General features: G+C 43.1%; 3 protein-coding genes and 1 pseudogene across 14 annotated transcripts; 2 read left to right on the top strand and 2 right to left on the bottom strand.

Annotated features, from left to right (window-relative positions):
- The first annotated feature begins 63,614 nt into the window (after window positions 1–63,614).
- Window positions 63,615–64,609, top strand: LOC131399978 (ubiquitin carboxyl-terminal hydrolase isozyme L5-like; annotated as a pseudogene).
- A 32,263-nt stretch (window positions 64,610–96,872) lies between these two features.
- BCL2L11 (BCL2 like 11) lies at window positions 96,873–141,814 on the bottom strand. 5 transcript variants are annotated; one of them, XR_009217265.1, is made up of 6 exons: window positions 139,881–140,122; window positions 138,860–138,996; window positions 138,602–138,691; window positions 113,888–113,997; window positions 110,694–110,818; window positions 101,200–101,263 (listed from the first exon to the last, which is right to left on the bottom strand). XR_009217265.1 is itself a non-coding variant. In XM_058534593.1 (5 exons), the coding sequence occupies exons 1-5, from the start codon at window positions 140,120–140,122 to the stop codon at window positions 101,165–101,167; spliced, it is 678 nt and encodes a 225-aa protein (XP_058390576.1). In that variant the 3' UTR covers window positions 96,873–101,164. The 5 variants fall into 5 exon arrangements, 4 of the variants coding, with proteins under 4 accessions (XP_058390576.1, XP_058390577.1, XP_058390579.1 ...); XM_058534593.1 differs by lacking the exon at window positions 110,694–110,818 and having other exon boundaries at window positions 96,873–101,263; XM_058534594.1 differs by lacking the exons at window positions 110,694–110,818; window positions 139,881–140,122 and adding an exon at window positions 141,607–141,814 and having other exon boundaries at window positions 96,873–101,263; window positions 138,602–138,996.
- A 1,068-nt stretch (window positions 141,815–142,882) lies between these two features.
- Window positions 142,883–514,549, bottom strand: ACOXL (acyl-CoA oxidase like). 8 transcript variants are annotated; one of them, XM_058534585.1, is made up of 19 exons: window positions 514,424–514,549; window positions 476,601–476,697; window positions 466,202–466,285; window positions 451,251–451,337; window positions 450,800–450,898; window positions 446,566–446,680; window positions 446,166–446,252; window positions 444,231–444,303; window positions 440,589–440,721; window positions 403,694–403,728; window positions 343,699–343,815; window positions 319,479–319,632; window positions 297,284–297,373; window positions 265,956–266,065; window positions 257,674–257,785; window positions 221,123–221,210; window positions 204,116–204,186; window positions 172,753–172,854; window positions 142,883–145,121 (listed from the first exon to the last, which is right to left on the bottom strand). In XM_058534585.1, exons 1-19 carry the CDS (start codon window positions 514,546–514,548, stop codon window positions 144,921–144,923), a joined length of 1,980 nt encoding a protein of 659 aa, XP_058390568.1. In that variant the 5' UTR covers window position 514,549; the 3' UTR covers window positions 142,883–144,920. The 8 variants fall into 8 exon arrangements, with proteins under 8 accessions (XP_058390568.1, XP_058390571.1, XP_058390572.1 ...); XM_058534588.1 differs by lacking the exon at window positions 514,424–514,549 and adding an exon at window positions 492,169–492,391; XM_058534589.1 differs by lacking the exon at window positions 514,424–514,549 and adding an exon at window positions 490,015–490,330.
- Window positions 514,550–534,216: 19,667 nt separating this feature from the next.
- On the top strand, window positions 534,217–576,171 carry BUB1 (BUB1 mitotic checkpoint serine/threonine kinase). Its single transcript, XM_058534578.1, has 25 exons — window positions 534,217–534,306; window positions 537,995–538,054; window positions 538,133–538,271; window positions 539,135–539,331; window positions 541,077–541,120; window positions 541,788–541,888; window positions 543,387–543,439; window positions 543,533–543,717; window positions 544,942–545,093; window positions 549,155–549,414; window positions 551,414–551,472; window positions 552,713–552,841; window positions 552,937–553,047; window positions 553,807–553,906; window positions 554,879–554,960; window positions 555,692–555,866; window positions 558,305–558,395; window positions 561,798–562,036; window positions 563,216–563,359; window positions 572,170–572,285; window positions 572,853–573,014; window positions 573,195–573,352; window positions 573,449–573,623; window positions 574,174–574,280; window positions 575,858–576,171. The coding sequence occupies exons 1-25, from the start codon at window positions 534,278–534,280 to the stop codon at window positions 576,051–576,053; spliced, it is 3,264 nt and encodes a 1,087-aa protein (XP_058390561.1). The 5' UTR covers window positions 534,217–534,277; the 3' UTR covers window positions 576,054–576,171.
- Window positions 576,172–576,716: the final 545 nt, after the last annotated feature.

Raw genomic sequence — 576,716 nt, 5'->3', positions numbered from 1 at the left:
CTCTTGAGGGAGGAGCCTACGGAGATGGAATGGGGTGGGGGTGGGACTCTGGAAGCCTCTGTTCTAACAGGCAAAAGCACGAGAGCATTCCCTCCCCTGGGAGCTGAGAGAGGAAGGCAGCATGAGGGCTCTGGGGAGGGTGGGGAAGGGCTGCAGAAAAAGGAGAAGAAGGACAGGACAGATGTGGTGGGAGAGGGAGAGAAGAGGAAGGCAGGGGAGGGGAACCTCTCCAGGTCTGAGCTGGAAAAGTCTCTTCAAAGGACAAACGAGCAAGAGGACATGGGAGGAGGGGAAGGACGTGAGAATCTCTGAAGTTTTGCTCAAATTTTCAGGTGCAGATGATCTCTCATTAAAACAGCCAAAATCAGAGAACCGCCACCAACTTGCCCATCTGGGGAATGGGTCAGGGAAGTCTCAGGAGGGAAGGTTCTACGGAGGCTGAGAACCAGCTAAGGGTCATGGAGCTTTCAGAGCCACAAGGTGCCTCTCTTGAATGAGAAAGCTGAGGCCTGGGGATATTAAAGTGATTTGCCCAAAATAATCCAGCCTGAATTCAAACCCTGAGTTCAAACAACTATGCTAATAATCAGACAGTTCAAAAATATGATAAAGATATATCAAACCATTATGTCTTATACCTGAAACTAATATAATGTTATATATCAATTATATCTCAATTGAAAAATATATGATAAAGATAGATAGCAGGCAGCCAGTGCTCCCTCCGTGGTGGGACTGCCCACACCATCCTCCTATACATGCTGAAATCCACTAGGGTGATGGCATTTGGTGCTTTCTTATCTCTAACAGATGTTAATTTTACAACCTGGTGTGCTTTAAGTGGTGTACTAATAAAGCAGAATTTACACATCCAAACAATGACCTCAAGTACCTTGGGAAGCTGCATACCTATATTTAGCAATTGAATTCACATTTGGTAATTGCCTTCAGAGTAATCCACTGTCATTCATTCATTCCTGAGTGCCTATGGGAGCCAGACTCCAGCTATTGGCAACGAAAGAATCCATAAGAGCTCCCACTGTGTAATTGTTAAACACAATGACAGTTATAATCAAGGTATTGAAGGAGGGTCAGGGGAGCCCAGGAGGGCAGGACTGCAAGGTCTGCTGAGCTGGGAGAGTTTTGTGGCACTCTTTGCCAAGTGCTGTCTGTAGCAGACATCACTAATCAATCACGCCATTCTTTCCCAAGGCAGCTGGATCAAGCTTAGCGTCTTTCTCAGCCTGGCTGAGAAGGATTCAGCTCGTATGCCATCTCTAATTTGCCGTCTCTGGGATTCTAGCTGAATCCCCTCATTTCCCAGTGAGGAAACTGAGGGCCCGATTTCAGCAGCAGGGTGAGCTCTAGAATCCAGATCAGCTGACACGGGAGCAGAGCAGCTCCCAGAGACAAAAACCACCAGTACGCAGCCTCCATTTCACTCTCCCACCCCCAGCCCCACCCCTAGCCTTGGATCCACACATAAAATTACAGGACCAGCACTTGGATTTTGTGATACTACAGAAAATAATTCATTTTTCAGTCTCAATATTTTTTGTTATATAATACAGATTCTTTTTGGAAAAATTAGAAAATATAGCTAAATAAAAAGAAAAAATTAAAGTCATCTATAATCTAACCACTGCCACTTACATTTACACTTTGTTAAGTATCTTTCTAGTATCTTTCCAGGCATTTTTCTCTCTGCTTATGCATCTGAGTGGCGTGTAATTGCAGAGTAATTCATTCATCCTATATGTACATATGTGGATGTGTGTGTTTGTATATATATACCATATGCGTGATAAATATGTATACACATACATACACAAATACACAAAAATTACATACAGACACATACATCTATATATATACACATATACATATATATATGATCCTATTGGCACACTTGTTTGTAAGCTTCCTTTTCCACTTACCAATATATTATGAATACTCAAAATTTCCCTCTGAATGTCTGCTTTGTGTCACTGCCAACATTCCCCTCCAGCCCCCAATTCCCTGCACCAAGAATATTATGAGTATTAAACCCCTGCACTCAGTTGAGCTTCCCAGGCAATGGGGGGCTGGGCTTGCAAACACAGCCCACACAGAATGTCATAGGTCCAGAGTTGGGGCCAGAGAAGAGATGGAGCGTTCCAGATAACAGAGTGCAGAGCAGTGCCGTGGCGTATGTCCAGCAACCAGGAGAAACAGAACTGGGGGGCAGGAAGTAGTGTTACCACACAAAATTGGCGTTCTCTTGCCCCATGCGCGTAAAGAGCCAATTATTATGGCATCAACTTTCGAGAAAAGAATAAAGCTTTATTTTGAAGTTGACTAGCAAGGAGACAGGAGGCAATACACTCAAAGCTGTCTCACTAGTCTAGGGTATGGGGCAAAATTTAAGAGGTTAGGGATTACAGGCTGGTACGCGGAAACGCTGGCGGGCAGGTTTCAATTGGAGGGCTTTAAATGTTTTATAGTAAGGCTTTAAATGTTTATGGCAAGGTTTAAACATTTATGGTAAGGTATGGAAGAGGCTTTAACACCAGATCTTCCTGGACAACCGACTCCTAGATTCTGATAAGAGTCCGACTTTCAAGTTCCGGTCGTGTCCCCGTCCTTTGGTTCCGTGGGGGAGAATCCTGGGTTCTGGGGTCATTTCAGGTCAAGATTTTCTCCTCTGAGCATGCTCTAGTTACATGACTTGCAAATTTTTGGCTTGCCCCTGAAAAACCTTCTGCTGATAAGATGAAGTTAGTTTGAACTGGCACTAGAGTGCCCATGGTTACAGTAGTCCAAGGCTGTGTCTGTTAGCCAGGAGCAAGGGCACCCAAGCACCCTGCTATCTGGCCTCCGCTGCTCCGTGCCTTCACCTGGGACGTGGTCCAGCAGAGCTAGGCTACCAGACAGCAAGTGAAAGGTGGGGCATGAGAGGACAGCGTTTTACGGAAGAGCTGATTCTCAGAACCTCTCCACCCTCCACAGCAGTCAGCAGAAGGAAAAGCATGGAGACTCTATCACCCAGGACTTGACTGAGCAACTAGACTTGCTGGAGGAGCCCAATTTAAAACAAAGAAGTCCAGAGGGGGGAAAAAAAGCGTCCTAGTTATATTTGTATATATTTAAAAGCTGGAAAAAAGAAAACACATAATTAGAGCACTGAAGTCTCACTGTCTAGAAATCCATCAGACTCCAGCCCCACTGGATAAGGAGGCACACACTGCAGCTGGGAGGTGTGATTGCGGTTTGAGAGACTGTTGGGAGCATCCGGCGTGTGGTGGCCATCAATCGGTTTTTACTCTTTCTCTCTTTTCCTTCCCCACCCCTCTAAAGGGCAGTAAACTGCACACTTGTTGAGAACAGAGACCTCATTTCCCTGCTACCCTCAATAAGACCCTGCACGCAGTGGCTCCACCATGAACATGTTGATTCGGCGGCCCTTGAGGGAAAGCAAAAGGAAGGATGATGATGTCGGAAGAGACCCTTGCCACGTAACTTATTACGACGCCTGAGGTTTCAGATGAGCTCAGAGCAAAGAGACCCCGAATTCAGCCACAGTCCCTGGCAGAGACTTTGTGTGTGCCACACTGGAGAGCGGGCCTGAGAGGGCCATTCAGAGACAAGGAGCAGAGACCATGGAAGTCATTGCGAAAATGAAAGGTCACTGTCTGTAGGACCTGGGATAGAACAAATCTTACCTCTAAAGCAGCCTCAGGAATCACACATTTAAGGGCTTTCCAGAAAGACTTTAGGACGGAAAAAGCTGAGGAAGTACTGGTCTAGGATATGAATCTTTAGAAAGAAACCACATCTGTGGTCTCCTACTGCCATGGGCAGTGACCATGACTCAAACGTTGGCTCCTCGCCATCTCCCTCTACACCTCCGAGAACACAGAAGAGCTTTGCCCGTTCAGAAGAAGAGGTCACGTAGGTGTTGGCACTGCAGCGGTGGAGGCGATAAAGGAAGGAGGAAGAGGGGGACGAGGTGGTCCAAAATGCAGGCATGGCCTGTTGGGGACATCTTGCTCGTTATTCTCATTTGTCCATGGTTGAACGAGCTGGCACGTGTGTTTGGGCAAAGAACTGAAAGGGATGCTGCAACCTGATCTTACCATCCAGGAAATGTCAACCAGAAGCAGTGGGAAATGGGTCCAGGGATTGGCCTTTGGGTAGGAAGCAGGAACGAGAGAAGTTCCTTCCACAAAAATCTAAAAACCAAAAGGTCAGATTGGTCAACTTACAAAATCGGAAGGGCTGGTGAAGAAAAATCCCCAGAAATCACCAAGGTCATGAGGGAACATGGTGAGAAAATGTGTACATTAGAAGAATTTACACTAGAAAGCCAGGTTGAGGCTCCCACCAGATCTGGCTTCCTCCATTCATATTACTCACCACATTGGGTTGACCTGGGCTACTCGTCTGGATGCCCCATGGGCTGCAAGCTTCCCACAGGGGCTGGGTTTTATTCCTAGTGGGATCCTAGCCGCTAGCACAGCACCAGGAATATATACAGCAATGACTCTCCATCCATCCATCCTGCAAGGCCAGCCCATCCATCCCCAGCTAGGAGCCACCTCTCCCTCCTCTGGCACTCTACCCAGTGTCTCTCCCTCTCTTGGAGCACTCAACCCTTTCAACGTGACCTAGGACTCTGTATGCAGGTCTTACTTCCTCTAACACATTGGGAGTGATTGGAGGATGGGATCTGTGTCTAATTAATGGGTTATCTCCAATAAAACCTAGCACAGAGTCTGCCATAATGTGAATATCCCATAAGTGTTTGCTAAATGACCAGGAAAGGCACTAAGTACTTACTGAAGGCAAAGATGTAAACATACAGTGGTTTAGTCAGCTTTCAATCTGGATAATGATCTTTCCTTTCTTTCCTTGTACTCTCAAGCAATCAGCAAGTGATTAATTGAGTATCTGCTCTGTACACTGGAGATACAACGATTAGTTAGAAGACATGGACTTTGCCCTTCAAGGAGTCAGCACTTGAGGTCACAGGGTCAAGATGACCTCAGACACACATGATGTTGGAGGTTGGGCTCCATGGGAAGCAGACTCTGAGATGGAGATTGTATTGATTTGCTAGGGCTGCCATAACAAATTACCACAAACTGGAGGGCTTAAACAACAGAAATGGATTGTCTCACCCTTCTGGAGGCTAGAAGTCTGAAATCAAGATGTTGGTGGGGTTGGTTCCTTCTGAGGGCTCTGAGGAAGAATCTGTTTCAGTGTCTCTCCTTGGCTTATAGGTGGCCATCTTCATGTTCACACGGTGTCTCCCCGTATGTGTGTCTGTGTCCAAATTTCCCCTTTTTATAAGGACACCAGTCATGTTGGATTAGGGCCCACCCTAATGATCTCATTTTAACTCGATGACCTCATTAAACACCCTTCCTCCAAATGAGGTCAATTCTGAGGTTCTGGGGTTAGGACTTCAACATAGGATGCAATTTGACCTATAACAGAGATTAGTAGGCAGGATGTTTACTAGGGGTGTCCTCAGGATCAATAGCTGAGGAAGGAGGGGGACGAAGAGGCAATAGGTGGTGAGAAAACAGAATGGCGACATGGGGCTAATAGCCTCAGCTGACCCCAAAGGGAACTCTGGGGCTAGAATGACCCTTCAGAGATGTCCTGAGTTGGGCCAAGATGGGCTTGCTTTTATATTCCCACAGTGATGAAAGGCCACCCCAGGAAGGGGTCTAACCTGGGCTCTCTGCAGCTGTGGCAGTCCCTGAAGGGGCCACAGCTAGAAGCTGCCAACAGCACAACCTCTAGCATGGATGATGGTTACAGAACACAGAGACAAACCCGGCCACAGTGCTGTGGAAGGTGGGGGTGACAGTTCCCTCCCCATGGGGAGGTCAGGGAAGACCTCATGCAGCAGGTGTGATTTGCCCCTGAATTGGTGGGGTGGGAAGGATTGGCTCCTGAGAAGCAGGTGGGGGCTCCGGAGACTGTGGGGACTTCCCGGGGGGGAAACAGGGAGGAAAGAAACGTAGCATAACTGAATGGGGCCATTATAGGCAACTCTGAACATTTGCGATGGGCTGGAGAAAGAGTTTGTGAAGAGGAAGGAAGTCTGGAAAATAAGGTTGAGGTCTAAGCACGGGAGCTTCTACTGCCCAGCACAGAGTCAGATGGGCAGATGATGGGAGGCACCAACGTTTCTAAACAGGACAATGACGTGATCAGAGCCATAGTCGAGGAGATTACCAGGGTGGTGCTATAGGAAGTGAGTTTCTGGTGAGAGACAAAAAGGCCGTAGAACTGTTGAGTTCCCCAAATGCCAGGGAGAGGAGAGGACACCTCTCTGGAGTGGTGGAGGGGGACCAGTGGGCATGGGCAGGAGAGGGACTGCTGAGGGAGATGCCGAGGATGTGCCACGAGGTGGCAAAGAGGGAGGGAAGAGAAGATTTGACCCTGAGCATGGGAGTTTTCCAAGCAGAAAACTCAGGGAAGGAATAAATGTGAAAGAGAGGACAGTTTCTGTGGAGATACTCAACAGGCAGTTTAAATGTGGGATGAGAATGTGAGAACCAGTCAGGGCTGAGAGGATGGATTGGGAGCTCAGCCACAACAGGAGTTCCAGAGAGAGCCAAGATATGATGACTCTCTTAAGGGACCTCCATTGGGGAAGACAAGACCCATGTAACAAGCCATCAGCCCCAAATGTGCAATCCCACCTGTGGAAGACCTTAACGGAGGTGCATAGCTGCACCTGGGCATCCTGGGCAAGGGTACGGGAAGAGGGCCCTTGAGCTGCTTCCTGAAGGAGAGACAGAGTATGCTTAGGAACGAGCGAGATGGGGAATGACTTGGGCCCAAAGACCTAACTGAGCCCTAAGGAATGGAGAGAAATGGTTGGAAGCGATAAGCAGTTTTGAAGGTAGATCACGAGGTCTCAGAGCTGAGGAAATATAGACAGCAGATGAGTTAGAGAGGGTGCCACTGGCTGAAGCACAAATGAAATGAAGCGGATGTTTAGAGAAAAACTATTTCTCCACTCACAGTACTTCTGACACCAAATGTGAGGGTTTTCCACACCAAGCAGTTCTCCACTTCTCTGGGGACACCAACTTGACGTTCTATAATTTAATTCAATTCCGACACTAACTACCTGGAGATAAGACCCCACATGTTAAGGGCTTAGTTCCACAAAACTCCCCCCACTTCGGATGCCAGTCACAAGTCTTGGGTCCCCAGGTTACCCACACTTCTGTCTGATTTGGCTACAAATCGGGGGTTCTCATAACCCTCTCCTCAGGCCTGATAATTTGCTATAACAGCTCACAGAACCCCATGAGACAGTTTACTTAGGATTACTAGTTTATCATAGAGGATGTTATAAAGGATACAAATAAAAAGCCAGATAAAGAGGTACAGAGGGTGAGGTCTGGAAGCATCCTGAACGTAGGAGATTCTGTCCCCATGGAGTTTGGGGTGTGCTACCCTCCCAGCACATGGATGCGTTCACCAACCCGGAAGCTCTCCAAACCTCTTCATTTAGGGTTTTTATGGAAGTTTCATTACGTAGGCATGGCTGATTAAATCATTGGCCCTTGGTGATTAATTCAGTCCCAAGTCCCCTCCCCTCCCTGGTGGTTGTGGGGTGGGGCTGAAATTTCCAACCCTCTAAACACATGGTTGGTTCCTCTGGCAACAAGCCTTCATCCTGAAACTGTCTAGAAGCCCCACCAAGAGTCACCTCATTAGCATAAATTCAGGAATTGTTGAAAGGGGCCTGTTATGAATAATAAAAGTCGCTCCTCTCACTCCGATTACTCAGGAAATCCCAAGCGTTTTAGGAGCTCTTCTGCCAAGAACGGGGGATGAAGACCAAATGTATATTTCTTGTTATTTCATAATGTCACAGTGTTTGAGGACTCAGCCCTGGTCTCAGTTAGCAGTTACAGGTGCACGGAGCAGGTAAAGAATGCAGAGGTCTCAGTCCATCCAGAACCCTCCTTCTGGAGCAGCTGGAGTTGAGCCGGATCAGGCCCTTGGCCTGGCCTCCTGAGCACTCCACCTTCTCCTTTACTGGTCTCTCCTCCCTGCACCCACGAGCCCACCCCCACATCAGAGAGGTCTGGTTCTCACTTTTAATCCTTACATGTCTCCTACCTACCACATGCCAGGCACTCTGCTGGTTGCAGAGCAGCTTCTGACCCATCAGAACTGACAGAAACTTGCTCTCCACTTGGCTGCTGGAGACCAGGGGTTCCCCTCTGACTTAGATGTCTGGGCTGTCCTAGTGGGTCATAGCAGCCACCTGCGTGATTCCATTGAAGTTAACCCTTTATAGAGGGCCTCAATGGTGGCAGCTGCCAAGGAGAGGGACTCAGCTTTCATAAAACTCTTCCCTCTTCTTCCATCCACACCAAAACCCACTCTCAAGGAAGGATCTGGAACTGCTTTGCACTAGGTAGTAACAATTGGTGGCAGTTTACTAGGTCTTACGTGGGAGAAGAAATCAAAGTTAGGGGCAGTGTGCTGTATCACACTGCTAGGGATCCCTATTAAGCATTTCCATCGTGCAAAGTCCTTTCTCAGTGGCCCACCAGAATTTTTTATGTCATTTCCTTCTCTGACCCATTTTCTGCCATCACCAGCCTCCCCTGTCTCCGCAGGGACTCCCCATCCTCCCCCACAGCTGCAAGCTTCCATGCCTCCCACCTCTACCATTCAAAGTAGTTCAGCTCAGCCCCAGCCCCTGCCCTGGAACTTGCATGCTCAACCCGTCAGCACGAACGAGGCCTCCCTCCCATAGCCTGCCGCCCACAGATGTGGGGAAAGGGCACTCACACTGGGTCAGAGGCACAGGCAGAGGGGCAGTGAGGCCAAGGGCCCCACCATGCCTCTTTGCCATAGACTCAGTGTCCTAGCTGCCAGCCGCCAGGCAAAACCTACTGGCCTTATCCAAAACAGAAACTGGGACCCCCTTCCTCAAAGGTCGTTGAGGCCTAAACTTCCACAACTTCCCCTCAAGGGCAGGCAGTCCTGGGATTTTATGACAAAGAGCACCTCTTCTAGGCAAGGCACTCTGAGGGAGGGCCCGGGGTGCAGGCCTTGCTTTACGATTCCAACCGAGCTGTCTCTTCTTGCAGTGTAAGAGGGAAACAGCCAGCCGTTCCCTCCTTGTAATAAATGCCTCTGCGTATTTGAAGACAGTAGTTAAGTCATTCTTGAGCTTTCTCATCTCCAAACTAAACAATCTCGGCCCCTGTAACCTTTCTTGGCAAATCTTAAGGCCCATGTGCAGAGGAAAAGCAAAACAAAACCGTCTGATGGGGAAGGCCTCCTGTATCCAACCCAGACTCTGCGAGTGGAAACTTGGGCTGCACTCAGGTCTTTAATTACACGTGAATCAGTAGCTTCAAGAATCTGAGCCAGTGAGAGGCCAGGTGCTGCTCATCAACCCCTCTGATGCCTCTGCACTGCCGCACTCAGTGTCAGTGCCCGGCTGGGGCTCGCATTTCTTCTGTTCAGACGCATTTGGGGGGATGAAAAGGTACATCAGGGAGTGTCCCAGGAGCCCAGTCTGCTGCAACTTCCTGCCTGGGTCCCTTGGGGGTGGGATGGGCCCCAAAATCCTCTGGAGAGCCAGGCAGCCTGCTGGGAAGGCTGCCCTCTGACCCCACAGAAGCCGGCAAGACCGGTTTTCCAAGTACTCTCCTTGGAGCCGGTAACCTTACCCTCAGCCAGCTCTCCCCTGGGGGAGCCTTCCTGCTGCTTCTGAATCAGAGCGGCTGCCGAGAGCTCTCAGCGGGGTCCTCCGATCACATTCAAATTCCTTCCGGGGGTGGTTTTCTGTGTGTACCTTTCCCGTATTTTCCCTGGGTTGTCTTGGGAGACCGAGGGACAGCGTGTTCTCTGTCCTCCAGTTTTGCCCGCCACGGACAGCCTCGCCGCGAGCTGGTTGTCCTTCTTTTGGTCTCCAGGGCCTCTTTCTTCCTCCAAAGCCCAGTGTGTGTAATTCAGGCTGAGCTTCCAGGAGAGGGGAGTCGCATTACAAGTTCATACCATCACTTATACAAATTCAATACATTTTTTAAAACAAAGGAAAAGTTATTTGCACAGTGCCAATAATTCTGTGGGCCATTCTAGCTACACCCAGAAGTGGATACGGAGCGGAGGGTAAATTAGCGCATCCCTCGGTCTGTCTGTGCCTTGACCTTGCCGCTCGCTGCTCTGGCTGGGAGCACCTGGCTTTGCAACAGCAGACTGGTCTTTAAAGAGACATAGTTTGGGCCAATATAGCTCCTAAGTAGAAGGCTCCAACTGGTGCTCAACCAAAGAGAAAGCACCTTTTCCAACGCTGGAGAAAAAATGGGCTGTGTGGACTTTTCCACAGCAAGGGAGTCAATCTCAAATGTGGTGCCTCCATTGAGGTTATCAGAAGTTTCTACTTCATGAAAAATAGGCCTCGGGGATGACTTTAGAATTTACCACCCCCTGCCCCCTCCCCCCTCCCCCCTGGCCCCTGAGGTAGAGGCACCACCTCGCAGCCACTGGATAGTAAGTTCCAGGCACCTCCACAGCTGTCTCCCTCATTCTTGTACCCCCAGCGCCCAGGACAGTGCCTGGACTTATGGACCCTTAATGAGCATTTTTTGACTTAGTTGAATAGTTGTATTAGCTCATTAGAGATGCAAAGTCCCACTTGGGTATTTATGGAGTGCCTACTGTATACACTACACTATGGGTGATAGGGGACAGGGATTCAAAGAGAACAGAATCACACTTTCCTTTCCCAAAATGTTTCTAAAGCATCCAGGAAGACAAGACATAGCCATGTGGAATGTAAATAAAATATGAAATGATGTACCTCAACTGTGCCAAAGATATGTTCACAGAAGCAAAGGTTCTCTTGCCAAACAAGGAGAAAACTCCTTGTTTTCTAAAGCAGTTTTTTTATAAAACATATTCTTCAGAATGCTGGTTTCTTAGGGCGTTAATGTGAGGAAAAAAAAATATGATGGTCAGGTGAATTCAAGACCAGGTTAGGCAGATTTCTTTAGCATAGGATTTCTTGAAATCTTTTTTTAAAAAAAGCTTTATTGAGATAGAATTTATATATCATAAAGTTTACCCATTTAAGAGTCCAATTCAGTAACTTTTAATATATTTACAGAGTTGTGCAGCTATCACCATGACATAACTGCAGAACATTTTCATCACCCCAAAAAGAAACCTCGTGCCCCTTTGCAGTCACTCCCTTTCCCCTCCCTCCCACCCTAGGCAACCACAAATCTACTTTCTGTCTCTATCGATTTGCCTTTCCTTGCCATTTCATATACATGCAATCACACAATATGTGACCCTTTGTGACTGGCTTCTGTGACTTAATGTTTTTGAGGCTTATCCATGTTGTAGCATCTATCAGTACTTCATTCCTTCTTTATGGAGGAATAGTATTCCATTGTGTGGATATGTTACATTTTGCTTATCCATTCATCAGTTGGACATTTGGGCTGTTTCCACTCTTTGGCTATTACCAATAATGCTGCTATAAACATCCATGTGTGTTTTGTGTGAATATGTTTTCTATTCTCCTGGGTATACACCTAGGAGTGGAATTGCTGGGTCACTCGGTAACTATGTTTAACTCTGAGTAACCATGAAACTGTTTTCCAAAGTAGCTACACCATTCCACATTCTCACCAGCAATGTATGAGGGTTCCTATTTCCCCACATCTTCACCAACATTTGTTATTCTCCATCTTTTTTATTCTAGCCAGTCTAGGGGGTGTGAGAGGGCATCTCATTGTGATTTTGATTTCCATTTCCCTAAGGACTAATGATGTTAAGCATCCTTTCCTGTGCTTTGGAATATTTAATATGTTGATTGCTTTGTGAATCTTCAGAAGAGGACACAGTGGGCAGCACTGGACCATGGGGTCATCCTTGCTGAGGGCAGCTCCCCGGAATGCGAGCCCATACCCTGAAGCTGGGAAGCATCGGCCCAAAGCCCGTCTGTGCCTGGCAATGTGAGTTTGGTGAACGCCTTTAGGTCATTACTTTTACGCGTTTTGCTCACAGTAAAGAAATCTTAACTCTCTGCTCTTTTACATGGAACTTTATCAAGGGTAATTTTGACTAAAACAAAATGAGAAAAAGAGACTAAAATCTATCTCCTTGAAAAGTTGTGAAAATTCTGTTGTTTGGTGGAGAGAGCTGAGAAAGTTGGACCCAACGTGTTCCTTCTTGTGACTAGCAGTGGCCATCTCTACAGGATTGTCCTGATGCTTCTGCCTCTGAAATGACTCAGGCACAGCCCAAGACATGGTGCTGAGCATCTTGGTCATGCTGAGCTGTCTCAACTTGACTGGGGACTCCAAGTTCACAGAGGTGGCTGCACAGGGGTACAGGGACACTCCAGTCTCAGCTCTGTTCCAACACAACATTACAACACATGTAGTAATGAGGTCTTAGCTGTCCTGGGCTTTACAAACCAAACAGACCATAGGCCAGAATTTCCCGAGTGTTGGGTAAGCAGTGCCCATCTGCTAGTCCACTCATGGTTCCAGCGTCTTCTCAAGAGCATCCTCCTCTATGGGATTGTTCCCAACAGGAGATTGGGCCTGGCATCCATGGAGCTAACCATGACCTCATCCAGGCCTTCTTGTGGGGTCCCATTCCTCTGATCCCCTGGGGTGACTCTGCTCTTCCTGTAAGTTTGGGCTCCAGGTCTCCTCCAGAGGCCTTCCTGAAACTCGTCATGTGACTTCCAGACTCACCACCTCCTTTCCCAACTGTTTACCTGCCCTACAAACCAGCCATGGCCTCTCATCTGAGCCCTATGAGAAATCCTTTGCCATGGGCTAAAGTTTTTTCCTCAATGCAATTCAAATGTGTCCCTTCCTCCAACACCCCAAACCATGGGAGGGGATTATTTATTTTTAGTGGGGAGACAGGGATGAAAAGGGGGGCATTTGGGTCTCTTGTATTTTATAGCTATGACCTTGGCTGAACCCACAGGTGACCTGGTTGTCATAAGCCATTATTTTGCTGTCCTCCTAGTCTTCTTTGTGTGGAGTCAATGACACCTACCTCCTTGGTGCTTTTCATTGGTCACTTTTTATCACCTCCAGCTTCACTCGCTAAAGAATTAGAATAACTGGTCGTGCTGGGTGATCTGGGCCACACTCTCTGACCCTTTCTCCTGAGTCAGACACCCCTGCTCTCTTCTCATCTGTGTCAGGGTAGGAGAGGTCCTCAAACAGTCCCCTCACATTCCAGCCTCACTACCTAAAAGAGCACAAGGCTCTCCAGAATGTAGGGACAGCCACTTTGGAGCAGGCTAGGAACCTCTCAAGCCTGCATTGTTCTTATAAAGCTTATTATAAAGATCTACAATTTACTTTATAATTGCTGTAGCTTATTATAAAGCTACAGTAATCAGTGGGATTGGTATCAAGACAGACATATAGATAAATGGAACAGAATTGGGAGTCCAGAAATAGACCCACAATTACATGGCCAATCTATTTTTGACAGAGACACCAAGGAAATTCAGTGTAGAAAGTATAATCTTCAACAAATGGTGGTGGAAAAATTGGGTAGCCGTGTACAAAAAAATAAAGAAAGAAACTCAATTATTACTTTACATCATATAAAAAATTAACTCAAAATAGATCATAGACATAAATATAAGAGCTTAAACCATAAAACTCCTAGAAGAAAACACAGCAGAAAAGTCTTAGTGACCTTGGGTTTAGCACTAATTTGTTATATTCAATGGATAAAGCACAAGTCATAAAAGAAATAATCTATTGACTGGATCTTATCAAAATAAAAAATAAACTTTTGTTTTTCAAAAGACTCTTATGAGAATGAAAAAGAAAGCCACAGACTGAGAGAAAATATTTGCAACACATGTATACAACAAAGGACTTGTATCTAGAATATATAAAGAAGTTATTTATAGGAAGGCAAACAACTTAACTTTTTTTAAATGGGCAAAAGATATGAACAGACACTTCACCAAAGAATGTATAGGCTGGCAAATAAGTACATGAAAAGAAGCCCAACATCATTAGGGAATGGCAAAGTGCAACCACAATGAGATACCACCAAACACCCACTAGAGTGGATAAAGTGAAAAAGACTGACCATACCAAGTGTTTTAAAGGGTGTGAAGCAATTGGAACATTCATTCACTGCTGGTGGGAATGGAAAATAGTATGACCACTTTGAAAAGCATTTTGTCAGTTTTTTTTTAAAGTTAAAAATATATCTACCGTATGACTAAGCCATTCCACCCCACAAAAGACGAAAGCATATAGTCACACAAAAACTTGTACCCAAATGTTCGTAATAGCTTTACTTGAAATTATCAAAAACAGAAAACAACCCAAATTAACCCCAACAGATGAATGGATTAACAAATTGTGACATATCCATAGAATGGAATGCTACTTAACCACAAAAAGGAAAGAATTATTGATATACATAAAAGCGTGATTGAATCTCAAAATAATTATGCTGAATGAGAGAAGACAGGCAAAAATAATATGATTCTAGTTATATAAAAAAGCGATTCTATGTTATATTCTAGGTATATAATTCTACAATATTCTAGTTATATAAAAATCTGGAAAATGCCACTGATCTATAGTAACAGAAAGCAGATTGGTGGTTGCCTGTTGAGGGTAGGGGTTTGGAGAGCTGGAGGGAGAAACTACAAAGTGGCAGAAGGAAACTTTTGGGGGCAATGCATATGTTCATTACCTTAATTGTGAGGATGGCTTGGAAGATGTATAAAAATGGCAAAATTTCTTAAATATACATTTTACTTATATGCAGTTTATTATGTGGTGATTATACTTCAATAAAGCTGTGACCAAAAAAGGAACCCTTATCTTCTGGAGATACACATTGAATGTTTTACAAACAAAAGTATCTAAGGACTGAAATTTACTTCAAGATAATACAGGAATAGGATGTGAGGTGGGTGGTGACATTAATACAAGGATGACATAGAAGATGGGCCACCAGTTGACAAATGTGGAGGCTAGGTTAGCTTTCATGTATGTTTGAAATACTACATTAAAAAATGCCAACTAGAAAATGTGACTTTAACCCTAAGAATGTAGTACAGTTTGCTGCTATATTTCTTTCTTTGGAACTCGTGAGAGGCCTGGTGACCTTGGTCAGAAACCTCATTAGGTTTTATTTAGTTCAATGAAAATGTGTATAAGTGATGCAGTCCACATGAATTGGCTAAAATTGATGTGAAACACAATTAACCAATAACTAATCAATACAAGTCTTTTGGCAGGCTGTATTTTCTCAAAGAAAGGGACACATGGCAGACCTCAGGAGGGAATCCTTCACAGGGAGGGCGTGAGACTGTCTCAAGGCTGCTCTTGTGTAACACTTTATAGATCAGTACGGTGCATCAAAGTAGTGCACCAAAGTGCATCAAAGTAGTGAAATAATTGAGAAATGTGGACAAGGAGTTAGAAGGTAAACCCTGAAGGCCTCCTCCACACCCAGCTCCCCAAGAGTGAGCATCGTTATCCCTCACCCCAACACCCCTGCAGCATCAACATTGCAGCCCACAGTGGATGGAAAATTTCAAACCTGCTAACAATTAGGTGAGTGCCCCTCTAATGAAAGGTCCTGTTTGTGAAATTTTCTTGAATGTCTGGTGCACTTTCCCATCTTAAATCTTCAGATTTTACTATCTGTGAGGGTTTGATAACTCACAGCTGAGTGGAGGCATCCTGCAGGGCTTGGTGCCACTTGATGGGCATCCAGAGGGGACACAGGGATGCTACTCCAGAGGCATTAGAGGCCAGGAGAGCCCCTGAAGAATGCTGACCATAAAAGGTAGATGAGGTGCTTAACTCTACTTAAACCCACAGAAGTGTGTTTATATAAGCCAGGCATCTTGTTAAGGTTGTTTGATATGTGCCTTTATAATTTTAAACTGTAATTTATTTACACAATTTTTGAAAAGATAGGGCAATCTGGTGGCATCAGCAAAAATTGTGGAGTGAGGACCTTTGAAAATTCTATCCTCTTTAAAAGCAATGACAAAACTGATAAAAATAGTCAGGATCAGCTTTTTCAGAACTCTGGAAATTAACCAAAGGCTTGCAGCCATCCAGGGAATGTTTACTCAAGCAAAGCAGTTGAATTTCACTAAGAACAGTGAGCTTTGTGGCATTTCAACTTGCCCCGTGACCATCATCCTCCCTCCGGCTCCATGGCAGCCTTGAAAAGCAGTTTACAGTCGTGGGGAAACCAGTCTGGTGATTCTCTGGAAGATCCCACTTGCAAGTCTGCCCTTATTTAATTTGACTTGGAATTTGCCCAGTGTGAAAAACCATTTCCTCTAGTGCATTTATCACAAACCTTTAGAGACAATTGTTTAACTTCACGGATGCTTGAAGCAGTGGATAATAGTTGAGACAAACAATAGGCTAACAAAAAGCTGAAAGTAAAAACTGAGGAATAGGATGTCCCTAGGGGCTTTGAAAAGCTCTGACATATTTTGGGGAATCCAGAGGCCAAGAACAGGAGTGAGTAGGGCTTTGCACAGGCCCAGAGCAGTGTGTATATTCAGGAGAAAAAAAAAAAAAAAGCAAGAAGGCCCTAAGCTCTCACCTCTGGCTACCTTGAGATTCTGCACAAGCTGAAGGCTAAGGTAAAGTTGTCAACTGCATGGCTAAGTGTGGAAGGCATACCCCAACATGAAGAATGCTGAGCACCTCAGCTAAGACTGGAAGACTTATTGGTTCTAGACCTTAAATGAAATCTCTGTCCAATCATTATCTGACCATTAAGCTGAAAAAGCAGAGACTTCAGTAGCTACACAGGACAAAGGATACAGACTTTACAGGATTACATCAGAAAAGTCACTAAACAAACAACAACAAACCCTGGGGAGTGGAGGAGTTGCCACTTATGTTATTTAAGATGTCCAGTTTTCAACAAAAAATTACAAGACATGTAAAGAAATAAGAAAGTATTGCCCATACAGAGGCGGAAAGTAATCAATAGAAACTGTCTCTGAGGAAGCCCAGACATAGGACTTACTAGACAAAGTCTTTAAATTTAGTTCAAAGAGCTAAAGGAAACCATGTCTCAAGAACTAAAGGAAAGTATGAGAATGATGTCCCATTTAACAGAGAATATCAATGAAGAGAGAGAAATTATAAAGAAAGAACCAAATAGAAATTCTGGAATTGAAAAGTACAATAACTGAAATAGAAAATTCACTAGAAGGGCTCAACGGTAGATCTGATCGGGTGGAAGAAAGAATCAGCAAACTTGAAGAGAGGTCAATTGAGATTATCCAGACTGAAAACAGAAAGAAAAAAGAATGAATAAAAATGAGCAGAGACCTGTGGGACACCACTTAAGCATACCAACATCCACATAATGGGGGGTCCCAGAAAGGTAGAAAAAAAGGAAGGGGCATAAAAAATAGTTGAAGAAATAATGTCTATAAACTTCTCAAATTTTATTAAAAACATTAAACTACACATCCAAGAAGCTCAATGGACTCCTGGTAGGAAACACTAAAAAAATATGCACACCTAGACACATCATTATCAAAATGTCAAAAGTCAAAGACAAAGAAAGAATCTTGAAAGCAGCAAGAGAGAAGTGACTCATCACACACAAGGGATCCTCAATAAGACTAATAGCTATTTTCTCATCATAAACCACAGAAACTAGAAGGTGGTGGAATGATATATTAAAAATGCTGAAAGAAAAAGACTTTCAACCAAGAATTCGACATCCAGCAAATCATTCATTCAAAAATGAATGAGAAATTAAGGCATTCCCAGATAAAAACTGAGAGAATTTGTCACTGACAGACATTGTCTTACAAGAAATACTGAAGAGAATCTTTCAGCATGAAATAATAGGTCACTAGACAGTGACTTGAATCTACAAAAAAAATAAAGAGTAACAGTAAAGGTAACTATATAGGTAAATGTAAAAGACAATATGAATGTACATTTTGTTTGTAACTCTTTTTCTCCTCTCCTGTTTGCTTTGAGACAACTATATAAAGCCATAATTATAAATCTGTATTGATGGGTATAGAAAATATAAAGACGTATTTTGTATGACAATGACAGCACAACGGAGGGGGAAGGGAAATGAAACAATATAAGGGCAAAGTTTTCCATACTACTAAGCATTAAGTTAAGTATTGTTAAATTGGTGTTAATCTAAACTAGAGTGTCATAAATTAAGGTATTAATTATAATCCCTAAGGGAATCGCTACAAAAATAACTAAAAAAAAATAGTAAAAGGAGTGATAAGGAATCAAAATGGTACACTAGGAATATCTATGTAACACAAAAGAAGGCAATAATGGAAGATTAAAAGAACAAAAAAGACATAAGACATATAGAAAACAAATAGCAAAATAGCAGGTGTAGATCCAATTCTATCAGCAGTTATATTAAAAGTAAATAGATTAGGGCCCAGCCCTGTGGTGTAGCAGGTAAGTGCGTGTGCTCCACTGCGGCAGCCCGGGGTTCGGATCCTGGGCGCGCACTGACGCACTATTTGTCAAGCCATGCTGTGGCAGCGTCCCATATAAAGTGGAGAAAGATGGGCATGGATGTTAGCCCAGGGCCAGTCTTCCTCAGCAAAAAGAGTAGGATTGGTAACAGATGTGAGCTCAGAGCTAATCTTCCTCACAAAAATAAAAATAAAAATAAATTTTTTTTAAGTAAATAGATTAAATATATCAATTAAAAGAGAGAGAATGGATTAAATTTAATGGATTTTTTAGTGTGGGTTATTAAAAAAACCCATGATCCAGCTGTGTGCTGTCTACAAGATACACTTAAGTTTAAAGACACTAACAGATTGAAAGTAAAGGATGGCAAGTGATATACCATGCAAACAGTGACTAAAAGAGAGCTGAATGACAATATTAATAGCACACAAAACAGACTTTAAGGCAAAAATTGTTACTAGAGACAAAAAGGACAATTTATAATGATAAAAGCGTCAATCTACCAGGAAAATAAAACAATTATGAATATATATGCACCTAACAACAGATTCCAAAAATACTGAAGCAAAAACTGACAGAAATGGAGAAATAGTTCAACAATTAAAGTTGGAGACTTCAATACCCCTACTTTCAGTAATGAATAGAACAACTAGGCAGATGATCAATAAGGAAGTAGAAGACTTGAGCAACACTATCAAACAACCAGACCTAACAGACATCTATAGAAAACTTCACCAACAGCTGAATTCACATTATTCTCTAGTGCACATGAAACATTCTCCAGAGTAGACCATATGTTAGGCCATAAAACACATCTCAATTAATTTAAAAGGATTGAAATCATACAAAGTATCTTCACTGACCACAATGAAATGAAGAAATCAATAACAAAAGGAAAACTGGAAACTTCACAAATATGTGGAAATTCAACCAATGTATCAAAGAAGAAATTATGAGGAAAAATGGAAAATATTTTGAGATAAGTGAAAACAAAACATACCAAAACTTATGGGATACAGCAAAAGCAGTGCTTAGAGGGAAATCAATGGATAGGAACACCTATACTAAAAAAGAAGAAAGTTTTCAAATCATAACCTGATCTTCCACCTCAAGAAGCTAGAAAATGAAGAGAAAATCAAACCCAAAGCAAGCAGAAGGAAGGAAAATTAAAGGTTAGAGCAGAAATAAATGAAACATAGAATAGAAAAACAATAAAGAAAAATAAACAAAACCAAAAGTTGATTCTTTGAAGGATCAAGAAAACTGACAAAACTTTAGCTGGACTGACCAGGAAAAAAAGAGAGAGTACTCAAAGTACTAATATGAAGAATGAAAGAGGGGACACTACTACCAACCTTACAGAAATAAAAACAGTTGTGAGGAAATATTGGGAAAATGGAGGAAATTATGAAAAATTCTATGCCCACAAATTTGATAACCTAGGTGAAATGAATTAATTCCTAGAAAGACATAAACTACTGAAACTGACTCTAGAATATAAACCCATATTCTATATCTCAAGTAAAGAGATCGAATTAGAAATCAAAAACACTTCCCACAAGGAAAACTTCCCACTGAGAAAACTCAGTGAAGTGAAGTATAATTCACTTTGCTGGTGAATTATACAAAATATTTAAAGAAAAATGAACACAAATCCTGGACAAACTCTTCCAAAAATAGAAGAGGTGGAAATATTTCCCAAATCATTCTATGAAGCCAGTATTACCCTGATACCAAAACCAGACAGACATCACAAGAAAACTACAGACCAATATCCTGATGAATATAAATGCACAAATCCTCGACACAATAATAGCAAACTGAATCCAGCAACAAATAAAAAGGATTGTGCACCATGACCAAGTGAGATTTATCCCAGGAATGCAAAGTTGGTTGAATATATGAAAATCAATCACTGTAATACATCATATTAATAGAATAAAGGATAAAAACCACATGATTATTTCAATAAACACAGAAAAAAATTGACAATATCTAACACCCTTTTGTGACAAAAACACTCCACACGGTAGGAATAGACGGGAATTCTCTTAACCTGATAAAGGGTATCTATGAAAAGCCCACAACTAACATCATACTTAATGATGAAAGCCTGGAAGCTTTCTGCCTAAGATCTGAAATAAGACTAAAATATCCACTCTCGCTATTACTATTCAACTTTGTACTGGAGAGTCTGGCAAGGGCATTTAGGCAAGAAAAAGAAGCAACAGTAACTGAGATTGGAAACAAAGAAGTAACATTATCTTTGATCTTATATATAAAAATCCCAAGGGATACACTAAAAAACTATTAAAACTAATAAATGCATTTAGCAAGACTGTCGGATACAAGATCAATATTAAAAAATCAACTGTATTTCTATATATTAGCAAGGAACAATCCAAAAATTAAATTAAGAAAATAATTCCATTTATGATAGCATCACAAAGAATAAAATACTTAGGAATAAATATAATCCAAGAAGTGCAAAATTTATACTCTGTAAACTGCAAAACATTGTTGAAAGAAATTAAAGAACTAAATAAATGGAAAGGCATTGTTTGTGGATTGTTAAGACTTAACGTTGCTAAGATGGCAATACCCTTGAAATTGATCTACAGATTCAGTGCAATCCCTACCAAAATCCAGCTGCCTCGTTGGAGAAACTGACAAGCTGACTCTGAAATTCATGTGGAAACGCAAGGGACTCGGAATAGCCAAAATAATCTTCAAAAGAACAAAGTTCAAGGATTCGCACTTGCTGTTTTGAAAACTTACTACAAGGCTACAGTAATCAAGACTGTGTGGTATTGCCATAAGGATTGTTATATAGATCAGTGGAACAGAATTGATAGTCTAGAAATAAACCCATGCATTTATGGTCAATTGATATTCAAAAAGAGTTCCAAGACAATTCAGTATGAAAAAAAATAGTCTTTTCAACAAATGGTGCCAGGACAACTGGATATCCACTCTTCTGCATGTGAATCCTCACACCATACATGAAAATTCACTTCAAGTGGATTAAAGACCTAACATAAGAGCTAAAGCCATAAAATTTTTAGAAGAAAACATAAGTCTTTGTAACCTTAGATTAAGCAATGATTTCTTAGATCTGACACCAAAAACACAAGTAACTAAAGAAAAAATAGATAAATTTAATTTCATAAAAACTAAAAACTTTTGTGCTTCAAAGGACATTATCAACAAATATTTACAAATCATATATCTGACAAGAGTCTAGTATCCAGAATATATAAAGAACTACTACAACTCAACAATGAAAAAGACAAGTATCTCAATTCAAAAATGAATGCAGGATCTGAATAGACATTTCTCCAAAGAAGGTATATAAATAGCCAATAAGCAAATGAAAAGATGCTCAACATCATTAGTCATTAGATAAATGAAAATCAAAACCACAATGAAATGCCACTTTACACCCACTAGGATGATTAAAATAAAAAAGACAGATAAACACAAGTGTTGTTGAGAATGTGAAGAAATTTGATCCCTCAATTCATTGCTGGTGGAATGTAAAATTAGTGCAGCCACTTTGGAAAAGCGTTTGGCAGTTCCCCAAAATGTTAAGCATAGAGTTATCATATGACCCAGCAATTACACTTCTACATATATTTCTAAGAGAGTTGTAAACATGTCCACACAAAAACCTGTCCATGTATGTTCATAGAAGCATTATTTATAATGCCCAAAAAACCCAACTGTCCACCAACTGATGAATGAATAAACACAGTAATGGAGTATTATTAAGCCAAAAAAAGGAACAAAGTATTGATGCATGCTAAAATATGGACGAATCTTGAAAACATTATGCTAGGTGAAAGAAGCCAGTCTCAAAAGGCCACATAATTTATGGTTCCATTTATGTGAAATGCCTAGATTGGTAGATCCATAGAGACAGAAAGTAGATTAATGGTTGTCAGGAGCTGGAGGAGAGGGGAAAGGGGAATGACTGCTAACGGGTACCACGTTTCTTTCAGGGGTTATGCAAACGTTCCAGAATTAGATAGTGGTGATGGTTGCACAACCTTGTGAATACACTAAAAATCACTGAATTGTACACTTTAGAGGGGTGAATTTTATGGAATGTGAATTGTAGTTCAATTTTCTAAAAAAGGCAATGCAGTCTAATGGTTCAAAATTCAAAACACAAAAGAGTCAGCAATGAAAAGTCATCCTTCTTCCTCTGAGAGCAGCTACCCATCGCCCCTGCGGCCCTTAGGATGTATGCGCATCAGGGAATCCGTTTTCTGTTGCTCGAGATGTAGTTCTATGCACATATTTTCCCTTTTTATACTATACACACTGCTTCACATTTTGTTTTTTTCTTAAGAATTTATTCTTGACTACAATCTACAAGTCCCTTTATATTATACATTCTGAGACAATATGTCCTGCAGATTAAGATGAAATATCCATCTATGATAAATATGTAGTGGTGAGACCTGATTATAATGTGTCATGATCATCAGTAAACAGTCTTTATCAAGCCCAATCCAGATCAAGAAGCTTGAATTAAATTTGGTCTCATCTGGGCTCAGGGAATCTGGCTCTTGGTCAGGGCACCCTGGTATTTGCCTGGGATTTTGTTTTTAGCAGAGTTTGTGGTTGCATGATTGCTGGTGAAACTGTGCAGTCAGGGAAGCCTTCACTCTTCTGAACATTTTTGTTCCTGGAGACTTATGAGGGACCTGCTCACTTGACTTAGAGAGGTAAAGAGACGGACTGATCTGCCTTGGGCCACAGTAAACAAAGACCAAACGCACAGCCAAGGACCACGTTTGGCAACACCGTCCCGGGGCTCTGCAGAGTCTGGGATGTGTTGTTACTACAGCCCTGCACAGGCACCCACAGAGTTCACAGTCAATGAGGGAGAGCAGCACAAAGTTCTCAGGTGATCTCACTGGGGTCAGATTGCTAATATTGTGCTGGACTCCTTGAAATCTTATAGAATTAAGGTCTTGGGGCTGTTTTCATTCATTTGTTCATTGGTAGAAATTTCTATATTAAAAAACCACTGACAAGGGAGCTTCTCCTCCCTGCAGTCTTGCTGCTGTTGTTCCTGTCAGGGCTTCTACATGAAGTGTCCCCGAATGTCTCACTCTTTGGTTATGAAGTTAGTAGGACATGTACCCTGAGTGGTGTTCTCATCGGGCTTTCCAGTCATTTCCCAGTGATGATCCCTCTAGGCCCTGACACCCCTGGGGCCAGTAGCATGCAGGCATGGCGGTTTTCTCTTCTAAGTAGAGTCAAGTAATTCCCACGGGAGAGAAATGCGGGAGCCCTCACGTGCCTGGACAAGAGGCTATGGAAGGGGATGGAGTCAAAGATGCTGTGGGTTTTAAAACTGAAGAGGCAGAATCGAGGTAGGAGGCTCTGGATTCTAACAGAACCTACCCCACAGCTTTGTGGAGACGAGTAAATGAAATAATGCAGCCACGCCCCAAATGTGCTTAGAACAGTTGCTGCTCAAGAAACTTTGGGCTTAGCAACGAGAGGGTGGAGCAAAACAGCTGCTTCAAAAGAGAAGGCCCATCGAGGAACTATTTTGCAGAAACCACAGAGGCCATCTGGCCTTGGATTAAGGACTTGATGAGGGTCTGGGGCAACTGCTACTGGGAATGCAAGAAGGAATCCACTGGGAAGAAACCAACAGCTTGGCAGCTGCAAGAGGGAGCCACTTGAGGTTAGAGAATAGCAGTGGAGTGAACACTGACTATTGGCAAGCGATTCTTGGAACTCTAGTGTGGAGTTCCACTCATTAAGTGGAAATAATTATATTACCTAAGTCATAAGATCGTTGTAATAATATTTGTAAACGCCATGTCCTTTGCCTGACATAAGATAAGCACTCAATAAATGGTGGTAGTGGAGATGTTTCGAGGAAGATTTCATGGGGCTCCTTGTAGGGCAGACTCAACTTTGTTGGGCAGGCGTTTTGAGGCGCTCACTTAAACAAGAGCCAGAGGTGGGCACCTGGGCTTCAGAGGGCCAGAGAAGCTACTCTATGTAGGAAAGTAGGGACTTAATTTTCCTGGGTGAAGATGGGAATTCCAGAGGGAGGAAGGTCAGGGATGAGGTCTCAAAAAAGAAAAAAACTTTGGGAAAGAAGAAAATTGTGCAATAGGGGACTTTTTTGGCTTTGGAGTATGTGAGGGTAACTTCTTCCTTGGTCTCCTCAATGGCATCTGTAAAATCTATGCTTCTCATTAACAGTTTTGGAAAAGTGGTCTCTTTGGTTATCTCAAAGAGAGTTTGAGTTCTGTGTTGAGTTAGGCACGCGATTAAAAACAGACGGACCCTATGGACGCAGGGTCCAGAAGAGAGGGAGCTGCTGACATCTGGGATTTATTGTCATGCTACAATCAGAGTGAATACAGAAGAGAGGTCAGTGGCTGGGAACAGGAGACATAGATGAGCGCTAAGAGCGTGCTCAGTGAGATGAGTGAGTGAGAGGACTCAGTGACTGTGCGTTCTTTGAACAAACCCCAAAGGGAACTGTATCAGGAAGAAGAAAGATGGTTTAAACTTCAGAGGAAGCAAGAGGATCGTGGAGGTACAAGTTAAGCCAGTGTAGAGGCTCTTGAGCCAAACAGCAGCAGACAGCACGGTCCACCCCTGTGGTGGAAGTTGCTGCTTGTGCTCGAGAACCTTGGTCTTGGGTCAAGAGTGGATGACCTGAGACTTGGATCAGGAGGCACCACATGTGTGCAGTTTGCACTACTTTTTCTCTTGGTGGTCTTGGAGAGGGGCCAAATTTCTTAAGCTCTCGTGGCGGCTTCATTGTGCTCCAATGACATAAGGTAAGCTGACTCTCATACCTGAAGTACCAACTGGGGGAACACAGACAGTTTAGAAAGGGAGTTACAGAGGTAAGAGGACCTGTCAAGGCCTGTTTATGCGGGCTTACAGTTCAGTACAAAAAGTATTTATTGAGTGCCTACTGTATGCTTAGCACTACACCCTCATTTCCAAATTGGAAACGCAGGACCCCTTTCATCCAATCAACAAACATGTTATAAGTGCCTACTGCATACAGTTTTGGGTTCTACACACTGAAAACTGTCCAAGAGGCCTGGCATGTGACCTTTCTCCTTCACTTTCCCTCCTTGTGTGCCCTTGATATTGAGGCCTATCTATAATTCCCTCAACATTAACTTTACCGCAGAGGCATTTGGTGTAGCCAAAACCAACATGAAACTGCATATACTTCTGTCAGTCTGAGAGGGGAAAATCAAAACGTGATCTTTTGTTATGATTTATTATATTTCTTGGGCCCATGGAGTAGAGAGTCTGGTGGCTGTTTTTTCTTAGCGGTACCATGACTTCGTATCTGAACTACATCCAATAAAGTCGATAGGATGGTTTTAAAATTATATTGTCTTTAACTTTGTTTTATCAAGGAGGCTGTGAAATCCTTGACCCTAGTCTTGTCTTTTCCTTTGGGAGGTGAAGCCTGTGCTCTTTGTAAAAGGCCTTAGATCATTACTGGAGCCACGGACAGAGTTTTCACATGTAAGTTTATTTAAATGACTCTAACCATCCCTTACTGCACAGAGCATTTTTACACTTTTTAAGAGTTGAATTAAGGACTAAAACTATAAATGCTTATACTCCTACACAGTCCCTCCATGAATGGGGACTTTTTTTTTAAAGATTAATATTGTATTTTTATGTCTTAATGTATTGTATGTAGGCAGGCCCACTTACATCATTTTTGTTCTCCAGTTGGTGTTTCTTACTTCCAGGGATACAAAATGGCTGTAGTGATTAATTTTGTGTGTCAACTTGACTGGTCTAAGCGGTGCCAAGATAGCTGGTAAAACATTATTTCTGGGTGTGTCTGTGAAGGTGTCTCTGGAAGAGATTAGCATTTGAATGGGTAGACTGAGTAAAGCAGACCACCCTCACCAGTGCGGGTGGGCATCATCCAATCAACGGAGGGCCTGAATAGAATAAATGGCTAAGGAAGGGCGAATTCGCTCTCTCTGCCTGGGTTGAGACAGCCGTCTTCTCCTGCCCTTGGGCATCGCTGCTCCTCCTTCTAGGGCTTTCGGACTCAGACCAGAACTTACACCATTATCCCCTTCTCAGCCCGCTTTTCAGGGCTGTGGATTCAGACTGAACCACAGCACTGGGCTTCCTGCTTCTCCAACTTGCAGATGGCGGATGGTGAAACTTCTCTGCCTTCATAATTGCGTAAAGCCATTTCGATGATAAATCTCCTCTTCTGCATGTGTATAAACATAGACACACCCCATTGGTTCTGTTTCTCTGGAGGACTCTGTCTAACGCAGCGGCTCCCTCGGGGAAAGGACACCCTCAAAGCTCACCTTTCTCATGGCAGCCTTTTTGTCTGTCCATCGGGAGCCTGGAGAACGGGAGAATCGGCCCTCGAGGAACAGAGTGGAGAAAGGGTCTAGTGCTGAAACAAACACTGATATGGTCACGTGAGGAACAGGTGGTATGCAACGTGCCTGACTCTTAGACTGAGTTTTCTAGAAGCAGGGAGTGAACGTGTGGGCTGGAGCTCCAAATTCCTCTCAGTGAGGTGACCACGGGCCCAAGCTCAGACAGGACGAGCACAGTGAGGCTCAGGGCAGTCCCCGGACTCTGGCCACCAGAAGCCGGAGGACCAGCCTGTGCTCTGCTTGTCATACTGTTTAACCAGGAAGGACCTGCCGGAGCCCACGGCAGGGCTGACAGCACCCCAGGCGGGAAGCAGGGTGGGGCCTGTGGGGCTCCAAAGTCCGGGGACTGAAAACAACCACACGAACCCAGGGCAGGAGCTGCAGCTCGAGTCACCGCGTTTACAGCTCTAAGGTCAGCACAAGGCTCTTGCTCATCTTGCTGTGAAGTGTGTGGCTGGAGACTCGGTGGCCAGGCATGAGTCACAGGTAAGGTGACCAACTGTCAGTTGTGTTTCTGTGTTAAAACATCCTGCCTCTCAGAGAGATAGCAAGTCCACCAGGGGCGAACACCGATGCGGGGCTTGTTTGATGCCTTCTGCCTGCTGTGTGGTTCCAGCAGGATGATAGTTACAGTGCAGAAGCGGCAGCTACGGCCGTCAGATCAGCAAAAATGTTGTGAAAGGCAGTGTGTTAATTTCAGCCCCAAGCTGTGCCTGGACCAAAGTACGTGAAAATCCATCGGCCTGTGTTCCAATCTGGACTCTCGCAGACACGTCACTTTACCTTCTAAGCCTCAGATTCCTCATCTGTAAAATGGCATCCCTGTCTCCTACTGGCAGTGAGCCTGAGGCCTGGTATACAACAAGTGCTCGGCTGCTGTTACAATTTGTCCTTCCTGTGAGGCGCCTTCTAGAATCCCACAGACGTGTCCCATGTGATTGCAAAGGCAGCTTTGTAAATCGCGGCATTCCACGGGAGCCGGGAGCCCTCTAGAACTCCCCTGGGCGGCCTTTTTCAGATGAGGAGATGGAGGTCCCAAGGCTGTGCTCTGCTCAGGGCCACACCACAGGACGTTGGGATGGGCTCTCTAGACTCCCTGTCCAGTGCTCTTTCTACTATATCTGGCTGTCAGTCTCTCATAGGACTTGGAAATACAGTTAAAAAGGAAACCAGAGGGGATTTCTTGTTTTCATCTTTGTTCTTTTGTTGGTTTGGTTCTGTTCCATTTTTGTCTTTTTGTTTTTATTTGTGTGAGTTTGTTTTTTAAATGAGGCTTCCTCATGCAGGCGTAGGATGCAGAGATCTGAGTCTGCAGCTCGATGGTGTAAGAACCATAACCTTCTTTATTTTGTGTGTCAACGAACAGAATCTCTGCTTTTGATCCTTGTTTTCTTGCAGTGGAAGCTTAATCTCAGTGTATCCATTTCGTCACCCATCCCTGGGTTGCATTTGAGCTTGGGCCTGCCAGCATCGTGGTGAGGGATGGGCAGTGACATCCCTCGTCCCACTGGGCCTGAACTCTCGCAGGCCTGGCTTCAGCCTCTCTCTCTGCCCTCAACCTCAGGACCTTGGGAGGAGCCTTCCTCAATATCTCCTGAGCCCTCCCAGACCATCCTTCCACGGAGAGCAGGGAGCCCCCAGAGAAAATCAGCCTGAGGGTCCAAGTACCACGTAGTCCCCTGCATCAGGGTCCCCAGGGAGAGAGAAGACCCACATCATGCCTTTGACCTGGATGTCAGAAGAAAACAGCCGTAGGAAAAAGCATATTCAGTACAACGAAAAACATCTCTACCAGGACAATTCCTCCTCACACAGGCCGCAGGCAGGGTCAGGAAAGCCGCAGGCTGTGCTGTAATTTGTAACCTTGCATGTGGACACAGGCCTAGAAGGTTCCTCAAAGACCCTAACATGTTTCCAGAGAGGGCCCTGAGCCCATTCAAATGTCCACCGAGGAGGACCCTATCACCACACACACTACACCTGACTCCCCTGTATCACAAGTGACAGGTGTAGATGCAGAAAGTTTGGGTGGTGATGGGTAGATAGATGGGTGGGAAAGGGAGAGAGTGAGTGAGAGCAGGAGAGAAGGCTGTTTGGTTCTTTCTCCGTGATATATGTGTACACACTCATAAAGCCCATTATTCAAAACTCCTTCCACGGTTTCAGTTTGCTGTGGACCATTTTCCACCCCCGGTTAAGTTCTTTGAAGGCAGGGAGAGCTGTGTGTATGTGCAAACTTCACTGTGCCTTATCAGTCTTAGACAATCAATAGATACTTAATAAATAAATCAAGGAATGCCTGAGACTCTAAAACTGTCTTACTATTTTCAGGCAGGTGATTTGGCCAAAGAGTATGCATTGTATATGAACCTGGGAACCACAACATTTTAGATTTAAAATAAATTTTTTTTAGAAACTAGTAAATGCCTGGTAAAAAAAACAAAAAAGGGGACAAGCAGTAGAGAAGTGGAAAAATCAAAGCTCTCCCTTTGGAGAGCTCTCCCCAGAGGGGGCCACCGTTAAGACTCAGACTTCATTTCTCAAACAAAAAATTTTTGAATTAAGTTGGCAAAATCAGCAGTGATTCTTTTTTATAACTTAATTTTTTTCTCTTCTAATTTTTAATTTCCTCCCTGTTTTTGTATCTTCTTTGTCATGTTTTTGTAGACTTCAAAATATTTATTGAGTTGAGTTTACAGGGAGTTTTTTTAATGTGAAATTTACATACACTGAAGCACACACATCTTACATGTACCTGAGACGACTTTTGACAAATATCAAGATAAAGAATGCGGCCTCGGTGGACATTTGAATGGGCTCAGGGCCCTCTCTGGTCTCAGAAAGTTCTCCTATTCGTCTTCCCTCTTCAAAGAGCAACCATAGATTAGTTTTTCCTCTTTCACCATAGATTAGTTTTTCCTCTTCTGAAGCTTCGTGTAAACACACGGAGCACACACGTGTTTGTGTAAGCCTTCTTTTGCTCAGCGTAATGCTTTCGGGATCCATTCTTGTTGTTGTGCATAGCCATCGCCTGTTCCTTTTTATTGCTGTGGAGTATTCTGTTTTTTGAAGGTACCACAGTTTGCTTGTCTATTCTCCTATTCGTGAACACCTGCCGTGTCTCCAGTTTTTCCACTCCAGTGACTAGCCGTGAACATTCCTGTATGAGTCTTTATGTGTACATTCCTTTATGAGTCTTTTTCTGAATATATGTTTCCATTTCTCTTGGGAAAATACCTAAGAATGGAATTGCTGAGTCATAGGGAAGATGTTTGTATAGTTTTACAAGAAGAGGCTACATCCTTACTAACATTTGGTGATGTCAGTCTGTTTTAATTTTAGATAGATCTGTAGTGGTGTCTCATTGGGGTTTTAGTTTTCATTTCCCTGATCAGTAATGACCGAGTGTCTTTCCTGGCGCTGTTGGCCATTTGTATATCTTCTTTTGTCAAGTGTCCATTCAACTCTCTTGTCCATTTTAATTGGATCGTCTTTTCATTATTGAGTTGAAAGACTTCTTAAATACCCGGAATAACCATCCTTTTTCAGATGTTTTGCAAATATTTTCTCCCGATATACTTTTGCCTATTTATTTTCTTAATTGTATCTTTTATCAGCAGAAGCTTTTAATTTTGATAGAGACTAATTTATTGATTTTTCTTTTTGTGTTTTTCACTTTCTGAGACCCATTTATCAAACATTTGCCTGTTCCAGGTTATGAAAATATTCTCATATGGTTTTCTCTAAAAGCTTTATGGCTTTACATTTAGATCTGTGATTCATTTCAAATTAATTTTTGTATATAGTGTGAGGAAGGAGTTGAGGTTTTGTTTGTTCCCATATGAACATCCACTTAATACAGTACCATTTTTTAAAAAGACTTTTCCTTCTCTACTGGATTGCTTTGGCACCTTTGTCAGAAACCAAATGGTCGTATATGTGGGGGCCTGTTTCCTGGCTCTCTCTTCAGATCTATCAATTTATTTGTCACTCCTTATGCGAGTACCACACTGCCTTTTACTGTGGTCTTATGATGTTTTCAAGTCAGGTAGTTTGAGCACTCCAAATTTGTTCTTTTGTTTCAAGATTGTTTTAGATATTCTAGGTTCTTTGCATGTCTATATAAAATTTAGAATCAGTTTATAAATTTCTTCAAAAGATTCCTGCTAGTATTGTGATTAGGATTGCAGTGACTCTATAAATCAATTTGTAGAGAACTGACCTCTTCCAACTGAGTCTTCCAATCTGTGAATATGGATATATCTCTTCATGTATTTGGATCTTCTTTAATTTCTCTCAATAATGTTCTGCAGTCGTCAATACAGAGGTCTGCCCAACTCTTGTTAAATTTATTCCTGAGTTTTTTATGCTTTTTAATGATATTATTTATGGAATGGTTTTTCTAGTTTCAGTTTCCAAATTTTTGCTACTAGTGTATAAAAATACTGTTGATATTTTAATATCAACCTTGTATCCTACAACCTCGTTCAACTGATTTATTAGTTCTGATAGTTGTTTTGTAGATTTCTTAGGATTTTCTACATAAACAATCATGTCATGTGTAGGGTTAGTTATAATGTTTTTCCAATATTTATGCTCATATTTCTTTTTCTACATTACTGCAATGGTTAAGACTTCCAGTTCAATGTTGAATGGAATTGGTGGGAGTAGATATCCTTGGCTTGTTCCTGATATTGGGGGGAAGCACTCAATATTTTACCATTAAATATGATGTTAGCTGTAGGTTTTTCATAAATATCTTTTATCAAATTGAGGAAGTTCTCTTCTATTTCTTGTTTTCCAAGAGCTGTTATTATGAATGAGTATTGAATGCTTTTTCTGTATCTATTGAAATGATCATCCAATTTTTCTCCATCATTCTGTTAATGTAGTGAATTACATTGATTGATTTTTCTAATATTAACCCAGCTTTGCATTTCTGGTATGAATTTTACTTAAGCCTGATATATTCTCCTTTTTATACATGGCTAGATTCAACTTGCCAACATTTTGTTAAAAGTTTTTGCACCTGTATTCTTCTTATTTTTTTCTAATTTCTTTGTCAGCTTTTGTATTAAAATTATGCTGGCCTCATAAAGTAAGTTGGGAAGTGTTCTTATCTCCTTTGTTTTCTGAAAGAATTTGTGAAAGATTTGCATTATTTCTCTCTTAAACGCTTGACAGAATTAATGAAACTATCTTGAACAAAGTTTTCTTTGTGTAACCTTTTTTATAATAAATTCAATTTCTTAAATATACAGGGTTTAGATAGGGTTATTCAGATTTCTGTTTTATCATAGCTGAGTTATGGTAAGTTGCATTTTTCAAGGAATTTGTCCATTTCATCTAAGTTGTCAAATTTGTTGACGTAAAGTTTGTACCAGTATTAACTTATTATCCTTTTAGTGTCTGTAGTATTTTCAGTGTTAACCTCTCTTTTATTCTGATATTGATAATTTATGTTCTCTCTCTTTTTCTTGATTAGTCTAGTGATAGTTGATCTTTTCAGAAAACCAACTTTTGGCATTGTTAATTTTCTCTATTCTTTATTTTTACATCATCTATTTCTGTTCTCATATTTATTATTTCTTTTCTTCTACTTACTTTGGGTTTACCTTTCTCTTCTTTCTTTCTTTACTCATTTTTTTAGACTCTTAACATAGAAATTTAGGTCATTGATTTTAAATCTTTGTTCTTTTCTAACGTAAGTATGTGAAACTATAAAGTTCCCTCTAAACACTGCTTTAACTACAGCTCATGACTGTTAATATGTTGTATTTTCATTATCATTCTGTTCAAAAGTTTTTCTAGTTTTCCATGTGATTTCTTCTTTGGGCTGTGGGTTATTTAGAAGCATGTTGATTGATTTCCAAATACCAAGGGTCTTCCTAGATGTCTTACTGTTATTGATTTTTAACTTAATTCCATTGTGGTCAGAGAAAATACTCTGCAGGATTGCAATTCTTTTCAACTCAATGAGACTTATTTTATGGCCTAATATATGGTTTATCTTGATGAAAGCTTCCTATGTATCTGAAAAGAACATATGTTCTGCAGTTGTTGGGCGTAGGGTTCTATAATTATCAATAGGTCAAGGTGGTGATGGTTTTGTACAATCATCTACATCTCTACTGATTTTAGGCCTAGTTTTTTAATCAATGACTGGGAAGGAGAGGTGTTAACATTTCCAACTATGATTGTGGAATTGTGTGCTCCCCCTTTTAACTCTGCCATTTTTGCATCATGAATTTTGAAGCTTTGTTATTAGTTCTATGCACATTTATAATTATAATGTCTTCCTGATGAATTGACACTTATGATCAGGACGTATCCCTCTCTATGTCTAGTATCACTCTTTATCTTGAAGTTAACTTCATCTGATATCAATATCGCAACTCCAGCATTCTTATGCTTAGTGTTTTCATGGTGTTTTTTTCCCATTCATTCTCTCAACATATCTGTTTCTTTCTGTTTAAAATGCATCTCTTACAGAAAGCTTTTTTATCCATTCTGACAATCTTTGCTTTTAATTGGAGTTTTTAGTCCATTAGCATTTAATGTAATTATTGATATATTTGGAGATAGATCTTCCATTTTACTGTTAGTGTTCTGTTTGCAGCCTCTAGTTTCTGCTCTTCTGTTCTTCCTTTCCTGCCTTCTTTTAATATTACTTTAATATATTTCAAAATTACTTCTTAATTTATCTATTGGCTTTTTAACTAAGCTTTTTTGCATTTTTTATTGATTGCCTATAGATTACAATGTTTTTCCTTTATTTTTTACAATCTATGAGAGTTAAGATTGTGTCACTTCACATAAAACATAGAAACCTTACAATCATATAGACCCACTTATGCCCCCAATCATTCTTTACACTATAATTTCCATATGCATTATGTCTACATAACTATAAACCCCACAAGATAACATTATAAATTTTGTTTTAAACAATCATATGCATTTTAAATAAATTAAGAGAAAAGATAGTCTTTTATTCCAGAAATTCATCATTTTCAATGGTATCATTTCTCAGCCTGAAGAACTTCCTTTAGTTTTTCTTATAGTGCAGATCTACTAGTGATGGATTCTTAGTTATCTGAGTTTCCTTTATTTTGCCTTCATTCTTGAAGGATATTTTCACCGTATATAGAATCCTGGGTTGACAATTTGCTTCTTAATGGCACTTTAAAGATGTTGTTTTACTATCTTCTGGCATCTGTTGTTTCTGATGAGAAGTCAGCAGATATTATTCCTCTATTTAATGTAATGTGTCATTTTTATCTGGCTGCTTTCAAACTTTTTTCCTTAATTTTGAATTCAACAGTATAACTATGATCTCCCTAGGTGTGGTTTTCTATATGTTTATTCTGCTTGGGGTTTGATGAGCTTCTTGAATCTAAAATTTTATATCTTTCATCATATTTGGGAATTTTTTTCTGCCTCATTCACTCTGTTCATTTTTTCTCACTCATTTTTTCCTCTCTGTTGTTCAGATTGGATCACTTCATTTGATCCATTTTCAAGTTCATTGACTCTTCCTTATGTCATTCTCATTCTGTTGTTAAGCCTAGAGAGTGATTTTTTTTTTCAGATATTTTATTTTTTAGTGTAGAATTTTTATTTGGTTCTTTTCTTATAGTTCCTGTTTCTCTGATGAGATTTCATAACTTTTGTTCATGGGAATGCCTTTTCCTTTATATGACTGAGCATAGTTAAAATCTGTATCTGCTAATTCCAACATAGGGGTCATCTGTCATTCCCTTCTTCCAACTGTTGACTTTCCTTCAGAATCTACCTGTTTTATTCCCCATCCAGTGTCTTCAGATAGTTGTCCTCCCCACCCCCAGGGTATGCAGTTGTTACATGCACAAAGGTTGGTCTGGTAAGGGTTTACTCTGCCATATCAGAAACGAGGATCTTGACAACTTCATTTCCATTAAATGAGAATTTTAAGGAGAATTTCATTTCCTTAAATGAGAATTTTTCTCATTTGGACACAGATTCTCATTTAGTCAATTATAAATAAAGTAACCAGCTCTGAGTTGGGAAGTTGATGCCTATGAAAGTACTTGTAAACTGTAAAGTGCTTTACAAATGTTAGTCATTATTATTATCTACACGAATACACACACATATGTAAACATACATTTATATAAATATTCTCCCAACTCTCTTACTCACTTATTTTTTCCTTCTGTTGCATTCATTAAGCCACCTTCAATTCTTTGTGGGTGAAAATACCTTTTGATGTTCCTTTTTTTTAGCTCCCAAATGAGATTATAGTTTCATAGTGCTTATGTTATTTTTACATCTGTGGTTCAGAGCATTTAAAATAAAATTCTACAAATTAAAAAAATATATAATACAAAAGGCAACAACTGATAACATCATACCTAAAAAGTTTCACAGACACATCCAATCCCATATTTCCGGACCTCAGCAATTTAGAGTCAATGAAGTACTAAGTCATTTAATGACTTGTGTTCTAGATCAGCTTTAGGATTTGATGTTTCTTTGGGTGCTAAGTAAACTTCTTATCATTGCTTTTGAAGCTATAGTCTTTTCTGGATCATTTTAGCTCCCAAATCTAAAATAAAAGACTCACTCTAAAGAATAAAACAAAGAATCTGCTGGCCATTGATCTTGACACTTATGAGGAAGTTCTTGGTTTTAGTTTAACGTTCTTAGCAAGAAAATTTGTTTATATATTTTATTGAATTAAAGATTCACCCCAAAGAAAATTATGAGCACTTTAAATTTTTAGTCTTTTTAAAGATCTTAGACTAAAGTCTAAACATTGCTCTGTGTGTATGTGTGTGTGTTTTGTGTGTGTGTGTGTTTTCAAACTCTGAAATTTCTTGGGAATCAAATAGTGGCTAATCTGAGGGTAGGAGCCTTGAAAACAGAAAATAAAAATTTTCATCCTGCTTATTTAGCCCCTGGAGTTGCAGGAGAAGGTTGGTTTTGTTGTCTACAAGAGGCCTTGTGTGCATACATATGTGCATTCATACACAGGGAAGAGACGTCAATCTTTTTTGACAATGATGTGCAGCACTTAAAATCTCTATAGTCAGACACAGTGCCTGAAAAACTTAGACCTAACATTACTTTCATTCAGCCAAGATTTTAGTTGGAAATGACAGTTTATAGCCCAGGAGCTTTTTTCCAATGATCTTTAAGGGTTACTAGCAGTGACAATGATGTGAACATCACCAATAGCTGCCACCACCTATTGATCCCATAATATGTGATTATGTGATATCTCCATCCTTACAACAACCCATTTTACAGATGAAAAAACTGACACTCAGTGAGTGTATGACCATTTCTCACAACTGATGGAGCCAAGATTCAGTCCATTTGGCCCTGGAACCCCCTTTTTCCCACTGTACCACAACACTCGCCTTGGGCTGGGATGCCACCTCAGACCACAACCGCAGGATGACAGCCATTTCCTCAAATGGGCCTGAGGATACATCTTTTTTTTTTTTTTTTTTTTTTTGGTTTATTTCTCTGCCTCAGAAGTGGAGAAGGGGCTTGTTTTGCAACTCAGATGTCCTATGTTGTAGCTCCAGGGGCAGGTCTGAAAGAAAAGTGTCGCCACCTGAATGCCTCTTGGGAGAGGAGATTTGATCCAGCTCCCTTCTCTCTAATCTCCACATCTCAGCTGCCGGGTAGAAGCTCCATTCTCAGACCACAGCTATGGCACTGGGGCAAGGGGGAGAAAATATCAAGGAGTGAGAGGTTGGGCCAAGCTTTGAGGTTCTGATGTGAGAGCTAGTTAATCCACGTGGCTGAGATATGTTAACAAGGTACATGGACCCACAAAGTTCCCCAGAAACCTTGATTGTGCTGGAAGGGTCTGACCTGCAGTCCCCTCCAGATATGACTGAAACAGGAGATTCAGTAAACATGGTCACCGAAGAGCTGCTCATTTCTTGGAAGAGGGATTTCCAGAGAGTTCTCAGTGCACATAAATAGCAGGACCATAAAGACAAAGGTAACCATTCAAGGAATGGAGAAGTATATTCTCAAAAATTACACACCAAGCCACAGCTGTGGTTCACAAAGGGGGTTTTATGTTGTTGCTGTTGTTTCAGTTTTGGCCTCAGAAAGGATGCGCTGCCCTGCTGTAAACAGTCTCTCAGCAGTGGGCAGGGGCGTGTCTCACAGTGGCTACAGACATCTAGATCCTGCAATAGACAGAAAGAGACAGAGGAAGGACCCACCCAGGCAGGTCTTGGGGTGCACTCAAAAGAGCCCTGCTTTGAAAGGAGCATTTCTTTTTAGAAGCAAGCACCTGGAAGATGTTTCCAGAGAACTTGTCATGACTCATAATGCAGCTTTTCCCCCCTGCTATCTGCAGCTGGGGTTGCCATGCACCTCTGATGGACCAAGAATCTCAGTCTTGAGCTGGGCTCTCTCAAGGCTGAGCAAACCAATGCGGGGAGCCCTAGTGCTGCCGGGAGCACCTGGAGGAGAAATCCTCAGATCCTATCAGGCCCATCACTGTTGCCTTGTTGGACTCCTGGGTTAATTTCTGCACCCCTGGGTTAATTTCTAATGGTCTACCCCATGAAACCCTGTACTACACACCACACTCTTGGCCGTGCCCTGTTGACAGTCTGCTTATTTCCAGTAATTGCTAATGGGAACCAATCTCAGAAGAGTAAAGTATCGGAAGAGTTCCCTTGGAATGTGGTACAGTAGAACTTCCCCTATCCAATAGGATCCTATCCAGATGACCAGTCCTTATCTCTGGGAAGCTGGATCTCAGAGAACAACGAGATGCGATTTGAGATGACCCTCGCTGTCCTTCTTGGGCAGCCTCTGAACCAGAAAATATGCCTGCAGGGAAAGCCTCACTTGGGGAAGTGAAGAGACTAAAGTTCTTTATTTTGAAAATAGAGAACAACCCCCCTCACAATCCTATGCCCCCTTACTCCCTTCCAATCAGAATATAAGCCCCTCTATGAAAAGGAAGAGTCAGCAAATTTCAGGGACAACTGGGTGATGGTGAAGAAACAGCTGGAGGACAAGCTTTGTCTTATGAGCTGCAGGTCTCTGAACTTTGGAGGCAGCTGTTCCCCCAGTGCAGATTGGGCCTTCCTTACCCATTGAACACCCTCTGTGTATGAGGGCTTGGAGCTCTTTATGGATGGCAGAAGCCAGGGAGGAAGGAGAAAGAAGAGGGAAAGAAAGAATTAACATGTGAGTTGAACATTCTCTGTTGCCAGGCACTTTGGGGAGAGCCAAAAGGATCTGCCTTCCTTTCACCATCTCCAACCTCACATGTACACACCTGCACTCTGGTCCCGTGGCCCCCGTATGATATCTGTCTGACAGCCCACCTCGGATCCGGGTGGTCAGGAACCTGTCACCAATTCATCTGGATAGCTTCCACAGCAGCTTGCGTGGCGCCTGCCATAGAAACTGCAGGGACATGATTGTAAGACCACTTCAAGGCAGCTGATGACAAGGTAGAGGTCTACACCGAAGAGCTGGGTCAAAGGGTGGGTCGGGCTCAGTCTGCCTTGTGTATAGTGATCTTCCTGGGTAGCAGCTGATTCAGGTGGATTCCAAGGAGCATCACAGGTTGGGTCTACTTAGATATCTTGGGCAGTTTCTTCTAGATAAGCAGTACAGGCTGATTTTAAGATTAACTCTTGACTTTCTCAATAAGAAATTTTTAAAGCAATGTTTTGATCAACATTTAGGAGTGTGGAGAGAAGAGTCAAATATCTCTTTAACTAGTGATATAGTGACATGTACATATTTAAAATGATATATGAATTTGGAAAAGTTGCTTTTTTCCATACTCACATTCTTCGGAGCACCAGTACCTTTGTCATCACTAGATCCTTTTTTGATCATGTCGCAGTTTGTTCACAAACAGCTCACTTCAGCCGCGTCATTTAGGATGCAGTGACTCAGAGTCTGAGGAATGCACCCCAAGAAAACCAAGTTGCACAGCCACTGACAAAACACGGGATGATTGAGTTTTTCCTTCATCTCGTGGGTTTGTAGTGGTTATCTGCACTGTGACAACACCTTACAGCGTGGCTTTTAGAAGGATCCTCAAAAGGCTGGATTACCACATGCAACCCTTGGAATTGCCAGACTGTCTGTTACACTTCTTTGTCTGCTATTAGTGACACTGTCATCATCTACAACTAGCGTTGTTTGAGGATGTTGGAACCAATGGTTCTTTCCCAGACAGAACTTTGTGCTTCAAAATAAATTGTCCAAAATCATCGAGCAAATGAATGCCCTGTAATATGAGAAGTTTTATGAGGATTTGACTCTCAAGTGACTTCCTCTCTTCTGCACTGAGTTTAGGAACTAAAGCAAACCTTGCCCTAGGTTTGGGTGTATCTCTAAAGCAGTGTGAGGTGGCTCCATGTGTGCTGACACTGTGAAGGTCATTGTGACAATGGCCAGAGCCTTAGCAAGCCTGGGCCTGAGAAGCCTAGAAGGGCCAGTGAAGCTGGGCTGGTCCAGCTGCCATTCACAGGCAGAGACTCTGCAGGCCCAGGGGACAGAGGGAGGCCCAAGGCTGGAGAGCAGAGGCTCACGAGGCTGAGGCTCAACCCAGGTCTCCTGATTCAAAACCTCTTCCCAGGGCTTGCCCTTCCCCCTAAATATATGTGCCCCAAATTGCCACCAGATCTCGGGAAAGCGCTGGCTTTGTCTGGGATAAACACCAACCCCACAGCACACCCGGTCATTACCAGATTGGCAGTTCTGGTCTAGGCCTTGTGGCTTTCTTGGGGTTTTCTCGGGTGTCTCTCTCCCAAATCTTTCCCCTTTCCTTTGATTATATTCGCATAAACATTCGACTTTGTAGCCCGAATGCATTCTCAAACGTAACTCAGTTTCCCACCTGGATTTCCCTGAGCAGTGTCTGGTCGGGCCGCCTTCGCAGCTGCCGGTGGACTATTGTCCGAAGTCCGTCCGCTTCTGCTCCAGCCTGTCCTGCCGCTCCTTCTCCTTTCTCGGGAAGGTCTATCTGAGGGTCCCGAGGGAGGAGACCCGAGGTTCTTCCCTTGGGCAAACGGGGCTGGATGGATGACATAATCTCTTTAAGTCTTAGAAAAACAACCTTGTGGCTCTTGGCTCTCCCAGGCTCTCATTTGGTTGCCTCAGGGCACCGGGCAGAAGGCCAGAAAGCCCAACCCCAGCCTAGAGATTTGCAGAAAGCGCCAGCGATGGGCTGTCTGCTGCTGCCTGCTTCCCTTTGCCAAGGACTCTGGCCTACAGAACCTTACAGCTTTGAGACAGGCCCCAAGACTCCCCCTCAAGCCTCCCAAAGCCTGCAGTTGCTTGATCACACTCTGCTTCCACTTCCCCTCCTTGTGTGTTTTGCCTGATAACTTGACTTTGCCTTCTGATGTCAGAAAGTGGGTCAGCTGCTGCTCTGGCCTCAGGAAAGGGCAAGTTTCATGGAAGGCTGAATGCCTATTGTTCTGGGTCATTTTAAAGAAAAGTGATATCTTGAAGAAAAATGAAGACCGAAGGGTGCTGAATTTGTAAAACTTAAGGGGAAAGAGCCCAAATGTCCACCAGGGGTGGAATGGATAAACAAATCATGGCACATTCGCACAATGCAACACGATCTACCACCAAAAATGAATGAGCTACAGATGGACACAAAAACGTGGATGAATCTACCAGACATCACGTGTGAAATAAACCAGACAAAAGAGCACATACTATTTAATTCCGTTTATATAAAGTTCTGGAAAAGGCTAAATAGTCTACGAAGGTAGAAGTCAGAGGAGTGATTACTGAGGAGCAGGGGAGGATGGTGGATTGACCGGGAAGGAATACAAGGGAGCTTCTGGAAACGTTCTATATCTCATTGAGGGTGGTGGTCATAAATATTTATGTGTATAAAAATTCATCATGTTCTGCCCTTATGAATTATATACGCACGTTACTGTATGCATGTTGTACCTCAATAAAAACTTAAAAAAAAAAAAGACAAAGGAAATGAGGAGTCAATGGAGGAGAGAAGGAGGCTGGGAGACTCAGACAGTGGAGTGTAAGAGGCCAAGGAAATTCGAGGAACAGCAATTCAATAAAAGGGCAACACTGACTAATGTAGAGAGACTCTTGGATTTGGTGACTGAGAAATTATTTGTCTTGATGGAAAATTTCAATAGGAGAGCTTCAGCATGAAGAAAGAGCAGGGTTAAAGAAGTTCATGGATGATGATGTTGTTTTTGTTGTTTAAGTTTGGGAGGTGACTGAGGAAGTCCACACGCAGAAGAAAAACAGTCACTGGAACAGAAGAGAATAAGCAGAGAGAGAGAGAGAGAGAGAATCGAGTTTGGAGCAAGATCCTAGAAGAAGTAATCCAGAGTTTAGTTGGAAAGAGGAGGATCATTTGGAGACAGGAAGGAAAGAAAAGGTGGTGGCAAGGGGCAGAGCCACTCCACTTGGAGAGTCTGTTTCCTGAGGTGCCAGTAGCCCAGAGTGAGCACATTTTTCTTGTGGGAGGAATGTGGGTGCTTGAGAAAGCTGAATAGATTATGAACAACATTTTATTTTGAAATAATCATAGATTCATATGAAGTTGTAGGATAATGTCTCATGTACCCTTATCTGTAGTTTCCGTCAGTGGTTAACATCTTACCTAACTATAATATAATATCAAAACCAGGAAATTAGTATTGGTGAAATGTGTGTGTGTGTGTGTGTGTGTGTGTGTGTAGTTCTATGCTATTTTATCACAGATGTAGATTCCTGTAACCACCAAAACCATTCCATCACCACAAAGTTCTCCCTCATGCCACCCTTTATATTTACACACACTGCTCCCCTGCCATCACCTGGGTCAATAACACCTAGAAACCATTAGTCTTCTCTCCATCTCTGTAATTTTGTAACTTTAAGAATTTTATATAAATGGAATCTTACCATATGTGACCTTTTGAGATTGGCTTTTTTCACTCAATATAACGTAAGACACATCCAAGCTGTTGCATGTATCAATAATTTGTTCCTTTTGATTGCTGAGTAGTATTCCATGGTATGGGTGTACCAGTTTGTTTAATCATTCCTCTGGTGTAGGACATTTGAGTTGCTTCCAGGTTTGGGTTATTACATGTAAAGCTGCTATGAAGAATCACGTACAAGTTTTTGTGTGCACCTAAGTGTCTATTTCTCTGGAGTATAATTGCTACGTCGTATGGAAAGTGTATGCTTAGTTTGTTAAGAGACTTCCCAACTACTTTCCAGAGTGGCTGTACCATCTTATATTCTCACTAGCAATGTACGAGATCTGGTTTTTTCTTAGCATCTGGACCGGCATTTGATATTGTCACTATTTTTATTTTAGCTGTTCTGATAAGTGTACAGTGATATCTAATGGTGGTCTTAATTTTTTTTTTTTGAGGAAGATTGGCCCTGAGCTAACATCTATTGCCAATCTTCCTCTTTTTCTCTTTTTTCCCCCCAAAGCCCCACTACATGGTTGTATATCCTAGTTGTAGGTCCTGCTAGTTCCTCTATGTGGGATGCTGCCTCAGCATGGCTTGATGAGCAGTGAGTATGTCCGCGCCCAGGATCCGAACCCGCGACCCCTGGGCCGCCAATGTGGAACACACCAACTTAACCGCTGCTCCACGGGCCGACCCTGGTGGTCTTAATTTGCATTTCCCTAATAGCTAGTGATAGTGATGTTGAACATCTTTTCACATGCTTATTTGCCAACCATATATCCTCTTTGGTGAAATGTCTCTCTATATCTTTGACCCAATTTCTAATTGGATTATTTATTATTATTTATTTTTTTCTTGTTGAGACTTGATAGTTATTTATAAATTTTAGATATAAGTCCTTTATTGGGTAGCAAATATTGGAATTATTTGAAAATATTTTCTTCTAATCTATAGCTTGTCTTTTCATCATCTTAACAGGGTATTTCACCAACAAATGTTTTTAATTTTCATAAAGTCCAATTTATCAATCTTCATTTTATGGAACATGTTTTTAGTGTCAAGTCTAGCCTAGCCTTAGGTCCTGAAGATCTTCTTCTAAGTTTTTTTCTAAAAGTTTTATAGTTTTATATTTACATTTAAGTCTGTGATACATTTTGATTTTTTATAATGTAGGAGGTATAGATTCGGGTTCATTTCTTTTGCCTATGGATCCCCAGTTACTCCAGCAGTGTTGAAATGGCTCTCCTTCATCCATTGAATTTCTCTTTCACCTTTGTCAAAAATCGGTTGGCCATATTTTTGTGGGTCCATTTTTGGATTCCCTCTTCTATCCCATTGATCTGTGTGTCTCTTTCTCTGCCCACACCACACTGTCTTGATCACTGTTACTATATAGTATGCCTTAACTTTGGGTAGAGTGTTTCTTCTCACTTTGTATTTCTTTTTCAGAGTTGCTCTAGTTATTTTAGTTCCTTTGACCTTCCATATAAATTTTAGAATAATCTTATCTGTAGGTACAGAAAACGTTGCTGGTAATTTTCTAGGAATTTTGTTAAAACTGTATATCATTTTAGGGAGAATTGACATCTTTACTATGTTGAGTGTTCCAATCCATGAATGTAGTATGTCTCTCCATTTATTTAGATCATCTTTGGTTTCCTTGATTAGTATTGTGTCGTTTTCAGCATGCAAATCCTGTACATTTTCCTAGATTTGCACCTTAGTATTTCTTTTTTCTTTTCTTTTCTTTTTTTTTGTGTGTGTGTGATTATAAATGGTATTCTGTTTTTAGTTTTGGTTTCCAAGTGTTCCTTGCTAGTATATAGTCATACAATTGATTTCTGTTATGTCAATCCTGTGGTCTTACTGAACTCATCCATTAGTTTTTAGAGTTTTTTGGTAAATTCCTTGGGATTTTCTACACATACCTTTATGTTATATGCAAATAAGGACAGTTTTATTTCTTCTTTTCTAATCTATATGTCTTTTATTTCCCTTTCTTTCTTTATTGCACTGGCTAGAACTTTCAGTACTATTAATTAGCCTTGTCTTTAGGAGAAAAGCATTAAGTTTTTCATTGCTAAGTATGTTAGGAGTAAGTCTTTTGTAGATATTTTTATCAAGTAGAGGAAGTTTCCTTTCATTCCTATTTTCTGAGAGTTTTTATCATGAATAGGTATTGAATTTTGTGTTTGTCTTATCTGCATCAATTGAAATGATCTTGTGATTTTTCTTCTTTAGGCCTATTGATATGGTGGATTACATTGACTGATTGAAGAATACTGAACCAGTCTTGCATCCCTGGGATAAAACGTACTTGGTCACAGAGTATTATTCTTTTTTATAGTGCTGAATTCTATTTGCTAATATTTCCTTAAGAGTTTTTATGTCTATATTCATGAGGGATATTGGACTGTAATTTTTTGTAGTGTCTTTGTCTGGTGTTAGTGTCAGGATAGTACTTGCCTCATAAAATGAATTAGGAAGTGTCCCTTCCTTTCTCTACCATTTTCTGGGTGACACTGTGTAAAATTGGTGTTAATTCTTTAAAAATTTGGTAGGATTCCCAGTAAAACCCTCTGAGCCTGGAAATTTCTGTCTATGGAGTTTTTAAATAGTGAATTGAATTTCATTAATAGTTATAAAACTATTCAAATTATCTATTTCATGTTGATGAGTTGTGGTAGTTTGTGCTTTTCAAGTAATTGGTCCATTTCACATAAGTTGCCAAATTTGTATATGTAGAATTATTCATAGTATTTTCTTATTAACTTTTTGATATCTGCAGGATCTGTAGTGATGTCCCTTGTTTCATTCCTAATATTGATAATTTGTGTCTTTTCTCCCTTTTTTTGGTCAGTCTTGCTAGAGGTTTGTCAATTTTATTGATCTTTTAAGGACCAGCTTTTGTTTCATGGATTGTCTCTCTTGTTTTTTTAATTTTCATTGCTTTCTGTTCATACCTTTTTACTTTCTTCCTTCTGCTTGCTTTGGGATTATTTTGCTCTTCTTTTTCTAGTTTCTTGACATGAGAGCTTAGATTACTGATTTGAAAATTTTCCTCTTTTCTAATGAAGGCATTAATGCTATAAATTTTCCTCTCAGTACTGCTTTAGTGCATTCTACAAATTTTGGGGTATTGCATTTTTGTTTTCAGTTCAGCTATTTCCCTTGAGACTTCCTCTTTGAACCATGGATTATTTAGAAGTGGGTTGTTTAGTTTCTAAGTATTTGAGATTTTTCTATTATATTTCTGTTATTGATTTCTGGCTTGAGTCCCTTGTAGTCAGAGAACACACTCTACATGATTTCAATTCTTTTATATTTGCTGAGGTTTGTTGTATGGTCTGAGATATGGTGTATCTTGGTATATGATCCATGGGCACATGACAAGAATGTGTATTCTACTGGTTTGGGGTAGAATATTCTATAAATGCCAATTAGATTCTGTTGTTTGAGGATGTTATCAAATTCCTCTATGTCCTTGCAGATTTTCTGTCTGGTTTTTCTATCAATTGTAGAGAGAGGGGTATTGAAGTATCCAACTATAACTGTGACTTTGTCTATTTCTCTTTTCAGTTCTATTCGTTTTGCTTCACATATTTTGGATGCCTCTCTCATCAGAGGGTTGATGTCCAATCTCCCCCAAGTGTTCTCCACTTACTCAACTGGGGAGGGAGTTCAGCACCTTGTTATTGTCCTGCCAGGGTGAAAGTCCCAAGTCTAGTCTCTCCACTTGGCCTTCTGTGACACCACCCCAGTAGGGGAGGATTTTGGGGTGCTGAGGTCCTAGTCAGTCTGCCTTTTTCTCTATTCCTTTCAGAGTCTTCTTATGTTTGTTTTGTGTAATGCCCAGGGTTTTTAGTTGTACTTAGTGGCAAAAATAGGGAAAAGTACATCTACTCCATCTTTCTAGAAGCAGGAGTCTCAAAGTCACTTTTAAAATCACTAATTCAGCCAGTTTTGTTGTGCTAGATTTGAGTGGTCAACAGGGCTGGTGTATCCCCATCTCTCAGAGGTAGCAGACTGGAGAGGAGGTATACATTAAACCAGCGACTGTAGTAGGGTGTGGTGTATCTTGATGGCAGGCTAGACACTGGGCCTTGAGGCATGAGAAGTGTTAGCTGGGCTGGTGGGGGTGGAGGGGTGGGCCATGCTGGGCAGGGGGTGAGGGTTCAAGGTGCTGAAAACCACTCAGCTGCCTGCACTCCTGGAGCTGGCACCACTGGGAGCGGCAGCTGCTAGATCCCTGAGGGCCGGTGAGCCCCGGGGGGTGCCTGGCCTTCAGCGTGAGAGCAGGAGAACCCAAGTGTGGATCATGGCAGGTGAAGGACGGGTTAGAAATGTCACTCTGCACGGATGCGCTGCCCTCTGAGTGTTATCCCTCCAGACTCATCAAAGCAGGAGGAAGCCTCAGCATTGAATATTCAGACCGTCTTAATGCTTTACCCCTTCCAGATGCCGTATTAGCATTTTAATAGGGCTTTCCAGCCGGCAGCCCCGGGAGTAGCTGATGTGCCACAGGGTGCTGTTGAGCTCCGAGGAGAGAGGATGAGGAGACGCTGTGGATCAGAGGCTCCCAGTGGCACCCGGTCACCCTCGCAGGGGAGCTACTGCCTCCAGGGCAGACAGAGCAGAAGCTGGAAAGGAACTTGAGTTGTGTGGGGCGTGGGGGTGCTGTCCCCCCGGAGTGGGAGGAAAGACACACGGGGCAGCACGAAGACAGAAATAGATTAATTTTCTTCTTCTCTCATGGATGAATGGCCATGTCTGCCCAGAAACAGAGCAAGGTTCCAGAGCTGTGACTGTGTTAATTGCCATCCTGGAAGGGACAGGGAGGAAGGACATAAGGATGGGGAGGGGGGAATGTGGGGGGAGTGTTTAAAAGCCCTTTTTTCTCTGTAGGAGAAGAGTTATTGGTGGTAGCAGCAGCAGAGGTGGTGGAGTGTGTGTGTGTGTGTGTGTGTGTGTGTGTGTGTTGTGTAGAAGCGGGTAGGAACGAGTGGGGTTGGGCCTGAGAATAGCACTAAAGATTCTTTCATGTTCTTATCCCTGGCCGCTTCAGGGTCTGTGTGGCCGACTCAATCAACACCATGGCCTCCTGTGCTCCAAACCTGAGCGCCAGGCCCCCTCCCCACCCCACCCTTGCTCCAGTAACCCCCAAAGCCACAAAAGAACCTTGCGCCCCAAGGACCGCTCCACCTGGCAACTTTAAACTCTCTTCCCAGTTTTCTCAGCCACACTCCTCTTCCCCAGCTCGTTCCTGTGTTATCCCCCAGCAGACCCCTCCTGCACTGCACAGGCCCCGGTCCTGGCCACACCACGCTCTCCCCACATGCTCTGCCCTAGTAGTGTTCATGACCATCACCATCCAGTCTCCCGGAAATTCTCATTTCTGGTGCTTCACTCCACTGTCCTGGAATCTCTTTCTCCCTTGTCTTCTCACAGCACCTGCCCAGAAAAACCCCAAACCCCAAGAGCAACCCCACTGGTCACCCAGGATGCGGAGCACTGCTGAAGAAAATCACACCGGAGTGTGACTGGGCTTCACAGGCCCCGTCCCAGCTGGACCAGCTGGACCAGCTGGACCAGTGCCCCAGCGCCCAGCAAGCTGCCTCATCTGTGGCCCCAGGCACTCCCTCTCCCAGGCCCTCTGTCCTCTGACGTCCTCACCCCTCTCATCGAAAGGACCTGCTCTCTAAGCCTCTGGAACTAACTCCTCTCCTGCCCATCTCTGTGCATAACCTTACTTTCCTCCTTCCCCTTTTTTCCAGCAGAATCTAAATCTTTGGATCACATCCCTCTCCTTTCAGAACCAGGTAGTCTCTCCTTCAGCCTCCCTCTCACCCTCTTCTTCAGAAACAGAGCCATTTGCTGAAAGACAATATGCCAAATGCCAAATCTCACAGTGACCAATTCCAAAAGCCAATGTGTGAAGAGTCAATTTGCCAAGTGAGCGGTTCCACAGACTGCCAAAACACCAATAACTTATTTCTATTAATTATCTACAAAATGTGTAATAATATGTGTTGTGTAGGAAGTTTCAAAAGCTGTTAATGTTGTTTTTCAACATTTTAGCCTTTGGTTTTTATCTAGTTTAGCAGTTTTACTTTTGGTTTCTATACCACCGTTTTGTATTGGATTTATGGATATGTGGCCTACATTTCTGAGCCTGAGTTCTCAAAAGTTACTGATAAAGGTTTTTGGTAATGCAGGAGCCTTTTTTAAATTTTAATCTTTGGTTTGCAGAAAAGATAGTTTTGCACTTCAAGTGTAATTTTACACCAATTTGCATCTTCTCTATTTTTTCAAAGTGGTTTGGGAGTCAGCCAAATAAAAGTTTCTCCTGCGTGTTAATTTTCACATATCCATGACAACGTCCCCCATGGCAAAATCTCAAAGTGGGAGCTATAGTTCAATTTTGGCATAAGGCTTTGAAATTAGAGTTGACAGTAAATGCAGTTGAGGGAAAACTCATCAATGGGCACCAAAAAGATACTGTGCATTCAAGAAGTGCCCTGCTCCTGAAACATGGAAACTTACATAAAACTGACATTCACCAGAGATGGATTGAGAAATCCATAGCAAAATTTCCGGTGAAAACTTACCGGACAACTTATGAATCAAACAAAACTGCTGAACATAAGTGAAATAGAAAACTAAACCCTGGGGAAAACCTTCAGAGTTGTAGCAATCGTAGCACGCAAATTGCCATAATTTTTAAAGTAATTAACCAAAACAACTTCTGGGTGAATTCCAGGGATCACTCATCAGGGAAACTGGTTCTTTAGCAAATTGATTTTCAACAAATTGGTTTTCAGCTAATTGCTTTTTGGGAAATGGTAATTGGTTATTTGGCACATTGACCTTTCTCTCCCGCCTCTCCATCTTTCCTGGGTCTTTCTTTCTGTAGGCCAAACATCAGGTACCTGGGGCTCCCAAACCTGCTGGCCTCCTTCCTGGTACAGTCAAGGAAATGGGCTGGACCCTCCTCCCAGGCAGCCAGAAATGGGGGCCCGCCACACCAGCACCGACTGAGTGGTCAGGGAGCACCTCGACCTGGCACCTTGCAACCACTTCCGCCGAATTCTCCTCATCATTCACATTCTAATTCTTATGGCTGTTTTCTTCTCTTCTCATCACATTGATCTAAGACCCCCTGTCCCTAATTAAGACCTCCAAACGCCCCCTGTCCCTAATTAAGACCTCCAAACGCTACTCTCAAAAAGTGATTGGGAATGACTGACTTCTACTGAGGTTTGAGGTTGCCTGGCCAAGTAGCGAAGTTCAAGTGGATCCTAGTCAACTGTGCTCTGGCCAGCCCTGGCCGGGCTGCCCCTGGCAGTTCTCATCATCCTTTGTCCTCCAGGCATGCTGCTTGGGTCCTCTCTCTTGTCAGTCCCTCCTTCTTGCTGCTCCCTCTTCCTCCCTCTCTCTGGTTCTTCTTCAGCTCCTCCTGTGGAGTTTTTTTGGAGAACACCTCTCATTCTGCCCTGTTCTAATTTCCACACACAGATGGGAGAAGGCTCACTCTCCAGAGCCAAGCAAGCTTCAGAAGTTGCTGTGCCAAGCAAGAGAAACCACGCCACTCCACTACCAGGGGCAAAGGTGGCTGTATTTCTGTAAATTGCAATTTAAAGAAATCCTCCATGCATCTACATGCACTGAAGTCGCCCATCGTGACATAACCTCTCTCTTGACCTCATATTGCCCTCTCATTCTGACTTCTTTTCACAGCCAGGCTTCCTGGACCAGATGCTGATACTCGTTGTTTCTCCTCTATTCTGACCAGTGGACACTTCCTGATCTTTTTCTTACCTAACCTCCTTGCAACATTTGACACAGTAGACACCGCCTTCCAGAAACTCTTCTCTGTCCAACCGCTCTGGTCAGGGCTTCTCAATCTCTTTTGCACCATCCTTTTCTCCTGTTACCCTCTTAGAGGTCAGTGACCTTAGCTCTGGCCTTAGGACTCACCTCTGCCATAAGCAGGCCCTGGGGTGGTCCCACCTACCTGTGGACTTAACCACTTCTTATATGCTGCTTTGGAGTCTTGGGTCATTGTCCTTGACTCTGGGCAACTCAGGACAACACTTGAACGTCTCCTCGGTGTCTAGAAATCAACACAAAGGAAACTGAACTCAACCCCTTTCTCTCAAATATGTGTCCATTGCCTAAACCAGGAAGTTCCCTTTCACACCACCACGAGTTCCAAGTTGGGCAGCATCTTCTCTTTGATGCCTCTGAAATCCACTCCATCCTCCCCACCCACTGCTCCTGCTTTGGCACAGACACTCATCACTTCTTCCTTGGGGTAGGACCATTGCCCTTAGCCTTCCCATCTTCTAATCTACACCCAAGATGGCTGCCAAAAGGATCTTTCCCAAATGCAAAATTAACCATGCCCTCCCTCCCCTGACTTGCCTGAAATCTTTCATGTGGCTCAGAGCTTTCAAGATAACATTTCAAGTACACAGAGCCTTTTATAATTTAAAGTAATTTAAATTCTCTCTCCAGCTCCAAAATTCAGCTTAGGCTCCATGTCTTCTGGGAAACTTGTCTGACCCCACTCCTGCTGGGTGTCCTGTGCCTAGCTAGCAGATCTCTCAGCCCACATTACTCTGATCACAGACGTCATTATCTGTGACTTCCTAGAGGACAGGCCAAGTCTAACTGAGCTTCATCTCTCTGGAATCTAGCACGTGGTAGGCATTCAATAAAGTATGATAAAGAAAGCAGGAAAATCTCAGCCTTCTCAGCTCATGATGTCCCACCACCAACCTTGACAATGTGTGGGAAGGCGAGATAAGGAGCCCTACAGGGAATCCCAAAAGTCCAAGGGAGGCACAGTGTGGCCGAGCGACTTCTGAGGGGCAATTGGGGGGAGTGCAGCCTTTCCTGCTAATTGGAGAAGATGTAATTTCCATGATTCTGTCTCCCAGGACTCTGATCAAGGAGGCTGCTGCCCTGGCAAGTGAAGGTGGTTCTGCTGGCAGGGTCTGTCCTGCTGTGAAGGTCATCAGTAGGGGCCTAGACAGCATAAAGCTGCCACAAACATTTGTTGATTGCACACACAAAGTGCATTTGGCTCTGCCTTAAGGCAGGGGCTCATTTTGTTCCAAGACCACCCCCTCTGCCCCATCATGCTTGAATTAGAGAGACGCTGGCCCCCTCTTGGCCTACCTCTTAGCACCAAGGGCCATGCATAGTGCTGTGGTGGCAGTTGGAGGGGACAAGTAGTTTTGAGCCTTCTTTGGTGAGGCCACCAGCCCTCAAAGGGCCTCGCTGTTAAGCTCCTCCTTAAACGCCACTGACCTGTGACCAAACACAGTCCAGGCAGATCAAATGCTTCCCGGGCTAGTGCCTATTGGGCACTCCAGGTATAGATGTCACCAAGAGGGCAGCCAAGAAGGAGGTCGCACCTGGTGCCCAAGTCCAGCACGATAGGCCAATTTCTCAAGACAAAGAAGACAGGTACCTAATTCACCATGACAGGACAGAACCCTTCCAAGTCCTCTTTGAGAGAGAAGGAAGCCACTTCAAAATAAAAATAAAGCTAGGTCTATAAAACACGGCGCTCCTGGCATCAGTGATTAGAAGTGACGAGCCTGCCAAGGCTCTAAGAAGCATGGCATGCCTGTTATCAACAGCTAGAGGTGATGAGCTTGCAAAAATTCTATGAACAATAGCTTTCAAAGGTATAGAAACCAGAGAGAAAGACAGCAGAGCACTTAACTGGCTTGAAGCTGTGGTAACTTAACTAGTCTATGGAAAATCATTCGACGTTCACATTAGTAATCAAATTGAAATATCAATGAAGAACCATGTTTGGTCTAATATATTAACAACAATTAACATTTTAATGACAATTCATAATGTTGGCAAGGATATGGTAAAACTGCTATCTTCACACATTGCTCTCGACAGTATATATCTGTACAATCTCCCATGGAGGGCAATTTATCATTATGTGTCAAGAATTGCAAGAGTTCATGACCCTCTCTGCAAACAAAATAATCCAAGACATGGAGGAAAGTTTCATCAGTGTTAATTGTCATTTTGATAGACATATCAAGGGCTCAAATTACAGCTCCTGACAAATGTTTTAATATTGTGTTATGTATTGAAATGGTGGGTGTGAGAACAATGTAGCAACATAGCGGAGTGCTTGTGACAACAACAGGACACAACACAGTGTGTAGATAAGGATGACAAGTGAGTGAAACAACCTTCATAGGAAAGAGTGACCTGAGTAAATCCACCAAAAGGAGAACTGTGGTTGTGTCTGGGTCTGGGAGGGATGAGGGTTATTTTTTCTTTTTCAAATTTAGGAGAATGTGGTATCACAATAAAAATATATTTTTAGAGACCTGAGGGTTGCCAAGTGGAGATAAAAAAGACAACTGAGAAGCCTCCCCAGGGGGACAGGAAGGAGCCTTACAGGAAGGGCAGGGTGGTCTGACTTCCCTGGGACAGGATTTTGCTTTGGTTTGGACAGGGCAGGGTGCAGGCTGGCACAGAAGCAAGGACAGGCCTTTGCTGCCCAGCATTTTCTTGGGATCCTACGAAGTCTGGGGAAGTGACAAACTGATCTTAATTGGGGAAAGGTTGGGGACCTCACATAAGGCCTCTTTGGGAAGCCTTCTGGCTATGAAATGAGCAGTCTCTGAACACATCTGGCCTGGGCCCATAAAGACGCCAGGGAGAACCTGAGAAAGTGATGACATCAACTCTGAAGAGGCTCCAAGGAACTGGCAAGGAAGGAGGCCAAGGAGAAGGGATGGGGGTGGGCTTTGAGGCTCTCATGGGCAGTGACAGACACAGTGCCTGGGCTTGGGGAAACTGGAGAAGGCATCCTAGTCCTCCAGTGGGAAGGAGGTGGAACGTGGCTTTGAGATGTGTTCATGATTGTGTCTTCAGAGAGCAGGCTCGAGTTGAAGGAGTCACCAGGCCAGATGTATAGGGCTCACACATAGCCCAGAGCCTGGTATCAGAACTTCGTGTAGTAAAAGTTAGCTGAATAAACGGATGGGTGAATGAGTGAATGCGTGAGGCTTTATGCAAAGCATTGGGGTGCAGTAGCATGGTCTCAACTGGATCTGACACTGTCCAATCAGAACTCGCCATGTGTAACTACACCTAGCTCTTAGAAACATCAAAACATTTTCTTAAATGATTTATCAATCAACCAGAAAGCATGGATGGAGACACTTAGAGCTCCTTAGAGCTAAGCCTGGTAGGATAGTAAAGAATCTGAATGTAAATCAGATGAAGGCAAATATCTTTTAGAGTTAAGTGTAGACAGGAAAATATGCAAAGTTAGGGGGAAACCATTTCATCTTCATGGTGTGTGTTCTACACTCTTGTTTGCACTGGGAGTGACTTGAACTCACCAGTTTATTTGCATACGGACAAAGAGGAACCTAAAACACTTTCATTATCTTACAAGAGCGATTAGCCAGCTGAAAAGAATGTTCCTCCTGACAGCAATTAATCTTGGTCAGCCTCGTCTGTGCTCCCCAGGCCAGCGCTTTGCTGAGTCATTCCGCTAAGCAGGCCCTCAGACACAGCCCAGCTGCCATCTGCGCACCAGCGGCGCGGGGGGCCGGCAACTGCACCGCCAACTTCAGGATCTCGCTCCTGGGGTTGTTTTCACAGCTCTCAGGTTTTTTTGTTTTGTTTTGTCCTTAGATGAAAAGCACAATATTTATGTAAAATCACATATTTAGGTAAAAATCCATTTTTAAGATTATGCCAGATCTTAAAATATGGATAAAATTGGCATAATCTTGCAATCCAAGGACGAAAACCCTCCTTTTCATCTGGTTTTACCTTCTGTTTCTGAACAGCTGTTTATTCTGTTTTATAAAGATGTCCAAATCGAACGCGCAAGTGAAAAAGAGGAAACAGCAGAATAATAGGTATTCTATAATGCCGATTCTGTCAACACACACACACACCACATGAGCACACACACCACGCACCACACGCACACACACACCACATGCACATATACACAGACACGACATGCACACACACACCACACGTACACACACTTCGTGTACATACACACACGTGCATACCACATGCACACACACAGACACCACACGCCCACACACGTGAACACACACACAAATCTGAATGGCTTACTAAACCATTGGGAGCAGTGATCTCTAGATCTGTGAATATAGAGGAAACTCGTTTTCTAAATTTTGCTTTCCTCTATTATGTGATTTTACACTGAGTTTATATTATTTTTGCCATGGAAACCAAAAAGATGGAATGTCAAAGATGATCAGGCACTAAGATGCTCTTTGCATGGGGAGTTTTCCCTGCGATAAACTATCTTCCTAGTTCAGTGAGATCCACTCTCTCTTATGACAATTTATTCTCGTTTCCTCCTGGTGTTTGTTTTTCCTGGAAATGAAGAACGCAGTCAGCATCCTCTCTAGATCAGAGGGGCTGTGCATTTGTTCTCACTTTGTATTGTGAAAACTTCAAACATATACGAAGGCAGCAGAAGAGCCCAGTGACCACCAAGCACCTGTACCAGCTTTCACAATCATCCACTTTCTGTCATTCTGGTTTATCTTCACCTTCATCTACCTTCCACCCCCACCTCCATCAAATTAATTTATGGATAGTTCCTTTTGCTTTTGAGGTAAAATTTATATACCATGAAACACACAAACCTTAACATTAAAATTTTGGAAAATAGATACGCCTGTGTAACCCACCCCCCATCAAGATACAAAACATTCCCATCACTCAAAAAAGTGCCCTTGTGCCCCTTTGCAATCTCCACCTCACTTCCCCTGAGGCAACCACTGTTCTGACTTTTCACCACAGTTAATGGAGTCCTGGAACTTCTGTTTATTGTTTTTTAATATAATAAAACTATTTCCATTATAAGAGCTGTACATGGTAAAGAAAATGTCGAGGGGAAAAAAAGACATAGAAAAATAGAAAGAAAATGGATAATTAACAGTCCCACCGCACAAAGGGAAAAATAGTTAAAATTTTGTTTCCTTCTAGGTATAAACTTTTCTTGTTTTATATATCTGTGATTGTTTATAAAATTCTGTGGCATAATTTTATCTCCACATTATTCCCATAATAATGTCATATAAGTGTATCACCTATATTATTCTCAAAGGAAAAAACTGTCAACCTAGATTTTAATATCCAAAAATATCTTTCAAAAAAATGCAGATGAAATAAGATTTTGCAGACATACAAAAGCTGGAAGAATTCTTCAGCAGCAGAGTCACACCATAAGAAACGTTACAGGGGGCTGGCCCCGTGGCGTAGTGGTTAAGTTTGGTGCCCTCCACTTCAGTGGCCTGAGGTTCATGGGTTTGGATCCCGGGCGCGGACCTACACCATTCATCAAGCCATGCTATGGCGGCATCCCACATATAAAATAGAGGAAGATTGGCACAGATGTTAGCTCAGGGCTAATCTCTCTCAAGCAAAAAATGAGGAAGATTGGCAACAGATGTTAGCTCAGAGCAAATCTTCCTCAGCAAAAAAAGAACCATTAAAAGAAGTCCTTTAAGAGGGAAAGTGGCATCAGGTGGAAATATGGATCTGCACAAAGGAAGAGAGTATCAGAAGTGGTAAGCATGTGAGTAAACACATAGGAACTTTACCTTATTATTTAATGTCTTTAAAAGATCTTTGAGGACATCCAGTTCCAGCCAAGATGGAGTAGCCCCATTCCTCCCAGGTCCTATCCTCTTATGACTGAAAATCCCTGGACATAACATAACACAGCAAGCATAGGAAGACTGTGACAGGGGTAAAGAATCAAGTGGACTGCCTAAGGACCACAGGACTCACAGCAGTGGGTTCCCTGTTTGGTTTTTTAAAATTTTTGTTTGTTGGTTTTGTCTCCTACGCATCCTAGATGGGGTACCTCTAACACAAGACTGTCAACAGGCATAGACCCAAAAGGCTCCAAGGAAAGCCTGCTTCCCCTAACCAAAGAACTGGTAAAAGGTGACATAACAACAGAAACTCTTGTTTGATTATATTTGCCCTACTCCAGCGAAACACCGGTGGAATGCCTGTGCCCTCTCCAACCTTGCCCTCTGCTCCTGCTCAAAGGGTTCTGCAAGGCTGAGTGGGGAGCTTACGGTTCATTCCCTGTGTGGCAGAAGCAGCAGCACTCCAATTCCCCCACTGGAGTTGCACTGTCAGGGTTCAGGAGAAGTCGAGCCCCCACCCCTCACCTGGCATCAGTAAGACTGACTCAGGCAGTGTGGGTTGGGGCCAGTTGGCACTCTGCTTTCCTATCCCTGGTGTCAGCAGGGAGGGCCCGGAGAGAAGCTGAGCTCCCATCCCTGCCTGGCAGCAATGAGCTAGAACGAGGCAGTGTGAGGGCCTGAAGGGGGCTGAGCTTACACTCCACTTGTGGCAACAAGAGGATGAGAGTTGATGCTCCGTTTTCACTAGGAAGGTGCCATCTGGGCCGAGAGGGAATTGAACACCCACCCCTACCAGAACCTAGGCACTACTCCTCAACACAGTGACTGCCCGCTAAAAAAGAAGGTTAACTAGGATCCAGAGTCACACAGCATAGTAGCCAAAATGTCCAGGAGGTAATAAAAAATCGCTTATCCTACAAAGAACCAGGACAATCATGACTTGCATGAGAAGAGACAATCAACAAGTGCCAATACCAAGATGACTCAGATGTTGGAATATTCTGTTGAGCGTTTTAGAGTAGCAATCATAAAATGTATCTCATGAGCCATCTAAAACATTCTTGAAACAAAACAAAAAATAGAAGATCTAAGCAAAGGAATATATTAAAAAATGGTTGGAAATTATAACACTGAAAAATACAATAACTGAAATAAAAACTCAGAGGTTGGGCTCAGTAGTAGTTTGGAGACAACAAAGCATAAATAGGTGAAGTTGAAGACAGATAATTAGAAACTGCCTGATCTTCATAATAGAAAGAAAATAGACTGAAAAAAGATGAATAGAGGCTGAGAGATCTGTGGGATGATAACATCGGCATCATGAGGAGGAGAGGAGAAAAAGCGTGGAGCTGAAAAAATATTCAAATAAATAAAGGCTAAAAGTTTTTCACATTTAGCAAAAGGCATAAACCTACAGATTAAAAAAGTGGAACAAATTCCAAACAGGACAAACCCAAAGAAACCCACGCTAAAACAAATTATAATTAAATTTCTTAAAATGAAAGACAAATTAAAAAGTCTTGAAAGAGGCTAGAGAGAAACAACATATTACTTCTAAAACCGTTCAAACGATAGCCATTTCTGATCTGAAACCATGGAAGTCAGAAAGAAGCAGTACAGCATTTTACAAGTACTGATGGAAAAGAAATGTCAACTCTGAATTCGATATCTAGCAAAACTATCCTTGCCATATCTGAGGCTGATTCTGATGCTTGCTCAGTCTCTTCATACTGTGATTTTTTTTTGCCTTTCAGTATGCCTTGTAATGTTTTCTTGATAGCCAGACATGATGTATTGGATAAAAGGAGTTGAGGTAAATAGGCCTTTAGTAAAGTGGTGGTAAGATATAGGGGGAGGGGAAGCATGCTACAGCCCTATTATTAGGTCTCAGTCTTTTAGCAAGCCTGCGCCTCTGAACTGTGAACTTCACAAGAGCTTCTCAGACCCTCTTCCCTGTTAGGTGGGACAGGATGGCTAGAGTGGCTTGGAGTTGGGTAGATCCCTTCCCCCAGGTTGGTTAGGCTCTGATGAAACTCTAATAGTTTAGGCTCTGGTAAAATAGTTTCTCTCGAGGGTGACCTTGTGAAGAACGGAATGCTCTGGCTTATTTCAAAAAAGCTCCTTTTCTCCTCCCCCTCAGGAATGATAGAGATGACACCACTCAGATTCTACAAATAGTAAAATGATAATAAGGAAATATTACAAACAACTTTATGCCTAGAAATTAGAAAACTTAGATGAAATGGACAAATTCCTTTGAAGACACAAACTACCACAGCTCACTCAAAAAGAAATAAATAACCTGAATAGACCTCTATCTATGGAATAAATTGAATTCGTAGTTAAAATGTGCCCATAAAGAAAACTCCAGGCCAAGATGGCTTCACTAGTGAACTCTGCCAAACATTAAGGAAGAAGGAATAACAATCCTCACAAACCCTTTGAGAAAACTGAAGAGACAGGAATGCGTCCAACTCATTTTAAAGAGCCCAGGAATTGCCCTGATTGCAAAGCTAGGCAAAGAAAACTATGGATCAATTACCTTTACGAGCTAAAATGCAACATTTCTAAAGAAAATTTAGCAAATTCAATCCAACAATATATAAAAAGGATAAAATATCGTGACCAAATTAGATTTATCCCAGGAATACAAGATTGGTTTGATATGTAAAACCCAATCAATGTAAGTCACTATATTAACTACAAAAAAAAAATCTGATCATCTCAACAGATACATTTGATAAAAGCCCACACTCATTCCTGATTAAAAACTATTAGAAAACTAGGGATAGAAGAATATTTCTCATTCTATTTAAGGGAAGCTATGAAAAACCTATAGCTAATATCATATTTCATGGTGAAAGAATTTTCTCACTCTAAGATCATGAACAAGGCAGGACTGTCTGCTCTCACCACTCCTATTTGACATAGTACTAGAAGTGCTATCCAGCACAATAAGGCAAGAAAAAGAAATAAATGGCATAGGCTAGAAAGATTCACAGTCGGCACAATCATGTATGTGCAAAATTGTCAGCAATCTACAAATAAAATACTGAAAAGTGAATTTAGCAATGTTGCAGGACTCAGGAAAATATAAAATACCATTATATTTTTATGTAACACATACCTGAAATATGCACTTACACACACACATTTGGACAACTGGTTTTTGACAAAGGAGCAAAAGCAATTCAATGGAAAAATGGACAGTCTTTTCAACAAACAACTCTGGAACAATGCAATAAAAACCTGAAGTTGGGTCCATAACTTGCAACATATTAAAAAAATTCAAGATGGATTAAAGATCTCAATGTAAAATCTAAAACTATAAACCTTTAGAGGAAAACGCAGGAAAAAAATCTTTGTGGTGTTGGATTAGGCAAAGAGTTTTTAGATATGACACCAAACACACAATCCATAAAAAATAAATTGATAAATTGGAATTTATCAAAATGAAAAACTTCTTCTCTTTGAAAGACACTATTAAGAGAATGAAAAGACAAATCATGGATTGGGAGAAAATTTTGCAAACCATGTATCTGATAATGAACTTCTATCTAGACTATACAATGAACTCTCAAAATCCAATAATAATAAACAAGACAGCCCAATTAAAAATAAAACAGACAAAAGATTTGAGCAGACATTCCCACGAAGACGTTATGTGGATGGCAGTAAGCACATGAAAACATGCTCAACATCATTGGTCATCAGGGAAATGCAAATTAAAACCACAATGTGATACTAATACAGGTATTTTTGAATGGCTAAAATTAAAAAGAATGACCATACCAAGTATTGGTGAGGATGTGGAGGAACTGGAATCCTCATACACTGCTGGTGGAAATGTAAAATGATACGACCACTTTGGAAAAACAGTTTAAAAATTTAAACATGCACCTCTCATGTGTCCCAGCCATCCCATACTAAGAGAAAGGAAGCAGATGTCCATACAAAGACTTGTAAACAAATGTTCATAGTGGCTTTATTTGTAATAGCCACAAAAAGGCAACAACCCAAATGTCCATCCGCAGATGAATGGAAAAACAAATGGCAGTACATCCATACAATGGACTACTACTCAGCAAAAAAAGAAAGAAATGATTTATTGATAAACAAAACATGGATAAATCTCAAAAATAATTATGTCGAGTGAAAGAAGTCAGATCAAAAAAACCCAACATATTGTATATCTCACTTATAGAAACTATAGAAAATGAAAATCTACGGTGACATGAAACAAACAAGTAGGGATGGAGGAGGAAAGGGAAGGGAGGCCTGGGAGAGAGATTACAAAGGTGCATGAGGAAACTTTTTGGGGGTGATGGATATGTTCATTATATTGGTTGTTGTGATGGTTTCATGGATATGTATACATATGTGAAAACGTATACACTTTAAACATGTGCAGTTTTTTGTATGTCAATTATACTGCAATAAATCTGCTCCAAAAAAATAAATAAGGCACTGGAAGATAGTAAGACTTTACCCTCATATGACCATTCTCTATCTGGCCTGCAAACAGGTGCACATAAAATCTACACATTTAACTGGAGTCTGCCTGACAACACCTCTGAAACATTATGCAAGTCCCTGTGAGAAAGAGAGAATAATTATGTTAGAAACCACCAGAACATAGCTGTTTCCACACACTTTTTTTGTTTGTCAGATCTGGGTTGTCTCTAGCATGTGGCTGCCAGTTAACCCAACTTGGGGCTTTTCTTTTTGGTTTAGAGAATCTGAAATTGAGCTCTGCTAGAGTTAAGTCCGTGCGGTGGTTCATGGGTGCGGAAAGTACCTAGGGCTGACCACAAACTAGAGTTCCCTACAGCTATATCAATGTCAAAGCCAATTACTGTTCCCTAGCTTGTTTGTTTTAAAAATAAATCCCATGGTCTTCATTTTGATCACTTTAAAATAATCTATAAGATATACTTCTTTTCTGTTCTTGTAATTTCCTAGCTTTTAAGATTTTTCTTTTTTCACTCTGTGGGAGATCTTGTTCTCACTAGAGAATGATTCCAACGTTATGCTCAGTCTCTCCTTCCCTTTTCTGCTTCCCCGAGCAGAACTTCCAACCCAACTGCTGTGAAGGGGCCCAGATTTAAGGGCTGTTCTTGACACCCCAAATGTGCCAGGTCTTGTCACTAATGTGGCCCCACCTGGGCACAGCCATCTAAAGCAGCAGTCTACTTCTTGCCAGAAAATGTTGTGCCTCTGCACAGTCTTTTCTAGAATTAACCACACTATGGTGAGGTGAGGAGGAAGGACAGAGCACCCATGGGCCCCAATTTCTAAAACCCATCAGCTCTGTACTGCACCCCTGTTTTGTAACATCTGCAGGGAACCACCGGACTTTGCATCTGTAGAAGGGGAAGGGAGCACTGACTGCATTCTGTCCCTGTGCTGAGAAGGGTGCTATGTCAGAGAACTATTCCAGCAAACTTCTGAGGTCAGTATCACCCCATATTACAGATGAAGCTCAGAGCGCCTCAGCAGCTCACATGATCCAGGTCTCAGTAGGGCGGGGCAAGGCAAGGATTTGAACCCAGGCCAATCTGGCCAGAGGACCCACATGCTCTCCTCAACTCAGCATGCTGCCTCTCCACAACTGATGGGACTTTGCCACTCACCATGACTGCCAGTCACCAGCACTCACCGTGACTTCCGGGTCACCACCAATCACCATGACCTCTGGGTCACCACCACTCACCATGACTGCCAGGTCACTACCACTCACCACAACTACCTGGTCACCACCACTCAGCACAACCTCTGGGTCCCATTTCCCTATGGCCAAGTCACTATTCCTCACTTCTATGGGTCACTACTGCTTTATAATCACCTTTATAGCCACTGGTAGATTTTGCTCATCAGTATTTTCTAGGTAATTAATACTTTAGATGTTCAGTTGCAAGATATATGCAATTTCCACTGATATTTTCTGGAGGAGCTGACAAACCCAGGCTCAACTGGATGCCTCTGGAATCTTCTGAGATGTTACCTAACTATACAGAAGGCTGGGCCTCCTAGATGTCAGGAACACTGTGTTTTTATCCACCAAGTTTCCCTGTAGATAAACCCATTTGTCCACAAAGTCAAGGAGGAAGGCAAGGACCCTTCACATAGAATCTTTAGGCTAGGGCAAGGTGTTTGGACTTTAGTTTAAGACAGAGTTTTGCACAGGGGAGTGCTATGGTCAGATCCTTCAAGAAAGGAAGCTTAGAGACCAGCCCAGAGTCCCTTGCAGTAGCCCAGGTGAGAGAGGGTGGTGACTTGGACTTGAGTGGTGCTAGTAAGAATGAAAGAAATGGATACATCCAGATATTGTTTTAGAGGTAGAATTAAGCTAGACTTGATGAAGAACTGGATGTGGGGAGTGAGGATAAAGAGAACCGAGGCTGACTTGTAAGATTTGGTCTTGAGAAATTTGAAAAGCCAAGACATGAAAGAGTGAGGTAAAATCAGACTTTGCAAAATCTTGTGCTTTGTTTGGGACAAATTTGAATTTGAAATACCTGTTAAGATTGAAGTAGAGTCAACCACGGTGTCCGAGTATGGACTCTGGATGGATATGGAAATTCAGGAGTCGTAAGCATATAGATAGTAATTAAAGCCACGAGAGTGGATGAGGTCACCAAGAGAGGCAGTGTGCATAGAGAAGAAAAGAGGAGTGGGAAATGAACCCCGGGTGGGGCAGCCCTTAGAGAAGAGGCAACAGATGTGGCCAAGAATACCACAAGAGCAGTCAGTGCAATAGGAGGAAAGCAAAGAGTGTCTGGTGATCTGGAAGCACAGAGAATAAAGGGCATTAGGAAGAAGGAGTAGTCAATTGTGCCAAATAAGAGGAAGACAAACATGTCCACTGAATTTGGCACCAATAAACCATGGCAGGCTGCCATGTAAATTGTTCTATCTAAACTATCTAAAAGAATATTGTTCAGTTTTTATACATTTAATAAGCACCTACCATATGCCAGATATTCTCTCAGGCACTGGGATACAGAGATTAATAAGACATGGTCTCTGCTCTCAAGGAGTTCACAGTGGAGAGGAAGAAAGAGACGATAACCAGTGTTTTCATTACATTGTTATCCCATTGATCCTGCAACAACCCTGTACATCAGTTATTCCCATTTTATCAACAAGGAAACTGAGGCAGAGAGAGGTCAAGATATGCCTCAGGTAGTCAATGACAAAACCAGGCCTTGACTATAACATAAAACTTCCAAATAGTCATTCACAGAGGTGAGTGGGAAATGGCCAATGACCAGGCATGTTTGCACTAAGAGGACTGTTCATCTGAAATACAGATGGACTTAGGACAAGCCTGATGCCCTCTTGTCCAGGAAGTGCAGCTCCAGGCCAAATGCCCACTGTCACCCACCCGAAGACTCTTAGATAAAAGTGGCTACACTCAGTCAATTGATTTTTGACAAAGGTGCCAAAATAATTCAATGGAGGAAAGAAAATTCTTTTCAATAAATGTTTCTAGAGCAAGTAGATATCCATATAGAAAAATGATAATAATAATAATCTTGACCCCTACCTCACACCACACACTAAAATTGACTTGAGATGGGTCATAAACCTAAGTGAGAAAAGTAAAACTATAATGCTAGAAGAAAACATGGGAAAATGTCTTTATGATGTTGGGGTGGGCAAAGATTTCTTAGGACACACAAAAACCAGTAACCATAAAATTAAAAAGTAAATGTGATTTCATCAAAATTGAAACTTCTGTCTATTAAAAGGCATCATTAAGAAAAAGAAAAGTCCAATTACAGACTGGGAGAAACTCTTCACTATACATATATCTGACTGAGGACTCAGATCTGGAATATAGAAAGAATTCCTCCACGTTAATCACCAGTTGTCTTGATTGCATGCCCCTAAACCAATTCCCTCTTAAAACAAATTTTCAAAAGGGGGCAGCTTTTGGGAAACCATACAAGTTGAAGCAGGAGCTGTTCCAGCTGTGAGAAGGGACCTTCTGCCTGAGAAGAGCACCCCTGAGTGATGGAGAAAGGATGTTCCCTCAGCCATGTTGCTCCCAAGGAGATATGGAGTTTGGGGCTGGAGAATTTTGAAAAATTAAAGCCAGTTCATAGATTTGTTTTTCTTTTCAAGTGGCAGCCAGGAGAAGAACCAGCAGGCTCTGTGGTTCAGGACTTTAGACTTGCCCTGACATTCTTTGCTAAGTGTATTAGTCAGGATTCTCCAGAGACACAGAGCCAATAACACGTGTTTGAAGAGATTTATTTTAAGGAATTGGTTCACATGATTATGGAGGCTGGCAAGTTCAAAATCTACAGGATGATGCTGCAGTTCAAGTCTGAAGGTAGTCTGCCCACAGGCAGAATTCCTTCTTGCTCTAGGGAGATTAGTCTTTTGTTCTATTCAGGCCTTCAACTGATTGTATAAGGCCCACCCACATTATGGAGGGCAATCTGTTGTATTCCAAGTCCACCAATTTAAATGTAAATGTAAATATTTAAATATATTTAAATGTAAATATTATCTATTATCTAAAAGCACCCTCACAGAAACATCCAGAATAATGTTCGACCAAATATCTAAGTACTGTGGCCCAGCCAAGTGGACACAAAATTAACCATTGCACACAACAAGCATGCTATTGAATTGTACCCACCTAGAGAAACATAATCAGAGATTGAAGATTTTACACAAAGTTTGGATGCCACTATGAGCAGCACAGCATGGATTTGACAAGCTCACAGCCGTTTTCCCAGAGGGCAAATGCCTGATGTTGAGGCTGACCTCAGCCAATAGGGAAGATGCTTTTCACTTTGTGAGATGTGCTCCTGTTGGTGGAAGGCTGTGTGAATCAGGTGGATTGATGGAAAGACTAATTGATTTAGGGACATGCAATCAAGAGAACTGGAGAGCTAGTGAGGTCCTCAGAAAAAAGAGTATAAAAGTATAGCGAAGACAAAATTAGATTTAACCTGATGGTTACCCTGATGGTGTCCGACTTGGAAAATGATGTATGAATGACCGAGATAACCTGCAGAGGAGGAACCAGGGACAGGAACACGTTCAGTGCTATTCAGTCAGAGGTTGCCCCAAACCAGATGCTATTGCAGAAAAGCCAAAGGTAACATGATGTAAGATTGAAAATGTCAGGAAAAACCTAATGATCTGCCTTTCCTTGCGGGCTTATAAGATGTTTCAGCAGAGCACTGGCAAAAGTGGCAAAAGGAAAACTGCAAAGAAAGCCAGGAGGCCGATGAGGAGGGAAGTTGGGGGCCCAACGCCCACTTGCTGATGGCGCCCATCTGTAGACCACCTTGTGGACGCCTAGCTTCCCCACCTGCAACATATGCATGAAATAGATATTAAGTAAAAGCGAGGTTAATAGTTGCTTGCTCAAATTTCATCATCTGACTTTGTATCTCAGAATTCCTGTTGGTTTTGCCGGAAATATAGCTACTGAAATGGATCTAAAAAATGCACGAATGGTACTCTCTATCTGAAAATTGTTTTAATTAGCTTTTGATCTTTTGCCCGGTTATATGCTTAAAAATTTTTTTAATGTCAGATCTTGCTTACACTATCTCTTGTTTCTTCTCATCATAATAGAAGAAATTTGTGCCTTTATTTTTGATACCTAATTGCTTTGAAAATTTTTCTAACACTGAATTCTGTTTGTTATTTTTTTGTAGTTATTTGAAAAATTATGGTTTTAATGCTGATAACGTGGAAGGGAAAAAGTATAACTCCAAGCAATTTTCATATTGCTGCCATGAGAAAAGTAATAAACACGCCAATTTATCTTGGCAAAAAAAATTCTAACGGGCAAAAGACTTAGCTGACCAGACACTTCACAAAGGAGGATATCTAAATGGCCAATAAGCACATGAAAATGTTCTCAACCCATTATTCATCAGGGAAATGTAAATTAAAACCACAAATGAGATATCACTACACACCCACTCAAATGGTTAAAGTTAAAGAGACAGACAATACCACATGTACGTAAGTATATAGAACAAGTGGAATTCTCACTGCTGGTAGGAATGCAAAATGGTTCAGTGACATTGGAAGAGTGTTTGGCATTTTCTAGTAAAATTAAACATTCACCTCCCGAATGACCCAGCAATTCCACTCCTAGGTGTTTATCAAAGACAAGTGAGTGTAAATGTCCACCGAAATGTTCATAAGCTTTATTTGAGAGAGATAAAAACCAGACACAACCCATATGTCTATTAACTGTCTATCAAGACACAATCCAAATTGTGGTATAGCCATACAATGGAAAACTACTCAGCAACGAAAAAGAACAAACTACCGATCCATGCAAACTTGGATGAATCACAAAAACACTCTGTTGAGTGAAAGAAACTGGACACAGAAAGACTATCTACTGTATGGTTCTGTTTTTATGAAGTTTAAGAACAGGCAAAACCAATTCTATGATGAGAGAAGTCAGATAGTAGTTACCTCTGGGGGGATGTTGACTGGAAGGGACAGGAAGGAACCCCTGGGGTGATGGAAATGCTCTGGATCTTGATCTTTTAGTGGTTGTTGAGGGGCAGAATACATCAGTAATATTTATGCATTTTACTGTCTGTAATTTATATGCCAATTTTAGAAAATGCAGAATGAAACAAAGGTGGGGCACAGGGAGCTATGCTTTTTCCATTTTCCACCATGTGCCTGAAGGGAGCTTTTCTGGGGGCGGGGAGCTGAGGCTCTGGCAGCTTGGATAACTGGTCCAGGCCCAGAGCTGGCTTAGAACCAATATCTGGCTGGTCTTTTCTTCAGTGACAGGGAAGAAGGCCTCTCTCCACTTGACTCAGCAGCGCAGCCCCAGCTTGGTGGCCTGCTAGTGATGACAGGTTCTCTGTGGAAAGTGCTGGAAGTCTGCTCCTTCCTTTCACGGTGTGGTCGCCTCCTTGGCCAGCCTCCACAGGTCTCAGAAGGCATTGATAGACTCTCCATGGCTGACTGTAATGAGATAACACCAGGGTGACCTCGCAGGGGAGAGGTGGCCCTGCTTTGAGACTCTGTGCATTGAGCCAGGACCACCTCCCCCCACTGGTCTTTCTGGACAGAACTGGGGGGCAGCGGCAGTGAGACAATTCTTTCTTACTAGGCTACTCTGAGCCAGGCCTCTAATCAAGAACTTTCCTTCTCATGCGCTAGTGCCTTTAACCCTCAGTGTTAAGTCAGGACCCTTACTCCTAGTGCCAGAAGCCATTCACACTAGAGGGCTGCGTCCGTGGGTTCAAACCTCCCCCTCCTCCCCTCCCTCCCTTTCTCTCTTCAACCCTACTTTCCCCCGTGCTGACTTTATTCTCTGGACCACTTTCTTGCCTCATCTTGCTTTCTTGATTTCAGAATAAGAGACCTTCTCTCTCCCCGGGGCCATACCAGTTACCCCAAAAGGACTGCTATTGGGCCACCCCAGGACCAATCACTGCAGCTTCGGCATGGGGCTTTCTGATTGGCCTGTTGGGTTATGGGCTCACTCCCTTGACTGGCAGTCCCGCCCCCTGCAGTGGGAGAAAAGGCAGAGCTAGATAGAAAGTGAGGCCCTACGCGCAGAGAAGTTACCAGTGTCCATTCCTTACGTTCGTTTCACAGACAGGCAACCAAGTGCCTGAGCCCAGAGCCCAGATAGAGTAGCTCTAAGTGGTAGAACTGAGGGATGAGACCTGTCATATGATATGACAGGGATCAGGGTGCATGAACTGGAAACCCCTGGAAGCCTGTCCGTGTCCCACTTTGACATACAGAGGTCAAACCCAGGGCCCCCCAGTTTGTGGTATCCCTGCTCCACTGGAACGGAAGCCATGGAGAAGACACAGTCCTGGTCTAAACTCCTTCCCCTCTCCACCCCCCACACTTGCTGGTAACCACAATAGGTGGATTTCTCTCCGTGAAAACAGTGATATTGATCTGAGCTCTTTTTAAAGGCAAGGGTAGAGGTTCCCTTTCAGGCAGGAGCAGAAAGGATTCCCCTGCTGCGAGGGAAGTACCCGCAGTGGGGAAGGGGACCCTGGCTGGGAGAGGAGGGGACGCACACCACACACAGGCTCTGCTTGTCTTCGCTCTCCTGGGAAGAGAAGTTAGGGGTGAGGAGGGGGAGTTGGGGAAAAGAGAGGTAGTATTTTCCCTGTTTGGGAAACACTGAGAGGGAGCCCCTTCAGACAAGGCCCAGACGCCTGGGGGCTTATGGCAGAAGATAAGCAGCCCCGTCTTACAAGCCTACAGGCTTGCCCTTGGTGTCAGCTTCAGTTGCCAGCCCAGTATGTAGGAGTCTTCTTCTCGGGCTATGTGTACCCAAACTTCTGAGGACATCTCCCACAAGGTCATTATTCCTGGAATGAGGCTCACAGGGGTGGGATCAGTTCCGCTAGGGCTCGTGGGAGGGATTTGAAGAAAGCCTCATGAAAGTGGTGACTCTTGAGCTGGGTTTTGAAAGATAAAGAGGAGTTTTCCAGTTGGACGTGATGGGATTGGGGCAGAGCCTTTCAGGCGGTGGGACTGGCCACGTGAACAGTAGGTAGGGTCTTGGGAACTGTTGGCTCTTTGCTGTTGTGGGAGGTAAAGCCGAGGCCTCCCGTAGAGAGGAGAGGAGAGGAGGGCAGGAGGCAGACCCCCCTCGGTCATGCCACCCCTAATTCAGTGTGAGTCCACCTGCACGATCACTGCCATTTTCCACGACCTGGATGGCTATTAACCTAATATTTTTCTTCAAACCAACTAAGAAATAAATTTTATTCTACTACCAAAAATGGCAAACTGTCTTACTTGTCCTAAATAGAAGAAAACCATAAAAATAGAAATATAACTATTAAAATAAAAAACGTTCACCCTTAGCCACCTAAAGCCATCTGGTATGTTATACACTGCATTTTGGAAAACTGCCATGAGCAACCGGGAGCCAGGAAAGGATTTTAAGCAAGGGAATCACACAATTAGATTTGTGTTTTAAAAAGACCAGTCTGTTGAGAGGGTGGTGAACCAGTAGAGCGCCAGGCCAGAGGAGAAGGCAGTTAATCAGTTGTCTATTTTTACAAACTCTGTACAGATGTCCTTAAAAAAAAGCAAAATTTTTTGTTTATATGTCCTTAAAACTAAATTCCATCTAAAACTAAATTGGGCATCCTCTTCTAGAAACACACTATTCCTAGCAATTGGGAATTGTGAAAATGGCCATTTGGTACAAAGCGTCATTTTATTACAAATGGTCCACCCACTTCTTGCCTGGTCTGCAGGCTCCTCAGCTTTCAGGGGTGAATTTAGAATCCAGGCTTTCCAAGGTCTCTGGGTGTGGAAGTGAGCAAAAATCTCTCCTCTCTTTTGAGGGCTGAACTCACTCAGAGAGGGAACTGGAGATTGCTCTGACTGTGGTTTATTATGTCATTGACTCGGAGGACCAAGGGGCTTATCTGAAGGAGGTGAGTTCTCCATCTTTTCCCCATTTGAGGGACTGAAGCCAGGTTCTCCCACAGCGTTTGGCCTGTGGCTGGCCCTGGGCGTCCCATATTCATTGTTTCTAGCAATAGCAGAGGAGCAATGGTCTTGCGTGCGGGCCTGAATGCCAGGGCATCTCATGGAGATTTCCTTGCTGTGACGGTGAATTTTATGTGTCAACTTGGCTAGCCATGGTACTCGGTTGTTTGGTCAAAACCAGTCTAGATGTTGCTTTAAAGGTATTTTTAAGATGTGATTAATATTTAAATCAGTAGACTTTGAGTAAGGCAGAGCAGATTACCCTCCATAATGTGGGTGGGCCTCATCAAATCAGTTTAGGCCTTAAGAGAAAAGACGTCCCCTGGGAGGAAGAAAGAATTCTGCCTCCAGACGGCAGCATAGAAATTCTGCCTGAGTTTTTAGCCTTTGGACTTAAGATTCCAATATTGATTTCCACCTGAATTTCCATTCTGCCTTGCAGATTTCAGACTATCTGTCTATTTATCTACATGTATGCCTATATACACGCATCCTTTTGGTTCTGTTTCTCTGGAGAACCCCAATTAATATAATTGCCATAACTGGAATGAGCCACAGCACCAAGTGTTTTCTTTGTTGTTGTTTTTAATCTATTGCTGTTTAATGTAGTGGCTTAAAATGGCAGTCATTTTATTGTCTTTCATGATTCTTTGGGTTGACTGGACTCAGCTGGGCAGGTTTTCTGTTCCATATGATGCTGGCAGGAGCTACAGTCATTTGGGGCTCACCTGGGCTGGAGTCTCCAACAGGACTCATCCCTCATGTTGCTGGCAGTGGGCGCTGCCTGCTGGCTGGGACCAGCTGGGGCTGTCACTAGAGTGCCTGGTTCTCTTCCATATGCCTCTCCCTGTGACCTGAGGTTCTTGTAACGTGGAGGCTGGGGTCCAAGAGGAAGGAAGCAGAAGCCACCAGTCCACTTGGGGCCTGGACCCAGAAGTTCCAGAACACATTTCTACAGGACTGTCTTGGTCAGGACAGTCATGGAATCAGCCCGGACTCAGGCAGTGGAGGGGAATCGATTCTCCATCTCACTGGGGGAGTAGCACATGTGTAGAGGGAGAGAATCGATGGTGGCTGTGTTTGGAAACTATCAACCACACCAAAGTATATTTCCCCTATTTTGCCCTAAAAAAACCCCAACCATATATAAGCATCGCTATGTTATTTATGTCTTTCGGGGAATAATTAAAGGTATTTCTTTATCTGCAGTTTATTCTCCACCCACTTCCAAAGAGGATGTGTAGTCCACTTTTAGTGAATGTAATGCAGTAATAGTACTGTTTCCATGAAAATAAAAGATTGTAAAGAGCCATGGAGAGATAGGAAAAAGACATAATGCTATAAAATCTTGACTAAAATCATTCCTGCAATTGGGCCTCCATCGCACCGAGTTCCTGCGCGCCCGGAAAGGGGAAGCCAGCCCTGACTAGAGTATTTCCACTTGATTGAAGGGAGCCAGGGCCTGCCAATGGGAGACCCTCAATACGCAGGAACTGCTGTTATTGTGACACCATTATATCTATTTTGCAAGAGAAGTAAGCTTTTCACGGTGTTACCGTGGGCAACAAAGACAAGGTGAATAGTCATGTAGCAAAATGGAGCAGCATAACAAACAATCGCTTAAATGCTGATCAACCACAGACACAGGGCGTCCCTCTCCGGGGTGCTGGAGAAAGGTGTCATGTTACAGAGCGAGAGTCCTGATGAGGGGAGCTAAACCAATTCAATGCCAGGCCCACGACAGACCCCCAAAGCCCAGTCTCTGGGCTGGGCTGGGCTGGGCTGGTCCCAGACTTTTCGAAAATTCCCCTGATGACTAGTGAGCACCCAGGGTTGAGAACCAGAGGCCCGGAGAAATGATAGCCCAGGTCTGCAGGGCTATCCAGCTCCTGGTAGTAACTGGCTGAGACGGGTGATATGTGAGCAGACAGGCAACAGCTCCAGGCTCTGCGGGAACCCCGGGGGCTCTGGTTACTGGACAGCGTGTGTGTGGCGCTCAGTCCAGATGTGCAGGTGGAGAAGCCACAGCGGAAATCCCGAAGAAGGAAATTAAAATGTGTTAACCAAAACAGGAAGCTTTGGCGGGGTGGAGGAGCGTGTTTTCATTCAGCCTTGTGACTTGATCAATACTTTTATTGTTCCAAAACTCATATTTTACTTATTTATTTATTTTAGTAATGTAAACGCTGTTTACTATTTTTAATTCTAAGAATCAACCTCTGCGAAATGCTCAAAGTCTTTATTTTTACTGAGGTATCATTGACATATAATATTAGTTTCAGGTGTACAACATAATGATTCGAAATACTATGAAATGATCACAAAAAAAAATTTTGTAACTATGGTGACACATATTTTATTCTTTAAAGTTATTTTCAAAACAAGCCCAAACTTTACTTCTCACTTTTGCCAAGTTCTTGTGTTCTTTCTATACAGTACTTGCATTTGAGGCGAAATTGAAACAAAACACTTTGTAACAATGTTAGAGCATCGGGTTCTTTACTAGAGGCAAAGAAAGGGTTTTCACTTATCAAGAGATGCTGTTTCCTGAAAGAGAGAGGACATCAGGTCAAGGCACTGGCTTACTCAGGAAGAGTCAGGAAGGAACGAACATCTTTTGTGTCTGGCGACAACATCATCTCCCACCACTAGCAAACTCATAGTGTGGGTACACAGTATGACAGATTTTCAAAGCTGCCCACGTCTCCAGATCCAAGAGGGTTCTTGTGTACAAACCTGGTGCTTCCGTGGCAAATTAATGCAATGTGAGAATTAGAACCTTCTAAAGAACAAGTATATTAGCCGGTAATCATCATCATCATCTTTTATTTTTTTTGTCCCAAGAAATTTGGGGACAAAATTAAAGCCTTTTGATTTAATTCAGCCTGTCTTTTGTGGATAAAGCTGCCGTGTATCCTTATCTTAATAAGGCTCTGCAAAGGGGCCTTGTTGAATATGCTGTAGTCTTCCCTTCTATGGAATACTATGCAGCTTTGAAGAATATTCAAGGACATGGAAAATTGTTCACAGTATAATGCTGAGTGGAAAAGATGTTTATTTCCTAATGTGTTCACTGCAATGATCCCATTTTGCATATCTGTCTATCTATCCATCTTTATATCCGTACATGCATACACGAATACCTTTAAAGGACGTACACCAAAATGCCAATTGTTTTATTTCCTTCTTCTTGTTTATATTTATTTTGTAGGTTTAGTATAAGAGATGTGTGAAGTCAGATAAGGTTTAAAAAAAAAATACCAGGAGACACTGAAGGAGCCAAGAAGCCCAGGGGAGTAAGCCAGCTGGTACGTCTACACTACTGTGATTTTCAGACCAAATTCTCAGGCAGGCAGCCCACAAGGAGAGCCACTTGCTCCCCTGACCATCCCAAGCCCAGACGTGAGTGTGCGGCGAGATCCACCCTCCTGGCTCTAACCATCAACATCAGTTACTGAGAATATTCTTGATGTGTTCACATCCGTGTTTTCTCAAGTCATTTTCTGGAGAGAAAGCACAACTCAAGGACTGGCGGAGTCAGAACTAGACACCACACAGGGCAGTCCACTTAGGCGAGGAGATTAAGGAAACTCTAGCTTGCACCCAGGCAGGACAGACCCTCGGCAGGCTAATCCTTTGGTGACCCTGCAAACAGACATCACTCCCATCACCATCCAGCTTTTATCTGCAGGGGAGGTTGCGACTTACTGCTGTTTCTGAGGCGGCAGAGATGGTGGCCTTCTAGAAAGTGGGTGTTGGACAACTGGCAGGGCTGGTATGGCGCCCCTGGGATCACAGCCCTCAGACAGTGGCCAAGCCACCGTTCCCCCAGCTCTGCCTGCCTTCCGTCTACACAGGAAGGGCGGCCAGTGCCGGAATGAGCAGGGACTGGGGATCCACAGAGCAGGGTGGGGCAGAGGAGGGTGGAGGAATGTCAAGCAAGCAAGCCTTCACTTTATCACCTGCAAAAAACAATATTAGAGAAGGCCTCGCTGTGCTAGGCTGCACGAATTAAAGGTATACGCGGAAATTGCCCAAATGCCCAGCCCCTACTGTTAGTGAGTCACACAGTTGCCAGACTACAGACAAAACAGGAAAATGCTCACTAGAAGGAAACTTCCTCCGGGGTGGGGATTTTGGCCTGTTTTGTTCACTGTTGTCTCTCCAGCGCCTAGAATAGTGCCTGGCACAGAATGGACATCCAAGAAATAAATTCATCATTGAGTGCATGAATGAATGAACGAAACTTGCTAGTAATCAAAGAAATGCACACTACAACGTGTGGCGTTATTTTGTATATTAAGCTGCCAAAAAATAGCTTAATGAAAAATACACAATCCTGGCGAAATTTTATGGGATCTGCCATGTATCTAGTATTAATAGCCATAGTTATTAATATAACTCTTTTGGAAAACAAACTAGTAATAGAGTCATTTAGAAGTTCCTACTCAGTAATTCCAATTCTATAAATTTATGTTAAACTAATCCAGAAAAAGCTGTGTGTATAAAATATCCCTTGAAATGTAATTTATAACAGCGAAGAAATGGAGGCAGTCTGAGTGGCTAACAATAATGGATGGTCACCTAGCTTCTGGTTATTGAGGCCTGTGTAGCAGTGTAGCAAAGTGGTAAGTAACAAAAAGGAGGATGCTAAAAGTGTTTGTGTACAATAAGTGCAACCATAAAATATGTTTTTGGGAAAAGCCTGGAAGGAGGGAGAGTTGATGGATTTTTCTTCCCTCTAAATTTTGTCATCAAAATCTTTTTCCCAAAAAGAGCTTAAGCAAGTAAGACCGCCTCCATTACACCGTGCACCGGGAAGCATGTATATGGTAGCTGGCTGAAGGCACTCACCCTGCTTACGTCTGAGAAGAGAGCTGCCGTTGCCACCTGCCCTCCCAGCTCAAGTAGATCCCCAGCCTCTAGGTTCCATGCCACTGGACGGCAGAGCCGTGGAAGGTTTAAGGCAGAGTTTGCCGTGGGGTCACCCATCCTTGAGTACCAAGAAAGTACAGCTGTGGCGACAATGTTACTTAGCACCCTCTGATCACAGATTGGAGAATGTTTGCCAGAAATGATCCTCTGGGCTTTGACAAAGCCGTCATTGAGTTGCACTTTCCGATGGTGGTTAAACAAGCATTACGACTGCTTTCTGATGGTAAAACCGGGCAAACATCAAGACACACTTCCCTCCCTAGTGCAGGAGGGCAGCATCCAGTTCATCTACAAGGGGTATCAGGTTATTGAAATGTAAGAAGGGAGTTACATCCTGTGGAGAGCTGCTGATTCCACACTAGGTGGTGGTTCTTATAATTTTATTTATTTATTTTTTCCCCCAAAGCCCCAGTAGATAGTTGTATGTCATAGCTGCACATCCTTCTAGTTGCTGTATGTGGGACGTGGCCTCAGCATGACCGGAGAAGTGGTGCGTAGGTGCGCGCCCGGGATCCGAACCCGGGCCACCAGCAGCAGAGCGAGTGCACTTAACCTCTAAGCCACGGGGCTGGCCGTAGGTGGTGGTTCTTAATCTCGCTACACACAGGAATCACCTGGAGAATGTTAAAAATCATTGATCCCCAGCTCCTTCCGGAGATTCTGGTTGAATTGGTTTGATGAATAGTCTGGGGCATTGGAAATTTTAAAAGCTCCCAGATGGTTTGTATGAGCAGCCAGGGTTGCGAGCCACTGTCTTATGGTATCCGTGGCCGAGATCTATATTGGACACATTCAGATTGAGTCCACAGACGGGCATGCGCTCTGTGCAAAGATCAGCAGGAATCCATGCCACACTTTGCAAAGGTTTGCCTCTCCCCTCTTAGCCGTCACAGGAGGCAGAGCCAGGGTTAGGAGGCCCAGGGGTTAAGGTTTACAGAAATCCACAGGCTGCGTGCAAAATGTGACTATCACTCTACAACCCTGGGCAAGTCCCTCACCCGCTCTGAGCCTCCATTTCCCCATCTGAAAATGGGATGCTGGTCGCCATGCCAACCTCACATAGTTGTTCAGAATGTGATGAGTCAGTGCAGAGGGATGCAGACACCCCAGGAAACGAGAGTGCAGTGGTTCCCCCGGATCGTCTGGGCAGGCGGAAAGACTGCAGTTGCCATTGGAATTTCCAGGGCTGTGCCTACGTTCTGACTATCCTTCCCAGATTTGATGGAGAGCCGCACACCTGTGGCTTGTCTATTAAGTAAATTAGAAACCTACTGAATTAGTGGGTCTGTAATTTGTAGAAAATGGAAATAGGGCAGCCGCGGATGTGAAACTCTCCCAAGATTTCTACCTACGGAGTTAATTCAAGTCTATTTAGGAAGAATCGCAGCCCATTCTCAGAAGAGAGGCTGACGGGTTTAAGAGCAAACACATCTCTCCAGAGTGCAGAGAAGCAGAGTCATAAGATTTCTGGGACCCATCCAAGGAGAGAGCTCCTGACTCCAACCAATGCAGGGAAACTGCCAGGGGGCTGGGAAACTGGCCTCGGTGTATTTCTGAATCTGCATGTGTCTTAATGGTGAGATAAATGTTCTGAAATTCTTCTGACGTTGGGAAAAAAACACACCAAGTGCTGACACCCAGCAGAGCCCGAGCCAGCCCCGCAGTGGGCTTCTCGCTGTCCCCCTGGGGCCCTGACATTCGCCTCCCCAGGGAGCTACTCCAGGGAAAGGGATTGCTTTTCCTTTGGTCACTTAAACTGAAGAGCAAAGAAGTAAACATGTTACGTTTTAGGAAATGTTTGATGGTCGCTGGCCACACAGATGCTAATTTCTTCCCCTGTCACCAGAGCTGGGCTGAGGTTTCAGAGCTGGCTAAAATTAACCGGAGAATCACAGCCCTCTCTGCGGGTTGGCCTGGCAGGGACTTGGCCTCTGGCATCGTAAGTGTGGCTGACGACCACTGGATGAGGCTTCTCGCTTCCAGATTCAGCCGTGGAAGTGGCTGCAGGTCAAGGCCATGCCGAGGGGCCATGGCGGGCAGCCCACCCTGCCTTGGCTTCCAGCCTCCCGCCCTCCCTGTGGCCTCTACTGTGAGCAGTCTCTAGGCTGTGTCTGCATTCTGTCTTGTGTTTTAAAATGAAAAAAAAAATCTTTTTTTTTTTTAAGTGTGTGTGTAGTAACCATAGAAACCCTCTTTTGCATTCACTTGTGTTTTGGAAAAAATCCTTCCTGTATGTCTATCTGGCTTATGTTGTCTCCGTCGAATTGTGGGCTCCTAGGGGAAGGGATCTGAGTCTTGGAGGGGAGTCTGAGAGAGGTTCCTGGCTTCCTCCTGCAGGTGGGGCCAAGGTTCTGGCTTCATTATCCCGAGGAACCCACAGGAGGCAGCCAAAAATAAAGACATCCCCCATCCCCATCCCCTGCTCTGGAGGATGTCGTGTGGTGAGCTGAGGTTCAGGTGTAGCAACTCATACCATTATTGTCACAGCACTCTGATCTGATCGCACTGCCATCATTATCTCCATTTTACAGATGAGGAAATGGAGGCACAGGGCGGCTAAGTAGCATGCCTAGGTGCCACAGCTACCGAGAGCGCAGGAACCAGGAAGTCAACCCAGGCCATGGGGCCTCAGAGCCCACAGTCGTGCCACTCTGCCAGGCTGCTGTGCTCCTGTGCACGGTGGGCCCGGGGTTGTCACACCTGGCTGGCCCCAACGTTCTCTGGGAGATATGACGGGTAGATGTCCACCCCCATTCTCTACCCCCCCATATACCCTTGTTGAATCATGTTCTTGGAGGATTTGAGGCCCAGGAAGCTGTACTTTAATTCTCTAGGTGGCTCAATGTGGCAGGACCACGGAAAGGTATCAGGCATCCCCAGGACTAAAACCAGATGATGATTTCTGCCTGGACCTGCCTGGTCTCACTTCTCCTGGACACTGACACAGTCCTGGCAAGACCTGAGTATGAAGCAATTGTGGCCTGAGAAGCAAAGCCTGAAGATTAGTATCTTCACTCCCTCCATGGAGCCCGTTCTGGAAAGGAGCCCCCCAGCAGCTGCGTATAGAGCCAGGGAGCTCCCCAAGCAGACATCTTTGCCTCGGAGGACTTAGCGCTTCCATTCAACACGCTTGTATTGAGCCGTTCCTGTGGGGCAGGCCAACCAGCCGGGTCCCTGCTCGACATGACATGCCGAGGAGGCAGCTCTCTGGCTGTGCGTGGAGCTCCGGGCACAACGCCCAGCACGTGGGACCGGGGCGGAGCAGCCAGGCTGCTGACCGGGGAGAAAACCCCCAGGACAAGTCGGTGACCCAGGGGAGCCCTGGCTTTTCTCCTGCGCAGAATGCAGGTGATGGGAATAATAATGCCCGCCTGGTCTACTTCGCAAAGGGGTGGGGAGCCCAGCCCATTTGCCATCCACATTAGACGCTCTCCACATGCTGAGTGTTTTGCCGACATGTTTTCATCTCACCCACTCGGTGGCCCTGAGGGCTGAAGTTATCGTGCCCATTTTATAGAGAAGGAAGCTAAGGAGTGAATGCAGAGCTCACACCCGAGTCTGCAGCCTGCAGAGCATTTTCACTGTGCTGTTCCAAGAGGAAGGGTAATGATGACGGGCACAAGGGTGGCCGTATTGGGACCCCAGGCAGAAGGGCACAGGCCTGTGGATCCCGGGCTGCGCACACTGGGGCCTGGGTTGGAGGGAAGTCAGCGCAGTACGTGTGCATTCCTCACTTTTAGTGGTCAGCGCTTTCAGTGAATGAGGAAGAGAGAATAAACCTTTAAAGGAACCTCCCCTCCCGCATACACACACACTTTTGCTAGTGTGTGATTTGTGTGTGTGATTTGATAATGGGGTCAACAGGCCCTGGTGCCCTGGCCACAGACTCTGCCTGCCCCTCTGTCCCTGGCTCCTCTTTCCTCCCAGGCTGGGGACCCCGCTAGGGCACAAGGCTGCCGATTCAGAGCCCCAGGGCTGCCCCGAACGCCTCTCCCTCCTCTCCTCACAAGCTCAAGGCGGCTGCTCTGCCAGGTCAGGGCTTCATCAGCAAAGCCCATGCGGAAGGTTCTGGCTGCACCACGGGCCTGCTGTCTCCCTTTCTTGGTCGCCTCCTGTCTTGGTCTCTCCTTTTTCTTCCTTCCTTCCGTCTTTGCCCCGTTTCTCCCTCTCTATTTTGGAAGGAATTCTCGGAAAAAACGAGCACATCCTGATGCTCCTGATTTCTGGCCCCCTGTCCTGTGTCTGCACACTTTTCATTAGTTCTTAGCTGCCCAGTGCTTTTGTCCCAAGGGTCTGACATGGAGAGGAGGGCAGGGCATATCGGAAAGACGAAGCAACAGGCGACCACTCTAAGTGGAAATCAGAATGATGACCAACGCGGGAGAAAGGAGAGCTCAGTCTGGGTTGCCTGAGGGTCTCTTCCTACAAAGCTCATCCACTGAAAGTCGGGCAGGGGACGTCTGGTGTGTGACATAGCGGAGGGGATCCCAGCTTGACAGCTGCCCCAGCTACATTGACCTGGGAGGGAACAGCAGTGGCTCTAGGGTGAGGTCAAGGCCAAGGTCTCCCGCCCAGTGGTTTCCACTCAAGAGACTCTGGAGTTGGGGTGGTGGTGGCACGTTTGTATGTCTGTGTATTAGAGGAAGCCAGATTTGCAGGAAAATTTTTTCTGGATTAGCTGGAGGCTTAGACAAAAAATACCAATCTGGTTAATCTCTTCTCACTCCCCAAAAGTCTGAGGCCGTGTAGAACCTCCTCCCGGTGGTCAGCTCTAGGACATGATGGTGAAAGGGCCCTGACTGCTGGTCCGCTTGTTCTAGGCCTCTGCACCCACCCCCATCCCTGCCACACACACACACACACACACACACACACACACACACACCCGGTGCTGGGTGGTGTCCAACTGCCTCGGCCCCCCAGGACTGGTCTCATCCCAACATCCCAATGAGGGTGCTCAGCCCCGCCAGGTGCAAAGGCAGCCCCTTAGGGGGACGGGCTCCCCCGGCCAAGGGCAGCACCTTCAAGGTGGGCTATCCCCTCCACAAACTCTACAGGGAACAAATCAGGATGGGCGAGGAGGTTCTGCTCACCGTAATGGAGCCCCAGCATTCCCTTGCCACCACAGGCCTCCATCCTTTACACACACACACACCATCTCTGCACAGGATGCTGCAGAGAGAGGGCTTCCTGACTCGGCCTGGCTGGGCATGTCACCATCACCGAGTGCCAGCCCTGCCCGGGCCTGGCTCAGACAGAGAGTGGAGGGGACCTGTGCTGATCTCTTCACAAGTCTCCTCCCATGTTGGCCCCTGTAAGGCCTGAAGGAAGGACCTTGAGCCCAGCTCATTCTTTCCCCTCTTCTGGAAAGGACACCCAAGAAGGGCTGTGTCAGGTAGAAGGGCTCAGTGGTCTGGGAAACCAGCCAGCTTCTGCTGAGCCTTTACCTTGAACCGAGCCTTGGCCTCTGTGCCATAGAGTCACAGGAAGACCAACCCAGGGCCTGCAGAACCTTCCTTATGGCCATGACTGCCCTGATGTATTGGCATGCTCCATCCACGCACGTGGTCGGGGAAAGCCGTGAATGTGGAGGGGGGTGAGAGGGCATGAGAGGGAAGGAAACATCCATCATTGACGGAAGGGGATGGAGGGAGGGAGTTAGTGTTCATGGTAGGGCTGCGGTGGGCCAATATTTCACTCAGCTCACACAGTGTCATCCATGATCCACATTCTACAGAGGAGAAAATTGAAGCTCAGGGAGGTGACTTGCCCAGTCACACAGCTGAGAAGAGACAGATTGAACCTATGTCTGACCCCTCCCATGCTCGTTCCTCTATACCACACATGCCTGGCACATAATACACATGGCTTGAAAAATAAGGATGAATAAATGGATGGATGGATGGACGGACGGACGGATGGAAGAACAAACTGACCAACTCCATGTTCTTGAGCTGGACCCTGGGGTGTGACTAGGCTTTAAGTGGGCAGAGAGGATGAGAAAGCACAGTCCAGGCTGGGTAGATGAGACGAAGCACAAGGAACTATGCTCGGCTGGAGGAAAAAGAGCTGCCCAGCACAGAGTGCTGGGAAGATGCCTCAGACCAGGAGGGGCTGTGCCAGCAGAGTTTGCCTCAATGGGGTCTTGGGAGGGGTCCTCCTCTAGCAAACCTGCTTAGGGGTTTTCTCCCAGGCTGGTGCTGCATACTGCTCTCTAGAGAGGAAATGGGACTGGACAGGGGAGGGATTGCTCATGCTCACCTAGTACCTTCCCCTACAAGTAAACCCACTTATCCCTTGTAGCTAGGCAGCAGAGGGAGGCTTGGACCTCTGGAAGAGGCTGAGAATGGGTGAACTAATTAGCAAAGAGTTTGGGGCCATCAGCCATGAGCATCTTCTTCACTACCACCATCATCATCATCATCATCATCATCTTTGCCATCATCTCCAGCATCATTATCATCAATACTCCACAGCAAGGCTTCGTGGCTAAGAGTTGGCCTGAGAAGTCATGCTGGGTCTTAGCCTAGTGCCATCATTCACTAACTGTATAAGCTTGGGCACATTTTTGAACTTGCCTGAGCCTCTTTCCTCATATATAAAGTGGAATAATTCAAAAAGATAATACAGATAAAGTTCCTAGCATCTTGTCTGGCACGTGCTGTCAGTATAAGTGGGCTATTGGTGTCGCTGTTCTTATTTTTATCGCTAATGAGCCTTCCAAGTGGAGATGCTTTGTATCATCACCATAGTACCTGATTTACAGAGTGGAAGTGAGACTGACTCCTCCCCACTTTTCAGATGAGGAAAGGGAAGATCTAAGAAGCAAAGACACTTGTCCAGCCAGCCCAGCTAGGGAGCCTAGGCAGCTGGTGGGAAGCACTATGCAGCGCCCTCCCCGTGTACCTGCCTCTTTCCCTCCTCCCCTTGGGCAGAGCCTCAAGCCTTGCCCTCTGGGTGCAGGCTCAGCTGGGGTGCACTCCAAAGTGTCCATGAAAACATGCTGCCACTTTATGGTTTGTTTGTTGGCTCCTAAAGACATAAAATCCAAGCTTATCAAAAAAAGTCACACTTAGCCCTGCTGTCTTGAGTGGTAAATTCCACCATTATCTATGCCCTTCAGCCTCCACAAAGAACACTTAGTTCCCCACAGAGCGGGCAACAGGCTCCAAGGGTTGACCTTCGGCACCACTCACCCCTTCAGCCATGGGCCCAGTCACAAGGCAGTTGGGGTGGGGAGTCAGACAGGCGGAGAAGAGTCCAGAGATCCTGCCCACCAGCTGAGCACCTTGAGTAAGTTTTTAAACCTCTCTGAACCTTAGTATCCTCATCTGGAAAATGGACTTAATGATGGGAGCCTCCTCAATGGTTTGCGACAAGAATTAATCAAATGATATGGTAAAGCGCTTAACCCATTGCCTGGCCTCTGAGAAGTGTTCATCCCGTTATAGGCAACAGGAAGGGGTTGTCACACTGTGTTCTCAGGTCAGGCAGAAGACCATTCAACTTGTGCATCTAAGGTGGCACAAGCTGGAACTGGCCCAGGTTCTAGAGAGATCTGGTTGGAAGGCAGGGCTGGGGGTGGGAGTAGAGGAGGAGTTGGTGAACACTACCAGGGAAAGAACTGGGGTCTGCAGCTAAAAATCATAGCTCAGTGAGAGGTAAGCTCCCATAAACTTTATCCAAAACTCTGCGGGAGGCTCTCTTGACAGCTTCAGTCAAATCACCTCAAGCACCAGAACCCCTTCTAGGGGAAAGGGAGAGTCTTTGCTGGGTCTAAAGGTGGGACACTTGCTTCTCAGCAGCTCCGCCCAAGCTTTAGGTGAGGCACTGTGAGGAAGAGAAAGTGTAAGAGGAGACAGTCTCTGATCTTTTGGAACGTCCAACTTATTTGGAGTGGTGGCCACAATGGTTATTCACTAATGTTTCCATTGCTTCTGCTTCAGAGCACATCGTAGGATCACACTTTCTTCTCTCCACCTGTCCTTGCCTCCTAGGTTATGTGTGGCCGTGTGATTGCTTTGCCCTGTGTCATGGGAGCAGGAGTGACATGTAGCACCTCTAGAAGGATGCTGTGAAGAGCTGATGCCACATTCTCTTCCTCCCACCTTGATGCCTGCTAAGATTGCAGCTGGTAGAGGCTCCATCAGCCTGTGCGCCCTATGGGGAGCAGAGTTTCCCACCAAACCATGGTGGACTTGTAGTATGAGACTTCATCCCTTTGCCTGTTAATGCCTGTCACTCAGTGTAAGCCACTGAGTGCTGGGGTTTGTTTGTTACTGCAGTAAACCACATTCGCCCTGAGAAGGTAGTGAGACAAAATAGTCTGTAGGAGAAAAACAAAGTCCTCAGACACCAGACCGTAGGGACATGCTTGAGCAACTAAGAGTCCTCAGAGAGGGCTGGGTAAGGGCACCTGGAGGAGGATTGGGCTGGACCCTGAGGGCTAAACAGGACCTGGAGGATGCTAAGGAATGGACCAGATGTGCTGGAGGTATCCCTGGAGGTGGCTGGAGGTGGAAGCAGGGAGGAGGATAGAGGTGTCTGAAAATACTTGTGAATGCCTGGAAGACGAGGTACTGCCATGGTTTTAAAAGAGTTGGTATCCAATTTCTTTCTTCTGTAGGCTACGCGTATGTGAGAGACAAGTTCTTCTCAGACTCAACGTCATTTTGTCATGCCTGGGGCTGAGTGGCACAGGACCTGGTGTGCTCAGAAGGCAGGGGACAGAGGATGGAGTTCTCATCTTTCTAGATCCATCTCCCTTCCTTCAGGAAGCCTGCTCTGACCAGCCCACCCAGGGAAGCTTCTCCTGCCCCTGAACTCCTCCAGTCCTCTGTCTTCTGAAGGAAGGAAGGCATGTGGGGTGTGAAAAGAGAGCAGAGCTCTGGCATCAGACAGATGTGGTTTGAATCCTGGTTTCCGTTCTTCAATCATCCAATCACTCATTCAACACCTGTAGTGTGGTGGGCACTGTTCCATGTCCTGAAGATATATTGGGAGCAAGACCCTGGGCCTCCCGGATCTTCTATTCCAGTGAGGGAGAAAGTCAACAACAACAATAACAACACAAAAAAGAAAACAATTTGAAGTAGTGATGCTCAGGAAGAAAATAAACAAGGGGTTGAGATCAAGAATACCAGAGGGATCTGCTTTAGATGGGTTGGTTAGTGACAGTCACTTTGAATGGGCAGCATTTAAAAATGACACTGACAGAAAGAACAGGGGAGAACATTCCAGGTAAGAAAAATGGTGTGTGCAAGACCTTTAAGTGGGAAAGAGCCTGAGTCAGGAGAGGAAGTAGGCACAGAAAGAAGAGCAGCGTCTCTGGAGAGTATCCCGAGCTGAGGATGGGGAGGTAGAGCTGTGCCTTCCAGGCCATGTTAAGAGTGGATCCGTGATATATTTTAGAGAACAAATCAACAAGACTTACTGATAGATTAGATAAGGGGAGAAGAAGAAAAAGAGGCTTAAGTAACCTGGGGAGGAGGTGCCATGTACTGAGATGGAAAAGGCTTGGGGGAGGATGGGACAGGTCTGGAGAGGGAAATTGCATCTGCTCTGAATGTGCTAATTTTACAATGTCTGAGATCTCCTCGTGGCTATGCCAGTGGGCAATGAGATCTGCAAATCCGAAGGAAGCTCAAACGAGAAGTCCAGGTTGGAGATATAGATTTGGGATCACCGGCGTAAGAATGGTGTTTAAATCCATGGGACTGCATGGCATCACTTGGGAAGTGAGTGTGGAAAGTGAAGCAGGCCCAAGGGGGTCTAAGGAAGACCAACATTCAGGGGTCAGAAAAAGGAGGACCTGTGAAGGAGGACTAGCCAGTGAAGTCAGAGGAAAACCTAGAGCGTGTTCCATGCTAGGCACTGAGAGAGGAGAGTGTTTCCAGAAGGAGGGAGTGGTCAACTGTGACAAAAAACTAAGAAGAAGTCCCAGAGCAGGGCTGGGGCTGGACCTGGCAAGATGGGGGCCATTGGTGATCTTGACTGAGCGGTGTCAGGAGAGCGTTGGGAGCAGAGCCAGGCTGCAGTGGGTCCTGAAGTGCAAGGAGTTGAGAAAGTGGAGACCGTGTGTGTACATCAAACTCTGGAGAAATTTGACTCCCAAAGAGAAGAGAGGAATTAGAGGGTAGCTGTCAAGGGGAGGGGCTGGATATGTGAGGATTGGCGAGCATGTCTGTGTGCTGATCGAAATTGCCTAGAAAAAGGAAGAGACTGATGTGAAAGGGGGAGTGGACACAACTGAGACGGCGAAGTTCTTGAGCAGCTGGAGGGGATGAATCCAGGGTCCAAATGGAGAGACTTTTCTCCGTCAGTCTAGGAAGGAAGAAGCAGAAGAGGTGTCAGTCTGGGTAGGTTTGTGAGTTTGGTGTTGGGAAGAGGAGAGTTTAGGTCTCAGTGAAGCTAAGGAACACGGTCACTGGGAACTGAAAGGAAAGTGCGGAGGGCGGGGGGAGGAAAAGGTGTGAGAGCAAAGGGAAGAAAGTAAAATTGTTCTTGGGATTGGGGCAGTGGGCTAGTAGAGAACCATAGGATTGCCCAGCAGCACTGAAGGCCAATGTGCAGACTGAGATGGTGAATTTAGGGCAAAGTAGCCAGCCCTATGGTTTAATTACCTCCAAAAACAGTCAACAGCTCTGGTGCCCACACGGAGAAGATGGATGGGAGGGTTCATCCAGGGTTGGGATTTTGACAGGGGGCTGTGATAGAAGAGAGAAAGGTGGAGTTGCTGAGGGAATTCACAATGGAGAAATTACCACAAGCCATGGAGCACAGGCTGGATGGGAAGGGAAGAGAAGTCAGGAGGGAGGCCGGGGTGGGAGAGGGGGCTCAGTGCATTGAAGTTCTCAATGAAGCCAAGGAATGGGGCGGTGGGGGAGCTTGAGTTGGGCTGGGAGGAAGGGGAGAGGTGTTTGGAATCTAGATCTGAGGATGGCAAGGATAAGGTGGTCCAAGTGTACCTGCAGGAATGGGCCCCTGAGGAGCCCTGGGAGAGGCCACCAGAGGAGGGCAGGTTACAGTGCTGCATGGTTCATCTGACTGGATGTGGATGTCACTGAGGATGATGACAGAAGGGGGAGGAGACGAAGGGTCTGACCAGGAGGGAGGTGCAACCGATGGCTCTGCCGTGCATTAGCTCTGAGAGCCTGGCAGGGCACCTGGGGTTCCCAGCAGGCTCTGCAGCAGCACGGCCCAGGTTCTGCCACTTTCTAGATGAGTGACCCTGGAGACTTATTTCCCCTCTTGGAGCTTTGGTATCTTCCCTTGTAAAAATGGGGACAATAATTTGTACCTGTCTCTTACAGTTTTGTGAAGACAAAAGGAGGTAATTCAGACAAAGCACCTAAAACAGTTCCTGGGGCAGATTAAATGCCAATAAGCTTTCAATATCACCCCTGGTTATATCACCCCTGGGTTGAATTGTAGCCCCCCCCAAAAGAGAGGTTCATGTCCTAACCCTTGGAACCTGTAAATGTGACCTTATTTGGGAAAAGGGTCTTTGCATGTAATTGAGTCAAGGATCTTGACATGAGATAATACTGGATTACCCAAAAGGGCCCTAAATCCACTAACAAGTGTCCTATAAGAGACAGAATAGGAAAAGACACAGACACGCAGAGGAGAAGGCCTATGAAGACAGAGGCAGAGATTGGAGTGATGTAGCCACAAGCCAAGGGATGCCTGGAGCACCAGAAGCTGAAAGAGGCAGGAAAGGATTCTCCCCTAGAGCCTTTGGAGGGAGCACAGCCTTGCTGAGACCTTGATTTGGATTAGCCTCTAGAACAACATTTCCGTTGTTGGAAGCCACCAAGTTTGTGGTAATTTGTTAGGCCGCCCTAGAAAACTAATATACTCCTCATGCATCTGGGCTTCGATAATCCTTGCCTTTGGAGACTGATGTGGGCCTTAAAGAAGAAAGTGAATGAAAATTTCAGGTACAATGAAGGTGACCAATAAATATTGGGGTGTCCCTACCAACCTCCACCACACCGGCCTGCATACACCCACCCCCCCCCCCCCACACACACATTCTTTTGGCATTAATGTTGCTCTGTGCTGTTGGTTACTATTTTCTTACGCATAGCATCTGCTCAGCATATTTGGGACTCACTAAGAGACACTGCTACCATGGATCACAGATACGCAAATGGCACAAACGCACACAGATATATAAAATATGATAGCGACAAATGTCCAAAGTAGCCCCCGATATCATACAAGATAATGTTGGAGAAGGAGAGGGTGGTGTGTCCTCAGACTGTGAGCCATTGTGAGGACAACGTGATGAGGAGGTTTCCTTTCATCTGCTGGCCCCAGGCTGGGCTGGTCCAGGTTCAGAAGAAGCCCGGCACAGCACTGGGGGAGAGAGGCCGGCCCTCTTTAGAGCTCCATGTCATCCAATAGCTTTAATGAGAACTAAACTCACGGAAAGGGGCTGGGGTGGGGAGAGGCAGCCCAGAGGAGGAAGAGTAGGTGGCTCCAGGCTGTTTGATGAATCCACACAGGTCAGTGTCTTGTCAGTTTCAAATGCCAACCTTGACTCTGCACTGAGCGGTAATGGGTCATCATTTTCATTCCTCCCTGAGTCATGGGGAAATGGGAATCCTACATTAAGTACACTCACACTGGGCAAGGCTTGCTTCCATTTTGGATATTTTCGACTGGAAATCACGGCAGGCTTAAGGAAAATAACTTTCAGTCACAGAAAACATGAAAAAGAAGGTTCTCGGCATTTGGGAACACTGGTAAAGAATTCTGTCTCTCTGGAACTGGAGTTTTATTTGACGTTTCTTGGAAAGAAATCATTTAACTTACTTTATATGGTCCTTCAGTTCTTCAAAGGGCTCGGAATCAGACCAAAAAAAAAGGCATAAACAATCCCTAAAAATGTTGTACTCTGTTTTATGAATGCTGTTTCCTTCCTCCTCGTCAGGTATATTTATAAACTCTGAAAAGTAATTTCAGGGAAAATACGTAATCTGAGTCTGGTTTTCTAACAATGAAAGTGTTTTGTTGCTGCCTTGTGGATTATTTCTAAGTCAGTGTGGTGTTATTTATGCAAGTTGACATACACAACTCTCTGAGGCCAGTGCCCTTTAGATTTTACATCTGCCTTCTTGGGTGTTGATACTTTTAGGAAAGGGGACGTGGGGCCGGCCTCATGGCCGGGTGGTTAAAGTCCCGCCCCTTCCGCTTTGGCGGCCGCGGGTTCACAGGTTCAGATCCTGGGCACGGACCTACTCCCCTCGTCAGTCATGCTGTGGCGGTGTCCCACATACAAAATGGAGGAAGACTGGCACAGATGTTAGCTCAGGGCTAATCTTCCTCACCGAAAAACAAGAAAAGAAAAGAAAACAAATGGGGATGTGCAGGCCAGGAACGTGTTCAGCTAATCCAAACAGGGCTCCTTCCCGCTGTTTCAGACTTCGGGTGTTAGACCTTACCTGCAGGTCCAGCCCTCTCTCCTTCCCCTGGTCCATGCGTAATCGGCCTCGCTGGCCACGCATCGAGTTTCAGCCATGCAGGGCAAGTGTGTCGTGTCGCATCTCAGCCTGTCTGTCTCAACTTTCATGGCCCCGCTAACCAGGTCAGTTCTGTGGTCGGTCCCCTGTGAAGGCAACAGGGCTGTGCTCTGTGAGGGCAGCAGAGAGCCTGGTCCCTTTGATGCTCTGAGAACAGCTCCCAGAGGCCTCCTTGCAGATAACCCTCAGATAAGACTCAGTGCCCCAGGGCTGTCTTGGCCATGTGGTGGGCAAGTATTTTAAGCCTGATTTCTTCTGGAAGGAAATTTTGAGAAACTTCTGCCTGGGTGCTCCCCATCTGTGGATAGTAAAAGGCCATGCATGACTGGGTCCCTCAAAGGGATGCAACCAGCAGTCTAGAGGGAGAAGGGGAGCCTCTCCCATTCCTACTCAGTTTAGTACTTTCTTAACGTGTCCAGGGTGCTAGGGTAGCCATGCTCTTTCCCTACATCCTTCCACAGATGTTCCTTGCACACCTATTGTGTGTTGATGCTGAGGGTGCAAGGAATGGGGCTCACACAGTCCTTGTTCTCACAGTGTATATAGCCCAGGCCTTGCCAGTCACTGGAGCTCCCGAGATTAGGACCTGAGTCCCTTCCACTTGTCCCACAGCCACCCCAAGTTCCAGCGCCCCAAGTTCTAACACACACTAATGAAGCCTTTTGTTTTAAACTAGCCACCAAGTTTAGATAGCAACTTAATTGCCCAAAATGCACATGCCACCAGAGTTGCAAGAGGCTGCCATTATTGGTCATTTGTCTTCTAGGGGAATGTATTTTTAAGACCCTCACAGCTCTGGGCAGCCGCTTTAAAGGACGGGGTTTAGGGGAAACCTAGTGGTGCTGGGGCCCGAGAAGGTGGACGTGGAAGGAGGAAGGGGCCACGTGAAGCAAAAGAGGGGCCCTAAAAAGGAGAACCATTTTGCCAAAGGCTGGACCTGCCTCTTAAGAAAGAAGTTTGTAATCTGAATAGGCCCAGTGTTCTCACTATTCTTCTTTTAAGTGGCAAAAAGTGCACATCATAGTCAAGCAGCCAAGAACAAACTTCGGCCTTCATAAACTTGTTCCCCACGGAATCCTGCTCAGACTCATCCCACGGTCCTGTGCTGAGTGCCTACTACGTGCCAGACGCCATGGTAGGTCCTGCTGACCCAGATGGATACTGCCTTGGCCCTTACAGTCGAGGGGCCAGAGAGACACATTTCCAAATGTAATTAGTAAAATCCCTTGGTGGGGATGAGAGCATTTACCTGCAGGCCAACGGAAAGCCAGCCCCAGAGCTTGGTGACTGGGATCCTGAGTCAGGCTGAGAGTCTACTGCGAGCCCCACTGTCCTGAACCCCCACCGGGCTGAGTGGGCAACAGGGAGTCCTGCCCTAGGAGGCCCTCAGAGGAGCCAGGGCTGTGCCCGTGGAGGCTGGCCCAGAGGCAGTTTCTGGCTGGACTGACCCAGCATCCTTGCATAGCATTGGGCAAGTACAAGTCGACGTTCCCTTGAAGAGCTCCTTTTCCAACTAGGGGCAATGTGGGTTGTGATCTGCTCCCCAGGGCAAGTGACCACGCCCCCCACTAAGTACTCAGTCCTGAACGCATACCCTCAGGGCCTGCTGCGTGTCCTCCCGCCCTTGCTTTTCAAGGGACAATGATACTGTCCCCCCCCCCACCCCGATCCTGAGAGCCCCTCACACGCCATGCCACCTGAGCTGTGGAAGACTGGGATCAAGCACACCGTGCTTCACACCTTCATTTATTAGCTGGTCCACACACCCCTCCTGTTCCACCTCTAGCCCTGTGGAGCGCAGCCAGCGGCCCCTTCTCCCGTCTGTGACCTCGCTGAGCCCTTTTGTTGTGTCATGGAGGCTCTGTCCCACCTGATGAGTGACCGGGCTCTCCCCGGGCACACAGCCTGGGGCTGCCTCACCTACGCCTTGCCGTGGCCTTGGCCCTGGGCCCTCCAGCCCACTCTGTCCTCTCACTCACCTCTAATTTGGCAGGAGGCGTGGATGCCTCTGCCAGGGCAAATTGGCAGAGGGAAACTGAAATGAGAACTGAATGTTTTGCAACTACAACACAAATTTAAACAAACAGAAAGCCCCTTATTGAGTGTTGTCCTTCAGAGCATTCTCCCTGGGGTGAGGCACTTGATCCAATGATGCTGCCGCTGGCCCACGGTTTCTGGAGTCATCCGCGGGAGTCCTGAGTAAGCTGATTCGGTGGCTCCCAAGCCCTGCCACCCACTGGAGTCACTTAGGGAGCTTTAGAAAGACTATACTGGAGCCTCACCGGAGTTGTGAAGAGGTGGATCCTGGAGGTGGGTATTTTGTAAAAGCCCCCTGGGTGAGTCTAACATCCTCAGTGTTGAAGACCCCCTTCCCGTGCAGCGTCGGGCCCATGTTCAATAGATGCTCTGTACAGGTCTTGAGGGTGGCATTGTCTGCCCTCCGTCTCCCACGGTTAAAGACCCCGTTTCCTCGGGTAGTGTTTTGTAAGAAAGTGTTTCATTAAAGTAAAGGCCTGAATATTTACACTGCAGCCTTTCTTCCGTCAGCCGATGGTCTACAGTCCAACTGGCTGGGATTTCTTTCCCAAACCCAACATTTTCCCTTGAAAACGAATTGATAACACTATTTCTGGATAAGCCGTGAGTTGAGTTGGCAGCTCAACCAAACAGAACTCTAGATGAGCCCTCTCTCCACCCCAGCCTCTGCCCAACCCCCACCCCACCCCGTTTCTTTTCTCGGGAAGTCCCCCCAACCCACTCAATCGCTCTGGCCAACGTCCTCAGTTAGGCTCCTCCAGTCCTTCTGTTCTCCCTCCCTCCATGTGGGGAGGTCCTGTCTCCTCTTCCTACAGAGCATCTCTCCCCCAACCAAGGTCCCAGTCACTCTGGAAGGACTCCTGTCCCCACTGTCTACACTTATGCTCACTACCACTATCTAGGCACAGCCACAGGGTCTTAAATTTTTAACTTTTTATTTTGACAAATAGTTGGACTTACAAAAAGTTTGCAAAGTAGTATAAACAATTTCCTTACGGCCATCACCCAGATTCCCCACATGTTCACGTTTTGCCACATTTGCTTTATCCTTCTCCCAAGCCCCCAAGATATAATACACACGTATGCACATTAGATGTTTTTCTGAATGTTTGAGAGTAAATTGCAGATGTAGTGCCCCTCACCCCTAAATATTTCAGTATGCATCTCCTAAAGGTAAGGACACGCTCTTACATAACCACAGTTCGATGATCAAAATCAGGAAATTAACCTTGATGCAATACTACTATCTAATCTACATATTTTATTCAGATATTACCACTTGTCCCAATCATGTGCCTTATAGCAAAAGAAAATCCCAGATCAGGCATCACATTCAGTCGTCATGTCCCTTCAGTCTCCTTTAGCCTGAAATTCAGAAGAATCTTTCTAAAATAATTGATATCAGAGGACGTCGGTTCTGCGGCGAGGGCCCTCCACTGCCCTGCGAATTTAGAGGGAGCCCAGTCTCTTGGGCACGGCCCCCCTGACCTTGCAGCCCAGCCTGCTGCTCAAGCCCGTTACCCCCAGTTGCTCCCTACGGCCCCTGTTCCAGTCTCCTTAGAACCTGGCCTGCACTGGTCCCTGTCTGGACCACTCCTCCAGCTCTTGACTGGCTGCTCCTTGCTCATCCTGAGCTCCCTGAGATCCTCGCAGTAGCTCCACCACCAGACCTGCCTCACCCCACTTGCCCTTGTTTCTTTCCTTCACCTCTCGATGTCTGTTCATCTGTTCACCTGATTCTCTTACATCCCTCCCCTCTACTGAACACAAGCCCCAAGGGGCAGGGCCTCGAAAGTCTCGTTCTTGCTGAGTCCTAAGCACTTGGAATACATTGTGCCTGGTTCATAACAGACGTTCAATAAACATTTGTTCAATGAGTGAATAAATGAATGAATGAATGCAAGTTTTTTCAGACTATTTGGGTTAAAGACAATAAAATCCTTTCACCTACACTTAAATGGGAGAGAGATTTTATAGCAGCTGACTGAAGAAGAAAAAAATGTTTTTTTCCCCAGATAGCTTTTGTCATCCAATGACCCAGGAAGCTTTGGCACACGGCTCTCCTCTTCTAACAGTCCAGATGTCAAGGTAATAGAATTGATTTACTTTTTAAGAAAATATGCCAGATCTTCTAGATGCAGGGCTTTTTGTGTCAGGCTTCTCAGCAGAAATAAGTGACACATATTGACATGAAGGTCATGGTTGAGTAACATGGGGAAGAGTTTCTGACAGAGCCAGAGGCAGCTTGGAACCCACTCAAGGAGCAGAGCTGACTCCCTTTCCTGTCAGAAGGGCCTTGAGACGCCCCTGAGCACCATTGGAGGACCCCAGCCAGATCCCAAGCCTCTCCTCATGCCTCTGCAGAGATGACTCCTGGCCCGGGGCCCACGGAGCAAGAGGACAGGTCAGGGATGAGCCTGGGCCTTGGGCAGGCGGGGCCGAACTGCTCTCACTTGAAACCAGACCGGCTTTGCATCTTCATCAGGGAGATGAATTCTTGGCTTTAAACATGTATCAAGCGAGCTATACACTGTTTCACTGTAATTGTATCTCCATGACATATTTCAAAGAGAAAAGAAGAAAATTGGAGCAGCCCCAGCTCGCCAAAAGGGCAGCAGCTATTGAGGATGGCCTGCCCAAGCCCCAAGGGAGCCCGGTCCTGACCGCTGCTCTATAACTTTTACTGGAGAGTGGAGTGGATGCGGGACCAGACAGCCTGAACCCCAAATCCTGCCCTGGTCTGGCACCCCAGGGGTGTGCACCAGGATAAGACAAGCAAGAGAAACATTTGTACAGCTGGGGCTCTGGGCTCAGACACAGGGTAGTGTTCCAGGGCTGCCTGGTAAACGTGGCAGGATGTTGAGGGCTGAGGAGGCTCTGGGTTTGGAACATCTCCCTGCTCCAGGTTTGGGGAGAAAAGTTCAAGGGCCAGATGTGAACGGGGGTGAGCAGGTCCTGCTCCCATGGATACACACCAAGTCCTCCCCGACTGACCTCTCTCTACGTTCCTAGCGGGGAGACCATCCTCGTGGGGTCTGTGGATCCCTTTGCTCCCTCACCTTGGCACTGGGATGCTCCCATTAAAATGGACTTAAATATGAACAAATGCCTGAAAGCTGCTCCTCCCCAGTGGTGGAGTAAGCAGGGGCAGCAGGCAGAGGAAAGGGACCACACCTTCCCTCAGACAGAGGCCACATCTTACAGGGCAATTGGCAGCAGCCAGCAACCTCAGGCAATACCTAGAACGCTTGGGACAACCCACGTGTCAACAGGAGGCCCTCGGGCCAGGTCAGCAAGAGGCCAGGAGGTCTGAGGCAGGACGTGCAGGATTAGGGCCGCCACCACAGTGAGGTGAGCCCTTGGTAAAGCTGAAATGCCCTGGTGGCTGGAGATGCAAGTGAGGCCTGGGGCCTGCGGCCTTCCCCGGCCCCCCTTCTGAATTTGTATTGTTTATAGAGAACTCCTTACAACCTTTTTATTCAGTCCTTCCTGACAGGTAGGAATGAGTCAGCGCTTATGGCTGCCAGCAACAGAAACCAACTCTGGCTAACTTAGGACAAAGAGAACTTACTGGAGAGGCAGGTGCTGAGCTCTCAGAACAAACAGGAAGTTGGGGGCCCAGGCACCGGCCTGCTGGTGGCTGGGCAGTGAGGCGCCACGGCCAGGGAATGCCAACATGCTCTTGCAGCCTCAAGAATGCTGCCCTCCCAACGGCCCCTCCTTGCCTCCCTTGCTCCAGAGTCAAAGTGCTGGGAAAAAGCGTTGGATTGGCCAAGCTTAGGCTATCGGCCGCCTTTAGCTGTACTGGGGACAGGGAAAGTTTCAAAGGTAGAAGGTGGCAGTGGGAGGCAGCCCACAAAGGAATATTGTGGTGGAGATAAGAAGAGGGACTGGGTGGGCCAGATACTGGCTAACCCCATCACTCCCCTAGAGAAAAGCTAACAAGAAATGTGCAGTGTACTACAAACATCAAAAAACAAGCCTCATAGATGGGTGAAAATACTGCCCACCTTGGAAAACATCTTGGAAAATCGGCAATGCTCCCCTAAATTAATATAGTCGCTGTCATCCTAAATAAGACCCTCAAAGAACTATTCAAGAAGTTCAAACTGATTCGGAAATGTACATGAAAGACAAAAGGTAGAATGGCCATGACAATCTTGAAAAATCAGGAGAAGAAATTCAAAACATATTATAAAACTGTAGTAATTAGCATAATGTCAATTAAACAAAAAGATCAATGGAAAAGGAACGAGTTGAGAAACAGAACCCCATGTACAGAATTTGCTGGATGTCAAAGTGCCACTTCAGGCTGGTGGAGAAAGGCCAGTCTTGGCTGTCTATGGGGCAAAAAAAAGTTAGATTCATATGCATATCATTAAAAAAATAAGTTCCACATAGATTAAAGATGAAAAAACAAACTGTAGGGTTATATGAATAAAATATGAAATATATTTACAACTTTGGAATAGGAAAGCTTCTTAAAAATCAAAATACAGAAACCTACATAAGATTGATAAATCTGACTTCTAAAACAGGGACAACTAGGGCCGGCCTCGTGGCTTAGCGGTTAAGTGCGCACGCTGCGCTGCCGGCAGCGCACGGGTTCAGATCCTGGACACGCACCAACGCACAGCTTCTCCGGCCATGCTGAGGCCGCGTCCCACATACAGCAACTAGAAGGATGTGCAGCTATGACATACAACTATCTACTGGGGCTTTGGGGGGAAAATAAATAAAATTATAAAATGGGGACAACTACATCAATTACACCACAAGCAGTTAAAAGACATGCAGAGGAGTAAAACGTATGTTCACAAAAAAGATGTGTACAAGAAGAATCAGAGCAGCTTTATTCATCCTAGCCCCAAACTGTAAGAGCTCAGGTGTTCAACAGTAAGACAACGGGCAAAGTGTGGTCTGTTCATATAATGGAATACTAGTCAGCAATAAAAAAGGAAATTACTGATGATTGTAACATGGATCTGAAAAATATTATGCTGAGCAAAAAAGAAACTAGATACAAAAGACCACACACTGCATGATCCCATTCCAACTATACATAAAGACTAATTTATGGTGGAAAAAAATCAAATCAGAACAGAGGTCACCCCCGAGGGCAGGAGGGGAGGGATTGTTTAGAAAGGAGCATGAGGGAACTTTCTGGAGTGATGGTAATGTTCTTTATCTCAATAGGGGTTTGAGTGACAGCAAAATCCTTGGTCAAAACTTAGCAAATGCACACTTAAGACTACTGTTTTGTTTTTTTTATCTTTTTTTTTTTTTTTGTGAGGAAGACCAGCCCTGAGCTAACATCTATTGCCAATCCTCCTCTTTTCCCCTTTTTCTCCTCAAAGCCCCAGTAGATAGTTGTATGTCGTAGTTGCACATCCTTCTAGTTGCTGTATGTGGGACGTTCCTCAGCACGGCCGGAGAAGCGGTGCGTCGGTGCGCTTCCAGGATCCGAACCCGGGCACTACTATGTTTTATTGTGTGTAAATTGTATCCCAAAAGAAAAAACTTATAAAAAATTAATGAACTCTAAATGCTATGCATGCTGGAGTAGTTAGGGATAAGGGTGCTGATGACTACAATTTACTTTGAAATGCATCAAAAAGATTGATTAATGGATGGAGAGATACATGATAAAGCCAGTACTGTAAAATGTAGAATCTAGGTGGTGGGTGTATGGGTGTTCTCTGTCAAACACTTTCAATTTTCCTGTATGTTTGAAAATCTTCATAATAAAATATTGAGGAAAAAAGATAAGCAACAGACTGAAGGAAAACTATTTCCCACATATGAGATTTTTACCCAGAATATATGAAGAGCTAGTCATCAGTAGGAAAAAATGAAAAACCCGATTGAAAATAAGCGAGGGCCTTTGGAAACAAGGCAGATGCCAACGATGTCTGAAAAGATTATCCTGCTTGGAAACAGAAAAATTTGCGTTCAACCAACAATACCACCCTTCACCCCACGGGCTCATATCAATGTCGTACCCTTGGCAGAGTGTTAAGAGGGAGAGCGGGCATTCTCACGTGCTACTGGTGGGGTGTGAACCTGAGCAGCCAGTTGGGCGGCATCTGTGGGAGTCTGTTGAAACTACTGTCCCACCTCCCTGTCCCCCCACCAAGCAGCTCTCGCGCATGCTGGCGATGGTGGACCAGGCAGCCCTCGGCAGCACTGAAGACGCAGAAACGCCACGAGCAGGACACCAGGCAGTGAGATCTTACACCTGTGTGCACTTGATGCAGTGGTCAGAATGAAGTGGAGTCACCACGGAAAGATGTACGACCTACTGCTAAGTCAGAACCACGCACTGTTACAGCAGTTATAGGAACAGCAAAACTGCCGAAGCGCGCGCACACACACACTGCAGACAAAGGGTCTGGAGAAATTCAAACTCCAGCCTTGGTGAGGAAGCAGGATTGGGGATGGGAGCCAGAACAACTTGATTTGAAATAAATGTATATATACACACAGATACATATATAGGCACATACATGCATATTATACATACATATTACATATGTAAGACCATATTCATATATTGCTCACCTAACTAAAATGAAAAGCATTAACAGAACACCAGTTTACCACAAGTCAGTGAATCTTTAACTTTCCCACCACTTATTTCAGAGTAAAAGTGGCAAATTACTAATTTAGGATTTCATAACCTATATCCTCAAATCAAGCTTTAATTTCTCTCAGCCATTCCTAAACCAGTTCACCCCACTGCACAGCACAGGGCCCCTGAAACTCAGTGGGTCCTTTACAAGGGGGCAGTGATCAGTTCCCACACAGGGGTCCAGGCACTTGATGATTCCCCCAGCTCTGAGCAGGCCCTGCAGATAAGCCCTTTCTGTAGAGTCAAACGAGACTTTCCATCTTTGGGTTTTTCTTCAAACTCTGAGACAGGTAAGATGGCAGGGTATCTGCCGTAATCGCTAATCAATACAGTTCAGAGCCGTCACCTAATATCCCCTCTCCCAGGTGCTGAGTCATATCTGGCTACGTGGGCAGACAACCGTGGCGTCGCTCTCCCCAGCCACTTCAAAACTTTAAAGAGTGGTTTGCTTTTAAGTAGACTACACAGAACCGTCTTCAAGCGAGAATTCACAAAATCTACATGTGGGTAATGCACTTATCTGTGACTGATAAAGGGCAGAGGTGTGGGTGTGTATATATTTATATATCATTTCAGCTGCTTCTCCATGATTTTGTGAAACCAATCAAACCAAACAGCTCACCAAAACTAGTTCAAAATCAAACCAAACAGCTCACCAAAACTAGTTCAAAGTTTTATTTATATAAAATTCATTAAGAACATAAAAGATTGCGTTTCTTAAAAAAAAAAAATCTGCAGTTATTTACAGCAGTATTGCACAAGTAAAGTGGCAATTACCCTGTCAAAATTCATCAGTGCAAACACAAGTAAGCCAGGGAAACCGCGATATAGATGCTACATACGCTGGGTCCTAGGAATGAAGTTAGTGATGGGGCAGGATACAGACAGATCAGTGCTGTTCATAAATGAGTACCTGATGAGTCACAGGACCTGGACATAAAAAGACAGGTTCTAAAGTCTGAAATTCCCAAATAAAAGTAGTCAAGGTACTTAGCAAGGAGGTTGAGGACGCTTCTTGCACACAATGCCTTTTGGAGCAGAACAGGAGTAACCCCAGCTGGTTTAGCGTCACGTGTGGGCACATCCCTGCACACACGTGTGCATGAAATGGACACACACAGGCACCAGGCTAAATCAGCAGGATGACAGAACCATCCACACGGAACCACTAGGAAGTCTCTCTAAAGCTTCCACCAGCTCTCACATCTTAACACCCAGTCCAGCGGGGCTCCCGACCTCTCTCGAAGGCGATGCAAAAGCAAAAGGAGGGCATCGACCTGAAGAAGCAGGCTGATCAAACGCAGGGACCAAATGGTTCCCGGCTGGGGGGCTGCACGATTAGCTCCTGAAGACAGCCAATTTAGTCCAGACCTCACAGCACAGGACGCCACACAGAGGGTGGGCAAAACTCAACGACTCACCAGTCGCCAAGAGGGGGTTAGTGGCATGAGGTGGTCCTGAGGTTGCTCTCCAAGCAGGAGCAACGCATCCCACCTGTGCCTTCACCCTGCCTGGCCCTCGCCCAGAACACTCTCAGGGCAGCACCTCCAGAAGGGGCACGCTTTATTTCTCTGAACGCTAGTTGTCAGGGATAAATTTTCAACAGGAAAATCCATCCCAAGTGCCCATAATACATTTTTTTTTTTTTAAAAAGATATGGCCTGGAGTTAATATAATTTGCCTCCACGAGAAACTAGCTATTTTGGAACAAAAAGAAAGTCACCGGGTATTTCCTGGATTAGAATTTTGTAGCCTGCCAGATTTACAGTCGAGATCTCACTGGAGTCTAAACACGAACTTCATCATAAGGACAGCAAGCCCCAAGAATTTAAACTCATTTGACCAGAAGTACCAGGAACCAAAGCTGGAGGGCCACCCTGGGAAGACCACATAGCCTGCAGACAGCTGACCAGTCACCACCTCAGAGCTAAAGCAATTAATGGGACAGCAAGGGGTGGGGTCCGGGAGGTCAACACTTCTCAGAACTTAAGACATTAAATAAGCAAGAAATAAATATACAATATTTCTACAAGTTACAGCATTATGAAACAGTAGGACACATTACACAGAAAAAGAATCTACAATATTTACAATCCTCAATTCTGAAAAAGTTTAGTAAAAACAGTGATTTTTACTCATTTAGGCTGTACAAAATTTTACAGGAAAAGTAAAGGAAACACAATTGCACAGAGACATTTGGCTCAGTTGATAAGTAAAATATGACTTCCTAATCTAATAAATAGTCAAAATATATACAACATCAAGAAGGGGAAACAGGAGAAGGTTGTATTTTGCCATATACATTTTCTTTCATCAGAAGGAATTTTTACCTGGTTTCTCCACAACCAAAAAAAAAGTTCTTCATGAACTCATTTCTAGGCAGGAGTCCAGATCATTTGACAAATCATTGATGAAGTTAATTTTGTGTGTGTTTATTGCATTTCTGTGATAAGTCACAGGACACTTTCTACCTCACGTGAGAAGAGGTGGTGAAGGCACAAAACCCGCATTACGTTTCCAAAAAGGGATCGTTATTTTTTTCTACAAAATATAAAAGAAATAAAATATACAAAGTAAAAGGTATACCCCAGGAGGTACACTTTCGCAGAGAGGCATCTCGATAAACAGACACGTACAGTACAGAGACATCCAGTCATCTCTCCGAAATCCTGGTGCAACATCCTGTTCTTTAATACTTCTACAATTCATAGAACCTCTTATTTCCTCACGAGCTGCTTCCACGGCCAGCCTGGAGGCCCGGAGGCCACCGAGCCAGAGGTAAACTTGCGCACGTGGCGAGCACACAGCCCTGCGACGCCAGCCGGGGCTGCGTCCTGCGCTTCCGGGGAGCCGCAGGATTGAAGAAACAGAGTAAAGTGCTCCAGTCAGAGAGACTGGCACATGAGTACGGAGGTCCTGGGTGAGAAGGGGCCCAGAACCAAATACCTCTTTGGTGTGTGTGTCCAGTAGGTCCCCGCTGCCATCCTACCACCACCCCACAGCCCTGTGGACTTGACGGCCCTACCGAGGGCTTCAAGACCCGTCAGGAACACAAGCTGACACTCGACACAGCTTTAAAAATATTCAAGACCCCAAGAAGATATTTGGGGAAAGGAACATTTTAAAAAAGGAATATTTGGAATCAAATATCTCTACCTAAAGGAAGAAGTATATTTGCAATATATATAATATATATTCATATAAAATTAGGAAGGTACAAATGAATGGATTTTTCCACTTAATTTAGTAACGTGAAAACACTGGTCCTCAATGGGCCAAATGCAAACACGATAGTTGCTGAAACGGTTGACTTGTTTGAAAAATCACATATTTCTTTTAAAAAGCCATTTAGTGATCTGAGGTTTCAACAACTGTAAGAGTTACAGGGTTCACAGAACAATCTCCATCCCCCGTCTCTCACTGAGCCCTACACTCTGTCTCCTTCTTGGGTCTCCCCAGTTGTTGAACTGCCTTTGAAATGACTGACCAACTCATGGGCTTCCCACTCGCTGCAATCTTCACAGGCAGGTGCGGAGGAAGAGGACTCCTCACAGAACCAGATGCAGGGAGGGTGCCTGCAAAGTCCAACTGTCCCAAGAGACACGGAGCAAGTAAACCAGCTGCCTGCCAGAAGGTTGAGGGACCATTTCAGACTTGTGCCCAATGGAGTTTTCTTACGGTCCTGCTGAAAGCTAAATCCTCAAGGGGACTTGAGAGGAGTCTGAACCAAGTGTCAGGCATCAAAGACCAGATAACTCTGAGTTGGAGGAAAGGCCAGGATGCCTGGGAAACAGCCGCTTCAAGCCCATTGCCTGTGCCAATTCCCACGAGGGCTCGCACACCTACAGCCGAACTTAGCTGCAAGTGGGTATGTTACCATCCAGGACCTTATGCTGAGAGTGCATCCTGTGACTATGGGACAGCCTGAACCCGGAGAAGTCAACAGCGTAAAGGGGCATAATACTCTGTTACTACTGCTATTACCTCTTTGAAACACTTCTAAATGACAAGCCCATCAAAAAGCAAGGAAAACCAACACCAAGATCTTCCCAGCGAGTAAGCTACCAACAGACAGACCAACTGAGCCATGGATGATATAGGCAGATAACAACTCACATTCTGACACAACCGCATTTTGACACACTGGACCAAATTTGTGCAGACCAGAGGAGCATCACAAAGAACATAAGGAAAAACACACAGAGTCTGGAATATTGCCACAGATGCAATTGAATTTAAGGAGGTAAGTATTTACAAGACAGGAGTGGCATACCAAAGCAGGTTGATAACAAACCCTTTGGCCCCTTTCATCAGTTCTGTTTCATAAGAACTTTTTTGGTATTAATAATAATGAAAAAATAGGTCAAAGAGGCAATGGCAGGGAAGGAAGGGGCCATATCATACCTCTCCCATTTAAAAATTCTGTACAGTAACCTCTAAAAATAAACTAAGGCAGCTTTATAAGTTAGCTGGCTCGGCTTCCACTGTAGAGTTTACATAATCCTCTGACAGTAGGCAATAGTTCTTAAATTTTTAGTACAAAACTCATTCACAAGTTGGTTAAAAAGTTTCCATTTCCTTTTTGAAAAACCTGTTCTTATTAAAGAAGGTGGGAAAAACCCACACTGCATGTAAACACCATTCTTGCATAAAATCCTGCTCCGAAGAACCATGATTTGTACATTTTTTCTTTTGGAAAAAAGAATCCTCCCTCATTTACATTCACAACAAACTTCCATTCGAAATTCTGCCATGTGGTGATGAAAAGCAAGGGCGAGTCCACGTGCAGCTCGGTGTCTTCGGGAACGTGGCGGCCGGCCTCTCCGCACGCCCTCTCTGGAAGAGAACTGCGGGCTGCACGGCAATGGCACCCAGGGGCTGTGGTGCGGGGGCCTGTCGGCTTCAACAAGTGAAATGTCTGCACACGTCTCGGCTCCGCACGGAACCCAGTGTCACTGCAGTCTCCACACCAGACGGACGATGTAACGTAACAGTCGTAAGATGATCATTTGGGGCTGGGCGTCAGCTGCTTGGTAATTATTCACAACAACCTGAAACAACAACAAGAAAGCTTCTTAGCTTCTCAGCCCTAATTTTTTTGGGGGTAAAGGGGGGTGGGGGATGCCCTTATTTAAGTGAACAACCAATCTCATCTTAACAGCTATGGAAGGCATCTCTCAAAGAGCATTGTGTCATCGAAGCAGCAATTCTTCCCTGAGACTGTGAAGGGAAGTCCTTCCCATTTCCCCTGCAAAGGAAGATATCACTACATAAAGAGCAGGCATACCAAATGATTTCCACCTTCTTAAAGAAAAACAAAGCAACGGAAAGAACGTTTGGAAAATTTAAAGAGAACCCCTGAATCTCAGCTTGCCCCTCTAAAAACCACATATTCATTTCACAGGCGGATGCTATCACTGGCCAGAACTGCCTTGATCAGGAAATACATCAACCACTGGAAAACGAATGTCCCACCACCTCCGTGCAGGTGCTGGAGAAAAGCCATCCCAGGTCACCAGAGTTGGTGTCCCATGAAAAGAGGCAGCAGTGGAGGGGACAGGAGAGAGGAAAGAATGAACTCGGTAGATAGATATGAAGTGACTATCTCACTACCAGATTATCGACATTCAGAGATGTTTCAGACTCCCCCAAGGATGAATTTCTGGTAGCTGTAATTTACTTGAGAAACCAGTGATTTGGGGTAATTTGCCCTAAGAAGCTAAATCAAGTGGAGCACTGATGCGCCTCGGCTGTTTGCGGGTGGCTCCACCGGATAAGCACTGTTGGCTCAGTGCTGTGCCCAGGGTCGCAGACATAGGCACAGTCAGCCCCTGTCCCCTGCCCCCTGCCCCCTGGTGTGGGGAGCAAAGAGCGATTAAAAATAAAAGAGGCCTCTTCATCAGTGACCATCACGTGTTATGACAAGCCGAGCAACTGTTCAAAGGAAATTGCCAGGTTATTTAAAAGTCTCAGAGATGCTCAGGTCTTCCGGGATGCCCACCCTCGAGTTCTGCAGGTGAGTACGTGCAAGGTATAAATTCAGAGCGGCCAAAGGTGGTAACAGAACACATCTGCCTCCACACCGGGAGCTATAGCCTGTTCCACCGTTCAGGTCTGAAACCACCCTGGCCATTGCCTTCAGGAGTAACCCACACCTGAGACTAGCTCTCTGCTCTGTCCAGAGCGCTCCACGAACCCCGCTCTTGTTCTGGCGGGGGAGGCTTCCCATGCACCGCCACGGAACCCCTGGCCACGAGTCAGGCTGAGAACAGCGTCCCCTCTCAGACCCAAACATGCCCACAGACACCAGCTGCGAGTACAGCTCCCCCCCGAGACTGTTTACACAAGCTCTCCAGCACTTGCTTGACAGAACGGGATTGCGATAAGGCCCCGGCATTTCCCTTTCTCCTTCCAGAACCAGACTGGAGGAAATCGGCTTTATGTAAGCGATTCCTGCAGAGGCACTCCGTAACCACAGTCTGTGATTTTTATCTGTTTTACACACAAGATTGCTTTGTTTTGATTTAACTTTCAAAATTACTTTGCTTCTTCTGTGTGAGAATAATTTAGGGGAAGGTTAATTTTAGTTTAGACTTATGTTAATAGGTTGAAAGAGGCTTATTCAAAATAAAACCACGACTTACTAAAATGAAGAAAGTGTATGCAGGGCTGGGCTAAGCAATCACTTCAACATGGGACATCTCACGCCAGCAGGGTGTCAATGCCGGCCTCAGCGTGACCAGAGAACGGGGTCAAAATGACACCAACAAGGAGACTGGGTCACGTTAGGGTCAGACCCCAACTGCTTACACTTAGCTCACTTTATACTCCAGAACTGACAACGTTTGAGAGGAGAAATCTTCCACCCATCCTTTGGGGACAGCAGGCAGACAAGGGTGGCTGTGACTGTTAGTAAGGAAAAGTCACATCACGAGAGATGTCTCCTCAAGTTTTCTGGAGTTCCACTTTCATCTCAAATGTAAAGGATCTGGACGTATTCAAAGAAAGCTGGGGAGTGGAGGGAGGAATGCAGGAATTTTCGCAAGAGGAACACCCAATCCCCTGACAACTGGGAAGATGCTGCAGCATCTCAGTGAGCAGGGACGCCAGGACGCCGGCCCTCTCAGACAGCACGCCTGACAACTTGGCACATGCTTTTAAGCCAGCCAACAATTGCTTTTGGACAACATTCAACAGAGGAAGCCGTTACCACTGATTCCGAGAGCCGTGCCAGCCCAGAAAACCCTTGACAGCTGGCACAGCCGGCTGAGGCTGCTGCTGGCTCAGAGGGTACAGCCCCCACCTCAGAAACAGCTGGAGGACGGGCAGCTCCTGTTTCCGGCAGACTCCCTGCCCTCTAACACCTGCAGCCATGCAAACTTGCTTGCTTATGGCAGTTATGGGAGCACGAAGTACAGGCCTGACGGCGCTAACGTGGGGCAGGTGGCACAGGAGCCGAGGCCAGGTGAGGATGCCCAACCAGGCCCCAGCCAGCAACGCTGTGCGGTCCACGTGGGCCCAGCCGGCACGAGATCTCAGGCTTCTGGCCTCCAGGGCGGCGAAGAAACACATTTCTGGCACTTAAGCCCTCCTGTCCGGGCTAGTCTGTTATGGCAGCCCCAGCAAACTAATACACCCTCTCATGCCTATCATTCTTGGTCCTTCATCCTTCAAGTGAAAAACAACTTAGACCAGAGTTGCGTTAATGCTGTTTTAGTCTAAGTCATAAAAATACTTTAGAAAGAGATATTACAGTGACTCATTTGAGTTACGAAGATTATTAAAAAAAACTGAATATGCTAAGTACAAACAATGTATGTATTACGGTTTCTTCTTTTGCTCACAAACACACACAAAATCACAGGTGCCTGAGCTGTAGGACCCCATCCTTCTGGTATTTTCATCTCCACAATCTGGATCAGGAACTGTATTAATTGGGGTAACTGACTTTCACGGCCACCCCCCGGGTCCAGAAGATGACTCCTTCAACTTTCAGCTTTGTGTCTCCCTCCAGGCAACAACCAACGGTCCGTGTTCTTCTCTGGGCGAGGAGCTCCTGTGGCCCCAAACCTGCCTGCACGCAGAGAGAGCCTGACTTTGAAGCATGTGTCGGCACCCACTAGGTCTCATGGGCAATGCCTGTGTCACCAGCACCGAGTGCAGAGCAGCAATGCCCAGCCCAGCCTAAGGGGCACCTATAGGTGCTGCCAGCACTGAGGATGGCCATAAGCAAGCACTCCGCTGGAACCAGGAGGTATGCACGCGCAGGTGCCCACCTCAGGGACCGAAGACTACACGCTCCAGCAAAATACCGGGCCTATGCCCAAATGGAGTCAAGACGGGAGGGTCCTTCCTGTTGAAAGAGAAATGTGATAGCACCTCCTTTTATGGAGCTTACACTCGGTGAGGGATAGGGCCATACAAATAAACAAGGTCATATGACAAGACGTAAATAAAATGACAGAGACAGAAGCATCTGCCAGAGAAGCGGAGATCCCGGGCAGGAAGCACAGAGCTATCCCCGTGCCGAGTCCCCAAGGAGGAAGAGTTCCTCGGAGCAAGAAAGGAGAAGGGCATCCCGGGAGAAGAGACCAACGTGAGTCAAGCAGGGAGGCTTGAAGGGCATGCACTGGAGAAGGGGCAGTCAGCTCAGTAAAAACCGTGTTCAGATGCAGCATAAGTATCTGATTTCTCATCATAAACCAGAATGAAAAACGATGCCAAATTCCAGGATCGTTCTCTTGAAGAATAGTGCCTTAGAGGTAGGAGGAGGGAGGATTAAGTTCTCCAAGTTTCCCTGGGACACACTTAGGCACTTTTCTTTGAAGATATGAAAAACAGCCCTGGAGACAGTCACAAGAGCAGTCAGCAGGGAATGCTTCCATCGTCCCTGTCCCCATGTGCCCACTCAACAGGGGCTCACCTGGGCGGCAGCTGGGGGAGTGGCTGGGCCAAGGGAACGCCCTAGAGCGGGGTCCACGCTGACCTGCAGCCAAGAAGACTGCGTGTGGTGGGGATGGGGCGCTCCAGACACGGGGCATGGGGATGCAGCTGGGGGCCAGGCCGCCCACCTCTGCAGCACCAAGAGGAGGAAGGATGACTGCACACAGCACCAGCCACCACCGAGGCTTCAGCACCAGGACCATCTTCAAGCTACATCCCAAGTAACATGTCCCAAGTTACAGTGGGACAATCAGCCAAGTATAGGGAATTTAACTACGTTTTAACGTCAAAACAATCACGGCAAAGCATGCTCTCTCGCCCAATCCAAGGAAGCAGGTGTGCGGAAAACAAAAGAGGCCTTGACCCCAGGCTGCCCTGGGGAACTGGTCAAGCTGACCACCACACATCTGCCCAGGGTAGCTTTAGATTTGGCTTTGCTCTCCCGCAGAGAGAGACGAGCCAGCCTTGGAAACACTGCCCAGGGACACACCAGGCCTTCAGACTTTGTGTGCCCTAGCTTGGGGATGAGAACAATCACCCACTGCCACCACACTGGCACACGCCTTTTCAGTCTTCATAACCCCAGAGCCCATGCAGCTCTCCTCGCCGTGTCCCAGATGAGGTCACAGACCAAGCGTGTAGAGCGAGAATCAAGAACCACCAAGTGACCCCAACAACTCTGCCCAGACTTCAGCACAGCACAGAGCACAAGCCCACTGACCTGTGCTCCAAGGGCAGGGCCAAACCCGTGGGGCCAAATGTCTCAGAATTACAACACACATACACTCGTCATAAGTCGAGGGGGCTTACTATAAAGAACACCCAGATGTTACAGTGCAGTAAAGACAAAAGTTGAAAGAGATCAGAAATGACATCAAGAAAGAGACTTATCCTGGGAACCAGGGCTGAGATTTGCTGCAACAGAGCCATGGTCTAGGTAAGAGTTTCCTGGCAGTCAAAGTAACAAGGTAAACATGACACTATCTTCATCACCATATCAATGAGAGCTCAATACCAAATTCTAAGAGACAAACCTAAGGGCAAGGTATACCTACAGAACTCTGAGACTCAGAGCAATGTTTTTCTTACAGAATTTCAACACTGAATGCCTAAGATGTCCTCAACTTTTTTAAAAAATAGATATATATTTAAGTGGGAACATGTTAAAGGAGACTGAATTCTAGACTGTGAGACCAGGAAGAACTCTGACCAAGAGGGAACCTCTGCTCCAGTTCGGGCAAATGAGGATGCAGTGCGTGTCTGGATGGTGTCTGCTCCCCCAGGGGCTGTCAAGGCATCTTCTGGGACAGTGCTGACAGGGTGGGGCAGGGCACAGACTGGCCCCAGTGATTCCGATGGAAGACCCCCTCTACCCATTCACAACCCATCAATCTAAACAATATTTTAAATGATAAATGAGTCAGACAAAGGTCAGAGGAAAAGGGCCCCATGTGATGGGCACAGTGTGGAGATCTCTATGAAGATCTGGTCTCTCTCCACGGTCAAACGGCAGCCCAGCTCGGATTTTCACGAGGGTTCGACATCCACTACTGTTTTCAGGTGTCAGACGATGCTGCTGCAGCGCTACCCCAAGACCAAATTCACTTTCTATTTATCACCAGGGCAACACGGGCATTTGCATAGCCTGTGCCTAACACGCTTTGATGTCAACACAGCTGTGGAAAGGGCGCCAGGGGAGCCCCTCTACCGGATGCGGTGCTCCCACACAAAAGCCAGGATCCAGCTCTCCCACGGTACTCGCCAAGCTCCCTGAGCTGAAGCTGACCCCCTATAGTGACAATGTATTCAAATGTCACAGAAAAACTTCACGTGTACGAATCCAACTTGCCTCCTACTTTTGATGTATCCTTTCAAAGAAACTATTCCAGTTAAGGCTTTTCATAGGACAAATAGCCAGTTTTCCAGTTACCCTCCAGTCGGGCCTGGCGTGCACTGGATTTTCTTCAGGCAGTACCACACACACTTCCTCCTGGTGGATCTCTAACTCACCAGCCCCCAGGTCCCACGTCGGCTAAAATGAAGAAGCCTCCACCACTACCTGTGAGGCGTGCTGCTGCACTATGGCCAACCACAGAGACGCCAGGGACGGTTCTCACCTCTCCCGAGTGAGGCACCCTTAGATGAAACATCAGCTTCAGAGCAAGAACACACTGTTCCGAAATGCCCCAGCTTCAGAAAAATGCTAATGAGACGTAACGCACTTTAACCACAACTCAAACTTTCTGCTTTGGTTCAGCTAGGAGAAGTCTAGCGGAGGATGATGCGAGAGGTTCATTATTTTTGTACCTCTGCAGAAGGGCCAAGCCTCGCCTCATGTGCATCTTCATTTCCTCCTCAAGAGATTAAAAAAAACCCCAGTGAGACCTCTCTGAAGTCCCCCTCCAGGCACCTGCACCTCCGAATGGTTAAGTGTTAATGGCCCACGGTGCCACAAAGGCAAGGCAGCCGTGCAGGTGTACCCACCTGCCATAGACTGACGGAGCACTCGCAGACGGTGTGAATAAACACAACCACATCCAGCGTGGTGCCCACCCAGCCATTTAAGCACACACCAGTGCCTCAATCTCAGCTCACATTTGCGTACACCCAGACAGACATGCGTCAGCAGGGTCAAACACACGACGTGTTTACCAAGCAGAGTGCTTAAAAGACAGACAGGGGAACAAAGGCACTAGCATCTCTCTTCCTGAACTCTGAAGACCAACTGGAAATGCTTCAATTATAGCTCAAAGTGAGAGAAAACAGAATGATGGTGACAAGGGATGACAGTATCTCCTAGCTCCATCACTAAATGTTCTCAAGTTCACAACACCCCTAAGAGACAGACTGAAAATGGGGATCCCAAAGCTTAATGGATAGAGGCAGGATTCCAGGTCTGACCCCGAAGTCCCCGCATGCGTCCGTGAGCTGGGTTCTCCTACAAGATCATGCTTCATCCTCCACAAGTCATGGAAAGCCCTCCTTCAGGAAACCTGCCATCCACAGTCGCCGTCTCCATCGAGATAATCACAACCACATGCTCTCTCAAAGGTCTCGGGGAAAGACAAAGTGCTGAAGTCATACATAGGATGACTCTTCTATCACACGGGCTCCAGCATCTCCGTCAGGGGGTCGCTGTTCTTGGGACATGGAGACGGTGTGGCATGAGAAAGGTGTGGAACACTCAAAACCAAAACACTCCACTGCCTCGTCCAACTCCAGGGAACACACTCACTACACCCCTGAAAACTCTATCACTAGTGAAGGGCAGGCACCACTTCATTTCTCTACTGCTATGAAAACTGTCATTCTGTAAACTTCCGTGAGTAACGTGTGCGGCAACTCACCATTTCAAGAGATAGGTCTAGTTGTAATTTAATATTTGATATGCAGATTTTTCATTATTCTTTTCTCAGACAGTAACAGAAAGCAGCCTATCTTATTAAACTCCAACATTCGATTAACGAAGGCCTCAAAAGAACGCTACCTGAGAACATGCATCTCCGGGTCTATGTTCAATTTTTGCTATTACAAAACAAGCTACAATTTAGACCTTTCCCTTGTGCATTATCTATAGAAGAATCTCATTTATAAAAGCAAGAATCAGATAGCACAGGGAATTTCACTTGTTAGGAAAGACAGCACATAAAGATTTCAAGTTCGTACACAGCATATGAAAATGCTAACATGTTGACACTTCAATTAAACTTCTGTTTCCATCAAAATCAGTCTGCAAGCCACCTTTCTTCTCTACTTTGGTTTGGTGCTATGCTGCGGTCCACATGCGGTTCAGTCCATTCATGCCTGCATATGCCTGGGACAGAACAGGAAGTAGGCAGCGTGAACAAAAGGTACACTGTGTCTTGTGATCCAACACTGAAAGGGTTTTCATCCACTTCTCGGCCCATCTAGAGTCTGTCGTAGCTTCATGTGATGCTGTCCACTACAGTCCACCACCAGGGCACGCCTGAGTCACTGTTAGCCACGAGCAGTCTACTTGCACACAGAGCGACTTAGGCTGGATAACCTGACTGCAAGGCAGGGAGGAGGCCACAGAAGGTAAATGATCTCAGTCTCGGTAGTGGGGAAGGGACGTTGTTTAGAAGATGGGCCTAATTACCACAAGAGCATGTGTTTTTATGTTCTGAAGGGTCTGGTACATCCTTCACAGCCTGGGACTACAGCCTCAGCCTATGGCCAAGAATCTCATCCAAGCAGACACTAGCCCCTGAGAGCTGGTGGTAAGCACACAGCAATCTCGCCTGCAGAGGACCATGGCCTACACTTGCTGCCACTCCCTCCAGCAGATAAACCCGCGACACACAATTTCTCAGTGGTGAAAGAAACCAGCAGAGGCTCTTAAAGAATAAAAGGAAACCTGGCTGGCTGTGTGGATGCACCCACCATGAAGAGGAGGCTTCCAGGTGCAGGCTGCTTAAACAGACAACATGGCACCCCTCATCTCCCTGCAAGCTACTCACCCTCTTCATAAAGCCCAAAACAGAGATTTAGCTTCTTTGAGGAATCCTCTTCCCTGCAGGCCTACTGACATCCCTGCGATGCCCAGCATTCACCGACAGCCCTCGTCCTCTCTCCTGGGAGTCTCACAGAGCTGGACCTGGACGCTCTAACAGTCAGGACACCGAGTGCGTGTAGATCATTTAGCAACAAATCCAAGAGCTCCATCACCTCTACAGTCCCTTGGGATTTGTCCCGCAACATGTTCTACCAAGGCACTTCAATGCTTAATGACGTGAAAACGCATCAGAGGGCTGCCACCGGCCAAGTCTGTGACAATTTGAGCAACAAAATAAGTATGAAGAGCAATGCATAATAACCCGTTGAATTAAACAGGGCCCCAGGAACTTAAGTTGATCCATGAAATAAACATACAGGGGAGAAAGAAAGCTCTTCCCCCATTACACATGCCTTCCTTCCATTACAAATGGAAAAATACTGACTTATAGTGAAGGACACCACCTCTGACCAGAGCCCCAGTAATGGGACAAATCGACATCCTGTGCCTCCCAATGCGACACACTGAGGAGGACACAACATCACACTGTTGGGACAACTGGTAAAGTCTGAATAAGGTCCACAGAAGACACAGCAGACATTGTTAATTTCCTGATTTTGACAATTACACTGGGGTGATGTAAGAGGATACTTTTACTCCTAGAAAATACACACTGACCTATTTAAGAGTAACAGAGTATCATGCCTGCAATCCATTCTCAAATAGCTCAGAAAACATGTACACAGAGTTAAAGAGTGAGAATGTTACAACAGATGTGGCAAAATGTTCACAGTAGGGAACTTGGGTGGCAGACTGAAGAAGGTTCTTGGTACCATTCTGTGACTTTTGTGTAAGTTTGAAATTATTTCAAAACAAAAAGTTACAAAAATACACGAAGACTTGGAGCAGTAAAACTCCTATCAGATACAGGGGAAGGGGCAGCCTGCCCGGCAGGGCCACTGGGGGCAATGACACCGAGTCACAGGAGAGAAAGGGAACATGCACCGGGACTTTGTGCTCACCTGTGCCTCTCTCACCTCCTCCTTCAAGGATTCAGACTCCACAGCTCCGTGTCATACGCTTCCCCACTGCCCTGAAGTGGACTGAACACATGACAACTACACGACAACTTCCTCTATTGCTCTAACTGAAAAAACGGGAAAATATCCTGTCAGGCTTCACAAGGCTCATGGCAATAAAAGACCAACACTTTAGAAAAGGTACTGTAATGGTATTAAGCAAATAAAGACACTAAGTATTTAAAATGCTAAAATCCGTCATAAAGCAGCACTCGCCAGGAGGTAACAACTCCCCCAGTGAAGACAGTACGTAATTTGAAGGCATTACTTTCCAAAAATGGCCTCCCATTTCCTCCCCAGATTCCTACCCCCAACACTCAACAATGGACCATCAGTGTGACTGCAGACAATGGACTGTTTTTATTCCAACAACTATTAAGACAGAGATCTGTGGCTTTAGGGGTCACTGTGTCACTATCCCGAGTTTCAGTCTGGTGTTTTGAACTGGCTATTTATAAAAATCTGGAGAATATATTTGCCTCTGTTTTAGAAAAATCAGGTTATAACCTACAGTCTGTCCCTACTCCTCCTCCTGGTATCCCACTCTACTGAGAAATCTAGAGTCTTTTAATTTATTAGCCCCTGCATTTTCACATTGGTTCACTTTCTGAGAGATACAAGATAAGGTTCACAATTGCAAAATACTGCAATGGGACTAACTTACATTTATTTACCAAAAGCATTGAGAATAGGTTACATCTCATTTGAAAAAACAGATATGACCCTCTTAAACACTTAACTGTGAAATAACATTGGGAGGCGAGGAGGGGAAGGGAGGATATGAACCTGTTAGATGCTACTATCTCACCGTCAATGGAGGGGGGCAAGGTACTGAAAACAACCCAATGGTCCATGTCTCATTTACACGTGAGACTAAGCTGTTCACCACCTCGACAGCCTATGTGAGGCTGTGCTCCACCCCCCATGCCACCCTTAGCTCATGTCTTGTCACTGACCACACAAGGCCACCATGAAGGTGTATCAACCAGACTCATCTGGGCCGGCTCAGGGGAAAGCTTTGAAGAGTTGTTGATACTTCACGTAAGTTAAAGACAAACTTTTCCAAAATATCCTTAAACACATCCAGCTCTGTGGCCAAAGGCTCTGATCCAATCCCAGAGAACAGAGCTGTGCTGATTTATCTTGGTGTCCAGAGCTTCCGGACTCTGAAGGCACGAGGGCCCAACTGCCGCCTCTCTCTGGGGGAGCCCCAACCAAGTCAGATCTGGCCCCAAGGACATCTAACCCCCTTCAAGCCGGGGAAAGGAGGCAGACCCAGTATCCCGGTCAGTTCCTTGTTGAGGGTCACCCTGAGAGGCTGCCGTGCCCATCAGAAGCGATCTTCTCCTGCTGGATTATGGACACAATCCCAGAATCAGGGCTCAGATGTGTTCACCCTACCCTCTTGAAGGGACGTGTCCTCCCCACCTCAGCATGAGGATCAACATCCTGAACGTACAGGGGCCCTGTTTCTCATCAGTATCTCCTAGTCCAGCAGGAGAGCCAAGTCCAGCCACACAGAATAACCCCGAAATCCCTTCAGAAAAACCAAGGCAGAGGAATTGGGGGGAACAGTAACTTCAGTGGCAAATTACAAAAACCAACCTTGCAAAGACAATCACCATTTCAGATCTAGGCTGAGAAGGAATTTATGTTCCCTGAACTGGTTCATGTCAGGTGTAGGATGCCAGGCATTCTGCCAGCTAAAGACAGTATCATAAGAAATTCCTAAGGCCATTCATCAATGTGACATTTCCCATTCAATGACAGAATCATACTATAGCACATTTCCCATCAAACAGACTCATACACACCCCATAGGAAGGTATAAAGAGGATCTAGTGTGAGTTTCCTGAAAGTCCTTAACCCCTTTATGGAGATTCTATACTGAAGGAATGAAAGACCCCCTTGTGATGGGAAAAACGTCTCCATGTGTGTTGAAAAAAGCTTGAAAGGCATTGAATATAGACAGGAAAACAAGAATGACTGAAAGCAATTAACAGGTAATGTCCATTTACTTAGCAACAGCTAGGAAAAAAGAGACTAACATTAAAAGAATAAAACATTAAAAGGATAGAAATACTGGAGTGTCCTAAGCATGACCTCCCTCCAGGAGAAGAAAAAGATTAAAAAAAAAGTCTTTAAGATGTACTTATATGAAACAATAATGTTCAGAAAAGCCAGAGGAGAAATGACACAATAAGAAAGAATTTTATTTTCTACAAAATCAGATTTAAGTGTCTTCCTTTTGGAAAATCAACAGAGTATCTTCATACACAATGTTTGAAAAAATGTGAACAAGCCAAAACTACATCACACCTTTGCTAGTGCACCCCTTACAGCAGGTGGTCACACAGGCTCAAGACAGCCCTGACTCCAGAGGTAAAGGCTACATACTTTCACATGTCTGCCATGCAAAAGGTGTCCAGACGGTAACATATATTGCCACCAGGCAAAACAGACAGACAAAAAATACACTTAAAAAAGCTATAGGGCAAGATTTCTGTTTTTTAAAAATCAATGGCACACCTCAAAATTTAAGTGGCAGTCAATTTGGAGTGCGAGTTTTTACACCCTAAATCACACAGTATTAATTAATGGCCTCCGAATACATTTCAATAGATGAACGTCCACGGACAGCAATGGGGGCTGAATCAACGGCTGTCCTGCTCTGACTCAAGTCGCCGGCCACATAGCAGGGGAGTCTTTTACACGTGTGCTGGCGTTGTGCCCTTTGGTTGAGTGAAGAGGGAAATTTAAAAACATCTTTAACTTTGACCCAAACTGCCTAAGAGGAGTGCAGAAATACCCTATATGGACGGAAAACTACATTAATATTTATATCGGTCTATTTCGAAGCATTTATATAAATAATCCCTTTTTTAGCATGGAGGTTTCAAGGTCTGTGCTCATAAAATCCCTTTGCCACCTCGTACTGTATTCTATTTAATTAGCATCACTTAAATTCAGCCATAAAAGAAGTGGAAAATGGGAAAGGAGAAACAATGGTAGGTCACACATAGGTAATACCTCTCATTTCCATAATTAGCACAGAATTATCACTAGTGACTTTTTTTTAAATATGGTGGGGACGGGGAGGGTGTGAGGAGAAAAAGGAGTAAAGAAAACATCATTACCCTCCTTGGGTAATATGCATTAAACTCGTCTCCAATACGCCGCAGCTCCTGCGCAATCCATATCTCCGGGCGCATATCTGCAGGAACAGCCTGAGACTGCCTCATCGAAGCTGCAACAGAACAAAACAAAAATCACGTTGTGGATCATTTAGAAAGTTCCAAAGTTAAGTCTCTAGGAGCAAGCCCATCTCACACATGCCGCCATGTTTTTGGAAGCTCACTAACTTCAAGAACTACAAAAATGCATTAAAGATCATAGTGGTACGATCTGCTGCATAACTTTGGTTAAGGAATAAAGGACCTAGAATAATTTCCTTTTTCAAAACTGGACATTCAGAATTGCACAACTGAAAAACATCCTGGCCAATTAATGACATACTTCCATTTGAAGATGGCAAACTAATACAAAAATGGTATCATAAATAGCACCAAAGAAATACACCGAAACACATGAGAACACAAAAATTTTCGGTTGTCAGTCAAATAACTATTTTGATCTTAATACAAGGTAAAATTCCTAGAAAAATTTCAAACACCACATAGGAATATGAGATGAAATGGTTGTCTTATTCAAAGCAAAATAAATGAAAGCCCGAGAATCAACAGGCTACCTGCACGAGTGCGTGTCTGTGGAAGCAGCTACAGGGATACCTCGAGGCTTCACAGTGCTACCACGGGGCCAAATTATAGCATAACTGCATGTTTTGTTTCAATATTAATGCAGCCAATAAAGATGGATTCAAGTCTGCAAAACCACACGGGGAGAGGAAACGTTTCGGGTGGCAGAGCAAAGACATTTTTGAAAAGAGAAAAAAGAGGGAGGTTAGCCCTTTCATTAAGCTGTCAGTAACATTCACACCCAGAACATTCACTCGTATGTTAATGAAACCACTAAAAGCCAGGTGACAGGCAAAAATGAAGGGCAACAAAAATGTGAGCTGTCACATCCGAAGACCCCATCAGGCATCAGGACGGTATTCTCCACGTGCCACAAGAAAAAGTGTTTTCCAGACTCAGAGAACAGTTCAGCAAGACGTACACGAAAAGAGAGAAGATTCTTGGATTTCAACTGATACATGCAACTTACGTTAATTTATTGTTAAAATGGGCACCCTGTACTCGCAATTAAACACACGTGTTATGTTTTAACCACGGCCAAGTATTTAAGAAGCTATGATAATCAGATTCCAAAGTAACATGAACATAGCTTCCTGTTTTGTATTTTGTATTTTATTTATCACTATAAATAAAACTGTTGATTCATGGCTCTATAAAAGCACTTAAAAGTGAACTCTATAAAGAGTTTTTACCAAGTCTTCTTAAAACTCTTGCCCCTTCTTCTCTGTCCCCCAGCCCCCACTCAAGTGAATTCAACAATGACCTCACAAAGACTGAGTGTCTGAGAGGCAGGGCATCATGTACGCGCGCGCGCGTGCGTGCGTGCGTGCGTGCGTGTGTGTGTGTGTGTGTACTGAGGGGGGCGTGAACAAAGAAGAGCCGACATGGGTCCTCGCCAGAATTGTCTGCACTCTGAATGAGCCCCAGCGAAACTGCTAAAGGAAGCTCTGGTGGAGAATACAAAGGCTGAGGATGGGGAAACTTTTAGGATCATCCAGGCACCTCCCCTGAATACATACACATCCAATCACATAAAGATTACTTTGGCTGTACCTCTGTCACACAAATACTTCTATCATTACTCTGTAAAAGTCTATCAAAATTAAAGTTTAAATGACTAAACTGGCAGAAAATAACATTTCAGGGTAGATGTGATGTCAGGCGATGATGCAGTAGTTCACTTCCTTTTCCTGGGTTTACAGCTCTTTAAGGATTTACTCTATGACAGGTATCAAATCATTACCATTCTTTTTATGCTATCAGCAATCAAGCGTTCCTTCAGAAGCTGTTAAAAAGTTAACTGACCCTTGAGGGAAAGGAAAGTATCTTTGTTTAGAATGCCTACCCCGCATCAGAACCTACAGAGTGTTTCATCCTCCTAATAACAGTTCTGCAAGGAGACACACCTGCCCATATATACAGGTGACCAGCCTAGCAAGCAGGACACCACGTGGCCGCTTAGACCCACCATCACCCACCTGTCTGGGGCTTCAGAGCCCTGCTCATTTCTCATTACATATGGCTCTCTCTGAGAGTACTATGCTTTCAATCCTAGAGTCAGAAATGAAGAAAATGACAATTATCCAAAGAAAACCTGAAATACAGACTGTTTTTCATAAAGATGGTGGAGTGGTCAAAACTGCTGGCAAGTTATCTGATGTTTAATAAATCAAGATATTCACTAATTTACCCACGTGCCAGCCGTTGTTCCAGGAGGTGTTCTGGGCACATCAACCAAAGAGGCCAAGCCCTGCTCCCACAGAGCTGACGTTCTTGTGGATTACATTTCAACTAAATGATAAGCTTCTTCTGGGCAAGGATACTTTTAAGTATATTTTATAGTTCTTATCACACGAAACAAAAATAACTCCCGTGCTTAATTTCCCCCAACCTGTAGATGAAACCTACTGAATTCTATTTAACACCCTTACTTATGTGTGGTTTAGAAGGTTCTACCTGGCTCATGCTCGGGCTGGCAGCCAGAAGCACCATGGCAGGTGCCAGTCCGTGTCAGCAGTCAGCTTACCAAAACCAGCACTTAGTGAACGTGCCAACCTAGCCAGAGCTAAGGAAACACGGAAGCTTGGTGGCCAAATCCAACTTAGTCACCTCTGAGATAAATGCCTTTTTGGGGAAGGCGGTGAAGGAGATAAGCAGACATTTCTTCCACAGGAAAGAAAAGTTCAGTAGCTTAAATAAATGCATAGATATAAACATATCCAGGAGGTGTGGCAGGGTGTGTCTGTGGGGGCCCAGGAGGCTGCACGCTTACAAGCTCCCTGAGCAACTCTGGTGCAGACGGCCCACAGACCAGACCCTGAGAAATACCGAGCAGAGAGTAAGAAACTCTGGAGACCAGATGTGTGTCTTCAGAGAACAGTCAAGAGTTAGGAGAGTTGTCGTAACCCAAGAGAATAGACTAGACCAGGCTTAGCAGATACTAACTGGCAATGACAAGAGGCCAATAAGAGAGCTGTCAACTGTACGTAGGTGTTTTTTTAAAGTTGCTATAGAATAGTAATATACAATATAAATGAACTTTTGCAAAGGAGACTGATGGGTCTGGGCTACTCTAACACAGCATCGATCGCGGTTTTGCTTTTACAGAACAGGAGGTTTTTTTGAGAGGCAAATACTATTCTTCTTCTTTGAATCTGTAAACCTAAAATTAATGACCAGTATTCATCTTGTAATAAAACTTAAAATGTACACAGAATACACAGTTATAAAGTAAGATTATAAGACAAAAATTCCATCTTGAATATTTTAAAAGGCACTCTCTTCCTATATTTAAAAAGGATAGTCTTTATTTCAGTTAATGCAATACATTTTTCAACATAAATCTGAAAGATTATTTCTGAAGTGACAAAATATCTTCTCTTTTGGGGGAAGCTTCTTCTTAACTTCACCACTAGTTTAATCTTAGTGACTATCATATTGGTCTCCTATCACATGAGAACCCACCAGAACAAAAGAATGGGGTCTGGTTGACTCTAGAGAATTAGCCCCTCAGCCCACAGTGGTGGTGCTGGTCAGAGCCAGAATTAAGTTTGCTTAATTGTGCCCCACTGTCACCCAGAGCACGGGCCACCACAAAGGTGAAGGGATGTACGGTACGGTCTTCCAAAGGTGCACCTGGAGCCGGTGAGCTCGGGGGCGGGAGGCACTTGAAAAACACACCCTTACTCTCGTATATTCAGATTTAGAGACTCGACCCGACTACTCCCATTCTAATAATACAGTCCACCTATCGAAAAGATAGCTCTCGTTTACATTCTAGTCTACAAGAAAGGTATCAAGCATAAACACCTTATTATGCTATTTGCAATGTGCCTGACTACCTTAAATGTTGATACCTGATCAATAAAATGGGTCTTTACGTGAAACAAAAGCTCTTATTGCTATGTAAGAAGATCAAGTTTTTAACTTATAAGGCAATTTTACACAAACACAAAAAATTCTGGTGAGGTGTATTTCTGCCCACTGAAAACGCAGTTTCAGCATTTAAGTAAGCATTTCACTCCATAAACCTGGCACTAAAGCTCTAACAAAAAAAAAGAAAAAAAAAAGCACGATGAAATATAAACTGCTGTTAATGCAAAGCTACTCCAAAGCTGTAATCTGAAGTCCACCCAGGGCCAGCCCCAATCAGCAGGCACCAGACTGAGCAGAGGAACTTGCCAGGTCCAGGTTTTCTAACCAAAGCCACTAATCAAAACTTACAACGCAACTGTGTCAGACACAGGCCGTTTCATCAAAAGTGTGATATGCTAAAGTTGAATTTTTATCAAAATTCTCACAAATAATTTCTTGAAATCCAGAATTTATTGGTCATATTATTTCCAATAGAAAAAATACCATAAGGTATAATTAACCCATTTTTCTAGACCAGTGGGGGGTGGTGGTGGAAAGGAGGGCATTTTGTAACGCCAAAGAACTTTAAGTTACTAAAAGGTGTGCGTTTTTTAGTTAACAGACTGTTCTGGTTCAGCGACAGAATATTTTCCAACCCATATGGTAATTTCAAACCTTAAAAGCTCAGCAATTGAAAAAATTAATATCGTGGTTAAGTGGCTGATAGTGAAATCAGGCTGGGGCTTTTGGAAAGGGCTTTCTGTTGCACCGCCAGCTAGGGTGGGAAAATAAAAAAAATGAGATCGTCAATTCATAATGAGCTCAACATCAGTCAAGCCAAACCTTCTGATTTTTCCTGAACGCCCAACCGCTTCTACCCCACTGATACCAACAACAAGTGTTCAAAGGAACCGAGATCACGTCGTGACATTCAATGCCACTCTTTCTACCCCCCGCTACCTCGCCCTGTGAGGGTGCTGTGAAATGCCATCTATGGGGCCCGCGTGCGTGCATGCCGGGGGGTGTCGTGTCATACACACACACTCACACCACTGCAATCTCATTCTGAGGGACGGGACTGGTGCAGCTCTCACTTTGAGGGGCAGCCACTGTTTTAGCTCCCATCACGTCACTACTGGAGTTTGGAGCACGGAACGAGAAACCAAATTAGAATTTACGGAAACACTTCACTCTACACTGTTGTCAGACGTTCAGCAATCTACAAACACTTGGGCAGAATCAAGATTAGATTTTAAAGTCATCAGCATGAATCAGTATTCAACTCAGAGCTGAGAAAGGATTTCTCGGTCCCCGAAGAAACACAGGATATGTGACTTTGAAGAATTGACTCTTTTTATTTTAAACACACGACAGAACATACTTAGGCAAAGAAGTGCACATTTTGCCTGGCACTTACCAGGGACTGTGGGGCCCTTCTTCCTGACATCTCAGGGTTTTCCATCTTTATTCCCTGAAGAGAGTCTGATTTAACCAAAAGCCAAAAGGGGCCCTCTAAAGGACCATTTCTTTGTAGGCTTTGAAACCAGTGCTAAACTAATTCCAAAAGAAATACTCCAAAAATGTGTAGGGAAAGCACTGCCTTTGCAGGTGGCTCAGCATTCATTTGGAGAAATAAAAATTCTAGAATGTTTATTCAACCCAGTAGTCTCCTTACTTAAGCGAATATTTTCAGAAATATCTTTACCAATTCCAGTAACCAGAGTGATCCACAGCTTACAGGAGGAAGAAGGAAGCAACCAGCCAGCCCGCTAAGGTTTCCTCAGGAACCCCACCTGAGTGATCAGGCTATCTCACCTGCTCCAGAATTCCCAGTTGCCACAGGGGAAGGAGGTCTGCCGCTATCACAGTTAAGCTGTACTGCAGTAAATGCTATCAGGATCACCTTCAGAAACGCTGACGGTTCTCAGAAATCAATGAGCCAGAACCCAATTTCACATGCACACACCCACACACACGCCTGCACGTACATGCACCCCGCCCTCTGGGTCTATTTCTCACTTGCATCATTTTATTTTTTGATAAATCCTCTATCAAGTCCACCGAGCCACTGGATGAAAATGAAAGCGATTAGAAATAAAATAAAGTGGTAGGAGTTAGCATTAGTACTCATAACATTCCTAAATCTGTTTTTCCCTGGTACATATTTGTGTCAAGCCTGGGCAGCCGCATGAATTCAAAACAATGCTTTACAAACAGCTGCTAGGATAAAATACCACAAATAATGAAGTTGATGTGATGGAGCCAGTGTTTTTATACTGACTCTTTCGACGCCTGCTGCCCATTGCTTTCATGTGGCCATGGGTAACAAAGTCAAAATGAGCTGCTTTCATCAATTTCCAGTCTGACCATTTGGAAACTGCCAGTAAACCAAGGCTGTGAAGTTGGACAAAAGTCTGGAAACTGACATTCATGATATTTTCCTCTCTCACCATTATCGTTTCTTACAATAAAATACTAATCTAAAGGCATTAAGATTAACGTGCTATGCTTTTTTACTCATTTACTATTCAACGTCAAAAGCCCTCGTCATCCATTTCACCTGATCTGTCCCCACAACACATATTTACTAGAAGCCAGTGACATGCCAGGAGCAAACCAGACCCCGAGTTGTTACGTCTACGTCCAAGGACATACCCAGCTAACTCGTGGCCACAGCAGAAGCCTGCATCTTACACCAGGTGGGAGACGTGCACAGGAGCCTTCTGCAACATGAGGCGCAGTTGCCTGGCCTGCGTGCCCACTTCCCAGACAGGTGCACACTTTCTCCTAAGGCACTACAGTCCTCATTAAAGGGCACTCAGTGCTACAAAGTTCCTCCTCATAGGGAACTGAAGTGTTCCCTTTAACCCCAGCTCCAATCTTGCTTCTGTCCCCTGGGGCTATAAAGACAATCTGTAATCCTTCTCAATCATGTATCCCTCTTTTTAATCAACGAAGCTGCCATTACACGCCCCAGACCAGGTCCTGAACCAGTTCCTCCCATGTGCCTTTTATGATGAAGACGTCCCCTGGGAAGACCCTCCACCATCCTGGTCCCCTCCAGCACGCTCCAGAAATGTGCTGCTCTGAATAGTTCATGGTGGGGGTCTGCACTGGGTCCGGCCAGGGGCAGGACACAGCACACTACTCTGCTCCGCACTTTCCCTCCACTGATCCCAGCCCCAGTAGGTCTCTAGGATGGCCGCACCTCCACTTCTACAGTCTTAGATTCCTTTCAGAGGAATACAGAGGATTTGACTGTGCCATCTTATTCTGAAAAGCAAAAATACCCTGAAAATTAAGTACAGTCAGATGAAGACCAACTTGCTTTAAGAAAGAGACATAAGCCCCAGACCCCTTCTACTGACAGTGTAGGCAATTTCCTATTCAGACAATTTCACCATTTACTCCATCAAAACTGTAAAACAGAAATGCTTTTTAGAGAACTTTTAAAATTAAATATACAACTCTACACATTAATTCAGTTAAGACCATTCCTTAGAAGTAAAGTGTTAAAAAATTTGAAGTTACTGGCTTTCAGTAACTGTTATGTTGTTTCTAGCCAAAAATCAGATCTTGGGGAGGAAATGAGAATTAAAATATAAAAATTTCTGCCTACAGAGTTAAAGTGTGGTTTCCTCTATGAAATTTAACACTGGCAGGAAATAGGTGACGAAAATCTCTTCTAAATTCACATTAAGGTCTTAACTATTACTGTATTTCATCTTAACAATAGTGAAGACCAAGGCATGGGACAAAAACAGAATCCTAAAAAGCTACATCTTAAATAGTTTTAAAGTTAAAACACATAAAAGTCTATCCATTTTACTTATGCAGTTGAAATGTATAACGGTTTCACATAAAGTGAAGCACTGATCTGTTAACACAGACACATGGTGAGCGATAACACACCAGAAGGAGGAGGCATAATAAAAGCTTCCCACTTAAATTCACAAAAGGCAGCTGTCTCTTTTCACCCCACACGGCATAAAAAGAGAAACAAACTTTACACCTCAATTCCAGACATTATTTTGGATAATCAAAAATGTAACTGTTGTGTTTAGACATTCAGTGGTTTAAATATTTGTCCTCAAAACATAACGTCTGTCACAGTTGGGCTGACTCCTCTCCCTAGAAAACCCACAAAGCTTGTGCGTCTCGACCGACTATGTTCATGCTGAAAAGCGGGTATCCCACCTCTAAGTGACACGAGCCCCACAGCCTTTTGTAGGAAAAATAATAAAAAGAAATGTTACGAGAATTAAACACTGCAAAAGAAATAAGAAAACTGGAAGGCAAAGCTAGCAGAGCATCAGAGCAGTACAGTGAACAGTCAACGGGAAGACAGTTAGCTCAGTTCCTTCATCCACTGACCAGCCTGGACTAACGGTTCAAGCCACCACCTAACCTTCACACAGTTCGGCAATTCCAGGGGAGGATTCTAGGCCTAGCCTGCAAGCCAGAAAAATCCCATGCGCCACGTCCTCCCACACAGGAAAGGACTGGAGACTAGAGTCACCATTAGCGTAAGTTCAAGTGTAAGATGTGTAGGATTCTGCGCTGAAAGACTGTCAGGTCTGGTGGTTTGGAAGGTCTTTTATCTGTTCAGGGTCACACGCTCTCCCCCTCCTCCCAGGACAGACAGTGTATCCCTCCCTTATCCCTCCAGGGTAGACATGGCTGCTGGCCCAGCTCTGATTCCTAGTGGGTTCATAAACTGGGCGAAATGGCTTGGCTACTCCTGTACTTAGACACCCACCGCGCCATACAGGTTCAACTGGGGTTAGTCTAGTTTACTGCAAGCACGCCCTTGCCCCTGATCCTCTTACGGTGCTCTGAGCACTAGTGAACGGCTGCACTGCCTTCCTGACGCTGGTCCCTAGCCAGGTGGAGGGACTTGCCCCAGGGGCTGTAACGGGTCAGTGGAAGGACCAAGACCCGACTGTGTCCCCTGCTGGAACTTTCCACTCCCACAGTTCCTGCAGTGCTATAAGAAAAAAGAACTGGAGAGAAAACAAGCTGGTGTATGGTCTATGCCAGGCTTTCCTGACAGAGAAAACACAGTTCTAAGCTTCAAATGAGCACAATGATAAAATCCAAGTGAAAAAACAGAGGGAAGTGTGGGTACCCACACACTGCACTAAATATCGCTTGAATTCTCATTAAATCTACAAATACTTGTGCGCCTGTTATGTACCAAACCATCTTAAGTTTGTGAGTTGTTTTGACTATTTTAACAGAACTCGTGCTCAGGTATAAATAAAATTGAGATCTAAATTCAAATATAAATTAACATAGTATATATCTAGAATTCCTATCTAGACTACTTTGGGTTAAGAAACTTCTGATGGACTAAAACACAGACAAATAAACAAGAAAAGAAACATTTTAGTCTTTTCTCAGCATAGACAAACAAGAAAAGAGGCGTTTTAGTCTTTTCTCAGCACACTTACTCCCTAGAAAATTCACTCACTCAACAAACTACGGTTGTCAAGCTTGGCTCACCTCACACACCTTCCCAGACACACATTCATAGGAGAAAAATAGATCCCTTCCGTGTAAGCAAGCTTCTTTGAAAAGGCTCAAATTTCTCATTAAATCTGTAAGTTGCTTAAATTAAAATGTTTTAGGAACTGGAATGGGAAGCATGGTCTGGGCCAGGAATGTGACATATTTTGGAAAAAAAATAAAGTTCCAGAGCAAGTCACACTGTTAAGAATCATCATGTTGAACCTGTTTCCATTTTAACATATGTGCCCTCTCGGATTGAAATGGTTGATCCCATTTTTTAAAAAAATTTGAGCTTCAAAGCCATTTTCACTCCTAGGGAAGGGCAGCAAAACCACACTAAAGCAGGCATCGTGCACGGTGCAGAGAGCAGCAGAGCTGAAGGCCTGAGTTCAAGCCCCGGCTCCAAGACCAGATGTGGCCTCAGCCCGTTTCCCAACCCCAGAGTTCTGTTTCCTCCTTCTGAAAATGACCTGAACTCCCCACTCTCAGGTTTGCAGACACACCCATGAATCGACAGACGTGTGAGGAAGGGAGACAGGCTCAGGCCGGAGCCCAGGCGCAGCCTCGGCGCTCACTCCCGGCCGAGGGCCCATGCGGCCGAGGCAGCAACGGCAGACGAGACGCGCCTGCAGCGCCTCCTCAAGGGCCAGTCCTCTCCATCACTGTCTGCGTGAACCACAACTCTACTCACGAACCATGGGATCTGGGCCAGGGCAGAGAAAGAGGAAACACAAGGTGAACTGGGTTTCCTACAGGGCACTGGGGATACCAACTCAGTCTAAGCAAATACTTGAACCAGGAAGGCCCAGCCTCTTACAAACTGGGCTTAAACTTGTCCACCGGGGAAATGCTGTCTGTACTGACTGCTGGCATTGGTCACCTCACGGCACATGACGAAGAAGTTCCCAAGGATTCACAATTCACTAACTCAGAAGTAAAAACCAAAATTTAATGATGGCCAAAGGAGTGTAATTCCTTCAAAGAAAAAGGCTGTTTTAAAATTCTTGATTCTACTCAAAGAATATTTCTAATGTTAAATCTATGAGCAACCAATCTACCCCTTATTTTGAAAAAAGTTGCCCAACTTTTAATTGCAGGAAAAAGTAGTTCAGCTACTGTCTTATGTCTTAGGACCATTCTTTCTCCAAATACACATCTTGAACTCTGGTCGAGTTTCTGCCAAATCCAATGGGCCGTCCCCCACAGGTGCCCCCGACACAAGCCCAGGTCAGACAGAGTTGGGGTAGAATGTGGGTCTCCAGACGTCTCTCCATGGTCCAAAGACTCGCCAATGAAGCCACGGTTCTCGAGTGGTGCGCGGGTTCACCAGAGGTTAGGGGAGATTCGGACCTCCCCTCCCCCACCAGGCCACTTTCTAGAAAAGATTTTCTTCTTTTGCTTGCTTGTTTGTTCTAACCTGGGGGGTCAGAATGATAGTAGCATTTCCAGGTGAATTCACTTCCTTGTCAGAGTTTCCTAAACTCCTGAAATGACAGTTCCTTTCCATGGAAGTAGGAGAGAGCATTTCATGACCGTCATGCTTAGTGACCCGCCTTGGCTGCGACAGGTCATGGAGTAGCAAAGAGAAATTAGTGACCGAGTTCCTGTCAGACATCTTCTGTCTACTAGCTTATGTGAAAGCTCCCACAGCCCTCAGAGGGGAGCACTTTTGTCTTCATCCGACGGATGAGGAAACTGAAGCTCAGACAGACTAACAGATCTGCCCAGGTCACTCGGTGGAGATCCATCCGGATCGTGCTCCAGATCCCTGCACGGCCCAGCAGGGAAGGCAGCAGCAGCCCACGGGCACTGACTCCATCTGTAAGCCCACCGCAGGGAGATGTTTCACAATAAAATATTCCCTTTGCTAAAATAAAAAGCAGACCCTAAAAGAGTAAATTAGGGGGCTAATGTCCAAATGGAGTACTTCTGGTGATGGGTCAAATGCTTGATCTCACCTGGACAAAATCTTTACCAACAGAAAGCGGGTGGCAGTTAACACTGATGCATACAAATAAGACATATGTGCCTTACTGACAAGTTGCTAGGCAGGCCCAAAATGAAGATAAGACTTAAGAGCAAAATTTAGGGGCTGGCCCAGTGGCACAGCGGTTAAGTGCGCGCGCTCCGCTGCTGGCGGCCCGGATTCAGATCCTGGGCGCGCACCGACGGACCGCTTGTCAGGCCATGCTGTGGTGGTGTCCCACATAAAGTGGAGGAAGATGGGCACAGATGTTAGCCCAGGGCCAGTCTTCCTCAGCAAAAAGAGGAGGATTGGCATTGGATGTTAGCTCAGGGCTGATCTTCCTCACAAAAGAAAAGAAAATAAAATAGAAAGAATAAAAAAAATTAAGAGCAAAATTTAAAATATATACTACTTATTAGACTTGTTCTATTATAAATGCTAGTTATGATGATTCTGCAAATATAAAAAGGCATACAGAAAAGACCACCTGTAACTTGAATACAGAAATATCCACTATTAATATTTTGATATACTTTCCTTCTAATCTTTTTGTTATGCTTATAAACCTCTTGAACACCAAATGATGTGTTATGGACTAAATGTTTGTGTCCCCCCTCAAAACTCATGTTGCAATCTCATCCCCAGTGTGATGGTATCTGCAGGTAGGGCCTTTGGGAGGTGATGAGGTCATGAGGGTGGGGCCTTCACTAATGGGATTAGTGCCCTTATAAGAAGAGGTCCTCTTTCCATCATGTGAGGAGGACACAGTGAGAAGGCAGCCGTCTACAAGCTAGGAAGAGGGTCTTCATCAGAACTTGACCACGCTGGCACTACGATCTCAAACTTCCAGCTCCAGAACTGTGTGAGATAAATGTTGTTTAAGCCACCCAGTCTATGGTATTTTTGTTGGAGCAGCACAAATGGACTAAGATCTAGGGTATCATCAACAATTTTGTAACCTTTTCTAACTTAACACTATGCCAAGAACATTTCCCCATGTTATTATTCTTTTTCACACCATTTAGAAGACAGCGTTACAGTCTGTCAAAAGGATGCCTGATAATGTACAGATTTTCCCATACCAGTAGAACTGTCAATAGTTTTTTGGCTACTATAAATATTGCTGTGATGAACCCCCTTGTGCAAAATTTCTGCTAGCATTTCCTGCACAAGAAAGCCATGTCAGGTCCTGTGCTCTGTTACCCACGTGTCTGCAGAGCAGGGTCAGAGGGTGGGTAGCACAGTGTTGACAGCCCGGTGCACAGCACAGGACTGAGTCCACCCGGTTTTAAAGGAGAGACACCTGCTTTGTGGCAACAGGATCTCCAGAGAGAAGGAAAGCGGTGTTAGGTCACATGCTCCCGCACAGGTCCTGGCCACTGACCAAGCAGAACGATCAGAGGCCAGTGACCAGAAGGTGAGAGAGGCTGGAAATTTTGTCACATGAGAATTGTGTCACGAGACTGAGGCTGACCCAACAGAGAAGGAATGAAGACAACTGAGTTCTGGTGTGGGAGGCGGCAGCAGGGAGCGGTGGTCCACGGGGAGTCAGGTCCCAGCACGAGCGGGATGACCACGGACCAGGGGGTGAGGAGACTCGGGCACTGGGCAAGCGCTCCACCCCCATGCTCTTAAAGTGGGTCAGGAAGCAAGGCCTCAGACGGCCCAGCACTCAATGGGCAGTAAGTACACACGTGTCTTCAAATCCACCACCACTAACACTCTAAAAGACAAAACAAGACAAATCAAGGGATGATTAACCTGTTTTTTCCTGCCCGACGGTCCAATGATACAGAACTACAGGACTTACTCTTTTCTTTAATCAGAAGTTCCCTACAGCACGTGGCATCAGACTTGAGTTACCCACATGTCTTCAGGCAGTGCATTTGGGAGGAGCACAGTGTACCCCCTGTGGGCACACCAGCAGAGTCACATAGGGGAGTTACAACAATAGATACTGCAGCTATTATCTGGTAAATGCGGCTAGGATTATTGCTCAATCTCTTCCCAATGTTAAAAGTCGATTATTCCATAGAGAGGGTAAAAGAGGTGATTTCTGAACTTCTGAGTAGTACTTTGCAGCCAGAGTCAATTGATACCAATCATAAAGATTTAGCTAAGAGAAGATACAGATTTCTAGCTCCACTAAGGTGGGGCAGCCCCGTTCCCCCCAGGTCCTCACTTTTACTACTAAAAACCCCGCACATAACATGACAAACAACCAAAGATGAGTCAAAGGAAACAGCAGCAGCTGGGCTGCCTGGGGACCCTGGGACTTGAGGAATGACATAGCTTAGTTCCCTGGTTTCATTACCTTCCTCACACCCAGGACGGGGCACTGAAGAGGTCTCCAAGTGGGGCCCTCTGACAGGCACACAGAGAAAAAGCCCCAAGGAAAGCCTGTTCCTCCTGGCCAAAGGACTGGGGAGAGATGGTCTCACAACCAAAAACCTTTCTGGCAATACCTGCTCCACTGCAGCCAAACACCACACCCCATGATTTCAGTGTGGCCGAGCGGGGAGCTAATCTTCCACCCATCCTCAGCTCAGCGCAAGTGGCTGGTGCTCTGACTCCGCCACCAGGTGGTGTTGGCAAGCTAAGCGGGTTGCCGATCTCTCAGCCCCTGCCTGGCAGAAGCAAAGTGGACCCTATGGCCCTGCCAGTGAAGTGTTGGAGGGACTGCACCAGCAGCTTATCTTCTATTCACCAGCCAGTGGAAGTAGATGATGCCCCAATTCCCTGCAGGTGGCATTAGTGGGGCCCATCAGCACTAAGGAGAATGAAGGATAACTCCCACCCAGCATCAACGAGGGGAACAGGGTGGTGGGAGGGGGGGCTCACTGGCATTCCGTTCCCCCACCCAGAGGTGAACAGCGGGCAGAGAGAAGCTGAGCTCCAGCCCCCACTCTGCAGAAACACTGCCGTGTGAGTCAGTCCTCTACTGTTTCCCCTCTGCCAGGTGTCAGCAGGGGCCAGGGGAGTCGAGTGTACACCCCCAATCAGACACCATGAAGCAGTGCAAATCGGTGCCCCTCTTTTGCTAGGAAGTATAAGCAAGGCCGAGAGAATATGAACTTCCACCCCACCTGGCAGAAACAGGCAAAAATTCTAGAATTGAAAAATACATTTAAAAAAATAAACAAACAACTCACTGGATGGGCTCAGTAATAGAGTGTAAGTGACAAAGGACAGAATCAGTGGACATGAGGGCACATTGATAGAATTTACTCAGTCTGAACACAGAGAAAATATAATAAAAAATGAGTAGGGTCTCAGAGGCCTGTGAGACTACAACAAGAATTTTAACATTTTTATCATTGGAGTCACAAAACAGACAGGAAAAGACTGAAAAAGTATTCAAAGACATAATGGCTAAAAACTTCCCCAACTTGGCACAAAACATAAAACCACAATACAAGAAGCTGCGTGAACCTCAACAAGGATAAACCCAAAGAAATCCAAGACGCATCATAATTAAACTTCTGGAAACAAAAAGACAAAGAAAGAATCTTAAAAGCAGCCAGACAGAAATGACACATTGCTTACACAGAATAACAATTCGAACGACACCAGATTTCTCATCTGAAACCATGAAGGCCAGAAGGAAGTGGCATGTTTGCCAAGCACTGAAAAAAAAAAATGTGTCATCTGTGCATTCTATATCCAGTGAAAATATCCTTCTGGAAAGATATTCTCAGATGAAGGACAACTAACAGGACTATTGCTAGCAGGACTATCATTAAAGAATGACTAAAGAAAGGCCTCTAAACAGAAAGGAAATGATAACAGAAGGCTTAGAACTTTCAGAGGGGAGAGAATATAGAAGAGAGAAAAATATGGGAGTAACTATAATAAACTAGCCTACTTCTCTTGGGTTTCTTAAATTATATTTGATGGTTGAAGCAAAAAATACAACATCATCTGATAGGGTGCTCAATGTATATAGAGGAAATATTTAAGACAATTATGTTTGAAAAGCGGGGCAGATAAAGGACCTAAAGAGAAATCAAGTGTCTACACAGCAGCTGAAGTCATAAAACCTTGATACTGTTGATACTGGTAGGTTATTAAGTTACACTTGTATACTGTAATACCTAGAACAATCACTAAGGAAAATACACAGAGCAATGCACTTAAAAATACTATAAATAAATCAAGATGGAATCCTAAAAAGTGTTCAAATAACCCACAGTAAGGTTAAAAAAAAACAAACAGAGGAAACAGAGAAACACAGAAACAGAGGAAACAGGAAGATAACAAAATGGCAGACTTAAGCCCTAACATATCAATAATTATCTTAAATGTAAATGGTCTAAATAAGAATAGATAAAACAATATTATCTAAAGATATGCTGTATACAAAGAACTTACTTCAAATACAACACGTAGGCTGGAAGTGAAAGGATGGAAAGATATAACACATAAACATTAATACATTAATTTCTTTTACAAAAGCAGGAGTGGCTTTATTAATATCAGGTAAAGTAGACCTTACAGGAACAGTAAAAGGACCAATCCAACAGGAAGACGTAACAACTCCAAACACATAAACACCACACAACAGTGCCTCAAAATACATGAAGCAAAATCTGACAGATGGGAAAGGAGAAACAGACAAATCCACCACTACAGTTGGGGACACTTCCACACCACACTTCCAGCAATTGACAGAACTACTAGACAGAAAACCAGCAAGGATACAGGACAAGTGAACAACACAATCAACCAATAAGATCTAACTGACAAACACATAATGAACACTCCACCCAACAACAGCAGAACATAAATTGTTGTCAAGCACTCACGGATCATTCACCAAAATAGACCATATCCGGAGCCATAAAACAAACCTCAAGAAATTTAAAAGAATTGAAATCATACAGTGTATGTTCTCTGACCACAACGGAATCAAACAAGAAAACAATAACAGAAAGACAAGACAATCACCATACACTTGGAAAGGAAACAACACACTTCTGAACAATCTAGGGTCAAAGAGGAAGTCTCAAAGGAAATAAAAAGAAAAACACAAAGAACTCAATGAAAATGAACACACAATACACCACATGTGGGATGCAGCTGAAGCAGCAGTGAAGGGAAATTTATGGCACTAAACGCTTACAATAAAAGAGGAAAGGTCTCAAAACACTACCCTCAGTTCCTACCTTGAGAAACCAGAAAAAGAAAATAAACACGATGTAAACAGAAGGAAAGAAATGATAAACAATAGAATGGAAAACAGTACAGCCAAATCAATGAAACAAAGAGCTGGATTAAAAAAATAAAACTGATAAACCTCTACAAAGATTGATAAAGATAAGAAGTAAGAAAAAAAATCACCAATAGCAGGAATGAAACAGGCTATGGCAACAGATTCTGCATCAATTTAAAAGGATAATAAGGGAACAACATCGATACTTGATACATTCTTAAATTCAACAACTGAAAAGAAATGGACTAATCCTCGAAAAACACAAACCACGAAAACCCAACTAAGATGAAACAGACAACCTGAATAGTCCTATAAACACATAAGAAAATGAGTTTGTAATTTAAAAACACTCAAAAGAGAAATCTCCAGGTTCAGAGGGTTTCATTAGAGCATTCTACCAAATATTTACAGAAGAATGAATACCAATTTTATACAATCTCTTCCAGAAAAGAGAGGAGGAGGGAACACTTCCCAAATCACTGTTAAGGCCCTCATATCAAAACTAGACAGTCTTAAAAGAAAACAACAGATAAATACTTCTCATGAACTTAGGCACAAATATCCTCAACAAAATATCAGCAAATTCAATCCAGCAATGTATGAAAAGAATTATATACCCTGACCAAGTAGGATGTATCCCAGCCATGCAAGGCAGATTAACAATGAAAATTATTCAGTGAAATGCACCACAAGGCTAACATAAGTAAAAACATATGATGATACCAAATGATGCAGAATAACCATTTTATAAAATCCAACACCTATTTCATTTATGATAAAAACTCAGCAATCTAGGAATAAAGAGAAACTTTATCTTTTTCAAGAGCATCTACAAAATACCTACAGTTAACATCATATTTAATGGCTAAAGACTGAAAGCTTTCCCCCTAAGATTGGGGAAAAGGGCAAGAATGTCTGCTCTCAACACTCCTATTCAACATAGCGCTGAAGTTCTAGCCAGCATAAAAGGGCGAGAAAAAGAAATAAAATGCACACAAATCAGACAGGAACAAATAAAATTGTCTCTATTTGCCAATTACATGATCGTCTAGATAGGTCTCTCCCAAGAAACCTACAAAAAACTTCTATAATTAATGAGCTCAGGAAGGCTGCAGCATACAAGATCAACACACAAACATGAACTGCATTTCTATATACTAAAAACGAACACGTGGAAACTGAAATGGAAAATACAATACCATTCATAATTGCACCAAAGTAAATGAAATCTAACAAAACACGTACAAGATCTGTATGCTGAAAATTACAAAACCTAAAGACTTAAATACTTGAAGAGACAAACCTATTTACAGACTGGAAGTCTCAGCATAGCAAAGATGCAAAGTCTCCCCCAAACTGATCTATAGGTTTAATATAACGCCTATCAAAACCTCAGTAGGGTTTTTGGTAGGTACGGACAAGCTTATTCTAAAATTTATATGAAAAGGCACAAGACCTAGGCTGAAACAATTAAAAAAGAACAGAATCACTGAAGACTCACTCTACCCATTATTATGGCCCAGGATATAACGACAATAATCAAGGCAGCGTGGCACTGGCAGAGGGAGAGACACATAGTTCAATGGAACAAAAAAGAACCCAGAAATAGACCCACACAAACATGCCAACTGATTTTTGACAAAGGTGCAAAAGCAATTAGATGGAAAAAGGATAATCTTTTCAACAAATGGTACTGGAGCAACTGAGCACCTGTAGTCAAAAAAAATAAACACTGCTCTAAAGCTTACACCTTACACACAAATTAACTCAACACGCATCATAGATCCAAATGCAAAATGTAAAACTATAAGACTTTTAGGAAAAAGAAAAAACTAGACAAAAACCTTTGGGACCTAGGGCTTGGTGAAGAGTTCTTAGAGTGGACACCAAAAACAGGATGCATAAAAGGAAAAATTGATAAACTGACCTCCATCCAAGTTAAAATCTCTTAGTTCTATGAAGTTAAGACAATGAAAAGACAAGCTACAGATTAGGAGAAAATATTTGCAGATCACATATCTGACACAGGCGTTGAATCTAAAATATACAAAAGGTCTTGAAACTCAAAAGAATAAAAAAGCCAAACAGTCCAATTAGAAAATGAGCAAAAGAGATGAACAGCCATTTCACTGAGGAGGGTATACAGATGCAAATAAACACATGAAAAAATATTCAACATCATTAGGCTTGAAGGAAATGCACATTAAAACTACTATGAGATATTATTACACGTGTCAGAATGGCTAAAATAAAAAATAGTGATAACACCAAATACTGGCTAAGATGTGGAGAGACTGGATCTCTCATATACTGCTGATGGGAATATAAAATGGTACAGCCATCTGGCAAACGGTTCAGCAGTTTCTTAAAAAACTAAACTACCAAATGATCCAACAACTGCACTTCTGAGCATTTATCTCAGAGGAATGAAAACTCATGTTCACACAATAACCTGTACAGGACTGTTCACAGCAACAGTCCACTGATGGGAAGCTTCACCAGGAAGCCTGTGTCCTTGGCATTCAACTGGCAGCTGCCCGAAGACGTACCAGGGGACAATGTGTGACATGCAGTACAGGCTGGCAAACCCTCCCCAAGTGCTGGCTGTGCCAGGTCCCTGCCAGAACCTGCAAATAGTTAAACTGTGGTACATCCATACTGTGGAATACTACTCAGCAATAAAAACCAAGCAACCACTGATACACACAACATCTTGGGTGGATCTCAAGGGAGTTATTCTGAGTGAAAGAAGCCAACCTCAAAAGGTCACATATAGTAGGATTCTATTTATATAACATACTTGAAATGACAGAAGGATAGATACATAGAACAGACAGGTGGTTATCAGGGGTTCGGGAGCGGGAGGGAGGTGGCTGTGGCTATGGAAAGGAGCACAAGAAATCTCTGGGACGGAGCTGTTCTGTATCCTGACTGTGGTGGTGGTCACACAAACCTCACATTTGGTAAAACTGCACAGAATTAAACACGCACTCCCACGCACACAGAATGGAGTGCATGTGGAAATGGTGATCTCTGAATAAGGTCACTGGATTTTACCGACATCATTTGTCGGTTGTGATACTGTTCTATTATGCGAGACTTGGTCATTGTGGGAAACTTGGGTAAAGGGCATATAGGACCTCTCTGTATCATTTCTTCCCACTGCATGTGAATCTATAATTATCTCAAAATAAAAAGTTTTTTTCTAAAGATATAAAATTTAAAACTATCTAGATAGCTATCAATTACTAAATTCTGTTTGGAACCAATAAAGAAAATTTCCTTTTCTTTTTTGTCATTTTCTATTCCCACTCCTGAGTGTACCTGTTTCTCTTGGTGTCCAAGCTATGACCCTGGGGCTTGAAGACCAGAACTGTGAGTCTTCATCTTGGGGCAGCCTTGAGGAGCCTGAGGAAGCAAACCATGCCACCTTCTACTTTTTCAAAGCCAGCAGGGACCATGGAGTTTAAAGAGGTAAAACAAAACAGATACCCATATTTGCCTGGAGAATACAGTTGTCTACAAGTTCATTCGATGTTTAAGATGCTTACAAGATTTTAGGTTAATTACTTTCACTCTCCTAAATCAACAAAAGCAACCAAAGGAGTAAGTTCCATGGAAACGATGAGCTTTGAGTGGGAAAGGAAGGTCTGGCTTGCTAAAGTACACTGCACATCCCAGCTGCTGTATCTGCAAGGCTAGCCTGTCCAGTTAAACCAGAATGCCAGCCACAGATCTAACTTGACATTTTTCTAGTAGCCACACTTCAAAAGGTTAAAAGAAACAGGTAAAATTAATATTAAAAATGTATTTTATTTAATGGCCAACAAGCATATGAAAAGATGCTCAACATCACTAATCGTTAAGGACACAAATCAAAATACAATGAGATGTCACCTCACACCCATTAGGATGGTTACTATCAAAAATAAAACAAGTGTCAGTGAAGATGTGGAGAAACGGGTACCCTTGTGCACTGTTGGTGGGAATATAAAACAGGGCAGCCACTACAGAAAAACAGTATGAAGGTTCCTCAAAAATTTAAAATAGAACTACCACATGATCCAGCAATTCCACTTCTGGGTATTTATCCAAAAGAATGGAAAGTAGGATCTCGAAGAAGTATTTGCATACCCATATCCATAGTGACATTATTCACACTAGCGAAGAGATGGAAGCAACCCAAGTGTCCACTGATTGATGAACGGATAAATAAAACGTGGTCTATACACACAATGGAATATTATTCAGCCTTAAAAAGAAAAAAAATTCTGACACATGCGACAACATGGATGAACCTTGGGGACGTTATGCTAAGTGAAATGAGCCAGTAACAAAAGGACAAATATTGTATGATTTTGCTTACACGAAGTACCTACAATACTCAAAGTCACAGACGCAGATAAAATGGAGGTTGCTAGGAGCTGGAAGGAGGGGAAATGGGAGTTGTTGTTTAACGAGTAAGTTTCAGTTTTGCAAGATGAAAAAGTTCTGGGAATCGGTTGCACAACAATGTGAATATACTTAACACTACTGAAATGGTTAAGATGGTAAGTTTTATGAGTTTTTTACAATAAAAAAATATTTTATTTTACCCAATATACCCAAAATATCTCAACATATAATTAATATGAAAATGACTGAGATATTTTACATTCTTTTTTATGTACTAAGTCTTCAAACTCCAGTATGAATTGACACTGACAGCACAGCTCAATTTGGACAGTCCCATTTTAAATGCTCAATAGCCACATGTGGCTTCCCTCCTGGGCCTCTGCTGAACTTACCTGTCACCCCACATGACAAACCTTATAGCTAGATCCAAATAATTAAAAATACATGGGCGGGGGGCAGGGTCTTTTTCTTGCTACCAGACTTTTTTTGAAATCTTATTTGTCCTCAGTTAGCCCTATGGAAAGACTGATGGGGAGAGCTCCAATGACTGTGAACATCTGAGCAGCTCCTCTTTGTCAGGCCCTCGTTAGGATTTGCAGGACATCATGCCTTCCCTCAGAGAGCTCACAATCTAAGAGAGGTCAGACAGTTACCAACTACAAGAGGAGTACACACAAGACACTGAGGGATGCAAAGAACAACACATCCAACTCCCACCCCTGGATTCTGATGTGCCAGAGAGCAAGCATAAAGTTTAAGTCATTTATCAAAATGAAACGTGGGAGTTGTTAATTCACCCATATCCTCGCCTTTCCCAACTCTTATTTCCAATTGCACTGACTACACCTTCAAAGTACGAATTTGTACGGAATTTAGTACACAGTTTGTATTAAAAACACACATGGCATATGCACACTCACTAGAAAAGGCCCTCAGCAAATCAACACCTCCACCAGTGATTTTGATAAAAATAATCAGTCCTTCACTGACTAAGAGAGCATCGGTCAAGTTAATCCTCCCAGAGTGTAAGGACACTAAAATTCGGTAAAAGTGAAAAAACTATTCTCTCTCACAGACAAATATTCTTTGAACACATCTTCAGAAACATCTGCGATATGGGGGAAAACATGAAGATGCTTCTAGTACCAATATCTAACTGCTGTACATTCCAGACGAGAATCTACTTTCTCGTTAGAACAAAAATGCCAAGAACAGAACTGACAAATACACTGTTCTCTACCCAAAGTTGCGGAGCAGAAAACTATTCTGTGGATGAAGGAGCTCCCAGCTAAGGAGAACCTCTTTATAATCTCACATTCGTGTTGCACTGGTTGAAACCAATCATAAACACTTCTTTGTGAAAAATGTATTCTGCAATAAATTCTCAAAAGCTTCATTGAAGATCTTAATGGATACAGTTGAAAAAGGAATATTCAACATGGCCAAAGAGAAGACAACCAAAACTTATCAACTCAGCATATCTGAGCAGTCTTCAGGCCCTGAACTACTGTAAGAATAGCCAGGAAAAAAAGTCATGGACTACTAAGATTGTAAATTTTATTCCTCAATTTAATGAACTCACATATGACTAAATCCTCTCCCCCGCCCCCAATGATTTCCCCCTCTCCTCACCGCATTCATCCCCTCCCCAAGCAAATCTCCCAAGAACTTAATATACTGGAAACTTACCTTGGTGCATTAACTTCAGACAAACTCCTTATAACTTATCATTTAATCCTCTGCATTAAGCTCTAAGTTATCACACCAATCTACTGGAATGTAGTTAATACTATAAAATGACACCTCAGGATCCATTACTGTACTTCACAAGTATAACCATAACTTTGCTTGATAATTCAGATTGTGATCTCTAAAGCTCATCTCAGGTAACAGTGCTTACCTTATAATTAGCTCGCTAAATAGTATGTCACCAGAAAAAGCACTCATGCCTGTCCTTACATTAAAAAATACACTAACTCACCCACTATTACTGTGCATTAAGCCACCACGTGTAGCCTGATTTGTAGGTCTGCAGTGAAAAACTCTAATAGCTTCCAAAAGATCCTTAAAATACATAGATTTTTAAATATACACCTGATAAGACCCTGTTAACTCATTTGGTAAGCAAGAATGCTGTAGGTTCAGATACTCAGGAGCATTTTCACGGGCAGAAAAACATTTGCAAGCACCAAGAACTCCTAAGGCTCAAATGAGTTCAGGAGCTGCAGTAACAGCAAAAACTAAAGTAATAAAACTTCTAGCTCCCTTCCCTAAGGAGGGTCCTAATAAAGCATTTAGCAGGAGATGCAGAACCAACATGTAGAGCACTGGTGTTCTGCCATTTCTCAGGTGTGCTGAAACTGACAAGTAACCAACCCTGCAAGGTTCTAACTTTGTAACACGGGGGCAGACCTGCATGGTTTACATCCTTGAAGGCCATGTAGACAGAACCCTACAGTATTTGCAAATGCAAGATCTGTCATCATGTTCCAGCAGTCAAGTGTCTAGCCTGATGACTTTGTTTTAGCTAGACTTTGGCACGGAAAGTGTGATCTACACTTTAATAGAACCTATACTGGATTTCTTAATCAATAACGCTGCTGAATTACTTATATCTCGTTAATAGAGGAAGGGCAAATATGGAAAAATGGTAAATAAGATTCTGGTGAATCCTGATAAAGACATGACCCTTTTCCATAAGCGGGGAACAGTCATTTGAACCAATATAGTCTCACCCCCTACACCAGGGTCGGAGAACTGCTCAAAGGTCAAATCAGGCCTGCAGATGTTTGTATCTGGCTTGAACAGCGCTTTCAAAGTTCTAAATTAGTGCCAATGTTTAAACATCAGGATATCTGGCATCAAAATCTGCATTCTTGGATTATTTTGCACTATAGGAAAACCTACCACTCTGAGACCACACACCCTCCCAGCCACAATTGGGAGTAGCCCTAATGTAGATGGGGCAAATGCTCTCCAATGTGCCACGATCCCGCCCCCTAGGTCAGTTCCCTCCCTGATGGCATCGCCAGGCTTTTCTGGGCATTTGTGTTTACCACCTCTGGTTCAGACCCTAAAACTGTCTTTAATCCCTGAAACAAAAACCCACAGGCTAATCTTATCAGCACTATGTCCAAGCTCTCTGAGCAAACAAAATAAGCCCAAAGAAGAATCTGAGTAGAAAACAAACCATTTTCATGGCTCTATGTTGGCCCTGCCTATATGAACTAGCTCATTTTTTTAAACTGTCGTTTTTGCAAATGATTAACCTGTCTCATCTCTTTCTTTACACTTTTGGTTATGTTATTAAGCTATCTGCTGTAACTGACTGAGTCCCCCTCAAGAGGAATGTCATTAATAAGTAAGTCTTGGTGGCTAGAACAACTTGCCACGGTTACACACTTTCATGAAGGCAGTCAGGATTCCAGCTTTACTGCCCAAAAGGCCAATGCTTGGACCTCAACTCATCGCTGTCACAAAACTTGGTAACATTTCTCAAAAATGTTGGTTTGACGTATTATTTGAGATATCCTCCATTTCCATCAAGATGTGGAATCAATCCGTAAAAGGGTTCTAAAAAGGGGCTTTAAATCCTACACACAGCCTTAAACAGATAAACAACCGCACATCAACTGCCTCTTACCCGGGCAATGCTTACCCATTGCACTGAGATAATGGTTGAAGGCCTGGCAAGGAGGACTTGGGGTTTGTGTTGATTTGTCACAACTCATGGGTGCCGGGCTCCTGTCTGTGTCAAAAGAGAAATACCCACTGGAGGATCGAGACAGCAGGGAGGATCTTCTCACAAAGATGAAAAACGGGGATCTGGTAGCAAAAGGGCCAGGGCTGGCCGGTGGGGCCAGCGGGCCCTGAGGGCTGCCTTGGGGGCAGCGGTCCCCTTCGCCTTCAGGATTACCTTGCTGCTCTGTGTGTAGCGAGGTAGGGGCCCCAGGCCTGAGCTGAGGAGGCCTCTCAGCAGGCTGCAATTGTCCACCTTCTCTGTCACACTCAGAACTTACATCTGAAGGTTGCTTTGCCATCTGGCCTTTTTTTCTGCAAGTAAAATAAAAACTAAGATTATCTTCAGCAAAATAATAACGACAACGAATAAATAAATTAGCTAACTTCCCCCTATTCGTTGAAAGTTGTTCAAGTTAATACTAAATACTCTGTCATTACTTTGTATACTTCTCTGACAATCTTCCAAATAAGAATAAAAATACACCTAAAATAACAAAGGTATCATTATCTTTGTGGGGGAGGGGGGCTGAACTTCCTGCCACCAAACAAAACACAGAAACAACGTCAATTACTTGCGAACTAGCGCTCCAACACACACACACACTCTCTCTCTCTTTCTCTCTCTCAAGTCTTAGGAGAAGCAGCTCTTCTGAGGTCTATTCACATGTGCTCTCTGCTCAGGGCCAACTCGCGTAAGTCTGAAACTCCCAGCGGGCTCTGATTTCCCGGGATCAGAAGCCGCTCTGGAGCACAGGAGCGGGCGCAGATGCAGCGCTCGCAAGCGCCTGGCCGCGCTCCCCGCTCCGGCCCCATTGTTCTGCCGAAAGTGCTGAGGGCAGCAAGTCTGGGGAAGGTTTGGCAAGGGCCGTCAGTCGTAGTAAGTGCGTCACAATAGAGTTTGTAACTCAGAGCGCGGCTCGGCCCGGCTCCGGCGCTCTGCGCCCGCGGTCCCTCCCGCTCCCGGGCCGCGCGCCCCTCCTCCCGCGGGGGCCAGCGCGCCGCACCGAACCGGACAGAACTTCTCCAAAGTACACCCGCAGTTAGGCGCACACCTCCAAATGGGGAGGTCCCCGCAGCCGTCCCCTGGTGCCCCCTGCAAAGTCCACAAGTAACTCTGCACGCGAGGCGACACCCGGCGCGCGGCTCCTTCACCCCCAAGGCCCTCCCCGACTGGAGGCAATCAGGCCGAAACTCACGTCCGCCCCTTCCCTTCGGAGCGTCGAGTCCGGGCCTCGGCCCCGCGGCGTCCAGCCCGCGCCTTTCGCCGACCCGGAGCCCCGTGACTGTGGCCACGAAGGCAGCGCGGGAAACAAAGCCCGGGACTCGCGTTCAGAGCCCCCGGGACGGCACAGAGCCTGCAACTTGCCGCCGGGCAGCCGAGGGCTCCGCGCGCCGCGCCTCTGGCCCGCGCTGCCCCGGCCGCCGCCGCCGGGAACATCCTCCGCCTCCTCCCGCTCCTCCCCTCGCGCACTGCGCCCGCCGGCACCACCGACCTCCCCGCGCCGCTGGCGCCGGGTGCCCGCGCTCCCAATTGGCCCGCGTGCGGTCGCTCCGCGCCGCAGCCAATCGCCGGCGGCGGCGGGGGCGGCGCCTACGGGTCAGGCCGCCAAAGGCGAGGCGATTGTTGACAAACTCGCCTCCGAACGCGGCTCCGGCCCCGGCGGCGGCAGCCTCGGCGAGGGCTTCGCAGGCCTCGGGGACCGGGGCTGCCCAGGCTACCCCGCCCCGCCCCTGTGCCCGACGGGACGCCGCGCGCGCCTCAGCAGCCCCCGCCGCCCCAAGCAGCGGGTCACCTGGAGACAAAGCAGGAGCCGCGCTCTCCCCGCACCCGCAGGGCCGTCCTCAGACCTCAGTCCTGGCCACAGACCCTTGCCCAGGCCCGCTGGGGTGAGGACCCCAAAGGCCGCCCCCTCCCCAGCTGCAGCGCCCATCCTCCTCCAACCTCTCCTCTTTCTCCCGGTGCGCCGCGGACACGCACCAAATCTGGGCAGCCACCACTGGCCACGGGCGTGCGTATCTGCGCGCGCCCGTGACCACGACAGACAACGAACACATCCACACCGCCATCCCCCGCGTCCCGTGGGCCTTCCATTACCAGGGCCAACCCCGAGTAACAGGCCGCCGAGGACACGGCACCGCCAGCTACCACTGCGAGTGGGTCGGGGTGCGCTCGGGCACGACCGAGTTGCTAAGATAGCCCGGGCCCAAGGACAGAGCAGGTTCTGCTGCCGGCGGCTCGTCTACCGCGGGGCCCGGCGGTAGGAGGAGGCCCTCCGTCTCTCGCGTCTATAGATCGTGCGGCTGGCATCGTCCGCAGGGCGCCCGCAGACCGCGCAGGGCCCCCAGACATGTCCGTGAAGGCGAACGCAGCAGCTGCCCCGAAACCTCGGCCTGAATGAGTAAAGGGAAAAGCCGAATCTCGTCAGTTAAATCACCACCACAGTTCCGCAAATCCTCCGCAACAGGCCCGCGCGCCCGAGAAAAGCCAAGACGCGAGACCCGCTCGTACCGCGCGGCCACTACTCGGGGGCCGCCGGGTGGCGAGACTTCCCGGCCAGGCGCGCAGCCCGTTACGGTGAAGCGGAACCCCAGCTCCCGGGCCAGCGCGGAGAGCACGCGCTGCCTCTCCCAGCCGGCCCCGAGACGCGTCACCACTGCCGCGCGCGGAACTCCGGCCCGAGCCGCGCTTCGGCCAAGAGCCCGCAGCCTCTGCGCGGAAGACCCCTTCCCAAAGTGGACCTGCCCAGGGAGGGACACCCGACACGCACTGATCGCCGCTTCCCGCCGGCGACACGCGGGACGGGTACGTGCGTCTCCGCCTGCACGTGCGCGGGAAACGGGCAGGAGGTGGAGTCGTGCTGGCTCCGGCGCCTGGTGTGCCATCCGTACCCGGCCCGCTCCCCGGGATTCGGAGGTATTTACCTTGCGTTTCTCAGTCCGGGAATCAGAGTCAGACATTGGGGGGACGAGGGCCAGGGGAAGAGCGCCGAGGCGGTGGCGGCGGGAGCGGGGCCAACCGAGCAGCCCGAGACGATGCCGACCGCAGTGGGGCAGGGCGCGCGGGGCAGTTGCGAAAATCCAGTGGCGGCGGTGGCGGCGACGCCGGCCGGAGAGCTCCTACAAGATCCAGACTTGGAGGCTGCGCGGAGCGAAGTGAAACCTGCGCGCCCGGGCAGCCCAGCTCAGGCTCGCGGCCCCGCGCCCGCGCCCAATCACCGCGGGCCCCGCCCCCGCTAAGTCCCGCCCCAGCGCGCGGGCAGGCAAGTTCCGCCCCCGCGGCGCCGCGGCAGCCGGCGCGTGCAGGCTCCGGCAGGTAAAGGCGGGGGTGGCCCCGCCGGGTTCCCCTCTGCGCGCGCCGCCAGCCCTGCCCCAGCTGGGCGTGTTTACTGGAGCGACTTGGGCTGCTGGCGGCTGGTGCGCACCCATCCCCCACCCCAGAGTGTACCCTTGCCTCTCCCCATCCAGCGGCGGCCGCGGATGGCTCAGAGCATACTCTGAGCCGGGCCCGGCCTCTGTCGCCCGCGGAAAGGCTCGGGAGGCGCCCCTGAGTCCTTGATCGGTTGCGGGAGTTTCTCTCTCAGCCACTCTGGGGCAGGCACGGGAACTGGGCTGGTCCTTGAGAACGCGCGGATCCAAGGTTGAGCAGGGGCTTCTGAGCCCTCCTCCCTCCCAGAGTCCGGGGCTCCCGGCGGGACCCCAGATCTGCATTTTGCTCGTGTTTCTCGCCCTCGCCTCACGCAGTACTCTTAGAACTTATGCCACCCCGCAGTGGCACCTAGCTTTTCTCTCGCGCCGTAAGAGGCAGAGCCCTTAGTGAGGAGAGTCGAGAAAAAGGCAAGGAGCGATCAACGGAGTCGTAGCCCAAGTGCGAGGCGGGAAGCGAGTGCGCGCGGAGCAGGTAAAATAGGGAAATGGAAAATGAATTAGAAAAAAATCCCTTTACGAAAAAAAAAAAAAAGGACCAAGAGGAGTCGCGGCTTCCAAGTGGGAGAGAGTGGTGCCTCCCGGTCGGTTGGGGTCCTCGAGATTTGTTGAGCTCTCGGAGACCCGCCCGGGAACCGTCGCCTCGGCGTGCTGAGGCCGGTGAAGGCGGCGCAGGAGGTTTCGGACCGCGCGTGGAGTGCGGTGTGGGGAGCGCAATACCCCCCACTCCTCCTCCCTGCGCGCCCCATCATCTTCCTCCTTGGAGTCCGCGGCCCACTCCCATTCCTTCCCTGCGGGACCAAACTCCGTGCGCTCCCCCATCTGCCCTCCCAATGCGTGTCGGCATCCGCACCCCTACTCCTCCCCGCGCTCGTCGGGCTTTGAGACAGCCGCGGCGGGTGAGTGGGGGCAAGGTCGGTCGGGAGATGGAACACTCCGCCGCGGGGGAGACCAGGCTAGACGAATTAAAGAAACTCATTTTAAGGGCCACTCTAACCGGCACCTTGGAAGGGAGAAGGAAGGGTCCTCGGTGCAGAGGAGCAAGTCAGCGAGGCATTGTCCCGCCGTCTGGCCACCTTGGTCACTTTTTGTGTTGCGTAAACAGAAATAGAACGTCAACGTGACAGCAAAGCCCCAGGTTAAAGTCTTCTCAGTGTATCCTCCGGGAGGTCCTGAGCGAAGTGAAGGAGATCAGGGGTTCCTGGAGGGGCTCGAGGACGCGCTCCGGGCTCCGCCTGGGGATTTCGCTGCAGAAGGGAAAGGGCATGGGCGTGGACGCGGCGAAGTGGACACCGAGGCCGGAGGTCTACCCTGACTTCGGTTCCGCTTGGAGCTCCCGCCCGCGACCGTAGGTGGCGGCCGCAGGCAAACTCTGCGCCTTCGCCGCCCGGCGTGGCACTCTCGGGGAAGCAACGGAACCTGCTGCGCCGGCTGGGAACTCCAGCCGCGCTCCCGATTGCTTCGCGCTCTCCGTGGGGTTGGACGATGCAGACAGGGACCGGAAAAGAACCGCGCAGAACAAAGCCCTGGTAGTTGTAGTCTGCTTCTGTGCAGCTCTGCCGCCCCCGCGTCGTCCGCTCTAGCGACCCTGTGAACACTTTAAAAAACAAAGGCGTCGGGGAAAGCAACCGGTGAAGCGCTCTTATTTGGAGCACAACGAGGAGGTGGGCTCGGAGGCGGCTGTTCCTGCACCCCAGACTGTGCTGGTGAGCTTCGGCCGAGCGCCCCGAGTCGGGGGACCGCGAGCCCTTCCCGGCCTCTCCTGCAGGGCAGAGGTCCTCCTGAACCTGGGCCCGAGTCCAGTGGAGGGGCAGAGTGGGAAGGGCAGGTAGGTATTAGATCTTCGCTGCGGTCCTGAAGGTCGCCCTTTCGGACACGAGCAGAGCGGTGCCCACTCCTGCCTCTGCCACGAGATGTGGAGAGGGAAGAAGGAGAGTGGTTCGGACTGAGAGAAAGGAGCAAGAATGAAGTCGGGCAACCGGGACCTGAGAAATGGGAACTCTACAGCCCTCGTCGGGACCACAGGCGTCGCCGGTGTGGTCTCTCCAAGTTCCGAAACCAATTTATTGCAGTGTATTGCCCTGGCCCGCCTCCCCGTCCTCTGCAAGCAGCAGGGGCGCCTTCCCATTGCTTAATTTCTTTATTAAACTTATGTATCTAAGCTCTTCTAAAGATCAGATTACAATTTCATATGGTAAAGTTGTTTTCTGTGCTTTGGCTTGCGGTCCGGAAGCCGCCTGCCTGGGAGGACGAGCTCAAGTTCGTGCTCTGCCGAGAGCAAAACTCCAGGCTCACACTCCCTTTTCCCCGCCCGTGCGTTTCCTCGCAGAGCCCGAAAGGGTCTGATTCACTGGGAAAACATCACTTTGCTGAACTGAAACTTTGCCCGGGTGTGTTTTGATTTTTATGCTTTGATTTTTTTTTTTTTTCACCTAGCATCACAGTTTTTCAAAATCACTGGGAATCTGAGTCACCGCTGACAGCGGGAGACCTTCGGTGGTAGCCGGCTGTGGGGCGCGCTCTTAGAGGAGCCCCCTCTGTCTAGTGCGATCCAGCGCCTAAACCGAGAGAGGTCGCTGCCGGGCCAGGCGGGAGAGGATAAAGCCTGGCACCCCGGGACGGCCGCCAGGCTCCCTTTCCCAACAGCCCATCGTGCGCCTCGCCAGCGTCAGCCAGACCCCGGCTCCGCGACCAAAATCCCTGAGGGCCGCGGCCCAGCGAGTGCCAGCCGGGCCTCGGCCCCAGCTCCAGGCGTCAGAAAAGCGAGCGTCGTGGCAGCTGTGGGCGGGCCACCACCCTTCCCGCCACGCCCGCTATAACTTGGCTTCCAGTTTGGGCCGCTGAGAGCGCGCCCCTTCCCGGGCCAGGGGCTGCAGCGGCGCAGGGTAGAAGGCCCAGCCGGCCAGCGGGTTGGTGATTCCGGCAATTGGTGCGTGGAGGAAGGTGTGTGGAATGTTAAAGGCGGAGATCACCCTCAGGGCATCATCCTTCACCGAGTCGCACAAATCCAGCAACTGCAAAACATGACACAAAGGGACAGGTCAGATGTTGGCTCACTCACAGCATCAGGTGCCGGTGGCTTTGCGCCCACCCCCAAGCACTCGCACACCCAGTGGCTGCAGACTAACTTCGCTTTGGATTTCCTGGGACCCAGGAGCGCAGAGGCCCTTGGTCATGAATAACCCTCGCATGCCGTTTTCAGCTTAGAAATTCCTAACTCGGTGACAGCTAGTCTGGCAGAATCCCTCTTATTCCGCAAAGGGGTAGGCATGGGCTCCAAATTCGGTGGGAAGCTTAAGACCAAGGTCTGAGAATTGATCAGCGTTCTCCTTCCCTTCCTCCCCTCGCCTCCAGTCCCTCCCTTTTCCTTCTCTCCACCTCTGGAATGCCTGGGGTGCCACCCTCTGGCGCACAGAGGCAACTGAACGTCAGAAGAGCGTCAGAACAGGTGAACTAGTGGCGACCGCCCCAGTTCTCCCCAGACTAGCGTCTTCTGATCCCTGGCTGGCAGCAGGCTATGGTTCCTGAAACGCCAGCTCAGGGGGACGGGCCACCCAGACCAGGCACTGGCTACTTTGTACACCTTCCACCTGGCTGCTGCAGGAAATCGACCTGCAGTTCACTGGAACATCAAGGAACCCGGCTGACGCTTTCCGTGTATTCTGATATCCATTGGAACGCACAGATAAGACATCTCGGCAGAACGGAGGGGAAGATGCAGGCCAATGATTTTGGAAGAGCTACATTTGGGTGTATTTTTATTTTATTTTCTGTGGTTTAGGTGCCAGAGCATTTTTTTTTTATTCCCAAGAAAAAAAGCTACCAAAAATAATAGATTGTTTTTGTAGAACTCAACAAGGACAGGGCAGAGGGACTCCTTTCCTTTCCCATAACCAGCTGTAAACACTTTACTCCTCCATTTTTCAAATTTTTAGCCAGCCATAAATTTCTTTTTCTTACCCAATGACAGTTAGCCCCCAGGTTTTCATGGTTTATTTTCATGGTTTTGAAAACATCACTTACACCAGCCCCACCTTTGCCCTCACAGTGGTGGTCATCCCTAAGCTGCATGCACTAATGCTGTTCAGATCACAGCTCCTTTGTAGCTGTCCAAAATGCCATTTCAGGTGTTTGGAGGCAATGAGAGGGGGTCCCCACACGGGGGTGGGGGTAGGGTCGGGGAAGAGCATAAATTTTAACACCAATACTTCTTCCTTTAGAATATGCTCTATTACATCAGTAATTTCTATGAAAAACTTCATTCTTTATACACTGTGGTTAAGCATCATCAAATCAGTACTGAAAAGACTTTGATCATATTTGCAAGATGCACTACGATGAACTTTCACTGACCAAGATTTCAAAGTTTGTAATTAATACTCGACAAATCCTTGACTAATCTGTCAACTCTCAGTGTCTTTAACCACACAGTTCAAAACCATGAGATGGTGTACACGTCCTTAAACCTTCCACATATTGTAATATCATCATGCAAGCTAATTTTTCCATTAGGTCTGAAACTCAGCTGATTTTGTCATATATTCAACAGGAGGGGGGGAATTCAATTATCTGAATGAATGTTGTGTGGAAAAGTATGAGTTTGGTATGTCTGGTGCAGAACACACAATAAGGGCACAGAGATAGAAATTATAGGAGGCAGACTTCTCTTCAATATTTTTGCAACTTTAAAAATAAGAATAAAACAGATTTTTTTAAAAAAAAGGAATCCAGGGGCCAGCCTAATGGCGTAGTGATTAAGTTCGCATGCCCTGCTTTGGCAGCCCGGAGTTTGCAGGTTCGGATCCTGGGCGCAGACCTACACCACTCATTAAGCCATGCTATGGCAGTGACCCACATACAAAATAGAGGAAGATTGGCACGGATGTTAGCTTGGGGCCAATCTTCCTCACCAAAAAATAAATAAATAAATAAAATGAATCCAGTGGCTGGAGAAGAGGAGGGTTTCCTTGCTCATAAGTGTTCGGGGAGTGACCTATCCAATGACAATCTAAAGAGGAATGCTGTATTGACAGGAAGACTGTATGCTGACTGCTAAGATTCTTTCCAAAGCTAAATTTCTGGGGCTAAAATAGTCCTCCTCCTTGCTTTCTCCATTTGTCAGAGACTGCAACAGGAACCCCGAAACGATTAGTGTCTAGATCCAAGGATCAGGCGTCATTCCTGATATGACAAGTTTGACTCTGACCCCAGGTACTCCCCTACCTCTGCCTGTGAGGACGATCATAATAATCATGACCCTTTCATTACAAAGTATGTCCTGGAGTCTTTCCCTTTGGGAGAGGCTGAGCTGGGCACTAGTGGATTCGTGGTGCACACTGCAGACACAGGCCTCCTACATCATAGAGCTGCTGAGGAGTTTTAAAGACTTTTTACAAATATAATCTCCTTAATACAAGATAAACTGAGGTAGCTAATATAGCCTTTATTAATATACAGTTATAGTATTTTTTATTACCAGGGAGCCCTATAGGACTAAGCGAAGTACTATTAAAGTTTAGTTTTATTACCAAAGATATGCCTCCATACTATAAGCATAAAAATGGCACATATTGTAGGGGGCCTCCTGCGCTGCCAGGATGTGACCCAACTGTGCTGGATGAAGCACCCCTAGCCCACTCATCTCTTTACAAAGAAAACTCACCAGCCCAGCTGGTGGTCAAAAACACCAATTTTCAGGTGCCCTTTAGAAATAAAAGAGTATGAACAAGTTGTACATTTTTGCAGAAAATTTTTAAAAGGGCAGACCCAAAAACATGGGCAGTATTGCTCTAAAAACAGTAAGAACATAAGATCCACTGGAACTATCCAGTGAGTGCGATTTGAGTATATCTAATCTAAAGAAAGAGGAAGCCCTCAGCCCTTGAGGGCCAGTGGGTATGTTAATATGCGGATGTTCAGGCGGAATCGATAACATCAGTTTGGCTTCCCACCCCCAATTAGTTGCAGTAGGTCATGTCTTGTCTTTTTCTTTTTGACTCTCCTTGCATTTTCCTTAATTCCAGTTGGGAGACTAGGATGGCCTAGCATGGGCAGTGGCTAAGCTTTACAGCCTTCTAAACAAACCCTACTTTTCCATGTGTTGGTGTTCATTATACAACAGATGCTCAAGGTGCAAGGTGTCCAGGGCACTTATAGCAACACCCCAGCTACTCCTAAGACTCTGTGCAGAAGGTTTTCCTGCCTCTTCCCACATCCCCCACTTCTGCTCCCAGCACCAGGTGAAATCATGCTGTTCTCTGTGTCAAGTCCCTTACCCCAACTTGAAACATCCCTTAGTTAGCCCCTTTCTTGCTTGGGTACTGTGATACAGTCTTTTTTCTCCATCCCCTGAATCTGGGCTGTCTTGTGACTTGCCCTGACCAATAGAATGTGGAGAAAGTGACACTGCATGAGTTCCAGAGCTTAGGCCTTAAGAAGCCTTGTAATGGCCACTCTCACGCTCCTGGGACCCTGAGACCACTTGCTCTGTAGAAGCGGGTCTAGCCTGCTGGAGGATGCGAAAGGCCACGTAGAGAAGGACCAAGGTGCCTCGGCCAGCAGCCAGGCCCACTGCCAGATATGCGAGTGAGGCCAACTTGGACCTCCTAGTCCTTTTGAATTCAGCTAACCGCAACCAGAGGAGCGATCCTACCTAAGACTAGCTGAAGAACTGCCCTGCTTGCCTACCCACAGAACTGCAAGAAATAAACAATTTTTTTTATCCCACTAAGTTTTAGGGTGTTCTGTTATATGGCAATAGGTAACTAAAACAGCCACCTTCCTTTAAAAAATCCAAGTTGTCATTCACTGGGGTCATCTTCAGCTGCACTTCTCCCCTTAATAATCTGAGGACAATTCTATAATTATAATTCTATACTATATTATTATTATACTATAATTAATTATAATTATAATTAAAACAGTTAACAGTGAGGTGTAGTTGACTGATGGGCTTAACTAAAAGAGGGAATTTCAGTCCTAAAAGAGTTTATAAAAAAATGACTGTCCAGTTGGTGGGGCATTTGGGAGAAAATTTGAATAGCGGGCTGGAAGTCCCACTGCAGGCCACCACCCACCCCACTTCCCTAATCCAATTTAGAAGGCACGTCACCAAGACTTGCCTTATAACCATCTGCCACCCCTTTGTCATCTCTATGAGGGGCTTTAGCTTCCAACAAAAATACTCAGTAAAATCAAAGTGTCAAGGATGGGGAAAGAAAGCAGAAGATATTCACAACCAGGGGTCCCAAGTCTTATAAATGCTAAGGTTCTCCTCTACCACTAAAAGAGAGAAACGGATAGGGCCTGGTCAGGCCTAACCAGAGTCAGCTGGTGTCATGAAATGGACTGGCACAGCTTTGTCACCTTACTTCATGGGGACTGCAGTGTTTCCCTACTCCTAGAGACTTCTTAAACAAGGATGGCCAACAGGGGTTCATCTCCAAGACCTGGAGTCTGTCTACTACGGAGTGTGGGTACGAAGTCTGACCTCAGAAGTGGTTGGGAGGATAGAGTGAGGTAATTATGTGAAGGCCACACTGCAAGGGAGCAAAACCAAGAGTTGTCGACTCTTTATCCCCAAAATGCCATCATCAAGGCCTTTAAAGACTGCTAAGAAACTCATATCCAATAAGTTTCAATGTGAATCTGTCCATTTTCACAGACACTTGGGGGCTGAGTGTGACGGTATGCGGAATAAGGCACGTGTACGTGGATGCAAGACTCACCACTCATTCCAACTGGATTTCTCTTATTCTATGATGCCTAAGGTACTTCTCATTTAAGACAGCTTTAAAGAGTATCCTCCTTAAAGAAGAAGGTATACATCAACACATAAGCCTTTCATCAGCTGAGTTGCTGGGCTCCACTTGCGATGGGATGGCAGCCTGAAAATGACAAGCTGGGGAATAGATACAGAGATATTTCTCATTTTATGATTTGACTCCTTTTATGTGTCTGAAACCTTTCACAATGATTGCGTGTGTGTGAAACAATATCTAAATGTATTGCTTCATTTCAGTGGTTGTTGAGGTTGTTGAGGTTGATGGTTGTTGAGGGTGTTAAATAAAATGAGTATCAGCGTGCATCTCTCAGGCATACTTCTATGAACATTTCTCATCTTTGTTGTCTGTCTTTATCATCCACGGAAAAGTCATCCAGAGTTCCTCTGCTCTATTTGTTTTCATATTAGAATAGGGTATGAGACTCCTCTCCACTCTCCTCTGTAGCCCCCTTATTCAGACCTTCACCAAGTTCTTTAGATTCTCACCTCACAAGATTACCTTCCTCGAGTATTGTTTTGATCTGATCATTCTTCTTCCCAAAAGCCCAGAATCACTTCCACTTGCTTCTCAGGTTCAAGTAAAATTATTGATTGTGAACTTGAGTCCTTTAACAGCACTTGATTGATTGAGTTCCCATAATCCATTATCTACCACTCAAGTACAATCTGCACTTTCTACTCGGGTCAAGGACATTTATCTTGCCTTCCACTTGACACTCTTCATTCTCTTTAACTGAATCACCACGTTTGCCCTTCTTCCTCAGTTGACGCACTGTGACTTCATTAGGTCTCTTTCAAGCTGTCAGTTCTTGGTTACAGATTTACTGCCTCAGTACAGCCATCCTGAAATAGTCAGTCACTGTGTTAGCTGAAAGAACATAAACAGGTCATTTAGCTTCGCCAAGCCTCAGTTTCTTCATCTGTAGAAAGGGAATATTATCTCTCTCTTAGGGTTTTGTAAGGATTAAATTACAGACATGTAATAATATATTGATATGATAATTATAATAAGTCATTTAACACTACTGACCTTGTCAAAGATAGTAGATACTAGCTAGATATTAATTTCCTCCATTTGCTTCCCTAACACTTTTATTTTCCCTGAACACCTAGTTCTTATCTCTCTATCTATATATGATTATTTTATATATACAGTCGTGAGTCACTTAACGACGGGGATATGTTCTGAGTGACAAAATTGTCACTAGGCAATTTTGTCATCATGTGAACATCATAGAGTGTACTTATACAAACCTAGATAGTATAGCTTACTACACACCTAGGCTATATGATACTAATTTTATGGGACGACTGTCCTATACGCGGTACATCATTGACTAAAACGATGTTATGTGGCACATGACTGTATATATATTTTCAAATATATATATATATTTTTTTTCAGCTTGAAAATTTCCACTTGGCTCTTCATTATAAGTTCAATTTCTTTGCTGAGATTTTCTATTTTTTATTTGTTTAAAATATGCTCATAATTGCTCATTGAAGTATTTTTCTGATGGCTGCTTTAAAATCAAATAATTCTAACATCTCTGTCATCTCAGCGTTGGCATCTATTGATTGTTCTTTTTCATTCAGTTGGGGATCTTCCTCGTTCTTGGTATGATGACTGATTTTCAATTGAAACTTGGACATTTTGGGTTATTATGTCATGAGACTCTGGTTCTTATTTAAATCTTTTGTTTTTACTGGCTTCCTCTGACAGTGCTTTGTCAGTGTCAGGCAGTAAAAGAATGTATCTTTCTGGGTGCTTATTAAAATCCCTTCCAAACTCTCTCTTGGGTTGGTAATGAGCTCAGGGCACAGGAGAAGAACACACTTGCTCTTGGGAGATGGCATGGCACCATCCAGGCTCTCACACTGCTTGCTGAGGGAGAGCAGTAGCAGAGTGGCTGCCCCTTGCACTCTGAGACCTCCTCTGGCTTTGGCTGCCTGGAGGAGTACAGCCAGGACCAGGGGCGGTCCACCCATCACCTTCACCCACGGTCTACAGAATGGCCTCCGGGCCTAAGGTGTCCTTGAGGAAAGGACAACCTGCCTTACAGAAGGGTGCTAAACCCACTGGAAAAATATTGATTTTAAAGAGTGATATTTTAAAGCACATCTTTCAGGAGCTCTGGACTGGGTAAAATAAAAGAGTCATACCTCTTCTTACATGCCATCTTACCACATAGATGCTCCTCAGATAGTACAGCCAGATGTAACATGACTAGCATATAATGTGGGGGGATGATAGAGGAAAATGTTTATAAAGGAATCTGACCCCCAGATGCCTGGGAAATCAGGAGTGATGGGTTTGCAGAGAATTCTCTCACAAAAGCCACCCAGGGAGCCAGGATGTGGCACTAGGCTCCACATTCCCTGGTCCTGTGACTGTGGGCAAATAACCTTCCCTGAGCCTGTTTCCTCAAGTGTGAAATGACATAATGGATGTGTCCCAAAGGTGCCCAGCAGGTGTGCCCTTCTTGGTGTCAATCACGTTAGCTGGTTAAAGCACAGAACTGGAAACTTTTACCCTTACCAAACCAAACCAAAGAACAAATAAACTTGCTATAAGATATCAATTATACCTAATTTCCAAAAGGAATCTCTATGCAGCCAATCTTTACTTTCTAAGGGATTGTTATATATTGGTGGGCTAGTCATGTGATTTTCTGCTCATTCTTTTTCAATTGGCTTGATTTTGGATTAACTAGATATTGAGCCAGAAACTTTAAAAGAAGGAGAACCTTAAAATAATTAATCAACAAATAATTTTTAATCTAAAAGATATGATGAGGGAATAAGATTAAAGTGATTGGTGAAATGAGGTTTCCGTATTGCCTGTGGCTGTCATTTATGGCCTTTACTGCTGGCTGTGACATGTAACTGAGATCCTGTCAGGTGCCTCTGGCCACCTCTGCCTGCCTGCATCCTCCCCCATGTTATTCTATGCTTGTGTTTTCCAACCCTAGTCCCCAGTGGACATTTCATAGATTGGTACCCCAGCTTTTGCCAAGGATCCATCTCTCCCACGTAGTGTCTGTCTGTGCTTTCCACACCCCATCCCAGATGGCTGGACTTGTAATGGCAACAAGGTACGGAGGGAGCCACTTGGCTGCCTTGAGTTGGCAGCCTAACTGCATCTTCAACATCTTCATAACAGCATCCGGCAGCAACAAACAGCCCTTTACATATGTAACCCAGGTTTTCTGTGCTCTGCTCCCTGCTGCCTGGGACTGCCATTTGCTGCACACCTACTGTGTGCCAGGTGACAGAGGAGATCTTGACGTTCACTGCGTCATGCAGTCCTCACAACAACTCTGTCAGGTATCACCCCATTTTACAGATGAGGAAACCAAGGCTTAAAGAATTCCAAGTCACATACCCTGTAACTGGCACAACCAGGGTTTTAATCCAGAGCTTTCTGTTTCCACAGCCCTGTCTACCCATTCTGCCTCCATCTTTCCCCCAGTGCTTCACTGTTTCCAGCGCCTGGAATGTATGGGATGTTGCACTGAGGAAATGCCTCTGCCACCATAGCAAACGCATGACCCCTGATGTTCTCCCAAAGTCAGAATTGATGTTCCGTGTGTGTCCGGTGTGGGACTGCCCAGCCACACACATTCTCCAAAAGGGCTAGGGCAGTAATAGCTGGCCTAGGGGGCCTGTAGGATGTTGCCACTGGAGGAAGGTGCCGAGTACATTGGCTGCAGAGCCAGCTGTCACGATGCAAAGGGTCAGCCTCAGATGCTCTTCCTGAGAAGGACAAGGCCTCAACTCTCCAGAGAATATGCCCGGCTGATGAGGCTCAGGTAGGGGGGTATTCAAGAAACAATGGATTCTCTTCCCGTGGCGCTGGATGAACTTCTCTGCACTGGTCTGCAGGCCCTTCCTGCTCCTCTGGTCCACAGTTTAAGTCACCAAACACAATTCAAATTCCTTCAAAAGAGCAACATGCTGATTGTCCAAAAGCAACCAGTGGAAATCGCCACAATCAAATAATTTACTTGCAGCGATTACCACTTCTTGTTAAGACTTCCCAACTCACCAAACAAATACACAGAGGCCTTGGTCTTACTTCTCTCCCACCCAATCACCTCTTTGAAGAAGTGCCTACCTCTGTAGACAAACGTTTTCTAAAGGGTCAGAGTGTTAGGTCTGTAACAGCTAACTTGCTGCCTTAGCCCCAAATGTCTGTCTAGTGGTCAGCATAAAGAAAAACATACCTGAAACACTACCATGAGGCACAATCACACATTGTGTGCTGTGATTCTGGCTCTCTTGATTTACCCAACAACCACCAGAAAGGGAAGCTCTTCTCCTGTTTTTACTGATCACTGACCAGCCCCTCAAGGCAGGGCCACACCTTAGCTTGTTGGGCCTCCTGGTCCCAAGAACGCATACATTCTCATGGTTTCCTCTATAGCCAAGTTTCATTAGCATGAAATGAAATTCTGTGGTTCCATTAAATACTCAGGACTCTAGCTTAATAATATTTTCTCTGAATCAATATAACTTATATTTTATGTTGATTAGTTCCTCAGCTGATAAAAATGTTTAGCATAATCTGAAATGTTAGAATGGAGAAATTGCCTTCCTGACCAAACAATGACAACAACAACAAAAACACCTTCATTTATACTTTGAGGAGAGACAAATTTACCTTCAAAACGTTCTTCCTATTGCGACGTTTTTCAACCAAAGAGTACACAATTCTGTTCTTTTCTCTTTTTTTGGTGAGGAAGATTGGCCCTGAGCTAACATCTGTTGCCAATCTTCCTCTTTTTGCTTGAGGAAGATTGTCCCTGAACTCACATCGTGCCCATCTTCCTCTATTTCACATATGGGTCGCCACCACAGCATGGCTTGATGAGTTGTGTAGGTCTGCACCCAGGATCCAAACCTGTGAACCCTGGGCCTCCAGAGCAGAGTGCACGCAGTTAACCACTACACCATCGGGCCGTCCCTAAAACAATTCTGTCCTTTTCTAAGTATTACTGAAAACGCCCATTTTGGTAAAGCAGGGGGACTTTGAACCCTGATGTTGTAACTTGCAAGCCATAATACTTTCCTCATTTCTCATACGTAAGAATTAAGTGAGTTTGACACAGAGTATTTATAATATTATTATTATCACGTGTTCTTTAGTTAGTAATGAAAACACTTTCTTTATAACTCTGGCATTTTCCATTACAAAGTCTGCTTAATCATAATTACCTAAAACAAGAATGCTGGGACAGAGGCATCAACATTAACCACTTAATAAGAACTTCTGACATTTATTCATACTGCCACTGATTCATAAGAGGAAAAATTTAAAAAGAAGAGAAGTGCATACAGCTTTCCCTTTAGAATACAGGAAACCATATAAAAGTATTGGCAATGGAATTAAAGTAACCACAATGCCACTCGTGGTAGCATTTTCTACAAAGACATTTACATGAAACCAGAGAGAATATTAAATTAGGTGGTTATAATAAAGCTTCACTATTAGCTTCACACCTTTTCATACAAAAGAATATGGTATTTTAATCAACTGACAGTTCAGCCTTGTAACTACAGACTCAAAGAAATGTGAACATACACAAGAAAGAATAATTTTCAGTCAAAAATTTTTTTCAGAAACAGAAACCCCACAAACTGCCAAAACTAAATATACAGTGAGAGTCCGAAGTTATTATGGAGAAATTATGTGTCAGTGAGTCCTGGAATTTTGAATTTCATGGACCCAAACAATTTCAAAAGCAATTTGGGAAGACTTCTACTTTTAGTTAGGATGTAGAAAGATGCAAGAGAACTTTGATCCCATGGTAACAGCCAGAAATTGAACCCAAGGGTGAATCAAAGATATCTGGGATTGTGGTCCAACATCCCCTCAGCTCAACTGCTTACAGGACCAAAAAGGCAGAATAGGAGTGGGGGTGAGGGCTGGTCTAAGCACAGTGAACTCAGTCTAATTAAAGCAGCCCCTGCTCAACTTGACTCTAGGTGGAATCTTAATGATCAGCCCCTCACCCTAACTACCAGAGAAAAGAATGGGGAAATTAGCAAAAGAAAATAAAATCTGTTATACACAATGTCTGGAGTAGAATAAAAAGTGATAAGATCTGCAAAGAAGCAGGAAAATGTAACCCAAAATCTAGCGAAAGCACAACCAGTAAAAGCAGACTTATAGATGACCAGTTATTGGAATTAGTAGACAAGGATTTTAAAACAATTATTACAAATGTATTCAAGAATTTATAAGAAAAAATGGATATAATGGATTAAAATGGGATAGTTCATGAGATAAATGTCACCTTTAAAAACAAAAGGAAAATTCTAGAACTAAAAAATGAAATATTTGACATAAAAGTTCACTGATGGGTTTAACAGCAGAACGAACATTGCAGAACAAAGATCAGTAGGCTTGAAAACAGATCAGTAGAGATTTATTCTAAGTGGAGCAGAGAGGAAAAAAGAAAGAAAAAAAAAACTAAAAACAAAGAGAGCATTAGTGCCCTGTGGGATTATATTAGCAACCTAACATACATGCAGTTGGAATCTCAAAAGTCAAAGAGAATGAAAAATAAAATTCTAGAAGATGTAATGGTTGAAATGTTTTCAAATTTGATATAAAACATCCTCCACATTTTCAAGGAGTTCAATGAACACCAAACAGATAAATTAAAAACAAAACAAAACCCACACCTAGGCAATCAGAGTAAAATTGCTTAAAACCAAAGATAAGGAAAAAATTGTAAGATTAAGTCAGAGAAAAGTTAATGTCATGCATGGGAAAAATTAGAAGAATGATAGCTGAATTCTCATCAGACACAAGGCAAGACAGAAGACAATGGGATGATATCAATCTAAAATTCTATATTCAGTGAAACTGTCATTTAAAGATAAAGATGAAATTAAAAATTTTAAGATAAGTAAAAACTGAGAGATTTATTGCCATAGACATTTGCTACAAAAAAACATTCCCCCAAATTTCTTTAGTCTCAGAGGATATAAACTCTAATCTACAATTTTATACAAAATCTCTTTTAAAAAATAAAGAGGGTGAGGGAACATTTTTGTTTTTCATATTATGAAGCCAGCATACCCTAATGCCAAAAGCTAACAAGGTCATAAGAAACAAAATAAAATTAAAGACCAATATCCCTTATGAACATAGATGCAATAATCCTTAAAATGTTTACAAATAGAATCATTGATGTATGAAAAGGACAAGCATCAAGACCAAGTGAGATTTATCCCAAGAATGCAAGATTGATTTAACATTCAAAAATAATGTAATTCATCACGTTAATAGAATAAAGGTGAAAAAGTATATGATCAATGTGCAGAAAAAGCAATTGATTCAGAAAAAGCATTTGATAAAATTAAAAAATATTCAAGATAGAAACTCAAAATAAACCAGTAATAAAAGGGAACTTCTTCAATCTGATAGAGGACAGCTATGAAAAACCTGCAGTTAACACCAAAATATGGAACACTTTCCCCTAAGACTGAGAAGAGCAAGGATGCCTCATTTCAACACTTCATTTCAACATTGAGCCACAGGTCTTAGCCAATGCAATAAGGCAAGAAAAATACCTTAAAAAAGAAGTAAAACTTTTCATTCTCAGATGACATGATTGAGTCTCAGGAAACCTACAAATAAACTACTTGAAATATTTAAGTGTATTTAGTGAGCTTGTGTATACAAGTCAATGTACAAAAATTACTTGTGTGTGTGCTAAATATGGAATATATACGTAGAGCATAAATGTAGAAAATTAAAATTTAAAATATACCATTTGCAATAGCTTTAAAGACATTTAAAAAAACCACCTTGGGATAAATTTAATGAAATATATTCAAGAAGTCTATTACTGAAAATTACAAAACACTACTGGAGGGAATTAAATAAATGGGGAGATATACTATGTTCGTGGATTCTTAAAACATCAATTCTCTCCAAATTGATATATAAATTTAATTCAACCACAATCAAAATCCTAGCTGCCCCCTTATTTTCTCCTTGAAATTCACAAGCTAATTCTAAACTATGTATGAAAATACACAGTTCTCAGAATAGGCAAAACAATTTTGAAAAGGAATAAAGAATCTGGAGGACTCACATCATCTGATATAAGATTTGCTACAACAATCAAGACAGAATTAGCAAAACAGTAGACAAGTACATAAATGGAATAGAATAGAGAGCCCAGAAACAGACCCCTACTTACATGGTCAATTATTCTTGATAAAGAAGCCAAAATATTTAAATGGATAAAGGACAATCTTTTAAACAAATTATACTTGAACACCCGGATAACTATATTAAAAAAATGAACCTCAACCCCCTACCTCATACTATACTCAGAAATTAATTTGAGATAGAACATAGACCTAAATGAAAAAGTAAAAATCATATTGCTTCTAGAAGAAAGCATAGGAGAATATCTTTGCAAACTTGGATTAAGCAAAGATTTAGTAAACAAGGCCCAAGGATACTAATAAAATATTTTAAGTTGAAAAATTTAATTTCATCAAACTTAAAAACTTGAGGTTCTCAAAAGATACTGTTAAGAAAATGAATAGACAGGCCACAGACTGGGAAAAATCCTAGTGCCTGTATTCAGAATGTATAACAACTCTTACGATTCAATATTAAAAACAACAACAGCAGCACACAGTTTAAATATGGGCAGAAAACTTAAACAGACACTTCACAAAAGAAGACATATGGGGCCAGCCCGGTAGTGTAGTGGTTAAGCTTGCACAGTCTGCTTCAGTGGCCCAGGGTTTGCAGGTTTGGATCCCAGGTGTGGACCTATGCACCACTTATCAAGCCATGCTGTGGCAGGCGTCCCACATAAAATAGAGGAAGATGGGCACGGACGTTAGCTCAGGGCCAATCTTCCTCTGCAAAAAGAGGGGGATTGGCAACAGATGTTAGCTCCGGGCTAATCTTTCTCACACACATAAAAAAAGAAGACATATGAATAACCAATAAGCACTTGAAAGGGTCCCCAACACCATTAAATACCATTTCAGGGAAAGGAAAATTAATGCACAATGAGATATTACTACACACTCACTAGAATGGCTAAAATTAAAAAGGCTGACACCACCAAACGCTGGTGAAGATGTGGAACAATGGAACTCTCATACATTGCTAGTGGAGGTGTAAAATGGCACAACCACTTTTGGATAACTGTTTATTGGCAGTTCCTTAGACAGTTAAATAAATGTCTACCATACCATCCATTAATCCCACTAAGTATTTACCAAAAGAAATGGAAACATACATCCAAAAATGATCCTGACAATCTTATTCATAATAATACCAATCCATGACATCCTAATTGTCCATCAACAGGAGAATAAACAATCTTTTCAGCACAAACTTTTTTAATACAAAAGAAAGTTAAAAGTCTTAAGTCTTCAGTTAAGTTTCCTACCCACAGGTGAGTGTAAATAAGACATTGTATCTTAATACCTATGGAATGATGCAGCTGAGGTCACCTGGAGATAACAAGGCCAATTCCTGGAGACTGATATAGCAGAGGCCTAGAGAGATCAGCATTTGGGAGGGAGAAGGGGTTGGGAGAGGTCAGCAGAAATACTACTCAGAATAAAAAAGAAGGAATGCACTACTGAACATCTCATAAACATCATGCTGAGCAGAAGGAGTCAGTCTATCTGCTTCTATTCCTCTGGAGCTCTGGAGCAGGCAAACTGAGCTGTAGTGCCAAAGTCAGAACCTTGAGGCCCAAAGGGAAAGATTGATGGAAAAGGGGCTGAGGGAAATTTCTTGGGTGATGAAGTGTGCATTGCGCAGTCTCCTATTTGATTTGTCAAAACTCATTGAACTGTACCATTAAGATTTTTGCACTTCAATGTCTGTAAAATAGATCTCAATTTTTTAAAGAGAAAAAGAAATGGAAAAAGCAATATGGGGAGAACCAACATGTGATCGCCAACATATTTTTTTTTTTTTGTCCAGTGAGGATATCAAAAAAAGTACTGTCTACCACCATTATTTTACATAAACGGTAACTTTCAGCACCTAAAAAGTAGGAAGAACATAATAATAAAATTTTAATGAAAAATTATTTTTCATTATGAAAAACTCAATACATTTTATTTTCCTTACTTTGCCATAGAAATGTCAACTCTTTTCCTAGGAAAATTCCTTGCTTGGGCTTATGGGAATCAGGATTGTATGGTTCTTAGGCCAGCAAAGACTGGAAAGGATCCTCCAGATAAAGTCAAGTATTGTCACTGGATGAAACAGTTGCAGGAAGACTTTAGCATGAGAACAGGGGGACTGGGCATGGCTGAAGTGAAAAGGGACTCAAAAAATGGAAGGTCCAGGGAGACCACCAATCTGAGGTCAAGTGGACTCAGAAAGCTCTCCAGAAATCACCAGATACCATTGTCTCTTCTCAAAAATCATAGTCAAAGCCCACTTCTGGGAGAACAGATGTTCTTTTCCCTTTCTCCCACTAAGCACAACTAAAAACCCTGGACATTACATGGAAAACAAACATAAGAAGACTCTGAAAGGTGAAGAGAAGAAGACAGACTGTCTAGGGATGCTGGAACATGAGGAATGACACAGTGGTGAATTCTCTGGGTCTTCTTTTTACCTCATATATCCCACACTTAGAGCTAAAGAATCTGGCAACTCAGGAACATCAACAGATGCGGAAAAAAATCCCAACACAACTTGCTCTCTCTCCCAAAGGGCAAGGAAAGGGGCAGCCTAGCAAGACAGAAAACTTTTAGACAAGAACTGCTCTACTCCAGCCAAACTCTACAGAAAAACTGTGACCCCAGCACCCACACCTCTCAAGGCTGAGTGGGAGCTTAGTCTTCCACCCTCACCTGGCTGTAATGAGGTAACCCCACGGTGTCAATGGAGACCACATGAGGAGCCTGGATTTCCACCTCTGCCTGGCAGTAGCAAAGCACTCCTTCCTCTTCCAGATGGGGTGCTGTAGAGGAGACCTAGTGAGAGTCAGGACTTAACGATCACATGGTGGTAGCAGAGACACTGCCAGTATCAATGGAAACCACACGGGAGCAGCAATGAGGCTCTCCTATCCATCCCCACCAGGGAGGTATCAGTGGAGGCCTAGTTGGTAACTGGAACTTCAGCCCCACCCAGCAGTAACAAGGACTCCCCCTTGGATATCAGCAGAAGCTGAATGGAGAACACGAACACAGACTTCTATCTCTACAGGGCAGTAATGAGGTGGTGTGGTCCTCTTCCTTGTCAGAGGAATCCAGCTAAAACAGGTTTAAATAAGATCCAAAGTCTCAGTATAATGTCCAAAATGTGCAGGTTTCAATCAGAAGTCAAACTGAATGAAAAAGATAGTCAATAGACGCCCACACTGAGAGGACAGAAATGCTAGAATTATCTGACAAAGATCTTAAAGCAGCCACCATAAAAAGGCTTCAACAAGCAATTAAGACCATGCTTGAAACAAATGAAAAAAAGAGAAAATCTCAGCAAAGAAACAGAAAATGTAAAAAAGAACTAAATGGAAATTTTAGAACTGGAAAATATAACCAAAATAAAAACTCAGTGAATAGTCTCAACAGCAGAATAGAGAAGGCAGAGGAAAGAATTAGTGAGCTGGAAAACAGGACAATAGAAATTACTGAATCTGAACAATGGAGAGAAAATAGACTGAAAAAAATAATAAACAGAGGCTTGGGGACCCTGTGTGACTATAACAAAAGATCTAACTTGAGTGTCATCAGAGTTCTGGAAGGACAAGAGAAAGAGGGCAGGGCTGAAAAGCACTTGATGAAATAACTGGAAACTCCCTCATTTTGGCCACAAGACATAAACCATCAAATTCCAAAAGATGAGCAAACTTCAACCAGGATAAATCCAAAGAAATCCACAACACAGCGCATCATAGCTAAACTTTCGAAAACTAAAGATTAAAAAAAAAAAATCTTGGGGGCCGGCCAGGTGGCGCAAGTGGTTAAGTGCGCGTGCTCTGCTGCAGCAGCCCAGGGTTTGCCAGTTTGGATCCCGGGTGCGCACCGATGCACTGCTTGTTAAGCCATGCTGTGGCGGCGTCCCATATAAAGTGGAGGAAGATGGGCACGGATGTTAGCCCAGGGCCAGTCTTCCTCAGCAAAAAAGAGGAGGATTGGCATCAGATGTTAGCTCAGGGCTGGTCTTCCTCACAAAAAAAATAAAAATAAAAATAAAAATAAATCTTGAAAGCAGAGAGAGAGAAATGGCACTTCAGTTGTAAGGGAAAAAATAATTTGAATGACAGCAGATTTTCATTAGAAACCGTAGAGGCCAGAAATGCTTTCCGGTGCTGAAAGAAAAGAACCGTCAACCCAGAATCCTATATCCAGCAAAACACTGTCCCTATTTTCAGATGACATGTTTGTCTATGTAGAAAATTCCAAAGAATTTACAAGAAGTCCTAGAATTACTAGGTAAGATCAACAAGGTTGTACGATATAAGATCAACATATAAAAATCAATTGTATTTCCATATTCTAGCAACATACATGTAGACACTTGAAATCAAATATGCAATACCATTTACAATAGCTCAATAAAAAGAAATAATTAGATGTAAATCTAACAAAATATGTACAGTACTTATATACTGATGAAAGAAATAAAAGGAGATCTATATAAATGGAGAGGCATACCATAGTCATAGATTGAAAGATTCAGCATAGTATTGAATGTCATTTCTCCAAAAATTGATAGACAGGTTTAGCATAATTCCTATCAAAATCCCAGCAAGATTTTTTTGTAGACATAGACAAGATTATTCTAATATTTACATGGAAAGGCAAAGAAATAGAATAGCTAAAATAATTTTGAAAAAGAATAAAGTGGGAGGAATCAACCAGATTTCAAGATTTATGTAACTACAGTGATCAACACTGACCATGTGATACTGGCAGAGGGACAGATACATAGATCCATGGATCAAAATGAAGAATGCAGAAACAGAAGCACACAAATACACTCAACTGATTTTATACACAGGTGTTAAAGCAATTCAGTGGAGGAAAGATAACCTTTCAACAAACAGGTGCTTGCCCATTTGGACATCCACAGGCAAAAAAATGAATCTCAATCTAAGTCTCCTACCTTAGGCAGAAATTAACCCAAAATGGATCACGGACTTAAATGTAAAATGTAGTATACTTCTACTTTTTAGAACTTTTAGAAAAAACCTATAGGATAAAATCTTCAGGACGTAGGGATAGGTGAAAAGTTCTGAGATTTAACACCAAAAGTACAATCCATAAAAGGAAAAATTGATAAACTAGGCTTCATCAAAATTAAGAACTTTCAAATTTCAGGTTAGGTTTTAAAAAAGGGATTTTATATAAGCACGACAGAAGATTCTTTCTTTTTATTCTTTTTAGTTGGAGCATAATGTGCACGGCAGAGACGCAAATAATAAGTATATATCAGCTTGCTGAATTATCACAAAATGAACATACTCATGTAACCATCACCCAGATTAAGACAGAGAACACTTGTATCCCAAAAGACCCTGCAAAAAGTCACACACTTGAGCTGGATATTTTTCTTACATTGTCTCAGCAGTAGTCAGTTGAGTTACAGAATTATGCCTGGTGGTTCGAGGCCACAGTCTGTGATGCAAATGACCAGCTGACTAGGGAAGGAGCAGACAGAGGAATCTTGGTTTCCTACAGACCTAGGGTTTCTCACAAGTGAGTCCTGTCCCTTCTCTATGCTTTAAAACGGGGCCACCTCTACGTGCTGTCTTTGTATGATTACTAAGCACGAAGTGCTCTGGGTCCCCCAGAGGAGGGAAGAAGTGGAGCAGGCCACAGCAATATCTAGTCTCTAAAATCAAAGAAAAAGGGTAACTTAGCATCAGAAAAAAAGAAAAGCAATTACTACCACATTTTATTTTATAAAAAATATTGATTTCTAGCTAGAATATTAATTTCTACCAAAATGGATACGGTTGGGATCATTTCTGTTTCAAGTTCAGTAATTCACTTAGATTTTATTATTATAGAATCATAATAAAATTCACCTTGCCCTTAACTGCGACTGGGGTCTGCGCTGTCTGTTTGCACACAGCTGAATTCCATCTCCTGAAATGTCTTTTTTGTGTCGCACGGTTACTCTCAGGAACAAGTTTCACCAGTGGGAAGTTCTCACTGTGCATCCCGGAGTCAGGGGATGAACCTCTGGTGGAGGATGCCCCAGTTACCCAGCACGTCGAGCATCTCCCTAAGGAGCCCAGGATAATGCAGCTGTCAGAACTCAGAGGCTGGAGCTCAGCAAACAAGGTCCTCTCTCCCGTATTGTTATAAGAAGTTATCCTTGAATGAAGGAAATAGAATGATCCTGGTGCCTTCCCCAGATACACAAAGCCACACTGTGGGGCAAAGCATGAGGGTTGACCAGGTGGCTGCCACTCGGAAACCAGGATTGCAGGGGTGGTGACCTTAGGGTCTTTTTTACTGACCAAACTGAAGAAACCAAATCCCACTCCTATTTTCTTAACCTCAGTTGAATGGCCTGCATTTACAGGTTCAACAATGTATTTTATGCCACTGAGGAGCTGGGCCAGGGGAAACGGGAGGGGGAGGGAAAAGAGATTTCCTTCTTTCCCAGCTGCACTCTGATATCTGTCAGTGCTGTTATTTTTCCTGTCTCTCACTGAGGGTCTCTGGCTCTGGGAAGAGAAGGTAGACCAGGATACACATGTATTCTGTTGGTCCCTACTGTCGCCTGGAAGTGAATCAGGCGTCCTGTAGAAGTGAAAGGAGGTTAAAACCAGTTCTGGGAATGCTTTCAAATCAAAGAACATTTTAAAATTTGACTCAGTTGCATTCCCTGTATGACCACTCCATTGGATGTGATTTCAATAACACTCCTGGCTTCTTGGCCATGGCCACCAAAAAGGAGATGTCCCTCCCCTCCCGGATGGAATGGGTGCCTGTGGTTACACCCCACACCAGCTCCTCCACTCAGCCTGGAGGACACAACCAAGAGTTCTCACAGCCTCATCACTTGCTTGTAGCCAAGTCAGATGGGCCTGACTGGGTGGGTGTGATGGGGGTGGGAGAACCAAAGATCTCTTCTCAAATTCCTTACAAAGAAAAGCAAGAGTTTGTGGGTAGCAGGTGAGGCCAAGATTGGGAAACTCTACCTCCCTTTCCCAATCCGAGAATGTTTTCAACAGCCTGTGCCTAAAACCTCAGTTCATATTGCATTTGATTCCCATATCTGAAATCCTTAAGCTGCCTTGATCCAGGTGGTTTGGGAAAAGGGAAATGGAAGGAGAAATCCGAGTGTCCACTAGAAAGAAACAGCATGGAAAACAGCCACACTGTATTTGCAGGAAGTGAAGGGCACGTGTACCGTTTCTAAGCCTCACAGGTAGGGGTGTGGGGGACATCTTCTTGAAGCTGAGATTTGAGGAGAAGAAGAGCTAATAGCCCAACACCATCTTTTCAGCTTAGAACTGTCCCCTAAGTTTTTCTCCTGTTTTATTTCTTCCACCCCAAGTCTTTTACCACAAGGCAATGACTACATTTATATTCTACGCTTAGTTCAAAATAGTAAATGAGGGTGACCCGTGTTCTAAATTCGAAGGAGCCAAGTAGCGTCCTGGCTTTTGGGGTCTGGTGTCTGCCACACTTGTGAACACTGTTATTCCAAGCCACATTTCCTAAGAATAAATCAACGTGTCAGCGGGTATGCCTACTCAATACTACTTGAATGACCCATCAGTCAATGGGCTTCAATGTTTTTCCACCTCAATGATTTAACTATTTGATTGACTAACCTGAAACGAAAACCCAAACCTTAGTGGTTGTTTTAGACTTGAGCAGATGCAACCTAACAGCCAAGGTCAATTGCCGTCAACAGACTTCGCATGGCCTCCTGGCTGCAGTTGGGTCCCTGAGCAGTGCTCACTCAGGGGAAAAGGGACGGTTCCTTGCAGTGGGGCAGAGCGAGGCTACGAGGTGCCGGGTCTCCTCCTGTGTCCACTTGCTGGCAAAGGTGCAAAACAGGACTTGGGCTTGTGCTGGTGAATCTGGCCTTCATCCTAGCACATCAGTGGACACACCAAAATAAACAGGGTTTTAGAGGCACGGGAGAATGACTCAAAGGGGATGAGGCCCCAGTCATCTGTTGCTCCAAGAGAAACAGTGCACTTCGCAAGGAATTGACAGGTCATGACTCAAACAGGAATTAAGGCAATGTTTGGGTGAAGGGGTACCAGCTATGGGTGTAACGTGATCAAATATTTCACGATCAGTATTTATTTTCTCTCTTCTTGAATGTTTTTGGTTTTTAACACTGTTACTCTTACAGGCACGCTCCCATGGCCTTTGGAAGGTGGGGAGGTGTGGCCTTCCTCACTTCTGCGCTGGGTTATGCAGCCCTCCCTCACCTCCCTGCAGGTCGTTTATAACCTGCATTCTCATGTGGTTCCACGACACAGGTTGAGCGCAGGAAAGAGAACCTGATTCAACATTTTGCTAAGTATTATTTTCACCACACTGAATAGGGTCTTTTTTGATCTGCAACCCACAGCTGGGCTGTGGTTCTCTCAACACACACAGACTTTAAAGCTTCCTCTTGTGTTGATTTCTCAGTGTGAGCTGACCACACGTCCACATGCATTTGCTGCTTCTCCGAATGTCGCCGAGAGCCACTGTTCCAATGCTGGTGGGCACTGACAGAGCAGGACAGCTGTGCCCGGGGGGTTCAGGAAGCAAACGCTCTGATGAGAAAAATGAGGCTATTCTATCTAAAACTTAAGTTTACTCTAAGGGCTGGTGTAAAATAGAGCAGAGGACTCAGGCCAAATATTTATTTGAGTTAAAATATACCATTTAAGGAGATGAACTTTTTGTTTTGTTTTATTTTGCCTTTTTTTTTTTTTTAAAGCAAAATGAAGTTGGTTTTAATGGAGATACATGATTGTTAACTTGTTAGGTTATTTTGAAAGGCTTTCCTCCTTAAAATGAGCCTGAGCTGAGTGTTACTCTCTAATGCTGATAATTATCTGAAGCAAAATAAATACAAATGTCTGGGTTAACGAAGACTGAAACAGGATAATGCCTGGACACTAAATTTTCCAAGAACAAAGCACACAGTTGTTCTACACAGACCCCTGCCATGGTACTTAATGGAAAGGGCACAGAAACCTTTTACTTAGAGGCCTTGTGTTGATGGAGCCCCGGGGGCACGGTCATGGGACTGCCTTTGAGCCAAGGCCCCACTTTGAGGGCATAAAGGTGAAGCCAGCCCCCTCCATAATTCAGGCCCCAGAACACGAGAACAGCGGTGAGCTGGAGTCCAGAAGCCTCACCTTCACCACTCACTAAATCAGCAGCAAGTCACCCGCCGATTCCCAATCCGTAAAGTGGATTAACAGCTATTCACACTTAAAGAGTGCTTGTGGGGATCACACAGCATAATGAAGGTAGACCAGCTCTGTCAACACTGAAGTTCCAAACAACAGAAAAGAGTCAGTTACCACAGCCATGAAGGGCTGTGGGGCATTGGCTTGAAGTTAAAAAGAAAACAAACGCCAATCCAACCCCCTCTCTTGTGGGCCTCAGCTGGCCACTGGGCACTTGTGTCGCTTTCGGAGTATGTGGATGGATTTTAGCTACTCTGGGACATCAGGCAGGCCTCTGGGAACCGGCTGACCTCGGCTCCTGTGGTGCTCTGTAGTGCTCCGCGTAGACAAGCAGGCTACATATGGATGATGCCTCGTGCTCAATCCACCTCCATGTGAGATCAGGAGTTCTGGCTTCTATGCTCAGCTAGAATCTTGGGCAGTCATTTAACTTCTCTGTTTCTTAATTCTACTTATTTGTTGAATGGGGATTATATCAGTCTTACTTACCTGGAAGATCTTTATGAGAATGAAATGAGATTTTTTTTTCTTTTAGTATAAATATATGCATTGCCAATTATCATTAGATTGGAATTTCAGTATAACTCCTGGGTGTTCGGAAAAGTTTTACTACTTAGAATCAGGCCAGGCTGATTGCTATTCTCTGATGCTGACTTTTTTTTTTTTTTTTTTTTTTTTGTGAGGAAGATCAGCCCTGAGCTAACATCCATGCTAATCATCCTCTTTTTGCTGAGGAATACCGGCTCTGAGCTAACATCTATTGCCAATCTTCCTCCTTTTTTTTCCCCAAAGCCCCAGTAGATAGTTGTATGTCATAGTTGCACATCCTTCTAGTTGCTGTATGTGGGATGCGGCCTCAGCATGGCCGGAGAAGCAGTGCGTCGGTGCGGGCCCAGGATCCGAACCCGGGCCGCCAACAGCGGAGCGCGCGCACTTAACCGCTAAGCCATGGGGCCGGCCCCTGACTTTTTTTTTTAAATAAACTTTTTATTTTGGAATACTTTAAATTTACAGAAAAGTTCCAAAGATAGTACAGAGAGTTCCTGTATGCCCTTCACCTAGGTTCTCCTAATGTCAACATCTTATGTAACTATGGTCCATTGTAAAAACTAAGCCAATATTAGTACATTTATATTAACAAACTACAGACCCTATTCAGATTTCACCAATTTTCCTACTAATGTCCTTTTTCTCTTCCAGGACTCAATCCAGGATCTCACACAGTCTTCATGTCTCCTGAGTTTCCTCTGGTCTGTGTTGGTCTCTGAGTCTGTCTTTCATAAGTTGACAGTTTGAGGAGTACTGGTGAGGTGTTGTGTAGACCATCCCTCAATCTGGTTCTGTCTGATACTTTTCCTCATGATTGGACTGGGGTTATGCTTTTGGGGGAGAGTGAAGTGCTCTTCTTATCACATAATATCAGAGGTACATGTGATCAACATGACTTATTACTGGTGATATTATCCTTAATCACTTGGTTAAGGTGGGATCTGCCAGGATTCTCCACTGTAAAATAACAGTTTTCCCTTTCAATGCTCTATTCTTTCTTTAAAATAAAAGAAAATCACTGGGCCGGCCCCGTGGCTTAGCGGTTAAGTGCGCGCGCTCTGCTGCTGGTGGCCCGGGTTTAGATCCCGGGCGCGCACCGACGCACCACTTGTCCAGCCATGCTGAGGCCGCGTCCCACATACAGCAACTAGAAGGATGTGCAACTATGACATATGACTATCTACTGGGGCTTTGGGGGAAAAATAAATAAATAAATAAAATTATAAAAAAAAAAAGAAAATCACTAAGTCCAACCCATACTCAAGGGAAAGGGAATTAAGTTTTACTTCCTGAAGGGTGTGTATCTACATATAGTAGCTGGAATTCTTCTGTAAGCAAGACTTGTCTCTTTTACCCCATTTATTTATCTGTTTAATACTTTGGGTTATAATGCAACACTACGTTATTTATTTTGTTGCTTAGATTGTTCCAGCTTTGGCCACTGGGAGCTCTTTCGGTTAGCTCCTTCCAGTGTCCCCCTGACATACCCCCACAACTGTGGGGTTTTGTTGTTTATTTTTGTTTTAAGTGCTTTCTTACTTTCTGGCACTGGAAGACGCTCCATGCTCATCTTATATATTCATTGCCCTAGCCCTAGAATCAGCCATTTCTCCAGAGACCCTGGTTCCCTTTACTGGAGAATCATATTAGAAACCAAGAGCTGGGCACTGGGTGTGCTTGTTTTTACTAGCTGATGCTGATCTTTATCCAAATAAAATAAACAAAAATGTTCAGAGTCAGAGAGAGATGGGTTTTTACTCACTGTGTTACTTTGGGCAAGTTCTTTTGCCATGCTGGGTCTCAGTTTCCTCATCTATGTGCAAGGATAATGAAGACCACTCAAAGGGCTGATGTGGGGTTAAGTGTATAGCAGTAAAGGAACTTTCTGTTTCTGATACTAGAGGGCTAGATTTTTTTTAACCAACCTTCCTGCTGAAAACAACCAAAATTCTTAGAGAATATATTGGAAACATCTTCAAAGCACTAATAATGTGACAAAACAATAATGCCAAAAATTACAGGAGAATTGGGAACCAAAATAAATAAACAAGTAAGAAAATTGCATTTGCCCTGAAGGCATTTGCCATTTCCAAAAAATCTGAATTTTCACTTTGACGGCCTCATGGTGGCTGGGGTGGAGATAGGAAGGGATGATAGTCAAAACCCGGGCCAGCACTAGGCAAGAAATTTAATAGGAGACCCTTGCTACAATAAGCTGGATGCCAAAGACCTATAAACCTCAGGGAGGGTAAAGAAATTACTGTCCTTATTTGAACTCTCTGAGTCTTCCAGAAAACCTCAAGCCTTGAATTTGGTTAAAGTGGATCTCAAACAGAGTACCTTCAGACGCCTTGCAGGAGGGGCCTTCAATTTGGCCTTCTTGTAAGTCTTACAAATCATTTTTCAACAACAATGACCAGCACACATTAAAAGATAACTAGATACATAGCAGAAGCAACAGACAAAAAGAAATAGACCTGTAAAAACTTAAGATATTGGAATTATTGACTATAGACTATAAAACTATGCTCCAATGCATAAAGAAATAAAAGACAATATTGAATATATCTTTGGGGAATAGGAAACTAAAAACTGAGATGGGTGGTATAAAAAAGAAAACAAAAAAGAATTTTAAAAATAAAAATCCAAACTGAGATTAAAAATTTATGGGATGAGTTAACCAGCACATTAGATGCACCTAAAGAAAGAATCAGTAAACTTGTGAAGAGTTATCGTGTGAAAGCATCTAGATCAGTTTCAGTAATATCAATCATCACAGTTCCCTTTTCAGTCCTTCACAAGCACACTCCTATTTAGCACCTCCAACTGGCCAAGGGTCCCAGACATTTTAGTGAAGAGACTGCCAATAATATCTCTAAGGCCTTGAGACCCCTGCAAAGAGGTGTGGTAGAAGTGGGAAAGGAAGCATTTGTGTCAGCTCCCCCACTCTCTCCCTTTTGGGAACTCCAGGAAAGCCCAGAGAAGGGGCGAGTGCTCCCGGCTGGCAGCTCAGAGACCTGCAAAAGGGCTTGAGATGTCCCACAGGACTGAGCATCCCAGATCTAGCCCCATAGATAAAGCTTGTTCCAAAGTGGCTGGCTGCTCCCTGCTATCTCCCAGGCTGCTATGAGGACCCAGTAAATGAAAAGTGTGGAAAGCACGTTGCACTATAAGAATACAAAAGTACTTCAATGTTTTACGTGAAAGTTGGTTTCTTTTACTCAACATTCTTCTGAGGTATTAGAATTATATATTATTGAAATACCTGGTCACATGGATTTAAAGTATTCCCTCAGGTAGTCTTTTTTTTTTTTTTTTTAATTAAAAAGTATTCTCCTTTCCTCTCCCCAAAGGGGACATTTTCTTCATGGAAGGTAGTCTCCAAAGATGGCTGCCATCGGTTCTCTCCTTCCCTGTATGTAGATGTTACTCCTCACAGTGAGCGGTGAAGTCTCCTCTCCAGCCTGAATCTAGGCTGGACTTGCGACTTCCTCTGGCCAAGAAAATGCAGCTGAAGTAACACTATGTTACTTCTCTGTCTAGCCTTCATGATGGCATCTTCTACTTTCTCCTTGGAAGCCAGCCATCATGTAAAACATTCTGCCACCCTGAGACTACCATGCAGTGAGGAAGACCACGCTAGGCTACACAGAAAGAGACAGTTGCGGAGCAGCCCCCAGCTGTTCTCGCCATCCCAGCTGAGGTGCCAGCCATGAGAGTGAAGAAGCCATCTTGAGGACATAGCCCCAGCAGACACCACATGGAGCAGAAGAACCATCTAGCTGAGCCCTGTCCTGACTGCAGAATCATGAGAAATAATAAATGGTTGTTATTGTAAGCCACTAATTTTTCGGGTCTTTTACTATATAGCAATAGATAACTGAAACACCTTTACATATGCTTTTCTTCATAACCACCGTTCTCCTGAAAAGGAAAAAGATTCTTCAAGGTTCTTCAGGGTTCACTATAGTCTTGCGCTTGCAGACTTCTCCAGGTTTTTCTGTCACTTGAGACTTCAGCCAAACTGGTCTCTTCACTGTTTTTTAACATGTCTGTCCTGAGTACTCCCATTCCTACGATTTTGCTCACTTCATCAACCTCGTCTAGAGGCTCAACTGCATTTCCCCCAACCTCAATCGAACCAGTACCTCCTCTTTGTCTGAATTTTCCCCCTTCAAAGTCTAGCACAAGAATGACCTTCACTCCTAAGTGACCTCTGTCCTCTGAACTCTGAACATAATCTTGTGGCCAAGTTCACTGGAAGGCCTCTGCTCCCTTGTGTTGTTATTTGTGTTTTTAAAGTCAGTTTTGTGTCCCCAAATATAATGAGCTCCCTTGAAGGCAGAGCCTGAGCACACACCTGTTGGTGTTTCAGCATCTACCGGAAGGCCTGGAAGAGAGGAGCTACTCAGAAAATGTGTTTTATAGATGATTATGCTGTTTATAGTCTTTCTTTAGAGCAGCATTTTTGTGGTGATTCACTGGATCCACCTTCATTTTCAGGCACTCTACAGCTGTCATACTGAATTCCCATTGCTACCATTGACATAAAAACACCACAGGTATTCATATGAATAATGAGTTAATAGGTTTTGGTAAGAAGTAGGAAAATGAAAAATCACTTAATACATTTTTTTTTTTTTTTTTGCCAAGACAAGGAAAACACTTTTGATTCCCTCCTCTGCTTTTCATGTCAGAAAGTTCACTCACAGTGAATCATTTCTTTGTCGCTTAAACTCCTTAGTGTAATATGATCATGGTAGGCAATGAAAACATGTATGTGAAGTCCCAGAGGCATAAAAATCCATGAGTGGAGACTGATAAAAGATTGGCAGGACTGTTTTCTAAGAAAGCAAAGAGCTGACGGCTGATGCACAAGGGTTTCTTCTGCACACCAGGGACTCTTACCTGACTCCTGATCCTCATGCTGGCCATGGGAGTCAAATATTTATGTTCTAGATACCAGGCTCTCTCCTCGAACACCAGCTTGGTTCCATATAACAGACAAAACTAAGGGTTGGGAGAAGAGGTGAGAAACAGACAAATAGTAATATATAAGAAAACGTAGAATCTAAGAAGGTAAAAGAGAAATAGCATAATATTATATTCCATAAAATAATAAAAGTTACCACTTCCTTAATGTAAAATGGTCACATTTTAGATGTGCAGTATATATTTTATTTTTAAAAACCATTCTATGGAAAACTTAAAGAATATATAAAAGTAGAAAGAATAGCATAACCAACTTCCATGTCTCCATCCCCACAATGCAACAAATATTAACTCATGCCACTCTTGTTTCATCTGTACCCTCATCTGGTTCTCCCTCACCCCAGATTATTCAGAAGCAAAAGTCCACTCATAATGTATTTTAAAACATAAATGTAATATTTCTGTTTGCTTTCCTTCCTAATTCATGAAAGAATACTCTAAATGCACATTCTGAATAATATCATCTTGATATTTTCCATCGAGCATGGTTTGATTAAACTTTCATAAAAATAGCAATTCCTCATTTACATTTTGTTTCAATACTTTTTCCCATTATGTTTCTGAAACCTACACACACAACTCCTTCATGACATCAGTGGCATCAAGCAATAATGAGTTTCCCTGTATCAATAAGTAACTTTTAAATTAACTATTCATTTATCTTTTAATAGTCAATAATCTCAAAATTACACAAAAGTAGAGAGAACGGTATAAAGTACCTCCATGTCTCCATCACCCACCTCCAATAGCTATCCACTCATGGCCAATCTTGTTTTATCTCTACTCCCACCTGTTCCCCCCTTTCTGTATGACTGCAAAGCAAAGTTCAGTCACATCATTTCATCCAAGAGCATTTCATCGTGTATCTCTAAAAGATAACGACTCTTTAGAAGTAAGACAATCTCAAAGTCAACCCAGCAACAACAAAACCCTCTTATTCAGAGTCAAATGGAGATGACCTTCAAAGCAGAACACAGTATGTCTTCTGTGGATCGTCAGACTCAGAAATCACACAGTTCACAGTCATGTAGCCAATAGAGACCCTTCCTTCTTTTCCTGAGATTTTGGGACACCCTTGAAATAGCATCATTATGAAAAGCCTCAACTATTCAGTCTTCCCAGAAAGGGTCACAGTGTGGCTTTAGCAGCTTGTCTACAAAAGATATTTAAGATTAATTATGGCTCTTTTATGAACTTGCCAAAGTTCTGGGCAGTAGTTGCTTGGCCAGTGTAAGCTTCCTTTGGCTCTTTTATATAACAGCAGTAAAGATGTTAGCTGACCCTACAGACATGGTGAGAGCAACTGAAAAATACTGTAATACATCCTGAAAAATGAATTCTTATAAAAATAAAGACTGCTGGCTTCAACCAGTCTCACATTGTACTTCCTAACTATGCCTGCTCTTCTCTTCTGTCGACTCCTGAGTTGTCTTCCTGTTGCCAGTCTGTGGCTCTTGTGTCTCTGATGCTCAGGGCCACTTTTCTGGCTTTGAACTTTTGCTTTTCTCCTTGAACACAGTTCAGACTCTCCTTAGGCTACCTTCTTTGCTTGTCCTCGTAAACACGTGTCCTGGTTCTTGGTGGCTACCAGAATACTACATCTAGGTCCAGATACAATCAGCCCAGCCTCAGACCCTCAAACAGAACCTGAACGTCTTTCTTTTTGTCTTCCAGAGATGGGATTTCAGTGCATTAAGAGGCATCCGAATCTCTAAGGAGTCTCACTGTTGGAACAGCCATTGCATATCAAGCCACTTCTCTATATGGAATATGGATTTATGGATTGTTAACTCTGTAGGAAAGGGATCTTGTCTTGCTCATCTCTGTATGCCTAGGGTCTGGTAAAGGAGCTGACACACTGTAAGAGGTTGGCTGAAATCCAATTTCCTATAACGCATAGCTATTAATCCTGTAACTTCTGCTGCCTAAGGAGTAAAGTAGGAGTCTATGAAAGCCTCCAGATAATAGCCCTGAACAAATTTAAAGATATGTTTCACGTCTCTGCTTAGTCGTTCTTTCTTTAAGATGATCAGCCTTCACAGATTGTCATCTTCCTCTCACTACATGGCTTCCAGCCTCATGCCATCTTGGACCTGATGGTCTCTTCTAGATGCTTAATTCTCTCCTTCAAAGCATCTCACAGAACTGAACAGAGTATCCAGATGTTCTCTCATCACTGTAGTGTCAGCAGTACCATCACTGTTCTGGACTGGGACTCTACACTTTTATATGCAAAGTAAGATGGAATTTGCTTTTGTGACAGCCACATAATTTTTTTTGAATAAATGAGTGAAAGAATATTATGCACATTTGGTTAACATCAAATGTTTGTTCATTTGCCTTTTCCCCCATGAACTATTTTCAACCAAGCCATACATACATATACACATCCCTAAAGGGATAATTTTAAATTTGTTCTTTTAAAGTATTGTCTTGTTGATATGACCTACCTTGGACCCTCAAAAATCTCCATGTATCTTGTTTGTTTTTTTTTTGTAAGAAAGATCAGCCCTGAGCTAACATCCATGCCAATCCTCCTCTTTTTGCTGAGGAAGACTGGCCCTAAGCTAACATCTACTGCCAATCCTCCTCCTTTTTCTCCCCAAAGCCCCAGTAGACAGTTGTATGTCATAGGTGCACATCCTTCTAGTTGCTGTATGTGGGACGTGGCCTCAGCATGGCCAGATAAGCGGTGTGTCGGTGCGCGCCCGGGATCCGAACCCGGGCCGCCAGTAGCAGAGCACGTGCACTTAACTGCTAAGCCGTGGGGCCGGCCTCTGAATCTTGTTTTAATAACCTATTTGTCTATGTCATTTACAAATTTGTCAGGTCTCATTTATGTCTTTGTACCATAGAACCCCGCTGATAGGTCGAGGTTCTTTTTGTGTGTGAGGAAGATCAGCCCTGAGCTAACATTTGTTGCCAATCCTCCTCTTTTCGCTGAGGAAGACTGGCCCTGGGCTAGCATCTGTGCCCATCTTCCTCTACTTTATATGGGACGCCGTCACAGCATGGCTTGATAAGCAGTGTGTAGGTCCGTGCCCAGGATCCGAACCTGCGAATCCCAGGCCGCCAAAGTGGAGCACGCAAACTTAACTGCTGCATCACTGGGCTGGCCCCTGATAGCCCTACATCTTTTGATTCAAGTATCTGAGAATGTATTTAATGAGACATCATCTAACTCATATCTCTCATCTTGTCCATAACAATATCCCGAGAGCCTGGCAAAGTGTTGGCCAAAATCGAGATACGTCAATTTCCCCAGATTTTTCTCTTCTAGTAACCTGGTTAAGAAAGGAAATAAGATTAGTTTTGCAAGGCTTAGCCATAGTGGACACAGATAGGCTCCTAGTGACTATCTCTTTCTTTTCTAGTTGCTCATAAACTATCTTGAATAGCCTTTTCTAGAATTTTAACTTGGATTTATATCAACCTCAAATTCTATAGTTTTCCAAATCTACATTTTCCCTATTTTTTAAAAATGTGGATATTTGCTCATTTATAATTTTATGACATCTCTTTTGTCCTCCTGGGTTTCAAATCTCTCGCAATTACAAGTCCTTCCCAATTGAGGACAATATTTCTTCAGAGAGAAGATGGGAACATTATAGGAGACGAGTAGCTCTGCTTTCTTCTCACTATCTGTTAACATCAAAGCCTTCCTCCCCAAACTAGGTGCTTGTCTCTTCAAACTCCAAATGTAGCTAAATTAAAAATGGCCTTTTAAATCTTTAGATTATCTGTCAAGCCACATGTTACGCCAGGACTTGGCCATCCTGACATGTATCAAATGCTACCCTTTTGTGTTTATCCTTGGACAAGTGTCCCCCCCAATCACCCCACTCCTCATTGTTTGTATATAGCTTCCTCAGACCTTCCTTAGACCCCTCTTCTCTTATCCTGGCTTCTAGTGTGTCCCAAGCCACACCATTTTTCCTGCATCAATTGTATTGTCAGAATAATATTTTACTGTTTTTCTTCCTCTTAGGCCCATATGCCCCTTTGCAATTTCTGCCCATAGAATCATAATAGCCAATATTTATGAAGCACCTACTATGTGCCAGGCACTGCAAGGTGCCTTTTACATCCCCCTCATGTAGTCCTCACAATTATCCTGAAAGGTAGCTGTTGTAGGCCTGTGCAGGAAAGGGTTAACTCAGCAGGTCTGGGCTGCTCAAACCCTGCACATTTCCAAAATCTTCAGGGCTGGCCCTTGGCCCAGCTCTTGGGAGATGACCTCTGAGCCCTTAGACTATCTTGCCTGATAAGAGTGTCTTTATATGCCTGAGGCCTTGGGCCATGCCAGATAATTTATGCTAACAGATTTATGATGAAGGCCTGTTTTTACACGCCTGGGCCCTGGGCCATGCTGTATCAGTTTTTCCTCTGGGGGGCCATGCTCTGAGTAGCTGAGGTCAGGCATGCCAGTGCTGCATGTTTGTGTGACTGACCCCAATAAAAACGCGAGACACCAAGGATTGGGGAGCCAACACTTTGCACATGTTGTCACCCACCATCGTTGGGAGAATTAAGCGCTGTCTGTACGCCTCCATTGGGCGAGGACAACTGGAAGCCTTGTTGGTTTCTCCTGGACTGCACCTCTTGCATCTTTTCCCTTTGCTGATTTTAATCTATATCCTTCTGCGCCCTCTCTCTATACATATATACATACATAAATATACAACTGTAACTATGAGTACAATAGCTTTTCTGGTCCTGTGAGTCCTTCTAGCAAATCATAAAACCTCAAGGTGGTCTTGAGGACCCCCAACACAGGCCCCATTTTACACATGAAGAAATAGAGGCTCAAAAAGTTAACTTATAGAGCCAGGGTTGGAACTAAGTCTTTGAAGATTAAAACATATTTTTCTATCTACCACACCATAGCACTTCTACCTTCCAGAAGTTAAAAAACAAAGCAGACAACTCTTTTCTAAAAATAGAAGCTATAGGTTCTATTCTGGGTAAGATGGAGTAAATGACTCCCCCTGTCTCTCCCATTGAATGTGGCCATAACTCCTGGACCTGAACAGAGAAGCTATCTGAGGAATCTGAAAAATAAATAGTAGTAGGCAGATTGGGGAAGAAGACCAAAATTCAAAGTACCACCAAATTAGTGGCGAGTTTCATTTTTTTCCTAGTCCTCAAGCTGCTTGTCCCTGGAGGCATATGCAGCAGACCGGGATAACTAAACCCCAGATTTCTGACTGAAGGATGGAAAAAGGGAGCCCCAGGGAAACACAACGTATCAAGGAGGTCATGGAGAGCAAAGGCTTGGGAAAGGAACCCCATAAAGTTGTTTATAAACTTCTGGGCTCAGCCCCAGGTGTGCACACATAAGTCTAATGCTAATTAGGATACGTAATACTTTGAGAACTAGCAGATAGACGAGAATACAAGTGCCAGATTGGCCACTGAACGGTGCATATGTGGGACAGAATAAAATAGTACTGCAAAGGCTATGAAGACTAAATGGACATTGGAAACACAGTGAACAGAAGGCGAGTTGGAACTTGCAGCCCAAACAACCAGGTACACTGTCTGCTAAAACAAAAATATGAATATCATCCATAGGATTTAAGCCAGACCCAGATTCTCATAACAAAATATTCAAAATGTCTAGGAAATAATAAAAAAAAAGTTCAGCATATGAAAGACGAGATAAATGTAATTTACATGGGAAAAGACAATCAACAGATGACAACAGCAAAATGGCACAGACATGGGCATTATCTGACAAAAACTTTAAAGCGGCTGGTATAAAAATGCTCAAGAAAGCAATCACAAACCCTCTTGAAACAAATGGTAAAATAGTAGGTTTCAGCAAAGAAATAGAAGATATAAAGGAGAACCAAATGGAACTTTTAGAACTGAAAAGTGATCAAAATAAAAACGGGCTCAACGGCAGAATAGGGGAGACAGAGGAAAGAATTAATGAACTGGAAGATAGCGTAACAGAAAATACCCTATTTGAACAAGAGAGGGAAAATAGCCTGACCAAAAAAAAAAAAGGAACAGAGCCTCAGGAACCTGTGGGACATAATAAAAGATCTAATCTTCATGTCACGGGAGTCCTGGAAGGAGATGAGAAAGAGGGTAGGGCTGAAAAAGTACTTGAAGATTTAACGGCTAAAAAAACTTCTCAAATTTGGCAAAAAACACAAACGTGGTTTCAGAAGCTTGGTGAACCCCACGCATGATAAACACAGAGAAATCCATGCCCAGACACATCATAATCAAACATCTTGAAACCAAAAACAAAGGAAAACCCTTGAAAGCAGCCAGAGAAAAAAACGATGCGTTACCTTCCGAGAACAACAATTTGAATGACTGGATTTCTCATTAGAAACCGTGGAGGCTGGGAAGAGGCAGTACAACACTTTTTAAGTGCTTAAAGTAACTAGCAATTCATAATTCCATATCCAGTAAACATATCCTTCAGGAATGAAGGTGCAATAAAGATACTGTCAGATGAAGAAAAACTGAGAGGATTTGTTGCCAGCTGACCAGCTCTAAAAGAACTTTTAAGAGTTCTTCAGTCAGAAGGAAAAAGATACTAAAAGAAAACTTGGAACATCAGGAACGGAGGAAGCACAACAGAAATGGTAAATATCTGGGTAAATTTGATAGACTATTCTTCTCTTAAATTCTTTTAAAATGTGTATAATGACTGAAAGCAAAACTTATAATATTGTCTGATGTGGTTTCCAATGTACGTAGATGTACTTGTAAGATGCCTGTGACCTACAGAGAGGGTAAAAGAAACTCTATGGTGGTAAGGTTTCTACATTCTACTTGAAGAGGTAAAATATTTATTTTAAGTAGATTATAAAAAGTTATGTATGTATATTGTAATTCCTAGAGCATCAATTCAAAAGAAAAAGAAAACTACACAAAAAAAAATAGATAACTCAAAATAAAATCCCAAAGAATTCCCAAAGAATCCAAAAAAAGGTGTGTTGTAGGCTGAATAATGGCCATCAAAAGATCTTATGTCCTAATTCCCAGAATCTGAAAATATTACTTTATAAGGAAAAAGAGTCTCTGCTGGTATGATTAAGTTAAGATTCTTAAGATGGGGAGAGAATTCTGGATTAATGGGGTGGGCCCTAAATGCAATCACATGTATCTTTATAAGAAGGAGGCAGAGGGAGGTTCCACAGGCAGAAGAGGAGGAGGTAATGTGACCACAGAGACACAGATTAGAGTGAGGTGGCCGCAAGTCAAGGAATGGATTCTAGCAGCCACCAGAAGCTGGAAGAGGCAAGGAATGGATTCTCCTCTAGAGCCTCCAAAGGCAATGTAATGCTGCTGACACCTTGATTTTGGCCCAGTGATACTAATTTGAGACTTCTGGCCTCTAGAACCACGAGAGAATAAATTTCTGTGGTTTTAATCCACCAAGTTTGTCGTAATTTGTTACAGCAGCCCTAGGAAACTAATACAAAATGTAAGAGGAAACAAAGGAATAAAAACCAGAGGAAACAAACAGAAAACAATAAAATGGTTGATCTAAATCTAACTGTATCAATAATTATATTAACTAGAAATAGTCTAAGCATACTAATCAAAAAATAGGAATTTTCAGAATGATTTTTTTAAAGAAACCCAAGCTGTCTACAAGAAATTCACTTCAAACATAATGATAGAAATAGATTAAATAAAGGATGGAATAAGGTATACTACGCAAAAACTAATTCAAGGAAATGTATAGTGGCTATATTAATATCAGACAAAGTACACTTCAGAGAAAAGAACATTTCCAGGAATAAAGCGGGAATTACATAATGATAAAAAGGTTAGTGAGCCAAGATGTAACAATCTTAAATGTGAATGCACTTAACAGAGCATCAAAATACATGAAGCACAAACTTGACAGAACTAAAAGGCTAAATAGATAAATCCACAAGTATAGCTGGAGATGTCAGCATTGCTCTCTCAGTAGTAGATAGAACAAGTAGACAGAATATCAGCAAAGATACAGAAGAACTGAACAACATTATCTACCAACTGGATCTAATTGACATTATAACATTCTACCTAACAACAGCAGGATATACATTTTTTTTCAAGGACGCATAAAACATTCACCAAGATATATACCATATCCTGGGTCATACACAAATTTTAACAATTAAAAAAATGTAAATTATACATGGTATGTTCTCTGGCTATAATAGAACTAAACTAGGATTTAATAACAGAAAGAGTACAGGAAACTCTCTAGACACTTGGAAATTAAACCACACACTTATAAACAATTCATGGGTGAAGGAGGAAGTCTCAAGGGAAATTAGAACAGAATAAAAATGAAAATACAACATATTAATAGTTGTAGGATATAGAGAAAGCAGTGCTTTGAGGCAAATTTATAGCATAAAATGATTACAATAGAAAAGTCTAAAATAAATCATGTAAGCTTCCACTAAACATCCTAGAAAAATAAGAAAAAAAATAAACCTAAAGAAGCCAGAAGAAAGGAAATAAGAGCAGAAATCAATAAAAGATAAAAGCAGAATCATGGGGTTAGCCCCATGGAATAGTGGTTAAAGTTTGGTATGCCTTGCTTTGGTGGCCCGGGTTTGCCCGTTCAGATCCCAGGTGTGGACCTATACAACTCATCAGCCATGCTGTAGCAGCAACCCACAGACAAAACAGAGGAAGGTTAGCGTGGAAGTTAGCTCAGGGCTAATCTTCCTCAAGCAAAAAAAGAGGAAGATTGACAACAGATGTCAACTCAGGGCCAGTCTTCCTCAGCAAAAAAAAAAAAAAAAAGATAAAAGCAGAAATCAACAAAAATGAAAATATAAATATAATAGAGAAAAATCAATGACAACCAAAACTTGTTTCTTGAAGAGATGAATGTAATTGATAAAGTTGTATTAAAATTTACAGGGCAAAATCAGAGAGACACAAATTACTAAAATCAGAAATAAAATGAGATAGCACTACAGACTCCACAGAAAGTAAAAGACTAAGAAGGAAAAACTATGAACGTTACACACGTAAATTTGAGATATTAAATGATGCAATTCCTTGAATACTACAAGCTGCCAAGAATCACACAAGTTAAAATATATAACATAAATAGTCTTATTACAAATTGAATTTGTAGTTAAAAACCTTGTGAAAAAGAAATCTCCATGCCTAGATGGTTTCACTGGTGAATTATACACAACATCTAAATAAGGAATAACCCCAATTCTACACAATCTTTTCCAGAAAATAGAAGAAGAGAGAACCCTTCCCAATTCATTTTCTGAGGCCAGCATTACTGTTATACCAAAACCAGACAGAGACAGCACAGGAAAGGAAAAGTATAAACCAATATTTCTCATGAATATAGACGCAAAAATCCCCTATCGAATATCAGCAAATTGAATCCAGCAACATATAAAAAGAATAATACACCATGACCAAGTGGGCTTTATCCTGGGAATGCAAGGCTGGTTCAGTACTCAAAAATGAATCATTGTGGTGATGATTTTTTGGGATTTGAACACCTAGAGCCAAGGCAACAAAAGCAAAAACGAATAAGTGGGACTACATCAAACTAAAAAGCTTCTGCACAGCAAAGGAAACCATCAACAAAATGAAAAGGCAACCTACTGACTGGGAGAAAATATTTGCAAATCCTGTATCTGATAAGGGGTTAATATCCAAAATATATAAGAAACTTACACAATTCAATAGCAAAAAAACCCCAGATAATCTGATTAAAAAATGGGCAGAGGATCTGAATAGACATTTTTCCAAGAGGACATAAAAATGGCCAACAGATACATGAAAAGATGCCCAACAGCACTAATCATCAGGGAAATGCAAATCAAAACCACAATGAAATATCACCTCACACCTGTTAGAATGGCTATTATCAAAAAGACAAGAGATAACAAATGCTGGCGAGGATACGGAGAAAAGGGAACCCTTGTGCACTCTTGGTGGAAATGTAAATTGGTGCAGCCACTATGGAAAACAGTATGGAGGTTCCTCAAAAAATTAAAAATAGAACTACCATACGATCCAGCAATTCCACTTCTGAGTATTTATCTGAAGAAAAGAAAACACTAACTTGAAAAGATATCTGCACCCGCATGTTCATTGCAGCATTATTTACAACAGCTGAGACATGGAACCCACCTAAGCGTCCATTGATGGATGGATGGATAAAGAAATGTGGTGTGTGTGTGTGTGTGTGTGTGTAATGGAATATTATTCAGCCATAAAAAAGAATGAAATCTTGCCATTTGCAACAACATGGATGGACCTGAGGGCATTAAGCTAAGCGAAATAAATCAGACAGAAAAAGACAAATACCATTTAATCTCATATGTGGAACCTGGAAAAAAAAAAAAAGCCAAGCTCGTAGATACAGTAAACAGATTGGTGGGGATGCCAGAGGCAGAGGAGGGGGGGTGAGAAAAATGGGTGAAGGTAGTCACAAGGTACAAACTTCCAGTTATAAAATGAATAAATCATGGGGATGTAATGTACAGCACGGCAACTATAGTTAATAATACTGTAACGCATATTTGAAAGTTGCTAAGGGAGTAGATCTTAAAAGTTCTCATCACAGGAAAAAATTCTGCAACCATGTGTGGTAATGGATGTTAACTAGACTTAATTGTGGTGGTGATTTTGCAATATATACAAATATTGAATGATTAAGTTGTACTCCTGAGATTAATATAATGGCATGTGTCAATTCTACCTCAATAGAAAAACATAAATTAAATTAAAAGTAAATGGATAAAGGACAAAAAATTTGCAGAAAAAAATGAGAAAAAGACATGAAGAGAAAATACACAAAAAATAAAAAATTGTCCTCAAATTTATAAAAAATATTCAAATCACTCATAATTAGAAAAATAATAATTAAGACAATGCTGAGATACTATCACCTATATGATGTGCAAAAATGATATATATAAATATTAAATTCTCTCAGGGAGGCCATGGGGAAACACATACTCTCATATATTGCTAATGGGAAAACAAATTGGTAGAGCCCAAACGTAGGAAAATTTGGTAATACATAACAAAACTACATATGCACTTTCCATTCAATCCAGAAATTCCTAGAAATATACACTAAAGATACATCTTAAAAAATAAGAATATATATATGTACAAGATTATTCATTGTAATTGTAGCATTATTTGTAATTTAAAAATATCAGAAACAACTAAATACTCATATATAGGAAAGTGATTGGATAAAACATGGTCCATCCAAACAATGGAGTACTATGCAGCTGCAAAAAAGAATAAGGAAGATCTGTATGAACTGATATGGAGTGATTTGCAGGACATGCTTTCAACTGAAAAAGTAAATTTACAAAAGAAACTATAGTGTACTATCCTCCATGTAAGAAATGAGGGGATACAAGAAAAAAAAATGAATCACTGTAATTCACCGTATTAACAATCTAAAATGGTAAAAAAAAAAAACCCAAACCCATATGATCATGTTAATTGAAGCATGAAAAACACTGACAAAATTCAACATCCATTCATGATAAAAACGCTTAGGAAACTAGGAATAGAAGGGAACTTTCTTTACTTGATAAAAGACAACGACAAACACACACACACACACACACACACACACACACACAAACATCAAAAAACAAAACAAAAAATCCCTACAGCTAATATCATACTTAATGGCACAAGACTAAATGCTTTATGCCTACGATCAAGAACAAGGCACGGATATCTGTTCTCATCACTCTTACCCATGATCATACTAGAAGTTCTAGTCAATGCAATAAGGCAAAAAAAGAAATAAAAAGCTATACAGATTGGAAAGGAAAAAATAAAGCTGTCCCTATTCATAGACAACATGCTTACTTACACAGAAATCTACAAAAAAAATCCCACCAAATTCTCTAGAATTAATAGTAAGCAAGGTCAACACACAAAACATCAACTGTACTTCTAGACACCAGCAATGTACAAGTAGAAACCAAAATTTAAAACAATATATCCTTTACAATAGCTCCCCCCAAAACGAAATACTTAGGTATAAATCTACAAAAACATGTACATTATCTTTATGCTGAAAACTAAAAATGCTGATGAAAGAATTCAAGGAAGAACTAATAAAATAGAGAAGAGTCAATATAGTACATTTGTCAATTCTCCCCAAATTGATCCATAGATTTAACATAATTCCAATCAAAAATACAGCAGATTTTTTTTGTAAATATAACAAACTAATTCTAAAATTTATATGAAAAGGCAAAGAAACTAGAATGGCTAAAACAGTTTGAAAAAGAAGAAAAAAGTTGGAGGAATCACATTATTTTATTTTAAGACTTACTATAAATTTACAGTATTCAAGATAGCATGGTATTGTCAAGGGATAGATACGTAGATCAATGGAACAAAACAGAGAACCCAGAAAGAGACTCAGGCAAATATGCCTGAATGATTTCTGATGAAGATATAATAAGAATTGAAAGGAAAAACGATAGTGTTTTCAACAAATGATACTGAAACAATCAGATATCTATGATCAAAAGATAAACACACCTGAGCTAAACCTCACACCTTATTCATATATTAGTTCAAAATGAATCACAGAGCTAAATGTAAAGTATAAAACTCTAAACTTTAAGGAAAAAATATGGGAGAAAACCTTCATGACCTGGGGTTTAAACATATTTCTTAGATATGACACCAAAAGTACAATCCACAAAAGAAAAAAATTGATAAATTGGATTTCATCAAAACCAAAAACTTTCACTTTGCCAAAGGCATGGTCAGGAGGATGAACATAAATGCTATGGACTGGGAAATATATTTGCAAATCACCCACATCCAAGAAAGATTTTATATCTAGAATTTATAAAGAACTCTTAAAACTCAACAGTAGGAAAGCAAATTATCTGATTTAAAAATAGGCAAAAGATTTGACTTCACTAAAGAGGATATACAGATGGCAAGAAAGCATATGAAAAGATTTTCAATATCATTAGCTATTAGGGAAATGCAAATTAAAACCGTGATGAGATACCCCTACATGCCTACTGGAATGGCAAAAATAAAAATACTGATAATATCAAGTGTTGCTGAGGATCCTGAGCAACTGGATCTCTCATAGATTGGGAACGTAAAGTTTCTTATAAATTAAACAGACATTTACCGTATGACCCAGTTAATCCTCTCCTAGGTATTTACCTTAGAGCAGTGGTTCTCAACTGTGGATGACTTTTGTCCCCCAGGGGACATTTCGCAATGTCTGCAGACATTTTGGTTGTCATAACTTGGGGATTTTTTACTGGCATCTAGTAAGTAGAGGCCAGAGATCTTGCTAAACATCCTACAATGCACAGGGCAGCCCCCTACAACAAAGAAGTATCTAGTCTCAAATGTCAATAGTGCCAAGACTCTGCCCTAGAGAAAGAAAACTGAAGTTTACATAATATAATAACCTGCACATGAATATTCATAGCAGCTCTACTCACAGTCATCAAAAACTGGAGACAACCCAAATGTCCTTCACTGGGTGAATGGATAAACAAATAGTGGTACAGCCATACAAAGGAAGACTACTCAGCAATGAAAAGGAATAACTGTTGACGTGTGCAACAACTTCACTGAATCTCAAAGACAACACACTGAGGGAAGGAAATCCATATCAAAACATTACATATTGTATGATTCCATTTATATAACATTGTCAAAAAAATTATAGTGATGGACGACAGATCATTGGTTGCTAGGGTTATCGGAAGGGGGAAAGGATGATTATAAAGCAATACTGTAAGGGATTATTTTAGGATGGTTAAATTATTCTGTGTTCTGATTGTGGTGGTGTTTACATAATTCTATACATGTGTTAAAATTCATAGAAGTATACACCCTTAAAAGAGGTCATTTTGCTGTATAATAATTAAAATACATCTTCTTCCTATGTCCAGGCTCCTTCTCCTTTGTTAGGGCAAACTCCAAGCTGACATGTCTATATTCTCTAAGGGTTCCTGGTATTGACATCTTGTCCAAGAAACCTTCCCTGATATCCTCCCTGGAAAGTCACCCCGTCCCTTCCTGGGTTCCCACAGCTGTATGTTTTTCCCTGTTACACATTCTGCCTGTTGGTGTAATTATTTGCCCCTGTGACTTTCTCCCTGACCACAATGTGATCAGGAAGGCAGGAACTGTGGCTCATGCATCTCGGAATTTCTGCCTCACCCAGCATCAGGGCTCAGTATGCATTTGTGGAACTGAAGAATTCGGAGAGCCTTGGTTCCTAGGAGCATAAGCCCACTGGGACCAAGATAGAAAGACAGGAGATTGCCTGCAATTTATGACAAGCAGGCAGCCCATATCCATGGCCCAAGCTGCATAATAAGCAAGAATATGAAGCAAAAGGACTGAGTTGGACCTCTAGTGTCAGAGAAGATGAACAAAGCTTATTAATTCACGGTAACACCAGCGGGACATCAGAACAGTTTCCCCCCGCAACAACCCAGTTCTCTCACTGTGATGAAGTGCTCGGCCTTCTGCCTCAGACTTTAGCCGCTTGGGATCTGCATTACTGCCTTGTAAAATTGATGGGCAGTGGCACCATCTCTTAGTTTAAGGAATTTCTGCCCACATTACCAAAAAGCGTTGGTTTTGCAATTTCTGAGGGCATTCGTTGCAATAGGAAAGTGATTAAAAATTGGACCAGTCTGGAATGATGCTCATCTCTAATTCTTATAGGTCACCTGCCCAGTCTCCTCCAAGCCCTCTGCTCCAGGTGTGAGTTCATCACCTTCCACAGGTAAGGAAGTCTTATTTATATTTAACTGGAAAAGTGGGGAGCCGTCAACGTTAGCGCCTTTTTTCTTCATCACCCGAGGAAGTTGTTCAGGATCAAAGTCTCTTTTTCTTCCAAACTGCCCGGAGATGTTAATTAAAAAAAAATCGTTTTTAAGTCCAACCTGCTTAATATTTCTGGTGTCTTAAAAGCCTCTCTTCTTGAGAAAGGTGACAGGCAGTAGCAGCTGGATCATTCTGGTAGCTCGGAGTGCTCTGGGAGAGGAGGGTTGAGGATGAAGACGATCCTTTCTGAAGCTTTGGATGGTGAGGAGCCCAGGATGGCTCTCTCTCGTGTTCTGTGGCAGGGGAACTAGTGTCTCTTCATGGGAGCTGAGTATCACAGTACAGTGATGGTGGGCCCCGTGCTGCTGTCATGGTGGATCAGACACAGAGGGCATGGTAGAAGTCAGGGATGGGCCACAGTCAGCCAGACCCTAGGCATGTCCTCTTTCACGCCTCATTGGAACAGCCTAGACATAGCTATATCCCGGCCTCCTTGGGTGCCAGGAAATGAAGAGTGCAGAAAATTCATCTGCAGGAAACAAAAACTTGATAAGCCAAAAAGGAGACAGAAGGGAAAGCTCTGGAGAAGGTAATCCTCAGACCTTGAGACATCTTTTTACCAGCATGCTGAATACCAGTGCGTGGACAGAGGGCAGAGGGGATTCTGGTGCTTCTGAACCCTGGGGGTAGACTGATAGGGAAATGCTGTTTCTTCTATTTGGGTGTCATACAGCTGGCTGTGGAATCCAAGCTTTCCAGTGATTGCCATACTCTGGCAAACCCACTCTACCTTGTGGTGTTGCAGTGCACTGGCCTTACCACGTTCAGTGCAAGCGGGAAACTTCAGAAAGCACAGCTTTGCAGGCAGGGATGAGGCTATTCCCTCTGGAGCTCCTTACATGATCCAGTATATAGACTGGCTCAGAACCATACCCCTACTTTACGCAGACAGGTTAGACAACTTGTGGAAAAGCATTCAGCTAGGCTCTTCTCTCCGACTTGTTTTAACCTAGAATTGATCCCACCTTCCTGCCATTCCTAATTCCCCATCTGCCCTTGGCTTTGCAACCATCACCACCATCCATCTCCAGAACTTTATTCATCTTGCAAAACTGAAACTCTGTACCCATTAAATAACTCCTCATTCTCCTCTCCCCATGGTCCCTGGCAACCACCATTCTACTCTGTGTCTCTGAATTCCACTATTCTAGATACCTTATATAAGTAGATTCATGCAATATATGTCCTTTTGTGACTGGCTTATTTCACTTAGCATAATGTCTTGAAGGGTTATCCACATTGGGGCACATGTCAATGCTTCATTTCTCTTTAAGGCTGAATAATATTCCATTGCCTGTGTATATCATGTTTTGTTTATCCACTCATCCATTGATGGACACTTGGGTTGTTTCCACCTTTTGGCTATGGCGAATAGTGCTACTATGAACATGGGTGTACAAATATCTGTTCCAGTCCCTCATTTCAATTCTTTTGGGCATATGCCCTGGAGTGAAACTGCTGGGTCACATGGTAGTTCTAGTTTTAATTTTTTGTTGAATCGCCATAATGTTTACCATAGCGGCTGCACCATTTTACATTCCCACCAACAGTGTACCAGGGTTCCACTTTCTCCAAATCCTTGCCAACACGCATTATTTTGTTTTTTGATAGCAGTCATCCTAATGGGTGTGAGGTGGTATCTCACTGTGATTTTGATTTGTATTTCCCTAACGATCAGTGATGTTGAGCATCTTTTCATGTGCTTATTGGCCACTTGTAGATCTTCTTTGGAGAAATGTTTATTCAAGTTCTTTGCCCATTTTTGAACTGAGATGTTTGTTTTTTTTTCTTATTGAGTTTTAGGAGTTCTCGATACAGTGTTGATCATGTGATTTGGTGCAGAAGCTTTAAATTTTGATGAAATACAATGTGTCCATTTTGTTGTTGTTGCCTGTGCCTTTGATGTCCTCAAGAAATTACTGCAAATCCAATGTCACGAGGTTTTTCCCCTATATTTTTCTTCTGAAAGTTTTATAGTTGTAGCTCTTACATTTAGGTCTTTGGTCTATTTTGAGTTCATTTTTGTATATCATGTTAGATAAGGGTCCAACTTCATTCTTTTGCATGTGGAAATCCAGTTTCACAAGCACTATTTATTGAAAAGACTGTCCTTTTCCCATTGAACGATCTTGGCACCCTTGTCAAAAATCATCTGACCAAATATGCAAAAGTTTACTTTTGGGCTCTCTATTCTAGTCCATTGAATAGATTCCATGGATCTATTCAAACCACGAACACAGAATTTCTTCCCACTTATTTACGTCTTCTTTAATTTCTTTCAGCACTATTTTATACTTTTCAGTGTACAAGTCTTTTACCTCCTTGGTTAAGTTTATTCCTACGTATTGTATTTTTTTTGATGCTATTGCAAATGGAATTTTTTTCTTAATTTCTTTTCTGGGTTATGCATTGTTAGTTTACAGAAATGCAACTGATTTCTGCATGCTGACTTTTATATCCTGCAACTTGGCTGCATTAGTTTATTAGTTCTAACAGTTGTGTGTGTGTGTGTGTGTATGTATACATGTGTAATCTTAGAGTTTCCTACATATAAGATCATATCATCTGTGAACAGAGATAATTTTACTTCTTCCTTTCAAATTTGGACGCCTTTTATTTCTTTTTCTTGCCTGATTACCCTGGCTAGAACTTCTAATACTATGTTGAATAGAAAGTGAAAGTGGACATCCTTGTTTTCCTCATAAAGGAAATGCTTTCTGTCTTTCACCATTGAGTATGATGATAGTTGTGGGTTTTTCATATATGGATATTACATTGATGTAGTTTTCTTCTATTCCTAGTTTGCCGAGTGTTTTTATCATGAAAGGGTGTTGATTTTTTCAAATGCTTTTTATGCATCAATTGAGATAATCATGTGTTTTTTCCCTTCATTCTGCTGATGTGGTATATTACGTTGGTCAATTTTTGTTTGTTGAACCATCCTTGCATTCCAAGAATAAATCCCACTTGGTCACGATGTATAATCTTTTTAATATGCTGCTGAATTTGGCTTGCTAGTATTTTGTTGAGGATTAGCATTTTGTAGTTTTAAGCATACAGGTCTCATACGGTTACATGCTGCATAACAACGTTTTGGTCAATGACAGACCACATATACAACAGTGGTCCCATAAGATTAGTACCATATAGCCTCGGTGTGTAGTAGGCTATACCATCTAGGTTTGTGTAAGTACACTCTATGATGTTTGCACAATGAAATTGCCGAACGGTGCATTTCTCAGAGTGTATCCTTGTCATTAAGTGACACACATGGCTGTACATGTTTTGTTAGATGTATACCTAAGAACTTCTTATTTTTGAAAAATTGTACACACCCCAAAGATTTAAAAAATTTTTTTCTGTCCAGGTGTGCATTGCTAGTATATAAAAATTCAATTAATTTTTGTATGTTGATCTTGTATCCTGTGACCTTGCTGAGCTCATTTAGTTCTAGAGGTTTTCTTTGTTTTCTCTTTGTTTTGTAGATTCCTTGGGATTTTCCAAGTAGACAATCACGTCATCTATAAATAGGGACTGTTTTATTTCCTCCTTTCTCACCTGAAAGGACATGCCTTTTACTTCCATTTCTTGCCTTATTGCACTGACTAGAACTTCCAGTATCATATTGAATAAGAATGGTGACACCAAACATCCTTGCCGTATTCCTGATATTAGGGGGAAAGCATTCATTCTTTCCCACTATGTAGGATGTTAGCTATAGCATTTTTGTAGATGCTCTTAATCAAGTTGAGGAAGTTCCACTCTCTTCCTATCTGTCTGAGAGTTGTTATCATGAATGGGTATTGAATTTTGTCAAATGCTTTTTCTATATCAGTGGATATAATCATGTGATTTTCTTTTCACTTTAGCCTATTAATACTGATAAATAAATTGATTGATTTTTGAAAACTGAACCAGTCTTGCATCCTGGGAGTAAACCACACTTGGTTGGGGTGTATAATTCCTTTTATATATTGCTGAATTCTATTTCCTAATATTTTGTTAGGAACTTTTATGTCTATATTTATAAAAGATATTGGTTAGTACTTTTCATTTTCTGTTCTGTCTTTGCAGTATTAGGAGAATACTAGCTTCATAAAATGAATGGTAAGTATTTCCTCCTCTTTCTGGAAGTGACTATGTAGAATTGTTGTTAAGTCTTCTTTAACTGTTTAGTAGAATTCTCCAGTGAATTTTGGGGCCTGGAGTATTCTTCTTCTAAATTTTTTAAATTAAAAATTCAATTTCCCTAATAGTTATAGGGCTATTCAAATTATCTATTTCATATTGACTATGGTAATCTGTGTTTTTGAAGAATTGGTCCATTTCATCTAAGTTTTCAAATTTATGTGTACAGAATTTTCTTAGTATTCCCTTATTATCATTTTGATGTCTGCAGGGTGTGTACTGATATTATGTTTCACTCTTGATATTAGTAATTTATATCTTCTCTTTATTAGTCTTATTAGAAGGTTATCAATTTTATTGATCTTTTTAAAGTTCAACTCTTTGCTTCATTGTTTTTCTTTATTTTTTCCTGTTTTCAATGTCATTGATTCATGCTGCTATCTTTATTATTTCCTTCCTTCTGCTTTCTTTGGGTTTATTTTGCTCTTCATTTTTTAGGCCCTTGAAGTGGTAGCTTAGGTTATTGATTTGAGACTTTACTTCTATTTAATGTAAGCTTTAAATTCCCCTCTCAGCACTGTTTTATCCGTGTTTCACAAATTTGATATATTGTATTTTCATTTTCATCCAGTTTGATGTATTTTTTTATTTCCTTTGAAACTTTAGACATTTTCAAGGCTTGCTTTTATTCCAAGTTATGGTCTATCTTGGTATATGTTCCATGGGCACTTGAAAATAATGTACTGTTGTTGAGTGGACTGTCCTATAAACGTCTATTAGATCCTGTTTGTCAATGCTGTTGAGTTTTTCTGTACGTTCTGGTTTTCTGTCTAATTGTTCTATCAATTGTTGAGAGAGAGGTGTTGAAATCTCCAACTATAATTGTGTATTTGTCTGTTTTTACTTTCAGTTCTATCAGGTTTTGCTTCACAAAAGCTCTGATATTTGCTGCATACACATTTAACACTGCTATATCTTCTTGGTGGATTGACCTTTTTATCATTAAGTAATGTCCCTCTCTGTCTCTGATAATTTTCTTTGCTCTGATGTCTACTTTAGCTGATATTAATGAAGCCACTTTTGCTCTCTTTTGATTAACGTTTGCATGATCTATTTTTCCAGGTATTACTAGAACAATTAAAAAAAGCTATTCAGAGAGACACACCCCAAAATGCCATAGATAAATCAAAATGATATTCAAAAAAATGTTCAAGTAATGCATAGTATGTCAAGAGAGAGAAAACAGAAATCAAAAATGGAGAGAACAAACAGAAAACAAAAATAAAATAGCAGCCTTAAGCTCTATTATATCAATGTAATTACATTAAATGTAAATGGTCTAAATGCAACAACTAAAGACAGAGATTGGTAGAGTGAATTAAAAAGCATGAACTAACTATATGCTGTCTACAAAATCATATAAATAGATAGAAAATAAAACAATGGAAAAAATATGTATCTTATTACAGTCTCACCGTTTGCAGGTGTCAATAGTTTGAGTGAAGTGTTTACACCCCTTTACCCTGCTCTATTTACAATATAATTGTTTTAAATATTATCTCTACATTTATTTAGATTCACATCAGACAGTGTTATAATTTTTGCCTCAACTGTTAAATATAACTTAGAAAACTCAAAAGGAGAAGGAAAGCCGAATGAATTTACCATTTTTGCTTACTGTATTCCTCCTTCCTTCCTGACGTTCCATGATTCCTTATTTTCTGTTTAGGGAACTTCTTTTAGCCATTCCTTTGGTGTAGATTTTCTGATGACAAATCCTCTTAGTCCCTTCATCTAAGAATATCTCGATTTCTCCTTAATTCCTGAAGAATATTTTCACTGGACATAGGATTTTGTGTTGACAGTTCTTATTTTCCAACACTTGAAAAATGTGCCACTTACCTCTGGCATTCATGGTTTCTGATGAGAAATCCATCACTTGAATTGGTTTTCCCCTATTAAAAAGGTGGTGTTTTGGAGGCCAGCCTGGTGGCATAGTGGTTAAGTTTGTGTGCTCCACTTTGGCAGCCCAGGGTTCGCAGGTTCAGATCCCTGGCGTGGACCTATGCACCACTCATCAAGCAGTGCTGTGGTGGCATCCCACGTACAAAATAGAGGAAGATGGGCACAGATGTTAGCTCAGGGCTGATCTTCCTCAGCAAAAAGAGGAGGATTCGCAACAGATGTTAGCTCAGAGCCAATCTTCCTCACCAAAAAGAAAGGTGGTGTTTTCTCTAATTGCTTTCAAGATTTTTTCTTTGTCTTTAATTTTCACAACTTTAATTATGAAGTATCTTGGTATGGATTTCTTTGGGTTTATCCTATTTATCATTCAGCTTCTTGAATGTACAGGTTTGTCTTTTGCCAAATTTGGGAAATCTTAGGCTATTATTTCTTTGAGTACTTTTTCAGTCCTGTCTTCTTTCTCCTCTCCTTCTGGGACTTCCAGTTCACTTAGTCTCTCCTCTGTCCCTTCCATCTTGCTGTTGAGCCCATCTATTGAGATTTTTATTTCAGGTATTGTATTTCCCAGTTTTAATATTTCCATTTGGTTGTTTATATTTTCTATTTCTTTGCTGAGACTATTTATTTGCTGAGATTTTCTATTGTTTTATTTATTTCAAGCATGTCTGTAATTACTCATTAAAACATTTTTATGATGTCTGCTTTAAAACCTTTTTCAGATAATGTAAATATCACTATCATTTTGGTGTTGGTGTATAATGATTGTCTTTTTTCATTAAGTTTGAGATCCTCCTGGTTCTTGGTATTATGAGTGATTTTTTTATTGAAACTTGACCATTTGGGGTATTATATTATGAGACTCTGGCTCTTATCTAAACTTTGTCTCAGCTAACTTTCTGTGAGACTGCTCCATCAGAGAAAGGGGGGTACACTGCAGCCTTTGTTGACAACCAAGTAGGGGAAGTGCTCCTCATTACTGGTAGGTGGACATGGAAGTTCTGGTTGCCTACTAGTCCTCCATTTATATCACCTTAGCTGGGAGGATAAGAATTCCTCATTTCTGCTCGCCACATGGCCTCCACTGACACCATTGGCAGGGAGGTGGGGGCAGGTAGTGGCTTCATTACCACTGGGTGGTGGTGAAAGTCCTAAACTTCCATTTGGCCTTCTCTGACACCACCATAGCAGGGAGGGGGAGGGGTGATTTGTTACTGCTGGGTGAGAAAGAAGTCCAGGCTCCCCAGGTGATCTCCAACGACACTGTTGTCAGGTGGGAGTGGGGAAGGCCCCCTACTGCCAAGTGGAGATGAAAAGCCCAGCTCCCTACTAGGTCTCTTCTGACACAATCCCAGTGGTGGGGCTGCAGCCTCCTTACAGTCTCGTGAACATGGAAATCTATGCTTCCCACGTGGCCTTTCCCAGCATGGATGAAGGTAAGGCCACAGATTTTTCTGTGGTGTTTGGCTGGATTAGAGTGATCATGGTCTAAAAGTTTGCTGTCTTGCCAGGCTAGCCATTACCTGGTCCTTTGGGTTTGGCTAGAGCAGACTTTTTTTTGGAGGGGTCTGTTCTTGTTAGCCCTTTCCAGGTTGCCAACTTCTTCAGCTCCAAATCTGGGATATATGAGGCATAGAGAAAATCTAGGGGACTCCTGCCATATCATTCCTCAGGTCCTGAGCTCCCCGGCTGGTCTGCTTTCAGTTTCCTTATGCTTGTTTTATATACAATGTTAAGCGTTTTTAGTTGAATTTAGCAGAAAGAATAGGGATGAGTATGGGTCCTAGGAGAGGGAAGGGGTAGAGCTAACTGATCTTTTTCTTTTTTCCCATCTCAAAGTTGAAATCCAGTGTGTGTGCGTGTGTGTGTGTCTGTGTGTGTGTTTCAGTAGTCTTGTGAACATTGTAAAATTAACCAAAAAGACAGCAGCTAAAATTTAGTGAGGGCAAGAGGAAGAGTTGGGCAAGTGTGGGGAACAGAAATCTTCAAGTCTCATCACATTTCCAGTTTTCAGTCAGGGCGCAAATGTGGTCGGTTACAGGCGGGGGAGCTGCGTCAGTGTGAGTGCTGAGCTCCGCCGCCTCCATCAGCCCCATGCGGCCCCAGGCAGCATGACTCCCCACATAACTCTAGTGCTAATGTCCCCTTCACCGTGTGCTGTGAAATCTGTTATCCCTCCAGCCACTTGGTAATTCTCTTAACGTCTGGTAGCCTGGATTCCTATCACTGAAACTTCTCAACGGAATTTCTCCATATTCTGGGTAAGTCACTCAAGAAAAGTCTCCTGGGCACTTCAGCATCTTGACCTCTTTATTTAAATGGTGAAATGAAAAGTTTGAACCAGGCCCTGTTCTCTTCTCCTGTTAACTTTAGTCCCCTAGAGCCAAATTTTGCTCTCATTTTCCCACAGATGGCTTTCACCAAATCCTTCTAATTTCTTATTTGTCTCAAGCGATTTCCTCTCTTGCCGTCCGCCCTGGCCTCTAGAACAGCTTGAAATGAAATCTGCCCCTTAGAGATGTGCATGGAAGAAATGGAAGGCAGAGTGTTCAGGGAGGGGCACCCCTCCACACGTCATGTGCCAGACTTGCAGGGCCAGGAATACCCAGAGGGATGTGTTCTCCATTCTAGGGGAAGCTCACTGCTTTTCTGAACACTGAGATTTCTGCTTTCTAGCTGGTTCTCCAATTAGATATTTATTAGATGCTTGACAAAGAAGTGTCAAGGGGCAGAGCAGGTGTAATGCTCTCATGTGCTGCTGCCATCCATCCGTGTGATCATATGCTCCTCTTAGGTGATCAGGCACATGTAGTGCTTGCACCTGATAATATCTGGCCTGGAAAGACATTGGTCCATTTTCCCAAATAGGAGAGCTTTGTGAAGATGGATGAAATGCAGACTCTCAAATAGCAGAGAAAGTCCTCTTGTTGCAGCACAGGGAATCCTTCTGCCTTTCTCTTCCTAATCCCATACCACCCATCTCACTCTATCTCCCTCATCCCTGGTCTTGGAGACCATGCTTTCAGAACAATTCTAGAGCAACTGTTAGCTGATGATGGCTGCTGTTGTGTTCCTTCTCAGAGACAGCTGACTTTGACACAAACCTTTGGAAGTCAAGGAAGTCTTCCAAGCTAGAGAAAGGAATATTGAATGCTGTAATTTTGAGACAGCTATAGTACACTGGGGAAACGTACACAGTACAGCAAGAATGGAAGCTTCTGGATACCTCTCCCCTGGAGAGACAGCTGTCTGGGCCCCCTACTTTGGCAGCCAGCTCTCAAGGCATGCATCAGTGCACCTGAAACACTCTATAAATGGAAAACTCAGAACACAGCTTCTCACATTGACCCCACCAGTAAGCACAGTGGAACCCACACAGTTGGTTAAATTTAATTTCCTGCAGAGACACAGAGACTCAGCTCAAATGCCACCTCCTCTGGCAAGTCTTCTCTAAATCCATGTTAAGTCGGGCATTCCCGCTGAATGCTCTATTAGCAACCCAAACTTCCTCCCTCTCAGAGCTTAGCTCACTCCAATGTGCTTGCTTATTGGGGTGCAATGAAGTACCTACCTCACCTATTAGGGAGCTACTTGAGGATGAGGGCCAGGTCTTACTGATATTAGCACCCCAGTGTCTAGCACAATGCCTGGCACACAATAGGCACACCTAAATGTTTGTGAAGAGGGATCATGGCAGGTATGTGCAGAGAGTCACCAAAATAACCCTTCTGTTGACTTATTGCAGAGCCTGAAAGTCTACCGTTAGTTATTTATTCCTTTGAGTTAGAAAGTTAGTCCTATGCACCAAAAATCACTTTCCGAAATTAAAGTTTCTTTGGTGGTGGATAATTGTCATGAGATTTTAGGGGATTGGTTTGAGATGAGCCCTGCAGAAGGGTCTTGGCACAGGCTTGGAAGTTGTGAGAAGATAGCAGGAATGAAGGAGGGAGGCATTCCCAGGTCTCAATGGCACAGAGGTACAGGAATGAGAGAAAACCACTTACTGCTGGGAGACTAGATCTGAAACTTGATTTCTATGTCACTAGTAGCTCTCTTCCCTCATTAAATATAAAAAAATAGAAACATTTTCTTCAAGTGAGCCAGGTACTAGAGAAACATTACCTGGCATATAATTGGCATTCAGTAACATTTGTGCAACATCTTACCTTAGGGACATTGTCAGTCACACACACACTTCTTTCCAGGTGGCTCTAGCTTGCAAGGAGCAGAGAAGGTGGCAGGAAAAGAACAGGAGACATGGACCAGATTTCAACTCCGCAGACCCCTGCCACCCTTCATGATCTATGCTAATGGAATTCAGACAAGGACTGACACTAGTCATCCTGGACTGGAAATGCAGTCAAGCCCCAAAATGACAACCTTTTCTTCTGTGTGGGAGGCCCAATCCCATGACCAGCCCCAGATGACTGAGCGATGGCTGTGGGCACATGTGGTACAGACAGGATGTTTGCTCCTGCCGGTTGCTCAGGGGCCCAGGACATTCTCAAAGGCAAGGGGCCACGATGGGGTCCGTGGGTATGAAAAGGGCCACCTGCAGAAAGGGCATCATAGTCCTTCTGCACTTGATAGGACGTGCTTATAATTAACGATTGGCGGCTAGGTTTGGTGCTCAAACTAGCTACCACCTACACACACTGAGAAAAGGAAGAAAGAGCAGTTAGAATGCAGGAAAGAGGGAAAAACCCCACCCCGCCCACTTGACAGGCTCAAACTGCTGCTGCCGGGCGCCTGTGAGGTGGGGACAGTCCCCTGCTTAGAAGTTGGGGTTGCCGTGGTGAGCACCCCAACAGAGCTGAAGGAGCTGAGGCCTTCTCTAAAGCACAAAAGCAGACAAAGATCCCACAAGGATGTGAGGGCCATTCCCGAAACTGAACGACTCAGTTACTGCTCCTTGGGCTGAACAACACGGAGGGGAGTGGGCAGGGTGTGGCAGAAAGAATCTTTGTGACAATGACAATTTCAGGAACACTAGATAACCAGCTTGCTGGGGTGTCTCTAAACCTTCTGAGGGGAGGTGAATCAGTGGAGCGGTCATGTGGAAAATTCCCTTTCTCCTCAACACGCAGCCCTTCCCATGCTCAGGGCAAGTCATTTTTTTCTGTGAAAACTCTCATTCCTAACAGACCAGGATTCCCTCAGGCTAGGAGAAAATGCCTGTTTCTGGGAAGAAGTTGTATTTTGTAAACTTGGAGGACTGAAGGGTTGGGTCATGTCATTCACTGGGGAACTTTTGGTTTCAAGAAGGACTCAAGTGTGTCCAATTTCCTAGAATATCACTAGACAGAAAAAGGGCCCGATCTGGCCAGACCACAGTGGTGAGGAGACGTGTGGGAGGGAGGCTTGGCATGCTTCCTTCCATATCTGCCCAGTTTCCCCTGTGCATTTCGGGGCAGCATTAATACTTGGAGGCTGGTAAGAAATGCTACAGAAGCTTCCAGCAGCATTCCAGCCCCACACGTCTCCCGTCAGTGGAGCTGGGGAATCGTCTCTGAAGCTTTTCTCCACCTGGGCCTCAGCACCTGGCAACTGTGCCCACCAACTCCGATGGGCCCCTGCACGTGCCAGCTGGGCAGACACAGATACTACAACTGCTCTGCTGTGTCCTCAGACCAAGGTACCATCTGCCTCACCACAGACAGTCTGATAGTCTGCCCTCTCTGCCAGCAGTCCACATGGGCTGGAGCATCATTGCTGCTGCTGGTGTGACAGCCCTGCCAAAGGTCTGCAGTTTGGGGAGCAGAGATTCAAGAAGGTACTATTTATTTTCACGCAGGTGGTTCAGTTCTTGTTACTGTTTTCTACAGTGGATGTGGTATGATATCAGACCCCACCTACAAAAAGGCCTACCTTGACCTTCACGTGGTGCCTCTAAGCCAGAGCCCTTAGGCAGAGTGGCTGAGCCAGGCCTGTGCTGGGGGTTGCAGGGTGGGGAACATTCTGGGCACTCATTCAGCATCATGGGAGTGGGGAAGCCCTGCTCTGAGCCAACCCTTGTTCTACTGTCTTGCTCCAGTTACAACAGATGAGCCAAAGCTCCTTTGACCAACTCTTGTCTTCTGACCTGGGGGAGCAGCATTTACCAGGAAGGGCCACTTTCCCCTGAACACCCTACTTGCTTTTCCAAAGGAGGCAGGGAGGCCCAGCAGGTGCCGGCCTCAGGAAGTTTTTGTGGCAGTGAGGATCCTTGCTGGGGCTGCAGCCTACACCCAAATTGGAAATGACTGCTGCCAGGTGTGTAAGAAACTCCCTGGAGAACAGAATGAGGAAGTGTGATCATTTACATTTGATTTAGAAAATGATGGTTCAAACGCAGATTGGCACCAAGAGGCCTGGCTTCCTGCCAATTTCCATCACTGAAAAGAGGGCACATTATCTAAGAGGAGACAATCCTGGGGGAGTGGGAGCAGGGACCAACTGGACCAAGCACTGAGAGCAAAGCCTGGAAGTGGAGGTGGAGCCATTTGATTGAGGGAGGGATTTTAGACTTGATTCAAAAATAGGCTAACCAAACACCCTGGTTTGCCTGGGACAGTCGTGGTTTATGCCTGTCATGCAAGCTTAACATGTAATGGTGACCCTTCCACTCTCAAAAAAGTCCAGGTGTGGATGATAAGTCCATGATCACCCTATTCCAAGGGAGAGAGTTACGGCCAGAAACTAATCCAGAGAGTGACACGTAGGACATGGGGCTCCGAGAAGGTTCATTTGGCTGAGCTGGAAGGAGAGAGACAGGCAGTAGAGAGCCAGGTTGGTTCCTTCTCAAGCATGTTTAGAATCACAGGCTTATCAACAATGTCCCGGCAAAGATTCACAGAGTATGGATGCTGGAAGGGTCTTTGGAGTGATCTAATTCACTTCCTCTTTTACCAGAAGAGGACCCTGGGCTAAAAACATCAAAGCGACCTGAGATCTAAGGTCACCCCTGGTTCTTGGCAGAGTGGGGACCAGACTCGCCCCTGGGGGATCAAGCCTGGGACAGAGAGAAAGGGATGACTCTGAAAGATGCTGCAAAGGATGAACAGCACACATCTAGCACGGCAGCCCTGGGGCAGGGGAGAGTCACAGACTGTCCCCCGGTTGAGGCTGAGGAGGGGAGGACAACGGCGGGTGAGGTTCAGACCTGCTGAGCACACCCGGGTGTGGGGCTGGAGCTTGGGTCTGGAGTGGCGGGTGGAGCCAAAGGTTAAACAGGTTCTCCAAGGTAGTGACTGCAAGGGACGGAAGAGATTAATTGGCCAGTACAACTAAGAAGGAGTGAAGAAACAGGTAAACGTGGAGATGAAAAGTGAATGGGGTCAAATAAGTAATTTATAGAATCTAAATCTTTTCTGTGGTTCAAATTGTAGTGCAATCTCGCTGAAAGGCAAAGCCAACACTTTCATACCCCTCAGCATCTCTGTCCTATCCCCTTCACCAGGCTGCAATGGTGGGTAAATCATAAGTCAGTAATAGCCTCGACCTCCTCGACATGGGAAAACTGAGGGACAGAGAAGCCAGCTCCCTCCTGTCTCATGGCACTCTCAGCAAACGGGGTGTGATTAACAACAAGCCACGAGAGTGATTCCACACCAGCCACAACACATACAATACATTTTGTGGTTTCATCGCGTCTTACCTCCCATGTGGCTCTGGTGTGGTGGAGGGGCAAGGTGGTAGGTTTTTCTGTGAATCTACTGGGTGGAGGTCCCAGGAAGAAGCCCAGCTTAAGGATCCAGAGACCCTAGCTTACTGGTCCCAGTTCTACTGCCTGCTAACTAGCAGTGCGATGGTGGAGAGTCATTGTTCTTCCTCTCCCCTGCTCTTCTTGGTTGTCACATGAAGGCTTTGGCCTCTGCTATCTCCAAAGTCTCACTCTTTGGTTCTGTTTTCCCAGGGGTATCTGACCTTGGCTCAACCTGTATCTCATGTTGGCTTAGCTGTGTGTTCATCTCTTGCATCTTCTCTACAGCCCTTGTATAGAGCATCCTCACAGATCTGAATGAAATATTTGTCCTCAGGTCTCAATTATCTCTGACAATATAGAGATGCAACAGTATGCATGCAAAATATCATTTTAAAACATTATATGTGGTCCAGATCTGCAGTTTTTGCCTCCAGCAACTTTTCACCCCATAGGTTGAGTTAAAGATTTAAGTTTGTGGCAGATAATCTGCAAAGTGAATAGTTCACCTAAGTAAGCATATACTGGACTGCGGGCTGATTGGAGTCAAAATGACCTACTGTCACCCTGAGCAAGTTCTCCCACATCTATGTAACATCTACAAAAGTCCTGCACACCACTGTCAACTCACACGGTGCTCTCTGATATGTGACATTAAAAAACCTCAGTCTCCTGAAAACAAATCATAAAATAGTTTCAGTATATGTGAACTGAGCACAGTTTTGTTCAGTGAAACTTCTTTGATGACGCCTGTTCAAATATCTACAAACACTGAGAAAACACCCACAGACATTGTCCTCAGTTGCCACAGTCACACAGTCTGCAGAAACCAAGAAGGAAGACATAAAATACTGAATGTCCCTGGAGATCATGCACATGCCAGGACACCTCAGGCTATCTGAACCTTCCTCTCCCACCCCCAACTGTTAGTTTCTAACCAAATGTTCCAGAGAAGCCAGCCGGGGACAGTATGAGAGTCAGCAGGAAGGTGGGGAACTGAGAGGAGAAGGAGGCTTTCGGTGGCCTCTCTTTCCACCCTCTCACAATAGACGTGACGTGGCATCCCAAGTCGTGTAGGCCACAGGTACAGCTAGAAGGTGCACTGGGAGTTCTGGTCTCCTGATGCCAGGCTCCATGCTCTGCCCTTGCTACTCCACACTGCTTCTGAGACACCCACGTTAATCTCCACGCAGCGCTCACCAGCAGTACCAAACAGCACACAGGCGTGTGTTCAGCACACGGAAGCACAGTGGAGAAGGGAAAATGGGGCAGAGATGGACAGTAGGAGAAGAACAAGAGGGAATCAAGAAGGAGCAGATGGCAGGAGAAAATGCTAGACAGAACAAGGGCAAGAAAGGGCCAAAGGCCTGTGTCCCTGTCACCTTGAAGAGTAACTAGGGGTAAAGAGGTGAGTGTCTGGGGCCCAAGAGCTGCTTCAAGGCCACAGAAATACAGCCTGTACCTGGAAGGAAAGGTCCTTCCAGAATGGACCTCAGGGTGGGGAACTGAGAGCTAAGTGTGGAAAACCTCAAAATACCAAGAAAAGCTCACGTGACTGAATTTATGCCATTCAAAGTGGTGTATTATACCCAGGACTCTGGTGGACCAGGTCTCCCAGATGAACCCAATATTAGGTACCAGCACTTCTTTATTACAAAATTAACATCACTGAAAGCTTAAAAAAAAAGACAGACCAAAAATACCACAACTTAGGCAAATGAGTTGAAAATCCCTTATAGTGACACCTTATTTTTTCCACCCATTTCTAAAGTCAGAGGACACCTGGTATGGTGTTTAGGTAAAGAAATGCAATTCCTGGTACACGCGGTTTCCTGATGGTACAGAATTGAAATGACATCACGGAAATGCATAAGCCTTAGGGTCAGTCTAAGTACAGTTTCTAGGTGAAAACATGAGTCTTAGTCATTGGTGGAAAAGCGTGTGTGTATGTTTGTGATTTGTTGGTATCCACTGTTTTCTACCTTCAAAGACAAAGTTTTAATTAAATGTATGCAGGCTGCTGGCCGGGTTGCCCACATCTTCGGCTCCCCTAGATGTACAACCTTAAAGGAGCACACCTGTGCTCCTTTGTCATTTGGAAGGAAATAAAACAAATTGTTGCCAAGAAAAAAAGAAGTTTGTCTTCCACTCAAAGGCAAGGAATCTATGACATAAGATGCTCATTCCAGTGGTTAATATGAACAGCCTAATTTGTGTAGCATTCCCCATGGCGACGAAAGTGAGGATGTGGCAGACACAGAATGTATGGAATCCTTTGTCTTAATTAAAAAGTACAGTGAGAGTCATGGAATTTGGCCAAACCTCATAAATCTGCTAACAGATTCAAGTCTCTGTCAGATAAGCTTCAATAGAACCAACTGGCCCCTCTGGAGAATTACACAGATTCCTCACCAGCAGTTGACACCCACACTCCTGTCGCTGTGCTCGCTCCACGGACGGCGGCTGTGCTCATTAACCAGCAACCTTCCTACCCACCGATGACAAGTTGATCCCCGCGGAGCACAAAATTCAGAGATGATAAATATACTCCTGCTTGTAAAAATGAAACTCTCCTCAGGGCAATAAAAATGCTGCAAGCCTTTAAGGAAATCAGTACTTTGTCTGATAACCTACCTTCATTAACAAAGTCTGGTCCTCGTGGTCAGGACAGCTCTTCACTGCCAGGGAGAACTGCTCTAAAGTAACTGGAAAGGAAGAAACAGAAAGGGTGAACGACCTCCCTCCAGACCTCGAGCACCCCTGGTATGGAGGAGAACACTGTGGTCATAGCAGATTCAGGTGGCGCGCTATCCATCTTTCCTTGCCGATACGTGCGAGGGGACAGAGCCTGCCCGGTGTAGGGCAGGGCCAGCACACAGTGACTTCTCTACCATTGTCAGCTGGGATGATTACAGGGCCATTACCATCAGCAAAGCTCCATCCCAAACTTCAGGAGGTCCTGGGTTCAGCCACCATGTGGCCATCCTGTCCCCCAAGACCACACTGTACGCCCATTTCCTGTGACCTCCATCGAGAGCACTCCACCTGCCTTTGTAAATCCGGCAGTGCTAAATTTCCTATCTCAATCTTCCATCATGATTCCCACAGCTTTACGTCTTCTCTTCATACGAATGATATGGTCCCGAGTGTTGACTCAAGCAAACTCACAGACTCCCCAAAATATTTCAAGTCATGTTTCCCCAAGCATCCTTCTCTAACAGAATGGTGGAGAGAAACCCAAGAGGGTTTGCAAAAAATATTTTAATGATCCATTTTAATCCGCCAGGAGAGCTCTAGGAATCTTAATCTAGACCATTTACACAAGTTACACTCCCTTCTCTACATCAGTAGCTCAGCTCTCATCAAAAGCCCACTTGTGTGAGCGCCCCTTTTTATTTTGGTCTAAATAAGCACCAACCCACAGACTGCCTTCCCTGCACGCTGTTTTGACTGTACTGTTTCACTCTTGAAAATGCTCCCATGAGTCCCTGCCACGCTCAAGCTTAAATCCACTTCTTCCGACAGGCATGAAGGCTTTAACTTAGTTAACCCATCTAGATGAGTCTCTTATTTTCAGACTCAAAGCTGCCTTCATTCTTTACCTGTCAATAACCCATCACTGCTGACTGCTGGGCACCGTCCCACCTCTTGCCTTAGAGCAGAGCAAAGCTCACCCCTCCACCGGAATCCCGCGGGCCTGCCCATCTCACCACTCAAAGCCATTGATGGCCCCGGGTCCAGCCCAACCTCCACAGAGCCCACAATGGCGGCAGAGCTACTCCCAGACTCCAGATTGAAGGACAGTCTGTTTCCATTGTTCTGACCCCAGCGATGTATCTGGATGTCACGTTTACAAATGCAGGTATTTTACAGAGAATTATATAAGCAATAATGAATTTTCATCAAGTAAGCATGGTCTGGGTCATTTTTTTTTGTGGTTTTCAGTGTTACCTACAAAATACAATTCTTTAGACAGTTTTTGTCGATGACTACATTATCTGTGCAGGCTTAACTGTCATCAGATGTATCTTGTGCTGATTATTTCTTCCAAGTCTAAATTTTTGCTCTTATCCAGTCAAAATGTGCTCAGGATCAATAGAGGGATCAGAGTTGGCAGCTTTACGTGTATATGTCCATCTAGTCATCAACTGGCTAAAGCCAATATTAACTATATGGAATCTTAAATTTTTTTAAAAAATTAAAGATTTTTAAAAGAGTTAAGAATCGAAGCACGATACTTTGCCCATAAAAGGGGTTCAGTAGAAATTCGCAGCACAAGATAAGAGCCTGAGCCATGATGAGTTTATACAAAGGCGCCTGCCCTCACCCATTCAGCACACACCAGCCCATGAAAGACCCTGGAAGCAACCACTCCCATTAGTTCTCTTTTGGATTTTTGCTGTGACATAATTTGGTGTGATAAAATGTTGAACTCTGACTATTATCTGAGGATGAGTAAAGAATAATCTACAAATTCAGGTGTTTGGCTTTCTTTAGATGATCTTTTAGAAGGTGGCTATTTTATTTGGTAAAGGTTTATGCCATGACTGGGAATCTTACTTGGCACAGGCCATGGAAATCTGAACATTTGCTACTTGCCTCCTTAGAGGGCTACTAGATTCTCGCCCTCACCTCTCCCTTCTCTGTGGTGACCCCACAGACATATCTTCAGCTGCCCCTGACTGGACTCTGCTGTGACATTTTTAGTTGTTCACCAGATGTGGCATCTAGCTGGGGCAGCTGTTACCTTGAACTCTGTACATCCAATCCAAACAATCAACTTCCATGCCTAGCCAACCCTTTCCTGAATTTTCCCATTTCTGTGGCATCATCACCCACCAGCTACCAGGCCCAAATCTTTGATTCTTCCCTCACATCACCAAGTCTGTTGACTCTTCTTGCACAATGTCTCCCAAATGCACCCCTTTCCCCTGACACAGCTGCCACTCTGACGCCAGCACAACCCTTCGAACCCACTCCCCAGCCTTGATGCCCAGCCCTTCTCTCCCGTCACTTCGCCCACTGCTGCCACCATAGGAAACCTGGCATGGACAGAGTTCCACAGGCTTCTCCTCACCTCCCCAGTCTTAGCCCCTCTTCCATGGTGCCAACCACCCTCTCCAATGGCTACTCACTATCACTAATCCATGGCTGAGTCTTCAGCCCATGTGATCCCCTCCCTGTCTCCTTCCCATCTGCTCAAAGTCTACCTTTCTGCTGGACCCAACTGGTGGAGAGGCCACCAGCACAGGCTTAGAGTCAGACAGTCCTGACTTGAAATCCTCACTCTGCCACTACCAGCCACGTGTCCTTGGGTAAGTCACATACTCTCACTGAGCCTCAGTGTCCTCATCAGTCACACGTGGAGAGAGGTGCCCCCCTCCTGGAGTTAGCGTGAGGACCAGTGGAGAGGTCGTATGCCAGCAAACAGTGCCTGGCATGGCATCGACACTCCATCCTGTGCCGAGAAGGAAGATTTCTCTAACTTTTCCCTGTCACACTGATTTATTCCGTTTGATGTCTTCGTGTGACACATTACACATCAGGTTTTTCTCTTCAAATCCTTTGGTTTTTAGGTGCACACGCTGCCCTTGTCTCAGGAGTGAGACTGTAGAGTCTGTGGGCTCCAGCAGACAGCCCGTGTCTTGGCCCGAACTCCGTTCTATGTGCGTCATGTCCAACATGCCCAAAGTCACGACCCGGTTCTGTGGAACTGGACTGATGTGCATTTGTGGGAATACGGGGCCGCACAGATGGAGTTTTCCCTTAGTTGGCTGAATGAGTTTCACAGGGTGAGCACCTCTCACCCTTTCTACACAAACAAGAAAAGCCAACCTTGACAAGTGGAGGCCAAACAGAAGCAGAGCACACCGAATTCTTGGATGTTTTCCCCGTGCCTGAGATGTCAGGGTGACACGTGCTCTGATGCCAACAGTGGGTTATCTCTCACCTCGCCCACTCTGATTTCTACCCCGAATCCTGACAGAGGAAAGAGAGGGCACGAACACCATCAGGCAGCTGCTCTCTGCCAGGCCTGAGTGGTCACCTTGCCTGGGTCGCCTTATTCAGTGACAGCTCGTGGTGAGAGGCCTCACAAGGTTGACATTTCACTCCCCTCCCCCTGCTCCTTTCTCGACTTAAATAGGAAAAAAAACTCAAAATGAAAGCATCTGTGGTATCTACTTTCCTCTACCTTTGTTGCTGATTCAAGGGGCTGCCTGCCTCCTGAGAATAAGATGAGCCACAAACAGCACCGACAGAACGCGAGGCTCACTGGGGCGCACTGTTCCCTAAGAGACTCCGGATCGTTGTCTTGCTTCAACATCGATTGTTCTACCTGCTCAGAAGTGTCCCAGGGCCGTTCATTTTGGCAGGGACGCCAAGGCGTCCAACTGTCCTTGGATGGTCTGGTTCTCTTTGGTTCAACCTTTCCACCTTGTGTGACAAAAATATCAGCCTGACACTAGAGGGAGAACAACAGATTTTTAGATAACAAGTCGCTTTGAGGTTGGGGAGGGAAGTGAAGGGGAAGCAGAGAAAAAAATGACCTGATTGAAGTAAAAAAAATGGTAGTTTGGGAGAAAAATATTACAGGCCAGCATGAAAGACATATGTCTCTCCTCCTGAACATGTGCTGCAAGGGGCCGGGACATAAATTCTGCACAACAGCCTCACCTCCTTCAGCCATTGAAAGGTAGACAGGACTTTGCAACATGGAAGATGCCTAAAACGCAAGGAAATGGTCGTACCTAGAATAGCTTTCATTATGACATGTCAATGCAAATAAGGGGAAAAGTAAGACAAACCAAATGCACATTAGCATCATACTTATTGTTCTCTTTGAAATATGGTTGGTAATATTGGGGAACTATCAGTAAGTTAGCAGGCACAAGTGACCTTGACATATGACCTAGGGGGCTGTATTGCTCAGAAATCCTGTCTCAGAACATTCTTTCAGCTTTTCTCTCAATCCCTGTGACAGGGCACTGGGAAATAGGGGTCCACCCCAGGCACCAAGGTTTCAAGAGCCTTGCTCTGGCATTTCTCTGGCTGTACCTAACCCCATGGGCTCATGGGGGGTGCCCACCTGGAGCCTGCACTCCAGGTACCCAGGATCTTGGGGTTCCCAGCCCAAACAGCTTGAGCCTCTTCCTGGTGTGTGTACCCCTAGACCCACGGGGTGGCCAAGGGGCAGCTGTTGGCAGGCGTGTAGACAGACAGGCGTGTCTAGACTGGAGGATGCACACAGTGGGATGGAGCTGGGGGTGGGAATAGTGAGGGGTAAGCAAGGGGATGCTTCTCTCCATGTGCAGAGTTCACAAAACTTCCAGGAGTCAGAATTCTAAATTTGAACCTGCCCTTCTGGATGAATGAAGCTACATTTGTCAAGGCTTCCCTGGCACCACGGGCAGCGGGTCCCACATCTCTGGCTCAGGCCTGCCTCTCCCCTGGGAGCCTTGAGGGTCAGGCTCACCTGGCGCCCACACCTGAAGCTCCTGGCCAGGGCCCTCCACTTATTCTGTGGCACAAGGTGGAGCACGGCAGTGGCTGTCCCTCAGCCCTCTCCTGTCACCGATGTGTGACAGCGGTGCTCTCAGTTCATTTTGCAGAACTGTCTGTCACTCCAGGCTTCTGAAGTCCCCCACCCACCTCTTTTTCACAACATAACAGGGAAATGTTGAAAGAGCGGGCGAGAGAGCAACAAAAGGCTTGTCTTTGCAGAAAGAACTCTAACTTTGTTTTCAGAATCAACACAGAGGGTGAACAGGGGCTTTTCACTTCTTGGCAACTAGTAGTTGTCGCGGTTCCAGCCTCCTGCCCATTGAGATGTGATGAAAGGACGTGGGGCTGGCCCTCGGGGGCCCTCTAGGCCAGGCGACGGCGGCGGCTCACTGCCCAGTGCCCCCAGCCTGCTCTGTTGTGGCCGCCAGCCCTGCAGTGCCTGCCTGCTCCTCGCTCCGGCTCCCACGATCCGTTCCAGAGAGCAGGCAGGGTGTGGCATGCACCACACTCCCCCCTCTCCATGACCATGTCCGGGAGCAAGACAGGAGCTCAGAGGGTGTCTCTTCTCCGGGCAGGCAAGCTCTGGGTCCCTGTAAAGAAGTCTCAGCACGTGTTCTGCCTGAGTACTGGGACCACAGCACCTCCAAAGGGACAGCCTCTTCCAGGATGGGGATGGGGACCTCTGCTGCTCTAAGGCAAAGCTCCACTCAACCCTCAAACCCTGTCAACCCCCACTGCCACTGCCGCGTTGCAGATCTTTGTCCTTCTGCTTGCTGGCCACATTCACTTGCTTTGGTCTTCATCCTCCACCCATCCCCACCTGGGTCTCTTTCTCCAATGCATTGTGGCCCCTGGGGCCAGGAAGATTTCCCTCAAGGCAGCCCGGATGTGAGGGTCACTTTCTAGCTCGGTCCCTTCATCGGCTTCCTACTGTCTTCCCAGCAAAGGCCAAGCTCTGTAATGCAATGTTTGGCACACCCACCACCCTCCCCAGCCCACTTTTCCAGTCTGGGTCTCTCAATATTGTTTCCTGGCCTCTCCCCTCGATGCTGCCCTTTGGTAGAACAGGGGCCTTGGCATTCCCTGAATAACCCCTTCACTTTGCTGCCTTCACCTTTGTCCACAATGTAGTCTCCTCTCAAAATGCACTGCCACATTTCCAACTTTGAGATCCTATTCATACTTCAAGACCTAGTACCGAGGGACCTTCTGTGAAACCGTCACAGAGTCCTGTGATATCTGTAAGCTCTTTGTACCGCTCACAGGTTCATCACATTCCACTTGTGTTCACATCTTATTCCCTCCACTACACTGGAAAGTGTCATTTATAATCCTCGCCCAAAGTCTTGCAAATAGGAGGTCCTAAAAACTTTGTAAGCAAATAAACTAACAAGTATTTTTCTCCCACTCCTTTGAAATCTGTAAGAACTCTGCCCACAGAGGGAGAAAGTGTGGACTAGCAGAGACTGCACTTCTCTAGGCAGGCAAGAAGCCAGTTTGGCCGGGCTCTAAGATGGGAACAGTAATAGGGTCTCGCTGACATCTTGGAAGGCTTGATCCTAGTCTGAGCCATGGGAGGAGATGTGGATAACTGGCTGCCAAGTTCTAGATTTGGGCAGTTCCCGTGGGGAGGGGGCGGGCCTGTGAGAGGCCCTACAGTGTCAGGGCCTCGGGAGGAGAGTGGCTTCCAGCTCTCCGTGCATGCAGCATCATACGCCCATCTGATCTTCCTCCCGTGGGTTCTTTCCTACGAAGCTGGTTATGAAAGAGAGCCATCTGTGGTCTTTGGCTCAGGTACAAAGTCAACGAGAGGGAGCACACTCATCACTGACTTTCCAGGTAGAGCCCTTTCATCCTGGGGCAAACATGGCTGTTCACTCAGGAAGAGATGAGGGCCCAGCTCATCTGGACTCTGCTCTCTGGAACCTGCGGTCTTCCCACGTGCAGGCAGACTGCCTATCCTCAGATGGACGGAGCACTTTCTCAATCACTCAATATGGCCCCTCGCTCACCATGGTCAAGGGCTGCTTACTGGGGCCCACTCCAGACAAGGAGGCCGGGCACGAGAGGTGTCCATCGGTGGTGGCCACTATGGCCCTATCTTCTCCCCGGCAGAATGCCTTCCCCATGGCACTGCCCACCCACTGCAGATCCCCTCACACCTGCCTGGAAAGAACTCTAACAGTGAAACTAATCTGGAGGTCACCTCCTGCCACCCACTGATCCATCAGGAGAACAGGAGTGCACCAACTTGGGAAAACCAAGAGTGGGGGAATTTGGATATAGCACTTAAATTAGGAGGGTAACGGACAGGACGGCTGTGAGCAATTGTCTGGGAATTGACTCTGATGTTCCATTTTGGGAATTCACCTCTCAATTTAACATAGTGCTTATGCCCAGGACTTGGAGATCTCTGTGTCGCTCAGGGCTCTCTGCCATTCCCCTGTCACGGCATCTCACTTACAGGCCCCAGATCCCCCACGCTCCACGTGTCCAAGCTGAACCTGATCCCCTCTGCTCGTCTCCACCTTGGTGCCAGCACCCTCCCTCATCACCCCTGGCGTTTCCTACTACCTCACCCTTCACGTCCAATCACTCTCAAGGTCCTGTAGATTCCTTCCCATAACATCTCCAGAACCCGCGGCTCCAGTCCTGCCAGCGTTGCTTCTCAGTTCGTATCCTCATCGCTCCCTCCTGGACAGGCTCACCTGGCCTCCCTGGTCACAATTCACCTCCACACCCCAGCTGGGGAAATCTCCCTACAGCCCCAATGTGGTCATGACTCCCCCTGCTCTAAGTCTTTCCAGGACCCCCACTGACTGGAGGTCGGCAATGAGAGTGCCTGGACTTGGCTCACACAGGCCTTGTGGGACCCTGACTCTCATGTCCCTCGTTTGCCCTGCACCTCAGACACACCAAACCACAAGCACTTTCCCAAACCATCCGTGCATTCCATGCCTCCCATTTTGCTCTCCCTTCCGCTCATATGCGTGTTCCGCCTTTCCAAGACAGGTAACGTAGTCCATCCTTCAAAAGGCAAGGTTTCTACTGCTGACTGCCCTGCCTGGGTCTTAAAGGGCAGCCACGTGGACCTCACATGCTGGGTCTAACTTCAGTCTCTCCTGTGTTCTCCCAGAGCACCTGGTCTACGGTAACCCTCACCCCAGCTCTGACTAATGCTCCTTGAGATCAGGGGCCATCTCTTACCGGATCTCTCATCCCCAGCACTTAACACAGTTCTTGGCACACAGCTGGTGTTCAACACATGCTTATCGGATGAGAACGGGTGAATAAAGGAGTAAACGAAGAGTGTTCTACATCAGTATTACATCTGAGGGACAATTAGATTCTGGTGGAGCAGGCCCAGATTTGCTCTTCATGGGGCATTCAGAATTTGAGACACGGAGCAAGTCTCCACTTCCCCCGGACATCCTGCATTTTGGTCCCACAGTCTGAGGCAATACCTTGATCCCACGCCTTAGGACCAACATGATTTGCATGTTCCGTGCAAGAGGAAAGACCAGAACAAAGCGAGCTCATCTGCTCACAGCTGCCACTGCCTTGTGTAGCTGGGACTTGAGGTTCCTCTGATGCTTCGGACAGACCCCGAGCGTCTCCTGAACCAGCTGTCGACAAAAGCCTTTTGCAGCAATTATCAGAAAAACTCAACCACACGTCCATGGCCTGGAATGGGTTTGCATAAAACTTAATTTGTCTTAAGCTTCTCAGGAATTAAGAACTATAAAACATGCACAAGGCAAGAAACTGTCATAGTCACTGCATCAAGAAACTATATTACATATTAATAATCAGCTATTTTAAAAAGGCTTTTTTTCTGCCATGTTATGTTTACTTGACTAACTTACTTTTTTTGTTTATGCACTTTTATCCTCCAGTTCACAGCAAGAAAAGGTCAGATGCCATCTGTACTACAAGTCCTTTTGGCTCATTCTTGGACACAGAATAATCTTCACATATAGTTATAGAAATGTGTGGGAATTTTATTTTCCAGGCTGCCAACGAAGAGAGAATTTCTACGTGATTTTTCAGGGGAAAAAAATCACAATAAATCGATTCATCAATCTCTACTTCCATGATGTTAAATAAAATATCCCCTTTTATTATTATCCCAGCTCAGGGGGTGAGCAAAGGAAGGTGAAATGCCAATGAAAACCTGACTTTTGGTTATCCTGTGATCATTTCCCATCTAACATTGTATGCCACTTTAAGCATAGAGCAAAACTTGTTAAATGATTATATCTCAAGAGATTAAATGCTTTTTTTTCTTCTCAGTTCTCACGTTCCTGAGTAAAAGCCATCATTTTCAAGTTAATAGAGCATTATATTTTCTCGGCAAATAAAATCCCATAACTCATCAGCAAAGAGAGAGGTAAATTCATGAAGAGGAGACACAGCACTACTTCTCCTCCTGACATTTGGGATCCACAATCAGTTAAAAATGATGTTTTTATCTCTGACAACTTATCAAACTCCAGATTTTATAAAAGATAAACAGATGCCCTGAAGAAAGAATCCCTCATCTTAATGCTTTGTTTTGACACTTTTGGTATCTAAAAAGCATGTATATTGACAATCTCCCCTCCCAAAACTCAGTAGTTCCCATTATTTACACATTTAATTCTTATTTTTAAAACATACTGAAGTGAGAACATGCCAGGAGACACCTCTAAAGAAAATGGCCACATTTGAAACACACAGATTATTTATAGACAAAAAACTCAAAGAGCTGAAAGAAATCTGGCTGTCAACAGACAGTTGCTTTTTCTATGTTTTTCTGTAGTTCATTTTGGTTTCTGTGTGGGTGGCTCATGTGAACTCAAAGGTTATTTGCTAAATGTTTTGTGAGATTAGAACACGCTGTCCTTTAACATCTAAATTTAAATTTATGTTTATTGCAAATATGTTTAACTTTATAATATGGGATATGGGATCATATTTTTTACATAAAATCATACCTAGAATTGCTATGATAAGACAAGAGTTCCTCTGCTTCTATTTTTATTCAGAGCTTAGGTCTTATTCTTATTTATATTCCTAGCAAAAAAGTCACCATATCGAGTTATGCAGTACAAATGATTTCTTTTTTACTTTTTGCGTTACTTTCACCAGCCAACTTGGGTACTGATTAACCTTATTTTGAAACGACTTAGGTGCCAGAAGCTGTCACGTCAGTGTGGACCACAGATCAGATCTTTGCAGGACATCATATAAGGTTCATTTTTCAATACGCCTTCAATGTACCTTTGTCACGCAGTAGGAAAGAAAAGAGCAAAAAAACACGTTTAAAAAGTGGGGAGGGCTTACTTTTCTTGCCTCTTTGGCAATGCTGAGCTACCAAATTCAGGTCCAACGAGCACTTATGGGCCCACAAGGTGGGCGGATGGCAGCAGTCTGCCGGGATTTGAATCCTCCTTCTCCTCTGGGACCCCGGGCCATTTACTTCACCTCTCTCTGCCTCAGCCTCCTAAGATGGAAATTGGGTAGACAGTCGTCCTTTCCTCATTGCCAGGGTGAGGAACTCATGAGTGCTCCGTCTATCACATTTTACACAGGGCTTGATACTCCGAGCCCTCCCTTCCTGTGAGTTAGCTCTCCTGGTGGTTCTAAGGCCCTACTGCTTCTGCACGTGTTTTCTCATTTAATGCTCACAGAATGCCTCTGAGATAGAAAGAATAAGAAGCATTATTCAGGGACAAACCCAGTAAGAGGAGTGAACACCAGTACAGGCCAACTTTAATGTAGGAAAGTATGTGTTAAATAAATAAAGAAAAGCCTCCGAAAGTTCCAGAACGATAGAATTCCCATTATCCGGTGTTTATCTGTAGGAAGGAAAGTTGGGGGAGTTGGGGTGGGAGGGCTTCCCTCAAAATCTGATGCTTACAAAGCCTTTCTGAGCAAAGCTTTGGGGTTAGCCAGCCCTGGGGTGAAGTCCTAGCTCCACAACTTATTTGTATGTGACCCAAAGCAATCGTTCACCCCTCAGTTTCCTCAGCGGGCTTTGTGAGGTTGTGGAGATAAAGAAATAACCAGAGCCAGCACTCTGCATGGCCCTGGCACAGAGGAGACGCTCACTCGATGCAGACGGCAGTGGTCATTACAGTCGGCTGATATCCTGGGGACCAAAGATAAGTGACATTTGATTAGCATCTGGGTCAAGGACCGCAGCTAAACTCCGTTGTAACAGTCCTCCACAAAGCAAAAAGCACTCAGGAATCAGACTTCGCTCTTTCCTTTTGTCCCCCTCTTCCTAGTGCAACAGAATCCTCAGGTCATTTGTCATTAAACTATCACAAATTGTCACCTCCTTCCAAGGAGAGGGAGTTAGCAGGGGTCTCTCAAGACACCTTTCTTCAGTGACAAGCTCCCAGGTTCCGGGGTGATTAAGGTCCTCGGGGGCTCAGGCCTCTAGCGAGCGCAGTGTGATAGCACTTCTTGAGAAAACAGCACTTGGGGTCTTAGGGTCTGTCCGACTCAAACCTTGAATTCACCTACGTGGCTGCAGGGAGAAGGCGAGGCTTCAGGGGAGAGACCCCACTGTAAGGATGATGGCAGCAACCTGGATGATGTCGGGAAGAGTTCTTCCCTAGACACACGCACAGACCACCCAAACCGGGAGCCAAGCTCCGTCGCACCAGCTTTCCCAGAAGGGGAAAGGCCAGGAATGTGGTACGAGGTTGAGTAGTCTGCACTTTGGAACTTTCTCTTTTCTTGTGTCTATTTGCTGATGAGGCACAAAATTAAAATCCAGTGTGGAAAAGTTGCACGCTCTGCCAAGGGTTTACATGCTGCAATGCTTCCCATTCAGTTACGTTTCTTCTTTTTTTTTAAGAGCCATCATTTATGTTAGCACAAAGTACCACCATGCTTCTACTTAAAATGGTCTCCATTTCACTAGGCGCCTCCCTCAGACTTCCATTTAGCTTGTACTCTCGCCTCTCTCCCTCCAAGCAACATTGTGCAAGTGCAGTCGGAAGGCAAGTTCTCACTTTCTTTTCTCCTCAGCTATTGCCACCTCCTGAGTTTCCAGAGGGCGCCTCTCCATTGTCCCAGACTTCAGGCGTTCGGGGCCCAGAGACTCGTGCAGAACATTCGTGTGGGCCTCTCCTGGCCATCATGCACTCTAAAATGGAGACCCTCAACTTTCAGTTGCACCTTTTGCTCTCAAGAACTGATGGGTCTGAGGTTCAGCCAGGTGACTGGGACACAGAAAAAAACAGGAAATGTTCCTTCTTTTCCCCAAAGTCGGCCCCCAAGATACTGGTCTGCTGGCAAATCACGCCTGCCCACTCTTGGCTCTCTAGACCCCATTGCCTCCTTCTTGTTGTTAGCGCTGTCAAGTGGATTCTGACGCCTAGCAACCCTGTGTACAGCAGAGCAGAACTCTGACCAGTCTTTTTGTGCCATCCTCTCACTTCTGACGCTATATCAGACAACGCTCCATTGCTATTCATAGGGCTTTCACGGCCAATTTTTTTTGCAAGTGGGTGGCCAGGGCCTTCTTCCTAGTCTGTCTTAGTCTGGAAACTCCACTGAAACCTGTCTACCATGGGTGACCCTGCTGGTATTTGAAATGCCGGTGGCATAGCTTTCAGCATCACAGCAACACGCAGCCACCATAGCATGACAACCAGCAGACAGCTGGTGTGGTTCCCTGAGGGGGAAACGAACCTGGGTCACGGTGGTGAGAGCGCTGACTCTTAACCACTAGACCATCATCGCCTGCTTCTACCACCCACGTATTTAATGGGTACTAGACAGAGAGAGAGGTCAGCAGCACGAGCAACAGTACCCAAAGCTCCTCCCTCCCTCAGACCACCACGCAGGGCACGCTGGGACTACTCTCAAGTTCATCCCCCCCAGCAGAGGGACCGAGGGCACAGGAAGGCACCCAGGTTGTCACAGCCAACATAGTACCTGTGGTACTCACCCTCCTTCCCCACCTGCCAGACCTCCACCTCCAGCAGTAACAGCAAAACACTGCAGAACCCATTATTCCAAGAAGATGTGTTGACTTTCGACTTCTGGGTCCACCCCAGGTTTGCCCTTCAAGCTGGGACAACTCAGTGTCCTGGGGGACGTCTGTGGTTGAGCGTAAGGGCACAAGAAGGACCTACACTCACACAGGACTTCTGGATGAAGTAGTGGCATTTGATTTTTTTGAGCTTGCATAACATAATGCACATCAAGGAGGTGATAAGTATATTGCCCTCATTTCCTAGAAGATGAACGCCAAAGCCAGAACCAAATCAAGCGTAGTTTGTGTAAAGAACAGCCCCATTAACGATGGGGAGGAAAATGCTGATCCCAGGAAGAATACTGGAACAAGCACTCTGGGATAAAACACAGAAATAATGCTCTCATAACGCACGCGATCACATTTTTATTAACAAAGGAAGTCTTGTTTGGAAACAAAACATCCTGAGAGGAGTCTGAAATTAATCCTCTGACAGGCAGAAATCCACACTACTTATATATTCTAATTATAGTTACAACCTGCTCTTAATGCGAACATTCCAAATGATTAGTCCCTTTACTAAGAACCAGAAAAAAGACTTCCTGCAGAATAATGAGAACTTCTCACAGCCCTGAGAAGGAGAAAATCAGGAGATAATTCTGCACGGAGCCGGAGAATGGGGGATATAACTTATTTAATAAAAATGCTTCGTTTCTCTTTTTTGTTTAGGAATTGGTGTGCCCTTAGGGCTTCAGACAGCACCACACTTCAGAACTGCTATTTCTAGAGCAAGATAAAAATAGGTATCATAGGAAAAGAACAATTTATCATTGTAATGGTTACATCCCACTTCAGAAACCACTAGAGACCGCTTCACATTTTTATTTCAAACATGTTTCCCGAGTCCTCAGGTGACACACGGGCACAGACGCCGGAAGGCTTTCTTCCATTTGTTCCTAATACAAACGGCTCGATTCTGAGTTCATTTTCACCTGGGGTGACGTTGAGGTCTGCGCTTTCTTAGACTGCTTTGCACTCCTCCTTTGCACTCCTGAAGGCTCCAAAGGCACTATCTGCGCCCGGTCACTGAAGAGAGATGGGCTCCTTCTCCTTCCCGTCCCATCCCCTCGAGACCCCTGCTGGAGGGGACGCAAGTGCTTTGAATGGAGCAATGCCACTAAATTCTCCCCAGGTACTGTGTGCTCCAGCATTCCTACCGCTAGACCCACCTCTGTAACTGCACCGACCTCCTCATCATGGATGGACTTCTCTACTTCAAAACGTTCCTGGGATTTCTAGACGCTGTCATTGAACTAATTCTTATTATTTTCCTTCCGTTACTTTACGTGGCCAAATCCTCTTCATTTGACATTGAACTGGAGGCCAATTTCCTGAAAATAATCACTTTTGCTACTGTGGTTATTAACCAATGATACATTCAGAATGGATTTGGATTTTTTTCATGCTGTGGCAACATCAGATCCTTGATGTTTCTTCTGGTGTTAAGACTTCTTACACTGGAACCTAACCTATTTAATCTTTCTCTTTTTCTTCCTCTTATGAAACAAAGATCTAAATGTTCCAGTTTGGTTATGGGAACTAAGGTTTTTGTAGAGTAGTAATTAACAGTAATAAAAAATTTTTACTGAACACTAACCACAGGTCAGGGCTTTCAAGTGTCTTCTCAACAGCCTCATGAGGTAAATATCACATTATCTACATTGTGCAGACAAAGATATGACCAAAGCACAGAGAGGCTGATTAACTCACTCACAGTCCCACAGCTGGTAGGGGTAAATAAAGCCTCTGAATTCAGACAACCTGACTCTGGAGCCCGAGTTCTCAGCCCTCACATTGAGCTTAATTATGCTCTCAACAAGTGGGATGAGTGGCTCGAGGGGTGACGGTCAATGTTTCTCAGGCAAAGGCATGAGTTCAGTGATTCTTTGATGGCCCCTTTCAAATTTAATACCACCTTGGAATGTTTGGAAGCTTTTCACCTGGAATCCATGTGTCCCAGGAAGGGCAATATCTGTGGTCAGTACCCAGGGGAACAGAGGAGGAGCCTGGGCACTGTGGCCACAGCACCCCTGAGAGTGGAGCCATAGAAGGCCACACAGAGGGGATGAGAAGGCCTGGGACACACTTGCCTTCAATAAGAGTGTCTTGAATGTGGTTTCATATTCCAGATAAGTTTCAGCCTGATCAACAAATCTGAAAAAAATAACCCACCAACAGACGAGGGACAGTTTATATAAATTTCTCAGAGGGTGAGGTTAGTGCTGAGCACACCAAGACACCCAGGAAGCAGACACCCTGTGGCTCTGGGACCCGGCCTCTGTGGCAGGCAGGCCAGCGTGGACATTCAGATTTCCCACCAAGAGCTATCCACACAGTCCACCCTTCTGATTATCATTGAATTCCACCTGGGGATCCCCCCAGAGAGGATGGAGCATGTACGGATGACTCAGCAGTTGGGTTTTGACTGGTGATGAATAAACTGGCATTCTGGTTTATGTATCTGTCACTTGAGTTCAGTTAAGGTGAGTCAATTCCCCTGAGCCTTATACATGGTGGGCGCACAGACAAATTAAAATTTCTGGATCTGCAAACAAGGGAACCCAATCCTATTCCTTAATGACCTGTGGAGAGGGAACCTGTTGCCCTTCCTCTGACCCTCTGGGCCCCTCTCATTGCTTCTCCTTCCCTGCCCCAGGGAGCAGAAGGTGGAAATCAATCAGAACCTGGGATGCTAATGAGGCCATGGTTATTACAAGGTGTGGCCATTGTGTAGAAAGGCTGGCCCCTGGGTGTGGTGCTCCTGGGGGGTCCCATCCCACAAGGAACCTGTGCTCTTGGTACATTCTCTTGAACATTCTCATTCCGGTCCTTACTCTCGAGAATCTGGGTCACAAGGCTCACCAAGGTCCCAAGGCTGGATTGTGCTTAGAGGGAGGAAAGAGGCCAGGCTCGGTCTGCACCTAAACTACTCACTCCAATCCAGCTCTTGTCACCTCTGAGGGAGGGTCCTGGGTGTCCCCACAGCGATTAATAACGTGACAGTCTTCTCTTCTGGAACTGCCTGGTTGGGGGGCAGTGGGGGGCAGGCTGGGAGGTTGGGTGGGATGCATGCATTCCTCGTTTGCTGGCTTGACTCTTAACAGAACCCATCAACGAATTCCACCCCATAAGACATGCCCGGGGACGCACTAGGACTAGGAGCCAGGACTAGGAGCCTGGCCTCGGAGCCATGGGAGTGACCAAACCTGGCCCTGCCTTCCCAGGGCCAGCAGTGCACCTGGTGTGATGACAAACCTGCAGAGCCAACAAGCATAGCGAGTGCCATTCTCCTTGAATACTTTCCCCCATGGAGTAAGGGCATCATGATGAAGAAACTAATGATTCTTGAGGTTAAACAATAATTTCAAGTAAAATTTGCCATATCTTCTTGGATCTCACTCTGTTTTCAATGTTTCATTTTATTTTCTGTGATTTTGTTCTTTTGAGGTCAAAATGAACATTCAAGGTTTCTCACCCTCAGCACTTCTGCCATTTGGGGCAGGAGGATTCTTTGTTGAGGAGGCTGTCCCTGCACCATAGGATGTTTAGTGGAGTCCCTGGCCTCTACCCACCAGCAACTCCTGTTTAGTTGTGACAACGAAAAATGTCTCCAAACATCACTAAATGTCCCCTGGAGGGCACAGTCATCTCTGGTTGAAAACCACATCTTTCAAAGGCTGAACCAGTTTCTTGCTAATTTGGGGATTAGGTTTAAGTAGTTAGTTCTGGTACTTGAAATTCATCAGGCAGTGATCCCCCTTTATCTGCATACACACCCACCCACTTGCTTACTTGGGAATGGCAGCCATTGTTGGGCAGAGGGCCACTGCTGAGGGGCCCACCACTTGCCTGCTGGCTCCTATCAAGTGCGGCTGGCAACTGTCGGGTTGCATTAGGTGTGCTGTTTCTGGCGCTGGGTTCTGTGGTTGTCGTTTGGTCAATGTTCCTAGTAAGTCAGGAGTTATGTTATTTGGGGGTCCTAAATTCAACATGAGGGCTCAGACTGGGGTGGGGACTGTTCTTTCTCTGCAGAGTCTTATTCTCAGATAACCTGCCACCCTCTGAGTCACTCAATTATGAACACGCAACCAGAGCCAACTGACCTCTGTGGATGTGTGCCAGCGACAGGGAGGTAACGTGATGAAGACACGAGTTCCAGGCCCTGAAAAAGTCCTCCTTCTTGGTCATCACCTGTCAAATTGACAAAAGGAAAACAACCACTGATGATATTCTGAGAGAATCAAACTTAGTAGTTAGGCAGATGGCAAATATGCACATTTACAATACAACCTTCAGCATGGGCATGTTGCAAGCCTGGCCCCTGTGACCCACAAAAGCTATTCATTAGATGAAGAAGTGTCATAAATGTACTGTGAGCCCAGTTTATATGTTTATATTAATTCTTCACATATCAAACAAACATGGCCACTACCAGCTGCCAATTCTTGAGATATAACAGGCGTTCCAGAAACAATTTGAAGGGGAGAGTGCACGCACAGATAAAGGGAGGCTGTTTTAATCGGGTCACTCGTTGCCTGAAGAATTCTAAATACCACGACTAACTGCTTACATCTAATCCACAACAAAACCAACCCATCTCCCTCCCTCCTTCCTTTCACTGCAGGCAGGTACTTCCATTTGTTTTCAAGTTGTTTCTGGAACACCTGTCACATCTCCAGAATTGGCATTTGGTAGCAGCCGTGTTGGATATGTGTGAGGAATTCACATAAACACGGAATCTGGACTCACAGGACGTTTCTGTCAATTATTCACCTAACGAATAGCTTTTGCGGGTCTACTCGTTGAACAACGCTCTTTCCATCACTCTGATGAAGGGAGTTTTTTTGCTTTGTTTTGTTTTTTAGTGGGAGGGAAGTGAGAAAATATAACTAGAATAAAATAAGAATGAAGAAAGTGCACGGAGAAGAGAAAGATGCCGAATCACGAAGCTGGCAGTTATAGTCATCGGGGTGGAGCTAAAGGCAGATTCTTATCTGACCAGAGAAGAGTGTTAAATTTGGCACTTCTGACTTTTCTTTGTTACTTCTTGCCTTTCTTTGTTTCGAAAACCTAATGGTTTGATATTTAAACTTTTAGCAATTTTCTTTGCTCAAAGAAATAACACTCAAATAGAAAGTTCGCCTCTATGTATCTGCTTCTCGTTTGTTTTAAACTCACACCCTGAGCACTATGGTTGGAAGGTAGCCTGCCTCCTGCGGCTACTCAGTTCCTGCAGGGCCTGGAGGACTTGCTTTGTAAAATCCCTCCTGGAACAGAGTGCTTTGTCTCCAGTGGAAAAACAGCACTGCAGAAAGCCTGTGCCCATGTATAATTCAGCACGATGACCTGGGGCAGCAGGCACAGCATGGAGGACCACGTCACGTGTGCCTCTGAGTCCCCACCTCACCGGGGCACCGCATGACAGTCAAGGGAGAGGAGAATGTCTGCCTCGCTCCCTGAATCAGTATCTCTCTGTATTGCTGTCACAACTACAACTGAAAAGGCAAGGTGGAGACAAGCAAGTCTCAAGGAACAGCCTGCAGAACATCTGTGAGGTGAGGACAAGAGGACAGAGGTGAGGACAAGAGCAGGCCAAATACTCCAGCCCCAAAACCCTACCCATCACCCTGTAGAGGAAAATGCTGGGAGATCCACACCAGGGCCTGTGGACAGGCTCTCCTTAATGTGTGTCGGCTGTCCCCCACCATTGCATGGGAAGGAGAGAGGAAGGATAAACCATTGTGCAGCTGTGTCCAAACAGAATCAAGGGCACTTTTAAATTTTTGAAAAACTCAATGTGTAGATAAGTCTTTCTCTGGCCTGATCAAGAGAGAACCAGGGACAGACAATTGGCTGGACAATGTAGAACGGTGTCTGAAGAAGGGACGTCAGGTGGGAAAACCTCGCAGAGGGCCCTTTGCAAAACTTGCTGTGACTGCACCCCCCAAAAAGTACAAGGCAAAAGGGAAAAAGCAAGGGGAAAGGCCCCTTGGAAGCCTGCTAGCCAGCTCCTAAGGGCTTTTCCTTATATGTCAACATCCCAGCACTGCTGTAGGACCCGCTCGAGCAGGCTCAGTGTAACGTCATGCCTGCTGGCAAGTGTCCCCTCACTCCCCACTCCCCAGGCAGGAAGGCTGGTGTGACTCACCCCCCACTGAAGGATGGCACTTAGGACTTGGAACATGATGACAGAAAGGCAGCTTTACTTGGACAGATGCCCAGGAAAGTGACTGATGAGAAGCCTCTGTCCCCTTGAATTGGAGTTTATTGGCAGGAAATAGTAAGGGGGCTGAACAGTGGTCCACACATCCAGGTGGGATGGCCCAGGGACAGTGTGTGGGGTCACACTCCATCCCACTGTCAAGTGGTCAAAATGAGCAGATCAGAACGTCCAACTCTGGTTCAGTCTCCAAGTGGAGACTCAGTATTAACTCCACAGTGTCACTGCCCACAACTGTAACGCAGCTGATAATAGCCTGTGCAATGCATAGGATATTAAAATGTATTTACTGCATCAACAACATTGTAAAATGAGAGAAATCAAATATCTAACCCTCCTACCTTACAAAACTTTCATACAAGGCTTCAGGAGAGAGGATTGTTTTTTTTTTTTAATCAATTGGAAAGTTGGATTAGGTAAGCATGCTTACTTTATTTTTTCCTTTTTTTTTTGGTGAGGAAGATTGGCCCTGAGCTAACATCTGTGCCAATCTTCCACCATTTTGTATGTGAGTTGCCGCCACAGCATGGTTTGAGGAGTGGCGTAGGTCTACGCCCAGGATGTGAAGCCGCGAATTCGGGCTGCCCAAGTGGAGCTCACCAAACTCAACACTACGCCACCTGGCCGGCCCCAGGAGAGAGGATTTTTTAAATGGTATAGTTGTTCCTTACCTCAAGCAGTAAAACTGCTACTGAAAACTTGTATGTAAATTATCTTTATGCAAACTAAATCCTTCTTAAAATGCACCAGTCAACAGACACTGTTTTAAGCCCTTCATTGTATTTGCTCATTTAGTCTTCAGAAGCCCTGCAGGTAGGTGTTATTGATATCTTTTGATATCTTCATTTTGCAGGTAGAAAACTGTGACACAGAGAGGTTGAGGAACTTGCCCAACGTTGCAGAGCTGGGTTCAGACTGGGCACCTAGGTTTCTGAGCCCATGTTCCTAACCACAGGCTACACTGCCTCCCAATGGACTATTGGGGAGTTAGTCCCCTGGCAACACCTGTCCCTCCCAAATACACAGTTTATAAAGATGCATTGCAACACACGGTCATGTTTAATGTGAACCACGCCCCACACTTAAAGCCTCTGATGGGAATAAATGCTTATTTCCTAATAAATCATCACACAGCTAAGACAGAGCTAAACTCATACAGAAACCCCTGCTGGCCTCACCTTGGCTGGATGCCCATGCCCACTCCCTCTTCTTCTCTTCTAGAAAAACCCCAAACAGCTTTGGGCAGCAAGATACCCAATTAAAAATACTTACCTCCCTACGAAGGATCCACTAACAAACCTCAGCTAACATCACATTTAATAGTAAAAGACTGAGTGCTTTCCCCTATTCAACACTGTGCTGCAGGCTCCAGCCAGGGCAATAAGGCAAGAAAAAGAAATTAAAGGTGTAGAGATTGGAAAGGAATCATCCAACAAGATGATTTTCTATGTAGAAAATCCTAAGGAATACATAATAAAGCTACTAGAACTAGTAACTGAATTAAGCAAAGTCATATGATACAAGATTTTGATATACAAAAATCAATTGCATTTCTATATTCTAGCAACAAACAACTAGAACTTGAAATAAAAATGCCATTGCAATAGCAACAAAAATATGAAATACTTACAAATACATTTTACAAAATACATGTAATATCTGTACATGAAAACTAAAAAACATTGCAGAAGGAAATTTAAAAGGAGCACCCGAAGGGAGTAATCTACTGTGTTTATAGGTCAGAAAACTTTATATTGCTAAGACATCACTTCTTCTCACACTGACCTATAGAACTGACACAATGCCAGTCAAAATCCCAGCAGACTTCATTTGTAGAAATTAACAAGCTGACTGTAAAGCTTATATGGAAATACAAAGGACCTAGAATAGTCAAAACAATTTTGAGAATAAAAAGTTGGAGGATTCAACACTAACTGATTTCAAGACTTACTATAAAGCTATAGTGAACACAACAGCATGGTATTGGAATAACGATAAAAATATAGATGAAGGAAAAAAAAATAGAGAGTCTGGAAATAGTGCCACACATGTAAGGTCAACTGATTTTCAACAAAGGTATCAAGATCATTGGAGAAAAAGCAGTCTTTTCAACAAATGGTGCTGGGACAGCTGAACATCCACATGCAAAAGCAAACAAGTAAATAAGTGAACTCAACCCCTACACACACCATGTACAAAAGTTAACTCAAAGTGGATCAGAAACCTAAATGTAAGAGCTAAAACTACAAAACTTCTAGAAGAAACTATGGGAGCCAATCTTAGTGACATTGGGTTAGGGAAAGATTTTGTGAGACAAGACGTAAAAAGGTTGAATTTCATCAAAATTGAAATTCTGCTCTTTAAAGACACTGTTAAGAAGATGAAAAGGCAGATAATGGATGAGGAGAAAATATTTGCAAATCATGTATATAATAAAAGATGTCCGTACAGAATTTATAAAGGTATCTTACAACTTTTGTTTTCTTAGTAAGAAAACAAAATCCAGCTTAAGAAATGCACAAAAAAATTTGAATAGACACTTCACCAAAGAAGATAAATGAATGGCAGATAAAAATATGAAAAAGATTTGAGAAACGCAAATTAACACTACAATGAAATACCACTGCACATCCACTAGAATGGCTACAATGAGTAAGACTGCAAATACCAAGCATGGGTGAGGATGCGGGGCGACCAGAAGTCATTCCTGGTGGGAATGCAAAATGGTACAGCTATTTTGGAATACTATTTGGCGGTTTCTTATAAAGTTAAACACACCTACTGTAGAACCCAGCCCTTCCACTCCAGATGTTTACACAAGATAAATAAAAACATATGTCCACGCAAAGACTTGTACGAGAATGTTCATAGAAGCTTTATTCATAATAGCCAAAACCGGGATCAATCCACATATCCACCAACTGGTTAATGGATAAACAAATTATAGTACATCCATACAAAGGAATACTGCTCCGCAATAAAAACCAAGGAACCGGTGTTACACGCAACAACTTGGAAAAATCTCAAAAGCATTCTGTTAAGTGACAGAAGCTAGACACAAAAGACTATACACTATGTTGTTCCATTCACATGACATTATAAAAAAGGCAAACCTATAGCAAAAGAAAAATCAGGGTTTTTCAGGAGTCAGAGTGGGAGAGGGGATTGACTGCAAAGGGGCATGAAGGAACTTTTTGGGGTGATGGAAATATTCTATGCCTAGATTGTGGTGACGATTATAGGACCAAATGCATTTGTCAAAACTCACTGATTGTACACTTGACACTGGGGAATTTTAACATATATAAACTTTAATATATATAATTTACATACACACACACGCAGTCGACCGTCCGTATACACAGCTTCTGCAACCTCGGATTCAACCAACTGAGGATCGAAAGGCCTACAATGGTTTGCATCTGTACTGAACATGTACAAACTTTTTTTTCTTCTCATTATTCCCTACGCAATACAGTATAATAACTATTTACATAGCATTTACGTTGTATTAGGTATTATAAGCAACCTAGAGATGATTTAAAGTATATGGGAGGATGTGGGTAGATTATATGCAAATCCTATACCATTTTATATAAGGGACTTGAGCATCTGCAGATTGTGGTATCCGAGGAGGGTCCTGGAACCAATCCTCCACAGATACTGAGGGACCACCATAATAGATATAAATATAGACATAGATACACACATACATATGTACAGTATATATATGCATGTGTGTGTGCATCTATTTATAAAAGCTGATTTTAAAGATTTTATTTATTTATTTTTTCCCTCCAAAGCCCCAGTAGATACTTGTATGTCATAGCTGCACATCCTTCTAGTTGCTGTATGTGGGACGCGGCCTCAGCATGGCCGGAGAAGCGGTGCGTCAGTGTGCGCCCGGGATCCGAACCCGGGCCGCCAGCAGCAGAGCGCACGCACTTAACTGCCAAGCCACGGGGCCGGCCCTATAAAAGCTGATTTTGAAACATGCTCAGCTCACCAGACTCCTTTGCAGCTAGGGCTAGACAGGTAAATCGCATGGCCAATGAGAGTAGGCAGATGTCTATCTACCAGGTGGTCTTCTGTGAAAGCTATTGTTTTCTTGATTAAAAAGATAGCCTGAGCTGGCATGTGCCCTATTTTCTTTGTCCTTTTCCCATCTTCCTGCTTGGAATTTAGCCATCATGTGAGTGTAAGAATAGTTAAAAGCCCGTGCTAAGGAGTTATATTATTTACCTAGGGCTGCTGTAACAAATTACCACAATCTTGGTGACATAACACAACAGGAATGTACACTCTCACAGTTCTAGAGGCTAGAAGTCGTGTCTTGGCAGGGCCATGTTCCCTCCAAAGGTTTTAGAAGATGATTCTTCCTTGCCTCTTCTGGCTTCTGGTGGTTGCCAGCAATCTTTGGCATTCGTCAGCTTGTAGATGCATCACTCAAATACTAAATCTCTACCTCCATCTTCACAAAGCATTCTCCTCGGTCTCTGTCTCTGTGTTGCTCCTCTTCTCATAAGGACGCCAGTCATATTGGATTAGGGCCCACCCCACTCCAGTATGACCTCATCTTCACTTGATTACATCTGCAAAGACCCTATTTCCAAATAACGTCTCATTCATGGGTACCAGGAGTTAGGACGTGAACATATCTTTCTGGGGGACACAATTCAACCCACAACAGGAGAGTAGAGTGGAAGGACAGCAAGAGTTAAGGTCCTGCCTCAGTCATGGAGCCACAGCACTTTCTACACTCTTTAAGCTCCTGTCTTGAGCAGCATTTAAAGATTCTCCCCTTTGTGTTCAGCCCCAAATCCATGCGCAGTGTCCTTTGAATTAGTTTTCTGTGCTCACTCTTAAATCGGCGCTCTTCCTTCTAATCTCACTGTGGATAGAGGGTGGAACCAGAAGGAAACAGCCCAATCCTGACCAAGAACTGTACCCACACCTAGAGGGTAAAAGAACCTTGCTGAGGTTGGATATCAGATACCATGACACATGCTAGGTCTTCAACTATGCCCATCAAATAAAGAGTATAATACGACATTTAAAAATTTTTTAGGGGCCGGCCCCATGACTTAACGGTTGAGTGCACGCTCCGCTACTGGCAGCCCGGGGTTCGGATCCCGGGTGCACACTGACACACCGCTTCTCTGGCCATGCTGAGGCCGCGTCCCACATACAGCAACTAGAAGAATGTGCAGCTATGACATACAACTATCTACTGGGGCTTTGGGGGAAAAAAAAAGGAGGAGGATTGGCAATAGATGTTAGCTCAGAGCTGGTCTTCCTCAGCAAAAAAGAGGGGGATTAGCATGGATGTTAGCTCAGGGCTGACCTTCCTCACAAAATAAATAAATAAATAAATAAAACTGTAAAAAAAAAAAAATTTTTATAGAGAAGTAAAAGTTTCCCTTTTCCCCCTCAGGACAGCTTCCCCCACTGCCCCCAGCTGCGCATCCCCTAGGCTTCTGGGCCTGTTGTTCAGGAGGGAATAAGCCCTGTACCTGCCCAATAGATAACCACCTAATGGAAATATTGTAAGTCAAATCATCGCAGGCCACAGTCTTTTTTTTCTTTCTCCTTCTCCTTCTTCCTTTTCTTTTGCTTCTCTGCAGTTGGCAGAGCCCATGGTCTGGCTTCCTCAGGCTGGGCTGCCCTCCAGCAGATGCTCACCTGGCCTCCCCTCCCCTCTGCTGCAGATCAGCCCAGGCTGGGGGCCCTGGGGGTCACCCTGGGTCCCGTCCGCATCTCTCTACGACTGCACTGTTGCATGGGCAGAGCACAAGACCATCTTTCTCCAGAGTCCTCACCAGCCCCTTTGGGTGCTCTTGCGTCCTCACGGCGGTCCTCACAGAGCTAATGGCCCACCACTCTGGGCCAGGGCCAGGACGGCCCATTCCCCACCTGCTCAGCCCACATCTCTGCCTTCCTATCTCTCCGCCTGTGTGACTGTCTATCTCGTCTTTCTCTCTCTTTCTGCGTGTGTGTGTGTCCGCGCGCGCACATGTGTGGTCTTTATGTATTTTTCTGCTTCTTGTGTTTTTTTTAAATCTTTCTATATTTCTCCCTCTCTCTCTCTCTCTTTCTCTGTCTAGAGGAGTTCTTTGCGTGTCTTTTTTCTAGCCTTACTCAACTACGTTTTCACTCTGCTATATTTTGAATCTTTTTGTATTTTTTCTATCCTTCCGGGATTTTTGTTTTCCCAGTTTTTTTCTGTCCTTTCACATTTTTATTTCTATTTTCTTTTTTTCCCCTGTGCTTTCTTTCTGTCTTTTTTTCCTGGGCTAATTCAACTGTCTCCTCTTTCACTCTTCTCTTGTGTGTTTGCACGCCAAATTATTTCTCCCTTTTCTGTTTAGATTTTTTTCCCCGATTTAACTTGGTTTCCTCTGCTTGGCTTTGGGAAGAGGACCCTGCCGTCTCTGCCAGCGCTTCTCTGCCTGAACTCTGCCCTCTCCAAAAGCCGCTGCCCTCTTCCCGCATCGATGGGCGGGTGCTGCTCGGTCCTCCACAGCATCTCGCAGAAAGCAGGGTGGCTGGGTCCAAGAGCTGGCAGCTCACTGGTGGCTTTCAGCGCTGGGAATACAGGACTCTTTGCACCTTTGCCCTCTGAACCTGAGCTGCGATTCCAGGACAGCCATCTAACAAATCTCACTCAACATCCTCCTACATCCTGGGAGAAAGGCCACAGAAGGACACCCTTATGTCTACTGTCCCGGCTTGCTTGCTATGAGAAGGAAAAGTAAATATGCTCAAAATGCCCCAGAGAGGGCTGTGTCCTGGTTTGGGGGCCAGAAGGGAAGGCCAGCTGCTGGGTTCGTGTCTGGTCTCAGAGCCTCGGTCAGAGTTTAAACCCAGGGCCCTTTGTCTACCACCTCCGGCCCCACCCTCAGACCCTTGCCAGTCCCCGGCTCTGCACCAGGTGCCCCTGTGCCAGAATCTCCCCTTCCCTGAGGTGGCAGGTAGCAGCCCTGCAGGGCAAAGCGGGCGGAACATCCCTTGCCTGGGGAGATAACCCCTGGGGTGCAAGGCTGGGATTCACCACACATTTTCCTAGAGAAACACAACACAAGAATGCTGAATGGCATTATAGTATGACGGAGTCCAGCAACTAGGACCTCCCGAGCCCATCTATGTGCCCTGCAGTGCTTGTCCCCATGTAAGGAAGATGTTCGATTTTACACTGAGTCTCAGGAAAGTACAGTCACGGTACCTACGTCACACACTCGAACACAGAGGTGTCTGGCTCCAGAGCACAATCTGCTGGGGGGACTCCCGCTGGCCCTCCTCCTCCCCAGTCCCCAACAGAGCTTGATCAGCACAGCTGCATTAGCACAGACATCGCCCACGTGGCCCTCATTGTTCACACAGAGGCCTCCCCTGCACACAGCCTGGTCCACAGCAGCAGAGAGAGCATCTTCCCCAACAGTGCTGGGGGCAGGTTCTCAATAAACGTGCGTTCACAGACACGCACGTGTGCATGCGCGCACACACAGACATACGCTGCCCTGAACTATGTCCGGTCCCAGAACACACTCCCTCTCTTGCTTCAGATACCCACACGTGCCATTCTCTCCACCAGCCCTGCGCCTCCTCCACCCGACTGCCTCCTCCTGGTTTCAAGAAGCCTCCCAACAGCTCCTCCTCCCCCATCCGGTCTAGGTGCCCTCCTCTGGGCTCCCATGAAGCAGGCACGTCCCTCCATCGAAGCCCTTGCCACACTGAGGTGTAAGCACTGCCCGTCCAGCGCAGGACTGCGACCAGCCCAGCACCCAGCACGGTGGTCAGGGCAATGACCACATGGAGGAACCCCCTAGCACAGACGCGTGGTGAGAGTAGAAGTGGACACACGGGGAGGGAGTGGGAAAGAAACTGGGTTTGGAGGGCAGAGAAACGGCGAGAGGGAATTCAGTAGAGAGGGATATATGCAAAGACGTGCATGGGGCTCCCAGTCAGCCTCTCGCTATGTGGAAGTTATGGGGTCTGCTAGGGTCTCTGCCGCCTTTCTCTCACCTGCACTGTCCTCTAAGCTCTGATCTGGGGCCTGGCAATACCACCAGACCCCAAAGAGGGAGTCCATTCCTAGTGAAGTCCTGACTATCTCTGTCACACACATGAGAGGGTCAGGAGGGGAGGGCAGCACATCTTTGATCTGCTCTGTTTCTGAATCTTTTCCCCACGAACGCTTAACTGCAACTGTCAGAACATGAAACCAATCAGGTCTTGGCAAAGGGCTCCTATAATTGAATATATTACTTCCTAACTTCTCCTCCTTTTCCCCTTTCATGTCACATTAAGAGTCTGCTTTTCATTACTGAGCCTTTCAGAATAGAAAATGACCGTTGGATGATACGTTCTCTTTGGTCATTTAGCGTACTTTTGAACTCTAGTCTCCTGAAACCAATCTCGATAATTTTCAACAACAGACACATAAATAAACAAATGTTTGGTACCTGCTCCCTTTCTTAACAGCTTCCTTATTTTAAAAGTTCCTTCTAACTGTTCTGGTGGATGGAGGAACAGAAGGGGGAAATCGGGAGGGCTTAAATAGATTTTACAGGCACCAAAGCCTGCATCTGGAGTACAGTCAGCTAGGAAGATCTTATTTCAACAATAATGATCTTCACATTTAGCTGAAGACTACGTTACGGAACCTGACTGCCCTTAGTGACTGCTTAAAGCTGACATAAGGCAGAATAATGTACATTTAATATGTGAAAGAAATTAGGCTCAAGATCCTAGTTTCCTGAATCTCTGCAGCAACTCAGCTGGTGCCTGGCCCCAGAGACAGCTGGAGGGGGCATTCCTGGGGCTGTGAGCGAAAAACAACGGGTACAACACGCAGAAATCCCACCCCATGGGGGATTTGGAGGTAATCCAGCCAATGAGGAGATTGGGATGGAAAGCACCGAACCCACTGCCATTTGGAACTGCTTAGGGCTCTGCGTTTCCATCTCCACTAATGGCATTCTATCTTCCCAGTGCGTGAGCTGGAGCCCTGAGCCACGCTTGACTCCACCTTCGGCTTTCTTCCCAAGTGTCACCAACCGGCCCTCACGCTCACTGCCACCACCCCACAGCTCAGGCTGGATCCTAAGTCTTGCAGGGCGATGATTACTGCGGCCTTCCAAAGGGTCACCGTCTCAGCACTGACTCCAGAATGATCTTCCTGACACCAGTGTGCTCAGGCCACAGTCCTATCACCTGCAGGGATGGTGGAAGGTTCTCAGCTCCGCATGCAGGGTGCACAAGGCTTACTGCAGTGGGGACTCGCTGGTTGCCACAGTTACCCTCTCATCAGCCTCTTTAGCCCAGGACCTTGGATGCTGACTGGCTTGAGGCTCAGCCTGAACATGCCAATCACTCGCTCACATCCCATGCCTTGCCTCGAAGGTCTTGCCCACTTCTGCCTGGGGCTGGTGTGAAATGGCACGCTCTGCTGTTTATCATGCAAGATTCATGGATGCTCAAGGATGCTCCATTCCATGTGCCACCACAACCCACAGGATGGGGCGGCCCTCCTTCTGCTCCAGACCCCTCCCATCGCACCTCCCCCGTGACCCGTATTACTGCCACCCATCCTTCCCAGTCTGAGAGTCGGTAGAGGACAGCCATTGCGTCTTACTCATCATCACAGCACCAGAACTCGCATAGTGACTTGTGCAACATCTTTTAAACAAGGAACTATTCAGTAAAAATAAAAACGTTTACAGGTCGTCTTCTTTTTTTCTTAATCGTTTATTTAAATCTATATATCTGAAGCTCCAATGGAGCATTTTTATTTCACTGTCACTAGAAGGCCGATTTTTCAGCTAACCTTTTAGGAACTGTCACACAGCACACATTTCAGAACATCACGGCCACTTCTGTGTGAGCTTCTGTGTGCTCATCATGGAGAGAGGTTTGAGATACCTGGGAGTGAGGGGTGAATTAGCACCGGGAATTAACAAAAAACAACAACAAAACAGCCTATTCAAACAGCCTGAGTGCTGGTGAGCAGGGAAGGAAGGGTGGCAGGTCACCAAGAACCGCCACATGAAATTCTAAGTCAATAAGTGGCTGTCAGTCCCCACCACCAGGCTGCTAAGCTGGCAGGGGGATGGGCTGGACTTAGCACTGCCTCAGCGGAGAGGCCAGGCCAGGAGGTGTTAAGTCTTCTAGAGAGATGTGTTTGACTCCCTTCTTTGCATTATGCTGTGTCCTAAAGTCATACACCACCTGTGTGCTTGGTCCCAAGTGCCTCATCCCGATGGAGGCCCCTGCAGCCCAACAACTTTATCATCTCTCTCTTCCTAGTCCTGCAATCAGGTTGTTGGCTGTATAGCAAAGTGCTGGGCCCTAGGCTGCCCCTCATCACAGCAGCAACTTAATAAATGTCCTTGATCCCAGCTGACCATGAGTGTCCACCCACTGGCCTTATGGAAGGGCAGGACGAAATAGAACAATAGGCTCATTCCTATTTACCCCAATACTACCATCTCCAATAGCATTACGCCCCAGGACAAGTCTACCCCCTCATCACAGAGAACTTCAAGAAACTGTCGTTCAAGCCCACAGCTAACATCATACTCAATAGTGAAAGGTTGAAAGCTTTTCCTCTAAGATGAGGAACAAGACAAGGGTGCCCACTCTCACCACTCCTATTCAGTATAGTACTGGAAGTCCTAGCCAGAGCAACTAGGCGAGAAAAAGAAATAAAAGGCATCAAGAAGTAAAATCGTTTCTATTTGCAGATGATATGATCATATAGAGAAAATTCTAAAGACTCAACCAAAAAAACTGTTAGAACTAACGAATTCAGTAAAGTTGCAGGATACAAAACCAACACACAGAAATCAGTTGTGTTTCTATACACTAACAATGAAATATCTGAAAAAGAAATAAAAACAACCCCATTTACAATAGCATCAAAAAATAATAAGATACTTAGGAATAAATTTAACCAAGGAGCTGAAAGATCTATATACTGAAAACTATAAGACAATGATGAAAGAAATTGAAGACGACACAAATAAATGGCAAGATATCCCACGTTCATGGATCAGAAGAATTAATATTGTTAAAATGTCCATAATACCCAAAGCAATCTGTAGATTAAATGCAATCCCTATCAAAATTCCAATGGCATTTTCCCCAGAAATAGAAAAACCAATCCTAACATTCATATGGAACCATAAAAGACCCCGAACAGCCAAAGCAATCCTGAGAAAGAACAAAGCTGGAGACCTCACACTTCCTGATTTCAAACAAAGTTATAATAATCAAAACAGTGTGGTACTGGCATAAAAAAGGACACATAGACCAATGGAACACAATCAAGAGCCCAGAAATAAACTCCACATACAGGGTCAACTAATATTTGACAAGGGAGCCAAGGGTACCCTGTGGGGAAAGGATAGTCTCTTCAATAAATGGGGCTGGGAAAACTAGATAACCACATGCAAAAGAATAAAATTGGATTCCTATCTTACGCTGCTCATAAAAATTAACTAAAAATGGATTAAAGACTTAAATATAAGACCAAAAACCATAAAACTCCTAGAAGAAAGCATAGGGAAAAATCTCCTTGACATTAGTCTTGGCAACGACTTTTTGGATATGACACCAAAAGCACAAGCAACAAAAGCAAAAATAAACAAGTGGGACTACATCAAACTAAAAAGCTTCTGTACAGCAAAAGAAACAATCAACAAAATGAAAAGGCAATCTATGGAATGGAAGAAAATATTTGTAAACCATCTATGTGATAAGGGGTTAATATCCAAAATATATTAGAAACTTACATAACTCAATCGCAAAAAACCACAAATATTCCAATTAAAAAATAGGCAGAGGATCTGAATAGGCATTTTTCCAAAGAAGACATACAAATGGCCAACAGATACATGAAAAGATGTTCAGCAGCACTATTCATCAGGGAAATACAAATCAAAATCACAATGAGATATCACCTCACACCTGTTAGAAGGACTATTATCAAAAAAACAAGAAATAACGTGTTGGCAAGGATGTGGAGAAAAGGGAACCCTTGTGCACTATTGGTGGGAACGTAAACGGATGCAGTCACTATGGAAACCAGCATGAAGTTTCCTCAAAAAATTAAAAATAGAGCTACCACACGATCTAGCCATTCCACTTCTGAGTATTTATTTGAAGAAAATGAAAACATTAACTTGAGAAGATATCTGCACCCCCATGTTCTTGCAGCATTATTTACAGTAGCCAAGGTATGGAAACAACCTAAGTGTCCATCTATGGATGACTGGATAAAGAAGATGTGTATATATATACAAGGAATACCATTCAGCCATGAGAAAGAAGGAAATCCTGCCATTTGCGACAACATGGATGGACCTTGAGGACATTATGCTAAGTACAATAAGCCAGACATAGACAAATACTATACGATCTCATTTATATGTGGAATCTAAAAAAGCCAAAGTCACAGAAATTGACAGTAGAAGGGTGCCTGCCCGGAGCTGGGGTGGGGGAAATGGGGAGATGTTGGTCAAAGAGTAAAAATTCCAGTTATGAGATGAATAAGTTCTGGGGATCTAATGTACAGCACAGCGACTACAGCTAACAATGCTCTATTATATACTTGAAAGTTGCTAAGAGAGTAGATCTTAAATGTCTCACCCCCTCCAAAAAGGTAATTATGTGAGGTGATGGGTGTGTTAACTAACACTGTTATGGTAATCACTTCATAATATCTATGTGTATCAAATCATTACATTGTACACCTTAAACTTACACAGTTATATGTCAATTATATCTCAGTAAAGCCGGGGGGGGGAAAAAAAAAGCAGAGACCAAAAAAACAAAAGAAACTGTTGTTCAGATTTCAGTCGCTTACACCAAGTCTAACGCAACAGTAATTAGTGTACCATAAACTAGAAAAATGTCATTTCTATGGTATGCTCTTCAATCATGAGCCCAAAGTTGGCACACATCCCCATAGCCTTGCCTGTCTCTGAAACTAAGTTCTGCCTTGTCCCCTTGTCCTGTCTGGCTGACTTGCCCAACTGCCCACAACTGAGCCTCCCTCACCACCTTGGCCAGGGCCTACTTCCTGTGGTCCAGCCTCCCAGATGTCAAGATCTCTGAACACAAAGTTCAGAATCTTTAGGGGTGTATCTGCCCGCCTTTGGGGCCAGCCCTCGACAGCCCACCTTCTTGCCAGACTCCTGTGACCCTGGCCACTGGCCTGGACCACCGCCTGTCATCTGTCACCATGCTCGCTGGACTCCATGCCGCTGGCTGGCCTGAGCACCCACCACTGTGTTTTGGTAATGACATTGAGAAGTGTCTAGCACAGAACTGACACTTGGTGAACTTTGTTGTCATTAGTCATTTCCTCTTTTCCCCAATTAGTGTATCAAGATTCAGCAGCTGTGGCCTCCTGCTGGAAATTTCTAAGTTTCCAATTTTATATATAAAAAGATGGTGAAGTGCTTGTAATGCAAACAACCTGTCTAAATGCTGCGAGGCACTATTTATCTTTTAATGTTTTAATTGAGGTATAAAATGCATAGTCAGATGCATAATATGCATAAATTTTAAGTTCATAGCTTGATGATTGTTTTTGCCTTTGTTTTGAATATAAATGTATTTTTCATTAAGGTCACATTGGTTTACAACATTATATGAATTTTTTACACATGTATATACCCATGTAATCACCCAGACCAAGCTATAGAAATTTCCCACACCCCATTTTGTACTCTCTCCCAATCAATACCACACTCTCCCACTCTCTGATTCTCATACCACCATCAACTAATTTCACCCCTTCTTGAGTGAATGTCATATCAATGGAATCATACATTATTAACACTTTTGTGTCAGGCTTCTTTTACTAAATATAATGTCTGTAAAATTCACTTATGCTGTTGCATGTAACAGTAGTTTATCCTTTTTTATTGCTGGGTAGAATGCCGTTGTATGAATATACCACAACTGGTTTATCCAGTCTCATGCTGATGAACATTCAGGTTGTTTCCAGTTTTTGACCATTAATGATAAAGCTGCTATAAACATCCTTGTGTGAGTCCTTTTGTGAGCATGTTTTCATTTGTCTTGGGTAAATAGCTAGGGAGGGAATAGGGTAGATATATATTTAACCTTATAAGGAGCTGCCAAATTGTTTCCCAGAGTGGTTATTACCATTTTATACTATGAACAGCAATGATGAAAGTTCTTGTGATGAAAGTTTTCACCAGGATTGAGCGTCATCAATTGTTTTAGTTTAACCCACTTCGGTGAGTGTGTCATGGTGTTTCTTTGTGGTTTCCATTTCTATTCCGCTGATGACTAATAAGATTGAGCAAAGTTTCATGTGCTCGCTACCATTCTTTCATCTTCTTTTGTGAAGTGTCTTTTCAAGTCTTTTGCGCAATTTTTCTGGGGTTGTGTCTTTTTCTTATTGAGTCGTAGGAGTTCTTTATATATCTGGATAAAAGTCTTTTGTCAGGTACATGTATTGCAAATAATTTCTCCAATGTCATGGTTTGCCATTTTGTTTTTCTTACTGGTGTCTTTTGGAGAACAAAAAATTTTTTCCATTTTGCAAAAAATCCAATCAATCGATTAATTTAATGGTTAGTGCTTTTTATCTTCTTTCTAAGAAATCTTAGTTTACTCCAACACCACAGAGATATTTTCCTATGTTTTCTTCTGAAAGTTATAGTTTTCACTTTAAGTCTATGATCAATCTCAAATTAATTTTTGTGTATTATATGGAGAATAGGTCAAGGTTCACTTTTTTCCATTCTGATATCTAGTAGTTTCCTACATAATTTGTTGAAAAAAATATCTTTCCATCATTTAATTTCCTTTATACCTTTGTCAAAAATCAAATAAACGTATATGTGTGGGACAATTTCTGGACTCTATAGTGTTCCATTGATCTACTGTTTATCCTTATCCAATCCCACACTGTCTGGATTATTGCATTAGCATAAACTCTGAAATCAGGTAGTGCAAGGCCTCCACATTTCTTCAACTTTTCTCATAGTTGTTTTGGTTATTTTAGGCCATTTGCATTTCCATATGAATTGTCAAATCAGCTTGTGAGTTTCTACAAAAATTTCTGCTGAGATTTCAATTGAGATTGTGTTGAATCTACAGACCAATCTGAGGAAAATGAACGTCATAGCAATATTGAGTTTTTACATGCACAAACACGGTATACTCCTCCATTTAGGTTTTCTTTAATTACTTTCTGCAACGTTTTATAGTTTTCAATGTACAGATCTTGCATTGTTTGAATTTTTATTGTTAAATGTATTCCTCAGACCTTCATGCTTTCTAATGATATTGTAAATTTATTTTAAGTTTACATTTTATTTTCCAATTGTTTATTGATAGTGTATAAAAATAAAATTGATTTTGGATGTTGAGTTTGTATCCTGTAATCTTTATTGATATATTAGTTCTTGTAGTGTTTTGGGTTTTTTTGGTAAATTCTTCCATACTTTCTATGTAAACAATTATTGCATCTGCAAATTAAAGACAGCCTTATTTCTTGCTTTACAATCTTTATGTCATTTATTTCTTTTTTTCTGCCTTGTTACACAGCTAGGACCTTCAGTGTAACGTCAAATAAAAGTGATGAAAGGGGACATTCTTGCCTTGTTCTCTATCTTAAGGAGGAAAGTGAGCAGTATTTCTCCATTTGATATGATGTGAACTATAGGTTTATTGTAGATGTGCTCTTTCAAAGTTGAAGAAATTACTTTCTATTCCTAGTCTGCTAAAACTTTTGAATCAGGAACTGGTGTTAGATGTCAAAATTTTTTTCTACATTATATAATCATAAATTTTTCTCCTTTATTTTGTCAATATTGAAAATTTCACTGATGGATTTTGAATGTTAAATCAACCCTACATTCCTGGAATAAACACCACTTGGTGATAAATTTTCCATTTTTATACATTGCTGGATTCAATCATTAATATTTTATTACACATTTCTACATATATTCATGAAGAATATCGGTTTATAATTTTTTCTTTGTAGTATAGTTATTGGTATCAGTCTTGCACTGGTTTGAAAGAGTTTTGTGTAAGACTGGTGTTATTCTGTCTTTAAACATTCGACGGGACTCAACGGAAAAACCACCAGGACCTGGACCTTTCTTTGTGGGATTTTTCCGTTACAAATTAAATTCATTTAATAGATATTTTTAGATCTTCCTTTCTTTTTGCTTGGTTTGAAAGTTGTGTTTTTCAAGGAATTTGTTCTAAGTTCTTGAATCGATTTGCATGAAGTTGTTCATAATATTCCCTTATTGTATTTTTAAAGTCTGTACTACATGTTATGATGCCCTGTCTTTCATTCTTGATATTGTTAGTGCTTTACCTCTTTCCTCTTGATAAATCTTGCTAGGGATCCAACAATTTTGTTAACCATTTCAAAGAACAAACTTTTAGGTTTTCTGATTTTCTCTATAGTTTCTTTCCTACTTTATTGATTTCTCTCTAGCCTTTATTATTACCTTTATTCTACTTATTTTGCTCCTGTTTTTATAGCTTCTTAAGGTGGCAGCCTACTTTATTTATTTAAAACTATTTTTATTTTCCAAGATAAGCATTTCAAGCTATAAATTTCCCTCTAAGGACTCCTTTCACTACATCCCACAAAATTTGATATGTTGTATTTTCATTATTGTTCAGTTTGAAATATTTTCTAATTCCCCTGATTCCTTCTGATTCACGGATTATTTAAAATCTATTTCTTAATATTCATACATTTGAGAGATTTTCCAGATATCTTTTTGTTATTGATCTCTAATTTAATTCCATTGTCGACAGAGAATACATTCTGTATTATTTCAATCTTTTCAAAAATTTATTGAGACGTCTTATGGACAGCAATGTAGTTCAAGGTGTAGTTTTCCATAAATGTCTATAAATGCTAAATAGGTCGAGTTGGATGACAGTGTTGTTCATATTTTTATAACCATACTGAATTTCTGTCTACTTGTTCCATCAATTACTGGAGTTGTCTGTTTCTTTCTTTGGTTCTGTCAATTTCTGCTTCATGTTTAAATGACTGTTATGGTGCATACCTATTTCAGAGTGTTCTTTTAATCCGAAAAGGATTCATTTCAGATTAATCCTTTTAATCATCATGCAATGACCCTCTTTATCCTTGGTAATACTCCTTGTCTTAAAGTTTGTTTTATCTGATATTAATATAGGCTCTCTTATGTTCTAGTTGCATGCTGTATCTTTTCTTGTCTGTGTCATCTTTAAAGCATGTAGATGAGACTTGCTTATTTTTAACTCTCCATGACAACGTCTGCCTTTTAATTGGAATGTTCGGTCCATTTACATTTAATGTAATTATTGATAGAGTTGGGTACAAGTCTACCATACCCCTACTTGTAGTCTGTCTCCTTAGGTCTTTAATTTTTGTTCCTCCTTCTATGCCTTCTTCTGGATTCACTAAGGATTTTTCCTTTGATCTCAGTCTACCTTCTGTATTACAACATATATTCTTTACCTATAACAGTCTGCCTTTAATTAATAACACTGCATGTATAATGTAAGACACTTATAATCATATAACTCTGTGAACACTACATCCCATCTTTTGTGCTTTTGTTGCCATATATTTTAATTTTATGTACATGATAAATCCAAAATAATTACAATTATTTTTGCTTTAAACAGCCAATTGAATTCTAAAAAGTTCAAGACAAGAAGGAAAAGTATCATTAATATTTACCTACACATTTTGCAATTTCAGTGTTCTTTAGATTTGAATTTCCATGTAATTTCATTCTGTTTCTCTATAAGAACTTTCCTTGCATTTCTTGTAGTACAGGTCTGATGACGACAAATTCTGTCAGCTTTCCTTTAGATGAAAATGCCTTTAATTTATTTTTGATATATATCTTTGCCGGATCTAGAACTCTAGATAGACGGGGTTTTTTTTCAGCAGCACTTTAGAGATATCTTTTCCACTGTCTTTCTGGCTCTGCAGTTTCAACCATCATTCTTATCATTGCTTCTCTGTTTCTGATGTTTTCTCTTCTCTGGCTACTTTTATAATTTATTCTTTACCTTTGGTTTTCAGCAGTTTTACTATGATGTGCTGCTGTTTTTATGTTTGTTCGTTCCCCCCCCCCCCAAAAGCCCCAGTAGATAGTTGTATGTCATAGCTGCACATCCTTCTAGTTGCTGTATGTGGGACGCCGCCTCAGCATGGCTGGAGAAGCAGTGCGTCAGTGCGCACCTGGGATCGGAACCCCGGCCACCAGCAGTGGAGCGCGCGCACTTAACCGCTAAGCCACGGGGCGGCCCTGTTCGTTTGTTTTTAATTCTCTCTGCTTGAATCTGGCTGAGTTTTCTGGATTTGTGTGCTGTCATTTAAAAAAACATTTGGGGGCGAGCCCCAGTGGCCTAGTAGTTAAGTTCAGCACGCTCCGCTTCGGCAGCCCAGGTTTGGATTCTGGGTGCAGACCTACACCACTCGTCTGTTAGCGGCCATGCTGTGCTGGCGGCCCACGTAAAAAAGAAAAAAAGACAAAGATTGGCAACGGATGTTGTTAGCTCAGGGTGAATCTTCCTCAGGGGGAAAAACACTTGGCTAATACTTTTTCTGTTCCATTCTTCCTCATCTTTGAGACTCCAGTTACATGTATATTAGAGTGTGTAATCTTGTCCCACAAATCGAGGCTCTGTTCATTTTATCAATCTTTTTTCTCTCTGTGTGTTAGTTCAAATGATTTCTATTGATCTGTCTTCATGTTCATTGACCCTGTGCTCTGTTGTTAATCCTATCCAATGAGTTTTTTATATATTGTATTTTTCCGTTCCATCCCATTTGGTTCTTTATATTTTTTTTTACAGTTTCAAAAAGTCTCCTGAAATTTTCATTTAATATATCCTGTCAACTCTTTAATAAATTCATCATATTTTTCAAAAAGCCCTTTTTTTTTTATTGCGGTAACATTGGTTTATAACATTGTATAAATTTCAGGTGTACATCCTTATACTTCTATTTCTGCATAGAGTACATCATGCTCTCATGTTCACCACCCAAATACTAATTACGATCCATCACCGCACACATGTGCCTAATCATCCCTTTCGCCCTCCTCCCTACCCCTTCCCCTCTGGTAACCACCAATACAATCTCTGTCTCTATGTGTTTGTTTGTTGTTATTATCTACTACTTAAGAATGAGATCATACGGTATTTGACCTTCTCCCTCTGACTTATCTCACTTAGCATAATACCTTCAATGTCCATCCATGTTGTCATAAATGGCTGGATTTCATCATTTCTTATGGCTGAGTAGTATTCCATTGTGTATATATACCACATCTTCTTCATCCATTTGTCCCTTGAAGGGCACTTAGGTTGCTTCCAAGTCTTGGCTATTGTGAACAATGAACATAGGGGTGCATGTATCTTTACGCATTGGTGTTTTCATGTTCTTTAGATAAATACCCAGCAGTGGAATAGCTGGATCGTATGGTAGTTCTAACCTTAATTTTTTGAGGAATCTCCATACTGTTTTCCATAGTGGCTGCACCAGTTTGCACTCCCACCAGCAGTGTATGAGAGTTCCCTTCTCTCCACATCTTCTCCAACACTTGTTGTTTCCTGTCTTGTTAATTATAGCCATTCTGACGGGCGTGAGGTGATATCTCATTGTAGTTTTGATTTGCATTTCCCTGATAGTTAATGATATTGAACATCTTTTCATGTGCCTGCTGGCCATCTGTATATCTTCTTTGGAGAAATGTCTGTTCAGGTCTTTTGCCCATTTTTTAATTGGGTTGTTAGTTTTTTTGTTGTTGAGATGTTGCCTTTTCATTTTGTTGATGGTTTCCTTTGCTGTGCAGAAGGTTTTTAGTTTGATTTGGTCCCATTTGTTTATTTTTTCTATTGTTTCTCTTGCCCGGTCAGACATGATGCTTGAAAATATGTTACTAAGACCGATGTCGAAGAGCATACTGCCCATGTTTTCTTCTAGAATTTTCATGATTTTAGATCTTACATTCAAGTCTTTAATCATTTTGAGTTAATTTTTGTGTATGGTATAAGATAATGGTCTACTTTCATTTTTTTGCATGTGGCTGTCCAGTTTTCCCAACACCATTTGTTGAAGAGAGTTTCCTTTCTCCATTCTATGATCATGGCTCCTCTGTTGAAAATTAGCTGTCCATAGATGTGTGGGTTTATTTCTGGGCTCTCGATTCTATTCCATTGATCTGTGTGTCTGTTTTTGTGCCAGTACCATGCTGTTTGGGTTACTACAGCTTTGCAGTATATTTTGAAATCAGGGAGTGTGATACCTCCAGCTTTGTTCTTTTTTCTTAGGATTCCTTAGGCTATTTGGGGTCTTTTGTTGTTCCATGTAAATTTTAGGATTCTTTGTTCTATTTCTGTGAAAAGTGTTGTTGGAAATTTGCATTTTTGTTGGATTGCATTAAATCTGTAGATTGCTTGAGGAAGCATGGACACCTTAACTATGTTAATTCTTCCAATCCAAGAGCATGGAATATCTTTCCATTTCTTTGTGTCTTCTTCAATTTATTTCAGCAATGTTTTATAGTTTACAGTGTACAGATCTTTCACCTCTTTGGTTAAGTTTATTCCTAGGTATTTTATTCTTTTTGTTGCAATTGTAAATGGGATTTTAGTCTTAATTTCTCTTTCTGCTACTTTGTTGTTAGTGTATAGAAATGCAACTGTATGTTGATTTTGTATCCTGCAACTTTACTGTATTCATCTATTACTTCTAAAAGTTTTTTGGTGGATTCTTTAGGGTTTTCTATATATAAAATCATGTCATCTGCAAACAGTGACAGTTTCACTTCTTCCTTTCCAATTTGGATGCCTTTTATTTCTTTTTCTTGCATAATCACTCTGGCTAGGACATCCAATACTATGTTAAATAGGAGTGGTAAAAGTGGGCATCCTTGTCTGGTTCCTGTTCTTAGAGGGATAGCTTTCAGTTTTTCACCACTGAGGATGATATTAGCTGTGGGTTTGTCATATATGGCCTTTATTATGTTGAGGTACTTTCCGTCTATACCCATTTTATTCAGAGTCTTTATCATAAATGGATGCTGTATCTTGTCAAATGCTTTCTCTGCATCTATTGAGATGATCATGTGATTTTTATTCTTCATTTTGTTAATGTGGTGTATCACGTTGATTGATTTGCGAATGTTGAACCATCCTGTGTCCCTGGAATAAATCCCACCTGATCATGGTGTATAATCTTTTTAATGTATTGCTGTATGTGATTTGCTAGTATTTTGTTGAGGATTTTTGCATCATTTTTGCACAGAGGATGTTCATCAGTGATATTAGCCTGTAATTTTCTTTTTTTGTGTTGTCCTTGTCTGGTTTTGGTATCAGGGTAATGTTGGCTTCATAGAATGAGTTAAGGAGCTTCCCTTCCTCTTCAATTTTCTGGAAGAGTTTGAGAAGGATAGGTATTAAGTCTTCTTTGAATGTTTGGTAGAATTCACCAGGGAAGCTGTCTGGTCCTGGGCAAAAAGACCTTGTCTTCTAATTTCAATATCTGGGTAATTTTTTGAGCCTTTTTCTATTGACTGATTTTTCCCTTGATTATGGATTACATATTCCTGTTTGTTCACATGTCTGGTAATATTTTATTGTATATTGCACACTGTACAGTATACTCATTCTGAATCTGGTTATCTTGCTCCAAAGAGTGTTGAGTTTTATTCCAGCATGCAGTTAATTCACTAGCAGACAAACTTGAATTTTTGGAGACTTGGTTTCATGCTTTGTGAGGAAGAATCTTTTTGGTTTTGCCTTTAGTCTCTTTTATTATTTGGTCCTTGGGCAAATCCCTTTTCTTGGGAAATAGCGTTATACTTAAGGCACGGCCCTTCTGGGGTTTCAGTGGAAAACCCATACCCCTCTAACTTGGCAGGATTGGAACTATAAATTCTGCTTTCTATGTGATAGGCAACAGCTGAATTCTCTGCTCAGCTCTTTAAGCCTTCCAAATTAAAGATCCCTTGAGCTTTTTGAAGTCTTGTCCACCGGTGCATATTTCAGACATCAGTTAAGCATCTGAGTGGGGTTCATATACATATTTTGAAGTTTCCCTCTCTGTGGGTCCCTCCTTCTTTTCTGATTTTCCTCTTCAATTTTCAATCTTTCTGACAGTCTGAAACTCCATCCACTGACTACTCAGGACATTAAGATTGAGGTTTCCATGTGGTAGCTACCTCTTTAACCTAAATGTAGGGAAAGGCTTTCTAACCTTCCGTTAAAATCCAGAGGCAATAAAAGAAAATATTATCACATTTGACTACACAGAAGTTAAAAAATTTTTTTGCATGGCAAAAATCACCACAAGCGAAGTCAGAGGACAAGTAACAAACTGGGAGAAAAGTTTTGCACTATGACAAAGGGAAAGGATCTTTAATATAGAAAGCATTCTTAAAAATTGATGGGCAAAATACCAAAACCCTGTGGACAAATGGAAAAATGAGATGAACAGACAATACATGAAAATTAATGTTAAAATGGCCCTCATACAGATGAAAAACTGTTCAAACTCATTCATAATTAGAGAAATGTAAATTATACCAACACAGAGATACCATTTCTCACCTATCAAATTGGCAAAAATAAAAAAGTATGAGAACACATTCTGTTGATGAGGCTGTGAAGAAACAAACATTGCTCGCGGGGAATGCAAACTGGTACAACCCTTCTGAAGGAGAATTTGATGATAACTAACCAAATTACATATGCACCTACCCTTGGACCCAGCAATCACATTTCTAAAAGTCCACCCTGAAGATACACCTTAACCAATACCAAAATTCATATGCATAAGGTTATTCATTGTAGCATTATTTCTAATTGAAAAATATTGGGAGGAAAATTAAATATCCATGTATTAGAGAGGGGCTGAGTAAGCTATGGTATATCTACACAGTGTATTATTCTGCTGCTACTGAAAAATAAAGAATGAGGTAGATCTCTATTAACTGATACAGAGTTATTTCCAAGACACACCGTTAAGTGGAAAAAAAGTGCAGAAGCGTATCTATAGTATGCCATCCTTTGTGTAAGAGAGAAAGAAATATAAGAAAAGACCCATTTCTGCTTATTTGTGTGAAAGAAATAAAGGAAAGATAAGCCAAGAACTAAAAAGATTGGATACCTATAGGAGGTATGTTGGGAAAAGAGTATACCTTTTTGCACAGTTTCGAGTCCTAGAAACTTAGTAATGTTTCATATAGCCAAAATAGAATGGACTAAAATCAACCAGTATGTAGTGGGCTCCCAAAGAAGAATACAAACAGTAACAAATGAACCTAACTGTGTTGCAAATGAATAACATAACCTCACTGAAGGGTGTGGAGAGGGAAAAAACAAATCATAGTAACTTTTGAAATGCTATTTTGATTAGATACTGTAAGCTAAATTCACAAAGAAAAAGACTGTATTATAGTTAGTAAATGCGTTTCTCACAGAGGTATGGATTAGCAATTCTGAAACTACTTAATGTTTATGCTAGGGATGATCAAATAAGTGAACACATAGTAGACAATGAAAATCAGGTTTCTCACTTCCTCAGAGGAAGAAGTTACAAATAGGAAAGTGGGAAGATTTGTGGTTTTGGATTGAAATCAGAGCTACCAGTATAAACTCATGGTTTCTAATACATATAGAGACAGTCTGTGTGAGAATGTGTGAGTGAGTGAACACACATATATTTCCTAGCTCAGAACAGGCCTAGAAGTAGTGACACCCCCAGTAGCATTTAGCACACCCAGCAACCAGATACTGGTTTTTAAATACCATTTTCCAATAAAAGGAACAAGGGATTCTTAGAGAAATGGTTGACTAAAGGTCTGGCAGACAAAATATAAGATGAGCCTGGAATATTTATCAGAAAATAAGGAAGTGCTAAAAAAAGAATGGGGACATATCAAAGGAACATAGGGGCTAACCTGGAGGAACTCTCAATGGCCGAAGCCAGAAGAATTTGAGCAAGAAAATTAATAATGATAGTATTGGATTGTAACTGAAATATAGAATAAATATCTATAAATCCACACTGATATAATTTATAATTAATTGAATATATAAGTAATTGGAAAAGGGACAACTCTTGCGTCTAATTAATAAATGTAGTAGGAATGAGGGAAATAGAAAATCCCCACCAGGCAAATGCCACAGTATTAATTGTTGGTGTTTCTTTTTAACTTTTTTTGTTGTTGTTGTTGAGGAAAATTCACCCGGGCTAATAACTATCACCAATATTCCTCTTTTTGGCTTGAGGAAGATTCGCTGTGAGCTAATATCTGTTGCTAATCTTCCTCTATTTTGTATGTGGGCCACCACCACAGCGTGGCCGCTGATGAGTGGTGTAGGTCTGCACCCGGGAACCGAACCCAGGACGCCAAAGCAGAGTGGGTCAAACTTAACCACTAGGCCACCAGAGCTGGCCCACCACAGTATTAATTGTTTCCAGGAAGATCTATAGATGGATACCAAAAATAGTGGGCAAAAGTTTGAGGAAAAATAGGATATTTGCATAATCAAATATCAGTGTCATCTTTGTTCTTAGTGATGGTGTTATCTTGAAGAAACCACTAACCTTCTTGATCCTCAGGTTGCCTATCTCTAAATGAGCGGGTTTGACTAGATGACGCCGAGGGACCCTTCCAGTTCTCACACTCCAAGGAAACTGACTGTACCTCCCGTGTAGTTATCAGGGATATAACTCCCTTTTCCTCCCCCTTCTCTTCACTTTCCCTTCCTTCTTTCCTTTCCATTCCCTACCCATAATAGGTTTCCCAGGAAGAGAATTTAGGGTGCTCTCTACGAGAGAAAATGGAGAAAGCTAGAAGTGAGAGAAAAAGTGAAAATGCAACTGCTAATATTAACTGGGTTGCTATGGGGTGGAGAAGGGAGTAAGAGAAAGGAAAACATCACAAAACAGAAATATTTCCTATGACCAGCAACAAAGGGAAAGCACCAAGCTAAGGCTGGGAAGCACCACATACCTGGGAGGCGGGCAGAGTCAGCCTCGGATCTTCCCGCCTATCTACTCCTGGGTCTCTCCAGACCACCAACTACCCGTTCCCCAGCCACCAAGTATAGCTTACTCTGAGGTGGCAGTCAGTCACCCTTTCCCTCTCTCTGGAGTTTCAGGAGTTTAAGCCTTATCTCTCACTGAGGAGTGGGAATATGTTCCCCATTAAAGGAATGTCAAGTCAGTCAGCAGAGAGAGTGCCTCACTTTTGGACAAGGTGGCCTTTCCATAAGCTGTGCCCATGCTCTGAAGATACAAAGTCCCCTCCCTCAGGTTGCCCTGGTCTTCTGGTCATTTCCCCAACCCAACTCGACCATAGGAGTAAGGAAATGCACCAAGATCAATGCAAACTATGAACTCAGGACATGTGATTTCTAATCCTGTTTCCTGTCTTTGATGGTCTGTCTCTGGAACAAAGCTCTTGGCATTTCTGTGCCACGAGATTTTTAGCAAAACATCTGTTACTCAGGCCGCTGTATTGGCTTTTAAAAATATTAACAAACACAACCCAGCTGCTGTTACTCGCTGTTCCCTGTCCCCACCCTCAAACCCTCAGATAAGTATGAACAAGCCAGCACCAGGTTTTCTCTCTGGGTTCACTGACCATGGCATTTCCCAGCTCCTCTCTGGATCTACCAGCTACCACCTGACTAAAGCTCCCGAAGACCTGCGACTGATGAGGATTCTGTCGGCCCTCCCTCCAGCACGTGCCACGTGTGTGCCATCCAATCGCCAACACAGCTCACACTTGCTACAGACAAGAACTCAGACAAGATTCCAAATCCCAACCAGGCGACCCGAGCAAAGATGCTGTCAGTCTAAAATTATAAGAAACAAAACAGCTGGCATCATCTATTAGAAAGACAGCCTTTACAGAAGTACTATGGTTTTATTATGTTTTAAAGATCTAAATTAAGAGCTTTAAAGTCAGACACACAGAAACAAGTAGTCAGGTTGCACACTGACCACAACAATAAAAACTGTAGGGGACAGTAATTTTTCTAAACAGAAAACTCTAGAAAGTTACATCCTGGGCCGGCCGCGTGGCTTAGCGGTTAAGTGCGTGCGCTCCGCTGCTGGCGGCCCGGGGTTCGGATCCTGGGTGTGCACCGACACACCGCTTCTCCGGCCTTGCTGAGGCCACGTCCCACATACAGCAACTAGAAGGATGCAGCTATGACCTACAACTATCTGCTGGGGCTTTGGGGGAAAAATAAATAAATAAAATTAAGAAAAAAAATTTATAAAAAAAAGAAAGTTACATCCTGATAACCTTATTTCCAGCCTCCACCAATTCTTCCCCATCCAAATCTCATATCCTGAATAAGAAAAAAAACAACTTTGGGTAGTCATTTCCAAGTTAGTTTACTGCCGCTGGATTTTGAGGATGATTCATGATGTTCATTTGCAAACCACTTCCCTTTTCCTTTCCACTCAGCCTTGCAGTGTGGCAGAGGGTAACATGAATCAGATTTTTAAAATCACTCTTCCCTGGGTGACTCTTACAACCCCGAAGTGGGGGAACCATTAGTGTGATGGAAGAATATTACAGATGATGAGAGACAGAACATGAATCCACTCCTGGTTAACTAGAACTATTTTCAACCCATCTGTATTCTCATCCCTCTACCTGCCCAATTTGTTATGAAAATTTGAAAACAAACAGTCATTTGTTAAACATCTTGAGGACTGAAGGTCTATACATTTTTCCACAGACTTTTCACCATAAAACGACAGAAGTCCTTAATAGAAAACTCTCAAAGTGACACGCCATTGTTTATTGGTTTATTTTTTCTTCCCACTAATGGGGAAATGATGTAGCGACCTTGACGAGCAACATTTGCAACACGATTTTGGAAAATTGGAGAAGCGGAGCTTCCAAGGGAAACTATGGAGCTGGGCTCCCTCCACAGCCACCAGCACACCAAAGCACATTTCCCAGCCCCATTTTGAGTTAAATTCTGGCTACACCAAGGGGGAAAAGGCATTATCAGATGATAGTAAAGGCTTATTCTTTCTGAGGACCTAGTGGTCTTGACTTGCTAATTCTGACAGTGAACTACCAGCCCTTAGCACTCCCTCTAGGGTAAGAGACAGACGGGCTATCTAATGTGCAGAGAAGGGTTGGCCAAATGTCTTTAAAATAAAATGTGCATTTGAAGAAAGTTCAAGAGCATTACTGAAAAACTGAGAAGCAAAGCAGATTTCTGAAGCCCACTTACGTTTTTGCCTCTTTAAAAGATTCTGAACCAAACCACATGGTTATTTTTATGAGATCCTGGCATTCAAGATGAAATCACCCACCTTTGGACACGGTCCAAAGACCACTGCCCAGACTGTTTAGGTCAGATGTTCAAATGCTGAACAGATCATTTTATTTGAAGATACACCAAATTAACGTAAGTAGACGTAGGCCAACATATAGCAAGGTGAACAAAAAGCTAAGCCCAAAACACAAACTAAAATGTAGAAGTCAACATTCTTTCCTCTAAGCTTGTAGATTCTGTCATAATTTAGCACTATGTCAGTTTGCCTTGGGCTAAAACTAGTGGATTTATCCCAAGGCAGGAGCATATCTTAATAATCTTTGTGGTCTTCCCAGGCTTAGCCCTAGAAAACTATTGCTCAATGAATATTTAATAGAATTGACCATTAAAATGGTTACATTAATGGTGGTACTAAGATAATCAACATGAGTGCAAGGTTTATCATTTTTTAAACTGCTTTTTTTTTTCTTTTACATATTCTATCATATTTCATCCTCGCAACAAGTTTGTACTGTGCCTACTCTCATTATCCCAAATTTCTAGATACAGAAGCAGAGGTTCAGAAGTGGTAAAATATAATTGTCTCATTCTAAAACCCTTGTATTTCTTCGCCACATCGCTTGCCTAATTTTTTTTTTAATGTCCAGAAAACACACTCCTCTATAAAGGTTTTCTTTTCTCAAAACCAGAAAATCAATGCTTGTGAACAATTTGTTCTCTGGCAGAAAACAATTATAAGCAGAAAATAGTTCTGAATATTTAATAAGCACCAGAGAGCATCTAATATCATGCTGAAAATAGAATTGAAAGTATTTTACAGTGGACCTATTTTTCTAATGTCAATAAAATAAAAATATGAAAAGAAGATGACAGACTCCCAAATCCTGAAGATAAAAAGATAGAAACTTGGAGGAATAGAGTGTTAGAAAAATGAGTGTGGAAAAATGTGGACCCTGGGGAAGTACGCTTTGGTTCAACATTTGTAGAGAACAATTTGGCAGTATGTAAAGTCTAAAAATGGTACACTGTTAAGAATATTCATTGTGGCACTGTCTATAATAACTGAACAACTAGAAGCATCAGAATAATTGTGTGATCATATTCTTATTGACACAGAAAGAATGCCACCTTATGTTATTAAGTGGAAATATTGGTTAAAAACATTATAATCTCCTTTTGTATTTTGTTTCAAAAAATGTATGTATCAATGCCAAAAATACTAAACAATTTTTGCTTTCAGATGCTATATTAGTCATCTATTGCTATGCAACAAATTATCTCCAAATTTAGCATCTTAAAACAAAAAAACCCTTCTATTGTCTGACATGGTTTTTGAGGGTGAGGAATCTGGGTATGTCTTGATTGGGTGCTTAGCGCAGGCTCTCTCATGAGGTTGCAGTGAAGTTGTTGACTGCCCCAGTCCTTGCCATCCCTGAAGATCTAAATAGGTTTGGAGGAAACACTTCCATGCTCATTCACAGTGCCTTTGGCAAGAAGATTCAGTTCCTTGCTACGTGGGCTTCTCATGGCATGGCTTCCCCAGAGAGGGATCCGAGAGAGAGAGAAACGAAGGCAGAAGGCACAGTGTCTTTATAACACAGTCTCAGAAGAGACACATCATCACTTCTGCTGTATTCTGTTGGTTACACACCAGCCCTGGTCCAATGTGGGGACTATATAAGGGTGTGACTACCTGGAGGTGGGGATCATTGAAGGCCATCTTGGACTCTGGCCCTCACAGCCCATCCTCACCTCTTCCCAAGGTCCACAAAATTCTCATCCCATTACAGCATTGGCTCAAATTCCAGAATCCCATCATTTAAGTCTAGTTTAGGTACAGAAAAGGTTCCTCAGATGTTATCCCTTAAGTACAGTTCCTCTTGCTTTGAAGGCTTTTCACTAAAGAGACAAATTATCTGTCCCCTACATATAGTAGTAAGATAGGAATAGGATAACAACTTATATGTATTCTTGCTCAACAAGAAAGAAAATGGGAGGAATATAGGAGTTAGCAATCCATAGAAATTCTGAAATCCAGCTGAGCAATGTCAGAAGTTCTTTGATTAGGATTCAGTCCTACCCGTGCCTAGGAGTTTTATTCTCTGTGGCTCTTGGCTCCCTCCTCCGGGCTTTGGTTCTTCCCTCTGAGGCATCCTTCCATTATCAGGGAAGGTACACATGTTTGTGGCTGGGTAGTTTTCTCAGCCTGCTGCCATGTGACAACAGAAGCAGAGAACGGAGTGACACAGTGACAAGCCAAGGGACACCAAGTAGCCAGGAGCCACCAGAAGCTAGACAGAGGAAAGGAAGGCTTCTATCCAGAGTCTCAGAGGGAGTGTGGCCCTGCTGCCACCTCGATTTCAGACTTCTAGCCTCCAGAACTGTGAGAGAATAAATTTCTGTTGTTTCAAGCCACCTAATTTGTGGTATTTTGTTACAACACTCATAGGAAAGTAATACATTTATCACATAGAGCTTGGAAATCTTCAAAAACCACAGCAAGTCCCAGTTCCTTCATGTTAAACATTGTTTCCTTTAGCTTCTCTCTCTCTTCTCACATTTTACTTCATGCACCACATAACGACGTTTCCATCAATGACAGGCCACATACACGAAAGTGGTCCCATAAGATCAGTACCACGTAGCCCAGGTGCGCAGTAGACTAGACCATCTAGGTTTGTGTAAGTGCACTCTATGATGTTCACACAACAATGAAATCACCTAACCACACATTTCTCAGAATGTATGCCCTTCGTTAAGCGACTCGTGACCATAAGAAAGCAGGCAACACTTTCAACACTTTCAATCACCTAGTTGATTACATACATTTCCTCCTTTCCAGGTACCGTAGGCAACAGGGTTACTACATTCTGCCACTACGTAACAAGGATCCTCCTTCCTCCAGATCCCAAAAGTATTTACATCACTTTCCTGCACATCCCCATCCACAGCTTTTTATCAAAGACTAGGCTTCTTCTAACAATTTCTTGAAGGCATTTTAGGCTTCCACTAAAACTCTTCTCCAAGCACACTTACATTTTAGGTTTTTGTTACCTCAGCACCCAACTTGGAGGTGCCCAAATCTGTATTGGGTATCTACTGCTGTCTAACAAATTGCCCCCGAATTCAGCAGATTCAAACAACAAACATCGTTCAATTCACACAGTTTCTGAAAGTCAGGAATCTAGAAGCTGCTTAGCAGGGTGGTTCTGGCTCAGGGCCTTTTGAAGTTGTAGCAAGCTGTTGACTGCCCCAGTCCTTGCAGTGTCTGAAGCTTTGACTGCGGCTGAAGGACACACTTCCAAGCTCACTCATACGGCTGTTGGCAGGAAGCTTCAGTTCTCCGTCTCATGGGCCTCTCCACAGAGCATGCTTATGACAAGGTTTCCCAGAGAGTGAGTGACCCGAGAGAGAGAGGGAGCAACAGAGTGACCAAGATGGAAGTCATATATATATTTTTTTTAAATAATGTAATCTGGGAGGGGACCTGTCATCACTTCTGGTGTATGTCACACAGACCAACTCTGGTACAATATGGGAGAGGACTGCATATGAATCTCAGGAGGTGGGGATTCCAGGGGGTTACCACAGATGATCTGTAATGTGGCATATAAAAGCTCATGGTTATGGTATCACTAATTTATCTTTGTACTGTTTAATGTTTTTAAATTATTTTTTTAAAATTAAGATCAACATTGCCAACTGTTATGAGCTGAGTTGTGTCCCTCCGTAAATTCAAACTTTGAAGTCCCAATCTCCAGCACCTCAGAACGTAACCATATTTGGAGATAAGGTCTTTGAAGAGGTGATCATATTAAAATGAGGCCACCAGGGTGGGGCCCTAATCCAACCTGACTGGCATCCTTATAAGAAGAGAAAGAGACACCAAGAGAAAGAGAGCACAGAGGGAAGACAATGCGGAGAGGCGGCAAGGGGGCAGCCACCTGCAAGCCACAGAGAAGACCTCAGAAGAAACCAACCTTGCTGACACCTTGATCTTGGACTTTCAGCCCCCAGAACTGTGAAAAAACAAATTCCTGTTGTTCAAGCCACCCAACCTGCGGTATTTTGTAATGGTAGCCCAAGTGCACTAAGACGCCAATCTTCCGAAAGATACCTGAAAATATCTCACTGTTGCCGGTCTCTATTTACTCTTCTTTTAAAAAATCATTTGTTTTAATGTATATAACTATACATCAATGTATATAATTAGATTTGTTTCTATATAAAATGTATATGATAAGACTTGTTTCTAATCTAATATGATGGTCTATGCTTTCACTAGGAGAATCGAAACCTCTTTTGTTTCATATTATAGAGCATTTTAAATTTAATCCTCCACTTTCTAGAGGTGGAAGCTGGAGGAATTTATGGTCCTCTAGGACAGAAATGTGTCAGAAGATGCCACTCCATGACTTATTGTAGATTGAATTAAGGGATCTTATTGTAATGGAAATGTTGTTTTCAAGGAATTACCAGATCAGTGCAGTCCAAGATCAAATCACTAATCTTCCACAGCCAGGGAAAGGGGACTTGTACTTAGGCAAGTTTGACAAGAGACAAAGGGGATATCACAGTGAACAGGAAGCAGATTTTGGGAAGCAATTCCTGGGGAAATTCTCAACTCAAGGAGCAACTAGCATTGGGAACTCTTAAGACAGGAACAGCACTGGAGGGCCTTGGAGGACTCAAAGACCTTGCTTTCTGATTTGTTCTTTGCTCCGCCTCTCATCACACAAACTTCTGGTCACTTATTTATCTTTGCTGTGTCTTCTGTAGTGATTTGGATTGTATTTAGTACTCATGTTGACTTGCAATTTAATGAAACATATTTTAATCTATGTTTCTCTGATGATCAACGTCAGAACAAAATAGCGTCTTTTGCCTATCCTGCAATTAAAGTAGGAAATTGAGCATTTTTTACTTTACTTTAGCTTTTTTTCCTACCTTAAAATATATTATAAACCCAATCTATTATAGAACCAATTCAAGTTTTTTTTTATATTCATGTTTTTCCCAAAAAACATTTTTAGCTTCTGAACTCTGTAACTATTTTTTAAAAACACAAACCTATTGGTTGGCTTCACAGGGACCACAAATCCTCTTATATCTTGACCCCTTTACTTTCAAGCTACTAATTTTGATTCTTTCTAATGTTCTATAGCGTAGGTCTTTGAATAATTTTTTTTTTTTTTTAGATTTTATTCATTTATTTTTTCCCCCAAAGCCCCAGCAGATAGTTGTATGTCATAGCTGCACATCCCTCCAGCTGCTGCATGTGGGACGCGGCCTCAGCATGGCCGGAGAAGCGGTGCGTCGGTGCGCGCCCGGGATCCGAACCCGGGCCGCCAGCAGCGGAGCGCGTGCACCCAACCGCCAAGCCACTGGGCCGGCCCAGGTCTTTGAATAATTTTTAAGGAAAGCCACATGAGTGAAATTGCTTCTGATTCTTAGATATCTGAAAATATCTTTCCACTGCCTGTACTCATGAGTGAAATTTGGCTTGGAATAGTATGCTTAGATTATGAAGTTTCCTCTTTAGAGAAGCAGATATTACTCCATTTGGAGTTGGTGAATAAAGACTGAAGACAGCCTCATTTTTTTCCCTTTGTGGGTAAACTTATTTTCTGTCTGGTTGCTTATACGATATTCTCTTTACTCTAGATTTGCAGGCTATATCCAGATATGGGTATTATTTTTTTTCCAAAATCTTGATTTTTTTTTCACACTAAAGAAAATATTTTTCTTTCATGTCTGTGATTATTACTTTTGCTCCTTTTCTTCAGCATTTTAAGGAATATTTGTCATCCATAGGTTGGATTTCTACTATTTTCACTCTGTTATCTCTTGCCATTTCATCTTTTATCCTTTACTTCTACAGTCTTGGAAAGCTAGCTCATAGATAACATTGTATCCATTGTTAATTCTGCTGCTAGCACATCTATAGCAGTTTCACCGCTGATTGCATCCTTCTTTTATTTTGGCTGGCTCCATGTTTGACAAGGGCAGGGAACATGGAGTGACTTAAACCCACTTGGATATGCCCTTTGTGTCTGGCAGGGCCTCACCTCTCTCTAAACCTGGAGGATGGACTGATTTGTACAACCCTGGCCTGGCTTCCAGCAGGTACTCATCTGTCTGGCTCTGTTCCACCAGGGTGGATCTTAGGCACTTTCTCCTCCCAGGACTCTTCTGCCTCCAAAGCATTTCCTAAGAGACTCCCCATCCCCACATGCCATTCATCCTCTTCCCTTCCACTCCCTCTGTCTTGTCCTGGGAGAGGTGATCTTGGAACTGATATCAAAAGAGATGAACTGAAGGGGGAGAGTTGCCTGGGGCCCAATTCTGGCCATCCTGGAACCTAATTCCCATGCAGAGGGGGAGCAGTGCTCTGGTTTCAGGTTACAGTAGCTCTGAGCCCCTGAGCCTGAGCAGAGAGTGGGATGAGCAAAGATTTGTCTTGGGTTCTTGTTGGCTATTCTGTGCTGGGATTAAAAGATGAAAGATATTGCTGTGTGTGGGGGGGCGGGTGTTTCCTCAAACCATCCCCATTGGCACTGTACCTGGTGGATATTCCCTCTAGATTTCTATCAATGCTGATATTGTACAAAGTTTTATGTTTTAAAACATCTTGGGTGTTTTAATAGGAAATAGAGTGCATCTCAGCCTAATCCAACGGCTAATTTTTACATATTCCTGATGCACTCCCCGCCCCCCACCAGAGAAAAATGTATTTGTTATACATGTAGACAATGCTTTTTCAATTCCAATAAAGGCTAAACATTACTCCACTCATCGACTCCCATGGCAGCCAAACGATGCTTGAGGGTGGAATTCTAAAAGATGATACAAAAGGGTTAAACAGCAGCATCTGAGGGTGGAATTCTAAAAGATGATACAAAAGGGTTAAACAGCAGCATCTGACACCTCCAAAGCAAGCAAGGCTGTCTTGCAAAGTGGCCTGTAGGAACTGTAGCCATTTCCAGAAGCTTGTAATTACACGGACTCATCCTCCACTACATTTAGCAGATAGTTCACCAGCAAGAATATGCCCTAAACACACGTTAAAAGAAAAAATAGAATACAATGTATCTTTACCTTATAATAAATTCTGGCCACCAAACTCCGCTGAAGAACCCTTTCACGAAAATTCACTGCTCTCAACAGAAAGGTGAGATTACCGACTGTGTCCACGTTAAATGCCAGGAAACTGAAGGAAAAACACAGTGACCATCATTATTATTTTGTCCTCACCAAAAACTTTCATTTCAAAGAAAGAGACAGGGTTTGTTTTTTCAAAAAGAATTTTCTTCCAACAGAAAAGCAGTGCAAGTACACATAATCACTCTCCTCTCACTTGCCGTGTTCATGCTTCTTTCGGGATTTTTCTGATGAACGCTTGGCTCCAGTTTATCCTACATGGTTGTCCTTGTGGTATAAAGATAACTTGGTTTCCTGCTTTTCACTTACTATTTTATTAAAGGAGTGTTCAATATTTTACATAGTCTTTCTTCATTAACAGGTATATAATTTCCGTCAAGTAGGTTTATAATCATTTACTCAACCATTGTCGGGCATTTGTTACAATAATGATTATAAATGAACTGGTAATCAAATATATCTGTCACAAAGTCTTTGTAAACGAATAATATTTATTAAACACATCATGTATCAGGAACTATACTAAAAGTATTTTCTGTGAATTATTCAATAATCTCAATAATTTTATGATGCAGATACTATAATTAGCCAATGTACAGTTTGAGAAACTGAGGGTCAGCAAGATTCAGTGACCTGCTCAAGGTCACACAGGCAGAACATGCTCAAGATTGGGATCTGTCTTAAGGGACACTAAGGGACACCAGTATTTAAGGGAAGAGGAGCCACAGAGGGCAGTGAGAGGGGTGTGGGCAAGCACAGGGCAGAGTGTGCCACAGAGATGGTGGCTTTCTTCAGCAGGTAGTAATTTCCATCTTCCCCATCTGGCAAATGAGGAAACTGAGGCACAAGGGGGTTAAGACACTTAGGCACAAACAAACTCAAATTACCCAAGTCTCCCTCAAAACCCTACAGGCTTTGCATCATGCAACTCTGCCTTCTATGCCAATTTTGTCCAAACAACACCCATCCCCCCAGGAAACTTCTGTCTTTAGAACTTAGATAGACAGCTAAAGGGTTAATTCACACTTAGAGTTTCCCAGAGCTGAGCCACCCCTTTGCCCTTGGGAAGTAAGTTATTATAAGACCCAAAAAGATTCTCATTAATTAAAATTAAAAACCCACAAGTAGCTGTTGTTGGTGCTTAATCAGAAGCCACGAAAGAAAATTAAGAAGCAAACGATATGCTTTTGAGAATGCCAGCTCTGAATTAATACTTGCTCTCCATTTAGACAGGAAAGATGGGAGGTTATTTACATGCCAATTATCAAGAAATTTAAATTATATAAATACTTATTCTGAATCTGGTCTTTAGAAGGTTGAGTTTCTGTCTCAGTCCCTTTAACAAAAAGTGTAAAGAATTTTCATATTTTACAGAAAAGTATGTTTTAGGCATTCCAGGGACCATTACTGTAAAACCTGGAGACTGTGAATGTTGTTATTAGAAACTACCTTTCTTGGGATGTTTATCGTAGAACACTGTCCACCTGAAATTGTGAACTGCATGTGCTACACGAAGTGGATCTCACCCACCCACCCTAGTGTGAGTCACATGTCAAGCTCGACCACACCACATGGCTCTAGGGACTCACCCAGCATGGAAAACTGTGCAGACTCTCTTAAAAATAGGAATATCGCTAAAGGCAACCTCCTCGTATTTCACAAGAAGGTCAAAATGACTCTAAACTTAAATAAAATTTAAATTAAACTCAAACGCACATCATTGGTCATCACGGAAATGCAAATGCAAACCACAATGAGGGAGCATTATACATCCACCAGATTGACTAAAATCAAATACATGGACAACATCAAACGTTGACAAGGATATGGAGCGACCAGAACTCTCACACTTGTTGATGGAGTGTAAAATGGCAAAACCCCTTTGGAAAAAGTTCTCAGTTGCTCACAACACTAAACAAACACATACCCTATGACCCAGCAATTCCACTCCTACTATTTACCTTAGAGAAATAAATCACGTATTCACAAAAAGGCTTGTATACGAATGTTCACAGCAACTCTATTCAAAGGAGTGAAAAATTGGAAACATCCCAGGTGTCTATCCATCAATAAGAGAATGGAAAACAAAGCCTAGTATATCCACAAAACAGAATACTACTCAGCAATAAAAAGGAACAAACTAACGTACATGATGACGTGAATGAATCTCAAAAAGCATTATACTGAGTTAATAAGCCAGCTACAAAAGAGTACGTACTGTATCGTTCCACTTATATGGAATTCCATAAAAGGAAAAACTAATCTGTGGTAGAAAAATATCAGAATAGTGGCTGCATCTGGGGTCGTGGTCACAGAGATTGTAAAGGGACATCAGAGAATCTCCTGGAGTGTTGTTAATGACCTACAACTTAATAATAGTTTTGGATACACAGGTATATGAATTTGTCAAAACTCAGTGAATGCACTCTTAAGATTTGTGCATTTTGGGGCCAGCCCCGCGGCTTAGTGGTTAAGTATGCACGCTCCGCTGGTGGCGGCCCCGGTTCGGATCCCAGGCGCGCACCGACGCACTGCTTGTCAAGCCATGCTGTGGTGGCATCCCATATAAAGTGGAGGAAGATGGCAGGGATGTTAGCCCAGGGCCAGTCTTCCTCAGCAAAAAGAGGAAGGATTGGCATGGATGTTAGCTCAGGGCTGATCTTCCTCACAAAAAAAAAAAAAAAAAGATTTGTGCATTTCATTGTATGTAAATTCTACAAAAGAAGAAAAAACTGTAACCAAACCTTGAACACTAGTTAATGATGTTCATGCTGAACTATTTAGAAGTATACTGATGTCTGCAGTTTATTCCGAAACGCACCAAAAAACAGATGAATTGAGGGGTGGGTTGAGGGACTGATACATGGGTATAGCAATTACAGTAACATGTTAGCAGCAGAATCTACAGGGTAGGTATAGGAAAGTTCACTAAAATTCTTTCAATTTTGCTAAATATTTGAAAATGTTCATAACATAATAAGGCAAAACATTCAAGCACAGTGCAGAATCTTGACTTTCCTCAACCCCCACAGCCTCCTAAGGATCCCGGGGCTGAGGAGAGCAGTGGGAGCTCCAGGGGCAGCCCCTTGGGAGAGGGGAGAGGCAGACTCACTGGGACAGGAAGGGGCAGAATGGAGCTGCTTGCAGAACCAGGTTCCGCCCCTCGCAGAGCAGAGCCCCTGCCCTCCTCACCTAGTCTCAGGGAGCCTTTTCAGGACCATGACTGACTCCTCCCACAGTCCATATGAGGGGTAGCTGCTGAGGGTCCACACAAACGGCTGCCTACTTGGAAGGATTTCAGGGGACCAGGAAGTTCTCAGCCCGTCTTTCCTCATGTCCCCACCTGCTCACGGGTACTTCTGTTGTGAGTCGTCGATATGACTGCCATGCGACTGCTCTTCTAGAGCATAAGCTCCATGAAGACTGAGAACCCACAGCCACTGCCGTATCATCTGTGTCTAGAGAAGTTCCCAGGACACAGTGCGTGCTGAAAACATGTTGGATGACAAAGCCTGTTCTTAATAGACATAAAAATCAGAGCAAGTAAGGTTTTGGGACTTAAGTAGATAAACACAGACAGACTGAATCAGTAAAACCTGGATGTGTGGGAGAGAGATATGTACTGTTTCGGAGGTTAATAACCGAGACAAAAATAAATGGACTGGAACTTTGCAAATATTTACAATGGGAATACTGCCTTTGGCACATCTCAAGTCTACCCTGGAAAATCTGCTAGGAATAGAGATTTGCATATGGGTGAGAGTCTGTTATGCTTTCAGAATGACGGAAAGAAGCCCTGCTCTGCTATCTGGAAAAGAAACGAAAGGACAGATGATTTGCAGACAGTTTGGAAACAAGTTTCCTGAATGGATGAAGCTGATTCTGAGGGGAATTGCACTGTTCTTTAAACTCCTTAAATGTTGGAAAATTCTCAAACTAATAAATTGGAAGGGGGGAAGCTATCAGTACTATAAAATGTGCTTTCAGGGCTAGAAATATCAAAAAGATGCACTGGCTTTGTGCAAAGACAAATTGAGACATTCAAACTAAGAGAGACTTAAGTGAAACAGCCTTAGGATGTGGGAGCTGATGTTTTCAAGCTCCGAGATAGAGTACAGTTTGAATAAACAGGAACCTAAGCAGTAGTAAAAAAAAAAAAAAAAAAGGGTTGGGGAGAGGACAGATTACAGATTTCTTAATTTCACTTCACGCCAACAGATATGAAAAGTCCCATACTCTCATTTATTGTGTTTCCCATGTTCTGAATCAGGATTGTAATATTGTATTTTCTAATGAACAGTTTCCTTGGAAATTAGTTCAATACATTTGGGTTATGGAGACCAATAACCTGTCTTCAAATGGAAATAATAATTTTTAAAAAAACGCAAAAGAAAAAAGCATAATAAGTGTCTCAAAAGCAGAAGAAAGGAGGCAATATATTCATAAGCGTAAATCAACAAAGTAGAAAACAAAGGTATGACAGAGGGTCAACAAAAGGAAAAGCTGGTTGTTTGAAAAAAATAATAAACTAGACAAACATCTGGTGAGACTAAACAACAAAAATAAAAAAGAGAGAAGGCACAAGAAATAATTTTAGGAATGACCAATGGGACACAACTTAGATCTAGCAGAAGTTAAAAAGATAATTGGAGAATAGTACGAAAAACCTTATACCAATAAATTCAACACCAAATGGATAAATTCCCAGAAAAATACCATTTACCAAAACTGACACAAGACAAAGCCTACATGGCCTTAAAACAATTAAACTAATTGAATCAGCAGTTTAAACATTCCCCCAGGCCCAGAGAGTTTTCAAATAACTTATCAAATTCTTTCATAGAATAAGAAACTACTCCTAAAATAACTTTATGAGACCAGTAAAACTTGAGATAAATCCAAATCAGGGAAGTACAAAAAAGGAAAATGATAAGCCAATAAGTAAACAAAAATCCTAAGAAATAGTACTAGCAGACCAATACCAGGAAAATATAAAACTGATAACGCAGCATAACACAATTGAGTGTTTCTCAGACATGCAAGAGTAGTTTCACGTTAGAAGATTTACAAGGGTTATTTATCAAATTGCCAGACTAAAGAAGAAATATCATAAGATCATTTCAATAGATGCAAAAAATCATTTGAAGTAAAACTCATCATCTAGCAATGACATCATTCTTTTTTTTTTTTTTTTGGTAGGAAGATCAGCCCTGAGTTAACAAGCATGCTAATCCTCCTCTTTTTGCTGAGGAAGACCGGCTCTGAGCTAACATCTATTGCCAATCCTCCTCCATTTTTTACCCCCAAAGCCCCAGTAGATAGCTGTATGTCATAGTTGCACATCCTTCTAGTTGCTGTTTGTGGGACGTGGCCTCAGCATGGCCAGAGAAGCGGTGCGCCAATGCGAGCCCGGGATCCGAACCTGGGCCGCCAGTAGCGGAGCGCACACACTTAGCAGCGGAGCGCGCGCACTTAACCGCTAAGTCATGGGGCCAGCCCAATAACATCATTCTTAACAGTGAAATGTTAAACTAATTCTTTTTAAAACCAGGAATAAGACAAAAGAACAGCTTCTACATGAAAAAGAATAAAAGGAATAACAACTGGAAAGGAAGAAATAAAAAGATTATTTACTGATGATGCAATTGTCTACGGAAAAAATAGAATCTATAGACACATTTAGAAGAAATTTTTTATAGTAGGGTTTATATACAAAAGTCAACTGCATTTATAATAAACCAGCAACAAGAAAAAATATAATTTTAAAAAAACCTCTTTTTCTAACCATCACACAATTATAAAGTACCTAGTAATAAATCTATCAAAGGATATACTATGCATGGAGAAAACTATAAGTTTCTGGAAGACATTTAAAAGATTAAAATCTTTGAGAGGAAGATCAGTTTTATAAATGGCAATTTTTCTGCAAATCTATAGATTTAATATACTTTCAAAGAAAATTACAGATTTTTTTAAATTGTGGTAAAATATACATAACATAAAGTCTACCATTTTAACCATTTTTAAGAGTACCGTTCAGTGGCATTAAGTACATTCATGTTATCACGCTACCATCACCACTATCCATCTCCAGAACTTTTTCATCATCCCAAACTGAAATTCTGTACCCATTAAACAACAACCCCCCATTTGTGCCTCCTCCCAGCCCCTGGTAACCACTATTCTACTTCCTGTCTCTATGAATTTGACGAATCTAGAGACCTCATATAAGTGCAATCATAGAATATTTTCCTTTTGTGACTGCAAGTTTGGGTTTTTTTTTTTTTTTGAGAAACTTGATAAACTGATATCAAAACTTATATGGAAGTGAAAAAGACCCAGAATAGCCAACACAATTCTGAATAGCTATTATATATTATATTATTATATTATCATTATAAATCTAGCATAATTGCACCAATGTATTGTTGGATTAAGATACACAAATAGACTAGGAACAAAATAGCCCCAAAATGCACTCCCACATATATAGAAATTTAGTAAATGCCAGAGAGGGCACTGCAGATCACTAGGAAAGGACAGTCAATCAGTAAATGGTGCTGGAACAACTGACAATCCCTAAGGGAGAGAGAAATGAAATGAGATCCCTTCCTCACACCACAGACTAAACCTAATGGATTCAAGAATTAAACGTGAAAGGTGAAACTCTCAAACTTCAAAAAATACATATGTCATGATTTCAAAGTAGATGAGGTAAAAAAAAAAGTGTAGAATACAAAAGATTGATAAATTCACTTGTAATTTAAGAATTTATATTGATCAAAAGGCACCATAAAGAAAATATGACAAGCCACAAATCTGGAGAAGATAGTTGTAACATCTATAACAACAAAGGATAAAGAACCCCTAAAGATCAATAAGACAAAAATAATAGAAAAATTGGCAAAATACATGAACAGCCATTTCACATAGGAAGAAATACAAATGGCAAACAAACTTGCGAAAGCATGCTCAACCTTAATAGTAATAAGGAAAATGCAATTTAAAGTCACAGTGAGAAATTTTTTTTTATATTATATTGACAAAAATTAGGTCTGATAATGCCAAGAGTTGGTGAGGATATGGTTCCACAAGACACATGCTGCTGGGGGACACATGCCACTGGTGGGATTATAAATTTGTATAATCACTTTGAAAAATAATTTGGCACTATTTAATTAAGTTGGCATACCCCATAACACAGCAGTTTCACTCCTGGGTAATATATACTATTTAGGAGTGTTTTTCAAACAACAGATTGCAAATCACTAATGGGTCATGAAAAGTTTAAAGGATTGAGATCCATATTTAAAAAAAAAAAAATTAAAAAATATCAGAGAGCATTATGAGTAACAGGATAAGAAATTGTTTTATGAAGCGTTTGCTTCAGTTGTGTCTATTGGGTGAGGGGGACCTCTAAGGATGTGTGGGTGTCAGCAGTAATGCAAAATTTATTTCTTACTCTGAGTCATGGCTACTAAATTTGAAAGCCCTGTAGAAACGCTTGCACACATTCCCCAGAAAACATGTACAAGATTTTTCACAAGAGCTTTGCGCAAAATATCCAAAACAACTCAAATGTCTACTGATATTAGAGATTAGAATGGATAAGTAAATGGTGGTATATACACATAATGAAATATTGTGAGCAAAGAAAACAGCTTTTCAGCTACACATAACAACTTGGATGAATCTTAGAAACAAGATATTGAGTGAAAACAGGAAGCTACAGAATACCACATACATTACGCCTTATTTATCAAGCTTAAAGACAATACTAAAACATCAATAGAAACAACCAAAAGCACGGCTTCTGAAGCCAGCCTATCTGGGTTCAAAACCTAGCTCTGTCACTCATTAGCATGTAACCTTGGGCAAGATACTTAACCTCTGTGCCTCAGTTTCCTCATCTGGGAAATGGAAATAATAACCTACCTCATAGGGTTTTTAGGATTAAAACCCATAAAGTGCTTGGAACAGTGAATAGGCAATAAAGAAGGAACACAAGTAGAAAGAACAGAATTAGCAATGTTTTGGTTCTTAAGTTGGGGAGTGGGTGCATATGAACATCGATGTTACATATTCGTCTATCTTTTGTATATATCAAATATTTAAAATTTAAACAAGAGTGAGTTGTGCCATGTCAAGGCTCTTCGTACTCAGGCTCAATAAGAAGACACTGAGGGCCAAGGATGGTGACAGCCTGAGCAGTTACATACCTGGTTCTCAGCTTGTCACCTCCCGACTCGGCCCAGTTTTGCAGCAGGGTAATGAATGGTCTTTCTTCATACTGTTTGGTGTATTGAGCCAGCAGTTCCCGCACCACAACCTGTGCATAGAGTTTATCATTTGTCAAAAATGTAAAAAATGCCAGAGTGTCTTTAAATGCTGCAGCCAGATAAGGTCTATTTGCTTCGAGCAAACTCCTTGGAAGGAGTCAAATACATGACCTCATACTTCCAGGGGCCTCCATTTCCCATGGCAAATGTGTAGTCTTACCTTACCACTCTCAATCCCTCCCCCCGGGGCCAACTTGGCTAACTAGCTAACTGCTTACTGCTCTCTCTCTCTCCTTGAGACATCACCTTCTAATGCCAGTCCCAGGACCAACTCATTTAGTTGACACTTCAGATGGACCAGATAAATGGCTGGTCTGTTTTCTTTTTTGCCTCTGATACTCTACGGTTAATTAGGCCTTTAGGGAATAGTATTAAAATGCACACATAAAATAATCTCCATCAATCTCTTCCTTCAGCAGATTTAAAGTTATAATTTGGACCTAAAATACAGCATACTTTTCCAGGTTTGTTAAAAGATGTCCATGGCTAGCCTGCTGCAGAGAGAGGCCCAGCTGACAGCTAGCAGCAGCTGCTAGACATGTTAGTGGGACCACCTTGGACCAACCTGCCCCGCCAAGCCTCTAGCTGACTATCATGGTATGAGTGAGCCCAGGCAAGACCAGCAGAAGAATCCCTCGGTGTGAGCCCAGCCCAAATTGCCGACCTATAGAACCACGAGCTAACAACTGTGTGTTGTTTCAAGGTACTAAATTTTGGGGTGGTTTGTTCCATAGCAATAAATAGCTGATGCAGTCTCATATGACTACCAATTTTAGAATATTTCCTTCTTTGTCTCATACACAGTCATGTTTTTATGTAGATTATATGTTATATATGCTTTCAATCAACAGTACACCATAAGTGATATTTTTGGTTCGCAGGGCTTTTTGGATTCTATTTCTCTGTTTAATGACTGTATAACATTCTTTGTTTGGAAAAATCACTAATTAAATCTTCCATTCAATTAGATATTCAGGTTGTTTCCAATTTTATACTGTCATTGAAACCTTGATATCAATATATTCAGACAAATAGCATTGCCCTTTATTTGATTATTACCTGAGAATAAATCCCATGAGCTTGACTGATGCAAAGGTTCTTAGGGGCCACTCTGCCTACAAGAGGGATGTTGGAAACTTGTCAACGCATATTTGCGGGGGGTGGCTTTATCGGCATTGGTGGGCAGAGCCAGGTGTGCAATGCATAGGACAGTCTCAACCAATAGAGGACTGTGCCACATACAGCATCCTGTCAAATGTCATGTGGTCAAACACAAGCAGCCAATTGATAGCCCAGAGCCTAACTCAGTTATGCCAAAGTTTTCGGGTTCTTCCCAACCTGGGCCTGTGAAAGGATTAAACTCTCCTTTTCCCCCTGAATTAGAGGTGGCCATAGGACTCACTTTAGGCCAGTGACATGCAGGCTGGTGCAGTGTCCCCAGTTGTGACTGGTCCATAGTCTGCATTGGAGGCTACCACAGTAACTTCACATACAGATGCAGGCATTGCTATGTCTTACTATGTTGTTATAAATTACTTTCCCTTTGTTTCTTTGAAGGAGTGTCTTGAATTCTTGAAATTATGTCTCTACATAGGTTATATTATCCTTGATTTCATTTTATGATAGAAAAGAGGGTGTTACAAAATATTTATTATAAAAAAGAGGGCATTAGACAATGAGCTCAAGAATCACTGTATTATGGGTCAAAGGACATAAATATTTTTAAGGCTGCCACTATACAAAATAAGTGTGAAAATCAAACACTGCTGGCAATGGGAAAAATTAACTAACTTTGACTAGAATTAAAATTAAAATGATAGAGCAATCAACTTCAGTTTCACTGACACATCAATAGGATTAGTATTTACATTCTTTGTCTTTGCAAATCTATTCAATTTATGATGGCTCTAGCTCTAGCTCCCTCTTGTTACAAGAGCAACATCATTCCCAGCATTAAAAATTCCTTTCTCGGATTCCCACCCCTCCATTCCTTTACTTTGCTTTATTTTTCTGAATTGCATTTATTGCTACCTGACGACAGAGCACACAACGTGTTTATTGGTTTCTTGTCCTTCTGCTGCCTGGGAGGTCAGTGTCAGGAGGCTGAAGTTCCTTGATCCTTGTGCTGTTCAACAATGTGTGACAGAGCCGGGAGTTGAGGAATCTTTCATGACTGAGTGAATGAATGAATAAATTCCCTTCTTCTTTTCAATATTTTATCCAATCTGTTCAACTCCTTAATTATTTCCTTTAACTTTTGTCACTACATCTACTTTTCCAATTTAAGAAACTTAAGTTGGGAAAATTAATTCACTCTAACTAGATTTAAAATTAGAAGAACATAATAATCCAGTTCCGGTGCTGAACTTAAATGATAGACAAAGTAGGGTCCAGCCCCATGGCCAAGTGGTTAAAGTTCCACATGCTCCGCTTTGGCAGCCCGGGTTCACGGGTTTGGATCCCAGGCGCAGACTTACACCACTCGTTGGTGGCCATGCAGTGGAGGCGACCCACGTACAAAATAGAGGAAGATTGGCACAGATGTTAGCTCAGGGCTAATCTTCCTCAAAAAAAAAAAGACAAGTTGGGTACTGGCTAATATCACAAAAGCAGATCATTCAATTTGGATCTTTGCTCCTTTTTCTTTCCTTTGTGCTCCTTGCTTTTGGCATCTTTCTTCCATTTCTAGGTCATGAGACTAGAAAACATGCTTTTAAAAATGAGTTGATTTTCTGCTGTTGATGCCTCCTGGGTGAAAGATTAAGTGATTGAAGCTACCAGCTACCACGGGGCTTGTGCATTACAGTCTCTAAATCCAATAGTTGATTTGATAAATGACCAGGGAGAAGCACTGAGAGAGCAGTCACGATCCAGATGGAGTGTGCAACGATGATGTGCTTGTTTTCACCTCATAGGTGTGTCCCTGAACACACTATAGTATACTATATTATATATACGTTTACATATAAAATTTTTAAACTTTCTATTTTAAAATAATTATAGACACAAAAATTTGCCAAATTAAAATAGTACAGAGAGGTTTTGTTTAGTCATCACCCAGATTCCCCCAAAAGTGATATCATACACAGCAACAGTGATTATCAAAAGTAAGAAATTCAATCAAATTTTTATACCTTGAATGTTTTAATTATAGTAGAGATTTCATTATTTTAAAATGAACCCAGTAGTAGATCATTTTGAAAATGAAATATTATTTTTTGCAATACATAATTACACCTTAGCTAAGTCTGGTGTTTTGAATGCTTACATAAACCAGATTTTCTTAGGATCACTTGTGACGTCATTTCTTTCTAGGTGATCGTTTTTGTGATGGTGGTGTTTCTGTGGCTATTTACGTAGTTCTCCAGTTCTAAATGGGAAGACTCTTTCTTTACTTCTATATCCTTGATTAATTCACAGTGATTGGGTCCTGGTGCACCTGCTCTGGAGCCCCTTTCTTAAGAGAACTCTAGGGGACTGAGCAGTCAGAACAGCTATATTCTTTCCTTTTAAAAAAAGATTCCCATCTGTGAGAGGAATCAAGCCAATCTACAGCCAACATTTGGAAACTCTGAGTCTAAGCAATTGTGCAGAATAATGACATCATAAACATGCATTCATAATGACTCTCATATGCATCAGGCAACGCTGATTATGTAACATCAATAAAAGTTATATTTTAGGTCAAATGGCTTTTCAAGGCATCTATGAAGCATCCAGCATTTCTACACACTAAGTATTTCACTGATTTATGCCAGGTACAGTGAAACTTGGATTAAAAAGTCTAACAAGAAGTGCCTGCTGCCAAGGCAGAAACACTTAGAGCCAATTGGAACAGAAAAAACGTGGTGTCTAAGGAAAAGCCACCAGACGTCATCTACTCTGTAACAAGGATGAGCCAGGCAGCCAGGCCCACTCAGGTTTGTACCACGTGGGCCGACAGTCATTCAAAGTGGCAGTCCTTAAGGCATTGGGGTCCCAAATCATGCCCGAGGCAGAACTAGCTACATAATTTGAGGCCCACGGCAAAACAAAAAAAAAAAGACCAAGCGAACATGAGTCTCCGCCAAGCATTTTAACTTTTTGCCTCTTTTAGATGCTGGACATCCCCTCAAGGTAAGATTTCTTTGAGGAGAATCTGTAAAGATTCCTTGGCTAGAAGAAAAGAAAGAGAGAGAGAGAGAGAGAGAGAGAGAGAGGGAGGGAGGGAGGGAGGGAGGGAGGGAAAGAAAGGAGAGCTGAGGAGAGGCGAGGAAGAACGACTTTCAATTCACACATAAACCAGCATGTACAATGTTCTGGTAATTGCTGGGCCTTACACATGGATTCGAACTTTATCCTAAGCAGGATGGATGGGTCCAAAACAGTGATTTAAGCCCAGCAAAAATTCATGCACCACTCAACTGAACCTAAGAGAGGTTAGTTTTTGTTTGTTTGTTTTTTAGTTAAATCTGGACGAAATTTAACTTACCTTCCCAATGTCTCTTCTCAATAGAAAATAAAGTGCATCTTTGTGGTTTCCCTCCTTCATTCCACCCACATTTATGGAGCACCTATTATGTACAAGGCACCTGCTGTCTACATTGAGTACAGTGGGGATTAAAAAGATGAATAAGAAACATCTGTCCCTCTAGGGCCTTCCATTCTTGGAGAGGAGATCAGCATTCGCACAAACAACTCCACTGGGTGGCAGCTGTCAGGAACACGACAGGCACAGAAGCACAGCAAGTCAAAGGAGATCCCTTTACTATGAGGATATGGGAAGGCAACTGGAGGAAGCCTCATTCACGGATAAGTTTCATTCATTTGTGCATTCATTTATTCAACACCTAATAGTAACAACTGACTTTCTCTTTCAGCATCTACTAAGGCTAAGCTCTGTTCCAAAGTCTTTACATGGAATATCTAACAACTCTAGGTAGTTATCAGAATCATCCCATGCAGATAAGGCAACTGAGGCCTGGAGAGGTTAAGCTAGTTGCCAGGGTCACACAGTCAGGAAGTGGTGGGGCTGGGACTTAAAAACCCAGAGTCCATGCTCTTAATAATTCCACACCTTCACTGCACCTACTGTGGGCAGGGCTTTGCTGGGCACTGGGGTACAAGGAGAATGCAAGAACCCACAGTGTGCTGGGGAGACAGGCAGGGACAGACAGCAGAACAGTATAACATGGTGAGGGTGACGGAGGTAAATCCACAGTTCAGGGGGTACAGGGAGGGGCAGTGCGGGGGGGGCACTAGGAACCAAGCCACTCACACTTGCCTTCAGTTCTGGGAAGGCACTGGGAGGGGAGACAAGGGCTTTCCCGCTGCAGAAAGATCACTTTTAAAGGCACAGGTGCATGGAGAATCATGGGCGCCCAGGTTTGTGCAGCAGGCAGGCTAGGGGCAGGGGCCAGACGTGAGGGGCCTTGGCCGCCAGCCTAAGGAGCTGACTCATCCACAGGTCATGGTGAGCCCGGGGATGGGCCAGAATGTCAGCCCCTGGAGGCTGAGAGAGAGGCAGGAGGCCACCAGATGAGCCATCTCTCCTATTTCTGGTCAGAATTCCTGACCCACAGAATCCATGAGCGCAATAAAGTGGTTGTGGTGTTCCGCCACTAAGTTTGGAAGTTTGGGGTGGTTTGTTACACAACAGACAACGGAACAGGGAATTCTTCCAGGCTCTCTTACCCTTTATCTTCTTCTCCCCTGCTCTTGCTCTCTCTTTCCCTCCTCCCCTCCCCTCATCCCTTCTCTTTTCTCTTCCTCTTCTTCCTCTCTCACTCTCTCTCTCTAAATGGGTGGATGGTGCCCCGTTGTACAGGTGAGCCTCTAACTCTGAGAGAGGCTAGACCCAGGGCTTCACCATCAGTCAGTGTGGGGGAAAGATGAGCACAAGGCCTCCCTCCCTGGCCTACATGGGCATCCTTATCCAGAACTTCTTTTAGTGATGGCTCAAATGGAGGCACTTCCTGTAGCGAGAGGTCAGTCCCAAACCCTGAAGTCTGAAGGGCAAATTCTCCAGAATGTACTAGACTGCAGGAAGGGACCTCAAGATGCTCCTCCTCTCTCCTCACTCCTCCCAGGGAGGCGCACCCACCTCATCCATCAGCCTCTAGAGCCACGTTTTCTAGAGCAGAAACTTTCCAAGGAGGTGAGCAGGTTAGGGTTGAGAGGGCTGCATCTACTGAGTGCCAGGCTCTGCGGCTCAGCCCACCCCACAGACGTGTTTTGTTTGACCACCTCCAGCCCTGTAACACTGAAAACAAATTGTGTGTTCCCTTTCTCTTGAAAAGTAGGTATTTCTGGGAAGCCTGAACCCATGTTCCCTTGAGGCAATAGTCAGAGGGAGGTAAGCAGTAGCGGCTCCCTGAAGAGGGGCAGGGACCCCTGTGTTTGCCCCAGCCCCCGTGGTGCTCTGAGATTTCATGGACCTGCTACAGTTATTGAGGTCTTTGCCTGGCCCTGAAGACCATCGATTTGGTGACCCCTAGGGTGGGCCTAGTCCAAGGATCCCATGAAGCTGGTGTGAGGAGCCTAGGAGCCCCTGACGCCCACCCCTGCCCCTCCCCACTGTCCCAATGAATCAGCCATCTGTGACTGGCCCAGTTCACCCTGAAAGGTGGGGCCCGGTTCAGGAGCACACCTGCCCTGCGGGGCAGCCGCTGCTGGTTGGCTGCCGGCTACTGGTCGTCACAACTCCCGTGTCCCACACAGACCTTTCTTTCTGGCCCACAACTTTTCTCACTAAAGAAGTGGAAAATGCCCAGCGCTCACCTGCTACTCCCGTCCAGCTGGGGCATTGGCAAACTGTGCAGTCCTGGCCAGCTGGCCCTAGGAGGAATGCAGCTGAGGGCTTCTGGGAAAGGTTTCCCTAACGTTCGGTGACACGGTGAGGAGACCACCTAGGAACCACGCCGATGTCAGTGGAGTAGAATGCTGGAAAGAGGCTCGGGCCTCGAGGGCAGACAGGCCACTGGGCCAGCCCTGGGGTCACCCGGAGGATGACAGAGTTCTTACGGTCTGGGCCACGTGGGTTGGGTGTTCAATGACACACAGCCAACCGTGTCCTGACTGAGACCCCCATAAGCAACTGGGTCCAAGTTGGACTCCCCGGAGCTAATTTGCCCCCTCTCTCCAGCGCAGGGCGGCGGCTGCTGTTGTCCCAGGTTTTCTCAGCCCCATCCCCCTCTCCCATCCTCCTCCATCCCTCAATACCACCCCCAGCAAGTTTCCCCGCAGCACATGCACGCACGTGCCTCAGGCCCCTCCTAAAGCTGAAGCCCCATGAAGCCCCAACAACAAAATGTTCAGTGTAGCTGGAATAGATATTGGTTGTGTACTTATTTTTTTTTAATTAAAAAAAGAAAGTAATCAATGTTTTAAATCTGCCACAAAATAAATAAATAAACAGCAATGAGAAGAATGTTAAAAAAAGAACGCCCATGAAGTTTTCTACATCTCAAGTAATATACAAATCCCTTCTGAAGGGAAAAAAAATGTTCTCTTTAACCCCTAATGTTGACTTAAGTTGTTTCAAATTATAATGTTACTTAAACATGTTCCAACATAAAACTAGATATAAACACCTTATGTTTATAGCTCTTGTTCAACTATAAACTATGAAATCAAATACAAGCAAAACTACAAAGCCAGTGAGATTCAAATCTACAGCCCTAATAACAGGCGGCAGACTGTGTTTTGCAGCATGAACTCGGCCCTCCCCGGCCCATGGGGGTTCCTTAGGGTGGGTCATGCCCACACCTCCGAGGGCTGGGGGAAGAGGCCCTCCTCCCTCCAGTCTCTCTGTGGGCCAGTGACCCTCCTTCCATCAGCGCATCATACCATCCCCTGGCCTTCACTTGGCACAAACACATGTTTTTAGTCATAGAAAACCTGCAACTGTTCTTTCCTCATTGGTTCCTGGTGATCAAGGTGGTGTTACTTGGTGCCAAAGGGCTTAAAAACACCAAGATCAGGGCTGGAAGCCCACGGCAGTCTCTGATTATATGGTTGTTATCCAGACGATCTACATAACTCAGACAATTTCTGTTTAGATTATCATCAAAATTAAAATGGTTAACATATTCTTGTAAAGAATTCATAGATCCCAATTTGAAAAACAACGCCAAAATCAATTTTGCTGTACAGAAAATGAAGAGGTCACTTTGGGGAGCAGAAAAGTAAAGATGAACAAGTGTGCCAGATTCAGGAGGCTCCCTTTCTCCAAAATCTCACACATTGAGTCCTTGAGGACAGCTTTCAACGTTTAGATGCTGCAACATCTGGTTTGCAAAAAATGAGTGCCAGCTTTGTGTATGGGTCAATGGGTTTAGAAAGAGAAAAATAGAATGGCTGTTCGAACTACCCTGGTCAGCTTTTCTAAGAGTGCATCATCCCCAAATCCCGCCAAGTTCCCCCAAATGATCACATTTTGTAAACACTCGGTATCAATTCTATCTCCTAAGCAGATCTTCAAGCTGTCCTCCTCACTCCATTTCCAATGCCACCACCGTGGCCTGAGTACCACCTCCCTCCTCTAGACTGAGACTCAGTCCGAAGTCCACTTTTGGCTGCTCCACCCTTGGCCTTCAGGGCCTTCACTAGGTCGGCCTCTGCCTGTCTCTCTGGTCTCATTTCACACACCTTCCCCTAATTTTTTCTGCCATCATCGGGGGTGATTCTGGGTGTAACTCTCCATCCGAAGGTCTCAGGGAAGAGCTCTTGAACTATTAGCCCCTGATTTTACTGGGTTGGGCAGGCCCTCAGCCTGCCCCCTTGTTCTTTCTTTCCAAGAAGCCCTCAGAAGAGGAAGCAGCTGGTCTTTCAGGTAAGCAGAGCTGTGGCCCACAGCCCCATCACTCCTGTGCTGGCTGCTCCTCATACCCCTGCTGTGGCCTTTCGGATCTCAGACCCCTTAGAACTGACGCTCCGTGGCCCTGTGATTGGGTTGACTCAACCATTGCCTCTGATTTTAGTGGTATGTGCACTTTTTTCCTTCTGGCATCTCAACATCTCCACCTGCTGCTCACTGGGGCTCACCTATAGCCAGACCCAGGGAGAATGCTCTTTAGGTTTATTGTGTGGTTCCTTCCTGGAGCAGACAGAGCCCAGGTTCTTTAGACCGAGGTCCAGTCCTCACCCACCACTATCCTGGTCCCAAGGCCCCATTCTAGCACCTGAGGTCCCGCTTGTCTGGATAAAGAATCTGGAATTCTCCCCAGTAGTGGGGGTGGGGAGAACACTAAGGCTGGAGGGTGAGGGGTGTGTGTGTATGTGTGTGTGTGTGTGTGTGTGTGTGATACATTGGCCTTTGTTCTCTCTCTCAGAGAGGCCTTCCTTTCTTTGTTACTCTTCATTCCCTCTCTTCCCTCTCTCCCTTTTTATATTTAAGGGAGGGACTATGTTTTTAGCGGTTTTTAAATATACTTGATTTTTAAAATTCAAGCCATATTAAATGGTCTTAAATAAAAAGTAATCCCTTGCCCCTGGGACCTCACTCCAGAAATAACCATTCTTATGTAGTTTTGGTTCTGCTGGAAGGAGAAGCTTCCAAGTTCCAAGGTTAAACAGATTCTCATGTCACGTTTTAGTTTACTTCACTTTTGGAGCATGCTCTCTTGAGTGGCTTTTTCCTGGAGTCTTACTGGACTTTTTTTCCCCTTGTTTCAAGAAGAAACATATGCCTTTTCCATCACATCGCTAAGACCTTCCTGCTTCTTAATCGCTCTATTTGTTGAATCAAAATCATTTCCTCCTTGCAGTCATTCTTTTCACTCATCTGACTTCTGCTCTAATTTGGACTAACTGTGTCCTGGGCTTGCCATTCCCCCACTCTCCAGGTGTTTCTTTACACATACTCCTCTTGGGGTAGCTCCAGAAAGCAGACATGTCTTTCTAATTCTTAATTCTTCTCATGCTTTTCTGTAGTTCATCTACAAGTAATATTTTTCAGAAAGTACATGGCAGGTAAACTTATTGAGCATTTGCATATCTGTAAGTCTTCATTTTGCCTCATATTTGATCAGTAATTTGGCTAGCTATGAAATTTTGCATTCGAGATAACATTCTTCTGAATTCTGAATGGAACAGGCATTGTTCCATTTTATTCTACACCCTTGCCACTCACAGTGTGGGCCACAGACCAGCAGCCTCAGTACCACCTAGGAGCTTACTAGAAATGCAGAATCCCGGGACCCACCCCAGGATCTGAATGTGAACAAGATCCCCAGGGCTGCATGGGTGTGTTAGAGTTGAGAAGTGCTGATCTAGCCTTCAGCTCTGCCGCTGAGACGGCTGAGGTCAATGTGACTGTCTTTTCTTAGTAAATAATCTGATGTTTGTTCAGTCTAAGGTTTGGGGGCCCTCTCCTTGTGTTCACGTGGTGGTCTGAAATTCTCCAGGTTGTTTGGAGGCTCCGACTTTTTCCAGTGGATCCTGCCAATCTCGAGATTTGTGCTGTTCTTCAGATCTGGGGAATTTTCTTCTTTTATTTCTCTGATTTTGCTGCCTCTCTGTGTTCTCTGCTCCCCCTCTCAGGAATGTCACTGATTTCCTACATGGATCATCCGTATCTCTTAGCCTTTCCCTTTTATTTCCCTTCACTTGATTTTTCTTATCTTCATATTCTCAAATTTAGCCTTTAGCCCTTATATTAGATTTTTAAAAATTTGCAAACATATAATTTTAATTTACTGCGCTTCTCTGCATTATGGTTACTATGGTCTAATGCACTGTGGTTCTCTGAACGCTCTTTTTTTTTTTGTGAGGGATGTCAGCCTTGAGCTAACATCCGTGCTAATCCTCCTCTTTTTGCTGAGGAAGACGGGCTCTGAGCTAACATCTATTGCCAATCCTCCTCCTTTTTTTCCCCCAAAGCCCCAGTAGATAGTTGTATATCATAGCTGCACATCCTTCTAGTTGCTGTATGTGGGACGCGGCGTCAGCATGGCCGGAGAAGCGGTGCGTCGGTGCGCGCCCGGGATCCAAACCCGGGCCGCCAGCAGCGGAGCGCGCACACTTAACTGCTAAGCCACTGGGCCGGCCCCAGAATGCTCATTTTTCAGAGCAGACTGTTTTTGTTTTACGGCTGCCATGTGGTCATGCATCTCTAGGGATACTGATTTGTTTTTGTTTCTCTATTTTCTTTCTTCCAGTGCTAGTAGTTCTGTTTGTTCATCTTGCTCCTTCTTTTTTCATGTTGTTGATTTTCCTTATGAGTCTGATCATCCTTATTAGATAATATGACGGAATTATTGTTCATTTGCTTATGTGTGTTGATGGTATTGTGCTTATGTAAGAAAATGTCCTTATTTTAGAAAATAAATAAAGTTTCTAGGGATGTAGTGTCTTGATATCTGCAGTTTACATGTATGTTTTCATATATGTTTCCAAATGGTTACATACACACATCCACACACACACACACACACACACACAGAGAATAAGAAAGAGAACGTTAAAATATAGCAAAGTATTAACACTTGGAAGTGAAGAATACACCCAAGTGTTATTGTACTAGTCTTCCAATTTTTCTCTTGAAATTTCTATTTGAAAATTTTCATAGTAAAAGTTGGAAATAATAAGAAAAACAAAACAAAAATATCTGAATATCTTTGGGAAAATACCCCTGGGGGCCTGAAATTCCCAAGGAATCAGCTTTCTTATAGGAAACCTACACGGTCTTTAAACAAGTTAGGCGACGGGTCATTTGCATTTTTGCATTTTTGTTCTGCTTGCAGAGTAATGAACAAGGTATGCAAAGCCTCTGACTGCTGCTCTTTAGGAACTCTGCCAGAGTGGATTAGGAAGGCACCTGTCCTGGTGTATCTTTAATGAAGCAAAAGAAAGTTATAATGGGATTTCATGGCTGTGGGTAGTAATTGGATTTGGTGGAGGATGTTATTAAATTTCACCAAAGGCCTACAACCTCTGCCCCAGGAAAATAATGAAAGGGTCAGAAGACCTTCCATCTTGCTTAAAGGGAAATATGTGAAGCCTGAAGAAACTCTAAAGCACATGCCTGCTCTGTCTACGTCTCCTCAGTCATGGGACAGCAGCCCCAGTACCTTCAGGATTGCTAGAGTCTCATCTTCAGGCAGAGTGTTGAAAGCACTGTAGGGAATACCAGAAGACTGTGAAATTCATTGACCAGTTTCTGTTCCCTAGTCTCCTGAAATTTCTAACTCTACTTCTGTAAGTAGAATCAAAGAAGAATCCAGCCCAGAAAAGGGTAGCCTCCCCAATATGGGCAGATTCCAACACTCAAGTGGAAGGCCAGGTTGACCAGTGCAGGCAGCCAGTGCCACCTTCCCTGTCACTGCGTGGATGCCAGGCAGCCTGAAAGCTTTGAGTACAAAGCAGGGCACCTCAACTGGTAGACTTTCTGTAGGGTGTGTCACCTGGGGCTGCAGGCAGTCAGCAGGCAGGCTGACTCCATCCCCAGCACACAGCTAATGTACTCTCACTCCAGAAGACCAATCCCCCCGTGGGCAGGCTGTCAAGTGTCCTTCCCAGATCAGGTTTCCAGAGCTGTGGCAGATGCTACTGCTGTAGGCAAGTGCGCCGACGTGGGAGGCTGGCTGTCCTGCTGTTAGGCGGGCCTTTACAGAAACGCCTGGCTCTGTGCCCAAATCCCTCTCCTGCTTTCAATCCCTGTGACTCAGCGTCTCTCCTGAGACATCTAAAAGAAACAACTCCCACCTCCAGCTGTGCCCACTTGGGTTGATCCCTCAAGTCTACCCTATCTGCTTTCTATTTTCGAGAAATTTATCAAACTCCTCGGTCCTCGAATGGCCCCTCTCCCACTGTCAATGCCCCTGCAGATGTGTTTCCTTCTATTCTTTCTTCCAGTTATCACAAGAGGATTTGAAGAGGGAGAAGCAGCAACTTGGGTGCTCATACCGTCATCCTGAACCACTGTCCTCCCCTTGGTTTTCAGTCCTCTTATTCATGCTGCAGTGTCAAGTATCTTCTTTCCTTCTAATTCTGGATGCCTCGGGATTACTTCCCCATCCATCACCTTTCATCTTCCCTCTTCTTAGCAATAGAATCAGGAATGGCATCTGCCTTATCTCTGGCATCATTGCAGAAAAGAGTTAACATAGCAGGCCCGAGACTGCTACTCTCGGAAAGGCCCGCTTGCATGGATGGCCCTTGGCTGGCATCAGAGAACTTGGATTTGCAGAGGGTTCTGACCATTCCCTGACTGATAAGTGTGGCTCACTGTGTCTAAACTGCAAACAATATGGTTTGTGCTGACAATCTGTATCCTTTCTGAAAGTCTGGGATTTTGATACGCGCTAGGCAGGGAGTGCCTACATGACAAGCCCCCAGTAAAAACCTTGCATGCTGAGTCTCTAATGAGCTTTCCTGGTAAACAACATTTCACAAAGGCTGTCACAATTCTTTCTGGAAGAATTAAGCATGTCTTGTGTGACTCCAGTGGGAGAGGAGTCTTGGAAGCGCATGTCTGGGTTCCTTCAGATTCTGCCTGTGTGCCTGTTCCCTTTGCTGATTTTGTGGTTTTTTTGCTACAATAAATGCTAACCATGAGTATGGCTACATGCTAAGTCCTGTGAGTCCTCCTAGAGAACTGTCAAACCTGAGGGTGGTCTTGGGGACCCCTGACACACACCACTTATAAAATAAGTGTTTCCAGCTCTTGATAAGTTTCCATCAAGGCTTGAGGTAGTACTTTCCAGCACATACCTGGAAGATGTCTGTCTGAAAACTTGGCCAAAGAAGGTCTACACAATCTGGTTTTAAGGTTTCTGGTGATCTCCTTTCTAGAAGACTGTAAAACCAGACCACCCCTGGCTTCCTTCCTCACCTGGCTCTCAAAGCCCTTATATGGGTTCTCACTGCACAGGTGCTCTGCCTCTGTGCTGGCACGCATCCTCCAGCCTCCCTGCAGCCCAGCCTCCCTGCATTACTGCCCTCTGTGGTCCAGAGTCCCTCCCTTTCATTGCCCATGCTCCCATTTATATGACAAAAGCAAGCAGTCCCTTCCGTTCATAGTTAGAAATTGTGACTATAACTAAATTCCCATAACTAAATTAAACAACCTTTCCATAGTATCCACAAGCTAGAGCTTGTAATTAAAGCATTGAATCACAACTTTAGGCTCAAGCAATGTTGAACCACATGCTTGGGTTTAAAATAAACTCTCTAAGAGAAAGTTGTTGAAAACCTCACATTCTTGGATCACCAGCCGAGAGGGAGAATGTGAGTTAGTTCAATGTCTGATTACTAAATATTCTTAAGAGTGGATTTTTTAAAACAACGGTTAGATAGGAGGGAGACAAAAGAACAGGCAATTTTAAATCTAGCTAAAATTAAATGGCAATTCTTAAATAATTCCTCTCAAATAATTTACTTTACTATAGATATCTAAAAAGCTAAAATAATAAGCAAGTAGGGGAGAGGTGCCACTGAGTACCACGTAACATTTTAGTTTTCAATGGACTAAACTTATACCTGACTAGCATTCTAAAAATGTCTGCATGACTCTGTTAGTAATTTTTTTCATTATAAAAATTCATTTCCATATAAAATTTTTTTCAATCATCCAGAGCCCTTACAACATAGAGATAAGTGTCTCTAATATTTTCATATATTTCTTTCTAAATTTATCAATGCATAAGTTTTCATTTGTTTTCTTTTTTATTAACTTTTTATTTATTTATTTTTTGTGTGTGTGAGGAAGATCAGCCCTGAGCTAATATCCATGCTAATCCTCCTCTTTTTGCTGAGGAAGACCAGCTCTGAGCTAACATCTATTGCCAATCCTCCTCCTTTTTTTGCCCCCCCCCAAAACCCCAGTAGATAATTGTATGTCATAGTTGCACGGCCTTCTAGTTGCTGTATGTGGGACACGGCCTCAGCGTGGCGGGAGAAGCGGTGCATCGGTGTGTACCCGGGATCGGAACCCGGGCCGCCAGTAGCGGAGCGCACGCACTTAACCGCTAAGCCACAGGGCCGGCCCTTAACTTTTTATTTTTTACATAATTGTAGATTCACGTGCAGTTGTAAGAAATGATTCAGAAGTCCCATGTACCCTTTACCCAGTTTCTCCCAAAAGTAACATCTTGCATGACTAGAGTAAAATATCACAACTGGGGAAAATGATGTTGATAACAATCCACAGAGTTTATTCAGCTTCTGCCAGTTTTAAATGCAGGTGAGGTGTGTGCATGTTTGTGTGTGTGTGTGTGTGTGTGTGTGTGTAGCTCTATACAATTTTATCACATGGGCAGATCTGCGTGACCACCCCCACAGTCAAGATACAGACCAGTTCTATTCAAGGATCCTTCATGCTACTTTTTATAGTTACACCACTTCCCTCTCTCTTCCCTCCTCCTCTCCTGGCAACACTGATCTGATCTCCACCTCCATAATTTTGTCATTTCAAGAATCTTATATAAATGGAATCATACAGTATGGGTCCTTTTAGGATTAGTTTCTTCCACTCAGCATCCAAGCTGTTGAGAGTATCAACAGTTCTTTGTTTTTTTTTATTGCTGAGTAGTATTCCACGGTATGGATGTACCACAGTTTATTTAACCAGTCACCCAGTGAAGCACATTTAGATTGTTTCCAGTTTTTGGCTATATGAACACAGTGGCTATGAACATTAATGTGTAGGTTTTTGTATGAACGTGGGTTTTCATTTCTCTGAGAGTAAATGCCCAAGAGTAAATTGCTGGGTTTTATGGTCGACACATGTTTAGTGTCTTAAGAAACTGCCATACATTTTTCTAGAGTGGCCGTAACGTTTTCTATATCAACTAGTAATGAATGAGCGATCCAGTTTCTCTACTTCCTGGCCAGCATTACAAAAAATATTACTAATTTTTTTTTTGTGTGTGTGAGGAAGTTCAGCCCTATCGGCCCTGAGCTAACATCCATGCTAATCCTCCTCTTTTTGCTGAGGAAGACCAGCTCTGAGCTAACATCTATTGCCAATCCTCCTCCTTTTTTTTTCCCCAAAGCCCCAGTAGATAGTTGTATGTCATAGTTGCACATCCTTCTAGTTGCTGTATGTGGGATGTGGCCTCAGCACGGCCGGAGAAGAGGTGCGTCGGTGCGCGCCCGGGATCCGAACCCCGGGCCGCCAGTAGCGGAGCGCACGCACTTAACCGCTAAGCCACGGGGCCGGCCCCCTAATGTTTTTTAATTTTAGCTATTTTGACAGGTGTATAGTGCTATCTCATTGTGGTTTTAATCTGCAGTTCCCTAATGGCTACTGATGTGACACATCATTTCATGCTCATATTTACCAATGGCATATCCATTTCAGTGAAATGTCTGCTCATGTCTTTGGCCTATTTTATAACTGAATTGTTTTTACTGTTGAGTTTTGAGAGTTCTTTATATATTCTAGCCCCAGGTACCTCGTCTGATATGTGGTTTGCGATTATCTTTTCCCAGTCTTTAGCTTGTCTTTTCATCTCCACTCATAGTCATTCACAGAGAAAAAGGTTTTAATTTTGATAAAGTCTAGTTTACCAATTTTTCCTTTTATAATTGTGCTTTTGATGTCAAATCTAAGAATTTTTCCTAGTCCAAGCTCTCAAAGATTTTCTAAGTCTTCTTCCAAAAAGTTATTTTTTTTGTAATTTTATGTTTTATATTTAAGTTAGTAATAACTGAGTTAAAACTTTTATAAGGTACGAGACTCGGGTTCAGGTTCATTTTATTGCTTATGGATGCTCAATTACTCCAGCACTAGTGTTTGAAAGACTATCATTCCTACACTGAATTGCTTTTGCAACTTTGTCCAAAATCAGTAGGGCATATTTATCCAGATCCATTTCTGGGTTCTCCTTTTTGTTCCATTTATCCATGTGTCTTTTTCTCCACCAACAGCACGTTGTATTGATTACGGTAGCTATACAAGGAGCCTTAACATGGGTAGAGTCTCCCTACCTTACTCTTTTTATCAAAATTGTTTTTTAGCTACTCTAGGTCCAGTGCCTCTTCCTAAAATTTTCATTGTTTCTAGTTTTATTGAGATATAATTGACATATAACAATGTGAAAGTTTAAGTGGACACCATGATGATTTGATACACTATATATTGAAAAATTATTACCACAATAAGGTTAGTTAACACCTGCATCTCCTCACGTAATTGCCTTTTGTGTGTGAGTGTGGTGAGAACACTTAAAATCTACTCTCTTAGCAACTTTCAAGTATATAATACAGTATTATTAACTACAGTCATCATGCTGAACACTAGATCCCCAAAATTTATTCATCTTATAACTGGAAGTTTGTACCCTTTGACCAACAACTTCCCATCTCCCACCCCCCACCTCCCAGCCCCTGGCAACCACCACTCAACTTTCTGTTTCTGTGAGTTTGGCTTTTTTAGATTCCACATATAAGTGAGATCTTACAGTATTTATCATTCTCTGAATTATTTCACTTAGCATAATGCCCTCAAGGTTGATCCATGCTGTTGCAAATGGTAGGACTTCTTCTTTACAGCTGAATATTATTCCATTGTGTGGACTCTTATTTATGCATTCACAAGTCTATGAATACTTAGGTTGCTTCCATCTCTTGGCTATTGTGCTATATCCTTATGATATAAACCCAGAAGTGGAATTGCCGGATCATATAGTAGTTCTATTTTTAGTTCTTTGAGGAACCCCCATACTGTTTTCCACAATGGCTACACCAATTTACATTCCCACCAACAGTGCACAAGGGTTCCCTTTTCTCCACATCCTCGCCAACAGCTCTTATCTCCTGTACTTTTGATAATAGCCATCCTACCAGGTGTGAGGTGATATCTCATTGTGATTTTGATTTGCATTTCCCTAATGATTCCTGATATTGAACATCTTTTCATGTAGCTGTTGGCCCTTTGTATGCCTCCTTTGGAAAAATGTCTATTCAGGTCCTCTGCCCATTTCTTTTTTTAAATTGAGACATAATTGACATACAATATTGTGTAAGTTTAAGGTGTACAATGTGTTGGTTTGATACATTTATACAATGCAATATGATTACTACACTAGCATTACCTAACACTTTCATCATGTCGCATATTTATCATTTATTTTTTTTGTTGGGAACAGTTAAGATTTAGTCTTTTAGCAACTGTGAAGTTTATAATACAGTATTGTTGACTATAATCACTATGCTTTGCACTATATCTCCAGAAATTATTTATCCACTAGTTGTAAGTTTGTACCCTTAAACAATATCTTCCCAATTCCCTCATCCCCTAACCCTTGGTAACCACCATTCTACTCTCTGTTTTAATAAGTTCAGATTTTTCAGATGCCACATATAAGTGATATCATACAATATTTGTCCTTCTCTGTCTGACTTATCTCACTTAGCATAATGCTTTTAAGGTCCATTCATGTTGTCACAAGTGGCAGGATTTCCTTCTTTCTCATGGCTGAATAATATTCTACTGTATGTATATATATATATATATTTATCCATTTATCCATTGATGGGCACTTAGGATGTTTCCATATATTGGCTATTGTTAATAATGCTGCAATGAACACAGGTGTGCAGATATCCCTTTGAGACACTGATTTCAGTTTCTTCAGATATATACACAGGAATGAGATTGCTACAGCATATGGTAGCTCAACGTTTAATTTTTTGAGGAACCGCCATACTGTTTTCCATAATGGCTGTACCAATTTACATTGCCATCAACAGTGCATAAGGGTTCCCTTTTCTCCACATCCTCCCCATATCTCTTGCATTTTTGATAAAAGCCATCCTAACAGGTGTGAGGTATCTTATTGTGATTTTGATTTGCACACCCCTGATGATTAGTGATGATTAGATGATTAACACCTTTTCATATACCTCTTAGCCATCTGTATATATTCTTCGGGAAAAATGTCTATTCAGGTCCTTTGCCTAAAAAATCCAATTTTTTAATTGGATTATTTTCTTTTTTGCTATTGAGTTGTATGAGTTCCTCATATATTTTGAATATTAATCCCTCATATATGGTTTGCAAACACTTGCTCCCATTCTTAGGCTGCCTTTTCATTTTATTGATTGTTTCTTTTGCTGTGCAGACATTTTTTTAGTCTGATACAGTCCCACTTGTTTATCTTTGCTTTTGTTGCTTGTGTTTTTGGTGTTATATCCAAAAGAACTGTTGACAAGACCAACGTATAGGAGCTTTTTGCCCTGTGTTTTCTTCTAGAAGTTTTACAATTTCAGGTCTCATGTTTAAGTATTTAATCCACTTCATGTTAATTTTTGTGAGTGGTATAAGATGAGAATACAATTTTATTCTGTTGCCTGTGGATATCCAGTTTTCCCAACTCCATTTATTGAAGATACTATCCTTTCCCTACTGAGTATTCTTGGCTCTCTTGTCAAACATTAGTTGACTGTATATGCATGGGTTTATTTTTGGGCTCTTGATTCTGTTCCATTGGTCTATATGTCCTTTATACCACTACCACACTGTTTTGATTATTATACCTTTGTAATATAGTTTGAAATCAGGAAGTGTGATGCCTCTAGCTTTGTTCTTCTGTCTCATGAATACTTTGGCTATTTGGGATCTTTTGTGGTTCCATACAAATTTTAGGATTGTTTTTTCTATTTCTGTGAAAAATGCCATTGGAATTTTGATAGGAATTACATTGAATCTATAGATGGCTTTGGGTAGTACAGATATTTTAACATGAATTCTAAGATTAATTTTAACATTAAGATTTTAATATTAATTCTTCTGACCCATGAACATGGGATACATTTCCATTTATTGCCTTCTTCAATTTCTTTCATCAAAGTCTTATAGTTTTCAGTGTACAGATCTTTCACCTCCTTTGTTACATTTATTTCTAAGTATTTTATTGTCTTTGATGCTGTCATAAAATGAGATTGCTTTATTTCTTTTTCAGATAACTTATTGTTAGTCTAGAGAAACGCAACTGATTTTTATATTTTGATTTTGTATCATGCAACTTTACTAAATTCATTTATTAGTTCTAACAATTTTTTGGTGGAGTCTTTAGGATTTCTATATATAGGATTATGTCATCTGCAAACAGAAAAAAATTTACTTCTTCCTTTCCAATTTGGATGCCTTTTATTTCTTTTTCTTGCCTAATTTCTTGGGTAAGGGCTTCTAGTACTATGTAGAATAAGAGTGGTGAGAGTGGGCAACCTTGTCTTGTTCCTAATCTTAGAGGAAAAGCTCTCAAACTTTTACTCTTGAATATGATATTAGCTGTGGGCCTGTCGTATATGGCCTTTATTATGTTCAGGAATGTTCTTCCTATACTCCATTTGTTGAGAGTTTTTATCACAAAAAGATGTTGAATTTTGTCAAATGCATTTTCTGCATCTATTGGGATTATCATATGATTTTTATCTTTCACTCTATTAATGTGGTGGATCATGTTTATTGATTTACATATGTGGAACCATCCGGGTATCCCAGGGATAAATCCCATTTGATCATGGTGTACGAGCCTTTCAATGTGCTGTTGAATTCAGTTTACTAGAATTTTTTTGAGAATTTTTGCGTATATATGCATCAGAGACAATGGCCTATAGTTTTCTTTTCTTGTAGTGTCCTTATCTGCTTTGGCATCAGGTAACGCTGCCCTTGTAAAATGAGTTTGAGAATGTTCCCTCCTGTTCTATTTTTTGGAAGAGTTTGAGAAGGACTGGCATTAAGTCTTCCGTAAAAGTTTGGTAGGATTCACTAGTGACGCCATCTGGTCCAGAGCTTTTCTCTGTTGGGAGATTTTGATCACTGAATCAATCTTACACATTATTGGCCCATTCAGATTTTCTATTTCTTCATTATTCAGTCTTGGTAGGTTGTATATTTCTGAGAATTTATCCATTTCTTTTAGGTTATCCATCGTGTTGGCATACAACTGTTCACAGTAGTCTCTTTGATCTTTCAATTTTCTGTGGTATTAGTTGTAATGTCTCCTCTTTCATTTCTGAAATTTTATTTATTTGATTCTACTCTCTTTTTCTTAGTTAGTCTAGCTAAAGGTTTGTCTATCTTGTTTATCTTTTCAAAAAACCAGATCTTAGTTTCATTGATCTTTTCTATTGTTTTTCTGGTCTCTATTTCATTTATTTCTGCTCTAATCTTTGTTATTTCCTTCCTTCTGTTAACTTTGGGCTTAGTTGGTTCTTCCTTTTTTAGTTCTTTGAGATGTAAAGTTAGATCATTTATTTGAGATCTTTATTTATTTATTTTAATTAATTAATTTATTTTTTGTGAGAAAGATCAGCCCTGAGCTAACATCTGCCAATCCTCCTCTTTTTGCTGAGGAAGACTGGCCCTGGGCTAACGTCCATGCCCACCTTCCTCCACTTTATATGGGACGCTGCCAAAGCATGGCTTGACAAGTGGTGCGTCGGTGCGCGCCTGGGATCCGAACCGGCGAACTCCGGGCCGCCGCAGCTGAGCGCGCACACTTAACCGCTTGCGCCACCGGGCTAACCCCTGAAATCTTTATTTTTTTAATGTAGGCATTTATCACTATAAACTTCCCTTTTAGAACTGCTTTTGCTGTGTCCTCTAAGTTTTGGTATGCTGTTTCCCTTTTTTGGAGATACCATAAGTTTATGGTATCTTGTGTTTTCAAGATATTTTTAAATTTCTTCTTTGACCCATTGATTATTCAGAAGTGTGTTCTTGAATTTCCACATATTTGTGAATTTTCCAGTTTTCTTTCTGTTATTGATATTTGGTTTCACAGGATTGTGGTTGGAAAAGATACATACTATGATTTCAATTTTGTGATATATGCTAAGACTTGTTTTGTGACCTAACATATGATCTATCCTGGAGAATGTTCCATGTGCACTTGAGAAGAATGTATATTCTGCTGCTGTTGGATGGAACGTTTTGTATATGTTTATTAGGTCCATTTGGACTAAAGTATAGTTCAAGTCCAATGTTTCCTTATTGATTTGGTGTCTGAATGATCTATTCATTGCTGAAAGTGGGGAACTGAAGTCCCCTATTATTATTGTATTGTTGTCTATTTCTCCCTTCAGATCTATTAGAATTTGCTTAATATATTTAGGTGCTCCAATGTTGGGTGCATATATATTTATAATTGTTATATTCTCTTAATGAATTGACCCCTTTACCATTATATAATGACCTTCTTTGCGTCTTGTTACAGTTTTTGACTTAAACTTTATTTTGTCTGATATAAATGTAGCTACCCCTGTTTTCTTTTGGTTTTCATTTGCAAGGAATATCTTTTCCATCCCTTCATTTTGAGCATGTATGTGTCCTTAAAGCTGAAATGTCTCTTGTAGGCAACATAGAATTGGGTCTTGTTTTTTTATCCATTAAGCTACTTTATGCCTTTTGATTGGAGAATTTAATCCATTTACTTTGAAAGTAATTATTCATAGGTAAGGACTTACCTATGCCTTTATTTTTTTCTGGCCATTTTGTAGTTCCCTTGTTCCTTTTTTTCCTTCCTTACTATCTTCCTTTGTAACTTGATGATTTTCCATAATGATATGCTTTGATTCCCTTTTCTTTATGTTTTGTGCCTACTGTAGGTTTTTGCTTTGTGGTTACCAGGAGGCTTACATAAAACATCCTATAGATATAAAAATCTATTTTAAGCTTACAAAAACTTCAATCACATACAAAAACTCTACCCTTTTACTCTCTGGCATTTTATGTTTTCGATGTCACAATTTACATCTTTTTTTTTTTTTCAGATTATTTTTTTTTAATTTTTTGTTTATTGCAGTAATATTGGTTTATAACATTGTAAAAGTTTCAGGTGTACATCATTGTACTTCTATTTCTGCATAGATTACATCATGTTCACCACCAAAATACTAATTACAACCCATCACCTATATTGTGTATCAATTCACAAATTATTGTAGCTACAGTGATTTTTAATACTTTTGTCCATTAACCTTTATACTAATGTTAAATGTTTAACATACCACCATATTACAGTATTAGAGTATTTTGAATCTGATTATATGCTTACTATTACCATTGTGTTTTATACTTTCACATGTTTTCATGTTACTAATTAGCATCTTTTTATTTCAGCTTGAACAACTCCTTTCATTGTTTCTCGTAAGGCAGATCTAGTGGTGATGAACTCTCTCAGCTTTCGCTGTTCGTGAAAGTCTTTACCTCCCCTTCATTTTGAAGGACAACTTTGCCAGGTAAAGTATTCTTGTTTAGCAATTTTTTTCTTTCAGCATTTTGAATATATCATCCCACTCTCTCCTAGCATGTAAAGTTTCTGCTAAGAAATCCACCAGTGGCCCTATGGGAGTTTCCTCGTATTGGAGGCATTTTTTTCTCTTGTTGCTTTAAATTTCTCACTTTGTCTTTGATTTTAGACAGTTTTATTATAATATGTATTGGGGAAGATCTTTTTGGGTTGAAATTTTTGGAGGACTTACGAGCTTCATGAACTTGGATATCCAAATCTCTCCCCAGATTTGGGAAGTTCTCAGTCATTATTTCTTTAAATAAACTTTCTGCCCCACTCTCCTTTTCTTTTCCTTCTGAGACTCTAACAAGTGTAGATTGCTTCTTTTAATGTTATCCCATAGTTCAAGTAGGCTTTCTTCGCTTTTTTCATTCATTTTTCTTTGTTCTCCTGTCACTGGATAATTTCAAATGGCCTGTATTCTACTTCACAGATTCTTTTTCTGCTTGATCAAGTCTGCTGTTGATGCTGTCTATTGCATCTTTCATTTCACTCATTGTATTCTTCGGCTCCATAATTTCTGTTAGGCCCTATTTTATGATTTTTATCTATTAAATTTCTTATTTTGTTCATGTATTGTTTTCCTGATTTCATTGAATTGTCTTTCTGTGTTTTCTTGTAGCTCATCGAGTGTCCTTAAAACAACTATTTTGAATTGTTTTTGGGGAAAATTGCAGATCTCCATTTCTTTGGAGTCAGTTACTGAAAAATCATTGTGTTCCTTTGGTGGTGTCATGTTTTCTTCATTTTTCATGTTCCTTGAAGTCTTGCACTGCTGTCTTCACATTTGAAGGTGTCACCTCCTCCAGTCTTTACTGACTGGCTTTGGGAGACAAATACATCCCCTCAGCCCTGGTATGGATTCTGAGGCTTTCTCAAATCTTCTACGGATATACCTGCTCCACACTTCTTGTTCCCTCTTTGGGGGGAATTCTTAAGATTGTATGCCTTCTCTTGATCCTGCAAAACCAGGCTTAGTACTGAAAGCCTCCCATTTGTTTCCTGAGTGTGGTGCTGAATGCTCAAGTTTGTATGCTTTCTCCCAATCCCACAGAGTTGGGCTGGCTTTCCAGCATGTGCTCACTAGCTGTCTGCAAAGGCTTGCTCTCGCTGCCCTTGGGGGTGCACACAGGAAACTGGCCATGGAGTAGGGATATGTATGAGTGAGGCATACGGAGTGTTGTGACCCAACATGGAGGATCTGTAGGTGAGCTGTCCCCAGTGCCTCATAGGTGGGCTTCTTGAAGGAGTGTGTGAAGTAGTTGTAGGATCCACATCCCATTGATGCCCTCCAAGAGCACTGGCTGCTGTTCTCCCCCCTAAGTCATGCAATACACCTCAGTAATCTAGGTGAGGGGAAAAAGAAATGGGCCCCTTGGGCAGTGTCCTGCACAGCTGGGGAAGCTGGGTGCTCTCTCTCACACTCTCACTTTCCCCTGTGGAAGAAATGACAGGCCAAAAGATCTCTCTTATCACTGAGCTGTGCCACCTTGGGGGAGGGATGATGCAGGTAAGATGAAACTGTTTCTCTTACCCTCCTCAATGCGTCCAATCTCAGATTGTTTTTTGCTCCAACAGTGTACTGGAACTTTTCTCTGCTACACTCCTGGACTTACACAAAGGCACTCTTGTCCTTGAGTGCCTTTTGTCAAATTTGGTGCTGTTGGGGGAAAGGTGCCAGAAACTCCTATTCCACCATTTTGATGATGTCTTAGAATAAGCTTGTCTATGTCTACAAAAAAACTCTGTTGTGATTTTCTTAAGAATTCATTAAATCTATAGATCAATTTGGGCAGAAGTGACATCTTTCCTATGCAGTCATCTGATCCATAAATATAGTATGTCTCTCCATCTATTTAGGACTTCTTTGATTTCTTTCAACAGAATTTTGTAATTTTCAGCATATAGATTCTACACATGTCTGTTGGATTTACACCTAGGTATTTCATTTTCTTTGGAACAATTGTAAATGATATTGTATGTTTAATTTCAGTTTCCACATGTTCATTATTAGTATATAGAAACGTGAGTGATTTTTGTGTAATGATCTTATATCCTGCAGTCTTGTTGAACTCACCTATTAGTTCTAGGAATTTTTTTTGGTAGATTCCTTGGATTTTCTATGTAGACAATCATGTAATCTGCAAATAGGGACAGTTTTTATTTCTTCTCTTCTAATCTCTATGTTTTTTATTTCTTGTTCTTGCCTTATTGCACTGGTATAACTTCCAGCTCTATGTTGAATAACAGTGGTGCCAGAGGACATCCTTGATGCGTTCCTGATTTTAGGGTGAAAGCATTCAGTGTTTCACCAATAAGTATGATGTTAGCTATATTTTTTGTAGATACTTTTTATCAAGTTGAGAAAATTTCCCTCTATTCCTACTTTTCTGAGTTTTTATCATGAACAGTTGTTGGTTTTTGTCAAATGATTTGTGTGTAAAGCAATATGATCATATGATTTTTTTCTCCTGTAGTCTGTTTATGTGATATATTACATTGATTGATTTTTGAATGTAGAAGTGGTCTTGCATACCAGGAATAAATTCCATTTGGTCATGGTGTATAATTCACTTTATATACTGACAGATTCAACTTGTTAATATTTTGTTGAAGATTTTGATTATCTAAGTTCATGAGATTATTGATATATAGTTTTCCCTTTTTCATGCTCTCTGTCTACTTTTCATATCAGGGTAATACTAGCTGTATAAAATGAATTGAGAAGTGTTCCTTTCTCTTCTATTTTCTGAAAGAGATTGCGTAAAATTCTTTAAATGTTTGATAGAATTCTCCAATGAAACTTAGGCCTGGAGATTTCCTTTGGGGGATCTTTTTTGTTATTATTAAAAATTCAATTACTGTGAGATTATAGGGCTATTTAGGTTGTCTATTTCAAGTTGGTTGAGTTTGGGTGTTTGCAGGTTTTGAGGAATCAGTCAATTTCTTCTAAGTCATTACATTTATTAATATAAAGTTATTTTCTAATATTCTCTCATTATTCTTTTAATTGCTACAGGATATCTAGTGATGTATCTATCTTTTTTCATTCCTAATATTGGTTATTTGAGTCTTCTTGCTTTTTTTATCTTTGTCGTTCTTGCTAAAGTGTTGTCAATGTTATTGATTCTTTTCAGAGAACTACACTTTGGTTTCATGGATTTTCACTAAAATTTTCAATTTCATTGATTTATGCTCTTTTCTTTATCATTCTCTTTCTTATGCTTAGTTTATGCTTATTTTGCTCTACTTTTTCTATTTTCTTGAGGTAGAAACATGGATTATTTGTTAAATGCTAAAGTAAGCATTTAATACCATAAATTTCCCTGTCAGCACTGCTTTATCTGCATCCTACATATTTTTTTTATAATTTTTATTTATTTATTTTTTCCCCCAAAGCCCCAGTAGATAGTTGTATCTCCTAGCTGCACATCCTTCTAGTTGCTGTATGCGGGACATGGCCTCAGCATGGCTGGAGAAGCGGTGCGTCGGTGCGTGCCTGGGATCCGAACCCGGGCCGCCAGCAGCAGAGCACGCGCACTTAACCGCTAAGCCATGGGGCCAGCCCTGCATCCCACATATTTTGATATGTTTTTTTTTCACTCTCATTCATTCTATGTATTTTTTAAATTTCCTTTGAGACTTCCAATTTGACCTATGGATTATTTAGAAGTGTGCTGCTTAATTTCCAAGTGTTTGGAGATATTCCTCTTGTCTTTCTGTTACTGATTTCTAGTTTCATTCTGTTATGGTAAGAAAACATACTCTGTATGATTTTAGTTCTTTTAAATGTGTTGAGGTTTGTTTTATGGCCCAGGATATGGTCTATCTTGCAGAATGTTCTATCAGTACTTGAAAACAGGTGTATTCTGATCTTGTTGGGTATAGTGTTCTATATATATCAATTCGGTCCTGTTGGTTTATTATGTTGTTCAGTTCCTCCATATCCTTTCTGATTTTTGGTCTCACAGTTCTTCAATAGCTCAGAGTGATGTGTTGAAGTCTCCAACTATAATTATTGATTTGTCTTTTTCTCCTTTCATCTCTATCAGGTTTTTCCCCTAGTATATCACTTTGTATAATTTTATCAGTGGTTGCTTTCAGTATGACTCTGTGTGTGTGTGTGCACGCAAACGTACATGCTCACATGTCTGTGTATGTAGGTAACTTAACACAGTCTATTGGTATTAACATTTTATCACTTTGAGCCATGTTTAGAAACCTTACTTCTGTTTAGGTCTTTGTACTCTCCCTTTTTAAAAAAACGTAACTGTCTGAAGTATTTCCTCTATATACATTGAGCACTATACCGAAAGGTGTTATAACTGTTGCTTCAAATATCAAATATGATTTTAAAAACTCATGCCAAGGACAGTGTACTGTATTTACTCCTATTTTTATACATTCCAATGCTCTTTCAGTTTTGAAGTTCCAAGCCTTCTTTTGTTATCCTTTTCTTTTCTGTTTAGAGAATTTCCTTCAGCCATTTTTTTTTATTGATGCTTTAATAGTTTTTAACATTGTGAAATTTTGGGTTGTTTATTTTTATTTGTCCATCACCATATATATGACTCCCTTCACCCCTTGTGCCCACCCCCCACCCCCATTGCCCCTGGTAACCACAATACAGTTTTCTCTGTCCATGTGTTGGTTTATATTCCACATATGAGTGAGATCATACAGTGTTTCTCTTTCTCCTTCTGGCTTACTTCACTTAACATAATACCCTCCAGGCCCATCCATGTTGTTGCAAATGGGACAATTTTGTCTTTTTTTTATGGCTGAGTAGTATTCCATTGTATATATATACCACATTTTCTTGATCCAATTGTCAGTCGAGGGACACTTAGGTTGCTTCCACTTCTTGGCTATGGTGAATAATGCTGCAATGAACATAGGGGTGCATAAGCCTCTTTGGATTGTTGATTTCAGGTTCGTTGGATAGATTCCCAGTAGTGGGATCCTTCAGCCATTTTTTAAAGAGCAGATTTGCTGGCAACAAATTCTCTTAGTTTTCCTTAATCTGCTAAAAACCTTTTTTCCCCTTCAATCTGGAAATATATTTTCACTGAATACAGAATTTGACATTGACTATTTTTTTCTTACAATACTTGAAAATGTGGTGCCAATTCCTTCTAGCCTCCATGGTTTCAGATGAGAAATCTGCCGTCATTTGAATTGATGTTCCCCTAGAAGTAACGCATCATTTCTCTCTGTCTGCTTTCAAGATTTTTTCTCTATCTTTAGTTTTCAGATGTTTAATTATGATGTGTCTTGTTGTGAATTTCTTTGTTTTATCCTATTTGGGATTTGCTCAACATCTCAGATTTGCCATTTCATGCCCTTCAACAATTTGGGAAGTTTTCAGGCATCGTTTCCTTGAATACTTGTTCATCCTCGTCCTCTTTCCTCTCCTTCTGAGACTCTAATGTTACAAATGCTAGCTCTTTTGCTGTTGTTCCACAGGTCCCTAAGACTGTTCATTTTCTTCCACTCTGTTCATACTGGATAAATTCTACTGATCTGAATCAATTTTACAGATTCTATTTTCTATCATCTCTACTCTACTATTGGTGTCATTCCGCCAACTTGCTATTTCGGTTACTGTATTTTTAAATTCTATAATTTCCATTTGGTCCCTTTTTATTTCTTCTATCTTTGCTGAAATGTTCTATTATTTTTTTTGTTTCAAGAGTATTTGTAATTACCTTCGAAATATTTTTATGATGGGTACTATAAAATCTTTGTCAGATAATTCCAGTATCTGATTCTTCTCAGTCTCGTCATCTATTGATTTTCACATTCAATCGTGAGATTGAAGTTGCGGTTTTCCTGGGTCTTCGTATAAGGAATGACTTTCTACTGTATCCAGGGTGTTTGGATATTATACTACGAGAGTCTATTTAATCTTGAGGTATAGCACAAGGTCTGGATAGGTGTTCACGTTCAGCTTCCCAGTGCTGCCACCAACAGCACCCTGGCAAGAGTGGTGTACTGACCTGAATTACCTTGTTGCAGACAGGTGGGGTGAAACCTCAGCTCCCTCTTGGTCCTGCTAATACCAGGGGAAGGGGATGGGGAAGCAAAGTGCCAATTAGCCCCATTTCCCACCACCTTTTTCCACCTCACTGATGCTGGATGAGGGGAGAGACTGAGCTTCCTACTGGCTCCCACTAAAACTAGAGGAGCAGGGAGGAGAATATTAACTACCCCAGCTCATACCACTTCATTCCACTGTTGATGCCAGGTGAGGCTAGACCTCAGCAGGAGCCACTGGGCCCCTTTGGTGTGGGAGTGAGAGGGCAGGGAGAGAGGGATAAAAGTGCCCACTCATCCTGCTTCACACTGTCTGATTTGGCTTCTTGCTGCAGTGTGGGTGTGTAGCTTCAGCTCTTCACTGGGTGCACTGGATGGGGGGAATATGGAGTGGTGACGAGCCCTGACTCACACCCCCTGCTTTAGCCTAGTTGATGCCAGGTGGGGGTAGGGGCTCAACTCCCCATTGGACCCTGCTGACACTGGGGTAAAGGGTTGAAGCATACTGGTGATTAGCTCCAGCTTACATCACCTCATAGGGTCTTGCTGCTGCTGTGTGGAGGTGAAGGCTTAGCTCACCAATGGGCCCTGCTGGCATTACCCTGGATGGGAGAATCATCTCCACCTGCTTCCATCAGGCAGGGGATGGAAGACTAGCTGCCTGCTCAGCCCCACCAACACCATCGGGGGGCGGTGTGGGAGAGCTACCACCTGGTACTTGCTTCTGCCTACTTCCTTGGATCAGGGGTCAGGTGAAGGATCAGTTCTTGCCAGGCGCTGCTGAAACTGGTGTGTGTGTGTGTGTGTGTGTGTGTGTGTGTGTGTGACTAATGTAGAGTGAGTATTGCCTAAAAGGTTTTCCGTTGTTAGGCCACCATCTTTCCTGTCCTTTGGCTATTTTGTCTGTGCCTATTAGAGATTCAGGGCATATATGCCCTGACCAAGATTTATGGGAGGCCATAAGGAAGCTCAGAGAACTTCCTGCCATTTCCTTCCTTCAGTCCCAAGCTTCCTAGGCAGCCTGCCTTCTTCTTGCCCCCTTTCAGAGCCTTCCTGTGCTTCTTTGTTGTGTTACGTCCAGGGTGGAGGACCTGGGAGGGATGGGGCCATTCCATCTTCGTGGAACCGGGAGTCCTTATTCTTCTTTTTCAAAAACACCAAATTGCGATCACATTCTACATACAATTTTATATTATTTCTACCTAGTAAATCATAAGTTTTTAATTTCTGTACTAAACTCTTTGTTAAGTACAATTTTAAATGCTCTTTAACTCCCCACCGAGTGGCCAGAGCATGATTTACATCATCATTTTCCTACTGTTGAAAATTGAGATTCCAACACGGTTGCTACAATAAATAATGTGCTAATGAAAATGTTTGCGCCCCAAAGTTTTTCTGTGTTTAGGATTATTACCCTAGACAGTCCCAGAAGTAGAATCACACACAGCCCAATAACAACAGGGAAGAGTTCCCCTTTTGTTCTCACCAGCATGGGACTTCAACACGCTCTTACACATGAGCCAATTTGATAGAGAGAAGAAAACAGCATCGCAGTATGCCCTAACGTGCATTTCTCTGATCACTGGTGAGGCTGATCAATTGCCCTCATTTTGTAAATTGGCTTTTTGTGTCTTTTGCCTGTTAATCTTCCAGGCCCTTACATACTCTTTGGGCATAGCCTTCCCAGTAGAAGAATCTAACTCAATATGTACAAGAAGTAGTTTTCTTAAACCACAAAATATATAGTTCAATGTCAAAGATCAGCAGAGAGAAATAATTTAATCCTCCCATTCACTACTGCAAAAATCAAGTGCCTAACAGGAAAACACCTGCCAATTAAATGAAGACATCAGATGAAGATATAACGTATGAAAGACTTCAGATTTCTGGATAACTCTTAATCTTGAAAATTATGCCGTTTAAGAAGAATAAACATTTCCTGAATCTTACCTGCAGCATAACAACATTGTCACCTTCAAAAGTTACAAACACATCTGTGTCACATTTTAAGCCTGCAATTCGGTTCTCCACCATGTAACCCTGTTGCAAAAAAAAAAAAAAAAAGAATAGAAATACATTTTAACTTTGCAACCCCATCATTAAAAAGGACTAACATTTTCTTCAAAATTAAAAAAAATACAGAAAATCGAAAAGAAGAAAATAACCATATTTCTCCTACCCAGAAGAACCAGTCTAAGAATTTTGATTCATCACATTAGCTTTTGGTGCATAAATACTATTTTGGGTGTTGCCTTCATTAGTAGTACAAACATTTGAAAATAGTCACATTTTTCCAAAATATTTCAACAAATTACACTGATTTTTTTCCTCTCTCTCTCCCAAATCTTATGAATTCTAATAAATGTGAAGGTATTAGTAATTACACCTGTAATATGCAGGAGAATGATGCCCCACCTCCAACCCCCAAAAACTCCTTTAAAATTAGCAAATATACCTATGATTCTTGGGAGATAACATAGAAATCCTAAATTGCCACTCTGCATCTTAATATCATTAAATACTCTGCATCATAAATTCACACTCCAGCTTCCGGGTCGTTTTTTTCCTTTTTCACTTCCTGAAATCCTTATTTAAATGGCAGTCACCTGCTGCTCCTTTTCAAACTGTTGATAGTGTTTCTGCACACAAACTGGGAGAATCCGCCACTCAAGAGGAAGGCGACCAGCCCCAGGCAAACTTGAAGGGAGCAAAGTCTGCCTTTGGCCTCAGGCTCTTCCCCTCCTGGAGGCCCCTGCACTCTGTGTCTTCCAGCTCATTGTTCTCCCCATTAAATCTTCAGAACCTTTCCCACTCTCAGAATCTGCTTGCACAAATCAATCCTGCCTAAGTAAGTAACATCGGAGGTGACTGTCCTGTTACTTCTCCCAGGAGGATTTGCATTGAGCACTTTAGCAGTGCCAGGGAACGACAAGATTTAGCTCCTGTAAGAATGTTCAAGCCACACAGGGTACGGAACAGAAGGGTGCTCCTAGGAGCAGCCACATACTCCAACTCCAGGCACTGTTAATGCCTGGGGGGACCTACTTCATTTCGGAAAACAGTCACTAGAGTCACAGAAGCCAGCACTTCTGGGGTACCGCTGCCTGCAGAGCCCTCAAGTCCTGTGAGCATGCGCTCCTGCCCTGAGAGCCAGCCTCTGACGCCCCTCCACTTCCCCTTTCCTCCTCAGCATCACGGTGGTCTGGGCAGTCCAACTGGAAAGTGTTGTGGGAGACCAAGATTTGGCCACCCTGAAATACATCTCTTTACCTTGATTGTTTTCTCTGAGGGACATTTGACCTCCCCTACTAACTGCCTAAAAAATTTGACATGGTGGCTCCTTCCTGGAACAGATCTTCTATCATGGTGGCTGTAAAGATAATGTAGGATAGAGGTTACAATAGGAAAGGCACCAAGCCTCTTTTATCAAAAACTCTGTCTCTCCCTGACCACATTATCTATAGATGACCCTGAAAAGAATTGTCTTCCTGCCCTCTGAAGTCCCAGGCCACTATCCACCCCCAACACGTTCCTCGCCTTTAGCTGCAATACTTAAGCAAGCAGCTTAGACAGAGAGACGAGTTGCTCATTTCTGAGTTTTTCCCATGTATACATGTTATTAAACTTGGTATTATTTTCACCTGCTAACCTGTCTTGTTAATTATTTGGCCAGCCATAAGAACCTGAAGGAAAAGGGCAGAGGGAGATTCTCCCTCTTCCCCCACAGTGTCATCATATACAGTTTACAGAAGCAAAGGTGTCTTCACAAACCCACAGGGATACTGAATTCCTCTCATAAAGGTAAACTCATTGTATTTATGGAAAAATAAATTAGTAACATTTCCAACCTGGAGAAGTTCAACCTCCCCTTCACCCCTCTCCCCCCAGTAACCACAGGGTTAAACCCGCCCCACAGGCAAACCACATGAAATTAGGTTCTGAATGAATGTGATCATGCCTCAGAGTGTTTCCCCCACAAGGGCCATAGCTGACTCATTTTCATCATCATAATTCTACCATTTAACAAGCATCCACCACAAGCCAGATGCTGTGCTGGATGCTTTACCCAAACTTCATTTATTATCTCACTTAATCCTTTTCATCCTCACAACAGCCCTGTGAGGTAGGCGTTACCCCATTTTACAGATGAAGAAAGTGAGGCTTGAGGGCTATGTTGGAATGTTCCCGAATAATCTCTCAGGTTCTGGTGTGGAAAAGATTCGCACCAAATATACCACCTCAGTGTTGGGAAGAAGCAGTTATACATAAGAAGCATTGCTGCTAAGTGCTCAAAATAATAATTTTGAAGAACCAAAATACTTTTTCTTTGAGCATTTTGTTCTGGTCTCCCCCAGCAAGAGAGGGAGTAATGGGTTCTTTGTTGTTCTCTGATACTTCTGAACTTGTTCACACTCTGCCCTGGACACCAGGCCATCAGGGCCTGAGAGATAATTTACTCAAAAGAATCAGCAAACAAATACCAATAGTCTCTCAGAGAACAGGCAATAGAGCCCTGGGAACATAAAGATGTTCTATCTTATATTAATTAGTTCTTCAAATGCAAGAAAATTTATTTCTTGTCTAGGTAGTGACACTCAGCTTTGAACACCTCTTCTAGGTTGAAAATCGAGTAAAACTGCATGTCTGTTCTCCTGATAATTCTAGCCTCTCCAGATCCCTGACAGAGCTGAGGTAACAAGGCTTACAGCCCTCACAGGGCTTCCAGGCAACTGAAAAGGAAACAGCAACAAGAAAACTCCAAGGCCAACCAGGCGCGAGGCAACGGCTGTCGCTTCCAATCTCCTGAAACTGCCAGGAGCACATTTATGACCAAATTCCCTTAGAAAAGGCCAGAGAGGCCCATGCTCATAAAAGTCTACATCCTTGGGATATCTGAGGCAGCCCATTTAGAAACTGACAAGGTTCAAAAACTCTTGGGCATCCGTGTTCTGTGTGAATCCGTATGCGAGTTTAGAGAAACACACGACAGAGAGAAGTCACCAGTCGGGGACTTGCAGCCATCTTCTTGAGGAACTTAAATTCTAAATTTGGGGCCCCTATCTTTGGGGACAAATGATTATAAACAGTTTGTGTGTGTACGTGTCTGTGTCATTTTCTAACTAAAAATGAACTTTTGGGTTTTTTTAATTAATTTCTAAAAGCAACACATAAGCATTAAAAAAATCAGAAAATAGAGAAAAACAAAAGGAAACAAGATAAAGTCATCCATAATCTTATGATGTGGGAGACAAAAGGGTGCCTGAGAAAGAAAGACCCCAAGAAAAAAGCTTGGGATAGGAATGGGGGATTGCAAGGACAGAGGTAGGTGTTAGGGGGAGGCAGATGGGGAGAGACCCAGAAACCAACAGAGCAGATGTGGGCAAAGGGAGCCATGGAGTGTTCTGGAGGGAGGAGGGATATGACTGAGCATGGCTGCATGAGGCACTTCCCACACCAGGTCACAACCCAGCACTTGTTACTTTCACATGGCTTAATAAACCAGTACCACAGGAAGTGCCAAGAGAAGGGACAGTCACAGAGGCCATTACTGACGACCAATTTTATGTTCCGTGTTACACATGATGTATCATCTCCACTCTTCACAACAACATCTCAGCCTGGGGTTTTGTGACACTGTTCCCTCTGTCTGGAGCACTCCCCCCAGATCCCCATGGGGCTCTCTCCCTTGTCTCATTCCTGTCTCTGGTCAGAAGTTCCCACTGCAGGGAGGCCGTCTCTGGTCCTTCTGTCTAACACAGCTGCCCCACCCACCACCATCACTCCCCATCTCCTTACCTCAACTTATTTTTCTTCATAGCATTTCCTGGTGTCCTTATAAGAACAGGACACACAGAGGGAAGACCATGTGAAGACACAGGGAGCAGAAGACGATCATCTACAAGCCAAGGAGAGAGGCCTCAGAAGAAACCCACCCTGCTGACACCTTGATTTTGGATTTCTAGCCTCCAGAATTGTGTGAAAATAAATTTCTGTTGTTCAAGCCACTCAGTCTAAGGTACTTCGTTATGGCAGCCCAAGATGACTAATACAGCGCGTGTGTGTGTGAAGTGTTATCTTGAATCTTGCTTGTTCACGACCAGAGATAAATCAATGTGAACTGCTTCTCCAACATGAACGAATCCTTTGGAGTCTAAGGAAATCCTTCTCCGAGCCATCATCTCAAGGCACTCAATAGCACCTTGGGTTTTCGTTAAAAAATGAAATGGTAGTTCCCAGAAGTTTTCTTCTTTCCACACTGGATTCCTAAGTGGGGGCATTTGCTTAGACGTTTCTGGTTGGGGTGCGGGGGAGATGAGAAAAAAGAGGGGAATGAGGGAAGAAACAGGTTTCATCTCCCAAAAAGTGAATAATATTTTCCATGAGCTTACTTCAGTCCTAATAAAAAAAGAAATGCGGACTAGGAAGAAAGAACTCTAAACTCCATGCTCCTAAAGCCAGCAGAATCCTCAGCGGTGATGCAGCCCAGAATCTGGTCTCCGTGAAGAAAGAGCACATTGGGAAGACGTGTTACTCTATCTCTGCCTTCTGCGTTACGTCGAGCCTCGTAGCAAGTAATTGTGAACGTCATTAGGGTTGTGTCCCATTTCAGAGAGAGCCCCACAAAACATATTTGATGATTCAAACTTTGTACACTGAAAGTTTAATATTTTCCCGCTGTTTTTAACATCTCTGAATTTTTTTACTGTATGATTACATTTAATAAATGTATCAGAACAAATTAGACACAGGCTTTCTTCCCCCCTTTTAAGCAAATTGAGGGTAAATTTTGTTAATTTGAAAGAAGAAGAAACAGACAAAATCAATCTTATTTTATTTGTTAGGGGAGGGTCAATAGAAAATATAGACACCGACCCACCAACCAGGAGGAACTGTGTCTTAGAGCTGTATTAATTCTATACCTATACCTGTATCTCTACCACCCCGAATGGGGTGTTGGCAGCTGATGTGTGTGAGATTCACTGCATCCTTTCCTGTGACAGCCGTGATCTGAGTGGGGTCTTCTGACAGCCAGAGTTCAGGGCCCAGCAGATGATGGATGTTCTGATGGAGGTGATGGCGAGTTGTCCCACCCGGCCCTATATGCTTTGAGGTGACCCCGCACCCTCAGGGCTTATGAACTGGGGCGAGCGCGTGGGAAGGAATTCATTCAAGGGTCCCATCACCAAATGTATACTGAGGGTCTCGCGTCACAGGCACTACGCCACATGTTGCAAACCAGAGACATGGTCCTGTCCTCAGATGACAGACAGGCATTGGTCAGGTAGACAAATGAAACAGATAATTTAAAAAATTTATGGTAAGTGCCGGAAAAGAAAAGATCTGGGTTCCATGAGAAAAAAATAACAAGAAAGACCTCTTCAACCTAGATGCCCGAGAAAGTTTTCAGAGGGCTTGTTCAACTTGGAATCTTAAAGAAGCAATGTCAGCAAAGCTAGGAGTGGGAGAAAGCTTGCTCCTGGTGAGAGAACAGCATGTGCAAACACCCTAAGGCCATGAAAGAGCACAGAATTTCAGGGACTGAAAAGAAGGTTGGGCTGGAGGTAGTAAGTGGGGGAGAGAGGGGCCCACAGAAAAGATTGAAGAGGCAGACAGGGGTCAAGTGACTCGAGGCCTCAGGAGCCATCTTGACGATTCATTTTACGTTAGTTTAGTTGCAATGTAAAGTTGTAAAATAATTTGAAGCTTTGGAATAGATGACTTGTGAGTTTAAAAGGTGGCTCTAGCTGCTGAGTGAGCACAGCCCACTAGAGGCAAGAGAGAAGGAGTGGACCAGTTGGTGGCATGGAAACGGGAGACATGGGTGGCACGGAGATAGAGGGAGAAGGCTTGGAGAGGGTTGGGTGTGTGCATGAGAAGAAGGAAGGCTGGGCCACATGACCAGTAGGTGTATAGTGTGGTGGTTACTGAGCTGGAGGATCACAGTGGAGGAGTATGTTTGTGGGGAAAGATCAAACATTCATATCTGTAAATGTTAGATGTGAGAATTGGTGAGACAATTGGTCAAAATGAAAGTTAGACACAAGACTCGGGAGATGTGAAAGATGTCTGGGATGGAGATATAAATTAGAGAGTCCTCACCACATAAGTAGTATTTAAAAACTCCGGAAGGGACAGAATCAACAAGAGTGTGATGACGACCCAGGCTCACCTTCCGGGAAATGCCAACATTCAGAGGTCAGGTAGAGTAAAACTGGTGGAGGAGACTAAGAAGAGAAAGGAGAAAGAAAGCCCGAGAGCTTGGGGCCCTGAAAGCTGAGAGAGGGTGTGTCCAGGAGGGACAGGTCTACCATGACGACTGAGGTTGGGAGCTCAGGCAGGTGAGGACCAAGAAGGGTCCTTTGGACCGAGTCACAGGGAATCAATGGCGACAGGACAAAAGCAGTTTAGGGAGCAAGGAGGAGGAGAGGCCAGATTTGCTTGGGACATCTGTCTCTGGCAATATGCTAGACCAGATATTCTTTAAAAACACTACTCTCCAGTAGAAACCATCGAAAATATGCTTGATAAAATATGTTTTAAATCATTTTGAATGCATATTAAGCTGATAAAGAGAAATACTCTGAGAGCAAACACAATGAGAGAGCATGACTCCAAAAGGGTAGGAGGTGTTGAGGCAAAGTAAGAGGTCATATAAAGATGCCCACACAAACACAGTCCTCTGGTAAACAATGCCTACCATGGGTGAAATAAGAAAACACCACTCGTCACCCAAAAAGATAGTGAGAAAATTTGCTACTTTCAGCTCTGGCGGTGGCTGGAAGGGGAAAACATCTCTCCTAGGCTTTTCAACCACAGCCTGCATTCATATGGCTCTGAGGCCAGAATCCATACTTCCCCTGAGGCCCTCAAAGCCCCAAGCAGAGAGGCCAGTTTAAAGTCTGTTGTGGTCTCCAGGTACCCGGCAGAGTAAATGCAGATCCTCTCTGGCCTGAAAGAACTACCCAGATAAAGTTCCAAAAATCACGGGCTCAAGAAAAAAAGATCACAAAACCCAAGGGGAAATAACAGACAATCAGAAGAGACAGACAATAATCAACAGAATCAAATCTGCAGAGGCAGCAGATACAGATATCAGCCTAAAATACCTAGAAGGAGATAATATAAAGCACATGGATAGACAGGATTGAAAGTGATAATGCCCTAAAATTTCCCAGAATTGTCAAGTGACACAAATCCACAACTTCGGCAAACCCAAATGACCCCAAAAATAAAAAATAAATTCATACTTAGATACACTATAGTGAAACCACAGACCACCAGAAAAACAAGAAAAAATATTAAAAGTAGAGAGAAAAAATAGACTGCCATGAAAAATTACAATGAGACAGACAGCTGATTCCTCAGCAACAAGGGAATCCAGAATAATAGTAAAAACTTCAAAGTGCCAAGAGAAAATAACTGTCAACCATGAATTCTATACTTAACAGTACTTAACCTTTCAAGATCGAGCATGAAATAAAGACATACCCAGAAAAATAAAAACTACGTTTACCACCACAGACCCACACTAAATGGTATCCTGAAGAAGGTACTCTAGGAACAAGGAAAATGACTTAAGAGATGCAAGAAGGACCTGTGGGCAAAGAAATTGGCAAACAGTGGCAGTTCTAAAGAAATCCTGATTCCACATAATAATAAATATGATGGTTAATTTGCGGGACTAAAAAAACGCAGTCCTGAAAGAATGGACAATGATACGCCAGAAGGTGGGAGCTGGCGCTTAGCGAAAGCAATCTAAGCTCTTGTATTGTTGGAGGAAAGGAAACACAATAATTAACTTTAGACTTTGTGTGTTAAGTGTACACACTACAATTGCTAGAGTGACCACAAAATGAACAAAACTAGAATGATAACCAGAAGAGGGAAGAATGGAAACGGGAAAAAAATAATAAATCTGAAAAAAAATAAGAAGCCCAAATAAGCAGAGATAAGACAGACCAACTAGAAAGCAAAGAGTAAGATGGAAGAAATGAATTCAAACATATCAGCAATGACAAAAAGTATTTAGACTAAACAGATAAAAATGAGGTTATTAGAGTAAATTAAAGACACCAGATCAATGTTGTTTATAAGAAACATAAATTCAATACAATAACACAGAAAAATTTTAAGTAAAAGGATATAACAGAGAAACACCAACTGAACGGAAGCTTTTGTCCTTACATTAATTTTGGACAAAATACATTTTAAAGCATTACTAGACTGAAAGATAGTCACTCCAGAAGGATCAAAGATTCAATTCACTAGGATGATAGAACAATTCTATTGTAAACATCTAATAACACAACTTCAAAATAATGAGACCAAAATTGGTAGAATTACAAGGAGACACTGACACATCTACCATCAACAGTGGGAGGTGTTAGCCCACTCAATAATTGATAGACCAGAAAAACCAAAACCTCAGTAAGAATAGGGAATATTTGAACAATGCCATGAATAAGCTTGATCTCCTGGTCACATTTAAAACCCTGCACCCAATTACAGAACACACACATACACATACAGCACGCTTCTTTGAAGCGTGAAGACACATGAAAACTGTCTGTGTTCTAGACCACAAAGTCAGTCATAATAAATTTTTAAAAATCTGTATTACACTGGCCATTTTCTCTGATTACAATGGAATTAAGTGGAAAAAAACCAATATAATAATAATTATTATTATTATAACAACAATAACAACAGGAAGTTACTAAAAAGAAGGCAGTACGGTGAATATACTCTGTAGCTGAACTGCCTCGGTTTGAATCTTGGCTCTGCCAACTCAGGAGCTGTGTGATCATGGGCAAATCACTTAAACTCTCTGTGCCTCATTTTTCACATACATAATATTGAGGTCATAACAGTCCTACTTTGTAGGGTTGTGAGGATTATATAAGTTAATCAATGTAAAATGTGAAGACTGGTGCCTGGCACAGTAAGAATTCAACAGAGTTTGGCTGTTATTATTTTTGAATACTAGACATTAGAAAATTTAAAAAACTACTCAACTAACTCATGGTTCAAATAAATCATTATGGAAATTGAAATATACTTAGAATTGATAAACAGAACATCTTATATATCAAATCATGGTTGATCAGCCAAAGCAGTATTTAAAAAGAAAAGTTATAACTTTCAATGTTTATAATAGAAAAGGAGAAATGGCAAAAATTAATGAGATAACATCAAAGTTAAGGTCATAGAAGAAGTGCAGGAAAATAAACCCAAAGAAAGTAGAAGGAAATAAATAATGAAGATAAAAATCAATAAAATAGAAAAACCAGGTACAATCTGGAGATAGTCAACAGAGCCAAAAGTTTATTATTTGAAAAAAATACGAAAATAGATCAAGAGATAAAGGGATGGGAAAAAGAAACAATATTAGGAGTGGCAAAGGGAACCTAACTACAGATACGGCAGGGATAAAAAGATAAGAGAGTATTATGAACCTTGTGCCAATAAATTTTTAAACAAAGAAGAAATGGACAAATTACTAGAAAAACATAAATACCAAAAGACTCAAGAAGAAATAGAAAATCTGAATAGCTATAACCACTAACGAAAGAGAATCAATCATTTAAAATGTTCCCAGAAGGAAACTGTGAGCTTATATGCCTTTACAGGCATGTGTACAAAATAGTCAAGGAACAGATCATCCAATTTTATATAAACTCTTTGAGAGAACAGAAATAGGAAAAACACACCCCCCAAGTAACTTAATGAGGGAGTTATAACTTTGATATCAAATTAGACAAGGGCGGTACTAGGAAGGAATAACACAGGGTGACCTCACTCATGATCACAGATGGATAAATCCTAAATGAGTATTAGCAGACAGAATCAACAGTGTATTAAACACACACACACACACACACACACACACACACACACACACACATCATGACTAAGAAGTATTTATCCCCAAACTCAAGATTTATTAAACCTTAGAAAAACTGTTAATGTAAATACACCACATAGATTAAAAGGAGGAAAGGGTGTGATTATCTCAGTAAAATAAATGCACATAAGTAATTCCATAAAATTTAAATCCATCCACTATTTTAAAACCAAACAAAAAAATGAACACACACACATACAAACACACAAAAGCCTCTTCATAAACTAAGGGTAAAACATACTTGCCTTAACCTGATAAAGAACATCTGCAGGATATCCACTCTAAATAATATCCTTAATGGTGGAACAGTAAGCACACGTCCTGTAAAGTTAAGAATAAACTACAGGTTGGGGGCTGGCGCCATGATGTAGTGGTTAAGTTTGGCATGCTCCACTTCAGCGGCCCAGGTTCACGGGTTTGGATCCTGGGGATGCTGTGGCCATGCCGTGCCAACGACCCACACACAAAATAGAGGAAGATTAGCACAGATGTTAGTTCAGGGCTAATCTTCCTCAAGCAAAAAAAAAAAAAACGGTGGGGGGAGGAACATTGGCAATGGGTGTTAGCTCAGGGCGAGTCTTCCTCAGCAAAAAAAAAAAGAAAAGCAAAGAATAAACTACAGGTGCTGTTATCAACCACTTCTTTTAACCATTGCACTGGAGGTCCTCGCCACTTCAATAATATGACAAAGAAATAAATGTACCTAATTGTAAAGGAGGAAACAAGCTATCATTTTTTGCAGGTGATATGATTATCTTCACAGGAAATGCAAAGGAACTACAAACACTATTAGAATTACTATGACGGTTTAACAAGGTTGCCAGATGTAAGATCAATATACAAAATTCAACTCCATTTCTCTACACCAGCCTGAAAAGATTAGTTAGAAAATATTTCAAAAGCTATCATATATACTTTAATAGATATTCCTCAGCTACTATTCTCTGAGAACTCTCTCACCACCCGTACAAGTAGGGCGTCAGGAGGCATGTTCATGATACATGACCTCACTCCCTAACCAAAAATGACTGAGTTGGGAAGGACTCCAACTCAAACTGAGCCGGGGATTTAGCACTGGATCTATGAGACATCATCTCAGAGTGCAGCTGGAATGGAGATGCTATAAACTCCATAGCCAAAGGACAACCACAAATGCAGAGGAGCAAGGAGAATGGGCAGACACCAGAGATGCAAAGGCTGAGACTATGGTTCCCCAGGGAAGGAGAGACCAAGAGCAGAGCTGCCTCGACTCTAGTCCGCTTCCCAGTTCCTGGTCCTCATGAGGATTCCAGAACATACCTCTCTCTCTCTCCTTGAGATGTGTTCTCCTTTGCTGCTTGAACAAGTTTTTAATGGGCCTCTCTTACTTGCATCCAAAAGAATTTTAACCAAGATGATTACAAATTTAGAAGTCAACTAGTGAAGCTTCATTTCTCCCCCTCCTTATTTCCTTGATGTGATGGGTGAATCCTTCTGGAGAGTTACGAACCATCTCGACGGAGGGAAAAAGAGAATACAGTAGATTCAAAATTTGGCAAATTGGCCCAGGATTGATGCCAGCTCCATCCATTATTTTCTCATATATCTGGATGCTACCCATTCCATACAAAATTTATAATCACCTTCTTTACACCCTTAAGAAGTTTGGGCTGAGACCTTCAAAGGAATGTTGTCAACAAAATAGATTGTCCTTGGGTCATTTTAGTAATCCTTCTTTTCTTTATCAGGGATGAGGGTTAGTTTTACTGCCTGCTACTCTCACACTCTAATTTGCCTGACAAGATAAGACCTACTAACATAAGATATTCACAAATATGACACACGGATTTTCTCACTGGGAGATGATTTTTTCCAGTGACCACAGGTTAACAACAAAACACAAAGGCTTGTTTAAAAATTGTGGATTATGTTAAATGAGGGTTGAACGTATAACATTGATTAACATGGAACCCAGCAGCCAGAAACAAAGTTATCATCCCCGTACCCTCCGAAAAAAAAGCAAGGTCTCAAATTAGGGACAAGAGCCTTGAGTTTGGAAGACCTGAATTAGAACCCCTGCCTCCACATTTTGCTGTATCTGAAGAAATAGCATCTCACCTCTGGGCTTAGTTCTCTCATCCATGGGAAAACCATAAGGATAATAATTCCTACTCATAGGACTGTTGGAGGATTAAAGGTGGCCACATCCATACAGGCCCCTGACACTTGACCTAGCAGGGACTCAGAGAACGTCAGGCGGTCAAAAATGAAAACCTCTTTTGAAAAATAAGAGCTGATTCCTTTAATCTTGGAGCAAAGTTCTTTCAAAGTTGAGAAATAACTTATCATCACAAAGTGATTTTTATTGTGCTTTCTAAATCCCTGAAACCAAACAGGTTATTGTCCTCATAATGATCAGAAAGTGACAGCAGAGATGACAAGAAGCCTAGAATTTAGTCTGGAGCCCCACAATGTTGGGATTTTTCTTGAAGGCCTTCACTGTGTCCAGAGAAAGGGGTCTCTGACTGATGAAACGAAAAGGGAGGGAGTTGGTCAGAGACCCACGGTGCCCTAGAAAAAAACAGGATGGGGCTGAGCAAAGGGTCTGGCTGATGAAGTTGTCGTAGCAACCACTGAGAAGACTTTCTCCTGGGGTCAACACTTGGACCCCAGCCAGTCCCTTCTCGGGAGGTTTGCCAGATCTGGCCTTGGACTCTTTCCTAGCATGGGCTGTACCTGAACCCCTTCCATTCTGCTACCCAGTTACTTGGCATTATGGTGAAGCCCAACTTGCCCCTACTCTGCCCACATAGGCATTCCTAGCCAGCTGGACCCCTGACCTTCAGACTTAGAACCCAGCATCACTAGCTGCACATGGCCCAGGCACCTCCCAGGATTTTTCTTGGCTCTGTTTCTTCTCAAGAAATTGGATAGGGAGCAAAACGGTCTCTGCCATATTAGATCCAAGCCAGGCTGACCTACTGATCTGTTTTGAGAGATACTTGTCTGGGGGATTGTTGTGAAAAACTGAGCATTCACACCAATACTATCTATTTTATTCCAGGGAATCTGCAGCATCCAGGACTGAGGGGTGACTCTCCAAAGACTCCTCCTTGCACCAGCCAGCCTGCCTGCACAGAGCCCACTTTACCTGGAGGACTCTGTATTCCCGAGGAGCTTCGACTCTTCCTCAGGGCTGGGCAGGGGCCCACTGAGTTCTTGGATTTTTGAGTCTGATGTTTCTAGTTCTTCTGGCTCTTCTCTGGTCACCAGCACTCTTAGCTGTCTACATTCAGAGACCCTCTATCCTTACCACTCTGCAGCACCCCAGAAACCGGGAGCCGTGTGTGACAGTCAACAAGCATCCTCGCAAAGGCTGGCCAGACTCCTTCAGGAGTGGAGTAAGGGCTTCAGCCTCAGCACACAGACTTCAGGTCATCTCTTTGGGATTCCCAGAGTTTCTGTTTTGGTTATTTCAGGCCTTGGCTCTGTTCCAAGAAATGGCTGACGCCAGATAAATGAAGTGGTGCTGAATCTCCCTGGGGAATTAGTCTCGGGACCAAGGCTTCTAAATAACCAGGAGACTCGGCATCACACCACTTATTATTTATTTTAATTCACAAACACTTGTAGTTGTTTCAGCGTCCTCTGAGGCAATCTTTAAAATATAATGACTCAGTCACTGCCCAGCTGGACTGCATCTCTAAACAGCAAACAGCAGCTCCGTGTCTAACATGAAAGGGATGGTCAACACGTGTTTGCTGATAACCTTATCATCAGGCTGGGTCGTAGAGCTCTTCTGAGAATTTCTCCTGCTCCAATTTTGTCCAGATATTTCTTATTCTGCTTTGGCCAGTTCTACTCTTCCCTGTGGGATTCTGGAACACATTAAGGAAAAACGGAGCAGCCAGGGACTAAGAAGAGAAGGCTCTCATGGAGGGGCCCTGATGGAGGGGGCCTAAAATCCTGCTGTAGAGACTGATCCTGAGAGCCCAGTGAGCCCAGCAGTGGTATCTTCCGGTGCTGATATCAAAGGGGCCAGTGTGGAGGGCACAGCCCCTGGCCATGGCATCCAGGTACAGGTAACACTCAAGGGCCAAGGGATACTATAGAAGTTCCCTGTGAAGATTTTGACCGTGCAGGGCTAAGGTCAGCAGCTAGGGTACTAGATACAGCTCTATCCCAGTGGGGGAGGCGGGGGTAATGGGTGGGGGGACATTGGTAACCATACAGCGTGTCCAGGTTCCAAGTCTGTCTTTGTAGACCCTGATGCTTTGGAGTCAGATTTGCTCAGAACATGACTTGCCTCCATGGTCCAAGGCTGCACCCTGAGGAGCCCCAACCAGACAGCTCCCTGTCTAATGGGTCAGGAGGGAAGGGGAGAGGAAAAGGGAGAGAGCTGGGGTCCTTCATTGTAAGCACATCCAGAAAAAGGGAAGAGAAGGAGAGTCAAGTACACATTGAGTGCCCACAATGCACTAGGCTTTAAGAGTTAAGGAAACTGAGGGTCCCAGTGGTAAGGTCCAAGTTCACAGAGTCCTGACCACAAGATTCCACCCTTTCTGTGACGAGGTGCCCCTCCCACTTCTCAGAACGCCCTCTCCACAATGCAGCCCCATATGAGGCAAAACTATAAGATCCAGGGCTCTGCTTCCCTACTCTTCTCCCAGACGATTGTAGGAAATTCAATCTGGGTTTGCTTGACTATGGAGAAAAGAGGCAATATGCAAGTACAGTTAAATAGCAACAGTCTTAAAAACTTGGTTGACCCTGTCAATCCTTAAAGATAGAAGGTGGGAAGCAAAGAGAAGCAGCCGAGGCCTGAGTCACGTGACTAAACACAGCCCACAGAGTTGTGCTCTCAGCATTCCCACGTGGGCAGGTGAAGACTTTTCATCATGTCCAAGCGAGGCCAGTTGGATTCTCCACTTACATACTGAGATTAGAAGGCAAAATGCAGAACACGTGTAGGCATAAAGCCCTGGCCATTGGGGATGGCACCCGGCTACACGCCAAAGGCAGGCTTTGCTGTCCCAACTCCTGTTCCAGCCCCTCCCTGACTCACCAAAGATGTCTGGGGTCAGTAATTGAACCACGTACCGCCTCCCTTCCCTCAGCTCTACAACAGAGAGAAAGAGCAGGGAACCACCTCAGAGCGTCTGATAGGAAAGGAAGGGTCTGGTCCTGCGAGCCAGCCTCCACCATGATGGGAAGATCCAGTTCAACTCACACTAACTTCTGGGTGGCTCAGCAACCTGCATCCATGGGCACCGGGAAACTGAGGCTCAGGGAGGGGAGCGACCTGCCCAAGGTCACCAAAGTGACAGGCTAAATTCAAACTAAGCTCATCCCACTAAAATGACGCCAGCTATTTTCTGGAGCATGAGGGCAGAAGCCAGCACACTCAGTTTGCAGACAGAACAGTGGTTTGGTGCATGGGCTCTGGAGATAGACTCTCTGGGCTGGAAGTTTGGCTCTGCTTAACCTTGGGCAAGTTACTTAAGCTCTCTCTGGCCTCAGTTTCCTCCTGTGTAAATCTAATAACAGTACTCAATTAATTTGAGACTTAGCTAAGTTACTACTCTATGCAAAGCACTTATAAAGGTGTCCACGTAGATAGGAAGTGCTTAATGACTGCTAACAAAAACAAACAAAAAGCAAAGAGACCCTGCAGCTCCTGGTCCTGGGCTCCCACATACTCTGCGTCTGACGTGGGAAAAGGCTGCCCTTTCATCAGCACGGAGAATCAGTCAGAGGGGCAGGTCTGGAGCACCAGAGGCACAAAGCCCCGTGGAGTTCAGCCCCTCATCTTTGGTAAGCGTGGACCTCCTGACACTAAGAGGCTTGATAAGCTGAAGTAGGACCTGTGTGCAATGCAGGGTGTGATGGGGTCTCATTCACCCAGGGATATCTGCTCATTCCACACAGCAAAGTTGAGCCTCGCCCCCTTGGGGAACCTCCCCTGACACCCCAGTGTGATTTCCTACCCTCCTCCTCTGGGCATAGCTTTACCATAGCAACATGGGCTCTGGGATCAGACAAATCGGGCTTTGGAGCCCCCAGTAACCCGCGGGAGCTCGGGCAAGTCCAACTGCTCTGAGCCTCATCTTCCTCATCTGCAAAATAGGGACAATCAAAGCAGCCAGCTCCTAGGGTTGTTACTGGATTTAGGATTATTATATCCTCTTGAACTGGCCCCTTTGTCATTATGAAACGACCTTATTTAACCCTGCCAGTAGTCTTCGCTCTGAGGTCTACTTTGCCTGATATGAACAATCACTCTAGCTCTCTTCTGATGAGTGTTAGCGGGCTATACCTTTTCGCATCCTTTTAACCCATATTTTGTCTTGCAAACAGCTTAGTTCATACCTATTGTCCATTTTTTGGTTGTTTCAGTCAGGAGGACATATCAGCTGCATGTTCCTTCAACGTGGTCAGAAGCAGAAGTCCCCTAATGCTCATTTGACTGAATTCTTAGGGCCTCCCAGTTCCATGCCCAGTGTAGAGCGGCGCCCCCGTCACATTTCCTGGCCTTCACGCACGGGGTAGAGCAGCGGCCCCCTCACATTTCCTGCCCTTTGGGATGGGGAACATGTGCCTAGTACAATGCTCCACACATAGAAAGAACTCAGACATACTTAACAATGACTCAATCAGCAGTCATTAAGGCAACGGAGTGCTTGCATAAACATAAGTTATGAAAATTCCAACCAGTATTGTTCATTTGATGATCTGATTTTGGAAAAAATTTCTTTTTTGTATGAAATCTCATTTATTCCAAGCTTTGTGCACAAAAAGTGATAGACCATGCTCAAAAGGTAGAAATAGTTAGAAAAAATTTGAGCTTGGAAACAAAGGAGTTAAAAGACAAAAATATGATTTAATTCCAAAGTTTCACTTCTATTTGTATTCTGCATATATCTACTTCACTGCTAAGAATGTTTTTTAAACAACTAAGCGCTATTCTTGCAACATTCATCCTATCACCCAAAGAGAGCAATAGTTGCCAATGCTCTTGTAGAAACAGCCAACCTAAGACTTTCTCATGATTTTCTGACACAGAGTGATAATGTTATTAAAATCGACCACGAAGTGCTTTGGAAACATTGATCTGTGGAGAGAGAGAATCTCAGAATCCAAGGTTTCCACAGAACAGTTTAAGAGCCACAGTTCTGGGATCATGAACTCTCACCTAGACCAAACGCTGCAGGCCGCTGTGCAGTGAATCTTCCTCTCAGATCCAAGATAAGCCAAGCAGATAAAGAGAACTGATCACTTCTTGTAAGTGTCAATGCTTAGGAGACATTTAAAGGCCTTTATCTCTTTTCCATTTTCAAATACATAATCGTAAGACCCAAAGGGTCAAATTAACAACATTCCAGGGAAAACCGAATTATCAGAGGTCCTGGTCTCAGCAGAAGCCACGCCACAGTCTGAGCTAGAAAATATATTCCCCTGAAACCCCAGCCTCTTGTTATTGCCGTAGACACACTCTGCTGACCCACAGCTCTCAGCTACATAGAGCAAGACCTTCTCTGTCTGATCAGTGAGTCTGGGCTGTGTTTTGAAAATGACAGGCTGTGACACACCAGCAGGTCATTAAATCAATTGAATGCATCATGACTAACTTTTCTTAAAATCACATAAACTAAAAAGAAAATACTAGAGCACATCACAATAGTGAGGTAAGTTTCATGAAATTTATTTTTTTGATTTCATATATGTATGTTTGTGAATACAGGGTAGTAATAAAAAGTGTACCTTTTACTTTCGGTCAATGGTCAAAAGAATTTGAAAGCCACTGGTCCAGCAACTATTAAGATTCTGTGTTCAGCTGCTGGTGGGAGTGGGAACTGGTATAATCTTTGCTGACAATACAAATATCATTTAAATACTTCATCCCAAGGAAACAATCACAGGTATGCAAAAAAAGAAAAAGTTAGCTACCAGACTGTTTTCTACAGTGTCATTTATAATAATGAAAAACTTGACAGAAACTAAAGGATTAGTTGAATAAATTATGGTACATCTAGATGATACTAGCCATTAAAACTTGACTGCAAAGGAGGGATCTGAAGGAGTATCCATATCAACTCTTAGGAGAAAAGGAGAGGTGGTAAAATTTTAAACACGTACACACACAATGTATAGAAAGGATATAGTGCACATGATAAACATCTCTGGGAAGTATAATTCTGGGATATACTTACTTTCTCCCTTGTGTTTTCCTGTATTTTCAAAAATTTCTATAATGAATATGCATCACTTTTGAAATTGGTAAAAATAATACAATAAATGTGATTCCAAATGTGCTTTACTCAGCAAAGACGCTGCCCTCCACAGCTGATGTTCACTTTAGGCAATAGCGACAAACATTCAAGTTAGCAGTCGAGAGAAACAGGACTTCATGGGGCAGTAGGTTGAGAGTAGAGGCAAAAATTAGGTGCCAAATGTACTCATATCTTGATAAATTGTACAATGAGTTCCCATCCTTGCCCTCTTCTCAAGTCCCTTTCTCCTAAACTACATAACAAATGAGCCATCAAGATGGGCATGGGCAGGTTTTGGAGCTAATAAATATCACCATCACTCTGAATATGAGTAGCCTATAGGCAATAACAGTGTTTTTTCTCTCCAAAAAATGACAGTAAAGTCTGATGTTAAAAGTGTTTGGGGTAAAAAAAAAATAATAATAAAGCAAGAAAAGACCAAGGGGGCCAAGCTTTGTGGATCAGTCCCAAATTCTAAGAGTAAGACAGAAAAATGGATGCACAGGGCAATCATTCAGTCAAGCCCATCTGTCCATCATGGGTGTCTGTCCATCATCCCATCTGTCCATCAATCTGCTGTCCATTGGTCTGTCTGTCCAACACCCCATCTGTCCATCCGTCTGTCAGTCAACAGGTGCTTACTGATACTCAACACTATAGTCAGAAGTAGGGCTGTAGTGATCAAGGACTTGGTCCCTGCCCTCACTGCCTTCATAGTCCAACCTCAGTTTACTCATTTGTAAAATGGCAATAAATTAGAATCAGTAACATCATCAAGAGCCTACCACATGCCAGGCACTGTATTGAAGGCTCTGTCTCTATGAACTCAGTCAGCGCACCCCATGGTTCTGCGGACTGAAGGTGCCATCTGAGTGCCTGCCTCAGGCAGCTGTGCAGTTGGGTTAGTCCCTTCTCTGGGGACTAATTCTGGCTTTTTTTCTTCAATCCTTTCCTCCCCTGCAGCCTCACTCGGAGCCAGCCCATGCTTGTCCTGGTGTTCCTAGATGTGCCACATACTCCCACACCTTCCCCCCGGGTGCAGGGTATCCCCTCCCCAGTAGGTCCTCCAACATCCATCTGGAAGGCTCTTGTTCACTTTTAAGTTGCTAAAGTGAACTTAAACTGCTAAAGTGAACTTAAAAACTCCTCAGGGACCCTCCTCAGATCTCACTGAGTCCTTCCAGGCCCGGCTGCCACACAGGGCCTGCCACAGCGTGCTGGGCTCTGCACCCACTTTGAAGGATGGCGAGCAAAAGAGACCAAGTGGGATCTTTTTTTCTCCAAATCCTCAGGCTAGGCACATCATAGGGGTATCAAGTGCCACTTCCTCGTTCACGTGTGAAGCGTTTTATGCTCAGCATCTCACATAATTTAACCCTCCCAACCTCGACAATGGAAGGCTGGTTAACCTCACTTTCTACATGAGAAAACTGAGGCATAGAGAGGGGAATAACTTGCCCAAGATCACACCCAGAGCTGCTGGCTCCAAAGACAGTAAGTGTGTGCTGAAATACATTTTTTAGAAGCAAGACTTACTTAGATCTACAGGCCATAAAAGAAGAGTTTTTCGGTATCATCTGAGCAACCCCCCAGACTCAAGTCCACACTTTCCGCTCCTGGAGACCTCCTGCCTGAAGAAGATGCAGTGTATGGAAATCTGAACTTAAAACAATTAGAAGATGCTCATGCTTTTCTTTCAACCAATATTATGTCTGTACAAATGGCCTTGTGGTAGGCGTTGGGTGGATACAGGAGTGGGGAAGAGAAGGGAAGGAACGAAAATGGAAATCAGGTCTTCTGCACCCAGGTTGCTGGGAGCTCCTGGGAAGCACAGCTATGTGAGGCAGCAGGACCTGGTGGGATCACAGGGCTGGTATCTCAGCCCAGAAGAGCAGCCCTCCAGCTTCGTGTCTCTTCTATAATATGGTGGCAGAGGGGTCATTTCTGCACTGCTGGGTGGTGCTGGGCAGTAAAGGAGAGTATGACTAGTCAGGTCACCAGACAGCAGGGTAAGGGCTGATTGTTTTGGGCATCCCTGCCAGGGCTCAGGATTGACCGAGGGAGAACGTGGTCTCCCAGAATGGTGTAGTGGGGCCTGGTCTGAGGACGGCAGGTCATGGAGGCCAAGAGGAGTGCAGGAAGGCCTCTGTGTAGGGAGGGTATGAGGCCTGGGGGCAGGAGACCACAGGCATGCCGCCCATGAAATGCGTCAAAGGAAACGACGAGCCAAGGGAGGAAAACTAGAAGACCACAGGTGGTTTTGATCAGACCCTCGGATTGACTCATCTGTCACAGCTACAAGATCTGCATCTGCTCAGTGTCCCCAGCAGTGCCCCAACCCTCCCCTGTGTGGGCTGCCCCTGCCTGAGGGGTCACTTCAAGTCGCACCGCCCACTGCTGACCTAAACCTTCTCGCTCTACCCTGGAATCCCTGAGTTCTGGTCCTACTGATGCCAGCAGACTCCTGTTTGAAGAGCAGCCACCTTCCTGGAGCTGCCGGTGGACACCAGCCACCTGGCAGGGGCCTCCCGACTTGTCAGGTCACTAAGGAAGGTCACGAGTCACTGCCCCTGCCTACCTCAGAAGACCTTGGCTCCTGGCCCAGCTGCGCCCCAGTGCCAGTTGTCACTTTTTTCTCCATTCTCCTTCTTTTCCATGTGGACCCCCACACAACATCCCCACAGGGGCAAAGCAAGCATGCCCACCACCACCACCATCATGGACACGGAGTGCACGCCTGCCTATCCGAGGCCCCTTCATCACGGGCACATCTTTACCCAGCCACCATAAGAGAAATGATCACGCTGGCCTTCACATGAGAGGACACAGGAGGCTCTCATCCCAATCCACAGAAACTCCCGGGCTCTGTCTGTTGTGAAGGCCCAGCCCCTCCTCACCGCTCGCCCCTCACCAGCTCTGATGCAGAGAGGCATGGTGTCAGGCTTTCCAGAAACTCATCCTTCGCCGTTTATTTTCTACAGCTGCCCTTGACCTGCTCTTGACACCTTCTCACTGAGGCTAAAACTCTTCATCCTCCCTTTCAGGTTCAGAGCCGCTGTTTTTAGGCAAATATTCAGCCAAGTTCAGGATTAAACTCAGGCCAAAGGCCCAAAAGGGGCTCCCTCCTCCCAACTTCCTCCTGCAGTGCCTGCATCCGGCCCGCGTGACCAGGGAGCAGGGCAGTCCCTGGGGGTTGCTGACGTAGGGTTGCCATCTGGGGCTGAACCCCAGTTGCCACCACAGCTAATGCCTGTAGTCCTGCCGTGCCACCTAGTCACAGGTCCACAACCCCACATCCCACCTGTCCTGCCCTTAGAGACCCCACTTGGATACCCTTCTCACCAGCGCTGGGCCCCCACAAGATGCAGAGACTGCCTGCCTCCTGCATTCTGCATCCTGCGGCACATCTGCTCTCAGGGCTGTAGGGGATAGGGCACAGACCCCAGCTGTTCTCACAGTCTCCCTCCACTCTCCAAAGAGTCCTACCGGGATTTCTCACACCTCCTACCCCTCACCACACAGGCCAGTCTGAGGCCCGGGGCTGGGGCCACACTGAGCAGTCTCTAAGTGCTTGGCACGACCCTGTCTGCTCCTTCCCAGGCTAGAAACCCCCGGAGTCATTTCCTGCATTCTCCCCTAGGGATTCAAACATCGGAGCAGAGCTTTGATCATCTGACCTTTGTCAGCTCTTTCCCATACTGTCAACACAACCACGACCACTGAGCCTAATGATATTTATTGCGGGCCTCCACCGGCCGGGCACTGCTGGCCAAGCATTTACAAACATGGTCTGTATCGCCGAGGCATCACACGAGGTGGACACACACAGACGACAAGGCTAAGTAATGCACCCAGGGTCACGAGGGCAGTGGAGATTTCCGCCTGGCTCCAAAGCCAGTGCTCCACCCACTGGCACACGATACTCCCTCCACGCTTGCTATAACACTGGGGCCCTGCAGGTCTGGCGCCCCTCGGGGCTGCAGGGGCTCACCATGCCTCCGGTGCACTCACGGCAGTCCTGCAGGCATCTGAGGTTCTCCCAGGTGCTGTAGGCCTTCAGCCCTGCCACCAGCGCCTGCAGCGGGCGACAGTCGACGAGCTCCTTCCCGTGGAAGACGTCTTCGTCCAGGAGGACCCCAGCATACCTGTGAGACAAGCAGAGACGGGTGATGGACCCAGCAGCGCCCAGCACAGGTGTGAGAGAGCAGGCGAGGAACGAAAGCACAGCCGACGGCTTAGGCAAACGCTGGGCTACAATCTGCTCCTCCCTCCCTCACTGCCAAAGCCTCCACGTGCCCTTCAGAACCCTCACCCCGCACCGTGAGGCTCCACGGCACCATCCTCCCCCTGGGAAACCCCTCCTCCATCTTCTGTCCAAGTGTACTTTTCCGCCAGTCCCTCACAGGCCTCATGGCTCACGTGGGCATCTGTCTTGACACCCCTTGACCCCACTAAATGTGAGCACTCGGCTTAACTCTCTCCCTCTTTTAGTCTACACATATAGGATCATATTCCAAACTACTCTCTGCTGCCATTCACACAAAAAAACTTTCACACATCTCTTGTATTTTTAATTGTTTAAATTCCACTGCCATCGAAAATTCTGAAATATATTGTGTGCTAGACAGAATAGCGGCCCCCAACGATGTCCAGGTCCTCATCCCTGGATCCTGAGAGTATGTTACCCCACCTGGCAAAAGGGATTTTGCAGATGTAATTTAATTAAGGATCCTGAGATGGGGAGGTTAGCCCGGATTATCCAGGTGAGCCCAATGTCATCACAAGGGTCCTTATAAGTGAGAGGGAGGCAGGAGGAGACACAAGAAAACAGTCAGGGTGACGCAGCACAAGAAAGACAACCGGCCATTGCTGGCTTTGAGGATGGAGGAAGCAGCCATGAGACGAGTAATGAGGCAGCCTCCAGAAGCTGGAAAAGGCAAGGAAACAGATTCTCCCTAGAGCCTCCAGAAGGAGTGTAGCTCTCCCGACAACTTGATTTGTAATCAGTGAGACCCATTTCAGATTTCTGACCTCCAGAACTGCAAGATGATAAATTTGTGTTATTTCAAGCCACGAAGTTTGTGGCAATTAGTTACAGCCCCAATAGGAAATGAATACAGATTATGAACCATTTCTTCCTCCAAAATGTTGAGTCACTGTTTCCCCTCCTTTCTCTGCCACCTGTGGGCTCAACTACTGTGCAGTGCATAGCAATGTCTATTGGCCTTCCTCCATCTGCACGCCTCCCTCCTCAGTTCTGGTTTTATTCTCTGCCATCTTTCAAACCACCACAGTGGAGGGTACAGCTTTCCCCCTCTCTCCTTTCTTCTGAACACCCCTTCCTATTAGCCTTGTTTATAAAGTCTCTTTTAAAATGAGTTAGCGTCGGGCCGGCCCCGTGGCTTAGCGGTTATGTGCGCGTGCTCCGCTGCTGGCGGCCCGAGTTCGGATCCCGGGCGCGCACCGATGCACCGCTTCTCCGGCCATGCTGAGGCCGCGTCCCACATACAGCAACTAGAAGGATGTGCAGCTATGACATACAACTATCTGCTGGGGCTTTGCGGGGGGGAAATTAAAATGAGTTAGTGTCTAACAACTGCTAGGAATAAAAGCTTGACTGAAATCTTTCTAAGCTCAGCCAAACTCCAGGACACAGAGGCAGCCCCAGGACCAAGCACTAAAGTCAAGGGTGGTCAACACACAGGGTGGGTACTCTCCTCTAAGCATCTCAAACTTATTGACAGGATCTAGGAAAGTACCATGAAGCATGTCCTCACTGGTCTTCTCAACCAAAGCCCCAGACGCTGGAGAGTGATAACAGTGACAGCAGTCAGAGGTGTAGATTCATGGATTGTTCTCCATCAACTCAGGACCAACTACTGAGGTGATTATACGGCTTTTCTTTATGTTAATATGGTCAACTATACAGATTGATGTTCAAACGTTAAACCAACCTAACATTCCTGGGATAAACCCCACTTGGTCATTGTATATCATCCTTTTTATATTTTACAGTATGTGATCTACTAACATTTTGTTCATAAGGAAAAAGGGCCTCACAGTGTCTTTGTCTGGTTTTTGGTGTCAGGGAAATGCTTCTAAAATTAGTTGGAAAGTTTACCCTTCCCCTTTATTTTTCCGAAAGAGTTTATGTGAAATTAGTGTGTTTTCTTTTTTTAAATATTTGTAGATCTCATCAGTAATGCCAGATAAAGCTATTCAAATTTTATATTTCTTTTTGAGTCATTTTTGGTAATACATATCTTTCAGGGAATTTGTCTATTTCACATATGTTGTCAAATGTGTCGGCATTACATTGATGTTGCCTCAGTAACGATAGTAACAATAATATTTAATTTTATCCTTTCACTACAGGAGCTGTAGCGATGTCCTCTCTTTTATTCCAGATACTGGTAGTTTGTGTCTCTTTTGTCTCTTTTTTTCTTAATCAATCTAAGTAAAGGTCGATCAATTTTATCTATCTTTTGAAAGGAAAAAGTAGTTTTTGGCTTAATTAATTTTTCTCTATTATTTGGCCACTTCTTATTTCATTGATTTCTGATCTCATTCTTATTATTCTTTCTCTTAATTTGTTCAATTTAATTGTTTAATTTGTTCCTCTTTTTCTAGCTTCTTAAAATAGAAATTTACACCATTGGCTTTGGACCTTTCTTCTTTCCTAATGTAAGCATTTAAAGGTTTACATTTTCCTCTGAGCACTCCTTTAGCTGTATACACAAATTTTAATATGTTGTATTTCATTTTCATTTTGTTCAAGGTATTTTCTAATTTCCCTTGTGATTTTTTCTTTAACCTATGAATTATGGTGTTGTTCAGTTTCCTAATATTTGAGGATCATTTGAGGATCATTCCAGATATTTTTCTGTTATTAATTTCTAATTTAATTTCATTCTACTCAGAGAACATACTTTGTCTGATTTCAATCCTTTTAAATTTACTTGGTCTGTCTTGATAAATGTTCTATGTGTACTTGAAAAGAATGTGTATTCTGCTGTTGTTGGGTGGAGTGTTCAACAAATGTCATTCAGGTCAAGTTCATTAGTAATATTGTTCATATCTGTTGTATCATTACTGGTTTTCTGTCTGTTTATTATATCAATTACTCAGAGAGAAGGACTGACGTCTGCAACTATAATTTTAGATCTGTTAATTTCTCCTTTCAGTACTTTCCATTTTTGCTTCACGTATTTTGAGGCTGTTTTGTTGAGTCTGCACACATTTAGACTGTTACGTCTTCTTGATGAGTAGACTGCTTTATCATTAGGAAGTGTTCCTCTTTCTCTCTGGTAACACTCCTTTTTCTGAAGTCTACTTTATCTAAATTAATATATCCACTCCGGCTCTCTTATGGTTAGTGTTCGAAAGTGTGAATTTTTTCTTTTCACACTTTTAGCCTATCTGACTTTATATTTTAAGTGAGTTTCTTGTAGAAAGCATCTAGATCAGTCTTGACTTATCACATCTGACAATCTGCAAATAGGAGTGTTTAAACCATTCACACCTAATATAATTATCAACATGATTGAGTTTAAAACTATTATCTTGCAAATTTTTCCCCTCTTTATCCCATATGTTCTTTGTTCTCTTTTCCCGCTGCTCCTGTCTTCTTTTAATTGAATAATTTTTAGTATTCCACTGTAGATGTTTAACTATGCTACTCTTATTTTTTTTAAGTGATTTTTCTATGGTCTAAAACATCCATCTTTAACATAACATTTTTCCCTCAAATAATGTTATACCACTTCACAGATAATGTAAGACCCTTACAACAATACAACAATATACTTTCATTTCTTTCTCCCATCCACTGTGCCACTGTTGAGATTATATATATACACATAACATATATATATGCATTTATATATATAGCATATATGTATGTATATACATATATATTTATATACATATATGAATATAAAATGTAATATTATATGTTATATATATTCTATATTATATATTGCATTTTATGTAAATATGATTATACAATATGTATGTCCCGCTTCTTCCAATCAGCACATTGTTTTGAGATTCATCCATATTGTAACATCTATTAGAAGTTGTTCCTTTTAACTGCTGCCCAGAATCCACTCTATGCAATGCATACATTACATTTCGTTTATGCATTCACTTGAGGAACATTTTGGTTATTTCCAGTTTAGAACTATTACAAACAAAACTGCTATGAAATTTCATGTAAAAGTCTTAGAGGAGACATATGTCTTCATTTCTCTTGAGCAAATATGTAGGAGTGAAATGAATGGTCATACGGTAGATGTATTTTTAACTTTTTAAGAAACTGCCAAACAATTTTCCAAAGTGATTGTGCAATACTACATTCCCACCGGCAGTGTATGAGAATGCTAGCAGTTCCGCATGCCTGCCAACAATTGGCCTTTGCAGTCTTTTTGATTTTAGTTATCTTAGTGGGTACGTAATGGTATATCCCCATGGTTTGAATTTGCATTCTCTGATAACTAATGATCATAAGCATCTTTTCATGTGTCTACTAGCTAACCACTCATATATCTTCTTTTGTTAAGTGTTTATTTAAAACTTTTGCCCATATTCTATTGGCTTTCTTATCTTATTTTCAGTTGAATTTTATTTTTAGTGTTCTTTACATATTCTAGATAACATCCCATTGTCAGATATTTGTATTGCAAATATTTCCTTCCGTTCTGTGGCTTGCCTTTTTGTTTCCTTAATGACAAAAATCAATTTTGGCTCAAGGTATTTACCTTCATCTGGCCATAAAATAATCATGTAATGTCTGAATATCCTTGTCTCCTCAATGAAACCTGCACATGCAAAGGATATTGCTTTCGGCCTCGTCCTACAGCAAACAGGAAAGACTGCTATCCAACCACATACCTGAAACCATTGAGCTGAGGCAAGTTGACAGAACATGGAAACCATCATTTGTTTAATTGGCACTAGGATGAAAAGAAACCTAATTGCATTGAGCAACTACTACAAGCAAAGAGCTTGTACATTTATCATCTAACTTAGTCCTTACAACAACCCTGTTAAGTACGAAATCATATCCCCACTTTACAGATGGGAAAACGGAGGCTCAACTGAGGTTACATACCTAAGTCAAGGTCTCTGTTAGGGCAGAACTAGAATTCCAACTCAGGGATCTTTAGTCCTAAACACTGTGCTCTTTTCATTATAAATAATGTACTCATCAGTGCCCCAAGTAAGTTTATACCATTCCAAATCTATGCTATGGTATAGTCACCCATGCCTTGGGCTATGACTGCAATGCAACGACTCTCAGGGAATCCCACATCTGGTCATTTAAAAAAATGAATATATGATTCCCCGCCAACCTCCCCAAACACACATTCACACACACTCACACACTCACATATACACACTCAAACACACAAAGCCCTATGCATTCTCCAAGGTGGAAATGGGTGGGAAACAAAAAAATAAATAGGCTTTAAGAAAAGAAAGAATCGCGAGACTTTCCCTTAGCAGTGATCTGGTGAGATTTCTTTGCAGTGCTGGCCTTTGATTTTACTTAAGACTGAGGGACATGGGCCCTGCTGAGGAGAGCTTCCATCTGCCAGATGGAGAGGGGCACCCAGTGGCTCTTCTTCTTCTTTATCATACCCTCATGTCTGCTTGCAAAAGGGTTCTGAGAAAGGCTTCCACGTTCACAGGTCTTAAGAAAATCTGATATAAGAAACTCAGAGTGGCCCAGAAGATAAATTAAGAAATAGGGATTCTGTGGTAAAATTATTCCTCATTTCTAAATGTGTTTTTTTAATAAGCCATGCCCTTAGAAATACAAGGTATTTATTTATAGGTTACATCCACTTGACGTATTAGAACTCACCGTCAAGGTAAGATTCATGAGAAATGCAGATAGAGTATTTGTAAAACCTTTAAGTCAGTGGTGAGAGGGCAGGAGTCAATTTACAAAAATCTGTTTTACATAAAAAGATCAAACAGGACTTTTTGGCAATAAGATGTCAGAATTATATTAAGAACACAGTAGAGTACACAAAGAGTAGTGTTCATTTGATGAGGTATCTAAAGTGCTTAACTATCCTGAACTCCATTTTGTGATACAGACAGGACTTTGGTGAGCTTCTGCAAACTATGAAGTGCCATTCCACCCATTCACGTATTCAGCAAGTATTAATGAGATCTTATTTTGTGTCAGCCACAGTTCTAGGGGGAATGGAAACATCAATTAAACAAAAAGAAAGAAATCTGCTGAGTTGTCATGAGACATTAAATAAGTTACGACACGTAAAATCTTAGAACAGTGCCTAGTACATGGTAAGCAATTGAATATGTGTTGGCTATTATCTTAATTTTTATATTTGCAAGTGTTGAGTAAAAAGAAACTGCCAGAGAGAATGACTCAATCCAGCTGAAAGACAGCAGCACAGTGGTGCTCTGGCCCCTCCTGGCCTGGAACCCAGCCTGGACTGCCTGAGCTGCCCATTTGGGCTGGAATAAATTAGAGGAGAGGCAGACCCAAAATACTCCTTTTGCTGGTGCACCACAAATATTGCTACTTTTTTTTGTTTGTTTGTTTGTTTTTTGTGAGCAAGATCAGCCCTGAGCTAACATCCGTGCTAATCCTCCTTTTTTTGCTGAGGAAGACCGGCTCTGAGCTAACATCTATTGCCGATCCTCCTCCTTTTTTTTCCCCAAAGCCCCAGTAGATAGTTGTATGTCATAGTTGCACACCCTTCTAGTTGCTGTATGTGGGACGTGGCCTCAGCATGGCTGGAGAAGCGGTGCGTTGGTGCGCGCCCGGGATCCGAACCTGGGCTGCCAGTAGCGGAGCGCGCGCACTTAACCGCTAAGCCACGGGGCCGGCCCCTATTGATACTGTTAAATAGTTGTTGATCACTTTCTAAGCTAGGAAATTCATTTTTGTAGAAAATCCCATTAAACGATTCCAAGGGGAGATATCAGCTACCCACTGCCCTGGCCAGCCAGCTTCTGAACTCCTCCTTTATAACACGGAGCTTCTGCCTCAGAGCCCAGCAGAAGGTTGGAAAGCGAAGCTCCAAACAGCCTCACGGCCAAGTGTGATGTAATTACACAAGGTAATTTCACTCGGTTCTGTTGAAGCAACTGTGCAGAGAGCCAGGCACTCTTAGATGTGGAGATGCCAAATTAAGAATCCACAATTTCTATACGCGAAGAATTCATAACTACAAACCAAGAGTAATGGTGCCGTGATAACGGGGGCCCAGGATGCTGCTCTGAGGAGCTTATAAGGGGGCTCCTTATTCCAGACGAGGCTCAGAGAAGGTGTCTTGGAGGAGATAACAACCTGAACTGTATCTCAAAAGATGACTATGAGCTACCAGGTGAAGGAGGCAAGGATGTGAGGGGTGAATGATGGAGGCAGGGTGGGGCCAGGCAGGAGAAGGTGCTCCAAGGCCACAGGAGGGAACTTGAGTTTCATCCAGCACAGAAGACACTGGAAGGCCAAGGGAGGGTCCAGCAGGCAAGTGAGAATTCAGATTGCATTTCAGGTATGGTGGCTTGTGGAGAACAGATTTGACGAGGGCCTGGCTGGATGTGGGGAGCAAGAGTCAAGAGAGGAAGCTGGGAGGGTCCAGGTGGGTTGATGGGAAGGAGGGCTTTGAGTGATTTCAATGAAGGAGGAAAAATCACCAGAATGTGGTAATTGGCGGGATTGGGGGTAAAAGCTTGAGGAGTCTTGGGAGTGATGGCAACAACAACTACTAACACGTATTAAGCATTTATTCCCACCACAGGAGGGACTCCACTCTCACAGTTGGTGGGTAAGAACACGGAGGGCATCAGCCAGGTGATACAGCTCGCACGTCCAGTAAGTCCTGGACACCAAGCACCCACTGGCATGGCGCTGAGCCAGGAAGCACGCAGGGCACCACCAGCACTCAGCAGTGGGATGCAGGCCTTGGATGCCCTGGACCCCCCCAGGAGGAGGTTAATAAGCGACCCAAGGATAGGCACCCATGGCCAAAGGCAGAAAACAGGAATCCTACCTGGAATCCAGTAGTTCTGTTGGCTGCTGAGTACTCAGGGCCTGGAAAGGTACCTGATGCACAAGCCATGTGCTGAAGGGAGGAGGGGACAGCTCTGCCAGTTCTGGAGAGTGTGAGCAGGAAGAAAAGCCCCAGCAGGCTCCTCAGAAGGCCGTCACCTCTCGTGGAGGGCCCCCCCAAGCCAGCCCTCTCCTCACTCAGCCGGCCCTGCCTGGCAGCTGAGAAGCCAGTGGGGAGATGGGTCCCCTCTCTTCCTGGACCACACAGGCTAATTGAGGGCAAGACAATGGGAGTGGTGCAGGGTGGGGGCAGTGGGCTCGCTGAGGGCCAAACACCTCCTTCCTGTCTCCAGGCCTGGGGAGACAAGGGGGAAGCGATGCGATAAGGAACCAGGGGTGCTTGTCAACATGCTGCTGCCAAACCCCAGACACGGCATCACAAAGGACCAGTCCGACTCAAGCACCAACATATGTCCAGGACCTAGCGAGCAGGACTGCCAGATTTAACAACAGAAACGATGCCTAATTTGTAGTTTAAGTATTGGGATATACTTGGACTAAAAAATTATGTGTTGGGTATCTGAAATTCACATTTAACTGGGCGACTCTATTTTACCTAGCAACCCTACAAGCAAGGTACCATGTAGTTGCTGAATACATCAACACGTGTGCAGTGGAGGAAGCCATCTCGCTTCACCTCTATTACCTGCTTCCAACTGTGCAGTGAAGCTCTGACCACTCGGGTGTTTGTCACATTAGATGGGAGGAGAGGCAGGGCCAGCCGACACTGGCTTGTGGCCTGTTTTTCCTGCCCACCTAACTCCAGACACGTATACCCACAGGTCTGGACTACTCTCCCCAGTGCTTCTCTATGCTGGAGCAGGACCCAGTGCGCTGAATAAACTAACTCGTCAGCCTCAGATTATCCAGACCCTGAAACTTGAAGCCAGTTGATTGGCGGCATTATGTCCACGAGAATTGGGAGACGGCACCTGTAACGAGGTCTGACAATGTTAGTTGAAAAAAAAAGAGGGGTGCACATGTGGAGAGAGGTACTTAAGCGTCAGATTTTGTCACGTTACAATCAGCGCCATTAAACTATTTCCTCACACGTGGTTGGAGGGGCAACAGGGGCCGTAAACTATAGAGAAACAAGCAAGCCAGAATATGTCACAGACAACACCAACTTCTCCCTGAGTTTGTTTTACCACACAACCTCTGCCGTCCAGCTGAGGCACTTCTTCCTGGGGGTTCTTCTAACCCAGTTTTCAGTGGGTCAACCCCGTGCAGCGAGTGGGGGTTGGAGGGAAAGAATGGGGAAGGAGAAACAGAGCCACGGTGGGGACACTGAGCCAGGCCAGAGACCACAGGGGGCGCAAGGAGGCGAAGGTCAAGGAAGTCGGGTAGCTCCTGGGGTCAGTTAGACTGACGGCTTGGTGAGGACACGGATCTGACCTGTCCCGTTCAGCACTGTGTCACCCGTGCATGGCACACGGTAAGGGCTCCATGGTGCTTATGAATTTATTAATTTCCATTAATCATCTCTCATTTCTCCCCTTAAAACCTAAAGCTAGAACTGTGACCTGTCTCTATTTCTCTGATGTTGGCATCTGGGGAGTGTCTCCCTAAAATCAAGGGAAGCTTCAATTTTTATTAATAGTGGCAACGCAGTACATATAGAATCAAGGTATATTAAGCTTAAATCAAGCTAAAAATAAAAATAAAGCTGGAGAAAAAGGAAACATTGTTGATACATATAACACTTTTGTTACACAAAGATGCATGTGTATGTGTGTGTATATATATGTTATATATATAAGTATATATTTATATAACTTAAAAACGTAGAATATATAGCGCCTCTGTTATGTGGTCTAGCAACTTCTCGTGTCATGAGTTTGTCAATAGTGAATATATAGATAACCTTACCTCTTCATAATAGTTACAGGTCCCACTGGGCAAAAAATGCAAAGAAGCATTTTGTTTTCCTTTGGCACGCATGTGAAAAATTCTCAGGTTTCATCATCAGACTATCTTGATCCCATTTAAATTTTCAGGATAATTTAATAGTGCTGCCTCTTATCTGTTAGCGAAACTTATTTCCAGGTCATGCTAGGAAGCTCCCTACAGAGTTCCTGTGGTTCTCATCTCTGGCTGCTCATTAGAATCACCTAGAAGCTTAAAGATACACACTCCGGATTCCTGCAATTCTCCCCAAAGCAGGTGAGTCAGAATCACGGGGAGTGGGTGCAGAGAATCTGGGGCTTTTGAAAAGCACATCAGAGGACCTGTGTGTGCCTCCAGGCTGACATCCACTGAGAACCGACCTAGGTATCAGGAATTATCTGGCTTCGCTGAAGCAGGCTGGACGGGTGAAGCCAAAAGGAGTATAAGGGACGAGGGATGCTCTGTAGCGAGTTACTGACAACTTCAGATGGAATCGATAGAGTTAAAAGAAATGTCACAGGGTTAGGATATAAAAGGACACCAGAGACTTTTGCTCCCTCAATAATAGCAAGAAAATAATAGATAAAATAAAAATCATATTTTCCCAAAGGGCTATCAAAGAGCAAAGGCTGCAGGAAGCCTTGACTAACTGAATTCCAGAGGGACAAGCACTTTTTAGTAGACTGGACATTGCATAAGAAAGGAACAGAGAACTTGAAGATAGATCCAGGGACATTATCCAAATTGAAGTACAGAGAAAAAAGATAGGAAGAAAAGACATAACTTTAGGGATGTGGGATAATACAAAGCAGTTTATCATCTGTATAATTAGAGACCCAGAAGGAAAGGAAAGAAAGAATGGGGCAGAAAAAAATATTTAAAGAAATAATGGCCAAAATATTTCCAAATTTGATGAAAAACTTCAACCCACACATCCCAGGGGGTCAACAAACTCCAAACAGCACAGACACTCAAAACCACAAAACCACACCTAGGCCAACACAGTCAAACTCTGAAAACCAAAGAAAAAGAGAAAATCCTTAAAAGCAGCTAGAGTAGGAATATAAGGAAATAGCCAGAAAAATCTTGGCTGTTTTTTCATGAGAATCAAGGAATCAAGACAATAGAGTGACATCTTTAAAGTGCCTAAAGAAAAACAAACTATCAACCCAGAATTCTGTATCTATTGGCAATGTCTTTCAAAAAAAAAAGGAGAAATAAAGACTTTCTCAAAAAACAAAAAATGGAGAGAATTCATTGCTAGCAGACCTATTCTACATGAAATGTTAAAAGTTCTTCAGGCACAATAAATATGGTATCAGTTAGAAACTTGGATCTACACGAATAAATTACCAGTGTTAGAAACGAAATAAATGAAGGTAAAATAACATTCAGTGTTTCTTATTTTTAATTGCTCTAAAACATAACTATGTAAAAGAAAAAGAGTAGCGATGTGGTACGTGTCTGTGGCATAGTTAAAAGTAAATTATATAACAACAATAGCAGGAAAAGGATGGGAGGGAAGAATTGGGAATACACTGTTTTAGATCCTTACACCACATGGGAAGCAGTATAATGTTACTTGAAGGTAGTCTCTGATTCGCTAAAGATGTATACTGCAAATCCTGGGTCAACAATTAAAATATTTTTAAAAGAAGTATAAATAATAAATCAATAAAAGAGATAAAATCAATATTAAATAATGTTCAATTAACCCAAGAGCAGGCAGAAAAAAAGGAAAAAGAAACAAAAAATATACAGGAAAAATAAAAATCAGCTAACAATATGGACTGGAATCCAAAAATATCAATAATCACTTTAAATGCCATTGCTCTAAACACACCAGTTAAAAGTCAGAGATTTTCAAATTGGATAAAAAAGCAAGACCCAACTATATGTTGTTTTAGAAGAAACCCACTTTACAAATATAGGTAGATTAAAAATAAAAGTATGAAGGGCCGGCCCCGTGGCTTAGTGGTTAAGTGCGCGCGCTCCACTGCTGGCAGCCCCGGTTCGGATCCCGGGCGCGCACCGACGCACCGCTTCTCCGGCCATGCTGAGGCCGTGTCCCACATGCAGCAACTAGAAGGATGTGCAACTATGACATACAACTATCTACTGGGGCTTTGGGGGGAAAAAAATAAATAAATAAATCTTAAAAAAAATAAAAGTATGAAGAAAGATGTACCACAAAAACACTAAACAAAAGAAATCTGGAGTAGCTATATTAATATGACAAGATAGGCTTCAGGACAAGGAATATTTTTAGGGATTAGGAGAAAAATTACACAATGATAATAGGGTCAATTCTCCATAAAGACATAACAATCCTACATGTGTATGCAACTTAAAAAAAAGATTCAAAATACTTGAGGCAAAAACTGATAAAACTGAAAGCAGAAATACACAAATTCATAATTGTAGTTGGAAATGCCAACCCTTTTCTCTCAGTCATTGACAGAACAAGTAGGCAGAAAATCAGTACGGATGTACATGATCTGCAGAGCACAGTCAACCAACTTAACCCAACTGACATTTATAGCTGTCCTCCCCACTATAACAGATGACACATTCCTCTCAATGTGCAACAAGGTATGTACACACATGCACACGTGTGTGTGTGTGTATTTTGGTCCACTCATTTAAAAGAATAAAATTCATATAAAGGATGTTCTTGGACCATGACAGTACTCTTAAATAACCAAAGCAGTAAATATCTTAAGGAGAATTTTAAACTATTTTGAACTGAATGAAAACGTAAATGAAAATACAACATACCAAAAGCAGAGATGCAGCTAAAGCAATGCTTAGAGAGACATTTTAGTATGAAATGATTATATTAGGTAAGAAGAAAGGTCTCAAAGCAGTAACCCAACCAGTCCCTTAAGAGAGAGAGAAAGAAACACAAAATATCAGGAATGAAAGAGGAGAAATCACTACTGGTCCCATAGGCATTAAAAGGATGATAAAAGAATACTACAACCGACACTATTGCAATAAATTGACAAATTAGGTGAAATAAATCAAAACTCATTCAAGAAGAAAGAGGTAATCTGCAGAGACATGTATCTATTAAAATCTACAAACAAAGTTTCTAGGATGAATAAGAGACTTTCAAAAGATAGCAGATCAATATACTGAAGTAAATAGTATTCCTGTATACTAGAAATAAACAATTGCACCCAAACAAAAAAAAAGAGTAAAATTCTTAGGTATAAATATAACAAAATATGTGCACGATCTATATGTTGAAAACTACAAAACACTGAAGATAGAAATCTAAGATCTAAATAAATCGAGAGATAAATAGTGTTCGTGAATTGGAAGATTCCCATTAAGAAGTCAATTCTCCCCAATTTGATCTATAGATTCAACACAATCCCAAGAAAAATACCAGCAATCTTCTTTGTAGCTATTTACAAGATGATTATAAAATGTATAAATAAAGGCAAAAAGGAATGAGAAGAACTAAAACAATTCTGAAAAAGAAAAAGTTGTAGAACTCATACTACCCAATTTCAAGACAAATCAAAATTTAAAGCTTTCAAATCAAATCAAAATTAAAAACTATTGCTCTGATTAAGACAGTTTTAAGTGACAGACCAGGATAAAATATTTGCAAATCACATATAGGATACAAAAAAAATCTATCCAGAATATATAAGGATCTCTCATACTCATCAATAAGGAAACAAACACCCCAATGTAAAAATGGGTGAAAGATCTGAACAGATACTTCATGAAAGAAAATACACAGACGGCAAACAAAGACATGAAAAGACACTGAACATCATTAGATATTAGGGTAATATAGATTAAAACTATTAGAAAAGCCAAAAAAAATTAAAAAACAAAAGCAAAAACAAATCTTGACAATAAGACTAGCTGGCAGGGATGCAGAGCAACCGCAACTCTCATACATTACTGGTAGAAATACAAAATGATGCAACCACTTTGGAAAACAGTTCAGCAATTTCTTAGAAACTTAAACACACACTTACCACGTGACCCACCAATCCTACTTCTATGTATTTGCCAAGTGAATCAAAAACTTATGTTCACACAAAAACTTGTAAAGGGTTGTTTATAGCAGTGTTATTCATAATCGTCAGAAATTGGAAACAACCTATATGTCCCTCAACAGGTGAACAGATAACCTGCGGTACATCCATACAATGGAATACTAGTCAGCAACGAAAAGTAACAAACTACTCTCTCACCAAACAACATGGATGAATCTGAAATGCATTTTGTAAAGTGAAAGAAGCCAGATCCAAAAGGCTACATATTGTACAATTCCATTTATATGACACTCTGGAAAAGGAAAAACTATAGATATGAACAACAGGTTGCCAGGGGGTGAGAGTACGAGGAGGAGTTGACTACAAAGGGCAGCACAAGGAAATCTGGGATGTGAAGAAACAACTTTGATTGATATTGTAGTGGTAGATATACAACTCTGTGCCTCTATCAAAACCTAGAGAACTGTATACTACAAAGAGTGAATTTTATTGTACACAAATTTTAAAACAACAACAACAATCAGGATGTCAGGGGAACACAAGATGTGTTCCCTGAACACAGTGACGAATGAAGCTAACTACAAGACAAATGTTTGACACAACCACGCTGAAGCACGGGAGAAAGGAGCTAACCTAAAAACTTAAGGAAACAGTGGTTTGAGTAGATGTTGAAATGTGAAAGAAAAAAAGAAGTCTACAGTAACACTGTAGTCTGGTTGGTAACTTTTTTTCTCACAGTGGTATGGATTTGCAATTCTGAAACTAATTTACATGCATACTATGGTCAAATAAGAAAATGCATTGTAGATACTGAGAGTCAGATTTCACACAGTAAGAGAAGGAAGTTACAAATAAAGAAAGGGGAAAATGCTAGAATAAGTCCTGTGGTGCTGGATTGGAGTCAGAGGTATCTAATGAACTCATTTTTTAAATTTTACGATGTATACTGATAGATACATACCTTTCCTAGCCATGTGCCCTGAGAAGGACTAGAAACAATGACACCCCAGTAGGAGCTAGCACACCTAGCACTCAGATCTTAGCCTCTAAATACCATTCTCCAATAAAAGGGACCAGGGTAGGGCTGGGGCAGGAAAAATACATGATCCTGAAGCATCTTCTGCAGTCATAAAGTAAGGAAGTGCTAAAAAAAAAAAAAGAAAAAGTGGGCATATCCAAAGGATATAGGGGGCCGGCCCGGTGGCGTAGCGGTTAAGAGCACGCGCTCCGCTTTGGCGGCCCAGGGTTCGCAGGTTCGGATCGCAGGCGCACACCAATGCACTGCTTGTCAAGCCATGCTGTGGTGACATCCCATATAAAGTAGAGGAAGATGGGCATGGATGTTAGCCCAGAGCCAGTCTTCCTCAGCAAAAAGAGGAGGATTGGCATTGGATGTTAGCTCAGGGCTGATCTTCCTCACAAAAAAAAACAAAAGGACATAGAAGTGAGTTCACTGGGAAAAAGAACTGTGATCACTCACTGATGTCTGTTACGGACAAAGGATGAAAAGTGGCAGTGGTGACACACACAGCAGGTATTTGGCAACTCTGCCCTAGGTAATGCTTGCTCTATGAAGTACTTACTCTCCACACGTATGATACGTGATCTACTCTGTAGTCCAGCTTATGTCATGTCTATGTGACCACATTCTGCCAGACTAATATCAGAACACACGGTCTGTCAACTTAACAGAATTTCCTTAATTGACACTTTATTAGAATATCCAGGCTGTACGGTCACTCTAGCTTTTGTGGGAAACAGGGACCAGCCTTGAGTGTCCCATAAGAAACTAGTGGCTCGTCTAGGGTGGGAGAAAAATAGGAACCACCACCTCAATTCAAAAGTGTTAACAAACCTTTATGCACTAGCTAGGTGTTTTCTGTACCTATCATTCATAAAAGAAGTCAGGTAAAAAAACAATCTTAAAAATATTAAGACTAAGATGAAGCAGTCTTGTCCACAGCCAATGGAATTAATTCAGAGTTTGAGACTAAAAAAGAAAATAGACTTAGCAGGAGCTGAGCAAAGGGATAAAAAGCAAAAAAAAAAAAAAAAAAAAAAAAAGGATATAGGAATCAACCTAACAGAGCTCCCAATGGCCAAAGCTGTAACAATTACAGAAAATAAATAAATGAATAAATGAGATCGTAATGAATTGTAACCCAAAGAATAAGATAAAAATCTATGAGTCTATACTGATATAAATAAACAAAAGAGAGGGAAAGAGACAACTCTTCCTTAGAGAAGAATTTCAGTGTGTGTGTGTGTGTGTGTGTGTGTGTGTAGGGAAATAGAAAATCATCATTAAAACACCACAGTATTAATTGCTACAGGTAAGATCCATTGATGAATGCTTAAATTATTGGTTGTGAGTTTAAGGAGAAGCAGAATGTTTGTGTAGCCTCAAAGTATTTTTCCCAAAATATTTATCAATTAGCATGATGGTTTTAACATATTGCCACAAATTCCTGACATTCTTTCCTCCAGAAGGTGGAGCTTAATTTTCCTCTCCTTGAGTGCAGGCTGGACTTATGACTTGCTTTTAAATAACAGAGTATGGAAAGGGAAAAACAGTAACTCTTCAATGGAGAAGCCTAGCTGAAACTACCTTAACCAAGTGATCGGGATTAATATCACCACGAATAAGACACATGGATATCAGGAACCCTAAATATGATGGGATAAGGGTTCCTCATTTTCGTGTTTTTTCCTCCCAAACATCCATAACCTCAGTCGTTCATGAGAGAACATCACACAAGTCCAAACCAAGCACCTGGCCAGGACTCTCCACAAGCGGTAAAGACAAACAAGAAAGGACTGAGGAACTTCTACAGACTGGAGGAGACTAAGGAGCCCTGACAACCAAATCCAAAGTTGGATGCAGGATTGGATCCTGGAACAGAAAAAGGACACGAGTGTACAAACTGGGGAATCCAAATCAAGTGGGTATAATTAATAATATTGTACCAATGTTAACTCCCTCACTTTGATAACTGTACCATGATTGTGTAGGATGGGAACATTAGAGGAGCTAAGTGAGGGATATGTGGGACCCTTCTATATTCTTTGCGTCTATTTTGTAAGACTAAAATTACTTCAAATAAAATGTTTAAATTAAAAAGGCAATTATTGCTTAAAACAAAAATAATAACAATGTACTATGGTGTTTCTAATATATAGAGAGGTAACATAAGACAATAGTAGCACAAAGGATAGACAGGGATAAATAGAATTATATTCTTGCAATATTACATTATACACAAAGTGGTATAATATTAATTCAAGGTGGACACTGGCAAGATAAGGATGAATTGCTTAAATCATTCAGTAGGAAAATGGAAAAGAAAAGAAGTACAAGTAAAAGCCAAGAGAGGAGATAAAATGGAATACTAAAAAATACTCAACAACCCCCAAGAAAGGAAAGACAGGGGGAATGAAGAAACCAAGAAAAGATAGAACAAATATAAAGCAAGCGGCAAAATGGTAGACTTAACTCAACCATTGTAGGAATTATAGTAAATAAAAACGAGCCAAACACTCCAAATTAAAAGATTATCAGACTGGATAAAAAGCAAGACTTCACCACATGCTGTTTATAAAAATTTCACAATGACACACATAGGTTGGTACAATGACAGGTTAAAAATAAAAGGGTGGGAAAAGATATACCATGAAAACACTAGGCATAAGAAAACTGGTATGGCTATACCAATAACAGAGAAAGTAGACTTCAAGAAAAGAAAAATTACTAGAAATGAAGAAAAACATTTAATAAATGTAACAGGCTAAATTCCTCTAGAAGACATAATAACCCAAAATCTGACCTAAAAATACACAAAACAAAACTGACAAAAATTTATTTAATAACACATTTTTATTTTACAAAGAAAGGTTTAAGACTAATGACCTAGCCTTCCACTTTCAAAAGCTAGAAAAAGAAAGCAAATTAAATACTAAATAGAAGTGAGAAAATAATAAAGACAAGAACTTAATAACAGAAAATGGACAAAAATTTAAGAAAAGCATCTAAGACAAAAGTAGATTCTTTGAAAAGATTAACAAGACTGATAAACATCTAGCAAAATTAACCAAGGAAAAAAGAGGGAAGCAAAAAATTATATCAGGACAGGAATAAAAGAAAGACCATCACCACAGATCCTATAAATATTAATATGATAATAAGGAAATACTGTTAACACCTTAGATAAATTTTACAAATTTAAAGGAAATGGACAAATTCCTTGAAAAACACAGATCAGTAAAACTGACAAGAGAAGAAATTGGCTAGCTTAAGACTTTCTTATTTTTTAAAGAAATTAACAGAGTAATTAAAAATCTTCCTGTTAAAAAAAAAAACATCCCCAATGGCTTCTTAGTAAATATTATCAAATTTAAGGAAGAAATAATTCCAATCTTACACAAACTCCTTAAGAAAATAGAGGAGAAGGGACCACTTTCCTACTCATTTTATGAGGACAACATACCCTTGATACTAAAAATTTACAAGGACACTTCAAGGAAAGAAAATTATAAATCAATATTCTTCATGAACATAAACACAATAATCCTTAGCAAAACGTTAGCAAATTGAATCCAATAATATAAAAAATTATAATATATTATGACCAAAGATTTCAAAGAATACAAATTTGGCTCAACATTTGAAAAGCAATCAATGTAATTCACTTCATTAATAAAATGAAGAAACCTCATATGATCATCTAAATAGACAGAAAGCTGTAGTCAAAATTCAACATCCATGATAAAAAAAACCAACTAGGAGTAGAAGGGAACTTCCTCAATCTAGTAAAAAGCACCCACAAAAATCCTGCAGTGAACTTTCACACTTAATGGGGAAATACTGAATGCTTTTTCCTGTAAAATCAGGAAGAAAATAAGGATGTTCACTCTCACCATTGCTATTCAATATTGTAGTGGAGGTTTTAGCCAGTCCAATAAAGCAAGAAAAAGAAAAAAAAAGGCATCAAGATTGGCAAGGAAGAAGTGAAACTCTATTCACTGTGATATGATTGTGTAAACAGAAAATCCTAAAGAGTCTATAAAGAAACTACTAGATCTAAAAAGTGAATTTAGTGAGAATATAGGATACAAGGTCAATATATGAAAATTAATACATTTCCATATGATATTAACAATTGGTAATTAAATTTAAAAAGAAATTCCATTTGAATAAATTTAATGAAAAATGTGAAAGAGCTCTATACTGTAAGTTATAAAATACTGCTAAGAAAAATTACGGACCTATATAAATGAAGAGATATACCATCTTTTTGGATTTGAAAGACCCAAAACGGCCTGAATTGCTTTATAGATTCAATGCAATCACAAATAAATCCAAGCAGGGTTTTTTGGCAAAAAACTGATGAGCAGATTCAAAATTGTATACGGAAATGCACAAGACCTACAATAGCCAAGACAATTTTGAAAAAGAATCTACTTAGATGACTCAACCTGATTTCTTTCTTTTTTTTAATAACAGCTTTATTGAGATATATTTCACATACCACAGAATTCACATTTTTAAACTGTACAATTCAGCGGTTTTAAGTATATTTACAGAGTTGTGCAACCATTACCATCTAATTTTAGAACATTTCATCACTGCATAAAGAAACCTCATACCCAACAGCAATCACTCCTCACTCCCTCCTTTACCCCACAGTCCCTGGCAACCATTGATTTACTTTCTGTCTCTCTGAATATGACTATTCTGGAAATTTCATTTCAATGGAATCATACAATATGATCTTCGTGACTAGCTTCTTTCACTCAGCATAACGTTTTCAAGGTCCATTTCTGCTGTAGCACATATCAGTACTTCACTCCTTTTTATTACCAAATAATATTACATTGTGTGGATATACCACTTTTGTTTATCCAGTTTTTAGTTGATGGACGTTTGGACTGTTTCCACATTTTGGGTTTATGAATGATGTTGCTATGAACGTTCATGTACAGGTTTTGGTGTGCACATATGGTTTCATTTCTCTTGCATTATATATCTAGCAGTGGAATTGCTGGGTCATGGTAATTTCATGTTTAACGTTTTGAAAAACGGCCAAACTGTTGTCCAAAGTGGCTGTATCATTTTACATTCCCACCAGCAATGTATGAAGGTGCCATTTCATCATATCTTCATCAACATTCGTTATTATCTTTATTATAGCCATCTTAGTGGATGTGAAGTAATATTTCATAGTCATTTTGATTTGCACTTCCCTGATGAATAATGATTTTTAGCATTTTTTCATGTGCTTATTGGCCATTTGTATATCTTCTTTGGAGAAATGTCTATTCAGATCTTTGCCCATTTTTCAGTTGGGTTATTTGTCATTTTATTGTTGAATTGCAAAAGTTTTTTATATGTTCTACACACAGGTCCCTTATCAGATTCGCAAATATTTTATCCCACTCTATGGATTGTCTTTTAATCTTCTTGATGGTGTCTTTTGAAACACAAAAAGATTTTACTTCTGAAAAAATTAAATTTACCTATTTTTTCTTTTATCACATATGCTTTTGGTGTTATATCTAAGAAACTCTGGCCTAACGCATGGTTGTGAAGATTTACTCCTGTTTTCCTCTAAGAGTTTTATTATTTTAGCTCTTATATTGAGGTCTGTGCTCCATTTTGAGTTAATTGCTGCATATGGTGTGAGGGAGGGGTCCAACTTCATTCCCTTGCATGTGGATATCCAGTTTTACCAGCACCATGGGTTGAAAAGACTATTCTTTTACTCATTGAAGTGTCTTAGCACCTTTGTCAAAAATCAACTGACCATATATTTAGAGATTTATTTCTGTATTCTCAGTTTGATTCCGTTGATCTATATGTCTATCCTATGCCATTACCACACTGTCTTGATTAGCGTAGCTTTGTAGTAAGTTTTCAAATTGGGAAGTGTCTGTCCTCCAACTTTTTCAAGATTGTTTTGGCTATATCAGGTCCTTTTTGTTCCACATGAATTTTTAAAATCAGCTTGTCAATTTCTGAAAAACAGGCTGCTGGGATTTTGATAAAGATTGCATTGAATCTGTACATTAATTAGGGGAGTACTGTCATATTAACAATATTAAGTCTTCTTTTTATAAACATGGGATGCCTTTCCATATATTTACATCTTCTTTAACTTCTTTTGTTAAATTTATTACTAAGTATTTTATTCTTTTTGAGGATATTGGTAATGGAATTGGTTTTCTTCCTTTCATTTTTGGATTATTCATTGCTAGGATGAAAAAATACAATTGATTTTTGTACATTGATCTTGTATCCTGTAATCTTGCCGACTTCGTTTATTAGTTCTAACAAATTTTTAGTGGATTCCTTAGAATTTTCTGTATAGAAGACCATGTCATCTGTAAATAGAGATAGTTTTACTACTTCCTCTCTAATCTACATGCCTCATTATTTTTCTTGCCTGCTTATCCTTGTTGGAACATCCAACACAATATTGAATAGATGTGGAAAGATATCCTTATCTTGTTCCTGATCTTAGGGAGAAAGCACTCAATTTTTTACTATTACATACAATTACAGATAACTGTAGATTTTTCATAGATGACTTTTACGAGACAGAAGAAGTTCCCTTCTATTCCTAGTTTTCTGAGTGTCATTTATCATGAACGGGTGTTGGATTTTGTCAAATTCTTTTTCCACATCTGTAGAGATGATCATATGGGTTTTTTTTTTCATTTATTCTATTAATGTGGGGTGTCACATTGGTTGATTTTTGTACGTTAAACATTCCTGGGATGAATCTCACTTGGTCATGGTGTATGATGGTCATAGTGTATAATTTTTTTTATACGTTGCTGGATTCAATTTGCTGGCATTTTGTTAAAGATTTTACATCTGTATTCAAGTTATATTGGTCTAGAGTTTCCTTCTAATGTCTTTGCCTCATTTTGGTATTGGGTATTCTGGCCTCATAGAATAAGTTGGAAAGTGTTCCCTCCTCTCCTATGTTTTGGACGGGTTAAAATTACTAATCCAATCTCTTTAGTTGCTATAAGTTTGTTCAGATTTCCTATTTATTCTTTATTCAGTTTTGGTAGTTTGTATCTTCCTAAGACTTTGTCCATTTTATCTAGGTTATCTAATTGTTGGCATACTGTTGCCCATAATATTCCCCTATATTCCTTTTTATTTCTGTAAGGCCAGCCCCACTACCTGATTTCAAGACTTACTATAAAGCTATGGTTATGAAGATGTCTTAGAGAGGACAGAGAAAGCACTATTCATAAAACAAAAAATAATGAATAAATTAGACATAATCAACATTAAAATTTTCTGCTCACCAAAAAATGTGATTAAGAAAAATGAAAAGACAAACCCAGAATAGACGAAAATATCTGCATAAGTATATCTAACAAAGAACTTGCTTTTAGAATATATAAACAACTCTTATAAGTCAGTAATAAGAAGATAAAGAGCCCAATTTAGACAAATGTGCAAGGGACTTAAACAGATCCTTCACAAAGAAGATACTCAATGGCTAATGAACTCCTGAAAAAGTTCTCAACATCATCAGCCACAACGCCAGTGTGAATTTAAGCTGCAATCAGATACCATTTCATACCTATTAGTCTGGACTGAATTAAGAAAGAGATGAAACAAATGTTGATCAGGACATAGAGCAACTGGAACTCTCTCATACATTGCCCAAGAGAGTGTAAAATGAAAAACTGGCAGTTTCTTATACAGTGAAACATATACATCCCCAATTACCCTGTAAGTCCTCTCTACATGTTTACCCTAAGAAGAATTAAAGACTGTGCAAGAATATTCACTGTGGCTTATTCATAGTAGCTAAGAGCCTGGAAACAACCCAAACGTCCATCAGTGAAAGAATGGATTAAAAAATTGTGGTTTATTTATTTACTACCCAGCAATAAAAATTAACAAACTATCAACAACATTGAGACATTATGTTGAATGAAATAAACTGGACACACACAAAAAATACATACTGTATGATTTTGTCCATATGAAGTTCAAGAACAGGCAAAACCAAGCAATGGGGTAAAAATCTGAACAGTGGTTGTATCTGCTGCGGTGGTGAGGTGGGGGCTGATTGCAAAGGGGCCCAAGGGAAATTTCTGGGGTGATGGGAGTGTTTTATATTTGGTTTGAGTATTCATTACAGGTGTATATGCTTGTCAAAACTCATCAAATGATACACCAAAATCTGCGTGTTTTACTGTATGCAAATTAACCTCAAAGAACATTCAAACATTGTAAGTAAGATGTCGGATGTAAGTGATTTAAATATTCTTCCAGGTGGCTTGGATCAACCTTAGTGTTGTTGCATGAAGCCCAGTCTGCAGGATTTGCTGTTTGTGCACGCTGGAATCCCAGCCTCGAGTACAGTAAGAGCAGAGGTGTGTCCACCTAGCCCCTCCCAGGCCAGCAGCAGCTGGGCAGCTCCACAAGCCCACTACATCAGATTGGCAGAGTCTCTCTGATTACCACCTTTTTATAAACACTGGCACCAGCTCAGCCACTGGTGCAGTAAATTTCAAACACACACCAGTTTTAAGTTATTCAGAAATTAATTCTTGTAGTTAACAGTGAGAAGCAGGATTGCATAGGGAGGAAAGAACACAGGATCAGGGCCCAAAGTTTGGAGTTATATCCCTGGTCCATCTACTCCTGGACCCTGGGATCTTAGGCATTCCTCAATTTTCTGATCTTTAGAATGCAGTGATGACACACAACTGCCCAGACGACCTCCTAGGGCTTCGAGGAGGAAGAGCTGAGAGGCAAAGATATAGCCTGCAGTCAAGTATGAAGTTCCATGTGAATTTACGGTACTGTTACTATTTTATTATAGCCTGACTCCTACCGCCTCCCCTCTAGGCACACACCTTGACCTATTTTTGAAAAGTTTACTGTAAATTAGAACCTTTATAGAGGTAAAGAAATTTTAGCCATTTAAAAGTCTTTTTCTTTCAGAAACTCTGGAGAAACACTGGTTCGAGTCTCCTCAAATTCTCTGCGGATCCCATTCATCTGGATATACAAACAACCAAGACTCAAACATCACTTTTTACCCAGGCATTGAATTTTAACCACAGACACTTTCCTGCTCACAGGTAGAAAATGAAGCCCCTGCCTGCCTCCTCTCACTCCTTATTAATGCGAGGGCCTCCCACTCACCTCGGGAGGCAAACCCTGAGAGCCATCTCACCTGTTGGCGAAGGTCAGGGCCAAGGCCGTGGCCAGGTGAGGCATCAGCCGAAAGGTCTGTGTTTGGTGCTCAATGATCTTGACCTCTTCCTTAGCTTTGGGCCCAAACTGCCTCCGGCTAGAGAGAATGAAGCAGACACAATTTTTACTGAAATCCAATAGGCAACTTCATTTCCAGAGCTAAATGTTGTAAGCAGACATCTGCCTTTCAAATGCTTCAGAAGACACAATGCCCGAGTCTCCTAAAATACCGTTAAGATAACAAAATATCAAAAATTTCTGAAGATAGTCCAACAGAAAGCTTTCTAGCTCTTCTGGAAATTAACCTTCCCACCATGGAATATTTTTAAAGCAGTGTATCTATTTAATACAGAGTAACTTTTACTCGTTAACATTTACATGGCATTTTATAGTTCCAAGTGCCCCACGATCATTAATTATCCAGCTTTACTAAGTTTGTGACATAATTAACAGGATGGGAGCCATATCCTAGAACATATTTCAAAAGGACATTCTCAACAAGGAGGCAACGCTAACCTGGTGCTCCTGTCAGATTCACAGGCCGGTCATGACTTTCAGCCCACCTAAATCCCCCCCAGTTCCACACAGAGGTGGTCTTCTCCACATCCTGCCTTAAACCCCGGGCTCTGTGGACAGCTGCTGCATTTCGCTCTGAGGCAGCTGTGTCGGGGTGAGTCCAGGCTTTCCTCAGAGCAGTTTATAAAGTGGTATGGGACTGTCCCCACAGGCGACGCCCATGGACTAATTTTACAGAATCCCTCAGCTACAGACTGCAAGGAGCCCGGCCTGTCAGAGGTCACCCCTGCTCTGTGTGATGCTCCACAGTCCTGGGCTTGGCAGCCTCCTGCACTTGAATACCTCTGACCTTCACGTTGGTTTCTGAAACATTCCACACACACATGCATGCACATACACACATACACACACATGTGCACGCATATACAGGCGTGCACACACAGGTGCACACGGTGCTACGTTATCAAACAGGCAGGGCACACCCGAGCTTCAGACACCAGGGAGGTGAGGAGAGCTAACCATCAATCACTCAAGGAGAGAAGCGAAACAGCAAATTTTAAAAAATTTTATATTTGATAGACTTTCTTAAACATAATTTGATGCTTTACTATCATCTTTATTTGTAATTAAAAGAAGATGATCTTTTTCGTGCATAAGGTGTCTAGAATTCACAACCCGGCCCTGTTGGGTGGGTGGGAGGTGGTGGGGACATACATGACAACAAGCACACACAGGGCAGCCGCTTTGGAGCACTGTGAGCGCAGGATTGTATTCTATGAGCACTGACTTCCCCCGGCACAGTCTAACCACCCCACAGACGGCTGTCTGAGGAACACGACCCACCCCGCCCTCCATCCATGCCCTCCGTCCATCTCAGCACACACTCAACCCCAGCAGGGCCTGGCGCCAAAGGAGGCCCAACAGGCTACAGGGAAACCTCTCAGCTTTTGCTGGATCATTGCGAAACCAATAAAAAAATCACTGATCCAATAATGATGTCATAATGGCAGGTCATTTGACAAATTCCATTTGTCCTCACTCTCCTAACTTTCATGTTTAAATTCTGTGATTTTGCTGTAGCTTTTTCTATGGTCGCTGTAACTAAAATCTTGTCTACTGAAACCAGACATTGCCACACGCAATTCACTCCTCTGGGGGACGCCTGCTCTGCACTGGCACCACACCAGGTGCTGGGCGTCCACCAGGGTCAAGAAGGCCGGTGAGCTCACAGCCTGGGACATGGAGAGAACCAGACCAGGTGGCATGGGCGGGAGAGCCTTGTGCCTGCCCCACCCACCCCACCCTGTCAATCACCAGTATTTCCTATGTGCTGCCAGAACATCATTGCAGGAAACCTCACCCACACAGCGACAGCAAAAGTGACTGATCACAGCACCTTTTAGTTTTTGTTTTGCTGAAAAATCATTACAATAACAATACAGTTTTAGATAGCGTCCCACCAAATTTTCTGTTTTTGTGTATGAAGTGTTTGCCTTGGCCCCACACACAGCAGACAGTCAATATTTGTCGGATGAATGAAAGAATGAATGAGTTTTCCCAATGAGGCAGTGCACATGAAGCACGGCAGACCGGCTCACTGAAGACCTCAGGGAAGATCTTTGGATGCCAGATCTGACCCCGACCTGGTGTGCCTCAGTTTCCCAAACGAGGCACACCTTGTAATCATCCCGTTTCCTCTTTGACCTTCACCGTTCAATTGAGGTGACAGGCACAGAGCAGAAAGAGGCCACCACGGGTCCATGTGGCAGGCCTCCCAGTGCCGATAGGGAGGAAAGAGCTTAGATAAGGCTCTGCCGAGTTAGTTTCCAGGTGATTTCACAAAACTCAGGAGATTTCACAAGAATCTGAATTTCCAGCCTTTCTTGAAAACTAGGAAGATCTGGCAACTCTGGCCCCCTTTCCCATGATGTAATCCCTCAGAGCTCAGAGGCTGTCGCCCCCTCCAGTTGGGGCATGGCTGTCCCCCATGCTCCCCAGAGCCCTTTCCACTAGCTGACACTACCTGCAGTCACGGAGGCACTGAGTTTTCAGCCTCTGCCACAGTGGATTTCTTTTTTCATCCAGAATAAATTTACATCAGCATCCTAACTTGTTAATTAAGTTCTGAGACTATGATATATGGCAAGCATAGGCATTCTGTAGGAGTCTGTGAATTCATTAGGACTCCTGGAGGGCAACACAGCTCTGGCTAGCTCACACAGAATGAAATCCAAACGCCTCCACGTGGCATTCAAGAGCGACTTTGGCCTTACCTGAGTGTCTCAACTGTTTTTCCTGCTGCTAAGGCCCTCCAGACACCTCCCCATCCCGGGCCTCTGTCCAAGCAGGGCTCCCTGCCTGTAGCCAACCTCACCCCTAACTGCCACACATCACATTTTTGCTGGCTCAGCCAAATGTCCTCTCCTCCCATTAAGAATTTCCCCCTCCTTGGCATGCCCCTTCAAAAACCAAATCAGACCAATCAAAGCAGGAAGCTGCTTCTCCTCAGCATGCCCTCAGCACTCCATCTGTGATTCCTCCCACATGGGAGCACTTTTCCCCTTCATGCTGGCACCATGTACACCTGTATTAACCCAGGTTTTCATGCATTGACATCTGGGCCCTTGTTGACCCTGGAGGGACTGTCCCTCCCAGGACTGGCCAATTCCTAGAGTGAGCAAATGACTCCTCTGCAAGCACATCTTCCATATGCAAACTAACCAATCCAGAGCCCATACCCCCAACCACCTCCTGATGGGGCTCCTTCACTCTGGGCTACTATTCCCCTGCCCTAACCACCCAGGGCCAGGCACCAGACAACTAGCGTCTATACTCCAGAGCCTACTGAAATTATTCAGACTAGCCAATCCTAAACCTGCTTACCCTGCCTCACCCATTCCTTCCCACGGAAACTACGATAAAGGCTCTTGTCCTCATTTCCCTCACTCCTCTGGCTCCTGACTACCCCTGGTGCTTCCCTGTGTGGCCCTGCGTGGCGTGGCAGGCCCCCTACTCTTGGGAACTGTGACTAGCAAGCTATCTTTTCAATGGCTGTTGTCTCCTGATCTGCTGGCCCCCCATATTTGAACAATAATAAAACCCATGTTTTAAAACCTCACTTGTGGCCAGAACTCACAGTTGGCTAAGGGCAGGCCTGTTTCATCTTCAAGTGCCCCAGCGCGGCCAGGTGTGAGTGCTCAGGGAAGACTGAAGGCAGGATGACAGACTGACTGTTCTGCCCCCTCTCAGCAGCTCCACACCCAGCCCTCCACTTCTCCTTAGAATGTCTGCTTGTTACTAGATGTTCTGATAAAAGCCCAACTGTCAGACACCGGAGTGCAGGGTGGGAGCCAGTGGGCAATTAGGACAGAGATGGAGGAAGCAAATAAGATGAAGAACCCACCCTGCCCTTATGCCCAACAGCCCACCCCACTGCTGGTTTGTTTTGTGTGGTTTTCTGTTTTTTTGCCAGGGACTAGAAGGAAACAAATGAGTGGGCAGAAGGCAGGCAGCACCCACACAGACTCTTTCCCTCCCTCTCTCTGGCCCAAGACACTGACTGTCCCAAAGAGCTGAGCCGGGGGTTCCTGCTGGCTTCTCACCCATCAGATGTGTTCTTAGGCTTCTCCAGGGGAATACATAACTCTAAAGGCTAATGATCTTTCTCCTGCCCAGAGATGGAGCCAGAGGTCATCCCCGTGACTGCCACCATTAGCCCCCAAGCTGGCAGCCTGGATCCAACACAGGCAGCAGAGAGAGGGGCCCTCAAGACTCAGTGCTCTGAGAGAGCTTGGCCGGTGCAGGAACCCTGCCCTGCCACTCTGTGGTGAGCCCCCTATTTATGCTCTCAGGCCCCAGTCGACCGCACTGAGGGCCACGATGGTCCAGGCCGGCCTCTGGTTGCCAGTGTCCCAGCACACTGCCCCAAACACAGCCCACAGGGCTGTAATCCCCACAGCTGGCCAGCAATTACTGCCTGCCAGACGTTTTTACTGTTCCAGTTTACGATCTATATGGACACAGTATTCTTCCTGTCCTTTTCCTCTGCTGGGCTACTATTTTTCTTTAAAAACACATGTAAAGGCTATATTTTCCTCTGTAAACATAATTTTTATTTCAGTGATGGAAAAAAAAAAAAAAAAAACAAAGTCACCGAGCTCAGATTTTTCATGTTCTTTAAAAACAAAAAGTGACGCATGCACGCACAACAATATCCACGCGAAAATAAAGCCGAGGCTCCGAGAGGGCTGTGAACGATGCCATTTAAAATTACAGATTTGAAAAGCTATTTCTGGATTCCAGCAGCTCGTAAGGAATAGAGGAAACATTTCTTTTGGGTTGTTTTATTTCATTCCCACTCAATTTTGAACACGGCTGCTTAAAGCAACATTCATGGAAAGTGACACGGCTATTAATCACCAGCGCAGCTACTGCACACGCAGCCTCTGGGGGAGGCCGTGCTGCCCGCCTTCCCAGCTCTCCCTCTGGTCTCTTCTCCCAAAGGAGGCCAGTGACCTACTAAAAAGATAATTGCTTCGCATGTTTCCTGCTCTGCAGCATCATTGCATCAGCCTACTCTGAATGACATTCAGTCAAATTGGAAGGAGAGGACATTTGTGCCTAGGCCTCCGCCCTTGACCCTGAGACTTCTCGGGGTGCAAGCTGGTTCACAGGGATCCCTGCAGCCAGAGGGGAGGAGGACAAATCCTCCTCCTTCACTGTCGAAGTGCTGACCTCTGCAGACAAAAGCTGAGCAAATTCCTGGGCCCAGGCCACACTCCCTTTGGCCACCTTCCCTCATTAATAACTCGGCCACAGACAGGGTTTAAGGGAGCCTGTGAGTGTCCGCAGGTGGACACCTGCACTCCATTCCCACTGGCCCCCAGTGGAGACCCTCCAACCTCTCAGAGAGCCCACGGCCCATCTGTCCTTCTTTCTCCCCTTCTCTGTGATGCTCCTGAACATAGAAACCCAGAGGGAAAATATGTTACACAGCAGGATATTTTAATGGCACAGGTTGGACTCAGCAGATTTGGTTCAGCTGGCCAGCCAGGATGTAAAAAACCTGCCTTATTATCAAGTAATGTGTGCAACAGACACCCTGACTCCCAGCCCCAAGTCTCACCATACCCAACTCCAAACAACCCCACTCTGAGGTAAAGATTAGGATAGTGGTAGGGGCTGGGCTGCACACAACTCTTGCCATTTTTTTTAAAAAGCTGAACATTTACTAGTTTGCCCTTGGGCTCTGACAAAGCAATCGTGCATTCAACCATCAGGCTCAACACGTTACATCCACTGTGTTTTAGCTGTCATCCTTCACACGGGCAACTTTCAACCCATCTGTAGGAGAGATGGAGGAAGTGTGTGTGGGGGTTTGTGGGTGGCATATAGATAAGTGCTTCTTTAATAGTAGCCTTGATTGTGACTAAATATGTAAAATGGCCCCAAGAAAGAGTTCTCAGAGTGCCTTCTAATCCTGCAAAAATCCCAACAAATAATTTTTGCACCTTCCAAACAGCTCTTTTTCTCCCAACCCTCAACAGTCTATCAACCTAACCACCACAGGACAGATGATCCCCAATGGTTGTGATGGGGTCAACGACAATGACAATTCTTAAACATGAGAATATTTCAGATACGCAAAAAAGTGAGGGTACTTTGGTATCAGTTTCAAAAACTCTAGAGAGAGAGCAAGGACAGCCACTCCAAACTCACACACACAGACACCAGAGCTCAGGTTTTCTTGGCCAGAGAGTACAAAGAGAAAGAGCCTTTGCCATTCCTTTTTCCCCTTTCTCAAAGGTCACACCACATCAAAACCCCAGGAACATAAAGGCCCTCCCCAACAGGAAACCTGTGAGTCTGAAGTCATGGCTGGTATCTGGCAAAGACTGGCATTCTACTTCCCGAGGCTGCAAGGACTGTCTGCCCCGCCCATCAGCGCTGGAAGAGTAGTGCCAAAGCAAGCAGGCTGCCGAACCACAGGGATTAGCATCAGGCCACTTCCTCCCACTAGGGGATGGATGACCCCAGTGGAGACCCCAGAAGCCCTTCAGATAAGAGACAACACAAGGCAGAGTAAACCTGTGGCTCTGTCTCCGTAATTCCATTGAATGGGCCACTTCTGGCCAACATTATAACCCTGGGTTATAACCAGTATAACCCTGACCATCAAGGACCAGTAGAGAGGCAGCTTCTTTGAGGGCTCAAGTGCACAAACAAGAGTGGGTCTGACCCAACATACTACAGCTCAAACTCCTTCACAATAAACACCAGTGAACCTGGCTGCCTCTCCATGGAGTTTGCTCTTTTCTTCTGGTGCCTCATGCTGCCCACAGGAGGCCATCCTGGGACCAAGCACACATCATGTCACCTCAGTCATCACAGGAGGGGAGGCAGGAGACAGCGGCTAAAACCCAGGCTTTGGATCAGACAAACCTGGTTTGCACAGACTCTGATGCCTGCAGTGTTATCCTGGGCAAGTTCCACCAACTCGTGGAGCCTCAAGTTCCTCAACCATAAAAAGGGTCTGACAACGATTGTGAGGACTAAGTGAGGTATTGCCCAGAGGTGCTAGCACCATGCCTGACACACAGTAGGTGTTCAAGGTGTGGCAGGTGCATGAGCACGGTCCTTACCATTATCTTGAGTTCCTAGGATTACCCTTTATTCTACCCATCCTTGATCTAGAACAGTCACTTAGAAATTTCCCCAACGAAGCACTCTTTATTTTTTTCTTTAACCCAAACAAAGCACTAACCTATTCTGCATCACTAAACCTGTTATAAAAAGAGCTCCAGGGTGAAGAGGAAAGTCTCTTCCAGCCAACCTTAAATTAAGGAATGAAATTGCTGACAGAGAAGAAAACAAGCTGTCTACTGATAGGTTAGAAACACTGTGTGTGTGTGTGTGTGTGTGTGTGTGTGTGTGTGCGCGTGTGTGTGTGCGCGTGTGTGTGCGTGTGCATGAGTGCTGGAAAACATATAAAGCTCCCTAAAAGCGCCTGTCATTTTTACGTATGCAAGAACACTGGCAATTTTTTTCCCCCAAATTCCAGGGAGGGACAAGATGGACAAAATAAAGCCAGAGAAGGTGGTGTGGGCAGAGCCTTCCAGCACATCAGGTTGCCATAGAAGCAGCAGGTTCTTTCCAGAGTCAATCAGCCTACCCTAGAGAGGAACCTGAACCTTATTCAGATGGTCCCCACACAAGGGAAATTAATTTACTTTTCAGAATTATAGCCTTAGTAATATCTATAAGTGACAAGGTGGTTAACGTTAGTTGTCAGAACTGTGATTCTTCGTGATTTTTCTTTTAAAAAAAAAATCCTAATGAATGCAAAACAAAATTACAATGGTGGGATACGTGGAGCCATAAATTATAGCTGAGACTGCCTGGAGTGGCCTAACGATTTCACTGTTGAATTACTTCCATGTTTTAAAAAATTTTTATAGAGGGAAAAGTCTTCCATCATCAGCACCACTGCAGAAGTACTGCAAAAGCCCCCAGCACTTCGGCCATTAGAGTGAGGAAGCAAGAGAGCTGACTCCCATGGGAGTCAGCCCTCTTTCCTCTTCCCCCTCCATTCTATGACAGAGGCAGAGTCTGTGTGCATGCTGCCTGGCCAAACAGTCAGCTAGAGCCTGCTGTCATCCTGGAGACAGCAAGCCTGACCACCATGTATGTGCAGTGAGAGAAAGGAGACAAATGTTGAGGCCCCAACACTCTCCAGGTTCCCCCTTCACTGAGGGTGAGCATCACGAGGTGAAAGCCAAGTAATGAAGTACTTTTTAGGGCTGGCATCCATTGCTTAAGGCTATAGGCTGGCTTCAGACTGTACTTGGCAAGGGGACATGCCTGAGTGGCTTAAAGGCTGGCTGCTGCCTCTCCTTTCCCTCTCAATCCACAGTCTTAAAAGTAAAGCGGACCCACAGACTCTTAAAACAACACTAGAGTCTTTCAATCCATAAACATGGTATCCCTTTCCATTTATTTAGATCTTTGATTTCTTTCATCAGTGTTTTATAGTTTTCAGCATATAAGTCCTACTCATGTTTTGTTAACTTTGCAAGTATTTCAATTTTCATGAGCAATTGCAAATGGTATTATATTTTAAATTCTGGTATGATTGTGTTCGTTGCTAGCATATAAAAATACAATTGATTTTTGCATGTTTATTTTGTATCCTGGGACCTTGCTGAACTCACTTCTTAGTTCTAGAACTTTTTTGTAAATACCTTGGGATTTTCTATATAAACAATCAAGTCATCTGAATATAGAAATGACTTTACTACTTTCTTCCCAATCTATATGCTTTTTTCTTGCCTTATTGCACTGGCTACAACTTCCATCACTATATGGAATAAGAATGATAAGAGCAGATATCCTTGCCTTAGTCCCAATCTTAGGGGGAAAGCATTCAGTCTTTCACCATTAAGTATAACATTGACTGTACATTTTTTGGAGATGCTCTTTATCAAGTTGAGCACATTTCTCACTAGTCCTATTTGAATGAGAGTTTTTATCAAAAATGTATGTTGAATTTTTCAAATGCTTTTTCTGCACCAATTGATAATGATTATGTGATTTTTCTTCTTTAGCCTATTAATATGGTAGATTACATTGATTTTTGAATATCAAACCAGCATTGCATCCCTGGAATAAATCCCACTTGGTGATGGTGTATAATTCTTTTTATATACTGCTAAATTCTATTTCCTAGTATTTTGCTAAGGATTTTTGTATCTATGTTCATGAGGGATATAGTTCTGTAGTTTCCTTTTATTATATTGTCTTTATTTGGTTTGGGGATCAGGGTATGACTAGCTTCATAAAATGAATTGGAAAGTGTTTCCTCCTCTTCTATTTTCTGGAAGAGTTGTATAGAATTATTGTTAATTTTTCTTTAAATGTTTGGCAGTAGTCCCCAATGAAACCATCTGTTGGAGATTTTTTAAGGAGTTTTTAAATTACTCAATTTCCTTAACAGTCATAGGATTATTCAAATTGTCTTACATATTGGGTAAGTTGTGATGTTTGGTGTTTTTCAAAGAATTAGTCCATTCATCTAAGTTTTCATATTTATTTTTAAAGAGTTGTTCCTAGTTTTCCCTTATCTTTTCGAGGTTTTCACTATCTGTAGTAATATCCCGTTTCACTCTTGATATTAGTAACTTGTGTTTTCTCTCTTTGTTCTTTGACAGTCTTGCTAGAGGTTTGTCAATTTTATTGATCTTTTTAAAGAACTAGCTCTTTCCTTCACTGATATTCTCTACTGTTCTGTTTTCAATTTCATGGATTTCTGCTCTTATCTTTATTATTTCATTCCTTCTTCTTCCTTTCAGTTTATTTTGTTCTTTTTCTAGGTTTTTAAGGTGGGAGCTTAGGTATTGATTTGAGGCTTTTCCTCTTTTCTAATGTTTGCATCTAGTGCTATAACTTTCCCTCTCAGCACTGCTTTAGCTGTGTCCCACAATTTTGATATATTTTATTTTCATTCCCATCCAGTTTCTGTGTATTGTTTTTTATTTTGCTTGAGAGTTCCTCCTTTTACTATGGATTATTTATAAGTGTATTCTTTAGTTGACAAGTAGTTGGAGATTTTCCTGTTGTCTTTCTGTTATAGATTCCTAGTTTGAATCAATTGTGGTCATAAAACACACTATATCACTACAATTCTTAAAAAATTTTTGCAGTTTCTTTTATGGCACAGGATATATTCTATCTGGAAAATTTTTGGTGAGCACTTTAAAACAATGTATACTTTGCCTTTGTTTAGTGGAATGTTCTATAGATGTCAATTAGATCCTGTTGGTTGATGGTGTTAAGTTTTTCTATACCCTTGCTGATTTTCTATCTAGTTATTCTATCAATTATTACGAGAGAGATATTGAAATCTCCTACTATAATTGTGGATTGGTCTATTTCTCCTCTCCGTTCTATTAGTTTTTACTTCACATATTTTTCAGCCTGTTGTGTTTTACATGCATATTTAGGAGTGCTATATCTTTTTGATGGATTGGCCCGTTTTATTATTATTTGATGTCCTTCCTTGTCTCAAAGTAATTTTCTTTGCTCTGAAGTCTACTTTATATGAAATTAATATAGCCACTCCTGCTTTTCTTCAGTTAATTTTTGAACGATATATCTTTTTCTGTACTTTTACATTCATTACCTATATTGTTATATTTGAAATGAGTTTCTTATAGACAGCATAGAGTTTGGTCATGTTTTTTAATCCACTTTGGCAAGCTCTGTCTTTAACTGAATTATTTAGGCCATTTACATTTAATGTAATTATTGATATATTAGGACCTGAGTCTGACTTTTTAAAAACTGTTCTCTTTTTCATTTTTTTGTTTTATTTTTCTTGCCTTTCTTTAGGTTCCTTGAACATTTGTAATTCCATTTTGATATATCTATAGTGTTCATGAGTGTATGTCTTTGTACAGCTTTTTTAGGGTTGCTTAGATGATATATTATACACACATAACTTATCACAGCCTACTTGTGTCATCATTTTACCAGTTCAAGTGAAGTATAGAAACCTTACCTCTCTTGCATCTTGTTACCCTCCTCTGTGTCTTAAATATTTCCTCTACTTTTACTTAGAATCATATTAGACAGTGTTATAACTTTTGCTTCAACTGTCAGACATAATTTAGAGAACTCAAGAAAATGAATATCAATTGTGTGGATCTATATTTTTGCTTCCTATGTTCTTTCTTCCTTCCTGATATTCCAAGGTTTCTTCTTTGATGATTTCCTTTCTGTTTAAAGAAATTTCTTTAGCTATTCTTTTAGGATAAGTCTGCTGGTGACAAATTCTTTTAGTTTTCCTTCATCTGAAAATGTCCTGATGTCTTGTTCATTCCTGAATGACGTTTTTGCTGGTATAGGATTCTGGCTTGATGGTTCTTTTCTTTTAGTGCTTGAAAAATGTCATGCCACTTCCTTCTGGCCTCCATGGTTTCTCATGAGAAATCGGCTGTAATTCAAATTGTTTCTCTCACTGCTTTCAAGATTTTTTCTTTGTCTTCAGTTTTCAGAAGTTTCACTACAATGTGTGTTGGAGTGACTTCCTTTGGGTCTATCCTGTTTGAGGTTTGCTCAGCTTCTTGAATCTGTCGGCTATGCTTTTGCCAAATTTGGGAAGCTGTCAGCCATTATTTCTTTGAGTGCTTTTTCAGCCCTGCTCTCTTTCTCATTTCCTTCTGAGACTTCAAGGACACAAATGTTAGATTTTTTTGTTGTAGCAGTCTATTTTCTCTATGTTGTTCAGATTGAATATCTTCCATTGTTTTATCTTCTAGTTCATTGATTCTTTCCTCCATCCCCTCCATTATGCTGTTGAGACCATCTACTGAGTTTCTTACTTAGATTATTATATTTTTCTTTTCTAAAATTTCCATTTGATTCTCCTTTCTAGCTTCCATTTCTTTGCTTAGACTTGCTATTTCTTTGCCAGGACTCTATTTTTTTTCATGTTTCAAGCATGTTTGTAATTGCTCTTTGAAGCATTTTTATGATGGCTGTTTTAAATATTTTTCAGATTACTCTAGCATCTCCATCATCTCGGTGTAGACATCTATTAATTACCTTTTATCATTCGTTTGAGATCTTCCTGCTTCTTGGTATGACAAGTGATTTTTCGATTGAAACAGATACATTTTCATGTTATATTGTGAGACTTTCCGGATTTCTATGACACTACTGTGGCAGGGAAAGGAGTCATTGATGACTGGTGGAGGTAAAGTCCAGGTTCCTCACTTCATTTCCACTGACAGCCAAGTGATGGGGATGAGTTCCCTGTTACTGCTGGGTAGGGGTGGGAGTTCTGGTTCCCCACGTAGTCTCCACTACAGTGGGTGGAGCACTCTGGCAATGGGTGGAGTGTTATTACTGCTAAGTGGTAGTGAAAGTTCTAACTTTCCACCCAGCCTCCTCTGACACAACCACAGCAGGAGGCAAGAGGAGGTGCTGGGTAGAGGTAGATGTCCAGGCTTCCCACATGGCCTCTACTGACACCACGGGGAGTAGGGGCTATTTCTTACCAGCAGGGATGAAAGATTTAGCTTCCTGCTCTGCCTTCTCTGACATCACCATGGTGGCAGAGTTGGGGCACCTCACCACAGCATGGGGAGGGCAGAAGTCTAGGCTTTCCACTGGCCTTTGTTGGCATGGGTGGGGTGAGGTCACCGTTCTTTCTGTGGTGTTTGACTAAAGTAGAACAGTATTACCTAAAAGTTTTCTCTCTTGTTAAGTGTCCTTTCCTGGTCCTTTGTCTAAAGAAAATAGACTTTGTTGGGACTTGTTTTTTTTTTGGCTGCTCTTGTTGGTGTTTCTGGGTTGTCAGCTTCACCAGTACCCAGTCTGGGATATATGAGGTGAAAAGAAACAGGGGAAATCTCCACTATGTCATTCCTCTGGTATCGAGGTCCTAGATGTTTGCCTTCTTGTCTCTGGCTTTCAGAGTCACCTTATGTTTGTTTTATATGTAATGTCCAGGCTTTTTAGTTGTCTTTAGTGGGAAAAATAGGGAAAAGTACATCTAATCCATCTTCCCAGAAGTGTAAGTCCTATTGCAAGTTTCTAATCATGACATATTTATATTTGAATTTTAGTAAGTTTATCTGGCAACAGTGTGGTAATTGACTGACACTATTAGATTTCTTTAGCTTCTATATACATAAAGAGAAAGACAGACAGACAGTGACGGAAAGAAAAAAGATCATACATAGATGTTAATATGTAATTTATATATTTCCCCCATTAAAAAAATCTCTTAAAAATGTACCACTAATTTAACAATAATCTATCATGAATAAGGAAATATTACATGGCAAATGTGTCCAAAATTACAGACACCTCAATGTCTGAAAAAATAAAATGGACAAGTATGTATGTTACAATCAAGGGATAATGAATGTGTCCAACATATATGAATATATTCAATTAGTAATATATCATGGAGAGCTCTATATCCTGCTTTTCTGTTTACCTAATATTTCTTTATCTTATTATTTTTGCTGAGGAAGATTCACCCTGAGCTCACATCTGTTGCCAATATTCCTCTTTTTGTATGTGAGCCGCCACCACAGCATGGCCACTGACAGACAAGTGGTGTCGGTCTGCGCCCAGGAACCAAACCCAGGCCGCCAAAGTGGAGCACACCAAATTTAACCACCAGGCCACTGGGGCTGGCCCCTAATATTTCATTGTATGCAATTTCCCATGTCATTAAATATCCTTGAAGTCACAATTTTAATGATTATTTCCTTAGGATAAATTTATAGAAAAAACAATACTAGATCAAAAAAAAATGTAAATTTTTTTAAAGCTCTTGACATATATCACCAACTCATTTTCCAGAAAGACTGTATCAATTTTTATTCCTTCTCCCAGTGTATAAGCTTGCCCATCTTAATACATTTGTGCCAGATCTGAGTACTGTCCTTTCAAAAGTCTTTGCTACTTCAACAAAGCAAAAAATTAACTCACTTTAACTTGCCCTTCTTTCATTACTAAAAAGTCAATTAGTTTGCTTACATATTAACAGCCATGGATATGTCTTCTTCAAATTGTCTGTTTTATCATGTGTCCATTTATTTACATACTGTGGTGTTATTATTTTTCTTATTTATTTATAGATGCTGTTTATATATTAAGGAAAGTAAACCATTGTTAGTCATATTTGTTTAGGTATTTCTCTACCGTGTCACGTTTTTAGCTTTGCTTTTGAAATATGTACATGTTTTAATTTTTATATAATCAATTTAATATAACACTTTTGCTTTGGGATTTTTTTTTCCTATTAGGAATGTTTTTCAAACTATACAAAAGGATGAGTCACTTTTTTCCTTCATCTGTGTTATTTTGTTGTTTTAAACTTTAGAGATAAGCAGAGGTAAGAGATGTAGGTCTACTCCAGCGAGACACAGGAATAAATCTACAAACATAGTTAACTGCAGCAAGTGCCACTAGGCTGACCCAAGAAGGATGTAGGAAGGTGAACAGACTCTTGCTCATATCTCCTTAAAATAGCCATTCCCTGGTTCCAGACAATTCCCTTGATCTTCCTCCTTCCAATTGACTTGGCAGACAAGTCCTTGCTTTAACCTCTCTCCCGCTTTATTCTCTAATCTGCCAGGAAATTAACACAAGTCATGAGCCCCCCTAAACACAGCTTTTTCCAGGCATCCTTTTTCATCTTTGACTCTAAAGTTGAAATAATAAGTAAAAGCAAACTTTGCTATTCTGTTGGCAATGGAATGTAAATGCCTTCAAGGAATATTTATTTAACGAAGAAAAAAAAAAATCTCTTTGAGTGGATCTGTATTGTCATAACCACCCCTCCCAGCAAAAACTAAACACTTCATCCTCCACCGAACATTTTCTATCTACCCGGTTGTTGGGCCTCATTTATATCTAGCATCCGGATGTCAGGGGTTAGATGAACACATCGTCACCAAGGCCTAAAACACAGTAATGAAAAGTCCCCTCAGCTGGAATTGTCCACAGAACCCACCATTGGTTTGCTTCCCTCAGCCACAGATGGACCTGTACAGGGCCTATGACATCATGCAGGTCCCCAGGGCTTCATATCAGGACATTCTTCCTTCACCACCCAGATTTCACTGCCACACCTTGAACAGAAATATCTGCCTAATCTATTACCTGGCTCCAGTGCTCTCCTGGGCACTCCCAAAGGGCAGTGCTATCACATGGGTTACGACAAGCCCATCTCATTTCCTCATACTGATGTATCCTTGCACATAATTGAAAATTACAAGAAAACAACACGACAGTTGTTTTCTTTACAAAACGTTTCCAAAATTAACAATGTATTATGCATGTGACAAAAATAATTCATCTTCTTTGCAGGGATACTGCTTGGAAATAAACTTCCACAAGGTCATTTGAGTTTCTGTGTACGATCTTAGGATAATGGAAATTATCCAAATCATGGGATGCCAAAGAATGCAACACGAAGCGACAGCCTGAGTGAAGGCATTTCCAAGAGGTTGGGGGAGGCTAGTGGAGGCTAGACCACAGAGAACCTGCCAGAAGTCAGCAGGCCAGGGTCCTTGTACCACCTCTTTCGGGACTGAACCTGAAACAAAGCACACTTCTGAACTTTGCTCAAAAAGGAAACACAATCTTCATCCCTGCCTGGACTCCACTACTTTTGCTGACTTGCATACGATGGTACTGATACACAAACGCTTTTCATTTAATCACTGAAAACTATTTCTAAAACAACACAAAGTCTCTGGAAATTATCCTAAGGGCATTAAGCAAGCGGAGAAGCATCTACCAAGAAAATCTAAACCTAAATCTTATTTGAGCCACAACCCACTCACATCCACCTCATTCCCCCACACCCCAGTAGCTCAGTTTGACAGAAACTGTACTGTGGGCAGGTAGAACGAAGATGACAGGGTTCCCTCTCCTCCTAGCTCCAAGTCCAGAGCTATGGCTTCACTCAGGCCACTGGCATCTCTTATTCCCTCCATCCCTTCACTTCCAGCTCCATATCACAGAAGCTCTATTCCAGGCAGGTACAGTCAAGAGAACTGGGGCTCCCTCCCCCACCCAGCCCCCATTCTTAGGGCAGAAGCTCTACTCCAGACACAGTAGGTCAAGAATCCTGGATCCTGAACATCCCTGCTCCAGCGTGCTTCAAGGGTGGAGGTCTCATGCCAGGAAAGATAAGCTGAAAAGACCAGGAGCTACTATCCCTGTCCAGAGTCCTGCTTGCAGTGGTGTCACTTTGGGAGAAGCAAGTCATTGTCCCACCACCAGCTCTGAGGCAGTGGTGCAGAGGTTCTTCCCAGGAAGAGAGGCAGGCCACGAGAACAGAAAGCTTTGCAGCTTTGCCTAAGGAGACTAACTTTAATTCAAACAAAGCATGGAGAAGATCCTGCCTGCGGGTGTTGTTACAAACAATGGAGATCTTGGTGGTGAGCAATTAAGAGTTGCTAGTAGCTCTATAATTCTTTCAGCAACAAGCGAAAAGATGATAAGCTCAGCAAAATGGTAGATCAGCTAGAATTTTAACAGAAAAAATCATGGAAAGAGATAGCTAAGAAGAGCCCTTTGTGATTGGAACAGCCTCAAAGACTGGCAACACCCTGCCCCCGCAAAGGGACCCAACATTAATTGGAGCAGACTTGGCACAACATATGTCCCAGGGCATTATCGAAAACAATATAGCAGTCACCTAGTGATTAATGGGGGCTAACAATTGGTGTGATACCAATAGAGGCAGATCATCAAAAGCTTTCGCGGGAGATGAGGGGAGGAGATAGTCAAACAGAGTCCAGCTAAAACCACAGTCATCCCACGCACCCAGGGAGACAGCTGTATGCTCAAGGCTGCACCCTCTCAGGAGTGACGTTAGAGACTGTACTGAAATAGTTCAGCCAAGTCACCAAACAAAGAAACAAGTAAACAAGAAGGGGGGATCAATATTCAGAGTGCTACAATATTTATCTAAAATTTACAGTTTTTAAAAAAAAATTACAAAACATGCAAAGAAACAGGTAAGTGTGACTCATACACAGGAAAAAAAGCAGGCAATAAAAATTGCATTTGGAGCCAGACCTGATAGCCTAGCGGTTAAAGTTGAGCACTCTCACTTCTTCGGCGGCCCAGGTTCATTTCCTGGTCACGGAACCCATCTATCAGTTGCCATGCTGTGGCAGCAGCTCACATAGAAGAACTGGAAGGACTTACAACTAGGATATATAACCATGCACTGGGGCTTTGGGGAGGAAAAAAAAGAGGAAGATTGGCAACAGATGTTAGCTCAGAGCGAATCTTTCTCTGCAAAAAAAAAAAAAAAAAAAATTGCTTTTGAGGCAACCTAGATATTGGACTTATGAAACAAAGACTTCAAAACAGTTATTATAAGTACGTTCAAAAAATTAAAGGAATCAGTTTAAAGAGTTAGGGGGAGGTATGATGACAATATTGACAATCCAATAACTGATGACAACCAAATAAAAAATACCAATAAAAGGAAACAAATGCAAATTCTGGAGTTAAAAAATAAATAACTGAAACGAAAATTTTCACAGGAGAAGCTCAATAGTAGATTGGAGCTAGGGGAAGAAAGAATCAGTGAGTTTGAACACAAATCAATAGAGATTTTGCAATCTGAAAAAGAGAGAGAAAAGAATGAAGAAAAGTGAACAGAGACTCAGAGTCCTGTGAGAAAACATTAAGCATATCACATAATGGGAGTACCAAAAGGAAGGCACAGAAAAAATATTTGAAGAAATAATGCCAAAAAAAACTTAACCAAATCTGATGAAAAACATAATCTATACATCCATGAAGATCAATGAACTCAAGTAGGACAGCACAAAGAGTTCCACGCCCAGACGCATAGCAGACATGTTGAAGCCAATGACAAAGAGGAAATCTTAACACAGTAAGAGAAGAATGACTCATCACATAGGAGGGAATACCAATAAGACTAACAGCTGATTTCTTATCAGAAACAATGGAGGCCTAAAGGCAGTTCATAGTGTTAAAAACTAAATCAAATAAGAATCTTATATCCAGCAAAACTATCTCTCAGAAATTAAAGTGAAATAAAGACATTCGCAAGCAAACAAAAACTGAGAATTAATCGCTAGCAGAACTAAGTTAGAAAAATTACTACAGGAAGTTCTTCAGGCTTAAAGCAAGTTATACTAGACAGTAATTGAAATCCACACACAAAAAACAAGGAACACCAGTAAAGGTAATTATGTAGGCAGCTATATAAAACAGTATAATTGCATATTTTTCCTTCTTTCTTCATTTAATTGATTTAAAAAACACTTGCCTAGAATATTATGAATATAATTGTATTGTGAGGCCCATAACATACAGAAATGTAATATATTTGACAAAAATCATACAAAAACGTAGATGGGAACAAAGTGGTATTGGAGCAAGAAAATGACACCAGCTGGTACCCCAAATCCATATTGAAAACCTGAAATGGTACATAGGAAGGTTAATAAAACAAACTCTATAAATATATACCTGCTCTCATTTCTTCCCTTCCTTCAATAAAAGAAATAAAATTATATAAAGCAATAACTATGACATGTATAGTTGGGTTTGTAATATCTATAGATGTAATATGTAGGACAATAATAGAACAAAAAGGGAAGAAGGGAATAGAGCTATATAGGAGTAAAGCTTCTATATCTCACTAAAATAAGTTAGTATAAACCAGGAGTAGATTCCAATAAGCTAAGATGTATATCATAAGCCTTAGAGAAACCACTAAGAAAACAACACAAAAAATATAGTTTTAAAAATCACTGATGGAATTAAAATGTTGCACTAGGAAATTTTCACTTAATGCGAAAGGAGGCAAGAGGAAGGAGGAAGAGAAGAACAAAAAATATAGAAAACAAAAAACAAAATGGCAAATGTAAATGCAACCTCATCAATAATAACATTAAATTTGACTGGATTAAACATCCAGTAAAAAGGCAGAGATTGTCACACAAGATTTAAAAAACAAGATTTAACAATATCCTCTCTGTAAGACACACTGTAGATTCAAAGATACAAATAAGTTCAAAGTAAAAGGATGGAAAAAGATATATCATGCAAACAGCAACCATAAGAGCTGGAGTAGGTATATTAATATAAGAAAACAGACTTAAAAACAAAAATGTTACTAGGGATCAAGAGGAACATTTTATAATTGTCCTTCAGGTATCCAGATGTAAAGGAAGAAGTAAAGTTATCTTTGTTTGGAGATACATGATTTTGTATATAGAAAATCCTAAGGACTCTACTAAAAATATGTTGGAACTAATAAAAAAAAATCAGTAATGTTGCAGGATACAAGATCAATATACAAAATATGCAAATATATACTACATGAAATTTCCAATATACAAAAAAGTACAACATACAAAAATTAATTATATTTCTGTACACTAACAATGAGCAATCCAAAAATGAAATTAAGAAAACAATTCCATTCATAATACACCAAAGCGAACAAAATACTTAGTAATAAATTTAACACAAGAAATGTAAGACTTACACACTGAAAATTACAAAACATTGTTGAAAGAAATTAAAGATCTAAATGAATGAAAACACATCCCATGTTCATTGATTAGAAGATTTAATATCATTAAGATGGTAACACTCCCCAAATTGATCTACAGATTCAATGAAATATCCATCAGAATCTAAGCTGCCTTTTTTTTTTTTTTTCCAGAAATTGACATCATGCTCCTAAGATTCACATGGAAATAGAAGGACCCAGAATAGCCAAAACAATTCTGAAAAAGAAAAAGGATGTTGTAGGATTCACACTTCCCAATTTGAAAACTACTACAAAGCTACAGTCTGGGCCGGCCCCGTGGCTTAGCGGTTAAGTGCGCATGCTCTGCTACTGGCGGCCCGGGTTCAGACCCAGGCGTGCACCGACGCACCGCTTGTCCAGCCATGCTGAGACGGTGTCCCACATACAGCAACTACAAGGATGTGCAACTATGACATACAACTATCTACTGGGGCCTTGGGGGAAAAAAAGGAGGAGGATTGGCAATAGATGTTATCTCAGAGCCAGTCTTCCTCAGCAAAAAGAGGAGGATTGACATGGATGTTAGCTCAGGGCTGATCTTCCTCACACACACACACACACACAAAGCTACAGTAATCCAGACAGGGTGGTACTGACATAGGACAAACATATAGATCAGTGGAATAGAATTGAGAGTCCAGAAATAAATTCCTACATTTGTGGTCCATTGATTTTTTCAACAAAAGTGCCAAGACAAATCAATAGTGAAAGAATAGTCTTTTCAACAAATAGTGCTGGACAACTGGATATCCACATGAAAAAGAATGGAGTTGAAGTCCTTCCTCACACCATATACAAAAATTAACTCAAAATAAATCAAAGACCTAAGTTTAGAAGCTAAAACTATAACACTCTTAGAAGAAAACAGGAGTAAACCTTCATGACCTTGGTTTAGGCAATGGTTTCTTAGATATGACACCAAAAGCAAAAGCAACAAAAGAAAATATAGATAAGCTGGACTTCATCAAAATTAAAAACTTTTGTGCTGCAAAGGACATCATCTAGAAAGTGACAGGACAACCCAGAGAAGGAGAGAAAATATTTTCAAATCATATATCTGATAAAGGAATTGTATCCAGAATACATAAAGAATTCTTGAAACTCACTAGTAAAAATATTAATAACCCAATTTTTTAAATGAGTAAAGGATCTGAATAGACATTTCTCCAAAGAAGATAAACAAGTGGCCAATAAGCACATGAAAAGATGCTCAATATCATTAGTCATTAGAGAAATGCAATTCAAAACCCTGATCACATACCACTTTACACCGACTAAGATGGCTATAATAAAAAAGACAGACAATAACAAGTGTTGGCGAGGGTGTGAAGAAATTGGAACTCCTTTATACCACTAGAGGAAATGTATAATGGTGCAGCCACTTTTGAAAACTGTTTGGCAGTTCCTCAAAATGTTAAACATACAGTTACCATATGACCCAGCAATTCCACTCCTAAGTAGAGAAATGAAAACATACATCCACACAAAACCTTATGCATGACTGTTGATAGGAGCGTTATTCACAATAGTCAAAAAGTGGAAGCAACTCAATGTCTATCAATTGGTGAATGGATAAATAAAATGTAGTATATCCATACAAGGGAATATTATTTGGAACATAAAAAGAAATGAAGTTCTGATACATAATATGTACAACATGCATAAATCTGGAAACCATCATGCTAAGTGAATGATGTCCATCACAAAAGACCACATATTGCATTATTTTATTAACATGAAATGGCCAGAATAGTCACATCTGTAAGAGACAGAGAGTAGACTAGTTCTTGCCTGAGGTTGGGGGGAGGGGTAATTGAAAGTGAGTGCTAATGGGTACAGGGTTTCCTTTGAGGGTTGACAAAAATTTCATAAAATTTGATTGTTGTGATGGATGCACAACTCTGAATATACTAACAACCATTGAATTGTACACTTTAAATGGGCAAATTTTATGATATGTGAATGATATCTCAGTAAAGTTGTTTAAAAAAAACAGTTGGGACAGTTCATTTTACTTCATAGTGGGCTCTTAAATTTCCAAACCTACACAATCAGAAACTTGCTGCTACAGACAGGACACTGCCTGCATCTCATCATAGAGGTATAGACATCCGTGGTGCAGCCGTGTGATAAATGCATAAAGTGCTCGAAGATTCTATAGAGTTGAGTGCAAAATAGCAATTAAAATGCCCCCTGATGTTCATTTTGATGGTAAAATAGAAGACTTCTGAAATGTAAGATAAAACCCACCTCAGGAACACCCCATGCAGAATGTATTCTAAACTTAGCTATAGCATTAAACTAATTTATTGAACGAAAGCTACCGGGCTGGTGTTTTTGGTTTTCACTGCAATTCTCTTTAGACAGACAGGTCTGGTCTCGTAACTATGCATTTCCTTTTGCCTATGTATTATTCATGAGTTTAAATGGCACCTTCTGTCACAGTTTCCCCCCAGATACTGAAAACTCCCTTCAAGTTCTATTTTAATTTGATCTGCAATTTCCTCCTCATATGCAAAGCTCTGAAGTAATTTAAGTTCAGTGAGATGGCTGCTCTTCTTCTCTGTCCTGCAGGTGTAGCCGTGTCTTGAGATCATCACCAGCCCAGGAAACGGGGAAGTAGAAGGAGGTAACGCTGGCACGGATTAGAGTCCACATGAGCAACTTCTAGCACTACTGTCAAGAGTGAGAATCTTGGCCCCATTAGTCTGCGGTCCACTGACTTTCTCTGGGGGCTGGGAAAGGAGAGGGTTGGAGAAGATTCTGGTTATTATTGGGTTGTTATGTGTAAGTGTATTCGGGATAAAGAAAGGAAACAGAATTTACAGAGCAACTGCTCAGTGCATTCACGTAGGTAATGGCAGTTAATTCACAAAATAATCTTCAAGGGAAGTATTAGTAAACCCAGATTTCTAGAAGAAGAAACCAAGTCCCAGTAAAGCTAAATCATTTGCCTGAGATCCCAGGGCAAGCCAAGGTCATGTTGAAACTTGATCCTCCCCTTGTCCCATCCTGCCCAGCCCTCTGCTGGGGCCATCTTGTGGAGGCACAGGACCAGAGCCACAGGCTAGGGTGATGGAGACTGGGTTTGGGTCAACCATGAGGTTATCATCTCTGAGGGCAAGCAAATGTCTAAGGGTTTATTGACTCTAAAAGCCCTGGCTAAAAAAAAAGAGAGAAAGCAGATGTAGCCTATCCATGATAAATACACTAAATATTTACCAGTAGGTAAAGTCTTTTGAGAATCATTTAAAATATTTATTTATTCAAATAATTGTCTTTCTTCTTTAAATGAATGTTGGGAATTTTGTTTGCCTATAAGGAGAGGTCAGTAGATTCCCTCCCCTGTCAGCTGGCAAGTGAGCAAAGCTTCCCATTATGAAAAAGAAAGGGCAAAACTTGGATATTATTCAAAAAAAGAATGCTGGACTTTTTGCCTAAATTAGAAGAGCAATACATACTTTTAAAGTAACAGTAAGTTAACTCCCTAAGTTGGAATACTAGAAACGACCTCTGGCAGTTAGCTAACACCGAGCAGCCCTGTGTCCCGGCACCCACTCAGAGGTGGGTATGAGGCCGGGTCCCAGGGCTAGGTTTTCTGCTCTCCATTCTCATTGAAAGGTGGGAACAGGATCAAAGGATGCAGAGGAACTGAGAGTCAGTGCCCTGCCCCTTATATCAGCCGTCTGGTCCTGTACAAAAGCATTTGGATGTATTTTTTAAGAGAAGCCAAATTTCCACTCCTCACAACAAGATCTGAAAATTCAGAACATGCTAACATATTCAACAATTTCACTTTCAGATCAAAGTTCACCCATCCCAGAGCATCTTTCACATGTGGAGGCAGGCCATCTGCCTGGAGAAGCATCAACAGCGGGACACCATGCCAGCATTTCCTAATCTGCATTCTGCAGACCTCTCACAAAACAACAATATTCTCAGGACCATGGGTCAGGAAACACTGGAAAAACTTTAGGGGTAATGCAGTGGCAAGCCTGAATGACTACGTCCTGGGGAAAGCCAGCACAGTGACTGGCAGATTTCATGAGCAAGTATGAGAACTGTTAGCCAAAAAGCAGTTTTCAGGAAACAGGCCTGGCCTGCAGTGGGGGCTCAATAAATACCAGCTGAAAGCCAACAGCAGTTCTGGGAGATGCCTCTGGGCCCAGAAAAGGGGACAGAAACCTTAGAGGCAACGCATTCAGTTCTTCTGCAGGGTTAAATCACCATGCATGGCATGCTGAAGGATCTTAGGAGAAAGTTCAGGCTGGCGAGAAGATCGCTGTGATACACAGGTAGGGGCCATCAGAGAAAACACCTGTTCAATGGGGCCAATCTATTGTTAAAAATGCTAAACTAGTGTTTAATATTAAATAATATATGTACATGGCTTAAAAATTGGTATAAAAAGAAAAGACCTCCTCCTTCTTCATTTCTGCCCACACCCTGTACGTAACTCCTGCTGACAATCTCTCATATGTGCTGTCAGCGTATGTGTGTGCACGTGTGTGCATGAATGTGTATGCATATGCATCCATCCTTTTCTTTACACAAATAGGATCATGCAGTGCCTACTGTTCTGTACCTTGTCTTTTTCACGTAATAATACATTTCTGAGCTCTTTTTATATCAGTGCATATTACCCATCCCACCTCATTCTTTGTAACAATCACAGAGTATTTCATTCTATGGATGAATTACTTTTTATTTAACCGCTCTCCCTGATAGATATTTAAATGTTTACAGTATGTTTCTACGATAAGCAACGCTATCCATAAATATACATTTTTGCTCTTTTACAAAAGGTATAGTCTATCTTTAAGCACATTTCTAGAAGAGAAATTTCTGGTACAAAGGGAGCAGGCATTAACAATTTTGATAAATATTGAGAATCAAGAGGTTATTGAAATAATAATAATAAAGGCTATTAAAATAAAACAGAAAATATATCTGTCCCTAAACACCAAACAGCGCTTAGAGAAACTACAGGGAGCAGGAAAGTGTGTGTCTCACTCCCTGGCCCCAGAGCCACTGTTTGCAGTCCCTCCCTCGTGAGTGCCTCACCTCACCGGATCCAGTGTGAGCCCCGTCTACACTGGCTAATGAAGGAGCCTCAGCTCTTCCCAGAAAGCCCCTCCATCTCTTCTGGCATGATGGCTACCCCTGACGAGCTTTCGGTGGCATCAGACAACTGAGGTGTTGACCCTAGATCCACTTCTCGTGGCTAGAACAGGGTTCGGCAAACATTTTTTGTAAAGGACTGTTACTAAATATTTTTGGCTTTGCAGGCCATATGGTTTCTGTTGCAACTAATCAACTCTGCCATATTAAGAAAGGGGCCAAACAAATGGGCATAGCTGTGTTCCAGCATCACTTTATCTATCAGAACAGGCAGAGGGCCAGAGAACTGGGAATAGAATGTTGGCTGCATGCTGATGAGACAGTTTTACCATCACGAGCTGGAGTGGCCTTAAGAAACAATTGGCTCCACAGTCTAATTACTTATGGAAAGAAACACTAAGACCAGTTATTCTGAATCACTTTCCTCATGACAACCCTCTAAATCTAACTCCGTGTAGGCCAAAGCGTCCTGAAGGAGCACTAGGCCTGAAGACCCTCAGCAAATACAGGGTCCACTGTCAAACAAGTTGGGGAACACTGCATATTCACCTCCCCAAGAGAGTCCTAATGCACATTTAATAGCGCATTCACGGCTCTGAGAAGTACTGCAGTAGAGAAAACTGTTTATCCCAGAATTTTCCTAAGTTGCTTGGGAATCCAACTCATTTCTGCAGAGTCTATTTTTAGCATTCTGGGACACACCTTTTGGAAATGCCTGGTTGGATGACAACCCAGATCACTTTTACCTCAATCCTAAATGTCCAGCCAGTGGGACTCCAAAGGGCTGCCTTGAACAGGCCTTGCACTTCTGGCAGGGGCAGGCAGAGATTTTTAACCTGCTTACAAGTGGTTCCAGATATGAACTATCTACATCATCCCCTCAGAAGAACCAGCGCTGGGCAATTCCCTTCCCCTCTCTTGTCAGCTGGGGAAGGACACTGGAAAGTAGGCTTCAATGGGCTGGAGTGGGATATGATAGTCCAGACACTAAGTGAATATGATTGAAGTCAAAAGCTTTAGTAGCAAGAGGTTCATGGGAATCTTGACCTGTTTGAGACCACACCAGGACACTGATAAGGATAAGGCAGGCCAGAGTTGATGTGTGACCTCACTCTTCTATCTGACAGGACAACACCAGGCTCCAGCTAAGAGGAGGGCAGGGGAGGGGGTTCTGCAGGGGTAGGGGGTGCTTTTCTCCAAGAAACAAAAGTGCAGAGGTCCATTAGCAGAGAAATTTTCTGACATTGGTCAGAATTGAGACACAAAACTGTTATGTAGGTCTTTCCATCTTTTGCCTCATTGGAGAAAGAAAGTAGATTTACCATTTCATCATTTACTCAATCAACAGTTTTTACTGAGAAACTTCTAGGTGCCGGGTACTTCCTAGAGCCAAGGATACAGCAGTGAACAACCAAAATCTCCGCTCTCAAGAAGCTTACATTCTACAGAAGGGAGAAAGACAACATCCATGGAAACAAACAAACAAGGAATGAGGGCCTGGGGGTATTCTTATGGCTTTAGTCCTCGCTATTAAGAAGGTTGTTTCAGTCCATTTGTTGTTCTCTTGTGGGAAATCCATCACCTCTTTGGCAGCCTGCCCTTCAGCTCAATGGGATTGGATGCGGATTTCTTTTTATTCACTCTCTTTAGGTTTGATTGGACTTCTGACTCTGAATTTGTGTCTTTCATCAATTCTGGAACATTTTTAACTGATAATTCTTTTACTATTTCCTCTCCTCACTTCTCAGTATTGACAATTTCTGGCAAACCAATTAAACGTGTGTGAAAACTTCTCATTCTTTCCTACATGTTTCCTAACCCCTCTTGTATATTTTCCATTTCTTTGTCTCTATGTAATGCATTATGCATAATTTCTTCAGATAGAACTTCTCATTTACAAATTTTCTCTTTGGTTGTATCTAATCTATATAACTGATCTTTTGAGTTTGCATTTTCAATTATTATATTTTTCATTTCTCAATGTTCTGTTTATTTTTTTTTCTTGGTCATTTCTGATAGCTGCTTATTCCTCGGTCATTGTTTTGATACCATTTTTTGTTTATTTGCATATATTAAACATACTTCATTTTCTGTATCTAGTGATGCCTGCAGTCTTTTCGGGTCTGATACTATTGTTTATTGTTTATTGTTTTGCTGGCCTGTTCATTATGGCTTACTTCCTCGTGTGCTATGTGAGTTAGACTGTGAGCCCATGATCCTTTGAACGTCATCTCCAGAAATCTAGATTTAGTATGTTTTCTCCAGAGAAGATTTTAGATTGGTTTCCAGGGCCTGGGGTATTCTCAACCCAGTTTAGACTTTAAACTAAATCAAGATTACAGATATGGGAAATCTATCCCCAGACTCCATTTGGGTTTTCTGGCCCCTCCATCAGATCCAAGGTCAAGACAGGAAATTTCCTCGTCATTCTCATCTTTTATCCACAAGTCTCAACCCAACTCCTGGTCTTGTGTTGGTCCTGGGTTTTGTATCCGATCTCCCAAGCATATGGCCTAGTAAACCTGGGATTAGCAGATACTCCCAGGGCACCATCAGCTTCAGTTTACAGCTGCTTCCCTGGAGTGGTGTGCCACTTCACCTCACTTTATCTGTCAGGTTACTACAGCCTTAAAAAAAGAAAAAAAGATACTTTTTACATTTTATCCAGCATTTTCAGGTGTCCACTACTTCCTGGAAGGGCTACTTGAAGTATCTTGTCTGCTATTCACCCAAATGGAATTTGTTTTCAAAGGAGGACACACAACCTACGAAGAGAGCATTTAGCCCCGGGTACTCACAAGATCTGAGTGTTAGCTCTAATTTGGCCATTGACTAGGGTAGGGCTGGCAAGCTGGTTACCTGTTTATAAAAATATTGTTTTATTGAAGCCAGCCATGCTTATTTATTGATGTATAGTCTATGGCTACTCTTAAACTACAACAGCAGGGTTGAGTAGTTGTGACAAAAACCACATGGCCTTCAAAGGCTAAAATATTCACCATCTGCCCCTTAAGAGAAAAAGTTTACCAACCCCTGAACTAGAAAGCGCCTGGAAAGAAAACACTTCCTCTCTTGTATATTTATTTTCCCAGTCTGTGAAATGGGCATGTCAATCCTTTCTGCTGCTCTTCTCTCCCTTAGTTTTGGAGGATAATCATGAAGAAAGTAGTGGTAAAAATTTTTGAAAATCCAAGCTGAAACTATTTGTAAAACCTAGATCCTTTATTGTTTGGTTTAAAGTAGAAACTCAGGAAAGGCTCACCGTTTTCAGGAAGCATGAGGATTGTTTTGAATTTTGACATAAGAGATTGGTGACATATTCAGAATGATTCGTTTAAAACTTTGTCTGAGGCATAATCCAGAAAGTACCCCTGTTTGGCTAGCTTCCTGATTTCCCCATATCCAGTGTTTTAGAACCTGGGGAAGTGCTTGGAGCATCTGCTCTCCAGTTCAAGGGCAAGGAATTCGTGCCCAAGAAGCCTCACTGACAGCGGTGGATGCAGCGCTCTCCCCCAAAGGGCATCACAGTGAACAGGAGCAAAGTCATCGTCACCAGTGGGTAAGACACCGACAGGCAGCCCTCCCATCCTGCCTTCACTGTGGCCATTCTCTCCCAGTGGGCCTTTCTGGCCTCCAAAGTTTTATCAAAGGAATATGCAGCATCAATGTCAGCAGAAGGTCTGACCTTTGTAACGGTGAGATAACCTGGGACCATTTACTCTCTGTGGTGACCCAAGTGGTGCGGGACTCTGTAGGAAAAGGAAATCCCGTGTGTTTGTGAGCTGCATCTACTTAGTTGTTATGTTCAAAGGGTTAAGTTCTGTTTTCAGTTAGATATAAGGTATGTAAGAAAACAACAACCAAACAAAAACCCATCTGCACAAATCCTATAGAAGTGTGACTTCTTATTAGACCAACATAAAAATGAGCAGAAGTTATAGATCTTTCTAGAAAGATCTAAAAAGCTGACATGTGAACCCCATCAGAAGCCTGACCTAACACTAATGATCCCAGAGCTGCTGAGGGGTCAAGGGCAGCTTGCTTTAGGATGTGGAGACGCCCCGCTCCCTGCAGAGCGAAGGGCAGGCAGAAGCCAGCTAAGGACCAGCCAGGAGGTGGAGGCCTGGAAAAAGTTCCTATGCAGCCAGTTTTACCCTCTGTGTGCTTGACGGCTATACGGCCTTGGAGAGGCAGGAACAGCAAGATAGCTGGCCACGCCTACTGCTGCTGGCCATGCCGAGGGCAGGAGTGTCCTTCCGTGGAAAACAACCAAGCTCACCTGATCATTCTTTCTTTCATTCATGTAACTGTCACCTATGGAGCACCTCGCGGGGTTCTGTGATGTGGGAGACCACAGGGACACCAGCCAGCAAGCACAGCCTGGGGTTGTCCCTGCTGTCAGGGGACATGTGAGGTGGGGGGCACCAAGGGGGCAGCAGTGAGGGAACTAAGCTGAGAGTCTCCGAGTCTCAATTTAAATCGCTCTATGTAGAGTTCATATGTTACTGATCTTTTTTCTGTTTTCTCCACTAGAATATCAGCCCCAGGAGGCAGAGATTTACATCTGTTTGGTTCACTGCTGCATCCCCAGCTCCTAGAACAGGGCTTGGCACAGAGCAGGCCCTCAGGAAAAATTGCTGAAAGAGTGAATGAATGGATCGAAAAATACTTTAAGAGTCCCTTCATTCATCCTGACATGTGCCACCGTATCAGGTTCATCAGCATACTGTCACACAGTGAGACCAACAACCAACCAGCAGGACTGAGGGCCCATCACGCTCAGCCTGGACGCCTGGGTGCAGAGGCCCCCACAGTCCGCTGGAAAGTGCCCGGTAGCCCATGAACAGCAGGGCACAGGGGTTCCTGGGCAGACTGGAGGGAGAAGCTGCATACGGTGCAACCTCCCCCTGACTCTGACAGAGGCGGGCTCCTCGCCAGCGCCTCACCGCTGCTGTCCAGACTGCTCCCTCCCATCCAGAGAGTCCTCTGCCCTGGCAGGAAGCACCGTAGCCCCTTCTGCCCCAACCGGCAGGCCCAGCACTTCAGCATCACACGCACGCTCCCCTCGGAGGTGGACCCTCTCCGTCACAGAACACGTGTCCAACCCCTAGGACTTTGTGGGGGGCGCTTTCAAAAGCGCTCTGAAGTCCAAGCAAGGAAAGAGTCATGGATACGATGATGATTCCAGTCTCCTTGAAGGCAGAGGCACTTCTGGTGCCCCAGCTTTTCCTGGAGCATGCGAGCTGATGTTCTACAGAATACAGCAGAGTGGATTTACGCAGGCTCTGTGGCCAGAGGGCCTGGGAAACGATTCTGCTGTTTCTCCCCTGCATGTCCTCGAGCCAGCCACTCACCTCTCTGTGCCCTAATCTCCTCATCTTTTGTAGAAGATAAGAATGCCTTCACAGGCCTCATTTAGATACCAGGCAGGTGGAGTTTACTATCCGCATTTTACAAATGAGGAACCTGAGGCTCAGAGAGGTCAGACAACCTGCCCTATATCACACAGCACCAGGATCAGGGGGCAACTCTGCCCGGCCCCATGCCCAGGCCACCGGGGCTGGCAGAGCTGGGTCCACTGCAGGATGCAGTTCTACCTGGGCTGCTTAAAAACGCAGGTGTCCCCTTGGAAGGATAGGGGTGAGGTGGGAGGGAAGGGCATCCCAGAGGAGAAGAGCTAGAACACTCAGCCAGAAACTGCACCCGTGCACCTACGCACCAGGACCACACACACGTCCACGCCACCTGCCAGGTCGGTGACTCCTGGGGCCCCACGCCCCACTCCTCCCCTGCATCTGTAAGTGTCTTGCGTGTCAAAGGTGTAAAGTGGAGGACTGTCATCATCTTGTGGCTTGTGGTGACCTGGTTTTCAAAGTTACATTCTTCTTTGCCCAACACTATACTTAATAAAGAAAGTAGAAGTGTACTGTGACTCACAGAAACCTGAAATAACGCTATCTGTGGACCTTCCCAGGTAAACAGTCATGGCAAACGTTCTAAACGGCGGCATTTTCAACTCCCTCATGTACGCATGTACAGGCATTCTCTGTCCCCCCGAAACTGAGTTCACATCCTAGTCTGAGTGTCTATGTGGGCAGCAGACCTGCCCTCTAAACCCTGCCTCATCACCCCGGGTGCAGGTACCACCTCAGCTCAGGGCCACCATCGGATGCTCAGGTCTGGTAGACATACTTGGGTTTAGAGCCACGATCACATCGTGTATGAAACAATGAGGGAAGTTTTCTTCCTGGGAAAGGGCTGACGGCAGGACAAGGGAACAAAGCCAGTGAGGGAGGCTCAGCCATGCCCCAGTTCAGGGCTCTGGGACCAGAAGACCCGTTTCACAAAAGGTAGATTCCTGGGTCCCACCCCCAGGGACGCTGATTCAGGGGGTCCGGGGTGGGGGAGGCAAGAACCCGCCTGAAATTCAGACGCTAATGCAAATAATAAAACCAATAATTCTATAATACCAGCAACACAGCACCCATGGCCTTCAGCATGATCTGTGCCCTGCTCACAACACCTCTATGAGGAGGGAATAATAATTTATTAGCATCCTTATTATTATTTTAGCAACCCCATGCTGACCTGGGAAAGCCACAGAGTCACTTTCAGAAATGCCCTTCTAGGCCACCCCCTCACTTTCTACCGAGGACAGTGATGGATTTGCTAAAGGTCACGGTCTCTGAGTGGCAGAGATGGGCTCTTGAGGCCTCTCTATTCCAATTTCCTTGCTCCTTCTGCCTCCCAGAGACGACAGCATCATCTCCCTCCTGCTGCCTTGCTGCACCCTCCAGTGTCTCAGCCCAGCCCTTACAGGAGGGAAACCAGGGGCTGGGGTGGGAGAGATGCATTTTGCAGCGAACATGAAACCAACCACAGAACAAAACGAGCTCTCGTCTTACCGATGCCTACCAACGTGGAGCACACAAATGTCATGCCCACTCCCCCTGCCATGGGGCAGCCCCTCAGAGATTTCTGTTGCTTCCACTGCCTCCTGCTGGCCTTCAGAGCCCCACAGGTGGCCTTGGGGGATCTCCCCCTTGCAGTCCTCTTTCCCAAGGCGAGCAGCACCCACCTGTTCATGTGGGCATCCCCTACCCCTCTTGCTCTGAGGGAGGTTTTGTTTTTTTCTTCCAGCCTCAGAGCCCCTCCCACCCAGAAGCACAGTGCTCTGGGCATCAGAGCCCACCCAGCTGGGTCAGGACACCGATAGGGCCTTGGGGACGGCTGGTGCCCACATGGTGGATGGCAAGACCACAGAGCTACCCCATGCCTTGTCCTCAGCCTCCAACACTGGTGAGGGAAGGGCTGCGTGACCTTCCCCAGGGACATTCCAGAACTTGGGGGTGGGGGGGTGTTCCTGCAGGGTCTGTCTCCTATATATAAATCTGACCAATTGGACGGATGCAGACAATGCTGTGAAGCCTGCACCCCTCCTGCTCGACCCTGACAGACACCCCTTCACTCCCTCCCATTTCAGGAGCCAAGGCCATCTTAGGCCGAGCAGAGATGCTCAGTTTCCTCTGGTCCTGCCCACCTGCTCTGGAGACAGGCAGTGGCGCCAGTGGTCGAGGGGGCACCTGGGTCAAATCCTGGCCCCCTACTCACTCTCCATGTGCCCTAAAGAGAGAGGGGGGTAATTCTAGGACCTCTGTCACAGGGTTATTGATAGGCATAAATAAGATCATCCTTACAGAAGCTTGTAAGAACAGGCTCAACAAACGTCCTACTACTTGGGGCTCACAGCATTCTATGGACCCCAATCTGCAACACTGTTCCCCCAGAGCTGTGTGTGAGCCCATGCCCAGGCTCCCAGCTGTGGCCAGACCTCCTGACACCAGCTGCTGTGTCTACCCCAGGCCTGCCACTGGATTCCCTGGCACCAAACCTGGGTACCCACTGCCCCTCATCACCAAAGGCCCCCCCTTTTAGCCATGGATGGGGCCCTGGGAGAATGCCACCTCCAGTGAGCCTGGTATGGATAAGACATCTTCACAACAACAGCTTCCCAAGCTCTGTCACTTTTCACGAGGACCTCAGGCAGCCTGGGGGGAAAAGGGGGGTGACTGCGTGTGTACCCGAGAAACAAGCACATCTGCCCAGAGTGCCAATGTGACTCGATGGTACACAATTTGAAACACTTGTTTTATGTTAAAACACATGCAGACAGAAAGGGCAAAATAGATATGCTACTTGAATTTTTACTCTAAAAGTAAAACATATTTCGATCGTGATTTGGGCAACCTGGTACTGTCCCCCTGTCTCGTGGGGCATCACCCCTCCTCTCCTTGGAGACATTTTGGAGGAGCTGAGCAAGGAACCAGGTCTCGCTCTACGGAAGGTTTAGGGGTTCACCGATAACCAACACCCTCCTTTCATCCTCCTCCCACAACATCCACATGCCTAGGCTTTCCAAAATCTAGGCTAATAGAAATGTCACAACTGTCATTCATCGTTCTAAATACTGAAACTCAGGTGTCTGACTGGGCCTTAAAGCACACGGGGCCAGGCGACTCCCTGCCCAGAACAGGGAGGGCCGCACAGCTCTCCTCCATGCCTGGGAAGCTGCGGGGGGCCACCCTCCCTTCGTCCACCAATGTGCCAGGAGCTGAGCACCTCTCCCCTGTCCACTCTAACCTGGGGCAGGCCCAGGTGCCGTCCCAAACAGCACCTAGGTGGCAAATTAAAGATAGCCACAAGTTCTCAGCACTCCAGCCATCAAGGGATGCCTCTATTTCCCCTCCTCCTGAATCTGAACAGGCTTCAGACTTGCTTTGACCAGAAGAATACAGAGTTAGTGATGCAGTACAAGTTCCTGCCCTGTTCCCTCAAAGGCCTGGCAGCTTCCGCATCCTCCCTCTTGGATGGAGCTCAAGGGCCACGCTGCCGGGAAGTCCAGCCTAGATGACAAGAGGCCAGTTTCAGCCTCAATCGAGCTCCCAGCTGAATGCAGGTGAGGGAGCAACCCTGACAACATTTTCAAATTCCTGACCCATGTTCACGAGCAATATCAATCGTTATCATTTTATGAACTAAGATTTGGGGTCATTTGTTACACAGCAGTAGATAACTGAAACACCAGGCCACACCTGTGAAAGAAAGAGGAGACAGAGGAAATGCACCTGTCACAAGCCACCAGCCTGAAGCTGGCCCTGATGGGCCCACCAGGCCTTTGATTAGAAGGTGTGCCCATCCAATGACAGAGGGGAGCTGGGTCGGGGCTGGCCATGTGTGGGCTCACACAGCAAGGGGTAGTGTCTGTCCACCTGGGGAGTAGTAGGTCTCTGCAGCCAGAACAGAGGGGGCCAGTGGTGGCTCTGCAAGGTGGCTGAGGGTCAGGAGCACAAAGTGGCTCAGGATGTGGGCTCTGGAAACAGACACCCTGGACTTGAATGACTCACTGGTCACTTCACCTCTCTATGACCAACAAATAGGGTCACAGGAGGGTCACCTTGGGCCAGGAGAGGGCTTATAGCATTTCCACCACATGGTCAGATGAGCAGGGCTGGTTGATGGTGAGGACCAGGAGCTCTTGGAGGGTAACGACAGCGGCCACTGCAGACTAAGGGCCAGGCCCTGCCCTGTTCCCTGGGCACCACTTTAGCCCCAGAACGTTGTGCCATCCCAGGTCAGGGGGAGTAAAGGAGCCCATTAATGACCAGCCACATGCACAAAATAAACTATTTCATTTATGCAAAATAATCAAGACTTCCCTTATACTCCCATTAGGAACCAATGCATACCCATTTCATATGCAAGCATGTGACCTGTGCCTGGCATGCAGTAAGCACTCTGCTTCACTGACTATGTCAATAAAGGTGGGTAGCAGGCAGCAGTAGAGGGGGATGAGGAGTGGGGCTTGGGTGCTGTTGGTTAGTTTCTAAAGTGAGCAGGTAAGACAAAAAAGAATGGTCCACAAGCAAGATTACTCTTGAACTTGTATTAAATCACTCCTACATTCCTGACTTTCAGCAAGTCAAGCATCAACTTTGTTTCTCTGCATGTCCACTAAGGCCTTCCTCGTCTCAGGCAAAAGGAGGCCTAGGGCCAGTTTGAACATGTGGAAGAACAGGTGACAGGTGTGTGGAGGGGTTTCCATCTACCCATCTCCTCCCCACTCCTATCCTCAGCACGGAGTCTCTGGAGTTCAACGTCTCCTGAAGAGGCACCACTGAGGTGGGGTGTGACCAGACAGGGAACCCCTCACCCGGGCCTGGGGGGTACACTACCCTGCTGCAGGCACAGGGATGCTGCACCTGCCCACAGGTGGACTGCCCACTCCTATCTCTCTGGGGGCATCATGTGCTCCATATTTTAAGTCATATCATTTTAAACAGAACCTCTAAACTGGGTAAAAATGCACCCAGGCATTTTCACGGGATATGGCAATAGACCAAAACACGCTTTGATTTACACAGATGCTCATTATTCTGAAAGTCACTTAATTTCATTCTTGATGGAAGATTTCCACTCATACTGAAGCTTTTGGCTAATGAGGAGACTCATCCCACCCAGATCCTACAGTGGAGTCTTACCCAACGTGGACTCCAGTGTAACACAGATTCACTGAGACTCAGCCCCAGCCCAGCCCAGCTAGAAGAGACGTGAGCCACAGGCCCAGAGGTACGTGGTGTTGGTAAGATAAGAAACTCCAGCAGGAGCAATGGTGAGACAGCCGAATAAGATGTGTACTAGAGAAGAGAATGGAAAACAAAGACCAGGTTAGCCGACTGTGATCTGAAAACCTGTGGACGTGAGATTCCTTCAAGGATTCACATAGAAGAGCATTCGTGTCAATGGAAATCAACCCCGTATCTTTACTGTTGATGGCTGGCTTCTCTTCCCAGGAGGGAGAAGGTGCATCAACCAATCTTGAACCAGGATTCAGAGGCCGCAGCCCCAGAGAAAAAGCTCCAGTGCCACCAATGACAGTCCCTGGGGAAATTAGCGAAAACAACAGCCAGACAGAGCAACCACAGAAATTCAAGCTTCTAAAATAAGTTTAATTTAGAAACTCCCTCTACAGTATTGCTACCACTTTATGCTTAAAACAATTCTGAAGCTTAACTACCTTTTCTCCATTGACTCCACGAAATTCTTTACACGCAAATTTAGTCCACAGAAAATATATACAAGTATAAATAAATCAGTTCCACAGCATTTATAAGAATAGAAATTTTTGAGTTACTTTTTTATGTTGGCTTTTTGCTACACACCAAAAGGTATTTATTATTTCTACTGTAGTTTCTAAATCACAAAGACTCTTTTGACCTTAGTACTCAAAAGAAATCCTTACCTGTTCCCTACCCGCCTCCCAGACCTGCTTACCTCCCTGTGTCCCTGTCTACTTTTCATGGTAAGTCTCTCTCTCTCCTTCTTTATCTCCCTCTCCCCCTCCCTCTCAGTTCCCATCCCCCAGCTGCTGCCGAATTTGTCCAGTCCTCCTCCAGTGGTGGTCCTGTTGTCTGGCCTCATCCCTCTTCTACCCGCCACAGGTTAGGGCCTCGTTGCCTTTTGGACCGCTGATCCATCGTTCCTCAAAAATGAATGGGCACCCACTTTGGGCCAGGTGCCAGTCAACAGCCTATAGAGCCCCAGTGATCAGGGGCCACATCTTATTAGTCACTGGCTTCCCAGAACCTGGAACAGAACATGTTCTCTGGAAATGCTGAAGGACAGAGAGACAGACGGATGGACACCCAGAGAGATGCACAGAGAACCACGCCCCAATCAGTATCCCAGCCCCCACCTCTCCGGCTCCAGCACGTCTACTGCCATGTCCCCAAGCCTCCTCCTCCAGGAGCGAATCAGATGCTAGTTCTCCCCTGGCCATGGACATCTGCTGAAGACAAAACCCCAGCTCCATACTCATAAGGCCCTTCCTGCTTTCACTCCTGCCCACTTCCCTCACCTCCCTCATCTCCCCCATCTGGGCCTTATTCTCTAGCCACACGAGCTTCCCACCATCCCGGGACACAATTGCCATGTCAGACCTCTGTGCCCTGGATCACTGTGCCCTTGGCCAGGAATGCCTGTCCCTTCCCTTCTCCACTCAGTAAAGTCCTGGTCATCCTTCAAGGCCAGACAAATGTCAGTGCGGTCCCCCTCCCTGGACACTCTAGGCAGCCATCCACGCACCATATCTGCGCACAGCTTTCTCCCTGACCAGATGGGAGGCTCTGAGGGATAGCATCCTAATCTCAAACACCAGTGGTTCCCCAGCGCTGTGCATGTGCTTGGGACATAGTTTATGCTGAATGAGTGAGTGAGTGAGTGAATGAAGAGACAGGCAAATGGACCTATGGCCACCTCAAGTTTCTGTCTCCTCAACTCAAACACTTTCACCTCTGTTTGCGCTCCCCAAGGCAAGCCCCAGCTCTGCCTCCCAGTTGCCAAGCTTCCTGGAGGGGCCCCCTTGCCGCTCCACCATCCCCGGCCCACCCTACGATCACTGCATAGACACGGCTGTCCTGAGGCCTCATGCCCCGCCGACCACAAATCAGGCACCACCTCGCAGCCCTGGACCCTTTGTCGACAGACAGCCTGGCTGCCCATCCTCTCCTGGTGAGTGGTTCTTGTTTTGTTTTTTTCTTCTTCTTTTTTTTAAATAGTACCTACCACTCTAGGGAGGGAAAAGAAAAAGCTGATTTTATTTTGTCACTGAAACAGAGCTTCACTTAGATACACTGAGAAATACAATCATTTTCTATCTATCAAGAGAGGACAGGTTAAATAAGTCTACCATGGAATATGCATCAGCAGTTAAGAATAAGGCAGATCTTTATTTAGTGATATGGAATGGTCTCCAAGATACGTTATTCTGTGGAAAAAAACAAGTTGTAGAACAATGTACAGATGATGCTATCACTTACATGTAAAAACATACACACACACAAATGAAACTATATATTTTTCTCTACACACACACACAGAAACACATATAAATCATCTGGAAAGATAACACATTAAATTATTAACAGTGGTGACCTCGGGGAAGGGGCCTGGAATAGCGGGGAGGGCAAGGAAGACTCTGGATTTTAGAAGAAGAACGTGCTCCATGTATCACTTGTGTAATTCAAACAAAATTTTAAAATAGTATAATCATCTTGAAATACAACAAACGCTCATTCCTTTAATGCCTCTTAGATTGGATTCTTCTCATGGGGCTCAAAATAAAAGGTGAGTCATCACTCCTCTGAAACATCCTTTTCTTCACAGAATTGAGACATATGCTCAGTTTCAGAATGTGAAATCAGGCCAGAGTTCAACAATCTAGAAATGCAAAGTAAAGGTAAAGTAAAAACGAAAGGGTTTGGAGGTGGATCTGAAAAGGCAGCCCGACCCCCACTCTGCACACGATGCTCTCCTGCTCGGAGCCCACACCAGGAAACGGTAGGGACCCCAGGCAAGGATGCCCTGTTCCCCTCTTCAACATTTACAACTGGAAACATACAATTATAGATTTTTTAACAGGTAAGCTTAGGTTTTTGGATATTGATTCCTATATTTCCACTTTGTATTAATTCTCCCAGCAACCAGAAATTCTCCCGGAGGCCCTGATTTTAGAAGCCTTTCCAGAAACATGGAAAAATAGAAATCATCCACCAGAAATACCTAAGAAATGCAACCATCAGTCAGCAGAGCAGGAAGGCAACTGCCTGCCTGGCCACCTCACACGCCCCGAGTGCCCCTGCATCCCCATCTGTGCACCCACCCACTTGCTAAAAGGCTGACCACCAGGTACCTAATCAGAGTAAGATCTGTTGGCCATGAGGCCACAGTGAGACACCAGCCTTAAGAACTGGGGTACAAGGCTGCTCAGGGAAAACTGACAATGTTGACCCAACCCCAGAGTGCCAATTGAGTGAGCTGGCTTGTTCTCCTGGCACAGGGCCAAGAATGGGACTGTATTATAGTCAGTGAAAGCCTGATAATTCTACAGAGCCACTTTGGAAGGGAAAGATACTTAGCCTGGAAAACACAGCAGGGGCTGAATCTTGGAGGCAAACGTTGGCAGCACTCCCTACCTGGGAGAGATAACCACAGCTGAGGTGAGCAAGCACTGGTCTCCTTGAAAAGGCTAGTCCCACGTGAGTAGGAGAGTCTCCTATTCCCTTAGGTGAGAAGCACATCTGAGGACCGGTAACTCAGCAAGCCTGAAAGAGAATTTGACTTCCCAAGGACATGTCTACAGGGATGGAATGTTCTGGTGGGTCTGCCTTGGCCTTCTGGATCACTGGACTGCTGAATTTCTTGCTGTAGAAGATTGAACAGCTTTGGGTCCCTGTGAGTTTGGTTAAACATGAGTATGTCCTTGAGAGGCAGCGATCCTCTTGTGTTTGGTTCTGGGGACTCCTCCTCCACACGAACCGTGAAAACCTTTACTGAGTGTCCCATCAGACCTCTCCCGCATGCCCTAGAGAAAGTCTTTCAACAGAAAACATTCTCCTTCCCATTCTACATTGTGGGAGATGCCCTGAGAAAGAACAGACTTGACCAAGTTCACCAAAGCAGTTAATAACAGGAGTTAGGAAGGAGACTCGGGTCTTTGGATCTCAAGGCACTTGCCGAAACAGCTACCATTTTGGTGCAAAGTCAACAGGTATACTTGGTGGTTCTTCTAAGCACAGTGTCACTTCCCTGCCCCAATGAAGGGGTTTGAGTTGCTTTGACTTGTCCTCTCTATGGAGAAGTAGAAGAGAGAGGAAGAACAGAAATTGGAGAAGATTTAGCCTAGTTGCACCCCCAAAGAAATACGCCCACCAGTCATACAAGTTGTGAAACTAGCCTAGCATGGGAGTAACACCTAAATTAGTTCAAATTTTTACTTGAGGCGCCAGCTGTCTGGTTCCTAAGGACTGCTCATTACAGTGAAATTGAAGGCAAAACAAAAGACCTAAAATTGTATATGCGCCCCATACAGACAAGATACCCACACAAAGCGCATGGGTCCTGGGTGAGAACCCCTAAATCCCAGGTGCACAGCTGTAGGCAGCCTGACCCTCAGAGGTGGGACAAGTCCCCGTCCATCTCAGAATCGGGAAACCTGGGTTTTGGTCCTGCCCTGTCACCAACCAGCTGGAGACTCAGGGAAAATCCCCTAATCTTCTAGACTTCTGTTTCTTCTTTATTTACTAATGTTTTTTTTTCTAAATATAAAAGCTATGCAGCACATTCATTGTAGAAAACGTAGAAAGCCCAGAATAAAATAAAAAGGAAATAATCATGGAAAATTTTATTGCCAAAAAGCAATATTTGTTAATATTTTGACAAATTTCCTTCTGTTCTTATTTTATGCATATTGACAATTACTTTTACAATTCAGGAGATAATTAGCATGCACTGCAAATACAACTTAATGTCAAGCTTTTTTTTTAACCCAATATTATATCATGAGCATCTTTCCATGTTGTTAAAAACTCTGCATAAGCATTACTTTCATGGCCATATAATATTCCATTATAGGAACACATCATAACTTAGTTAATCCACTTCCATTGTTATGTTGTTTCCAATTTTTTATATCATGAATAACAGAGAGAAACATCTTTGTCACATGAAATGTTTTCTGCATCTAGGATTATTTTATTAGGATGGATTCTAAAGGCTCTGGTTATATATTTACATTTCAGTTTCTCTGAGGGGATTAGAACAAATTAGAGATTTGCAAACTCAAATGCTTCCTGGGTTAGTCAGGGAAATGAGTACAGTTGGCTGGATGTAAGAATAAATAAAAAAAAGTGTGAGTGTGAGGCCATCGAACACGGCCACTGCTACAGGGCTCTAGCTGGTGGCTGCCATGTGGGATAGGGGCCAGGGCGCTGCGGGACTGTCCGGTTTTCCAAAGAAGCCGGAAACCCAGAATTTCAACTAGTGTGTAAATATTGGCAATAGAGGTCTACTTGTCCTTCCGGCCTGGCCAGCGGCCAGCCACAGCCTCTCCACAGTGGGCGACTCATTTCTGGGAGGCTTCAGGGTTTCACCTGGCCATGAACAGTGTCTTGTCCCTATCAGGGTACTGGAGAGAGGCTACAATGTTATGTCCAAGGGGTGGTTCACTAGGGCACTACCAGGGTTTTGTAGTTTTCACCAGTTTTAACACTCTGTTATTCCCTCTTGTTGTACCCTCAGGGCTTCTCCCTACACATGGAAACTGCCTCAGTACCAGCCTCTAAGTCAGCCAGAGCCTGGAGGCAGCTAACCACAAAAGCCCATTTCATAAGCAGAACCTAAGAGGCCCCCTTTTTGTTCTCCTTCTTGATAACTCTGGCCCTCTCATCTCCAGAAATCAGGCGAAATTCCTGTCAAACGAAACCCCAGTGTTCCAGAGTGCCAAGCTTCCAGGGAAGAGCCTGCTTTTCCAACAGTGCAAGTGGCTGAGAACTTCGGGTTGGCTGAGGCTGGCCCGTGAGGACCAGGAGGGACATGTGTGCCTGGGAGCAGGTGTGCGCCGACACGCGAGGGTTCTCGGTCTCTGAGGCCTCACCATTCTAAATGGGCCATGTCGCAGCTCTGACAGCAATCACAGAAGTGCCTCCAGAACGAAGAGAGAAAAAAAGGGACTCTGAGAACCCAAATCCCCTTTCACAAAGCCCATGGAGGTGCCTTTTATGCCTCTGCCATCTGTCATCACAAAATTCACAACAGCTCCCCGAGTCTCACGACACGGACATTTCAGCAGGGGTCACCCGGAGCGGTTCAGACGCCCTGACAGCAAGACAATGTGCAGCAAGGTGAAGACCGGTGAGAAAATCCTGCTAAACAAACACGAGGGGTCAACGGCTCAGAGAGCAAGATCCACTTAAACCCACTAATTGGAAATAATTCCAAGTTCTTCAGACATTACGTAGTGACAATAAGGTGCAAACACCGGATTAGTGACCTCCGAAAGACAGGGAGCCTTTGTTCCATCTTTGTAAGAGCAGAATTTCACCCTGTGTTTTGAAATTCGCATCAACTACTCTGCATGAATTTAAAAGTTTACAATTTAATAACATGGCCGGGGTTAGATTTTGAGTTTCTCGTTCCAGGTCGAGAAGCAGAACGTATGCAAGGCGGACATAGGGGAGGGACTCAATAAAGCACCAAAGGTAGCCAGGGAGCCGTTTTCCTTCTGGTCTTTCCCAGAGGTCAGCTGAGCAAATGGACACCCTGAATTGCTGTCCCAAGAGGAAAAGCCACATGTATTTTCAGTGGTTTAGGTTTTGGTGGCGGCTGTTTTTTAAGTCAGTCTTGTCAAGTCGTATTTGTTAAGCACCTTAGCCTTAAACTAAAGTTTTTTCGTTTTGTTGGGGTTTTTTTGTTGCTTTAATAACGTTGTAGAATTTCTCTCTGCTTTATAAACAACGTAAAAGAAAATAGAAGGGTTTCTGAAAGTGCCTTATGAGTCTGGAAGCTGGTTTGGCTTGGGAGGTACAACATTTTGCAAAAATCAATATTGAAACCAAGCCATTAAAAAACAAAAAAAAAACCTTGTTACTCTTAGAAGACCTTGTAGAATTTACTGTTGACTTTGGTTCGACAGAGTTACACTCACTCCCAGCATCACTCCCATCTGGGAGAACAGGGGAGCCTGGGGGAAAAGGGGGGACATTTTAAGCAACCAGCTCCATGTGTGTCTTCAAGACGTAAATTAGCCTGGTGGCCACTTCCTGGGTGCTCTTTACCAGGCTCTCTGTGATGCGCTCAACTTGCACAGAATCACCCAGCTACACAGTGGAGGAGCCAGACTTGAACCCAAGTCTGTCTGTCTGTCTCTCTCTAAAGCTCCTGCCTCTGCAGTGCAGACCTGTGTGGAGTTCTGGCCCAAGAGGAAGGCTCTTAGGTACTCTCAGCATTCCATCTTCTGCACCAAGATCCATTGATCTTGAGTTAAGTGCACATTGATGCTCTCCAAAGAACTGCGAGCAAGCTGGGGACAGCAAGTCACGTGTCAGCCCAGGCCAGGCTCAGAGTGGCCCCTCTGAAAACGTCTGAGTGATAAGGTGATGCACAGACACCCCAGCCTCCTCCCGCAGCTCAGGAGGTGCAGGACCTTCGCCTAGGTCTTTACACAGGAATACAAAATGGGTGCTCGGGTAACAACCTCACATGCACACCCAGGTGGAAAGCTTGCTGTACTGGATAAAAGAACAAAGCGTGACACCAATGTTGCAAAATTGCAAATAGGAAGCAGGAAGAGGAAGATGGGGTTGGGGGCTAGGCAGGTTGTGTGAACTGAATTGAGGTTACTGTAACACCCTTGTGGCTGAAGAAAGGCTTCTCAAGGATTCCAGAAGCTGCCTCCTCTCTTTCCTCTTTGAGGAGACTGAGGAGTGCCTGGGGAGACCTAGCGAGGTACCACGGGTCAGAAACCCTGGGCACCACCCTCAGATGCAAGGTGAGCTTCCCACAGCCTTCGCCTGGGTTGCTGCCGCGTGCCAAGCACCTGGCGAGCATACACCCCTCAGAGAATAAGACCTCAGTCCAGCCTTTTCGCCCTCCTGTTTGCAGAGCACCCTCAACTAAGATTCCATGAGTTGGAAATGGAATCAGGTTTCACCTTTGGCCAAGCGCCTGGCCACGGGACACGTCAGAGGTCAACGGCAGCTGCGTTTCCTCCGCCCTTCTCCCTGGGCGCCCAGTGGGCTTCCCTCCTTCTCCTTCCTCCAGGTGCACTCTTGCCAGAGCCTGCCCATAAGTCTCCCTTTCATAGAGTTCTGATGAATAGATTGTCTGTGTTTTCTTTTGCATTCTTTTTAATGGCCCGGACTATGTTCCAGCGACCCAGCTGTGCATGTCAAATAAAATGTATTGGAGTCGGATGGATTCTCACATAGCACCGAAACGCACAGCGCACGAAACAAAGGGCACCCAACCACAACACACACATTCTAGAAAGCTCCGCTAAGAACAGTGTAACTGCTACAAAAGCCACCCAGACTACACAAATACCGAGTCAAACGGCATCATTTTATGCCACTACTCCATTCTCTTTCTCTCTCTCTCTTTTTTTTTAGATTTTTCAAATATAGTTATGCAAAAGACTTCTGTTTTTAAACTCACTGTGCAAATACTAACATTTTACAAAGCCCAGGCTGATAAAATCAGCTCAGGTTGAGTATATCCTGAACACGAAGCTATAACTGATTCAGCTTCGCAATTTGACCTTTAATTGTCATGTAGAAATGGAGAAGCGTATTTAGAGAAATGGCGAATTTCTTTTCATGTTATGTACAGAGGTACCGCCCCTCACGAAGCATATGAACTCTTGTCAAAGGAGCAAATGTTTTAAAAACTGAAGGAAAATAAGAAGGCAAGCTTCCTGTTTCATATACACGGAGGAAGAGGGGTCTTTTAAACCCGTAATAACACAGATGGGCTCAAGAAACTCAGAAAAGGGTGTGTGGAAATATCCTCTTACTGCCACAGTGATATTTTTAAAAAAATAACATTTGTATTTTGTTCCATAACTAAATGAAATAAGCTAAAGCCATAGGGAAAGTACATGTGTTTACAGCCCAGCCCAGAATCAACTTGTTACATCTGACTTTCTGTTCTGGTTAAAAACATCTCTTTCTTCAGCCTGCTGGAGAATATACTCTCGCAGCTGAGGACAGATGTGGCTAGCAACGCCTTGTGAAACAAATGCCAAGCAGCAGACCGCTACCACAGCCTCATGCACCTGCAGGTGACATCGCCAGCCTCTATCTTACCCCAGAAATCTATTAACATGCAGAAACAGGTGTCATCAAACCAAACCCCACTCTTAGAAAGCATTCACCTCATCCGCCTGAGAGTGGAAATGACAAATGAGATGCCGAACTTCCACTCACCTTCCATGTCTGACTAGAGGGCAGGGAGGATCCCCCCCACCCTGTCCCCCACCCAAACCTCCCAGGACACCTGTTCCCTAACATCCCAAGGACTCCAGGTGCAGCCAGAACAAAAGCTTTGGAGAAACCCCTGCACCCTAGATATTGCATTTTCCTTTGTTTCAGGGAATTTAGTCTTTTCTCTTTAGCAAAAAAGTAGTTAATACCAAGTCTTCACTAATTTCTTGTCCCTGAAACAGCTTTTCTCTTTGGATCTGTGACCAGGCTTAAAGAAGTCACCCAATATATGTATGGAGCACATGAAAAATGCTATATCTGGCATTCATTTCAAAATACTCCAGCAGGAGATGAAGGGCAGGGTGGAGGTGAACTAAAATTGTCAAATGTTGATAATCATAGAAACTGGGAGATGAGTAAGTGGGAATCCACTATGCTATTCCCCTTCATGTTTGAAATTTTCCATAATAAATATATTTTTTAAATACATAGCAGTATTTCCAGTTGTTGGTCCAACTCCTCCTCCTTCCTTTGTTAGTAATAGAATCCCAATTTTGTTCATGTAATTCACCCTCCTCCATGGAGTCAGTGTGTCACTAAGCCTAGCACAGTCAACCCAATTCTCCTTGCTAGTGATAGCCTTAGGAATACACAGATGGCTTATTTAGCCAATGAGGATGAGGGTAAGTCTCTTGAAGGGTTTCTGGAAAAAAAAAGTTTCCATGCTGCTACAAAGTGATATATAGCAAGAGATGGGTCCTCCTCGTCTGCTAAATCTTCTTGTACCTGCATATGACAGCAAGAATCTCAGCAGCCATTTTGTGACCATGAGGGCATCAGCCAAAGACAAAACCAATATGCTGAGGGTTGCAGAGAAGAAAGATCAAAGCAACCCTCATCCTTGAGGATGTCACTGAGCTACTGAAATTACCACCCTGAAACTGCCTCAGTTCAGGAATCACCAAGTGAGAAAACAAACCACTTACTGTTTAAAACAGTTGAGCCAGGGTTTCCTGTTACTCATAGCTAAAGGCATCCTACCCGATACAAAATAACTGTTCAACAAATGAACGAAAGAATGGGTGAAGAAGACTCTGATGTACAGAGAGAATTATCAGATATCTTAGCAGCGTCATTTGAGTCTTAACAAAGTCAACACTGCTGTAATTCCAAGTAAGAGTTGAGATTTGCATTACATATCCCCTTAGCACACAAGGTCTTCTCTCTTTCATTTTGCAGCACATATTTTATTTCTTTGGCAACCCATCAGATACTTCCTTGCATCTTCTCCTGTAAAGTTGCTCTTTGATCTGTCTGGAGCATTTTCTCAAATGGTATCTCATATTCACAGCTATGCCCAGGTTAACGGGGGCTCCCAATATACCAGACACAACACGGTCTTTATCAAGTGGCTGTGTGGTCTTGGACAAATTCCTCAACCTCTCTGAGCATTAACACCCTTCTCTGTCAGATAGAATTAGTAACGCCCATTTAAGGGGCGGAGAGAGGTAAATGGGGAAGGAAGCCCACAGTATGTCATCTAAAGCACAGCACACTGGTGTTTCATCCACATCAAGACTGGTTTTAAGGTCAGGGGTAACTGTTGGCAAGTGGCAGAATCACTGTTTTTTCCTTCTACCCTTGCTTTCAGGGATACACAAAAAAGCAACAAGTATAAAAGAAGAAACAACAGAATTTCCCTCTTTATGAGCAGTGTTGTCTCCAATACCTAATGTTTCTTTTTTTCCTAGCTACTTTCATCACAGAGGACATGTGATTAAAAAGAAGATCCTAAAAGATTTCCTTTCAAACAAAACAGACCCCTTGGAGTCAGTCAACTATCTCAACTGGGAGAGAGTTTCTGGGAACACAGGTTGGTAGCTTTTTCACCCGGGCACCAACTTCTGGTCATCGGGTGTGATGGATTCTGGGGGGTGGGAGGGGGGCAGGCTGAGCGGAGTAGTGGTCTCTGAATCCCTGATCCCACACCAGCAGGACAGGGGCCACTGTCTCCCTCCCTTTCTCAAAGGAGGAAATGAAAACTCCCTCCTGGATCCCTTGAGGAGGGGCCACCTATCCCCTGGGGTTGAGCGTGCACTTTCCAGATCTCTGCCGCATGGACCGCCCTCAGTGGAAATCTTCCATCAGCACTGACTGCCCTTCAAGCCCAAACATCATTTAATCGCTCTCCCACCTGCTGACCAGCAAATGAGCAGCCCTCTCTGGGGCTGGAGCCGGCTCATGGCTGTGAGCCCCATGAAATCATCCCCAGAGCCCCCAGCGGTGTTGGTGACACACTTTGGGAAACACTCTCAACTTCTGTTGGAAGTCAGAGGCCTGAGTTCAAATCCCCATGTCCAGCTGGTGTAAAATCATCACCTCCTGCCTCCTTTGTGAGGATGCAGCGAGCCTCTGCCTGGACCATCACAAACAGCTACCAACAGCAGGGAGTCTGGAATTTGCACCGGCTAATGCTCACCTGCCTGCCAATCTCCTATTCCTCTTCTGGAAGTTGCCTCCAGCCCACCCTGTGGAGCCTGGCAAGGCTGACTATGCACCCTAACACTCACACGCACACTCATGCCTTAGTACAGGGAACACTTTGTTTAACACCTTTATGATATACAGTCTTCCCACCAGAGTCACCAGAGGAAGTCATATCTCTGGTAGCTACTCAATAAATACTGGTTGAAACGAATTTATATTCAATCAGAATTTTTTTAAATGTCCTGGATTTTCTTTCTTTATTTTAACATTAAAAAGAGAGGGAAGAGGAGAGAGGGAGATTGGGAAGAGGAGAGAGGGAGATTGGAAATAGGACAGTCAAGGTAAAAGAATCAATTATCTTCCAATTACTCATCACACCTTGTGAATTATCAACCGGGTAAGACCCACCCTTGTGTCTTCAATGAAAGCCAAACTAGGGATGGAAGAGGGCTGGCTCCAGGGGGCGACAGTGAGTCTCAGTGTTGATGTGAACTTCTGTATCGTTGCATGGACAACCACTCAAGGATTCTGGGTGATCTACCATTTAGGAGGGGCTACCATTCTCTCCCACCCATTAGTATGATTAATTGAAAGCTGATTTAATTTCTGTGTTTAAACAAACAAGCAAATAAAAAAAACAGAGCAAAAAGGTTTTCAAGGAATATAGGAGAGTATTTTGACAACACAGCTCACGAGTCTCTTAATAACAGATTTGATTCAATCTCTGCTGCTGAGCATGTGGTATCTGCCAGACCCTGAAGATGGAAAGAGGAACAAATACTGTGCTGACCTTGAGGAGCTCTCGGGCTAGGGCAGGATTTCTCCACCTTGGGACTATTAATGTTTTGGGCCAAATAATTCTTTGTGGTGAGGAGCTGTCCTGTGTGCATTGTAGGATGGTTAGCAGCATCCCTGGCCTCTCCCCACTGGATGCCAGTAGTACCCTCTCCCAACTGGGGACAACCAAAAATATTACCAAACGTCCCTGAGGGGGCAAAATCACCCCAGCTTAGAACCACTGGTCTAGGAGGGGCGTAAATAAATAACCACAAGACATGCCACCATGTAAGAGGCCAACACAGATGGGAATGTGGACGCGGGAGCAATTCATTCTCTGGACCAGGAATGCTGGGACATCTGCAGATGCCTACATCTGAGGACATAAATGTGGCCCCTTCTGGGCTTCTAAGCACCCACTCACCATCTCCACCCACCGTGGACTCTAAGGAGGTAGAGACTGTCTTGTGTAACAGAAGAAGCCACTGTGACAAGCAGTCACATCTACCTTATAAAAGACTAGGAAGTGTAAATTCACATATTTACTTCTCTACATGGCACCTGAGGCTGTACCAACCTCAGCAGGAAGCAAAATCTAAGTGATAAGATACCTCAGGAAAAAGAAAAAAGAGCTGCCTCAGCAGGATTCCTTTTGCATTGGGCCCACAGGGGATGGCACACATGCCACCCCCTTCAGGAGATCCCCCAGGTCTTCCACAGACCCAGTCATCTGTGTCATTTAGAGTCTATAGAATGTTCTTGATGTATGGGTGGTTTGAGCCACATAAGAGGCCAAAATGTCATTCACACAGCAAAAATTGCCTATAAACAAGGCACCTTGGTGACTGGAAGGAGGTAAATCTAGAACTTTCTGTGGCTAGCTTAACAGAGTCTCAGGATTACGTCTTGCCAACTTAACTGTACATTAAAACTTGAGAAACACCCTTCAGGAGCAGGGAGTCTGGAACCTTAAGCCAAGCTTACAGGTAAAGCCATAGAAAAGCAGCCTGTAAGCTAGGCCCCCCAACACATCAGCCTGAACAGAGAACCCTTCGGTCCTCTCTCACTTAATGGAAACACAAGCAGGGCCTTAGTAACTAACTCTCCTCCCATAAAATGGGTCATGACCAACTGCACGCTCCCTATCACATGATCCACTGGACCAGGGCAACATGGCGCCAGTCAAGGGAATATCCGGGAAGACCTGCACTTCTTCTCGTCCAGCTGGGCTGTCATAAACACTGGCTGGGACAGTGGCCCATGAGCTGGTCTGCTGGCCCTGGCAGAATGGCAGCTCCTCTCTGCATAATAAGGAGTGTGCTGGTGGTCTTTGTCCAGGCTCGTTTCTCTGTCTGCCCTCAGCCCCAGGGCACTGTGTGGCCCGTTCACTGGGTGCCCGGTGCCCTGCCCCCTGCCCGGTGCTCAGCGGCAATCAACCAAGCAGGAGTTGGGGTGACACCTGCCACATTCGCCTGGGCGGCTGGGGGCGGAACACCGAGCTGCATTCTCAGTACTTTCTCACTGGTGAGATCTGGAAACAGCTGCACCCCATTTCCCGGGTCTCCGGGGAGAGGCCAGCCGGCCGATGAGTTTTCCAGATGGATGAGATGAGCAGCGCCTCCTGAAACGTGACCTCGGGCACCTGCACTGGGGACCTCCGCTCTGCGGAGGGGAGCACACCAAGCCCAGCACGTCATCCCAGCGCCCTCTACGGGCTCAGTGGACCACAGACTGGAGAGCCAGCTCTGGCAACCCCCGGCAGCGCCTCGAGCGCTCCCCACCCTGGAAGCAGCCTTGTGAGTAATGAATAAGGTCAAATCCAATGGCCTCCGGCTGAACCACCCCCACTGAGAGGGCCTCACAAGCACCTTGCCATCTCAGAAGTCCAAGGCTGACAAAAGTCCTGACTGCACCTGTGAACTGGTTTATGTGGAAAGCCTTAGAAACATCAGCGACTTAAACTGCATGAGTTACACATCTAACAACTCGCCTTCACTGAAAATGACAAAGTGGGCAAAACTATAAAATCGATGCCTCATCCCTGGCATACAAAACAACACCATTCCACATGCGGAATGCCCTGAGACCACACCTGGACACAGGACAATCAGCGTGGCCTCAGACATGGTGGTCTCAGCACAAGGAGCGGCCCAGGCTCTCCCCTACCTTTGCTCTCTTTAGTTCAAGTTCACTGAAGTATAATTATTCAATTACAGTAAAATTCACCCATTGTAGGTGTCACAGTTCTATGAGTTTTGACAAACATGTACAGTCATGTAACCACCACAATCAAGATTAAGAATATGTCTATCACCCCCCAAAAAGTCCCTCATGCCACTTTCCAGTCAGCCCCTCTCCCTGCCCCTGGCAATGGCTCATCTGTTTTCTTTCCTGTAGTTTCCCCTTTTCCAGAATGTCATACAAATGGAATCAGACAGTGCACGCACTTTTGAGTCTGGCTTGTTTCACTCGGCATAATACCTTTTCATTGCTGAGTAGTATTTCACTGGGCGGATTAGCCCTAGTTTGTTTATCCAGTTCCCAGCTGAAGGACATTTGGGATTGTTTTCCGTTTAGGGCTCTTGTGAATAGAGCCGCTATGGACATTTGCATACAGGTCTTTGTGTGGGCGAATGTTTTCCTCTCTCCTGTGTCAGGACCGCCTGGGAGTGGACTCTCTGGGCTGGAAGATAACGTTTAACGTTACAAAAACAACCAAAGTGTTTTCCAAAGTGGCTGCACCATTTTGCCTTCCCTCCAGCCATGTACAAGAGTTACAGTTACTCCATATCCTCAGCAGCGCCTTCGTATTGTTAGGGTTTTGCAGTTTGGTGTTTTATTGTTGTTTTGGGATTTTTTTGGTGTGTGGATTTTTTATAAGCCATTCTGATCCATGTGTGTAATGGTATCTCATTGTGGTCTTAATTTGCGTTTCCTCAATGACTAACGATGCCCAGCATCTCTTCATGGGCTTATTGGCCATCTGTATCTCTTCTTTGGTAAAAGCATCAGGTCAAAAATTTTTGCCCATTTACTAAAATTGCTTTCTTGTCAAAAGCTTGCAAGAGTTCTACACATATTCTGGATACAAGCCCTTTATCAGATATGTGTTTTGAAAACATTTTCTCCTGGTTTGTGGCTTGTCCTTTAGTTTCTTAGCAGTGGTTTTCAAAGAGCAGATATTTTTAATTTTGGTAAAATCCACTTTACCAACTTTTTTTTTTTTTGCTCTTTCTGTCTGAAGCAAGCTTTGCCTGGCCCAAGGTCACAAAAATTTTCTGCTATGTTTTCTTCTAAAAAGTTTTTAGTTTCAGGTTTTACTTTAGGCACATGACCCATTTTTATTCATTGTTGTCCATGTCGTAAGGTATGGGTTGAGGGTTATAGGGTTTTTTTTTTTTAATGGGTGTCCACTTGTTCCAGTACAATTTATTGAATAGATTATCCTCTCTCCATTAAATTACCTTGGCACTTTTGTTAAAGATCAATTGATCGTTTATGTGTGGGTCTACTTCTAGACACTTTATTCCGTTCCATTGACCTATATATCTGTCCTTCCACCAACATCACCTTGTCTTGATGACTACAGCTTTATAGTAAAGTCTTGAGGTTGGGGAGTGGAAGACTTCAACTCTGTTTCTTTCTCACAATTGCTTTGGCTATGATAGGTCTTTTGCCCTTACATATAAATTTTTTAATTAGCTTGTCATTTTCTTCACAAAACGTTTATGTTTCTATTTTTTAATCTGGATGGTGTTGAATCTCTAGATCAATTTGAGTTGAGTGCCTTATCCTTTTCAAAGTAATGGAGTGGTCCTTTTTCAGGGAGATATTATAAAAGAAAGACTAACCAGTTCCTCCCAGACCTACCCACATAGAATGGCTTTGCCAAATGGCCTTGGATCTAAGGGCTGGCCTGTGGAGTCCACGTGTTTTGATGTGGAGGGGCACGTGTGAGGGGGACAGGAATGCAGTCTGCCTCTCCAACCTGCTGCCTGAGACAGAAAGGAAAAGACATGGAGGTGGGGTCTGACCTGAGAAGCAGCCCTGAGACCTACCAACAGGAAGGGGCCTGGCTCCTTAACAAATCTTTGAAAAGGAGGCGACATGTAAGAGGCCGTTGGAGGGTGAATAGGAGTTCACCAATGCAGAAGAGAGGAGGGAAGTTAATTCTTCAAAGGACAGAGCGAGAGTAAACGATGGAGGAGGCAGGAAGCTCAGGGCTGCAAAGTGCAAGGAGACGGGGGTTGGGGATGAGGTCTGGAATCCCGGGCTAAGGGTGAGAATTCTGCTCTCCAGGCATGGAGGCCCATGGAAGCTTCTGAGTGGCGAGGCATGATCAAATCTGTGTTTGAGAAAGATCCCCTTGGTGGCAGGGAAAAGACTCCCCTGGAGACCATCTTACAGGTGTGGCAACAGACATGATGAACAGGTTTGACCGAGGAAATGGCTAAGAGCCTAGACCACATGGTCGCTAGAGGACAAGGCCACCAACTGGATATCAGACAAGGGATTAAAAGGAGACAAGACAGGCACCGGAGCCACATCCACCTACTCCTTACTCCCCTGGACCCTGAAAACACCTACCACTCGCCCAGCACATCAGTGCCAGGCTGAGCTCTACGGTAAGGCGCCGACAACACAACCGTGGCTCTCAAGGACCTCACTAAGTAAGAGCATACAACTCAGACACCCCGTGAATACTCACACTCTACTCTTTGGGGGCAACATTTTGTGTTAAGGTTATCTTAAAAACGTGACCTTCCAAAAGATGGCTTTGCTTTTAAGAATATACCATTGGGGTTGAATAAAGTTCTTGGCAACCTGCATATAAAGCTGGTCAGAACCTCACTGTGAAGTCTGAAAAAGAGCCAGATGGAACAGTCAGCCAGAAAGCCCCAGTGACAGAAAGAGCGATTCCCTGGAAGGGGAAAAAAGGGCAGAAAGGCATCTTTGTTTATTTTCACAAAATCTGGAGAACAACAGTCTCCCCCAGCTGTCTCCGCAAGATCAAACCAGCTCCCGGTGGGCGTCGCTAGGTATTTGCCAACACTTGAAATCAAAGTCCAGTGGCCCTGTTTCTTGCCCTTTCCTCACTTTGTATTCCAAGATGACAATTTCATTTGTTCATTGATGCAGCCTCTCCATTCAATAAGCGTTCTGATTCATCTATGAACTTCAAACTCTGCTTCTAACCTAAACCAGAACACAAAGTACACGACCCCTTCACTACTTGCTGAGCCCTCTGGCTCATTCAAAACAAATACCCAGAGTGACCGCTTAATCACGGGGTCTGCATTTTTGGCGTAAGGCCAGGCCCACAGATGTCCAACTCTGTGACGGTGAGACTGCCACCCTGCCCACTTCTCGGGGACTGCTCACATGCAGGTTCCCCAATTCTCCCTTCTCCACACCAGCCTTCAGGGGACACCAAAGCCTTTTAGGTGATTGGTACCTATAACTCCAATATTAGCTTTAGAGCACAGGCCTGAACTGGGTACCAAATCTGGCCTGTCTTAGGGCCTATAAGAAACCTACAGGAAGAAGGGAGTTGTGGAAAAGAAACGTCTTAAGGCTTCCTCTAAAAGTCAAACCTCTGTGGACTTCCATTTAACTATAACAGAGCCAAGTGGAAAATTTGCTTCCTTCCTCATTTATTAAAGAAAGACAATCAGCAAAAACAAAAAAACAATAAAATAATTCTGTTGGGGGCTAGTTCGCTGCTCTCTCACCCTGCTTTCATGAGCTTTTCTTAGAAATAGGGGCATAAGCGCCACGTGCAAAAATTCCACGCTGTTGTTCACGCGGCTTCTCCACTGTCCCAGAGAAGCGAGAGCTCAGGGAGAGATGATCACTTCTGGGCCTGGTTCGTTTTTGCCCGGGGGGTCCCCACCATGAGGGAGCAGGCTTCTTTGGGCTGCTGCACTGTGACAGGCAGGAAGAACATCTAAACTCTCTTTCAATCTTGTAGAAAAAGAAAAAACAAAACACCCACACAGTGGGGAACAATTTCCCCCACTGTGTGGGTGGTGGGGCCCCCCGAGAGCTGTTATCTGCAAAGGGCACTTCTGGGGGTTACCCAGCTGTCACCACCGTGTGGATTCCACCCGAAAACCTCAAGCCAAACAGTGGGGAATGAATATCAAGAGACAATTTTCCACTCTGTGAAAATGACTTGACTTGATAAAAATAAATTAAAACGCCATAATAATAAGCAGAATGTGCACAGGACCTGTCGTTAAACGCACCGTCGGTCACTGCGGATGCTCTTCGTTGCTTGGTATGTCTACAGAGTCAGAATGTGACGATGTTATTCTCCACTTCCCGACCCCTCAGCATCTTACCGCACATGATGTCTCTCCCTCACACACACATACACACACGCCTACCACACAGACAGGTTTGGGGTAACCGGTCTAGCAGGAGTTAGAGGCTGAAGCGCCCTGTCTGGGGGCAGGGCTGGGAGTGGTTGGGGCGTGCATGTGTTAGTGGAGAGAGGGAGGGTGTCATTAAACCTGGACATGTGCATTGTCACAAGGGAGATGTGCTAGCTGAAGCACCAATGCATATGCATGAAAACAACACCAGGCATCCTTTGGGCCTTAAGCCCCTCTTTTGCCACACAAGGGCCCCTCTTGCTCTGGGCAGCTCTGCCCCACGAGTCTGCAGAAGCCTGAGTGTGAGGCCTGCTCACCAAGGTTATAGGATTTTGGTGACTTCTTCCTTTCCTCCCACACTCATGTCCTTTACGTCTCCCAGTCTGTCCCTCATTATAGGTGAGCCCATCCTCTCAATACTGCCATCTTGGGATCACGTTTGCCTCCTTTGTCCCGTCATCCCACCCCCATCCACTACAAGAGTCTGCTGGATTTTCTCCACCATTTCTTTTGGCCCTGGCCCTTCTGTTAGACTTTTGGGAACATACCGGGTAATTAGAACCTCAAGTCTCAAACCTTGCTTCCAAAAGTATCCCTACCCACACAAAGGAGACCTAGGAAGCCCTCAGTTCTGGCATATGGGTTCTGGGTACACATGACAAGGGAAATGGAATTCACTTCTTAATACTAACTGTGAGCCTTTGAAGTGACCCGGAACTACACAGACATAAGATAAAAAAGTAATTGACAGGAAAACGATATGGCAGTTCCTCAAAAACCTAAAAATAGAATTACCATATGATTCAGCAATTCCACTTCTGTATATACCCCAAAGAATTGAAAGCAAAGTTTCAAAGATATACTTGTACACCCATGTTCATAGCAGCCTTATTAGCAACAGACAAAAGTATAAATAACCCAAATGTCCATCAACAGATGAATGGATAAACAAGATGTGGTATATATGTATATGCAATGGAATATTATTTAGACTTAAAAAGGAAGGAAATTCTGACACATGCTACAACATGGATGAACCTTGAGAACTTAATGCTAAGTGAAATAAGCCAGACACCAAAGGACAAATCCTGTATGTATCCACTTACATGAGGTTCCTAGAATAGTCAAATTCAGAGCCAAAAAGTAGAATGGGGGTTACCAGGAACTGGGGGAGGGGAGAACCGGGAGCTAGTGTTCAATGGGTACAGAGTTACAGCTTGGGAGGATGATCAAGTTCTCGAGGTGGATGTGGTGATAGTTGCACAACAATGTGAATGTACTTAATATCACTGAACTGTATACTTTTTAACCTCTTTTAAGGGTTAAAATGGTAAATTTTATGTTAGGTATATTTTACAAAAAAAAAAAAATCAATAAAAGGATGGAAGTTTCAGCTAGTCTAAATATTCTAGAAGGATTTTTAAAGAGGAGACACACGCAGAAACCCATACCTTTCATCTTCCCCCTCCTCCATGAGGACAGAGGTGGGTGACAGGACCAGGCCGCAGGAGGGGCAAAAGAGCCATCATCAGGCAACACAGTGACCTGCAGACCTCTGAGAGGAAAGGCCGATTCCTCCTTTGCCCCCTGACCCCAGAGATAAGACAAAGAACATGAGACAAGGGGCACGTGGTGCAGCCTGACCTACAAATGGGTCTTCAGTGACACCTTATTAAGTGTCATCAATTCCTGCAGACTGGAGGTTTCCCCAAAGATGGTTTTGTCCCCCCACAAATTTACGGATGCTGTTGCGCTTCCTGGAATTTTTAAATAAGAATTCCCTATATTTCAGAAATAATTTTTGGAAAACACAACCTCTGATAATGCCCTCTCCATATCCACTGTATTTAAGATGTTGGTACGTGACAGGCCAGATGTTCCTCCATAACTCTCCTCATCTCGGCTTGTGTAAATGGGACATTTACACTTTGTTACAGGCCCAGCCAAGCCAAAAACATCTGCACATCATCCCTGAGTTATTGCCACCACTGCCTGATCGTTCTCTCTGCTCCTACAGTCTTCAGATTCCTGGGCAGGGACACACAGCTGGTGCGGGCGGCCTTTTGTGAATACTGGCTTCACTGGGCCACCACCCACTCCAGGGTCCCCAGACCCTGAGGTAGATGGCAAAGGACCCTGGAGCTTGCAAGGGAATCTCAGTAGATGTCTTCTCTTTCCTCCTCCTCAATCTCATTACTTTCCATTGTAACTTATTTAGATTTTTGTTTGTTTTTTGCTGTATTTATGTAAATTTCCATGACTCCCTGCTCTGAACTTAATACCCCAGGGTAGAGGACAAGACAGCCCAGAGGCAAACATCCCTGGAAACGCAGCACAGAGGCGGCCACGTTTGCCAGGACGTCTCGTATGAGGGCACCTGGCTGGGAGGAGCACAGGAGCACAATGCCAGGCTGCTGGGGCGGGGCCTGGGCTCTGAGGAGGTATCTCATGTACGACACGAGAAGAGAGAGATGCTCGTGTACCACACACAGCTGCTCAACTTCCCCCTTGCAGTCCATCCAGCTCTGGGCAGGGCTTTTGTTTTGAGGACTGTGTTCTAAGTTTGGGGTCCAGGCTGAACTACTAGGGCTACAGAAGGTAGGCTGAGGCAGCCAGGATCCATCCATCCCTCCACACCCTCCCCACACTCTGCCTGTCCTCCAAATAAATGTCAAACAGTAATTTAAAGACTATGTATTCTCAGGAACCAGTATTATCAGCCTGCCAGGGGCATCTGCCTGAGCCAGCTGGGCCTGCCTCCCACGCTCCCACTTTAGCAGAATGAGGATGGTTTAAGATTTGCTTACTCTGAGAAGCCTCCTTTGATTGGTTTACCTCCTCCTATAAGACTTGTGTCTATCCTTAAGTCTTCTTCGCACATACCTATCGTGCATCTCCAACTAGTAAGTGCCTTGCAGCACAGAGAGTCTTCAATTTCTTTTCACAAGCACTCTAAATAAGTAGTACTCCAACATTCAGTCGGGCTCCGTGGCAGACTGCATTTTCCAAAGGTGGCCACATGAAGATCTCCCACCCTACATGCACTCGTTCCAGTGTGACTGACATGCCTGCCAAGAGGTGAAGTCTCTGCTCCCTCCCTCTGAATGCAAGTGGGGGCTCGTGACTGCCCCAACCCATAGAATAAGATGGAAGCGCTGCTATGTGCCTTCCTGGGCTGGGTCACAGAAAGGAGACAGCTTCCACCTGGCTCTCTCCTTCTGGGCTCTCTCCTTCTGGGACACTCACTCAGAGAAAGCTGAGTACCGTGCTGTGAGGAAGCCCAAACTAGCCCATGTGGAGATCCACACAGGGAGGAACAGAGACACCCAGCCATCAGCTGGCATCACCCACCAGACACACGAGTGAATGAGCCCCCAGATGACTCTGTCCCCAGCCCTTGAGTCTTCTAGCACAGACCCCAGACGTGAAGCAAAGACAAGCCATCTGCACCGCCCTTGTCAAACCCCTGACCCACAGAAGGCACAAGCGTGATCCATGCGGGCTCAGTGACACTAGGCAGCCATAGGAACTAAGGCAGGTTCCACAAATGTGGCCACAGGATGAGCAATTCCAAACCTCTGCCCTCTTTAAAATCGACTTTTGTTAACTGCCCCCAACAGCCTTTTTTCCCTTCATCACAATGGAGCTCCTATCTTTAGCTCCGACAGGGCATGACCTTTCTACTCAGCCTCATAAGCACTGTCTACCAACCACATTTCTTCAGCAAGGCTGGGCTGCCCTGGGGAAAGGGGAACCAGAGGGAAAAGTCATTCACAATCCAAGCAAAGTGCTTCCTTCCAGAGCACACCACTGCCCCCCAACCCACGGGGAGGCGTATTTGAACCGCTGCCCAGTCAAGGGTAAGAGGACATTTTTCCTTCCCAAATGAAGACTGTGTTCAGCCCAGAGAAGACTCTCCACCAACCTGGCGTGGTGTTAGTGACAATATAGAATGGTGCCGGCACCCACCATGGCTGCCGGTGGGGGAGCAGGGATCTTCTCCACAGACAAGTACAGGGGCAAAGGCACCATCCAGCCAGGACTCCCCTCAGTCTATCCTGCTCCACTATTTCACCTCACTCTCTGACTTGAAAAGGCTGATGGTTGGACAAAAGTCCCTCAGCTTGATGAAGTGCTAAAAAGAAAGCTTTCTTCTCAAGCTCCATACCGACTCTGAGTTTCTGCACAAGTTAGAACTCTCCACAGAGCCACAGCAGAGTAACCCTCACCACCACGGGAAAGAGCACAATTTGTTCTCTGAAACAGGATCTTAGCTTTCCTGGGGAAGAGGCACCTTTGGCTCTCACGCAGAAACAGGCAGCTGCTTTCACAGGACGCACAGGTGAGGAAAGTTCCAACAAAGGAAATGGTAAAATCTCTCTCTCTCTCCCCCTTCATACACACACACACACACACACACCCCATTCTAGAGCAGAAGAGCAGACCACATTTAGGACATTCCAGAAAGAGGCTCTTACAAGTTCCAGAGAGAGCATTTCCAACCACCACCACCTCCAACACACACACACACATACATACACAACGCATCCAGTATCCAGCCAGCATAGAGTCCAGGGTGCACAGTCCGCACCACACTTCCTAAGTGAGGAGCCCCTGCGCATCTCATCAGCTCCAGCAGTCTGGCTGTGCTCACAGGGGAGCAGCATGCTCTGTAGGACACTACACCTCGCTATGTGCCAGCATCAGGCACACTTTTGACTCCAAAACATAAAAGCAATCATGGGCTTCTCTGGAGCAGCTTCCCTCCAGGCGTATCCAGAAATGCCCAACAGGACCACTTTTCTTCCCGCAGACTCATTCCCAGTTCCCAGGGCTTCGAATCCTCTCCTGCCCCTTCCTGCTCTAACCTATACAGCTCACCAGCAGCCTTCCAAGGTCTCGGTGATTGCTCACTTTATTTGCCCCATTCACATCTAAATGTAAACCTGCATACAACATGTTATGAGCATTTTTAGAAGGCAAACTCATTTTGAAATCAGTTAACTATGACTCGTTTGTGGAGAGCTGGCCAGGCGTCCCGAGCCACACACTGTACCCCAGGAAGGTGAGCTGAAGCTGACCACCTGCGGGTGGCACACTGGGGAGGCTGTGGGCACAGTCTGTGTAGGGACAGGAGGGACACTGCTTACCGCCCCTCCACTGGTGCTGGATCTTACTTTAATTAATTCAACATCTTAGTACATTTTGATGCATGCAAAGGGGAAAGTTTGATACTAGTACGAGAAACAAACATTTTTCTTAAATATGGTGCAATTGAGACAAAGGCAAAAATCATGAAGGAAGACAGAAATAGAGGCTTTTAGCCATTCTCAGATGTAGCTAAGACAGGATGGGGAGGCCCCGCATGGAGGGGGCAGGGGCTTCACCAACAAGCCCTCACTCGCTAGGCTCTCTGTTTGCCAGGCCCCGCCTCTCACGCGGGACATCCCTCTTTTCAGTTCTCACCCTTGGACAGAATACATTACCCAGAAATCACTTTTGTGTCCCTGCCCTAGAGCATTACATTTTTTGTTTTAAAAGAAATGTGCTACCTACCACCACTTTTACGTAAAAATCTTATTCCTCCAAATAGCAATTAACTCTCGCCAATCAAGCAACTAGAACAATTTCATCTAATTGCTGTGACACTGACATCATAGGTAGAGCAGCCACCAAAATTAAGCTCAAAAAAACCTATAGATTCCAGCAAACCAAAAGCTATAAACCAGTAAGGATAGTCCTTAAAAGAAAAAAAAAACTTAACTTTACCTGTGGCTATAACGAATCGCTATCGTCAACCCAAGCTGTAATTAAAAAGAGAGATACATATTAAATAATATCAAGAATATGCTGAAATCACAAGAAAATTAACTTAACATGGTCGATTACTTTTTAAACATTTCCTAAAATGCCCTACTGCTAACACTTCATGAATAACATATTTTAATGACAGATCTTTAGTTTCAACTTAGCTCTTAAAGGATAATCATATTTGAAAAGGTCTTAAAGAGACCTACAATATTTCATTAGACAAAAGGTGTCTCTCATCCGAAAAGACTCCCAAAACAGGGCTCTTTTTCCCCCTTTTTTTCTTTTAAAAACTTTTTTTAAAGTTTTACTTTTTATTGAGGTATAACTGACAAAATATGTATAGTTAAAGTGTACGACGTGATGATTTGACATACGTATACATTATGAAATGATTACCACATGTTATCACGTTAATTAACATATCTATCACCTCAAATAGTTACCTTTTTTTTTTCTTTTTTTGGTGAGAACACTTAAGATCTGTTCTCTTAGCAACTTTCAATATGCAATACAGTATTGTTAACTATAGTCACCGCGCTGTATATTAGATCCTGAAAGCTTATTCATCTTACAACTGGAGTTTGTACCCTTTGACCAATATCTCCCCAGTTACCCCCACCCTCCAGCCCCTGGCAACCACCATTCTACTCTGTTTCTATGAACAAAACAGGGCTCTTTCAGCTCTGAGACAAAGCCATGAAAGGGTGAGATTGCAGTGAGCAGCTGATTCTGAGGTTCACATTAGGAGAGCATCGCCACACCGGAGTCCTGGGAGTGGTCCCCTCTCTACTCCCTACCCCAGGGAGACTGACCACCGGGGACAGAGCCTCCCTGTGGGGACTAGCACAGATTTCATGCTGATCCCATAAGCTCAAGGCCAGCAAGTTGCAGCTCCGAGGACAGCAAGGAAATCCAGCCTGTGATATACGTGTGATATTAAGAGAAAGTGTACACGATTGCTGGGCACAGCAAGTGGAGACCCAAATGACACTGTGATCTCCTCTTTACTCTGCGGGGGTGTCGTGGAAACTTTTCAAGCATAAGTAGGGGTCGAATCGTATGGCGTGGGCCTCGGCTAGTTCATGCACGGTCAGTAGTGGATTACAGAAGCGTCACGCCAACCACGTTCAACTGCCAACTGTAGGGGCGTCAGCAGGTTATTTAAACTCTCAGAGCCTCACAAATGTAGAAAGGGCAAAATAATTGTTTTCTCATAAGATTAATGTAAAGATTACAACTTGTCTATATTGGTGCTTATATCTGTGTGCGTGTGCACATGTGTGGTGCATACTGCCTGATAGGAAAAACTGTATAAATAATAACTACCACTACTACCACTATATAAAGGCAATACGCCATTTATGAAAAGGTTGTCACATTCCGAAATTTAATTTTTAAGTTAGTTTTTGGAACTTTGGAAGTATTTCATATAAAAAAACAATAATCAGTCACCAGCATGCCTATATAAGTCTCATTAACCCACTTTTGGCTAAACTATGACATTACTAGTTTAAGAAACTCATGGCAGTTAAAAGCCTAAGCATCAACCATAATATCACATCTGGGCAAAAAGTCTACCTAAGTTGCACCTTATCCCCAAACACATCATTGCCGGTTCCCTTGATGTCAGCCCCATGGAGGTGGGGGTGGGAGGTGGCTTTTGTAGCGCCATCCTGGGTGCTGCAAGATGACATGAGGGTCCCGAGGCAGTGGGACGGTGGAGGGATGGGGAATCACAAGGGGAGGGAGCGTTAGAAGTAAACTCATTGAGATAAGTAAAGCCCACGCTCTGTCCAGCTCAGCATCCTGCAGAATCCCCTAGCTACTGTTTGAATAACTCGCCTCCAGAATAATCTGGCTGGGTGTCATCAGTGCATACACCTGAAACACAGTGAGCCATCAGGAATCAGGGAGAAGAGGCTTAATTTTACAAAAAGCATGTCTAAAAATGAAGGCAAGAAATATATACCATCAAGTTGGAATCCTATCCCACTCACCTGAGTTTATTCAATTATCTCAACTAAGCCAAGAGTGTATTTTCTCTGAGACTTAAGCAAACAGAAGAAGAAGATGCCTTAGGGACAATCAAGAATTGAAAGGAGGAAATTACTTGGGGAATGAAATAAAAACAGAAACTGCAGCCAAAATGTCACGACAAGCAATTTACAGATTTCACACGCGGGGTAACTACATTTCCTGGGGTTGAAAAGTTCCGGCTTACAGTTAGGCTAATTATAAGATAATTTTACCGACTGAATATTTGGATAAGCTTTGGAGTACTGTTTAATTGGTGGCTTTTCCACAGTTGAAAGATGAGCCTTTGCTGGAGCAGGGAAAGGAAATGGGCATGGGAGGGACAAGAATAAGAAAAAAGCAGAAAAACGTTGTTAAATGGCAGCTGTGCTGGTTAAAAGGGGATGGGAGATGAACCCTTCACAGAGGTGAATTTCAATTAAGCATTTTTATTAGTTTTTTTCCCCGGCTTCTGAATCAAATATGTTTTATTGCCATTTTAAAAAGGACATCTTTGTTAAGGAAGAAAGTGTGAATCATGGAATCATAGGGACCAGCTGCAGCATCCTGCAGGCCTCGGAGTGAACAGGCTGGGTAAAGACGTGCTAAGGAATGAGAGGATTGGAACCCATGCAAAGGCGCTGGAGCTACGTGGGAGCTAACGTATGGGGTGGATGGGGATGGGGCACTGCACAGTCATTCTGGAAACGTGGCTTAAAGTCCACATAGAATGCACTGGATCTAATTAGGCAGCCCTGAGAAGAGCGTAGAAAACTTATTGCGGGCCTTGTCATGAAACCCCAGGTTGGAACAGGCAAATGAGGCCAGTGAGCTTGTAAGGAGCCTCCTTATGCCTGCTCCTCCCCACTCCTACATATTATCTGACCCTAGAGAAGGCAGGGGAGGTAGAAAATTCTCTGAGGTTTCTGTACCATAGCACATACCAGATAAAGGTAACTGTGTAATCTGCTGAGAGATGGGCCAGAGACACCTTTCTCTCTTGGCCTTAGGAACGTCCATGAGCCAGTCAGGCCTCTCTAGCACTCGCCCTGCTAAGAAGCATCAGCAACTCAGAAATGCTTTGTCTCAACACTGCCTGTGTGTGCACATACATGCACATGTGCACACACACACACACACTGTGTGCACACATATGCACACATGCACATGTACATATTCATGTGTGCGCATGCACACACTTACGCACTCACACATCCACACTCGTGTACGTGCACATGTGCACACATGCACTTGTATGCATGCGTGTGTGTACACCTATGGATAAGTATGTGTTCATGTATGCATGTGCTTACACAATACTCCCATGCACATATATCATGCACCCATACACATGCACATACACACACACATACGCATTCATACAGATGTGCATACACGCCCTTACCCATGTGCACAGAGACACTCTGGCATTCAGAGAGGCCCATGGAGCCCCTGAGACAAAGGGAGGCCTCAGACAATTGACCCTTTTGTTGCTGGTCTCAGCAGGGACTCAGAGGAGAGAGAGGAGGGCAGCTGAGGGGTTGGCCCCTGACCCCGGCCCAGCCTGGGCTGAGGCCCAGGGATGTAGAGGTCAGTGGGAGTTTCGTGCGGCCGCCCTCCCTGGAGCACACCCTCCAGGACGTACTGTAAGTATTGCCAGAAAGCACTTAACAAACTCCCATTTGGACTACTTCTTCTTAGGCTTACACAGTTTGTTAATCACAAAATTAAATCACATTTTAATGGCAAGGAAAGAGTAATTTAACATTTTTTAAAATCTCCACCAGCTACAAAAACCTTTTTCTTGCTGCTTCGGCCTAAAAATGCTCCTTTTTTGGAACAGCTGACTGAGGCAGCTGTTTTGTATCAAGTCTGAAGGTTTTCTATATGACCCACGGAGCTCAGACAACAGGCAGACCTTCCTGCATTAAAGGGTAATCTGAGAATAATTTGCCATAAAACACCCAGAAGTGCGCCAGCTGTAGCCAGATACGCCCTATAAAGCACCACGTAGACTGCACGGATCCTGTAAAATAATCATCATAATTTTAGAAAACATATTTTTAAAACACATTTTTAAAAAATATTTTAAAGTGGGGCTGGCCCAGTGGCATAGTGGTTAAGTTTGCACGCTCCCCTTTGGTATCCCAGGGTTCTCGGGTTCAGATCCCGGGTTCGGATCCCAGGCACAGACCTGCGCACCACTTATCAGGCCATGCTCTGGCAGGCATCCCACATATAAAGTAGAGGAAGATGGGCACAGATGTTAGCCCAGGGCCAGTCTTCCTCAGCAAAAAGAGGAGGATTGGCAACGGATATTAGCTCAGGGCTAATCTTCCTCACCAAAAAAAAAAAAAAAATGTTTTAAAGGAAAGAAATGGTTGCACTGTCTTGGAAGGCAGCAGGGACCTTCCTTTACATGTCCATGGATTGTCCCTAAGTATCTCCTCCCTAGTGCCCACTTGACCAAGGGTGTTTGTGATGTTGTGATGTTGGCTGTGGGTCACAGCCCCTGCCAGCATGCCGCCCCTGGCCTAGCAAGTTCTGGACTTGCACTTGGAGCTCCACTTACCAGCTGGGTGACTTTGGGGTGGCACGTACTGGACTCTTCCTCCTCACCTGCCCCTGGCAGCGTAGTGTGTGAGAGCACATCGTAAACATGCACAGTGGACCTTCGAGTTGGGAAGTGGGACCTTCGAGGAAGGATTCCCGCTCCACGGAGGCCAAGGGCCAGCCTCAACAGGCTGCAACCTCCCCTCCCCACTGTGCTCCTCTCTGTCATTCCCATCAAAAGAGGGTGAAGACAGCAAGAAAGATAGGAGGAAGAAAAACAGTAAAACATTTGTCATTACTGAGTTTATTTCAAAATGTTATCCTTCCTTGGTCCCTTAAAATTAAACTAAAAAAAAAAAAAAAACTAAAGACAAATTCACACAAGTTTAGGAAAAGAAGGTCACGTGTATAATGTAGGCTCTTTCCAGATTTGTCAGAAAACTAGTAATTCAGATCTGAAACTTTCAAAACACGATGTAAAAGACAAGTTGCTAAATCAATGGAAATTAACATTAAACTAACATCGAAACGTAGGCGGTGGTTATTTAACCAACCTAAGAAAACAGGTTGTTTTTAAGTCTCTAAGCCCCAAATGACTAGAAAGTTACCACCGACTATGCTGTTGTTCCTCTGGCTGGCCCCAACAGCCCGAGCCAGCCTCTATCTTTTTGGACTAAATGCTACAGCTCTGCTTGAAAAGCACGGAGATGGGTTTTCACAAGGACTTGCTTTGTCCCCCTTTTCACTCAAATTGAAAACATGAGTCTTGAGCTGCTGCCCCCACAGCTACAGCCCTGTGGACCCTTCTGCTAGGCGTTTCCAGGGACTGAGCCCTGGGAGCTGTGCAGCTCTGGCAGGTCGAGGGACCCCCTGCGCTCATCCTCGGTACCCTCCTCTGCAGAGAGAGGACAGTAATGCAGCGCCCAGGAGACAGCACGGGAGGAAGCTCTCGGGGCCCGGCAATGGTAAGGGCTTCAGCAGGCCAGCTGTCATCTTTGTGGTTGTCATCAGTGGCCATGGTCTGTGCGCCTGTGTCGCAGCACAGCGAGCACACAGCAGGGCCTGGCTACTCATCTTTGTGTGTCTGGTACCCAGAGCCGGACGAACAGGCTACCAAGCAGTCAGCTTCATGAAGCACTGGATTCACTCCAGGTAGTTCTCCTGGCGCATAGAGCCTGTCGATGAATGTAGTTTTTTAGGTTTCAGGTTTCAAATACAATAATTGTGGATTTGGGTTTTTTGCTTCTCTTGATATGAATGTTGGGTATTCGATAATATGAATAAACCACACACTCCTTTCCCAGAAAGCCTAACTTCCATTTAAAAGAAATCAGCAGGACAATGGACGTGGATGCTATGTGCAGCCTACCACACAGAATACCTAACCTGGAAAACTGGAGAACCTTCAGTTAAATACTGAATACCACTACTTAATACTACTTAAGTGAAATACTACTGAAGTGAAGACTTACTACTGAAGTGAATACTACTTAAATACTACTTAAGTGAAAACTTGATTATTAAGTTAGAGTCGGCCCGGGGAGGAGGAAGAGGCTGAAGAGAAGAAAAGGAAATGTACAAGAGACTAAAGGGAAAAAAATAGGTGACGCCCTCAAATGCAGTCAATAACAAAAGTATTTTAGGGCATTTCTAAGGTGGATTCTGGGCTGTTAAATACAAAAATATGAAAGGCCCTTCATAGCCTGTCACAGCAGCTTAGAGATGCGACCACAGCTTGTGACCCACTTTGACCCCCAGACCCCTTTCAGGGTAAAGAGAAAAATTCCCAGGAAAGAAAATCTCCTTTCAATGTAAAACACAAAAATCGTTTTAAGGAACTTGTTTCAAAGAAAGAAAAACACTTTTCTTCTCTCTTTTACCTACTTTCTCCTCTAATTTTTACCAAAAAAACTTCTACACAAAACAAATAAACAGACAAAAATCCCTCCACCCAGGCATATGGGATATGGGCTAAAACGAGTGAGGCATTCCATGAAATATGACACAGCTGTTAAAAAGAGTGTGGTAGGTCCATTATTGAAAAAGAAACAATGTATTTTTAAATTAAACTGTTTATTAGGAGATAGTTGTAGATTCTCATGTAGGTATTAGACATTACGTAGAGATATAATACAGAGAGGTTCATGTATCCTTACCCAGTTTCCTCTCGCAAAACTATAGTACAATATCACAATTGACATCAATACAGTCAAGCTACAGAACATTTCTGTCACCGTCAGGATCCCTGTGTTTCCCTTTTATAAATCCACCCGCTTCCCTCCCACAGTCATCCTTGTTTAACCCCTGGCAACCTTCAATCTGTTCTCTATTCCTATAATTTTGTCATTTCAAGAATATTTTAGAAATGGAAGCATATGGTATGCAACTTTTTGGGATTAGATCTTTTCATCTGGCATAATTCTCTGGAGATTCATCCAAGTGGTTGCATGTACCAATAGTTCATTCCTTTTGATTGCTGTGTAGTATTCCCTGGTATGGATATACCACAGTCTATTAATCTGTGAAGGACATCTGGGTTATTTGCAGTTTAGGACTACTAGAAATAAAGCTGCCATGGACATTCACATGCAGGTATTTGCATGAAATAAGATTTCATTCTCTGGAATAAATGTCCAGGAGTGCAAATGCTGGGTCATATGGTAGTTGCATGTTTAATTTCATAGAAAATTGCCAAACTGTTTTCCAAAGTGGTCGTACTATTTGAAAATCCCACCAGAAATGTACGAGTGATATGGTTTCTCTACATACTCACCAGCTTTTGGTGTTATCACTTTTTTTTTATTTGTGCCATTTTGATAGGTATCATTCTGATAGCCACTGTGGTTTTAATTTACATTTCTCTAAATGGCTAATGATGTTGAACATCTTTTCATGTGCTTATTTGCCATCTGGAGATCCTCCTTAGTAAAATGTCTGACCACTTTCTAATTAGACTGGCTCTTGAGTTTGGAGAACTCTTTACATCTCATCTTTGAGAACTACAAACTAGTCCTTTGTCAGATATGTGGTTTGCAAATATTTTCCCCTAGTCTGTAGCTTGTCTTTTCATCTGTGTTTACAGAGAAAAACGTATTTGTTTTGATGAAGTCCAATTTGTCAATTTTTTTAAGGGATTATGCCTTGATGTCTACTCTAAAAACTCTTTGTCTACCCCTAGACCTCAAAAATTTTCTCCTATTTTTTTCTGACAGTTTTATAAATTTATCTTTTACATTTAAGTCCACGATCCATTTTGAGTTAATTTTTGTATAAGGTGTGAGACGTAGGTTGAAGTTTATTTTTTTGTCTATGGACGTCCAATTGCTCCAGCCCCATTTGTTAAAAAGGCTTTCTTCCATTAAATTTCTTTTGCACTTTTGTAAAGAATCAGTTGGGCATATTTATTTGGGTCTATTTCTGGGTTCTTTATTCTGCTCCATTGATCTATTTGTCTATCTTTCTGCCAATACCACCTAGTCTTGATTACTATAGCTATATAATAAGTCTTGAAAGTGGGTAAACTGATTCCACCCACTTTATTCTTCTTTTTAAAATTGTTTTACTTATCCTATTTCCTTTGCCTTTCCATATGAACTTCAAAATAATCTTGTGTATATATTTTTTTAAATCTTGCTGAAATTTTGATAGGAATTGCATTAAACCTGTATATTCATTTGGGAGAAAATTGGCATCATTACCATGTAAAGTCATCCAATCCATAAACATGGTATGTGTCTCCATTTATTTAAATGTTTTATTTCTTTCATCACCATTGTATAATTTTCAGCACATAATTCCTATATATGTTGTGTTCGATTTACTCCTAAGTATTTCTCTCTCTCTTTTTATCGAGCAATTGTAAATTATTTCAGTGTCCACATGTTCATTATCAATATATAAAAATACAATCTATTTTTGCATGTTTATCTTGTATCCTGCAACCTTGCTAAACTCACTTATTAGTTCTAGGAGTTTTTTTGTAGGTTCCTCGGGCTTTCTATGTAGACAATCATGTCATCTACAAATAGGGTCAGTTTTATTTCTTCTTTTCTGATCTTTGTGCCTTTTCTTTCCTTTTCTTGCCTTATTGCACTGGCTAGAACTCCCAGCACTGTGTTGAGTAAGAGTAGTGAAAGTAGACACCCTTGCCTTGTTCCCAATTTTAGGGGGAAAGCATTTAGTCATTTACCATTAAGTATAATATTAGCTAAAGTTTTTTTGTAGATGTTCTTTTTCAAGTCAAGTAAGTTCCCCCTCTGTTCCTATTTTTCTGACAGTTTTTATCATGAATGGTATTGAACTTTGTCAAATGCTTACTAAAAAACACTTATCCTCCTTCTAACTACCCCCTATCTTCTCTTCTGTCTAGTTTTTCCAAAAACAAAATTATACAAAACAAACAAAAAACCAAGCCCTCTGTCCAGGTACACAGAGCATAGGCTAACATGAGGCTTTCCATAAAACACAATCACAGCTGTTAAAAAGCAACACAGTAGCATGGACAGAGAGAACAGTTTGGTGGTTACCGGGGGAAGGGGATTGGGGGGTGGCCACAAGGGGTGAAGGGGAACATTTATATGATGACTGACAAATAATAATGTACAACTGAAATCTCACAATGTTATAAACTATTATGACATCAATTAAAAAATTTTTTTTAAAAATTAAAAAAAAAAGAACGGAGTGCAGTAGATCTGTGAAAAGAGAGACAATGTATTTTTAAGCAAAAAAAAAAAAGGAATTGCAGATACAATGCAGATGTGTATAATACGTGTTGAGGGGATATCTGACATTGGATGATTACTTATATAATTATAAGGAGGGAAGTCTGGAAGACTAAATACCAAATTGCTGGATGAGAGGGGATGGGGCAGAAAAGGACTTTCTTTTCATAATTTTATTTATTTATTTTTCCCCCAAAGCCCCAGCAGATAGTTGTAGGTCATAGCTGCACATCCTTCTAGTGGCTGCATGTGGGACGCGGCCCCAGCATGGCCGGAGAAGCGGTGCGTCGGCGCGTGCCCGGGATCGAACCCGGGCCGCCAGCAGCAGAGTGCGTGCACCCAACCGCTAAGCCATGGGGCCGGCCCAGGACTTTCACTCTTCATCATTTTATACTCTTCTCTAGTGGGTGATGTGAATGCTTTAACATAAGCAGGTATAAATTGGTAAGTTTTAAAAGATCTAACAAAGGAAAAATATGGAAAACAATTACATTGCAAAATGCCATAAACCACATACTTTTTGCACCCCTGAATGCAATTCCTCTCTTCAGGTGCTCTCTTTGTCAGTCTGAAATACGAATGCTCTGACAGGGAGATATTATTAAACTACGTTCCACCTCCACGCATATCCACACTGAATAAAAAGGACAAAAATTCAAAACAAAGACTCAAGAAAGGAGTAAAAGAATGAGGAAACATGTCTTGGAAATAAGTCTTTCACCCCCACCCCAACATATTCTTGCAAAGGTTCCACTTCATGATTTGAATTTTTAGGTCAGTATAATCTAAAGGTGCTAACTTCGGACTTTAATGGGAGAGAAATGAATTTGTCCAAAATGTCCAAAGTGACTGAAATGCCTGCACACACCCAGCAGAGGGGGATAAAGAACTTTCTCCTACTTCCCTTGCCTCAGACCAGGGTCATGGAAGGACACAACTGGACGAAGAGAGTCCATTGAAGTGTGACTGTATGGTCATTGTGACACAGAGAAGAAACAGAGCAAAAGACACTGGAGCAAAAACAGCTCCACTAGTTTACAGACACTGATATGACCCATCACTGCCACACCAGGTGACAGAAGAAACATTCTGAGTTTTCTCCATATTTCCAGGACGATCCTCCAAGGTGCCTCCTCTTCGTCTGAAGAGAAAAACCAACTCCCCAAAGAGTAATCAAGTGCAAGTGACACTGCTAAGGGGAGACCAGCACACCCCACAGCTATCAGTGAGGTGTGAGACCAGCGCTGACTGCCACCTTGACCTAACAAAGACCCAAGGACACAAACCCACCAACTGAAGAGGATGCTAGTTAGACTGTAATGTGCCGGAGTGTGAAGAGTTTAGCAAGTTAAAAACTATAACGTAGGACATAAAAGGAAAAGGCACTAAATAAGACAATATAACAAGTATCAAACATATGGGAAACTACTCAACCTCACCAAAACCCCCCCAAATGGAAATTTAAGCAATAAGACAGTACAAGTCAGTGGTACTGACTTGTGGTAAGGGTTCCCCCAAGAACCTATCCGAATTCCAACCCAAGCTCCACCATTTCTTGGGCAAATGACTCAATCTCTCTATGCCTCAGTTTCCTTTCTCTAACTTGGGGATAAGAATTGTTACTCCCTCTCAGTCTTGTTGAGAGAGCTGGATGAGATCATATAAGCAAAGTGCTCAACACAGTGTTAGCACAAAATGAGCAGTCAGTACCTGTTAGTCATTCTTGATAGTTACAGGAATTAGATCTAGAAAAAACAGTCTGGTGATAGCAAATGCCAGAAGTGGAGGGAACACATTCACACCTGTTGGGGGCGTTACAAATTGGCACAGCTCTTTTGGAAAACAATTTGACAAAAATGTATTAAGGAGTCATGACATTATTGATACCTTTAGATTGTCCCTAAGGAAATAACCTAAGAGAAGGGAAAATCCAAAGATACACACTAAATTCCTATGTGTAAAAGTAAAAAATTTGAAATAATGTAAATATCCATTAATAATTAGGAGAACAATTAAGTCAATAATAACACTTTAGCTCAATATTTTGTTGCCATTAAAAATTATAATTCAGAAGAGCATACAGCAACAACAGATACAAGCTTAGGACATAATATAAGAAAGGCAGAACATAAGCAATGAGCATTTCCACACTGAGATTACATCCACATAAAAAAGTAAAACATGTGACTCTCTCTCGTCCTCAGTTCATCTGCCCAACCACTGTCTAGAGTCAGTCAATGTCTCTGGCTGAGTTGCTCTGGATCCTGTCCCTCCCCATTAACCCCACTGCCACCTCCTTGAGAGTTCACATCCCCTCACAGAAAGTAGAGCAAGAACTTCTTTTTTTTTTTTTTTTTGTGAGGAGGACTAGCCCTGAGCTAACATCCAATGCCAATCCTCCCCTTTTTTCTTGAGAAAGACTGGCCCTGAGCTAACATCCATGCCCATCTTCCTCTACTTTATATGGGACGCTGCCACAGCATGGCTTACCAAGCGGTGCGTCGGTGCGCGCCCGGGATCCGAACCTACGAACCCCGGGCCGCCGCAGCAGAGTGCGCACACTTAACCGCTTGCACCACCAGGCCAGTCCCAGCAAGAGCTTCTTAATGGGCTGCCTTTCTTCTGCTGAAAACTCAGAGCTGATCACACCACCGAGTCTTATGGAAAATTCTTCTGGGATCCTCCATTGACCAAGTGATGAAGCCAAGACTCTAGGGCCACCTCACCTGCCTCGTGGCCCCCTTTCTCAGCAGCCAACAGAATAGCCCTCCCAGTGGCCTCCATGTTCTGGTGCAGCCACACAGCAGCCAAGAACATTCTGCCTCCTTACTATGGTGAGGGAGACATGACTGTACAGAACACCCAACTGTGGGGAAAGTTTTCCAACAACCAGAGAAGAGTTTACAGGATGAGTCTACCAAAGATCCTAATTGCTGTCAAAAAAAAGTCAAGAAAGCAAATAGCAAAACAGCATCTCCAAAACTCAGAAGAAAGCTTAGATGTCTTCACACTTTAATCTGGCATGCTTTTAACAGCAGTATGACCATTGCACTGCTATGGTGCAATGGCCACCAATGACAAAGTTGTAAGTGTTATGTTTCTCTCTGTGCGGAAATTGCCCATTTAATGAATGTGAAATACAGGGTTCCACCACATCATCAATGTTTATGAAAAGCCTGTTGTGTACAAGGTACTGAGGAGGGCATAAAGAAGCACATGGCACGGTCCCTAAGTTCAGAGAATACAACAAAAGACAAGAAAATAGCTTTGCTACCCACTGTGTTAAGTGCCAGACTCCTGGAATTCATGGGGTGGGGGGGTGATCTTGCTGTGAGAGGGGTTAATCAAGCAACCTTCACAGAGGAGCTGGGGCTTGAGCTGGGCCTCAAGTGACTGGTAGGATTCAGACAGATATGAGAACAAGGGTGGACCTCAGCATCAGCAATGGCTTAGCAGTGTGGACTCTAAGTTAGGCAGGAAGTTTGGGCAATAATACAGCTCCAGATGGCATCCACTGAGCATCTTCTACAAGTCAAATATGGTGCCAAGTGCTGCAGAAACGTCACTTCATCTAAGCCTAGCAACAACTCTGAGAAGGAAGCATGCTATTTTATTTGGGGATGGGGAGATGGAGATTTAGAGAGTATGCTACCTTGCCTAAGGTCACACAGCTAGACAGCCATTGAATGCCTGGGGATATGTGGACCAGAGTACTGAGGGTCTTGAGTACAATGCTAAACATGAGGAACATGATCCTGGAGACAATTAGAGATGCTGAAGGTGTGTAAACAAGGTAGGGACACACTCTGTGATGCTTCTGAAAGGTTCATCTCGGCCTGTGCATAAGAGGAATTGGAGGAGAGAAAGGCAAAGAGAGAAAGTTTTCTTTAATGTGCTATATTTTTGTCCAAAGATGCCTTTCATTCTTTGTTGATAAATAACCAATTTGGAAATGGGCAATTAAATAAAACCTCCAACTTTGTGGGGATTATGAGGGCTGTCTCTATCCCTTTGCACCGGACTTCCCTAACTCCTCCCAGCTGAGTGCTCCAGAGCAATCTCTAAGACTTTGGGGATACTCAGCACTCCTCATTATCTCTCCAATTTTTCACACCTTCCTGCCACTGGATATGCTCAGAAACATGGTCCAGGCCTTCAGTCAATCACAGAAGGAAGCAGAAATCATGCCAAAACCAAGGAAATGAATATTTTTCAGGATTCTAAGAAAAATCTCTACTGTGGCTAGGGGCCCAAGACATTTCTCCACCAAGACCTCAGAGCAATGTAAGGGGTGTAAGAACATTTGATGCAGCACTGTCATAAAGCAAAACTTTGGAAACACTATAAATGTCCACCAGGAGTGGTCTGGTTATAGTGGACTACTACGCACTATTAAAAAGATTGAGGAAGTTTTTTTTTTTTGCAGGGAGAGATTCACCCTGAGCTAACATCTGTTGCCAATCTTCCTCTTTTTTATTTTTCTTCTCCCCAAAGCCCCAGTATGCGGTTGTATTACCTAGTTGTAGGTTATTCTAGTTCTACTATGTGAGCCGCCACCATAGCATGGCAACTGACAAGGAAGTGAACGTGACAAGGAAGTGAACCTGGGCTGCTGAAGCGGTGAGTGCCGAATTTTAACCACTAGGTCATCAGGGCTGGCTCGAGGAAGTTTTCTATACTAACTTAGAAAGATCTCCAAGAATTAGCATTAGGTGAAAACACCAGGCAGAAATTCACTTCTAATACGGCAGTGTGAGCCCTCTCCAGACTGACCCTCCCAGAGATAACAGCTACAAACTCTAGGACAAATACAAAAACACCTACTGAGAATTCTGGAGAGTAAAAACAAGCAGACAGATTATAGAGGGGAGTCATAAAATTTGAAGTAGCAACTGGCACAGGGTGAATTTCCCGACTTTTTGTTGTTGTTGTTTTCCTGATTTTTGCCTTGAAAGGGGACCACAGTTGAGGAGGAGGGGAGCATGGTGGCTAAAACTCTGAGAGAAAACCTGCTGTCTTTCTGACTGGAGGAACTAGGAAAAGAAGCAAAGGCAACTATGGTCACTGGAGGGTATGGAGGAATCCCAGAGAGGCAAGAGGAGAAGAGGAGGATCCCCTGATTCTGTGCATAAACTCTGGATCAATCTCAGGCTGACCTGTAAACCAGCATGCGTGGGACAAAGCAGTGCAGCAAAGTCTTAAAGAATTGAACTGAGACTTGAACGCACACAAGATAAGACAAAGCTCAAGGTTAGGCATTGAGTCTAACCAGGTTAATTGCCTGCTAAAATAAACCATCAACTTTCTTCAGGAGACTATAACATAAATCAGAGTCCCCAAAACACAACGTTTATAACATCCAGGATATAATCAAAATTACTCAATTTATGAAGAACCAGGAAAATGTGACCCATTCCCAAGAGAAAAGACTATCAATAAATGGCTACCCTAGGATGATCCAGATGTTGGAATTATCAGATAAGGGCTTTCAAGCAGATATTATAACCATATTCCATGGGGTCAAGGAAAATATTCTCTAGTTAATGAAAAGATAGGAAATCTTAGCAGAGAAACAGAAGATAAAAACAAGAAACAAACGAAAATTTTAGTATGTAAAAATACAATATCTGAAAATAAAAGTTCACAGAATAGGCTTAATAGCAGAATGGAGATGCCAAATGAAAGAGTCAGTGAGCTTGAAGATAGATCGATATAAATTATCCAAAACAGAGAGAAAAAGAAAGATGTAAAAAATTAACACAAAAGAAGATATAAAGAAATGAAGACATATTTTGTGTTCATATCTTGGAAGACTCAATATTGCTAATATGTCAATTATTGAGATCCCAATCAAGTTCCCACTGTTATTTTATAGATATTGACAAACTGATTCTAAAATTTACTTGAAAAGACAAAGGACCTAGAACAGCCAAAACAACAATGAAGAAGGACCAAGCTGAAGGACGCACACTATCCGAAAACTACAGTAATCGAGACAGCATGGTATTGAGAAAAAATAGACCCATAGGTCAGTGGAACCAAAGAGAGAGCCCAGAAATAGCCCCACACATATATAGTCAACTGAGTTTTGACAAAGCTGCAAAGGCAGTTCAACGGGGAAAGGACAGTCTTTTTGACAAATGGTGCTGGAACATTCATATGCAAAAAAAAAAGGATCTAGACAAAATTGACTTAAAATGGGTCATAAACCTAAATGTAAAATGCAACACCATAAAACTACTAGAAGAAAACACAGGAGAAAATCTACATAAACTTGGGTTTGTGGTGAGTTTTAGATATACTACCAAAAGCACAATCCATCAAAGAAAAACTAAATAAATTGAACTTTGTTAAAATTAAAAACTTCTAGGGGCCAGCCCCATGGCTTAGTGGTTAAGTGCGCGCACTCCGCTGCTGGCGATCCAGGTTCGGATCCCGGGTGCGCACCAACGCACCGCTTCTCCGGCCATGCTGAGGCCGCGTCCCACATACAGCAACTAGAAGGATGTGCAGCTATGACATACAACTATCTACTGTGGCTTTGGGGGAAAAAATTTTTAAAAAATTAAAAAAAAATTTAAAACTTCTGCTCTGTCAAAGACACTTTGTTAAGAGAATGAAAAGTCACAAATTGGGAGAAAATCTTTGCAAAACACATATCTGATAAAGGCCTGATACCCCAAATATCCAAAGAACTCTTAAAACTCAACAAGAAACAAGAAAACAACTCAATTAAAAAACAGGCCATCTGTATATCTTCTTTGGAGAAATGTCTGTTCAGGTCTTTTGCCCATTTTTTAATTGGGTTGGTAGTTTTTTTGTTGTTGAGATGCATGAGTTCTTTATATATTTTGGAGATTAACCCCTTATCAGACGTATGGTTTGCAAATATCTTCTCCCAATTGTTAGGTTGTCTTTTCGTTTTGTTGATGGTTTCCTTTGCTGTGCAGAAGCTTTTTAGTTTGATGCAGTCCCATTTGTTTATTTTTTCTATTGTTTCTCTTGCCTGGTCAGACATGGTGCTTGAAAATATGTTGCTAAGACAGATGTCGAAGACGTACTGCCTATGTTTTCTTCTAGAAGTTTCATAGTTTCAGGTCTTACATTCAAGTCTTTAATCCATTTGGAGTTAATTTTTGTGTATGGTGTAAGGTAAGGGTCTACTTTCATTTTTTTGCATGTGGCTATCCAGTTTTCCCAACACCATTTGTTGAAGAGACTTTCTTTTCTCCATTGTATGTTCTTGGCTCCTTTGTCGAAGATTAGCTGTCCATAGATGTGTGGGTTTATTTCCAGGCTTTCGATTCTATTCCATTGATCTGTGTGTCTGTTTTTGTGCCAGTACCATGCTGTTTTGGTTACTATAGCTTTGTAGTATATTTTGAAATCAGGGAGTGTGATACCTCCAGCTTTGTTCTTTTTTCTCAGGATTCCTTTAGCTATTTGGGGTCTTTTGTTGTTCCATATAAATTTTAGGATTCTTGTTCAAAATCATTAACTATCAGGGAAATGCAAATCAAATACCTACAATGAAGTATCACCTCACGCCCATCAGAATGGCTATAATTAACAAGACAGGAAACAACATGTGTTGGAGAGGATGTGGAGAGAAGGGAACTTTCATACACTGCTGGTGGGAGTGCAAACTGGTGCAGCCACTATGGAAAACAGTATGGAGATTCCTCAAAAAATTAAAGATAGAACTACCATATGATCCAGCTATTCCACTGCTGGGTATTTATCCAAAGAACTTGAAAACACCAGTGCGTAAAGATACATGCACCCCTGTGTTCATTGCAGCGTTATTCACAATAGCCAAGACTTGGAAGCAACCTAAGTGCCCATCAAGGGACGAATGGATCAAGAAGCTGTGGTATATATACACAATGGAATACTACTCAGCCATAAGAAACGATGAAATCCAGCCATTTGTGACAACACGGATGGACATTGAGGGTATTATGCTAAGTGAAATAAGTCAGAGGGAGAAGATCAAATACCGTATGATTTCCCTCATTAAGTAGTAGATAATAACAACAATAAACAGACACACAGAGACAGAGATTGGATTGGTGGTTACGAGAGGGGAAGGGGGGAGGGAAGAGGGCGAAAGGGATAATTCGGCACATGTGTGTGGTGATGGGTTGTAATTAGTATTTGGGTGGTGAACATGATGTAATCTATGCAGAAATAGAAGTATAATGATGTACACCTGAAACTTATACAATGTTATAAACCAATGTTACTGCAATAAACAAAAAATTAAAAAATAAAAAAAAATAGGCAAAAGGTCTGAAAAGACACTTTGCCAAAGAAAATATACAGAGGGCAAATAAGCATATGAAAAGATGCTCAACCTCATATGTCATCAGGGAAATGCAAATTAAAACAACAATTAAATACCACGACACACCTATTAGAATGTCTAAAATCCAAAACACTGACAACAGCTGGCAAGGATCCAGAGAAACAGGAGCTCTCTCATTCATTGTTGGTGAGAATGTGAATTGATAGAGTCACTTTGGAAGACAGTTTGGTGGTTTTTTACAAAGCTGAACATAGTCTTACCATTTAATCCAACAAGAGCACTCCTAGGTATTTACCCAAATGATCTGAAATCTATGTCCGCACAAAAACTTGCACACAAATGTTTATAGCAGCTTTATTAATAATCACCAAAAACTGAAAGCAACCAAGATGTCCTTCAATGGGTGAGTGGATAAACAAACTGTGGAACATTTATATAGTAGAATACTACTCAGCAATAAAAAGGAATGAGCTATCAAGTCATGCAAAAACATGGATGAATCTTAAATGCACATTGCTAAGTAAAAGAAGCCTGTTTGAAAAGGCTACATACTATATGATTCTATTTATATGACATTCTGGAAAAGGCAAAATTACAGTGTTGGTAAAGAGATTAATGGTTGCCAGAGGTTTGGGGAGGGAAGAGGATTGAGTAGCTGAAGCACAGGGTATTATTTGAGGTGGTGAAACTATGCTGTATGACGCTGTAATGACAGGTACATGAAACTACATGTTTATCAAAACCCATAGGACTTTACAGCACAGAGAGCAAAACTTAATGTATGCAATTTTTTAAAAAATCATTTAAAAGTTGAGGGGATCCCAGAATGGAATGCAGACTGTGACAAAAGAATCTAAATACCACAAATATGTGAAACAACCTCACTGAAGGGGAGAGGGATAAAAGGACTCAACTAAGTAACTCTGGAGCTGAGTGTAGACTGCAAGACTAAAGGCAAAACAAACTGAACATAAGCACTGTACCCTAGAGGATAAAGTTGTTTCCCATGGGGGTCTGACTTAACAATTCTGAAACCACTATGCAGGTATACCGGAATTGAACAATTTAAGTAAATGGACGGCAGATGGTTGGAGCTAGGTTTTTCACTGTTGGAGCAGGAGGTTATAGACAAGCAAGGGGAGAAGTCTAGAATGATCGATGTGGTAATAGATTAAAGTTGACACATCAGTATGAACTCAAGTTTATCTTAATATACATACAAACGGATACATATTTATAGATATCTGTGTATACACAGGTTAGAATACCAACATATATTTCCTTGTTCTATCAACTGAGAAGACCTAGAAATAACATTCTGGTACCAACAAAAACACCTAGCACTCAAATCTTGGTTTCTAAAACCATTCTTCAATAAAAGGAACCAGTGCTCCTTGGGGAAATGACTGATTCTACGGTTGGGGTACATGACCACGAGACCAATGATTTTGAGAGCCCAGCTTTAATGAATTATACTTGAGGTCACAGTTTGGTACAATCCAGCTTATGAGGTATGACAGCCATTCTTCCTATAATGTTTTCCATATAGATACCTTATATTTGTTGGGAAATGAGATCTGAAAGTGAGTCATATATGTTATTCATTAGAAGTTCCTGATCATACTCTGGGTATTCAACAACAGTGGAAGAAGGGAAATTTTCCCTCTGGCCACAGTGTCCCTTCCTCCCACTTCCTCCCACCCTCATCTCCTGGGCTCCTTTGATTCACACCTTCCCAGTAGCCGCCATCTCACTGCTACACTCTGTCTTTCTGCACCCCAATTGGTGAGTTTCCAAATCTGGGCCAACCCAACCATCCCCATCACTGCCCCAGGTACAAACTACATCATCATATTGCCTGGTGCTGCCACAAATACAGGTTAGACTATGACACTCCACTCAAGACTGGGTTTTCAAGGATCTCCACAAGCCCTCTTCTTCCTTACCTCTCTTCTCCCCACCCTACAACCTTTGATGGCTGTGGAGACCGAGCCTCCTCTTCTGAAATTTTCACCCCCACCCCTGCTCCCTCTCCTCAGATCTTGACCTACCTCTGCATTCCTGAGAGAATGGAAATCATCTGTTAGAATGTTCTCAACTTTCTTGCCCCTGCTTGAAAATTCCTCTCTCTCCTCCTCTCTTCAGACTTTCTGTCCCCCACGTCTCTGACGAAGAGACATCTGCTTTGGTTTCAGGGTCATTTCCTCCACCTGTGTTTTAATGTCATGTCATAAGTCTCCCTGTGACCTTCCCACCAGTCAACCTCCCACTCTCTGGCAGCATTAATCTCTCCCTTCTAGTTCCTCTTTCCCCTCTGGGCTCAGATGTGCTCAGATCTCTTCTACCTCTAAAACACCATTCCTCTATCCCACAAGCATTCAAACTCTGGTCCCACATAACCTCCCTTGGTTGCAGGCATAGCACAGGCTATGGTCCCACACAGACCTGGGTTCAAATCTTAGCTCCACCACGTACCAGGTGGGTGACTCTGGGAAATAACCAAGACCACACTAAAGTCTATGGAGGGATCCCTGTGTGTTGGCACTGTGTGAAGGGCTTCACTTACAATAAGAAAATAGCTCATGGAATCCCATCCACATCTGCAGGAGACTGGGTCATTATATTTCATTTAGAGAAGAGGAACCTAGTCATCTATACAAGTTCACACAGCTAATAAGGGCAGAGATGGAACTCAAACCCAGCCTATCTCATACCAAAGATCACATTCTGTCTCCCAAGAAGCTTACCACTCTGGTCCTCAGTCCCATATCTATAGAAGATCAATATTAGTGCATCCCTTGTGGGACTCCTGCAAGAATTAAAGGAAATGATGTATGGAGAGCACTTAGCATAATGTCTGGCACTCAACGAATGAGCATCATTCAACAAATGGTGGCGATTACTATAAGATTACTGATGATACATTCCTTCTTGAAATTCTCTCCTCTTGGCTTCCATGGAGCTATGACCTTCTGGTTTTCCTCCTACTTCTCTGACCCATCACTTGCACTCCCCATCATGCCCTTCAGCTTATCCTTTAAGTGCAGACTTTGCCCAGAGTCCCTCATAGTTTCCTCTTCCTACACGATATTACCTACTCCCCTAGCTTCAGCCAACGCCTCCCAGAGCCTTCACGCTCCTGCCTGATGTTTCTGCAAATTCACGCCTCCCTCCTTAAACCTGTTCCTCCTCTGTGTTCTCCATTCCAAACTAAGGTATTCCCTAAGCCACAGCTAGATCTCATTGCTTCCATCCTTAGAAACCATAGGTAGGGCCCCATTGCCAACAGAATAAAATGAGGAATCTTTAGCAAGTCAAGAAAGGCCCTCCATCATCTGGTCCAAACCATCTTCCCAACTGCCTCTAACAGCCCCAGTGTACTGGAAGGTTGCTACCATGCCTCTCTGCCCCAAGATCTTCTCTTTTCCCAGCTAAGCACCCCCAGATGCTCCAGCAGTTCCTAGCATGGCATCATGTCAAATCCCTTTACTGTCCTGGGTATCACCTCCAGACTGGCTCCATTTGTCTGGGTCTCTGTTTAAACACTATCCACTCCAGTGTTCTGAAAATTATGCTTCTCTTAATGCTGTGTGTCCTCTTCACGCCTGTCCAGCAGGAAGATGCTTGTGATGGACTGGGCTTCTAACTGCAGCACGGCAGCCACGGCAGCCTTGGCTGGTCACGGGCTTCAGCATGCTCCAGGGCATCAACACTGGCAGGTCTACACTCTGCCTTTCCAACAAGACTGAAAATCTCTTAAGGCAGGGACGTAAATCTACGTTCTATCCTCCAAAACTTGCAATACTACGTGCCTTTAGTCCATCTGTAGTGCATAAACCAGAGGATTTGTAAGGTCATATGTAAAGGTGGGGTTATACCAGAGGAAAGGCCATACTTAAACTAACTCCTCCCCTCCTTTTTTTAAATTCTATTTACTTTAAAAATGGAGTACAGGCAGGCAGTACTCTTGTTAATATTAAGCACCTCTAGTGATTGATGCTCAGAGTCATGCTGCAACGCTGACAGGGGTGCCCTCTAAATTTAGGAGATATTTCATGGCGGTAGAAGGCATGATTTGGCCGACAAGATCGGTTCTTTTAAAAGAAGGGTCTGGAGTGTGGATTGAAACAAAGGTTGGATGAGATGCCAAACACGAGAAAGGGAAAGTGCTGTGGTAACCCAGCCCCTCAGCGCCTTGCACGATCACAGTTATTTATTCAAGCATGAAAACTGGGCCATCGTTCTTACAACGCTAATTAGACAAAGAAATGAGATGTGCAAATAGTTTTTAAAAGTCTACTCACAACAACATTCTCACCAGATGAAAGCTGATAAAGACAACACGACGCAATAGGGTCACTCTGGTGTTACCGGCCATCACCCTGACTGCCTGACCTTTGACATCCCTGGGAACAAATATCAAGTTTGAGTCTAGGACCACCACTGCAACCTGGAGACAGACAGAATTGAGTCCTCAGAATGTCACATGGGCCAGGTGGGCTCAAAGGTCAAAGGTTACCCAAGCAAGAGGCATGGAAGTTTCCAGAAATCTAAGATGCTGGACTTTGAAGACCCATGTCCAGCACTCCTTCTCCACTGCAGCCTCAAAACAGAGGATCTTTGGCAAAAGGAGTTCAATGGGGACCTTGTGGGGCGGGGTGGGCACAACACTGCACTGCCCCACGGGAGTTGTTTGTCCTTGCCAAGCTACCTCACCTCACGGAGCCTCTGTCTTGTCATCTGTAAAACGAGAATCATGGTAGAGCTGCTGGGAGCACTGGGTGAGAAAACGCACATAGAGCATCGCACGCCTGGCCACTGTGGGCGGTCAGCACAAGGCAGCTCCCTTCCCCCTCTCCCGGACTTCGTTAGAAGGAACATGCTTGTGATGGGCTGGGGAGTCCACACACATTTACTGAGGGCCTCCTGCTCAGCTGGTGCTGTGAAGCCCCTGCCCTCTAGTAGCTACCAGCCTAACAGGGCAAACAGAGAAGGAGACAATAGTTCACACCCTGGGCCGAGGTGCTGTGAGAGCTCCATGCAGGAAAGGCAGAGCAAGGGCAGGGAGGTTTCCTGGGGAAACAACAGAACGGGGGAATGGGAAAGAGAGAGAGAGAGGGAGGGTCATGGGCACAGGAACGGTTTGTGCAGAGCCAGGAGGTGGCAAGGTGTGGCCTGTTTGAGGAACTGCAAATCAGGTCTGTGTTGCTAGAGTATAACATCAATTTCTCTAGCCAAGAAAGAATGCCCTTAATCCAGCTCCTCTGCAGTTTGGGGCCAGGGCTGCTCTCTGAGGCTTTAGCCCTATTACACAGCCATCTTTAGAGAATGAGAGAGCATCCCCAGACCTGCATGTCATCTGCCCAGAATAGCAGTCCAGTCACTCCCACAATGTCATCAGACCCATGAGGCTCACCCATGAGCAATCTGTAAGGGTGAGCCAGGGAGGGAGTGTGCTCTGCAGGAAATAAAAATAAATAGTCTCTGCCCAAATACACGCCTGCTGGGACTGAAAGTACCCTGGAGTGGGCAAGTTCCAAAGTCATAAAACAAAGGTCTGGACATACACGTAAGAAATGGAGAATGTTTGTTTTTATTTTTTTAAAGATTCAGATAAGGGTTCTAGTGCCCTTAATACATTTAAAATGCCACCAAACGACCCACATCTGATCTCCATAGAGCTGTGATCTGGGATGATTTAATCTCCAGCAAAGAAGCCTTCCCTTCATCACTATCGTCATCCATTCATCCATTCACCTATCCATCCATCCATCCATCCATCCATTAATTCATTCACCAAGTGCTTAACTAAGTGCCAGGCCCTGTTCTAAGTCAGGAGCGGACAACAGTGACCAAGAAGACACAGGTCCTGCTCTCTTGAAGCTGACATTCCCAATGACCAGCCTCAGAGTTTGTGTACCCTAGGCAGGACTTACGTGTCTCTGAGTCTCCTGAGCAGCAAATAAAAGTGGTTCCACAGAAGCCCTCAGGCACCCTGCCCAGGGCCAACCTTGAAGGCAGGAAGTGCTTGTTCCTCAGTTTACCTTCTCCTGCTCTAGCCACCTCTCCAAACTCAGGTCAAGTCTGACCCAGAGGGAATTCCCTATAAGGCAGGCATGATTTCCCCCACCTCAAACCGTGTAATAATGTAGTAGGGCAACATATCCTCACAGGAGTAGGGGACTGTGCTTCTCATCAGGGACATGGCAGCACATACATTTTAAATATGAACATCCCCTCCTTCTATGGTCCCTATATTGGGGTTTACAAGGTACCCCCACCTGACTTTTATACAAATTGAGAAATAAGCCAAGGAACAGCAGACATAGGCCAAAATATTACCTTTCTATCGAATCGAATCAGGCTAGAGGAAATGGCTGAGGTAAGTAATGGAAGGGCTTGCTAATACCGCAGTCCAGCCTTAGGCACACTTGCCCAGGCGGTCCTGGCAGCGCTGGACGGGGAGGCCTCCCCATGAGAAGGAGTCTTCCCTGGGGTCACCTCTCAGTACCTGCTCCTTGAGGAAGGAGGAAGAGGGACAGCAGGTCTACAAAAGCTCCAGGTCTTGCTCTCAAACTTGCCAATGAGGTAGGTTACTCCACAGCCCCCGCGGTAGAGGGAGCAAAGAGTAGAGAAAGCCAGTTGTATATTCCAAGGAAAATCTCTATTCATGGAAGCCAAGGAGGTGCCCGTCTTCTTAACTCCCTGGATGAGTTCAAGTCACACAGTCACCAAAGCCAGACCTGCTGCCATCCCTTGGTCTCTCATGTCCCATCAGCCCTAATATCCTCTCCATTTTGTCCCCTGCATATGTGCCATATTCTTTCCCCTACCCCTTCCACACCAGCTGCATATCACGTCTTACTTGGACCATCATCATGGTCCCAATTACCAACCCTTCACCCTTTCTATCCTCTACCTAACTGCTATGACAGACTATCTAAAATGCATACTTGGTCACGTCCTTACCCTGCATGTAATCCCTCCTTCACAGGATCTCCACGGCTCATGAGTCCTTTTCCATTATGGCCCGGCTCACCTGTCAGCTTGGTCAGCATGGTAGATAACCACCACGACGTCTTAAGCAGGTCATGGAAGCTCTGGCCACGTTAAGCCCTCTGTTCACCCACAATGCGCTGCACTGGTTCATTCCTCTATGCCTTCATACATGGTCTCCCCTCTGCTTAGAATGTCCTTCCCCACTTTGTTTGCCAACCAATTTCTACTGATCCTTCAAAACTCAGTGTAAGGTCTTTGGGGGACTCTTCACTGAACAGCTTAAGCTAACCCTAGTGGCCCTTGGTCTGGTCCTGCTCATAACTCCATTATAGCACTAACCTCACACTGACTGTAATTGCTGGTTTCCAGCCCCTCTGCTCCCCAACCCTCTTTGCCCCTCTAACTGACCCCAACTGACCCTAGAAGTAAAGAAAGATAATTCAGGGAACAGAACTCTGAAAAACAATCTCCAGTTGCTATCTATAAAGAGATTATAGAAGCAATTGCATCTACAAAACAAAAACATATCTCTACAGAAAAGGAATAGATAAGAGAAAGAGCTCTTGAAAATTAAAAATAATTGTACAAATAAAAATGTGTAATCAGGAAAATGTCCACAAAATAGAGCAAATCCTGTTGAGAAATATGAGGGAAAAAATAAGAGAAAGGCAATCAAGACAAAAATTCCAACCTCCAAATAATTAGAGTTCTGAGAAAAACAGAGAAAAGTGGAAAAAAAAGAATTACCAAAAGAACTAGTAGAAGAAAATTCCCCAGAATGAAAAGAGATACCAGTTTTCAAATTGAAAGAGCCTACTAAGTGCCATACAGGATACATGAAAAAAAGAGACCTAGACACGTTATCGAGAAATTTCCACATACCTAAGACAAACAGCTTCCAGAGATGAAGTGCAGGTCTCATATCAGGGAATATATGACTTTCCACTGGCAGACTTTATGGTAGAAGAAATGGAGCAACACGTTTAACGTTTGAGGGAAAGTGATTTTCAACACAGAAGTCCCAGCTAAACATCAAATGTGAGGGCAAAATACAGACCATTTCAGACATACAAAGAATCAAAATATGACAATCCATACACCTTCCAGAGGAAATTACTTGAGGAGACAGTACAACAAAACCAGAGGAAAACCAAGCAAAAGGACAATAGGGGATATAAGAAAAAGTTGAACTACTCCCAAAAGTCCAGTGAAAAGAACAATATTTAGATGATGATTGCTGTACATCAGGCTTAGAAACAATATATCAAAATTAAAATAAGAAATCATTGGGCTCCACAAGATCTTCAAGGAGAATAATGGGATGGATTCCATGCAACACACAAAATGACCAAGAAGCTGGAACTTATTACTGATATGGTGATATGGTGATAAAGACATATGTTTCTGCTCCCAACAAGAAAAAAAGAGTCAATTGGAAACTCCAGGAGAAACCAAAAACCTCACAAAAATACAACGATCTAAATATCAAGCAAACAAAAATGTGACATGATTTTGAGTAATTTATAGAGTGTAATGAAAGTGATTGCATATGACCTTGGTAGTAAGAATATTGTGCTTCAAACTGTAAAAGTGTTGTGACGTTGGACCTATATAGAAGAAATACAAGCCTCATGTACTACGTGCTTCCACAGTGAACAATACTTCACAGCCCTGGCCATAGTAACATAACCCAAAGTCCGGAAGCTAGATTATGGTAACAGAATAAAATGTAAATGCCTCAGCCTTGACAACATAAAAGTCAACGCTCCAGCCAACAGAAGTGGGAAGCAGAAGGAAAGGAGTCAAGAAATAGGGTTGTTTGGATAAGAAATGGAAGTCCAAGAATATTTATAGATACCCCGGTAATCCTTGGGAGAATTAAAAATAATAATCTAAAAAGTCAAAAATTGAGGGGTAAAAAACTGAAAGGGAGAGAGGGGTGGGGTGTTGTGTATGTGAATTAAACTCTCATCTCTCATAGCAGAGAACTAGAAATATCTAGAGTTGATAAATAAGAGAATTATAATCACAAATATACCACTAACCATCATTTTGCTTCTCTTCTTAGCACTTATAAGGGGTTTGCGGAGACAAATTTAAATGGCCCAGTTCACTTTTTAAAATTTTTCTAAGGAAGTGTGAATTTTTTTTGGCTTATTAAATTTCGTTTTATGGTAGGCAGAGGTATTCAAAATCATTCCATTGGACTAAGCTCAAAGTTGAACACATTCAATAAATGTTATAAATAGACCTTTTCCTCATAAAAGGACATTCAATGTAAAGGCCGGACTAGCCCAGCTCCCCTCCCCCTACTGCTCCCAGCATAGATGCTCAGGACCACAGTGGTACACGGCTATCAGGCAAAGTCAGCAGTGCCACTAAAAAATAAATCAGGTCCCAGGTCCCAGTGGAGAAGGAAGCCTGGATTCTGATTCAGTGGCTAAGCATTTGGCATCTGTCAAATCTCAGTTTAAGTGGAATCTCTACATCTTTAAATGTAGACAACAAAGTTTTTAAATCTTTGGCTTAATTGGTTAACCAAAGCAAACACAACTGTGCACCAAAGTGGTCCAGAAATGCCAGTGAGCAGGGTCTAGGCCAGACTCACAGCATACCTCGCTTGAGGATTACGAAAGCCGTCCCAGTGTGGGTCAGGGCCAGACTCCAGCGCCAGACTGCCGCAGTGTGAGGCCCAGGAAACTCTAGGCAAGCTGTTACCTCTTTCTACATCTCAGTTTTCTCATCTGGAAAATGGGAATCATGACACCGCTCATCTCACAGACTGCCATGACGATTAAAAGAGCGATAATGTATAAAATGCTCCAAACTCGTCCTCGTACAGGAAGCACTCAATACAAGTGAGTTATTATCGCCCTTCTCTATGACAAACTACCAAAGGATGGATTCATCCGCAGGGACAAAGGAATGGAGTGATGAAGTGTGGAGTGAGGAGAAGGGACAATGACCTGTACAAGCACCTGTGCTACACGGAACATCAAGTTTCAGGTGGAAAAGTTCCTAAGGACAGGAAACCAGTCATCAATCATCCATATCCGACTTTCCGGGTGGCACGGACGATGCTCCCCAGAGGCAAGCCACAGGGCTTCCATGGAGAGATGAAACTCCTCACAGCTGCAGCCTGGGCACACCTTCCACCTGTCCTAGGTGAGCAGGCTGCTAGGGCCGAGGAAGGCAAGCCCCCTCAAAGCAGGACCCAGGCCCAGTCTACAAAGCCAACAGCATCACCACCTCCCTCACAGCTGCCACAACCCAGGGTTTGAGGAGACGTTGGTTTCCTACAAGCCTCTGATGACTTAGTTGAAGGGAGCACTGTTCCTTGAGACATTGTCACAGTCACAAACATCTAACATTCCTGGGCCACATCAAATAGGGAGGGATGCCCAAGACTTTCCTCTCCAACGGCACAGAAAAAAAATCCATCCAGCACTGTGTGCTCTCAGGCTGCACATCTGCAAATGTGGCCTGGATACTCTGCTCAATGGGGAAGGGCTGGATGCCAACTCCTAGGTCTTTGTGCCAGAAAGACCCAGAGGCCTTACTTAGGAATGTTTCCATAAAAGATGTGCATTGGACTCTGATCTCTGAGGTCCCTTCTAATCATATAAATTGCGCGACGCTCTCTTGATGAAGTGTCATTCTCAATAGCACCACTACCACCTTCCTCCTCCTAACAGTATAATCCCTGGAGGCTTCCTCACAGAGTGGAGTATCTGTTACCTGGAGATACCATGAACCCTGGAGGGCACACACCTGCTCAGGTCATCTCTGCTCACTGCCCACAGCGACTCGTTCCAGGAAAGCATTCAACATGCGTTCACGGAATTGAAGTAAAATCAAACTGGCAACTCTTTCACATATTCATTTCAAATATTCATGTAGTGTGCTACTTATCTATGGTTGTACAGGATCTTTAGCTCTTTGGTCTTCGGAGAAAAAGGCAGCAGATGTATCTTTTAAAAAAATAGATGTTTAAGTTTCAGTTGTTAAAAATGTCAACAACTGCCACGGAAACACCACAAAAAAATATTTAACCACTTTCACACCCACCCAAAATGCTGCAAACTTATTTTTTTCAAGACATTTGTGAGTCAAATTTTATCCTGAAGAGTCATCAAGATAACTCTGCATCCTATTTACAGTCTTGGTCTTGAGTCAGACAATCACTTAGCTGATGCACCCTTGTTCTCCTTATGTTGACCGCTTTGTAAAGATCAACACTCATGCCTGATAAGAAGCTGTACTGATGAGAACAACAAAATCCCAGCTACTCCTTACACACAAAAGTAAATAAATGTAGAGGAAAAATAATCTGCAAGTCATTGTTGGTATTTGCCACCCTCTGGTGGTCAAACTCAGGAAGTTCCTCCACCAGAAAACTCGAAACAGAGTATGTTATTTTGCAGCTGGCCCCTCTGAGGATCATCCAGGCCAAACCCTTCACCCCTTGGGACATCCCCAGCCTCCGAGCAAGTCCTGCTACTCTGCTCCCCACATCTGTGTGTGTGTGAGGACGCTAAAGAAAGAACAGCGTCAATCTGAGTGGAACGAGACGAGCAGGGTGAACCTGCTCCCTCAAAGCGCACACAATACTTCTAAAAAGACAAACAGACAGCTGACACAGGATGAGCCACCGTTCTCAACTTTCCAGCACCGCTCTCCGTGAGAACAGATGACTGGCCGCGTTACAAAAGTGTCAACAGAATAAACATCAGTCAACTGTGCCTCATCAATTTCAATGAAACACACCTGTGAGTACTGTACATGTTCACGACACTACTTCAGAGAGCCCATATCCTCCCCTCACTCCACCCTCCACTACGCCACCCTGAGGGGGCAGAGGTCTCACCGTGCTCCCTATCAGAGTGCTTCCACTTCTATCCAATCCCATTCAGTTCAGTCTCCACACAGAGCCCTCATATGAACAAGGCCCTACAGAGACACTCCTTATTCGGCCCTTACTGCTGGAATTGGGCCAGGCTCTGGAGGATGGTGTATGCCTCTGGCCTCTACTTACACACTCCTGCCTGGGGATTTTTTCTAAAATGTGGTGTCCATCAGGTAGGTGACTACTTTTCTCTAGAACATTCCACAGCTCCCCTTAACTACTAAATCATATATGAACCAATCACTCTTGTGTTCAGAGTCTTTGTAGTGGGATGGATGGGTGGGTGGATAGATAGATAGGTGGGTGGGTGAGTAAATAAATGGATGGATGGATGGATGGATAGATGGATGAGTGGTTGGGTGGATGAATGGGTGAGTGGATGGGTGGATGAATGGATGGATGGGTGGGGTGGATGGGTAGATGGATGGATGGATAGGTAGGAGGGGTGTATGGGTGGAAGGAGTGGATGGATGGACAGACAGACAGATGGATGGACAGGTGGGTATATGAGGAAGGAAGGGAGGGAGGGAGGGAGGGAGGAAGGAAGGAAGGAGGGGAGGAGGAGTAAAAAGACTTCCATGACGTTCAGTGCTCTACTAGGCCCTGCACTGAGACTGAATAAAAAAATATGATCTCTGCCCACTAAATGTTCTGTTAATAATGATAAAAATGAGCTCAATCTAAGTGACAAGAAAAAGAGATGAACATAAAATTATTCCAGAAGAAAATAGAATTAGGTGACCCCCTAATAAGAATTAAACAGACAAAAACCCTTAGTTTTATAGTGGTAGCCACAGAAATTGAGGTTATTAATTTAAGAGGACTGAGTGAGCTTCAACTCAGGGGAAAGTGTCATAGCATCTGGTTCGTAGTCATCAGAGCAGGTAGAATGTCACACTCTGACAGCAGCTGCCCAGCCCCAGCCCCAGCCAGGGAGTGAAGAACGCAGGCATGGCACTGCAGAGCCAGATGCAGGAGCCAGACACCAGGGTGAGAACACTGAAGTCGGGGACATCTCTGGGGATGTGTCAGAGTCTGGGCGAAGGGGAAGCCCCAAAGCAAAACCAGAGAGCAGCAGGAACATGCAGCCTGCTCTGCTCTGTGTTCACCCAGCACAGCACAGGCCCAAGTTACGGCACCACCACGCCCCTTGTGGTTTAAAGGGCCACCTCTGACTCAGAAGGAGACTGAGTCCCTGATCTCCACTTCTTTGTTGTTCTAATTCTCCATGAACCTTACAGTCAGAAGGTCTTGGAAAGGTCCTTCGGGGACACAATATCTCCAAACCCCCGTTAATAGTGAGGAGAGACTCCCTTGAAGAAGTGGACTCCACCACCTTCCACAGACTGTTTATTCATGTCCAACAGTGCTCACTGTCAGAAAAGGTCGTGAGTCTGTCACAGGCTCCAAGGGTCCCACCTGAAACCAGTTTCTTCCCTTCGCTCTCCTTTCAGCCTCAGGAGATAGAGAAAGTTGCCCACCATCATACATGGTGCAATCTTTTATGACTCAAAGATGGCCTTTCGGGCCCGCCCCGTGGCGTAGCGGTTAAGTGCGCGCGCTCCGCTGCTGGGGGCCCGGGGTTCGGATCCCGGGCGCGCACCGACACACCGCTTGTCAGCCCATGCTGTGGCGGCGTCCCATATAAAGTGGAGGAAGATGGCACGGACGTTAGCCCAGGGCCAGTCTTCCTCAGCAAAAAGAGAAGGATTGGCATGGATGTTAGCTCAGGGCTGATCTTCCTCACAAAAAAAAAACAAAAAGATGGCCTTTCGGTCTCTCTACTCTTCTCTCAAGACCATGTGTCCTTCACTGAACCCCAGGAGGACAGCCAGATGGCACAGGCCCCACTGTTCCCCATCCCACACACATGGCTGACCATGACCACAGTCACTTTTCAGCCATATCCAGACTCAGCCTCATAATTCTCCACCATGGGAGGGGTGAACCACTACCATTGAGGAGTGAGCATGTGTTATAAACCCTATCTGTTATCCTCATAACCTCAGATGTCATTTTAGTCCTCAGTATACCTGAATTTTATTATATAAGCTTTCACATCCCTTGTAATAATAACAGCCTACACATATTGATGATTTAGTATCCACTGCGGATGATTTAGCATACGCAGGCACAACATTCCAACTATTTCCGTGATGCCAATCCCACTCATCTCAACTGAACGACGTTATGTGGGCATCCTCCCTTTGCCTGGCTCAGCACTGGGCAATGCGACAAGGTGATGAGAAGGAGCATGGTTCCCACCAGCTGCAGTCCTGGTTAATACCCATGGTAAGGTTCTTCCTAACCCAAGGACTCACTGGCCAGCTGGTGGCCTTCCACGACCCACAGCTGTAACTCAGCTAATTCAGGTGCACAGGCCCGAGCACCTCCAGCTTCTACGTATTCATGCACTGTGCTGGCTGCCTTCCTACTTAATTCTTCTCTCTCTCTCAATAACATCTACACGTCAATCTTATCTACACAACATGCTTGACCATCCTTCCAAACATGGGGCCATCTACTCCTTTAACAAGGACCCCTAGAGTCAAGTGCTGCATATTAAGTGCCCACCTTGGGCAAATTCCTTTACCTCCTCGTGCCTCAGTTTCCCCATATGTAAAATGGATATACCAATGGAACCCTCTCAGAGTTGTTAGGAGGAGAAATGAGTTAACACCTGTAAAGCACTTATTATGGGCATGGCTTACAGTGAGGGCTCAATAAATGTTATTTGCTTGTAATAGTAGGGGTGGTGGCAGTGGTGGTGAAGACAGTTAATTCAATTAACTCATTGAATTTTCACAATGTTTCCATGAGATGGCTATTTTTTTTTTTTTTTTGCCTTGTTTTTAGCAATGAGGAAACTAAAGCACAGAGAAATGGAAATTCACCCCTAGGTCCACTCCATCACAGGGTCACACCACTCATGGCAGCAGCAGACCCAGAGCCTGTCCCGGGGGTCCATGACCGTGAGGTCTCCTCCCTGCCCACAGTTGGGAGCGGTGGCCTCACCCTGACAGAACGGAGCCACTCAACTCCCCCAGGATCTGTCCTCTGCATGGTGTTCCCGTGGCCATGGAGGCCCAAGACTTGTCCTGCTGTCCCCCACGCTCTCTTGGTTAACCGTCCAACCCCAGAGAGAATCTGAGCCTGTCCTCAGCACCATGACCTCACCAGGCACGCGACAGAGTTGCCAGGAGCAGGCCAGCTGATCATTTCACTCAAAGAAATGAGAGAGGCAATAAGCTTTCTCCAAAGAAACAGCACTTTCCGGCAGCCTGCTGGGTGGGCATCGTCTCAACAATCCCTGGGGTACAGAAGCGGGTAATGGGTGTCTCTACCTCCCAGCACCCCACGTGCCCACAGAAACAGTCCAGGAGTCCTGACTTGTACTCAACAGGCAGAGCCTGCAGTATGGCCCGTGCGTGTCACTGGTGCCCTGCGTGAGGAGCACACCCACCCGGGGAACTCCTGACTGCCAGGGCCTCATTCCCACAGCGCTGTGAGCAAGCCCATACCTACGAAGCAGACATGAAGGGCACTGCCTGGGACAGGACAATCAGAGAGGAAGCAAGAAAAAAGGCTCTTTGTTCTGGGCAGAGGGTTAGAAGGAAGAGGCAGCAAGAACCTTCTTCCCAGTCACCCCAGGAACGGGCTGAGGGGTTGGGTTGTGGGGGCACGAGAACGAACATGTACTGAGCACTCACCTCTGCTGGGAACTCTGCCTGGAGCTTTAAATGTGATTTCTGATTCATTCCTCGTTCATACTTTCAACTCCTATTTGCTGTGCACCTACTGTGTGCCAGCCTCGTGTGGGAAGCTGAACACTCACCAGTGAACGAGGCAGCAGGGCCCCTGGCTGTGGAACTTTTAGGCTAGCAGGGGACAGAAACTACCTATCGCACCGTTAGTTCGTTGTAATAAATGCTGCAAGGGGGAGTGCAGAGCCTGGGGAACACGACAGAGGGACCACATGCAGGCTGTGACCTCTCCCGAGAAGGGACATCAGGCTGACCTTTGAAATGTACCTGAAACTAACCTTGCGAAAGGTGGGGGTGGGCTTGCTAGGGAGCACAGCAGCGCGTGACAAGGGGCGGGGAGAGGTCACGCAGGGCGCTGGCGACTGGAAGAGAACTTGGGCCTTGATCCTGGGGGCACTGGGAGGCCACGGAGGGTGACAAGGCGGCTGGGATGGGGCCGGGAATTTTCCACCGTATCCACCTGTTCTGTGCAGGGGTCTCCAAGTGCCAACCAGTAACGTCAGCATCACCTGGGAACTTGTGACAACTGTAGATTCTCTGGGCCCACCCAGAGCTGCAGAATCAGAAACTCCGGGGGTGGGACCCAGCTACTGAGTAACACCTACTTTAAAAGATTAAGGAGACTCTTTTTAAAGTGGCGACCGGCTTGTCTTATGCTAAAATAATTACTTCCAGCAAAATCAACCCAAAACAATGGGCTAGACCTCATTTACATTTCACACTCCCTCTGCCTCCTCCCTCCAAACTCATAGTGACTTTCCCCAGCTTCCTTCCTCCTCCTGAAAAGGCTTCCAGCCTCCCTGCTGGGGCTGCAGAGGTCTCGCAGGCCCCCACCCCCACCCCTGCCAAACATCTTAGTTTCCTTTTCCTTTGGTTCCTGCTAATCATTTAATCTGGCCCAGCATTTTGGACACAAAGTAGAGGACGGCTACTATGGCAAGCTTTTAAGAGAAAATCTGAACACACTGAGAAATGCTATGGAAATGAGAGATAACCATGAAAAATAAGACATCTGGGCAAAGTTTAAAAGCACCAGGCGTGCTCAGCCTTGAGCGAATGTCACTGTGGGGAGCAGCGGTGACAGTTTTCTAATACATAAGGAATGCGCGCAGGAGAAAGGGATCCGTTTTCCCACTCATCAGCGAGAGCAGAACAAGCAGGATCGTCTTAGGTTTCAGCGGAGAAAACATCTGTCCTGTGTTTGAGCTCAAGGAAGGGGGAGTTGCCAAGAGGGCTGGTGAGATCATCCTCGCCCAAGACACTGGCGATGAGATCACCGTGGCCAAGGTCGGTGTCCATCAGGGCCAACCACAGCGGCGGTGCCCCTTCCCGCAGGGTCTGAGGCCACCACACTCTGTGAGGGGTCTCCCCGTCCCCTGGCAAATCCGCCTCCTGGGCAGGGCAAGTGCCAACTCGAGTCACTATGCTTTGCTCCAGATACCCAGGAATCCAAGGGACCTCTGCACCTCTGCAAAATGTGTCAGACCTCCTTGTTACCTGGAGGTCAGGATTCCAGGCATTTGTTTCACGGAAAAGCCCATGTATTCCTTTCCTACAGCCATGTCCTAACAGCAGCAGCAGCCACCGCCATCACAGCAGTTAACAGCTCTGAGCTACCGAGCATTTGCTCTGTGCCAGCACTACACACACAGTCCTCTCACGCATGCCTCACCACTATCATAAGGCCCATGTTAAGATGAAGATACCAAGGCTTAGAGAGGGCTATTGCTTTGCCCATAGCCCCACTGCTGGTCTCGTCCAGCTGAGATCTGAGTCCAGGGTTCCCTGACTTCAGAGCTTGTGATTATAATAAGGGATCTGCATTGCCAGGAATGAAGTACGCATGTCAGACGCCTGACAAGGAATTGATACAAATTTGGCCCCCACAAGACCCTCCAGAGTCAGCAGGGGCTGGCACCTCAATAGCGTTCAGTAGAATGGAGAACAGCTATCTCTTTAAATCAACCACTGTCTCCTCTGCCCCCACCCCCACTGCTCCAGATCCGGTGATACTGAAAAGCAGGTTTCTCCCAGAAAGCCCCACACTGCCCCATCTGCACTACCCTATGCCTGCCCCACAGGCTCCACCAACAGGCTGGATGAGCCAACAGGGTTACTGGCAGCAAGAACGTCCTCCACACACCATCACCCACTCTGAAACCTAACCGCACAGGGTCCTGCACCACCTTTACAGCCGGGACCCAGGGTGTGTTTTGATCTTCACCCAGCACTCTCCTCAGAGCGACCCTGCAGGCTACGGGGACAAGAGGGGCCACGGTGCAGACACCGCCATCGCGGCTTCAGAGAACTCGGATCCGATCTTTGTCCCATCTGCTCTATGACTCACTTCCAGCTGCATCTGGCTGCTCTCCTTTTGCCTCTTTCTGGGGTCCTGAAAATGGCTGAAATGGTGTCTATTACCGACTTGAAGAAGTTGTCCTCCTCTGCACTCTGACGCTCTGCTAGCGCCTTGGCCTCACCCCTGCACCTGCATCGCAGGATCTTCTGGGCCCTCATTCATTTATCAGACGTCAGCGGGCTCAGCCAAGGGGACAAGTTGAGCCACTCTTGACTTGGGACTTCAGAACTGAACACCCACCCAGCCCCCTTTAAAGAGCCACCGAGAAACAGGCACAGGAATCAACGCCATGGGCGAGCGTGCGGCCACTGGCTCAGCACTGAGCATGGTGTTCACAGGGTCACAGCTGTGCCCACTCATGGGAAGGGCACTGCATGGGGAAGCCCGAGTCAGGCAGGCTTCCTGTGAGTGGGACAGACCCAGTAGAAGTGAGTAAAGAAGGATTTTCCTGCTATTCAGACAACTGGGTACTGATGTCAGGCCGGGAGTCAGGTGAATGAAATTTAATCCTTCTTGATGGAAAAGCTGGATTCAAGCCACCAATGTATATTCATGGGTATCTTAATTTTTCTTCCAGCTTCACCAAGCTCAGTGGAGCTTAAAGCAGGCTTTTTCCCTCACGCAAAGCGACAGAGAGGGCCCAGAGAACAGAGAGTGCTGAGCTCCGAGGAGGAGGAGGGGGCCTTCCAGAACTTTTATCTTCTGGCTGCTCCTTCCAAACCAATATATGGCAAGGTGGGGCAGGGGAGGGGGAGGGGAGGCAGAGATAGTTTCTGGAGGTCTGGCCTCATGGACTCTAACCTGTGATGTAAATGCCACACCCCCAACACCCACGTGAGCATCAATGCTTCCCAATGAACTCAGCCAAGACAAGCCGGCCTTCACCCACATGAGTCAGCTCTCAGCTGCTTTTCCAGCAGATGTGTTTGTTCTGAACGACCCATTCTCCCAGGGTCATCTTTTGTGGCTCTGTTGTCACAGTGCCTATGTTCCACCCGCCGTAATCAGCAGCACACATCTGGGATGCAGATGGACAGGATTCCGTGGTAAGAAGGGTACAGAAATGTTCTCTGTGCATGGCCAACTGGCACTCCCTAGTATCTTACCAGTAACCCCAGCCATATTACACCAACCGTGGCTTGGGAAGCTCAGCTTCTGAAATTGTTACCCACCCCTGGAACATGCAGAGAATAAACAGTGAGGTAAATTAAAATCAGCGTCAACTACCTTCATGGCACCCAAAGCTTGAAAAGTCAGAGCTAATCTCGAAGGGGTCAGCGCTGCCAGCATCGCATTGAATCTTGCACTCTTGTTCTTAATAGGGGAATGGTACTGCCCATCTGGAGTCACGGAACCGAACCTGTGGTCAGGGAGAGACGGGTGGAAAAGTGAGGTGGGGTTAACAGAAAAGAAGAACATGGCACCACTAGAAATGAAGTCAGGTGGCTCTTACATGCACACACAAGGCAATCTCACAGGCTTCTGCATGCTGGAACCGCCCTCATGAGACAGCAGAGTGGAGGGTGGGGGAAGTACCTCCCCAGGAGATGCTGACAGAGGCTCAACTCACTCATGGAAATTAAAAGCAGGCTTCCTGCCACTACTAACCTGCAACTCTGCAGTGGCCCCTGACACAGAGGCATGAGGACCACCATCATTAAACCAACACCAGAGCCTGAGTGTGAAGACCACACACCAGTCCACTTTTTTGTTGTTGAGATATAATTTACATACCATAAAATTCACCCTTTTAAAGTGTACAATCAATTGGTTTTAGTATATTCACAAAGTTCACAAAGTTTTACAATCATTACCACTATCTAATTCCAAAATACTTCATCACCCTAAAAAGAAACCCATACTATACTCCCCACCCTCCAGGCCCCGGCAACCATTAATCTACTGTCTACTTCTATTTGTCCATTCTAGACGTTTCACATAAATGGAATCATACAATATGTGGCTTTTGTGTCTGGCTTCTTTTACTTAGCGCATTGTTTTCAAGGTTCATGCATTTTGTAGCATGTGTCAGTGCTTCACTTCTTTTTATGGCCAAGTGATTTTCCATTGTATGGATAAGCCATATTTTGTTATCCATTCATCAGTTGGATATTTGGGCTGTTTCCACCTTTTTCACTATTATGAATAATTATGCTATGAACACTTGTGTACAAGTTTTTGTGTGGACATACGTTTTCAATTCTGTCACGGACAATGTTTTCATACATCCCTAGGAGTAGAATTACTGGGTCATATGAAAACTTTAAACTTTTGAAGAAATGCCAAACTCTTTTGCAAATTGGTAACACCATCTTACATCCCCACCAGCAATGTATGAGGGTTCCAATTTCTCCACATCCTCACCAACACTTGTTACCATCTCTCTTTTATTATAGCCACCCAAGTGGGTACAAAATGGTATTTAATTATGGTTTTGATTGGTATTTCCATAATGACAGTGATGTTGAGCACCTTTCCATGTGCTTATTAGCCATTTATATATTTTCTTTGGAAAAATGTCTCTTCAGATTTTTGCCCATGTTTTAATCGGGTCACTTGTATTTTTATTGTTGAGCTGTAATAGTTCCTTTCATATTCTGGATACTAGATCCTTATGATACATATGATTTGCAAATATTTTCTCCCATTCTGGGAATTTTCTTTTCACTTTCTTCATAGTGTCCCTTGAAGTACAAGTTTTTTTTAATTTTGATGAAGTCCAATTTATCTATTTTTTTCTTTGGTTCCTTGTGCTTTTGGTGTCAGATCTAATAATAAATCATTGCTTAAACCAAGGTCACAAAGATTCACACGTATGTTTTCTTTTAAGAGTTTTATAGTTTTAGCTCTTACATTTAGATCTATGATCCATTTTGAGTTAATTTTTATATATGGTATGAGGTAAAGGTCCAACTTCAGACTTTTGCATATGGATATCCAACAAATGGTCCCAGCACTATTTGTTGAAAAAGCTATTATTTCCACATAAACTGTCTTGTCACCCTTGTCAAATATCAACTGACCATAAATGTAAGGAGTTATTTCTAGACTCTCCATTCTATTCCATTGTCCATATATATCCTTATGCCAAAACCACACTGCCTTGATTACTATAGATTTGTGGTAAGTTTTCAAATCGGAAGTGTGAGTCCTCCTACTTTGTTCTTTATCAAGATTCTTTTGGCCATTCTGAGTCTCTTATATTTCCATATGAATTTTAGGACCAGTTTCTCAATTTCTGTAAAAAAAGGCAGCTAAGATTTTCATAGGGATTTCATTGAATCTGTATGTCTACTAGCCCATTTTTGATCAAGTGATGAACCAACACTCCCAAAGTGGGACTCTTCCCTCAGAACATCTGTGTTGCTGCTGCTGTTCTGTAGTATTGGGGGACTGGGTGGGGGCAGCTTAAATGCCAAAGGAATGGCCCTAAAATCAAATCTTACTTATCAAAGAATATTCTATATATTCTCATATCTTCTACAGTCCACGTAGCTCCCTAGCATTTTTCGTTCTGGTTGAATCTGACTTTTTAACCTCTAGTGGATGAATGCTAAGCCAGTGGGTCTAGCTTCTGGCAGAGGACTGTCCAGGCCACTTAAGATCCCATGAGGTTGGGTGAGATATGGTGAGCTCCACATCTGTGCCTTTCCTTCCCTCTTCCCCATCTCCTAGAGCCGAGTGACGCTGATAAGTGACAGGGAAATGTGCAGGCACCTCTGGGGAAGGCTGGCGGTCCTCAGACCTGCTGTTATGGGCACTGGTAGCTCCTTAGGGGGCCTGAGGGCTTCACCACCCACCGGGATAACTGTGAAGATGCTTTTGTTGTTTCCATTTTATTTCCTACCAATATACAGGGGGAGAAAAGTTAAAAAACAGAATTTAGTCTATTTTTTTGTTTCCGCCACATTTTTCTTAACCTTTTGGCATCTACGACATTTATCTGCTGGCAAGAACTTGCAGGCAACAAAAAAGAGTCAAATGTTAAAGGAAAATGTCTGGGAAAGCAGGGAGCAAGCCTGGTTGCTTGCTTTTCCCAGACTTGAATACGACGGTGGTTCAGGATTCTTATTGGATACATGAAATGCTGCTGAGAAAAGTAAAGGTAGTTGGTGTTTCTTAGCCTCTGCAAAGAGCATTGTGAAGCCCTGGAGTTCCAATCCTGGGATGCACCTGTAGAAGCAATCTTCATCTCATTGTTTAACCCCACTTGACCTCACTGAGGGATGCTGGGAAGCAACACTGAGCACCTCTGACATTATCCACCCAACCAGTACTGGTTATAACAGCCTCCGAAGCTGAAAGGAGATGCCTTATCTCCTGCCACCCACAAAGGAGGCAATAACACTAATTGGTTTATGATAGCAAAAAAAAAAATTTCTTAAAGGAAACAACCTATATACCCAACAATAAGGGGTTGATTATATAAATTATAGATCATTTATTTAACAGGCTATTATGACAATATTAAAAATGATAATGCATATGTGTATTTATTGTTGCACAGAAACATCTGACATAATGTTAAACAGAAATTACAAGTTATAAAAAATAGAATTTATAAATGGGTTTCATTCAGTAAAAGTCAAATATCTCTCTCTCTTTAGATATATCATCATGGAGAAAGGTCTAAAGAGTTATACATTAAAGTATAACAAACATTATGTCTGGGTAATAGCATTTTGGATAATTTTAATTCTTTCTATTTGCTTATCCACATATTGCATTTAGTTGTCAGTAAATTTGCAGGAGTGGTTATGAGAAGACAGCCTCGACATGCAGCCCACGAGACCCAAGAACCAGGTCCGGGTTGGGAGAGGAATGAGATCATACACACAGCAGATCTGAGTTAAGGAGAAAACTACTCACTTATCCAGCAGGTTCTCCCTTGGTATTCGAACCTTGTCAAATATTAAAATCCCATTATCCACACCCTGCAGACCTAGAGAGAGCAGAAATTAAATGAGCTGCAGGGGACAAATCTGTGCTAGCATCAGAAATATTGTGCCTGTTACTTCCCAGGCCTGTCTCTACTAAAATGCAAAGCCCTTTATTTCACTCCCAGAATTGTTGATGCTTTTTTATTTGGGGTGGAGCGTGGGGATGCTGTTTGTTTGTTTCCTTGAAGAGCTGTGCCTGCTGTGCAGCCCACGTGCTCTGGGGCACAGGTGGGGGATCTGGTAGGGACACAGCTGCCCCCCTAAGCAGTCATTGTGACTGGGAGAGAGAGAGTTCTAGGCAACTGAAAGAACCTGAGACTGAACCCAGAGAAAGCAGGAAAGCTGGTTATTCCCCCAGTGATGCAGAGCTCAAATTCCTCCTCCCTCCTGGTGCTTCCTCTTCAGCACAGGGGGTCAATTTGTGAAACTAAAAGTGTAAAAGACAAAGGGAAATGACCACAAGGACAGCAGTGGGTGGGTGGGGTGACCTGACTCCCCAGAAGGTTCTTGAAATCTCCAGACCTATTTCCTAACGTCAGTCTGGGGTCTACTTTTAGTTCATCTCACACTTAGGGAGATCTAATCTGGGGGAAAAGATCTTTTATTTAGTACATGTCTTTATTTAGAACATCACCCCTTGACAAGGACACACTTGCATTTAGGAGCTTACGAGGAAACCAAAGCAGACCTTCTGAGGTTGCCAGTGTTCTAAATGTCTGGCATCACTTCACAAGAGCTGGTCCAACCCCTCTGCTCTCAACAACACTTGACACATGAGGCGTTTTCAAGGGACTGGGGCTAGTGAGGGCCTCAGTTACCCCTGGGAGACACATTTCAAGTGCTCACAAACCACCTGCAGCCCATTCCTGCAGGCGCTGTGGCAGTCGACAAACCCCAAGGGGCTGGGGTGAGGCTACCCTCCTCCACCCAAGGATCGTCTTCTTCTTCCTTCTCTCTGCTGCTCTTTCTTCTCTCTTATTTTTCTTCTCCCTCAACCTGTGTCTTTGGCTTGGCTTGGCTTGGCCTTGGCTGGTGATGACCAGTGGAGCCCACAGGCACAGCCTGCTCCCACTCAGTTTTATAGGTTTAACTGTGTCCCCCCAAAAAATGCATACATTGGAGTTCTAACCCCCTGTACCTAAGAATGTGACCTTATTTGGAGGTAGGGTCTTTACAGAGGTCACCAAGTTAAAATGAGGCCATTAGGGTGGGCCCTCATCCAAATGACTGGTGTCACTACAAAAAGGGGGAATTTGAACACAGACAGGAACACAGGGAGAATGCTGTGTGAACAGGAAGATGGCCACCTACAAGCCAAGGAGAGAGGCCTGGAACAGACTCTCCCTCACAGCCCCCAGAAGGAACCAACCCCGCTGACACCTTGATCTCGGACTTGTAGCCTCCAGACTGTGAGACAATCCATTTCTGTTGTCTAAGCCACTCAGTATGTGGTACAAGAGCCCTGGCAAACTAGCACACCAAGTCAATCCTTAGGGCTCATCAAGGGCCTCAGGGCACCAACACCAGGCTGGTGGCTCAGGGGCATTAGAGAGAGAGCCTCACCCTGCCCTCTGAGAGCCACAAGTCCAAGAAGGAGAGAGAAGAGGGAACAACTCAAGGCAAAGCTGCCTCGTGACTAGGAAGTATGAGAGGCTGGGAGAAAACGAGATCAATGCATATTCATAAATGGCAATCTGCAACATTCTCTCACAGCTCCACATAAAAGACTCTAATCAGGCTCAAAAACAGAGAATCTTCTCTGCCTTCACCGTTCGGGTGAGTTAAGTTAGACTCCCCTTGGGCGGGTTGGGGAGCAGGCGGGAAGTACAAATGAGGGTAGGAGAGGGGTCACCTGGGAACTTACCTTCTTTGTACATCATATCAATAGCCGTCACTCCTGGGTACAAGCTCCCGTTTCCGTCCCGGATAGGAACGATGAAACAGTGGGGCCCTAAGGAAGGCAAAGAGACAATTACTCAACTCTCTTTCCTAAAGATATGATTAAAGCTTTATTCATTTCCTGGGACAGTATACAATTATGTTGATCTTGAAATTCACTCAATTCTGTGACTGTGCACTGCACATAATAGTAAATAACATCAAAATGTAATGATAAATTTTATCATCATGTATATTTAGAAGATAAAGTTAGTACTGAATTTTTTACAAAATAAAAACAGCCCTGTGAAATGGGTTTTCAGTGTAAAGCAGTCACTGGAAAATAGTAAAGAGAATTATTCTAGGTTTCCGTGCCAGTGACAAACCTTGACATCTTCCATTTATGATGAGCTGGGCAAAGACAGCTGCATAATTCCCATACATCGCATTTCCGATGTACATCTTCTCAGCGTTTTCACATGGCGTGTTGATGACAAACTCCTACACAGAAACGGCAGAGTGAAAGAGGGTTTCCTTTCTGATGGCTCATTTCAATCCTCGGCTCAGTGCAATGAATAGACCGTGAAATAGATCCACATCACGGAGTGCAAGCATTCCGCTGATTTCACAGCAAAGGAGCAGAAACCAAACATCATCCGGCTCAACCTCACGAGGTCAACGCCACTGTGCTCTCACCTCAATTCATGTAGTTTCACCTGCACCTCACCGTTGAAAATGACTGGAAATTAAGTGCTTTCTCAATGAATAATCCAATGAATTATTTGATTAGGATCCAATAATCCTAATAATAATGAATTTGGAAAATAAGTTACCAATTTTCGATGGACAAAAGGTGTTCTTCCATTCCTTCCCAGTCCCTCTTCTTTATTGTGTTGAGCTGACATGTGTGCTATCTGGCTGAGCCCTGCCTAGCTTCAACGCATGACGTCTTTCTTCAAGGATCAACTTCTCTGTCTCTAGACTACTTCACATTGACTCTTAAATAATCCAACGCCAAAACCCCCAAAAGCTCGGTGATATATATTCAGCTCTCCACACACTCCTCACCCCAAACTACCCCACCTGCAAGTTTCAGAAGAAAGGATGGAATGTCCAGTGATCTGAAGCCCCTAGTTGGATGAGTCCACGTCTATGTCTTTCATTTTATCTGCTGGGCATTGCCTCTTCTAGACAAATCGCTTGGCTCTTCACACCCTCCCCGGTTACCCGGGCCTTGAACATCCCCGCCTCCATGATATGGGTCTGTTTTTTAAACAGCAACTAACTAACCGAAGGCCAAAACTGTTTGCCTGGATGCAAGCAAGACTAACAGGCAACCATGACCTATTTCTACCACTGCTTAGAATCCTAGCCCATACAGTTTTGATTTTTATTTTAAAAAATACCTCCTTTAAGCCTTTGGATGATTGTTTCAGAACCCGCCTCTCCATTTTCCTGATCAATGAATTAATAATAAGACGTTCCCAAAAAAGGTTCACATGTATAAGCCCTAAAACTGAAGCATTTGTAAACAATTCTCTGTCTTACAAGGGAAAGAATCTTAGAAAATGCCATCCAGTTTGTCTCCATAATACGACCAAGGATTGTAGCTCAAAACACTCTGAAATTAACACCGGTCAGGAAGAAGCAGGAAGCAAATGCAGGGTTTTTTGTTTTCAGTCTCTGCTCAAAACTCGGTCTTGTTTTTCTTCCTCTCTGGAAGCCAATACAGGGTCACACTAGAAATTCTCCCCTCCACTTGTCGGTTCTCCCTAATTCTGCTCGCGACCCGGAATACCCTTACACGTCTTGTCAAGGAGGGACTGACCATAACTGCCAGCTCTGAATACAGGGTACCTGGGACAGGTCGGAGAGTCCAGAGGAAAGGGCAAAAGAGTAGAACTACAAATTTAATTGGAGCTGACAATATCGAAGATGTGGCTGAACTAAACCAACAAGCTATTGATCATGCAAAGATTATCTCAGATTTCAGACTTTAAAGTATATAGACTACACTTTCCCTCTGGCCAAGAAATACAGTCTTGAAGCCTAAGAAAACATTCTCTGACATATGTCTGCACAGGAAAACTTTGAACACGTGCAAGGCCTTTTCAGAAACAGAAATGGACAAACCCATTCTTTTTAGGAGAAGTCCCTGGTGGCTGCCCTTGTCTTATCAGGCCAGCCAGGACTTCTCAAAGAAAGGAGTTCTTTGAGGCTGAGTGCAGTAACAACAACAACAACAAGAAACCATGTAGTGAGGGAATGCGTACACCTCAAGGGTAGGAAAGGAAGTAGCAGAGAAGCATTGGCCTGGCAGAAAACAATCTGGTGCGGTGGGGAAGACAGGAGGCCATCCGTCCCAGTAAACATCTGATACAGTCTGGGAAAGGAGGTTTGTCACTTCTGGCAAAAACACTTGATTTGGAAAGTTTGCATCAGCCAAAATACTGGCGTGAGAGCTGGATCTAAATAACGCACACCATGTGTGTCGGCTCCCATTATCATTAGTTGTTGAAGGCCAACAAAAAATGGTCAGCGCTGCAAGCACTAAAAAGACGGCTTTGGCCAGAGAGCTCTGCGCCTCCTTTATTTTTGCTATTTAGCATCAAGTGTAAAAAAGAAAACTCTCCCTTACCTTTTAAGTATCCATACCAGTACCCCATCCACCTCCCAAAAATAAAAACAAAACCACCAACCCACAGGAACGAAGAACCGAAAATACAAGTGATTGAAACAGTCCTGGAGGGAGAGAGGGCTCATTCGATACGCTCTAACACTTGAAAAGGGAAACGAAGAGGAAAACGCAGAAACCAGTGAAGGAGAAACCCGTTCCCTGCTGTGTCAGTCCTCAGTGGCCCTAGTGGATGATGGGCTGTTCTCTCGCTCACTCCACGGGGGGGCCGGTGTTCACCAGGGTCTCCTCATCATTACGATGTCAACCCTGCGACCCCCCTGCAGAAAGCAGCAGCTGCCGAGGCACCCCAGGTAGCGAAATCATTTATGCTGTGTGGGGGAAATGGGACCAACACAGGCAAATGATTTTTGCGAAAAAAAATAATTGTAAGAAGAAACAAATAAATCAGAATTGTCGGTGAGGTTTTTTTTTCTCCTTTAACGACAGCAAGGTGACCTCAATACCATGGTTTAGGGAGAGAAAAAATTGGCCAGCCAAAACCCAAAAGCTGTTTAGTCAGCCTCCCATCACTGGCAGGAAAGCTAAGCTGTTAAGGGCAGTCCCACTTGAACCTGAGACTCGCTCATTAACTGCATAGCCATAGTCAGTATCCTACCTCCGAGAGCCTCAGTTTCTCCACCTGTAAAATAGGGACAGTGTCTTCCTATAAGATTATAGAATATTTAACACAGTGTTACATGTAGAGTCTTTAGCCTGGTACCTAGCATACATGCTCAATTAACAGAAGTAGGTTACTGTCCTGTTTATGGGATTGTCGTCGTGAGGGAATATAGTACTATACAGAGGGAGCCTGATGTGGAGCCGGGTACACAGAGAACACTCAATAAATGACAGTCATTCTTCTTGTCCTTATCAGCGATGTCCGACTTGGACATCACTGTTCACTGTGGAGAACTAGCATCAGGGCGGGAGGGAAGGCAGGACCTCCTCCAATACAACCCCCACCTGAATCCGTCGTTCTAAACTCTGATCGCCTCCAACTATCACCCGTGGGTTAGGGAAACCTGCTACCAAAAACCCAGATTCTAAAAGAACAAACTCAGCAAACACGAAGAAGTGACTGAGTAGCCACACACACGTGCACATGGCCACACCCGCACTCGTAGCACATGCTTGCACGTATATATTGACACACTCATTTCTAGAAAGAACTTCAAAATGTATTTATTCCTTTGTAGTTCTTAAGAATACCCAATATCAAACAAGAAACTATAAAGGAGAGTGAAATAAGGAAAAGAGTTGCTTCCTTTATTCAGGGGGAGTAGGAGCTAAAGAGATGGGGGAGTAACTGACAGCAGGGCTTTCACATTACTGGAGGGATATCAATTTAGAGGGTCTTGACCAACATTTACTTAATTAATGAGAATGGAAGGGAAATGATTGGAGTTCATCACACACATAGTAAAGGTAAGATTGTTTTGTGAAATTTTGTTTCCATTGCCATGCGAATTTTCGTGCAGGTCAGGATTAAAAACATTGCATAATGCCAGTACAGAGGACTTGGCTCCTGGTAAGGAAGCCCCAGCAGACAGTGCCCTCCAGCCACACAGTGCGATGGAGAGTGCCAAAAAGACATCTCTTCCGGTCATTTACCTGCTACTGTTGGGAAGGACAATAGACTATCTCCAGTACTATTCTCATAGCGTTGTCACAAGGCATTAAATTAACGAGCACAGGTAAAGTGCTTGGAGCAGTGCCCGCAGCGTAGTAGGTGCTGTGTAAGTGTTGGCTGGTATTAGACTCATGAGGGCTGAGCATATGTTCACCTCCACTAAAGCACTTAGACATTTGTTCTGAATCTGAGCCCCTTGGTCAGAGAGCACACACAGAGGGTGCAAAGTTGGACTCGGGAAGGAAGAGAGTCTAGTTCTGTGCAGGTGTCCAGCTGAACTGAACCACAGAACGATGGACAGAATCCTCACCTGAGCAGAGAGATCAAAAGTGGCTTCGGTCTGGATCCCTCTCACGTTGCTCCCGTGGCCCCTCTCGGTCATTGCAAACACCCCTGTGTATTTCTGCTCCTGGAGTTTACCAGACGTTAGAAGGGAATTAAGCCAGTCAGATGGTTGCTGCAATTGCAGACCTTTCAGATCATTACGAATGTTGGTAAGAGAGGGAGGGATGAGTTGGAGATAAATATAAAAATTCGGCCTGGTGACAACTAATGTGATAACAATATGACAGACTCCATGCAATTTTTAAAAGATAGTCTTGAAATTCTCATTCCAAACAAAATTCTTGCTGACACTAATTCTCTGTGTTATCTTCTTTCTCTGCAAACACACACGCGCGCGCGCGCACACACACACACCTAGCTACTGTGAATTTTTAAGGCTTTCCATAGAAGAGGACATCTTTGAGTACACACCATACCTGGAGAGGCTGAAGCCACTTAGTTACATGTCCCGGGCTTCCAAGATTCCTGATTGCACCTCCAAATAGCCAATAAATTATTCCACACTGGAAACAAGGACAATACAGACCACTGTTAGCAACAGTCAGCAATGTAATGACCACTAAACCCACAGGTCAGACTCCATTCAAGGAGCATCTATTCAGCTCGAGCTTTCCATAAGTCCCACAGGTGGCAAGGCTTCCGTGCCCTTCCCTTCGCTGCCTCGCTGCCTGTCAAGCTCCAGTTCCTCTCTGCACACGTAGCGCATGGTCCCCTCTCTTGGAGAGGCCTCCCCAGCAACAAGAGAGTCAGTCCTCCATTGTTGGAGCTGCCCAGTTCACCCCATCAAATGATTGTTCTGAACATTCATTCCGCGTTGTCTGCTCAGATCTAGCTTAGTGCCTGGTACGTAGATGTGCAACAAAGTGTTTGTGCCCTTGACCCCAGGTGCTGACCACAGTCTGCAGAGGTGAGTCCTGCCATGGGAAACAGTCAGCAAACAGGAAGGCTGATGGAAAAGGCAATGCTGCAAAACGAGCAGGCACTCAGCTTGGGATGAGACAGCCTGGGCTCAAATCCAAGTTCAGCCTCCCACTGGCTGTGGGACCTTGAACAAATGACATAGTAGCCTCAGTTTCTGCATCTGACAAATGGAGTGCATGATGAGCACCCCCACTTCCTGAGCACTCACCCCTTCCAGGCACTGAGCTCCATACACACAAGTTCATTGATTCTCACAACGACCCTGGGAAGACGACATCATGACCCCCACTTGACAGATGAAGACACTGAGGTTCAGAGGGAAGCGACCTGCCTGAGGCTGCACCCTGAGAAAGTGGGCAGAGCTGGGGTTCAAACCGAAGCTGCCTAACGCCTAACAGCACTTCATAGGGTTGCTGCAAGGATTCACTGATGGTCAACTGCCAAACACTTTGTCTGGTCTTTCATAAACCCTAGAAAAGCATTGCTGACAAAGAGAAAGCAGAGGAGGAAGAAGAGGAGGAGCGGGAGAAGGAAGACTTCAGTGGGCCATTTGAAGGGAGCAGGGGACTGATTGCAAGGACAGAGCGCTCAGGTGTACAGACATTGGCTGCGTCTGCAGGTCAGCGTCCCTTCACCCCCTCCTAGCCACACAGGCCGTTTTACTCTGGGAAGCCGTCCTCCTCCAGAATCAGTCCAAATGGTTTGCGGCTGATGTTAACCTCCATCCCAGCTTTAGGATGAGCCTGGGGCCCAGGACTGGCTGATCTGCATAGCATCATGGCCATAGATGGCTTCAGGATGGAACCATGATCTGGGTGGGTCCAATCAGTGGGTGAGCTCCTGAGGAAGAGAAGCTCTCTCTTTCTGGATGCAATAGAACCTGGAAAAATGGAGGCCTGGTGCTGCTGGCTGCTCTTGCCATCACAAGAGCTGGTAAATGAAGCCAACACACAGGGGTCAAGGTGGGGAGAAGGAGACAGAGCCGAGAGATGAGAGACCAGGTCCCATACACCCACACCTGAAGCCTGCCACACCCCGGACTCTTCAATTACAGCAGCCAATAGACACCCTTTTCTTTTCTGGGGTCACTACAATTGAAGGGGCCCTAGGGAACACAGTGACCCCAAGGAAGACCTTGCAGGGAAGTGGCGGGAACGATATCTTCACATGCTCCCATCTGAGAACTGTCATCAGCCTCTGGCGAGAACTAGTCCCTGCACTGCACGCGTGTGATCAGCCTAGCGCTAACTGCCTAACTTGCATCGACTGGTGCTTCACCGACTCCAACCGCTCGACCAGCTGAAACGCTCTGCCATCATGACAGACGAATTTCACTAATCACACCTGACAGATGAAGTGCTTTCCGTTTGGAGAATCACCAAGCTTCCCTGGAAGATGCTTAACACCCCGATTGCTCAGCACTCTTCTCCACGGAATCATCACGGGCGCTGCAAATTGTATTACTAATTCCAACCTGGGAAAATGGAATCCATCCAAAGGGTAATTTTTTTTCCCTAAACCATCGTGGAAATCAAGTTAAAGAAAAATATTTTTCTAAAACTAAAACAGGTTGAATTTTCCACCCCTAAATCTCTTTGGCTGGTGTGTTCTTTACAATATATTTCTTTTCTAGGTTTTAAATCCCTTCCTCCTCTTTAGAAAGGGGAAAAAGAAAAACTAGACCAGAATGTTACCTCCACATTTTGAAAGGCTCCATTCACTAAATGTTCTCAGTAGGAGCCCTGGGCTGGATGAGTGAAACCTGTAGGTTTGCAGAAAACTTCAGCAGTTAACAGAGGCAGAGTCTGTGTGACCCCAACCCATACAGTCCGTTCAATGTGGGATCTTCCCCCATGTGCTGGCCAGTGGGTTGTCAAAGCCACATCCTCTGAATAGCAGGCAATCTGACCAAACAGGAGCACCTGGACGCTCTAAGTAGATGACTCCCTGGCGTGGTACACTTTCAGCAGATGTCTCCTGGGAGCGGCATGGACCTCAGCCCAGCCACAGGAAGGAGGCACCCAGTGAGTGGCCACTGAGGTGAGTCAGACTGCAGTGAAGGGGGTGAGATGTAGAGGGATTCAGGGTAGATTCTGGAGACAAAGCTGATGGGTTGGATATGGGAGGAGAGGGCAAGAGAGGACTCCAGGTGACACCTGGGTCTTTGGCCTGAGTCCCCAGATGGGTGGAGGCCCATTAACTGCAAGAAGGAAGCACACGGGAGGAGCGGGGGAGGAGGGGATGGATTCGCTAAGACAGGGATGCTGAGATTGAATGAAGAAGGGCATCAGTCCATCACGAGGGAGCAGCGCAACCCCGGGCCATCTCAGGGGACAGGACAGAGAGGTCCATCTGTTCTGAGAGAGACTGGGAAAGGCAGTGGCGAGGAAATACAAAAAGGCGAGGATACCCAACAAAAACTCTAAATAGGTGCACACCTGGAACTGTTAGTTTGGGAAAGCTACCTCTCTCCTTTCTCACTAATCCAGAAGAGAAAAAAGACAGCTACAACATCAGGCATATGAGGTCATGACTGCAACATGCCCAAGGAGGGCTGGCAGCAGCCTCCAGAGGCCACAGTTGGGGCTTCCTGGGGGCTGGGAAGTGCGGTCAGGCTGAAGGGGCCCAAGGCTGGGGCCTCTGGCAGGGCCCCTTAACTTCCAAATGGTGACTAGAAAGAGGGACATCCCACAGTGGCCGGGAAAGCTGGTGGGCTAGGGCTGGAATGCAGGTTGATTTCACCTCAGTCCACTAACTGAGCCACTACCTGGAAGACCGCTGGGAAGGGCTAGGTGCCACATCTCAGGGGTCACAACCCCCACCACTTACCGAGCCCCTGCTGCATGCCAGGCACAGCAAGGAGCTCCTCACAGGCATCATCAACCTAAATCTGAACACAGCCCGTGAACGGACGTTAGCAGTGCCATCTTCATGAAGAGAAAACTAAGGTCACTGATGACGACCTTAGATGTAGAAGGAAGGTGCCAGAGCTGTGACTAAGGAGTCCTAGAGACTGAATGTGAACCCAAGTCATTCCGATTGTCTCCAGGCCACCATGCACCAGAGAGGTCTGCCCTGCGTCCACTGTTGATAGGCCAGGCCCTTCCTACACAGCGGTCTGACGGTGGGTCTCCTAAAGAACCTTCAAGTGCCTTCAGGTTCTTTCCATTCCAAGAGCAAATGGGGTACACTGAGGCACTGCATGTGGTTTTGGGACAATGGTGACCTCAGACAGGACAGTGCTATGGACTGAATTGTTTTCCCCCAAAATTCATATGCTGAAGCCCCTAACCCCCACTGTGATGGTATTTGGAGGTGGGGCCTTTGAGAGGGAATTAGGTTTAGATGAGGTCATGAGGGTGGGGCCCTCAGGATGGGATTAGTGTCCTTATAAGAGTTACCAGAGAGCTTGCTTTCTGTGTCTCTCCCTCTCTCTCTTTCTCTCCCTCCAACCCCTATGTGAGGACACAGCGAGGAAGCGGCCATCTACAGGAAGAGGGTCCTCACCAGGAACTGAATCGGCTGGCACCTTGATCTTGGACTTCCCAGCCTCCAGAACTGTGAGAAAATAAATTTCCATTGTTTAAGGCACACTGTCTGTGCTGGCAGCCCAAGCAAACTAAGACAGATAGTAAGATGGTTCAAATAAGGAAAAAAGAGAATGGTCAAGGGGAAGAAGAAAAGGAAGCATGTCACGTTTCTTTTGGCCTGAGAGTCCCTCCAGGTTGCATCAGCGTTTCTGGCAGAAGACCTTGGACTGGCTCCCAAGCTAGAGTGGAGATTCAAAGCCCTCAGTCAAGAAAAGTCTCTTTCCTGGCACCTCTCTCACTTTCCCGCCCCCTCGCGGTCAGCTGCTCCCAGAGCCAGCCCTGGCCCTGCCAGCACTCGGCTGTGTGAGGACAACTGTGTTTGTCCAAAGCACTCAGGGACACCCAGAGCCTTTGGAAAACACAGACCTGGAGGGAGAGAGAAAAGGGGCCCAGGCCTGCGGGTGCAGGTGACTTCAATGAACTGATGCTGACGCCCCCTGCTCCAGTTGACAGCCAGTCATGTGAAGGTATAAAAGGAAAGCCAGCAGAGGCCACTAGCTACCCTTAGGCTGGCAGTGAGATCTGGGGACGTCCTGACCAACCAGAGTTCATAGGAACTGTTCCCAGTGCACCACATCCCCTCCCTGGACATCTCCCTCCACCGCCAACAGAAAAGACAGACACGGCCCTCCTGGGCTCACCCAGGAGCACAGTCTACACATTCTTCTAACTGTCTAGGATGTTCAAGCACAAGGAAAAAAAAAATCCCCTGCAGTGATGAAGTGTTGGAAAGCAAAGAGAGTTAATAATAATGTCTGTTTTTTTTATTGTGGTACAATATACATATAACCTAAAGTTTGCCATTTTAGCCATTTTTAAGTGTACAATTCAGTGGCATTAAGTACATTCACAGTGTTGTGCAACCATCACCGCTATCTATTTCCAAAACTTTTTTATCACCCCAAACAGAAACTCTGTACCCATTAAGCAATAATTCCCCATTCTCCTCTTTTCTCAGCCTCTGGGAACCCATAATCTATTTCTGTCTCAAAGAATCTCCTTATTCTAGAAATTTTATGTAAGCGGACTCATACAATATTTATCCTTTTATGTCTGGCTTATTTATTTATTTATTTAGCATCATGTTTTCAAGGCTTATCCATGTTGTAGGGCCCGCCCTGTGGCTTAGTGGTTAAGCGTGCGCGCTCCGCTACTGGCGGCCCGGGTTTAGATCCTGGGCGCGCACCGACGCACCGCTTCTCCGGCCAAGCTGAGGCCGCATCCCACATACAGCAACTAGAAGGATGTGCAACTATGACATACAACTATCTACTGGGGCTTCGGGGGAAAAAAAAAAAAGGAGAAGGATTGGCAATAGATGTTAGCTCAGAGCCGGTCTTCCTCAGCAAAAAGAGGAGGATTAGCATGGATGTTAGCTCAGGGCTGATCTTCCTCACAAAATAAATAAATAAATAAATATCCACGTTGTAACATGTTCCAGAACTTCTTTCCTTTTTGTAGCTGAATAATATTCCATCGTATGTATATACATTTGGTTTATCCATCCATCTGTTGATGGACACTTCGTTTGTTTCCTCCTTTTAGCTTTGTGAATAATGCTGCAATGAACACTGGCATACAAGTATGATTGAGTCCTTGTTTTCAATTCTTTGGGGTATATACCTAGGAGTGAAATTGCTGGGTCATATGGTAATTCTACATTTAACCTTCTGAGTAACTGCCATACTGTTCTGATTCTACGTATTCATTTAACACTCATGTAGTGATACTAAATAGCAAGAATGTAGGGGGTGATAGTCTCCAAGGAGTTTGCCCTCTAGTGGTGCCAAGAGACATACAATAATTAGACACATGAATAAATACATAAATTTAAAATGGGTACACACCATGACGGAAAACTTGAAGGCACAGTTTTAAACTAGGATTTAAATTGCAGGCCAGAGGGCGCCTTCCCTGAGGGAAGGACACTTGAGCTGGGACTTGAAGAGTGAGCAGGTGTCAGCCAGGTGAAGGAAGGGAAGAGACCATTCTAGTACGGACCATTCAAGAGTGGTCCAAAGGTGGAGAAGAGGAACCAAAAGAAGGCCAATGTCCTGGGGAGGTGGACAAAGTGGAATGGATGGTGTCTGGAGAGGTGAGCAGGGCCAGACCGCACAAGGACCAGGGGCCACATCAACAACGGGAGGGTTTTTCTAAAGCATAATGGGAAGAAGTTGCAAGCAAAGGAGTGACGTGATCAGAGAAGCATTTTTAAAGATCTGTTCCTTTAAATCTATTCATATTTCCTTCTAGGATATTCAGGAGTAAAACTTTTAAAAATGTTTTTTGTTGTGGAAAGTTTCAAACAAAATAGAAGAGTATAACGAACACTATGATGACCAGCTCATGGTCCATTTTACTTCATCTTTCCCCCAGTTCGCTTTCCCATCCTACACCCCAGGTAATCTTGAAGTTTATCCCAGACATCCTATCATTTCACCATGAATATTTCCCAGACACCTGTAAAAGATAAAGACTCTTTTTTAAAACATAACCCTCAAACATCCCACCTAAAACTACAACAGTTCTTTAATATTGCCAAATATCCAATGTTCAAATTTCCCAACTGATATAATTTTTCTTTGCAGTTTGTTGTTTGAACCAGGATCTAAATAAGGTCCACGCATTGTGATTGGTTGAAATGTGTCTTAAGTCTGCTTTAAACCACAGGCTGCCTCTCCTTCATTCATTCAAACATTCCCTACGCAACTCTATGCACCAGGCTCTGTGCAAGACCCTGGAGATGCAGAGGAGAGGACTCCCCCCAGAGAGCTGGAACACTCTGTGGAGATTTCCCCATGGCCACACCCCACTAGGGGATTGCTGAAGAGAAGGCAGGTGGGGGACAAAATGGCAAAAGCACGAACTGAGGATCATGAGTCTAGACCAGGATCCTCTAGTATTTCTGAGAGGGGGATTTATTTGTTGCATCTCAGTTCACTTTCTTCTCTCTGGAAACCACAGCCACCCATCCAGGAAGCAATAGACCCTGCCTGGCTGGCATCACAGGGAATCCAGTCTCTGCTGAAGGACCTGATGGCGGGTGTCCTCACCAAGGGATGGCACTCACATATTTTTATTTTTAATTTCTACCCATTTTTAAATGTCTACACTGCAGACAGAAATAACTATCATCTTGGACTCACCAACGATCGACCTGGCTTCTTGTCTGATCGTTCTCTCTTCATGTTCTAATTATAATTTCTCCCCTTTGGGGACATCAGGACTGGGTGTTTGGATGCAGGAACTTATTTTAAGGCCCAGTGGTGTCCAGGGAGGGAAAGGAGGGCATATGCAGGGCCACATGAATGACCCTCTGCTGGGGGACTTAGGGCACCACAAAGGGCCATGGCAACCACACCCTCCAAGCTATTCTGTTTACCATCCTTTGTGAGCTGGGACACACAAAGTAAGCACACGATGTGGTGTCATTTTATACCCATTTGATCAACAAAAATGGAGAAGTCTAAGAATTCCAAGTGCTGTGGCATATTTATGCAAAGGAATATTGCATAGTAGTCAAAAATGAATGAACTTCCATTTATATATCATTCTCAAAATGGTAAAGCCATAAAAATGGAGATTAGTGGTTCCCAAAGGACGGGGATGGGGTGGGGGCTGGATGTAACTGCAAATGAGTAGCACTACAAGTTTCTTTGTGATGAAACAGTTTTATATCTTGATTGTGGTGGTGGTTGCACGAAACTATATATATGGGACCAAACTGCATAGAACTACACACACACTCACACACACACACACAAACTGAGTGCATGTAAAAACTAGTGAAACCTGAATAAAGTCTGTAGTCTAGTCATCAGTACTGTACCAATGTTGATTTTCTGGTTTTGTATTGCGTTACAGCTATTTGAGATGTCACCACGGAGGGAAACTGGGTAAAGAGTTCACATGACTTTGTGTACTATTTTTGTAACTTCCTGTGAGCATTATAATTTCAAAGTAAAAAGATTTTTAAAAAAATAAATATAAATGAATACAGTGGCATGCAACAATATGGATCAATCTTAGTGATAACATTTAAGTGAAGAAAGAAAATCATGCATGATTATGATATTGTTTTTATAAAATTAAAACAAACAAAAATAACTGATTGACACAAATGCAATAAAACTAAGCAAAAAGAAAAGCAAAGAAAAAGCAAATATAAGACTGGATATAATGGTTAAAGAGGAAGTCAGGGGGATGGGTAATAACGTGTACTATTTTACCATCTATTCCAGTAAACAGACTGACACCTACAGGGCTCTATTTTTCACTTCTTGTCGTTCAAAACTAAGTACCCGTGAGGTGACGTCAGTATCATGGCGGAGTGAGCTTTCCCGTGAATTCTTCCCCCACAAAATACAACAAAAGTAACAGCCACAGACAAACAACGGAATCCCAGACAGTCAAAAGCTGGAGCGGAGGGATCCACACTGCCGCACATCTGAGAGCGGAACGTGCTGGGCCCCCGGAGGAAGTGGGGAGAGGTAAGGAGAACTCCGCTCCCTCCCCATCAGATCAGCGATCCGGTCCGCGCGGCTCCCAGAGAGGGGGGAGGGGCGGCCCTCGGCGGGAAACTGTAGCTCTTCGGGCGCTCTCAGCCAGTGGGAAACTCCCGCACAGAGGGCTCAGAGGAGCCACAGGGCTACCATCAACATCTGAGCAACCCAGAGAGCGGATAAAGAGGGGCAAACGAGAAGCCTCCCACGTCAGGGACCCAGAGGGCAAAAGAGAGAGCTCCCCCCTCCCCACAACCCGGAGTCTGCAGCTCGACCAGATCTAGCGGTCCGAGGCAGACCAGAATAAATTGGACTGGACCCGTGGATCGCAGTGGGGAAAAGAAACAAAACAAAACAAAACAAAACTGCGGATCGCAGCAGAAAAACTGGGGCAGAGCGCAGGGGGCTTAGACTACACAGCCCTTCACCACCACACAGTGGCGGCAGGTGGAAAGTGCAACCAGAGACTTCCAGGATGAGGAAAATCAAAACCAACACAGGAACCACAATGCAAAAATATATGAAATCACCAGACCAGAAACAAAATGACAAGCAACCAGAAATCAACCCCGAAGACACAGAAATCCATAAACTAAATGACAGAGATTTCAAAATAGCTATCATAAAAACACTCAACGAAATACGAGACAACACAGACAAACAATTAAATGAGATTAGGAGTTTCTTCACAAAAGAGATTGAAATCATAAAGAAAAACCTATCAGGGCTGATGGAGATGAAGAACACAATGGAGGAGATAAAGGAGAATCTGGAATCTTTAAAGAACAGAGCTGACAATATGGAGGAAAGAATTAGTACTTTAGAGGATAGGAATACAGATATACTCCAGATGGAAGAAGAGAGAGAACTAAGACTAAAAAGAAATGAAGAAAGACTCCGAGAAATATCGGACTCTATTAGAAAATGTAACATAAGAATTATAGGTATTCCCGAGGGAGAGGAGAGGGAAAGAGGAACAGAGAGCCTATTCAAGGAAATAATAGCTGAAAATTTCCCAAATCTGGGGAAGGAGCAAGAAATACCAGTAAGCGAAGCCAACAGGACGCCTATATATATTAACAGACAAAGGCCTTCACCACGACACCTAGTGGTAAGGCTAGCCAGGGTCAACGACAAAGAAACAATATTAAGGGCAGCTAGACAAAAACAAAAAATAACGTACAAAGGAACTCCCATCAGGCTCTCAGCGGATTTCTCAACAGAAACTTTTCAGGCTAGAAGAGACTGGAATGATATATTCAAAATACTAAAAGACAAAAACTTTCAGCCAAGAATACTCTATCCAGCAAAAATATCCTTCAAATATGATGGAGAAATAGTAACTCTCCCAGATAAACAAAAGCTAAGGGAGTTCATGGCCACGAGACCGCCACTACAAGAAATACTCAAGAAGGCCCTCAGGCCTGAAAACAAGAAGAGAAAGGGAACACAAAGCTTGGAGTAAGGAGAAAAGTAGGTAGACAAAATCAGAGAAATAGTAGATCTTTACCGGAATAGGTTAGCAACCACTTAAATACTAAACTCAAAGATCAAAGGAAGAAATTCACCAAAAATAAATTTAACCTCATCACTGTAAACACACAGCCACAACACAAGATAGAATAAGGTATAACAAGAGCAACTTAGAAGGGGAAGAGGAAAGTGACTGAATTGACTTAGTATAAGGAAATAGGAGGCTATCAGATAATGGACTATCTCATACAGAAGATTTTTCGCCCAAACCTCAAGGTAACCACTAAACAAATAATCAAATTAAAACCACATATGATAAACAAAGAGAAAACTAGAAGAATCATAAGACAGAATAACCAAACTGAATTGGCAGTCCAAAACAAATGGGACAAGAAACAAAGGAAATGCAAAAGAACCAGAAAATAAGTGACAAAACAGCAACATTCAACCCTCATATTTCAATAATTACCCTAAATGTAAATGGATTGAACTCTCCAATCAAAAGATACAGAGTGGCAGGATGGATTAAAAAGCAAGACCCAACAATATGCTGCCTTCAGGAAACACATCTTAGCACTAAAGACAAGCACAGGCTCAGAGTGAAAGGATGGAAGACAATACTCCAAGCTAATGGCAAACAAAAGAAAGCAGGTGTTGCCATACTCATATCAGACAAAGTAGACTTCAAGATAAAACAGGTTAAGAAAGACAAAGAAGGGAAATATATAATGATAAAAGGGACACTCCATCAAGAAGACATATCACTTATAAATATATATGCACCCAACATAGGAGCACCAATGTACATAAAACAACTATTAACAAACCTAAAAGGAGAAATCAACAACAACACAATAATAGTAGGGGATCTTAACACCCCACTTACAGCAATGGATAGATCATCCAGACAAAAAGTTAATAAAGAAATATTAGACTTAAATGAAAAACTGGACGAGATGGACCTAGTAGACATATACAGAGCACTCCACCCAAAAACAGCTGACTACACATTCTTCTCAAGCGCGCATGGAACATTCTCTAGGATAGACCATATGTTGGGAAACAAAGCAAGCCTCAATAAATTTAAGAGGATTGAAATCATAACAAGCATCTTTTCAGACCATAAGGCTATGAAACTGGAAATGAACCAGGAAAAAAAAACTGGGAAAGTGACAAAAATGTGGAGATTAAACAACATGCTACTGAACAACCAATGGATCATTGATGAAATTAAAGGAGAAATCAAAAACTATCTGGAAACAAACGAAAATGATAACATGCCATATCAAACCATATGGGACGCAGCAAAAGCGGTCCTGAGAGGGAAACTCATAGCAATACAAGCCCACCTTAACAAACAAGAAAAAGCCCTAATAGGCAACCTTAAATTACACCTAACAGAACTAGAAAAAGAAGAACAAACAAAGCCCAAAGCCAGCAGAAGGAGAGAAATAATAAAAATCAGAGCAGAAATAAATGATATTGAGACCAAAAAAACAGTAGAAAGGATTAATGAAACAAAGAGTTGGTTCTTCGAGAAGATAAACAAAATAGACAAACCCTTAGCCAGGCTAACTAAGAAAAAAAGAGAAAAGGCTCAAGTAAATAAAATTAGAAATGAAAGAGGAGAAATTACAATGGATACCATGGAAATACAGAGGATTATAAGAGAATACTATGAGAAATTATATGCCAACAAATTGGACAATCTAGAAGAAATGGATAAATTCTTAGACTTATACAACCTCCCAAAATTGAACCAAGAAGAAATAGAGAATCTGAATAGACCAATCACAAGTAAAGAGATTGAAATAGTAATCAAAAACCTCCCAAAAAATAAAAGTCCAGGACCAGATGGCTTCTCCAGTGAATTTTACCAAACATTCAAAGAAGATTTAATACCCATCCTCCTCAAACTATTCCAAAAAATAGAGGAAGATGGAACACTTCCTGAATCATTCTACGAGGCCAACATCACCCTGATACCGAAACCAGACAAAGACAATACAAAGAAAGAAAATTACAGGCCAATATCGCTGATGAACATTGATGCAAAAATCCTCAACAAAATATTGGCAAACCGAATACAACAATATATTAAAAAGATCATACACCATGATCAAGTGGGATTTATACCAGAGACGCAGGGATGGTTCAACATCCGCAAATCAATCAACGTGATACATCACATCAACAAAACAAAGAATAAAAACCACATGATCATCTCAATAGACGCAGAGAAGGCATTTGACAAGATACAACATCCATTTATGATAAAAACTCTCAATAAATTGGGAATAGAAGGAAAGTACCTCAACATAATAAAGGCCATATATGACAAACCCACAGCTAACATCATACTCAACGGGGAAAGACTGAAAGCCATTCCTCTGAGAACAGGAACGAGGCAGGGCTGCCCACTCTCACCACTCCTGTTCAACATAGTACTGGAGGTTTTGGCCAGAGCAATTAGGCAAGAAAAAGGAATAAAAGGAATCCAAATAGGTAACGAAGAAGTGAAACTCTCACTATTTGCAGATGACATGATTGTATATATAGAAAACCCTAAAGAATCTGTTGGAAAACTGTTAGAAACAATCAACAACTACAGCAAAGTTGCAGGGTACAAAATCAATCTACAAAAATCAGTTGCATTTCTATATGCTAATAATGAACTAACAGAAAGAGAGCTCAAAAAGATAATACCATTTACAATTGCACCAAAAAGAATAAAATACCTAGGAATAAATCTTACCAAGGAGGTGAAGGACCTATACAATGAGAACTACAAGACATTATTGAGGGAAATCTACGATGACATAAAGAAATGGAAAGATATCCCATGCACGTGGATTGGAAGAATAAACATAGTTAAAATGTCTATATTACCTAAAGCAATCTACAGATTCAATGCAATCCCAATCAGAATCCCAATGACATTCTTCACAGAAATAGAAAAAAGAATACTAAAATTTATATGGGGCAACAAAAGACCCCGAATAGCTAAAGAAATCCTAAAGAAAAAGAACAAAGCAGGAGGCATCACAATTCCTGACTTCAAAACATACTACAAAGCAATAGTAATCAAAACAGCATGGTACTGGTACAAAAACAGACACACAGATCAATGGAACAGAATTGAAAGTCCAGGAATAAAACCACACATATACGGACAGCTAATTTTCGACAAAGGTGCTAAGGACATGCAATGGAGAAAGGAAAGTCTCTTCAATAAATGGTGTTGGGAAAACTGGACATCCACATGCAAAAGAATGAAAGTGGACCATGTGCTATCGCCATACACAAAAATTAACTCAAAATGGATCAAAGACCTGAAGGTGAGACCTGAAACTATAAAACTCATAGAAGAAAATATAGGCAACACACTATTTGACATTGGGGTTAAAGGAATCTTTTCGGATGACATGCCTACCCAGACTAGGGAAACTAAAGAAAAAATAAACAAGTGGGACTTTATCAGACTAAAGAGCTTTTATAAGACAAATGAAATCAGAATCAAGATGAACAAACAACCAACCAGCTGGGAGAGAATATTTGCAAAACATACATCTGACAAGGGGTTGATCTCCATAATATATAAAGAACTCACACAATTGAACAACAAAAAAACAAACAACCCGATCAAAAAATGGGCAGAGGAAATGAACAGACACTTCTCCAAGGAAGATATACAGATGGCCAATAGGCACATGAAAAGATGCTCAACATCACTAATCATCAGGGAAATGCAAATCAAAACAACACTAAGATACCACCTCACGCCCGTTAGAATGGCTATAATCACCAAGACAAAAAACAACAAATGTTGGAGAGGATGTGGAGAAACAGGAACCCTCATACACAGCTGGTGGGAATGCAAATTGGTGCAGCCTCTATGGAAAACGGTATGGAGATTCCTCAAAGAATTAAAAATAGAGATGCCCTATGATCCAGCCATCCCACTACTGGGAATCTATCCAACGCACCTGAAATCAACAATCCAAAGAGGCTTATGCACCCCTATGTTCATTGCAGCATTATTCACCATAGCCAAGAAGTGGAAGCAACCTAAGTGTCCCTCGACTGACGATTGGATTAAGAAAATGTGGTATATATATACAATGGAATACTACTCAGCCATAAAAAAAGACAAAATCGTCCCATTTGCAACAACATGGATGGGCCTGGAGCGTATTATGTTAAGTGAAATAAGCCAGAAAGAGAAAGACAAACACTGTATGATCTCACTCATATGTGGAATATAAACCAACACATGGACAGAGAAAACTGGACTGTGGTTACCCGGGAAGTGGGGGTGGGGGGTGGGGGGTGGGGGGTGGGCACAAGGGGTGAAGGGAGTCATATATGGGGTGAAGGACAAACAAAAATGTACAACCCAAAATCTCACAATGTTAGAAACCATTAAAATATCAATAAAAATGTAAAAAAAAAAAAATGCTAAAGACACAGGTTCTGCAAAATGTTATGCATTTTTGCTGACCATGTAGGACCTGCATTTTCTGAAAATATAGAGTTCCTCTGTGTGTTATTTAACTTTCAAAGCAATGAATTACAAGGACTAGGGTTATAGAATGAATTCTTCATAGTAGAGAATCTGGGAAGTGACAAAGAAGGAGAGAATGGCAAATGGGAAGGGAGATTTCCTCTATGTTCCTCTCTCTGTAAATGCATATTTCTAGTGCAGGAAGACCACTTAGCTGAATAATTTATAATTATTCTGTTAGCATGAAGTTCATCAGAGAAAAATAAATGAAAATAAAACTCGCATGCACTATTAAAAAAAAAAAAAAAAAAAAAAAAAAAAAAAAAAAAAAAAAACTAAGTACCCGTTCAGGAAGAGTGGGTGCCCAGTTCTCTCACCTTCACTCCTGTGGCCATGTCTGCTGTGGAGAGGACTTCTCCTATGACAAGGTTCCGACTGATAAAATTCTTTGTTTTCTCTGCCTGAAAACACGACAGACCCAATGTCAAGGTTTCCTTATGGTTTTCTGACCTTTTAAATTAACGTTTTGATAATAAACGTACGTTACTTTTATAATAATAAATGCAACACAATAAAAACAATTTTAAAATTAAAAATAATCCTATCACCTTGCTGAAGTAAATGTTTTCATCCTTTCTTAACGTGGCCATCTGGGCTCCGACCACATACAGTGTTTAAAGACTCTTTCCTTAGACAATAGAAAGTCGACTGGGTCCGTATGGAGGCCAGGCTCCTGACACCCCGCTCAGGCCTTGTGTTGCCTCCACCAAGATTGTCCCTCTGGGTCTCCAAAGCCGGACACCTCCAGGATTCTGCCTAGAACATGGTGCAGCCCCTCTGCTCTGATGCTCAAGTCCAGATGATGATCTTGACGTGAAGACAGAGGATTGGGAAGGTTGGGGAACATTCTGGACACAGGAAAAGCAATACTCTTCACTTTTCTTTCTAACCATAGACCATCTCAGGGCTTTGATAATTTAAAAACCATGAGGTCCGGTCCCCCTTCTTTGCCCTCTTCTCACTCCCTGTACACAGCAGCCACAAATCCCCAGAGCTATAGGAGCCACTCCTTTCCACCAGCGAGAAACAAGACAAGGCAAAAACACTGTCGCTGTTTTTATTTTAAAAATTCAGAGGCAGGTGGCATTTCCTTAGAAGGTGGTGAGCCCCTAAGTGTGCAAACTGCAATTCTCCATCGTTGGAATTAACGTCAGTCTTCTTTATTCGCCAGTCTCTTCTGAGACTCAGCCAATAAAATCTGGTGCTTGTTGCCGTGTGTACACGTGTGTATACATGTGTGTGCCTATGTGTGTGTGCCTATGTGTAGGTAAAGTGCGTGTAAACTGCCCACCAGCAGCAGGACGATAACCAACATTCCTCGATGACTCGCAGTTTCCACATCGGCTTAAGCTCTCTTCCCAAACACACTCTGTGTTTTCCTCTCCTGTAGGTTTTCACAGTGTTCCTCTCAAGCATCATTAATTTTATCAAACAGCAAACTGTCAAAATTTATGACTCTTACTGTGGCTCCAACCCAATGCATCTTGTCTTGATTATTTCCTAAAATATCTCCAGGCTTGAGCATGAACCATTGCATGGCTCCAGCTCCAGCTCACACTGGAGAGTTAGTCACCAGCAAATAATAAAAAACAACTGTAGCAGACACATGCGGACTTTTTCGGAGGGCCCATGTGCCCTCTGTCCCACGGATCCTCGCAACAACCTTCCATAAGAGGCCAAGCACGACAGGAAGTACTGCCCCAGGCAACAGACGGAAAAGCCTAGACTCAGGGAGGTCAAATGACTTGTCCAACTAGGGTCACCTAGTAAGTGGCAGAGCAAAGACCAGGAACCAGGTCTACAGATCCCTCATATGGATGTCTTGTCCCCACCCCTCGCCGCTCCTCATTCCTAAGCTGGAGGAAGTCCCTGGACCCTGGGTGGCCCAGCCTTCATCATCTGTCCACCTCTATTTTGCACCACTCTCCTCGTCCCCAGGGAGCACCTGACATCAAACACCACAGGGCCCAGGTATCGTCACAACAGACCCTTCCTCACCTTAAACCACCTGCTCTGCTTCAGCCAAACCTAAAGCATCAGGAGTAAGTAAATTCCTCTGAATCTCCAACTGTTCAGTTTTCTTCCTATTTCACCCTCTCCATTTACTATTAATACAGGAATATGATTTTATCATTAGTGGTATCCAGATGTGGTCATTTTTACTCACCAGTTTGAAATAAACTATAATCCCATTTGCTGAAGAATCAACTCCAAATTTAGCCATCTTGGAGCATTATAAATTGTTTATGATGATTATTTTCCTTCCTTTGCTATTAGATCCGATGGGCAATACCCGTAGGAGTTTGTCATTGATCCTCTGATGTTGATTTAAGCATTCATTTGGACTGGTCCATTTCAAGAAGTGAAAGTTCTAGAACTAACACTAGCCTTAATGTTTGTTAATGTTGACTGCCTCCCTGGTGTATATTTTTAACATCTTCCCCACACATAAATTCTCTCTTTTCTTCAATTCCTCTTTCATTTCTGATCTGTTAATTGTTATTAATTAAAGAATGTCTAATATTGACAAGATTCCTCTCTCATTCAACTGGCAACATAACTGCATTGTCTATACTGGTAATGACCAATCTATAATCAACATGTGTTTTCAGCATTTCTACTGTATCAATAGCTGCCTTCACGTAGACTTGGTATAGTCAAACCAAACTCAATTCCCATATCAGCATGTTAGTTTGTAGTAATTTTAAATGATAATGATTCCATAAATATATGGAAAGTATTCCCAACCTTGTATTTTGTCCTAAATTACACCCCATGCTATTTACATTTCTGCTTACTAAATTCAGTCTCAAACAGAAGGAAGGTAGTTTTCTCTAAAATACCCCTCATTTCTTTGTAGAGCACTTGAGGTAGCAGACCTTTATGATGTAATATTCTGTTTCAAGTCAAATTCTGCAAAAATGTATATTTTTGATTTTATGAGCCCAGAGTCTCTAAAAGGTATATATTCTTCTTCAACTAAAATCAACTTGATTCAGCACTGCTTGGGTGTCTATAATCTGAGCTGTCTTTCCTCTGATATTAAAAGACCCTTTACAACCCCTCAGCAGCCCCAGTAAGGTGCCCAGCCAAGGGCACTGGGCAGAAAGAAGTTCTTGATCTCAGTTTTCTGGTATCAGTTCCCAAACTGGCATATTTGCTCCTTCCAACTTCTGGTTTCAATTTTCTATTTTAGTTATGTCTTCTCTGTCTCACTGAATGCATGTCCTTTGTTATAACTTGCCTCAAATTATTTTAGAAAAAGAAGGGGTCAGAGTAAAATATACAAATCAAATAAATAAACGGGCTTCCAGGATTCAATTGTCCGGGGCCAGCTCTAAACGAGACTCTTGCCGACTGGATTAATCAGTCCTGACCCTCCCTCCAAAAGAGATCCCAAGCATGGCCACTCCTGACATCTCCCACCACCGTCGTGTGTGGGACTATCGTAACAGCCTCCCGGCTGGCATCCCTGCGGGCCTCTCTGCTTCCACTCTGCCCCAAACATCAGGCATTATGATCTTTGTTTGATCATGAAGGTAAAATTTACACACCATGAAATGCACTGACCTTAAGTACATGAACTCTGTCAATTATCTACCTGTGTAACCATCACGCCAATTAAGATGATAGAATCTTTCCATTCCCCCCAGAAAGTGCCCTCATATATCTTTTCAGAGTCCCCACCCCCACAGGCAACCACTGCTCTCTTTTTATCACCATCCATTAGCTTTGCCTGTTCTTGAACTTACATGAATGGAATCGTACAGTATGTACTCTTTTATACCTGCCTTTTTTCATGTAAATAAGGCATCCATGTTGTTTTCTATATCAGTAGTTCATTCTCTTTTTAGGACTGAGTCGTTTTCCATCTATGAATATTCCATAATTTGTCTCATCTCTTATTGGTGAACATTTGGGTTGTTTCTGGTTTGAGGTTTTTATGAATAAAGCTGACATAAACATCTATGTACAAGTCTTTTTGTGGACATATGTTTCCGTTTCTCTGTTGTAAATCCCCAGGAACGCAATTGCTGGAATAAAGGCGAGATTTATGTTTAATATTGTAAAGAACTGTCAAACAGTTTTTCAAAATGGTTGTTCCATTTTATACTCCTACCAACAATATATGAGAGTTCTAGTTTCTCCACATCCTCATCAGTATTGTCACTCTTCTCCATTTTTAGCTATTCTGGAGGGAGTGTGTCATCTCATTATGGTTTAAATATGCATCTCTCAGATGACTAAAGATGCTGAGCATATTTTTACACGCTGATTGGCCATTTGTATACTTTTATAAAGTGTCTATTAAAGTCTTTTGCCCATTTTTTAAATTGGGTTGTTTGTCTTTTTATCATCAGAGCTCTAGGAATTCTTTATATACTCTGGATACAAATCCTTTGTATCTGGACATAAGTTTTTGTCAGATATATGCATTGCAGATATTTTTTCCAAGTTTGTAGATTGCCTTTTCATTCTCTTAATGATGTCTTTTGATGAACAACAGTTTTTAGTTTTGAAAAAAACCAAGTTACCAGTTTTTTCTTTTACACGTTTAGTGTTTTTTGAGCCAAAGAGACATTCTCCCCTGTTCTTCTGCAAACTTTGTAATTTTATAATTTATGTTTAGGTGTATAATTCATCTCAAATTATTTTTGTGTGTAGTATGAGGTAGGGATCAAGGTTAAATTTTTTCTATATGTTTATCTAGTTGTTTTAGCACCATTTATTGAAAAGACTCTTCTTTTCCCATTGAATTGCCTTGGCAACATAGTCAAAAAATCAATCGATCATATATGTGTGGGTTTATTTCAGGCCTCTCCATTCTGTCTCATTAATCTATTTGTCTATCCTTATGTCAATACCACATAATCTTGAGTAGTTTTACAATAAGTCTTGAAATCAAGTAGTGATAGTCCTCCAAATTTGTCCTTTTTCAGAATCACTTTAACAATTCTAGGACTTTTGCATTTTCAGGTATGTTTTCTGAATCAACTTGTACATTTTGATCATTGCACTATAATATTTTTAAAATGAACATCATGCTGTGCTTCCTTCCCTCCCTCCCTTCTCCCCCACCCCCTACCATGATGGAAAATCTCCAATGACTCCAGTTACCTTTGCAAGAAAATCCAAACCTCTCACTGTGGCCTCCACATCTGGCCTTCTTGTTCCCTGCTGGTTCCTGGGGCCACAGCAGGGTGCTTGAGCAGAGAGCGGGAAAACTCTGTACAAAGGCTCTATGTAGCCCTTGTACTTCTGTTCTCCCAAGGGCCTTGACTACTCCAGGACAGCCCAGTACAGGAATGGTGAAAGGCGACAGTCCCATGGCTCTGTCTAAGGGTATTTTTCTCCTTTCACAACATTATTGTAGTATTCCGACAGTTCAGGATTTTCCAAATTCTTGCCTTAAATTTAATACCTCTTCTCTTGGCCATGCTTCCTACCAATTTCCTAGCTGCTTTGGAAATTCTTCTGATTATTAGTGTAATCACATAATTTATCAATATTGACAGCATGTAATAATGAATGTATCATATTGACATTACCAGCTTGGTGCATAAGCTTACTTTTCTGTTAATGGAAAGTGTATTATTTTACATTAATTTTAATGGAAGATAGTGGCTGATTTTGCATCCTGCAACTTTGCCAAATTTGTATAAGTTCTAACAGGTTTTTGTAGAATTTTTAGGTTTTTCTACATACAAGATCATGTCATTTGTGAACAGAGATAGTTTTACTTCTTCTTTTCCAATTTACTATGTTTGATTTTCATCCACAGCATCTACAACCATGTGACATAATATAAATTTACTTGTTTATTAGTTCATTCTCTGCCTCCTCTCAGTCTAAAATGTAAGCTCCATAAAGACAGGTATTTTTTGCCTGCTTTGTTCACTGCCTCTTGAACAGTTCCTGGTTTATAGTAGGTGCTTATTAAATAATCGTAAAATGAATGAATCACCTGGCACATAGAAGGGATTAGCAAATGATAGCAAGTAATAATTATTGTTATTTTTAACATAATATTTCACTTCAAGAGTAATAATGAAGCCTTAAAGTGAGAAGTTTTCCTTATGCAGAATGGCTCACAGTGCAATGAGCAAACAGCACCAGGATCCCAGCTGCATTGGAGCCCTGGGCGGGACCCAACTCACTCCCTGGCATGCCCTTTCAAGTAATCCCTGTGGGCCATCACGGATGACAACTCAGCTTAGGTGCCAATCTACACAGAGGAACTTCTGTAAACAGGCACTCCATCCTGTCATCTCTGCTCAAATCCTCCACAGCATCCCATGGGGCCAGGGCTGGCCTGGCCAGAGTGCTGGCCAAGTGGCCAGTGTCCAAGTCTGTGGAGCTGGAGCTGGGACAGGGAATCCTGCCAAAGGCAGCACACGAGACTGAGAGCCAGGGGCAGCCTGTCACGGCCCACTAGGAAAAGCCTGGGTTCCAGTACAAACAGAAGCCAGAAGGCCAAGGGCAGAGCCAAGGCTAAGGTATCGGAGCCAAGAGCTCAAAGTAGGTCAAAGGTAGGAACCAGGACACGGACAGAGCAGGGGAGGTGTACCCGGTCATGGTATTGGCTGTGGGCAACAGGGTTGGCCTGGGCTGGATGGGCTGGTGTAAAGGACCAGCGGCCGGATAGACATCCTCAGCCTCTTGGCATATTCCCTGCTCAGCTCCTCTGCAACACACCCACGGCTTCAATGTAACTGCTTCCTGGGGAAAGCTGCTCCTTTTCTCAGGGGTTAATGAGGAAAGCAACCATTTTCCCCATTCCCAGATGCCTTCTAAGGTGAGCTGACCTTAGAATCTTATTCCATTTTAGATCTGATATTTCTCTAAATACAAAAACAAAAACCATCCCAAACTGAGACTATGTAAAATTCTAAATCAAAATAATAGATAATTATAGTACAATAAATATAAATATAAAGCCACCAATCTCCTGCCAATTCCCTCCAAGCTGATCTGAGATGGGGATTCCTGGGAAAACAGTGGATGACTTAGACCAGTGGTTCTCAAAACCTTATGGTCTCTGGACCCCTTTACACTCTGAAAAATTATTGAGGAGTCCAAAGAGATTTTGTTTATGCAGGTTACATCTATCAATTTACCATACTAGTAATTAAAACTGAGATTTTTAAAAAATATTTATTCATTTAAAAGTAACAGTAATAAACCTACTACATGTTAATGTAAATGACATAATTCTTATGACAAATAACCATAATTTCCAAACAAAAAAAAATTAGTGAAAAGAATGGCATTGTTTTACATTTTTACAAATTGTTTTACATCTGGCTTAATAAAAGACAGCTGGACTCTCACAGTTGCTTCTGCACTCAGCCTGTTGCCATATGTTATTTTGGTTGAAGTTTATGATGAAAATCTGGCGTCCTGCACACAGGTAGTTGGACATCTACTATTCAGGTAATACCTGAAAGGGTCTTGGTACCCCCAGGGGTCCTCAGACCATATTTTGAGAACCATTGGTTTAGATAATGATGATGCTACCATGCCCACCACTCGTGTGGCTCATGGGAATGAGGATGAGCAGAGCTCAGGATGGGAGAGAAGATGATGTGGGGAGGAGGGAGTAGTCATGGAGTGGGTGCTTCATCACGCAGCCATCTGTCCCCTCTCCTCACGGGGAGCGGCCTGACCCCAACTGGCTCCCTCCTCAGGAAAGGAAATATTGGGCTGGGGCAATCCTGAGTCAGCCCTGACCTATGATTGGCAGGGACCAAATGCTGAATGGGAATAATCCAGGGGAGAGACAGTACAGAGTACTGAGAAAGAAGGATGGGGCCACAGCGCTCAAGCCATGATGCACTCTGGACCACCTGGGGGATTTAAATTCTGACTGAATTGGCCTGAGCAAAAGCCAGGACAGCAGGAGTTTAGAAAGCTCCCTCAGGTGATTCTAACGTGCAACCAGGGGTGAGAACCACCAGATTTAAGTGGGATCAAGAAGCAGACCACCTGGGTTTGAATCGGGGCACTACTAGTTATATTTATAACTCACTGGTCGTATAACCTCAGGCCAATTACTCAGCTTCAGTTTACTCATCTGTAAAACGGAAACACCATTAGGGATGTTATGAATATTAAATGAGATCATCCATTTAAAGTTCTCAGTGCTGTGACTGGCATAAAATATGTACTCAGTAAGTGTGAGCTGTTGCTATTGGTTATGGTGATTTGGGTGCAGGCTATCAGCCTCTGTCAGCTTCCAGGGACAAGCGTCTCTGAGGAAGCTGCCACACACACAGGACAAGGCACCCGAGGGAGGGGCTGGGGCTCCAGTCCCAGCACTGTCACAGAGCAGAAGTCCCACCTGGGTCCTCTGTCTCCTCATCTGGAAACACAGGGAGTCAGCGACTTCGCCTGCCCAAGATCCAGTCCTGGAATCCTCAGCAGAAGAGAATGCCTGGCTGAGGGGCCACTGGAAACAGGTGCAGGAGAGGGTGACAAGGTACAGTGATGGTGTTCACACTGTGTGTGTGCGTGTGTGTATACACTCTGTAGTCAGACTCATGCTGTTTTTTCCTTTTAAAATTAAACGTCTCAAATCTATTGCAGATGGCAGAGGGGAAAACACAGAGTGGAAATATTTTAGTGGCTTATTCTTGGCCTGTGGACTGTCCACAGAGACCTGGAACGAATGGGGCTCACTCCTCATTTGTCCTCGAGAACATCATCATTACACATTACACTCTGCGCTCTGCCTCGGAGCTCATCGGATCATGCACGAAAGTGAACAGCAACTCGAAACGGGGCCAGGGAAAGATGCATGGACTTGGAACGCTCTCTGAACAGGCGGTACAGCCATGACTCAATACTTTTATTAAGAGGCAGGATGAATCATGTAACACTTCTTCTAGAATTACTGGACGTGGACGGCTTCTCCAGCTGTGTACAGGGTGGAATTTGAGAGCTTTCAGACCCAGATGTGCTGCTTGCTGACTCTCATGTCATCCGCCCGACAAGATGAGCCTGCCGTGCTGAGGACTGGCTAGTTTAACTTCCTTCAGGTTCACTGGCTTTTGTGAATTCACAGAGAGAAGTGCCAAACGGGCTGAAATAACGAACAGAAATGAGCTGGAGGCATCGTCTAGGGCCAATCCTGTACCTCCCGGAGGAATTATACCTAATCATGCAGGACAGAGTCGTCCGGGCTGCCTAAGACCGTGAAGGGAGCCACGAAAACAGGAAGCTAATTGGATCCAGGGCTCAACACGCTCCATCAGGAGCAAGATCACACAGGCTAATCCTTCAGACTCAATGGGTCGAGCAGCAATTAGTAAACCTCATTAAAGGATCAACCCTCACATCCAGGTCTTGAGTACTGACACTAAGTTAAGCCCCACACACATTGGGCTGATTAAGGGAGCAGGAGAGTGGCCACAGGTCAGGATTTCACCTTCCAACCAACCCCATGCCAGATGCCTTTGGAGGCCACACTCGGATAGAGAAAGTGACTGAAAGCAAAGACGGTTTGGGTTTGTTCGTCTTTTTTTCTTTATTGGCTGTATTCACAGCTCTAAATGTATGCTTCATGAAGAGGCAATCTACTAGTTTGAAAATCTATGTTGCCAGACTGCATGGGATGAGATGACTTTTCAGGCCTCACAAGCACGCTTCACTCTGTCGTGTGGGTGTTTTCCTTCCACGTGCTCTCCATCTAAGTGTGACAATGCCATATCCTTGTCACCTGGAGGTGGCTATGGTACCTCAACTAGAGGCGCCAAAGCTCTGCCTGGAATTCCTTCTTGACAAGAAGATGGTGAGTTCTGTCCTTGCCTCCTCAGGACAGCCAATCAAAGGGGGGTGGGAGGGCGGTGATCTCGTCTCAAGCATGGACCTCAGGCCCCCACTGGCCCTGATCCACACTCCACAGAAACGAGCCCCCAGTGGTCTCCTGAACGGGGAAGACCCCCACTCCCTCGATCCCCAGACTCTCCCTCCACAGACCATGCTGGGCAGGAAGGCAGCCGGCTGGGCTCACTGCAGGACAGGTTCAGCTCCTCAGCCTTCTACTAACTGAAGCTGATCCCCAGTTCCAGCCCCTCCCCTAGGCAGCTCACCAGGAGGTATTTTTTTTCCTAGGTCAAGTGAAGCTGACCGTGAAGCTGAAGGAAATGGAGATGGATTTAAACTTGGCTAAAATACATAGCTCCTAACGCTCACATCACAAAGGAATTCTCTAATCACACATTCTTTCTTTCCTTCCTTCTTTCTTTTTAATGAGGCTAAATCGACTAAAATAATTCAACTGAATTTAGAATGGCAATTTGTAGACAAACAAGACTCAAACATTTTGGACCAGTCTAAATGCTTTAAAAGCCTGTCAAATGAGTTAATTACATTTCTCAAATATTTGAATTTTATGCCCAAAAGTACATTTGTTTTGTGAACAAAACAATTTCATGGTGAACAAATATTTTATGACTTCTGCTGATTCCCCTAATCCCTAGCCTGTGAGCTCAGGTGAAGTGAACGTGTGGGTCAAGGGCAGGGGGTCAATTAATAGGGAGCAGGTAGAAAAGGGGCTGAAGGAGGCACTCCCCACACCGATGATATTGTCAGTTTCCCCCGGGACAAAACAGATGTGCTTCCACAAGTCACAAAAGCAAACAAAACAAAACCAAATCTCTCTCTCTCTCTCCGTCTCACACACCCACATTACACCAAAATAACAATGAAACTTACCTGTTCCTGAATTGCACGTTTTAAGAGAGGTAGACCCATGGTAAACTTCACTCTCTGAAATGTCAAAGCTCTCATTTCATCAAGACTTAAATCATACCTGTGAGGAACAGACACAAAACGGGTGTTAAGACATCGAATTGCGGGTGACTCTGAGTAGTCTTTGGCCCAAGGGATCTGACAGAACAGACATCTTTGTCGGGTCTCTTTGTATCTCTTGTTCACTACTGTGTATCAAAGAAGGCCGACTGTGTGTGTAACACAGACTATGTATTCAGTGTGGCATCAAAATAGAAGGAAAGAAGGAAGATTTCCTGACAAGATGACTTTAAAACAAGACTCCAACATTGCCTCCTCTGCAAATGTAAGACATTTTCAGTGTCTGACTTGACTCGAGCAGCCTTTGGGGAGATGAGGGAGAAGGGGGTGACCTGTGTGGTACAAGGGGTGGACTGTGGTGGCCACAAGGAACGTGGCTTAGAGTTTCCCTCAAGAGAACTTGTTGGAGGGAGCAAAGCTTACCAACAACATACCTTGGAATTAACTGTGGAGTTCCCCTGGCGGCTACTTTTCTCTCAGGCTGCTCCCAGCCAGCGATTGTGCACGGCGAGGTTCTAGAGTCGGGCCATTCCTGCCCAACAGGCAACTTTTGCCCAGGGACCCCCATGGCCCACTGAGACTTTTCTCATAACTGCACTGTGCCCCTTCTTCTCTCTCATTTCACAGTGTCAGCCCTGCCTGCACACATTCTGAAGGTTCTCCCCGCCCCCTCCAGCTCCCTCCCGGTTATCCTTCACAGATGTTTCCCCCAATAAGTCAGATGCACATCTAGTGCCATCTTGGTGTCTGCTTCTCACTGAACCCAGACAGACATAGGAGTGGAGTTTCCACTGCCATCTAAAATGTTTCAATGCAAAGCACAGCCTGAACTTGGAAGAAAGCTCACTCAGGTATGACTCCTTGCTCTGTCACTAACTGTGTGACCAACGTCAACTGACCTGGCTTCCTGATGCCTCTGTCCTCTCATCTGTAAGATGGGAATGATAACTGTATATAACTCAGGATTGTCGTTTCAAATTCTTATACTAGCGCTTGCACATATATGGTAAGTGCTCAATAAAATTAACTGCCATCCACGCTCTTATTTATTCTACCTCCTCCTCCATCTAACTCTTTTGGATCCATTTTTACAGTCCCAGCACCCAACACAAGGCCTGGTCCAGAGTAGACTATTAAATGGTGGTTGAACTTAAACTTATTTGGGTTCTATAGTTTCATAACCAGATCCTAGAGATAGTGTTCCCATGTATGTCCCAAAAAGCATGTCCACTACACATACTGTCCTTACGTAAAGTTCCTTCCCAACCAGAATACAAACTGCATGGGTGTAGGGTTCAAGTCCTAAACTTCTGTGTAGCCCCTCAGGACCAGCACAGTATCTCACATTTAAACATTTTCCCTAAATGCTTGCTGGCCAATTGCCCCAGACCAAACAAGAACTAACTCGACTGTCTTGGCTTTCTCTCATCCATCCATTCAGCAGGTAACTGAAACATCAAAGGGACCCACCGATCACCCTGGAATGTAAAAGATAACCCCCCCCCCAAAATGCCAAATGGACACAGAAACTTCCCATCAGAAAAACTTTGAAACAAGACAGGCCCATTCTTTCATTTTTCTTTTTTTGAGTCAGCTAGTAGACCTGATCTCAGAACCACCGGTGGGGATTTCGGCATAAACATTTCCGCATGAAGGCAGCATTTTCCCTAAGAGCAGAAAATAAAAATTCCATTTTCAACGACACTGGGAGTCAGGAAAAATCTCCAGATTCTAACATATAAGTAAGCCATGCCGAAAGCCTCTGAGTTGATGCAGGATTTGGGCAGGAGGAAGTGGAAAGAACCACAGAAAGAGATCTCACAGCACAAGGGCCAAAGCGTGGCAGATCTTAGAAAATGCCGGTAAAAATTCACTCCCTAAATGTAGGACGTACACACTGAGGTGTAAAACCTCTAGCTCTTAATCTGGAACAACAGGATAGGAATGGCAGGGAACTAGCAGGTGGCAGGAGGCGCACCAGTCCCTGAGCTAGGTTTAGGGTCGGGGGCAACAGGAAGAATCACACAGACAAGCCATATTTGAAAGAAGCAGTCTATCTCTGTGGCAGCAGAGAAGGAAAAGGGTTCTACGTTGTGAAAAGGGACTAGCCTGAACCACTATCCTAGCTTCTCCTGGCTCTCCAACCTAGCCCCAACCCTAAACCATCTTAGAAAAGCCAGGCTGGAAATGATTCAATTTCACCCAAATCATTCAATTATAAGTTAAAAAAAAAAAAAAACTAGCATAGAATTAGTACAGTGATCCCATAAGAAAAACGGAGACAAAGAGTAGCAAATCTATTTACAAACCAAAAACACTCACCAGAAAAAAAGTCATCTTGCAGCAAATAAAAATTGTGACCAAATATTATCTGTATATTAAATAAAACCAGTGGTGTATTAAAGCCAGCTTATATTAGTACATAAGACACAACTGTTAAATGTTAAGAATTTTTGTGAACTGGTTGTTAAACACAGCCATTATCAAAAATTAATTTATACGAAGTTACACTTAAATAAATTATATTTTTAAAAAAGTAATAAATACTCAAAGCTCATCACTTCCTAATTATTTTATTATATTTTATGGTTATCTATGTTCTTCATTATTTATGTCTATTAGTGGAAATACTGTATAACAGAGGACTTCGGGTTCTGCCAAGATGCAACAGCCCCGTTCTTCCCAGATCCTCCCTCGTACAACTAAAAACCCCTGGACGTTACACAATAAACAAGCACGGGAAGACTCTAAAGGTGCGAGAAGAAGGCAGACCACCTGGGGGAACTTAGGACTTGAGGAATGACATGGCAGTGAATTCCCTGGGTTTCCTTATTGCCTCCTATATATGCTGGACAAGATGCTACAGAATTTTCCAACGCAGAATCTCCAGAAAAATACTGGACAAAAACTATTCCAAGAAAAGCCTGTTTTCCCTAGCTGAAGCATGTGAAAAGGGTCTACAGTTGCTGGGCAAACAACAGACCATCTTTAGGAGCGCAAGCGGAGAAGTAGGCCATGGGCAACTGGCAGTGTGGGCCTGCAGTAGGATTCTGGGCACTAGTGGGGACAGGAGGCCTTCAGACCACACGGGCCCTGGGGAGCTTGCAAAGATGTGGGCTCGGCTGAAGTCTAGCCTCCGCCTGATTCAGTGGGGAGCTCTGAAGTATAAATGGCACCACCGAGTTGTCCTCCTCTGTCAGTCAGTCACTGGCTGCGGGCATTCCCGGGAGAAAGCATAACCTCAGGCATTTCCTGGGAAGGTGACTCCCACAGGTCAAGCACAATTTCGAGGAGGTTCAGCTGTGAGCCGATTCCAGTCAACACTGACAGCAGCTAGGAGATGAGTGTAGAGGCCTGCAAAGGGATCAGGGCGGGGTATCAACAGCACCTGCTATAGCAGCTGACTAAAGATCTTCGGAAAAAACAACAAATTACACTAAAGGAAAAGAGGAAAAACAAATATTAACAGAAAGGCAGAAAAGTAATCAGTTAGAAAACAGAAAAAGTATAAGTAATAAATCCAAAAGCTGACTCTTTGAAAACAACCACAACGTTTATTGTTAAACATTGTGCCGGGAGTGTTAGCCAATGCAATTACTCAAGGGAAAGAAATTAGAGAACTCAAAATTGGGAAGAAACGGGTAGCATTGTCACTCTTTACAGACGGTGCATGTGTTAGATTGATTGTATTGATGGCCTCGGCACTTGAACTTCTTGATCCCTGCTCTTTGACGCTGCAGTTCTCATAAAGAGGCCGAGTCTGTTTCCCCACCCCTGGAATCTGTGACTTGCTTTGGCCATTAAGATACTGGTAGACTTGAGAGAAGCAAAGGAAAAAGTGCTTATGCATTTCCCTTCCTGTCTTGCTCCTCTGCAATCCCCATGGGAATTTACTGGAGCTAATCTAAGAACATGCCTGGGCTAGCTTCCTTGGGGGGTATAAAGTAAGAGACAAGTGAGGAGAGCTCAGTTATCTCATCCAAAGCCATCTTAGACCAGCCTACCTCCAGGCAACCCCCAAACATGTGAATGAGCCCCGTCAAGCCAGAAGAACCTCTCAGCCATCCACAGGCTCATGATCAATAACAAACACTTATTGTTTTGAACCACTAAGTTTTGCATCATAAGTAACTCATACAATATGACTGTGTACCTGGAAGCCCCCAAGACAACCAACTAAAATTACTACAAACAATGAGTTGGCAGGATACACAATTAATAGAAGTAAATTGCTTTCACGTAGATACAGAAACAATCAGTTAAAAAATACAGGAAAGAGAAGATCCCACTTGCAAAAGTCATAAAACAAAAGAAAAATATACTTAAGAATAAACTTTTAAAATGTACAGAACTTTTATGAAGAAAACACACCCAAAAGACTCAAGAAAAGGCTTGAACAAATAGAAATACATACCATGTGTTTTAATAGGAAGACAATATCATAAAGAAATCAATTCTCCCTAACTTAATTTATACATTCGATATGATCTAAATAAAAACACCAATAAGGGATTTAAAGTTCACAAATAAAGGGAAACAAACAAAAACATCTGGGAAACTCTAGAACAGAGGAGCCATGATCTCTATCAGATAATAAGATGTGTGACAAGGCCTCAGTAATTCAACTGGTGCAGAACAGACAAGTAGACCAATGGAATAAAATAGAATGTTAAGAAACAGAAATAAATACATATGGAAATTTAATGTATTTAAGACAAAGCTGGGATATCAAATCATTGGGAAAAACAAAACTTTGAGACGTTCCAGTTAGGTAGCCAACCGGAAAAAAAATAAAGTTGGATCCCCATCTCACACCAGATAGCAGAATAAATTCCAAATAGATCAGTGATTTACACGGAGGAAAACAATACCACAAAGTACTAAAATAAAACATGAAGAATTCTTTCACAATCTTAATTAAAAAAAAAAAAAACCTTTTTAAGTATGATATAATATTTAGAAGACATGAAGAAAACATTGATAAATTTGACTACTTAATAACAAAAACTTCTGCGTGACCAAAAGCCATAAGAATAATCCAAAGACAAATGACAAACTGGAACAAAATATTTGTTACTGATGTCATTGCAAAGGAACCAATCTCCCTAATTCAAAAGCTCTTATAATTCATTAAAAACTATGGCACTTGAATGTATTTTTAAATCCCTGCTCTCATATGCAATAAGAGAAGCACAAATTAAAACTACACTGAAATACTGATTTTTACCCATCACATGAACAAAATCCAGACAGTCTGATAACACACTATGTTGGCAAGGTTGTGAGGAGCAGATACCCTCATGCATAGCCTGGCGGAGGGAGGAAGGTGGGGTATAAATTGGTACAATCTATACATACAGTAATTAGACAGTATCTATCAAAATTACAAATGAATCTATCTTTTGACTCAGCAATTCAGTGTCTAGAAACTTATCCTTTGGATGTGCTTACACATATGAGGAATATGTAAAAGTTATAGAGTAACAGTCACTATGGATCCTCTTTTATTTTTATAAACAGTAATATTTGTTAATTACAAATTCTGTCATCAAAAAAGAAAAATGTGGTTCAAGAGAAACCTCAAAGTACAAAGACCAGACAGAAAGCTTACGGGACTGCCTTGACGTGTGTTACAAAGACAAGATTCTAAAACATAAGTTATTAGCTACTTTTTTTACATTTCTATTCTAGAAACTTTTCAATAAAATGGCTGTTATTCATCTATTTTAAAAGCCCAAATTCACATCTATTCTCACATTTAATTAAGCTTCCTGCTCATACTGATAACAAGCATCTCATAGGAGTCAACTTAATGGGATTTTATGTCAATCTATCCAGAAAAGTAAGACAGAACGCAAGATCAGGTGAGGACTGTTAATGCACAGATAATATATACACTGGCCAAAGGAACTGAGAAATTATTAAAAACTATAAAATAAACAGACCTCAAGAAAACTGAGTTACTAAAACAGCTGTCAACTATAAATACCCAAGTTTTTTACATTAAAGAAATTTCTCAATGGAAACAAGTCAGACATTTTCATTACAGGTCTTTCTTGCGTATTCCTCTTCCCACTCTCACTCCAAAATGCACTACAAGGGATGAGTATAATGTTAAATGGGCAGAAATAACTATTCACTATAGCGTTGTAACAGCATAACATTGCAAACTTCTAAAAGCCCATCAATAGAAGAGTGATTGAGTAAAATACGGTACAGCCATACAATGGGGTATTACATAAAGAGAAAAATCTCTTTATATGCCAATATGGGGAAATTGCCAAGATACGTTTTAAATAAAAAGCCAGGTGAAAACAAGTGAATATATTACTTCTGCTACTACTGCTGCACTATAGGTTAACAAAATGGGTGGAGACCACTATATACAGTCACGTGCCACATAACAACATTGGGTCAACAATGGACTACATATATGATGGTGGTTCCATAAGATTAGTACCACATAGCCTAGGTGTGGAGTAGGCTATACCATTTGAGTTTGCGTAAGCACTGTAGGGGAGGAAGAAATTTTCCTCTACCCTTCTAGGTTCTTCTAGCTGGTCTAAGAATTAAATTGACATGAGACAGATTAACAGGAGAAAAACAAACAAAAGTTTAATAACACATATACATGGAGAAACCCAGGAAACCCATGGAGTAACCCACCAAAATGGCCAAAGCCCTCACCTTAAATACCATCTTCAGCTAAAGACAAGGAGATGTTGGGGGCGGGAAGAATCAAAAGATCAAAGGAATCAAAAGGAAGGAAGGCAATTCACAAGTAGGTGAAAAGGAGCAAACGTTCAGAAAACAGTGTTTGGCCACAGAGAAACAGAAGAACACAGGGGGAAGCCCAACAAACATGCTTTTCTAGGTTCCTCCCTGTCTACACCTAGTTCACCTTATGCTAAGGTGATAGCTCCCTTCCTGAGGTGGGTTTTTTAATCTGAATTCTTTTAGGCAGTTAAGGGGGTGGTGACAAGAAAAACTTTCTGAGTCTTTTGTTTCTGAAAAATAATCAGCCTAAAAGAATCTTCATGTTAAGGAGACACATTTTGGGTTGGCAAATTTTGTTCCCCTTCAGGACACTCTATGATGTTCGCACAACGATAAAATTGTCTAACAACAGCTTTCTCAGAACATATCCCTGTCTTTAAGTGACAACGTGACTGTATTTGCTTGCATGTATGTTGTTTTTTTAATCTCTTCCAAGACACACTAGAAGCTAACAGGGTTTACTTTTTGTGTACATGGGCAGAGGTGGGGGAAATTGGGCATATGGGGAACAGTACTCTACTCTTTTATGCGTTCTGACTTTTGAACCATGTTAAAATAATACTTATTCAAAAAAAATGTTTAAAAATCACTTTAAATTGCACACTTAACCGCCAGATGGAGCTTGCTCTTCATTTGGACTGCCACCACAAGGAATTCGAATTTAACAAAGAAATTAAAGCTGCATGAGAAAGTCTTAGAAGCTGTTTGCTTAAAAACTTGAACATCTGATTATCTTAATAAGAATATACAAATTCCTAACACTTGTCAAGCAAAAAAGTAACCATCTCTGCAATGGAAAAATCAGGGTTTTAGGAACACCTCCAAGCTCTCCAAATTCCAACACAACAGACATATTTGTGTGCATATTTTGTCTTTAAATATCAACCTCCACATTTAACAATCTTAGTAGGCCACCTCAAATACTGTTTGTATAACAATGGGGGTATAAATCATAAACAATAATGTTTTTTGGTACTTTAACAGATATAATTCCTCTTTTCTGTCTTCTTGGGTCTGTAAGATATAAAGATATGGCAAATATTATTCTCTATGCCTCAGATTGCAGACAGAGGCCCCACAGAATTAAGAGACTTGGCAGGTCCTGGGGTGGATAGAGTTAGTGTCAAAATTAGGAGCTGGGCCTCGTACGCTGGGGGACACCTCGGGGACGGCTGTGGGGGTACAGAGAGGGCCCAGCTCTACCCCCAGCAGTGCCACCATCATCTGACTGATCTATTGGTGTTCTGTGTAGGATTTAGCTTGAAAAAAATGGTTCCATTACCAAGAACAAGTTTGAAAACCTCTGAGCTGGGATATGACACACACAAGAAGTAAAACAAAAAATACTAATTTCTCATGCCCTCAGAGAGGTGCCGGGTGTGGGCATCCAGCATGAGTAAGACACCTCTCCAGAAAGTCTCACATGTGCAATCAGGGCCAAACTACAAGCTACTAGTAACAAAAATAAATAAATAAAATCATAAACACCTATTAGAATGGCTAAAATAAAAAATACTGATAATACCAAGTGTTAATAAGGAAGATGCAGAGCACCTGGATCTCACATTCACTGGTGATGGGCATAAAAAATAGTACAGCCACTCTGGAAAAGTTTGACCGTGTCATATGAAGTTAAACATACACTTATCATAGAACTCAGCAAACCCACTCCTAGGTTCTTACCCATGAGAAATGAAACCCTTTGTTTACACAAACACTTATACATGAATGTTCATAGCAATTGTATTTGCTATCGCCAAAAACTAGAAACAATCATGCAGAAATAGAAGTATAATGATGTACACCTGAAATTTTTACAATGTTATAAACCAATGTTACTGCAATAAACAAAAAATTAAAAATAAATAAATAAATAAATAAACTAGAAACAATCCAAATGTGCCTCAGCTGGGCAACAGATAAACTGTGACACAGCCCTACAATGTAATACTACTCAGCAATGAAAAGGAGTGAACTACTGATACACATAACAACTTGGATGGATCTCAAAGGTCTGGTGTTACATGAAAAGAAAGCCAATCTCAAAAGGTTACATACCATATGATTTCAATTTTATAATATTCTCAAAATGACAAAATGATAGTAATGAAGAACAGATCGGCGACTGCCATGGGTTAGTGTTATGGGGAGAATCTGACTCTAAAGGGGAAACACAGGAAGTTTCTCTGCGGTGATGGAACAGTTCTGTATCCTGATTGTGGTGGTGCTGACACAAAACTATACACATACGCGCACACACACACAAACACACAGATGCCCTCCAAAAGATTCAAACAGATACTTCTCAAAAGAAAAAAATACAAATGGCCAATAAGCGCACGAGAAAGTGCTCAACGTCATTAGTCATCATGGAAATGCAAATCAAAACCACAATGAGATACCACCACACACCCACCTGAATGGCTAAAAAAATTTTTTTAATGACAAAACCAAATGTTAACAAGGATGTGGAGTAACTGACACTCTCATATTTTGTTGTGAAAATGTAAAACAGTACAATCACTTCGGGAAAAGGTCTGTCCATTTCTCATAAAACTAAACATATACCTACTCTGTGACCTAAGAACCACACTCCTAGGTATTTACCCATGAGGAATGAAATAGTCACAAAAATTCTTGTAGGAGAATGATCATATCAGCTTAATTCACAATAAGCCCAAACTGGAAACAGTCCAGGTATCTCTTACTAAGAGAACAGATAAACAAACTATAGTCCAGTCATAGAATGGAATATTACTTAGCAACAAAAAGGAATGTACCACTAACACACATAAATGACATATATTAATCTAGAAAACACTATACTGAGCTCTCTTGGATCAAGCGCTCTGCAGGAAGCCAGCTGCCATCATGTGAGGACAGCCTTGTGAAGAGGTCCACATGGGGAAGAACTGAGGCCTCCTGCCAACAGTCATGTGAGCGGACCATCTTGGGAGTGGATCTTCTAGCCCCAGTCAAGCCTTTATATGACCAACATCCCACATGCAACCTCATGAGAGACCCGGAGCCACCCAGCTAAGATGCTCTGAAATTCGTGACCCACAGAAACTGTATGAGATAACAGGTATTACTGTTGTAGGTTGCTAAGTTTTGAGGCAATTTTTCATATATCAATTGATAATTAGTAGATATGGTATTGTCATACAGACACACGCACACATACATACACACACAAAATTGAGGGGCATGAACTAGTATCTTATTTTCAAAACACCTTAATAATATATAATACACCAAGAAAAAAGCATGAGTCATAAATGTATAGCCCAGTTAATTAGCACAAAGAAAACACACCTGTATAATCCCTACCCAAGTCAAGGAAAATCACATTATGTCACCAGCACACAACACACACACATATCTCCCCTCAGTCTCCCTCTCCTTTGCCCAGTGTTAGCTGCTTTCTTGGCTTGTAACTCCATAAATTATTTTTTACTGCATTTGAATATTAAAGAAATGAGATTAGACACCATGTATTCTTTTCTGTGTGCCTTCTTTCACTCAACATGGCTAATAAGATTCATTTTAATGTCTATTGTAGCTGTAGTTCATTCTTTTTCATTGCTGTATAGAATTAAATCAAATTAATATACCCCAAAAATATGCTGAGTGAATATATTATGTGATTCCATTTATATTAAATTCTAAAACAGACAAGAAGAACATAGTAGGGAAAAACAGACCTATGGTTACTTCTGGCAGGGTAAGGGCAGGGATGACTGGGAAGGGCATGAGGGAACTTTCTGGGTGATGGTAATGTTCTACACTTCGATGGGAGTTTGGGTTACATAGGTGTATGTATTTGTGAAAACACTGAGAGTGTAACTTAAGTTTTTGCATTTCATTGTATTTTACAGCAAGAAAAAATGACCTAAACACATATTGAAGTCTTATTAATGATATTCATACTGAATTATTTAGGAGGAAGTATTCTTATGTCTGCAACTTTGAAATGCATCCAAAAAATGGAATATGGTGGATAGAGGGATGGATAAATGGACAAATTTGTGCTATAGCAAGTACAGAAATATGTTAATGATAGAATCTAGGTAATGAATAAATGGGTGCTCAATGTTAAAGTCTTTCAATTTTGCTATATGCTTACAGTTTTTGAATATAAAATATTGAAAGAAAGTAGATGACCAGAAAAGGAATTACGATAGAGCCATTGTTTTCTAATGTGAGAATGAGACCTTCACGCACAGATCTTGGTTTCTAAAAACTCTTCTCAAATAAAAGGAACAAGACTTCTTTGGAGAAATGGGTGATTCTAGGACAAGGGCAGGGAAAATAGAAGATGAGCCTAAAGCATCTTATAGTATCAGAAAGAAAGGAAGCGCTCAAAAAACACAAAATGATGGGGGCATGTTAAAGGGACACAGGAGAGAACAGAAAAGGCTCCCGATGGCCAAAGCTGCAGCAATATAAGCAAGAAAATAAATTGGACTATTGGATTATAACCCAAAGCACAAAATAAACACACAGGAGTCCATGCTGATATAAACAAACAGTTCAAATAAATAAATAAATACATGAGGGAAAATAGACAAGTCTCCTATAATAAATAATTTGTGTAGCTACTCTCCCCTCCAGAAGGGGGAGGTTAAACACCTCCACTCCTCCATTACCATCCCCTGAGTGTCAGCTGCACTCAGTGACTTGCTTCTCCGGGAGGAAAAAGTAATTTTACAGTGGAGAAACCTGATAACCACTACCCTGCCCGGGTGATCAAGATGAACGTCATGGTGATAAGCCATGTTGATAGTATGTACCTCCTGATATGAGGTGACGAGAAGGGCACTTCCCCTCTGTGATAGTCTTCCCCAAACCCATAACCTCAGTCTAAATGTGAGAAAAAGATCAGACAAACCCAAACTGAGGGGCATTCAACAAAATACCTGACCAATACTCTTCCAAAATGTCAAGGTCATGAAAAACACGGAAAGACTGAGGAACTGTCACAGATCAGAGGGGACTAAGGAGATGTGACAACAAAACACAACGTGGCATCCTGGATGGGATCCTGCAATGGAAACAGGACACCAGGGAAAAACAAAGAAATTCGAGTAAAGCCGGGAGCTTCAGTAATAATAATGCACCAATGCTGCTTTCTTAGTTTAGGCAAATGTACCGTGGTTATGAAAGACGTTAACAACAGGGGAAGTTGCTGAGAGGGGTGTGGAAATGCTCTGTATTATCTTTACAACTTTTCTATAAGTTGAAAATTATTCAAAAATAAAACGTCTATTTTAAAAAGAGATAAGAAACAAGGCAACAACAAAAACAAAAAAGACCTTTGTGTGTTAAAAAAACTTTTAAAAAAACACAACAAACTAAAAACCACTTTTAAAAAGTGGTTGTATGATTTTTCTCAAAATCTAAATCGAAAATCAGTTTTAGTCTAAACGAAAACACATCTTCAGATACCAAATTTGAGTGCCCTCGTGACAAGGAACACTCTTGGCGCCTAACCTTTGACCACCACGTGGTTCCAGGCAGCACCGACATTCTGGAATGAAATACTAACAAGAACTTGAAAATCAGCCGTGGTTTCAAGGCATGGCTCTGCTGCAGAAACCTGCGCCTGGGCCCTACTGTCATTTTGCTCAGGAAACACCTCCAGCCCAGCCCAGGATAAACTCCCTCTATCCATCTCTCCTCGTTGAAAACAGCAAGAATCAAAAGTGCTCCATCTCCATTGAAGAGTGAGGTACGACCCACCGCCAAGCATGCACACAGATGAAAGGTGGCCGTGAAGAACAGACCCCCACAAGCAGAGAGCACAGAAACCAGCCTCCTTCTAGGAAACACCCGAGCCAGGATCACAACTCCACCTCCACCCTGAAGCCACGGCGCCACCCCTGTGAGCCCCACGCACCGCCCGGATGAACTGACCGTGAATGGAAACAGAAACTGTTGAATCATCTCGTGGTAACTGTCAAAGACTACAAGCCCTGAACCTAGAAGGGCGCCTGAGAAAACGCTAAGGGAGGGTTTCCTAAGGACTGCAATTCAATTTTAGCTGATCATTTCACCCCACCGAGCATGTGTATATGTGCTAACTTGCAAAGTCTATAGAGATAGCTGAAGGAAACGGAGGTAGAGAGAAAAGGGAGAAAGAGGAAAAGAAGATCCCCTTCACCAGAGACAAAAACCTGACAGGAACCCCTGACGAGAGGCATTTCCAGTCCACACTCCTGCATCCTGGGTCGCCACAGGAGTGACTGTGGGCACAGGGGTGTTCCCTCTCCATCATTCCTTTTCTCCTTCCTTCCTCGTTTTCATTAAGCACCTGCACCATGCTAAACACTAGAAATTCAAAACAAGTCAGGCCCGTTCCTACCTCCAAGAGCTCAGACTCCAGCGTGGAAGACAGGAGGAGAAGGAGGGTCCTCATACAGTGTGGCACAAGAGAATTTTACACAGTGTCATTAGACCTTAAGTGGCCAGGGCTGTTGCCACCTCCTGGGGGATGGCTTGGTTGTTTTCTGGAGTGGAAAGCTTTTAGTTTAGCAATTACCTTTTCTTGGTTCTGTCAGGAGCAGCTGCAGGGCCGGCGAGAAGGCAGAGGAGTGGGAACCCAATTGCTCGACACAATCGGCTGAGAAGTGGGGTGTCTGTGGGCAGAGGGAGGAAGTCCCCAGGAGGGAGGAAGCGGGGAGGGGAGGAAGGAGGAAAGGGCTGGAAGGGGGTGGTGAGGAAGTGAAGGGGGAAATATGGCCAAACGAGCAGAGGATAGGAACAGATATAATCTCCCAAGAGAAAAACACAAACTGTCCACAAACTCAGAAATGTTTCTTCATTAGGTAGAGATGTGTGTGGCAGGCACTGCTGGCTCTTCCTCCCGGCCAGGATTCTAGGCTGCTGCATCAGCCCAGCCCGAGTGAGCCTCCTGATTGGTCCAGGCTATCACAGTGACCCAACCTCCAGGACAGTGATTGGCTTAGAAATGAGACTTGATGCTTCAAACAAGGAGGGTTATCTTTTGGGTGCATTTGGGAGGTGCTGAAGCTAGAGTGGCATATGAGAGGTTAGCTGAGAAAACAGAAATGGGTGTGCAGCATGCATGGTTAAGTGTACTGGAGGATGCCTAGTCCTGTGGTCGCGGGTATAACCAGGCCTCGACTCTCTCCTAAGGCCATGCTCTGCCCACAGAATGGTGGGGTCTGCTGGCTTGCGGGGCTCCTTGTTTCCAGCTTTAGTATAAATGTGACACTATGTTCACCCAAAAGATGTTTTTGGTGGAACATTACTGTACACAAATTCTGCAGGGATCTAGAGTGGAAATCCATCACCTTCAACAACAAATCCATTCCACAGCTGTGTCAGAAGCACCCTCAATGAGTCAAACACACACAGGAGCCAGGATCCCCTACTGGAGCCTGAGAGCCACCTGTCCATCCACCTGTCCATTCACAAGTAAATGGGACCTGGGAAGATGGACATGGAGATTCCCTCAGGGGCCAATTACGACCTGGACGTCAAGGCCTGAGATCCCTGGGCCAAGAAGAGGTTGAGTCCACACTCTCTCATGGCCTCCAGGAGGGATGGGGAGACACTCTGGGGGGGGGGGGTCTCCTGTGATGTCTGCAGCACTCACAATAAGTCCACAGATAGAGTCAAAAGAAACAGAGGTCTGCACATGTTCCATTAAGCCATTGCTGTAAAGAGAAGGATGGATAACCAGAGCCCACTGCTCGGCGCCACCATTGCCATTTGTCTACAGTCCTAACATGTAAGAATGATTCTGAGCTCCTGGAATCAACCCACTGGCAAAGCCTTATTTACAGAGAGAGGACAGAGCATACCTGTTGTCAGTTTTGACGTTGTAAGGTAGAGGACGGAGAGGAGTGAACTCAGAAAGACAAGAGATACTTTTGAAATTCAGTGCAGCAAGGTAAATAAAAATCAAACATACACACACTAATAGGAGGTCACAGGAGAATGTCAACCTGCTTGCAGGGAGAGACGGGGGCAGACGCAGTTGCACGCCCCCGACTGTGGGACGCACCCCAGGAACAGCTCGCAGCTCTGAGATCTCACGACACAGTGACAACAGCTTCAGGTAGAGAACGGGCCCCGATTTCCTCAGAAGTTGCAGCACCTCCCGAAGCAGTGAGGAATGAGCCCCCTTGCATGTAAAACGTTTTCTTTTGTAATCAATCAGCAAGTCTCTACCCAAAAGAGCCACCGTACTGCCTATCTTCAGATCAGAGTCACGGCAAGAGGAAGGTGGAGGGAACGTCACAGGCAGGGGCCCAGCTTCCCATTAAGGCAGCCTGCCCTGGGCTCCTCCGTGACACACTTCAATCACTACAATGACCCGGAGACTAAGAAAAAAGTCGACGGTGGGAGCCCAGCGCTTTTATCTGTTGGGCATCTGTTTCCCCTTTTCCAAGCCACATCACCCCAGTTTTTCTCCAGCAGCCACCCACCCCCACCCCCAACCATGTGGTTCTGGTTGGTGACCCCACCCCGGTTGGCCACTTCAAGGAAAGGCAATGCCCAGCGGGGCCAGAGAGGGTGGGTCGGGCCAGGCTGGAAGCCAAGAAGAGGCCCGCTCTTCCCGCCTGATTGCTGAGCTGTCAGACACTGGTCCAAAGCTCCGAAGGTGGTTTGGTTGCAAGCAAGAGAAACCCAACACACAGCATCCTGAACAGTAAAGGGGACTTACCACCTCATGGAACCGGGCAGGCCAGACGTGAGGCAGGCTTCAGGGCAGATTTGAATCCGTGGCTCAATGATGTCCTCAAAACTTGGTGTCTCTCCACTCTGCCTCTGTGGGTCTCTTTATCCTAGGGCTGGCTTCCCTCATGGTGACAAAACAGCTGCACTATAGCCAACTTCACATACAAACTCCACCCTGTCCAAAATGAGAGGGTGTGTGCCTCTGGCAGATCTCTCAGAAAAGCAAGGAAGCATCTTTCCCAGGAGCACCGAGAAACCTCCCTTCATATTTCATTGGCCAAAATCATGTCACATGACTATTCCTAAACCAAACACATCGCCAGAAAGCTGTTGCACACTGGTGGCTTCCTCTGGGGTTACAAGCCGATCCCTATGGCAAGGCGGGTGAGGTGACTATTTGGCTTTCCTCGAATCACACAGCCTGTGGGAGAGGGGCATGTGCGCAAATGAAAATCTAGGAAGTGCTACGAAGGGGGTGTGATGTGAGGACAAATGGTTACTTCATTAATGCTGTGGCAAATGAGGAAGCAAAAGAAACTATTCTCACTTCATGATCTTTTCTCAGGAAATTTCTCAAATTAAATTAGTAAACATAATTTATAATTATCAAATCCTGCAGATCCCACCTCTTAACTATCTCTGTCCTCTCCTCTCTACATTTTTCATCAGAACTATTCCCTTTTTTAACTTCATTATTACCTTCTTTGATAGTCAAATAAATTATAAAATATAAAAAGCATGCAACCAACAGCTTTCCTTAGGTAGAGCCCTGTGAGGGTGAAGTGGGAGCACCAAGTCTCTCCGCCTTTGACGGGCAGGGGTTTCAGTTCCCTCCTCTAGACTGCTCTCTCTCTGTCTTTCTCTCTTCCTCTCTCTCAGTCTCTCAGTTGCTCTCCCTTTCTCTCTCTGCCTCTCTCTCTCCCTGTATCCTGAGGACGGACCCTTGGTTAGTCTTTCATTTTCTTTCCTCCCAACTGTTCATCCAACCAAGAAATAAGTCTGCCTTCTAGAACCTCAACTGGGAGGCAGCAAGGTCTAAGTAACCATTTTAAAACCATGATAAACGCCCTCACCCAGTGGGAGAGCGAGAATAATGACAGTAACTTATAACCACACCCACGTGCTCCCCTCTGCCTCCCTGCATTCCCCCTCCAACCCTCTCGAATCTTGGTTTATCATTCCTTTGCTTCATTTTATAGGATTTTCTCACATAGCCATGTATGCCTAAAGAATATATTGATAGTTTTATTTGTGCTAGCATTGTAAAAAGGGAATTGGGCTGTATGGGATCTTCCGGGACCAAAGATAACATCTGCTCCTGAGTGTCATGACCACAGATCATGATTCACCCAGTTTTGGGCACCTCCAGTCACAAACAGGCAGCAGTGGGCAGTGCAGCGGTGGGCACTGGAAGGTCCCAAGGAGAGCAGACACTGCCGTTGTCCTTAGTAGTGTTGTGAGTCCAGGCCCACAGTTCAGCTGCCTGTATTCAAATCCCCACTGTGCTTCTCAGAGCCTCAGTTTTCCCATCTGTGAAGCGGGGATGCTAATAGCACCAAAATCACAGGGCTGTTGTGAGGATCTGAAAGGATCACACTTGAACAGCACCAGCACCTGTGTTACAGTAATAATAGTAACAGTAAGACATCATCGTCCTCATCGCTAAATCCTCCCGTGCTTGCTGTGGGCCTCACACTTGGATCCCAGGACTTGGCGTGCTGCATCTCATTGAATCCTCCAAACACCTCTGTGAGACTTCAGATGAGTAAACGGAGGCACAGCAGACTAAGTAACGTTCAAGGCCACTAGCTCCTAAACCGTGGGGCAGGATTGAAACAACAGCCAGGCCCCTAAGCCCACACCTTTGCCACCAACATCTTGCGTCACAGCTCAAGAAAGCCTGGCTCTGTCAGTGGCCCCACTGTCAACAGGTGGCTCTATTTAGATTTCATTACCAGTTTGTACTCCTCGCAGAGTTTACTTTCCACTCATTTCAGTTCCTGGAGTGAAGATCACCCTGAGATTTTTTTTTTTTTCCTCCAACCAAGAAGAACAAGGAAGATAAAGAGACAGAGGTTTGTTTTTTTTTTAATGACTTTTTATTTTTTTAGAGCAGTTTTAGGTTCACAGCAAAATTGAGGGGAAGGTACAGAGATTTTCCATATATCCCCTGCCCCCACACATGCATAGCCTCCCCTATAATCAGCGTCTCCCACCAGAGTGGTACATTTGTTACAACTCATGAACCTACACTGACACATCATAATCACCCAAAGTCCCTAGTTTACATTAGGGTTCACGCTTGGTGTTGTACATTCTATGGGTTTGGACAAATGCATAATGGCATGTATCCATCATTATGGTCTCATGCAGAGTATTTTCACTGCCCTAAAAATCCTGTGTGCTCTGCTTATTCATTCCTCCTCTCCCCACCCCAAACTTCTGGGAAGCACTGGTCTTTTTACTGTCTCCATAGTTTTGCCTTTTCCAGAATGACACATAGTTGGAATCATATAGTATGTAGCCTTTGCAGATTGGCTTCTTTCATTTAGTAACATGCATTTAAGTTTTCTCCATGTCTTTTCATGGCTTAATAGCTCATTTCTTTCTAGTGCTAAATAATATCTCACTGTCTGGATGCACCATAGTTTATTTATCCATTTACCTTTGGAAGGACATATTGGTTGTTTCCAAGTTTTGGCAATTATAAATAAAGCTGCTATAAACATCTGTGTGCAGGTTTTTGTGTGGACATAAGTTTTCAACTCTTTTGGGTAAATACCAAGGAGCAGGATTGCTGGATTATATAGTAAGAGTATGTTTAGTTTTTTAAGAAACCTCCAAACTGTCTTCCAAAGTGGCTGTACTATTTTGCATTCCCACCAGCAATGAATGAGAGTTCCTGTGGCTCCACAGCCTTGCCAGCATTGAGCATTATCAGTGTTCTGGATTTTGGCCATGTTAAGAGGTGTGTAGTGGTACTCATTATTGTTTTAATTTTCATTTCACTGATAACATATAATGTAGAGCATCTTTTCATATATTTACTTGCTATCTATAGGTCTTCTTTGGTGAGATGTCTGTTAAGGTCTTTGGCTCATTTTTTAACCAGGTTGTTTGTTTTCTTATTGTTGAGTTTTAAGAGTTCTTTATATATTTTGGATAACAGTCCTTTATCAGATGTGTCTTTTGCAAATATCTTCTCCAGTCTGTGACTTGTCTTCTCGTTCTCTTGACATTGTCTTTCACAGAGCAGAAGTTTTTAATTTTAATAAATGCCAGCTTATCAATTCTTTCTTTTTTTCATAGATTGTGCCTTTGGTGTTTTATCTAAAAAATCATCACCATACCCAAGGTCATCTAAGCTTTCTCCTATGTTATCTCTAGGAGTTTTATAGTTTTGCACATTACATTTAAGTCTGTGATCCATTTTGAGTTAATTTTTGTGAAAAGTGTAAGGTCTGTGTCTAGATTGAATTTTTTTTTTTTTTTTTTTTTTTTTGCCGGTGGGTGGCCAGTTTTTCCAGCACCACTTCTTGGAAAGACTATCCTTTCTCCACTGAATTGCCTTTGCTCCTTTGTCAAAGACCAGCTGACTACATTCGTGTCTCTATTTCTGGGCTCTCTATTCTGACCCATTGATCTGTTTGTCTGTTTTTTCACCAATACCACACTCTCTTAATTACTGTAGCTTTTCGCAAGGCTTGAAGTCAGGTAAGTATTAGTCCTGCAACTTTGCTCTTCTCCTTCAATATTGTGTTGGCTACTCTGGGTCTTTTGCCCTTCCATATAAACTTTAGAATCAGTTTGTCAATATCCACAAAATAACTTGCTGGGATTTTGATCAGTATTGCCTTGAACCTATAGATCAAGTTGGGAAGAACTGACATCTTGACAATATTGAGTCTTGCTACCAATAAACACAGACTATCTGTTTGTTTGTTTAGTTCTTTGATTTCATTCATCAAAGTTTGTTGTTTTCCTCATGTAGATCTTACACATATTTTGTTAGATTTATACCTAAGTATTTCATTTTAGGAGGGTGCTAATGTAAATGGTACTGTGTTTTTAATTTTAAATTCCACTTGCTCATTGCTGATATATTGAAAATCAATTGACTTTTGTATATTAACCTTGCATCCTGCAACCTTGCTATAACTGCTTATTAGTTCCAGGATATTTTTTGTTGATTCTTTTGGATTTTCTACATAGAGCATCACGTCAACTGATATAATACTGAACAAAGTATTATTTCTTCCTTCCCAATCTGTATACCTGTAATTTCCTTTTCTTTTATTATTGTATTAACTACAATTTCCAGTACAATGTCAAAAAGGATTGGTGAGAGGGGACACCCTTGCCTTATTCCTGATTTTAACAGGAAAGCTTCAAGTTTATTACCATTATATACGATGTTAGTTGTAGGTAGGTTTTTGTAGATGTTCTTTATCAAGTTGAGGAAGTTTCCCTCTATTCCTAGTTTTTTGAGAGTTGTTATTATGAATGGGTGCTGGATTTTGCCAAATGCTTTTTCTGCATCTATTGATATGCTCACATGACTTTTCTTTTTCAGTCTGTTGATATGATGGATGACATTAATTGATTTTCAAATGCTGAACCAGCCTTATATACCTGGGATAAGTCCCATTTGATTGTGGTGTATAATTATTTTTACACATCGTTGGATTCAATTTGCTAATATTTTCTTGAGGATTTTTACATCTATGTTCATGAGAGATACTGGTCTGTAGTTTTCTTTTCCTGTAATGTCTTTGGTTTCAGTATTAAGGTAATGCTGGCCTCACAGAATGAGTTAGTAAGTATTCCTTCTGCTTCTATCCTCTGAAAGAGATTGTAGAGAATTGGTATAATTTCTTCCTTAAATGCTTGGTAGAATTCACCAGTAAACCTCTCTGGGCCTTGTGCTTTCTGTTTTGGAAGGTTATTTATAATTGATTCAATTTCTTTACTAGATGTAGGTCTATTCAGATCATCTATTTCTTTTTGTGGGAGTTCTGGCAGATCATGTCTTTCAAGGAATCGGTCCATTTTGTCTAGGTTATCAAATTTGTGGGCACAGTTATTCACAGTATTCTTTTATTATCCTTTTAATGTTCATAGGATCTATGGTGATGCCCTCTCTTTCACTTCTGATATTAGTAATATGTGTTCTCTCTATTTTTTCTTAGTTAGCCTTGCTAGTAGCTTATTAATATTATTGATCTTTTCAAAGAACCAGCTTTTGTTTTTACTGATTTTCTCTACTGATTTCCTATTTTTAATTTCATTGATTTCTGATTCTTATTATTTTTCTTCTGCTTACTTTGTCTTTAATTTGCTCTCCTTTTTCTAGTTTCCTTAGGCAGAAACTAAGATTATCAATTTTAGATGTTTCTTCTTTTCTAACAAATGCTTTTATCCTATAAATTTCCCTCTAAGCAATGTTTTCACTGCATCCCACAAATTTCAACAAGTTGTGCTTTCATTTTCATTCAGTTCAAAATGTTTTTAAATTTCTCATGAGATTTCTTCTCTGATCTACGTGTTATTTAGAAGTGTGTTGTTTAATCTCCATGTATTTTGGGATTTTCCAGTTATCTTTCTGTTAATGATTTCTAGTTTAATTCCATTGTGGTCTGACAGCAGACATTGTGTGATTTCTATTCTTTTAACTTTGTTAAGGTGTGTTTTATGGCCCAGAATGTGGCCTATCTTGGCGAACGTTCCATGTGAGCTTGAGAAGATTGTGCATCCATTCTGCTGTTGTTGGATGACGTAATCTATAGATGTCGATATACCCAGTTGATTGATTGTTCTTGAGTTCAACTATGTCCTTACTGATTTTCTGTCTACCGGATCTGTCCATTTCTGATGGAGGGGTGTTGAAGTCTCCAACCATGTTAGTGAATTCATCTATTTCTCTTTGCAATTCTATTATTTTTTGCCTTACATAGTTTACATAGTTACAAAACAGAATACACATGCTCTGTTTTGGAGCATATACATGTTAAGGATTATTATGTCTTCTTGGAGAATTGACCCCTTTATCAGAAAGGGTCCCTTCTTTGTCCCTGATACCTTTCCTCACTTTGAAGTCTGCCCTGTAAAATTAATATAGACACTCCTGCTTTATTTTGATTAGCATTAGCATGGTATATTTTCCTCCATCCCTTTACTTTTAATCTGTGTGTATCTTTATATTTAAAGTACATTACATATAATTGGGTCTTGTTTTTTGATCTACTCAGACAATCTCTGTCTTTTAATTGGTGCCTTTAGACCACTGATGTTTAAAATGATTATTGATACAGATGGATTATTATCTACCATATTTGTTACTGTTTTCTATTTGTGGCCCTTGTTCTTTGTTCCTATTTTTGTCTTCCACTCTTTTTCTGCCTTTTCTGGTTTTAACTGAACATTTTATATGATTCCATTTTCTCTCCCTTCTTAGCGTATCAGTTATACTTCTTTTTTACTTTTCTTAGTGGTTCCCCTAGAGTTTGCAACATATATTTATAGCTAACCCAAGTCCACTTTCAAATAACACTAAACCATTTCACAGGTAGTGTGAGTACCTTATAATAACAAAATAATCCTAATTATATATATAATTAACTTGATTATATATATATCATATTTGAATATATACATTTTGATTATATATGTATAATCAAATACATTGTTGGTATTATTATTTTGAACAAAATGTTATCTGTTAGATCAATTAAGAATTAAAAAATCCACATTCTTATTTTACCTTCACTTATTTCTTCTGTAATGCTCTTCCTTACTTTATGTAGATCCAAGTTTCTGACCCATATTATTTTCCTTCTCTCTAAAAAGCTTCTTTTAACATTCCTTGCAAGGCAGGTCTACTGGTAACAAATTCCCTCAATTTTTGTTTGTCTGAGAAAGTCTTTATTTCTTCTTCACTTTTGAAGGATAATTTCACAGGATACAAAATTCTAGGTTCATGAGTTTTTTCTCTCAATACCTGGAATATTTTTTCCACTCTCTTCTAACTTGCATGGTTTCTCAGAAGAAGTCAGATATAAGCCTTATCTTTGTTCCTCTGTAGGTAAGGGGGTTTTTTTTCCCCTCTGACTTCTTTCAGGATTTTTTCTTTATCTTTGATTTTCTGTAGTTTGAAAATAATATACTTAGCTGGAATTTTTTTGTCATGTATCCTGCTTGGTGTGCTCTGAGCTTCTCAGATCTGTAGTTTGGTGCCTGACATTAATTGTGGGAAATTCTCAATCGTTATCATTTCATATATTTCTTCTGTTCCTTTCTCTCTTTCTTCTCCTTCTGATATTCCCATTATATGCTGAATGTAAAAGGTGTATGTTACACCTTTTGTAGTTGTCTCACAGTCCTTGGATATTCTGTTCTGTTTTTTTCAGTCTTTGTTCTCTTTGCTTTTCAGTTGTGGAGGATTCTATTCTTTCTTCAGCAATGTCCAGTTGACTAATAAGCCCATCGAAGCCATTCTTCACCTCTGTTACAGTGTTTTTGATCTCTAGCATTTCTATTTGGTTGTTTCATAGACTTTCCTTCTCTCTGCTTATATTACCCATCTGTTCTGGCATGTTGAGTACTTTATCCATTAGAGACTTTAGCATATTAATCATAGTTGTTTTAAATTCCTGGTCTGATAATTCTAACATCTCTGCCATGTCTGGTTCTCGTGCTTGCTCTGTGTCTTCAAATTGTGGGTTTTTGCCTTTTGGTATGCCTTGTCATTTTCTCTTGATAGCTAGACATGATGTACTGGGTAAAAGGAACTACTGTAAATAGGCCTTTAGAAATGTGGTGGTGAAGAGTGGAGGAGGGGAGCAGTCTATAGTCCTATGATTAGGTTTCAGTTTTTTAGCGAGCCTCTGGACTGTGAACTTTACAAGCGTGGGAGAGGATGGCTAGAGAGGGCTGGAGTTGGGTATTTCCCTTCCCCCCAGGTCAGTTAGGCTCTGATAATACCCCGGCAGGTTAGGCTCTGGTTACTAGTTTTCCCTGAGGGCAGGACTTGTTATGAAGAACAGAGCGTTCTGGGGTATTTCAAAATGGTTCCTTTTCCCTTTCCCCTATAGGAAGCCTGAAAGGATTTTTCTCAAATATTTACTGTGGGTACCTTGTCAAGTTCTTGGAGGAAATCTCACAATATTGTGGGCCACCTCCCTGTCATGACTGGGCCCCCCATGGAGGTTTTAACTCCCAGAGTGCCCGCACTGAGCCTCCAGCAATTTGTCAGTTATACTCAGGCTTTCCCACTCGAGCACTGGTTCCCACCGCCCTTCTGCTCATGAGTCTCTGCTCTGGTAGCCAAGACTCCTTGTATTCACCTGTCTGTCCTCCAATTTGGGGGCAGTAGTTTGCCCTGCGCCCTCCCCTCTCTTACAGGATCCTAGAAGAGGTTGATTTTTTAGTCTGTTCAGCTTTTTACATGTTAGGACAGACTGGCAACTTCCAAGCTCCTTACAGGTGGAAATGGAAACCAGAAGTCTGAATAAGTTTCTTAAGTCATAATTATTCATTTACTATGACAAATCAAATCTAACAATTGTTTGTTTAAAGTAGGTGCATTAATTAAACATAGGGGCTTAACAGTTCTAACTCCTAACCAGAGTAAATCAGGCCACCCAACTTGAGAGAACCATTTTAATGCCCCCAATCTTCAGCCTGCTCTTCCTAAAAATTTTTCTTTCTAAAAATGTTGCCTTCATTCACTTATTTTTCAATCAGTTTCAAACAGCTCTTATTATTTTTAAGTTGTTGTCAGTAATCATTACCCAATTGAAAAACTGAACAGTGAGAAGACTGGGAGAAGATGAGACATGCACAACAAAAACAAGAAGATAGTCTGGGATAGCACCTCCGTTTCAGAATGATTAAGCACACCTCTCCTCAATTAAACGAATGTCTACCATCTGTAGTATTTACACACATGCAAAATGAGTCAGGCACCAGCTTAGTCATTGCAGCATTGACAGAGCTGTAAAGTTCATCAATAAGGGAATGGCTAAATGATGACACAGCCTTACAATGGAGTGTGTTATAACGGCTTAAAAAGCAAAATGAGCAAACTTTATATCCAAGATATGTTGGTAGGTGAAAAAAACATGATGTAGAACAGAGCACATAATATGCTACCTTTGGAGTAGAAAAGAGAGGAAAATAAGATCATATATTCATATTTGTTAATGGAAGCATTAAAAAAAAAAATCTCTAGAAGGGTAAGAGACCAGTATGGGTACCAGGGAGATTTTCACCATACATTTTCTATATTTTTTTAAAATTTTGAACTGCATGATTATTTTAAAAATTTCAATTGATAATTGGAAATAGATGCCAATATTTCCCATTGGCATCAGTTAGGGTTGTTTGGCTGCAGCCTGGGCAGGGGCAGGAGGGCCAGGAGCCTGGGGGGTGGGAGAGTCACTGCAGGGTCAGCACCCAGCCTGAGGGAGTCCCAGAGACAGTGCCCCAACCCACAGCCCCGCATGAACTGCACCCAGTAGAAGGAGACCCCCTAGAAGAACTGGGGCATTACTACCCCCAAGAGGACACTATAGGAGGAAGCCAGGAAACACCTGCCTGCTGCCCCAGCTCAGCTCTGGGATCTCGCTGATGCGAGCAGAAGAGGGGGAATGGGTGGGGGCAGGGGGTGGGGCTAGGGGGCAGTGACTTTACTTGCCATTAACGTAGCATGCCCACATTTTCTTCTCACCTCAAAAGGTTCTGGCTTTTCAGAGTAAAGCAGGAGAACATGACTGCAAAGACCTCTTTTCTACATGACAGCCACACATTCTCCTAGCATTACCTGAAATCTCACCACCAGTCTCCCTTACCAGCCCAGTGTTTCAAACTTTTATAATGTTCTAGTTTTAATGTTTATTCCATACGTTTGTTTGAAAGAGCATATACATCCCAAACAAAATGATCTTTTATCTCTGAACTGAGAGAGCAATGGATATTTCTTTTCTCTTTCAGCTAATGTGACCAAAAGTCATTCTCAATTGCCAAATTATCAAAGGTCTTCACGGGAGGTATCATACCCACTCGCTCATAGTTTGCTGCTACACTGCCATGAGGAAAAAATAATAAATCCAAAGTCTGGGCATTACTTGTTCTCAATTAATTGGACGTACAGAATGCTGGAAGTAATACAAGTCTCAGAGCACATCACGACTCATTTTACAGGTCCCTGAATACCCAATGAACACCATGAACCCCCAGTGCGAGACAGCAGCCTCGTGAGGACAGGCTGTGGCAGAGCCACCTAAGGGAAAGCGGGTGAGTGAAATTCTAAGGGCTGCATCTGAGGAGCGAAGGGCTAGGAAAAATCCTTAAGCCTCTGTGGGGACATAGAAGTCACAGGCGATCTAAAAAGAAATGTGCAAAGTACTCTGAGTGATGGGCATTTGTCCTTCAGCCCTGTCTCCCTCCTGGTCAACTGAAGACCCTAGTGTCCAACTGGAGGCCTGGCAGTGCCCTGCTGACCTCCATCCAGGCTTCCTCTCATTTTTCAACCCCTTGCACTCTTAATCCATAATGTATGCCGATGGAAAACAAATCAGAACAATCATTGTCACTTTCTGTTTAAGAAAAAGGCAGATGTTCTAGAAGAAAAAGTAAGGGTCTGGGAGCCAGAAGGCCCAGGCCCACTGCCACTTCCCCACATGACCTGGGACAAAACAAATCGGATAGGACTGCATGACTTTGGTGGGAAAATACCTGTTTTTTTGAAACAGGAAACTATTTGCCTGATATAGCCATACACTGGAATATTATTCAACCATAAAAAGGAACACAGTAGTGACACATGCTACAACTTAGATGAACCTTGAAAACACTATGCTAAGCGAAAGAAGCCAGACACAAAAGGTCACATATTGTACGATTCCCTTTATATGAAATGTCCAAAATAGGCAAATCCATAGAGACAGAAAGTAGATGGGTGGTTGCCAGAGGATGAGATGAGGGGGGAATAGGGAGTGATTACTTAATGAATACAGTGTTTTTCCGGGGTGATGAAAAAGTTTTGGAATAAGAGAGAAGTGGTGGTTGCACAACATTGTGAATACATTAAATGCCACTGAATTGTACACTTTAAAATGGTTAATTGTATGTTATATGAATGTCACCTCAATGAGAGAAAGAGAGAGAGGAAGGAACTATCAGCCTGAACGTTTATCGCAGGGATGTCACTATGGGGGTCTCCCCAGTACAGAGACCATCTAAACAGGCTGAGGCACACCAGTGTTTCTCAGTGGGCTGGCATTTGGGGCAGGACTGTCTTCTCTGAGAGACTACTTCACACCCATGAGAAGTAAATGCTAGCAGCACCTTCATTCATGGTGACACCCCAAACATACCCCACACGGTTCCCTATTGCCCCTGGAAGATAGCACTGACGTAGTAGGAGCACTGCCCCTTGGGGGGGTGGGGAGGGGCAGCCGAGTGGTCAGTGTGAGTTCTGGGTCCAGGGCACCCCCTTTGGATCTTGTCTCTCCTATCCACCCGCTACTGACTTCGGGCAAGCTACTAAATACCTGTGTGACTCCATTTCTTCATCTGGAGAACTCAGGAAATGATAGTGTCAATTTCTTAAAGGTGTTGCAAGAACAAAATAGTTAATACACCGAAAAAAAAAATGTCTGGCACAGAGTACATGCTCAATCAATTTAACAATGTCATGAGATGTTGAGAGTGAGGGAAAACCCCAAATCTCAGTGTGTTACAAAAGAAACTGGGAGGATTCTCAAAACTCACCCACCTCTGTCCCTCACTATTCACCATCCACGTTCTAGAAGTGGTTCTTGGGGCACTCAGGCGAGTGGGGTGAGGAAGAGCCTCCAGGAGCTCTGCCACCCAAAGGAATTGGGGCCCAAGGCATCGAGGGACACCAAAATCTTTCTCCCCCTCCAGCAAACCAGAACTTCTTGCCAAGGGAAGAGAGAAAAGAAGGAAACGTTCTCTATCCATCGTCAACAATACTTTTTTGAGTGTGCAATTATTTTTTTAAGGTGGAGGAAAGTTATCTAAGAGGTTGGCATGCCCTTTAATAAATTCATGTAATGAACAGAACGCAAAGCAGCACTGTAATTGTCTCGACGGCTGGACCTGGGAAGAGATACTCTCTGGAATATTTCTAGAGCCTCTACAGAATTGCCCATATCAAGAACACGCTTTGTTCTTGTGTGATTTTTGTAAAAGTCCACATACTGCTGCCATTTGGGCTGGCGGATACACATTAGAGAAGACAGCAACAGCTGTCCCCACCCGTAAGAGAGGCCCCACTGCATAGTGTTTCCTCCCAGGACTGAAAGCCTCACGAACTGTCTATTACACAGGCAGGGGCCACAGAGTCTGACAAGGACCTGGAAAAACACCATCCCTTGAAGGTTTATGAGACTGGTTACCAAGAAAACATGCAAGAATCTCTCTGCCTCTCTCCTCTCCCATCACTGATAACAGAAACGAAGAACATGGGGCCCAGCCCCATCACTCCCTCACCATCCTTGGGTTTGAGTTTCCTCTGAGCACTTGAACACAGCCACATGGAAGGAAGCCACATACAAGGGGTCAGTTAGACTCAATTCCTTAAATGTCCCCTCCAGCCCCAAGGGGTTTTGACTTCACGTCTCTTCATTGCTGCCCGATTATTCAGCAGACACACTCTGAGATCCTGCTTGATGACAACCACCAGGCTAGGCTTGGGGGTCCAGTATTTCTTAAGAAATGACTTCCCAGTCAGGATAGAAGTAGGGAGCTTCTATTTAAATTTATAAAACTGTTTTGTTGAAACATACACACATCCAAGTTTTAGTTCTTATTCTGTATCACTCATCACCAATTATGGGTTGAATTGTGTACTCCAAAAATTCATATGTTGAAGTCCTAATGCCTACTATCTCACAATGTGACCTTATTTGGAGATACGGTCCTTATAGAGGTAACCAAGTTAAAACGAGGTCGTTAGGGTAGGCTCTAATCCAATATGACTGGTGTCCTTATAAAAACGGGATATTTGGAGAAAGGCAAGTACAAAGGAAGACCACGTGAAGACACAAGGAAAAGATGGCCACCTGCAAGCCAAGGAGAGAGGCCCTGAACAGATCCCTCCCTCAGAGCCCTCAGAAGGAACCAACCCTGCCAACACCTTGATTTCAATCTTCTAGCCTCCAGAACAGTGAGACAACAAATTTCTATTATTTAGCCAATCCGTCTGGGGTACTTTGTTACGGCCATCCTAGCAAACCAATACACCCCCATAATACTCCAAAGAAACACACTGGAAATAGCTGCGGTGGGAATCGGAAGACCAGAGGTCTCACTCTTTGCTTTGTCACTCCAAGCTGGGTGACCCTAAGCAAGTCACTTCTCTTCCCTGAGCATTTGTTCCCTCCTTTGTAAAGGAGAAAGTTGATCCCAAAAGTTCTCTCCGGCATGAACAGCTCATCTCTCTAAGGCTCCCGGACTGGACCAAGGACAACAGCCTGATGGTGTTCTCACTGTGGAAAGTTTCCAAGTTCTGGCATCCAAATATACTGACATTCCCAATGTCCCTCCAGACCTAGCCACATTAGACTGTAACTTTCTTAAGGACAGGGCCAGTGGATTCCCCCAGTATCAAGTCACTCAACACTAGAACACAGAGGCCAAGACCTGGGCTTCAACTTGGAGCATTCTTAACCCTCCTCACTGCCTGTCTGGAGGCCTGAACCCTAGACCCAAGAAACATTCATAAGACATGACATTATAGTTTGCAAACACAAAAGCCACATTTTATACATCAAAAGTTAGGACTTAGGGTTTGGCAAAATACTTTTGTGTTGCTTTAGGGACTTGAAACTCTGAGAACTGTAGAAAATAGGATGTTTGGGATATTTACATATTTTAATGGGAAAAACAGAATGACAAAGTTGACTGTAAGACTGCAGGCTGCCGATTTCATAGGACAGCCGTGTCACATGTGTTGCAGGAAGTTCCTGGAAGCCAGAACCCACCTCACACACTCATCAGCCTGTCTCCAGGGGCCTGACACAATATCTCAGGGGATGAATAGATAAACACTAGAATTTAGATCCTACACAGCCACAAGTAAACTGGACTTGAGATTGCCTCATATACTCTTGGTGGTAATAAAACTGGAGCCTTTGCAAGATAATCTGGCAATATTTGTCACTGTTTTCAGTGTGGATACTCTTTGCCCCATCAGTGTCACTCTAGGACCTCACCCAGAGAAATCTCCTCCGGCAGACACCAGGGTGCTCACTGTGGCATTGTTTAGGACAACAAAGACTGGATACAACCTTAGTGTCCATCAGTGGGGCATGGAGTAAACAAATTATGGTGCAACCATAATTCATGCAGCTTTTAAAAAGAATGAGACAGTTCTATCCAAACTGACACATAAATATAGGTCTGCAGATTTCTGGATATCAGAACAGATTTAAATATAGGCATTCATAGCCCATAAAAATGACAGTAATGAAATGAATAAGACATAAGCCCATATGGATCAACCAAGAACTGGAGAAACTGACAGCAGACAAAGGATAGCAGCAACATATTAGCAACTAGAAGGTGAACAGGCAGTGATAGCTGACTTAGCAGAACAGAGAATGCTAAGTCTATAGGGCTGAGGGGCTAACCAGCTGTGCCACTGAACCCCACCAAGGCTTGGGTATTGGAGGCTCCAGGTACCTCTGAGAGCAGCTGGATCCCCAAGTCCCCTCCTCGAGCCCATCAAAGCCTGGGGGCTCACTGTCAGGACAGGGAGACATGAGGAGTAGCAGGGAGCCCCCATACTGAAAACACTGGGGCCAGTGGGAGATCCCTCAGGAGATCCCTCGACCACGAGAGATGGCCTTCATGTCATGGACAGCTTCGACAACTTCCCAGCAGATGGCTGTAAAGTGACTTGTTCTAACAAAGTCAGAGGTGACAAGCATTTTCCAGCAAATGGAAGTCAAATGTCTTGAGAAAGGAGCACGGTTTTCTAATCAGCCTGAAGTCACACAAGGAGGAGCCCTGCTCACAACCACTTCAGGCAGCCGGGATTATGACCCGTCCTTCACTCTCTACCCTCCCACCCCTCAAGAGACTAAAAGATTCATCTCTAAAGAAATTAACACTGTCCAAAAGAAAACACTAATACTGATCTGCCACTTAAAAGAAGGTTGCTCACCTAAGTGTCCCTCGACTGACGATTGGATTAAGAAAATGTGGTATATATATACAATGGAATACTACTCAGCCATAAAAAAAGACAAAATCGTCCCATTTGCAACAACATGGATGGGCCTGGAGCGTATTATGTTAAGTGAAATAAGCCAGAAAGAGAAAGACAAACACTGTATCATCTCACTCATATGTGGAATATAAACCAACACATGGACAGAGAAAACGGGACTGTGGTTACCAGGGGCAGTGGGGGTGGGGGAGGGGGTGGGGGGTGGGCACAAGGGGTGAAGGGAGTCATGTATACGGTGATGGACAAACAAAAGTGTACAACCCAAAATTTCACAATGTTAGAAACCATTAAAACATCAATTAAAAAAAAAAAAAGTTCCAGCAAAGCAGATTTAAAAAAAAAAAAAAAAAAGAAAAAGAAGGTTGCTCTATGATCGGTAAAGGCTGTGGCCAAAACCCCTGACTGTTGACAATCAGCATTTTATTCCTGTTACTCATTTGGTTCCCATTGTGAGCAAATACCCAAGGCTGACTAGACATTTCATAAAAGCCTCAAATGACAGAGACAAAAGACAGAGGTCAAAAGTACAAACAAAAAAAAAAGGAATTAAGAGGGAAAAAAAACAGAGACAAAGCAGAGAAGAGAAAGGAACATCTCAAAAATTACCATCAACTATACTCAAAAATAAGAGATTTTGCAAGCAGAAAACAAGAACGAGTGCTATTAAAAAGGGACAAAGACCTTAAAGAACTTTTGAAAATTAAAAATGTGACAGTAGATATTTACAAATGACTCAAGAAGAGTTGGAAGATCAAGTAGAGACAATCTCCCAGGAAGCAAAACAAAAAGATAAAGAGATGGAAAATAAGGAAGAAAGGATGAGAAAATTAGAGGACAAAGCCAGGAGGTCCAACATCTGAACAAAAGGAGTTCCAGATAAGAGAACAGTTCACATAAATGAAGAACACGAGCTTCCAGATTAAAAGAGCCACTAATGCCCAACACACTGAAAGAAAAAGAGACCCACATCAAGCCACACCATCATGAAATTCTATAATACCAGTACTAAGAAGAAAGTTGCAGACAGTGTGGCTTCCAGGAGGGAGAAAAACAAGTCATTTATAAAGGGTCAGGGTGCAGAAGGGGTCAGATTTGTTAATAACAACGTTGGACACTCAAAAGCAATGGCATGATGCCTTTAAAATTCTGGGGGAGATTTTATTTCCAGCCGAGAATTCTATACCCAGACGAACTTTCAGTCAATCGGTACAGTAAACATTTTCAGACAGACGTGAAAATCTCAAAATCTCAAAAAGTTAATTCCCTGGTATCTTTTCTCAGGAAGCTATCAGGTGAGAGACTGTTCTGGTTATCTACAGCTGTGTAACAACGTATCCCAAAACGTAGTGGCTCAACACAGCAATGCATTACTATTCTATCTCACTAGTCTTTCTGTCAGGAATTCGGACACACAGGAACAAGTAGGGATGGCTTGCCTCTGCTTCACAATGTCTGGGGTCCCTGCTCAGACGACTTGAACAGCTGAGGGTTGGAGCAGCTGGAATGGTTAGCAACATTTTACCTCTCTCTCTGCAGCCTCTCTGCATGGACCAGTTTCAGCGTCCTCACAGCACGGCAGCTACCCGATAGCGGAACGTTCTACCTGGAAGCTCAAGACCTCAAGAGACAGGAAGTGGAAGGCACCAGTGTCTTCAGGCCTGAGCCTGGAAACTGGCACACTGTCACTTCTGCCATATTCGGTCGGCCAAAGCAGTCATAAAGCCACCAAGATTCAAGGGGAGGGGACACAAACCACCCCTCTCAACAGGAGTGGCATTAAAGAATGTGTGGCCGTCTCTAATCCCCCACAGAGGGTAACCAAGAAAGAGAAAGCCTGGGGAAACAGTGACTTGACTACAGAGGAGACGCAAAGGAAATTCCCAGGATAATGGTGAAGAGACATGCAGAGAGCCCGTCCAGACTGAAGCCCCAGAAGGAGGCCTCCAGGACGGATGTGGCCACGGGGGGCCAGGAGGAACGGAACTGCCAATTACCAGACAGGTTTGACCAAATGGAGAGGAGTGCAGCTGTTCTATCCAAAAGCATGGAGGTCGGCGAGTGACCGGTTTATAGAAAACTAAGCAAATGAATACAGGGGATGATTGTTATCGCCAGAGAAAACAAAAAGTTGCGAAAGAAAGGAAATGAAACACGGGACACCATGGGGCATGGCTGGGAATAGTATTTATGTAGTCATAATGATGTGAACACTGGGTACTGATTTAAGTAAAAATGGTGACACACCGATTTTCAGAGAATAGAGAAAGTGGTGCCGTTGTGAGAGTCTTCATTTTTTATAATAGTAAGTCATTACATAATCAAGAAGTGGCCATTTAAGCATGTTATTTAGGAATATGGAGGTAAATAACACAAGAACCCAGTGAATGAATTGGAAGTGTTGTCAATGCGGAAAGGGGTGAAGCCGGGTGGGGCAGGGGATAGCAGTTTTTCATGACAAATCTCGTTGTACTACTTGTATTAAGAACGCTCATACATTATACCAATGAAAATAAGAATTAAATTATAAAAGAGTAAGCTGTAGAATAAAACACATAATATGATCCTGTTTATATAAAAACACAATGTTCACATGTGTATATGGACGAGTAGAAAAACAAGGAGAAAAAACCAGACAACACACTAAAATATTAAAAGTGTTTGGGAGACCAAATGTCCATCAACAGATGAACGAATACACAAAACGTGGTCTATTCACGCAATGGAGTATTATTCAGCCTTAAAAAGGAAGGAGATTCTGATGTATGCTACAACATGAATGAACCTTGAGGACATTATATTAAGTGAAATAAGCCAGACACAAAACGACAAATATTGTATAATTCCACTTATATGAGGTTCGGAATAGTCAAGAAAATAGAATGGTGGTTGCCAGGGGCTGGGGAAGAGGGGGATGGGGAGTTATGTTTAATGGGTACGGAGTTTCAATTTGGGATAATGAAAAAGTTCAAAGGATGGATGGTGGTGATGGCTGCACAGCAATGTGAATGTACTTAATGCCACTGAGTTGTACACTTAAAAAAAAAGTTGTACACTTAAAATGGTAAATTTTATTTTATGTGAGTTTTACTACGCTAACAAAAGTGGTTGCGGGAGGAGACAGTTTAGGAAACTTTCAAGTTTTCCATATCAGTTGACTCTTCACAATGAAAACGTCTTCATGAAATACTTACATGTATAAACAAGACCAACGGGAAAAACTAAACCTATGAAAAAGTTAGTAAGAGAAACGTGCATTGCTCTAGGGAAGGAAAGAGAAGGGAGTGAAGAGAAAAAGGAGGAGAGGGGAACCAGCCCCGCGCAGCACAGCGAGGCCAGGGAGGGGAGCCTTGTGGAAGGGCGGTGACAAGGTGTTGGGAGACCAGAAGCATCCAGTGGGCTTTAAAGTTGTTTTGCTGAGGGATGTGTGCCATGCCCATAATTGTGCACACTCACTCAGCAGCCAGGCCCTAAGGAGAGAGCTTCAGTTCGCCAAGAAACAAACTCAAAAACAATTTTTTAAACTTATCTCATTTCAGATGCTGCTTTTAAATATTCCCTGCAAACCCCAGTGAGGAGCGAGTCTCCCAGAATCTCCCTGCTGTCACAATACATGGCATGCCATCGTATGCACCCTCAGCATCCCCAGAGTCTAGGGGACTCTCTAACAGAGTGAGACCGTGAGGACTCACCTGGCAAGCTAGTCTTCGGGAGAGAGGGCGAGCCGTTCCTTAGGAGGGGAACCTGGGCTGTGCCCTCACCACACCTGGGGGCAGCAGTCTAGAGGATGAACCTCCGCACTGAGAGTAGCTACTATGTGCACAGGAAATTGCACAACCTCTTTTCTTTTGGAGGACAACTGTCTCCTGGTCTTTTATGTACTTGGAGTGACCTTGTACAAACTTCCCTCGATACACACACACAGCACTCACAGAATTGTCTGCCACAAACCCAGCCCCCCAACACCTACTTTAACTTCAAAGGCCTAGGGAGGGGGAACTTGCCACAGGAAGCGTAACATTGCCTCAGTGAACCAGTGGATGGAGAAGTTTTATTTCTGGTCTCCTCTGGAGCATTTAACTTTGGCAGAATGTTGAAACATCGAGAAATGAGGATCACTGTCTTCTAACGTGACCAGATCAAATCTGATGGTACAATGTGATCTTTCAAACAGATATCAGAACCTTTAATCACTTGGAAGAAAAAATATGAAATTTTGTCTATGCTCATATTACAACTCTGAAGTCAATAAACAAGAACTGGAAAGAATGGAAAAGTGTTTGTTAGGGTAATGGGATTTTTATCTTTGTGTGTGTGTGTGTGTGTGTGTGTGTGTGTGTGTGTGTGTTAGTATCATAGCACAGCCGGCATTACTGAATACCGACTCAACCTTTTCTCATTTAAGCATCACAACAACCCAGCAGCACAGATATTATCTCCGTTCCGGGGATGAGCAAATGTAAACTCAGTAAGCTGCAATCACCTGATAGCAATCACACAGGAATTGAGCTGCCTGCTGGCTTTCCAACCCAGGTGTGTCTGTCCCTCTGTCCCCAAGCAGGTTGTGCAATTCACGAGGAAGTACCTTCTACTTGGCCCAAATCAGGAGTTTGGACATTAGAATTCTGTCCCACATTGTAAACTGCAGTTAGCTAAACTGAAAAGGCAAAGAGACGGCAGCCTGAGAACCAAACTGAAAAGACTGAGGAATATAGGAACAGATATGTGCAAGGGGGTGTGACAGAACAAAGTATGGCTTAAAGTAGCAGGACCTCTTTGCACTCCGAAAAATTGAGGCCTCCACAAAAACATCCACACGGATGTTTGCAGCAGTTTGTTCATAATTGCCAAAACTTGGACGCAACCAAGAGGCCCTTCAAAGGTGAACAGATAAATAAACTGTGACACATCTAGACCACGGAATATTATTTAGCACTGAAAAGAAATGAGCTATCAAGCCATGAAAGGCATGCACAAAGCTTAAATGCATGTTACTAAGTGACAGAAGCCAATCTGAAAAGGCTACGTAATGTATGATTCCAAGTATATGACATTCTGGAAAAGGCAAAACTATGGAGACAGTAAAAAGATCAGTGGTTGCCAGGGGTTGATGTGGGGAGAGATAAATAGGCAGACCACAGAGGATTTCGGGGGCAGTGAAACTACTCTGTATGAGACCATAATGATATATACATGTCATTATACATTTGTTCAAAACCACAGAATGTACACCACCAAGAGTGAACCCTAATGTAAAGTGTGGACTTGGGGTGATTCTGATGCATCAATGTAGGTTCATCCTTGGTAAAAAATGTACCTTTCAGGTGAGTAATATTGATAGTGGGGGAGGCTATGCATGTGTGGGGGCGGGGGTATATGGAAAATCTCTGTACCTTCCTCTCAATTTTGTTGTAAACCTAAAACTGCTCTTAAAAAAGTAAACTCAAAAAAATTATTGAGGCCCCCAAATATCTACTTATATTTACCATATTAGAAATTATGACAAAAAATTGTTTAAATATATGTTAAATCATTTGAAAATAACAGTAATAAACTCATTAAATTTTTTAATGCAAATGACTGTATTTTCCAAAACAAAAAAAAATTAGTAATGAGTAGTATTGTTCTGCCTTTTTACAAATCCCTTTAATGGAAGGGATTAACAGAACATAGCTGGTTCTCCTGTTTCTGCATTGAATCTGCTGGACTACTATACATCATGAAGTCTCTAGACACCATCACTGTACATTTGTGAGAAAGTGAGAATGAAGAGGCCAATAACATCTTAGTGTTATTATAAATACAGTTTTTAACTTTGAATTTCCTGAAACAGTCTTGGGTGCCCCCAGGAGTCCCCGGACCACACTTTGAGAACCATGACATAAAGAACTACGTGTGAGAAAGGGAAGGCGGGAGGCACTCAAGGACACACCCACCGTCTCACACATCTCACCTTTCACCTTCCCTAAGCCCCCCACCTCAGGTACCTCCACTGCAGGAACCCCAACTTCTTCAAAGACACCCTACCTTTACTCAAGGCATCTCCATCCCTCTCAGTGCAGCTCATTCTTGAGAGATCAACTAAAGGAGGGCTAACTGGGCATGGGCTATCTGGTTAACTCTCCGTCGGAACATTCTGGCGTCTTTAATAGGGGCTTTCTTAAGCTACAACTCCAAACATGGTTCTAAGAGTGGGCTTTCAGACCGTCTGAGGTGGGGTCAGCCGCCCAGCAGAGCACAGGAGCCGCCCCCCGTGAGACACAAGTGCTGAGTTCTGGTCCTGACCGGCCGTCACCGAGTCATTTTCTCCACCTGTAAACTCGGGCTGCACCACCCCCTCTCCCCACTTCTCAGGGCTGTCGTGGCGTCAAATGACCTCGTGGACCTGAGCCCAAACCTGAGTACAACCAAAGTAACCCCAGCCGCTGCTGACCTGCGCACTGTCCACCACTGTACTCCCAGGGGCGCTGGGAGTCTGCGCACCCCGAAGTCCAGATGCTCCCCGTGCAGGGCCAGTCCGTCCCTGTGCCGGGAAAATGCCCTCTCTTCCCGGCAGGCACAACCCGGCTGCCGCTGGCCTTCCGCGCCGCTGGCGGACCCCGTTGCGCAGTGGCCCTGAGCGCCGTCCAGGAGGCCCACCCCACCCCATCCCGGTTTTTCTGCCTCTTCTTCCCACCAGGGGGGGACAGCGAGGGACAGGGACTCAAGCAACTGAGGTTTAGAAGCAAAGCCGAACTTCCCAGCCACGACCCTCAGCGGAGCACCACGCCTGCCGCTGCGAGGCCCACCCATTGCCCCGACTCCTAGCGCAGGAGGGCTCGGCGGGCGGGGGACACGCTCCCTGGGGGCCGATGAAGTCGGCGGCGGCCTGCTCTGCCCACACATCTGGGGAGGCGAGTCCAGCACCTGCACAGGTTAGGAGCGCGCGGCACGCAGGGACGCGCGGGGACCCAGGGGACGCCGCCAGCCGGCCGGGGCGCGGTACCTGTGCCGGAAGAGCGGGCAGCCGCCCAGGAGCCTGCGCAGCTCGTTCTTGAGGCTCCAGAACTCGCCGTCCAGGTAGCGGTGCAGGGGCGAGTCCCCGAGCACCAGGTCGGACGCCGGCTCCATCGCGCGGCGGGCCTCTGGCTGGTCCGCGGGGCGGGTACCCTGCGCGCCTCCTCCGAGCTGCCCGCACGTGGGCCGGGAGCGCACGCCCTCTTTATCCCCACCCGCCAGGCCCGTCTCCTCCCTCCTCACCTTTGTCCCCTCCCTCCCCGGCGCCCGCCCGGCCCCGACCCCGCTCCCTGGGCCGGGAGTGCCGAGCTGGGCAGGGAGTCGGGGCTCCTCTCGCCCTCCCGAGGAACCTGAGACTCCACCGCCTTGCCCTGGGACTTCAGTCTCTGCCGCCCGTGCCCTCCACTCAGTTGTCCCTCCAGTCTGTGGGCCCTCAAGAAGCAAATATTAGAACCCTAGAGGAGAGCTGGTCAGGAGGACGCGGGCACGGGAGTCCCGGCGGCTCGGAGCTGAGACATTTTACCCAGCGGACCTCGCTTGCCAGCCTCTTTGCCTGGCCCCCAAGATCCAAGACTGCCTGGTCCGTGCTCTGGCCCCATCTCGGCTGCAGCTCGGCTCAAATCCCTGCCCCGTCCTAGCTGGCGTTACAGTGAACTTGAATATCACTGAAATGGGGGGTAGCCCAGGTCTGCAGCCACAGCGGTACAGGGTAGCTGGGAGAAGCAGACAGAACTAGGCAATGAGCGCTAAACTCCTTTCCCAGGACACCCCCTTTTGTTGTGGTGCTGAGTAGGAAACAAGTTACAACCTAAGTGGCAAATGTTCATTCCTTTCCCCTCGCTCTCGTAGACTTTCTTGATTCTCCTTTTAAATACGCAGGAAATGTTAGCTGTTCCCTTCCAAAGACCACTCTGCTGGAGGGATGACTGTGGGGGTGAGGGGGAGCATTGTGGTGCTGTCTGCTGTGTTAGGTTCATGGGCGTCACCTGTATCAGTTTCCTATAGCTGTGTACCAAGTTACCACAAACTGAGCGGCTGAAATCAGCACAAATTTATTGTCTTGTAGTTCTGGAGGTCAGAAGTCCAAAATGGATCTTACATCAAGGTGTTGGCAGAGCTGGATTCCTTCTGGAGGCTCCAGGGAAAAATCCTTTTCCTCATCTTTCCAGCTTCTAGAAGTCACCTGCATTTGTTGGGTTTTGACCCCTTCCTCCATCTTCAAAGGACATCCTCTGCTTCCATTGTCCTGTCTCCTTCTGACTTGGACCTTCTTGCCTCCCTCTTAGAAAGACACTTGTGATTGCACTGGATCCACCCAGATAATCCAGGATAATCCCCTCATCTCAAAATCCATAGCTTAATCACACCAGCAACATCCCTTTTGCCATGTGAAATAACGTACAAGTTCTGGGGATCGGGACGTGAACATCTTTGGCAGGCCGTTATTCTGTCGACCACACCATCGCTGCAAGTGCAAGTAACAATACCCAAATGAATGCGATCAGTAAGGGCTTTGTTTTCTCACATAACAGGAAGCCTGGAAATAGGAGAGTCCCAAGGGCAAGTTCAGTGGCTCTACCCCAGGGACCCAGCTTTTCTTTCCATCTTTCTGCTCCACCAGTGAGTTATCTTTATCTTTTTTGTTTTTTCATTTGTCGCCTCTCAATCATAACATGGATGTGGCAGCTCCAAGCATCACATGGTGCCAAGCAGAAGGAAGGTATTTCCTTCTATATCAGTCAGGATAGGATGGTAGTAAGAAACAACCCCAAAACGACTCCAGGGATGCTGTGGTCATGAATCCAAACCTTAGGGTTTATAAAGACAAGAGTTTATTTCTCATCCCTGCCACATGGGGGTTCTGCTCCGTGTCCCCTCACTCCAGGTCCTGGCTAACAGAGCAGCCATCACTGTGTGGCCGCACAGGCTCTTAAAGCTTCCGGCTGGAAGGGACACGTAACTTCCACTCACAGTCCATTTGCCAAAGCACAACTGGGATCAGCTGCCCCGAGTCCACCATCTCTCCGTCTCTCCTCCTCCCCCTCCTCCCCTTCCTCCTCCTCCTCCTCTGTCCTCCCCCTCTTCCACTTCCTTCCCTTCCTCCTCCTCCCTCCTCCCCCTTCTCCTCCTTCTCCTTCTCTCTCCACAGCAGCTGGCTCTCAGAGCAGACCTAACTTCTCTACCAGGCAGAAAATACAGAGGCTAACAGTTCCCAAGCCTCGTGTTCCTCAGCTACAGCCACCAAAAGGGCCTTACTTTTTCCCTCATTTCCAGTTCCAATAGTTGTAGGAAAGGACTTAGATTGGCTTAGTGTGGGTCAGGTGCCCACATCTGACCGATCAATTGGGGAGGGAGGGGGTGTGGGGTGGGTGCCACAGGAAATTCTGTAAGCACACAGCAACTGCTCCTGAAGCCAAGCAGAGCCAGTGGGAGGGTCACCTACGCCAGCCCATCCAGCTGCCTCCTGGGGTTTGCTTTTGACAGACTCCTCTCTCACTTCCCGAAATCCTTCCCCAGCCCATTCCCCTACAGGCTTCACGCCTGACAGGCAGCATAACAGAACCAGCACCTCATCCTCTTCGGCATCTGTGAGGGACCTCGAGGCTGCCCTACACAGGGATACCCAAAAGAATACACGAAAAAGCATTCTGCTGAGATATTCCTTTTGAGGCTGTCAATAGGATATGAGAGGTCTAAGGACCCAGGGGAGATGTGCCAGCCTCCCCTGGGCCGTGCTCAGAAAGCCCTCCTCAATGAGATACCAGAAGCAAGACATGGACAGAAAGGCTGGGGTAAGAACCAGGGTCCCTGCAGCTGGGCCTCAGAAGGGAAGTGAAGGAACCCAGCGGTCATGGACCTCTGAGAAGGACGTACTGATCCACAGTGGACTAGGGATGGCATCTGGGCTTATGCCCAGGGTCCACCCTGTACTCCTAGGCCCTCCATACAAGAGGGAGGCCATGAACTGCTATTGGCTTCACTCTGTGCTGCTCCTAGACCCTTGGCCCTTGTTCGAGAGGCGGGCCCTCAGCTAGAACATTTAGAAAACATTCCCAAATACGGTGCCCCTTTGGATCTTGACACGGCTATGTGCGTCAGGAGGGCAAGTTTCCTTTAAGCTCCTTCTGCAGGTCAGTGACCAGCGACGTTAACTGAAGTGCCCAAGGGCACACAGCTCTCCATGTCAGAGGACCCAGGGCTCACTCCCCGACTCTGAGTCCCACCCTGCATCACACTGCCCAGACAGACTGACCTGGGGGCCTCGGCGAACTTTATGGATGTGCTTTTATGGAGGCCTGGGGCAGGAACGCTACAGTCCAGAGCGCGGGGTTCTGTGGTGAAGCTCAGACTGTTCTCAGGGGACTCCAGTGTGTATTTAGAAATGTCAGAGCCAGGAGCCCCCTGGAGACTGTCCAGTCAGTCCCTTCTTTTCAGATGAGGCCACCGCAGGGCATGGCTCTACTGAAGTAGTCTGGCCACTGTGCTGGGGTTTGGGGAGGGAAATGAGGGAATTTGGGAAACTAACTTATAGTGTCCCCATGCTTCCCAGTACTCCCCAGTCTGAGTACTTTGGGAGTCTTAGTGAAGGTAACAGCTCAGATTTACCTGGCCCTTGTCTCACCTGTCTATGCAGAGCCTTAGCCCCCGATAACCCCTCCTTCCTATCTTGCCGACGTTTCCAGCAGCCCTGAGAGGTTTCTCCCATGTGATCATGAAAAGCTCCACTGCCTCCCCCACTGGACACTGTCTGACCCCACATGGAGCCCTGGGGTGGGACCAAAACGTGGTGTGTGGAGAAGGGAGCCAGAGACACGGCTTCCCTTTATGTTGTCACTTTGTGAACAGGGCCGTCAAGCATAGTTTGCAATGGGAAAACTCTAGCAGGTTTTGCTTACTGCCTCTCTTAGCCCAGGAGCTAGACATGTGTCCAGGGATAGGAAAGGGACAGGTTCCGGAAACAACCACCACACTGTCCTCAGGAATGCCTTCCCCTCCAAACCACCATGGCTTCATTGCAGGGTCACCCCTGACATCCCTGCCTCCTTTTCTCTCTGGGATAAAGTCTTTTCCAAATGGACTCCAATAGGCCCACTCCAGTCCCACTGGGCACAAGTGGCACATGCTGGGAATGCCCGCAGCGGGCAGTCTGGCCTCCGGGATTCCCATGGACTCCCATTCTTAGAAACAATCAGACTGTGACCCACGATAGTGCCTTTCCCTGGCTCCCCAGAGCAAGGTCAGCCAGTTTGGAGGTCAGCTCAGTTTTCATATCCCTCCTCCAAGAGACAAATTCCCGGTCCAAGGCAGAGCTTCCCAACGTGAAGTCCATGAACCAACGCCACAGAGAGGATTATCTCTGTATGTGACCATGCAGAGATCTCCAGGACGTACCATTGTTTAAAAAGCAAGTGAAGAACAGTGTGTGAAATCTGCTGCCTCTGTGTAACAGGAGGAATTGTATATGTGCACATTCACTTATATTTTCAAAAAGAAACAAGGATAAACCAAAAGTTAGTAAAAATTGTTACCTATAGGAGGAGGGAGGGAATGAGGATGGAAGGTAAACCTCTGGTCTTATAATTTTTCCTTTGGAACTAGGTATATGTTTTACATAACTTTAAAAAATTAAATTCAACAGAAAAGAAAGCAATTCCTAAAAATCAAAACAAACTGAAACAAATTTACTCAATTCTATTTCAAGTTGGTGGCATAACCATAAGACAAAAATTATCTCATCGAACTTTAAATTCATTACTTTGTAGAGCCCACTAGGAATATAGCCCAAGAAAGGCAAAAAGAACCACAAAGAAATTTCATACTACATTCAATAGTCTTAGTAGTAGTAGTAATATTGGTGTTACTTTGAAACTGTTTTGTGTATGCTGACATATAAAGCAAATAAGTAACTAGATAAATGGCATTAGAATCCAAGACTGTGAGTATAAAAATGTAACAAATACAAAATCCAAGAAGTTAAAGCAAATTCACTTAAATTCTTAACTTGTCTTAAATTTGAATTGGAAATAGGATGACTTCATGGTTTAACTTCTATTTCTGGAGTGTCTTGTCCTATATGGAGTGGAAGCCAGTCTGAATATGAATTCATGAGAGCTGGGTCACCTAATCCCAACTTGGGGACACTGAGACATGAGGGCTGAGACTTAACCGAGCAAAAACTGGGAAGGAGAGTGTTCTCAGCAGTTGGATTAGCAGAATCAAAGGCCAGGAGGAGAGAGGACAGGACCACTGTGTCGAGTTGTTTAGGTTACACACTGCACGAGGGCGCCACATCTAGGACATACTGCAGTAATTTATGAGGAAGTGCACAGATGGGTTATGAGATCCTAGTCCTCCCCTCGCATCCACATAAACCCATACTGTCAAACATGACAAGCACACACCAGGAGAGCATGCATGCACTAGGAGGGCATGCACATGCTCCATGAGACACACGGGCACACAGCTGTATCCTGTCCTGACTGGGCTTGGGCTGTCCTGAGTTCACCTTCCTCCCTCACTTGCCATGATTAGAGACCAATTTCGACCCCCTGTGGTACGCCAACCTTGACACATTCATCTCCTCTGGGAGTGGGTGGGGGACAGATGGAGTGTGCTTCCCTGTGGTAAGAGGGAGAGGGGTGTGTGTGTGTGTGTGTGTGTGTGTGTGTGTGTGCGCGCGAGCGCACGCAGACCTTAGGGCCTAAGAACTGGAGAGGGGTAGCTCTGCTAAAGGGCTTGAAAATTGTTGCCAGAAAATAGGAGAATGGAAACTAGAAGGGCACATGGCAAGTGTTCACTGTGTCATGTAAAGGGCTGGCACAGTGCCCAGTGCATGGCACACACTCAACCAAGCGGCCATCATCATTGCCCAGCACAGTGCCACCAGCACCTTCCCCAGACCAGGGGCCACAGTCGGAGCCCCCCGTTGTGGGTGGGGTCCTTGCCACAGTGAATCTTTTTGCCCTGCCACAGCTGTGGCTTCTCTCCTCCCTTAGACGCGGGAGCCTCCTGTGGTGACCAGCCATCCCAGGTTGCCTGGGACTGTCCCAGTTTTAGCACTGAAATTCGCACATCCCAGGAAAGGCCTCAGTCCTGAGCAAACCAGGATGCTTGGTCACCCCCCTTCTCTTCCTCAGTTACTTCCACAAATTGGACGATATTAGGAGGCTGCCCTTGGTCCACCCTGTGGAGTTTCCACTGAGGCATTCTCCTGCGGTCATTTTTTGCCATTAATTCTTGGAATATTTTTTCTGTCCCTTCCTCTTTCTCCTCTCCTTCTGCATTCCCATTATGTGTATGTTGGTGCATTAATGATGTCCCACATTTCTCTGAAATCTATTCATTTTCTTCCTCGTTTTCATTTCTGTTCTTCGATTTCCGTAATCTCTATTGCTCTGTCTTGAAGTTCACTGATCCCTTCATCTGCCAACTTAACTTTTGAGCCCCTCCAATGAATCTCTCATTTTAGTTATTATATTTTTCACCTTTAGAATTTCCATTTTGTCCTTCTTCACAATTTCTGTCTCTTTATTGATATTTTCTATTTGATGAGTCACCGTTATCATACCATCCTTTAATGGTTTCCTTTAGTTCTTTAAACATATTTATAATCGCTGCTTTGAAGTCTTTGCTAAGTCCAACATCTGGGCCCCCTTGAAGCCAGGTTCTCTTCCCCGTTATGGTTTTTTGCCTGTAGACGGATGACTTTTTCCTATTTCTTTGATGTCTCATAATTTTTACACTAAAAATGGGACATTTTAGGGCCGGCCTGGTGGCATAGTGGTTAAGTTCATGTGCTCCTCTTCAGCAGCCTGGGGTTCGGATCCCAGGTGTGGACCTACACACCACTTATCAAGCCGTGCTGGGTCAGGCGTCCCACATATAAAGTAGAGGAAGATGGGCACGGATGTTAGCCCAGGGCCAGTCTTCCTCAGAGAAAAGAGGAGCACTGGCAACAGATGTTAGCTCAGGGCTAATCTTCCTCATACACACAAAAATGAGACATTTTACATAATATATTGTAGCAATTCTGGGTACTGATTCCCCCTTCTGAGTCTTTTCATTGTTGTTTAGTCATTGGTTTAGCATCTTGGATGGACTAACTCTGCCAGGTCTATTTCCCCTGAAGTGTGCTACCTCTCGAGTCCCTTGTTTTTATCTTTTATCTTGGCTTCTTAGCTAATGGTCACCCTCCGGATCCACATAAACCACTTATCGGTGAAAGCCTGTTCTTAAGCCTCCTTAACCAGTTAGATTTTCACCTTTGCCTTTGGATGTGTGTGTGACTTGGAGACTGCTTTCACAGTTTAGGAAGTTCACAGATTCACCCCATCTTTACCTTGGAACTAGTAGCTAGGAAATCCCCTCTCCAGCCACTCCTTAGAGCGCACAACCTTGAGCAAGTGCAGAATCGTCCAGACCGCCATAGATGAATGTGATTTTGTTTTCAAGTGTGGCGTTCTATGAGTTGCCTGTGAATCAGAGTATATTATTATTCAGCCAGTATTTGGTCAGAGGTTGTGCTTAATCCCCTTGAGCCAGAAGAGTGTCTGCCTTTGGTTGATGGATCTATCTGTAGCTTGGGGAATGCTTTCAAGTCTGCCCCATGTCCTGCTCCTGAGCTGGTGCAGCCTCGTGCATGTACACAGCCTTCCAAGAATAAGTGTGATCTCAGGAATTTCCTTGACTCGCTCCTTCTCTGGTTCTCTCTCGTAAACTTTTGGCTGATCTGCCCTCTTAATTGTTCACCACCAAGATCATCACTGTTTTCAACAATGCCATTGGGTGTAAACTTCTCCGTGCTCAGTTCCAAATAAAGTCAGTCATTCAGGCAAAGCTGCAGAGCTCCATGTCCTTACAGCCTGCCTCTCCCTCTGGTTAGAACCTCCGTGCTAGTGCCCTGGAGCAGAAGGCAGGGACCGTGGCCTGCTTCTCCAGGAGTGACACCTCTGTGCTATAAGCAGGCGCTGGCAGGGGAGAAGGCAGCCTCTACTCTTCTGGCTTGCTCTCACAGCATGGAATCTCTGCCCTAACGGTCAGCTGGGACAGAGGCAATCAGGCCCCAGCATTCTCTGCCTCTCATGCCTGGAGCAGAGCTCTCACCCTGTGAGTGGGATCTGGATGAGGGAAGGGGGCCCTAATCCTCTCAGCTACACCCACCCAGAATAGCGCTTTTGCAGCGTGGGGCTGGGGAGAATGAGAGATGTGGGCAGTCTGCCTCTCTTGAGTGAAACCATAAGCCTACACTAGGAACCAGAGGGAGAGGGAGCTCCCACGTCCTTGGCCGCACCTGCCTGGAATAGAGCTTCCATGACTCAGAGCCTGGGGATGGGAACAGGTCTTGGATCAAATGCCACAGAGTCACAGTTCTTACTGAGATTTAGCAGATTTTCGTAAATAGATGTTTCTCCATTTGCTGCATGCCCTTACAACAATTTCTAGAAGCTTTAAATGGTTGTTTTTTTATCTGTAATTTTCACTAATTAGTGGTTGTTTTTCTGAGGGGAGAGTCGGCTGAACTCCTCACACTGCCATTCCAGAAGCCCAGCCTCTGGCTTAGGTCTTTAAACTGAATCCAGTTTCTATTTCACATCTTCTACATTTTACAAATGTCTTTAGCATGCTAAAGTGTTAGTACATCCATGCCTCTAACAATCACTCTAATGCAAGACATCCCAAGTTACTTTAATATTATAAATTAGCAAGTTACCTTGTGTGTTAATATTTTACAGTTGACAAATTGCTCAATTTTTCTATTGCAACAGTTCTACAAGTTTAGCATTTTTCATTGTCTTGACCCATACATGAGGAGGCTGTTTCACTAAAACTGGTTGAACCAAAGCCACGTAGCCAGTAAGAGGTAAAGCCAAGGCAAAAGTCCCCATATTTTGACTTCAGGGCTGTCTTCAGGCTAGATAATGCATAGAATTTCAAAAGTAAACACACAAAGAATGGACTTGCACCCCCAAACCAAAGCTATATAGCTAACGAGCGGGGAAAAAACAAAAACCCTCATCTTCTGAGTCCAGGGACACTTTCAGACCAAATACTACACTGCCCTTCAAGACAAATATAGCAAGCGTGAATTTGCATCCATAAACTCATGTGTGCAATAAATGTCAGGTTACAGCTCACAGCTCCTAGTCCCATGGGTGGGTCGGAAATTCAATCTTGGGCATCACAGGAACTACCTCCTCTACCCTCTCCCTGGTACCCAAGTCTGCCCCAAGGGATGAGATATTATATGGAGCAAACAACCAGGGAGGCTCCTTCCAAACTTTGGGCTGTATAGCTTACTGCTGGGGTTGTTGTGGTCCAAGCCCACATGGTCCTCAGAAAGGACTGTGGCTGTGTTGTATCCAGGCACACTGAGTCTCGAATGTCTGAGTGGAATGCCTGGTTGCAGCTCCCCCTTGAGGTATCGCCACCTCTAGGAGTATTCTTAACAGGTATCGGTCCATGTTTCTCCATGTTCTCAGGACCCACTGGGCTCCATGCCACTCTCTAGTCTTTCCTGACATCTCTAAAAAGCTCTTGCTACTTTTCCCTAACCTCCTCCATGCCCAATATCTTCAAGGAACTCAGGCTTCATTCCAGAAAACTAAATCCTGCAAAGCAACTTCTACTTTGATCCCTGAAGGCAAGGTAGCACAAAGGGGCCACTTTCTTGGAATGGGAAGAGGGAAACTCACAGGGAGACTAAAGTGAAAATAAAATCTCTGGAAATTATACTGCCACACAAGACCCACATTGCACAGCCACTTTGCATTGCTGAGATGATGCTTTCAGGCCAACAGGATACCTTTCCCAATTATTGCTTGCCAAACACATTTCCCCTACATGTGTAGGAACATTGAACATAGCAGTTTGCTCAAAAAGGAAACAAAGCTTCTGAAAACCCAAAGAAAGAGCAATTAGGGTCTATCTCAGCCCTAAAGGTTGACATTTTTTGAGGACTGAAGCACAGTGTGAACCTGGTAAACAGTTAGCCATTAATGATTAGGTAGCTAGTAATTAGAGTGTTTTTTTGCAATTACTAATTATAGCTTTTAGTTGTTCACCTGCCTATTGTTAACTGCTGCTTAGGCAATATGCTATCTGGATCCCACTAGTTTCCTATAGATAACATCTCCCTGGCACCTGGGTCACCCTGGTAACGGATGTTTGAGCTGTTTTTCAAGAATTAGGACCCCTGGTCCAGTTCAGGCCAGTTGAGCCACCAACGCATCAACTGGGCCTGCGCAAATGGTCGACAAGTGACCTTTCTGACATCAAGAGGCTAAAAACTCCACCCTCAGGTCATGCTAACACCACCATTTTGTGATCATGCATCCTATGAAGAGGCATGAAGTCTGACTATGCTTGTGCAGATCATCAATTACCTCACCTCTCCTCACCTCCAATCATCTGTCTTCACATTTCAGACCACCTTGTCTCCCACCCCATCAATATCCCTGAGTCCGCATTTTTGAGGAGGCACATTCGAGACTCATTCTCCTGCTTCCTCACTTGGCCGCCTTGTGATTAAAACGCTTTCTTTGCTGCAATCTTGTCAGCTCAGTGATTGGCTTTCTGGGCTACGGGCAAAAACAAACCAGCGTCAGCAACAAGTGGACCAGCAAAGCCACAAAATGGTTTATCATCTCCACGTCACCCCACACCTCCATTACCCCCTGTTCTGGGACTTTCAAAGACCCCAGGCATTGATTGAGTTTTTATAATTTAGACTTCTGCTCACTTGACCTGGAACTCTTCCATTTATTCACATGAAGTAAGAATTTAGTAGGCTTCCCGTCTATTTCACTTCTAGGAACATCATGATAAACTAGCCAATGCCATAGGTCTCTTTGTGTCACAGTATTCCCCCACTAGAGAAGATATACATATCTTTTAAATTTACATTTGAATGTAGATTTATTTACATTTGGATGTCCTCATGAGGTGGTAACTGGCTTCCCCCAGAGTGAGTGATCCAAGGAAGCAAGGCTGAAGCCCCACTATCTTTTGTAGTCCAACCTGAGAAGTCACACATTGTCACTTCTGCAGAATCTGTTGGTCACACAGACCAGCCATGATTTAGAGTGGGAGGGGACTACACATGGGCATGAATACCAGGAGGCAGGATTATTGAGACCGTCTTGGAAGCTGAGACTGTTGGGTCCCCACCGTCACTGTCTTGACTGCCCACTGAGGCCCTGAGCTGTCTCTGGAAAGCTCAGGCGGGACTCCACTCAGACAATCACAGGAGAGTCCTTTAGAGCTCAGACTCTTCCCTCCCTTCCCACTCATCCAGAGATATCCACCCAGAGGGCCAGAAATTGGTCAAAAGCCCCACTTCACTGTGACAAGGAGAAATAAAGATTTTGGAATTTCTCTGGTAATGGACAACGGGAGTCACTTGTCTGATGCTTGGAAAATTCACTTTATAAATTGATACATGTACATGATTCACTTCAGTTTTCAGTTTTCTTAGTTTCAGAGGATGTTTGTCATAGTTATATTTGTTCACTCATCCCTTAATACATACATAGAACATGTACAACCATGAAGTGCACTTAAACAGGCATTCACTATTCCTTTTCTATGGTAATACCTGAAAAGGAAAGTTAATGCAGCATGTCTGTTTTGCTCAATTCTAGATTATCTCTGAGGATATCTGGAGCCAAGCTCTAAGAACTAAACCTTGGAATGTTCACAAATGATGTCACTCTGTGCACTCAGAGCACTGGGGCAGGATGGACTAGACCATCAACATTATTTAAAGTAAACATGAACCTTGATGCTGTGCACCTGGAGTCTGGTTTGAGGTTCACACCATTACTGGTCACAGAGCAGATAAGTACCAGGGATGTGCCTACGTGAGCAGATTCCTTTAAGGACTTTCAACTCTAAGATTCAAGCAGGCTTCTCTGGATAGAGACATCTTGTATGAGTCTCTGTGATTTGAAGCTGGAGAGAAGAGTGTGTCTGTGTAACCCACAGAGAGGGAGAACTTGAAAGCCTGCACCTGACCTCTCTAGCCTTCGCCTATATATACCTTCGTCTGCTGTTCCAACATTGTATTCTTTGCTGTGATAACCTTATCAGTGAGTATAATTTGATGCTGAGTCATGTGAGTTTTTGAATTATTGAACTAGTGGGTAGTCATGGGACCCCCAGACCACACCTAATTTTTTAAAAATCTGAATTACTTGGAATCAAGCTCTATCCTAGATATAAGTCATTGAACAGCAAACTCAAATATATCATCATAGCTTTGCTGCTTTTAGAGTAAGTAATTGTAGAAACTTTTAAACCTCAGAGTCCCTTAAATTCCCTTACCATCTCCATGCCTCTTAATCACAATCACATATGTACTGATAGTAATCACTGATTATTTAAAGATGTTCAAAAATTAAAACCAATCCATTCCCCCCATCCTTCCATAATAACAAAATAAAGGGGAGTGGGACAGAGACAAATAGGTGCAAAGTATTTGTATACTATTGAGAATAAGTTGGTATTAATTTGAACTAGATTGTTAGAAATTATGTTAATTGTAATTTCCCAGAGTAAACATTAAGAAAATAACTAAAAATATATAGTAAAATAAATAAGGGAATCAAAGCGGTACCCTAGAAAATATCTATCTAATACAAAAGAAAGTCATAATGAAGGAATTGAGGAACAAAAAGATATGTCATACAGAAGACAAAAATAAAATGCAGAAGTCCTTCCTTATCTCCAATTGCATGAAATGTAAATAGATTAAACTCTCCAATTGAAAGGCAGAGATTGGCAGAATGGATAAATATGACTCAACTATGCACTGTCTAGGAGAGACTCATTTTAGATTCAAAGCCACTGATAGATTGAAAATGAAAGGATGGAAAAAGATATTCCATGAAAACAGTAACCCAAAGAAAGCTAAAGTAGCTATGCTAATATCAGACAAAATAGACTTTAAGACAAAATTTGTCACATAAGACAAGGAGGACATGATAAAAGGTATTATGATAAAAGGTTCAATCCATCAAGAATATATAACAATTATTAACATATATGCACCTAGCAACAGAGGCCCAAAATATATGAAGCAAAAACTGGCAAAATTGAAGGGAGAAATAGACAGTTCCACAATAATGTTTGGGAAATTCAACATCTCACTTTCAGTAATGGCTAGAACAACTAAGCAAAGGATAAACCAAGAAATAGAAGACTTGAACAACACTACAAACCAAGTAGACCCAATAGACATATATAGAACATTCCACGCAACAACAACAGAATACACATTATTCTCAAGTGCACATGGAATATTATCCACGATAGACCATAAGTTTCTCCTCTAAAAAAGCCTCAATAAATGAAAAACAAATGAAATCATACAAAGTATCTTCTCCAACACAATAGAATGAAATTAGAAATCAATAATAGAAGGAAATCTGGAAAATTTACAAATATGTGGAAATTAAATTATACATTGAAACAACTAAAGAGCCAAAAAGAAATAACTATGGAAATTAGAAAATACTTTAAGAAAAACATGGCATACCGAAACTTATGAGATGCAGCAAAAGCAGTATGCAGAGGGAAATGTCTAGTTGTAAATGCCTATATTAAAAAGAAGAAATATTTCAAATCAATGACCTAACCTTCTCCCTTAAGAAACCAGAAAAACAAAAGCACTGATCCCAAAGAAAACAGAAGGAAACAAATAATAAAGATTTAAGTGGAGATAAATGAAATAGAGGATAGAAAAATAATAGAGTATCATCAAACCAAAAGTTAGTTCTTTGAAAAGATCAATAACACCGACAAACTTTTAGCTAGACTGACAAAAAAGAGAAAAGAGACTCAAATTACTATGATCAGAAATGAAAGTGGAGACATTACTCTCATCCTTACAGAGATAAAAAGAATTATATTGCATATTCATACAAATGAGCAATTGTATGCCAACAAATCAGACAACATAAAAGAAGTGAAAAGATTCCTACAAACACAAAAACTACCAAAATTGACTCCAGAAAAAATAGATAATCTGAATAGACCTATAACAAGTGAAGAGGTTGAATCAGTAATGAAAAACTTTCCAAAAAAGAAAAGCCCAGGACCAGATGGCTTCACAGTACAATTCTACCAAATGTTTAAAGAGGAATCAACAGTTCTTCTCAAACTCTTCCAAAAATAGAAGAGAGAATAGAGAACACTTCGCAATTCATTCTGAGGCCAGTACTATCCTGACACCAAAGCCAAAGACATCACAAAAATGAAAACTACCAACCAATATCCCTTATGAATATAGATGCAACGATACTCAAAAAATGCTAGCAAAACTGAATCCAGCTGCGCATTAAAAGGATGATATACCATGAGCAAGTGGAAGTTATCCCAAGAATGTAAGAGTGAGTCAACATATGAAAATAAGTCAATGTGATACACCATTTTAATAAATGAAAAACCACACGATCCTCTCATTAGATGTGAAAAAGGCATTTGACAAGATCCAAAAACCTTTCATGATAAAAAAAAAAGAAAGAAAAAACACTCAACAAACTAGGAATAGAAGGGAACTTTCTCAACCTGATACAGGGCAACTGTGAAAAATCCACAGCTAACATCAGACTTAATGATGAAGCATTGAAAGCTTTTCCCCTCAAATTAGCAGTAAGACAAAGACATCTGCTTGTAATACTTCTATTGAACATTGGGTTGGAAGTTCTAGCCAGGGTAACCAAACAATAAGAGAAATAAAAGCCATCCTAGTTGGAAAGAAGAAGTAAAACTATCACTTTTCGCAGATGACATGATCTTGTATAAAGGAAATATAAAAGAATCCACTATAAAATTATCAGAGCTAGTAAACAAATTTAGCAAAGTTGCAAGATGTAAGATCAGTGTACAAAAATCAGTCGTATTTCTACACACTAGCAATGACCAATCAAAAAAGAAAATTAAGGGGGCCAGCCCTGTGGCATAGCAGTTAAGTTCGCAGGCTCCACTTCAGTGGCCTGGGTTCACAGGTTCAGATCCGAGGCACAGACCGACGCACCACTTGTCAAGCCATACTGTGGCGGCATCCCATATAAAGTAGAGGAAGATGGGCATGGATGTTAGCCCAGGGCCAGTCTTCCTCAGCAAAAAAAGGAGGATTGGCAATGGATGTTAGCTCACGGCTAATTTTCCTCACACACACAAAATAAGAAAATTAAGGGGAAAATTCCATTTACAATAGCATTGAAAACAATAAAACACTTAGGAATAAAGTTAATCAAGGAGGTGCAAGACTTGTACACTGAAAACTACAAAACATTGTTGAAAGAAATTAAAGAGCTAATAAATGAAAAGATAACCCATGTTGTTGATTGGAAGACTTAATATTGTCAAGATGGCAATACTCCTTAAATTGACGTACAGACTCAATGCAATCACTATCAAAATTACAACAGCAATTTTTTTTCAGAAATGGCCAAGCTGATCCAAAATTCATCTGGAATTGCAAGAGGGCTAGAATAGCTAAAACAATCTTGAAAAAGAAAAACAAAGTCTAAAACAATCTTGAAAAAGAAAAACAAAGTCTAAGGACTCACACTTCCCGATTTCAAAACTTACTATACAGCTAGTAATCAAAACAGTGCATTACTAGCATAAGGATAGACATATAGATCAATGGACTAGAATCGAGAGTCCAAAATAAACCCATAAATTTCTGGCAAATTGATTTTTGACAAGGGAAAGACCATTGAATGGGGAAACAATCGTCTTTCAACAAATGATACTGGAACTGAATCACCGTATACTAAAGAATGAACTTGGAACCTTAACTCAAACTATATACAAAAATTAAATTGAAAGGAATCAAAGACCTAAATATTGAGAGCTAAAATTATAAAACTCCTAGAAGAAAACATAGGACTAAATCTTCATCGACTTGGATTTCTCCTTTGGAATGGATTCTTAGATATGACACCAAAAGCATAAGCAACAAAAGAAAACAATAGATAAATTAGACTTCATCAAAATGTAAACCTTTTGTGCACTGAAAGACTATCAAGAAAGTGAAAGACAGTCCACAGAATGGCAGGCAATATTTGCAAATAATATATCTGATAAGGATCTAGTATCCAGAATATATAAAATACCCATGCAACTCAACAATGAAAAGACAAACAATCCTATTAAAAAATGGGCAAAGTGTCTTCCGAAGTGAGGGTGCCATTTTCCATTCCCGTCAACAATGAATGAATGAAAGTTCCTGTTATTCCACCTCCTTCCAGCATTTGGTATTATTAGTGTTCTGGATTTCAGCCATTCTAAAACGTGCAGTGGTATCTCATTGTTTAAACTTGCATTTCCCTGATGACATAGGATGTGGAGCATCTTTTCATACGCTTTTTTGCCATCTGTCTGTCTTCCTTGGTGAGGTGTCTAAGTCTTTGGCCCATTTTTAAATTGGGTTGTGTTTTCTTGTTGTTGAGTTTTAAGATTTCATTACTGTATATTTTGGATAATAGTCCTCTATCAGATATGTCTTTTGCAAATATTTTCTCCCAGTCTGTCTCTCGGTGTCTCACCTGCCTCTGGCAGGTCATCTAATCAACATGTCTTTTCAAAATAAACATTGAAAAGAGCTTCTCCTTCCCTTTCTCTGGGCTCATGTGCTCGAAGGCCCATGTGAACTGGGAGTTGCCACGATCTCATTGAAGCCACGAAGAGCTGGGGGCTGGGGTGAGACACAATCCAGGTGGTGTTGCTCAAGTTCTGGGGTCCAATTGGGTTGAAAGCCAGCTGATCCCTTAGGAAGTCTAGCTATGTGAGTCAACAAATGCCCCATTTTTGCTTTAAAACAAAGTTGATAGAGAATGAAAGTAAAAGGGCTCTTGAAAGAAGTCCTGCTTTAGAGGTCAGATCTAGTGACTTGCCTCAACTCACCAATCCAGAGGGTCCTCCCTTCCCTCTTTACTGCTCCCAGAACCCAGTCACACATCTGCCATATTATCTTATGGCTCATAGAGGGTTGCCTGCAACCACACTGGGAGCCTGGCAGTATGATGAAGCAGGAAGGCAAAGCTGGGGCCTAGCATCAAGTCTACTCCCAGAAAGTCACCCCACTGTCTTTCTATATGAAAGATAGTCCTTTCATATCTTTCTCCTTGTTTATATAATCATATGGAAACATGAATTTTTCACCTTTGTTTTACAATATTGGGATTAAATTTTTTGCTTGTTTTTTTTGGTGAGGAAGATCAGCCCTGAGCTAACATCCGTGCCAATCCTCCTTCTTTTGCTGAGGAAGACCGGCTCTGAGCTAACATCTATTGCCAAGCCTCCTCCTCTTTTTTCTCCCCAAAGCCCCAGTAGATGGTTGTATGTCATAGTTACATATCTTGCTAGTTGCTGTATGTGGGACGTGGCCTCAGCATGGCCGGAGAAGCGGTGCGTCGGTGCGCGCCCGGGATCCAAACCCGGGCCGCCAGTAGCAGAGCGTGCTCACTTAACCGCTAAGCCACGGGGCGGCCCTGGGATTAAATTTTCACCTCTGCCTCTCGCTCGTCACATGTGATTGAACATAAGGTAAATGGCTCCAAGTCATTGCTATAGACCTGACTCAGTTTTTTTAACGGGTGTAAAATATCCCATGGTGAGAGTGAGCCACAACTGGCGCAGCTGTCCCCGATGTCCGAGTATGCGCCTTGTGTCCAGCGCTGGGCCACTGCACTGGGGGCAGCATGGCCCCCGCACTCACCCTGTCACTCTCCCGCTGTGCTCCGCTCCACGCATTCTCTCCCTGGGAGTAATAGCTTGGTTTCGTTTTGTTTGTTTTTTGTCAACAGATATTGATATTACTTTCCAAAACAGCTATAACAATTCTCAATCCCATCTGCAAAATTGGAGAGAGAGTACCATTTTCCCCAGGAAACCATGACTCTAATTTTGCAGCACTCAGGCTGATGGGGCCTGATAAAAACAGATAACACTAAAATGGCTAGTTCATTAGGATGCCACAGGCAGCCCTAAAAAGCACCCAGAAAGGTGTATAAACCAACACATAGGGAGGTTGTCTTGGGAATAAGCACATTCCTGACCTTTCATAGTTGTAGGCAAGAGGATTGTGTTCATTTCCTTCCCAGAGGCAGCTGACTCAACTTGTTTGAGCTTTAAAGCTTAACTCTAAACCCTAGTTTTAATAATGTTATCACAACTGTTGTGATTTTGAAAGGGAACCTTCCTCTTCTACCACATTGTATATTATTAAGGAATTCCAGAGCCAGCCCTGATGGCCTAGTGGTTAAAGTTCGGTGCTCTCTGCTTTGGCAGCCTGGGTTCACTTCCTGGGCACGGAACCACACCACTCCTCTGTCAGTAGCCATGCTGTGGCAGCGGCTGACATAGAAGAACTAGAAGGACTTACAACTAGAAAATATAACTATGTGCTGGGACTTTCTGGAGGAAAAAAAAAAAAGATAGGAAGATTGGCAACAGATGTTAGCTCAGGGCCACTCTTTCCTACACACAAAAAAAAAACAAAAACAAATTCCAAATTAAACAAAGGAAGTCTAAGGAAAAAGGGGCAGAGGGAGAAGATTAAAGAAGACAAGGGTGAGTGTAGACAGAATTTGGAATGTTGTCAGTGCCAGGAGCTTTCAATTAGCAAATTTTTAAAAAAATGAACATATTTGCCAGCCCTTTTGATATTTTCTGCCTATATTGATTTACGTAAATTGATAGCAATTTGGAGTTGACAGATTTTCTTCAAAGTATCAAACTCTTTCTTCATCAACCTATTTGGCAGTTCTTCATTTATCCCTGACATGTAGAGGTAAAAAAAAAATCATGCTAGACTTAGGAAACAGCCTAGAAACTTCCTTCAGTAAGCTGTGGGAGCCTTTGAACCAGGTCTGTCTCTGTCTTCCTTCCACTGTGGCTAGTCGTGTTCTACAGAAGGACGAATGCCTGGTAACCCCTCCAACTGAACACATCTAAAAACAAAGCAGCAGCCTTCCCCAGCTTCGATGGCCTGTTTCTGTCACTTCTCCTAGGCCCCCAAATTATCTTTCCTTGTCCTTACATATTGAAGACATCATTGTGTTCCCAGGACTCTCCCTGGGTGAGATCTGATTCCCATCTTCACCTTCCATTTCCTCTGCCTCCAACGCCAGTTTCAAGTCTGCAAATGACTGTTCTCCGCCTCTACTGCCCACCCCTCCCTCTGTTCCCAATAAATCTCAAACACCACGAGGTTCATTAACCTGAGACGTTAAGATGAACACATGCTGTGGCAAGGTCGCTGTAATTCTCCCTCAGGGTAGGAATAATGGCAGAGAGGGACTTCCATAAGTAAGGACAAAGAGAAGTCATTGAGTAAGGCAGGAAATTACTCCTAGAAACACGTCGGTTTCTAGGTACTGGTGACGCCCTGGTACTTAGTACTCCTACAAATGCCCACAGTGATTGGCATCAGGGCTTTATAAGGGGCCATTTGGCCTTTTTTAAGGAACAGTGTGGAAGAGGCATCCAGAATACTTGGAGACCTCTAGGCTCGATTCATGATCCGAAAGGCTGTGCGGGCGCCCTCCACGCGCCGCACTGGACACCAGTCCTCCCCGGCCGGCCACGAGCGCTCGGTCCAGCAGGGGGCGGCGGGGACGCGGGCGGAACAGCCGGCGCGCGGGGCGGGGGGCGGGACTTGGTCTCCTGGCAACGGCGCCGGCGATTGGCCAGCCCCGTCGGCGGCGGAGGCCGAGCCGGGCGCCCGGCGCACGCTCGTCACGGCGTCTGCGGCTGCGCGGGAGATTTGAATCGGCGGCGGCGACTCCCTCGCGGCGCAGCGGGAGCTGCTGCTGGCCGGCGTCCTCTCGCCATGGGCGATAACCTGGAAAATGCCGTTCGGTAAGGGTCGGTCTGGTGGGTGGGGGCGGGCGGGGGCGCGACCCGCGGCTGCGGGCGCCGAGGGGCCTGGGGTACCTCGGGGTCGGGCCTGGCGGGCTGCGGGTCCTCGGCCCGGCCCGCCCCAGACCTGCCTCCCTTAAGCCCCTCCCGCCCCTCTCCCTGGCTTCGGAGTTTGTCCCCACCCCATCCTCACCCTACCCCACCCACCCCATCCTATCCTCACCCCACCCCCCCATCCTATCCTCACCCCACCCCCCCATCCTCACCCCACCCCCCCATCCTCACCCCACCCCACCCACCCCATCCTATCCTCACCCCACCCCCCCATCCTCACCCCACCCCATCCTCACCCCACCCCACCCCAGCCAGGCTGTGGGCCACTTGTGAGTCGTTGATCGGACTCCGGATCCTGTGGCCGGCGCTCCTGTGGAGACCCTGGCCCTCGTCGGCCGAGCTGCGGCCGCAGTGGCAGCTTGGGGGAATTTGGGCAATTCGTGAGGCCCCCAGAGCTCGCATTTATGCTTTGTTAAGGAACCCCCTCTGGGCAAATCGCCGCTGTGGAAGGAAAGAATCGAACCCAACGACAAAAACCTTATATGTAGGTTTCATGAGAACCTTGGAAAGCCACTTATTTAAACAATTCTACTGCGGTTGGGAGAGAACTTCACCCTGCTCTTACCCGTCGTCCCACGGTCAATTTTAAAAGTGTTTGAATACGTGCACTTCAAGGAAAAAAAAAAAAAAAAAAAGCTATGCTTATTGTCATTTATGTCAACCTGCTAATAATTTTTGAAATTTCCACGCCTTTGCTTTATGACTTAGGTGATTTATCCAGACTGTTTCCAAAGCATTTAAAACAGTTATATCATATATGATGGGAAGTGAAACTGGTTGGTTTTATGAGCGCCCGGGTAATCTCTCTCTGGGGTAAGAAGATTGAGATCGTTAAGTACAGTCAAAACAAAAATCCATTTGCTTTAAGACTTTTTCTTTAACCTTCAATCTAGCCGGGGAAGGATTTCACTTGGAGAAGTTTGGTTTCTCTCATTTTAAAAGAGAAATTAAGAATTTCTGACCTTATTTTGACTTACTAAAGACTGATTTGCTTCAATGAACTGGGTGTTTTAGTAGTAACTACATTGTATTTAGGCCATTTTACTAGGGAAATGTGGCCGGTATCTGAAGGTGAAATGTTTACCTTGGGCAGCCTATTATCACATATATTTTGGGAGAAAGGTTCTGACATTGTAGGAATTTATGAGTTATGAGGCATGAGACGGAGATTCAAAATTTAAAAATAATTTTTTATTTTTTAAAGAGAAGTGATACATTTATATGGTTAAAAAAAGATATTCTCTGAGATCTATACCTGTCTATACCCATTCTCTCATATGTAACCATTTTTCTAGTTTATTTTTCAAGTGTTTCTTTTTGCAAATATAAGTGTTTATATTATAGTATATTAATATATCTATATATGTATGTGTACTGTGTGTATACAGTTCCTGCCTTTATGTCACATAAAATGTAGCAGAGTATATACACTGCTTTTTCTTTTTTTTTTTCGTTAACACTATCCTTAGAGATTTCTCTCTATCAGTGCATAAAGCTCTTTCCCATTCTTCTTTACACCTGCATAATATTTCATGTACAATAATTGATCTAAAAAGTCCCTCATTGATGGAAATGGGTTGTTGACAATCTTTTGCTATTATTATATATATTAGAATCTTTTGCTATTACAAATAGTGCTACAGTGAAAAAGCTTGTACATGTGGCATTTTGCACATACACAGATGTATCTGCTTTCTGGATTCCCAGAAGTGGGTTTGCTAGATCAAAAGTAAATCCATCTGTAATTTCGGTAGCTGTTACCGCTTCCATTGGCAGAGATTGAGGGTGCTGCTACCTGTAAGCAAGATATGGGAGTGCCTGTTTCCACTGCCTCTCCTATACACTGTTGTCACATTTTTGCCAATCTGTTGAGTGAGAAATTGTATCTCAGTGAGGTGAATTTCTCTTAGAGAGGTTGAGTATTTTTCTGTGGAATGCCTTTTGTTCATTTTTTAAATTGAGTTTATTTTTTTCCAATTTCTCGAAGTTCTCTTTGTTATCCCAGTTTATCATTTCTCTTTTGACTCTGCTTGGTGTTTTTTTTTGTTGTCGTTTATTTGACATGTAGAAGCTTATTTATATATAGTTGACTTTATCTAGCTTTTCTTTTGTGACTTCTGGATTTTGGGTCATAAGAAATATTGATTTCATTTGTATACTGAGCTGATAGCTAGAAGAAAGTATTGCTTTTAAATCTTTTTTTTTTTTGCAAAAATCATATAATTTCTTTGATAGAAAACCTGGAGATCTTCCTTAGCTTGACTCTCTCACACCCAGTATGCAGTGCCATCAGCAAGTCCCATTGTCTGTTTCTCCAAAACACCCCAAATTCCACACTTGCACTGTTCCCACCCTGGTCCAACTCACCAACCTGTCACTGGGACTGTCACTGCGACTAGGAGTGTGCAGTAGCTTTCTGACTGATTTCCCTCTTCTGTTCTCATTCCCCACCCCCTTCTTCACTTGGAGAGACAGAATGGTTGTTTTAAAATGCAAATTAGATCTTGTCACCCCCACCAGTCTCCTAGCTCAGCACTCTTAAATAGCTGCATGGCTCTCTGGCACTGATCAAATGTCACCCCCTCAGAAAGGCAGGCCTTCCCTGACCACTCTATCTAAAAATAAATCATGTCACGTTTTTACCCTTCTCCCATTATTTTGGGTTTTTTTCTAAGTGCTTAATGTCACCTGACATTATTTTACATGTTTTTTTTTTTTTTTTTTGGCTGAGGAAGACTGGCCCTGAGCTAACATCTGTGTGCATCTTCCTCTACTTTATGTGGGAGGCCGGCACAGCATGGCCTGACAAGCGTGCGTTCCAGTCAGCACCTGGGATCTGAACCTACGAGCCCTGGGCCGGCCCCTATGTTTCTTTTTGTTTGCTTACCCCACTAGCACCTGAGCTCCCATGGAGAACTTTGCCTAGGTGGTGTTTTTTAAGCCATGGTTGGTTGGGCATGTGGAACTAGGAGCAAGCAGAGTTCTCTGGGAACCATAGTCGCTGATTTATGAGCATTGCCATCGTGCGTTCTTCCTCAGGGACGCTGTGTTCCACTGAGGCCCGGAATGCAAACTATCTGGAAACCCTGACTGGTGGTGCCCTGGGCTGTCTCACACCCATTCACAAGCCCTCTTCAAATCTCCTTCCAGCCTTGTGTCAGCCAAACTCCTGAGCAGTGAGGGGAGGGGTCTGAGGCAGTGCCACGCCTGGGTCCCTGCCATCAGGAAAAGAAGCAGGAAACTTTTGGACGCTGCCTCTCATAGTGGTGGTAGTGACACTGGGAATCAGTGAGAGGAGACAGAGACTCTTGGGGACAGAGCTGGGGACTCTTCTAGCTGCCTCTTTCTAGGGCTAAGCTCAGGGGCCTTGGGTCTTACTTTCTTCTGGAAAAACACTGACTGCTGCTGAGTTTTCTGACCACCTCTGAGAGAATGCTCTTTTAATTTTAATATAGCATATGAATTGATATTTAAGATTTCCATTTTCGGGTGTATAAATGATAAATATAAAATAAATCTTTTGCTTTTAGGAATTATCCCTGATATCCCATGTACATATTTTTCTTGCTTCTAGAATGTTTGAAGCCCACATGCAGAGCTACAAGGGCCATGATCCACTTGGTGAATGGGAAAGGTTAGCATTTAGTTTATTTTTTTCCTGTAAACAAACTATGTGCTGTCCTGAAAATTAATATTGCCTGTGTCTTTCTAGTTACATTCGGTGGGTAGAAAAGAACTTTCCTGAAAATAAGAAATACTTGACAACTTTATTAGAAAATTTAATGAAGGAATTTTTAGATAAGAAGAGATACCACAATGACCCAAGATTCATCAATTATTGTTTAAAATTTGTAAGTATACTTTCAGATGTATAATCAAATCTATAATCATGTTGCACTATTGCTTTTTTCCCCAGATTTTAAGATCATTTTAGACTGTCTTTTCTTTAATTCCTTATGTTTCCAGTCATAAATTTTTAAAAGTTGTATGGCCAGAGATGTGTATTTTAAAACTTTTTAGCTTCTGTATTGTGGACTCAGTGATTTAATTTTAAAACCCTCTTTCTCTGTGTATCAAGTCTTTAAATGTTACAACACGAGATAGAAACCATTAAATTAAAAGGAGGTGTGTTGGATGAGAAGTGTGCTTGGGGAAAGGGGGATAAGCAAGCACTCCCAGGTACTAAGCGAGTTCCTGGGAATAAATTAACTTCATCCTGAATAATTAAGAAAATATGAACCCACAGAAATTAAATTTAGTACTAAAAAGAGAAGGCTGCCTCAGGTTAGACTTTAAAGGTTGGGTCTCTTCAATCTTGAAATGAAGGCTTGGGGACACAAGTTCTAGTAATAAAATCATGGCTAGAGTAAACATGGGTTTGTTCACTAAGTTACAACATACTCGGATTAGAGGCACCCTCTGGAATTTGAGCAAGCTCAGATTGAGACAGAAGTAATACTTATGTAGTGGGTTATTATAGAACCTGCTATCTTTGGGAAATAGTGTGGGTAATTATGGGGGCATTGAATGTCAACGAAAGGAATGAGCTTAACTTTTAGGTTTGCCGTCAGAGAACCACACAGGTCTTCCTCTCCGCAGTACATCCTGAAGCCTCCATGATGACTGAACATTGGGGCTGACTGTACGCTGGGCCAGATCTACACTAGCAGTTCCTTCCTGTGTTCTGATGTCTGTTTGCTTTGGGTTTTTGTAGGCTGAATACAACAATGACTGTCATCAGTTTTTTGAGTTTCTGTACAACCATGGGATCGGGACCTTGTCCTCTCCACTGTACATAGCCTGGGCTGGCCATCTGGAAAGCCAAGGAAAGCTGCAGCATGCCAGCGCTGTTTTTCGGAGAGGAATTCAAAATCAGGCCGAACCTAGCGAGCTGCTGCAACAGCAGTACAGGTAGTTTGAAAATAAAATTCCACATGGTATTTGCTGCTTTGAAATGTCCTGTTTGCTCTTAAAAATTTTTACTACCTGTTTATACAGGAAAATCCTTCTCATTGTAGAAGATGTGGATAATACAGAATAGTGTAAGGAAACGAAACTGCCCAGAAATATCACTGTTAACATTTTGGTGCATTTCCTTGCAGTGTCTTTTCCTATGCCTGTGTGTGTGTCTTTGTGTTAGTGTATTTTAACAGTAAGTCATATCGTATGTCTGCTTATATATACTGACCTTTCTATTGCTCTTAAGAAATTATGGACTTCTATGTATTGATAAAGTGGTATAGAGTCTGTCCCAGAGTTGTCATAATTTAACTGTTCTCCAACTGAACACTTAAGTTGTTTCCAACATTTTGATTTTTGACAAAGAACAACATAATGAATATCGTAATGAATAACTTGTTTTTCATAATTTTTTACTTTTTCTGTGATTAAATGCACATTTAGGGAATTCAGAAAATTACAGAAGCAGAAGAAACCGTCTGGCATTTATGTTAGTGGACATTTTTTTCTCTGCTTGTTATTTAGAATTGCAGGCACACTTTATATACATATGCAGCTTTGTGTCAGGTCTTTTCCCTTTATCATAAAAGTATTTCCTAATATATTTCCCATTTTTCTCTAATTCCTTCTGATAGATTCTCAAAATTGAAACTAATGAGTCAGAGGGGATATGAAGTATGAAGAGTTTTAAGGCTTGTGGTACATATAACCAAATTATGTGCTCAAAGGTTAAACCAGTTTTTTTGCCATCTCTCTCTCTAGCAGCATATGAGCCAGCTTACCTCACTGTACGCCTTGTCAGCATTTAATATGTTCATTTTTTTTCAACTTTGCTACAATGCTCATGCTCTTTTTAATAATTATTAACATTAGATGATTATTTTTTTATGCTGAAGAATTTGAAGCAAACCCAAGACAGCAAAATATTTTACCCCAAACACTTCCTTAAACATCTCTACAAGGTGGTTTCTTACAGAAACTTACACTGTTTTCATACCTAACAACGAACAATAATTCTTTAATAACATTAATTTTTAGTCATTCCTCATTATGTAAAATGGTGGGGCTTTTTACCATTGGTTTGTTTGAATTAAGAGTCAAATAAGATTTGGCATTTGGTTGCATTTCATTGTACGGCTCTTAGTCTCTTTATACTGTGCACTCTTGCTCACATCACCGAAAAATGTCCAACTTGGAAGTTGCGTATTACTTGACGGATTGAGTTGGTGTGCAAAGGTGCCATGAAATGACGCGTTTAAGAAGTTCTCACGGCATGAACAATAATATATCTGCCTTCTGAAGTAGTAGTCTGTGTTTTGCACTTTCACTTCTTTCTTCCAAACGATATTCGGTATATTCCACATGTATAGAATGCTTAAAACAGAGAGTTCAAACACCCCATATTGTAACGTCTGCATACACAGAGAAGGAGGGTACATTTGTTATGTGAATTTGAGAAATCCTGCCATAAACTAGGCAAAAGGAGGAAGTTTTCAATATAAGTGTATTGGGTATAAAGATAATCCCAGAATTTTTTTTTAATTTTGAAGCAACTCTAAAATTCAACTTTACATTCTCTCTTGACCTCAGTTTTTAGTAGTTTATAATAAGCTATTATATTTAATTTTTGCTTTAATACAAATATGTATTAAACTGAAGTTTATGATCTGTATCGATGCCTTTCTTCTGTCATTTAGGTTGTTTCAGACACGCCTCACCAAAACCCATTTGCCAGCTCAAGGTAAAGTAATGCTTTCTAAAATGTCTAAATTGTTGATAATTTTGTCTCTGATTTGCACTGCTTTTTTTTTTTTTCCTTAAAAAACAAACCCATTCAGTGTTTATTGATTGTAATGTCTTAGGTAATGGGGAAGGTGCTCTGGTAGTAATAATGCCCACTAAGTAGCCCTGGAGAGCAGGAGTTCCTGTCTTAGCAGGTTGAAAGAGCAAATCCACAGGATAACTTGGTGACTTAATTGTATTTTTAGAATTAAAAAAAAAAAAATCAAAATTGCCCAAAATAGAGGACAGTACTTACTCTGGAGTCCATCTGTTCTGAATTGAAGCAAATGTGTGTACTACACTTTTTAAAGAAATGTACTTATTTTTTTTCGTAGAAATAAAGATTACATTTCAGCACTAAGCAATTACTATCCTATCCTGTTGTTTAAAATATCTAGTTAGAGTTTACATTTCTTTCAGGTACTTCCTTGGGCATTTTGAATTGATCAGAAAATTGTCTCTATACTGTTTCTCTTACCTAAAAAGTGTTTTAGTTACATTTTCTGAGACAATGTGAATGAGCTGATTTATTTCTTGTGCTGCTTACTGAAAGATCAGGGGAATGTATTTGTAATTTTATTTAATATGGTTTTACTTCTCTTTATTTCATACTTTCCTCCTCATAGCTGGAACCTCAGAACCTCTACGTAATAGTCAGATTTTAAACCAAATGATGACATCAAAATCAAATCCGGGAAATAACGCAGCCTGCATTTCTAAGAATCAGGTAACAATAACATTTGTGGGTTGTGTGGAAACTGGGAAGGGTATTGAATGGTCATCCGGCTGCCTTCCATGTCCACTTTGGCATCTCATTTCTTTGACCGTGTCTCCCATGACTCTAACCTCCAAGTCAGCCACCTGCACCTGTGGCAACTTGCTGGCCTGTCGTCATCTACCACTGTTCACCTCAAATATTAAATTTAAATAACTTGTTCTCTGACCATAATTTCCTGCATTGATCTGACCTAGGGGCCCCCACTACACAACCTCCTGTCTTCACTTCCTTCCCTGAAGCTTCTCTCCTTTGTTCTGCTGGCCTCCCCCCTTGAGCCCTGGCTAAAACACTCAGAGCTTCTAATGTGGTGCCTGTAGCCTCAACCAGGGCTTTACTTCTCTCCAGCAATTATGTTTCCAGTTTCCTGGCTCACTCTTTATGTTTTAAGTATCTCTTATGTTTTCCATTTCACTCTTTAATGCCAAATTATAGTGCTTTTAAACTTCTCTTCACTTTCCTCAAATTTGGGACCTGGCTACCTCTAACCTCTCGCCTGTGAGCTGACAAAATACTATTTCAGTGAGACAGCAGAAGCCATCAGAAGACATCTTATCAATTTTCTGCCACCAACCAGTAAATGTAACTGCATCCTTCCCTGCCATCGTGTTGGGGAAAGCAGGCCTTGCACCTGTGCTTGTCTTTTATCCTCCTCGAGGTTTTTGCCTTATCGAGACCTCTTCTGGCCTGATGGCTTATCAACATGTAAGAACACTCAAGTCTCTCTTCCCTCAGCCTTGTTGCTCAGCATCTGTCTTCTTCGTAGTACAATTGCTCTTTCAGAGTTTGCTAGGACCTCCTTTAAGCTAAATCCAATGGAAAAGCCTTTGTTCTTAGTGCACATGTGACAGTTTTATTAATGTAACATATTCCTAGAAGTAGAATGTGAATTCCTAACTATGATAGATACTCACGCTATCCCAATTTACATCCTCCGCATACCTCCAGCCTCATTACTTCCTATCGCCCCGACCGTCTGTAAGTGTTTAGACAGCAGAGGGGGTCTTGTTTGCGGTCATATTCCCAGCACTGGCTCAGCACGTGGCATGTATGAGGTGCTCATTAAATATTTGTTTAGTGAATGAATGCTAGCACTGGGAACCCCTGAAGGTAGAACAGTATCAGAAGAAAATCTTTAAATGTAGCTATTTGGAATGTTAATCCTATAACACTTAGGTACTGTGGCCCAGCTCCTAGACTATGGCTCAAAGGGAAATAAGTGCCCTCTCTACTACCAAATAGAAATTTTAAGTCACTTTCTCACTGGACTCTAGTTGCGAAAGTTATCATAATGTTAACAACGCAAACTACAGCTTCAGATATTAATCATCACTTTGAAGAACATATACAAATCTGCTTGATTAAGAGGCCCCTCAAGCATTTCATATTTTGTGAAGTAATTTGGGTGATGGTTTCTTTTCAAGTGAGTGTTTCTTTTCTGTCTTTTCAGGGTTCAGAACTTTCTGGAGTGGTATCTTCAGCTTGTGATAAAGAGTCAAATATGTAAGTACAATCAGTGCATTAATCTATCACACAGTTTCCTTCAAGAGCTGCTTCAGTACACTGTTGTAAATAATATCCTTTTCCCCATTATAGGGAACAAAGGGTGATCATGATTTCTAAATCAGGATATTCTGTACCCCCATCTTTGGCAGCCAAAGCTGATGTTCAGCAGGTTGTTATGTATTGCAAAGAGAAGCTTATTCGTGGAGATTCAGAATTTTCCTTTGAAGAACTGAGAGCCCAGAAATATAATCAACGGAGAAAGCATGAACAATGGGGTACTTGCAATGCTATTATTTGAGATATTCTTATGTCACTTAAAATAATCCTCATATCTCAGTAATTACCTGATAATTGACTATGCTGAAAGAATCTGTGAAAATGTCTCCAGCTCATCCTATCAGAAGCCTAGAAATCTTTGTTAAATACTAGAGTGGCAGCGGTGTTTGTCCAAGAACTAAATTGATGTCTTGACAGCAAACCTTGAAGTTAAAACAGCACTACAGTAGATATCCATACCAGTGTTGCTTTAGCTTTTGGTGAACTAGATATTTATATTATCTGTATGGATTTGAACTTCTGTGTATAGCAGTTCTAAATCTCTCATCAGTTATTTGTACTATGAAAGAATGAAGTTAGGAACTGGAGTTGAAGCGATTTTCTGAGATCTGCAACTACTCCGTAAGACATTCAGAAGGAGTCCTCTGATAAAGTGCCATGTTATTTATGGCTGTATACTGGATCAGGTTTTACCCTCACAGGGAAAACTGACTGTTAATACCAACATTTGCAGTCGCCTTTGCTGTAACAATATGGACCTTAGATAGGAAGGTGAACCTTTGTTTCACTCAGGGCTTTTACACCATCTCGTCGTTTGTACTATAGCCGCTCTGCTGGCCCTCCTTGTTTGCTCATTCTTTCTCATTTGGTTGACAACTGGGAGATCAGTCAGCTAACACTTCACACTCATGGAGGAACCCATTTTGTGCCATTCACAGGTGCATTTTTCTTTCACATGTCGTGACCTACAGTCTCAGTCAGGCAATTTGATTTGTATGTGACGTGGTTGTGTTAACCCGTCATCAGAGGTGGGCCAACCCACAATATAATTTCAGTGCACTTTACTTTTATTTCTTCTCACAAAGCAGCTAGAGATTTATATCTTTTAAAAACTGTTCCATTTTCAAATAATTTCCCCAAGCACCATCGTTATACAAGAAGTGCTTAGTATCATACTGTATTATTATCCAATATTATTGTTGATCAACATGGAAATTTCTGTGACTTACAAGCCCTGAACTTAAAAGTAACCATGCTGATGGCAGGTAAAAATTATAATTAAAAGGTAATACACTTTTCAGTTCTAATAACCTAAGACACATGGAAAAGACTAGTGAAAAAAAAATACCATCTGGAAATTAGCCTTTCACTCATATATGTGTATTCCTCTGATGGCCTGAATTTAAACTTTGCATGCAAACCATTTTTTTCCTCTCCTAAAGTAAATGAAGACAGACATTATATGAAAAAGAAAGAAGCAAATGCTTTTGAAGAACAACTGTTAAAACAGAAGCTAGACGAACTTCATAAGAAGCTGCATCAAGTGGCAGAGCCGTCCCCTGAGAACCGGACAGCTTTCCAGGAAAGCTCTGAGGTGTGTATGCTCTTCACTGATGTTTCCCATGCCCAGTAAAATGGATTTCCATTTTTATTTGCTCCTTTCTATGCCCTATTTTTAGAGTTAATTCTGATGTTAATTTAGCCACTAGCTTTCTGAATTTTTAAAATAATTTGACACAGAAAGATGTTCAAAATGTACAATGAGAAAAGGAAGTTACAGAACAGAATTTATAGTATGTTTTTATATATATGTGTGTACATTTTTATATATTTATGTATTAGTTTATATAGTCCTTTTTCTGATTTTTTTGGTACAATAACTGTATTATATAATGAGATTTGAATATGATAATTTCATTAATTTGTCATCTAGATAGATTTTCTGTTTGCCATCGTTTCATGTTGGAAGAGGGGAGAGGTGGTGAATGTGTTACAGCCACATATATTTTCTTAAAATTATTAATGAATAGGGTAGATTGGGAATAAATGAATTTAAGCTATATAATGGGTTGCTTAAACTTGCACTTAGTGTATGTCTATCTGCGATATAGGATACGATGACGATAAAACATGCTATTTTCTTACATATTTTAAAAATTGTGACAATATATGACTGATGTTTAAAAATTTGATGAAATGTGTGTGTATGTATATGTGCATGTGCGTATAGTACATATATAAATGAACACTCTTTCATTGCTACCTACTGTAGTTTGTATTTTTCCAGACTTTTACTGTACATGAACACACATAAATATGAATACAATAGTTTCTATAGAAGTATTTTCTGGTTTTTCTACTAACCCATCTTAAACAGATCTTTCACTGTTATTACATAGAGATCTAACTCATTCTACTCGCAGCACAGTCTCTGTGCCGTGTGAAGACTGTTACCAATCATGCTGCAGTGAGCATTCTTGTACACTTGAGATTATTTCTCTAGAAAAGATGCAGAGAAGTAGAATTGCTGCCTTTGAAGTTTGAGCACCTAAAATACTGTCTGCCCTCCAAAAATTTACTACGTTAACACTCACATTAATAGTGAATAAAAGTCCTGTTTCTTGTGTACACTTGGCTAACGTTAGCTATCCTAAATATTTTCAACCATTTGATGTATGTTTTTATTCAATTATAGGTGAATTTGGACTTTTTAAAATACATTTAGTGGCTGTTTGTCTTTTTTTCTTTAAATTGACTTTGATAGACTTTGTCTATTTTTCTATTGGATTGTTTTGTTTTTTCTTATTTATTTGGATTTCCATTCTTGCATAATTTCTGTTTTCCGTGGAGTGTTCCAAGAAATGTTAGAATAGTTGTCTCGTTGTTTTCTTTCGCTATATTTTTTTGGTATAGCAGATGTTTATCCCCAAACTCTCTGAAGAAACTGTGAATATCCTTTCATTCTGTTCAAAAGCATCAGACTCTCTTAGTTTCACTTTTCTTGGCCACACGGCTCCCAGAGCCTTCTGTCCTGCGGGCGGGTTTCGCAGCAGCTGTCCTCCCCTTTCCTCTCTCCTGGGGTGGATCCCTGTTTGTCTTCTGGTTCCCATGGCATCGTTCCTCCTCAAGTGACCCCATTTTGGTGGCCCACAGTGTCCAAGAGCTTTTTTTTAAAAAGTATTGGGGGTTAATTTTTGAGATCTCTTGCACATCTAAAAGCATCTTTATTCTACCCTTTCGCTGGGGTGATAATTTGGCTGGGTGTGTCGTTCCGGGAGGGAAATCCTGTTCCCTCAGCATTTTTGAAGGCGCTGCTCCAGTCTTGCCTTCCATGTTGCTGCTGAGAAGCCCGGAGTCATTCTGAATCCTGGTTCTCCAAATGTGACCTCGCTGTTGTTGATCTCTGGACGTGTGTCGGATTGTCTCTCCCCCCAGTGCTGTGACGTGATGGTCATGTGCCAGGTGTCTGTCTTTCCATCCGTTACACTCAGTACTTGAACGTTCTAGTCCTGCAGTTCTGGGGAATTTTATTGATTTTTTTTTTTTTTTAAATGATACTTCCACAGGCACAGTCTCTGTTCTTGTTTTCTGTAGCTCATATTTAATAGTAGACTGTCTCACACTGATCCTCTGATTTTTCTTAACTTCTTTCTCCAATTTTCTATCTTTGTGCTTTTTCCTCCTAACTTTCTGGGAGATTTCCTTAACTTTTTTATGGCCCTCTTATTAAATTCTTTTATTTCTGATGTCATTTTTAGGATCAAACTGCTTTTTTATTTTGAATGTTCATTTTCCTAGTTGCTTATTCTTAGGTGAATGTAATATCTTATCTGTCAGTCTAAGCATATTAATTTTTTCCTCCTATCTCAGAATCCTTTATTTCCCTTTATTTATTTTATTTGTAAATTACTATAAATTTTATAAATAAAGGAGTTATGAATATTTGTAAATCTATAAACAAGGATTATTTATAAATTATTTTATTGTAAGTGTCATTTATTTGTTTTGGTCTTTGTGCTGCATATTGAAAGCTTATCATCACATCTGATGATCTGTACTACCAACTCATCCAAAAGCTGCCCTGAAAAAGCTGATTGCAAGCCCTAGGTGCGGGAGGGGGCTAGTTGACACATCAGCCTCACTGGGAGGTGTCTAATTTTTTGGGCAGATATATTCCAGAAAACAATCTTTTATTTAGATTTGAGAGTATAAATTCAGCTGCTAGCAATTGGGGAGCCCAGGGAAGGGGCTAGAGGTCCTGCTGTTAGGGAAGTAGACTGACTCAACCCTTTTGTTTCTAGTGTGGTCTCTGGTACCACCACCTTCTGCCCTAGTCCAGAGCCCTTTTGATTCAGTTTCTCCGGGAAGGAAACCTCCAGCCTGCTGCCAGGTGGGGCGTGGAGAATGACCCCCTGCATGCACCTGCAAGGACAGGACTCAGGGTCTGCTTTTTAGACAGACGTACTATTGCCGTGTTCTTGTTTTCAGTGCCACCTTCACTTTATTCTGCAATCTATCTCAATTTCTGAACTTCTCCAGAGATCAGCCTCCTCCAACTGCTGTTTTAGGTGTAAGAATTCTTTCACTGTCATTGTGGTGAGGCTTTGGGAGGGAGTAAATGATAAAGCACATGTTTAAGCCACTGTCTTTAACCAGAAGCCTCCCTTTGTGGGACTTATTTTTTGTCTGGATGGCGTAAGGATATGTTTACCAAATGGATCCCTCGTTGCCCCTGAATCGTTTATTGGCCAGCTCAGCCTTTCCCCACTGATTTAAAATATCTTTATCACATACTAAATTTTTAATACAAGATCCATTTCTAAAATATCTGTACCTTTATTTTGGTCAATAGGTTTCTTCTTGATCATTCCATATTGTGTATTTACCACAGCTTTGTTGTATGTTTTGGTTTCTGGTAGAGAAAGTCTGATTATTCTTTTTCAACATATTTCTTCAGAATTGAATATTATGATTGTTTTTATTCTTTACTAATTTGGTAGGTGAGAAAATGGTATTGGTCATTTTTAACTATCTTTTTTGATGACTAGTGAGGATGAACTTTTTATATTTTGCCCATTTGTCTGTAAAGTAAAGATTCTTGTCCTAGATATTTGGTGCTTTTCTTAACAATTTGAGAATACCTTCAAATCGTGAGGAATTAACTCTTCTGTCTTTTAACTTGTTAACATAGTCAGTTGCAGTCCAGGTACATGTGAGTAGAAAAGGAAAGATTTCAAGTTAAGAGCTTGTTATCCTTCCCATTGTGAGCCATGATTTTGTGGCAATTATTATTTTAATGGAAGGAACACCGTTACGAGCATTTGATAACATTGATTTGTTGGTCTTTTCCCAAAATTAAGTACAGAGAAATAAGTCAGTTCTTAAATACTGATAAAACAATAGAGGCTGGTTATTTCCGTGTTAGAAAGTAAGAGCTGCCAGTTGTGTCTGTTGTTAAGAAGCTACACAGGCATCCATCATGTGGAGTGTTCTCCGTTGTTGTTGACTGTTCATTTCAGAACACCTGACAGGGTAAGGGGCTGCCTCAAAGGGAAGGGACTCTGCTGAAGACAGATGCCAGTCTTTGAAAGCTGTAATATCTAATTAATAATATTCTGGACTTCATGGCGTTTTTTTGTTTGCTTAACATGAAAGGTTAATCCAGCACATGTGGGGCCAAGTGTAGGCTCCCAGAAGGAACTGAGAGCTCCATCTCTTCCAGCCGTCAGTCAGCAGACCTCAGAGAACGTGGGAGAGAAACCCAGAGAGGCAACTCCTGGTGTTCCTCTTATGGCGAATGCTGGCACTGTTGCTTTGGCGTCCCCGTCTGTCAGCCAGAGTGTCGCTCCTCCCGTTCCTTTGACAGCCCAGCCAGTGACAGACTCTGTGTTTGCAGCGGCCACAAAAGCTGCCAGGTAAGCTGAAGGTAGTCCTAGAGATGGTAGTGATGCGAGTGCCATCTGTCAGCTTCCTTACATGATCTGCAGTATCAAGAGCAGTATGTAAAAGATGAATGATTCCTGTTTTTTAAAATAATTTTTAAATGGGCATGTTGTTGAAAAACCAAGTTACCAAAACATTAGCCTCAAATCTTTCAGACTTACTTATTCCATGCTTCTTTTAGAGTATTTATTTTACTTCATACTTTTCTCTTGAATTAAAAATTTTAGTACCCTGAAACTCAATAGTCTTTTTGTAACTGAAGAACATACAGCTGTTAAGCTGAAATTGCCTTTGCTTACTGGCTTTGTAGGGATTATTATTATCCAGACAGTTCCTTGACATGTGTTCTTCTCATATTCCTTCTGTCTTCCCACTGGGAGCAGTTTGGGATTAATATCCATTGTACAGTATTCCCAAATCTATCTTTACACTGCTGTGCGCGTTTTTCCCCAATGTTGAGGGATTTTCCTAGATTTCAGAAATTACAATTAATATCACATCACTTGTTTTGTTTAAATTTTTATCTTCTTTCACTTTGGCACGCTCTCTCTCGCTTTTAAACATATAACAATTTTATTGATACATTAAAAAAAATAAAAGCTACAGAATAACTCACATTCTCCCCTCGGGCTAAACCCCTTACTTCGCACAGATTATTGTTCTTAAGTACTGGTTCTCTTCAAAGTCCAAGGTTAACTTTTGTTAATGATTTCCCCTGGAAATAAGATTTAAAATCATCATGCTTTTTCACTCACATTAGGGTAATAGTTCAGACCAGTGTCCTGTATCATACGATGTATGTAAGAAAGGACTGTTGTGTGGGGGCTCTGACTCCATTAGTCTTTCACAGTTAATTTATCAACTATAAAATGGTAAAAACAGCAGCAGTGACAGCCCTGTAGGGATGATGCATGTCCAGCCACTCCTACAGAGATGGAGTCATGAGGTTATGGGAGCCAGAGACAGGTGTCCCTTATAAAATTGTGAAACTCTAACCTAATGAGCGTTTAGATCTCAGTCAGAAGCACTTCAGATTGACCCTGACCCTGGCTCAGGCGAGGGACTGAATGGACCCCCCCCCCCGGCACTCTAAGTAGCCTGGACAGCTGACCACAGCAGAGTAAGGGTGCCTTTCTCTGTATTCTCATGTAAAACCTCATGTTTTCATGACAGTTTAGTGGGAATTTGTAAAAGTAAAAGTGTTGTGCACTTTTTACTTTACATCTTTTTTTTTTTTTTTTTTTTGGTGAGGAAGATCAGCCCTGAGCTAACATCCGTGCTAATCCTCCTCTTTTTGCTGAGGAAGACTGGCTCTGAGCTAACATCTATTGCCAATCCTCCTCCTTTTTCTCCCCCAAAGCCCCAGTAGATAGTTGTATGTCATAGCTGCACGTCCTTGTAGTTGCTGTATGTGGGACGCCGCCTCAGCATGGCCGGAGCAGTGGTGCGTCGGTGCTTGTCCAGGATCCGAACACTGCTAGAATTCCCTCAGTGGACCCAGTTAAGATGTAAAGTTGGGGCCGGCCCCGTGGCTTAGTGGTTAAGTGCTCGTGCTCCGCTACTGGTATCCCGGGTTCGGATCCCAGGTGCGCACCGACGCACCGCTTATCCGGCCATGCTGAGGCGGCGTCCCACATACAGCAACTAGCAGGATGTGCAACTATGACATACAACTATCTGCTAGGGCCTTGGGGAGAAAAAGGGAAAAAAGAGAGGAGGATTGGCAATAGATGTTAGCTTAGGGCCGGTCTTCCTCAGCAAAAAAGAGGAGGATTGGCATGGATGTTAGCTGAGGGCTGATTTTCCTCACAAAAAAAAAAAAAAGGAAATGAGAGAAAATAAAACAAACATTTTATTTACTTGTACTATGGACCTAAGCAGTTCCATCTGTATTTTAACAATAAGCTTGTAATTGTTGACATTTTTACTGTTCTTTCTTTGAGTTAGTGTCTCAAAACTTTTCTCTTCCAGATGTGTGAATAAAAGTACTCATGAACTTAAGCCACAGAGTGGAGCAGAGATAAAAGAAGGTAATGTTTGATTATAACAGATTTCTTCCCAGACTCCTGCAGGTCACTCAGAGGTCTGTTTGGTGGCTGTGGTTCATGAAGGCTTCAGACCTTAATGAACCTGGGTGTTAACTTTTCTGTTATTAGAATGTAGTGGTTAGATAAGCCTCAGATCATTTCAAAGGAAGTAAAAATCCATTTGTTAGTCACATCTTATTAGACTCCTTTGGAAACTTGATTTGTGAAAACTTTTCTATTAAATTTCTCAGCAGATTAATCCAAAACAAGAGTCATCTAATATGTTGTGAGGTAGGAAAGGTGATTAAAAGTTTAATTGGGAGTGTTATACTTCTGTTTGGTAGTACTTTGTTAGAGATATTTGCATAAAAGGTAAATTTTATAAATAAAATAAGACACACAGATTAGGCGTTCACCTTTTCCTGCCATGTGACTGTCACGTCTTTTCCAATTATGGTTCAGTGGGGAGCAGAGCTACTCCAAACAGCTGGAGACACCTACATATAACGAGACTTACTGAGCGCTCGCTAAGGGCCAGGCACTATTCTAGATAGTTAGGGGCGCAGTCATGAACAGCAAGGACGAAAATCCCCAGTGTTGCTGTTAGGGAGGGGGATTGACATTTCCAAGGTGACCGGGAAAGACGCTCACAACGTGATGTTAAGGTAAAGGCCTGAAGGAGAGAGCTGCCCACGCGGCTAGCTTGGAAGACCTGTTTCAGGCAGAGGGGAGAGCAGGTGCGGAGCCCTGAGGCGGGAATATTCCTGATGTATTCTAGGCAGAGCACAGAGGCCCAAGTGGCTGGCGTGAGTCGGGGGAGAAGAAAGATGAGGTCCGAGTGACCAGACCCGGGTTGTGCAGGGCCTTGTATGCCTTCTATGCGCCGTTGTCCACTCCAGCCGAGTGAGATGAAAGCTAGTCTTCAGATTTACAATGTGACTGTTAACATGTATTTCTTGGGATACCGTGGAGCGAAGGGTGCCATTTATGATAAGGCTGCTAATTAAACCAAGCCACTTAATCTCTTTGAGCTTTCATTTCCTTTTTTGCAAAAGGATAATTCTTGCCTTACCTACCTCATAGGACTGTTATAACGATAAAAATGAAAGCTAAGGAAGCCCTTATTGATAATTATCAACAATAATAAAATGTTTTAATTGTAATATGTTTCTTAAATTGTGTGCCTCCTAAATTATTCTGATTTTCCTACCGACGTTGCATTTTGTCCCCATTCCTTCAACAGGATGTGAAACACATAAGGCTGTTAACACAAGTTCTTTTCATACAACTCCAAACACATCACTGGGAACGGTTCAGGCAACACCATCCAAAGTGCAGCCGTCGCCCACCGTGCACACGAAAGAGGCCTTAGGTAAAGTCTTTTGTTTGAAGGCGTGACACCTGACAACACATTAGTGAAAGCTCTTTTGCACCCATGTTTACAGTTATTCGTTCTGTTCTTTTAAGGTTTCATCATGAATATGTTTCAGGCTCCTACACTTCCTGATATTTCTGATGACAAAGATGAATGGCCATCTCTCGATCAAAATGAAGATGCATTTGAAGCCCAGTTTCAAAGTAATCACAATTTATTGAAAAGCTACTAAGTGCATGGCATTTTGGGTGGTTGCCACTGGCAATATCAAGGATTTTACAAGAAGTGGCCCTGCCCTTAATTAACTTGTCACACAGGGCAGGGAACGCATGAAGTAAAAAATGAGAGTGTTTGACAAAGTCCTCAATGTGCGTCATAGATTTGTTTTATTCCTTAAAAAATAATAATAAATGCTGAAGGAGGACAAAGTCCCCGTGGGTGGGAATGGTCAGGAAAGACTGAGTGCTTGAGGTGTGACCTGAGCCTTGCCTGATAGGGGAATGGCTGAGGTGGAGTGTTGGAAGCCAGCAACTAGCACACGGTTGTCTAAAGTCAGGGCATTCATGCTGGAAGCCAGAGACATCATGATAAATAGAATCCAGTTAGACTCAGGAGGACATGAAATGTAGAGCCAAGAGATTAATTCTTCCTTGTAGGAAATGGAAAACAAATCCACTGAGAGTTTTATTCAGTGAGTCAGGTGACAACGGCAATGTTTTAGGAGAATGATGGACACCAAGCTTTATATGTGGCAGGAACTTGGGACCTGGAAGCTTGAGTACTAACCCCTGTGACTTCATTTCAATACAAAGTGACTTATCTCATTACCTAGTATTGGCAAAACTGATAACAGTTCTTTTCTGTAAGCTATTATTCCATTTTCTTATTTATAATTGAAGTTTAGCATAAAGGATTGTGTTTTTTCCCTAATGCAATAAATGCTATTTTTTTCTCTGTTGCAGAAAATGCAAGGTCTTCTGGGGCTTGGGGAGTCAATAAGATTATCTCTTCTTTGTCATCTGCTTTTCCTGTGTTTGATGATGGAAACAAGGAAAATTATGGGTAAAAAACCATCTGGTTACAATAGCGTTGGGGGAGACACATGTCACAGTGACGTGGGATGCTGCAGAGGTTCCTCTGGGACTCATGGTGGTGAGAGAATGGGGCCTGCCGATCAAATGGTCTGGTCCCAGTGCCAGCTCTGCCACTAATGAGCCTTTTGACCACAGGACCAGGAGATTGTTGCTAAAGTTCTCCAGATCTTCAGTGCTGTGCAGGAGTTACAAGAAAGCAGACCTCCCATAGCAAAAGCATGTGTTAAAAAAGGAAAACAGTATGGGTATAAATTATCAGAACTGAGGGATTCTATAGATTTGGAATTGTATTAGATGTGAATGAATTCACCAGTAGAGGTATCCATACATGCCCTATTTATATAAAGTAGAAAAGGAGGTGGCTTATATTGAGTCACGCTGCAGAGAGAATATGTGTTAAAGCTGAAGGAAATTACAGTAGAGAGCCCCTATCTGGAGGTGGAGTGGGGTAGCTCCAGGAATTTTCCCTATAAATCATTTAAACCGTGGAAAGAGAGGCGTCAGTGTGAATTAAAGGTATCATGGTGTAGAAGAGACTCGTATTGAGGTAGAAAGGAGAAAGGGCCTGACCAGCTCTCAGAGAGAAATTCCATAGCTAGCACTGGAAATAAGAAATAAAGTGTATGGCATCCATGACATTCTGTTGGTCATGGCCCTAACTCCTTTTTTGTTCCTAAAACTTTATAACTGAGTGTAATAGAAATTTCTGTATCTTCCACGCTGACTTAAGTAAATGTAAAACTACTTTCATATCCACAGTCATGTTAATTCAGTTTGCACTCAGTTTTGCTACAACTGCTGTGAAAGTAAGGAATGTGTGTATAAATATTAGCTAATTAAATAGAATAAGTGAGGAATGTTTCGAACATTCTCACTTAAGTGGTAGCATTTACGTCCTTAGCATAGTTTACTATTTATAATTCTGTAAATCTTTCCTTAGATTACCACAGCCCAAAAGTAAACCCACAGGAGCCAGGACCTTTGGAGAACGCTCTGTAAGCAGACTTCCTTCAAAACCAAAGGTCGGTAAATCTCGGCTTCATCCATCAAATGGATCTTACAACCCTTTCCTCTTCATTTTACCAAATGATTGAGCCAATTAAATAAGATAGTGTATACAAAACTGTGCTGAAAAATATAATGTTATATAAAAGAGTGGGTTTTTTGGAACGTTATTCTGTAATTATCTGAGTATCTTTTATGTGCCAGGCCCTGTGATAGGGTTAGGGCAGAGATTAGAGGAGACTGGGGAGACATGGCGACTACATACAAACATGGTGTCCTGGATCGGGTCCTGGAACAGACAAGGGACATTAGTGGGAAAATGATGAAAGCCAAAGAATGTCTATAGTTAACAGTATGGTTTAGTTTTTACAAATGTACCAGGTTCTATAAAATGTTAGCATTAGAAGTTTGATGACGGATATATGGGAACTCTGTATGTACTATCTTTGTAATTCCGCTGTAAATCTAGACTCTTCAAATTAAAAAAAAAAATGTAAAAATTGAAAACAAAAACATGACCCTTGTGTGAATTATGGCTCCACTGGGGTGTATTCAAGACGAAGAGTCCCAGTTCTGGGAAAGAACAGAACCACGATGTCCTCAGCTGTGTTAGCCAGGGATTCCGTCTGTTTCTTCCTTAATTCCTCATTTTCCTGAATCTTAAAGTATTAATGTGTTAAATTTCATGGGAAGGTTTCAAGGGAAACAGGGAGATTGCTGCTTTTTTGCAGTTCATCTTTTGTTGTAGGAAGTACCTCACGCTGAAGAGTTTTCGGATGATTCAACCGTGTGGGGTATCCGCTGCAACAAAACCCTGGCTCCCAGTCCGAAGAGTCCAGGAGACTTCACATCCGCTGCACAGCTGGCGTCCACACCCTTCCACAAACTTGTGGTGGACTCAGTGCACGCTGTAGAAGATAAAGGTGTGTGTTACACTATTTTAGTGTCTTATCTTCTGTGACCTTCAATTTTTTTAGTATTACGGTTTTCTTCTTGAATTCTAAATGGGAAGTTTGAAAATCATAAAGAGGAAACTTAAAAATCCATTCATTGTTTTATTACCTATGTGATTTTCTCTTTCGGCACACTGTCTTCACAAAGTCTGTGTGTATTTTAAAATTTAATAACTTAGCTTATAGGAAAACAGAAAAACCTATAGAAGCATTTAAAGGCCAACCCATTTGTATAGGATATAGGTTTATTTTATGTTTTACAACAAACAAAATGGCCACTATGGACAGATTAAATTATTTGAATGCTAAAAATAATGAACATTTATATTTTCTAATTTGTTGAGTATCAAATAGCAAATTTTAGTACTTGATATGTGTCTACAAATTTTATTTTAGAGTCGTAGCCAAGAACTATAATCAGAAAATCATATTTTCTTTTTTTTTTAGTGATCTGACTTCAAGAGAATGATGATAAAACTCACAAATGGTCCTTATCTTCCCCAAACATAACAATCCCGTATCAAAGATCTCTGTACATCTGAACCGAACCTTAATAAATGACACTGTTGTTGCATACAGATAATTATTACCTGTTAATTACTAACCTACAAAATACATGAAATCTGAGGCCACTTGCCCATTTTGATGACTAACTTATTAGCCCAACTCTCACTGCTGGCACGTTTTTTTAAAACAGCAGTTGTTCACCAAAGCACTAATGAAAGAACTGCCCAAGAATTTCATTCCACTAGATGGAAGCACATTTTAATGTGAAGTTTGAGCCTGTTGGGCCGGCCCCGTGGCTTAGCGGTTGAGTGCGTGCGCTCTGCTACTGGCAGCCTGGGTTTGGATCCCGGGCGTGCACTGACACGCTGCTTCTCTGGCCACGCTGAGGCCACGTCCCACATACAGCAACTAGAAAGATGTGCAACTATGACATACAACTATCTACTGGGGCTTTGGGGGGAAAAATAAATAAATAAAATTAAAAAAAAAAAAAAAAGTTTGAGCCTGTAGATCTAAATATTTTTACTGAAGGGTAAAAATTTTTTGTTAGAAGACTAACCTAACATGTTATAATTTTTTTCTGAATTTTAAAGGCGAGTTCAGTTGAAACAAACAATTGCCAAGTGCTATCACAAGTCCGCTACTTGAATAAAAAACATTTCAAGCTTTTTCCATTCAGGAAACTAGTTTAATCAGTTGGGTCAGTCAGGAGTCTTTCAAAAAGTCAGTGTTGGCTGTTCTTAGAGTATTTGCCACTTCGGTCGTGTAAACAGAAGCCAGTGTTCTAGTACTAAAAAGTATTAACACCTGTTCGGTGAGGCAATATCTGATAAAATTTAATCCAGGGCCATACTTGGCTATCTATAGTATTAGCACCACTTGGTGGAAGTGTACTTTGTATTTCTGCCCTATCTAGTTTGTCTGTTCTTAGATAGGTGTTTTTTTTTTTTTTTTCCCCAAGTAGAAGAGAGTGATGGTAAGTATTGACAGGTAGCTTCCTGATATAAACACTCTAAATCAGTTCAATTAACTGAATGCTCACCAACTGAATAAAGCAGCTTAGACTGAAGGACACCAAAATCTCTGCCCTCCAGAAGCGTCGCAGCCTTTTACCCTCCATGTGCTTGTCATCAGGCTCTGCTAAAGCAGGCTGTGCCCACCACCCGTGCCAGTACTGGGCACCTGCCCGCAGTGGACCTGCTACTCTTCGGACCCTTTTCTCTCTTTTTTTTTTTTCATTAAAGAGGTTGACCATACCAAGTGTTAATGAGGATGGAAAGTGACTGGAAGACTCCTACATTGCTGGTGGGAACACAAAGTGGTTCAGTCTCTTTGGAAAACAGTTTTATTTATTTATTTATTTTTGTGTGAGGAAGATCAGACCTGAGCTAACATCCATGCCAATCCTCCTCTTTTTGCTGAGGAAGACCGGCTCTGAGCTAACATCTATTGCCAATCCTCCTCCTTTTTTTTTTTCCCCCAAAGCCCCAGTAGATAGTTGTATGTCATAGCTGCACATCCTTCTAGTTGCTGTATGTGGGACGCGGCCTCAGCGTGGCCGGAGAAGCGGTGCGTCGGTGCGCGCCCGGGATCTGAACCTGGGCTGCCAGTAGCGGAGCGCGAGCACTTAACAGCTAAGCCACGGGGCCGGCCCTGGACCCTTTTCTCTTGAAGGATTGTATGGATTAGATGTGTGAAATTGAAGCGCTTGCACATATCAGCAGTAGAATTTTTTGAGTGATTTTTTTTCCATTCTTAACATATGGCACGTTTTACCAGGGAACACTATTTTGAAATTATAACAAAAGTGTGAAAAGAAATCTTTGACTTTATAACCATATAAAATTGTATGTGTATGCACATGTGCATGTATAACATCTCTAATTTTCTACATATTTCAGAAAATGTGGTAGCAAAACAGTGTACCCGTGTTGTGACTTTGGATTCTTGTCAAGAAAACATGGTGGAACCCTTAAAAGACAGAAAGCTGAGGTATTGTGAGGGTGTACGTGGTTCTTCGTTTTCCTTCTAGCTTTGCTTTGTAAGCTGTGATGGAATACCTAATTCCAACCCTTAAGGGCTGATAGAATTTTTATTGACTCACAGCTGTGGGTCAGAAGGTACTCTCTGTAGACGTAAATACAATGATGAACCTAAACACTGGACACGTCAGGGCAGTGAGGGAGGCACTGGGGTAGCAGAGAGTCTCCTTGAGAAAGGTTTCTGTCACTGACTGCCACTCATTTGGGGAACAAAACTGTAGATACTCTTACCAGCCAAAGACCCTGACATGTAAAGCCTATTGCAGAACCGAGCAAACATAATTGCTTCTTTATACCCATTATAATTGAGAAAATCAATAACTCTCTTTTCAGTGGAGGAAGATAGAATGTTTAAGCCTCTTAGGTATTGGTACAAAATGCAGACTTGCCATATATTAATGCTTTGCAGAAGTAAAATTCCAGTATATTTGAATAGGCTGGTAAATGTAATGGATACTAAAAGTAGCTACTATCTTTTGAGTATTTATTATATTTCAGCACAGCACTTATTCTTTTCATGTCCTATGTCCTTTAATTAATCTTGACAATAACTTTAGCTGTAGGAACTGTTCTTTTCCACCATTATAGATGAGGAAACCAGGTCTACAGGGCTAAATAGTTGATCTAAAGTCGTGCAGCTTCTAATTTGCAGCCCTGGAATTTTAACCCATATCTCTGATTTCAGAGCCCTTGCTCTCACCTCTATGCTGTACTGCCTCTTGTTATCAAAAACCTCTTCTTGAACAAAGACCCTGGTGAATAAATGATTGAAGGGACATGAGCAGAATTTACAAAAGAAAAAATAATGAATAAACATTTAGAAAATGATTAACTCTCTAATAGTAAAATGAATGCAGATTAAACAGATTTTGCCTTTTAATTTAAAATTCTACCCAATGGGCACAGTCTGTACTGCCCGCCAGGAATCTTCCTACATGCAACTAAACTTCTGACTCGGAAGACTACCATAAGCCACACTTGGCATAAGATTAACTTAGAAGTAATGAGACAGAAATCACAGTTGCCAGCAGTGTGCATAACTGTGCAAGAAATGATTGTCTTTGACACCCCCCTCTCCCCCTGTCCCGTGACAGTTCAGTTGCAGGGAAACAAGATTTACCTGGGACAAGGTGCAGAAGCTTCCCTGGCTTAGAAGCCTTATTTCCACAAAAGTCAATTGCTCTGACAACACTCCATAGATTTAGCTTCCAGGGTCCCCACAAGGGTTAGGCCCATTACGAGAGTCATCACGCCGGAAGCCTGAAGCCATACACATAAGGTGTAATTCTCCCAGTCTAGACACAGTTACCAGTGACGGTTATTTTTTATCATAAGCAGTGGTGACAGTGATACTCTTATCGTTTCAGTTTTCAGAGGAGAGGAGCTAGAAAGTTAACCAAAATTCAAATTCTCGTGGAGAAGAGCAAGGGGTTTTGTTAATCATTTATGCACCCACAGTAATTTGGGCACTCAGGTTGCTAGTAGCAATGTACATGGGTTTGGAAACAACCTTTTCAGTGAGTATGGATATCCTTAATATCTATTTTGTTGTAATATAAAACATTGGAAATATTTTCAATATCTAAGAACCATGGAATTGTTATATGCTAGCATACATCCACTGGATTGAATGATATACTGTTATTAAAAGCCATAGTAGGACTTTAGGAAAACCTGGCAGACACTACCTTTACCAAATGATCAAGGTTAACATCACCAGTGATAATTCATGATGATATCATGTGGTGAGAAGGACACTTCACCTCTGTGATACTCTTCCCCAAAACCAAAAATCGCAGTCTAGTCATGAGGAAAACATCAGAGAAACCTATATGGAGAGCCATTCTACAAAACACTTGGCCAGTACTCCTCAAAATGGACAAGGTCTTGGGAAACTAGGAAAGACTAAGAAACTGTCACAGATGAGAAGAGAGTAAGGAGACATGATGATGAAATGCAACATGGTATCCAGGATTGGATCCTGCAGCAGATAAAAGGGCACTGTGGCAGAATTGGTAGAATGAGAAAGAAGTCTAGAGGATCACTAATAGTAGTGTAACAAATGTTGGTTTGTTAGTTTCAACAAAGGTACTACTATAATATGAGATGATAACATTAGAGGAAATTGGGTGAGGGGTATATGGGAATTCTCTATTACCTTTACAACATTTCTTTAAATCTAAAATTATTCCAAAATTTATTTTTTAAAAAATTCGCAGTAGGAAAAATGCCAGTGTCAAGAAGTGAAAATGCCACGTGACGTGGCATGTATAAATTCACTTGTATAAAAATATGTATTTATACATGTGTTTGTGTGTATGTGGCTATAAAGGTGGGGAGAGCATGTGTGTGGAGATATACATACAATTGAGTCATTATTGCAGTGGTTCTCCTCTATAAAGCCACTGTAAACACTCAGTTAGCAAACACTGAACCATTGCTCCTAGGGGAAACACACAGTTAGGTTCCTGTGAGCCTCTGGTCACAACATTTTGTTTAAAGACACCTTATTTAATAGATATTGCTAATTCGTTAACACTGAACTCACGGCCAACAGCACTGTAACTCATGCCTTCTTGAGCTTAGGAACATAAACAGCACTTCAGCACTACACTTGGAGACCATTTTTAAATGCAAAAATGCAAAAACATGTCATTAAGTATACTGCAAAAGGACAGACACTTGTTTACCGTGTGAGAGCTGAAACCAGAAGGGAGAGTATTGCCTTACTTGACCTCACCTGGGAACATGTATGTTGGGTGACTCAAATTTTTCCCCGTTCTGCGTGTCTGCAGATGACTGCAAAAGCACCGTGGGTATTGATTTGGGGTTACAAATAAATTTTAGCGTATAGGTGAATTCACAAATGTGGAATCCATGAATAATGAGGATCAACTGTTGGGTGTGTGTGGAAATATACTGGTGTTAGGTTGTTGGATTATGGTTGACATTTTCTGTTTGTCTCAATGTTATAAAAGAAGCCATTTTTGGAATAAAGTTAAATATTCAGTCTTGATTACAGTAGTGGTGCTTAGATGACAACTTGAGGAAATAAACCCATTCCTCCCAACATTTCCTACTAAAGAATATCCAGTGTGTCATCTCACCTGTTTATCTAATGTATTACCATGTCTTTGATTTTATTTCTATTCATATTGTACTAGCCATGTATTTACATATATTTGTTTGTCTGAAGAAAATCTTTTAATCAATTATTTGTGAGACAATTTTGAAATGTCATTCCTAGAATGAAAAGGAAACTGTTTTGTGGGACTTGTGTGTGATCAAATCCAATATGCTTGTAATCACGTGGTGTTTTGTTTCCTCTTCTCTATCCCGTTGGCACATCCAGCCTAATTCGGGAGAAAAGCCCAGAACCAGCGTTCCCCACGGACGGATCTGCGGCATCCTTGCTCCGTTTGAGCCAGCCTGTTGCAAGTGATGTGCTGACCAGCGAGGCAGAGCGGGGCCTTAAGGCTTGTAAACTCACGGACATTGACCTTGCCGTTGCAGAGGATCCAGCAGACGCTAGCACTGGGCTCCAAGCAGAACGGATACAGACTAGTTCCCTTGGGAATGTCAATGCTCCAAGTATGAACAGACGCTGAATGTTGATTGTGCCCCTGAATAAGGACCACAGCCTGGTGAAAGCTGTTCCGTGAAAGCAGCTCGAAGAGCGGGGACTTGATGTCCTTGTGTAGAACACAAGCTCAGACGACACTGGCATAACTGCCTCACAATGTAGCACCACAGTAGCATGCTTGGAGGGCAAATCAGTCCATCTTACCTTTAGAAAATATCAGAGTAGCTACTGTTGGAAGAGGGAATTGGAATTTGAGGGCCTGCTATGTGCCAGGCATTTAATCTAACACTGTTATCTCCATTTTACAGAAAAGTAAACTGAGGCTCAGGGTTAAAGAAATACCCCTCACCCCCAGGTTACGCAGAAATAATCTGGCATAGTGGCTGAGAGCACAGACTCTGGCCGTAGATGGGCTAGGTTCTAGTCCTGACTCCCCTTCTTAAGCAGTCATGTGATACTGACCAGGATCATTTCAGTTCTTTGTGGGCTTTTTTCCTTTTCTGGAAAGTGGAGGTGCTGGTACTGCCTACTTTAGGGTCTGATAGTAAGGACCAAGTGAGTTAGCAAATGTAGAGTGCTCAGAACAGTGTCCTTCAATTGCTGAGCATTAAGTAAGTGTTAATCATGCTGGATTAGTCTTTGATAACTGCTACTAATAGAATTTTTTATAGCATTCTAAATTAGAAACTTTTTTATTCCCTTTAGAAATGATTTCTATTTTGTGGACCCAACGTATATCTCATACATGCAAATCAGGCATAGGTAGTGTAAGTGTTAAAAGGCAATGTATTTTGTGGGTATAAGTGGAAAAGCACTTTAAAGAATAAACATCTGAGCACATTAGAAGTAACTGATATCTGCGTCTGCCTTTAGAACCTACACTAGTAATTGTGTTCAAGGCAGAATTGGGCTGTTCCCGGTGCGTGGAACAGATGTCCTTGCTGTTGATTTCCTTTGTCACAACTGAATTTTCATCTAAATTTTAGATCTGAAATGACAACGAACTGTGCAGAACTACTCATCCTGACTTTTGAAAATGTTTCTTTATTATCTGCATCAATGTTCTTGCAAGATAAGGCTTTTGAAAGCTTACTGAATGAATGTGTTCACTTGCTTTGTCTATAATTTCTTTGGTAAAATTCTTGGGTACTGAATTTGTTTTCTTTTTTTGTTCCCATTCCTTTAAGACTCCACTGTTGAGAATCCGTGGGATGACAAATTAATTCTCAGACTTTTATCTGGGCTTTCTAAACCAGTGAGTTCCTATCCAAATACTTTTGAATGGCAATGTAAACTTCCAGCCATCAAGCCCAAGACTGAATTGCAATTGGGTAAGAATTGTACGAGTCTTGTAACTTTAAACTCTTGTTTCTCTATGGGAAATTGATGGTAACTCGTGTGTGTGTGTGATTCTCCTCCTGACACCACCACCACCCCTACCCCTTACCCTCACCTCCGGTAGTTTTATCTATAGTATTAGGCTGAGAACATTTTGTTAAGCCATGACTGCAGGATTTTGATTGTTATTGAGACTATAACTTATAGAGGGCTATTTGGGAATATCTATCAAAATAAAAAATGCATATACTCTTAGATCCAGACATCCACTTAAATTCAAAATCACATGTGTGTGTCTAAAAGCAGCAGACTGGAAACACTATAGATGTCTATGGGGACTGCTTGAATAAATTATGGGATACCTCTACATACAGCAACATACAGCTCACTCTGCTCTGATAGGGAGTGATCTCCAAAGCATGCCATTAAGTGAAAGGGCAGACTAGCATTATATGCTGCGTTTTATTTCTTAAAAAGGAAGAAGATAATGTACATTCATATTCAATAGTATTTCCAGAGAACTCTTGAAGGATTCTCAAAACTAATAACAGTGGTTAACTGTTAGTGGTAGTGGGAAATAAGACGGATGTGGATAGCAGTGGGAGCAAGATTTCTCACACTATACTTTTTTTTTTAAAGACTTTATTTTATAGAGCAGCTCTAGGCTTACAGAAAAATTGAGGAGAAATAATACTGGTAGTTCCTGTATACCCACCTCCCCACCGCACCCACCTCCACGCAGATTCCACTCTTACTAACATCTTGAATTAGTATGGTACATTTGCTAAAGTTGGTAAGCCAATATTGATACCTTCTTGTTAACTAAAGTCCGTAGTTTACATTAGGGTTCATTCTTTGTGTGTGTGGGGTTTGACACATGTATGATGAACATGTGTCCATCATTAGGGTATCGTACAGTTTCACTACCCTAAAAATGCCCTGTGCTTGATCTATTCTTCCTTCCCTCCCTCCGTCTGAAACCCTGGCAACCACTAATCTTTTTACTACCATCTCTATAGTTTTACCTTTTCCAGAATGTCATATAGTTGTAATCATACAGTACGTAGACTTTTCAGATTGGCTTCTTTTACTTAGCAATGTGCATTTAAGGTTCCTCAATGTCTTTTCGTGACTTGCTAGCTCTTTCTTTTTAATCTGTGCATAATATTCCATTGTATGAATGCACCATAGTTTATTTATCCATTCGCCTACTGAAGGACATCTTGGTTGCCCCGAAGTTTTGGCAATTGTGAATAAAGCTTCTGTAAACATTCCTGTGCAGTTTTTTGTGTGGACATAAGTTTTTAATTCATTTGGGTAAATACCAAGGAGTGTAATTGCTGGATTGTATGGTAAGAATATGTTTACTTTTGTAAGAAACTGCCAAACTGTTTTCCAAAGGAGTTTGTACCATTCTGCATTCCCACCAGCAATAATGAGAGTTCTGTTGCTCCCCATCCTCACCAGCATTTGGTATTGTCAGTATTTTGGGTTTTAGCCCTTCTAATGGTGGTATTTCATTATCGTTTTACATTTGCAATTCCCTAATTACATATGATGTTGAACAATTTTTCATGTGTTTATTTGCCCTCTGTATATCTTCTTTGGTGAGGTATATGTTCAGATCTTTTGCCCAATTTTTAATCAGGTTTTTCTTTTCTTATTGTTGATTTTTAAAAGTTCATTGTATATTTTAGATAACAGTCCTTTATCAGATAAATGTTTTGCAAAGATTTTCTCCCAGTCTCTAGCTTGTCTTTTCATTCCGTTAACTGTCTTTTGCAGAGCAGAAGTTTGTGATTTTAATGAAGTTCAGTTGATCAAATTTTTTCTTTCATGGATGAGGTTTTGGTGTTGTATCTAAGAGGTCATTGACAAACCTGAGGTCGCCTAGATATTCTCCTATTTTTATCTTCTAGGACTTTTACAGTTTTGTATTTTACATTTAGGTCTGTTATCCATTTTGAGTTAACTTTTGTGAAAGGTGTAGGGTCTATATCTAGCTTCACTTTTTGCTTGTTGACGTCCAGTTGTTCTATCACCATTTGTTAAAGACTTTCCTTTTTCTATTGAATTGCCTTTGCTTCTTTGTCAATGATAAATTAACTATATTTGTTTGGGTCTATTTCTGGGCTCTCTCTTCTGTTCCAATGATCTGTTTCTCTGTTCTTTCATCAATACCACATTGTCCTAATTACAATAGCTTTTATCGTTAAGTCTTGATGTCGGGTAGTGTCAGTCCTCAACTTTGTTCTTCTTCAGTATTGTTGGCTCTCTGGATCTTTTGCCTTTCCATTTCCAAATTTTAGAATCAGTTTGCAGTATCCACAAAATTACTTGCTGGGATTTTGACGGGGATTGCATTGAAATCTGTAGATCAAGTTTGGACATCCTGGCAATGTTGTGTCTTCCTATCCACATACATGGAATACCTCTCCATTTATTTAGATCTTTTTGGATTTCTTTCATCAGAGTTTGGAAGTTTTCCTCCTATAGATCTTGTACATGTTTTGTTAGATTTATACCTAAGTATTTCATTTTGGGGGATGCTAATGCAAATGGTATTGTGTTCTTTTTTTTTTTTTTTTTTAAGGCAGACCATTTTTTGCAGGCCCCATTTAATGGTTCTGCTCTTATTTTTATTTATTTATTTTTTTGTGTGAGAGAGATCAGCCCTGAGCTAACATCCGTGCTAATCCTCCTCTTTTTGCTGAGGAAGGCTGGCTCTGAGCTAACATCTATTGCCAATCCTCCTCCTTTTTTTTCCCCCAAAGCCGCAGTAGATAGTTGTGTGTCATAGCTGCACATCCTTCTAGTTGCTATATGTGGGACGCGGGCTCAGCATGGCCGGAGAAGCGGTGCGTCGGTGCGCACCCGGGATCCGAACCCAGGCCGCCAGTAGCGGAGCGCACGCACTTAACTGCTAAGCCACTGGGCTGGCCCATGTGTTCTTAATTTCAAATTCCACTTGTTCATTTATGGTACATAGGGAAGCAAATGACTTTTGTATGTTAACCTTGTATCCTCCAACCTTGCTATATTTGCTTATTAGTTACAGGAGATTTTTAATTTTTTTTTAGTTTTTCTACATAGACAGTCCTGTCATCTCTGTACAAAGACTTTAATTTCTTCCTTCCCAGTATGTATACCTTCTATTTCCTTTTCTTGTCTCATTGCATTAGCTAGGACTTCCAGTATGATGTTGAATGGAAGTAGTGAGAGGGGAAATCCTCACCTTGTTCCTGATCTTAGCAGGAAAACATTTATCTAGTTTCTCACCATTAAGTATGATGTTAGCTGTTTTTTATAGCTGTTCTTTATCAAGTTGTGGAAGTTTCCCTCTATTCCTAGTTTGCGGAGACATGAATGGGTGTTGGATTTTATCAAATACTTCTTCTGTATTTATTGGTATGATCATGTGATTTTTCTTTTCAGTGTGTTGATGTGATGGATTTTCTTCTCCTTTCTTTTTCATTTTTTGTGCAGGAGGTTGTAACTAGAGGTTTAGAGACTGAGGGAAAGGGATTCCAGGCCACCCAGCACAGGTGAAGCACTAACATAAGACTTATTATTAGACACCACTGTGCTAAAAACCCATCAGCCATTCTTCATCATGGGGAATTTCTCTAGATCATTTCCCTGAGTCAGGCCTTTTCTCCTCTTTCTCTAGATTTTTCCTTATAGCAGATTAGCTTCTAACTTCTATTCTAAACCAACCGGTGGACTTGCCTTTGCATATTCCTGAGTTTGCTCTGGACATCTTGATTTTGAGATGTTCATTAGGTCCCGTGTGTTTCTTGTCTGTCCTCTCCCTTCATCCACCTAGATAGCCCACTAGCCGCTGGCATCCGGCACATAGTGCGAATACTGACTCTCACTGATTAAATATTGAGACTAGTGGCCAAAATAGAGATTCTTTTACAGTATTGGTTTTCTCAGGTTGGATTATCTCAGCAAGATTTGGTTTAAAATCTGTTTTTTTTTAAATTGAGATATAATTGACATATAACATTGTATTAAAATCTCAGTTCTTCCGTTTATTAGCCATCCACAGGCAAGTGATTTACTAGCTTTCTGAGCCTCCAATTCCTCAGCTCTACAAAGGACATAGTAATCAGATAATGTATATGGAATAGCCCAGCATAGTCCCTGCCGTACAGAAAAGCACTCAGTAATGTTAATTCCTCCCCTCCTTTCTTCCCTTTGTTTTGCTACAACAATAATTAGAGGATGATCAAGCTAGTAAATTTTCTTATGCGTGTAAGATGTGATTTATGTCGAGTGTAAACCCTAATTGATTTTTAAATGTTGAACCAGCCTTGCATGCCTGGATTAATCCCACTAGGTTGTGGTATATAATTCTTTTTGTACTTTTTTGGATTTGAATTGCTAATGTTTTGAGGATTTTGCATCTATGTTTATCAGAGAGATTGCTCTGTAGTTTTCTAGTAATTTCTCTGTCTGGTTTTGGAGTTAGGGTAATGCTGGCCTCATAAAATGGGTTAGGAAGTATTCCCTCTGCTTCTATCCTCTGAGAGAGATTATAGAGAACTGGTATAATTTCTTCCTTAGATGTTTGGTAAAATTCACCAGTGAACCCATATGGACCTAGTGCTTTCTGTTTGAGAAGGTTGTTAATTATCGATACAATTTCTTTACTAGTTATGGGCCCATTGAGATTTTTTATTTCTTCCTCTGTGGGTTTTGGCAGATGGTGTCTCCCAGGGAACTGGTTCATTTCACCTAGTTTATCAAATTTGTGGGCATAGTGTTGTTCATAGTATTCTTTTATTATCCTTTTAATTCCCACGGGATCTGTAGTGATATCCCCTCTGTCATTTCTGATATTAGTAATTTGTGTCCTCCCTTTTTTTCTTAGTTAGCCTGGCCTAGGGGCTTACTGATTTTATTGATCTTTTCAAAGAACCAGCTTTTGGTTATGTTGATTTTTCTCTATTGATTTCCTATTTTCAATTTCATTGATTTCTGCTCTGATTCTTAGTATTTCTTTTCTTCTGCTTACTTGGGATTTAATTTGCTCTTCTTTTTCTAGTTTCCTAATGTGGAAACTAAGATTATGGATTTTAGATCTTTCTTCTTTTCTAACATATGCATTTAATGCTATAAGTTTCCCTCTAAGCACTGCTTTTGCTGCATCCCACAATTACGATAAATTGTGTTTTCATTTTCATTTAGTTCAAAATATTTTTAATTTTTCTTGATTTCTTCTTAGACTTATGTGTTATTTAGAAGTGTGTTGTTTAATCTCCAAGTGTTTTGAGGCTTAACGGCTATCTTTCTGTTATTGATTACTAGTTTAATTCCATTGTGATCTGAGAGCATACTTTGTATGATTTCTTTTTTTTGAATTTGGTGAAGGTTGTGTTTTATGGCCCAGAATGTGATGTGTCTTGCTGAATGTTCCATTTGAGCTTGCAAAGAATGTATATTCTGCTATTGTTAGATGAAGTATTTTATAAATGTCCATGAGATCCAGTTGATTGGTGCTGTTCGGTGCCACCATGCCCTTACCAATTTTCTGCCTTTTGGATCTGTCCGTTACTGATAAAGGGAAGTAGAAGTCTCCAACTATAATAGTGAATTCATCTATTTTCCTTCTTTGCAGTTCTGTCAATTTTTGCCTCATTGTTGTGATGCTCTGTTATTAGGCACACACGCATTAAGGATTGTTATGTCTTCCTGGAGAACTAACCCCTGTATCATCATCATGTAATGCCCATTTTTATCCCTGATAATTTTCCTTGCTCTGAAGTGTGCTCTGTCTGAAATTAATATAACTACCCCAGCTTTCTGTTGATTCCTGGTAGCATGGCATATCTTTCTCCATCCCTTTACTTTTAATCTATCTATGTCTTTATATTTAAGGTGTTTCTTGTAGGCAACATATAATTGGGTCCTGTATTTTTATCTACTGTGACAGTCTCTATTTTCATTTGTATATTTGGTCTATTGATATTTAAAATGATTGCTGATATAGTTGGATTAATATTTACTATATTTGTTACTGTTTTCTATTCATTGCCCTTGTTCTTTCCTTTTTGTCTTCCACTCTCTTTCTGTCTTCTCTTGTTTTATTTGAGCATTTATGTGATTCCATTCTCTGTCGTCTCTCAACATGTTAATAATACTTTTTAAACTTTTTTTAGTGGTTGCTCTAGAGTTTGCAGTATACATTTACAACTAATCCCAAGTCCACCTTCAAATAACACTATACCACTTCACAGGTAGCCCAAGTACCTTATAACAGAATACTACCAATTTCTCCCTTCTGCCTCTCACAACATTACTGTCAGTCATTTCACTTTTCCATAAGCTATACTTACTGAATACATTGTTGCTATTATTATTTTGAGCAAACTATTATCTGTTAGATCAATTAGGAATAAGAAAAATAAAAGATTTTATTTTATCTTCATTTATTTCTTTTCCTACATTCCTCTGATCTGAGTTCTGACCTATGTCATCTTCCTTCTCTCTGAAGTACTTTTAACATTTCTTGCAAGGCAGGTCTACTGTTGACAGATTCCCTTAACTCTTGTTTGTCTAAGACAGTCCTTATTTCTCCTTCACTTTTGAAGGGATCATTTCACTGGATACAGAATTCTTTTTGGTGGTTTTTTTCTTTTGACACTTGATTTTACTCTACTCTCTTTTTGCCTGTGTGATTTCCAAAGAGAAGTCAATGTAATTCTTATCTTTGCTCCTCTCTAAGAAAGGTGGTTTTATTCCTCTGGCTTCTTTCAGTATTTTCTTCTTGCCTGATTTTCTGCAATTTGAATATGACATACCTAGGGGTAGATTTTTTGGTATTTATCTTGCTTGGTGTTCTCTGAGCTGGATCTGTGATTTAGTGTCTGTAATTAATTTTGGAAAATTCTCAGCCATTATTACTCCAAATATTTCTTCTGTTCTTTTCTCTTTTTCTTCTTCCTTCTAATATTCTCATTACACATATGTTACACCATTTGAAATTGTCCCAACTTCCTGAATATTCTGTCCTTTTTCATTTTCTTTTTCTCTTTGCATTTCAGTTTTGGAAATTTCTATTGGCATATCTTCAAACTCAAATTCTTTACCTGGCCATGTACAACCTATTGATGAGGCCATCAAAGACTTCCCTCATTTCTGTTACAGTGGCTTTTATTTCTAGCATTTCTTTTTGATTCTTTCTCAGTTTCCATCTTTCTGCTTACATTACCCATCTATTCTTGCATGTTGTCTACTTTTTCCATTAGAGCCCTTAGCATATTAATCATAATATTTTTAAAATTCCTGGTCTGGTAATTCCAAAATCTTTGCCATATCTGTGCCTGGTTCTGCTGCTTGCTCTGTCTCTTCTGTGTTTTTGTCTTTTAGTCTGCCTTATAATTTTTGTTAGAAGCCAGACCTGATATACTGGGTAAAAGGAATGGAGATAAATAGGCCTTTGGTGTAAGATTTATGCTTTTCTGGCTGGGAATTAGGCTGTGTTTACTGTTTACTGTCACTGTAGGTATCAGAGGCTAAAATTTCCCTTTGTGTCCTTATTTCTGTCTCCTCTGTTGTCTTTGGGTTTCCCTGGAGACTTGTTCTTAATTAAGGTCTGAGACGTCAGTTCATTCTCTTGTAATGCCCGCAGTACTGGCTCCCGTGGTGGTTTCTGCTCTGACAAGCTCTTATTCTCTGTATCTACCTGTCTGTCTCCTCAGTTTTGGGGGCAGCAGTTTGCCCTGTGACCCCAGTTCTCTAATGGATCTAAGAAGAGTTGTTGATTTTCAGTTTGTTCACCTTTTTCTTATTGAGAGGGTGGAGTGATGACTTCTAAGCCCCTTATGTGCCAGACTAGAAACCAGATGTCTACTTTTTTATATTTGGTTTTGAACATGTGAATTCTTTTTTTAAAGAATTAATTTAAAAATCTATTACAACTTCACCTCTGTGGTCTTTCTCCCAAAACCAATAACCCCAGTGTTGTTTGAAAAACATCAAGACAAATTCAATTTGAGGGCCCTTCTCACACTTACCTGACAAGTAAGCTCTCCTTGGAACTCTCACAGTCATCAAAAAACAAAAAGTGAGAGACTGTCGCAGCCTCGTGGAGGCTAAGGAGACCTGATGAGTGTGTCTTGGAACATTAGGGGAAAACAAGTGAAATCAGAATAAAATGTGGAGTTGAGTTAATGGTAACATACCAATGTTGGTTCTTTACTTGTGACAAGTATACCATGGTTATGTAAAAGTTAACAATAGGGGAAACTGGATGCAGAGCCTACAGAAACTACTATCTCTACAACTTTTCTGTAAATTGAAAACTATTCTAAAAATAAAAGATTTTCTTCAAAAAAAAACCTTTTAATTTTCTATTAGAAATATTGCCCTTTTATTAGGGTGTAAAACACTTGCATTTTTCAAATGCATGTTAGAGCTCTGTGTAGCCCTATACAGAGGATTTTTGTGTGTTCTTTCTCACGTCACGACAGTCTTGCCCAGTCGGCAGCACCGAGATGGCCCCTTCAAATATGAGGACGTTGGTGAAGAGAGGACCACTGCCCCAGGTCCTGCCACTAGGTGGCGCCCAGCAGCGCTGCTTTTGCTCCTCCGTCACGTCATTTAAAAGGGGGCTATTTTGTGGCAGGTGTTGAACGTTTATCTAAGACTGGAAAAACACTTCCTAGGGGAGCTATGTCCATTTTTATTTATTAAAGCACTTCAGGCACCAAGAAAATTTGACAGATACTTCATTTTGATAAAGTCTGTAATGTTTTGAGCCTTTTTTTTCATTTTGACATCTCTCTCTTCTAAGGTTCTTTGCTGGTCTATGTTGATCACCTTCTTGGAGAAGGGGCTTTTGCCCAAGTCTATGAAGTTACCCATGGAGATGTGAATGACACGAAAAATAAACAGAAGTTTGTTTTAAAGGTAAAGGATCTGGGCGATTTTTTGCATAGTATAGAAATGAATTTTAGAACTTGAGTTTGTCGGCCTCTCTTTTTCTTTTTCAAGACAGTGGTGGTTTCATTTATTTTTATTGTCAGCAATTAAGAAACAAAACTAGGGGCCGGCCCCGTGGCGTAGTGATTAAGTGGGCGTGCTCTGCCACTGGCGGCCCAGGTTCGGATCCTGGGCACGCACTGATGCACCGCTTGTCAAGCCATGCTGTGGCGGCATCCCATGTAAAGTAGAGGAAGATGGGCACAGATGTTAGCTCAGGGCCAATCTTCCTCAGCAAAAAGAGGAGGATTGGCATGGATGTTAGCTCAGGGCTGATCTTCCTCACAAAAAAAAAAAAAAGAAACAAAACTATCCTACAAGCGTTCAGAATTGCCTTGGCACTGAAATTATCTTGCAGCAAGACCCTTATTTCAGCAACTATTCATAGCTTGTCATTGCTTTCTACCCCTCGTCCTTCACTGGGATGCAAGTTGCTTTCTTGCTATCATTTTCCAGACTGTGAGACTGGATATGAATGTCACATATGATTTGCAGGTCCAGAAGCCTGCCAATCCCTGGGAGTTCTACATTGGGACCCAACTGATGGAGAGACTAAAGCCAAGTGTGCAACATATGTTCATCAAATTTTATTCAGCCCACTTTTTCCAGAATGGCAGTGTATTGGTAGGAGATCTCTACAGCTATGGAACATTACTAGTAAGTGTATTCATTGTTACGTTGTAAACATGAATCTGAAATATATTTTGGCTTGTGCCTTGCACAAACCTTTTGTAGTTGGAGCTTTTATTGGAGTGGTAGGCAAGGGCAAAGCTCTTGACTTGAAATTTCATTAATCCTGAGCAGCCAACTCAGGATTCCACTTTCTGTTTTTTCTAGAATGCCATTAATCTCTATAAAAATACCCCTGAAAAGGTGATGCCTCAGGCTCTAGTTCTCTCTTTTACTATCACAATGCTCCACATGATGGAACAAGTCCATGGTTGCGAGATCGTTCACGGAGACATCAAGCCAGACAACTTCATACTTGGAAACAGGCAAGTGTTGCGCTTTTAGTGGGGTTCTTCTCTTACCGTTTCCCCAGAAGCCTCTTATTATTTGTGCTCATGCACCTGGCCCTTGTTTGTGTTTAGATTTTTGGAACAGGACAGCGAAGATGATGATTTATTTGCTGGCTTGGCACTGATTGACCTGGGTCAGAGTATAGATATGAAACTTTTTCCAAAAGGAACTGTATTTACAGCAAAGTGTGAAACATCTGGTTTTCAGTGTATTGAGATGCTCAGCAACAAACCGTGGAACTACCAGGTATAGAACTAAAGTGAGAGTTTGAAAATATTTTCACTTACTGTGTTTTCAAAATGGATTTGGGGTCTAGTTTGTTTGAGCTGGTCTAGTCTTCTCTCTGTGGATTTAGACCCTTCTCGAGTGTTGTTTCCAGTTATGAACACATCACACAAAGAGGCTTTAGCGTGCAGTTAGGGAACAACAACCGGGGTCCCAGGGGGAGGGGTCAGGAGGACGTCCCGGCTGTCCACCTGCAAGAGGGATTCGAGTGTCGCGTTTGCCCGTGTGTGACAAAACGAAGGACTGGAGAAGGACACTGGAGCTCAAGAAGAGAGCTTTCCAAGGGGCTGCCCCAGGAGGTGGTGGGTGCTCTGCAGTCCAGGGAGGCCTCCAGCAAAGCCTAGACAGGCATTCAGTGTGGCATTTCAGTGGGAGGGCTGAGCAGATGGCTTCCAAAATTCTTTAACAGTAAAATCCTGTGATTATTTAGCTTGCTGCATAAGTTAGACATTTTAATACCCTCATGTGTAAATTGGTATTTTAGTTATATATACCTATATTTTCTTTGTAGATTGATTACTTTGGAGTTGCTGCAACAGTGTACTGCATGCTTTTTGGCACTTACATGAAAGTGAAAAATGAAGGAGGAGTCTGGAAGCCTGAAGGTCTTTTTAGAAGGTGAGTATTAGCGTCGGTGCTACAGTGAAAAGAGAATAAATGCAGTAAAATGTTGGGTTCCATCTGGTGGAAAATGGATCTCTGCCACTGCATGGAAAACCCATGCCATGGGCAGCAGGGTGAGCTAGCACAATCCTGGACACTGGGCACAGTGAGCAGGTCACAGAGCTTCACTACATCTGTGACCCCATACGTGACAGTGGGGCAGCCTGCGCCCTCCTAGAACCATTGAAAGCTGGCCGAGTGGCCTGTACACACACGTTTCTCTTCCCCTTCTAGAGAAATCATCCGGTGTCACCAAGCCTTGGCTTTGTTTTCTTGCCTGTGTAAATGGGCGTAATACTGACTCTACTATCCTCAGATGTTTCTTATAAGCAGCAAAGGAAACAACGTATGTGGAAGTGTTTTGTAATGATAAAGTGACAAGGAGGCAGCTATCACAGGGTAGGGTTTGAAGTGCCATCCCTCTGTAACTTTGGATTTTCTGAGACTGTTTTCACATCTATAAAATCATAGTGAAAATTAATGACTAGACTAGAACTCTTCCCATCAACGCGGATGGCTCTCTTAATGTACTGTCGTGTGAATAAACTCTTGGTAACGTTTAAGCTGAGTATGTGGTATGTGCAGGTTCATGATATCATTTATACTTTTTCTTTGAGGTATAAAAACATATGCAGAAAAGTACACTCATCTTAAGTGTACAGCCTAATGGATTTTTACGTGTTTATACCTTCTTTAAAAAATTTAAGCTGGGACTCCCCTCGCCCTCACATACACACCCAAACACCCCAAGCAAAAAAAAGGACACTTGGCAGTAATTTGTAAAGTGTAGTGTCTGTACGTAAGTAAGGTTAGATTCAGGCCCTAGCGGAAAACTTACAGCAACTATGGTTTATTCTGCATAATGAGTCGTCAAATTTAGCAGATACTTTATTCCTTCTCTTTCTCATAATCAAAGGACCAGAGAGTTATCAGAAGGCGTCCATCTCTGACCACCAGTGTAGAAAAAAGCCTTAAGTTAGCCCTCAGCAGGCCTGATAATAATGGGCTGAATTTTCTGTCTGGAACACAAATTTAGTTATGTTCTGCTTTTTTCCCAACGCCGTATTTCCATGTTGGGGTTTTTGCAGTTAACTTGAACGATTACAGTAGTTGGAACTCTGAATCTGAGCTCTATTCTGGGTCGTCTAGCCTGTCTACCTGGTCCTGGTACATATGCAGTTGGGCTCGTCAGAGCCGTTTGGCCATTATCAGAGTATGGTATAGATAGCTAGCCTAAAGCAGTCGATTTTCTTTAAAAAAAAATTAAAGTTTTTCCACTGAAGACCTATTATTAAATTAACACTACTTACCTTAAATCACTTTTTTGGAACAAAGTCTATATAGACATTTAATTGGATCTTTAATTTCTCTTATAATAGATTCAGCATTTTAATTCTTGATGCATTAAGTTGCATTTAGGTGAAAGTTGTTATAGTCAGCTGCCCAAGGCTGTGGAAAGCAGATGCAGGAGTGGGGTTGCCCTGCATGTTGGATGCTACATTTGATCTTTTATTTATGCTTTGTCTCTTCAGGCTTCCTCATTTGGATACGTGGAATGAATTCTTTCACATCATGTTGAATATACCAGACTGTCATCATCTTCCATCTTTGGATTTGTTAAGGCAAAAGCTGAAGAATATATTTCAACAACACTATACAAACAAGATTAAGACTCTACGTAACAGGCTAATTGTACTGCTCTTAGAGTATAAGCGTTCTCGAAAATAAAATATGGACACTCCCTAAAAATCAGTTTATAAATGTTCTCCTGCTCACTTTGAATCTTGATGTTTCTGCATTTATTGTTTGTGTAAATGTTTGTTAAAAGTAAAGTCTACAAAATATATCCATGTGACTTAGTCATTATAAATATTTCAACAAAATGTACAACACGGGAAGGTCCCTGCATAGCAGGCTGATTGGGCTGCTGTTGGGATACCAGCATTCACAAGAATAATTCATGTGAACATTCTCTAAAATGACTTGTTAAATACTGACCCGTTCACTTTAAGCCAAAAAAGGGTCACGACAGTTTTTTTCCAAATTTGAGGGTTTATATTTGTGTGAAGTAAATAAAAATCTCCCAAATATATCCAAGGAACTTAAGTTTATATGAATAAACCTTGCCTGTCCCTTTATTGTACCTGTTCTCCATTGCTATCCGTGGGAAATATTACAGGTATGAATCTTAAGATTTTTATTTATTTATTTTTTTGGTGAGGAAGATCAGCCCTGAGCTAACGTCCATTGACAATCCTCTTTTTGCTGGGGAAGACTGGCCCTGGGCTAACATCCGTGCCCATCTCCCTCCACTTTATATGGGACGCCGCCACAGCATGGCCTGACAAGTGGTGGGTGTGTCCACGCCCGGGATCTCAGGCCAGCCCAAAG

The sequence above is a fragment of the Diceros bicornis genome, chromosome 40 (assembly GCF_020826845.1).
Source record: "Diceros bicornis minor isolate mBicDic1 chromosome 40, mDicBic1.mat.cur, whole genome shotgun sequence".
NCBI classification, from domain to species: domain Eukaryota; kingdom Metazoa; phylum Chordata; class Mammalia; order Perissodactyla; family Rhinocerotidae; genus Diceros; species Diceros bicornis.
This window is presented reverse-complemented; position numbering and strand designations above follow the sequence as displayed.

Coding starts and splice junctions, on each gene's coding strand:
- BCL2L11 (XM_058534593.1), bottom strand. CDS start 140,122: ATGTTCCCGGCGGCGGCGGCCGGGGCAGCGCGGGCCAGAGGCGCGGCG. Junction 113,998..138,601: donor CCATTATCTCAGTGCAATGG/GTAAGCATTGCC, acceptor GTTCTGTTGCAG/CTTCGATGAGGCAGTCTCAG. Junction 101,264..113,887: donor ATGCATATTACCCAAGGAGG/GTAATGATGTTT, acceptor TTGTTGTTTCAG/GTTGTTGTGAATAATTACCA.
- ACOXL (XM_058534585.1), bottom strand. CDS start 514,548: ATGGAGCCGGCGTCCGACCTGGTGCTCGGGGACTCGCCCCTGCACCGC. Junction 466,286..476,600: donor AACGTGCAATTCAGGAACAG/GTAAGTTTCATT, acceptor TCGTGTTTTCAG/GCAGAGAAAACAAAGAATTT. Junction 444,304..446,165: donor TGATATGATGTACAAAGAAG/GTAAGTTCCCAG, acceptor TGCTCTCTCTAG/GTCTGCAGGGTGTGGATAAT.
- BUB1 (XM_058534578.1), top strand. CDS start 534,278: ATGGGCGATAACCTGGAAAATGCCGTTCG. Junction 538,272..539,134: donor TCAATTATTGTTTAAAATTT/GTAAGTATACTT, acceptor GGGTTTTTGTAG/GCTGAATACAACAATGACTG. Junction 543,718..544,941: donor GAGAAAGCATGAACAATGGG/GTACTTGCAATG, acceptor CCTCTCCTAAAG/TAAATGAAGACAGACATTAT.